This window comes from Urocampus carinirostris, chromosome 2, assembly GCF_059441175.1.
Source record: "Urocampus carinirostris isolate Australia breed hairy pipefish chromosome 2, RoL_Ucar_1.0, whole genome shotgun sequence".
In the NCBI taxonomy this organism is placed as follows: domain Eukaryota; kingdom Metazoa; phylum Chordata; class Actinopteri; order Syngnathiformes; family Syngnathidae; genus Urocampus; species Urocampus carinirostris.
In genome coordinates this window covers 33188010-33725046 of record NC_142350.1, presented here as the reverse complement: position 1 = coordinate 33725046, position 537037 = coordinate 33188010, and the positions used below count along the sequence as shown (strand labels likewise).

Sequence of the window (537037 nt, the reverse complement as noted above, 5' to 3'; positions counted from 1 at the left end):
CGAGGAGGTGAAACGATGTAAAGAAAACTTGCATCGTATCAATTTTGTGTCCGAGCCACATGTACTTATGAAAAGAGCCACATATGGCTCGCAAGCCTTAGGTCCCCGACCCCTGTGATAATCCCTTATAAAAAAAGTTATTTCTAAATGTTTTTAAAAACACAATATTTAGCTTATATACCTAACAGCTATGCACATACTCTCCCAATAACAATTATTCACTGCCAGCCTTAGAAAAATATTTGGCATCACTGAAAAAATGAATATCGGGATTTTTTTTTGTTTTTTTTGCTATTGCAGGCAGAGTTTGCATCCACGAGTTGACTAGGCCCAAACGTTAATTCACTTACCCTTTATATGAAGTCGATGGAACAAAACCAGCCTCATGAAAAATAAAGAAAAATGAACTGTCCAGGGTTCTAAAAATGATCAAATAGAAATCAACCTAGTTATGTATTAGAAGTGCTGCTTTTACTATGGCAAGGACAATACTGAAGTAACTTATAAATACCACTATTGTTACATCCATATAAAATTGTTTATTTGATATTAACCAAAGACATGAGATAATCTGGTGCAAATGGTAACCTTTTTTGCCAAACATTGGAAAAAGTAAACTTTTGTTTTCTTGTGGTCATACAATTTTGGGTTGGATCAAGTTCTGTCCTATTCATGAGCGTTTAGTAATCGCTGTGCACACTAGGGGTGGGGGGATTGATCCAAGTGCCGATATTATCTATGCTAAGCATCGGATCGATTCTGTTGATACATCGTTCCTCCACCAAACTCCTCAAAGCGCCACTTCTCTATGTAAGTAGCGGAGTCTTTCTCTCCCTCACCCAGCACCTATCTTAATTTATGCCAGAGTTGCCTGACAGGCACACTATTACTACCTCTCCCTACCTAGCTTGCTGATGCACCCTGCCTGCCAGGTAAAACAATTTTTCAACCCCTCCCATAAGCGAGGTATGACAGAGGCGAACAGGAGGCGTTTTTTTTTTTCACCTACATTCAAGGACAATGCTAGGTGTGATTTGGTTGTTACAGTGGTCTGCGTCCGTGGCATCATCACAAAAACACATTAGCACATGAAAAATAGCACAATAAGCTGCTACTAAAGATGCAAACAAGTTACTGTTCCTGAACAAATGCCTGTAAATCAGTTGTCACGGTGACAACAGGAGCAATGAGAGACTATTGACACTATTTGCATTATTGACTTTATTTTCAAAACATTGTGCAACAGAAGATATTTTAGTTGACATAGTTTGACAGTATTTTTATTTTTTTGTGCTGCAGGACTTTTTTGGTCTTGTCAGGACCAGAACGGAAACAGAACCCACTTGTGTAACGTTTACCACAAGTTTTATTGAAGGGACAAGAAAGGGCTGCACCCACGATCCGGTGTTCGCTCTCGTAGTCGGCTTGTGATCCGAACACAGAAGTGGATCTTCCGTAGCGAGCGATGGCGGTGTCAGGGGTGGAAAACTGGTCGGTGGCCGGGACTGGGAGAGCAAGACGTGGTCGGGGTCATAAATGAGTCGTAAGCCAGAACGGGAGAGTAGACGTAGTCGGGAACAAAAAGGGGTCGTAAGCCGGGACGGGAGAGCAGACGTGATCGGTGTTAAAACGGGTTGTTGCCCTAGACGAACGGGAGCAAAAACGGGACAGGCGGGGGACAGGGTCGAAAAAGGCTTGCCTTGTATACGTGGAGATTCGCAGACGGACTGACCACTCGGGATTGAAAGGACTCTGTTCAAATACTGACAGGGAGCCAATCAGAACACGCGGCAGTTGGCGCCAAATGAGCAGGCACAGGTGATCCTGACAGGTCTGATTTTCTTGATTTTTGTTTCTAAACATAGAAATATTTCTATTCATTTTTTATACTGTTAAAGTTTGCACTGTAGTTATTTCATAAAAAACATTTTTACTGCCTAAAATATTTATGCTGTGTTTATCATGATCATAAACTAACCCAAGGGACCAATGATTCAATTATTCAATGAGCAGGACATTTAAGGGGAAAATAATATTGGTATTGGATAAGTATTTACCTTGTATTTACCTGAATCGGATCAATACCGAGATTTGCGATGTCATCCTCCCCTAGTGCAAGCGGTCAACCTTTTTTTCCAAGTTAGGCTCTTAATATGATTGCTTTGGACAATAATGATGAATTCTCAATTAAAACCTCAGAGAGCCTAGAATTCAAGAGACCTCCAGAAACTCATCAGCACGCTTTACTTTTTCTATCAAAGCAACCAATAAAAAAGATAAGGAGCAGAATAGAAACAAAGCCATTTGGAATGAAACAAAATCACCACTCGGCGTCTTATTTGCTCCAGTCCACCTTGAAACCAAATGCAGATTCTTTATTAGCTTCATTAGCAGAGCTGCTATTAATTTTATTCTTATCTTGCCAAAAGCTGCTGAAGAAAGCAAGAATGATTAGAGAAAAAGAGGAAATGCGTCTGAATACGAGTTGCCTTTTGCCTAAAGCTGCACTTACTGGAGCCACTCAAGCTTGTGGCCTGAGGAGAACTGGTTCTTTTTTTTTAATTGCAACTTTTCACTGCTAACAGATGTCAGCAGCAAGATTAATCAGTGAAACTGAAACTATCTTTTGGGGCTGCGCAATATATGTACTGGCACACATTTTGGATGGTGTTTATTCGAAAAAAGGACACATTTCCTCCTACCTGTGCAATGCTGAGAAAAACTATTTGTCCCCTTCTGGATTTTGTTCCCAGAAGAAGCATTAGCCAAACCATTGCACATTGTCCATGGCATGAGTTGATAATTAAAAGAAAATAATACATACCTGTCAAGCTCCACGGCTCCATGCCCTTACAAACTGTCGTATTTTCCCTTAAGAAAATACAAAATAATCGTACACCATATTTTTTTTTCAAACGTGTTTATTTATATCATTATATGGTCAATTAACATTTTGTTGTGAGATACTGAGTTGCTCCACATGAATGAGGTTTATTATAAAAAAGTTCCAAAATGAAGTAGCTTGGATGTTCTCTGTAGAAGGAAAAAATACATGCAAATATAATTAAGTAGAATAATACATTGTCTTATACAAATTATGAATTCATTTTCTGCATTAAATTATTGTTGGTAATATACTGATAAAAGGGATAACCACAAACCTGTCTTTTTTCATTTTCTCATTTTATACTTCCTATTTTTCTTAACTTCTTTTTACAACATAATAATTCATAATATAATGCATCAAAGCAAGTGAGCCGTTTGAAAGCCGTCTCTCTTTAATGAGTTGAGCCGAAAAAGCCGGTTCTTCTAAAAAGAGACGGACTTCCTTGCACTACACAACTCGAAATCGTTTGACTTTATTGATTTGCCGTTTCGTGATAGTCTGTGTATACCGGATGGTACCCATCATTGAAAAAATTGCGTTTTTCCGTACAGATTTTCTTGTGTGTCGTACACGTCTTAAAATGCATGATAAACGTACTTTGTACGGCAAAAACGTATGGGTTGACAGGTATGATAATAATATCAGAGAAGTTCTTTCCAAAATGGCATATTTTTATAAAAATGGCAGCGGCGCAGAAGCTTTTGCTCCACCTAGTGTCCTTCTTTGCAACCCTGAATCACACAGTGTCATGTGCATCCCAGACTAAGCAAACTTGTTTGCATGTCACCTCTCACAGACGAAAACCTTGATGGAATAAAACTATTCATATAGATCATTTTATACCTAAAAGCACTGGGTCGGGGAAAAAAACTGTCATAGGAGTAGTACAAAATCACACGAGAATTATGCAAAAAGCAGTGACAGGCAGTCACGGGAGGCTCTGCCTCACCTGTCATCATGAAAATGTAAAATGAAAAATATATTAAATTGTCATACTTCGTGTTATTCATTTTTTCCCAGGGCTTATTAACTTCAAATACTTTAGATGTATATCAATGAATATGAATAATTTTGATGAGATCTGGAAAGCCAACCCAGTTTGGAACTGGGCACAGGGGTGTCCAATCTCCACATACCTATTTATCTGAACCCTTTATAATTACATTTTACATAGCACACGTAATTGCATTATATTCATTTTAACTGCCATTGCCATCTCTGATTTCCTTTTTCTTTCTGGTTTCTTGTTTGGACATTTTGTTTGTAGTTTAGTGCCTGCATGTTGGTTTGTCACTTTAATCCTTTCATTTTCCATTTCCAGTATCAGTCTTTGTTTCTGGTTTGCACGTTGTCAGGTTTGATTTTGTTTAGACATTTCCTTGTTTTGTGACCACTTGTTTGTTTGCTCCTTTGTACCTCCTTTACTTATTAAATACTATCCTTATTTAGAGCAGCGGTGCCTTAGTTCCTGCTTCTGTCAATTCATCGGATAATAAACAATGGTTGTCCCACAGTGTTGTCATAGCCGCCTTAATGTACCGTATTTTCCGCACTATAAGGCGCACCTAAAAGCCTTTATTTTTTTCAAAAGCTGACCATACAGTGCGCCTTATTTATGGATCAATATTAATTTGCAAAGTCTTGCAACTAACTTGCAGCCGCCGACTAGATTTTCCCCCGAACGCCAAGTAGTCCGCGGTGTATGCTGGGATTTATTTACCGGCGTTTCATTGGCTAACCAATGTGTCAATCATCATTTGAATGGATCACTATTGGATAAAGTTATTCGGAGGTCAAGGGGAGGATCCTTTTTATCATTTACAGGCTGGCATTGGCTTGAGCGGCAAAACAAAGCCTGCAATTGGCCGAAAAAGATGAATGCGTATAGCACGTGGCTGACGGCATTTTTTTACTATTTTGTATTTGTAAATATTTTATTCTCCTGGATTTACTAAACTCACGGATATAAGAGGACCACGGCTGCACATTATTATGAACACAACGACTTCGGTGAGCTACTCCGGGTTTTATATTGTCCCTGTATCTTGTTTCAGACTGAACTCGATGTTTCTGTGATAAGCGGTGCAGATAATGGATGGAATGCAGTGTCTATTTTTAAATTAAACTCAATTCCAAGTGTTTATTGTCATATATACAGTAAAGTTGCGAGCGAAAAAGAAAATAGAAACTAAGGAATGGTTGGCATTTCTTGAATCCCAAGACTTTAACCTTCCAAATGATGGAACAATGCATTTGACACCGCATCCGCACGTGTTCTCGACATGTATTTGCGTCTTTGCAAGCTTTCGGAATGTTAAGGGGGTAATAAGTTGGACTGAACTATCTGACTGTTTTGTCGACGTTCCCATTGTAGCGCCTTATATCCCGGTGCGTCTTATATATGTCAAAAATAGGACCAAAAACTATTTTGTCGGGGTGCGCCCTATAACCCGGTGCGCCTTATAGTGCGGAAAATACGGTAATTACGCTAGCTAGTTACGTCCAGTCAAGCAAGGCGTAAATATACTATCAATATATTAAATAGTTTTCTTTATTTAGTGTCTAAAATTAATTATCAATTAAAATAGTAATTTTAGGATTTTTTTTTTAAATATATATTTTCACATTGTATTAATGATAATAATATAATTTGTATCTAATGTATTACTTTGCTGGGCTGCTGCAAATGCAGATTGAGGCACTCAATTCTCTTGCCTCGTGGCAAAGGGTGATAGTGAGATCAAGGATTCTGATTCGCCGCACACCTCAGCCACGAACCAAAGAATTAGTGATCGTGTCATGATTTACCCGCTGCTCTCACCTGCGCTCACGCGTTTAGCCCCAGCTGCCACTTGTTTCCTAATTACTTCTCCTATTTAAACAGGTAATTCTCAATTCACTCCTTGTCAGTCCGTCAGCGAACCCCCGCACATGCAAGGCAAGCATTTTAACTCTAGCTCCCTGTTCCTGTTTCCTGCTTGTCTGTCCCTGGCTTCCCGATCGTCTCCGGTTACCTGACTTGCCCCGATCTCCTACCACGCTCCGTTCTCCCATCCCGGTTGCCCAACCTGCTTCCGCTCTCAGAATACGTTCGCGAGGGCTTCCTGCTCCTCCTGCCCAGCGAGCATCGGATCGCTGTTGTTTGTTTTCCTGCACCTGACTTCCCCGATTCTCCAATAAAGCATTGTGTGAAACGTTAGGCGTTTGGGTCTACAGCCTGTTCCGGTCGTGACAGATAGTATTAGTAAGCTAGAAACAAGTCAAGCCATTAAATAACTTTCTCATTGCACAAACTTTTTTTCATAATGGAGGATTGCGTATCTATTAATGCTTTTATTCAAAAAGAGAAGTGCACTAACTGTTGGTTAAGGTAAGACAATAAAATGTTTTTTTTCTTTGCTGTAGTATATATGTTGATTTGCCAAAAGATGAGGAATCAGAGATATGTTAATTTATCTTTAAAACTGACTGTGCCTTACCAGACACAAACCTCACTTCTTGTAAAAATGGATAGTGAGTCACAGAAAAAATATGTAACCAAAAACACTCAAAATATCAGCTCGTTAAGTGTCTAAGAAGCAACAGCATATACAGTATTTTGTTTTTCCGCCAACAACAAAACAAAGAGTCAGATTAAAGTTCTAAAAGTTTGATCAAGACTGCCTCGGTAATGATTGGTGAAGACGGAATGATTTATGTAGAACAAAAGCGATAATAACACGGGCCGACCTTTGTAAGCCGCACGGGAAGTAGGAAATTTAACTTTGTGGGGCCAAGCAGTATGAAAATGCCTGACATGAAGTCGGAAGAAGGTCGGCGCGAGATCAATAGGGCACGTCAGCAGCCTACGGGCTAGCCAAGGGGCCCCCGGGGGCCGGCCGGGAAGATTGAAGGGTGAGGGAAGCGCGGGGGTGATTGCAGCGGCCCTGCTTTGCTCGGCGAGGGGCAACATCACAGCCAATGTCAAGCAGAGCTGGAAAGACTTCAAACCCAGAAACATGATTATCGCTTTGAACTGCCGACCCCTCCAACAAGCTCCGATACTGATGTGTATTCATGACTCTCGGGCAAGGCCGATGCAGGTTGGAATAGAACGCGCACTTACACACGAACACAATGCACTACAGAGTAGTTAATCTACACTTTGATGGGTTTACTCTTTTATAATGCTCCAGGCAAGCAAAAAATAGAGGAATGCAAGGAGAATGACCCTGACCCGAGACCACTAAACTCAGAAAGAAGCCGAGGTGGGGGCGGATCCAGAACCTGGGGCGTTTGTTCTCCCAAATCCATTTGCGCCGCAAAATGGAGGCTACCACCAGGACGCACGTTGGATTGACCTTTTGTTTCATATGCCGTGCTCTGAAATTCATCATTTGAATACTAGCACAATGAAAGTCACATGAACAAAGTTTCACTGGTGTTAAGGTTTGCGACACAATGCTAGGAATAGACCTTTCCCATGTGGTGTCACATTCGTATGCTTAGTGTGGATCTTCTACTTCAGAGGGCCCTCGTGTCAAATCGACCTGTTAATTATGTAGAAATAGATCCTTCCCACTGACTGTTTTCCCACTCTTCACAACACTTTTTAAGACTTGAGGCCTGCTACGGGACTTTGTAAGCAAGCAGCAAGGTAAATTAGCCTGGAAAGCTTCTGAGCTTATACTAGGAATAGCTTTTCCTATGTAGAGTCACATTTGTATGCCATGTGCTGGGCATACATTCCAAATAGTTCAGTTTGTATAGAAATGTATTCTTCCCACTGAATGTTTTCCCAGCCGTCACAAAACCTTTTAAGGTTAATGCTTTGTTAGCAAGTATATAGCTAAACTATATAGAATATCGCCCCTTTTTGGGTTGTTACAAACAAAAAACACAGTGTGTATAGGTTTTTAAAACAGCACATTTTATTTTTTGAAGGGTGACACATTTTTTTGGTGCCTTTAGTTAAAAACAATGATTACAATTTCAGTGGGTTAAACTAAGTGATACAATTTTGGGGATGTTTTGACAAGATAACCTTGTTGTGTTTTTTTCTTCAATTTTTTATTTTTAGTTAGTTTTTTTGTGCAATATAAAAACAGGAAGAAAAAACTGCCCCAACTATTTTGGGTTCCCTTAAACAAGGGGTCACCTTAAACAAGGGATATACGTTAATACACTTTTCTAAAATGACAACTTATCATATTATTACTATGTTGTTACCGTGTTATAGCCAGGTTTTGATTTTTTAGAAGTAGAATTAGAATAGGTTTAGTCAACCACTAAAACATGCTAGTTGGAAATCAAATTTCTTAGAAAATCACAATGACCCAACCCTGGTGAGCTATTTCCAGAACATGTCAGGTGTTCTTAGAAGGCTTTTTGACTTTAAGTGTTCGTGGTTTTAACACCAAATTGCTCATTTTCTGTACAAATGGCCTTTTTTTGCAATAAACAACCCATTTTAAGGGGTTTGAAACAACTCCATCTAATATTTGAGATTAAAACCAAATGCTACCATCCTAGTATACCTGCACATGTGAGATTATTATAAACAACCCAAAACTGGACTTTTATTTGGTGTATTGTACTCTAAGACCACAGTGTTGGTTGTCAAAAACAAATTACTCCATTTTCTGAATGGGATGAGGGGTTAAATCAGTGGTTCCCAAATTGGCGGAACCGCCCCCACTGGGGGAAAGATCTAAGGGGCCGGTGAAGAAGAAGGGGGGCTTGACTAACAGTCTGAAGTCAGAGTCAGAAGTTGTTTGTATGACAATTTGTACACAACACGTTGGTGCTGCACGAGTAACCGAAATCGAATCGACATCGCGATGTCAAGTAGTTCGGTTGTGAAACTGCAAAGCACTGCGTTTTTCTTCAAATTTTTGTAGTGAGTGATGGAGTTTTGGCCAACCACAATTGTTACTGTTCGAGTTTTAAAAGTGCCGACCAATCAGAAGCAAGTTTTAATAATCGCACAGGCCGATAAACGCGATTCAAAGTTTGCAAGCACCACACAATGCCACACCCCCGTGTGAGTTCATTGAGTGTCATGGCGGACTCCGTAAACATAGTCCCAGAGTCAATAAACGAGAAGGAAACGAAGCCTGCACCGAAGAAGGGCGGTACACCACTTGTTTGGACCTATTTTGGTTTTGACGAAGCGGACATGGAACAGAAGAAATCGTCAGTTGCAGAATTTGCTTTCACGTAGTCGCTAGGTCCAGAGGAAACACATTTGTACCAGCACCTTAAAAATCATCACATATTAAAATACACGGCATGTCAAAAAGGATTGCAAGTCTTCACTGGGGAGCCAAGGGGGCGCCAGCCTGCAAAAGTTAGGGAACCATTGGGTTAAATGAACAACTTGTTTTACTTTGTTTTATACAAAATTAATTTTGGTGAGTTTTAAGGGAAAATACTATATTTCAACAGTTCTTGGTGCAATATAAATCTTTAACAAGGCCACATTTACCCAATATTATATGTACCATTGTTAATTCAAATGAAGTCAAATGCTGACCCTCCTGTTTAAGAATTAAGAAAAACAAAACTTCGCATTTTTTTTTTACTTCACTGTGAGCTTCCCGTTTTTATCATCTTGAAATAAAACATAATTTTGGTTTCGTTTAATTCTCCATTCACGATAGTTCATTTTACTTCTTTCCAATAGTTATTAGCTCCTATGGAACAAATGTTTCTCCTCCTTTACAAAAAAAGGTCAGATTTAGAAGTTGCAATACAAAAACAGACCCAAAGATAAGGAGCATTTTTTAGCAGTGACTATGGAGTATATTCCCATTTGAACGGACTGTCACAGATAAAAAGATGAAAAGACAGTTGAGATGTCCTTGAGCAAGGCATCAAAGTCTATTGCTATTGGATTAATAACCTTTATTTTTGAATAGCATATTGTCAATACCGAGGGCATAATTTTGGTCTTGGCATTGTTGGGGACAAATTCTTAACATTGCTGCTACTGTTGAGACCACTGCCAAAAATTACATATTTTATATACTCTCATGGAAGGCTACATCTCATAATAGATGACACCCTAAAACTGCTTTAAAATAGCAATAGACAGCCAGACACTCTAAGTACATCCCCAAGTCTCTGATTTACAAATCGCCCCTGGGTTCCCAGTTGGTTTGTTGTTTCACCATGAGCCACGCCCCTTTCCCAGGGGCTTCCTACGTTTCGCTTCTGGTGACACACTACCAAATATATAAGTAAGCCGAAATTAGCTCTCATGTGAAATACAGCAAAGGCATAATTTACGTTGGTCGTATGCATCTGTGCTTAAGCAGAAAACGTGATTTCACACTTTCTTCTACGTAAACAAAAAAAAAAAAGATCAATCAAATATAAGTGGGGACGAAACAATGATTGCTCATATTGGTGGGCACACGTCCCTTTCGTCCATGCCAAAACTATAACCTTGGTGGATCCATCTTAACACTGTTTCTTACACTGATCACAAAAGTCATTCCCTCGTGAAGTCATTTTCGTGTTTTCCTTTTCCTTTTCCACCCAGACAGCTTGAGTTGACAGAACTGATTACACAGAAACTTTGGGATTTGAGAGGAGATTTGCACCACTGACTCAGGCAGTTGGGAGCACAAACAAGTGCCTCTAAATTGCTAACAAAAAGTGTTTTTTTTTTTTTTTTAGCTAAACTGCTGTGATAGCCTCCACCTGCATTGGGCCTTCCACAGTTTCATCTTGTAGTTCAGATTTTGTGAATCTTTTAGACTCCAAAACCCACAAAACCAAATAACTAGATTTTTCATTTTTCAGTGGGAAGCACACCTTTGATTTTAGGCATAAATTCAAATGAGGTACCTAACCCGATCACCAGACAAAAGCCAATTCTTCAGTGCATTTTTTTTCACTGTGTGACGTTTGATGATTTTATAAAATATACGAAATTCTAATAATACCCCGGCGGGCTTCCTATATCAAGTATTAGTTAAAATTAAGGCTGCAGCTTACTACTATTTTATTAGTTGACTTCTCACCGACTATTGAAACGATTAGTCGAATAATCAGAGAACTATGACTTTTTTTCATTAAATAAACTGTATGCCTAATGTTGGTTGCAAATTATCTCATCTCATCTCATTAGCCGTACCGCTTATCCTCATTGGGGTCGCCGGGGGGCTGGAGCCCACCCCAGCCATCTCCGGGCAGTGGGCAGGGGACACCCTCAACTGGTTACCAGCCAATCGCAGGGCACACAGGGACAGACAACTCATTCGCTCATTCACACCTAGGGACAATTTGGACCGGCCAATTCACCTAAAATGCATGTTTTTGGAACATGGGAGGAAACCGGAGTGCCCGGAGGAAACCCACGCAAGCACGGGGAGAACATACAAACTCCGCACAGGAAGTCTGGAGCTGGATTTGAACCCAAGCAGGAGGTTCCCATGACATGAACTGTGTCGCACAAGCACTAACCACTGCGCCGCCGTGCTGCCCTGTTGCAAATTATATTAAAAGAAAAAATGGTGAAATATAAAAAAACATATTTTATTGAACATACTGAGGGTTTTCACAAATAATTAATAGAAATAATGTCACGGTTGCCATGGCGCCTAATTGATCCCAGCCATGTGGCGCCAGGTTCTGTCACGGTTGCAACGGCGCCCATTTGGCCCCGCCCATGGACACCGGCTGAAACGCGTTGGCGGATTGCTCCTTGGGAGTATTTAAACGCGGTCCATTGAGCCATTACTTGTCAGAGCATCTGCAAGACTCCTGTTAAACTCAGTGTGAAAGGCGTAGTTCTGTGAAATTGCCTGAGTTTGATCATGTTTTATTTTTGGCCTGATCTGTTTGATTTTGACAACTTTTGTTCGGATTTCAATCCACTTCCGTGACCATTGATCCCCGGAACGAATGTGCGCGCATTCCTCCTCTCCCTAATAAACTGTGAGTATGTTCCGCAATTGGGTTCTCCATTCCTATTTCTTGTCCTGGTTCTAGATAAATGATGAATTAAAATCATTTCAACAATGGTTGACATCCTATAAGCTGCTATTTGTTTGCGTCGCGGCATCATGAAAATGCCAATTCACTGTTAGTTGATTTCCCTCCCATAAATCCTTTCTTTTCATTCAGTTCAAAATTTTGAAATTAGAAATTAAGAAACTATGCTCGAAAAAATATCAAGGCGGGTGGCACACTCGCATGTGTGTTCTGATGTATTTTACTGGCTAAGAGACATGGGAAAAATCCCAATGACATTCTTTCTTACCAGCCTTAAAGGTAGAAAAGCGCTACTACTGCTAGTGGTATAAACACAGCTCTGCACCCCCGGTATAAATGTGTTAAAATACTGAATTTATCCCCGAACCAGATGTGCCCATGAAAAGAACCATACCTGGTTCACGAGACATACCTTCCCTACCCATGGTCTAATGCTTTCACTCTCATAACTGAGATTGTCTCCTCCGATGCAATGCTTTCATACTAGACTGCCTCTGCTACTGCTGAATGTTTTATCATAATGGCCTCAGCAAATATGAGATGACCCCGAAGCCCACGGCAATGATCTATTCATGCAAATTTAAATCAGATGGCGGGTTCTTGCTGATATTCGAAGTGCATTTCGGCTTCTAAATGCTTACTAAGCTCGATGAGTGCCCACTTTTTCTGTAATCCAATCACAGAGTTCAAAAGGGACAAGGTGAGTTCCAAAGTCCGATCGTTCATCCTGCGGCTTTCCGAGGGTCAACGTTAATTTGACTCTACTTGGGAATCACGTGTAGAAACATAACATGCGGAAATAAAGCAAACATAGGGAAAGAGTCTCACAAAATAGCAGTCAGGTCGTTTGCAGGATGAAACAAAGGAGCTCCGATGTGTGAGAGCGCATTGAGTCCAACAGATGTAATCAGCTTGTGCGGATGCTGAGGTAATAACTCCACAGGCAGAAGCCACGGAAGTCAATCTGTCTCTGTCGCCAGAACGTGGCGCAAACGGAGGGAAAAAGCCGATAAAGTGGCATTAGTTTGAAACTGAGGGGATGCAAAGCGCATCTTGGGAGATAAATAACCATGATGTCCCTCATATGTTCCTCACGGGTCACAAGAAAGAAGCTTCTTTTAAAAGTACAAATTCGGTATAGGGGTTGATAAGTTTATTCTGTTTTTAATATCATGCAACTGCAAAGGGAGTTGCATAGGATGCCAGTTTGTTATTTTGACTATTAGTAATCTCTGTTGTTTGTTGTTTTGACTATTATGAACTGTTTACATTAGGGGTCTCAAATTCACTTTACTTGGGGGTCTGGGTGAGGCTAGGCAAAATCAGGTTTCGTTCGGTAAAATCTCTGATAAAAGCATCACACTCTTCTCAAATACCTTTAAAGGTACATTTTGTAATATTGAACCTCTGGATGGCACTGTATTGTTTATTGCTAATGAAAACCGGTGCTAAATGAACATAGCATAGCAACAAGATACCAGACAATCATGGCGGTGACTACAAGGTATAAAGTCCGCTATGTAAAAGAAATACTCTAGAAAACCTCTTACAAAAGCATTCCACTCTTCTCAAATACCTTTAAAGGTACATTTTTGTAATTTCACACCATTAGATGGCATTGTGTTGTCTAATGCTAATGAAAACCAGTGCCAAATGAACATACCGTAGCAACAAGATACCAGACAATCATGGCGGTGACAGCCAGGTATAGATTGCGCTACGTAAAAGAAATACAAATTTCTCGACCAATAGGATAGAAGTTGTATTTTTGCCTATTAATCAAATCAATTCAATTCTTTGAGTGAAAAAAGTTTCTTTGTACCACGAGGAGGCACTAAATATTACACACTGTCCTTTTAACAAATGCTACACAAAATAAGATCTAAAAACAACAAAAAACACACACAAATGTAGCCTAGATGGTAGGGCGCCCGCTTTGAGACTGGGAGGTCGCTGGTTCGCGCCTCGGCCGAGTCATACCTAAGACTTATAACATTGGTAAAATGGCGGCGCCCTCTGTTGGCTGCGACTGCATCGGCTCGCTACAACGGGTCAGGTGTATCGACATTTCGTTCTGTGTACATTGTTACATAGAATGACAATACAAAGGAAATTATTATTAATATATTATTATTAATAAATTAGAATAAATCTATCATCTGCATGGGCTGCACTTACATGAACGGGACAGTGTCTATTATTTGACCATTAGATGTCGCTGCATTGTGTAGTGCACCCGAAAATGAGTGCTGAAAAGAGAGAGTAAACTTTCAACAACAACTCAGTGAACATATGATCCTTATCTACAAACTCGCATTACTGCAACTGCATTAACTATGTATAAACTAGCGTAGTATTTGGTAGTACTGAGTAAATATGAGTTCAGAGACAAAAAACATCTTACTCCACTAGCCAAAAATGTGGCTTGTTTTAAAATTGTTTTTATATATGTATATTTTTTAAGATGATACTTGTTTTTCAAGTAAAATATGAACTGCTTACTTAGAAAAAATAAAATTATATAACTTTTGCCCATTTTTGTATAAATAAATATTCCTATTAATATATATATTTATATGATTAGAATGAGTAGAACTAATTACTTTTGTTAGATGAGATAATTTTGCTTTCGATATTGTGTCTTTTTATTTCTTAACAAAAAAGATGAAACAACCGAAAACAAGAAAAAATGCACGCGTTTTACTTTTTTCAGTTTTGCTACTTTGAGGATTTTCATCGTACATTGTGGTCTGCTTTCTGATTGGCTAAACAGTCTCCCCGCCCCTTTTCTGCTTGTGTCGTGATTGCCAATTTGGAGCATCTGCAGCGGCTTGATTGGCGCTGAAAGCCCGGACAGCTGATTGGTGGACACTCCCCTTTTAAACCCCCGGCTTCCTCTCAGTCATTGTCAGATCGTTGCGAGCTGTTGTATTCCACTCAGTGAGCATTCCAGTCCAACTCCGTTTCTGCTAAACCTTTCTCCTGCCTGATCTTCGTTTTTGACGCGTTTCTGGACGTGATTACGCCCTTTCTGCCTGCCCCCGTTACCTGACCCGTTTTGCCTCGTTACCTGCCTGCCTCCTGCCTACGACCCTGATTACGAACTCGACATTGCCTCTGATCTCCAGCCCCGGCCAAACGACTTACTATTTACGCCTGTCTTCGTCCTACACGGAAGTGTCACTCCCGCCTCGCTCGCTTCTGTTTTCCGTCAGTCCTCGGATCAAGTAAGCAAGCTCCCTCTCTTTTCAATAAAAACTGAGAAACGTACGCTATTGAGTCCTGTGTCCGTTCTGGTCTGTGACAGCTTGTGCATCAATAACCCTGGGGTTTAAGTTGTACTGACACATCAATAAAGATATCCTTTTTAAATTGTTTTGATTCAACGACATGGATACGACCTAAAATCCATCCATCCATTATCTGCACCACTTATCCTCAGTAGTATAGTGGGGGTGCTGGACCCCATCCCATCTATTTTAGGGCAGTGGGAAGGGGAGACCCTAAATTGGTTAGCAGCAAGTCGCAGGGCACACAGGGACATATAACTCTCTCGCTCATTCATATCTAGGGACAACTTGGACCGGCCAATTAACCTGACATGCATGTTTTTGGAATGTGGGAAGAAACCAGAGTGCCTGGAGGAAACCCACACAAGCACAGGGAGAACATGCAAACTCTACACAGGAAGGCTGGTAACTGGATTTGAACCAACGACCTCAGCAGTGTGCCACTGACGCGCTAACCACTGCGCTGCCATGCTGCCCTGAACTAAAATGTTCACCAATTCAAAGTGACTTTTTATCATGTTATCAATGTCTGTATTACGTACATTGGTATGTATTTACGTTTGTCTTTTATATTTATTTATTTCCTTATTTACAGTATCTACTTATTTATTCTCTTGCCAGATGGATTTTGAATTAAATCTCGGCAGCCGAGCGACTGGCAATTTTTCCAAGATGCAATTCAGCGCTGCAGAGCATCTGGGAATTCGGTGGCCATCTGAAACTGTGTTATCTGGAAAATAAGGAGTAACTACAGCTCCTTGATCCATGATGAGAGGCGAATTGTGACGAATCAGCCTGCGTAATATGCAATCGAGGGAACACATTTGTTGTTTAACCCTACGTACAAATATCCACTTAAACACCCTCATTTTTGAAAATTGATTTTTGTTGTGTCTCTTTGGCGGTCTGCTAGCAGGAACCTGGTACGATTTGACAAACTGTGAATGTACCGATACTAGGTTGATTTGCTGAGAAGTCGTTGCCATGGCAAACATCTTGAATCGAAAAGTAGTGTGCGGTCAATTATTGGTTGCCTTGGAGACCAGGTAAAAAAGAAATATGAGACGATTTAGCAGTAATACTACAGTCAAATGTGTTTGGTAAAGCATGTGTCGACTGGGACAGTCTATTGGCAACACCCTCAGGATAGATTGAGTTCAATCAATGTTTTCTTATGTATCTGATTATGTACCCTGGAAGTATCCACCTAATGGTTCTCTGAACAGCTTTTATATTATTCACAGATGAGCAATCCCAAGAGGGATTTTTTTCAATACAACATGGCTTTGATAAAAATAAATGGCAAACTCCTTTTGTGCTCAAATATTCCGGTGGACATCTTTGTTCTGAAATCGTATAGAAGTAATATTTTGATGTGTTTCTCCATAAGATAATACACATCAATTGTTGGGTTTAATGTTTTTTTTTTAATCTTGCAAGTCTATCTCTATGTATTGTGCTTTGAAAAAAGGGCAAAAGGGATATACAAAGTTAACATGACCCCAGTGCATCCGGCAATTTGATGACATAGACTTGGTAAAACCAGATTTAGCTTATTGCGAAGCTAGTATCAATCATGTACTTTTTTGGTGAGGCACAGTCAGATTTATAAATAAACCAATCTACATCCTATTCATCATTTGATCGGCAGAACAAAAAAGCAGTAAAAAGAAAAACTGTCATAAAGAAAATAACTCTTTCATGTCTCACCTTCATCATTGATTCTACTGTTTATGGCTGAAGTGCGCACTAAATCAGAATTATTGGTCTCACGACTGTCCTTTGCCATGGGGCAAGGAATGGCATGCCTCTCTCTGAATATGATGACGTCCAGCAGAGTAAAATGTTGCAAACTAATTGTTTGATGATTGTTACGTTTGTATTGTAGTAGACTCAAAATGCAGAGAGAAGACGTCAATGGATTTTGAGGGAGAACAGTAGAAAACCCAAACCTTCAATAAGAAATTCCAACCTGTCCTGGTTCGAATAAATCTTCTAAGTTACAAAAAAGAGATTCTCCTACACGGTGTGAAAATTAAAGAACAATAACATTATTGGTCGATAGTGACAATGACATAAAAGGTGCATAATATTCAAAATAACAAGCAACAGTGAGCAACAAGAGTCAAAATTACAACCAATCATGGCATCCTATGTAATAGTTTTTCAGGTGTCAAAAAAATAAATAAAAAAAGAATACATTTATCAATAATATTCATCATATAATGTAAAATTCTGTTATTTTCAGAGAGAAAACAGCCACATTGTGGAGTTATATCAGAACATATTTCAAAACTGAATAAAGACAAAGCCTCCCCTGACTGAACGTCACTGGCTAGCGTAATGCCATTTTCCCAGATTTGATATGACCACAGCAGTGTGGGACAATCACTGAATGTTTTGCGAATAATCCTTCATAACAATCTAAAATATTGAAATTTTATAACCCCTTTTTAAAACCTGAATGGACGTTTATTAATATCCATTCATTTGTGTGACTTTGTTTTACTGCGTAAAGATTGTCTACCAGGCAGATTACTACACGAGAAATGCGGGTTTCCAGCTCGAAGCAGCGTAATGTGTTCCGTCAGACTTGCAGCAGCTGCTAGACTCACAATGCCTGTTGGAGGATCGTTTAACAGCAGTTGACCCGCTGCTCCAAAGAAGTCCTCCGACGTTCCTGTGCAAAGAAACACGGATGCATGCTCACAAGAGATCTCACCACTTCTTCAGAGTTGCTGTCAACATCTGGTCAGAAACAATTTGGCTTTCTGGCTTGTTTGTCACTCATGAATCAGTTACTGTAGATTCCGGATGGAAATCGGCTAGTTTAATACATTTGAAGGCAAGATGTGTCGTTTGAGATGTTCTTTAAAATTGAAAGAATGACATTTTCTTCATTAAGTATGTGTTAACAATGTCCAAACAAGTTCAAACAGCATTTATATATTTTCCCATTGTGCCAAACTTACTTTAAGCAACGCTGTTTGGGACATGCAACACATTAGGAAGGGAACAAAGGCGGGTGAAGGACTTCATTCATGTCCTTGTGTTCTTTTGTTAATATAATATGAAAGTGGTGGAAGTAGGAAATGGCTTTTTTTTAAATACAGTCCAAACCCCAACCTAAACCCCCAAAAAGATGAAAAAAATGTTATTTGAGTGTGTCTAAAGAAATGCACGTCCTTGCACGAGCCACATGAGTCAAATCAAGCAAGTCACATTTATTTGTATAGCCTTTAATCACAAAATAAGCTCAGCTACAATAGACAAATTTAGTGAATGAGTAGTTCATAGATGTCTAATTAAATTGTATAATTAATCACATATTCCGTTAAATGTCACAGTGCCATTAGTGCAGAGTATCAAACATATATGATCATTTTGTCTCAAATTGCCAAGTTCCTCAAGGGCCCAGAGGAGAACGTCGAGTGCCCTTTACCACGACGCATTCACTCTAAATAAAAATCACTGCGGTGACATCCGAAAACATTTATGACAACTTTCCAGACGAGAAATTAGTGGATGTTTTGACACATTATTCATAAAATACATAGGATGAGCAAAATGGGGGGTTTGAAGGTACTTTATTCAATCTTGACTACATACTCACAATATTACAACTATTTCACCGAGAAGTCCTCGATTAATACATCCAAGTTCACCAAATTGAAGTTACATATCAAAAAACGCTTCTGTTCTCTTTCTGTATCATTTGAGTCATTGTCAGGCCGCTGAAGTTTCCTTTATTCTCAAGGATCAATGACAAGTGAATGCTATTTGGTCCCTACCACGGAAAGCACCAACTACAAAACAAAGAGAAAAGACTCAAAATCATCTGTGTTGAAATTTGGCACTATTCTCCACAGTATAGTTTCCCTGGCACCGTCGTCTAGAAAAAAAGGCTCACCTTTTAGCCCCCATTTGTGTTTTCCTTTGATGTAGTACTACATATGTGTCTCTTTTTTGTGATCGCTCCGGTGGTCTCCATCTTGAATGGTTATTTGATCAGAAGAAGAAGTAAATAAATTGCAGTAGAGCTGAAAACGACTTCAGGTGTGTGTTGGCATGGCGTAAATGGCATTCCGCAGCCAAAGACATCGATGTCAAGTTCCGCAGGCAGTTGGCGACAGGTGTTAATCCTGTGCCCTAAAATCTGGTGTCGCTTGTAAAAAGATCAGATTGACATTTGTTCTAAAAGCAGGACCATTCTGTAGTCCCTGTCTATCTACAGTAGTTTCTAGCTCTGTGCTATCCTTGCTAATTCACTGCAATCTTTGCACAGCTCCAGCTTAAATCTGCCGATAAGAAACCTTGAAGTGCAATTAATATGAATAGTTTAACCTTTAATTTGGGCCTGGGCGAGAAATGATTGTGACTTCATAACCCAGGTCATCAATAAAGACTCAACTCACAAGCCATTTCCGAAAGGTTAATAAGTGTAACCCTTTTTCACAGACTCCCTAGCTCACCCTATCCATCTGAGCTTTGATGCTTTAATGCTGCCTACTGCGTTGATATGTTTTCAATGAAAGCGTGCCTTTCATGAGTTTGCATACAAATTGACCACTGGTAGAAAACGGACTTCCGACTCAAATGCATTGGGTTTAATGAGGCTGCTAGGGACAAAATCGGCTTGATTGGCAGTCAGGGATGTTGCGCTTTGGGTTGACATTGATTGGCCTTTCACGCTTGAGCCTCCCACGACTCGGTCAAGCTTGTTGAACAGCCTCAGGATATGAAATCATTTTTCAGTTTCTCACCTTTTTCAAAAACTGCATATAAGTCCACCCATTCATCCATTATCTGCACCGCTTTTCCTTAGTGGGGACGCGGGGGTGTGGGATCCCATCTCAGCTATCTTCGGGTAGTGGGCAGAGGATACCCATAACTGGTGTGCAGCCTGTCACATGGCACACAGAGACAGACAACTTACCTGCTAGATTTGAACTCATGACTTCAGAATTGGCATTAAAGTTGTTGACGGTAATTCACAGACATGGGACCAAGTCACACATGTGCAAGTCTCAAGTAAGTCTCAAGTCTTCACCTTCAAGTCCCAAGTAAGTCCCAAGTATTTTTTTCTTGGGCAAGTCAAGTCACAAGTCAAGTCCCGAGTCTTAGATTGCCAAGTCCAAGTCAAGTCACAAGTCATAAAAACAGCGACTCGAGTCGACTCGAGTCCAAGTCACTAAGTCTCAAGTCCCCATGTCTGGTAATTCATGAATAAACAAACATACATATATACTTCCATTATACATGGTTGGGAGGGTTGCTCGAAAAATGTAGTCCAATACAGTTACTAATTACCTATTGGAAAATCTAATCAGTAATGTAATCCAAATACAGTAATATAAAAGTAATGTGACTTGATCACCATATTTTCCGCACAAGAAGGAGCACCTACGAGCCTTTATTTTTTTCAGAAGCTGACGCTGCGCCTTGAAATACAGTGGGCCTCATGTATGGATCAATATTGAGTCGGAAGGTCCTGTAACTAATTCCCTAAGCCGCTGACCTGATTTTTCCCCCATAGGTGAAGTAGTCTACGGTGTATGCTGGGATATATATATGTAACCGCGGTGTACGTGTCCCACCAAAGATCCACATTCACGCTGGACTGGATGATGAGGTTTTTATTATTACAGTTTCTGCAAATGGATGAGTCACAACATTAGCTTTTTCTGCTGGGTTTGATCTCTTTGATCTCTTTGTAGTACTCTGGTAAAACTGACAACAAACCCCGCCTCCTGGTCACATGTTAGAAGCCAAAACCAAACCCCACCCCATACCAGCAGATGGCACTGTTGGACTCAGCATTGCAGGACATTTACCAAAAACTATACACATATTTTAGCAGGAATTTCAATAAAATAAAAGTTATTATTACACCCGTTACATACACCCCCCTGAAATTCTGCTAAATATGGGAGTGCTACACTAAACAGAAAAAAAAAAATCACAGCCAAACGGCAAATACTGATGAAAAAGACACGAAAACTGGTACAGTATTACAAGGAACAAACTGAAGTGCATGTCAGTTCTAAAACTCTCCCAAAAAAGGAGTGTGAAAAGAAAGGAGGCGATCAAACTCCTATCTAAGCACAGACTCAAAGATGCCTGTTACATCTCTGAAATATCAAACATTGTTCCTGTAGTTGTAAGTGCTCACATAGGCACAATTCTTGTTTCTTACTCAAGCTTTGTTACTTAAACTGAAAGTGTATCTCTACTGAACTTAAATTAGGAACTAGCAGATATTGCAGACAGAGGATTGTCACCTACCAACTGGTCATTCATCTGACAAATTAGACGACTAGGAGGCCTGATGGACTGGCGGACCCTAAGACCATAACGGTGAGGTTGAGCACAATTAACCTGAGCTTGAAGGTCTGGGACAGTCAAGTCTAAACAGTCAGTATCAGGGGAGTCTGCGTCCGGATGGTCAGGGTTCAATGGGGTCTCGTCTGGGAGACCCATACCCAAAGGGATCATGTTTTCAGAGCACTGTGATGGGCTTTCCGTATTGTCACTTGAAGTATGGTCAACATATTGTTCGGGGATGTGCTGACTTCCTCGACTGGATGTATCAACACTGCTGTTGCAAAGTCCCTGAGGGAGCCGGTTGTACTCGTGAAGGCCGAATGGTGAGGAGAATGCCGTGTACTTTTTGTCGTCAGGGTGCAAGGGGACATTGTAGTAGCCTGACGTCAGATCCATTGTGGAGAAAAAGGCATTTCCCCCAAGTGCGGCCAAAGCATCAGCTTGATGCGGTAGTGGGTAGGCATCCTTTATGGTTCTTGCATTAAGCCTTCTGAAATCAGTACATACCCTTAGTTCTCCATTCCGCTTCCATATGAGAACAAGCGCAGATGCATAGTCGCTAGTCGACTTCTGAATAATTCCTTTCTCTTCCATCTCGTTCAGAGTCGTCCTCAGTTTTTCATACTGACTTGGTGGTATACGTCTGTAGGGTAGACGGAACGGCTTATCATCAACAAGGTGGATACGATGTACAAACTCTTTGGCCTCTCCACAGTCCATCTTATGGCGAGAAAAGATTGACTCGAATTGTTCGATGATATGAAGGAGCTTGTCTTTACACTGCAGCGAAACCTCACATGACTTCAGGTCAATGTCTTGCAGTCCCAGAGCTTCCAATGCACGCATCATGTCCTCTTCTGACCTGGGTCGGACCTCTTTGCTCTGTACACTCTGCACGTTGCACTTGACCTCCTCTGCATTGGGCAGGTCTTCCGCTGCGATACAAGGAGACACATCTGCAATTTTCCTGTTTCTTCTCAGCACCACAACTCTGTCCGTGGGATTAAAGACTTTAACAGGCACCCATCCATCTCCCCAGAGTGGAGTAACAACTCGTCCGACAAGGACTTGTCTGGGCGCAGCCTTAGATTGGGTTGGCTCAACGACCACTGTGCTGCCCGCTGATGCCCCGGCCAACTCAGGTAACTTGCCCCAAATAACGTACTCGGTCCGTGGATTCAGCGTCACGCAACTCTTGATCTTTACTGTCCCTACCTTGTCTGGAATGCAATCACCTCTCCATCTCTCTGTGTTGGAAAGCATTGACAGGAATTGACTGTGGTTATCGGACAGACCGTTGTCAGGAGTGGAAACTAATCTCCAATAGCCATCAGTACTTTTCAATTGAGTCAAAATATATTTGATGGCATTGCTGCCAAGGATCATCTGTTCTGTCTGGCCTGGCACCACCATTACTGGTATTATCATTTGGCACCCGTAAACTGTGACGTGAATGTCGTACATATCTCTGGGAGAAACTTGGTGTCCACCGCAGCCTACAATGACATAATCATCGGCCGTGTAACTCATCATATCAGGGAATTGCTGCAGGAGGGACTTAGCCGTGTCCTCACTTACTGTACAAGCCATCGACCCACTGTCCAACAGCGCTCTGAAAGTGGGGCCTTCTTGCACAAGTACGCGTGTGTAAAACAGTTCGTCAGTCTCCGCTATTCTCTGAAACCCCTGAAAGATCAGCTTCTTCGATGGAGGTATCTTGTTGCTATACATCTCATAAATTGATTTATTATCTTGCATGTCAGGCTTCACATTAGTGGTGGGAGGTATACTCAGTTGATCTGCACTGTTCTCCCCTAAGCGCAGATCAGTTAGTTTCCCTGAGGCAGCGGGACAACTTTCGTCACTGGACAATCACGTCGAGAATGCCCTGGGGCATGGCAGTGAAAGCAAAGGTTTTTGTCTCGGCAATGAGAGAGAGCACTGTGTTCGACCTCTTTGCAAATGATACATGGCTTGGCAGTGAAACCATTGATTCTGGCTCCAGGTCGCCTGGTTGGAGCTCCCCCTCTCTCTTGAAACTGGTTCGAGGTAACACGTATCAGAACTTTCTCCAACATACTAATAACGTCCGTTAGAGAGACATACTGTGGGCTCGAAGTCTGAGGTGGCTCGTGCACGAGGGTTGGACCATGGTTCACCTCAGCTTTGTGTACTGCAATTTCCGCTCTATTCGCAGGTTGTTGTAGGGAATTTGCTTTGTAGCTCTTCTCAGCGTGGTATTCATTCAGCACCTCTAGTACCTCAAATGCTGACCACTTTTCGATGGTTTTTGATCTGTAAGTGAGTGCCAGTTCCTTGCATGGGCAGTTTCTAATAAACATGCGAGTAACCTCTATTTCAGGGTTGTCAAATCTTTTGCCCTGCTCACTCAAGCACTCAGAGGCAAGGTCAGCTGCTCTGTTTAGTCTCAGCCAGTAGTCATAGGGGTCTTCCTGGTCTTTGGGCAAAGTTGAATAAAAGTCAGCTAAAGGGACAGCAGAGTACTTGGTACAGCTAAAGTATTTCCTGAGAAGACTATAAATCACGTCAGGGCGGGTATAGACGTCTATATTACTGTTTCTAACGCCAAACCTAACTACATCTTTAGCTTTTCCTCTCAAATGTATAAGGATTTCCTCTGCTTGCTCTTCAAGTCTCCATTACTCCTTTTAATAAATGTCCTCATTAGATCTTCCCACTCATGTATTGTTATTGAGTCTGAGCCATCCCCAATAAATGACGGCGGTTCCTTAACCTTTCTCTGCGTAACCACCTGACTCAATCTGTTTGCTACATCTTGTGTGGCAGCAGTGTTAGGAGCTACTATATTATGTGACTGAATATTTGAGAATATGCTATCAGCCAATTTATGTCCTATCTCCTGAATGATATTTTTCATCTGATCAGCTACACCCTCAGAAATGTCACTCGTGCTCTGATTAAACATGTTTCGAATATGTAAATGAGTCAAAATCACAAAATAAATCAGTAGCCTGAGTAACACGTCACTGTATAGCAATTTTAAATACTGTGAGCTGATGACTTCATGAAACGATGTGGCAGGTAGGACAGTCCTCGGTTCGGAGAGTTTGAATGAAGTCACGGGTCACGGCACCAATGTAACCGCGGTGTACGTGTCCCACCAAAGATCCACATTCACGCTGGACTGGATGATGAGGTTTTTATTATTACAGTTTCTGCAAATGGATGAGTCACAACATTAGCTTTTTCTGCTGGGTTTGATCTCTTTGATCTCTTTGTAGTACTCTGGTAAAACTGACAACAAACCCCGCCTCCTGGTCACATGTTAGAAGCCAAAACCAAACCCCACCCCATACCAGCAGATGGCACTGTTGGACTCAGCATTGCAGGACATTTACCAAAAACTATACACATATTTTAGCAGGAATTTCAATAAAATAAAAGTTATTATTACACCCGTTACATATACACCTGTGTTTCATTTCCTAACCACTGTGTCAATCATCAATCGAGCGCTGTTCGTCACTATTGGCTAAAGTTATTCAGAGGCATCAATAGGCTCGCATAAGCTAAAGCGGGGCAAAACAAATCCTGCAATTGACCGAAAAAAATGTGAATCACGGTTTGGTTGCTCTACGGCCTGGAGAAAACATTTTTTACTAGTCTGTATTTGTAAACAGGAATGATGTGGCTAAACGGATAGCTAGCAACAAGCAACGTCCATCGTTACAGAGATTTTTCTCGGCAGATTTTTTTTTGTTTGTCGGCATCATTGCGTGTTTTGGTGTACAGTAGCCTCCCGACTTACGTACATTTGACTTACAGATTCCAGCAGATATGATCATTTTTTTCGGGATGTCGAAAAATAACTGGACATTGCTGGAAGATTGTTTTTGTATTGAGTGCACCTTTATCCAAGTTGAGGACGGTGCTATAGTGCTTCTTCCCGCTGCATGGCTGCGTGACCTGTGAGAGGTCACCCAGCATTCAAGCCGAAGAAGAAATCCGCCTTCTACTTCCTGGCTCGTGTGTAATCATAACAACGTGTACTATTTCGCTAGTGCGCTGATAACTTTGATGTTTTGATTGTTTAATATCTCGTGCATCCATTCAATATGGTTGGTGTAAAGTGTAAAGAAGAGGCGAGTAGTTTCTTTTGAAATGAAGGTGGAATAAGAAAGCAAGATGCAGTTGAGAAAATGGTCGGAAAGCTTTTTTTGGGCCAATTTTTACCACAGAGGAGAACCTCTTGAAGCGTATCTTCCAAAAGTAAAATAAAATTAACTTGATTCATCTTTATAGAGCATATTATTTTATGAAATGTTTATTGTTTAGTACAAAACAATACAGGTTACTTATACAAGCCCTAAACATACTTATATAAGCCATAAACTTACAAAATATAGCACTGAAGCAACTTACGAACAAATTTAACTTACGATTGATTGTTCGTAGGTCCAGCAGCATCTGTAAATATTTTACACGGTTGTATTTACTATACTTACGGATGTAAGAGGACCATGGTTGCGTATTATTATTGAATGTGATGGCTTTGGTGAGGTACCCCGGATTTATATTTTCCCAGTATCTCGTTTCAGACTGATTTTGATGTTTCTGTGATGAGTCTATCTTTAAATTCAATTCAATTCAAAGTGTTTATTGTCATATTCACAGTAAAGAACCACATTTCCCTGCACAACGAAAGTCTTACATTGCTGTGCACACAGTTGCCAACAAAAAAGAAAATAGAAACTAAGAAATGGTTGGCTTTTCTTGAATCCCAAGAGTTTAACTTTCCTAATGTTATTTGGAATGACGCATATGAGTGATTGGTGACATAGTACAGTCACTGGGTCGGTACATGTCTGAGACAAGTATTTGCTTCTTTGCGAGGCGTCGGAATTTAAGGGGTTAATAAGTTTGACTGAACTATCTGACTGTTTTGTTGACGTTCCCGCTGTATCGCCTTATAGTCCAGTGCGCCTTATGTTTGGAAAATATAGGGCAAAAAAAACAATTTTGGGGGGTGCACCTTATAACCTGGTGCGCCTTATAGTGCAGGAAAAAGTACCGTAATTTTGATTACTTTTGACCTTCAATACCATCCATCCAATATCTGCACCGCTTATCCTCAGTAGGGCCACGGGGGTACTGAAGACCATCTCAACTATCTTCAGGCAGTTGGCAGGGGACACCCTGAACTGGTTGCCAGCCAGTCGCAGGGCACAGAGAGAGAGAGAGAGACAACTCACTTGCTCCTTCATCCCTAGGGACAATTTGTCTTTGGAATGTGGGAGGAAACCGGAGTTCCCTGAAGAAACCCACATAGGTACAGGCAGAACATGCAAACTCCACACAGGAAGGTTTGATCTCATAACCTCAGAACTGTGCCGCAGACGCTCCAACCACTCAGCCGCTGTGCTGCCTTCTTTCAATAACAAATATGCTAATAAAAGACAAAATAAACTAAATATAGATCACATTTCCAAATTGTATTTAAGATAAATGGACAATGTAACTTTGAAAAAGAATAAAAGGAAACCAAGGTCAGGTAGTTGCTTGCAGTCCTACAAAAAGTGCTCAGATTCTAACTATGTAGTATGAATAATTAGACAAAAATAAACCTTATTTTTACAATGCGGATAGTATATGATTTGTCTTTGTCATGGTTGCAGTCCCTTTTTTCCGCAAAACATGGCAGCTTCATTCCATTTTTCAATCCTCTTTACGTTTCTACTCCTGATCTGTTTTCAGTCAGACAATCAGCTCTGCTATAAATACCGCAGACTCCCTCCTCACTTTGTTATTCGTATAGATTTCTAAAGCATTTCACTCTCCAAAACGACAAGCTTTCGCCTTCCACGTTCCCGTTTCATCACTCCAAGACCCACCACACCATCTCCTTCTCCGGTTCTCTGATTTTCCCACAACAGTCCACCCGAGCCAGCTTCCTTAAAGGTATTCCTGAGTCACTTCGATATTTTTTCCACCCCAAGTCAGAGACCTTGTGACAGTTTAAGTTCACATTCAGAGCACATCAAGAACTCAATATTGTTTTAAACACATGAAGTGTTCACTCTCTAAATCCCCAACACACGCTGGGACCCCTTGTCATCTCTCTCTGACACTCTGGTGTCAGTAATTGAAATTATGATGGACACTATTCATCTATGAGTGCATTATTTATAGGTAAATGTAAGACACATGCGAATGAGTGCATGGACTGAATGAATGGATGCTTCAAAGGATGCTGTGTAAGAGCGTACATGCTGCCAAAAATTAAATTAATTCATCATTTAATTTCTTACTATTTCATTTGTTCATACTTGTTTGTTGATGTCGTCTCTTTAGTTGCACTTTAATCACATGGCGCATTTCTGTTCATTTTACAATTTTCCTGATCATAATGTTTTGTAATGTTCTGTAGTCAGGTACCTTGGGCAGCTCCGCGGGTAGAGGAGAGACTGGGGGGAATTCCTGAGAGAGAGAGCAGAAAACTGACAAGTAACCAAATGTGAACAAAGCTAATGTGAACGGGGAAAAGAATGATATTTGAAACTAACGCACCTTGGACATTACTATTGTCCCTTGTAGTGTGCAACATAAACATGCTTTTAAAAAAATGTATAATCCTTATTTTTTCTGAACCATACCTGTAATTTGATTACCTTCCCCTGAACACTTTGTTTTTATTAAACTTCCTAGGTTACAAAAGCATATCCGCCCTAAAAGGTGTAAGAGTCAAAGAACAGCTTCATAATTGGCCGAGAGGACAATAACGTGAACTGTGCATAATATTCAAAACAAGGAACAACAATGCGCAATAATAGTCAAAATGACAAAATGGCATCCTTTGCAATTTTTTTTGCAGGTGTCCAATATTAAAAACAGAATTAACTTTTAGGTATATGAAAATAAAGTTGTTTGTTAATACATATTGTGCTTTTTTATGATTATCGTCTAAGATGTACTTCAGACTCAACAGCAACAAATATCCAATGTTTCTTTTGAACCTTGAAATAAATAGACTAGCACCGTATAAAGCAATTCTGATACTGTTTTCAAACGGAATCAAAATCTGTTTTAAGGATTGTATCTAATTGGCCTCATGCTAGTAGCTTAACCGTCCATCCATCCATTATCTGCACTGCTTATCCTCAGTAGGGTCGCAGGGGTGCTGGAGCGCATCCAAGCTATCTTCGGACAGAGGGCAGGGGACACCCTGAATTGGTTGCCAGCCACTTGCAGGGAACACAGAGACAGACAGCTCACTCGCTCATTCACACCTAGGGACAATTTAGACCGGCCAATAAACCTGACATGCATGTTTTTGAAATGTGGGCGTTTGAGTTCCTGGAGAAAACCCATGGAAGAGAACATGCAAACTCCACACGGGAAAGTTTTATCCCATGACCTCAGAACTGTGCCGCACATGTGCTAAGCACTGGGTAGCTTAACTGATTTGTGAAATTATGTCATGTCACAAAACAAAACAGAAAGCCTCAATTTTGATACGTTATTTAAAACATTTCATTTCTTTTTAAACATAAGGATTGTTTGTGTCCTTTATTTTGTTTGAATCGACATCACTAATCTGCATATACAATACTAAACTCTTAAATCGTCTTTGATACCACTTCAAGGTACTGATACCAACCCATACACCCTAACCTGAAAAACGGTTGTTTTTTAGATACAGGCCAAAATCCCCAAATAATACTTTTTAATACTGCTTAAGATCAATAACAATAAAAAACACACTACTTTATAATTCATTATTTTAACACTGCCACCAGAGGACATCTGATACTGGTATAGGTCTTCACTTCCAGTACTTGCACTTTAAATTAAGGCAGTTAAAAGTCCTGATATTGATACCTGGTATCCGTATTCCTAAGATAAATGGACAAGGAATTTGTATTTGATACCTCGTATCTGTGCTCCTAGTATAAATGCACATGGAATTTGTATTTGAAACCTAGTATCGGTACTCCTAATAGAAATACACAAGGAATTTAGTATACATTGGTTGCGATAATCTATAGGCTCAAAATAGTAACACACACTCCAGAGAACCATGTCCATTGTTTTTTAAGGGGGCTCAATGTGTAAACCCATCTGCATAGAGTCAAAATGCAGAGACCATGCTTTTATTTTGCTGAGCATTGAACTTGAGCAGAAAAAAAAGATTAATTCTGTGGAGGCAAAACATTCTTCTTAAATGAATTAAATGACAAGACACAATTTTCCACCCCAGCGGTTTGCCACTGTGACAGGAGGGAGAGGCAGATGGCAAGGAGTGGAGAGCTGGGTGAGGGTAGGGGGGTGGCTTTCAATCATCCACCCCCCAAAAAGCGGCAACATTTAGCGTGCTAAAGAACTACCTTGACAAAGCAACGTCTACATTTTAATTTGATCAACATAAACTTCCATAGAGAAATCAGGGAGGGTTTATAAGGGGGTTCTCCAATACAACAGGGATACAAATGTAGAATGTTTCACAAAATCATTAATGTTAAATTTTTCTCAATAACTTTGTTGTGTTTTAGACATATATTTTTTTCATTGTAAGCACTTTTCGTATCAATGGGCATATGTCATACAGGTATTTAGATAATTTACCAATGAAAAGTCTTTAACTCTTACCATTTTTGGTCAATTGTCCATCTGCACTGTGTACTGTTGGTGCTGGCATCAGGTATCAATTCTAGTATCAGGCACAAAACAATACCATCAGTAACAAAATGGCTACCAGCTACCAGCATTAACATTCCAAAATAATTAATGCTGTTCAGCCTGAGTAACTACAGGCCTGTCACACTTGCCTGTAGTCATGAAGGGCTTTGAGGGGTAGGTGTTCCATCACATCCCTCACTGGACCTTCATCAGTATGACTACAGGGCAAACTGCTCCACTAAAGACACAATAAACACTGCCCCTTCATACTGCGGTGCGCCATGTGGAGAAACCTGGAGCTACGTCAAGATGTTCTTCTGTACTTAAGCTGTGCGTTCAAAACAATCATCCTGGAGCTCCTGCTGGAGAAACTCTCCCACCTGGACCTCTCCTTCTCCATCTGCAGCTGGATTATGGACTTTCTTTTCAACTGTGGGCAGCATAATGGAAGGAAGTGGAAACGCTGACAGAATAATCTTTGTAATTTCAGGGTTAGTTTATTTTGATTATCGGGGCCTTGCAATGGGTTTGCTTGTAATCAATGCTGGAAATAGTGCAATTCAGGAACGGGGTAATCCGACTAATTATTTGTTTCGCCGTTACGTCGTTGCCGTTACTGACAGTCAAAAGCGTTGCGTTACTTTCGATGTAGACACTTTTGTTTACAACTAGTCTTTTTGAATTACGTCACCATTCAAGATAGGGACTAGTTGGATAGCGATTACGAACATAGTATTTACTAGTTCGCCCAAAGAAAAAGCGAATGAGGGCTCATTTGTAAAAAATGGAAGTGCTATAGTTGACACTTGTGTCATTCACGAACGAAACGTCTCAAATCGAACGAAGGGAACCTGCTCCCCACATATCTTGTTTTCTCCGAGACAACTTTTATCTTCTTGTTTATAGTCAATATGCATTTTCTTCCCGTGTTGTTGACCGAGTTATATTTTTCAGTGTTAATGTGTTTATGTAAAAATGATAAATTCTTCTTTTTTCTTCTTTTATCTCTTTTTTCCTTATGTTATTCTATTTTTTGTTTCTTTTTCCCTTTTTTGTCTATTTTTCTTTGTTTCGCCCCCTTTTTAAGTTATTCTGTGCATTATGTTACTTACTAAGTGGTAGTGTAGGGTTTAAAGAAACAAAAACAACCTGTAGAGCTGTTTGGTACAGCTCTATTTATTGAGCCAAGTTATTGAAGTGTTTTTATTTGCTTAGTATTTCAAATCCTTTGACTTTGAATACTTATTTTTAAAGTAATACTTTCCGTTGTAACTAGTTATGTCCCGAAGCGGAGCGGAAAACAGGAAAAAAGGACCCATTCGCGTAGACGTACTCACAATTTATTGGGGGAAGGATGAGGAGGGTGGGCACACTCGATCCGGGGATCGATGGTCGCGGAGTGGATTAGAAATCCAAACAAAAGAAAAGTTGTCAAAAACAAACGGATCAGACCAAAAACAAAACAGGATCAAATATGGGCAGATTCACAGACTAGGCGTTTAGCAGGTTTTAACAGAAGTCTCACAGAGTTTAACCAGGTTTAACAAACGTTCCAGCCACGCACAGTACCAAGGAGCGCGCTTAAGTACTCCAAGAGCAATCAGCCCAATGCGTCTCAGCCGGTGTCAAGGGGCGGGGCCAGCTGGCCGCTATGACAGCCGTGCAGGACATGACAAGTTACCTTTACTATAGAGTATTTCAGTTACGAACTCAGTTACTTTTTGGAAGACCTAGTGAGTAACGTTAATTAATTACGTTTTTAAAGTAACGTGCCTAACACTTATCTCGATTCCTTCTTTGACCGACTACTTTTAGGTACAAACGGTGGTGAATAAAAGCATTTTGAGCGCATGTAAACCCGAAATGTACGAGGCAATGTTAAAGAGGACAAGATAAAGATGGCCGCCCTGATGCTAAAATGAATGTTTGCTGAAGTCTCAGTCTGATGATAAATCTTCCCCCCGACCTGATGTTAATAGCAATTTCCCACTTCAACGGTCTTGTACAACAGGATTTAAGTTCCTTTATCCCGTAGTTGTTGAGCATGTCTGCTGTGCTGGAGCTCGATCTGTGGCCATGAAGCAAATAATTCACCAGATGCTCCAGGCCACCATCGAGAAACTCAAAATCAGGAATGTGTTTTAGATTTTTTCGCTGGAAAAGAATCCAGTTGAATATATATAGTAAAATAAGAACAATTTGCATTCCGAGTTACATTTTCTTGTCAGTTTGCTCCTTTCCAGGTATTATTTTTCTTACTTTACGATTTTAAACAAAACATATTCTCTGTGGTTGTAACCCCATAACAAAATTAGGTCACTTTGAAAAAAAAACAAGTGAAAAAATGTAGTCAAATAAGAAGTCATAATTTTTTTCATGCTGATGCCAGATTTTTTGTCTTACTATATTTTAGAAATCTCTTTAAAGTGTGCATGCAGCCCCACAGTACAAAAAATACAGATTACAATTATCCAGAAAATAATATAGCAAAACAAGAATTAGAATTCGCATTAATCATTGTACAAATAATGCAAATAATAATTAAAACAAGCTACGTACAATAAAAAGTGACTGATTTGAACAAATTATTATCTTTTTTGTGTACATTATATCCCTTGCCATAACACAGTTTACTTTTCACTACTTCACGGATTTACTTAAAACAGTTCCAAAAATAAGAATTAGTGGTCATGAACTAAAAAACAAATAAATAAATGAACGTTAGAGTATCGATAACAAACTGACATCCTATGCAATCTCCTTTTCAGGAATTTGATTAAAAATATAATAAAAAGATCAAGTGTATATGAGTGCTAAAAGAACTACGGAGACTCAAAGTAAACAAAAAAGCCCCTATATTTCACAATGTTTCTTTTTTTTTTTTGTATTGTGGACGTACCTTTAGCAGCAAGATGTCGGAGAATCATGTCAGCTCCCTCATGTAAAAATTTGGCCAGAAAGTCCATGAAAGCAACCCCGAGCCTATAAAATTGTTCAAAAAGTCCATGAAAAAAAAGACGCACCTACCCATCTCTACTGGCTGGTCAATGCAGATGTTCACATGCTTTGGGTCCAGACGCTGGTCCGCTTACTCATCTCAAACATCCTACGCCATCGTATCACCACCAGCCTGGCAGTCGGAAAAGTACAAAAAAAGAAAACTATACGGTGGGCATCAATCATAAGCGATTGAATAGAAATAGGTATCTCAATCTTAAACAGCTTCATCAAACAAAAAAAAAAAACAAATATACTCTGCTACCTCATGAGCAGATAATAAGTATATAAAATGTATTCAAATAGTGATCTGCTTCCACCCACTGATATGGATTAATATTACAGTTACTCGTCTGATCAATGGAACAAAACAAAGATAATAAACAATGGCATGTCATGATTACCGATGTGATGCACCTGTGCCCGCTCCTTTGGCGCCAACTGCCTCGGACTCTGATTGGCTCTCTGTCCCTATTTAAACCCACTCCTATCTGTCCCCTGTTGTCAGTCCGTCTGCGAACCTCAGTTAAGCAAGCCTTTTTCAACCCTGATTCCCACCTGTTTTTGCTCCTGTCTGTTTACCGAGTTCGACCTGTTTTTGATCCTGACCACGTCTACTCTCCCATCCCGGCTTTCGGCTTATTTTTTGGCCTTGACCACGTCTACCCTCCTTTCCTGGCTTCCGACTCGCTTTCGACCCCGACCACGTTTTTGCTCTCCTGTCCCGGTTACTGACCCGTTTTTCCGTTCCCAGCACCGCCATCACTCCCCGCGTTCAGAACGATTTACTTCCCCCTTGAAATAAAATGAAATGATCTGCATTTATATAGCGCTTTTCAAGTCAATGACTTCCCAAAGCGCTTTAAATTGTGCTTCACATTTCCCAATAGCGGCCGTGATCTGTGCAGCCATGTAAGGCGCTAACCTGCTTATTGGGGGTATTGGGGTTTCAGTGTCTTACCCAAGGACACTTCGGCATGTAACACGGACAAGCCGGGATTCGAACTGGGATCCCTTAATCCTAAAACGATCGCTCTACCTCCTGAGCTACTGCCGCCCCAGCTATCACCGGATTATGGGTGCAACCCTTTCTTTTTCTTCCAATAAAACTTGTGAGAAACGCAACGCAAGTGGGTCCTGTCTCCGTTCTGGTCTTGACATGGCATGCTTTTTTACAAAGGTAAAATTGGACAGTTTCCTGCGGAGCACTCAACATACTGCTTGAAAAAAAATAGCATAAAAGGACAAAATAAAATCATACATGGACTTTCCCCCTCATATCTTTCAGATCTGATTTCCCCCTATGTCCCGGCCCGAAGTCTTCGTTCTGAGAGCGCCGGTCTCCTGGTGATCCCAAGAGCCAAGAAGTGTTCCGCTGGTTCGAGAGCGTTCTCCATCCGGGCACCGGTGCTGTGGAATGCTCTTCCCCCTGAGATCCGATCTGCTGCCTAGCATATGAATAACCTAAACTTCTTATATGTAATAACTTGTGAAGCCCTTTGAGACTATTTGTGATTAAGGGCTATACAAATAAAAATGACTTGACTTGACTTAAAATGAATCAATAATAATGCACTATGTAACGAAAATGACAGATTTGTTGAAAATATTTTGTTATTTGTCGAAGTAAAATTTGTATTCCAGTGATATGCAATGATATGGGCGTAGTTTCAGCATGGGTGTAGAGGACCAATATTGAGCAATCATTGTTTTGTACCCCCCAATCAATTCAAAAATATATCCCCACCAATGCAAACCTACACTCCTTGTGTGCAGTTCAGACTAAGGGAAGAAAAATGTCAATGATTGGAGTTGCCGTAGTTATGGTCTCTTGAGAACCTAATGCTCCGGTTTTGCAATTCTTTTTTGATTTCTGTGTGGTTGGGTGAGGTGAGCAAACATCTGTCAGGTGAGAAAGTGAGGTCGCGAGGCCATTTGCCCGGATGTTAACATTCACACCAATTACTTTAATCACACATCCTGTGATGTTGTCTCACAAGCCTCCTCAATTTAACTGGGAAAGCCACGGACTCCGGAACAGGCAGAAATTGGTCCCTTGGAGGCTCCCGTGGCCTGGTTGTTTCACACCACTCACATTTTCTCACAGACCCCAAATCCCCGTAACAAAATATGAGATATATTTGTCTTTAAGTGCCGTTGCCGTGTTTGTCGGGGATTTGTTCCATCACAACACACCTGCACGTTCTCAATCGCAGGGGCTTTAGGTCTTTTACAGACACTCCACCAGGAGAAAAGATGCTACAAAGGTATTGGCCGCTTGTTTATTTGCAAAACCACAACCCACCACATCATTTTATGTGGCCCACAAAAGCTTAAAATGTCCGAGCGTCTAAAATAAAATAGGTTGATAGAGTGCTTTGACCAAAACAATGTGAAAATTATTATTACAAATTGTATGTTAGAGTTTAACTGTGGTGAGTTAGGCATGCAGTTCTCTAGCCTCAAAAAGTGATAGCATTAGCAAGCTAACAAGTCATACCATCCACTAGTTTGTGTCTTTTTTTAATAATAGAGGATTGCCTATCTATCGATGCTTTTGTTCAAAAAGAGCAGTATGTTTTATGTTTTTGCACTAAGCGTCTACAGTTGTGGAATAAGGCATGCAATTCCCTTGCCTCACGGCAGAGGGCGATAGTGAGGGCCAAGGATTCTGATTCGACCCACACCTCAACCACTAACAATAGAATGATACTATTAGCAAGCTAACAGCAACACCATCCATCAAGTAATTGTTTCTCTTTGCATGGAGTTCTTTTCAAAATTGGGGATTATCTATCAAAAAGTGCAGTGCATAGACTTCATTCAAAGGCTCAGGCAGGAAAATGAAATAAAACAAATACTTTATATAATGCTTTCTTGATCTTTCAATAAAGTGATTGTTTTTTTTAAATTCTGACAAACCTCACATGTGTGGGTGGAGTAAAAATATAAGTGAATTTAGTGTTTTGCGGATATTCATTACTTCATGCAATTACTAATATATACCGTAAATTCCGGACTATAAGCTGCTACTTTTTTCCCCAACGTTCAACCCTGCAGCTTATTCAGTGATGCGGCCAATTTATGTAATTTTTCTAACGGCCGCCAGCGGCACCCGAGTACAATAGGTAAGATTTAGACCGGTGGAATATATGTGCCGAGGAAGACTGCAACTTCTTGGCTTGTGCATAAATTAAATTAGCGTAAACATACCCTCATCATGCAAAATGCAAAAAGAAAGGCACATGACGCAGCTTTCAAGCTAAAAGCAATCGAGCAGTCCGATAAAGAAGGAGCGAGCGTGTTGCTAGCGCGTTTTGGAATAAGGGAGCGTGGAACAATGTCTATATGACAAAGTTTCTTTCCGACACTGAGGAAGACGACTTTGATGGCTTCAGTTCTAAGGAGGAAGATGAGGAAGGTTTACCGTGATTTTTACAAGTACGGTATGATTTTTTTAACAGACCCGTTTACTGTGTTGCGAGCGTGTTGCTAACGTGTTGCTACCATTAACTGCCCTGTCACAGGCACCGTTTGGGATGAAAGTTATATTATTATTATTAAAGCTTTGAAAACTCTCTCGGTGTACCGTCTTTCTTTGTAAATATGTGTAACCATGTATAATATGTATTTGCAACTGTATATGTTTGTAATATATTTACAAACGCAGGGTGACGGGAAGTGGGGACTGGTAAAGGTGAGTGTTTGTGGACGCGGCGGACAATAGTGGATATATATTTTTCCCACCCTTACCTTTGGAAATAAACACGTTTTTCCTTGGATTACTTTCAACGGGACCCGGACTCTGCAGGTCTGCATCAAACCTTAAGTACCGGTATCATTTTCCGTTTATTTTGCCGGCTGTGATTTTTGGACTGTGTACTTTAATGAAGGATAATCAGTTACAATTACGGGACTTAAAGTCGGGTTTGGGTTAATATTGTGTTTGGGTTACATTTTTTTAATGTGGGCACATGCGGATTATATAGAGGTGCGGCTTGTGTAAGTACAAAATTGGTTTTCCTCTTAAAATGTGGTGGGTGCGGCTTATAATCAGGTGCGCTCTATAGTCCGGAATTTACGGTACTAGTTTATATAATGCTTTCTTGATCATTCAATAAAGTGATTGTTTTTTTTTATTCTGACTTTGTCTTACCAGACACAAACCTCACATGTGTGGGTGGAGTAAAAATATAAGTGAATTTAGTGTTTTGCGGAAATTCATTACTTCATGAAATTACTAATATATATACATAGAGTACATCATTTATCAATTTGTGGGCAGGATGAATAGAGAGGAACGAAAAAGCGAACTTATAAGAACCACAGTTTTGGAGCAGTCTAAAACGATGCCTTCGGCTTTCCTGTTGCCATGGTGCTTTGCGTAATTGGGGCTCCATTCATTATTCCAGGCAACATGAGTAGGTAAAACACGCCTTGTGAAAATGTAACTGATTTCTAAAGAGACAGTGTGTATAATCTAGCTCCTCTTAGTGGTAAAGGAAACTCCATTCATTAAAAAACAAGATTGAATAAAAAAAGAGCATAAACACACTGACTATTATACAATCATACATTTTAAAAAATACTTGTAGTTTGAGAAATTTGCATTTATTTTACATAACATGAGGGAGCTGACAAAATTGTCCGTCAACTTGCTGCTAAAGGTATGTCCAAAAAACAAAACAAAACAAAAAAACATTGTGAAATGCTTGGGCAAAAAAATGACAAAAATTTGAGGCTTTTTTGTTTACTTTGATTCTCTGTAGTTTGTATTATTTTTTTAGCACTCGTTTTTATAAAGCACACTGTCCCTTTAAAAGAAAAATATCCAACACAGGGTGTTGTAATTAGAGAAAATGGTCATGATACATTGTGACAATCAAAATCTAGGGATTAGGATTTTTCCAGTGATGTTACCTAAAACTCAAGCACAAGAAACACATCTAGAACAAAATGCAGGAACTGGTGAAATCTTAAAGTGAAATCTTTGCAGGCATAAAAAAAAAATATACTAAAAAAATAATAATACAGTAAATAATCATTCTTTAAAGCAAAATCATTTTAAGATGGCAATATTTTTGTCAATTTTAAATGATATTTTTACTATTTCACTATGTTTTCTTTTTTCTTATTTTATTGTACTACTTTTCGTCTGAAATATAATTACAAAAAAATAAGATAAAAAATTCAGAAAAAATACAATAATAAAAAGGAACGTAATTTTTTTTACATTGTAAAAAGGACACAGCATTCTAGATCTGAATCCTCATGGATGCAATCTTAGAATGGAATTCCTCATAAGACGGTTCCTCTCCGTGTCCTCTGTGCAGGTTCAAAATCCATTGTTGTCTTCTCTCTTTATCTTGAGTGTCTGCTCAAGATTTAACTTATCAGGTACCATTTACAAAAGTACTTTAACAGTTCAATTTAGATAGTGCCTTATGTGACCAACCATTTAAACATTATTCTCTTTTCAAAACACAAATGGGATATGCATACATTTTAGTTCTCCTTCCCACCGAGGAAGGTCATCTCCGTCCACACCCAATTTAAATTCTATTGTGGTGTCGGCTTCAGTACGAATGCCGGCGAGTGGGCAGGCGTACTTGCACTGTCGTCTCCTGCTGCATCAGACGCTTTCCAGATAAAAGCTTTCAGGTAAAAAAAAAAAACACAAACATGCTACCATTTTCCACATAGGCTTCCTACACAGTGATGTCGTCCTCTAGAAATTTCAAACAGGAATTTGAAAAATCGCAGTTTTATAAGAAATCTCTCTAATGAACTTTGACCTCGATCATTTTTTTTCCCTCTGCGTCCTTCACATTTTGCAGAGTCTTACCCTGTTTTTTCCCTCCCTTTGCTCCTCGCTCCCCTTCTGCCGTCAGATCACCTCGCGGGAAGGTCTCCCACACATCAAAGCTGTCCATCAAGAGTCATTTTGGTGCAATCAGCAGACGTTGGATAATTGGGTGTCATCTGAGGTCTCCCTCAAGCCCAGAGTGCCTTTCTGGCTGCAAAGTATAAGGGGAAGGGGCTGAAAGCATAGGAGAAATAAGGCAAGGGCAAAGAATGGAAAAATATGTGTGATGAAAGGCATATAAATGCTGCCCCTGCAAGATAAACAATGACTTATTATCGGGCTATGTTTTAATTAAGAAGATGCTAGCATAATGACTGCATCTGACGGGGATGATTAAGGCTGGGAACCTGTGTTGTGATTAGGGACCTCATCTGGTTGCTACCTTGCCTATCGGTATGCCAAGATGACTCGCTGTACTGTTGTCAGAGGACACTTCTCATAGGGCAGGGGTCTCAAACTCGTGGCCAGCGGGACAATTATGGTGATGGAGTTTGAAACCCCATCCTCAGTTCTCATGGCCAGCAGGTATATATTATGTACATTTTCATGCTTTTTGTATTTTCAATCAAAGAGATAACGTTGAAAAGTAAACACTTGGTAGTCAAACATTTCCCAAGTTGTGAGAACATGTACAGTGTAATGTATTTTTTATGTTATTGCATTAGGGATTCAACCACATACTACACACAAAACATGCTATGTCCATTATTTGGACGTGAGACATCCATTAAAATGCATAAACTTTAGGATAACATAAACACATTTCCCATGTTTTTTTTTCTTTAGTCCCATTAAGTCAATTATGATTGGTTGGGTGGATCCTTCACTACTAGGGTCATAGCAGCAAATACATCCTGGTGGTGCCCATCCCTCTCCAGGCTAGCATATGTTTCCACCTGGTCTCAAACCGGGGACCTTTGGCATCTCGGGCGAATGTGCTAACCAATGCAGTACGGAAACACAGAGTCAATTATATGTGAAGTAAATATTTTTGTTGAGTGTTCACACTACTACAACAGCTGGTGGCGCCATACCACAAATATTAATTTTGCCTGCAAACAACTGACTGGTGAAGTTTTTGGGGAAACTTTTATTGTCCAAATAATTAGCAGGCATTGAAAATGATAAATTGCTCCACTTTTTGACTAATTCAAATGGCTAATTGGGCTTTGTGAAATATTCATCTAGAAATGTAATATATAAGAAGTTTACTTTATAGGCACCTTTGGGAATTGCATTCCCCTCATGAGCGGGGGAATAAATAAATAAACAAACATATTTAATATATATATATATATATAAAATCTCATCTCATCTCATTAGCTACACCAATTATCCTCAGTAGGGTCGCGGGGGTGCTGGAGCCCATCCCAGCAATCATCGGGCAGTGGGCAGGGGACACCCTGAACTGGTTGCCAGCCAATCGCAGGGCACACAGAGACAGACAACTCGCTCTTTCATGGACACCTAGGGACAATTTGGACCGGCCAATCCACCTGAAAAGTGGGAGGAAACCTGAGTGCCCGGAGAAAACCCACGCAAGCACGGGGAGAACATACAAACTCCGCACAGGTTGGCTGGTAGCTGGATTTGAACCCACACAGGAGGTTCCCAAGACCTTAGAACTGTGCCGCACACGTGTTAACCACTGCGCTGCCGTGCTGCCCATATCTATCTATCTATCTATCTATCTATCTATCTATCTACCTACCTTGGTCATATCCCTCAAGAGGGGTGACCGACAGCAAGACACACACATACAATAACAAAGAGAATAAAAGGGAAATAAATGGCAAAAAAACACACAAACATTGCCAACCCAATTGCCCAAACACCCAAACAAGTTAGGCACCTCGGCACCCAAGTTGGTCATGCTTTCCTCCCTCCAGATGAAATGGGACACCAGAAAGCGGCCATGTCATTCGGGTCAGGGTGACACAAAACACTCTTTTGTTCAACAGCAGGGCCCGACAGCTTTCACTGGTTTACCCCTGCCGCATCATACGGGTGCCCAGCCCATCCTTGAGAACGCGTCCACAATCCCACTATCCTTTCACAACACCTCTCCGCTCCTTTCTATCACCAACAAGAGCTCTAGCTTCCATTATATATATATATATATATATATATATATATATATATATATATATATATATATATATAAATAAATGAATTTAAATTAAATGAATTCTCTTTATTGTCATTATACAAAAGTATAACAGAATTGGAGGGCTTCTCCTTTCAGTGCAAGAAGGCAATTTAGAGAGTGGCTGGGGATCCTCGGATTAAGCCAGGTCTCTGTGATAGTACAACAGTCGCGAAGGTAGTGGTGTCCCAGGAGTTAGGCTTACAGGTCGCCAGTGTGATGGGTAACGGATCTGGCGTTGGTGAGATACAGGCTCGGCAGGGGTAACAAGATGGCAGACAATCATATGAGCTCCCTGGAGTTGAGTCTCATTTTAAATCACAAATGTTTTTTTTTAAAGGATTTTCTCTAGTTTTAGGAGGTGCAGAATAATACCTGCTGTCTCTTTAATCTAAGTACAGCCCACGGAAAATATGGATTAATTTACCATTGATTGATCAATTTTCATAATAACCCTTAAGGTTTTTATATTTTAGATCGTATTTTGTGTAGATTAGTTTTAAATATATTTGAGAAAAGTGGACTTTTTTCAATGTAAGATTTTCTTGTGCAAAACCCAATTAGGCCCGACAAATCCCAGACCCTCCTTCCTTAGGCGCGCCCAAAATTGGAGTTTGAGACCTTTACAATAGGGAAGCCGTCCTCTCGGTTTGACATTCCCGTGGTAAGACTGCTGATGCTGGCGTGTCGAAAAGTTCCGAATGTTGTTTGTGCCAATAAATAATTCACTGCTGTTGATGGCGCAAGTACACGGCTCTTTATTAATAAATGAATGCCAAATTCAACTGAACCTTAAATTAAAGGTTTTCACAAACACGGTCACACTTCATCAAGCTTATTGGCTTTGACAGCCGATACTGCAGTCGCTAACTAAGTAACTCTGAGGTAAAGCTTTCAGGATGCTGCAACTCTTGAGTTACAGTCAACGTGTCAGTTAGAGTTAATTAGCGGTGTAAAAAGTTATAGCTTTAATCAATGATGCTTTAATCAAGCAATTCAAGCATGTGTAACTATTTAGCTTGGGAGCTCTAAAACTTCAACAACACAAATGGATTTATAGATGGATTCACACAAAATTTGAAGTAGCTTTAAAAGGTTCCATACAGTCTTAATGAAGCTTTAAAGCTTTATCTCTAAAGTTACGTTTAATGTTTGACAGCGCCAAAAAGCTTTTAAGTTGCTTTACCTCAAGAGTTAAAGGGACACTGTGTAATATTTGACTACCAAATGTATGTGTAGGGCAACCGAAAACTAGCCCACGGAAGAGTACAAACTACGGAGACTCAAAAGGACAAAACCGCCTCGTTTTAGGTTTTTAGTTTTTGGGGGTACCCTTAGCTGCAAGATAGGGGACGATAATGTTATCCTTCTCTCTAAAATATATTGAAATTTCTTGACCCACTGTCATGTCCTGCACGGTTGTCAAGGCACCCCGCCCCTTGACACTGGCTGAGACGCATTGAACTGATTGCTTGTGGAGTACTTAAACGCTCCTTTTGGGACTGCCCATTGCCAGACCATTGCTTTACCTTGTTGAAGACCTGTTCATGCCTGTTTGATCTGAGTAATACCTAGTTTGTAATTTTGATTGCCTTTAAACCTGTTTTGTTTTGTTTTTGGTCCGTTTGTGTGTTGGACAACTTTTATTTCCTAATTAAAGTGACGGATCGTCTACGCATATGAGTTCCGACTTCCTGCTTCCTGGTTCGTTTCCTGACACCAACGCGTATTTTAAAAAATGTTGAATGTTTTGCGTATTATTACAATCAATATGGTTTTTATTTAATAGTTTTTTTTGTTTTTGTTTTAGCTCCAGGAACCGTTAAATAACGCACAATCTCTTTAGAGTTTTGAGCTGTAAAAGGTTATAGTTTTCATGCGTTTAGCAACCAATACAAGCAGATATAAATATTTAGCTTACAAGTTAGAGCAGCTTCAAAGCTATATGTATTTATGGATTAATTCCTAAGTTAAATCATCTTTAAAAGGTGAAATAAAGAGTTGATTGGAATTTAAAACATTACCTCTAAAGTTAAACATTTGATTTTTGAAAGCACCACATATCTTTTAAGTTGCTTAGCCTCAAGAGCTAAAGCAGCAAAGTTTATTTTAAAGTGAAAGCAGCTTTCTTTAGACTTTCTTTCACTGCGAAGTTCAACAAGCTTTAAAATGGAATCAAGAGGGATAATGTGTCTTTAAACCCTTGAGGTAAAACAGAAGAGGTATATTTATCATTTGACAGCACTGAATATATTTAATGTTAATGTAATAGGTTCAAGGCAGCTTTAAAAACAAGTTGACTTGCTTCATTTAAAGACTTGAACCACTTTAAAAAATTTAAACCAAGAGTTAATTCAATTGTAAAGCCTTATATCTGAGGTTAAATTATTTATTCAGACTGCAAGAAAAAAGGCACTTCGTCTTTGATTTTTGCAATCCGGAGATGGATTAAGAGCTTGCTCTGTCCACTTCACGCATCGGCCCGGTATTGCAGTATCTCCGGGAACGGTGCATTCGCAATGATCGCAGCAAGGCTTTAGGGCTAGGACCTTAGCTTGGCCTTTTGGCTGAGAGTAAGTGTCCCGGCTCCTAGGCTTTCTAGCGTATTATGAACTGACCGATAACGGATAATGGATAATGAATAACGAAGATAGAACAATAACCCTTAAAAATCCCTCCCTTCAAGACTCGTATTATGAACTGACCGATAACGGATAATGGATAATGAATAACAAAGATAGAACAATAACCCTTAAAAACCCCAAAACCCCATTTTCTCTTCACTTACCTGGCAGGGGAGATACCATGATCATGAAGGTACCTCGCTTCTCGGCCTTTTGGCTAAGATCAAGTGTAGTATCTCTTAGGGATCATTTCTATAGTTTTTGACTTGTGAAATGATCGCAGCAAGGCTTCAGGGCCAGGACCTTAGCTTGGCCTTTTGGCTGAGAGTAAGTGTCCCGGCTCATAGGCTTTGTAGCGTATTATGAACTGACCGATAATGGATAATGAATAACGAAAATAGAACAATAACCCTTTAAAAATCCCTCCCATTTATGTGGTTACACTGTTGACTCTTACTTTGCAACTTGCAGTAGTTGATTTTTGCAATTGGGAGATGGAATAAGAGCTTGCTCTGTCCACTCCACGCATTGGCCCGGTATTGCAGTACCTCCGGGAACAGTGCAATCGCACTGATCGCTGCTTGGCCCTGTGGCTAGGACCTTGACTCAGCCTCTTGGCTGGGAGCAAGTGTCTCGGCCTCTTGGCTTTGTAGTGTATTATGATTTGACCGTAACGGATAATGGATAATTGATAAAGAATATAGAACAATAAACCTCTACAAAATACCCCCCATATTGAAATTAATCATCGCATATGTAGTCATTCATTATATCATTCATTTCTAGCTTTTTTCATTCAATTATTTATAATTCACTTATTTATTTCTTTATTCATTTTGTCAAAATGATTTAACCACTTTGTTAGGTTATTATTAAGCTGCTTTGTGATCTCAGCTTTTATTTTGTATCCAGGAGGTGGCTCACTATGTCAGTTCCGATTAGAAGAGATTTGTTCCAAAATCTCCTGTTTTTGGATTTTCCACCCCAGCTTACTCTTAGTTTTGTTTTTAACTCAGCCTTAGGACCACCCTCCCAGTATAAATGCAATTGTCAGCCATTTCTACTGCACACCCATGCATCATACAGTCATTGTTTGTACCTGGAATAGTATGCAATAAAACTTTGACGGAAGTTTTCATCTCAGCTATAGTCTGTAGTTTACAATTGTCTGTGGTCTGTTCTGCATTTTGATACTCCTTGTGATTAAGGGCTATACAAATAAACAATACTTGACTTGACTTTAATTTTAACTCACTACATGGATATAAAACAAACAAGCGGTCGAAGAAAAGCCTTTATTCTTCACAAAAAATAATGCAGATTTAAAAATTAAAATATATGGTTAAAATTTTGAAGATTAACGGGTTAGCTTTAAAAAAGGTTTACTTTCTCGGCATCAGGAGCAGAATGCAGCTTTAATATTAAACATCTGAGCTTTGACTGCACTATAAAGCATCAATTCACGAAACGAAATTTTAAGTGCACATTTTCAACATCCCAGCTGGCAAAACCACAATCAGCAACAAATTATAAAATACTTAAAAAAAAGACCCTAAAATCACAACATGGGGAACTCAGACACTGTTTTGATTAAGGAAAAGAACTAATTCAGTAAACTAATGTGAAGCTCGATAGATGTGTAAGCCTTCATAGTGATGTTTGTTGTTGATTGATTGACTGATCGATTGATACGAAGCTTGCATCTATCAGATTGCAGTGTGAATCAATAGTCCCTGGCTTTGGTTACTATTTGCAATGACTAGATTTCCAGTTATTCAGTGATCTTCTGCGGGTACAAAAAGAGAAGCTGGAAAATCTTCATTGCTATTACACAATTGTTAACAAACACCAACATTTTGGAATAACCCGAAAAATAATAAATCCTCTGTGTTTGTGCACTACTGTGCTATTATTGATCTTTATGTGTGCCTTTGAGAAATGGTTTGTGAGAGTATTTCTGGGTTTTGTTGTCAAAGAACAAACATTTGTTGAATCTGATGTGTCAGACGCTGTTATTTATTTGGTCCTCTATCAATTTTTGGCTGCAGATTCGATGTCCCGCTCCTTAGTTTGAGCCTGAGGCGGAGCTCGGAGGCGCTCATGCAGCTTTAACCCTGCTGGGTTTGAGGCTTTTCAAACTGGGTCAGCCGATCCATCAATATTACAACAAGCAGGCCTATTAACAGATTCGACAAAGATGCGGGCTCTACCTTAGCAAGCATTATGAATGTAAATAATATATAAAAGTGTTCCTAATCATAAATTGTATACCTAATCTAAATTTCCACTTTCAAGCTTGACTACCAGTAGACCCAGGTACGTAATTATCTATAAATAGCTTGGTTCAGTCAAGGATGAAGCGAGACTAACAGTAATGGGACGGTTGACTACACCTAATCTGTTAAGGCAAAAGGAGTCGGGAATTCTAAGCAAAAGACCTAAATGGTTAAGTCTGATTGATTTTAGTGACTTTATCACTTCACGACACAAATGCTGCAGTCAGCACATTTGTAACACTGGCACCATTAGGACAAAGTATAGGCTTTCTTGAATTTGTCAGCAAGTACAATCAACCTGTGAGTGAGAACATGTGAATCGCAATGTGTTCAACACCTTTGGCTCTCCAGTGATGTCGCTAGGGGTCAAGTCACTTTCTTTTTTTGGTAAGTCATGACCCACTTTTGTAGAGTGAAGATGAACATGATGTGTCCAAAAAGTATAGCATGCGGTTTCTGAAAAACAGTAATTAGTTACGGATACTGGTTACTTCATTTAAAAAGCAATTTAGTCACCCAGCAGATTACTGACACCTAAAAGTAGCGCCTTACTCTGTAGTTATCTAGTTACTAATAACTGTGTAAACTCACATTGAAAATGCTTGGAAATGGACACACACAGTAATAGAATAAATGGGAGGAAACGGTGAACCCATCATATTTTTTGGCTTGTGCCCTCTTGAGACCCTGCTATAAAAACTTGAGACACTTCGTATTAATTTTGTACTCGGGCTTTAAATCACTCAAACCAAGATTCACGTCTCAATTTTAGGTACTGTCCGGACCTTTTTTATTTCCAGCCAGGGTGTATTGTAAAAATTATTTTACAAATTAATAGATCTGTCACAATCACATGTATTGGGAACAACTGTGCTCAGGTTTTTGGCGCCAACAGCCAGGACAGCTGATTGGTGCACCCTGTACATTTAAATCCCCAGCTTCCGGTAACACTTTGTCTGATTGTACTCATGCTACCTGTTGCCTTCAGCTCAGTAAGCCCGTACCTCCGACTCTTTGCCTGCTCCCTGTTTTCTTCTGATTGATCTCCGTTGCCGACCCGTTTCTGTAATCTGCACTACGATCACGCATTACCGCCAAGCCTTCACCCGCCTGTCAAGTTCCGTCAATCCGCCAACCAACGGATCGAAGAATCCCACCTTGTCATTTCCTTCCTTTCAATAAAACCAAGAAACGAGCGCAAGTGATCTCAGTCTTCCTTTCGCCCTGTCTGACAGAACAACCAGACCACATCATAAGATCAGCGCACGTTTCTCCGAAGGAAGAACCAAGCAACTCGGAGCCTCCTTCTGCTCTACAATGGCTACAATGGACCGAGAGTGCCGTACAGAAGTCCGCAAGTGACGTCGCCACACTACAACAATAAGTCCAACAGCAAAAAGGTCTTCTGCAACAGCAACAACAGCAGGACAAGGAACGCAACCTCCACGTGGTGTCCTGTGGACGGCCACATGGCCGACGAATGCGTCTCCCACCCGCTACACGAACGCTTCGGTACAAGTTACCCAAAGCTGACCTCATCCGCTTTCGGAGCGGCCAATTCGCGGAACTCGTAACACAACCGAAGCGTTCCATGTCGTTCCTAAAGATCATCTTTAGACGACTTGAAGCGATCTAACAACAACAACAACAACAACAGCAACAACACCTCTTACTACAGAACCATCAGCAGGTCGCGAGCCTGTCTGAGCAGCAGTCAAAATTACTGACGTCACCATTTCCGCATTCCGTCAACCCGTCTCCGAGGCCACAAACACTCCCGCCGAGTCTTCCATTGCCTACCTCGCATGTCTCCGAAGCAGCAGAACCCCATGTGGGTGCACCCGAAAAGTTTTGCGGCGTCCCTACCCAAGTCCGTGCCTTCCTCGTAAACTGGCGACTCATTTTTGATCTCCAACCCCGAAATTTTCGATCCGAGGGAACCAAGGTAGCGTTCGTCATTAACCACATGACTGGGAGAGCTCGGCTTTGGGGTACTGCTGAGTTTGAACGAGGATCGGTGGCATGTTCCTCGTTTGCACTATTCTCCCAGGAGATCCTGAAAGTATTCGATACTGGGTCTGCCTCGTCTGACGCATCCCGCTTCCTGCTTAACATTCGCCAAGAAAAACGTTCGGTCGCCGATTACTCCATTGACTTCAGAACACTCGCTAGCCAGAGTAATTGGAATGAGGAAGCGTTAGTGAACGCTTATCTCCACAGGTTGGCCGATTTCTTGAAGGACGAATTGGTGTCCCATACTCCGCCTTCCACCCTCGACGAAGCCATTGCACTGACGGCGCAAATTGACCGTCGGGTCCAAGCACGGCGACAGGAGAGGGGAAGAACAATACAACTCCCGACGAATTCGCCCAAAGAGCCAAGTGGGTTCCAAACGCCCCGGTCCCCGATGACAGTTACTCACGAAGCCATGGAGATTAATCGGGCAGCGCTACCGGCCGAAGAGCGCCGGCGGCGGGTTTCTGAGGGACTTTGTCTTTATTGCGGCGGCAAGGGGCACCGAATCTCAACGTGTCCGTTAAAAGGGGGGGGCTCATCGGACAACGGAGGCGTCGGATTGAGTTCTGCCCTTATCCCGTCCTCCAAAACCTCTCGACCTTCCCTCGAAGTGCATCTCTTGATTGCTGGTTCCCCACAGAGACTTTCCGCGCTAGTGGATTCCGGGGCCGAAGCTAACATTTTGGACCTCTCCCTCGCCCACAAACTCAAGATGCCATTGAATTCCCTCGTTACTTCTATCACCGCCCGAGCACTAGATGGCCGTCTTCTGGGCACAGTTAACCATGTTACCGAACCAATGGAGATGAGACATTCTTGCAATCATAGAGAGCAAATTCGGTTCCACCTGCTCCCATCCCCCGGCCAGCCACTCGTTTTGGGCCATCCATGGCTGGTACGGCACAACCCTCACTTTGATTGGCGTTCAGGGACCGTCATGGAATGGGGCGTCGAGTGCCATCAAACCTGTCTACGTTCTGCATATCAGCCCGACCGACCCGAGGCTTCCAAGTCTCCTCCTGACGTGTCCAAGGTCCCTGCCTGCTATCACCACCTACGGAAAGTCTTCAGCAAAGCCAAGGCCACTTCCCTTCCTCCACATCGCCCCTATGACTGTGCTATCGACCTTCTGCCTGGCTCTACTCCCCCACGGGGTCGTCTCTATTCCCTTTCTGCACCCGAAAGACAGTCCATGGAGGAATACATCTCAGAGGCCTTGGCAGCCGGAATAATTCGGCCATCCTCTTCCCCGGCTGGAGCTGTTTTTTTCTTTGTTGGCAAGAAAGATGGTTCCTTACGACCATGCATTGACTACAGGGGCCTTAATGATATAACAGTTAAGAATCGCTACCCTTTACCACTGCTCGCCTCCACCTTTGAACTGCTGCAAGGGGCCACAACTAAACTGGACCTCAGAAACGCTTATCATCTGGTCCGTATCAGGGAGGGAGATGAATGGAAAACGGCTTTTAACACTCCCACGGGGCACTAGGAATATTTAGTCATACCTCTTGGTCAAACGAACGCCCCCGCCATCTTCCAGTCCCTTATCAATGACGTGCTGCGTGATGTACTCAACAAGTTTGTGTTTGTCTATCTGGATGACATTCTGATTTTCTCTAAATCCCTGGAGGAACACACGCAGCACGTCCAACTTGTCCTTCGACGACTCCTAGAAAACGCCCTCTTCGTTAAGGCTGAGAAGTGTGAGTTCCACGCCCAAACCGTGTCATTCCTGGGGTATATCATCGCGGAGGGGAGATTGGAGATGAATCCTGCGAAGGTGTTGGCAGTCACCTCCTGGCCTGTACCCACGGTTTGCAAGAAGCTCCAGCATTTCTTGGGTTTCGCCAATTTTTACCGACGATTTATTCGGAACTATAGCACGGTAGCGGGTCCCCTGACGGCTCTCACTAGCCCCAAGGAAACTTTCAGATGGTCTCCTGCGGCCGACAAAGCATTCTCTGCCCTCAAAGCTCGATTTTCGACGGCGCACATCCTCCAAGTACCTGACCCGGGGCGTTAGCTAGTTGTTGAAGTGGATGCCTCGCACGTTGGGGTTGGGGCTGTTCTCTCCCAAAGGTCAGCCGAGGATCAAAAGATGCACCCCTGTGCATTCTTTTCACGTCGCTTATCCCCGCCGAACGCAATTATGACGTGGGGGATCGTGAGCTGCTAGCAATAAAATTGGCCCTTGAGGAATGGCGCCACTGGCTGGAAGGGGTGCCAGTTCCGTTCCTAGTTTGTACTGACCACAAGAATCTTGAATACATCTGTTCTGCTAAACGTTTGAACCCGAGACAATCCCGCTGGTCACTCTTCTTCACCCGTTTCAACTTCACCCTTTCCTACCGCCCCGGGTCCCGCAATGTCAAGCCAGATGCCCTCTCTCGCCAGTTTCAAAAGGTGGACAATCATTCCCAGGGTCCGACAGCCATCCTTCCTGAGTCCCGGTACTGGCTACTCTCACCTGGGACATTGAGGACCGCGTCAGGGAGGCCCTCCAAGACCAAGCTGGCCCCAGTACTTGTCCAGAGGGGCGGCTATTCGTCCCGGAAGCCCTACGGTCGGAGGTCCTTCAATGGGGGCACGACTCTCGCCTCTCCTGTCACCCGGGTGCTACCCGCACCAGCAACTTCCTGGCCCGACGTTTCTGGTGGCCCTCATTGGCTAAGGACGTCCAGTAGTACGTCGGGGCTTGCCAAACCTGTGCTCGGCAGAAGACTTCGAATCGGCCCCCTGCCGGATTGCTTCAACCTTTACCAGTCCCCAGACGTCCTTGGTCCCACATCTCCTTGGACTTCGTTACTGGGCTGCCTACCTCGGAAGGGATGACAACCATTTTGACGATTGTGGATCGGTTCAGCAAAATGGTCCACTTCGTGGCCTTGCCCAAACTTCCGTCCGCCAGGGAGACGGCGCAGGTGGTCCAGCTGCATGTCTTCCGCCTACATGGAATCCCAAAAGACATTGTTTCAGACCGAGGTCCTCAATTTGCCTCGGGATTTGGAAAGAGTTCTGCCGTCTCCTGGGGGCCTCGGTCAGTCTCTCGTCCGGGTTCCACCCGCAATCTAATGGACAGTCTGAACGCCTCAATCAGGAACTGGAGACGGCTCTCCACTGCCTGGTTTCCTGTGAGCCTCTTTCCTGGGCGCAACAGCTGGTATGGGTGGAATACGCCCACAACTCCCTTGTCTGCTCTTCCACTGGCATGTCTCCCTTCCAGTGCGTCTATGGCTACCAGCCACCCTTGTTCCCCAACCAAGAGGAAGAGGTTTCCTGTCCGTCAGGTCTTGCAAATGCCCGTCGCTGTCGTCGCATTTGGGCTCAGGCACGGGCTGCTCTTCTTCGGGCCGTCCAAGGTTATTCAAAGGGGGCTAACCGAAGAAGAATTACGGCCCCGACGTACCAGGTGGGCCAGCAAGTATGGTTGTCCACCAAGGACCTTCCACTCCGGGTGGAGTCCAAGAAGTTGGCCCCCCGATTCCTGGGACCGTTTCCGGTGGACAAAATTATTAGTCCATCGGCAGTCCGCCTGCGCCTGCCCAGCACCATGAGGGTTCACCCGAACACTACGATTACGCCTGTCTGCGACCATTTCTGCCAAGCCTTCACCCGCCTGTCAAGTTCCGTCAATCCGCCAACCAACGGATCGAAGAATCCCACCTTGTCATTTCCTTCCTTTCAATAAAACCAAGAAACGAGCGCAAGTGATCACAGTCTTCCTTTCGCTCTGTCAGACAGGGAATGGTCACGGACAGGAGTAATCGTAGTGTTCGGAAAAGAGTTCAGGAGTCAGACGGGCAGGGCTGATTACAGAAACGGGTCGGCAACGGAGATCAATCAGAAGAAAACAGGGAGCAGGCAAAGAGTCAGAGGTACGGGCTTACTGAGCTGAAGGCAACAGGTAGCATGAGTACAATCAGACAAAGTGTTACCGGCAGCTGGGGATTTAAACGTACAGGGTGCACCAATCAGCTGTCCTGGCTGTTGGCGCCAAAAACCTGAACACAGGTGTTCCCAATACATGTGATTGTGACAAGATCAAAATTTGACACACTTTTACCGTAAAGTCTGTGCTCACGTATGCCCCGTCGGTTTCATGTTGATTTGTTGTTCCCGTATAAACCACGTCGGTCAGTCGGTCGGTCTGTCTGTCTGAATTGTGAAGTTAAATGAGAAAAAAATTAATTTAACCATTTATTATATTTCTAATTTGATATTTCCATGAGGTTGCATAAGGCACAGCCTCCCCTGCCTCCCCTGACTGCACGTCACTGTGGTATTGGTAGCTGTTATCAGTATAGCTGCCAACTTGATAGTTCAGTATGGAACATCCCCATTTAAAAGACAATACAAAAGGTGTGTATTAGTATTTCACTATAAATGCTTGATAACATTATTTTTGCTAATTTTTGCCATATATTTGGAACTGAATCATGGGTAGACCAACCAAATACAAACGTATTGCACTACACCCTGTGTTATATTAAATCTCATTTGAAATTGGAAAGTAGATAAACATCGGAGCAAAAACAAAGAATAGCGGCTACTCAAGCAGGGATCACATTACATTCCTTGTCCCCTTCTCGCCGTTGGAGGTGAACGCTCTTTAAATGAGGTGTCATTGCGAATTACTTGGGCAGCTGGGGCCCGGCGCCGTCCCATCGGCCAGGTTCCTTCGTCCAGGTGGCACCCGAAGTAATCGCTCACGATCCGGAGCACCGTTAAGTGACAGAAATTGGTGCTGATATGGTGCCAGTGTCAAAGGTGGAGGTTTGCTTATGCATTGAAGTCAAAGGCATGTGCATAGGGCGATAAATTAACTTGAGTTTTGTTGCTAAAACGCATGTGTCAAAACTATGGCTTGTGGGCCAGATGTGCCCCACCACTTCATGATATGTTGCCCACGATAGCTTAAAATGTCTTAAAATGTTGATATATAAACGGGTCAAAAGACTGCTCTGACAAAAATTCTGCATTACCCACAGTTCCTGTTGACGACGATATTCGCAGAGTGACAGCTCGGTGTGACTACTGCTCAGTAAATAAGTACCGATGACTTGAGAAATAAATGATCCTAAAAATGTCAAACTAGATTTTGTTGTTTTGTTATACAGTATTACTTCTCCATATGAGATAAATTTATTCCCGGATAGTGCTCGTATCTAGATTTCCTCTTATTTCGAGCAAATTTGAGGATATGAAATAATTGAAAACCACTTCTTTCACTCAAAACCTTCCAATGTTAACGCTAATGAGCTTCATAGTAGACATCAAAGACACCGCAGCAGTAAGTCCTACGCCGGGACAGGGGACGGCTGAAAAGTCCGCAAAACATGACCAGAAACCGTCAAGGACTTCACTCTTAGCCTCCAGAAGGGACCAGCTGTGACCAGGTGACCTTCTCGTTGCCAGGACAGGGACCAAAAGTGACTGACGGACCCTCCCCTTACTGCCTTGACAGGATACAGAAGTGGCCAAGGGACCCTTCGGTCACCACCAGAACAGGATAGGGAAGCGGATAAGGGAAGCTACAGATTATAGACACGGCCGAGGGACCTTTTCTCTGCCGCCAGGATAGTTAAGTGGAAGCTTCCAACAGGATTCTTTGGTGGTCTGGTTATTCTGCTATGACTTGCAGGAGATTGGACACAAGTATGTCCAGTTCCAAACCCTGCCATCTGGGGGAAAGATATGTACCAGGTCCACATATTAATATTTAATGAATTCAATGAATTACTTTAAATATAGCAATAGTTATATATACACTTTACATACTGATTTAGTTACATTTATCAGTTACGTCAGGCCCTTTGAGGACAGCCATCAATCACGCTGATGTGGCCCTTCGTAAAATTGAGGTTAACACCCTTGCACTAAAACAACATTGAACCCTTTGAAAAAAAAATAAAAAAAGAATCAAGGACATTCAGCAGCTTGTGGTGATTTTCAATGCCACACAAGGTAGGGCAGTGCAGTTCATTTTTTTTTTTATTCCCTAGTGTCACCTTAATAAGTGTGCTTACACAATCTAATGCTAGATTATTTTCCCACCCCCTGCCTTCCTTCAACGCATCCTGATTTCATCAGACGTTGCTATCAATCGGCCTCCCTCCGAGCATGCCGAGCTGAAGCAAGACAAAACCTCAGAAACCACATCTGATATGCCGAAAATGTGTACTCAGACGGTCTTGTACACGTGAGTAGTGTGTTTGGTTAATAAAAAGTCATATGTGCGCTGGTTATTGCTTTTCTGTAGTGTAGCACTAAAGTATACCCTGAGACTGGTTGGTGACCCGTCCAGGGAGCTGACACTGGGCAAAGGGCTCCAGCATCCCCGTGACCCTAGTGGAGATAAGCGGTTGAGAAAATATATGAATGATAGAACATTAAAGGTGGGGTACGTCGTTATAACAAATACCAATTGTGAGTTGACTAAATTCAACGGATGCACTTTTGACAAGTTAGATATCTTCATGTCAATTACAATAGATTTCTGTGACAGTGATTTATAAAACCAGGAAAAAAGAAATCTTGGAGCAGTGCCTGTTCATGATCAATAAATTAAATTACCAAGGTTGGAATGTCATGAACCAGGACGGAATCTCGGACCCAATTGCGTTTGTTTCAAAGGAATCTTTATTAGAAAGAGTTGTCGGAGCTGGCTTTGGATGCCGGCGTCTCTCGGTCATCAGCCGCTTCGGACGGAATGGCAGTTTCGTGACAGGTAGGTGGAATCGGTAAGGCTTAGCGGGCAGGTCGATGGCCAGGGCGGAAGAGCAGGTCGAAAACGTGGAATGGAAACAGGTCAAAATCAGAAGGCAGGCAGGAATCAAGCAAGAGTAGTTTTTGGTACTTGGTAATCTGGCGAAACACTCAGGAATACAGAAGTACGGTCTGACGTCCTTCTCTGGATGCTGACCGCTTAAGAGGAGAACGTCAGCCAATCAGAGAACGCGCTCCAGCACGCCAAACGATTGCCCGCCAGGTGACTAGGCAATCATGACATGGAAGGGTCAGGGGGCGGTAGATTACTTGTAGATACTAAAAATGTAATCGATTACAGTTATTACTAACCTGTTGAACAATGTAATCAGTAACGTGATTCGAATACGATAATATTAAATTAATGTCATTGGATCACTTTGGATTACTTTTGAAATACTTCCAAATCAAATATGCTAATACATGATGAAAACAATATAAATACAATTATTAAATTGTGTGTAACATAAATGAACAAACAATGTATCCTAAGAAAAGAATTGAAGGAAACCAAGTTTAGGTAGTTGCTTGTAGTCCAAATCAAATTTACATTAACCCATTTTTGTTTTAAGCACACCAATTTTTCACTTTATACATTTCCAACTAACCTTTTTACTTGTTTGAAGTGGGGATGCTGTACTGCCTAAAAGTACAGTATTCAAATTTGTTAGGCTGAGTTAATTATTCTCACAACATAAAAATACAGAGATCAAATAGTGGATTTTGAATAACTATTAATTGCAAAATACAAAAAGGATATAGTCAATTGAATTTATTTAATGTCCTTCAACGTATCTAGCGAGCAACTTCGCTTGCTGAGTGCCTAGTATGTACCTGTAGCAGCCTCACAAAACTAAAAGACATGCTCAGGCAAATTCAACAAAATGAAAACTACATTGGAGAAATGAAATAAAGACCAAATAAAAGTGTTTTTTGCTGCAACAGACTCTGACAAACATGCATTGGTGAATAAGGTCTGTACAATCCGTGCAGCAAATAGACTCGTGCAGGTAGCTCCTGCGTGTGTGTAAACCTAATCTCTCTCTGTCTCTCTCATGTCAAATATTAGAAATATAACACTATTTGTCTAGCGGCGCATTATGTATAAGACATATAGTTTTAAATGAAATCCTGCAAAGTAATTCTAATTTTAAATAAATATACTTGAAATTTGATGACATCTTTTTTTCTTTAACTGCAACGGAATACCACACTGCATTTTTTGTTGTTGTATCCTGATTACGTTACTCCGTTACATGTATTCCGTCACTCCCAAGCCCAGTAAATTACTGTAACAATTTGTCTTTTGTTGACCCGGATGCAAACCTCTTTGTCTTCTCTTGGAGGAAAGGAAATAAAGTCTGAGCTGAAAGACTGCATCTTCTCCAATCAGCTGCGCAATCAGACGCCTGCTCAGATACTGACAGTGACAAATGCGGCTTTTAATGTCCTGCTGCATGCTGGCTCCATATTAATTGCATTTTTCTGCAAGGTAGATGAGAGTCACACAGAGTGACGACGGGTGTTACAATTAACACCGAATCGTATTTATGAGCTGCGGCTAAAGCTGCTGTGAGGCTGTGGAGGCATTCAGGTAGGACGTGGCAGACTATGCATGACACCTTTCGCTCTTTTGGCACATTTACAGTTTTCTTTATTGCATTAAATAAGCAACATGAGAAGTTTAATTTCCTTATGTATGGGCCAGTAAGTTAGTGTACACAAAAAAGGTCATAAGAGTTGAATTTAACAGACAAATTCTCACTGCGAAAAATACAGACATTTTCAAAGGTCCACTTTTGTATTCATTCTCACCAGTATCATTCTGAATTATTTATTACATAAGGAGAAAATTAAAGATGTATTAATATGGCCATCATTCAATAGTTATCAACCCCGTCATTCCTTATCCTCTCTGTTTATATGGTGGAATAAATGAAAGCATCTGAGGGCGGGAAGGTTTAGGCAGCTTTGATAGCTGCACTGCATTTATAATGATTTATGGAATAGATCCTGGGAATTGCACACAGTTGGAAACGTCTTTCCTCATTTTAAGTAAAGCCTCAAAAACAAAATGTGATTGTTTTTATTTGAAGGACTCAAAATACATTCTCCTCTGAAACTACGTTCACATTAGCATAGAAATGAATATGATGACAGATAATGAATATCTCTCTTTTGCACCGTCACTTTCCCATGCTTTTAACTATAAAAAGCAAAAAAAAAATAGTTTGCTGGATTTGTTTTTTAAAGGTATGTGAATTATTATGTGAAATCTATGATACGAAAAAAAAGGGATTGGAACACAGTAATAAAACTATAATGTTGTTGACCATTGAATGAAAAAAAGTCAAGGTCAATTGCAGGTAAGTTGCAAGCTCCCCTAGAACTGTCAAACCAGTTAGCGCGAAACAGATGTTTTCTATTGCTGGCACAAGATTGCTACTGTGGAATGGAGCGTCACCTGTGCTTTTCTAGAATGATATCAACTCAAAATTAGATGATTTAGAAAAAATAAACAATTAGGCTTCATTTTGTTCGACTCAAGTGTATTTTTAATCTAAATTCAGTGTAAAAGGCATGAAGAAGCAGTAGGAAGATATACAGTACAGTAAACCCTTGTTTATCACAGAGGTGACAAAAACAACCATTGATGAAGTACAAACCTATTTTTGATCGTTGTATAATTTTTACTCGCCACAGCCACCTCTGGCCAAAAGCTCAATACAGCCTGTTAAAACCGAGAGTGATTTCAATGACGATATGTTGTAAATAAAAAAGAGTGTGGGTGGACTCTTGTTAAGACATAAAGGCAACAATTATACCTTGCCTACAGTCATTGTTTCCACGAAGAAAGTAAAAGAGAGGGCGATTGAACCTAAAACTTCATACTTGCAAGGCATGCACTCTACCATATTGCCCCCGCACATGTAAATTACAAATGTTTAAGATTTCTGCAGGTCCATCAAAATGTGTTAGAAAATGATATCAATAAAAAAATTAAATAAATGATATATGTGTCGGGTTAAGTTCTTGTAAATTTCAAGTGAAAAGCATTCAAGGTACTGGGAATTAAATTCAAGACCTCATAATTGCGAAGCATGCGCTCTACCACTGAGTTACATCCCCTTCAACACTCTCCTGACTTCTAAATTATTAACATTCAAGTGTTTCACTGAGTAAGCACTAAATTTTACAATTTAGTTTTCTGTACCCCACGACCGTACTGAGGATAAGCGGTGCAGATAATGGATGGATGGATAGTTTTCTGTATTGGATGAAAACTATTCAGTTTCAAGTACGTGCATTTTAATACACAAGACCACAAAATATGACCAGCATATTCAGTTGGAGGATTTGAAAGTGGATAAGCTATTTCTAAATTGTGTATTGTAGAGTACCTGAAAACCTCAGCCAATTGTTTCCCTGTATTAATGGTTGCAATTCTTTTTATGAAGTGAAGATAAACCTTACATACAACGCACGGCACCTATTTACTCACAGAAAGGCAGACTATATAGAATACCGCAACAATATTAGCAATCTACGATTACGGTGGCGAGAAGATCTGGATTAGAGCCGGAAAACAGAAAAGAAAGAAATCCGTACAAAAATTGTTATAAGGTGTACACAATTTGAAAAAAAAAAGAAGGGTGAAATACCGGGAAAAAATATAAGTTGACAGGTATGTAGGTAGAAGCCTAGTCATTTTATGTTACACACTGCAAATATAAAATAAAAATGAAAATAATATATATATGACCAGCACATTCAGTTGGAGGATTTGAAAGTGGATAAGCTATTTCTAAATTGTGCATTGTAGACCAAAAACAGACCAAAAATCCCACTTAAAATGAGCATAGGTATAATAGTTTGAGCCCAAATGTGAAAAACTAGCTTTGGATAGTACAGTATACATATTTTACAAAAAGGTTTCTCGTGAGTTAACCTTTATTGACTAAATATCATACAGGCTGCTTGGAGTTTCCTTTATTATTGTGGTAATGAAAGAGTCAGAAATCGTGTCATTGGTGATTACTTTTGGTCCAGCCCAAACTTTAAATATCTGCAACATCCAACATAGATAGCTGTAATAACAGTTTAAAAAGAAAAACAAAACAAAAAGATTTACTTTTTCAGGATTATAATGAAGTAGAGATTAGAACTGAACATGAACACATTGTAAAATAACATGAACTTGAAATATGAACTGTTAGAAATAAACACAAACAATATTTTTGGCTCTTGCTCACTCAATTTTTCATATATTGTAAACTTTTTTTCAGAATTTTTTCAATTAACGCCCTTAGAATTAAAGTTCAAATAAAATTCCCCACTGAAAGAAAACTACTGTGAAAAAAATACATATTACAACATTTAAAAAATAACATAAAATCGCATATATTTTTAAGATGATACGGTGAATGGTAATATTTTTTTTCATTTTAATTGGCTCATTTTAAATCAAGAATCCTAAAGCCCCAGTGTGAGGTATTAGAACACTAGATGGCACTGTTGTCTATTGCTGCTACACTGTGCTTTGTGGCACAGTTTTTTGATGTCAGACAAACTTGGCGGCGATCTCTAGGAATGGATTCCACAAAAGAAATACAAAATTCTCGACCTATGATTTTTTAAAAGTTAAAACTGGTGTAATAGTTTATTTATTTTGCAGAGTATTCAAATCAATGTTAGTTTGTTTTTACTGAATGAAAGTTTTTTTACCACTAGGACGCACTAAATATTACACAATGTCCCATTGACCTATTTATCGCTATACCACTCTGAGAACGCCTGATCTCGGTAAGCCAAGCAGGGTTGGGTCTGCTTGGTTCTTTGATGGGAGGCCGCCTGGGAATATCAGGTGTTATAAATAGGTCATTTGACACACACTCTGCTGCGACAGCACTGACTGCACCCTGCAGTTCTTGAAACCAAATACATTGAATTATTACATATATATATATATATATATATATATATATATATATATATAATTATATACCACAGCCATATCCCCCTAGTGGGAGGTGGCTAGTGTCATTTCTGACTCTTTTTTTGGGAGATTGATTCAGAGGAAGGGATTCCCAGCCCCTTGCTCAACCCAACTGATGTGTTAGGAGTCATTGGGTGACCAAAACCCCCAATTCCAACCCCTAATGCTGAACGCCAAGCAGGGAGGCAACGGGTACCAATGTTTAAGTCTTAGGTATGACTCGGCCGAGGCTTGAACCACAACCTCCCAGTTTCGGGGCGGGCCCCATACCTCCAAGGCCACCGAGCCTTTTAATTAAACTGAGCAAAAATGTATACGATGAAAAAATGCAGGATGACATTCAGTGAGTAAACAATGAGTTTACTTGTAATTGAACTCGGGATTTACGAACATGTTATTGTTTGTATAAATCGTAATTGCAGACAGCAGTCAGCACCAATGAGCAGCGAAACACATTGGACCGTCAAACAGCCGTCATCAAAGAAGTTTAGCCAGTTATGTTAGAATAAATTGGATTCTGCTCCAAGATATTATCAGCTTTTAAGTCGCTACAATTTTAATTTACTTTGTGTTGACAGATCGTTATCTGCTATCACTTGTCTCTTATCAGTGCGATGAAATGGAATTTCAGGTGACCACATAGGTGATTCGCAAGGAACAAATCTGTCATAGTCTGAGGGGGGCTTATCTGTCATCAGCATAGCCATTATTTATGTTTGTGGTCATATATGGGGGATGCGTTAAAGTGTATGGCCTTTAGGACCATACTAGAAATGTACAGTCAAAAAATATTTGTACAAAATAGCTGAAGTAAGTAAGGTAATTAAAAAGAGACAAATGCATTTACGGTAGTCTAAATCAGCTTGTGTGATTGAACTAAATGTAATAACCTAAAAACAATTGGTAATTTGATTCAGTGACCAGCGATGATTTCCATAACTGGTGAGGCACCGTCAGATTTACAAATGAATGAATTTACATATTATTTAACATTTTATTGGCAGAGCAAAAAAACACTATATAAACTGTCGCATGGAAAAAAAACATCCTCCCGTCTTGCCTTAGTCTATAAATTAAATCGCTAATTAAATGCTCAAAGCATCAATAATTACATAATTCTCTAAAAGTCCATGCAACAGAAGAACATTACAAGATGGCTTAACTTGCTGTTAGCTTGCTAGTACTACCACCAGTGTCGGGCACATTACTTTAAAAAAATAATTAGTTATAGTTACTTACTACCGCTTCCAAAAAATAAGAGTTAGTAACTGAATTACACTATAGTAAAAGTGACTATTTACTAAGCGAAGTCACAATTTCTGTTACTTGAGAAATAATTTGTTGTATATCATAGAATTTGAAATTTTCTGAGCAGCTTTCGAATCAATTAAAGAGAGAAGATCAGATAAGTGTGTTTTAGAACCTTGTAATATTTATTGCACCCTGTCAGCGACAGATATATCCTACACTTAAAGGGCAACAAAAATAAACAGTAAACAATATAATAAAATAACAATCAGCAGTAAACAATATAAAATGAGCTTAATGAATTAAATCTCACTCTTGCAACCGGAGACAACTGATCAAGTAGACATTGGCAACTGAACTTAAAATATTTTTAAAATAAGAGTTTTACCCTTTAGCCTGAGTCAGTCTCAAGTCAGACAACCGGTCAAGTAGACATATGCAAATTTACTTCAAATATATTTTTTTACAAAAGTTCAACAATATAAAGTGTGTTTTAATGCACTATAAAATAAATAATCAAACTCTCACAACCTGAAACAATGGTGAAGTAGAAACAGGCAACTGCACTTCAAATGTTTTGCCCACAACAAAATTCCACCGTAAAACAATATAAAATATGATTACTCCCTCTATTTGATGTTATGTGCTTAATAACATAAGAATGTAGGAGACTGAATTGCAAGAGGTCCATTTGCCCCAACCTTTTCCAACCACTGACTCTGCCAACACCTCAAAAGACCTACAATTCGATCACAAAATCTGTCCTTTTTTCTTAAACGGCACACATGAGCACACAACAGGGCCCACAAACAGACATTGCATTCATTCCCAGGAAGTGTTCGGACTCCCCAGTGGTATAATAAAGATTTGAACCCCCAAATTGGTCACTTGTAATCAAAAGATTAATGTTTGCATATGTGTGTCACGCTTCATGCCAGGAGATTTATTTCATTGTGTGGCCAAATGTAATTTCGCCCATTATCAATAATTATTATAATCATCAAATGGAGAACTTTATTTTGAGAAGCATACACAAGACTTGCCCCCAGTGACGGATGATATCAGTGGCATTTGAAAGAGAGGCGCAAACGCCTTCTTCCTAAAATGGGAGACTGGAGGGAGAGCCTGATTGGCCTTTGTCCCCCTGGGACCATGGGGACAAAGTCAGAGATTTAGATATTACCCCTCAGCGAGGATGCCTTACACGCGTCAATGACGGGGCCTGAATGGTCCATGAATCAGCATCACCAGAATGCTCTGTCTTTTTCCATGGACCATAAAGCATTGCATGGCCCCCACGTGATTCTTTTTCTGACCCAAAGGTAATGCAAAAAGCATCATGCAACCAAACCATCTTTGATGCTGGATATAAATATAGTTTTGACAAGCTATGAAATAATTCCTGATCATTTAAATTTGTTTATTATCTTAAAACCGTGTTTATTGATCACAATTTTCCTTCCTGCTACAGAATTTCTTCCCCCTTGCTGACAACCCGAGTTCTTGTGTCAACAATGTTCGTTATTCTTTTGTTTGATTCAATTTTCCTTGCCATTTAAACAAATTGTAGTTCGTCACAATCAAACCTTGTGTTTGTGACTGACTAATAATTATCCATACCAATGAACTGTAAAATCAATAATTTGAAGCTTGAAAATACAACATTATTTCCTTCATTAGGGGCAAGGGTAGCGCGTGTGCGGAACAGTTCTGAGGTCATGAGATCAAACCTCCTGTGTGGAGTTTGCATGTTCTCCCCGTGTTTGCGTGGGTTTCCTCTGGGCACTCCAGTTTCCTCCCACATTTCAAAAACATGCATTTCAGGTTAATTGGCTGGTTCAAATTGTTCCTAGGTGTGAATGAGCGAGTGAATGGTTGTCTGTCTCTGTGTGCCCTGCGATTGGCTGGCAAGCTGTTCAGGGTGTCCCCTGCCCACTGCCCGAGGATAGCTGGGATGGGCTCCAGCACCCCCGTGACCCTACTGAGGATAAGCGGTGCAGATAATGGATGGATGGATGGATTTCCTTCATTATAAGTACTAGATTCGGATTCAGATCTACTTTATTGTCATTCTAGTACACGTGTATACAGAACGAAATGTCGATACATCTGACCCGCACAGTTTCCTTGAATGTACAGATATAATTAAAAACTACTGAGACAAAAGAGGCTATTTTGGGAACTATTTTGGTTGGTAATTCATGAACACCGAATCTGTAACCATTGGGTAAGATTCTGAACTAAATATAATATACATTAAAACAGTTTTCTCTGCAATAACTACATCAACCATAATGCCACATTGTGACTGAACATGTGCGATGAGTCCCCTAATGTTCATTGTTGTATGTTATAGTTTAATTTACTTTATTCATTCAAAGTAACACACCACTTTTGACTGTCAGTAACGGTAACAGCGTTTTATCGGCGAACAAAATAATACAAAAAAACAATATAAAATAATACCAATTTCATGCCCCTAAGCTGCATCGTGTTAAAAGGAGTACTTACCGTAGCTGGTTGTACAGTATTTCTTTATTTTCCGACTGATACGGCACACCGGCTCATTGGGCGTGAGTGCTGCGCGACTGCCTTAAAACCACACAGGCAAGTATACAAGTGTGCGTATTAAAAAAAAAAAAGCAGCGGGAGTAAAGCTGAGTTTGGTTGTGGTAAAACACGCGGATAAAAATTTGTCGGAGTTTGTTTTTTAGCTTCCTCCAACTTCATTAATCTTCATTTCTCTGGCGGCGGCTTCTCAGTTTCTATGTTCTTCCGCGTAGCATAGAAATCAACATACCACGCCATTTTGAGGGGGTCACTCCCTTCCACCTCTGGTAGCATAATATCTTTCAACTTGCAAGATACGCTATGGCGTTAGCATCCATGATCTTCAGCTAACAATGTGTTGCGTGTGACGTCACCCGTCCTCTTCCCCGCAAGCAGGATATGATGGAAATCAAACAAGAGATGCTTCAAAGTCACAGGAGACGCATACAGATCACATTTAGTTAGAAATGTGAACGAGCTGACAAAAACATGGGATTTCACCCAAAAATGTTGTAAGTCATGACTCTGCCAAGGCTAAAACCTGTGACCTCTATTCTCGGGACTGACCACCCAACCCTAAGGCCACTCAGCTGGTCTCTATTTACAGCTCTGCATGACAGAAAGGGCGGACAATAAAGAAAACCTGAGACTCTTATGTCCACCGTATGGGCGTGAAAACAGAGTAGATAACCTCGTTACTGAAAATATAACGCCGTTACGTAACAGTGTTGATTATACCTGTGTTATTCCCAACACTGACTATGACAAATTATTTTGTTTGGGGCACAATACTTGGTCACTCTATCGCCCTCTGCCACTCCATAACTGCAGACACTCAGCACAGCAATATGTTACGTACTAATTGTATTAAAAATATTCAGATTCAGATTCAGATCTACTTTATTGTCATTCTAGTACACGTGTATACAGAACGAAATGTCGATGCATCTGACCCCCACAGTTTCCTTGAATGTACAGATATAAATAAAGTTGTATTGTATTTTGGCTACGTATAGTATTTTACCATAGTGCCGATAGTGCAAGAAGAGTAGCTAACCAGATGTGCAAAATGGGCAGTCAGGTTAACAAGTCAGGTACACAGTAACATTAACACTGTAACAATAACGCTGTAATTACAATAGTGCAGAGAGCAATGTGCAAGGAGTGGCAAGCTATAAAAAACTGCCAGTAGTGCAAAAAGTCAGATTAGCAGCCGTTTAGATTTAAGTTAACTATATGTTAGATTGACCATTTAACAGTCTAATGGCCAGGGGGACTAGACTATTGCGGAGCCTGGTGGTCCTGCACCGCACACTGCAGTACCTCTTCCCAGAGGCTAGCAGAGTGAACAGTCCATGATGGGGGTGAGAGGGGTCCCCGGTAATGTTCTTAGCATGGGATAGGCAGCGCTTCTGGCCAATGTCCTGAATGGAGGGAAGTGTAGTCCCGATTATTTTCTCTGCTGTCCTCGTTTTCTCTGCTGTCCTCGTTACCCTCCTCACACTACCGATAATGTCATTCGAGAATTTAGAAATTCTAAAAAGAGAAAATTCAAAAATTGCCAAGTTAATTGAGAACGACATTTAACATTGAATAAATATAAACATTGAATATATTTCTTAATTTATATTTCTTTGATGGAAGAGACCCACCTGACTCTTGCACGGACAAGGAAAACAGTATTCGAGATGAATGACTTGTCAGTTAAAGCGGAAACTAATAACACGGATCAGTGAAATCAGAAGGGAGAGGTTACTGTTACAGGGCTGACAAAATGTTATGGATCAGTAGAGCAGGAATGAGGTGACATCGCTGTGAGTTGAGAACAATTCAAAGATCTTGTCACTAAACAATATATGTATTTCAACCAATACCTTTCCTTACAATGAAGATGTTTTAAAAACTGGATACACCATGTTAAATAGAATAACCATCCATTATCTGCACCGCTTATCCTCAGTAAGGTCACGGGGGTGCTGGAGCCAATCCCAGCCATCTTCGGGCAGTGGGCAGGGGACACCCTGAACTGGTTCACAACTAGGGACAATTTGGACCGGCCAATTAACCTGACATGCATGTTTTTAGAAAGTGGAAGGAAACCGGAGTGCCCGAAGGAAACCCCTGCAAGCACGGGGAGAACATGCAAACTCCACACAAAAAGGTTTGATTTTATGACCTCAGAACTGTGCTGCGGACATGCTAACCACTCAGCTGCCGGGCTGCCTTGTAGAATATGTTATATTCAAAAAGGAAATAAATTAATACAAATAGAGCATTGGGAAAAAGATTGGCATGATCTTAAATAAATGTATTTATTTTGCCACTTTTAAGTGTTTTCTACATATGTAAATTTCCACTTAAATAATTTTAACCAAAAAGATCATGATAATATGGTGAATATAAATCATTCTTTTTCGGAAAAAAAAAGTTAAATTGTATGTACTCTAACAAATAAAAATTGTGAAGTCAATCACTGGCAGAAAAATTAAAGAAAAATAAGTCTTAAACATCTACAGCAGTCAATTGCACAGCATAAGTAAAGATTTCTAAACATTCCCATATATTATATTTTCTCCTTTTGTGGCCATGAAAATGGAAAGAGCCTGGACAAAATTTTTAAAATCCACTACACGTATTGCAACCTTGAAATAACCTGCTATTCTTTTCAATTGCCATAAACGCATCCTTTGTTAAACAATATTTTCCTATACCCGCAAGTTTTTCCATGGGGCCCAGGTTTGAAAAAGATTGGGCACTCTTTGTTAAAGTGGATTGCTTACATTTGAGTAGTATCTCATAAGTATGAAATTGTACTGTACCTCAGTACAATCTGTTAAATTTGGCTAGCCATTTGAAGAAAAAAATCAATGGAAGGCCTTTTGGTAGAAATACAATTGGGAACTTTTCTGCAGTAAAAGTCTTACAGCACACTAGTTTAAATATAGCAATCGACAATTGTCCTCTGCTACCAGTGACCAAGGCTACCTGAAACAGGCAAGACAGGAACAATTTAACAAACAACACATTTTTAAAGTGTATTTTTTTTAAATCTGTCATCATTTTAGGCTTCAACAGCACGCAACCAAGAAGCGACATTTGTTGAAGTTGTTTTTTGCGTACAGCACGCAGGAGGTGTCACGAAATTCCCCATCCGACTGAACAGAAAGCAAATTGCTGTTCCACCGCACCATTAGGTTACTACTAATTAAAAGAAATCACTTCATGCTGCCTTTGTTTTAACATTAAAAGGCTTTTATAGTGTACACATTACAGCTATTGTCCGCTATAAATTATGCAGCTTCAACTTCTTAGTTATTTTTTTAAGCTGTAAATATTGTAGGAAGGAAGCAAATCAGCAGAAACTCAATTATTCTCTACTGTTTAGTGAGCTGCGGGCCATATGCTCTTATTGAGGGTTGTAAGCGTCAGCAGTGAATCAGCAAACTACACAAACATGCATCATGTATGTAATGCCCTTGCCTCGCAGCTATGTAGAGCCAATACTTACAGAGGGCTTAACCACTAAGAAAGGCCTTTATGACATCCATGTAAGTATTTTGTTTCCTTTTGACAACTGGTAAACATTTGTTAGCATGCTCTTTTAATGTCACGTTTGTTAAATAATTTATCTAGGTAGCTCCCTATATGGTTGCTTACTTTGATAAACAGTGTAATATTATGTAATTTAAATCCACCCATCCATCGATTATATTCATCGCGGGGGAGCTGGAGCCCATCCCAGCCGTCTTCGGGTAGAGGATAGGGGACACCCTGAACTGGTTGCCAGCCAATTGCAGGGCACACAGAGACAGACAACTCACTCACTCATTCACACCTAGGGACAATTTGGACCTGCCAATTAACCTGACATGCATGTTTTTGGAATGTGGGAGGAAACCAGAGTGCCTGGAGGAAATCCACACAGGCACAGAGAGAATATGCAAACTACACGCAGGAATTTTCGCTCTCATGACCTCAGAACTGTGCTGCACATGTACTAACCATTGTGCTGCCATGCTGCGTAATTTAAATCACTTTCTGTAATATTTTGATAGGTAAAAATATTTCCTCACCTTAATTGTACACAATGTGAACCGCACACAACCTCCGAAATGGAAGAGAGGTGCCTACTGAAAAGGTGGTGTAATTAGAAGACATAAAAGAAAAGAAAGAAAGAAAGAAAGAAAGAAAAACAGAAAGAAATAAGGTAGCTAGAAAGGATAGAAGAGAGTGATGGAGGTGGGAGGTTGCATAGGTAGGTTAGGGATACAGGTAAGATAAGGCCTAAAAAAATCCAGCCTGACCTGACAGATTGCCAGGACTGTGCCTGAAGAAAACCAGAAAATTACTATTTTTGTCAGGCTGCCATCGCACCAAATTACTTGATTTGGCTGGACTAGCAAAAAAAAAAAAAAAAAAATTATATTGTATTTGTGAGGACTCTAGATATGTTTAAAAAAAATCCTTGAGATATTTTTCTGGCCTACAATTCTTTACTATCACTTCATGCCGATGCATGTTTGGTGGTAATAACTTAAAATTTCTTCAGGTAAAAATAAACGGTCATACTTTTATAAACATAGTAAATGCATTTCAACAATGAAATAATGCTGGGACACAGAATAAAACCAAACAAAGAGAGCAAATGTGAGATCTTGGTTGACGGGCATATGCTTAATTACACAGAGACATACTGAACTTTAAAATTTGATGTAGCTGAAATACATGACCAAAGATGTATGAAATTGTTACAGTATTTCTATAGTCAGAAAATGGAAAATCTAAGGAAATGATAGAAGAACAAAATCACAAACTAGATAATAAATAAAGGATAACATTTTTTATGTTTATTATTTGCATCGATACACACACAAAAACAACCTGCTTTGAAAAGCGTTAGAACAAAACAAATGAGAACTTTTTTAGTAACACGTTTTTAGAACAACAAAAATCAAATCAAGTCATGTTATGTTTATTTGTATAGCCCTTAATCACAAGGAGTCTCAAAGGGCTGCACAGACCACAGACTATTGCGAACCACAAACTATTATGACACTATCCCCTGATTCAAAACCTACAAAAGGAAAAAGGAAAAACTCAAAAACCGCAACATGAGGAAAATGAAGAAACCTTGAGAAGGGAACGCACGAGGTAATCCCCCTTAATTTAACATAATATACAAACAAATAAGCTACATATAATAAACTGTTACTAAAATAAATAAATAAGAACAAAAATAAAGAGTGAAGTCCACTATTAAAAAGATAATAACAAAATAAAGTGAAACATGCGTAAAGATAAGCCTGCTAATAACTACAGTACATATGACTCAAACAAGTAAAACAAAGAAAAAAAAAGAAAAAACACAATTGTGTTTCAATAAAAATGAATTGCTCAGTGTAATTTGCTAAATGTCAAACATGAACAAACACATAAAGGTTACAAATTCTGCAAAGCATAAATAAATAGCCTTTACTCTGCTGCCTGGCCTTTCTGGTGGTTAGACAATTGCAGCCTCGTTTCCTGGCCTTTATTCCAGTGAAATAAAGTAAATAATTAAAGCCTCAGACAGTAATTAAAATGTCAATTATTAAAGCAGGATATTATTTACGTTGTTTAAGTTGTCATGTAGGAACAAGATCGCGAGTATTGATCAAGGTTTAAGTGACGTTCGCCGCTGATTTATCATTCTCCCCGCTGCGCTAAAAACTCGCTCAACTCTACTGCTGGTTGCGGGTTTGTATAGCACGGATCACACTTACTTGGCAAGTCGGGTATATGCAGGAGGTTATTTTTCCCTATGATTAAAAAACAGCAACAAGAAAGCAGTGGTGGATTAAAAAAAAACAAAGAAACAATCGTTAAAAAAACAGAGCCCGGCCCGAAGCCCGAACTAATGATTAACATTTCAGGGTCAGGTCGGGTTAGGGTTCAAATTTATGACCTTACCTCTTGTAAGGGGAAGAAGGAAGGATGTAAGGAAGGATGAATGGAAAGACAGGAACGGCAGAAAGAAAGAAGGAAGAGGGAAAGGCCAAAGGAAGGCAGGAAAGGAGAACACAGGAAGAAATTCCTTCCTCTTTTTTTTTTTGTTCTTCCAGAAGAAAAAAGTAACTAAGGGCAGGAAGAAGTAAAAAAGGGAAGAGAGTTCGAAAGGGAAGAAAGGCAGGAGAAGCAAGAACAGATAGAAGGAATAAAGGGAGGATTGAAGGCAGAAAGAAGGAAAGAACAGAGGAAGGAAGGCTTGAAAATACAGTAGCAAGTAAAGTAGGAATGGCGGAAAGAAGAGAGGAAGCAAGGGTGAAGAGAAGAAAGGAAGGGGGAAATTAGGGTGGAAAAAAGGAAAAAAATAAGGAAGAAAGAGAAGGAAGAAGGGAGGAATGAGGGGAGGAAGGAAAGGAGGAAGGATGGGCAGAAAGGCAGAGAAAATTGGTATGGTATGTGCCTACTTTATTGTATTATCAATAATGTACATTTTGTTTAACATATTTATGTTTAGTAAATGTTGCTGGAGCTATTAGGAGTTTGCCTAATGTAGTGCAAATGCTGTACTTGATCCAAAAATTAGCCCCATCCTTGTTAAAAACCATTGTTTAAAACCTAGAAAAAAAACCCTGGTAGATTTTGATTGAACATTAAATCTGTGGGTGACTCCTCTACTTTCCTGTTTGAATCTCCTGATGTACTGTCCCCCATCGAGCTGTTGTGGATGTCCTTTATCCGGACCTCCTATTGATTCTCAACACAACCTGTAAAAGGAAGTTCCTTAAGTGACATTGAATTAGGAAAGAGGCAATCTGATTACAGCAACCACTATATTAAAACAACAATATGTTTGCTGACGTCTCCTCTTACTTATTATTGAAATAAAACTACAATAACCTCTGTGCAAACAAGGTCACACGTTCAGAAGCACGCTCTTCTTTTTAACGGAATGGATTGATAAAAAAAAACAAAACAGCGGGAGGACACAAATTGAGCTCCGAGAGCAGATATCGGTGAAAGGTTTGCTGGGAATTATAGGGAGTGATATCCTTTTGAAATTAACACGTGAGCCGCGTCTCAATTATGACAATGAAGTCTCACAATCCGGGTTTCATATCGCTCTTTGAAGCAACGGCAAATGTAAAAAATGTTCACACTGTCGGAATGATAAGAATTGGATGTACACTTTCTCTTTTACAGATTACTGGCTCAATTATAAGAGGGACTGATACGTGGGCGGGGGAGGGGGCTATCTAGTGCTTGTGGATGACTGGGAAACCATAAAAGGGAGATGCCATCATGTTTTAATGAACTGCAAGCTGTTAGAGTACAATACGTCACCACTGTTAGATTTTTAAGCAGGCCTGCTAAGTCTGTCAAGACACTGTGATTGCATAAATTGTGAATACTAAACATATTATGAGAGAAAAAAGTTAAAATACTCACAAGGAGCATCATCTTAGCTAGTCAATCATTGAAATGTACAGTAGGATTATGCAATGCAACCTTAGAATACATTAAATCCTTCATCGTTTTCCCAATCCAAAAGATGGGGAAAAAACTAAGTATTATTTTTTTAATGATAGGCAACCTTCGATTTGTGACCTGCTCGATTTAAGTTTACAGCCAAGAGCTGCTTATTTTTTTTTCAATGTCTGGCACCTGTTGAAATAGTACAACCTCAGGATTCATTGGTGGGTGGCACGGTGGCTGATGGGTTTGCACATCCATGACACAATTCTGAGGTCATAGAATCAAATCCAGCTACCGGGCTTCCTGTGCGGAGTTTTCATGTTCTCCCTTGTGCTTGCAAAGTCTGATTCGTATCAATTACATCAATGAGTTATCTATTCCGCTCTCTCACTGCCGTGACCCAAGTTCGATTACCATTCCATCCAACGTTTTGGGATTGTGGTTAACAATATTATTCAACTGATCAATGTTTGCACTAATACAGTAATATACTACTGTAAAACCTTTTGTATAGCGAGCACCCAAACTTTGATGTTTTTTTTAGGTTAAAAAATACCTCTTCCACACGATGAAATACGGTATGTCATTGCCCATATTTAGTCATGATTGTATTATTTCTTTATTTACTTAACTTCAGTTGTGTTTTATTTTATAGTTTGAAGTGGCTTTATGTGCCATTGTTAGCTCTATCTTCTTTGAGAGGAATACACAATAAATAATAGGACACATATACGTTTTCTCATGAGTAGATGTGTAAACAAGGATATTCCTGAGTAACAGTACAGGCGATCGCTTTGAGTAAATTCACGGATTTGTGCTTGCTAACAAAATACAAGTGATTTCCCTAGGCAAATGTTGAGCGGTTTGATCAAGATTTTTTTCAAGGATGACAAGACTTTCATCAGTGAAACAGTGCTCTTTTCAGTTGTGGACCTTTTTAATGTTTAATATTTACCTTACGGGCAGTACGGTGACGCAGTGGTTAGCTCTTGTGCGGCACAGTTCTGAGGTCATGAGATCGAACCTCCTGTGTGGAGTTTGCATGTTCTCCTCGTGCTTGCGTGGGTTTCCTCCTGGCACCTCCCACGTTCCAAAAACATGCATGTTAGGTAATTTGGCCGGTCCGAATTGTCCCTTGATGTGAATGAGCGAGTAAGTTGTCCGTCCCTGTGTGCCCTGCGACTGGCTGGCAACCAGTTCCGGGTGTCCCCTGCCCACTGCCCGAAGACAGCTAGGATGGGCTCCAGCACACTCGCGACCCTACAGAGGATGAGTGGTTACACTATATTCGACCGCTTGTCTTATCGGCCAGATATAAAAACAAAAAAGCCGTTCCTCAACACACCACAGTGCGTACAAGCCTGGCAACGCGTACCACAACTTTGGCAACCAGCCGGTATGGCGAAAGTTTAACAAAATGTCATCCGTGCTAAACCTTGCTCAGCAGCTACACGATGGGTACTGTGCAATTTGTCCAATGCTTTTATGGAGACTTAGAAAGAAGACACAACCAATAATAATACTCCAAAGTAAATAAATTGAATGCAAGGAGGAAGTCGAGTGCTTAATCTTTCTAAATGTGAATATTATAGCATGGTGCCAGGTGACCAGTTAGTTGGTCTTTTTTTTGTGGGGACCATTAGGTGAATAAATGTAATGTCATACTTTGTCTTTGTCGTTCCAACAACTGTCGGCCCAATAAATACCGTGCACCCCTCAAAAAAAAGTTGTGTTGAGAAGTTGCAGTTATACTTAATGGCAGTTAAGAGTAAAAATGAGATGACCTCTGCGATGCACTTTAAGATGCAGTCTCACTTTACTACAGCTAGGATTTACAAACGGTAAAGGGGAAATTAAATGAGTGGTTTCATTTAACAGTTTTCGTCACGTAGGGAGGTAGGAGCATTAAATAAGGTATTCAGGGAGGCACCCGTAAATTAATTAAACCTAAATTGTAGACCTCGGTCTTTTGCATAAAAGATTCGATATGTTCTCCCTCGGGGTCCGTTTGTTCTCTTTGCCTTCTGAGTTTGTCGGACTCCGCTGAGAAAACAGACGTCCACTTTAATCTCCAACTGCACAGGTAATTATGGCGTAATCAACAGCTAATCTTATCTCTAATTCCACCTAAAGGACCCAAAGTAAGATCCAGTGGATAGCAGAATAGCAATGTGACTGAGCACACAAAGTCATAAGAATACTTCTATGCCATAATAATCGTATAGGTTATATACAAATATTTTCTTGCCTCCAAGTATAAATATTTTCGACACATTAAAAGAGCGGATTGGTTGATGGTTTATGTTAAAGGCACCTTGACAATATAGCTAGCCCTGTATGGGGTGGACGATACTGGTATTTTGGTATAGAGACGATTCAGATAAATACAGGACAGTAATTGATACCAATACTGATACTATTTTCTTGAAAATCGCATGTTTATTGTATATTGAACTACTCTCCCTTGAGTTACTTTGTAAATATGATAAAACTGCATAAATGTTTTTATGTAACTACAATGGACACTTTAATAGTATAAAAATATATAAATATTGGTAATACAACTGTTTCATAACAAAAGTCAAGTGAGTCAAACCAAAGTACCCCATAACAACAAAAACACAATATTAACATGGTCAACATGAGGTCAATAATACAAAAAAATGAAGTTAAACTGAAAATACTGTAAACAATAGAATGTACAGACCTTTAACAATACAAACAATAAAATATTTAAATGACAGTTACTCTTTTAGAACAAAAGTCAAAGGAGTCAAACCTAATAAGCAGAAAAGTAACAAAAATACAAATACTGTAATTTTAGCAAGGCTAACCTGCATTGGCTCCCAGTTAGCCTTAGATGTGATTTCAAGGTTCTCTTAGTATTATACAAACTCATACATGGACTTGCTCCCTCTTATCTTTCAGATCTGATTTCCCCCTATGTCCCGGTCCGAAGCCTACGATCTGAGAGTGCCGGTCTTCTGGTGATCCCAAGAGCAAAGAAGTGTTCTGCTGGTTTGGGAGTGTTCTCCATCCGGGCACCGGTGCTGTGGAATGCTCTTCCCCCTGAGATCCGATCTGCAACCTCAGTGGAAATGTTTAAATCTAAGATTAAAACTCACTTCTACTCCATAGCATATGAATAACCTACTCTTCTCGTCGGCTGAAAAATAGTCTGTGTAATATAGTGTAATAATCTGTGAAGCCCTTTGAGACTCTTTGTGATTTAGGGCTATACAAATAAAAATGACTTGACTTGACTTGACTTGACTGTGTAACAATGTCAACAAGACAACTAATATAATGCATTAACCGGACTATAAGGTGCACCAAAAGGCCTTAAATTTGCCAGTGATTCAAAAGTGCGCGTCATAATCTAGTGCGCCTACCCTTACTATTCAGTGATGTGCGGTCAGGGGAGGCTAATGAACCATTTTGAGACACATTTTGCTAAGCAAGAGTGTCACTACAAAGACATCAATGCAATTGCTTCGTTTATTGTATGACAACTTGTCTCTGCTTCATCCTGAAATCGTGCCCGGTCACATTTCACCATGGGGACCGGCGTGTTTTGCACGTTGGATTCTAGGGTACATCTGGTCATGACCTGATTTTGTCTAAAATTGTTGTCTTTAGCCCATCTAATGTGGACCAAACTGAGTCCCAAAAGACAATGTTTTGTTTGCCTTTTCTAACGAGGTCCAAAAAGTCTTCTGTATTTTGTATGTGTTTTGTAATTAATCCATCCATCCATTATATGCACCGCTCATCCTCATTAGGGATGCGGGGGTGCTGGAGCCCATCCCAGCTATCTTCTGGCAGTGGGCAGGGGACACCCTGAACTGGTTGCCAGCCAGTCGCAGGGCACACAGGGACAGACAATTCGGTCGTTCATTCACACCTAGGGACAATTTGGACCGGCAATGTTTTTGGAATGTGGGAGGAAACCGGAGTGCCCAGAAGAAGCCCACGCAAGCACGCGGAGAACATGCGAACTCCACACAGGAGGTTCGATCTCATGACCACAGAACTGTGCCGCACAAGCGCTAATCACTGCTCCGCCGTACTGCCCTTGTAATCAATCTTTTTTTGTAAATTTATATATATTCTGATGATATTTCCTGCATTTTTCAGTGTTAATGTGTTTGTATAAAAACATAATGTTTATTCTTTTCTCATCTTTTATCTATTTTTTTTCTCCTTTTGTTATTGTAATTTTTATTTTCTTTCTTTTTTTCCCATTGTTATCTTCCCCCAAACCCCCATTTAAGTCATTCCGTGCATAATATTACATATATAATGGTAATATATGGATGCAACAACAAAAACAAGCTAAAGAGCCATTTGGGAGCCAAAAAAGCTGGCTTTTTGTGAGCCGAGCCGAAAGAAGCGGTTCTCTAAAAATAGTCCGAATTTTCATCCCTAAAAGTTAACGCGGGAATATATATTTGCTTAGAAAATTTCCAATTTTTGGACATACAACTTGTTTTTAAAATAACTGTAATTGTTACTTTCCCTGCTAACTAGTTGCTTTTACAATAGAGTAATTCACTTACTCATCAAGTTACTTTTTGGAAGAAGCTGTGAGTTACTATAAGTAATTACTATTTTAAAGTAATGTCCCCAACACTGTTTATTTTTAAATCTGACTGCCTCACCGGTCTTATATTATCTTTTACAAAAACGAACAAAACATGACCAACAGCGTGATTGGAATCTTAAACCTCGTTGTCACAAAGCCCAGATGTAACCCCTGTGAGTTGATAAATATATAAAAGACATCATATGCATCAAAGCAAGTGCAGATAACAAGTCTTTTTTCAGTGCTCGCTGCAAGCAACAGTTTTTTTATTTTATAATTCATGAATCAACACATTTCAGTATATCAATAACAACTAATCTCATTCAATGAATAATATCTTTATTGACACTACCTTTCAAGGTGCACAATACATTCGAATTGAGCTTTACTTCTGTCAACAATACTTTCTGACCCCGCTATTCCGTGCAGGCCATGCTCCATTTGTTTCAGTCGTCTAATTAGTTGAGTCATGCAGTATGTAAACAGTAAAGATGTTTTTTTTTCACACACAATTAACGTCCTTTCTTTTTAATTTTTATGCACCATTAACCAAATGAGTACAAAGAAGTTTGGTGACTTTTTAATGATGTGAGGATACACTTGTGGGCTTACATTTGCATATTAATGAGGGTGTAACAGGAAGAGCTTTTTACTTTTCATGTCAGCACAAGTGTTAGCATTTCCCCCTAAGTGACTGTCATGAAAATGAGGCCCGCACCTATAAAAGCTGCTTCTTAACCAAAGCCATTTGCGGCAAGTGCAGCACCAGACTTGTTAAAATGCGCACCCCGATGATTGCCATCACTGTTGAAGTGATTGAGCCGAATGAATCGAAGGTAGCAAACATTGGGAATGATGAGAAGGAGGAGAGCGGGGAGATAAAAGGCTGGAATTGAAAAAGCACTGTGAAAAGACACAAAATGTGAACAGAAAACAAAAGAAAATCACAATTGAACAGTTTGTCTGAAATTTTGTTGCACTGCTTCACGGGAGGAGAAAACGCACTCAGACCTTCTAACTCTCCGTTGTGTTTATAACAATTACATTTGTCTATAGCAATGGGTCTCAACTGGGCTGACTTCAGGACCCACCCGTTGACCCTTAAGACAAGGTGCAACCCAAATCAGGAAAAGATTTTTGGGGGATTAAATGATTGAGATAGTAGAGATATCTCATCTCATTAGCTGCACCGCTTATCCTCAGTAGGGTCGCGGGGGTGCTGGAGCCCATCTCAGCAATCATCGGGCAGTGGCCCAGTAACACACCCTGGACTGGTTGCCAGCCAATTGCAGGGCACACAGGGACAGACTACTCGCTCGCTCATTCACACCTATGGCCAATCCACCTGAAATTCATGTCTTTGGAATGTGGGAGGAAACTGGAGTGCCCGGAGGAAACCCACGCTAGCACGGGGAGAACATACAAACTCCGCACAGGAAGTCCGGTAGCTGGATTTGAACCCACGGCAGCGCAGTAGTTAGCACACGCGCTAACCACTGCGCTGCTATGCTGCCCTGCGATAGTGGACTATATTGACCTTAAAACTTCAAGTTCCGTATGTACTGGTACGTAGCACTCGTTTTTGGTTGCACTAAGGAAGACAGTGACATGTAGTGGTCAAATATTACACAGTGTCTTTTAGCGATATTCTCTAACTTCGTACTGAGCCCCATTAACCCTCCCCCCCTTTATTCCTGCTACAGAACCTTCCCCCTTCTACATTCTGTCGGTCACACCATACCCCCACAAGACAATGCTTTTGTTCTAACAGGTTTATTCGCTATCTTGTTGATTGGATTACGGGAGCCAACTGACAAAATTTAAAAAAACTCTGGTTGTGTTCTCGTGTTTCAAGGTATCTTGTGGACAAACAGGACAATATGCTGTGTAGTTTTTGGGTAGCTGTAAAGCTTTGTATGCATTGGTCAGGTAGATTTCTTAAATTAAGCACAGCAATATAGAATCCTTTGTTTCGCTAAGAAATCAAAACGTTTTTTGTCAAAATACTACATTATTAATAGTTGTTTGTAAAATTATTCACCAGTGTGCTTCTTGTAGAACATCTCCTGGAGAAGTGTTTGACTATTGTGGTAACTTTGCCAGATATGAAAAGCTAACGGGTTGAGGGTAGTCCACAGTAATGTATTTGGGTTCAGTGACAGCATGACCATGTTCAACTATGTTATAAAAAGGGAAAGGATGTTGTGCTTCTTGTAATAAAATGGTGCATGGCAATAGCTAAAAGGAAATTACAACCATAGCAAATGAGGAGTAAAAACTGTGGACCAAATGGTCGATACCTACACCTGCAAGCACCAGACAGAGGTAGCCCTTGGTACTTTGGCACAATATGATTGATAATGCCCCTCCGAATGCCAACTCATCATTCAGGGGTCAGCATCCCAAATTCTACATAGGTGTCACCAATGGGCAACGACACTTCATCACAGAGATCTTAAAGGTGCTTGTAACTCTACAAAGGGAATATCGACTGGAATGGAACCCAACACTACTGACCTATGTTACTAAAGCAATGGCAAGGTGTGGAGTGACAAAAAAATGCAACAATCTAACCACCAGAAATAAGTTGTGTGCAAAAAACAAACATCACAAAGCCAACAATTGCTGTTGGAAATTCGGTATCCCTGTGTGCAATGGTCACAGTCAGAAGCAAATTCTTTGTGACAGCAGCATACAATGAAGGAGAGAAGATGTATGTGTGTGTACATATATGTGGACTTTCGTATGGTCCCTGAATATTCTCTGATCGTTGTTGATTGTTTTTTGGTAAAATCTATACAAAACATGACAAATGAACAAGTCAATTGGCTCCCCCCAAGGCTGTGCACTGAGCCCCCTGCTTTTCACCCTCCACAGCTCCGACTGCTCACCGACCCACCCCACAAACACTATAATTAAGTTCGCTGACGATACCACCTTGATCGGCCTCATCTCTGAAGGGGACGAGGCGGCATACAGGGATGAGGTGGAGTCACTTTCAATGTGGTGTTCGGAAAACCACCTCATACTGAACACCACAAAAACAAAACAAAACTGATTCTGGATTTCAGAAGGAATGGCAGGAATCCAGAACCACTCATCATAAAAGGAGACTGTGTAGAGAGAGTCCACTCCTTCAAATTTCTGGGTGTGCACATCTCCGACGACCTCCCCTGGTCTGCAAACACCAGAGCGGTGGTAGGGAAGGCCCACCAGCGACTGCACTTCCTGAAAGTGCTCAGGAAAAATAATCTAAAACAGCAGCTGCAGGTGTCCTTTTAGAAAAGCCACAGTGGAGAGCATTCTAACATACTGCATTACGGTGTGGTATGCTGGGTGCACAGGAGCAGATAGGAAAAAGCTCCAGAGGGTCATCAAAACAGCCCAGAAAATCGTCGTTTGCTTTCTGCCCAGTCTGGAGGACATTGCGTGCTCTCGCTACCTCAGCAGAGCAGAAAACATCATCAAGGACTTTTCTCACCCTGGCCACCACCTCTTCGACCTGCTGCCTTCCGGCAAGCGCTACAGGTCACACAAAGCAAAAACAAACAGACTCAGAGACAGTTTTTTCCCCACTACCATTACCACCCTAAACAGACACCGCACAAAAAACTGAAAACTCTTGCAAAAAACTACCTCACACGAATGTAAAATGGTACTCGCATACATGCTGACTGCACTATGTTTGTTCACTGTAAACAGACACCGCACAAAAAAACTGAAAACTCTTGCCAACACTACCTCATACGAAAATAATGGTACTCATGTCTATGTTCTTGCACATGTCGACTGCACTATGTTTACTGCTCACCTTGCACAATGTCTGACCATTTCTTTTTCTGCACTATGATGACTATGTTTGCACCAATGCATATGCTGACTATTTTTTTTGCACTATGATGACTTCTGCACCAAATGCAATATTGCACAACCCTCACGATACCAACGGTATCACGATAACAACTGTATGTAACATCCCACATGCCGACATTTCTTGTGTAAATACCATGTAAATTATAACTATAGCCTTATCCCTCTTGTTTTATAACCTTACCATCTCTGTTCCTTTATCTTCTTGGCTCATACCTCACTGTGAATGTGTAAAACTGGAGTGTCATGCCCAATTTCGTTGTCACAATATGTTAACCCATTTTGTAACAATGACAATAAAGGTATATTCTATTCTATTCTATTTTATTCTATTCTATTAAAAAATGAAATGGCTCTTTTGTTGAACTAGATATAAATTCTCCTACCAAAATGTTAGAAATGAGTTAGGTTAATTGCAAAAATGCATTGATTTCAATTGTGGGAATTTTCGACCCCACTCATGGAACAGTGTAGGTACTGGTAAGTTTTGTATACAAGGGTTGAAGCTGAATACAATATGAGCGTTGCTTCCTTCATGATTAATAAGAAAGACAAAAAGAGGCTTTTCTGGGGAACTGATTTATGTGGAAATCATGAGCATTACCTGCTGGTCAAATCGGGACCACCGTATTAGATTCTAAACCAAAATAACATAATTTAAAGTAATTTTCTCTACAGTCTCTTTAAATACATTAGAGGGAGCTTATATTCCTTGTACAGGCTTTGAGAAGTAACAGGCCTCTTCCACCTACTGTAGTGGTTTGTTGTTGTTTTTGGCTCTTCCGAGTGTTCTTGACTTTATAAGCAAACTTATTTTAAAAACAAAATCGAAGGGTGGAAATCATTATCAATTATCACTTACCAAATTTTTCAATTATGATAGTTGAAATTGTTTGTATAACTTTCACTGCAGCCAACTTTATTTAGTTGATTTTAACTAGCCATGTCAAATGTATTTTAACAATATACAGTAACACAGGTTGATGAAAAATGCATACCTGTCAACCTCCACGGCTCCATGCCATTACAAACTGTCGTATTTTCCCTTACAAAATACAAAATAATCTTACACCATATTTTTTTTCAAACGTGTTTATTTATGTAGTTTAACATATTATATTGTACATGTGTTTCGCTATATCATATATATTGTTCATTAACATTTTGTTGTGAGATCCTGAGTTGCTCAACATGAATGATATTTATTATAAAAAAAAGTTCAAAAATTAAGTAGCTTTGACGTTCACTGTAGAAGGAAAAAATACATGCAAATATAATTAACCAGAATAATACATTTTCCTATTCAAATTATGAATTCATTTTCTGCATTAAATTATTGTTGGTAATATACTGATTAAAGGGATAACCACAAACCTGTCTTTTTTCATTTTCTCCTTTTATACTTTCTATTTTTCTTAACTTCTTTGTACAACATAATAATTCGTAATATAATGCATCAGAGCAAGTGAGCCTCTTTAATGAGTTGAGCCGAAAAAGCTGGTTCTCTAAAAAGAGACGGACTTCCTTTCACTACATAACTACAACATGAAATCCGAGGCGGCAGACGCATGCGCACAGTAGCATCAAACCGCTCGCTTCGTCTGTAACTAAAAAAACAATACCGAGATAGAGGCTTCTGCTGTGAACTCGCTTGACTTGATTGATTTGCCGTTTCGTGATAGTCGGTGTATACCGGATGGTACCCATAATTGACAAATTTGCGTTTTTCCGTATAGATTTTCTCGTACGTCGTACACGCCTTAAAATGCATAATAAACGTACTTTGTACCGTACAGGTTGACACGTATGAAAATGTCTGGGCCGTAGTTTGGACACAAACGGCCTACCCAGCTATCTCCTTTGCCTCACTCGTTTTTTTAGAACTCATTTGAATATCAATACACATTTTTAAAAGAAAACTGTGCAGACTGAAAATGTCAAGCAACACCAAATGTTTTTTGCAAAATCTGGAGCCGAGCCACCTCATCCTTACCATTCAAGTCCAGTTCAATGACTGTGGCGCCTAATTGGAAATATTTCATCGCATTTTGTTTACAGGTTGGAAACGGGGAAGAGTTGTGTGCATTTAAATAGACTCTTGCTTGCCGTGTGGCGAGCGTGCAGCCCCGGGAGTTTTAGCTGCGCTTTAAGGTCCTCAATAATTTACTGCACAATAATTAATATTTAAAGCAAATTTACAAAGGGGTTTGTGAGCAAAATGAAAAGCAGTGCTTCTCACGTAGGCGCGCCACAATATTTTCTTCACGGTTTTTAGAAAAAGGGCCACGTCTCATTGCATGTATGTTCAATACAGACACTTCCCTACTTACGACCATAGATACATTTTTTCCGGGATGTCGAAAAATATCCGAACATTGCTGTAAGTTAGAGTTTTCATTGTGTGCACCTTTATCCGAGTAGAGGACAAGTGCTTTAGTGCTTCTTACCGTTGCATGGTCCTGTGAGAGGTCACCCAGCATCCACCCCGAAGAAGAAATCCGCTTCCTCTTCCCAGTTCGTGTGTAAACATTGTATACTGTATCTCCAGTGCCCCAAGAACTTTTAAATCTGTATTGTTTAATATCTCGTGCATCCATTCAATATGGTTCTTGTGTGAAGAAGAGGCGAGCCATTTTTTTTTAAATGAAAGGGGAATATGGAAGCTTGATGCGCTTGGGAAAATGGTCGAAACGCTGTTTTTCTGCCACTTTTTACCACGAAGGAGGAACTCTTGAAGCGCATCTACCCAAAGTAAGTTATATTAACCTTTATTTATCTTTATAGAGCATATTATTTTATGAAATGATTATTTTTTCGTACAAAACAATACAGGTTACTTATACTAGCCTTAAACATACCCATATAAACCTTAAACGTACAAACATGGCACTAAAGCAACAAACAAATTCAACTTACGAACGATCGTCCAGAATCTCGTTCTTATCTGTACTTAATAATAATACAAATACTTAAAGGGACATTGTGTATTAATTAGCGCCCCCTAATGGTAAAAAACAATAACAATTGAAAATAATAATTATTAAAAGAAAAACCTATTGATTTGAATAGTAAGCAAAATGAAATGAACCTGCATTTCTTAAAGGGCCAGTGTTTTATTTTTGTCCGCTAGATGTTGCTGTAATGTGTAGTGCAACAAAATATGAGTCCAAGGGACACTACAGACCACGGAGACCGAAAGTGGGCATCCATCCAATTTTTTAAATTCTTTAACAAAGTCAAGTCAAGTCAAGTCATTTTTATTTGTATAGCCCTTAATCACAATTAGTCTCTAAGGGCTTCACAAGTTATTACATATAAGAAGATTAGGTTACTCGTATGCTATAGAGTAGAAGTGAGTTTTAAGCCTAGATTTAAACATTTCCACCGAGGTTGCAGATCGGATATCAGGGGGAAGAGCATTCCACAACACCGGTGCCCGGATGGAGAACGCTCTCGAACCAGCGGAACACTTCTTGGCTCTTGGGATCACCAGGAGACCGGCGCTCTCGGAACGAAGGCTTCGGGCCGGGACATAAGGGCAGATCAGATCTGAAAGATACGAGGGGGAAAGTCCATGTATGATTTTGTATAGTAGTAGGAGAACCTTAAAATCGCATCTTAGGCTAACAGGGAGCCAATGCAGGTTAGCCAAAATTGGGGTGATGTGATCATACTTTTTTGTCCTTGTTAAAAGCCTCGCTGCAGCATTTTGTACCAGCTGAAGACTCTTGAGTCTGGTCATCGGAAGACCGGAAAGTAGTGCATTACAGTAGTCGAGACGGGAGGTAACAAACGCATGAATTATGATTTCCGCATCCGACTGAGAAAGTATAGGACGAATTTTAGCAATGTTACGGAGATGGAAGAAAGCGGTTCTAGTAATTTTCTTCACATGTGTTTGAAAGGACAGATCAGGGTCGAAAATGACACCTAAATTTTTAAGTGAGTCACTCTGTGTGATGTGGCAATTGTCCAAGTTCACTGCGGTTTTAGAGAATAAGTCACGGGACTTAGAAGGACCAATTACTAACATTTCAGTCTTTTCAGGGTTAAGACGCAGGAAATTGAGTGACATCCACTCTTTTATCTCAGTGAGGCAGGCCTCCAAAGTTCCACAGTTTAGTGTGGTAGATTCCTCCATCGGGAGATAGAGTTGAGTGTCATCTGCGTAACAATGGAAACTGATGTTATACTTGCGAATAATATCACCTAGTGGAAGCATATAAATGCTGAAGAGAAGGGGGCCAAGCACTGAACCCTGCGGAACACCACAAGTTACACTAAATGGCTCAGATGTCAATTCGCCATATTTAACGCAGTGTGTCCTATCTGAGAGGTAAGATCTGAACCATAATAGGACGTTTCCTGAGAGACCAATCCATTTTTCCAACCGTTCTAGCAAGATAATATGGTCCACTGTGTCAAATGCAGCACTAATGTCCAGCAGCAGCAAAAGTGATGATGCGCCCGAGTCCATTGCCCGTAGGAGATCATTGGTTACCTTTATCAGAGCTGTCTCAGTAGAGTGGTTAGCCCTGAATCCTGATTGCATCGATTCAAAGAGATTGTTATCGGACATGAAATCATTCAGCTGCTGTGCCACTACTTTTTCAAGTATTTTAGAAAGAAACGGTAGGTTTGACACAGGTCTATAATTACATAAGTTTTCTGGATCTAGGTTGGGTCGTTTCAGTGTGGGTTTAATGACAGCGGACTTAAAAGCAGCTGGAACTACACCAGAGGCGAGTGATATGTTTAAAATATTTAGAACTGAAGGTGCAAGAACGCCAAAGAGACCTTTAATAAGTGAACCTGGAAGTGGGTCGAACTGGCAAGTCGTCGGTTTGGCAGTATTCACCATCTGTTTAAGATTTTCGAGTGACAGTTCACTAAAATGGGACCAAGTCCCTGGACAGCCACCATGTCGTGCATCTAGGGATTTGAGTGCTTTATTATGTGTTGAATTAATATTGTCTTTAGCAATTTCTTCCTGTATGCTCTGGATCTTCTTAGTAAAGAAGACCATTATGTCGTGAGCAGAATGGGTGGAGCTATCTGGGATTTTAACAAAGAAGAGAAAAAGTAGTGAAACGTACGTTTTTAAAAGGAATAAAAAAGGAATAGGAATAAGAAAAAGATGCTAAAATGAAAAATAGGAATACAAAGAAAGATAAGAAAAAAAGGAAAGACAAAAATAATTTAAAGAAAAACAGGAACAACAAATGCAATTTGGATATTTTCTTTTTTCTTTTCCATTTTTTCTCAACTGTGACTTTTTGTTTCATTTCTTTTTTTCATATCTGTCTTTACGTTTTTTCCATTTTCTCTTCTTTTTTATTCATGTTTTATTTTCTATTTTTTATCCTTAAATCGTTTCTTTTAAAGAGTAATGAGGTGTGTTTTGATCTCTTACAGTCTTTTTATTTTGTCTTCTTCCGTGGTGCTTTTAGCACCAGTTTTCTGTAGCATGGCAGAATACAGTAACATCTAGTATGACAATAATACACACTGTCGCTTGAATTTTCATATTTCATATAGGGGCCTCAATCTTTCATTCGGGGGGGCCACTATCGGTCCACGGGGCCTGAGTTTGAGCCGCCTAAGATAGATACTGGGGCAGCAGTAACTCAGAGCGTACAGCTACTTGTCTTGGCAGGTTCAAGTCCTGGGTCCTCTGTGTTTAATGTCGAAGTTTCCTTGGGCAAGACACTGAACCCTTAATGCCCCGGATAAACAGAAAGACACCTTAGGGCCCGGTCACACAGCCGTTTGCGGCTGAATCACGGCCAGAAATTTCTGCCTGTGAGGCGGACGCTATTGGACGCTTTGAGATCGCCATACAGACGAGATACAGCAGTGCTTAACACGCGGTCGGAAATTCACACGCGGTTGGCCGCGCGAAAAAGTTTTGAGCTGCTCAAAACATTGAGCACGTGTTAACCGCGGGCGGCACACAAGGTAATGACGCGGAAATGACGCGGAACGACGTGCTCTGGCTGCGGCCAGGGCGTGGTTACACATGGGTAGGACGGGAAATTTCAGTGGGTAATCGTGGGTAATAGCATGTTCTGCGTCTGTATCGCGGTGTTATTACGTGAAATTAGCGTGTTACGCGTGTGACGGTCAAACGCCTTTCTCCGCGTATATACTGGTACAGCGCGATTTGCCGAGCACACCTCAGTTGTGCTCGAGACGTCAAGGGGTGGACATGGATCCCCGTCACCGTAGTGACCTCGTCTTAATCCATTTTTATTTCTTGACATTTCTTTTCATTTCATAACAAGATAATAAAATCAAAATGAAAAACTATTACAATAATAACATATTGGCTTCTTCGGTGCCATAGCTTGAAATCTTGATCTTCACGGGACTGTGTCTTGAGCGGTTATGATTTCTACAGCCCGGTGTTATGCCGAGAAATACATCCCTGCCGAGATTTGCATCCCCTCGCTACTACAACCACTTTTACCTCGTTTTATCTCACTTTTATATCACTTTTAGGGAATGTAATGGCGAACATATAACCAAAACCACTTCGTCTTGCATTTGTTGGGAATGTAATACAACTTAAACCATTCCGTCTTTGTTTTTGTTGTGAACATAATCGAACGGTAATGCACACGTATATAAAATCCCCCCCCCCCCTCGCGTGAACGCGCATTCTGCTGAGCTTGCAACAAAAGCGATCGTATTCTATATAAAATGCTTATTAAAACAATAAAGCGAGCTAATTATAACAATTGGGAGATCCTAGTCTATATAAAGCGTTTATTTTAACAATAAAGTGCGATCGTATTCTACAAAATGCGTTTGTTAACGCGGATGAAAAAGTCACCAACGTCAATGCACGCTTCCAACAACAGCGATCGCAGCAGAATGCGCGTTCACGCGAGGGGGGGGGGGGGATTTTGCGCAGGAGTCGGATTTGGGCACAACACCGGCTCGGGAGCTTTTATACCCGTGGTCCACACAAGAAAATGACGCAGAAATGACGCGATGAGGAAGCGGAACAGTCGCCGGCGTCTGTTTTGCGGGCATACCACCGATGAACAGCGGGTTGGCCAATTTTGCGCATTTTCCATCCCGGGCAACCACGGGCAAAAAAAAAACGCAAAATTTTACCCACGATACAGACGCAAACGGCTGTGTGACCGGGCCCTTACATGGCTGACTACGCAATCGGTGTGTGAATAGTTAAATGTGAAGTACATTGTAAAGTGCTTTGGGAGGTCTTCAGTGAACTGGGCAAAGCTCTCTAGACAAAAGCTTATTCTTCATTTTATTTCACTGTGTGATTTGATCGAATATATGAAATATTAATAATGTCAGACTCCCAATCAAATATAAGGGAGTTATCTGAAAGTAATGGAATGTATTTCAGCAGCGCGGCGGCTGAGTGGTTTGCACGTCCGCGGCACACTTCTGTGTTCATGGGATCAAACCCTCCTGTGCGGAGTTTGCATGGTCTCTTGCGTGGGTTTCCTCCGGGGACTGCGGTTTCCTCCCACATTCCAAAAACATTCAGGTTAATTGGCCGTTCCAAATTGTCCCTGGGTGTGAATGAGCGAGTGAGTTGTCTGTCTCTGTGTGCCCTTCTGACTGGGAACAAGTTCAGGGGGTACCCTGCCCACTGCCCGAAGATGGCTGGGATGGGCTCCCTACTGAGGATAAGCAGTGCAGATAATGAATGGATGGATGGAATGTATTTTTGAGAGCTTTTATTTGTGGAAAACCCAATCTGGCCCTACCTTAACCAGACCCTAGCTCGGTAGTTCTTGCAAGTGATTTTAAGATTGTGTGGCCTAGTTTTACTGAGCTCCTTCATTTTTAATCATACAACACAATTAAAGCGGATGGTGTTGTTGCTGTTATTTTAAGTTTAACCAGATTAAGGAACCAAAAGCATAAAAGCTAAACATTTCTCCATTAGAATTAATTCACTGGGTTCCTTATAGCAAATGAAATCAATCGTAATATTGTAATACTGTTCCCTCTCGCAGCATGTGGTAAACTGCGTGGCGAGTCCGTATTTCATTTTCTATTTTGGAAACGCAGTCGGAAGCGTCTCCATATAGACTAAAAAATGAAAAGGCTAGCACAATACCGCAAGGTAAATTAGCTGAAGTGACCCAGTTCTTCTAAAAAAAGAGACGCTTATGCGCTAAGCTGATTTGAGGATTTCTCATCTGAAAAACAAGGATTGCGTCTTGTTTACAGATTACGGCGGATCATTTTAAAAACGCAACAATGTTCTCTCGGGCATATGTAATATTAATCCAGCATGTTCTTCTGATGCCTTGAAGTGGCATGATTGCTTGTGTTCATTTTTTTTTCTAATTTTGCCCGCTGCTTTTTTTGGAGTTTGGTAAACTTTTAACAGTCAGCAGTGCGTTTTAAGGTACTGTATGACGTATTTTGGATACCATTCGTGCATAACATGATTTCTTTTATCGGATAATGTTTTTAAAGGGAAATTCATGCTCGTCATGGGGTTGGTCACCTAATGACCCCCAATAAGATGTTGCAACACATCCCCTCCTCTGAGTCAAATGAGTCAAAAATGTGAATGTGTTCTTGACTCTAGCCACTACCCACTAGGGGGATATGGCTGTGCTATATACAGTGGCTTGCGAAACTATTTCCCCCCCTTGAACTTTATGACATTTTGCCACATTTCTGACTTCAAACATAAAGAAATGAAACTGCGATTTCTTGTGAAGCAACAACAATAAGTGGGACACATAATGAAGTGGAACACACTTTATTGGATATTTTAAACTGTTTTAACAAAAAAAAATGATAAATATATATATATATATATATATATATATATATATAATTATATATATAATATATATATATATATATATATATATATATATATATATATATATATATATATATATATATACAGTATATATATGTAAATATTTATAATGGGGGTCAGTGACACTCCTTAACAGTAGGCGGAGATAATGCCCTGCAGACGTAAGTAAACTCTTGGCATTTCACAACACAGAAAAAGGCTGAAAACGTTTTTTTACACATGGTTGGCAGTGTAGAATATATGATATATATGGATTTTATTATCTTCAAAACAAAGGAAGACAAAAAACCTCAGTGTGTTTTGTGCATCAGGGTGCTGGCACATGAGTCCGTCAAACTGACACAGCATTTAAAAAACAAAACACAACTCTCTCAAAGATAAACCCCACTGAGTACTTCAGAAGTCGACTTCAAAAACCCGAGGACATCACAAATGTCTCTCACTTATTCGTGCTTGAAGCAAGAACTGGCACTGTGTGCATCTTACCAGGTAGCACATCGTATTACCAAGTTAAAAAAATACGTTGTTTTGAAATATATAAATCACAGTAGCAGAACTTTTTCCATTCCATGTGTTTGAAGGTTAAGTTTGCTTTCGCTGGTCATTTTGAAAATATTCTAAAATTGCTGGTTCAAACTAAACTATATTTTCACTCAATACATTTGAAAATTGGAACTTTTCTCTAGATTTTGGTCACTTGTGGGTTCTGAATAAGGGTGGTCGATACAGGGATTTTAGGAATCAATCCAATACAAATGAATTCAGTGTAGTATCGATCGATAACGATCTGATACAGATGCTTTTTGCTTTTAAATAGTCATGATCATTAAATAACTGAACCTATACCCCATTTAATTAGTTAATGATAATGCTAAAAACAGCACTAAATGTGAAATGTGAATTTCCCTGCGAGGATGAATAAAGTATCTATGTTTCTATCTATCTATCTAAAGGAACTAAACAGTTTTTGTTTATCATCAAATAACGACAATGAAATGAGCGAGTGAGTTGTCTTTCTCTGTGTGCACTGTGACTGGCTGGCAACTGGTTGTGTGTCCCCTGCCCACTGCCTGAAGATAGCTGGGATGGGCTCCAGCGCCCCCGCGACCCTACTGAGGATAAGCGGTGCAGATAATGGATGGATGAATGAAAGATGCAAAATAAGAGTTTTAGCAGTGAATGGCCAATAACATCTGATCAAACAACGGTATTTTGTGGATAATAAGTCACAGTTTTTTTCTTAGTTTTAGCGGGGATGCAATTTATGCTCTAGGTGCAACGTATGTGTGAAATGATTAACACACGATTACATCATTCAAGTCAAGTCAAGTCAAGTCACATTTATTTATACAGCCCTTAATCACAAAAATGTCTCAAAGGACTGCACAGGATTACAATGACACAATTACCTGATCTTAAACCAACATGCGGACAAGCAACAACTCTAAACTTCAGCGTGAGGAAAAAGAGAATCTTTGAGAAGGGACCTCTCAAGTGGTAATCCCCTTTCAGGATGACCAGGATGAATTAGATTTAGCATTAGAGTACACAAACATAGTAAACAATAGGTAACATGTTGAAAAATTGTCCGGAAAGTGCCTGACAGCAACGACACCCCCAGCCTGTAAACTGGTCCAGAAAGTCTATGACGGCCACAACGCAACTTCCCATCTCTGCCAGCTGGTCAATGCAGGCGTTCACATGCTTCAGGTCAAACGCTGGTCCGCTGCCTCATCTCAAATCATCCTTCTCCTTCGCATCACCACCAGGCAGGCAGTCGGAAAAAGACAGGACAATACAGAATATGAGGTGGGCATCAATCATAAGCTTTGGAATAGAAGTGTGCCTTAAGCCTCGATTTAAAAACTTCCGTTGAGGTTGCAGATCTTATCTCCGAGGCATAAGTTGTCCCTTTGCGTTTTAAATTTGTATTACCGGTCCTGTACTGTTTATCATTTTACATGTTATTTTCACACTTAACAGCAGGAGGGGGCTCTATAATTATTGCAAATTTCAACCTTTTCCTGTTGTGGAGGGAAACCTTTTTTGACGCGGAAGGAAGAGTTGTTTACTTGTAAGTGACACAAAAGGTGAATATTGTATTGGATTTAGTGATTTGGAGTAGAGCAAATAGTTTGGTAAGCATGCTACTTATGCTTGAGTTATCTGAATAACTCTTAATGTATACCGTACACTTGTTCAGCATGCTAGTTACCAGTATGGGGACACAATAATTATTGAGGTGACAGCCTAAAATGATGTCACAGTTTTCAGATCAATAAAAAAAAAATATACGGGATAATTAATCACCTGCTACCACACTAAATTATGCAATGAGCAGACACTACTTAGAAAATTTCCAAGCATTTATGTATAATTGTTAATGCCAATTTAATTAGGATTAACTGCTGCGCTAGTTCGTTAAGATTGAAAGCGGGGGACACAGTCTGCAAACAAGTGTGCTAATCATGACACAATGTTTTACTTTTCTGTACTAGACATTTCCCCACTGTTTTTTAAAAAAATTTAAGCAATGGACGTGAAGGAGTTCATTTTTATGGCTGTTCGAGCTATTCAGAGGTGGACTTGCTGGTGTGTTTCGGATCGTTGTCCTGTTGCATGATCCCAGAATACTCGAGTCTAAGGGGAACAAACACATTGCATTTTGTTATTTCTTTATTTGTTTGTTTCTTTCTTTCTGTCTTTCTTTCGAATCTGTGGTCTGTGCAGCCCAACTCTTTGTGATTAAAGACTATACAAATAAACATAACTTGACTTAACTATTCTCTCTTTTACTTTAATTTTACATTTGCCTTTCAAGATGACATGTATGTTTTTGCTGTTGGATTTTATCAATTTAACCCCCCCCACCTCCCCAAATGTGACTTATACTCAGGATGGGACTTATATATGTAATTTCCTTCTTAATTTAGCCTTTTTTTGGCAGGTGCAACTTGTATTTTGGAAAATAAGGTAGGCTTGGCCCACTGAAGCTGAGAAAATACACAATATTGTCTTAAATGAACATGAAACCAGACTGGAGATCAGCTCTCTTACACATTTACTTCCCTCTAAAGGCGGGAGGTATTTTATGTTTTTATTCCAAAAATATCATAACATCTGATATAAATAAGCTACAGACATGTTTTTTTTTTTTTTGCATAACCATAAATTTACGGTCACCTGGATTCAATCATCCAGTATGTTTGACCTGCCTGATTCAGAAAAATGGTGTAGGAGTTTTAATAAAATCAACACCGTCAGATCTGTTTTGAAATCATGAAACCAATTATTTATGGGACACTACAGCTGCAGAAATAACAGTTGTTGTATCTTCAGCCTGCATGTCTCAAGCTGTCAGCGATTGTGTTTTGTCTCATCTCCTGGTGAAGAAACATTGCTGTCTCAACACGCTTTGATTGGCCACTCCAACTGTGCTACGGCAAGTCAATGTCAGCTTTCAACTTCGGAGTCTGTTTTTGTTTTCACCTTCTCGGTGCAGCTGATCAGGCTTTGAGAATATTCATTGACTGCGGCAAAGAGATTCTTTTAAGCCCTGACCGTCTCGGCCAGAGACTTCATTGACGTGGTAACGAAAGAGAAATGAACTTCATGATAACTTGCCTCTACTGCCTAAGAGATGCAAGTTGGATCAAACTTTTCCTTTTTTGTGCAAATCTATTGTAAAAAACGCTATACCCTCGGTATGATACAAGGTACCATGTGTTTGAATATTGTAAAATGTCACTGAATGCCTAGTCAATAAATTGTCGCAAAGTTTGTTTTTTTGGGTTATATAAGACCGTCATCTTTCACAGATAGCCAGGTAGGTTACCCTAGATGTGTCTTTGCCATCCTCATCTGTTTCCTGCTCGTCTGTCCCTGATTTCCCAATCGTCTCTGGCTCCCTGACTTTTCCCTTCCTTCAACAACGCTCTGATCTCCCGCTCCGGCTACTTGACCCGTTTTTGCACATCGACCGCGCTCCGATCGCCCATCCCGACAACTCCACTCGTTTCCGCATTCCGACCTCGCTCTGATCCCCTGAGCTCCTAGCTCCTCCTGCCAAGCGAACACCGGATCGCTGGTGTTTGTTTCCCTGCACCTGACTCCCTCGATTCTCCAATAAACCTTTGTGTTAAATGTTACGCGTATGGGTCAACCGTCTGTCCTGGTTCTGACACTTTCAGTCTCTATTTTACTTTTGTTTTATCCATGGATTCTTTGCATCTTGAGGTTTATCTTTTCCAAACAATATATAGCCAAACAGGGCAGCACGGCGGAGCAGTGGTTAGCGCGTGTGAGGCACAGTTCTACGGTCCTGGGAACCTCCTGTGTGGGTTCAAATCAAGCTACCGGACTTCCTGTGCGGAGTTTGTATGTTCTCCCTGTGCTTGCGTGGGTTTCCTCCGGGCACTCCGGTTTCCTCCCACATTCCAAAGACATGCATTTCAGGTGGATTGGCCGGTCCAAAATGTCCCTACGTGTGAACGAGCGAGCGAGTTGTCTGTCCCTGTGTGCCCTGCGATTGGCTGGCAACCAGTTCAGGGTGTCCCCTGCCAACTGCCCGATGATTGCTGGGATGGGCTCCGGCACTCTGCAACCCTACTGGGGATAAGCGGTGCAGCTAATGAGATGAGATGAGATATAGCCAAACAATTACATAGTTGGGCTGTATTCCCCGTATTTCAGTATTTTAGTCCCCATCTGGACTCAGTCGTACACTTTGGGTTTTCACTTCTCATGTGCCAATGACCCTGTGAAAAAAAAGGGGGATGCAACCCAAAAAAGGGTGGAACTGGAGTGCCACCTCTGATTTCGTTTTCACAATATATTCATCCCATGTTGTAACAATGACAATAAAGGTATATTCTATTCTATTCTATTCGGCAGTGGCTCAGGAGGTAGAGAGCTCATCTTTGGATCAAGAGATCGCAGTTTCGATTCCCGGCTCCTCCTTGTTACATGTAGAAGTGTCCTTGGGTAAGACACTGAACCCCTAATACCCCCAATAAGCAGGTTAGCGCCTTATATGGCTGCACGGCCGCTATTGGGAAATGTGAAGCACACTGTAAAGCGCTTTGGGAAGTCTTGACTTGAAAAGCGCTATATAAATGCAGATCATTTCATTTCATTTCATTTCATATTCTATTCTATTCTATTCTATTCTATTCTATTCTATTCTATTCTATTCTATTCTATTCTATTCTATTCTATTCTATTCTATTCTATGCTCTAATGAACATGCCCAGAATATATTTTTGGTTTTACTTGTGTTTTGTTTTACTTATTTTATTGTAAGAAAATACCTCAATGGAATTACTCTGCTCCAGTGTCAGCTGTTTGTACAAACACATAGATAGATACGGGATGTGCCGGGGAGAAAGACACATTTCCTCCAAAGAAGTACAATTCATACATTGTTATAAGTTATTGCTTGATTATACCAGTATGGTATTTTTAAAGCTGGAACTCTAGAAATTACACTAATGTTATACTGTTGTTAGGTTGCATAATGATTTATGGCTTATTACGGGTCAAAAGGTCCTGGGTTCAATTCCAACTATTGGCCTCTGTGTGGAATTTTCATGTTCTCCCATCCCCGAGTTGGTTTTCTGAGGGTACTCCAGCTTCATCCCGCGTACTAAAAACATGCAGATCAATTAGTCAAAATTGTCTCTCGGAATCAATGTGTGACTTAATAGGTTTCTGTCTCTCTACGCCCTGTGTTTTGCTGGAAAACCAGTTATGGGTGTAGTCTTCGCACCGCTTAAGGCCTCCTAGCGATGGGCAAAGCAAAGCCCTGAAAACCCTTTTAGCGGCTGTAAAATGAATAAATGTATTTTCTTAAAAGGGACAGTGTGTTTTTTTTCACCACTAGCTATAGCTTAATGGTGTAGTGCAACCAAAAACGAGACCTAAAAACACAAGGAAGAATACAAACTACATAGCCTTGAAGTGACCAAAACAATCAATTTTACCCCTCATTTTTTTCCTGGCCTTTTTAAAAAGTTTTTCAAGTCAATGTAACCATTAGTAGACAATAACTAATTCTTATTCTCATTTTGCTTATGTTAAAGGATAATATTTGATCAGTAGATGAGAGCTAAGAGCTACCATTTTGTCACTTGTCTGAAAGGCATTTCTTGAATTACAACTAATGTAACAAATGTAACGATGTTGGGGCTAAAATATGTTAATTTAACCACAAAAATATCTTTCTTGAAAAACAACAGCAGGCATTTGCTAATATACTTGAAATGCCAATTCTAAAAATACATACAGTGGAACCTCGGTTTTCGAATGCCTCTCAGTTCGGACAAATCGGTGTTCGATCAAAAATTTCCAGAAATTCTTGCTTCGCTGTTCGGTCAAAAAATTGGAGTTCGAACGCCGGTATGGTAGGGTGCGATGCTGAGCGGCGTACGAGTGTTTTAGCCCCTAATTATGCCTCCGAAGAAGGTCGGTGCAAGAGGGACAGGTGAAAAAAAAAACAAGTTGTTCGTCCAACTATTGCCTTTAAGAAAGACATAATAGTTAAATATGAAAGAGGTGTACGAATTTCCAATCTTGCTAGTGAATACAGCATGGCTAAATCTACTATCAGTACGATAGTAAAGAATAAGGAGGCTGTGAAATCGAGTGATGCGGCTAAGGAAGTTAAAAAATCCTATTCAAAATCCTTTTTTTAAATTTTTACACGTTCATGTTAGCGTAATCTTTCGTACGTAAGATTACGATAACGCAAACGTACGATTAGCCTGGGTTAGCTTTGTTCTACGTAAAACATTCAGGGTGTTGGAACGGATTAAAACAATTTTACATTACTTTTAATGGGAAAAACGATTTTCGGTGATCGACCAAATCGGTTTTCGAACAGGGTTCTGGAACGGATTATGGTCGAGAACCGAGGTTCCACTGTACTCAGATATTATTAAAAACTACTCACGAATATCAAAGGGACATTTAGTTATTTTTGACCACTAGATGTCAGTGTATTGTGTCGTACAACCGAAAACGAGTGCAATAAAGCATAAGGCAGATTACAAACTACAGAGAATCAAAGCGACAAAATCGGACCATTTCTCTTTTATCTTTTACCCTTCCTGTCTGCAGCAGCAAGATGTCAGACAATTATCTCAGCCCCCTTTAAATAAGGCTCATGCTATGCAAAATAAAGGCTAATTTCTTGATCTTTGAGTATTCAAAAAAAACATGTTTATCTTATAGTTCATATATTTTTGCTTGATATTTAAATCTATTCTGTAATGAATTTGATTACTTTTTTACCACTAGGTGGCTATAAATGTAAATAAATTACAGTATAAGTCACACACAAAAGCTCCACATAGTTCTCGCACAATATATATGTAGCAGGGTTTAAATGATGGTTATTTATTTTGTTAACTTTGACTACTTAAATAAAGTCAATCTCTTGCTGCTTGCACATACTTTGTGCTTTTTTGGAGATTTTAAATTTGCCTTAAACAGTATAACATTCGTTCTTGCAAGAACACTGAAATGAAGCGCAAGGTTTTTCTGGTGAAATGATTTTGCTCACCCTGGCGATTGCGTTCCCTCAGGCAACCGCGTTCCTGCAAACATGCACGAAACGTCATCCCTCTCTGACCAAATGATAACGATGGGACTTAGCCATATTTTTGAAAGGAACAAGCTCTCTTGAGTCAAGGAGTCACAAGGAGTCTCAAAGGGCTACACAGACCACAGACTATTGCAAACTACAGACTATTACTATACCATCCCCTGATCTAAAACCTACCGAACATGAGATAAATTGAGAAACATTAAGGAGGGACCGCATATGAGGTAATTCCCCTTCCCGGATGACCAGGCTGCAATGGATGTTGCAATAACAAATAATACACAGATATTGTCAACGTGAAGTATAGGTCATTCATAAGCTAATGTTTTAAGCCTGGATTTAAACCGTTTCACTGAGGTTTCAAGATCGAGTCTCAGTGGGCAGAGCATTCAGCAGCATCAAATAGAGAATGCTCTCTTCTTGGCTCTTGGGATAACTAGTAGACCGGCATTTTTTCAGAAATAAGGCTCTGATCCGGAACATAGATAGATAGATAGATAGATAGATAGATAGATAGATAGATAGATAGATAGATAGATAGATAGATAGATAGATAGATAGATACTTTATTCATCCCCGAAGGGAAATTCACATTTCCAGCAGCATCCCTGAGCTGAGAACAGTACAATAATAAAGCCAAAAGAATGCAATATACAAATACCAGTGTGACGTGCAAATGCCCACTGTAGCGTGTTATATAGAGTAACTAAATAGTGCTACACAGAATACATATTGCAGTAAGATTCGGTAATATCCAATGTAGCTGGTGTGGTTTAATGTGGGCCTTTACTCTGCCGGGTGGAGTTAAAGAGCCTCATGGCATGAGGAAGAAAAGATCTCTTCAGTCTGTCCGTAGTACAAGACAGTGACAGCAGTCTGTCGCTGAAACTGCTCTTCTGTCTGGAGATAATGCTGTGTAGTGGATGCGATGGATTGTCCATGATTGACCTCAGCTTTTTCAGTGCTCGTCTCTCAGCTACTGTTGTTAGGCTGTCCAGCTCTTTGCCCACAACAGAGCTCGCTTTCCTAGCCAGTTTATTGAGACGAGAGGCATCCTTCTTCTTGACGCTGCCTCCCCAACACGCTGCCGCATAGAAGAGGCCGCTTGCCACTACTGTCTCGTAGAATATTTTCAGTACATAGAGGGAAATTAAATATATAAGATATGAGGGAGCAAATCCATGCATGATTTTGTATAATACCAACAGAAGAAACATTATATAATACACGGAAGGTGTATAAATGGACAGGTATGTAATTTAAAATTTCAAAAAAACTGACAGACCTGATTCAAGGAAATCCATTCAAAATCAAGTCTCAAGACTCCGGTGGAAATCTGAAAATGTATTGTACTATAAATTAGCACAATATATATTTGTGCTTTGATTAATGGGAAGAGAGCATCACACTAAATCTAGCTAGTTTCTAGGTTCCGGTCCACCATCCAAGATTTGACAGTGGCAATTCATTACAGACATAAAACATCACCCAGGGGATATGCGACATCCCTCGCATTGAGCGGGTTTTACCAAAGGTAGGGTATAAAATAAAACAGCGTTGGCGTTTTCTAATTAGTCTTTAAAGTAGGTCATGAATTTCATAACTGTAGATTGCAATTTGCATGCACGGTCCCATTAATCAAAGCTTGCTCTGTGTGGTCCCACCAGAGAAAACAATGACAAGGTAAGTTGTACATTAAAATAGATGAGATTGTTTTTTTTTAGTTTACCTAATTGGACAAAGGAGTGGTAGTAAAGGCTGCAGGTCAGCAATGTTGACTCAGCATCCCCCTACCCTTTTATTAGTTTTCTGTGGAAGCAGACATTCAATTCGAATAGACATCCCCTGATCTAAACACCTGCGACCCACTTGGGTCGGTCACTCTTATGAGATTTTCTTCCTAATAAAACGGGGATCGTATGGGTGCTTGAAATCCTTGAAAAAACGCTTGCATTTTAATGTTAATTTATTCATGGAGCGGCAGTAGCTCCGGAGGTAGAGCGCTCATCTTGGAATCAAGAGGTCCCAGGCTCCTTCGAGTCCTGAGACACTGAATTTGTAGTGCCCGAAATAAGCAAGTAGAAGCCTTGCATGGCTGACGCCGCTATCGGTGTGTGAGTGAGTGTGCGTATGGGTAGTTGTGAAGCACATTGTAAAAAACTACGGGAGGGATTAAGTGACCTGAAAAGTGTTATACAAACACAGACAATTTATCAGGTTGGGTTTTCAAAGATTGAAAAGTGCTTGAATTTTTGGTATGTGATGGCAAATGCTTGAAGTCAGCTTAGAAATGACACAAAAAAACTGCTATCTGGCAGCTTCGCTTTGCCATTGCAATTCTTCTTCCATTGCGATTAACTGCAGCTGGCATTAGTTTGTTTAGTTTGTTTTATCAAGTGCAATCGCTCCCTTAGGGTCGCGGCCAAGAGGACAGGTGCATGCCACATTTAAACAGGGCACTTTAAACTGCCTATTAGGGCAATGATTACTTGTTAATTCTAGACATTTATTATGGACCTTGCAAAAAAAAATAGTTTCCCAGTGTTAAATTGTAACAAGAAAAACTGAAAATGTAAGCTACGTACTACTTTCATTTTTACCAAACCCTTATGTGGGGAGAAATTTGTCTCCAAAACAAAGATATTGCGATTTACTTGAATATAAAACTGTTTTGATCAATACACACGCAAGATAAAAATTGCATATGTAAATCACAGATATATTTGTGGCTCTGCTAAAATACATAGTTCACAATGGCTTTTTTCTTTTAATGGTCCTGGAGAAATTGGAAAAATGGCTTCGATAGTGCATTAAAAGTACTTGAATTTGGCCAAGAAAAGGGTGACTGAACCCCCAAAGGAGATTGCATCCATTATGTAAAATAAAGTACATTAACTAAAGAAAGATAAGCACTTTTTGTTCAATATTCATGTCATTGCAATATTCATTCATTCATTATCTGCACCGCTTATCCTCAATAGGGTCGCAGGAGTGCTGGAGCCCATCCCAGCTATCTTCGGGCAGTGGGCAGGGGACACCCTGAACTGGTCACCAGCCAGTCGCAGAGCACACAGACAGACAACTCATTCGCTCATTCACACATAGGGACAATTTGGATCGGTCAATTAACTTAACATGCATGTTTTTGGAATGTGGGAGAAAAACGCAGTGCCCGATGGAAACCCATGCAAGTACGGGGAGAACATGCAAACTCCACACAGGAGGGTTCGATCTCATGACCTCAGAACTGTGCCGCACACGGGCTAACCACTGCGCTGCTGTGCTGCCCTCATTGCAATACATCTGGTGAAAAAGCATCAAAGCCAGTGCTAAAAAGAAGACGTATACTGCTGATTTAATGACGTACAGTGAAGTTTGTGTCAGTTGAGGCTTGTGTCTGGTAAGGCACAGTCACATTTACAAATGAATGAACCTTCATCTTTATTTATCAATTGATTGGCAGATCAAGAAAGCAATATATAAACTGTAGCATTACGTTAGCCTACGAATGAAGTCCATGCGCTGCTCCTATTGAATGAAAGCATCAATGCTCAAATACGAAAACATTCCATGCAACTGGAAAATAATTAGAGGCGGCTTGACATGCTGTGAACTGAAAAATATTATCCTTAATTTGTTGTGTGGGGCTGAGGTGTGCCAGATATGAATCATTGCTCTCAGTATCGCCCTCTGATATGAGGCAAGAACATTTTCTGCCTCACTCAGCCTGGCGCACACCTGGGGCCAACCGCATGAGGAATTTGGCTGAAGAGCACCATGATGCCAGTTACTTTTATGTTCAGAGTTGTTTACGTCACATTTTCTCGGACCTTGTGACCATTCAAGATGGCGATTACGAAGACGAGCATTTATTTACAACTGCACTGAAAGAAAATAAGAATGAGGGCTGCCTCATGTAAAATGTGAGCCCTATTTTTCTTGACGACAGCCGCAGGTCAACAATAATGTGGAAAATAGTGCCAGATTGCAGCACACACATGAGACGTCGTCTTTCTGTGTTATTGTCACTTGCCTTCGTAATCCACCAAAATATATTTGTTTTTTTATTGTTCGTTGAGCATTTAAGGAAACTTCAGCTACTTGACAGTGACACCGATGATACAGAAAAAAAGTGTATCACTTTTGATGGATAACTGTTCAATTTTGATATATAAATTGAAGACTTTGCTTGATTTGTGGGTGAAAAAGATGATCTATCCCAAGCATATTCAATAATGTACTGTTGAACCTCCTTTTTTGCTTCCTTTATATGAATAATGTTAGCAAAACATGAACACATTTCTCCTCTAGAAGCACAGACTAAATGTTTCCCATGTAGTCTCTTCAACACTACTTTTAACCAAAGCTGTGAAATGCTAGTTCAATTGTATACAAATATGAAGACACAAATCCAAATAATTGGATTTTGCTTGTGTATTTATTTTATTTAAATAGATGATGCAGTTAATAAGAAGTGGTCCTCTATCAGAATTGCTACTCTGTTACCTTTTTTACAGTAATAGGATATACCCATCATATTAGCGTTAGGGCAACTCTAGTTCACGGTTTATTGCTATCAGATCCCTTCCCCACCTGGGTTGTCGGGGCACGACTTCCTGTGGTGTGACTTAGGCAAGTACAGATGGTGGCACCCATCCCTCTACTTCGCTTGGGTTAGGGTTTTTCCCTTCAAATGAAACAGAGTGCTGGTTTCAATGGTTATAAGTAGCCAGAGAAGCCGCCTAATTCTACTCAGAGAAAGCACCTTCATCATCTGGTCACTGTTAAGTTCGTGTTAGGACACATCTAACGTCAAATTTGTTATGTGTGTAACAACCCCCAAATTGCCTCTGTTATCAACGTACGAGAAATTGTTTTCAATGCTTGCAGAATTCTAATCCGACAGCAACCGTGTGAATTCAAAAATGTGCGCAAGCACACGCCTCACACATCGAGTACAAACTCAGGTTTACCGTGTACAGTCTCTCGTCGCAGCTTTTGTAGTCCAAATTTGTGTTTTGTTGCCTCTGGGAGATGTTATTTACTTCGGCGCGTGTTGGAAGACGACTGAGGTTTTCTTGAAAGCAACAGGGGAGGATTTATTTCATGCCATGTGCATTTACATTTCACAGCTTTTCATGCCTCTCAGCGACAAAAACGGCGAATGCGCCGAGTAGAACATTTACAACCAATTATAAACCAGAAAAAGCTCCTCTCCATCATGTCTGCTCTTCTGCTCCGTAAACTGCCACCAAAGGTGATTGAGTGCTCCTGGGACTGGGTGATTATGCTAATCATTAGGCGCCTGCTGCACAGAAGACTCTTTGATCCAGGAAAAAGACAAAAAGCAAAGAACTGTTTCAGTATGCATTTTTTTCCATTAACTGATTATGTGAAAAAGGCACAACAAGAACAAAATGGTGTGTAATAAACATGTATTTACTAATGTGTTTCCATTCTCCAGTGTCACTTTTGTGTTTGGGTTTGTGGGGTGGATCCTGAGCCATGCATTTGCAACAATGTCGGAGCAGAAAAAGATGCAGACGCATTTTAGTATAGCAAAATTACCAGGCAAGATAACATTCACAGCAATAGATATATAAATTTTATCCTATTAGAGGGAAAATACATATTTTGGAAAATAATTTTAAAATACAGTTTTACATAAGAAAAAAAATTATCAAATATATCACTTGGGTAATTGTTTGGCCTGTTTTAAAGGGATATTGTCTATTTCTAGTGCCTCCTAGTGGTAAAAAAACGTGAAACATAAAATGTATTTTTTTTTGTACCTTCATTTTCATTGTACTTCCCTTTTATTTTGAAGACACAACAAACAAAGAAGGTGGAGGTGGAAGTGAGTAGAGGGGCTGTCACAAAATAAAAAGACAAAACCAACCAAACAACCAAAACAACATTGCAGTGTTGAGGAAAAGTTTATATTTTACCTAACATGAGGCAGCCTAGGGGGGCTCTTTGGCTGTCTTGCTGCTAAGAAAAGAAAAAAAAAAAGAAAAAATATTTTGTTTTATCGGCAGATAGTTTTTGCTCATTTGACAACAAGATGGCGATTACGAAGACGAGCATATATTTACTACTGAACTGAAAAAAAAATCGAATAAGGGTTGCATCATGTAAAATGTGATTATTATGTTTCTCGACAACAGCCCAGGGGCAACAATAATGTGGAAAATAGTGCCAGATTGCATCACACACATAAGACGTTTTGTTATTATTTCTATTTTTATTTTTATGTTATTTTAGAAATATAGCAAAACTTGAACATTTAACATAAATTAGGGCGAATTGATAACTAAAATAAAAAAAAATATTAGCTCATAAGACACTCCCACCACTAGTTATAATTAACAATACATAATGTCAATTCAGTCATTTAAGCTTTAAAAGAAACAAAGTTGTGCCGAGAATGAACAAATTCACATTTTCGAAAGAATATGCGCCTGAGGATTTTCTTTTATTGAAAAAAAAAAAGTGTGCTTTGGCTCAAAAAAGGTTGAGAAACACTGTTCTAATGAGCCTTTCCCAGCTGACTTGAGGTGAAAGGTGGTGATATCCTGCAAAGATCACCCGTAAATTTGCCATAATACACTATGCATCACTTGTAGCCAGCCCTGAGCCTGTTACGGTGCCTGGTTTCACTGCCATATTTTTGTGTTACGGTGTATAAAACGAAACATCGGGAAATCGGATGAGTGGCATTGATTAAGGTTTGTTTAATATCAGTTTCTTTTAATTAGTCACTCTGGTGTGATTCAAACAGCAATGCTATTTTAGACTCGCAGAAATCTGGCATAAAAGGATGTATCAGGAGGTTGAAGATGAAGATCAACTTTGTCTTTTTACTGAAAAAAATGTTTTGCAAATTAAAGAGTGACCTTTGATGTATTATTAAAATGTGTCACTGCATGTAAATACTGTACAGACACTGCCCTACTTACAAACGTTCGTATGTTGAATTTGTTCGTAAGTTGCTTTAGTGCTATATTTTCTATGGAATGTATGTTTAAGGTTTATATAAGTATGTTCAGGGTTTATTTAAGTAACCTAGACAGCTATTGTTTTGTACTGAAAAATAAACATTTAATGAAATAATATGCTTGATACGGATACATAAAGTGAAGTTTAACTTACTTTTGGAAGATGGGCTTCAAAAGTTAGGCTACTACCTACCTACCTAAATAAAAAGCGATCCAACCATATTCTCAATCCCATCAAGTTTCCTTACTCCACTTTCATTTCAAATTAAACGGCTCGCTTCTTTACACTTTACACCAACCATATCAAATGGATCCACGAGATATTAAACAATAAAAATGTCAAAGTTCTTAGCGCGCTGGAGATAAAGATAGATAATTAGATAATTAGATAGATAGATAGATAGATAGATAGATAGATAGATAGATAGATAGATAGATAGATAGATAGATAGATAGATAGATAGATAGATAGATAGATAGATAGATAGATAGATAGATAGATAGATAGATAGATAGATAGATAGATAGATAGATAGATAGATAGATAGATAGATAGATAGATAGATAGATAGATAGATAGAAAGATGCTTTATATAAAGTACAGTATATTTACACACAAACTGGGACTGTGACAGTAAGAGGAAGCGGGATTTTTTTCTTCTGAAGTCCTTAGTACGTTCGGACAGGCCGGTGCATGATTTATGGAAGCCCCGTGGGCAGGTAGTACAGGTGATTGGGGTGTGGTCGCAGCGAATGGTTTGAAAGCACCACTGGCATTTGGACTGGGGGCCAGGGTTGCTCTCGAAGTCGCCCGCCCTAAGAAGAACAGAGAGAGGAGAGTAGAAGAGAGAAAGAGAGGGACAGATAGAAAGAGAGAAAGCCAGACAGACAGAGTAAAATGCAAAAAAGGGGAAAAGAGAGTTAGAGAGGTGGGGAGAGAGTAGGAAAGAGAGGGATAGAGAAAATAAGAGACAAGAGTGAAAAGGGGGAAGAGAGAAAAGGAGAGACAAAGAAGGAGAGAGGACCAAGAAAGATAGAAAGAGCGGGTCTGAGTGGATTGAGTTGGATTCGTAAGGCTCCCCCGGGAGAGAGCCCTTCGCAGGACACCACGGGAAGGTTCCTAGTCTTTGTCCTGCGATTTGCTGTTGTAGGGCTCTTGCACCGAGTCTTATCAAAACACCCACATAATTCAGTCTGGAAAGGGACGGATGTAAAGCTGGGATAAGGGACATTTTCAACTGACGTATGTTTTGTTTTTGTTATAGATCACCGTATTTTGCTCTTCTGGTATATTAATCATTGTCAGGTATTTTGAAAGGGTATTTGTGAAACATTGTTCTGTACTTACAAGCCCAGAATATTCTGTTTATCCTTTTTTAAAATGATTTATGTCAGTGTATTACTGAGTGGATTCAAACACAGACACATGAGGCAAGTTTACAGCTTTATTGGGGTTGAATATCGAACCTCCTGTGTGGAGTTTGCGTGTTCTCCCCGTGCTTGCGTGAATTTCCTCCGGGCACTCTGGTTTCCTCCCACATTCCAAAAACATCCATGTCAGGTTAATTGGCTGGTCCAAATTGTCCCTAGGTGTGAATAAGCGAGTGAGTTGTCCATCTTTGTGTGCTCTGCGACTGGCTGGCGACCAGTTCAGGGTGTCCTCTGCCCACTGCCCAAAAATAGCTGGGATGGGCTCCAGCACCCCTTTGACCCCACTGAAGATAAGCGGTGCGGATAATGGATGGATGGATTGATGTGGGTAAATTACATTTTTTAAAAATTACATACATAATGGGTAACACGAGCACAATCCAAAACTTATGGCTGGTAGGACAAAGAAATTATTTTGGGTGCACAGTACAAGCACTTCACAAGCACTCTACGTGGGGAGGAAGGGATTAAAACTGGCAACACGAACACAGTCCAAAACGTATGGCAGGTAGAATTAAAATATATATTTTAGGGGAACAGTACCAGGGGCACAGTACAAGGCTCCGAGACTCATGAATCAGGCATGGATAGGCATTGGTTAATAGAGCAGCGATCCGATAGAGGAAGCTGTCAGAGCAGTCATCTTTTACAGGGTCGTTAATGAGCATCAGATGTGCAGGTGTGGGGATTCTTCAGTCCATTAGTCCATTGGTGCCATCTGGGGAAAGGATGTCGGGAGGATAATGATAATTTATTTAATAAAAATGTCAAGGAACTGCTCTTCCACAACTGTCTTACCCGTCTCATCTCGGGACCCGGATGTTGATTCCAAAATGTAAAGGAAGAAAAAGTCTGTCCCTTTCATCTTTAAATCCAATCCAAATTCATTCAGTGATGACAGATTTTTACCAACGTTTTATTATACATATATATTTATTTTTATTGTACATTTTACCTCCTGTTGTTTAGGAGACAAATGGCTACATAGTAAAATCAAGCAGGATAATGAAGACAAACTATACAGTTCTCAGATCATAGTGCTTAACACATTCTTGGATTTAGGTGACAATGATAGCATTTCTCTTCCCCTTCTCTTCGGCGTACTGCATTTCTTCCCCTAGCTGTCAGATTTACTTCCAATTAACGTATATCTGTTCCGGTCTAGCAACTCCACAAAAGTACTGCTATTGTTCCCAGCTAACAACTTCTCAAACTGTTCGTTGTTGCTATGGTGTCAACCCTGTATCCTGAGAGGGTCTGTTTTTATTCTTGAATTTTCCATGACCAAAATAAAGACCCAAACAGACAAATGGGTGCTTTGTTAGTTAAAAGGCAGTGATTAGGGGAAGGAAATGGCTAGCAAAAAAACAAAATAACAATGAAGCTAAATAAATATGTAATTAATGTCAATGTAGAAAATGATCTCAATTAGCTATTGAAATAAAGCAGCAATTTCATTGAGAAAACACAAAAATACATCCCTTGAACCAGGGGTCTCCAACCTTTTTCAAGCCGAGAGCTACATTTTGTTTACAAATATCACAAAGGGCATCCAGTTTGATATGGATTTCTAAAACAATTTATTGTCAAGTCAAGTCATGCTTATTTGTATAGTCATTAATCACAAAGAGTCTGAAAAGGCTGCACAGACCACAGATTATTGCACAGACCACAGATTATTGCAAACCACAGACTGTTATGAAACCATCCCCTGATCTAAAACCTACATCCGGGCAAAAAATACACAGATATTGTCAACATAAAATATAGGTTATTCATATGCTATAGAATAGAAGTGTGTTTTAAACTTAGATTTAAACATTTCCACTGAGGTTGTAGATTGAATCTCAGGGGGAAGAGCATTCCACAGCACCGGGGCCCAAATGGAGAACGCTCTCGAACCTGCGGATCACTTCTTGGCTCTTGGGATCACTAGTAGACCAGCATTTTCAGAGCAAAGGCTCCGGACCGGAACATAGGGGGAAATTAAATCAGAAAGATACAAGGGAGCAAGTCCACGCATGATTTTGTATACTGCCAACAGAACCTTAAAATCACATCTTAAGCTAACAGGGAGCCAATGCAGGTTAGCTAAAATCGGGGTAATGTGATCAAACTTTCTTGTCTTGGTTAAAAGCCTCACTGCAGCATTTTGTACTTGATTCTACCTCTACATTGTTACTATGTTAATACTTTGTTATAACTGGGTTGATTCTTGGTAGTAGGGTTGAAAATGACTTAAGTCGACCACAGAAAAAAAAATCCTTTTACCAAAAAGACATAATGACCCAGCACTGGTGAGCTATTTTTAGAACAGGTCTGCGGGCTGCTCACCTGTCTTCAGTGGGCACCCTAGTACCTGCGGGCACCATGTTGGAGGCCCCTTCCTTAAGCTATTCTAAGTCTGAGAATAGTTTGTATTTTAGCAGAGTTTACAATTTTTTACTCGTTTTCTGACTGACAGTGCAATTAAAATGTTGTACATTTTCAATAATCTTCATTATTTTTTTGTTATAAAAGTAAAATTGGTTCTAATCTACCTCATCGAAGACTTTCAGGATTTCGACCGAAGAGCTCGCTATTGTGTTTTTTACGGCCACGTGATGTGTTGATATGTATTCTCTTTACCCTTAAAGGTACAGTGTTTTTTTTATTTTTATCTAGTGCTCCGTAATGGTAAAAAAAAACATTTTTTTGTTATAAAAAAACATACAGTATAACATTATAACACTATAACATAAACGTGCATTTTCTTTTCATACTTGTAGGCCAAGAAATTTGTATTTTGTAAGTATTAAACCAAAACTCAAGTTTTATATATATATATATATATATATATATATATATATATATATATATATACAGTGGGACCTCACTACTTCGCGGTTCGACGTTCGCGGCTTCAGAGCTTCGTGGTCTGTAATGGTTAAAAAAAAAAAAAAAAAAAAAAAAAAAAAAAAAATTGGGAATGGGCGTCGCGGAGGTCACTCCCGGGCCGCGCGACGGAGCGAGTTCGGCGGACGCGGCGTCACACGGTGCGACGCAAGAAAAGGCAGCGGGCGTGATCGGGCTACCCCCGTAACTGTGTCGGTGTCGTGCGTATCGCGCCTGAAAGTACCCGTGCCGCGGGTTAGGGGCTCGCTCGCGGGGGCGACCGAACGGCACCCGGGGTGCGTGCAAGTAAAAACCCTGTCGTGAATTTGTCTCCGATCGTCCCAGGCGGACGTAAAATCGCCCAGCTGTACGACTCTTAGCGGTGGATCACTCGGCTCGTGCGTCGATGAAGAACGCAGCTAGCTGCGAGCACTAATGTGATTTGCAGCTGCGATTGGCTGGCAACCAGTTCAGGGTGTCCCCTGCCCACTGCCCGGAGATGGCTGGGATGGGCTCCAGCCCCCCCGCGACCCTAATAAGGATAAGCGGTGCAAATAATTCGCAGATTTTCACTTTTTGCAGGTGGTTTTGTTCCCCATTAACCGGGTCTAAAAAATAATAATTAAAAAAAAAAAAAAAAAAAACCTTTTTTTTTTTTAAGGTGCGCCGCTACTTCGCGGATTTTCACTTATCCGGTGGTTTTGGTCCCCATTAACTGCGATTACCAAAGTCTTACTGTATATACATATATTTACATTTTTTTTATATATACATAAAAACAAATATGTCTGCCCCCTTTGTACCTCATCGATTTTGACCGATTAAGGGGTATATTTTTGGGTTTATAAAGCCATATAATGTTGTATCTTGTTGACCCTTGTTAAATACTGTACATCAATGTGGGTAATAATCTAAATTCCAAATATGATGAAAATAATATGTATATATATAAAATATATAATATATGATATAAAAAAAATAAAAAATATGTATAGTGATAGTGAATTATTAACAATTATTAAAAATTGAGCATTGTGCAGCATTACTTATTAATGAATTATTAATTTATTTTCTTGTGACCAGTCTCCCAGTATAAAACGAATTGACAGCCATCTTGTTTACCCTATAAGAGATACTGTACAACAAAGCAAATGGTAATCTAAAGCCAAAATACATTAGGCGCCTGATGTTTGATCCGGGAAAAAAGACAAAAAGCAAAGACCTGTTTCAGTTTCCATTTTATTCCATTAACTGATTATGTGAAAAACAACAAGAACAATTTTTTTTGTTGACGTTGACCATGTTTTGTATATTTCTACCCAATGCAACATCTTATGCAGCCTGGTCATCCTGGGAGGTGTATTACCACTTCTCAAGGTTTCTTATTTTCCTCAGATGGAAATTTTTTTAAAGTTTTTCCTTGCCCATGTGCAGGTTTCAGATTATGGGGTGTTTAATTATGGCCTTTGTGTTCCTCTGAGACTTTTTTGTAAACAAGGACTATACAAATAAATGTATCTTGACTTTAAAGGTAAAAGGTAAAAAAAATAAAGTAAATAAAACACAATAGGGGGGATTTGTTTGTTTCTAATCCTGACAGTGATCAAAATCTTCCAGTCATTTCAATTGGTAACCAAACGCTCTACAATTGCTGCTTAAGGATTTTACATCACATATATTTTGTTGATTTTTCTTTCTGCCACGTTCATCTCCCATTCTTTTATCCCATGTTTTAATACATCTGAACGAGACAAACTTGGCTTTTGAAATGGATTGAGAGACTGTGACTCAGTTGCCATGGTTTCCTGGCGGACTGCAAAGTGTTTCCTGTATGAGGCAGTGGGTGAGAGTCTAGCCTTGGCTGCACATAAAAGGAAGGCCTTTAGTGAAGGGCAAGAATGATTCATTATTTCAAATAGATGAAAACTTGAAAAAAGAATACAGAAAAGTCTTGCTTACGTATTTTCTCGAGTTAATCATACAATGCAATGTGTCATATTAAAATAATGGTACCAGATTTTGTTATTTGCTATTCCGTACCACACTTGCTACAATGTAAGTGGTGTGACCTTGAATTGGACTACAGAGCCCATTACTGTTATGTGATGACCATAAGAAAATAACCTAAGAAATACCAAGGACCAAAATTAAAAAAAGAAAAAACTATAAATGACGTTTAATACTTATTTTTAGGGCAATTATTCGTGTGAAAAAAGTCATTTAGTTGGAGTAAAGCAATACAGAAAACTACAGGAAATTGAAATTCACATCTTGTCTGGTGAGTTGTAAACAGTCTGTCACAAATATAGTCAAATTACAATTACAAAAAAAATGCTTGGATTTGGCCAAATTATCCCACATTTGCCATATACAGTGCCGTAAAAAATATTTGCAACTTTCCTGATTTCCGTTTCTTCTTTTGCATATTAATCACTCGCAAATGTTTCAGATCATCAAACCAATTTTAATATCACTTAGAGACAACCCAAAAAAATACAAAATGCAGTTTTGAAATGGTGATTCTGTTTATTAAGGCACAAAAAAATCAAAACCTATCTGGCCCTATGTGAAAAAGTAATTGCTCCCTGAACCTACTAGCGAGTTGGGCCTTCTTTGGCAGTGATAACATGTCTCAAACATTTACAATAATTCGTAATGAGTCATTCACAACACTTGGCACAATCTTATTTGGAAAATTGTTTCAAATCTGCTAAAGTGGCCCCAGTTATGGTCAGAGTACATTACTCAACGATAAAAAAATAAACACTGGTAAAAAATTCATTCCATTCCATTGGAGAGTTCTCAGGCGAAAACTGCTGCTGTCACAAAAGAACACAAAGAGTCGTCTCATATTTGCAAAAAAGCATCTTGATTATCCTCAATATTTTTGGCAAAACATTTTGTGGACTAATTAGTCAAAAAATGTACTTTGTGGAAGGTGTGCAGCCTTTTATATCTGGCGTAAAAATGTCACAGCATTTGACAAAAAGAACCCGATGCCAACAATAAAGTCCTGTGGTGGCAGTGTGATGATCTGGGGCTGCTTTGCAGCCTTGGGACCTGGACAAATTGCTGTGGTTGACAAAATAATAAGTTCTGGTGTTTATCAGAATATTCTGAAGGAGAATTGCAGGCCATCAGTTCGTGACCTCAAACCCAAGCGCTCTTGGATCATGCAGAAGAACGATCCAAAACACACCAGAGTCAAGTTTTTGTAGCGAGATGATCATCCTCTGTCCCAGTATTTTACAGTACACCCTTAAGTTTGTCTTTTTCTTAATGAAATGCAACTCTTCAATTCTTGTTGCACTTATGCAGCAACAAACCATGACATTCCCAACACTATGCTCGACTTTAGGCACGATACAAACATGCTTCACACCATTTGAGCCAAATACATTAATCTTTGTCTCATCAGACCAGAGGTTATCTTTCAATAAGCCATGGCCTTTGTTGACATACTACTTTTCATTGCGTCAAAGCCATGTTTTGTTCTGTGATGTTCTATTAAACAGGTGTACAGTGTACTCACTATTGTGACTTACTGCACTATACAAATATATGATTAAAAAAACATTATTATTTTATACGTTTGGTATGGCGTGATTTTACCTTGTACAACAAGTTGGTGGATGCAGAAGGGGCTAAGGGATGGCGACGGCTTATTCAAAGTGCAACTGATTTTAAAACTTCAATTTACAAGATTGTCACGCTCTTAGAAGCAGTTTTTTTCTTTTTGATGCCTTCTTATTTTTAAAAACCGTCCTAGTCGTTGATTTTTTTATGGCTCCGCAACTTAGCCATTCATTCGCCTTTTTCATATTCCTTGCTAATTGCAAGCTTTGTTTCATGGCTATAATGTTTTGCTTCCCCCTTTACCGTCACTGTAAGCCTTGTTACCAAAAACAAAAACCACAGCACTAAAAATACAGCACCGTATCACTGACTCCTAAGTCCTTACAAAGTACCTCAAAATTTGAACAATTAAAACAAAGTCATTGTGGGTGGTCATTCAGCCAGTTGTGCATGTGCATTTTCCGGATTCTGTGACACAAACTATTTGCAGACCAGCATTTTATATGACGTCGACCAGTTTTGAACTGGCTTCTCAGAGATGTAACTTTATGTGTGCACAAACCCCTCTAAGTTAATTTTTTGGGGGGCATTAAGATGTCGTATATTGGGAAAATGGTATAAAAAGGGCTCAAAAAACATCTAATTACACACTGTTGAGGGAAAATTTCAAGAGGAAGAGTCGTTGTCTCCTGTGGGTCTACTGCATTTATTGTATATTCATTGAAAATTAAGGCTTCTACTTTATGGATTTCGCCTTTCATGGGTTCACGGAAAGTAATCTTCACGATTAACGAAACATTACGATACAGGTAAATTATTTTTTTTAACTAATTTTGTCTTAAACTGACACAAAAGATTGTGATGAAAGCAAAAAGAAATCCTGAAAAATATTGTTTTAATATAAATTTATAATAGGTAGCCTACTTAGGCTTCAACACCTTTCTTGACAATTTAAACATTGAAATATTAAATTGGAAACTATAATTTTGTTTTTTAACTGCAGGAAATTTATTTAATTTCGTAATAAAAACAGGTGCGTTGGCTTAAAAACGGTTAAGAAACATTACCAAGTACGCCAAAACAAACAGAATGTTTACTAGAGTATGGCAAACTACATCTTTTTCTGCTCAGGTCCAATACTTTCAGCTGTAGCGTGATCCCTGTGTCAAAGATTGTATTTTTTAGGTAAAATACAAATTCTGAGTTCCATCTAAATATGACTTTGTTCTGAAGTCTAGTTGTCTGTGTTATGCTTAATTATTGGGTCACAGTTTTGATCCCTTCATCATTTCAAAATTGCTTGAAAAAATAAACTCATCCAGCTAGGCTCTTATGTATCAGATAATACGTCCTGAGGAAGGATAATGCTATTTTGAATTGCCCTAATCATCTACTCCAAATAGTTTGATCTTTTGCCGTCAGGTCCTGGGAACAAAGGAAGGGAAAAAACAGCATGAAACACTGCATGAAAAAAAAAACATAATTTGGCTTGGATAAGAAAGAAATACTTGGCAATAAAGGTGAGCGTACAAATAGGAATACTTTTGTGCACAGTATGTCAATGGACCAAATTATTTTACTCACATATAATAACAATGTGATTGAAGTCTAATGCAAGAGTCCCCAACCATCGGCCTGCAAACAGGGCCGTGAGTCATTTGGTACCTAGCTGCTCAGAAGGAAAGATAAGTTACATTATTTTTTGCTTATTATTAGAAACTCTGGCCACGGAAGATGCAGGATGGACTCAAACCATATTCTTGCGTTTTTAGCCAATCAGCGTGGGGAATGTTCTACTTAAAAAAACATTAGGTAATGGAGGTAAGATTGATCATTGGCGTTTGATAATAAAAGGAATTATAATGTCGAGAACAGGACATGCAGTAGCTTATGATTGATAGTGGTAGGGGATTCTGGGAATTTTAGTATTCAATAAATATATTTTAGTATAGATCCGTATCCATCCAGTACCAAGACTTGTTGTTTGGAAATGTGATGATCATTGGAAAATTGAATCCTCCCCCTTGAGTGAGTTTATAATTATGCTAAACATGACAAAGATATTTTAGACACTAATAATGTTTTATGTTTTATAGAACAATTACATTGGGCACTTTAAAACTACAACAAAATAAAACTGTATCCGCCTAATTTGCCAAGAGACTGTGGCTGTTTTTAAAGAATGAAATTTCAAGAGCAATAATGCTGACAGCAAAACGCTAACTGGAACAGGAAACTGGACAGAGTCAAAACACAATTCTTGCAAGGGCAGAGTTTACTTGACGGACTGACACGGAGTGAATGAGAGCAATGAGTTTACAAGACACTGAATCCCTAATGCCACCAATAAGCAGATCGGCGCCTTGCATGGCTGCATTGCCGCTATTGGTGAGTGTGTGTGTATGAATGGGTAAGTGTGAAGCACATTGTAAAGCACTTTGGGAGGTCTTCATTGACTTGAGAAGCGCTATATAAATGCAGACCATTTACCATTTTGGAAACGATCGCTGTGAAATGGTGAAGCAACTGGAAGCTGTTTAATGGCACAGTAACGCTTTTTCATGAGACCCAGCAAGTCAAAGGAAAATGCTACAGGGCGAGCTACGAGGGCTTGACGTTGATCGCTATGCACTGCAAACCGTTCAAGGAGGGTTAATTTATCAGGGCTATTTAAAGAATACCAGGCTGAATGGTCGGCCCTCACACATTTTCGGCTTGGCAAATCTGGCCAGCTTTCTGAAAAGTTTGCAGTGACATATCGCAAAGTTGCCCATGTAATGTGATGTCGGCATGACATTACGGAAAAACCCAAATATTGCACATGAATACAGCACACAGTGGATTAATAATATTATTCTAATTAATGTTATTATTATTATCATTGCAGCACGGTAGGGCAGTGGTTAGCGCATGTGCGGCACAGTTCTGAGATCATGAGCTCAAACCTCCTGTGTGGAGTTTGCATGTTGTCCCCGTGCCTGCGTGGGTTTCCTCCTGGCACTCTGGTTTCCTCCCACATTCCAAAAACATGCATGTCAGGTCAATTGGCCGTTTTGTTATGCCGAGAAATGCATCCCTGCCAGGATTTGCATCCCCGAGCTACTATGAGCACTTTTACCTCGTTTTATCTCACTTTTATATCACTTTTCGGGAATGTAATGGCGAACATATAACCAAAACCACTTCGTCTTGCATTTGTTGGGAATGTAATACAACTTAAACCATTCCGTCTTTGTATTTGTTGTGAATGTTCGCCATTACATTCCCGAAAAGTGATATAAAAGTGAGATAAAACGAGGTAAAAGTGGTGATGGTAGCTAGGGGATGCAAATCTCGGCAGGGATGCAGTTCTCTGCATAATACCGGTCCAAAATGTCCCTAGGTACGAATGAGCGAGTGAATGTTTGTCTCTGTGTGCCCTGCAACTGGCTAGCAACCAGTTCAGTGTGTCCCCTGCCCACTGCGCGAAGATAGCTGGGATGGGCTCCAGCACCCTCCCGACCCTACTGAAGATAAGCGGTGCAGACAATGGAGGGATGGATGGACTCATTGTTAGTATTTTTTTATTTTTTTTTTATAAAGACATCTTAAACGCCGACCTTTGGCCGGGCCGGTAAATTGTATTCGATATTAAACTATTCCGTGGCACAGAAAGGTAGGGGACCATTGGTGTAACACACAAAAACTCATACAACTTTACAGGAATGCATGAAATATTCTCTACTCCTCACTATTTATATTAAAGCTGCCTTGCACAGCAAATTCAAAAGGGTGTTCAAGCATCGAAGACTCCATTTTTCATGAGCTCAGTTGCTTACCAAGATGACTTAAATGTTTCATGAGCACATAGTGCTCCTCAGATGCCACCAACCTCTTTGGAAGGAAGTCACTGATTAAGCCATGGTTGTGACCGGACTTGACCAGAAATATAATCGGGTTAATGTTGTTTCTTTTTACAAGCACTATGAATGGGATATATACTGTTTTAAGGCCACTGTTTTAAAACTCTCAATAAAATGTCCATGGCAAGATTTATGGAGACATCCCAATGATCAATGATTACTGCTCAACAATATAGCATTGATTAATCCCTAGCCTGCTTGTGGGTGAGGTCCATTCTCATTAACCGCGTCTATTCTAAGAACTGGTCCTCCGATGCTGCTTTTAAGACCACCATGACCTTGAGTAAATCTGGGAGTCTGGAAAAGAAAAGTCACTTGCACAGATGTAAGTGATTTGGAACGTGAGAAAACAATTGACAAATCTTTTTTTTTCTTTCCAGTCTGAATTTCATGATGTCACACTTGATATAATGATCTAACAATAAGCATGGTCTCATCAGAAAAAGTGGATTAGCATAATTGCAAACAAATAATCTATTGCAGCTTTGATGACCTTTTGGTTTTGCCTTTTTTGTCATTAATACAAAATGTAAAAAAATAAAAAACAAGCATTGGAGGCTATAGCAGACGGTCGCCACTGGAAAAGGAGACATGGGCGGCCAAGGGACCTTTGCTTTGCTGCCAGAACAAGGTATGCGATAGGCTAAAAGACCTTTACCTCACCTCCGAAACAAGAGATGCTCGCTGCTGGAGAGGGCAGGGGTGGCTGAGGGCCCCTCTCTGTCTGAATGGGGACAAAGGTGACAAAAAAACCCTCACTCCCAGGACAGGATGACGCAGGGGGCCGAGAAACTGTTGCCCCCAGGACAGGGAACACGACAGCCGAGGGACATTCACCATCAAAGCAGGGAACGGAGGCCGTCGAAGGATCTTTTCCTCACTTCTGGAACTGGTGATTCAGGTGGTTGGTGGACCTATGTTTCACCACTGGAACAGAGGATGCTGGCAGCCAAAAGACCCTTGCTACCGGAATAGTGGACACAAAGCTGGCTGAGGGACTCTTGCATCCGTAACACAGAACACGGCGGCCACAGGACCCTCATCTCCTGAAGAGGAGATGCACGCGGCAGATGGACCTATGCCTCACCACTAACACAGAAGGGCGAGGGCGACCGAGGGGACGACGGTGACCAGCCATGTTGCAAGAGAGGGAACGCAGAGGACCGAAAAACTCTCACCGTCAAAACAGTAGTGTGGATGCCCCCGGTCGGTATTCTGATGCTTGGGGCATTCTGGTATGATTTGCAGGTGGACCCAAACTCAGGGAACCAGGAACAGGTGTGCAAAAAATAGAAAATGTTTGAAAGAATATTTTACTGATTTCAAAAATAGTTTTCCTTATTTTGATAATTATAAACCTGTTTGACATAATAAAAACATGGGTGTTGGGCCTTGGGGAGGAAGAGCTTGTGTTGAGCGATATCGCGGGTCGCCAGCAAGAGGGTTAATTTGGAGAGTGCGTGGTGTTTTTAGGTGCGAGGTGGGGTTGTGACCTTCACATGATTGGTCAGCTCTTGGCCATCTCATTCCTTGGGGAGGGTTCCGTCACTTCCTGAAAATGGAGTCGGGTGGCGACATTTCTCCTATAGCATAAATGTTGAACATGAAAAGTGTACTTGATCAAAATGAATTGGATAACTTGCAGACTACACAAGGAAATACCAGAATATTAAACCAGATCACATCATGTACCACTAAAACTATACGGTAAAAACACTATGATCATAAAATGATCATTTGTATTGTCTGTTTGCTCATGTATTAAATTCATTGAAGTTAATTGCATAAAAGGAACTTTCTGCAAGTAAAAAAAACAAATAGAAAGAGTTCTCCGTTAAACAAATACACCCATTGGGATAAGGGTTCCGGTATCAGATACGCAGCATCTGGAGTTAGTAGACTAAATTCTACGTCACGCGACTTTGCAATTATTTTTTTAAGGAAAACCTGACCTAGCTAATTTTTCCAAAATCGAGCATTAGTTTATTACAGTCTCATGTTTACTTTTAGAATAATTATTGTTTTATTCTTTCATTTTGTCAAGCTTGACACTAAAATTTATTTTTTTAGCAAACAATTGGGTAAAATAGAAATAGACAGCTACTTATATGCAGTCAAGATCCAAGATTAACGTCATAAAAATACTGTTAAAAATTGATGAATTAGTAGAAACTGTTCAGCTCATTTCACAGATTGACACCGTGAAATGATTTATTTGAGCTTATACTGTTGCCACCAAGCAAGAGAATGAAAAGCATTTAATAAGACAGGCTTTGCATTTGCCAGCAGCTTTGAAACGAAGCTTAATTTTTTTGAAGACCAACAATTAATTTGCAGAGCTGATTGATGTCAGTAAAACTCATTTCCCCACATGGGAAAAAGGAAATATCTCTGGCATGCTTAGCAGCAACCTACATTTTCCACTGTCTCATAATCCAATTGTCTAAGCAGCTGCTGTGGAGAGTCTGTGTGCTTTGAAACACTTAGTGCACAGTGTTGCACTACTACAATGTTTGCAATTTGTACAAAAAGAGAAAGAAAAACCTGCAAACATGTATGCTTCTGTGTATTCAAGAAGATTAAATTCAAAATGATGATAATAATAATAATAATAATAATAGGCATTTCAAGACATATGTCTGTCACGTGGCAGAGTGAAAAGGGGCTGTCACGAGGCGTGGTGGAGTGAAAGGGGTGACCGGACCAGAACGGAGGCAGGAGGCAGGAACTCAATTGCGTGACGATCCATAAGTTTTATTTAACAAAATAAAAGTTGTCCAAAACTCAGGGACAAGACAAACAAAAACATTCTTACATTCAGAACAGAACGGTACAGAGTTCCTCCGGCACGAACTCAACAGGACAAGGCATAGCAGACCGGGGAATGTGTATATAATGAGCCAGCACCCGCAAAGCCCACAATCCAGCCTTAAATAGCAGACACGCGATTAGTTGAACTGCTTCAGCTGGTGCCCAGGGGGCGGGGCAGACCGGTCGCCAAGGCGACCATGACAATGTCATTTTTATGATAAAATTTGAAACACTAGCATTGAAAAACATGTTAGACTGAAAAACCAGGGCATATTTTAAATGAATCAAATCCTGAAGTTTTTAGGTTCTTTCTAAGAGTTGTTTGGGGATCTATCAAAGAAGAACCAGCTCTTAATAAGGAGGATCTGACTTTCCAATGCATTTATTCCATTGACGTGAAGTCAGGTGAGCCAGGTGAGGCTGTGCCACACCTGTCATCATGAAAATAAAACATCTATCTATCTACCCTGGTCATATCCTTTGAGAGGGGTGACCGACAGCAACACAAACACTTACACAAAAACAAAGAAAAGAAAAAAGGAAAAGGTAGCAAAGAACACAATTTGACCATGGCCAACCAAAATGCCCAAACACCCAAACAAGTTAAGCACCTCGGCACCCAAGTTGGTCATGCTTTTTCCTTCCGGATGAAACGGGACACAAGTAAGCGGCCAAAATATAACTTAAAAAATATATTAACCCCTGAAACTTAGTTAGGTTAAGCGAGTCGGAAAACGGATAGATGAGTTTATTCTGGATTAAAGTTCGTTCTCAATTAACTTCACACTTTTTTTTTCTAATGTTGAAATCATATAATGAATATTATTGTGACTATTAGTATGTAACATATTACTGTGCTGAATATCTGCAGATGCTGAGTGGGGCATGCAATTGAATTAAGCATATGTATTATTAGCAGGGGGCAGCACGGCGGCACAGTGGTTAGCGCGTGTGCGGCACAGTTCTGAGGTCGTGGGAACCTCCTGCGTGGGTTCGAATCCAGCTCCCGGCCTTACTGTGCGGAGTTTGTATATTCTCCCCGTGCTTGCCTGGGTTTCCTCCGGGCACTCCGGTTTCCTCCCACATTCCAAAGACATGCATTTCAGGTGAATTGGCCGGTCCAAAATGTCCCTAGGTGTGACTGAGCGAGTGAGTTGTCTGTCCCGGTGTCCCCTGCCCACTGCCCGATGATTGCTGGGATGGGCTCCAGCACCCCCGCGACCCTACTGAGGATAAGCGGTGCAGCTGATGAGATGAGATGAGATTATTAGAAGAGCAAGTACAGTCATCCAGTAATTAATTTCCTTTTAACATGGACTTTATTTTCACAATGCAAGGTTACCAATCTATTTAAAAGGAGCGGTACAAAGGCTTTATTTATAAGTTGAGGTAAGACAATAAAAATTGTTTATATGCCAGAGTTTATGTAAAGTTTCATATATTTATAAATTGCACTGTTCCTCTCCAGACACAATCTTCGCCGTCAGTCACAGCATTTGATGTATTCCTCACAAAACAGATTTTAAAAGCATTGTGATAAAAGTGCATGGATTTTTCTTTTTATTCAGGTCAAGGCTTTATTTTGCAACCTGAAGTTGATTTCAATCTGCAAAAAATACACTTTTTTGCCTTTTCTTGCTATTGAGTTAGGGAGTTGAGAATTGTTTCAGCACTATTTGCTCATATTTTGCCCAATGTTTTTTCCATGAGGATAAAATCAGCATAATAAAACCAGAGAATTATACACATCTGGTGACTGTCACAGATGGGCTTGCACCAGTAATTCAGGAATAATAATTCAATTATTTCCCCAAGGAAACAAGTAATACAGTAAAAACAACAAAAGGCACACAAAATGATAAACTTCCAAGCTTTTGACTGTTAAGTTAGAGGGAGTCATCCATTTTCTTATGGGTCATCCTGATAAAATGGTTCATTGATTTTTGTAAACATTGAGCACAGCATTCAAGTGTTTTTTTCCATAGTCTTTAAAAGCTACATTGATTTTTCTACTGGCAGCGAAATCATACATTATAAAAATATATTGATAAGAAAAATATAACAGTGATCATACCTGTAAGTCCTCTCATGTCAGCAAAACATAATTACCAACCAGTGATATGCGGTGGGGTTCGTGTCTTGTGAGGCACAGTGCGATTTATAAATAAATGAACCTACATCTTATTCGTCATTATAGTAGAACAAAAAGCAATATATAACTGTAACATAGTATTCAATGATTTATTGTCCTACTGTAAGCTATAAATCATGTCTATGCGCAGCTTCTTTTGAGTAAATGCGTTAATATATAGGTAATCTTCCATTATTAAAAAAAAACAAAAAACATGCAATTAGAAAAAAAAATTATTTATGGCTTGACTCAATGTTAGTTTGCCAATTTTATTACTAATTCAACTGTTTTGGGGCCGAGGTGTGTGCACAAATCAGAATATATGGTATCGTTATTGCCCTCTGCCGTGAGGCAAGATAATTGAGTGCCTCACTCTGCATCTGCAAATGCTCAGCTTAGTAATTCATTACTTACTAATAGTTATGAAAATGTTTACGATATTGAATAAAAAAAAAAACAATAACACGATGTATGTAACGAGATTAGACATGGCACTCCAACGTAAACACGTAATAAAAAACTTGAAAGACTGTCGTGATAAATAGAAAAATTGTGCTTACAACGTAGTGCTTAGAGACTGGCATCAGTTGATATAATAGTGCAATGAAAAAAAATGCATCATAACAATAGTGCAGTGAAAAGTAGTGCAATAACATCTAGCGGCAACAAAATTCACCAATAGATTACAAGGTATACATTTCACAGTTTAGCGTGCTTTCTAGGGTGTTGATGGCCCTGGAGAAGAAACTGCCTCTTAGCTCGTTTGTCCATTTTTATGGGGCCTGTAGGACCTACCAGAGGGCAACAGGTTAAAGAGGTAGTGGCCTGGGTGAGACGATTCCTTTATAATATTGATAGCTCTGCTGCCAAATCGCAATCCGGCAATGTCCTACAGACTGAGCAGAAAGCAGCTAATGATATTCTGGGATCTGTTGATCACTATGTATGCTTTTTTTTCTGTCTGCTGCTGTGCCCCCAGCACACAACACCATGAGGTCATATGCCAGAATGCTATGGCTTTTTTGCAAAGGAAAGGAGAAACAACGTTAACAATATACATTATCATTTTACATATTCTTAATTGTATATTTACATGATGACCGGTGAGGCTGCTCCTCTCCTGCCTCCCCTGACTGCATGACACTTAGAGGTAAGATCCAGCCCCACCCGACCTGGGCGGAAGGATATTAAAGCCCGATCCAGCCCGAGCCCGACAGATTAACGTGATGTGAAGGACCAAGTCGGAAATTTCAAATTTAATTTTTGAAGGCCATGGGAGGAGGTGGGGGGATTTTGAGTCGGTCTCGGGCGTAAGATTTTAACTCTAACATTACTGTTTCCTTGACTGATTAAAGTTATACTAATAATTCTAAAGGTTCTAATAATTATTATTAGAACCTCAAAAAATGTTAAGCTAAAATTGCAGATGTGGGCATGAAAAGAGCATGCATTTTTATTCCTGTTGCAAACAAAAGACTGCCGTCTTTTGACAAAGAAGCTATAAGCAAGGCGACCGAGATAAATTGGTTGCAGACAGTGATCAAATACTCAAGCCCGGATTGTGCTTTGACTGTAAATGCGCAATTGATAAATGTTGCACTCAGCCACAATGTAGTGCGCTCCATGAGAACGCTGCCTGTGTCACTTTGTAACTGGAATAGATGGCTACGCGCTCCATCATATTTTCTTTGATGCGTTTGCATGAATGGAGAATAAATCTCACAGATGTCGTCTATCTCAGTCTGATAATAATACACTCGACGGTCCACCGTTGGCAAAGTGAGACTTGAAGCTCTGCTCAACTTTATGGAGCACTTTAAAAAACAACAACTGCAGCTGTACATAAAATCTAGCGGATTTATTTCAGTTTCTTCTCTTAGTTCTTGCTGCAATTGGCTTCTGAACTTGCTAACAAATGTGCACCACTTTACATGGGAACTATAACACTAGCTCATGCGAGGTTGCCTCAGCAGATCAGCTTCTTGTCGTTCTAGACGAGGCAGTTATCACAAATATAGCTCGGACTACATCCTGAAATATGCCAAAGATGGGAAATCATGATCTTATCCAGAGGTGTCAAAGTCTAGTGACGGAGGGCCAAGTCAAGTCAATTATTTTTTATGTGTACAGCCCTCAATCACATAATGTCTTAAAAGGCGCACATAACCCTATTAGTACATCCTTAATCTGAAACCTACACGAGGGAAGGAACATTCTCAACGTTAGCCAAAATATTTAACTAAAAGCTGATGGAATGTCGACATTTTTTCAAATGCCGCATATACACTAACGAAGCAAGTTGAAGCTACTGAAAACCTGAGAAATATATTGCACTATGTTCAGATAAATGCAATATTATCTTTTGACTCTGTCAGCAAATTGCACGAGGCACAGAAAAAAAAATCCTTTATATGGAAATTCCCAAAAATAAACATAAAATGAAATGGTAGCTACTAATGCGTTGCTAGTTGCAGATTATAAATCGTCTGAGATTTAGCTGCTAAAGCAACGCTAGTTGGTGTGATGATCTACTTAGCCCCAAAGGCAATGCCAGACAATTCAAATACAAGAGAAAACAACTTAACGCTAAAGCTAAATATGTGTAACATTTTTACGGTGTATTATATATTCATTTTCTATTTTCCAATTTTTTAAAATGAGAAAATTAATGCTAGAAGCTGCTTTCAGCAATGCTAGCAGCTTGTATTCAGGCACCATCAATAGCTTATGGTTTACATTTCAGAAAAAGAGTCAAAATATAAATTTATGGAATAATAGTACCAATTTTCTACAATTAAATTAATGATAAGATAAAACCTGATGCTTTTTCATAAGCTTCTTGTATCACTGATGGTCCAGTGATTCGGTTTCGGCACTGTCTCAGCAACTTTGGCCAGCGCCGTTTTTCAATTAATCAATAATCACTTGAATATGGTATACAAATACGGTATAAGCATACAAATTTGTGTAATATCGCACATGGATGAATAATACTAACATTTTAAGTTGTATCCTGTATAAGGCGCACTTTCAAATTTCTGGCCAATTTGGGGTTTTTAGGTGGGCCTTATTGTCGAGAAAATCCAGTATGACCATTTCCTATCTGGTAGAAATGACAGTTTAAATGGGGTGCATACTTCTTACGAATTTGATCTGGACCAACGCCAGGGCGACACTGGCCAAGACTCAAACCGCGATTCTATGTTCGGTACAAATCGAGGAAGGCTCGAGCACCGCCCCCCAGCATGTGCACTTTCTAAAGGGCTTTATGGAAAATGCTGCCGCTGACTGCATCACTCTGTGGTACGAAAGCAACGCTTCCTCCTGCTGAAAGCCTCCACGAGACTCACAAATAGCTTCATACATTAGCCTGTCAGGATGTTGAACTCGGTCCACTACCTCCCACCGGCTGCCCCCGGACTCTTACACGTCCTATTGCACAATAAGGAAAGCCGTTTTGCATATGCACATTTTGTATAAGATGTCATACTGACTTTTTCTTCACATTTGAGGTCAATTCAGCTATCGGTACAACACGGCAAAAAAAATGACTTCTTACCATATAGACAGGGCATTTTGCTTCTGTTAAACAGACACTATAATATTTGACCATTAGATGAGCGCTGCGAGCTAATTTGTTACTGATTCCATATGCATTTCTGAAATTACAACTGGTACGTTACATTGTAAATATGAGGTTATTTTGAAGTTGTAGTTATTGGAGCTGGGGCTAAAATGGGCTGATTTAACCACAAAAATATCTTCCTTGCTAACATGATTGAGGTGTTTTTTTTTAAAACACATACCCAGCGTTATCATTAAGGAACAATCACGAATGTTAACGGGACAGTAATTGTAGGAACCAAAATGTATGCATTTGCGTCATCCATCCATTATCTGCACCACTTATCCTCAGTAGGGTCGCGGGGGTGCTGGAGCCTATCCAGTCATCTTCGAGCAGGGGGCAGAGGATACCCTCATCTGGTTGCCAGCAGGTCAAAGGGCACGTAGAGACAGACAACTCACTTGGTCGCTCATTCACACGCCAGGACAATTTGGACAGGCCAATTGACCTGATATGCATGATTTTGTAATTGGGAGGTTGTTTTTTGTTTATTTTAATTGTTTAAGGTTATCTCCTGTTCTCCTTGCAAGTTCATAATTCATTGACATATTATCCCCTTAATTTTAGTATATAGTAAACTATAAGTTTCCCAATATAAAGCTGGCCTGGTTTGAGCAGGAGTGAATGGATCTCATAGCCATTTTCCCAAAAACAAATCTCAATGAAAAGAAATGCGTCAGGATAGTTTCAGTCAGATTGCGTTTTGAGTGAGTTGGTGTATTAAGCAAGAACCTTGTTGGAAAGCCACTCGGCTTCATGATTGAGGCATGTTTACTACTCAGGCATTAAAACATGTGATGGTGTAAGAAGCTCTTACGTGATCACATACAATGCTTCCCAAGGGCAAAATACGTGATAACAAAAAAAACTGGAGTGCTGGATTGCGGGCGTGCAGTGCAACCACATTTAGAAATGGTCATGAGGTGCAAAGTGTTGGTTTCACCATGAGAACATAATAAATAAGCATGCTGAAACTCTCTTAGACATCTGGCTTCTGCACTGTAGGAGACTGGCAAACGGCACAGTATCAGGCATTTTTTTTTTCCTTTTATTGCAATAATGTGCTGCAACAACATCTACCCGACTGTCCAACATTACATTTGCATGATTATACAATCTTTCTAAAAGCTCTTTGGTTCACCCAAGGATAAATATGATGTTTATGAAACTGGGTACACTCAAATTCCGACTATAATGTATACCTAGAAAATTAGCTGCAGCCATTAGCTATTTTTTATTTTCGATTGAATTTATTGTTATACAGACGCTGCCCTACTTACAAATGAGATCGTTCGTAACTTTAATTTGTTTGAAAGTTGCTTCAGTGCTATATTTTGTATGTTTAAGGTTTGTATTAGTGTGTTTAAAGCTTGTATAAGTAACCTGTATTGCTTTATACTAAAATATAAACATTTCATAAAATAATTTGCTGTATAAAGATGAATAAAGTTGACTTTAATTTACTTCTGGATGATGCGCTTCAAGAGGTTCAAGAGGCCAAAAAAAAACCTTTCCGACCATTTTCTCAACCGCATCAAGCTTTCTTATTCCACTTTTATTTCAAAAGAAACGGCTCACCTCTTCTTTTCACTTTACACCGACCATATTGAATAGGTGCACGAGATGATCAATAAAAATGTCAAAGGTCTAAGCACGCTGGAAATTCAGTATGTGTACTACTCTATGTTTACTGTATGTAGAAACCGGATTTCTTCTCCGGGGTGAATGCCGGGTAACCTCTGACATCGTCACCACACGCCGGTAGCGGCGGAAAGAAGCACTACAGTGATGTCCTGTACTCGGAAAAAGGTGCACACAATACAAAATATAACTAACAGCAATGTCCGGATATTTTTCGACATCCCGAAAGTTTTTTTCGTGTCTACCGTTAAAGTCAGGAGAAACATTAAACAGTAGAAGGGAAATGTTTTTTGTGCTTCTGTCAGAAATATCTTTTTTAGTATTGATATTTGGGTTTTCCCCAAGCAAGTAATTTATTTTACAGTTTGTTTACCAACTTGTAAAATAGTTGAAAATAGCAGTCCATTATGGCCCACATAGCATTGTCTTTCTTGCCCATTTTCGAACGTTTATTGGTACTATGTTTGTTATTTTTTAAAATCATTTTTACTTTTATAAAAATGGTTTTCTGTCAAGTGGGGAAAAATAAAATATTGGCGTAAATATACTTCTGAGAGTAGAAAATGGATGAAAAAAATAAAGAAACCTGGTTCCTTTATTGGTGTTCAGGTTATTTTGTTTAAAAGAAACTTAGAATAAGGAGAGAAGATATGAATGAATTTTGAGCTATCAAGGAGAGCAAGAAGGGATTGTACAAAACCGTACAAAACACGGCATGTTCTAATGTCCCCTGAACTTTTTTTTTTTAATATTGGAATGTCAAATGTTAAATAAAGCAGATCAAATCAGTATAAACCAACCCTACATAAACCATCCCTGGCATTATAAGCACTGTTCTTTGCAAGCATTTAATAAAAAAACATTAATATAAATATAGAGCTACCTTGGAATTGTATTTATTCATCATTGCAAGTGAAATAAAACCTGTTGCGATCCTGCACTCTGAATTCTGCTCGTCTGTATGTCCTTTCTCTCTCTCTCCCCGGATGCTCACCCCCTTTAACTCGACTTTACTTTATTTGGTCCCTCACATTCGGGTCCTGTGTCCCTCCTCACAGATGTTGTCACTTATCTTGATTTCCTTTGTTTTTTCTTCTTAACTAGTATTGTCTTCTGTCCCATTTGTTCCATGCTAGTTCATTGCCTTTCGTATCACATTCTAGCACTCTTGTCTGCCCGGTGTAAAGAACTTTTACCCAGCTACAGTATTTAGTGATTCTTGACTGCCTCTGGTGTTCTGGACACTGTTGCCTCGCTAGCTGCCTTGCCTTGTGAGAAACCCTGCCCCAATCAAGGTTAACCATCTAATTGTACTAAAATGTCCTTCTGCATTGGTCTTCCGCACAATCCTGAGGGTTTCTTACAAAAACGAATGTTACACTAATACTTAGACAAATGAATCAAAAACATTAAATCATTATCTTATTAGCTGCTGTGAACTTATAACTTTCCTATTTTATCTTCCTGGTGGGATTGGGGTATCATACATTTCTCAGTAAGCTTCCAGGAAAAAAACTTAATCTCTGGTTCGGTCTTTCCCCCAACCTCCTTTCTGTCATTGTGATGTTTATTCTCATAACAATTAGTTTTAATCCTATGGCGGTTTCATCCAAGCTTAGGTTATGTATTGAAAGCAAAAGCAAGGGGGGCGGTCTATGCATTTATACCAACAACAACTGGTGTAAAAATGCGAAGATAATATCGAAACACTGCTCACGAGACATTGAACTTTTGACGGTGATCTGCAGACCATTCTACCTACCGAGGGAGTTTAGCGCGACCATCATTACTGCCGTGTACGTGCCCCCCAGCGCTAATACGAAGGAGGCAATGGACGTTCTCTACCGAACTGTGAGTGAACTGCAGCATGCTTACTCCGAGTGCATTTTTATTGCGGCGGGGGACTTTAACCAGGCCAATATGAAAACAGTTCTCCCGCATTTCCATCAGCATGTAAACTTTGCTACAAGAGATAGGAACACATTAGACCTGGCCTACACAAACATCAAAGGTGCATATAAAGCAGCCCCCCGCCCCCATCTTGGCTCATCAGATCACCTTTCTATTATGCTAATTCCAGCATACAAGCCCCTGCTGACCAGAGAAAAACCTACAGTGAAGCAGGTGAGGGTGTGGTCTGAGGGGGCAATGGAGGCACTACAGGACTGCTTTGATTGCACTGATTGGGACATGTTTAAATCGGCTGCCACTTACAACAACAAAATAAATATAGATGAGTACGCCATTTCTGTGTCAGCCTACATCAGTAAATGCGCAGAAGACGTCAGCAATAACAAAACTATATGCACCCGTGCCAATCAGAAGCCCTGGATGACTGCTGAAATACGAAAACAACTAAAAGTACGGAACCTTGCCTTTAGATCTGGTGACAAGGAGGCGCTGTTATCAGCGAGGGCTAACCTGAACCGGGCTATCAGACTAGCAAAGCGAACGCACAGTCAAAAAATCCAGGAACGTTTCCTCAGCACAACCAACACCAGGGATATGTGGAAAGGCATTTAGGCCATCACCAGTTACAAGTCAACCACCGCCCCAGTGCAGAACACTAGCATGGACTTTCTGAATGACCTCAACAAATTCTTTGGAAGGTTCGAGGCACAAAACGGCACCCCTGCAGCGAAAGCGGTTCCAAATCAGGACGAAAGAGCACTCCACCTGGACTCATCTGACGTGAGGAAGACCCTGAGAAGGGTCAACACAAGGAAGGCTCCAGGCCCGGACAACATTCCGGGGCGGGTACTTAGGGAGTGCGCCGATCAGCTGGCTTGTGTACTAACAGACATTTTCAACACCTCGCTAGACCAAGCCAAAGTACCATCATGCTTCAAATTTGCCAACATCATCCCAGTGCCAAAGAAACCCCAGATCTTATCACTCAACGATTACCGGCCCGTTGCACTGACTCCTATCATAATGAAGTGCTTTGAGAGACTGGTTAAAGAGCACATCACCTCCAGTCTCCCCTCCTCATTCGACCCCTTTCAGTTTGCCTACAGGACAAACCGCTCCACCAGGGATGCCATCTCCTCTGCGCTTCACCTGAGCCTGACACATCTAGAGGAGAAGAACACCCATGTGCGGATGCTGTTCCTGGACTTCAGTTCAGCATTCAACACCATCATCCCACAACATCTGGTAGACAAAATGAGACTCCTGGGTTTCAACACCCCCCTGCGGAACTGGCTGCTGGACTTCCTCTGTGACAGACCCCAATCAGTGCGGATAGGTCAGAACAGTTCAGATGTCATCTACCTCAGCACGGGCTCCCCCCAAGGCTGCGTCCTAAGCCCCTTGCTGTTCACCTTGATGACACACGACTGCGTCCCTAGGTCCGCCACAAACCACATCGTGAAGTATGCTGACGACACAACAGTGGTGGGCCTCATCAGGGATGACAACGACCTGGCCTACAGAGAGGAGGTGGAGCAGTTGGTGGGCTGGTGCAGGGACAACAGCCTGGTCCTGAATGTCAACAAAACTAAAGAGATCATTGTCGACTTTAGGAAAAACCAGCCCAACCATGCCCCACTTTGCATCAACAACAAGGCTGTGGAGGTTGTCAGCAGTATCAAGTTCCTAGGGGTGCACATTACAAACAAACTCACCTGGTCCGTAAACACTGCATCACTGGTTAAGAGGGCACAGCAGCGCCTGTACTTCCTGCGGAGGATGAGGAGAGCCCACCTGCCCCCACCCTCCCTCATTACATTCTACAGGGGCACCATAGAGAGTATCCTGACCAGCTGTATCTCTGTGTGGTGTGGAGGCTGCAGCGCTACCGACTGGGGTAGTGTGAGGAGGGTAACGAGGACAGCAGAGAAAATAATCGGGACTACACTTCCCTCCATTCAGGACATTGGCCAGAAGCACTGCCTATCCCATGCAAAAAACATTACCGGGGACCCCTCTCACCCCCATCATGGACTGTTCACTCTGCTAGCCTCTGGGAAGAGGTACTGCAGTGTGCGGTGCAGGACCACCAGGCTCCGCAATAGTCTAGTCCCCCTGGCCATTAGACTGTTAAATGGTCAATCTAACATATAGTTAACTTAAATCTAAACGGCTGCTAATCTGACTTTTGCACTACTGGCAGTTTTTTTTATAGCTTGCCACTCCTTGCACATTGCTCTCTGCACTATTGTAATTACAGCGTTATTGTTACAGTGTTAATGTTACTGTGTGCCTGACTTGTTAACCTGACTGCCCATATTGCACATCTGGTTAGCTACTCTTCTTGCACTATCGGCACTATGGTAAAATACTACACGTAGCCAAAATACAATACCACATTATTTATATCTGTACATTCAAGGAAACTGTTGGGGGTCAGATGCATCGACATTTCGTTCTGTATACACGTGTACTAGAATGACAATAAAGTAGATCTGAATCTGAATCTGAATCTGAATCTGAAAGGCCCTTGTGAATATGGATGGAGCATTTTTCTTGTATTATTATTTGGGCCTAAATCACATCAAACTGTAATGTCAATTCAAATGACACATGGATATTTTGCCGGACAGAGGATAATAGCCTTATACAGTTCTAAAAAATATATTCATTGGTGATTCTTAATTGTTTAGTTTTTAAGAAAAACAATGATCTTCAACCTTTGTGCCTTTTTTGAAAAGGAAAAAGAGACAATCCTCAAAGTTAACAGTAGTGTCTCATCGAGCAGATTGTATGTCATTTTTTTTTTTACAGATTACTATACAGAAATATTAATTACAACTATTTTACGTATAATTTTTCATTTTTTAATAGGCAACGAAACTAAAGGTAAAACATAGTTAAGCTAAAATATCAGAAAAAATACAATTTAAATAAACAAAAAGTGTCTGCCATTGGGTAATTTTCGCTGTGTAGAACACTGAATACTGTGTTAAATTCTCTCTCTCTCTCTCTCTCTCTCTCTCTCTCTGTCTCTCTCTCTCTCTCTCTCTCTCTCTCTCTCTCTCTCTCTCTCTCTCTCTCTCTCTCTCTCTCTCTCTCTCTCTCTCTCTCTCTCTCTCTCTCTCTCTCTCTATATATATATATATATATATATATATATATATATATATATATATATATATTTTTTTTTTTTTTTTTTTTCATGTCAGGTAAGTTTATTTGGTTTTTATCTTTGGACACCTGCAAATGAGATTTTATATGAGGGGGGTTGATTATTATGACTATTACACCTCACGGTTGTTTGTTATTTTAACTCCTATGCACTGTTCAGATCATTGTCACTATCGGCCAAAAATGTTGCTGTTCTTCTAGAACAGATTGAGAATTTGGCATCATGAGGGATTTTGACCAGTCTTCACCTGATCTCCTTGCAAGTTCAAACTATCATGTTTATTCAAATCACTCACAGACATTTAACAAGAGGATAACAGCCTGAAATCAAACAAAAATAAACAGTTTTTTTCTGTTGTTGACATCCATTTTTTCCATCCCATCCATTGTCTGTGCTGCTTATCCTTACAAGGGTCACGAGGGTACTGGAGCCAATCTAAGCCATCTTCGGGGCAGTAGGCAGCAGACACTCTAAACTGGTTGCCAGCCAGTCCTCTTGCTGACGATTATTTTTTCAATTTCCACACAGAAATGACCCTCTCAATCCACTTTTGTGTCTGTTTTGTTTTTGTTTTAGTAGGAAGATGCAAGCTAGTAAGACATAAACAGAGCTGCAACACGTAAGGTAAGTCAGCAAGCAGATGGACGAAATTGGCCACATCTTAACGCTTCCTTTCTCCGCCCGTATGAATAATACATTCGGAATTCATAATGCATGATCGAAGTTATGAGAGATATCCTGCCTGTCAATGTTGGTTACTCTTTTTTTTACCGACCCGTGAAGATTCACCAAATTCTTTCTTTACGTTAGCTTTAAATTGACTTTTTTGGGTATGCTATTATGTTCTTGTCAAGAGCTTCTCCAGTTTGAATAAATGTAATGTATTCACGGCATAAAAATATCTTTATTTACTATTGACAATTGTCAATAGTATTAATGTTAGAAACAATCCCAAATGATGCCAATGCTAAACCAATTCTACTAACATCTCAGATTTAATTACAGAAAATATTAGTGTTTTTAAAATTTGCATCATTCTGTCTTTCTGTATCATCACTTGAACTAAATGTAGTAATTACATGAGTAATTAAATATTATTATTGAAACATTTATTCTGTTTTTAATATTGGAGACCTGCAAAGGAGATTAAATAGGATGTCACATCATTATTTTGACCACTGTTACAGTTACTGTTGCTCTTTGTTTTGCCTATTACACACCCTTTAGGGCAGACCTGCTTTTTGTAACATAGGAGGATAATAAAAAGAGAGATTTGGAATTCGGCATTGTCAAGTCAAGTAATATTTTTGTATAGCCCTCACTCACAAGTAGTAGAAGTGGGTTTTTTGTACTGTTCTCCTTGCGAGTTCAAAATCCATTAATGTCTTATTTTCCTGTTTCTACTAATCTATAAACTTATGATTTATGAATGTATGTCAAACTGCATCGACATAAAAAAAGCTATTCCTTTAAAATGGGCGGCAGTAGCTCAGGAGGTAGAGCGCTCGTCTTGGGATCAAGGGATCGCAGTTCGAATCCCGGCTTGTCTGTGTTACATGTCGAAGTGTCCTTGGGTAAGACACTGAACCCCTAATACCCCCAATAAGCAGGTTAGCGTCTTACATGGCTGCAATACAAGGCCGCTATTGGGAAATGTGAAGCACACTGTAAAGCGCTTTGGGAAGTCATTGACTTGAAAAGCTCTATATAAATGCAGATCATTTCATTTCATTTCAAAAGAGCAAAACAATAAAAAGAAAACAGAAAAGTAAAACATTTTAACTTAAGAAAACATCTCGGTCATTTACATTAGTTTATTTTTCATTATCTAACTCAATTCTCAATGGAGGTTTTTAAAGAATATTTTTTTCCAAGTTTGTCTATATTAAATGATATGCTTCTTACGGAGCTACTCCTTGGTTTTCCTGGCTGTGTGCTTTGGGTCGTTGTCGTTGTTGAAGACCCAGCCACGACCCAATGCTCTGACTGTGGGAAGGAGGTTGTTCCCCAAAATCTCACAATACATGCCTCAGTCATCCTCTTTTTAATGCAGTGCACTCGTCCTGTCCCATGTGCAGAAAAAAAAAAAAACAAAGCATGGTACTACCACCCCCCACGCTTCACCGTAGGGATGGTGTTCTTTGGATTACACTCTTTAGTCTTTTTCCTCCAAACAAGCTTAGTGGAATTATGACCCAAAAAATCTATTTTGGTCTCATCTGACCACAAATCTTTCTCCCATGACTCTTCTGAATCATCCAAATGGTCATATGCAAACTTAAGAAGGGCCTTGACATGGGCTGGTTCAAGCAGGGAACTTTTCGTATCATGCATGATTTCAAATCATGTCTTAGTTTATTACCTACATTAACCATGGAAACGGTCGTCCTGGCTCTTTTCAGGTCATTGACCAACTCTTGGCGTGTAGGTTTGGGCTGATTTCTCACCTTTCTTAAAAAAAGACCCCACGAGGTGATATCTTGCATGGGGCTCCACTCCGATTGAGACCGACCATCATGTTCAGCTTCTTCCATTTTTGATTGCTCCATCTTTTTTTCACCAAGCTGTTTGGCAATTGCTTTGTAGCCCTTTCCAACCTTGCGGAGGTGTAAGATTTGGTCTCTGGTGTCTTTGGACAGCTCTTTGGTCGACGACATGTTACAAGTTAACGTGTTACTGATTGTATCGGGTGGACAGGTGTCTTTATACAGCTAACGACCTCAAACAGGTGCATTTGATCCGGGATGATAGATGGAGTGCAGGTGGACTTCTAATGGACTACCAGATATTTCAGGGTCAGAATTCTAGATCATACACAGGTGTTCAAATACTTATTTGCAGCTGTATCACACAAATAAATCGTTAAAAAAACATGTATTGTGATTTCTGGATTCGTTTTTTAGTTTATCTCTTTCACAGTGGACATATGATGACAATTTCACACACTTCCATGAGAAATAGCAATATAGCAGGGTGTTCAAAAACTTATTTAGTTTTTCCTTGCCCGCATGTTGGTTTCAGATCAGGCGATGGTGTGATTGTAAACCTGTGCAGTCCTTTGAGACATGTTGTGATTAAGGGCTATACAAATAAATGCGAATTGACTTGACTATACAAACACACACACACACACACACACACACACACACACACACACACACACACACACACACACACACACACACACACACACACACACACACACACACACACACACACACACACACACACAAACACACACACACACACACACACATACATAATTCACAGTTAAGAAAGGGCTTGATTCGATATGCCGCAGAGTGTACATCTCAATTGCAAATATCTGGAGGATCAAGTTAAATTAATCATGGCTGCCAAAATTATTCCCACAATTTAATATTCTAAATGCATAACCCAGCATGAGTCTTAATCTCTTCACACAGTTCCGTCTGGTAACATTAACATTTTTGAAGCTCTGTTCTCGTCAGCTTCATGTTGGTTGTTTTGACATGCTTGGCCATATATGATAATGGAAAATCTACATTTCATTGACCTCTTTGCTATTTATTTGTTTGTTTCATTGCTGCTACAATGGAGTAAATTTTCCCAAATGAGTGATTAGTAAGGCTGTCTAATCATATTTGTAGCTACCTAAAACTAAAAGCTTGAACACAGCGATGTGACGGGCTATTTACTTTATCATCTTGAACAAGCCGTCAGAGAGCATGCTGAAATTCAACTCTGAATTGATCTGAGAACTCTGCTGCAGTGTTGTAAAGAAGTGTTTGCCTCCTTCCTGATATCGGTGTTTTTTTGGGATATTTATCACTTGCAAAGGGTTTTAGATCATCAAAACAATTTCATATCACACAGAGACAACAATGGAAATAGAACATGCAGTTTTAAAATATCGATTCAATTAATCAAGGCACAAAAAAGGTGATAGTATTAGCAAGCTAACAGCAAATCAAGCCATCCATTATTTTTTTTCTCTTTGGATGGACTTTGTTGACGCTTTTATTCAAAATGAGCAGTAACTACTGAATTTATGTGTTGAGTGTCTTCAAATGCAGGGTGAGGCATGCAATTTTCTTGCCTCATGGCAGAGGGCGATAGTGAGAATGAAGATAATGGAGGATTCCCAATCTTTCCAAAAAGAACCGCACATTTTCAAGTTTAAGTAATTCAATTAAATGTTATCTTTTATCCTACAGTTTACAGTATGTTTTCATTTTTTGCCAATTAAATGTTGATTGAATAAGATGTAGGTTCATTTATTCAAATATCTGTCTGTGTCTCATCAGACACGAACCTCACCTTCCATCACTTGCCTATCAATTACATTAATATTTGCCCAGTATATTTTTTAAAATACATAATTTGGGGGTGATAAATGAGACTGCTTAGCCCTGGTCCCTATGAATTTAATTTAATATTAGCACATTGTTAACAATTTTACATGTTAATTGTAATTTCAGAAATGCATATTTCAGAAATGCCTATAAAACGGGTAGCCCTTGACACAATCAGTAGCAAAGAAGTAGCTCTCAGATTGATATTGGTGATACCCATCCATTGCTACGCAGATGACACTCAACTATATCTTCCATTGGAGGAATCTGCCACACTAAACTGTGGAAATTTGGAGGCTTGCCTCACTGAGATAAAAGAGCGGATGTCACTCAACTTCTTGCGCCTTAACTCTGAAAAGACCGAAAGGTAAGTTATTGGTCCATCTAAATGCTGTGACTTGTTCTCAAAAACTGCTGTGAACATTGACAAATGTCATATCACCCAGAGTGAATCAGTTAAAAATGTAGGTGTCATATTTGACCCCGATCTGTCCTTTCAAACACATGTGAAGAAAATTACTAGAACAGCTTTCTTCCATTTTTGCAACATTGCTCAAATTCATCCTATGCTGTCTTCGTCGGATGCGGAGATTATAATTCACGCGTTTGTTACTTCCCGTCTCGATTGCTGTAATGCACTACTCTCCGGTCTCCGAAGTCCAAAATCAAGAGTCTTCAGCTAGTACAAAATGCTGCAGCAAGGCTTTTAACTAAGACAAGAAAGTTTGATCACATTACTCCGATTTTAGCTAACCTGCACTGGCTCCCTGTTAGCTTAAGATGTGATTTTAAGGTTCTCTTGGTACTATATAAAGTCATGCATGGACTTGCTCCCTCATATCTTTCAGATTTAAATCCCCCCTATGATCCGGTCCGGAGCCTTCGTTCTGAAAGCGCTGGTCAAGTGGTGATCCCAAGAGCTAAGAAGAGTTCCGCAGGTTCGAGAGCGTTCTCCATCTGGGCACCGGTGCTGTGGACTGCTCTTCTCCCTGAGATCCGATCTCCAACCCCATTGGAAATGTTTAAATCTAAGCTTAAAACCCACTCCTATTCTATAGCATATGAATAAACTATATTTTTTGTTGACAATATCTGTGTATTATTTGTTATTGTAACATCCATTGCAGCCTGGTCATCCTGAAAGGGGGATTACCTCATGTGTGGTCCCTTCTCAAGGTTTCTTCATTTTTCTCATGTTGAGGTTTTTGAGTTTTTCCTTGCCCTCTTGTTGGTTTCAGATCAGGGGATGTTGTAATAATAGTCTGTAATAATAGTCCGTGCAATAACCTGTGCAGCCCCTTGACACTCTTTGGGATTAAGGGCTATACAAATAAAAAGCACTTGACTTGACTACCCTGAAAAAGTTTCCTCTGAAAATGAAAGTTAGCACTGCCTCCATCAAAAATGAGTTAGGTCTAAGAATAAAAAATAATCAGAACTCTTTCATGACCTCCATGATTACACACTCGGTAAGCTTGTCACAGTTTTCATATCGTATTATTGACAGCAAAATAAAAACAAAGCAAAGCAGTTATGTGGTGAATATTGTACTTTATTTGCTTTGAACTTGTGCATCAACTTCAAAGGGTAAACAGTGCACTGAATGTAATTTTCACATCAAATCAATGTTTTATTTGTTACAATTAAAATAAAAACATTTATACACGTTTACTCAACTTTGAATCCCAAGTATCATAACTTAGGATTGCAAAAGGATGAGGCATCTTATTTTTTTTTTGTAAATTCATACAGTGTATGAATTTCCAACTAGGTTCTCGATAATTGTTTCCCATGTGAGGTAAAAATATGTATATCTATACTGTTCCGTTATATGATAAAAAATAGTTTCTTTTCCAAAACATGAAATGGGTCACTCTGAGTGCCTGCTAATGTGGCAATGTTTTTGCCGCAACACATTTCCTGGTGTGTGTGTCAGCTTGGAGTTTAGGGTAGCAACTTGCAGACTCTGGAGTTGGAGGGGAAGAGTGGGGTACAAACTGCAACATACAAAACAATTCATTTTTTCCCTTTTTTCACGTGTCGTAACATGTTTTTTCTAGATGCCCTCAAACGCAGGAGTTGACATTAACGGTGGCCCACCAACCTGTCAAATATGGCCGCCTCCTCTACGACCAGCCACTTTGGCAAGATTGGCAATTATTTATATTACTACTATTGATCATGTTACCGATGATACGCATACATTACTTTGTATGTTTAATCCGGTGCTTGTGTACCTCAGGGGCATTTGAGTGGACATACAATTTTAAATGATTGCATAAAACGAAATTTCAAATATATTGTTTGCTTATACATACTCACCAACACTATTGTTTCCTGCGTTAAACTACCGCTTTTCTTATCTTAAAAATGCCCAACGATTTTTCAAAAAAAATCTATGGTTATTTTTTATTTCAAACAACAAGAAAATCTTGACTAAAGACTAGTATTTTAATCAACAGCGGCTTTATTTTAAAGAGAGAGACAAAGTCTCAGTGTATGAAAAAAAAAAACACTCCAACGACTACATGTCATGACCAGCACAAAGGGTAGACCCAATCGCGTAACGTTTCTCACAAATTTATTCAGATATAGAGGAAAGACAGCGCCAGCGATCCGGTGCTCCCTGGATGCGGGAAGCAATCCACTCACGGGATCGGAGCATGTTCCGAATGCGGAAGTGGATCTTCCGGAGCGGGAGATCGTGGTGTCGAAGATGGAAAAAAAGGGTCGATAGCCAGGACAGGAGAGCAAAACGTGGTCGGTATCAAAAACGAGTCGTAAGCCGGGATGGGAAAGCAAAACGTGGTCGGGGTCAAAAAACAGGTCGTAACCGGAGACAAACGGGCAAATCAGGAACGGACGGTTGGAAAACGGGTGCAAAAAGCGGGACCGATGGGAGTTAGAGTCAAAGTGCTGGCCTTGTAAAAACAGAGGTTCACTGACGGACTGAAAACAGGCGAGTGAAAGGATTGATCTTAAGTAGGACGGGGAACCAATCAGGAAGCCCGCAGCGGCTGGCGCCAAACGAGCGGTCATAGGTGAAACTAATCAATCATCATGACATTACATTAGATTTATATTTTGGTAAAAAACTGCAATTTTTTTTTTGTTTTATTTCATATTGCGGATCAGAAAGTATTTCATGCATAAAAAATAAAGTGTGTGATAAGATCTACAACTTAAGATCCTCAAGGATCACATCTAGTGGTGATAATTGTATGTGTACATAGCGATGCAAAAAAAATGTGTTTGAAAACGATGTTACTTATTCGAGGCGTTGTTTGTATTTTCCTAAAAACTTTCAATCCTTTTTTTTTAAAAGAATAGTTTGAAATATGTAACGTCTTATCGGGTAAACTATGACATTTGGTAGATTATTTAATTGTTTTCTTATTTTGAGTATTAATTGTAAATAGTTTGAACTTATCTTAAGTCAATCTTCAAATCAGACAATTTATATCACAAATGAGCAAAATTATCCATCAAAAAAAGTTTTTTTTTCAAATTTAGAATATTATTTTACTTATTTTCCTCAATTTTTAGCTGTACTTTTTGTAGTTTACAACATCTTTACATGTCATTATTAATGTTTTATTATATAAAGTAATTTATTTTTATTTGATTTTATTTTTTATTTTTAAGTGTAAAAAGTTTGGGAAAATAGATTAAATACTTTTCTAAGAATATTTAAAAAATATGGGTACTTGCCTGACAAAAAATACTGGTATTTTAAATGTAGTGCGTCACTAAAAAAGGTTGAAGGGACATTAAGTATTATTTTGCACCTAAAAAAAACACAAAACCTCCAATCATACAAAAAAAAACAATATTGTTTGAATTATACATAAAATATTTGCCGATCATATAAACGTGCATTTTTTAGGTAGGTCAAAAAATACTACGTTTATTTGATATAAGCTGGAACTCACTTAGAGGGAGCTGCAATAATTGTCCGCTATCTTGCTGCTACAAGTAACACCAAAAACCCTCTGAAAGGTTTGTCAAAAACTGAAAAGAAAATTTCCTTAGTTCAGTCACCTTGAGCTACTATGGTTTCTTTCTTGTGCTTTGTAGCACTTATTTTTGGCTGAACACACATTACAGCGAAATCCATTAGTAAACTGTTACAGTGTTCATTGAAGTATACCTTTAAACCAGACAATTTTAAATGAGCAACTTACATCCCAAGAGATCACTAATATGTTACTTTATAATCTTATTTGTCATATTTACATTTTTATGCATTATATCAGCTTTTGAGCAAATATGTCAATGTATTCTTTTGTTGATTAGAGTTCGATTTTGTTTTTTTTTAGGTCATATGTTTTTATTTCTACACTAGAAATCAAGGTGAAAAGTTCGGTCTATTCCATTATCTGCAACGCTTATGCTCAGTAGGGTCGGGGGGGTGCTGGAGCCCATCCCAGCTATCCTCGGGCAGTGGGCAGGGGACACCCTGAACTGGTTACCGAGGGACAATTTGGACTGGCCAATCGACCTAACATGCATGTTTTTGGAATGTGGGAGGAAACCGGAGTGCCCGGAGGAAACCCACGAAACAACGCAAAGAACATGCATACTCCACACACTAAGGTTTGATCTCACGACCCCAGATATGCGCCGCCGTGCTGCCCGAAAATTTTGGTAAATTAAATTAAATTATTCTCTAAGAATCTATTCTCAACCTAGAAGCTTGGTCTCTCTTACGGGTATTAAACAAAAATATTTCATGTGTGCATCCATGCAAACCTTTAACATTAAAACGCATAGAATTTATTAGAGGTGGCAAACGTTTACAGAAAGGGAAATCCAATGCGATAGTTGGAGCGGTTTACTTACATCAAAATAAAGCAACCGTAGAATAAATACTAGTCTCGGGTCAAGATTTATTTTTGTTTGATTAGAAAACCCAGTAGAGAAAAAAAATGGTTCACATTTTCACAAGCAGAAACGTCTAAAGATCTAGCGGAAGTGTTGGTGAGTAGCCAATGCATGTAGTATGTCGCTAAAAAAGGTTACAAAAAATGGATTTAATTCACGCTCATGAGTAAAGCACAGGGGGTATTATGGCAAAGGGAGCAAATGTCAGCGGGAGAACATGTCTTATGGGAATGGAGGTTGTCGGTGCAGCAAGTGTACACCCACGCAAACGTTTACTCATTAAGCCTTGGAAATGTGAAACGTCACTTCAGCACACTTAAAACATTTAACTCCGGGAGGAACCCAGATTAGTTCCGCCAAATTGTTATTCCAAACTCAGAATTTTGATCCATATTTTTGTGTGAAACATAAGTTGAAAGCAAAAGCGACCTGACTTCATCCATCTCAGGGGGCGGCCATTTTGAGCGTTGCTAAATGTAGTTTTTCAAGTGTGCTGTGAGACCTTGTCTAGTGTGCCACACTTTGAGTCTGCATAATTTGTATCCTCCTTTGTGCTTTGTTTTAGCTCTTATTTTCAATTGCACGACACAAAAACAGTGACATGTAGTTGTCAAATAACACACACTGTTCCTTCAAAGACATTTGGTCTAATCTTGGATATTCCTTTTCTGTTTTTGCTCTCTTTTACACAATGTAGATGTCCAAAGGTTTTATATTTCCTAGATTATTTGTGTTTGGTGATTCATTGGACGACTGGGGACCTAGCCCAGAGTTCATGCATTTCAAAAAATACATTTTAACCCCATTGGAGAAATATTTTAGGTACGACTTTTTCTTTTCTTTTTCATTCTAAGTGATTTTATCTTCTTAATCGAGAAAAATAAGCAGAATTGTCTTATCTTGCAGAGGGTTAACAGTTTTGTTCATTTTAAGTATTTGTCTTTAATCTTGGTTGACGTTTTTCTTAAAACGAGCAGAAGTATGTAATACCTGTTAGTTGCGAAAAATGCTTATTTCAAAGGTATTTTATCTTCTTTTTCACGTAAAAAAAGCAAAAATGTCTTATCTTGCAGACAGTGGGCAGTTTATTTCATTAAAAGTATTTTTCTTGGTCGATATCTTTCTTCGAATGAGCAGAAATATCTACCATCAGCTTGAGATGCTTCTTTTTAAAAATGTTTAATCTTCTTTTTCGAGTATATGAAGCAAAGTTGTCTTATCCTGCAGATCGTCAAGTTTTTTTCACTTGAAGTATTTTGATATTTGATATTTATTTTTCTCAAAATAAGCAAAAATACTTAGCATCTGCTCAATAAAAAAATGATCATTTTAACAATATGAATAACCAATATTTTTGTTGACAATATCTCTGTACTATTGTTAATTGCAACATCCATTGCAGCCTGGTCATCCTGAAAGGGGGATTACCACATGTGCGGTCCCTTCTCAAGGTTTCTTCATTTTCCGCATGTTGAGGTTCTTGAGTTTTTCCTTGCCCTCATGTTGGTTTCAGATCAGGGGATGGGGTAAAAGTAGTCTGAAATAATAGTCTGTGCAATAACCTGTGCAGCCCTTTGAGACTCTTTGTGATTGAGGGCTATACAAATAAAAATGACTTGACTTGACTTGTAGAGAGTATTATTATCTTAGACTGAGAACAATTATACTCAAAATGGGATACACTTTCTGCCAATGGGGTAACAATGTTTTTTTTCTACTGTGGGCACACTGCTATGGTAAAACATTTAAATACACATACTTTCTTGGATTGAAATGTACAGATTAAAGCCCGCATTTTAAAACATACAATTTTTCAAAATCTTGATGCTCACCCTCAAACTCTTTTTGTATGTCGAAGCATCTTCCTTGTCTTACATGGTAAAACATGGTGTGTATCGATACTCAGATTAAAACAGGCAACCGCAGTTCTAATTGTAACAAGTACATTAAATTGTCAACTCTGTCAATCTAAATTTCTGGAAATAGTCAATGATGGTGGATTCAAAACCCTTACTCAGTTTGCAAAAGCGTTAAGGTGAACATTGACAAACATTAGATACGATTCGAACATATGATCGCACCATCCGTCGTGGGTACATTCTAAGAAGGTCAAAAGTTTCCCATTTAATTCGATGGCAGAATCTGCCTCCCAAAAAGTTCATTTTCTGAGCTATGCACACAGGAGAATAATTCGCCCAATTATTTAGCTACCTTATCTTTACAGTCATTGTCTTTCAACCATTATGGAGAGAAAGAGTTGGAACTCCCTCATTAAAGTTAGCTTGAAATAAGTTTACATCATTTTTGCATGTGAATTTAGTCTCTGAGCAACCCACTTTTGTCCACAGTGTCATGAAACAATCATGATTGCGAAAAACTCAGAAGCATTTCGTCCACCACTCTTCCCAAAAGGTTCGGGATGTCCCTACCCTACTAACCATGAATGAGAAGTACAATGATGAAGTTCACGTTGGTAAAAACCAATACAAAACATTGGTTCTCTTTTTACAAAACCATTTTTTCTTAGAAATCGAAAATGCACATACATCTTAATCTGTTTGAAAGAAATTGGGGAAAAAAGCCTCAAGAAACATAACACAGAGCGTATCGTAAGAAACTTGAGCATACTCATTCAGACGTGAATTTGAGATTTACTGCCATGGTGAAAATCCTGTCTGTATAAACAACTAATCTCATAAATAAAACAATAAATACTTGAATAAATACAGGTTAATCGCGTGTAACTGCTCTGAATTCACGGAGGTGTGCCAATCACATCCTACCATTCTTCTACAATTGAAAGTAATGGCACCTGGTTGATTTAACAACTACAATACATGAAACTCAACAAGTTCCTATTTCAGTCTTACACCATGTATCCTTTGGTTATATTTCTGCATCCTTTCCATACACTACATCTGAAGACCAAAATGTTAGTACTTTAAAACACAAATGAACTAAAATCAATTATTGCCAGATGGATAATATACATATTTTTCTCAATGAGTTATCGGCAGGTGACAAAGTAATATAGCACTCCCCTATACAATTCAAAATCAGCTGCAGTCATTGAGGCTTGGAGTTGACTTGAGTTCACAGCCTGTTTGTTTATTTCGTGAATGTTGATTTCCAGTTACATTGAGATGCTCATAAGTAACTTAAGATGATAATGATCAGGTCCATTCCACCATTGTTAAAATTTGAATCATAGACTTCCTTCGTTTTGTTTTCTCTTTCAGGCTATAAAGACCCGGCGGCCTGTACTATGCACCTTGTTATTGTGGTAAGAATAATGAGGTAACTTGCTGAAAACTCTCCTAGGTTCAAGCTATTTCCACGGGAAATATTATTGAATCCAAGTTAATCTTTAATAACAATGACTTTGTATTTCATCGAACTTTCAAGCACCTCTTCTCAATGTCAAAAAGAACCCAAAGCGTACTCCGGCGGTTTACCAGTTTCCCCCACGGTTCTCCCAAGTGTCTCTACGTGCCTCCTCTCTGCGGAGTGGAGGGTGAGGAAGGGTTTTCCATTTCATGCCATAGTCTCTTTCCCTGGCAGTCTGCGGTCGTTGAAGGTGTGCATGTTGATGACCTCCTCCGTTTTCGCCGTGACGGCCGCTTGCGGCTTGTGTTTGACTCTGCGCTGGCACTTCAGTGACACCCTCAGTTCGTCCACCAGGACACTGCAGAAGGACCTCTGAAGACAAAAACAGAATCGGAGACGACAGAACAGAAATGTTGGAAGACTAGTGGCTATTCAAACGCCCAGTCAAAGTAAATGGTATAATTTAATATGGAGGGTTAAGAATGACAATCTTTTGGAATGACTATAAGATTTTTGGTCACTATAATGTATGGGTAGGGAGGTGTAATGGATGGCAGATTCATGGGTAAGGTGATTTTGGATTAATTTATCTTTTATAATGGCAACATCAAGATTACCGTATCATGGGACAATCTTATTCATTGAATTAAGATAGTGGAGAATTTTTTATTATAGGAGGACGTATTAAACATAGATGCATCTTTTTAAAGGAATTTTACAACAAGGTATAACCAACAAGTAAATGTGGACTTGAAGTATAGGATCAACAGTTTGGAACCAGACTATGTAAGATATCAAACTCACACACATTCCGTTGGAGAAATGTCAAAAATACATACAGTGCATCCCAGATTTTTGCTATTATTCTTCCAAAAAATAATTTAGGGATGTCTTTTATTTTTACATTAAAACAACAACACATTTTATACTAGCAGATTTCCACAATCATTAGTCCTTAAATAACTGCTTTAAAATATAGAAGGACGGTTAAAATAATAATAACACAAAAACGAATTTAGAAGTCACACATTTTTCAAAAAACAGGATCGTGTCAAGACGTTGATGTTTAGGAACCTTTTTGAATACGACATCCTCAGTTTTGTCAGAATATTGAAATGTGTTTCTGCAGATAGCTATAATTGTGTGAGTTTTAGATTTATATATATATATATATATATATATATATATATATATATATATATATATATATATATATATATATATATATATATATATATATATACATATATATATATATATTTGAACCATGTTAATCATTAAGTGGAAATTATTCCACTATATGACTATCCATATATTCTAATGTCATTATTTAATTTTAATTTATTAACTAATCGGCACAAAAAAAAACATGCATCTAGTCGTACATTCTCTACTTTGTTCTTAGTGGTGTTCTAGTTTAATTTTGGGAGGGAGTCCTTGAGTCTTATCAAACCACCAGCAGGATTCAGTCTAGAATAGATGAAGAACTGGTATAATTTCCCACAAACTTTGCTGTTCTGCCCCTTTGGTACATAAATGATTGTCTACCCTGTAAAAGTGCACAACTACAGCCTGGTTCTGTATTCGAGAAACCAGAATATTGTTTTATTTTGTTTTATTCTGTTTCATTCATTCATTCCAATGTTTGTTCTCACCAGTTGATAAGAACAACGGAGAAATAAAAATTGGGTCCCATTTACTGTCTGTTTACTCATACTTACCTGAAATATGGGTTACATTATAAAATAACACGGGCATTCATTGGACAGCTCAGAAGAGTAGGAGGAGCTATTTTTATAGAAACCCAAAAATAGAAGCACATCTTCAAATTTGTGCTGGAACAAATCAGCCATATCGTTGAGTTTTTCCGGAGCGGGTATTTGCTTGCCAGCATGCTTGGAAATATGTTCACAGAAAGTAAATTCAACCTTAGACCAGATCAAACCTCATCCAACCACCTGTAAATTATGCAAGCCGTTGTAAAATTGCTTAGGCCAAAAATGCATCATGTAGCAAGAGCTGGAAGAAATTCCTGTTAAATTTGCACGCATTTTAGTTTTCAATCGTGCAATTTTTTTAGGAAAATCCGGAGAAGTTAATCTTTATTTTCAGTTTTTTTAGAAATTTATAGTTAACGTTGCATTATTCCATGGACATTTCCGACTACATTTTAGTGCAACTTGCAGTGTAAGGAATATTGTCAAAGTTACTAGCCAGTTGCTAACGCGGGAGACTTTTGCTGACATAATGAACACTTTGTTTGTAAGTGACCTTGTTTAACCAAAAATATGACAGTAATGGTGTTGCGTTGAGAGGTAGCAGGAGAACGATTCAAGCAAGCCGCACGGAGCCTGGACACTTCCCCCAAGAGAATTTCAAATAACAAGTTACAAGGGCGTTGCATTGACATTAATGCCTTAGTTCAGGGGTGGCTAACCCGGTCCTGGAGAGCCGCACATCCTGCATGTTTTGGAGCTACCCCTGCCTTAGTAAAAGGCTATTTTTTGACGTAGGCATTAAATCGTGATTCTCGGGTGTTGTCTGACCAAAACAATGGCGGTTAATCTGAAAGATCGAAGCTCAATAAGGACTCCAGCAAGCGGGTTTGTTCTACTTCCAACACTTCAGTAGGATTCAAATCATTTATATTCAATCCCGCAAAGCCCAGAAACCTGTGTCTACATATGCGCATCCAGGAACAAAGAAATCAAATAAAACAAACTTCATCAATGTCTGCAGATAGGCTTAATAGTAATGTAAAAGCCAAAACAACTTACTTGAAACACGGGGTTTCCTTTTCTTTTCCTGTTCCCAGTGTGCCCACTAATAAATGCATATTATGATTATTATTTCACAACTTATTAAAGTAAATCATCTGAGCATTAAAACACACAAACACACTCAACCACCAGGTATCTCCACATGTGCCTAAGAAGTACTGTATGCTCGTTTTACCCCATCTAATTTAAATCCGATGTCAATGCCTCCACAATTAAATGCCTCGCGCTTGTCATACTTTTTCACAGACGAATTAGGTGTTGATATAAGATATACTTGAAAGAGTCAATTTAGTTAAAATCTTTTTTTTTTTTTTTAATTATGGACTTTTAGAACTATTTCGCAATGTTTTTAATCTCATTCTTCATTCAAACTAATTACATTAGAAGGATTTACACTAAAAGTGTCAGATCTCATTTTTTAGACTTTAAATGATGCTTAAGGGGCATTTAGTCGGCCTACTATACGGTTGTTAACTCCATCAAATTTTACGATTGTTTATGTTGTGCTGTATTCTGTGCTTGGTTTGTTTTAAAGTCTCTCTCTGATAAGTTTTTATTTTTTATTTTTTTTATATTGGACACCAGCAAAGCAGATTACACAGGGTACCAGTTGGTTATTTTGACTACACTGTTTTATTATTTTGACTATTATGCACTGTTAACATCATTGTCACTATCAGCCAATCTTGATGATGTTCTATGATACACACACCTTTTAGGGCAGATCTGCTTTTGTAACCTAGGGGATTTAGTAAAAAGGTTAGAATTTCTTATTAGAGGTTTGGGTCCTCTCCTGTTCTCTCTGCAAGTTCAAAATCGATTGATTTATTCTCTCCAAATTTTGAATGTCTACTCATCAATAAACTTATCACTATCTCTATACCAAACAGTATGTTAATAGAAGTAAGGCAAAATAGGCTAAACCTAAGATGAGGACAAAGAATTCTCTCAAATGATGACCTATGTATTACAAAAACAGTTTAGCTTTATTTGACTGCATTTTTCTGAAAACCCGTCTGTTAGCATATCGTTCTGCACTTCCAACAACATTGTGGCTGATTTACATAATAGACACCCCCAGAACGCGTTTCTGAGCCAAAGACTTGGCAGCTAGGCTGGCCGGAGTGCCAAAGCAAGAGAAACACTTTGAAGTGGCTGCAGGAGCGCTATCATGTCAAAGCCAAGCAAAGCAGCGGAGATGCAGTGTTAGCACAGATTAGCGTTAGCGAACAATCTTACCAGCATTAGTTTCTGATAACTGGTACACACTAAATGCTTGATTGTTTCATGTGGAGGCAGGGAGAATCTTCGTTACATATAGCAGTGTACAGTAATCCCTCGCTATCGTGCCGTTTGTTTTTTGCGGTTATGCTACTTCATGGATATAGATTGTGTATTGTGTTCTGTATTTTGATTGGCTTGTTATTAACTAATATTAAGATGTATCAAAAAAAAAAACATAATACAGGTTTTTCTTGGTTTCAGTGTATACTAAGGTATTTAGTTGTATACTAATTGCAAGAAAAACAAAGTTTTACTCTTTCCCATCCCGGGTTCATTTTGGAAACTGACCCCTGCAATAAAGAAAGGGTCAAAGTAATCGGAAAAATCGTTAAATCATTTTCAGAAGTCATTAGATATGTCTTCCAATTTTAAACAGAAAATGTAAATGACATGACGTTTTCTCTGTATATTCTTGTTTAGAAATATGTTGGTGCTTGACCTCCTGCCCTTCTTACCTTTTCCCAAAAAGTAGACCTTTAGAAATGCAATTTTTTTATTCATCTATTTTTAAATTTTTAATTATGAACTGTTCTTAGAATAGGTTGAAGCACTGGAAGAACGTTTCTTTGTCCGATTGTCCGTTTCATTGGCCGAAAATGGCTGATATTTAAAACGGCCTTTTAAAGTCCTTTCAAAACTACTTCAGCTGAAAACAAACATTGTTAGAGACACAGTGTAGAATGCAATTAGTTTCTGAAGAATGAGATCCAATTCTGATTCATACTTTTTATTCATTGTACACTTAATGTGTAAAATGTTGGAATCAAAGATTTAGATAGGAAAACAAAGTTTATAAAACAATTAGGTTATATATGTCAGGATCTGGCACGCCACCTTCCCTCAGGGGTGCCAGCCACATGTGGAGCAAGACGTACATGAGCCCAATCTCCACACACTTATCCCTAAATATCCCAAGAATCTACATTGACTGCAAACTGCATCGGGTCACAGCATTTCTATTTCCAATTTGGTCTTATTTCTGGTTGGGATATTGTCAAGTTTGATTTTGTTCGGACATGTTATATGTTTTAAGACCTCTTGTTTGTGTGTTACTTTGTTCCTCATTCTAAGCACCCTTGCCTCATTTCCTGCTTCCCTTCAATAGGTCTATCCGCAAAACGTAACAATAACCTTATAAAGAAACATATATGCCTAATCACTTCCCATCCCTCACTTTTTAAACTCTCAGCACTTGTCCTCTGGATTTGCTGCTTTGTCCAATCTTAAAATAACACGGTAGTTTTTTAATCACGGTTTACAGATCAGTATCCTAAATGAATACAATTAAGTCGGATTCTCAATCTTTTTGATTAACTCAACCACATATGTTGAAAGAGACATATTGGACCAAAAAACCCAAAACATATGTGTAGAGCCGCTAAACAATTAAAAGCTGTACATTGGCCTTATAAGGCAACACATACTGTAGATATATTGTATATATCTATATTCACAGAAATGCGTTAAAATGTTTGTCCTCCTACAGAAACCATATACGTTTTCATTAGCAAACCCTTTTTTAAAAAGGGAACTAGCAGGGAGGGCCAAAGAGCCGCATGCGACTCCAAAACCACTTGTTGCTGACCCCCTGATTAAATGGTCAAACAGTGCTAATTTAAAATGGGTTGTTGGAAAATAATCATGTTGATAGAAAACGAAACATAGACGTATTGACAGAATGCCTACAGTTGTGTTTTGTTCCTAAATTTTGGTGACAACGTGACAACTGAGATACGGGTAAATAAAATAATGGAGTGATAACGACTGGACGAGGAATGTGATGCAAAGGAGAAATTACACTTTTAGAAACATCCTGCACTCCTGGTTCCAAATTACACCCATCTTGTTTTACAAGGAACTACAAAAGAACATCTGAATAGTTAGATTGTTTTGAAAAGAGAGCCTCATAGCTTAGATGCTAAAATTGTGAGCGTGATAACATGTTGTGTGTGAAAATTTGGTAAGCTACAATCATTGAAATACGAAATATTTTTCATAGTATTTCAATACGTACTTTGCTCATGCGACCATGCATACACAATTGTATCTCATGTGGTAATAAACACAGGTGATTATACCAGCCTGACTGCAGGCAGGCTTTGCTAGCTATTCATTTACTCCAACCCCGCCGTCAGTAAAATGAAACGGCACTGCTGTGGTTTAGCGGTAAAAGCTATGCAGGCTCCGGGCTTTGCGGTACACCGGGCCTCACTTTGCTCAGGCTCAGGGGACACATTGCCATCAAATCTGCCTGCTGGTGGTATGGTGGATTGATGGCGGCAGCTTAGGGTCATTGGATTAGAGAGTTTTTACGATGCTCAACAACCATCAGTTGTGCAGCAGCTAAGAGGAAAGGCCTGCTTGCACTGTGGAGAATGGTAATGTTGTAATGTGATGCAGGAAGTGGGAATTGCAATTTAAAATAGTGAACGTACTGCAAGCATGCATCATCACAGTCGAATGAAAGAAATCATGGATGGACCTTTTATGATTGGTTATAGGTTATTGGTGACTGCATATCCTTGTCACGTAGAGCAGGATTTGAGGTGTTCTTAAAAAGTTGAAAGTAGAACATTTTCTCTATTAAGTATGAGTAAACAATGCTGAACTGAGTTCAAAGAGCCTTCTTTTTCTTCACCGCACCTATCTACTTTTATCTTACTTAGGAAGAAAAATGGGGTGATCGTGGACTATATCAACCCAAATCCTCAAAAATAAAAAAATAAAAAACCCAAAACATTACTTTATTCGCGCATGTCTAAGAATTGCACGTACTTGCACGTGCCATAAAAGAAGCTCGGCATAGGCTGCAATGATGACTTAAGCCAGAAGATAGATTCAGCGAATAGAGGTTTTCCAAATTCTGGACAGAAACCTTAAGTAAACCTGTATATTCTGTTTTATAAGTAAACATTTAGTATTTGTTTGGATTGATTTTCGTTCCGCTTGCTCACAAGAATTCTGTTTTACTATTGGACATCTGCAAAAGACATTGCCCAAGATTCCAGGGTTGTTCCTTATTTTGATTATAATTTCGCACTGTTCTTCATTATTTTAACTACAATGGACTATTTGCATCATTGTCACTATTGGCCAATCATTGAGTGTTATTTCATGTTCACATCCTTAAGGGCTGCTCTGCTTTTTGTAACGTAAGATATTTACTAAAATGAGAAGGCTTGGGGGCGGACCTTTAGATTAGGTTGGAATATTTGCATCATTAGGATTTTTTGTACAGTCATCTTCTGACCCCTTTGCAAGCTCAACATTTATTGACGTCTTTTCTCCCTTTTTTAAGTGTTTCTTGCCCATCTGCATTTATATACAAATTCACTAAGGCTTGCATATTCTAGTATTATTATTATTTTTTTATTTAGTTGTGTTCATATGGATAACGTTTGACAAGATTGCCAGTGATGGCGGAGATGATCATCTTTCAAAATGTAATTAATTTCTGATCACCAATGTGCATTTTATCTTAAAGTGAATAATTATTAGGGATGCAACAGTAATTGTCGCCATGTCACTATATTACGTTTCTGTTCTTGAGCACTCTGTTGTAATTACTTTATCAGTGGAGTATTTTTTTTTAATGTACGTGTCAAATTCAACAAAAACAACATTTACCAGTATTAGCCAAACATTCTATTGATAACTACAAAGACATGAGCTTTTTTTTCCTGTGATTTTAAACACAAAATGATTTATTTTACCCCCCCAGTCTGTTTCTATCAATATGGTCATTATTTTTTAAGGTATTGTGAGCTTTTTAAAATAATGCCATCCTACCTCACTATACGGTGATAATCATCATTCCGCCATTTGGATATCGTTACTCTCCTAAACGCATTCTTGCCATTTTTTCTTAACATTCATTGTGGTTTTGGGGTTTTTAAGGGTTATTGATCTATCTTCGTTATTCATTATCCATTATCCGTTATCGGTCAGTTCATAATACGCTACAAAGCCTAGGAGCCGGGACACTTACTCTCAGCCAAAAGGCCAAGCTAAGGTCCTAGCCCTAAAGCCTTGCTGCGATCATTGCGAATGCAACGTTCCCGGAGGTACTGCAATACCGGGCCGATGCGTGGAGTGGACAGAACAAGCTCATATTCCATCTCCGAAATGCAAAAATCAAAGGCCAAGCTAATGGCTGAAAAATTGGAAGCAGAACCACAATTGTTTCTCCATAAATGGAACATTAGCGGTATGGCTTTTGCTTTAATAACACGGAAGAAAGGAATAGATCATGAATGATTTGATTAAGGGTTAGGCGAGTGCGGATATCTGGTATCCGTACTTGTGATAGTATCGGATCCCACTGTCAAGTAGTACTCTGAAATTCAAGTAATAGTAAATTGCCATTAATTAAATGCAGTATTAAAAAAGAAAAATTCTGTTGAGATTTAAATGTATTCATTTAAAAAGATGTCATTTTTGGAGAGGTATGGGAACTTTATGTACTAATTATATCTTACATATATCATCAGAAAACAGTAAAATAACCAGTGTTAAATTAACCCTGTAGATATTATAATGTCTAACATTTTTACTGTAAACATTGAACACTACCTCTGTAAACATATGGTCTTCACCTACAAAGTGTTAAATTAATACTGGCTATTTTTCTGTATACCAATGAGTAGTCAATATTTGGTTTTTGAAACATATTGTATCAAACATCCCAACTTTTACTGCAATTAGTTTGTACAAAGTCTTGCCCAGCAAATGGGAGAGCCCGAAATCTGTAACATGCGGTTGATGTGCCATCAAAGCTTGGCTGGGAACATTGGCCATTTTATTGAATGTTTGCTTCTTGCAACTTTAATCCCATGTCTTGACCATCACCTCTGAGACAATAGAGGGTTTTGATTACTATTCTAAAAATAGTAATACATCCAAGATCCTTGTGACCATTTGCTTTGGCAAGAAATGATAAAAGATACTTGGAAGCACGGCTCTTCTATAAATTGCGGCATGGGCAGTGCATTGATTAGTCTGTTGCTGTGTGCCTTGTGACTGTCTGGCACCCTGTTTTGGGTGTCTTCTGCCCACTGCCAGAAGATGCCTTGGATGTGCTCCAGCTTCCTCGTGATTCTTGTGAGGATAAGTGGCATAGACAATGGTTGGATGGATGTTACAGATGCATTATGGGTGCAAATAAATCTATAAGAGTGAAAATAGGATCTTTTATTTATATATATTGTGCTATCACATTGAATTTACACAAGGTTTAGAGCAAGATTATCCTGCACTCTTTAATGTGTGTGATAGTTTAGTTGATATTTACCTTACCAGGGAGCTGCGCGTTACCTTGTTCTTTATGCTATACGTGTGTGCAAAATAATTTATTTCGAAAGGTAAAAATGTAATTGCAGGTTGATTTTGGGAAACAATGTTTGAAAGTATTTGCCAGATACTCATGCATCTGTTTTTGTCTTTCCAAACCATTTTCTTGCTGCATACACATTTTAAACTTCTGAATTTGATGGCTTACACATTTAATGAGCTTCTGAATGATTTGCAAGTGTCAACTGAACATCTTTGAATGAAACATGACAATATTTTAACACAATTTGCAAGCCTTAGTATTGTGCAACATTTGTATATTAGTAAAACTATGTTCTTTACAATAGTACTTTGGGGCACATTCTCTTTAATCAATTCTACGACTGATGGAGATCAGAAATATTTAATTAACTCCCCAAAAGTAAGCCTCTCATTCAGGATATAAAAATAAACTCACAATGTCATTTTTTTTATATTTGCTTGTTTTTTTTTCTGTACCTGGGATGAGTGTCTTGTGATCGCTGTGCCTTTTACTTAATTGGAATAGTAAGCTCAATATCAGAATGTGTCTTGTTAGGACTTTTCACTACGTTTGATATCAGTTTGTCCCAGCAGGAGTTTGATAAGCATGCAAGTGAGTTGGGAACTGCTTAAAATTGGGACCAATTCAATTGGAAATGCTGCAACAATTAAAGATTGTGCAGGTAGAAGAAAAAAAATATTCACTGCAAAGCCAGAATTCAGTGCAATGTGCAATGTTCAAATGCTCAAAGCTTTTCTTGTGGAAAACCCATCCAAGCTCGGGGGCAAATAGGTAAATTGAGTTTTCAACCCCTGATTTAGAATATTCTGTTAACATGACTGGAAAAACACAACTGGGGGGGGCGAAGCATGACCAAACCCACTGCGCAAAATAATACTTCTCTATTTAACTTTATTACATAAAAAAAATAGATTTTCCAAATGCCACAACAAATGAAGTACTGTCGTTTGTTTTAAAGTGTCAGATAAACTGAGTGGGTTTACATGATCGATAATTCCGCTTTAGTAAAGGAGTAAAGATGTCTAAATAAAAGTATATCAAGGTCCCTTTGTGTACAACACCTGAATCACCTTAATCCAACTATTAAACTGTTCAAGGTCATTCCCCTTTTAATGGACCATTTACTAGGACCAAGCAAACTGCGATCTTCTAAACATGCGTAAACCTCGGATAAGTCGGATCCAGATGGACCGGTCATTTTCATCCGACTTATCCGAGGATCCGACTTATCCGAGGTCGCAAAATTTCGAACTAAGAAGAAATTTAACTCTTAGAAAAGTGCATACTTGTATATGTAAAATGAAATACCAAGCAATGATATCTTGTAACATGAACGTGATTTATTATCAAAAAAGTTCTTAAAATGAACATGAACATGGTTGATATGAACTATGGTTAATAATACACTGTATATGAACTGGTTATGTAATTTTATCCGTACGATTCATCGTCCGTTAGATTCGTAAGTCTGTTAGGTTCGGAGTTACATTGTACTCATTTGAAAAAGTCTGTAATTTTGGTTTGTTGCATAGATAACTGGGATTGTTTCAGCAGCAACGTCTCCATCTGATCGGCAAGGTCTTCGAGTTCTGGGCATGCAGCAAGGCCGTAATACCTCAAAGTGCGCAGTGCACTGTAGGCGTCGTTGAGTTTCGGGGGCGGTCTTTCAACGTCCATTTGCTCATCCTCCTCCTCGTCACGAAGGAGACCTTCCTCCGCTGAAGGATCACGAACGACTTCAACAATTTGTTCATCTGTTAATTCCTGGACAGTTTCTACATTGTCGTCTACGCAGAGATAATCATCAGGGTTACTTGGAACTGCCTCTCCAAACAAGTCTCGTAGTCGCGACCATATGTTCCGGAAGTTTGTCACTTCCTCTTCTGAAGTGTCCTCCACGACCTCTGGTGATTCGTCACGGACTTGATCGTCGGTTCCTACATCGTCAGCGATCTCTGCAGGTCTCTCAAAACCAGCTTTTCGGTAACAGTTTTCGATGGTCTTGGCAGTCACTCGCTTCCACGCAGACTTAAGTGCGATTACTGCGTCCAAAATCGTCCATGAGAACGGAGGAGCGTTATCATCTGTTGCCTCAAGTCTTCGCAATGCCAGTGTACGTCTGTAGAAATACTTCAGGTTTTTTATGATACCCGAGTCCATCGGCTGGGTGTGCGAAGTGGTATTTGGTGGTAAAAACACCAATTCGATATTGTTCAGTTCAATGGTTGGATGCGCCGGACAATTATCCACCACCATAACGATCTTCCTCTTTTCGAACGCCATCCTCCTGTCCAACTTTTTCAGCCAAGCTTCAAACAACGACGACAGCATCCAAGCCTTCTTGTTGGCCTCATACAGCACCGGAACTTCTACGTTTTTAAAGGCTCTCGGTTTTTTACTTTTTCCGATAACCAGCAACGGCAACTTATCAGTACCGTCCATATTGGAACCCACAAGCACTGTCAGTCGAGATTTTGGTTGTTTCGCACCGTGATGAGATTGTCCAATAAAACCGATGGAATTATCCGGCAAAAGCAGCCAAAAGAGGCCCGTCTCGTCCGCGTTATAAATATCCTTTGGCTCATAATTCTTGAGTATTTCTCGCAGTTTTCCGCTTTTCCATTCTTCAACAACCTCTGTATCCACTCCGCCCGACTCCCCGGCTTTAGTAATCCGCCCAAGTCCATATCGTTTTTTGAACCTGTCGATCCACGCTGGTGCAAGTTCAGCCGATTCCGGTGAAAACTGTTGGCGAAATTTGTTAGCTTGCATTAGCATCATTCCACAGTCAATTCTGATTTCAGGCCTCGATGATTTTTGACGGAACCACAAAATCAGTGCTTTGTCGACATCTGGATGATCATTTACCCTCTGCCTTTTAGCGGTCGGAGCTCTAAAATCTGTCGCACACATATCTTTTATCTTCTTCTGGCTTTTCAGAATGTCGCTCAAAGTTTGAGGGCTCATTCCAAACTTCGCCGCGATGTCTTTTTGCTTCATGTGCTGATTCTTTTCTTGGAATTCAATGATAGCGAGCTTTTCTTCATACGTTCTAGTCTTGAGACTCCTGCCTTTGGTTTTAGAACTTGAGGCCATCGCCACACCGTAGACCGCACAGACCGCAAGGAAGTCCAAAGAAATTCACACAAATTCAATTTGAATGCTAGCACTACTGTAATAAGAAACAATGGGATTATGATTACGAGGCTTTGTTCTATGACCGCGTGCTGTGATTGAGAGTGCTATCATTCAACACTGAGGAGGAGTTTGATGAATAGCCTCTGCCAATCACGGAACGCCACGTCACATCAAGAAATCTTCCCGGAAAATCTGGGAGGGGTGAAAATCTTCCCGGAAAATCTGTGAGGAGTGAAAATCTTCCCGGAAAATTCCATCGCTTACTGCCACTGGAGGCTGAAATTTAGAGCATTTGGGAGATGTCCTAGGCGACCTGATACCGATCCGACTTATCAGAGGCGAAAACCATTAAAAAGGGTCAATTGTACGGAAAAATCCATCCGACTTAGGCGAGGATCCGACTTATAAAATCCGACTTATGCGAGGTGTAATACTACAGAAAAGCCTAGAGAACAAACGTTCCACGCAATTTGTCCGACTTATCCGAGAATCCGACTTATGCGAGTCCGACTTATCCGAGGTTTACTGTAGGTCATTTTGGCCCATGAAATGAATGGTTAGAAAAAAAAAAACTAAGTTGTGAGTCACTAACATTATATATTTTATTATGCTCCTGGACAACAGAAATCAAAAGGGTTAGGCACTCTTGAAATTTAAATTGTCTGGTCCTATTATGCCCAATCATTATATTTAGAAACGATATATAATCCTACTGCAACTAATAATGGTCGTTGATCTTTCATGCTATTGTTGAATATGTCAAAATTCAGAAACACATCAGATTAAGCAACTGGTGCACATTTAAAAGAGTTACAGACATGTAATTCATAAGAAGTCTGGAAAAGCCAAATGTATAAACAGAAAAAACATGAACAGCAGCCTCTGGCAGGAGGTGAAATAACTGAACTTTGTGTGCTGCCTCTACATGTAAAATGTCAGCATATTCCATCTTTTTCAAACACATTCAAATACAGTGCTTTGGTGGTGGGGGTGGGGGTGTGGGGATTTCCATTATAATGGTTTTGGAAACAAACAACTGTTTTGTATCTAATGATTTGAGACACCAGTTATTATTGGATTGTGATGTTTTATTTTCCTCAATTAACACTACACATCTTTTTTAATGAATGAATATATCCCTTTGAGAAATTTTTTATCGTCAAAAAGAAGCGTAATGTATCCCCACTGATCTGATTACTAAATTCACTTTTTTGAAAAATCGATACTACTATGAAAGTTTGGTTTTACAGAACCAGTGACATGCAGTCACGGAAGCCAGGTAAGGCAGTGCCTAACCTGTCACCAAGCCTTGTATACTGCGTATAAGGAAGTAAACACATACTAATATTTTTTGAAAAATGTTAAGAAAGTGTCCTGTTTCTTCATAGAAACCCTATATTTTCCAAAAATTTGGAAAAAGCGTCAGTGAGCCACTAGAGAGAACCAAAGACCTGCATGCGGCTCCAGAGTATGTTTAGTTGGTCAAGGAGTCCAACTTTGTTGGAGATAGAAAGCATATTCCTTAGATGTTTTGTGCTTTTGTCGGTCCAGGGCGTTTTATTCATATGATGGCTTTTAGAAGAACTTGAAATTGAAAAATATTTGCGTGTATGAATGTAGGTTCCTCAAGCTGTTTTATGTATGATTACAAATGATACCGCACTGCATTGACGCACAGGCAGACACAGGTAGAACAGGGGCGTTGGCGACTGTTAAGCGATTCAGAATGCAGAATGCAATGCACGATGAAAAGTAAACCGTGATACAGCAAAAGATTACTCTATTCCTTTCTTGCTCTGCCAATCAAATAACAAATCACATGTATGTTATTTCATTTGTAAATTAGACTGTGCCTCACCAGACATGAACCTCACTGGACAAATTGCTTCTGAGTGAGTGTTGAGAATAAGAGTCATTGAATTACAACACAGCCTTATTACACGCTCGCCCATCACGACACATGTCAGGCTGATGCTAACATGAGTTGCTTGTCATCTCGAATTTACGTTATGGGAATCCATTGTTTTGTCAACAGACACACCTTTACCTGTGTGTATCCATACGCATGCAAATGTGCAGTGGTGTCTTGTGTGTGTGCATGCATGTAGCGGGCACGTTACAGGAGATAAGATGGGTTCCTCACACACAGCCATCTGGTGGTCCCCTGCACCCCGAAAGCCAGGTTAGTCTGCAGCAGCCTCAGCAGCAGGCAAGGAGAGCGGGAAAAGCAGCAAGAGTAGGAACAGGGGGAGGAGGAGGAGCGGGAGTAGTAAGCAGAGGAGGAGCTAGGGGAGGGAGACAATAGAGGGAAGGACGGGAGTGGAGCAGGAAGTGGTTGAGGAGGGGAGGAAGGGGATAATCATGGTAATCATGGAAATCTGACAGACTAGCATGGAGATGACAATCCATTTCAAATCACTGAGGAGTGTAATTGGTGGATAATGAGCCCAACCACTGGTTGATTAAGTAAAAAGGTTGTGATTGTATTTAGTCATTTATATATTTTTCCTTTATCAGATTTTCTGCATTGGATCATAAGGTGCACCTCTCTAAACAGATTTTGTACCTCTCTAAACGTATTTTGTGACATGTCTTCATATATAAGGCACATGGAACTAAACTTTGGCTAGAGTTGCACAAAAAAAGTATGCACATTCCTTGATCAATCACATTGTAAACACTGATCACAATTACATAACATTCGGTGCAACAGGAATCAAATCCAGATCGCAATTTGGAGTGTGCCGAATCCTATCCACTATATCACTAAGGATACAAACGAGACATGAAAATGCATTAAGCCTTATTTCATCATCACTGTGTTTTTAGTCATGGTACCAAATTGTAGAAGTTAATATTGGGCCGGCCTGCAAGTGTATTGAAAGACAATACACTGGCCAGATGTACTGCCGACTTGCAAAGTTTTTAAGATTAGAAAGACATAGTGGGAAGTAAATTGGTCATCTTGAACTGCATGGAGAGAAAGGCATAGTAGGAAATAATTTGGTGGTTCTTAACCAAATGAAGATGAAGAAAACCACATTGCGGAAAGTAATTTGGTCGTCTAAAAACATCTAAATAAACGCTTGGCGGAACATACAAAACGTTTGTCAGTTACAATGCTTCGTTTGAGCTGAGAAAAAGTGAAACAACATTCTCTCTTCTCAACATATCTGGTAACATGGCTAAAAATAGTTAAATGAGATAAGACCTAATGCCATTTCATGAGTCATCTGAAACCCTTGTGGTCTGGTTGATAGGTTCCGACACTCTTACGACTAGTATCCGTATTGGACTCCTGTTGCATCAATAGTGATGCAATTGTAAACAACTGTCTATATACCCCGTGGCCTGGTGGTTACGCTCTGGTGCCCTTACCTTAGCTGTCCGGTTCAATCCCCATTGCCACCATTGTTATGCAATGGTGGTCAGAAATAAAATGTAGCAATCAATCAACGATTGCAGAAATATGGTAAGGCATATAAGGCACACCTGATTATATTTTGGGTGTGCCTTATAGTCCTGAAAATATGGTATGTAATTTGCACAACTGTGATTTCTCATGGATAATATATTTTGTCTTTTTGCAATGTGAGATATTGATAGGTATAGCTACCCAAGAAACCACATGACAATGGGATACAACATGACCATCAACAAAAAACCTTGAAAAGTTAAATAGAGCTCTGGCAATCAACATGCATTGATATTAATTAACAGTGGGATGCATGAGCCAGGAACCAATGCATTTTTAAAGAACTTGAGTTTAGAAGTAGGATAGTAAGCCCAAGCTTGACTCAAATTGTGTGTTAGGTCCAGGCTAAAACATCAATCATTATGTTTGTGTCGGGCTGGGCCTCTTTCACTTCTTTTCTCTGCTTTTTTTTAATTGCGCACCCAGCATTGTCCTTTTTAGTCTCACTCTCCTTCTCTCTTGATGTTGCACACAAGACACTTAAGGACATACTGCTGCTGTAGTTAATAACCTAAGTTTTGGCCCGTCAAAATGACGGATGGCCTTAAAAGGTTTCTGTCAACTTTTAAAAAAAAAGGCTGTCAGTTATGGAGAATTGTTACTTCATATAACCACAGCAGATACATAAATATAAAATATGTAAATGTTTATACAGTCTTCTTTAACTTGGATTTCATTACAAAAAATTCATAAATCACCTGTTTCATAATGTTACACCGCTTTGCCTAAGAGTTAAGATCTTATCTCTACTTTGCTGCGCTTTCAGTCTTCCTGAAAGAATCTCGTACCTTGAAATATTGACTGAAAAGGCGTGTGGCGTGCTCATTGTTCCCTGTTTCTGTGGCTGTATGTTTAGTCCAGGCTGATGAAAGTTGACACTTTTTGGAAGGGGGAATATTTTGACTGCTAACTGTGCCAGTCCGTTAAAGAACAGCTCCAAAACCCTCCCGCTTGGGTCTTTAGCGCAAATGCTAAAGAATACTCGCAGTGGGAACTCACTTATTTTACTGATAAGCTTACAAAGTGATGTCATCACAGATAGAAATACCTGGAAGAGTATGACTTGTATTTACATTACCCCATTGTCTAGAATGGGTTTTGTAAATGGAATCTGACCTATTGGTTGACCACAATACGTTTAAACATATGGAAAAGGTGTCCAGCCATGCACACAACAAGACATGTCACAGTTCAATTATTTTATGGTCGTTATTCAAGAATGTAAAACCCTTCACACATTTTCTCTACAATTGGCAGGCTTCCCAGGAGCTGGACGAGTCAAAGGACCTGTAACTCAAGCCAAACTGTGCCAGGGATATTTGTTAGTCTGGACCTTTCTTGTGTATGCAGGTGGAACGAGACACAAGTCTGTCAATGAGGTCTGAGGTGCTGAACCCTTAACAATTTTCTGTTTAATCCCTCTTTTCCAGCTATGCTGACAGTCAGTTATTTGGTTTTAGTAAGATTGGACAGTGATACCCTTCGAGGAGGCATGGCAGAGCTGTGGTATGTATGTATCATGGCTCTACTTTTTGTAGCGGTTTTGGTCTTCAAACCTCACTGGACTGCTTTGCATGTAAAATAATTGAGATGGGAACTCAGTACAGTAAATAGTGGAAACACTGGATTACCCTCTCCATGACGGAATTGCAACCGAACCCAAGTGTGGCCATTTATCAGTCTAGCTCTCATCCTAAACAACAATCCTAATCAATGATACCTCTGCAGGGTATTTCTCTTAGAGAAAACTGAGAAGCTCAAAGTGGTAAGGATGGAGCTGATCCTCTTTGGAGCAAGGAGCCAGATGAGGTCAAGTCAAGTCATATTAATTTCTATTACCCTAAACACGATCTGTAAAAGGCTGTTTTCTAGGGATCTCCTACTGGATGAAGGCCCTAAGGAAAAACAAGGTAATATCTGTGAGGCCATGTCTTATTGCGGTACTGGGAATATCTCAGGATCCTCTCAGAACAGTTAATGCTTTGGCTGGGGATCATGATTTCCCTGCCTGTACTTGAGCCTTGTCTCACCACTAGTAAAAAAATGCAGCAAGCTTCCTTTGATTTTTTTGGATGGATGTAAATCTCTGTAAACAATTTGGGAAGTCCATAGATTAGACACAGATTTACACACTCTTCTTAACATTTACCCTCATTCTATAAGGAGGTGAAAAGGCTCATCGTCAGTATTGAAATTAAAAGATGCTATTTTTGTTTCTAATGTCACAAAAAAAAAGTAATTATAAAATGCAAATTGAAGTGTGCTATCAAGCATGTGGAAAACAAATAAATACCCAACACCCCATTTTCTGAATCACAACTAGTAAAAATATGCTGTATAAACAAATTGAAAAAGATAACTTATTTTTGGTCGCACTGATAACCAGAGCTGGATCAGAGATATCTTCCTGCTTTATAATATGAAGCCTGAGAAGAGCTGTCCATACTGACCCAGATATAGAGATGTAAACTTGCCTCACGCTGTCATTTTTCAAATTTTTTGCTAAAAAAACAAAACAAAACAAAAACAAAAAAACTGTAGTAGTTTGTTTTAAGAGGTCCATAACATCACCTGTAGATTTAACAGGAAGATATGCGGACAGTTGCACACCTCCACGTCAGAAGCGGTGCAGATCAAAAGCAAAACATGTTTTTTTTTTATTTTGTCTAGCAGTTAGCGGCAGGCCCTCTGTTGGGAGTGGAATCTCTTTGTCAAGTCGAGAAAAGTAAGAAAAAAAGCACTAGTTGATCCCCGCCTGAAGTACACTGATGGAAACCAAGCCCAAAGGCGACTTTCCTGATCTTTATGCAGGGAGGTCAAATCCAAGTCCAGGAAACTACCTACATGTGTTTATTTATTTGACCTGTATTCAACACATTTTACTCTATATGGTGCTTGTAACCTCTAACCATATTTGACTAAACTGCTGGTCCTGAGGAACACTGGTCCATCCATCCATCCATCCATCCATCCATCCATCCATCCATCCATCCATCCATCCATCCATCCAATATCTGCACTGTTTATCCTCAATAGGGTCACGGGGCACTGGTATTACCATAATATAAATTATTACAACAGATAGAACCTATATGGCCAAAAAAGGACTGTGACCAACAAAATGTTTCTAATGTACTCATGTAACTCTGCCCTAAAAATGTGAGACAGCAGTTCTGTCTGCCTTTCTGGTATTTTTGTGTTGTAATAAGTCTTGGCAGGACAACCTACACACAATTCTGGACAGTTTGGCTGATGTTCTATACAAAATGTGGTCACCAAACATAGTCTGACTTCCCTGCCAACCTTAAAAATGTAAGTGTCGTGTATCTCGATTGCTGCTACTATAAATGAAACGAATATTTCTCATCAGTTTGAAATTATAATTTATCAACGTGTCAGATAAAATGGATGTTGTCAGAACTAAAAAAAAAAATCGGAAGAGCAGAATGCGAAAATAATCTGCAGTCACTCAGAAATCGATTACTTGGCTGATGATTTTCACTAATGTGTTTTTGCATGGTTCTTAATGCCAACAGCTGAGATTTTCTAAATAGTCTGTTTTCCTGTTTGAACTTGACTAAAATGTTTTGATTTACATATCGTAATTGACTCTAGATGTATTCTTTGTAGTGGATTGTTTTCAGCATCTAACATGCTTTTATTTTAGTTATATCTGTTGCCTTATTTGATAAATTTGCTCTACTTTGTTGGCAAGAACTCAGCATACACTTCCCCATGGGCATCGCTACACCAAACAAGCGGGGAACACTGTGAAAAATATATATCTTGCGACTTATTTGGGAGTTTTGTTGTTGTAATACATGTTTTCGCTGCTGCTTAATGTTATTGCACTACTTTTTATTGCACTAAGGTTTTGATGCTCTATTCTTTCATTGTAATATGATCATTACTGAGGCCAGTCTCTAAGCACTACTTTGTAACTATTTTTACCTTATTATCCTGACAGTATTTTATTTTTCTCTCTAAAGTCTTTATTACACGTATACCATGGAGCGTCCTGTCTAATCTTGTTGCATACAATGTTTTACGACATCAATACAGATGAAAAAAAGTCAATTCAATTGAAGATGATCGCACACAGCTATAGCTATCTATTCAATAATCAAACATAATATCAGTTTGTAATGAACGGTGGGTTCAAGTAAATCTCAGAATATGTTTTCTATCGTTAACATCAACGCTGTGTTGTATTTCTTATTTATTTGGTTGTATATTCATTTTTTAAATTCCTTCTTATGAAACGTTTTAATGTCATGAAACCTTGGTTCTTATGATATAACACATGTTAAGGCCATCTAAAAATACTTGTGCCGAACAAATCATAAATAAAACAATAAGGAAACAAATTTGACTTATTGATGTGTAAACTACATTCCAAATTAGGTTTTTTGGTACACGACTTAAAAATAAATTATAGATCATCATTGTTTCTATTTTTGTAGTAAAATATACTTGTTCATCACCCCATACTTTATCATAGTGTATTTGCCCTTCAAGCTTTTCCACTTTAAATGACAACACTCGACAGTTTCCTGATCCCTTCACTTACATAACCTGAACACAAACCAACCAAACCATTTCATACTTTACATCGATGAGTACGTACTATCTATATTTAAATTTTTCTAAGGACCATGACTTTACTAACAAAAATCATGACTTACAAGTTTTACATTCACTGACCTTGAACTCTTACTCAGTCATATTTAGATGTTGGTCCGCAACAGAATAAAATGTAAATTCTATGAGATTATCCCTAAATCTTAGTCTTTTTTTTAATCACATGTTGAGGCAGACGGAGTGGTCCAGCCACCCCCCTATTGTTGTTAACAACTGTTAATACCTTTTATCCATTTTGGGAATGGAACATGTTTTTATTAATGATGGAGCTGGAGTCATAGGATGAGTGGATAGAAGAAGGGAGGAACATGATGAGTGTGAGATTTGACATGGATCATGCAGCAAGAAATGCTCAGTGCATGTTTCTGTTTTAGCTAATTGAGTGTGACTGCCAGCACTTGAACACCAATGTTGATATTTTCGATATTTCTACACACCCAAATACAAATTTGTTTGGAACATTGTGCAAAATGTAAATGGAACACGATGATTTGAAATTATATCTCACAGAACAGGACAAGAGCATCATATTCGACTTAATACATTCTTTTTAAATGTTTTCAAATACTCAAATGTTGTGATAACGTTACAGTTTGAATAGTATACCTCGGTTGATTGATATTTAAACAATCATACACTGCTTAGTCACACATTATTGGCCAATAGTGTTGCTGTTCTTTGGGTCTCCACACCCTTTAGGGAGAATCTGCTTTTAAGGGTTTTTGTACAGTCCTGTCCTGTTCTCCTTTGAAACCCATTGGTTTTGTTTCTCCTTATTTTGAGTGTCGCGTAACCCAAAAATATATCATATTGTTTTTAGTTAAATGCATCCAATAGATTTCACATTAATTTGGGGTGGGATTATAAACCTAACAAGTTGGGAATATTTATGAATAATGTCATATGATTTACTTTTATAATAAAAGAGCCTTTATATACAAGTAAGTAGCAGACACAACAGTGCGTGCAAAAAGTGCCATAGTTAAAAACGACTGACATATATTTCTAAAGATATTACCAGTTATATCATTAAAAGGTCCAACGAATCAGGAACATTTTCTGCACATACGACAGACTTGTGAATGGCAATACCAAAAAATACCACTGCATATCACTGACCTTTGTGACGCTGCATCAAAAAAACATTTGTGGGTAAAGGATATTACTACATTCACAAATGTGAGTGGAAATGCCATGATGCGGCAAAATCCACCCAGAAACTACCTCAGCTTTTTCTTTCTTCTCGTGTCAAATGGACTAAAACATAGTTGAAACTGTATTGAGGTCTGATGAGTCCACCTTTCAAATCTATTTTGAAAATTCTAAATGCTGTGTCCTTTGGGTCAATAACACAAAGACACGTTAAAGGCTAATGTTTGGGATCCTATAGGGCAGGGGTCGGGAACCTATGGCTCGCGAGCCATATATGGCTCTTTCTATAAATATGTATGGCTCAGAGACAAATTTGATTGCATGCAAAATATCTTCATCTTGTTCGAAACTTGCGTTGTTCATCCTATTCAGGTACACGCAAATCCAATCCAAGGCTAAGAAACCGATGTTACTTCGCAGTATATATAGGGCACGTTTTTCACTACAATTTACAGTCAAGGTGTCACACAAAAAAGGGGGGAAAAAACTCGTTTTGGCTGTACAACGCTAAAGAATCCTTTATATAAAAGTTCACTATATAATCTGTGTTCAGTGTTCAGATACCTTATGATGAATCCACAGAACACACTGTAAATACGCCAAATACACCGGAAGAGAACTTGGTCTTTTGATTGGGTGAGTGGGAGGGATGGGTGGAGCCATGCAAAAACCGCAAGCACTCCCTCCCATCTCTCGCCCTACGCCATCTGCGCCAAAAGTGAGCTCATCAGGCTCCCTATTTGCAGAATGTTGTGACGTTTTTACACAATAACTGCTTGCATCTGGTTTTGAAACTAATATGTATGAAAAAAAAGGGTCAAAAGGAGTTTAACCGATCTTGAGTAATTGCAAGAAAGAGACAAGTTTAAAGTGGTATGTTTGTTGATTTTGGGACAGGGGCTCTGGCATTATTCTCTTTTCATATTTTTTATCAAATCATCAAAAATAAATGTGCTGAAGACTAAGCTTTTGTCTGGGGTGCGGGTTTAGCAATTTTGTAAATTTGTCTCATAATATATAGTGTGGCTCTTTCCCAAAATAAAATTAATATTTTTTGCTTTTATGGCTCTTTGAGTCAAAAAGGTTCCCGACCCCTGCTATAGGGTTATGTTGCTACTTGTGGCAAAGGCAACTTGCACATTAGTGAAGAACCATTTAATGCTGAAAGGACCTCAAATGTTTTAGGAGGACTAAATCTCTTTTCCTCTTCTTTTTTTTTAAAAAATTCAAGCCACATTCTGCATGGTTTGCAACATAATGTCTCTGTAGTAAGAAGCTTTTTTTGAGTATAAGACTGTGTGGTCAGTAGTCTAACCCTGCCTTCCACTGAAAATAGGATATGCATTGTGAAGCACAGAGTATGACACAGGGGTGATCAGGGGTGGGCAAACATTTGAAGTCGTTGACTGCATAGGGTTAAAATAATTGGCAGAAGGGCCAGCCCAGAAGGGAAAAACAAAACAAAAAACTATTTTTTTCTACTTACCGATAGACTCAAATCTGACACCTCAGCAATACATGAGGACAAAAGATAATGTAGATCCATGCAATTGTTGTCATTTGAATTTATGAATAAATAAATAATTTGTTTAGAATTGTATTTACTTCTTCAAATTTGTTTTGAAACACTCAGAGTAAAAGCAAAATAATGTATTAGGTCCCTATTTAAGCACGACATTTTACTGTCAGGAAGACACAAAAGAACACTAGGGACTAAAATGTCAACAGAAGAACAACAATTTTTATCATTTTTCACGGTTTTTTTTGGTGAGCCAGATTAAAAAGTCTGACCGGACATTGGGTCATTTTGGGGGAATGGTTTGTCATATTTTTCATGTTTTCTCGTCATTTTTCTCTTTTTTAGATTTTGTTTTTTTCAGTGTTTCGTAAATTTGTTTTTGTGTGTTGTCTATGTCTTTCGGTATTTTTTTTGGGTCAGATTGTTCTTTAGTTTTCTTTCAGTTGTATATCGCCTAATTTTTCTTTTTTTTGACATTTTATTGTCGTCTATTTGTCATTTTTTTGGTCGTCTTTTTGTCATTTTTTGTCGTTTGCGGTCTTCTTTTGGGTCAATTATGGCGTTGTTTTTTGGGGCTACTTTTAGCCATTTTTTGGTCGTTTAGGGCTCAAGTCATTTTATTTGTCCATACCTTATAATAAAAAAACTCTACAAGGGCTGCAAAGAGCACCTTTTCAGTTTCCCCACTTCTACCCTTGATTGTTGACCTACTATTGTTGATCATTTGGCAATAATTCTTTTTATTATGCTTCAAAAATGAGTTTTTAAAACATTTTTGAATGTACAGAAATCATTTAAACTAATATTGCATTGATAATGATTAAAAAATGAATATAATCATTGTATTGATATTATAAACATTTTGCCTAATGTTCCAACTACTGGATTTCATTTGGGGTTTTCAAATTTATTAAAATATTTCAATTGTTGTGGCAGTTTTGGATTTAAAAAAAGGGTTTCCTGAGTGTATCTTGAGGTCATTTGAGATGGTGGTTTAAGTCTAGCTTGGATCCATGGTGACAGCAGAATTCCTCACGTTTCTTATCTTGTTGTCGCCATTGGGCCTAAGTGAATAAATGCAAAGAAACCAACCCTTATCTTCCTGCATATGGTATGATAATGTGGAAAATGGTTATGTGTTATGAATTTTGCAAATAATTCAAATTAGCATTATTCTCATTTATAACCTATAGATACTAAAGCTTATTCAAGGCACAATTGGTAAGAATTTTCTTAAAAAAAAAAGAAAAAGGTTTCCTACCTTTTCAATTTGAGCACTTTGTTTGGACTTGTAGAGAAACTCTCCCATTGCAACAAACACAGACAGGACAAGTCCAGCGGCCAAAACGATGAAGATTCCCCCGATGTTCTGCACCCCGAGGGCACTGGCCTCCTTGCTTTCCTCTTCAGGGCAACCGTTTCCTCGCCACCATTTCTCTTTCATCATGTGCAGCTTGCCTTCTTCCTGGAGCTGCAGAATGGCGATCGTGATCTTATCTCTGTTTGGGGAGCCTAGAGAACAAGAACACAATTTCAGACAAAATCATAGCAATAATATACTAGTGTCAGGATTCTACACACAGGTTCCTGTTTCTCTGTAGGTTCCATGCTATCTATCACTCTCACTCTCTCTTTCTCTCCCCCCTCTGGTCAATGTTCCTCCTAACAGCTGTAGTCCTTTATTTTAATTTCCGTCCTATCACAACTCTCCTTTGTCACTATTTAAACACTCCTTTGGTCTGTACATTGTCTTCCAGGCCAAGTCCTAAGCACTTCTGGCAGTGACTTGTTATTCCAGTTTACGGAACCCTTTTCTACCTTCCATGATCACGAATACCCCCTGACGAACTTTCGTCTTTGCTTTTTGAATTTCTGTGTTTCCCATATAATTTTGTAAGACCTTGGTGAGTGGACAGTCAAGGGGGTCAAGGGTTATGCTTCCCAGGAATAACTTTTTTTCACATTTTAAATTCATATGCATGCATTGCCACATTTCTAGAGCAAAATCAAAAATACAGATCTTTGAAAAATGAAAATAGGTACAGTGTTCCTGCACTGCGCTTCCACGCTAACCTTCATTGATTCTTGACAATTAGCTTTTCCAAACCTGAAGGCTAGCCAGAGATGCTAACTCACTTCACATTTTGCCTCAATCATGGTTTGTAATATCTTCAAGAATTAATGCTAAGCTTAATTTCTCAGAATGATAACACAATTCATTATCCAGAAAGGAAATAATGGCTCATATCCCTGATGAATCCTTGTCTTATGAAATTCCACTAGAGGATCTAAATGTATTTCCTTCAAGCTGGAAAATATGTCTTATTATCTGACTTCGATATAACCTTAGGGTGGCTGTGTCTCCTGCAGGCTTAGGTAGATCAAAGACTTAAGTGTTCTGCGCGTAGGATATACATATGCAACGAGTATCATGAGATATTCAAGCCATATGTGGCCAATTTATTTTAAATAGAGAAGGACAAAAGCTTGAGGGGGCCTGAATTCAGGAAACGGCTGAATTTCCACTTCACTTGTCCAGAATGAAATGCTAAAAACAGCATGTCTCACCAGAAACTCTTTAATCATTGCAAATTAGGCTTGAAGTTTTGTTACCTGAGTTCAGCATTGATTGGTGTATTCTGTTTTTAATATTGGAGACCTGCAAAGGTGATTGCATAGGATGCCAATTTGTTATTTTTTGTAAAGTCCTCTCCTGTTCTCCTACCAGGTTACAAATTCATGATGTCTTCTCTTCTTATTTTGAGTGTCTACTGAACGATAAACTTATCATTGATTGATTAAATTGATCGTTGCAAGGAAGGTTTTTTGCTCTTTCAATACCAGTGCCATCTATAGCCATCAATGGCGATTGACAAGTTAATGTAGGGGACACAGCAATATAATATGGGTGGTCGTGGTTTTCTTTTATTCCAGGTTGAAAATGATGAAAATAATAAAAGGACTGTTTCAAATATAGTCCAAATGATAACCCAAACTCCCCAAGAATAGAAAAAGGAAGAGTTTACTCCAGCACATTTAATAATTTCACATACTTGCATGCTCATCAAAATGAATTAAAATGATGATTTCAACCAGAAGCTGGCGTTAACAAGTAGAATATTTTGAAATTACAAAGACTGTATCTTAAGACATTAAAAGCCAATTTTCCAATATCTCCAGTATCAAATATTCAATTTGAATCATGTATTTGGTAGTGCCACAAATATATCTGCGATTTACATTATTTGATTATTAAGACACATTTTTAGATCTTGAATAAATTGCAAATATATTTGTTTTTAAGAAACATTTATCGTAATGCAGGAAGTACTTCCCATTGAAATCTACCACTGAGAAAAGCAACCTTAATTTTTTGCATGGTCCATAATGTCCATCATTGACTGAAAATCCTTGCGTTAATACACATTTCATAGCGCCCTGTTTAGGTGTGGCACGCATCTGTTTGCTTGGGTGCGTTCCGTAGGGGGCGATGACGCTTCATAGGACAATGCCTTACATAAAAATACCAGCTGCTGTTAATCACGAGGGAAACAGAAATGTGACAGCAAAACGAAGCCACCAGAGAGCAGAGTCAGTGTCATTTTTAAGCAAACTTATTGACAATCCTGGCAACATTTTCCAGCATTTACACGCGCTTCCCTAAAGCACTACTTGAAAACACGACATTAGAATTCAAGCATCCGTATGAACCCTGATCATCACAACCAATGGATTATTAAAATATGTATCTTCTAATTTTTGACACTAAACAAAATTAATCATTTCACATTATAAAGCTGAATGTGTATGTCATCACTTAAATGTTCTCTGCTTGAAATATTTCATTGTTATTCACAAAATCAAATAGCTTATAATGGTGTGCAATTTTCTCGAAACAGAATACCGTGTTTTCCTTCGCAACAGTGGCCTGCATCTCCTGTCGTTTCAAGATCTAAACATACTGTAGGTCCACCTTCCTTTCTCTGACAGATGATCAAAGCCATTTGCGCATTGCAATGCCCAATTAAGTAATACTGGAGGAGCATCGTGGGTGGTAGAAACACATTGCCAGGCTCTTTCTTGCGAGGCAGTGTAGCATACAATTTATGTGAGTTTTGCTAGAAAGTATTTCGGACAGGCATTACAAAGATCTAACAAGACTTCAAACCACTTCAATTTAATTGCCCTCGAGTGTATATGCACTAAGTGTGCTCTTAGTTTTCTGCAGCCAGAGGACTTTTTGTGTGAATGCTTTTCTATAAAAATGCAATGTTTTTGGCAGTGATGATGAGACCAGTTACCCCAGATTTGCTTCTAAAACCTGCAGTACAGCCCCAAAATTCAGCACTCAATGTGAGATCTTAATTGTGTTGTTCAATGTGAGAAGCCTCATCAAATGTGAGTTCATTCCACTTGGGCCAGTGCACATCTACAATGTGGCATATTGTAGCCACAATGTTTGGAAAAAAATGACACATGCTATAAGGTACAGGGAAGAATAGCAACTACTGAGACAAAGTAACCAAAACATAACATTTCGGTTCTCGCTTTTTTGCCTAGCCTTTCAAACGTTATTTGGGGGTACCCGTAGCAGCATGATGGCGGACAATATGTCAGCTCATCCATCTATCCATTATCTGCACTGCTTATCCACAGTAGGGTCACAGGGGTGCTGGATCCCATCCCAGGTACCTTCAGGCAGTGGGCAGAGGACACCCTGAACTGGTTGGCAGCCAGTCGCAGGGCACACAGAGACATACGACCACTCGCTCATTCACACCTAGGGACAATTAGGACCGGACAGTTAATCTGACGAGCATGTTTTTGGGAGGAAACCAGAGTGTCTGGAGGAAACCCACGCAAGCACGGGGAGAAAATGCAAACTGCACAGGAAGACTGGTAGTTAGATAGGATCCCATGACCCCAGAACTAAGCTGCAGATGCGCTAACCACTCAGCCTTGGACATACTATACTAGTTTTTGAAATGTATTAAATAAGGTGCGTTTTGTACCTGCATCACAATCTAAGTCCAAAATATGTTGAAGGAATTGTTAGAAGTGTAAAGAAAATATACACACATTTATTATCTTTTCCCAAATGTTTAATTTTTAAATTGTCTTACTTCGCACCGAAAGAAGAAACTCTCCTATGTCATTTGTACTATTGTCATAATAACAATAAAGGACATTCATTTAGAACAAAATCTGTCATTTGTATTAATCCAGCACATAAAATTTAGCTGAGGCAAATTTGTTACACGCCGCTTACGTGTCCATTATATGAAGTTCAAACCCGAAAGCATAATCATAAATATAAAGTCAGTTTAGGAATAGACTATTGAATAATTCGAATTAAAGCATCTTTATGCCACCATTATTCACATAACACATAACGGGAGCAAAACGAAACTTTAATGTACTTTAGTTATTATTTTCAACATACTCACGATATTTTTTTCTTTTCACCCACAATTAAGGTGTTCAACTTATACATCCAAAGTTAACAGCAGTGAAAGTTATCAACAATGTTTGACTTCTCTTTACGTATTACCGCTGTCATTGTCAGGTCGCTGAAGTTTCCTTTAATACTTGAGGAACGAAAACAAGTGAATGCAATTTGGTCCATTACCGTGGTAACCACCAATGGAAACACAGAAATACATATCTGAAATATAGGGCTCATATTTTATGGAGAGGAGCTCTAATTTGCATTTCATTTCAGTGCAGTAGTAAATATGTGCTCATCTTTGCATTCGCCCTCTTGAGTGGTCACATGATCTGGAAACATGTGACTTAAACAAATTGCAGAAGAGCTTAAAATGGCTTTAGGTGGGGGGGGGGCACGATTCCGAAGCGACGCCAAATCACCCACGTGGTTGGTGCCAAGTGTGTGCCAGGCTTTAAAGATTAGTTAGTTTTATGAATGTTTGAACCTCTGTTTTATAATCTGTAATGGCTTGGACAAAAACAAAATTGAGTTTTGAGCTTAAATTTGAGCGGCCTTTATCGGGTGCGCTCAGTAGTCCTGAATTTACAGTAACATCGTTATCTACTTGATTTGCAGCCTGTTAGCAAAAGATACCATACATCCCGATTGTGACATCAAACATGATTTGCAATAATGGCTTTGTAAGTTATTGTATTTTTCACTAAAATTTCAGCCTTGGAGTTTGGCAAGACAACCTAATTTTGCTTTAACCAATGGCAGCCGTCCAACCTTGAGAGTGTGCCGGGTCTGTCGGATCTAAACAAATACAAAGGTTCAGCTGCAACATGATGGACATGTGCAACGTGTCACACATTCACAACCTACTTGCCAGACCGAAAACCTTCGCTCCTTCGCACTTCGGTTATCGCTGGTTCACTGTTTCCTGGATTTTTAATTGATTTGTCTTTATTGTCATTGATAGCAACATGCATTGTGATCTAGAGCAGACAGCAGACAGCAAATGTTATCACAGGGGCAGGTTAGGGGAAGCTCTGAGTGTTGGATTAGCATGACTGTGTGCGCGACTGTGTTCGGCTGGTGCATGCTGTCAGGGACAGGCACACAAGTCAATACATTCACCAGAACAAACTGGGAGGCAAAGTGACAGATAAGCAGCTCGTGACATTAAAAAGAAATTCATCAATTAAATTGGACACTAAGGAAAGTCAAAGAAGCGCAGGAGAGAAAGAAATAGTGAGGCTGCGGGGCCAGCCTTTTGCTATGCAAACCTAAAAACTCTCTTTAGGTTCCCATACAGGGCCTGTATCTCACCAACGCCAGGTCCATTACCCATGAAACGGATGACCTGGAGCTCCAAGTCATGGGAAGCCGCTACATTCGAGACGGTTGTAATTTAATCATTGTAGTAAACCTGCATTTATTCAGGGATACCCAATGCTAGCATGCAGCTAGCCAAACGCTCTCTAAATCGTTTTCTTATTCTGGTAATGTTGTTGTACTTTTATATATTGGAAATAAAAACCCTTCATTGAAATGCAATTTGGCGTTCTTTTTTTTTTATTTGTAGATCTATAGTTATTGTGTTACTGTTGTATACCCTCAATCGGTACAGATTTCATCTCAAGGTAAGTTTGACCCTTGGGGGCTATTATGAAGGAGCGACGCTACTTCACAGATTTTCACTTTTTGCGGGTGTTTTGGTCCCAAAACAACTGCGATAACCGAGAGATTACTGTTCTTGCGTTCTTACAGATGGCGATAGAACCCACATGTGCACAAGCAAAACCATCCAATGATTTATGAACCCTCCTCCTGCACTGTTTTTTCTTCTCTAAATGCAACATCCTATCATGCATTAGCATAAAGATGAAATGGTAATAAATGTATGAGGTAAACACACTTTTAGAAAGTCAATATCACACAGCTGGGAGGTAAACGTGTATCCATTAGACAGCTGAGGGGAATGGCAGCTGTGACTCTACCAAGATCCAAAGTACTAATGCAGTTTGACACCAACACTGAAGTCAATGAAATGTATACTAAATGGACAGGCTATATGGGAATACAGTCTGCACATAGTAAAGGCTACTAAAAGGGTAGGATTAGCAATTTAAATACCTTGTTCTCTCTGCGAGTGAACGAGCCACCAGGGAGTATGGATGCCATCACCTTTCCTTTCTACAGCAAGCAAGCTGGCATGTATATAGACTGTTTTGCAGCCTTTATTCACTGCTCGCCGTGCACTCACATTTTTTTCCAATGATACACACTTGGCAGCAGTGCTTTAGCAACAATACGTGTTTCCAGCCTTTTTCGAGCCAAGGCACATTTGTTTTCATTACTTTAAATGCTTAGAAATTAATTCCCAGCACCAGTTTCATGTTTTGAAAATTTTAGATTATTATACTTCCCAAATTTAGAGCATAAAGTTGAGATCATCATTTGTGGTCACTCTGCCTCTGGAGCGTATGAGAGTTTATGAATTTTTATTTTGTTAATATTTCACTGGAATTTTGAAATTTACCATAATTTTATTAAATGTTTTTGAGATGAAGTGTTTGAGGAGTATGATAGGAGTGACAAGATTGGATTGATTGAGAAATTAAATTGTGAGAGACAGAACTGGAGTAGTAGTGGAACTGAGCAAGCGTGTGGATAAGAGAGTAATCGGTTGGTTTGGACACATGGAGAGGATGGATGAGGAGCGAATGTCAAAGAGGATCTACAGAGCAGGAGTAAATGGAAGGAGACCAAGAGGAAGGCTGCGATTGAGGTGGATGTATGGTTTTATGAGTGCACTGCAGGAAAGAGGTCTAAATATAGTGGAAGCTAAGGCTCTTGTTGGTGATAGGAACAAGTGGAGAGGTGTTGTAAAAGGATAGTGGGAGGTCTAGACGTGTTTTAAGGATTGGCAGGGCACCTGTATGATGCGGCAGGGGTAAACCAGTGAAAGTTGTTGGGTCCTGCTGTTGAACAGAAGAATGTGTAGTGTCACCCTGACCCGAGTGACATGGGCGCTTTCTTGTGTCCCGTTTAATCTGGAGGAACTTAAGTATGACCAACTTGGGTGCCGAGGTGCTTAACTTGTTTGGGTGTTTGTGGATTTGGGTTGGCAATGGTCCAAAAAATGTTGTGTTTGTTTTTTTGCCACTTTCCTCCTTTTTATTTTCTTTATTTTCGTATGTGTTGTCTTGCTGTTGGTCATTCCTCTCGATGGATATGACCAGGGCAGATAGATAGATAGATAATTGAGGTAAGCTATTATTGCTAAAATTGATTCACGTACAACTCGCTTACAGGATTTGGGACCTTCAGGAGGGACAGTGAGCAGTGAAGGCGTCATAGTCATACGTTAGTCCAATTTGCGGTTTATGTGTTTATGTTTATGTTGACATTTTATTGCATTTTTTTTGCTTTTGTTTTAATCTCACGCTTGATATGGTTGCAGAGAGCCAGTGAAAACACCAGAGTTGTATAACGCACCAGTTTGTTGTCTGTGTAGCCTCCTATAAAAATGCTCTGTTTATTGAAAGCCCAAAACACAATGCAGGAGAAAGTACATTTCATCACAAATACTTTCGTTCAGTCCTATATTACATACATGTCCGAACAGGGTAACTCACAACAATCAAATTTTTATTGTTCTGCCGTCATGATTCTGTCACTGCGGTCATAGGTCTTTGATTATCCTGTCACCAGTGAAGGACATTTTGTGCTTTATGGAGGCACGTGTTGTTTCCTGTGGCAAAGTCTTGGAACAATTGGTGGACTTTTATAAAAATCAAGGTTTTCTCACTGCCAACTCATACATAGATGCCAATATTTGAAAAAAAAAAGTCTGATCCTTACTCACTTCGAGTGTCGTGGATTATTCACTATTTTTTGTAAGGCTAAAATCTCAATTTCGTGTCCACCAATTGGTCGAGCAATTGGCAGTAGACCTGATCCACTCAAAGAAAGAATAACACAATCCATTTGTGATAAGCATGTATCTAAAAGCAGCCAAAAAACCTCGGAGTTGGCAGGACTTTAATTGGTGTTAATTTTATTCCGTTTTTAATATTGGACACCTGCAAAGGAGATTCAGGATTTAGGATGCCAGTTTGTTATTTTGACCATTGGTCAGCCTGGAAAGGGGATTACCTTATGTGTGGTCTCTTTTCAAGGTTTCTCCATTTTCCTCATGTTTAGGTTTTTGAGTTTTTCTTGCCCTCATGTAGGTTTTAGATCAGGGGATGGCATAATGATAGTTTTTTGACACAAAACTCCATAATAGAACATTTGTTTTTTTACTTTTTTGAAAGAGCCACACCGTACAATTTTAAGACCAAATTCAGCAAAACCGCCAAACGTCAGACAATTTGTTACAATTTATTAAATAAAGATAGTGCCAGTGTCCCATATCAACACATTTACCACTTAAAAGTTGCTGCCCTCCCACAGTTACTAAAATTATAAAGATCCTTTTTTTTTGTACGTAATGGTTTCAAAAAAAGGTGACGGAAATATGTCACAAAAAGTGCAAACAAAAAGTTTAGGAATGTTCAGCGCAGTGGGCGTGTGTGATAGAGAGAGGGTACTATTTTGCATAGCTCCTCCCACAGGTGCCGCACAACCACCGCACACCCAATCAAATTGTTCTGTGTGCTTGGCAAGCGTTAATGGGTAATTAATGTTTGTTGTGTAGGTTTTTATTATAAAGCGTCTCAACAGTGAACACACATTATTTAATGAGCTTCGAGATGTAGGATTCTTTAGCAATGTCTATTGGTGTGATACTTTGACTGTAAACTGTAGGTACAACTGTGCCCTTCATATACCGGACTGAATTATCTGTATGATTAGAGTAGCCCCAGCTACCAACCCTGCTGTTGAAATCCTAAATTTGGAACACTACGGAAAGATTTGCAAGAGTAGCATTTTTAGCAACGAGCCATATGTTCAATGAGTTTGTATTTTTGACTCGTTGGTCAGGACAAGGAAGCCCTGCTAGATATCACAATACAAAATGTTCTTAGCTGAGTGATGTGTCGTAGAGATTTTATGTGAAACACACGGAAGTGTTTTAGATTCCCTTTTAAGGCTTCATCTAATTGTGGCAGAGGAATTGTATTGTAGAAGCTATGAATCGTAGGATCTTGTTTTCCTAGAAAGACCATGTGGACCACACAAAGCAAAGTTCAAAACAGTCCACTATGAATGATACTTTTCTGTTTTTTGCAGACGGAGGGGTGTGTTATCTATCAATGGGAACGGTATGTGGTATCAATTACCAATCAAGATTTTTGTTTCATAAGGGTTTGAAAAAAAAAAGATAACAAAAATCCCTAATTTGTTGAAATGTTAAATAGTACGTGTGTAATAACGCAGATTTGCGTTCGCTTAGAATATGAATTGCCGGCTGCAACAATTTTAAAATTCACAAATGACTTCAGATAATGTATACAATCAATTAATGCAGTGTACGTACCAATCGGAGTCGCTACCCCATAGGCTTGTGAGTCGATAAGACCACCTATCTGGGTCAGGTTGCAGTTGCGTTGTATGGCAAATTCGATGCTCGTGGACTCCATTAGGAAAGCGTAGTCCGAGGTGAGTACTCGATGAATGCCTTCTTCAACGTTCTTCACCATAACAGAATGCCGCCTACTGCTCATGAATTCCCACATTTTATCATAGGTGGAGATCTTGGTTTTCTGTGAAACACAATTGAAGTGAGACATAAGTAGCCCAGAATACAGTGTAAAGATGCCTATTTGGTGTCTTGCCTGGGAATTCTTGTTCTTGTAACACTATTTACAGTGTTTTTGTGTAAGCTAATCATAAAATACTGTATCTTTGACGGACCATAATTATCCGTGTTTACCACACATTTTGTTTTTACCTCAAAAAGAACTCAAAGTTTGGTTGTGCATTATACACGAGGTTTTAGGATATTGTATTATCGTATTTGTGCAATGATTGATCAGTTGAATAATTTCATTAACCAGAATCGCAAATCGTTGTATGCAACAGGAATCTAATCCAGTTTGCAGCAGTGAGAGCACCAAATCCAAGCACTAGGCCACCAGTGATGCGGATAACCAATGAAAAGGGCTTTAGAATATATCTTAATATCACAATATTTTGCCAATATCAGGAACAGATGTTAAGAGAATGGAAAAAACAGAATATCTTCCTGAAATATATACATAATGGAGATTTAGCGAATCCCATCATCTCATCAGCTGCACCGCTTATCCTCAGTAGGGTCGCGGGGGTGCTGGAGCCCATCCCAGCTATCATCGGGCAGTGGGCAGGGGACACGCTGTACTGGTTGCCAGCCAATGATTTAGCGAATCTGTTCTGGTCAAAAACAGAGGACGAATTAGGTTACGGAGTACTGGTAAAAAATGTGAGTGCCAAACTGTTTTGCATTAGCATTTTAAAAAAGTCCTTTATCCATGTGTTTTAATTTTTAATCAATACTTAAATTAACCAAAACGAAACTCAGTTTTGCTTCTGTTGTATTCTGAAATAAAGTTGCTACTTGTATTCTTGTCCGTCACAATTACCCATTACCCTCACCTGTGCCCGCTCGTTTGGCGCCAGCAGCTGGTCGTTGCCTAATTGGCTCACCTCCTTTTTAAACTCAGTGCTCTCATTCACTCCTGGTCAGTCCGTAAACAAACCCTGCACTTGCCAGGCAAGCATTTTGACTCTGTCCCGCCCTGTCCGTTATATTGCTCGTATATCCTGTATTCGGTATTGATCCCGCCTGTTCCGTTTTGTCCGGTATCCTGCTCATGTATCCTGCATCCGGTATTGATCCTGTTAGTCCATCCTGTCCGGTATCCTGCTCGTCTGCCCCTGGCTTCCTGTTTTCCCGCGCCTAACTTCTTTGCCCCGCTTCTTCTGTCCAGCGATCGCCGAATTGCTGGCGTATGTGTTCCTGCGCATGACAGCCACACTCCCGTAAATAAAGCTTGGTGTGAAAGCGTTACGCGTTTGGGTCTACCGTCTGTTCGGTTTCTGACACTTGTCTGTGTCGTTGTAACGTGGCTGCAAGCGGAGGACTCCCAATCCTTATTATGATGTGTCCTTTATGTAGTGTTAAATACAGAAATAGAACCAGAAATGGAGGCTGTGCTTTTTAACACGACGTGCTATATTGTTACAACAAGGAAAGCAACTCAATGTTATATAATATATGATGAAGTTTTGGACTTAGTGTTTAGTTTCATCTTTCAAGACAACCTTGCTTTTTCCTAAGCGCTACAGTTCGTTTTTTGCACCATGAGAGAAAATACTCTAATACAGTAATGACAGACAATCATATGCCTTTTTGCCTGTTGTTTTGTGGCAATGCTGGGCTGGTGGTCATGTTTTGGCGCTCTCCCTTATCTGACCTGGGTTTGATTCCTCTTGCATACAATATTTTGCAATTTTGGTCGGTGATGTTTTTCGATGGACTGCACAAATATGGGTATATACCAGAAAACCTTGTGTAATATTGCACACAAATTAAAACTATGCTTTTCGAACTTTGTCTATAAATGTATAAGGCGCACTGGGTTTTTAAGTGCACTTTACAGTCCGAAAATCCCGATGATTTGTGTGGGCCTTCATGAACACAATCTTTCTAGAAATAAACAAACTGTATCCTTGAAGTACTGCACATCGACACCAGTCAGCGATAATGATTGATTGTTTTACTTTTCAACTTTTTTAATAGACGTCATCAAAGACAAAAAGCTATCAATGGCAAGGACCATCAGAAGGTAAGATACAGTAATCATCTTTACTGGAGATGCTTTACAAAATTTCATGAATGCTGTTCCGGTCATCATTTGTATTTGGAAGAGACACCAACTCGAGCATCGGCAGAGTGCTTCGAATTGTACACAGTCCTTCTCACAGAACCAATACAAGGGAACATTCCTTTCTTGAGGAGGTGATTGGAGGCAGTTTTGAAGGCATTTGAAACCTAATTAAGTCACATCTTCAAGGTCCCGCCCGCCATTATTGTGTGTAATGACTTTCTGTGGCTGGTCGATATTTTAGATCAACTGGGTGATTTGTGGAGTGCCTATCAGAATCTTTTGGAGTCACCCTTGACAAATCAGCCGATTGAGCATGCAAGCTTCTGACTGCTGATAAGAAGAAAGCGCTGGCGATGAATACATGGACCGACAGATAACTCTTATATTACTAACAGGGAGACAGCTGAGGAGCATCCCCACATGTGTAAGTACACCGGAACACGACAACAGATTGAGAATGGCATTGGAATGGCAAGAGATTAAAAGCTAGCTCTGAAAAAACAGCATATTGTGATTCGAGATTTTATTTAAATTCAGACCAATTCTATTGTCAAGTTTTGAGTGAAAACAATGTTATTTGTCTTTTATTAACCTTGAGAATAACAAAGCTAAGACAGTAGTTGTTCTTTGTTTGAATTGCAGCAACATGTTTTTTAAAAACAAACAAAAATGAGAAACTTTTAGGGGGGTTAACTGTTGGATCGACCCTTTGGTCTATCTCGGCATTAGTGGTTCTATCAAACCTAGCTGGCTAGGTAGAGGCGCACTAAGCCTCTGTTTGCTTGGTTGAATAAAAAGAAAAAAAGAGAAAAAAAACCCGAAAAATGTCTTGAACCGCAAAAATAAAAATCCTTATATAACCCTGTTGGGGAAGGAAACACACACTGTATCCATCTAAAGTCATTGGAAAGTGTTATTAATATTTTCCATTATCAAACAGGTTTTGAAAAGCAACAGGGAGTAACTAAGGAGCGCCACAAAATCTGCTGGTTTCTGACTGATTGATTAGTCTATCTTTCTTAGACGTTAAAAGGTGGTAAAGAAGACATAGTTTTTACAATACCGGGTTTTTTTTTCTGTTGTTGGGTAAACCAGTTGGAAATGTATACTAATGTTTGATACTTTGATATGCGAACCTATGAATTCCACTACAACGTTTAAATATGGTACAAAATCAACCTGTGATTTTGACAATTTTAACACGTTTCAAAAAACTGAATTCAAAGATCGTCATTGATATCGACATTGCGAAACATTGTATGCAACGAGATTAAACATGACACTCCGGGGTAAATAGCTAAAAAATGCCTTTAGAGAAAAATAGACTGTCAGGATAAGAAGGCAAAACATATTTACAATGCAGTGCTTAGAGACTGTTGTGTGACCTTGCTAGAAAATCCTCCACTATTGCAGATTCAAAACAATTTTGCAAAGAAGACTGGGCCAAAATTCCTCTACAGCATTTTGAAAGACTCATTATCAATTAATGCAAAGGTGGTCCAACTCCCTATTAGTGTCAAAGGCATTTTTATTTTCACATATGGCCAGGTAGGATTTTGTTTTTCTGTGCCTTAATAAATGGAATTAACATTTCAAAACTGCATGTTGTGTTTCCTTAGTTGTCTCTGTGTGATACTGAATTTGCTTTGATGATCCGAAATATTTGCGAGTGATAAATATGCAAAAATATCAGGATGGGGTCTTTTTGTAGTTTCGTGCGTTCGCTTACGGTGGTGATTGTAAAGTTGACTGTTTTTGGATGTGTATTTCTTAGATTTCTATGCTATGGAATATACCTGTTTTTATATTTAGGAATATAAAAACCATCATCACACACATACACATGGTCACGTTTCAAAGATCAGTCTAATTCCATTTTCTTTGTAAATAAGTTTCTCAATTTTATTTCATTTCCTTGTCAAGTCGCGCTTATGAGTGACTTCATTTCCTGTTAATGTGTCAAGAAAATAAACCATGCCTCCTGTCCGATGGGCGTGTACGGCCGGGATTTGGGGGAAGATGGCTGCACGGTCGTGCACGTTCTATTCGCGAGGGAGATTAAAACCTAAATGAGTGTTTTCATCTGAGTAATTCTGCCAACAGAGAGTTTATATCTTGTATATCTCTCACAGTGATGGCCCTGGCCAAGAAGCTGTCTCTGAGTCTGTTTGTCCTCAAGCATTACAGTTACCACACAAACCTGTTCAAAACAATTCTTTTTCTTGTTGGATTTTCTATAAAAATATTCTATATATTGTTAAAAACATTTACATATTTGATATCTATGAAATGTAAAGGGACGCTGTGTTATATACCTACAAGATGTTGCTGTATTCGAGAGTAACCATAACACATGAACATTTTAATATTCATTTAAGATTTGGGTAGTAACATATCTAGCTTTTTGAGGGGTTGCTGCGTAGCTTAGCTGTAGCAGGGAGTGGTTTCTTCCTGACACGGCCTCAGTCGTTTTTAGAACAAGATAACAATCCACGAAGCACCGTTTATTTGCACTCTTCTGACTTTCTTCAGAGTCCAATTAAATTATGAATTTTATTTTTAATGTAACAAGCCACTAAAAGCTAGCGTTTGCTATGCTTCCTGGTTTGTTATGGGAGGCAGCGCCTGCCCACTGTTTGACTGGCAGCATACACCAGTCGGGCACACAGTCACACCCACCCAACAGAGAGCAGCCTCCCTAATCTGTCCCCGCTCTGTGATATCTATTAGAAACACAATGCTTGACAGATTGATATCAATGACAATAAATAAGATTCAATTCGATTCAGTTAAAAATCTGCGAAGGAGTGAACCAGCAATAACCGAGGTGCAAAGTAGAGAAGGGTCTTTGTATTGTGCTTTCGGGCATCCACTGTGTTGGTTTTTGTAGCCTTGAGTTTTGTGCCACAACACACACGGGTCCTTGTTGTCAAGATTCTGTTCGCTGCTTGTCAAAGTGTTTTGCATATTTTTCAAAGGCCCTTAATCAAAAGATCCGGAGAGCGTAGGGGACTGCGCGTCGTTTTTATCTGCAGAAACAACAGCCCTTTTTTTAATGCAGTCTGTATTCACGGTGTGATTGTTAAGACACTGTTTATAATACAGGAAAGATGCTTAACAAAATGGCTATAATTGGATACGAAATATCACCTCTGAGCTTTGAATACTTAACCAGAAGAACATTTCACTGGTGTCTAAGAGATGGGCACCAGATGTGGGGTTTGGGGTTTTTAAGGGTTATTGATCTTTCTTCGTTATTCATTATCCATTACCCGTTATCGGTCAGTTCTTAATACGCTACAAAGCCTAGGAGCCGGGACATTTACTCTCAGCCAAAAGGCCAAGCTAAGGTCCTAGCCCTATAGCCTTGCTGCGATCATTGCAAATGCACCGTTCCCGGAGGTACTGATGTGGGGGTAAACAATAGTCGAGGTATTTATGTTTATCCCTCCTGAGGCATCCATCCATACATTATATGCATCACTTATCCTTACCAGGGTCGCGGTAGTGCTGGAGCCCATCCCTGCTATCTTCAGGCAGTCGGCGAGGGACACCGTGAAGCGGTTGCCAGAGAGTTATAGGGCCCTCTGAGGAGTATTTTGGATATTTAGCCTGAATGCAATAAACTAAAATGAAACTATTAAAAAATAAAACTATATAGATGTGAAACACATTCAGGAGTATCTAATCTAAGTTAGAATTAGTTCCCATCTTTACAGGTGGTATCCATAACTTCAACATACTCCACTTGCTGACACCATCTTAAGTTTGAAATTACCAATGCAGCTCCTTTTGTTGCCCCTTGCAAGTATGTGTCATGGTTGCCATTGCGCTCAATTGGTCCCCGCTGTGTGGCGCCAGGTTCTGTCACGGTTGCCACGGCTCCCAATTGGCCCCGCCCACTGACACCAGCTGAGACGCGTTGACAGATTGCTGCCGGACTACTTAAACGCGGTCTTGCGAGTTGCGTGGTGTCAGAGCGTCTGCAAAACTCCTGCTAGACTCTGTATGATATGCCAAGTCTTGTGAATTTGCCTGTGTTTGATCCTGTTTTATTTCCGGCCCTATCTCTTGGATTTTGACCACTCTTTAGTTGTGGTTTCAATCCACTTCCGCGACCATCGATCCGGATCGAGTGTGCGCTCATTCCTCCTCTCCCTAATAAACTGTGAGTAACGTTACGCGATTGGGTTGTCATTCCTTTTTCCTGTCCTGGTTCGTGACAGTATGTCAATTTCTTAGATGCGCTCAAAAAACTCTTCCTGTTCATCTTCTTGGGATTTGGGTTGGTATTTGGACTGTATTTGAAAATACTCATTTTCTTGCTTTCACCATTTTTATCCTGAAAAAAAAAACTGTGACCACGGGTGTGATATCGATCTCCTTAACTTGTCCGCCCTGCCTCCTTCCTTCCAGTTTAATGGGCTTTGTGGCCGGAACACAGATGATGAAAGTAAGATAAAAGCAAAAACGTGCAGTGGAAATGAAAAAATATATGAAGGCACTTTGAACTCAGTTAGGCATTATTAACGCATACTTAATAGAGAAAATATTTAATTTTGAACTTTTTAAGGACCACTTAAACTATGCACCACACATTTGAAGGAACAATAATTCATATTTTACCACTAAATGCCGCTGCATTGTGTCATGCAACCAACAAAAAGTGCTAAAAAACACCAAAAAATGGAAACTACTGGTACTCAAATTGACCAAACCACAACATTTTTCTTCCCTCTACTTTTTTTTTCCCCGAAGCCTAGGAATTGAGAAAGGCTTTCTCTCTTTTTAGACATCAAGTACATGTATGGAAAGAAAATTGAGAGCTTTATTTTGCCGTGTTACATGAACACTCATTCCCCCCAAAAAATAACACATGTGCGGCACAGTTCATGAGTCATGAGATCAAACCTTCCTGTGTGGGGTTTGCATGTTCTCCCCATGCTTCCGTGGGTTTTCTACGGTTTCGTCCCCCATTCCAAAAACATGCATTTCAGGTTAATTGGCCAGTCCAAATTGTCCCTAGGAGTTAATAAGCGAGTCAGTTGTCTGTCTCTGTGTGCCCTGCTGACTGGGTGACCCCTGCCCAAAAATGGCAGCGATGGGCTCCAGCACCCCGCGACCCTACTGAGGATAAGCGGTGCAGATAATGAATGAATGAATGAATAATTTTATATTATATATATATATATATATATATATATATATATATGCACATTAATATAGTTATTACTTGCCTTAATATTCCACAATATATTGCAAATTCCAAGATCTTTTTTGTGTCTCTCTAGGATCTCCGTGAGTTGTCCCCGATTTAATAACCACACGCTTACGATTAATTTGTGGCTCGTGCAAAACGATCCGCTTCTTAAAAGCTTGGAGATTTGGAGATATGCTAAAGTAAATAGGTTTTGTTTCACACATTAACTTACATTTCCCAATTATACCCACAAGGTGAAAGAAAAACATCTTCAGCCCAGCCTTTAACAAGATGTGATTTTATTAGCTAACAAGCAACTATCTTCAGCAGTAGGTGTTTGCTATTAAATTATTCAGTGTTGTTGTAGCAGAAGTCCACAGGGAGTTCAGCTCAAGAGACCAACGAAACGCTTCTACGCTTCAGAGACCGTCCTGGGCACACATTTGCATAATTAGCCACCATTATACTATTTTCCAACATGAGCCAGTAATGACCTGAACTGTAAGTATTTTGTAAATGTTATTCCTGAATGTGATGCCTGCACATATTTGTGTGCACTGCTACTACACAAAGAACTGTTATAAGGGTGTGCTGTTAAGACCTTGACGTACCGCAGTTGCTGGGACTATAAGTCACATTTTTTTAAATAGTTTGGCCGGGGTGCGACTCATACTCTGGTGAGACTTGTATGTGAAATCATTCAAACTTTATTATATCATTGACTGTTACTTTTTTATTACCCGTATTGTCTATCACTTCACAAGTTATTTTACACAAAACCGCAATAAGGTACTCTAGGCCTGTGTTGATCATTGCAACCTCGCTGTGTTGTCACCCTTTGTCTTACCAGTCCAGCACAAACGTTCAGAAGATAAGTCGTCATTTCTTCAAAGTAAATTTTTTCAACTTGCTCAAAATTGAATTACATATGAGGTGCAAATGTCCTGTGCTTCACGGTTATGTTACATGTCCCCCTAAAATGAGTAACACAGTCATTTTAGTAACATTTACGCGTATACTGGGGGTGGACATTTTTTGCCATGACATTGGCAATTTATAAAAACAGCTAAGAAAACTGAACAAAATGGCACCAAAATGAAAATCGGATTCTGCAAATTGTAAGCTGCAAATCGTGAGATATGCAGCAGGAAAGCAGACAGAAAGTTTGTAAAGCTTGTTAAGCAAAAAGAAGAAATTGTCAGGACCAGAACAGAAACAGGACCCAATCGCGTAACATTTCTTACAAGTTTATTGTGCTAGAGAGAGGAAGGGCAGCGCCCACGATCCGGTGCTCGCTAGACACGGGAAGCAAGTCGCTCTCGCAATCGGATTGTGATCCGAATACAGAAGTGGATCTTCCATAGCGGGCGATGGCGGTGTCAAGGACAAAAAAAAAAAACAGGTTGATAGCCGGGACAGGGGAGCAAAAACGTGGTCAGGATCGGAAACGAGTCGTAAGCCAGAACGGGAAAGTAGACGTAGTCGGGGACAAAAAGAGGTCGTAAGCCGGGACGGGAGAACAGAGTGGTCAGGATCAAAACGGGTCAAAGCCAGAGACAGACGGGAGCAAAAACGGGACAGGTGGGAGTCAGGGTCGAAAAAGGCTTGCCTAGTATATACTGAGGTTCGCAGACGGACTGACAACAGGGGATTGACAGGACTGAGTACGAACAGTGACAGAGAGCCAATCAGAATCTGCGGGGGTTAGCGCCAAATGAGCGGGCACAGGTGATACCAATCGGTAATCATGACAGAAATGATGTCTGATGTAAGCAACGTTGAATTGGAAAGATAAGATCAGATTGTCCTCTGAGGACAAAAACTTTGTTGGATTTAGTGATTTGGAGTGAAACTGTTAGTCTGGTAAGCAGTATCTTTATTCTAGAGTTATTTGAATAACTCTTAATATGTTACGTCGTTACTGATATTAACAGACATGTAACGTACTTCTTTAGCCTGTTTACTGTTTTTTTTTAAAATTGACTTTCATGATGACATTTATGTTTTTGGTATTGGATCTCATCATATGAATCTCCCCTAAAAATGTGACATACCCTGGGTGCAACTGATTTGTGTTTTTTCCATCTTAATTATGCAATTGTTAGCTGGGCGACTGATAGGCCGTAAAATACGGTAAGAACATTATGTTCAGATACCCACTGCAGTGGACGATGAACTTCTATATCAATAATCTAAGAGGAAAAATAAAATGTTTGCTTTCACTCCGCGTTTCTGTTTAGGATTGATTTATTCAGTTCAGTATTCATTATGCGTCTTTGTCGGTTTCAGGAATAATTGTGTTTGACTTTGCCGGGGGTTAAAAGAGGCTCAGTCAACCGGCACCTGGACAAACCCGGGTGCCTACCACTCTCGCTTTATTATAGTCTAATACAACCCAGGCAGAGTATACAGATCAAGTGGCAAGCGTTGATCATCAATTTAATATTTTTTTCAGGGAATTATGAAAATTGCTTTGAAGAGGCAAATGTGAGGTCCAAAATTGACCAGGAAAAGCTTCAGAGATACACTTGAGTTGTATATACTCATTCTGGTAAAATAAAATGAGACGGATTAAAATAATAAATATAAATAATCAACATAACATGCATTTTTTAAATACTTGTGGGTCAAGGAATTTGCAATTCTTTTAAATAACCTGATCCTCACTCAGGGGGAGCCAATGTAAGAGTCGCTGTCTTGCTGCTCTAGGTACCCTTTAGCCTCAAAAAGGCTGGGCAAAAAAAAGAGAAGTAAAATGGTGCTGTTTGGTCACATTGAGTCTCCATAGTCTGTATTCTTCTTTGTGCTTTGTAGCATTTGTTTTCTGTTGCACGACATAATGTGGCAACATATATTGGTCAAATAATAATACTCTCCCAGCAAATGGACATTGTGTATTATTTAGCACCTCCGAGTGGTAAAAAAAAAAACTTCCTTCAATAAAAATACAAATATTCATTTGAACAATAAGCAAAAATACACACAATCTCCCACAGACTTGTATTTTCTTTAAAAACATTTGCATTGCTTTTACATAACATGAAGCTCAACTACGTAGACCTGACATCATTGTCCGCCATCTTAAAGCTATGGGTTCCCCCAAAGACCAAAACCGGGTGAAAGGCTTGGCAAAATATTTAAGAAGGAAAACGACGCAATTCGCTCATTTTGAGTCTCAGAAGTTCTTATTCGTTGTCGTGAACCACACATACAGCACCATTAGTGGTCCAATAATACACACTGTACATTTTTCATACATATAATTGCTCCAGTGCAGAGGTCTCAAATGAACTTCACTAAAGGGCCGCCAGAACTTGGGTATAGGCGAGGTTTCCACAAGAAAAGCTCTGATAAAAACATTCCACTCTTCTCAAACTTTTGTATTTTTTTCTACACTAAATAAAAAAATATGATAAAAAAAACTATATAAAAATCAAACATTTAGTCAATTTTAAACTAATCCATAATGCATGTGGGCTGCACTTACATTAAACACCATACTAAGACGAGGGCCCATAGTATTGTCTCTGCGGTTGTAATTGTTCCCAGACCGTGAGTTTGAGACCACTACTCTCGTGAATAATGTGTTTACTAAAAGTGTTTAATTTTTGCCTCAGACTCAGAATGTCTGCTTGCAGAGCCAGTTAAGATAAGTATTGGGGCTATAAATGAGCTCCTTGGTGCTATATGTGCTAAATGTATTTATTTGATCCGTCATCTTAGTGATTTGTATGCTTGTCAGTGTTGTGCCAAAAATGCGCCCCCGCCTGCATGAAATGTCCCACCCTCAAGCAAACATTACTAAAGCGTGTTCCTACCTGATCGTGAGGGAATGTAATACAACAGTAAAGCACGGAGCGTTTTCACTATGTATGTGCCAGGGGAAACATTTCATCCAAGCAGAGGGCACCCGGGCCCTATCATGCGGGTGCGCCCTCTCTCGTGTTAAACACCAAAATAGTACTATCTAAAAAGACTGCGTCCTTTCAAGCGGTGCGCCTCATGGGCGTGTAAATACAGTAATCAAGTTCACCATTTGAATTTGTTTTAAAAAAGACTTGTTGAAAATTTGTATTCGACCAAAACAAGACAATGAGGCACACCTCAACAAGACAAAAACAGCTACAAGCTAGTAAATAGTTGTTGCCAGAGGTCGTAACAGAGTACAATTACTCTGTTAAATTTACTTGAGTACGTTTTTGGAAATTTTGTACATCGAGGAGTATTTTAAAATCCTTATACTTTTAATTTTACTTGAGTAATTTTGTGAGGAAAAAAACCTTACTTTTACTCCGCTACATTAGGCAACATCGAAGTCGTTAATTTATTACTTAATAAATCCCCTCCAAGTAAGTAGGCGTCTGTCTTGTTTACGGATACAACAGATGGAAAATATTGCTTAGCAATACCAAATATGAAAACACCGAAAAAGCATGCTCCCGTTTAAAAGGGTGTGAAAAACCAGCTACGATAGATAGATAGATAGATAGATAGATAGATAGATAGATAGATAGATAGATAGATAGATAGATAGATAGATAGATAGATAGATAGATAGATAGATAGATAGATAGATAGATAGATAGATAGATAGATAGATAGATAGATAGATAGATAGATAGATAGATAGATAGATAGATAGATAGATAGATAGATAGATAGATAGATAGATAGATAGATAGATAGATAGATAGATAGATAGATAGATAGATAGATACTTTATTCATCCCCGAAGCAATGTCTCCTTTGTTCGGGTTCATGGGCTAACTTGTTATTCTGCTTGCAGAGCCAGTTAAGATAAGTATTGGGGCTATAAATGAGCTACATGTGCTTAATGTATTTATTTGATTTATACTATTTTTATTTTATTGTCGTTTTTAAAAAAAAATCAAGAAATACAACGTTGTTACTCAGTACTTGAGTAATTTTTTTCACCAAGTACTTTTTTACTTTTACTCAGGTAAGTATTTGGATGACTACTTTTACGTCTACTTGATTAAAATTATTCCAAAGTAGTGTTACTTTTACTTGAGTTAAACTTTTGGCTACTCTACCCACCGCTTGTTGTGGCATAGAAAGAGGCAATAGAAAAGAAGACGGTAAGATATTAAAATAGACTTTAAATAAGATTCTCATTTCTCCAGTATTCCTGCTTAGTCACTTTTCTCACTGACTATTAATAGCACCGTGTTTGTTTTTATTTCCATTTGAAATCTAATGAAGGTGTGAAGTGAAAACTGTAGCAGATGTTTTAACACATTTTTTCGGTCCAAGGGGGCATTGAAATATGTTAACAGATGCTTCTCAGTAGTAATATTGTGGTAAACGCAATATGTCTTCAAATATATTTACACTTATTTGAAAAAGGTTATTTCAATTTCACATTTATTAACCAACAGTTGGTAGTGGGCAGCAAGCACCCGTGTTAACCAGAAGTAGACATGACATCTGATTGCTGTTTATACAGAGCTATCAATACCGGTTTCAAAACATTTTTTTTTTAATTCATATTTGCAGCAACGTGTTTTTTGACCTGCGCAAGAACGTACATAATCTAGAACAGGGGTGTCCACGAAAGTGGGCCGGATTTGGTAAGTAGAAAATGTGCGAGGGCCGACTATTCAGCCTTGCATTCTTTGAACAGTCTTTAATAAATTCACCCTCTGTGAAAGGTTTGCATAGCTTGGCTATCAGTGTCATAACTTTGTAGCTCACCTTTGAAGCCTTTTCATTTGACCCGCAGGGTATCGTAAACAAGTGCTGCTGGGCCATTAAAACAGCTTCCAGTTGCTTCACCTTTTCACAGCATCTGTTTCCAGTTAGCTTGACCTGGTCGGCATGTTTCCTCTGGCAGTGTCTCTTGATATTATATTCTTTGAAAACAGCCAATGTCCCTTGGCAAATAAGGCAGACGCAGTTCTTTTGGATTTCCGTAAAACAATACACCAATTGCCACTTGGCCTGGAAGCGGCGGCCCTCAAAGTCAACTTTCCTTCTTTTGTATTCACAGTCGCCATGCAGGAAATGGGGGGGGGGGGGGGCGATTGTGGGGCAAAAAATTCTCACAAAAAGCCAACGGCAAGGTGACTTTTTGGCACAACACTGACATGCATACAAGTGTGTGTATTTAATATACTTCAGTACCAAAACTAAGTTTGGTTGTGTAGTTTTTAAAGTTTTGAATAGAAACTAAAAAACATGGATACACTTGTCAGAGTTCTTTTTCATCTTCCTCCAACTTGCGAACCTTCGATTCATTAATCTTTAAATCTCTTGCAGTGGCTACTCGGTTTCACGTAGCAGAGAAATCAAAACGCCACAGCGGACGAAAACACAGAAAGCATTAAATGGCAGCAAAGTGAGATTGGGATTTGAGTCATATGAACTGTGACAAGTCTTTACTGCCTACAGTAGCACAATAACTTTTAAATTGCTAGATACGTTACGGCGAGAGCATCCATGAGAACTTCCGCTAACAATTCATTGGGTGTGATGGCACGCACTCACTTCCGCGCAAGTGGGATATGATGCCAATCAAACGAGAGACGCTTAGATGTCACATGTAGTTGGAAATGAGAAAGACCTCACAAAACATTGGATTTCACACAAAAATGCAGCAAGTCTTGAACCTGTTACCTCTTCATTCTCTGGAGCGCGTGCCCATCTCTAAGGCCACCAAGCTGGTCTATGTCTACCACTCTACATGACAGACAGGGTGCACTGCTCGATAGGGTGCACCCTAAATTGGAAGAAAATCTGAGACTTTTATTTGTGGGTGTGAAAATACGGTAGCCTATCTGTGTGGATGCAATCTTCAAGGTAAACAGAGTACCATTCAATTTCTGTAATAATGGTTTTTAGACGTTGTAATGATAGCCTGCCCCGTACTTTGAGATGTTTTGTGATTAAAGGCTATACAAATAAATGTGACTTGACTTGGACCGTTTTGTTACATTTTACCAAACATTTCGAGGCCCCCTGGCCACATTTTGATCAATTTTTGTGAGAGTTAAAACAAAGTCACTAGAGGGCTGAAATTGCACCATTAATTTTGAATTGTTAAATCTATGAATGATTGCCTGAGAGAGCAATTTACGAAATAAATCAAAAAAACAAAAACAAAAAAACACTAACCCTCATTTAATATGTCAAACCATAGGTATAAAACTCACATAATTTATGGTTTAAGTGAGCTAAAGCTAAAATCTTTGTATCTGTAAAAATATATATTTGTAATAGAAAATGCCTGGAGGGAATGAAAGAACATGTCTTGGATAGTACCCAGAATTGGAAGAGATCTTAAAGTGGTTCAAAACTCGGAGACAAAATTGATATGGAATGTCTCCAGTATGTGTTTGCAAGCTCTCAACATTGCAGAAGCTGAGAATAATGACGGTTTCATTGCTTTTGAAGGTGTGTGCACACGTTTCCTTCTAATTTTTTTATTATGTAGCTATTTTAAGTATATGGTCATTTGTAACCAGAAAATTACTTTCAGAGTAATATGCTACTTTTTTCGTGTCAGTAATCTAGGGGCAAACTGAATTGCTTTTTAAATAAGGTAACTAGCAACTGTACTCAAATACTGTTTTTCAGTGAAATGCCCAACACTGCTCACCAGAAGTGAACGTCACGGGACGTTCCTGGAGATAATGATCGAAAAAGGACTACAACTAAAACGTTTTGCCCATGGAGGAGGAAGGTAAACATGTATATGGATATAACTAACCTTGAAGAAAGTCATAGTGGCGCCATCCTCTACCACTCCATACTCAATCTTTGTCTGCTTGGCCAGGTCATCGGCAGAGTCGATAGGTGACTCCATCCTCTCCACGGTGAGAAAGGCTGCAAGGTTTGCCGTGTAGGAGGAAATGATGATGAGAGTAAAAAACCACCAGATTCCTCCTACAATTCTGGTGGAGAGTGCTTTCGGCATGAGCTCAGATCCTGAGTGAGAGGAGCAAAGGGAGGTCATGAGGACGACTTGTGCAATAGATGAGAGAGAGTGGCAGCGTCCTGGACAAAGGTGCCCAGGCTGGGCTTCTACACCCCCTGCAAGGCTTCAACTCCAAAAGAAATCTACTGAAATGCAGAATTTTGTCTTCGTTGTTAAAACAACTAAGCCTTATACAATTTGCTGCAGAAACACAGAGGTTAAATTTTAAGACTATACCAGAACCTGACTAGGATTTATTTACCTCATCATTAATTGGCCATTTTAAGAGTGTTTTTCAACCTTTTCCGAGCCAAGCCACACTTTTTTCATTAAAACATCTTGAGGAACGTCTGGCGAAAATGTTTAAAACTAAATTGCCGCCACGCGGGTAGGTCGTGATGTAGGTAGGTAGGTAGGTACGTAGGTCGGTAGATAGGTTGGTTGTAGAGGTAAGATCTTGGGCCCGGACCCGGACTATAAAACGGGCATAACTTGTCAGCAATTAAGTCGGGCCAGACTTGTCTCCCACCATTTCTTTTTACCTCATGGAGGATCTAGACAGCATGCACTTACTTTTACTAATTATTTGGATGACTACTTTTTCCCTCTCTTTGAGTGATTTTATTCTGAAATAACTGTAGTTTTACTTGAGTAACAGACTTCAGCCCTGCACCTCAGTGCCAAGTGTACTTCGGCGGTGAAGTTAACGCTTTGGGGCTAAAGTGCATATTTCGGTGCTACACTTTGAGGCCACGCGTACTTCCGTGCACCCTTGATTTGAGGGACCGGGCCCGAAGTACACCTGAAGCTGCACCTCGGGCTGCATATTGGCACCGCGCATACCTGCGGGCCGGGTCTAGTTGGGCTGGATTTTTTAGTCCTAATCTTACCTCTATTTGGTCGGTCGGTCGGTCGTTAGATCGGTTTGGTCTGTCGATAAGAGTAAAGGGACACTGAGTAATATATGACCACTAGTTGCCATTGCATTGTGTAATATAACTAAAAACGAATGCCAGAAAGCAAACATTCCAAGTGAGCAAACCCCACAATTTATTTTCTCATTTTTTTGCACAGCTTTTCATAATGTTTTTTTGTTTTTTGGGGTACCCTTAGCAGGAAAATGTACAATGATGTCAGCTCCCTCTAAGTGAGGCTCATGTCTTGAAAAATAAGTGTACATTTCTTGACCTTTGAGTAATAAAAAACACAATTTTAGATTATATTTAATGTATTATTGTTTAATATTCAAATAACTGTTTTTTATGAAGTCTTTTTACCTCTAGGAGGCGCTGAATAGTACACAATGTCCATTTAAAGCTTAAATTGACAGTATAAGGTTTTACTTTTGTGGTGACCATAGTTTAGGATGTAAATCATGTTATTTATTTCGGATATCAATTTACCTGTAGTAAAGGATCTTTCCGTAATTTTAGCCTATTTTTTTTAATTTTAATACATTTTTATCTTGTTCTCCTAGACTAAATAACAAATGATCTACAATTTTTATTATTAATTAAATAATGATATAATAATATGATATGATATAATAATATATAATGAAATTATACGGTACTTATAATTATTGAATAAAAATAGTAAAAAAAATAATTCAGTGGAGCGAAACATTTTTACCATGTCTTTTTTTTGGGGGGGTAAAGAAACAATAATAACTTGATTTTTACTCAATTCCACATTTTGTCTCAAACAGCTTAAAGGCTTAGGGCTCTGCAGAAAGCATGAATGGACTTAATCAAACAAAATAAGTTAGAACATTTATGAAGGGACATTTATTTAAATCAAAATGTTAAAGCAATACATGTCTGCCATTGTTTTTGTGATTTTTCGTAGATGTTTTTTAAGCTTTGGTTAATAATTTCGCTGTTATTTCTTATTTGAGTTAGTCATACCATCTTTGCATCTTGTCTTCCGGGAAAATAACAAAAATAATACTTGAAATGAGCAAAAATTATTTGCCTGTCAAACTAAATATTTATTTCACTACATTCTAACATTTTCCTTTTTTTTCTTGGAAAATAAGAAAACAATTTAAAACAATATTGCCTTTTCTTACTTATTTATTAATGTATGCAAAACAACATTAAAAAGCTCCATCAATCAAATTATGGTATTCAATATATGTACTATATTCACTATTTCTCTTTATTGCCTTATGAGCAGATAATTGGTGTGTAAAATGAAAAAAGAAAATGCTGCCACTTACTATATGGAATCTTAAAGTTACTTGGCTGATCACTGGGAGAATGCAATATCATGTTTATTTTACTTTATTTTCCAAAGATGAAATTGTGCAATTTCCCTCCGGCACACTAGACAAGGTCTCATGTCACACTAGTGTGCCGTGGCACACCTGGTTGAAAAACACTCCACTAGAAAATACCACTAATACCATATGTTATGCAAAATGAAGTTTCTACTTGAAAAAAATTGGCCATGAGTATGCATTGAGATAAAGAAGAGCCTGAGTTTTATATAATCTGTTTTACCCGAGCTGCTTAAGCAATTGAAAGCTGGGATTTCGGACATTCATTCACGGCTGATAAAGAGAGCAGGTTAAGTACTAAGCGCTCCACTCCCTTTGCGAGAAAAGCAATCTGCATTCAGAAAAGAAAAGAAAAAAAGACTGCGTGGTCGACCCATTGGGAAAAATACGGCAGTAGCAGGGGAACTTTATATTCAATAAGACTTGGCTGTTAAGTTTAATTAACTCTAGCTGTATTGGAATATTATGCAAAAATCCATAAACAAGGGGTTGTATACGACAGGGTGACCCAATAGAGTGAAAAGGGTAAAACTGGAGGAAAATAATCTGTCCTGAATTGTAAATAAATCAACATTGTCATGAAAGGGGGATAAGAAATAAGATACATTAAACCCATCTATCTATGGCGAGTGGCTAGAGGTACTCTTAAGCATTAATTTTGCAAAAAAATGTCAGATATTTCCATTGGCCAGACCGCTATCTAAGGTTAAAAAAAAAAAAGGGGGGGGGGGATTATTATTAACTGCCCCAACTACCTTTTTTTTCTACGTAAATGTTACGAGACTTTTGTTTATAATCTTTAAATTAAGCAGCCCCACAAACAATCCACACACTTCTTTTGTGATCTTACACCGTTATTCGAAACCTAAATCAAACGAAATTTCCATTTTATGTTTCGACCTTCACTGAATGCAATTAACTAGCATTACTACAGCTAGCACGGGTGTTAAAAATACTGCCAGCAGACCATATCAGGCCCACCAACGGACTTAATCCAGCCCGCAAGACAACGCTGAAAGCAGCACAAGAAACAAAAACAAGGCCCATGATGTCAAAATGATGCAGTCTAAATATGTCCACCGGATGACGCAGTTTCAATACCTAGAATTTCCAGTAGTCTTCATGACTTTTGGTCCTGTTTACTTCTTTTATACTAATTAAAAAATGTTCATACTATTTGGTGGGTGGGTGGATGTATCCCTTAACCACTAGGGTTGTAGGGGCACCATTTTCTGTGGTACTTATATTTCAGTCCTTATATGTCAGTACTTTTTGTATATTTTCAGTACTAGTCAATGTCAATGTTTACATTATTTTCATACGTTATATTACATTTTCTTTACGTTTTAGTTACAGAGGTTGTGTCTTTGACAGGCTGTTATTTTATCCCAAAAGTCTGTGAGATTCCTTTGCCTTAGGTCTAGGCTTATTAGACTTATGATTATTTATTTACCTCCAGCTTGATTTTTTCTGACTGATCATGATGTATCCAAGCAGAGTCAAACTAAAGCGCAGTTATATAAAAATATCAACTATATCACAGTTGAAACATTAATTTTTGCATCAATAACGAAATGGCATTAAATGTACTGTATTTTCCGCACTATAAGACACACCAAATTATAAGGCACATCTCCTCAAAATAGTGATATATTTTACATATAATAGGCGTACTGGACTATAAGGCTCATAGGATTTAAGCTACAGTTAAAGCGAGGGTTGCATAAAAAGATAAATAAATACATTTAAATAAAAAAAATAAAAGATAAATCACTATCACCCGCTTTTACCACTAAAATTAATTTTAGCAACAAACGATTAACATGTTAACCATTAGTGGGCACTCGAAGACCTTTCTATATGTTTGTCAAAGGCAGAACAGTTACAGTATCATTTAGTTGTAACTATGGATTTCCAATTTCATTAGCCATATTTTCATGTGAAAAAGGCACACTGGAATATAAGGCGCACGTTCAAATTGCAGTTTTGAGGTGCACGTTATAGTCCGGAAAATACGTTAATCACATTTAGCAATATTGGTGATAGAACGTCAAATAATCACTGCTGTGCGCCGTTATGTGCAGTGCCAGCTCGGTTATTTCTTTTTTTGCTTGGTTAAACTCAACAGACCATTATTCATTTTCAATAAGGTTTAAATCCGGACTCCAAACTCACCCCAGACTTGCTTATCCATAATAAACTGCCTTACACGTCGCCCCCCCCCCCCCTTTTTTTTTTTAACAGCCCTTTATTTTTGTATTTTCTGCTTGTTTGTTTTATTTCTTGTTTTATGGTTGTTTGATATTCTGTGTAAAGCGACCATGGGTGCCCTGAAGGGCACTTTGTCATAAAATGTATTCTTATTATTAATATAGTATAAAAGTAAAAGGATATAACGGTATAGTAAAATCATTGTCTTTATGTTATAAAAGCAAGATCAAATATAGAGCTTTGAATCGGATCATTTTTTGGATAGCATGCAATTAATAAAACTATATTTTTTACATCATGTGTTTATTATTCATCAGAATAGATGAAGACATAACCGGACTAAATATCCAATGGCTAACGCCTCCTTATCCTTCGTCCCGTTTGTACACAAACGGTCTTTGTGAGTCTTATGTCATTCATGGCTTTTTAGAGTTAAGACAATGAGTCTTATTAAAAAAACACCATGTTGAACTTGAAGGATTAAAGATACGTGCTATGGTTTATGGTGTTGGAAAGCAAATACAGATATGGCTTATGGTTTTCGTGGTGTCACTGCAAATTCAATTTTCATTTTTGGGTGGTTAACTATACAAGGTTTTTTCTGGCTACCACAGGCATATTTAAAATTGTTTTATCAGCCGTAGAGTGGGTATCAATTATTTTGGGTCACCCTGTATTTTTAAGCCTGAAAAACTCGGAAGACTGCTTGGTGTTTAATGAGTCAACACAGTTTTAAACTGTTTTTCATAGACCAACTATTCAGAGATTAACACAACATATTCAATACTACACAAAGGAACCATTAAAGGTCCATGATGCACTTGCTACTGCTGCATGGAGTTTCAACGGCCAAGAAAGGTTTCGCCTGGTGCATGTTTAATTTGGCAGTGTACAAATATGTAAGTTTTGACACAAACAGATGGAATGTGATTTAGAAGCTGGGTGCACTCAGTATTACATCTCAAAAACAGGCAATGCAGTTCATTTTCCATGAATGGTGCCAACGTACAACAAGCTCCAGCTCTTACACAGCCGTTGCTTGCTGTAGGTGCAGACATTTTCACCGGCTATATGATAAATTCTTTTGTGTACACTTAAACAATCTCATTTTGAGGGAAAAAATAGTTAAAAATGAATTTGTTGCAATGTCCAGCTACATTTTATTTCTCAGAAACGAATCTTACCCTTAAGCAGTGAGCAACAGAGAGAAAAAAAGACGACCCCTGAGATGTTTTAAACTTGGTCGGGGCTGACTGTCATGTACCCAAGGTAACGTCATGACCGAACAGCACTTCCCACAATTTTCTGGGGGTGGTGTAAGCCACCGGGCAGGGAGCCTCTTTACATTGAGATTCTGCACACTCTGACAAGAACATACTTTATTTTTCACTCGTATCTATTTGAGCGTTTTTTGGGACAAACTCCACATTTTCTCAACCAGTTGAGTCATGTTAGCAACACTTAAAAATGGGCACACATGTTTAAAGGCAATTTATATTCAATTTTTGAATATAGGCTTTTCATGGTACACAGCAGGGGTGTCAACAAATACATTTTGGCTTATGGGCACATGGTAGGGAAAGTTATCTCGCAGGGGCCCGGAGTAGTAGATTAAAGAGAATGAAGGAAAGGCTGAAAGGGGAGGGTGAGAGAGAGAGAGAGAGAAAGAGAAACAGAGAGAGAAAGAGAGAGAGATATGAGGAGAGATAAAGGGAGAAAAAAATGAGATGATAAGAGATATAGAGATGAAGAGAAACAAAGAGAGGCAAAGATAGACAACGAGAGATGAAGAGAGATGAAGAGAGCTAGATGGATAAAGAGAGACAAAGAGAGACGAAGAGAAACAATGTGAAACAAAGAAAGACGAAGAGTGAGAAAGAGAGATGAAGAGAGATGAAGTGAGATGAAGAGAGACAAAGAGCGATAAAGAGAGATGAAAAGGGATGAAGAGAAATGAAGAGAGGCGAAGAGGGATAAAGAGAGATGAACAGAGATGAAGAGAGATAGAGGGATAAAGAGAGACAAATAGAGAAAGCGAGACAAGGAGAAACAAAGAGAAAAAAAGAGAGACAAAGAGAGGCAAAGAGAGATGAAGAGAGATGGAAAGAGACAAAGAGAGATAAAGAGAAAGAAAACATAGCAATATATATAGATAAAGAGAGATAAAGAGAAATAAAGAAATATAAAGTGAGATAAAGCAAGACAAAGATAGATGGAGAGAGACGAAGAAAGACAAGGAGAGAAAAAGAGAAAGAAAAAAGACAGAGATAAAGAGAGATTAACAGAGATGAAGAAAGATGAAGAGAGATGAAGAGAGATGAAAAGGGATGAAGAGAGATGAAAAGAGATAAAGAGAGATGAAGAGAGATGATGAGAGATGAAGAGAGATGAAAAGAGATAAAGAGAAATGAAGAGAGGTGAAGAGAGATATAGAGATAAAGAGAGATAAAGAGAGATGAAGAGCGACAAGAAGAAACAAAGAGAAATGAAGAGAAACAAAGTGAGACAAAGAGGGAGGAAGAGAGCTGAAGAGAGACAAAGTGAGACGGAGAGAGAGAAAGAAAGACAAAAATAGATAAAAGGGGAAAGCACTGTTAAATATAGATATAGAGAGATGAAGAGAGATAAAGAAAGATAGAGATAAAGAGAGACAAAGAGAGATGAAGACAAACAAAGAGGGATGGAGAGAGATAAAGAGAGATGAAGAGAGCTGAATAAAGACAAAGTGAGACATAGAGAGACAAAGAGAGACAAAGATAGATGGATAAAGATAGATAAAGGAAGAAAACAGCGATAAATATAGATATAGAGAGATGAAAAGAGATAAAGATAGTGATAAAGAGAGACAAAGTGACACAGACGGAGACAAAGAGAGATGAAGAGAAACAAAGAGAGATGGAGAGAGACAAAGTGACACGGAGAGAGACAAAGAGAGATGAACAGAAACAAAGAGAGATGGAGAGAGACAAAGAGAGATAAAGAGAAAAGAAAGATAGATGAACAAATCTAAAGAGAGATGAAGAGGGATGACGAGAGATGAAGAGATGAAGAGAGATAAAAGGGAGATAAAAGAAAGAACGAAAGAATACAGCCAAAGGTATTCTTCTATTAGAACAATTGATTTTAACATTCAATGTGCCAAGCTTGTGAAATCACATTATCTGTTATTTTTATGATGCCACTTTATAAGATAAGCTATTTTATTGTTACTCAAATTTCTTACAGAAATTGATAACACCAAAAAAACTAGAATTAATCATGATACGTTTCATCGTATATGCTTGCATACAAGCCAAATTAGAACGATAAAATACAATACTGAAATCAAGTGGTCGGCTTTCATGCACATAAAACAAAACAGATGCAAAGAGGTATGAGACAGTCATGGCCACCCACTGGCCAAACGCTGTGCCATGTCCTCATGCTTACTCCTTGGCTTACCTTCCTAATATTTTGTCAATCTGTGCCGTCCTGATTGCGTTTGAGCGAGACCCCATCTCATTTTATTGTGATCTCATGCGTTTTGTTGCACTTTTTGCAGATAATAGTGGTGCCCAAGAAACTTAGTAATAAAAAAAGAGCAACAGTTACAACAACAATTGAGTTAAAGAGGCAAATCAATGGTTTAAGATTTTTTATTTTTGCATTTAATAGTGGTTTGGTAAGGGCCTGGTCACACAGCCGTTTGCGTCTGTATTGCGGGTAAAATTTTGCGATTTTTTTTTTTGCCCGTGGTTGCCCGCGATGGAAAATGCGCAAAATTGGCCAACCCGCTGTTCATCGGTGGTATGCCCGCAAAACAGACGCCGGCGACTGTTCCGCTTCCTCATCGCGTCATTTCCGCGTCATTTCGGCGTGTGGACCACGGGTATAAAAGCTGCCGAGCCGGTGTTATGCCGAGAACTGCATCCCTGCCGAGATTTGCATCCCCTCGCTACTACAGCCACTTTTACCTCGTTTTATCTCACTTATAACCAAAACCACTTCGTCTTACAACTTAAACCATTCCGTCTTTGTATTTGTTGTGAATGTAATCGAACGGTAATGCACGCCGTATACAAATCACTTTTAAGCAGGTAACGTGTTTATTTTGCCTTTTTCTATTCAAATCGCTCGTATTGAAACTGTTATGCACTCTACCATAAAGCTTATTTCTGCATAATAAGCTTTACGGTAGAGTGCATAACAGTTCTCAAAAGTGATTTATATACGGTGTGCATTACCGTTCGATTACGTTCACAACAAAAACAAAGACGGAATGGTTTATGTTGTATTACATTCCCAACAAATGAAAGACGAAGTGGTTTTGGTTATATGTTCGCCATTACATTCCCTAAAAGTGATATAAAAGTTGTAGTAGCGGCAGGGATGCATTTCTCCGCATAACACCAGGCTGTAGAAATCATAACCGCTCAAGACACAGTCCCGTGAAGATCAAAATTTTAAGCTATGGCACCGAAGAAGCCAATATGTTATTATTGTAATAGTTTTTTCATTTTTATTTTATTATCTTATTATGAAATGAAAAGAAATGTCAAGAATTAAAAATGGATTAAGACGAGGTCACTACGGTGACAGGGATCCATGTCGACCCCTTGACGTCTCGAGCACAACTGACGTGTGCTCGGCAAATCGCGCTGTATATACGCGGAGAAAGGCGTTTGACCGTCACACGCGTAACACGCTAATTTCACGTAATAACACCGCGATACAGGCGCAGAACATGCTATGACCGTGCTCCAACCACGATTACCCGCTGAAATTTCGCGTCCTACCCACGTGTAACCACGCCCTGGCCGCGGCCATAGCACGTCGTTCCGCGTCATTTCCACGTCATTACCTCGTGTGCCGCCCGCGGTTAACACGTGGTCTAAAGTTTTGAGCAGCGCAAAACTTTTTCGCGTGGCCAACCGCGTGTGAATTTCCGACCGCGTGTAAAGCACTGCTGTATCTCGTCTGTATGGCGATCTCAAAGCGTCCAACAGCGTCTGCTTCACGGGCAGAAATTTCTGGCCGTGATTCAGCCTCGATACGCCCGTGAAAGGCTGTGACCGGGCCCTAGACTTATCTAAGTTATTATTTAGCATGTTTTATTCATATTTTGGGTACATATTTCTTTTGATGCGGCTATCATATAGCAGTTTTAAGGGGTTCGCTTATAGCTGATCTTGTTTTATACGTGAGCATATATCGTTTGTTTTAATATTGTTATACTTGTGAAAGTAGTACTCTAAGTATCAAAATATCAGATAGACTCACTCTACTTTGAAATTTCCACATCTTATTACTTTGTCCAAAATGGAAATAATACACCGAAATTCACAATCTGAAACTAGGTTGTCCTAATATTGATATTATTTTAATTAATGAACTATTTTAATGACATGTGGTTAAACCAATTAGTTGGATGAATCATCCTGCAGAAAAAAGGCGAGGTGGGCATCGAGACCACGCATTTGCCCTTTCGGTTATCTATTGTACCTGTTTCGAAACGTCATTCAGGCTTTCAAATAACTCCTCATTGAAAAATCAAGCCATCAAATCGGGTAACTGCGCAGGAGCACTATTCGTACTGATTTTTGGCAAGCGAAGGGTCCGCCCCTGTACTCCTTGCCAGTAAATCACATGATGTGCAGTCCCCTCCGAAAGTAATAAAACAACAAGGTCAATTGGAATCCTTTGTTTTTGTTGTATGCTGATGACGTTCCCGTTTCAGTCTCCTCGCTCGTCCGTAGTTGTTTACCACCTCTACACGTTAATGACAACAGACAAATGCTGGGATCCGTTCCCGAGGTTTTAAATTCGTTTCTGGAGATGAGAGCTTCACAATAAAACAAGGGAATCTGACCTTGCCGTTCCAAACATTTAAATGGGTCGAAATACATGCAAATAACTACAGTGAAACCTAGATCTTCAACATGCTAAACGCTACGCTAGCATTGTGAATAAGCTACATAAATATTTAGTCTTTCAGGGTAATAGCGGCTTTCAACATTTTTTTTTCATTTATCTGCCCTCAACTAATATTTGTAACTAGTTCAAACTTTTTTTTAGTACTAATACAACTAAAACGAGGGCAGCACGGCAGCGCAGTGGTTAGCGCGTGTGCGGCACAGTTCTAAGGTCTTGGGAACCTCCTGTGTGGGTTCAAATCCAGCTACCGGACTTCCTGTGCGGAGTTTGTATGTCCTCCCCGTGCTTGCGTGGGTTTCCTCCAGGCACTCCGGTTTCCTCCCACATTCCAAAGACATGCATTTCAGGTGGATTGGCCGGTCCAAATTGTCCCTAGGTGTGAATGTGCGAGTGAGTTGTCTGTCCCCATGTGCCCTGCGATTGGCTGGCAACCAGTTCAGGGTGTCCCCTGCCCACTGCCTGATGTTTGCTGGGATGGGCTCCAGAACCCCCGCGACCCTACTGAGGATAAGCGGTGCAGCTAATGAGATGAGATGAGACAACTAAAACGAATATATAAATGACCAAATGATTACTGGTTTATTCTGCTTTTATATTGGACACTTGCAAAGGAGATTGCCAGTTTATTATTTTGACTAATATACCTCACTGCTGTTGTTTTTTTATTTAACTATTCTGCAGTTATATCATTGTCACTATTGGTCAATCATGTTTCTTTTTATTTTATTTGCAATCTGTTTAGGGCAGATCTGTAACCTAAGAGATTTTTAACAAGATACCGGAGAGGGCTTTTAGAACAGATTGGGATTTCTTATCTGAGATTTACACTCTCTCCTGTTCTCCTCACATATTTAAAACCATATATTTGATGTCGCAGCATGGCGGCGCAGTGGTTAGCGCGTGTGCAGCACAGTTCTGAGCTCATGAGATCAAACCTCCTGTGTGGAGTTTTCATGTTCTCCCCGTGCTTGCATGGGTTCCCTCCCGGCACTCCGGTTTCCTCCCACATTACAAAAACATGCATTTCAGGTTAGTTGGCTGATCCAAATTGTCCCTAGGTACGAATAAGCGAGTGAATGTTTGTCTCTGTGTGCCCTGAGACTGGCTAACAACCAGTTCATGGTGTCCCCTGCCCACTGCCTGAAAATAGCTGGGATGGGCTCCAGCACCCCCGCGACCCTACTGAGGATAAGCGGTGCAGATAACTGGATGGATGGATGGTTATTTGATGTCTTAGTTTACAAAAATAAAAACATATCAATTACAGACAACAACATTTTTGTCAAAATGTACAGTATTCTCTAGTCTAGACCATAAGGCCCACATAATATTTTCAGATTTCCTTCAAATTCTGTGGTACGCCCTATCATGCAATGCGCCGTGTCTCATATGGAGTGACGGACCAGCTTGGTGACCTTAGGGTTGGGTGCCAACCCAAGACTGGGAAGTTGCAGGTTCGAGCCTTGACTGTGTCATACTGAAAACTTACATTTTTGGGTGGAATCAGATATTTTTGTGATATTGTTCACATTCAATGTGACTTATATGTGACTACTGTGACTTTTAAGCATCTCCTGTGTGATTACCATCATATCCTGCTTGTAAGGAAGAGGACGCATTGCTAGTGGAAGTCCCAATGCGGTACCGTATCTAGCAATTTGAAAGTTATGCTACCAGAGGCGGAACAGAGCTGTGACCCCAGATATTAATTACATCCAAAACCTTGCTATGTAAAATCAGCAGTTTTATTGAAAGAGCCAATATGTTGGGCCTAAAAAAACTCCCAATGTCTTGAGGGTTTGTTTCATCAATGTTTTGTTTGAAATAAAAATAACCCATTTTATGTTGTTCCCCTCCAAAAAGATCCATTTTTTGTCAATTGGTTTTAATTGTGATGGGCTTTTATTAAAATCACCAAATTTTAAGGGATTTAACGGCCGGTAAGATTTAGACCGGTGGAATATATGCGCCGAATAAGACTGCAACTTCTTGGCTTGTGCACAAATTAAATTAGCATTAACATACCCTCATCATGCAAAATGCAAAAAGAAAGGCACATAAAAAAATCCACCATCACCAATGGGTTCAGAAAAGCCGGTCTGCTGCGTGACGGAGAGGAGGGCACAGAATCAGGAGTGGATGGGAGCGTGGGACGACGTCTATATGACAAAGTTTTTTTCCGACACTTAGGAAGACGACTTTGATGGCTTCAGTTCTAAGGAGGAAGATGAGGACGGTTTACCGTGATTTTTACAAGTACGGTATGTTTTTTTAAAAGACCCGTTTGCTGTGTTGCAAGCGTGTTGCTAGCGTTAACTGCCCTGTCACAGGCACCATTTGGGATGAAAGTTATATTATTATTATTAAAGCTTTGAAAACTCTCTCGGTGTACCGTCTTTCTTTGTAAATATGTGTAACCATGTATAATATGTATTTGCAACTGTATATTTTGTAATGTATTTATTTTAGAGACTTATTCTGATATGTTTTGCACGGGCGAATCAAAAAGAAGGGGCGAAAAAAAACGAGGGCTGACGGAAAGTAGAGTAACGGTGAGACGTGATTGTGGACGCGGCGGACAATAGTGGATATTTATTTCTCCCACCCTTACCTTTGGAAATATACCGTTTTTTTCCTTGGATTACTTTCAACGGGACTCGGACGCTGCAGGTCTGCATCAAACCTTAAGTACCGGTATCATTTTCCGTTCATTTTGCCGGCTGTGATTTTTGGACTGTGTATTTTAATGAAGGACATTCCGTTTGAATCGCGGGACTTAAAGTCGGGTTTGGGTTAATTTTGTGTTTGTGTTACATTTTTTAATGTGGGCGCATGCGGCTTATATACAGGTGCGGCTTGTGTAAGTACAAAATCGGTTTTCCCCTTAAAATGTGGTGGGTGCGGCTTATAATCAGGTGCGCTCTATAGTCCGAAATTTACGTTATATTACTCTTTCTTTTTTAAACTAACATTTTAGGTGTCTGAACACAAGTTTCATATCTAAAATCTCTTTGAAAAATTGAAATCATCTAACACTCACTCGTGATTTATAGTAATTTGAATAAGTTGAAAAACAAAAAATACCCCATACGAAGCACCTTCAGGTGGCCCCAGGGGTCCTCATATCCCCATTTGAGAACCATTCTTTCAGTCAATATAATTCAACATTGGGAACTTGACAGTGGTACATTCTTATTTAAAGATCAACTGGTTGAGAAGATATGGTATGGTGCAATCTAATAGGGAACAAAACAGCCAGAGTGGGTGAGTATTTTACTCAAAATTGTTGTACTTACCTGTTAAAATACATAATTCAGGGTAATGAGACTGAGCACATGCAGGATATTTACTACTATTAAAAAGATAGCTTCACTCAAAGCATAAAATCACGGTCCACCTTGGTAGAAGCTACCACAGAGCAACCTAGCTCCATGCACAGAGGCCCCCATGCATGGTCATGGGCCTAGGACAAGTGCAAATGGACCCCCAGCAAAAAGTGGGACCTGTGCTAGGGAAAAGGGGCAGGCAGAGGCGTCTACCTTGCTGCATGAGAGCTCCAACTCCGAACCAGAAACTATTTAGCAGGGTGAAATTGTTTTCCACTAGGTCCGAGTCGGGGTTGCAAGGGTGGGGGTTATACCACTCGTAGGGGCTAAACCTGTGGCAATCGACAAAGAGCACACACACAGGTTTAATGTAGTTGCAAGATGACACAACTGGAAAAGGGCAGATAAAGCCAGCAAACCTGTAGAAGATGGAGAAAAAAAGTTAGTGATAGTTTGGTGCTTGAAAACCATATTTATTCATGTCGAATGCACTTTTTTAAACTTAAAAAATAACTCAAAATTTGGGTGTGCATTCTACATGAAGTTTGCCATATTACAAAGCATTTATTGTAACAGGATTGAAACCCGGGTGGCGGCAGTTAGAGCGGCAAATTTTAACCACTCAATTGGTTGAGTTGACTTCCCAAAACGTATTGGGTCTTATCTCATCATCACACTAGCTTTCGTCACGGTACCAGAGACAAATGTTAATTTTGTTTTGCATTAGAATAGAAAAAAAATTATAAATTAATTATCATTGTAACATGTTAAATGTGCATCAAAATTAAGATTAAACATAGTGTGACAATGTTGCACGTCATCCATACCACCATTTGAATATTAGCCTTGAGCACAATACACATTAATGCTTCATAAAAACTATGTTCTTTATTAGGACGGAAAGACATCGGAAGGGACATTGGGGACAAAACTGGAAAAAAATGAATATAATGTTATTACTTGAAAAAAAAAAAAAACATTCTCCCTTTTTTTTTACCATTATATTTTTGAGATTTTTGGACCTTAAACAATTGGTTTTGACTATTTGTGTGTGTATGTGTTTAAAGTTAAAATAAAATCCTACATCAAATACATGTATATGTTCCAATTGATTGTCCTCATTTATCCAGTAACTAATTTGACCAATGGGGTCGGAAAATGAGTTCATTGTCATACTTGGAGGAACATTAATATTCAACAGCTCCAACTGTTCATTCCTATTATGCCAACGTTGGCCTTTGTGATTTCACCAGTCGACACGGCGCACAAGCAGATACGTTTCTCATTTATTCGCGATGAATATAAGTGACACCACATTAGCAAAGGTTGATTGGACTACAATTAAATATAGTAACCGGGTTTGATTTTTCCTGAGGAGCAACAGTCCGAGGTAATCTCGAGCATACATGGATTTCACTAATGCAATTTGAATACATGGCATACTTGTCTCACTGTGAGCTATTCACTTTGCATTTGAGTTCGAATTAAAACCATGAATTGGGGCCATGTAGGTATCTAACCATGAAATTTTATCAGTCTTGAAGTGAAAATGAAGAGTTTTCCCTTTCATCTCGTAACGCTTGTTAACACTGATGTTTTCGATGGAATCCCCAGACAACAGTGTATTTATTCCTTGTCTTATGTGAACAATTACCGAAAATTCTAGACTATAAGCTGCTACTTTTTTGCTACGTTTTAAACTCTACAACGTTAAATACTGTGCAGCTTATTCATTTTTTTCCCCGTGGCAACGAAGAAAAAGGGGAGCTGCTCTTTACCACAGAGCATGCGCTCCAAATACAAAACAACACGGTGATGTCTGAAAACATGTATGATGCCCTTTTAGAGGGAAAAAATAGAACATGTGTCTCAATAGAACATTATTCATATATTAGCAAAAGAGGGGATGTTAACAAAACGTTTTAAATATTTACAAAATACTTACGATATTTCAACTTTTTAACCGACAATACAAGTCCACAATTTATACACCAGAATTGAACAATAAATGAAGGTTACCATATTTTTTTGTGGATGACACACATTTTTTTATCCAAAATATAGCTCAAACTTTGGATGCACGTAAAACATGATGTTTTCTGACTACAATCGCAAAATATTAAATGCACTAGTGATATATTACATTTGTGATATGCATACATTTTATATGATTTTCACACTATTTTCAATCATGGTACCGGGAACTAATGTTAAAGAGCAAACAGAAATTTGTCCTGAAAGATATAAATACATGCAAAGAAAGCATGATGAGGGAATCTGAGGATGAATTTGACTTTAATTAATTAAATGCACTGTATATTTTACGTTGGTATCATGTCTAGTTTACATTGTTAATAAATTATTTTAATCATGGTCGCATATATTCATTAAGGTTTGTCTATTACAATGCTTAGTTTGAGCTGAAAAAAAGTGAAACATTTTAAAAATGTTTTTTTCTATTTTTTAATAAAAATATAGGGTTGTGTGTTATATACGAGTGTGCATTATACGCCCCACAATTTGCTATCTCTTAAAATTACACCTCTCCTTCCGTATAAATGAATGTTAAAATTTCTAAAATTTCCTTCAATCCTTGAAGAACGATAACAAGTGAATGCAATGTGTTTCATTATCGCGACAACCTCCTATGTCAACGACACAAAAAGATGTGTATGTGTTCCAATCTGGCACTATTCTCCACAGTATGGTGTCCCTGGTGCTGTAGTCTTGAAATGTAGGTCTCATATTTTACGTGACGCAGTCCTCATTCATTTTTTTATTCCAGCAAAGTAGTAAATATGTGCTCGTCTGTGTAATCACCATTTTTAATGGTCACATGATCCAAAAACACGTGACGTAAACAACTCGGAGCACAACTAAAATTGACGCATCTGGTGCTGTTGCCGTTCTGCAGCCCAAGGTGTCAAGGACAATTTCTCTGGGGAGTGAGCGCCAAAAATGTAAGAAATGTACCGTAAATTCCAGACTATAAGCCGCTACTTTTTTCCCAAACTTTCAACCCTGCGGCTTATTCAGTGATGCGGCCAATTTATGCGATTTTTCTAACGGCCGCCAGCGGCGCTCGAGTACAAAAGGTAAGATTTAGACTGCAACTTCTTAGCTTGTGCACAAATTAAATCAGCGTAGACATGCTCTCATCAGCGTGAAGCTAGCGTGTTTTGGAATAAGGGAGCGTGGGACGACGTCTATATGTCAAAGTCTCTTTCCCATACTGAAGGAAGACGACTTTGATGACGTCAGTTATATGGAGGAAGATAAGGTCGGCTTACCGTGCTTATTAACGTACGATATATTTTTTTAACAGAGCTGTTTACTTTGTTGAGAGCGTGTTACTAGTAGCGTTTTGCTACCCTTCACAGGCACGGTTTGGGATGAAAGTTATAATATTATTATTAAAGCTTTGAAAACTCTCTCGGTGTACCGTCTTTCTTTGTAAATATGTGTAACCATGTGTAATATCTATTTGCAACTGTATATTTTTGTAATGTATTTATTTTAGAAACTTATTCTGATATGTTTTGTACGAGCAAATGAGAAAGAAGGGGCGGGGCAAACGCGGGCTGACGGGAAGTGGAGTAAAGGTGAGACGTGTTTGTGGACGCGGCCAACAATAGTGGATATATACTTTTCCCACCCTTACCTTTGGAAATATACACTTTTTTCCTTGGATTACTTTCAACAGGCACCCGGACTCTGCAGGTCTGCATTAAATCTTAAGTAACGGTATCATTTTCCGTTCCGTTTGCCGGCTGTGTTTTTGGACGTAATCAGGTATGGGTTGATTTCGTGTTTCAATTGCGTTATACCAATGTGGGCGCATGCGGCTAATATACAGGTGCGGCTTGTGTATGTACAAAATCGGTTTTCCTCCCGAAATGTGGTGGGTGCGGCTTATATTCAGGTGCGCTCTATAGTCCGGAATTTACGGTATGTTCATTAGATCTTTTTTCCGGCTTTTTAGAGCTTGTGGTATAAAATCCAGTGCGGCTCATACAATACAAAATTGAGCTTTGTTCTTAAATTTGAGCATGAGGATTTCAATCAGGCGCACTCTGTAGTCTGGAATTTACAGCACGTCACAGCAATATATAATAATCATCATGGGCATGTATGTTTTCTTGATGCTTTTGTGATTTTTTTTGTTTAAGGCCACACATGCTAGACTGTTCTTTTATTGTGCTGCTGTTTATCTGCTCTGCTGTCATTTCAATTAAACTGTCCTTGCGTTATCTCCGGTCATCTGCAGTTCAGTGCAAGATATTTTGTGCAAAGTCAGATAAAGGATGGATGGAAAAAAGTCTCTTGCAATATGTGTGGAATGTCCATCTTTTATCCTTGCACAAGGGCAGGGCCACCCCACAGAAATGTCAAGGTAGATGAATCATTGTTGTTGAAATAGTCTCTACATGTCACTGTGACCACGGTCATGAATACGAGTTTATCGTCAGATGTGTATCGATGTTGATACATTAAATAAAGCTGAGCAATCAACTGAGGGGGAAATTGGCAAACACCACTTTGACATTTTCATTTCGTTCTCAAATTCATCCTTGGGGTCTCTTTCTATTATACCACAAAATGCGGGTTATAATTAATTTTTTGTTTACAATTTTTATGATCATAGCCATGATTAAAATAATTTCTAATAACCACTTTCCAGAAAGGTATACACATTAAAATGCGTCACAATGTAGGACAAAGACAATATATATAAAGTGGTCCCTCTACAAACAAGGAACTTAAGTTTCAAGATATTTGAGATACGAGATGTCTTTTGGGCAAAATTCTTGCCGGGCATACATTTCCAGATGCTACCACTAGAGGGCTGTGCACTTGAGACTGCTCCCCACCAGCATCAGCTTGTTCCAGTTAGCACATATGTTTCCCGCCATAAAAACTTTATTCAGTTTTCTCATTTAAAGAGATAGTCACTTAAATTGTAGGTGTACTGTGAGTGCTTCTCTATACCTAACAGTCTCTGTTGCTTCCTCACTCCTCCCGCACATATCGCCCTCACTAAACTACTACAAAACTGCCTACTAAAGTGCTCATAATAAACCCACATTTTATTTTTTTTAATATCATCATATTTAACTCATAACTATTTTCACATTTTCTATTTGAATGTATATTTATTGTTTAGGAAGGTGTGTTTTATATTTATTTAACTTTGACTATTTAGGGAGGACGGGGACAGAATAATTGGTTTTCAATTATTTCTTATGGAGAAAATGCATTCAAAATACGAGAAATTCTACATACGAGATCAATCCAGGAAAGTATTATCTTGTTCTGTATGTAGAAGGGCCACTCTATTTGTTTTATTTTATTTTACACTGTCAACTATCGAGAATACTAGGGTAAGAATTAGCCATAAAATCAAGGGAACATTATATGTACAGTATTTTAACTGACTACAGGATACATACATACTTTAACCACATAAAAGAAAATCATGTCGTTTCTTCTACGAAAACGTGTTACTCGTGTCAACACTAAATCTGTTACCAATCTTTTGTCAGCTGTTGTAGGATGAATCAGAAGTACTGAATCCAGAAATTGCATTCTTTTTTCTCAGTCAGGTGAAATTTTTGATATATGGGCTCGTTTTATACGTGTACGCATTTGTGGAGATTTTTAAAACAAGCCTAAATGAGGCAATGGTGACGAGACATGAAATCAACTTTTACTTATATACATTTATCAATGTTCATCAATCAGTTTAAAGTAATCAATGTTTCCATCAGGTAATCAATACCCGTTGTTGGACAGACATATTTTTTTTCTGTAAAACCTTATTTGGGATAAAGTGGGATGATGTTTATTGACAAAAATGTGTTGATGATACTCCAAAATGCAATCAATTTTGTCACAGGGTCTGATTTTTTATTGATATTTTTCAAATTTATATATTTATATTTATATTATATTGTTATATCTGATATTTTTATTTACTAATAATTGGGGCAATAGTTCAGGAGGTAGAGCGCTCGTCTTGGGATCAAGAGGTCGCAGGTTTGATTCCCAGCTCCTCCGTGTTATATGTCGAAGTGTCCTTGGGCAAGAGACTGAATCCCTAATGCCCCCAAATAAGCAGGTAGGCGCCTTGCATGGCTGACTCCTAATTGGTGTGTGAGTGTGTGTGAATGGGTTAGTGTGAAGCACATTGTAAAGCGCTTTGGGAGGTCTTCATTGACTTGAAAAACGCTATATAAATGGAGAACATTTACCATTTGTATTTTTTACCTTACAAATTGACCTGGCACGCAAAACTAACCTGCTGGAGAAAAATCAATTGTATTTCCTGATTTGGTAGACTAAAAATACCATTGAATCGTTGGAGAAATATAGTGAAATATAGACAACATTTACAAAATAAAAAAAATGTTGGCGTGTGTTATTGAAGTGTTACAAGACTGATGGTGCTTGACATAACTAATTTTTCTGTTGTTGGTGTTTTTCTTTTGCTGTACTTTATTTGCAAATAAATCGTTGGGTGCTTAAATCAGTATTTTATTCACAATGTATCCTGTTATTAGATATTCTTTTGCTGCTTCATAACATCAAACATGCAACCACTGACCATTATGGATTTAAGTTTTGGAGAAAAGACTTAACCGAAAGGAGAGCGTATGCACTTACCAAAACGCTTATGCGAGTAAAGCTAAAGGAGCATATTCTGAACCAACTTAGATGACAGTTGCTGCCTTTTGAAATTTGGTAAAATCATAATGCCAGTAACACCAGAAAAAAATAACACAAGCGCTAACAATAAAACTGTCGAGTCGTGGCTGGAAGCCATGTCTGCTGAAAGTTTTAGAGTTAGTGCAAACTTTTTATGTATCTTACCTGCAAAATACTGCACAATACTAAACTTTAATTGTGTGAGAACTTCTGTGTTTATGATCTTCTTCCACTTAGGATACATTCACTAACTAAAAGAGAAGCAGCCCTACCTTAAATATCAGGTATTAGGTGTGAGTTTCACATTACATTCATTTTGAGCAATACGTCTGTTTTAGTAGATTGAGTTTTTGGCCGTTCTGGCAAGTTTGCATTCAAATACAAACAAAAACATAAACATGCAATGACATACACTGGCAAACAAGGGTGGTCTCTTCAGGACTCATAAGGCTAACCATCCACTTACGCCACCCCCAAAATTCAGCCACCCACTAATCCTTATGCACCAAAAGACCCTTAATCCGTTAAAAACGAAAAGCACATTGGCGTGTTTTGACCATTAAGGAAGGTTCTTTGTAATTTCTGAAGTGTAGTTTTGTGTATTTTAGCCAATTAAATGCATCAGAATAAACACAATTTCGTGGATCAATTTCCTGGATTTCTTTGAAGCGAGTTATTCAAACAGGAATGACCAAAGTTGCCCTTCAGCACTCAACAAGATCAAAATGGCATTATTTTTCAATTATGTACTTTTTCTGTTAATGAAGCGTTGAAGAAAAATGTAATTTAAAACAGTTCAATGGTATAAAATTATATTTTTGTTGTAAGAACAGATGTATACCAAATATAGTACATTTTGGCGTATGGACTGATTTGGGTAAAGAACTATTGAAATCAAAAAAGGCCATGTTTAAGTACTTAACTATTATTTTACTGTGGCTCTGTGTGAGTGGAATCTTATTTGATCATTAGTCTCTTCTCATTTAGTTATTAGTCCCTTCCAACTGCCATTTTTGCTCGATTACATTAGACTAAAATTGGATTAACCGTGCTATGTACAAGAGACACATTTCTAATCAAAACCCAAATAACATTTTCTCAACGTTATACATTTATTTTGAAACAAGTTGCTCTGGTTATTTTGCTTTAAATTCATGATGTTTTAGTATTAATTTGAATTTTCTTTCATATTTCCTTTTATTTGTTTACATACATATATATGTATATATTCTTGTGTGTGTTTGTTTATTTACATTTAGAAAACCAACATGAGTGAAGTACCAAAAGTTGGTGACATTTCGTATGGGTATTGATTAGCCTTGAACATATTGTCGGACATTAAATTGGTCCGTGGTACAGGAAAGGACCGCCGACCACCGGTATACACGACCATGGTTTTCCATCGTCAGCATGCCCAGGATACCTCAAGTGTAATTACTGAGAGTAGCCCCCCTCGTTAGACATCAATGCAACGTAGAAACAAGACAGCGACTTTTGTGTGTGAGATCGGCTGATAAGCGACATGTTACCTGGCTATGACAAACAGCACACAACTGACACCCAAGTAAGCCAGCAGAATATACATCCAGATATCGGGCGAGAGGGGGTTGAGGAAGGAGAAGACCCCCGTGTTGGTCCCATTCGGCTTGCGGTAGAGTATACTTATACCCAAAGTCATGAAGGGCTTGGAGAAGTCAATAACCCTCTCACGCACGTATGTGATGGCGAGAGGCGCCACTGCCAGATCAGCTCTCTGTCAATAAACATAAAAAGGGAGAAGGATAGGCCATAAGTTAAGGGCGGAGGAAACATTTAGAGGCAATCCCATTAGGAAAACACAATGTAGTCATGGGGAGTGTTGTTTTTCAGGCACTCTGCGGGAAATTTAAAGGCAACCTCTTTCTGGACCCATGGCCCGACAACATTTTCATTTAACCCTATTTGTATTTCAAGCAACGGGTCAAATTCAGAGAGAGGGGGGATTACTCATCAGCAATTGTTTTTAGCAGTGTACTATAGTTGAGAAAGCCCTGACTTCTTAATGGTGACTGTAACTATTACCTTTTATTTTCCCTTTATGGGATTCTTTGACCACGAGATATTGCTGTTTTGTGTAATACAGCTGAAAATGAGTGTCAAAAAGCACAAGGAAGATTACAAACCACGAAGACTAGCAGTTATTGAAAAAACATGTTTCTTCTAATTTTTTTGCCCTGACTTTTGTACGCTTTGTGTTTTTGAGGGGTAGCCATAGCAGCAAGATGTCAGAAAATTTGTGTGTGTGTGTGTGTGTGCATGTGTGTTTCCTAAAAAAAGAACTCCGTTTGTGTCCTCGTTTTACACAAATTTATACCATATTTGTGCAATGATTGATCAGTGCAAAAATATCGCAAAACATTGAATGCAACAGGAATCAAACCCGGATCGTGGTCGTGAAAGCGTCAAAAGCCGACCATTGTTCCACCAGTAATATAGACAACATATGCAAAGGCAGTAGGTTTTTATCTCATTATTACACTATATCTGTTTAAATCCAGGCTTAAAACACATTTATATTCATAGCTTATGAATAACCTTTTTTTTCATGTTGACAATATCTATCTATTATGTGTTGTTGCAACATCCGTTGCAGCTTGGTCATCCTGGAAGGGGGATTACCTCATATGTGTTCCCTCCTCAATGTTTCTCCATTTATTTCATGTTGAGGTTTTTGAGTTTTTCCTTGTAATTCCTACCTTGTAATATAGGGCTATACAAATGAACATGACTAGACTATTTTTAGTCATGGTACCAGAGAAAAAACTTTAAAGAATATATTGAAAAAAAGAGACAGTGCATCTGATGAGGAATTGGACTTGGGAGGACATAAGATGAATACAATGAAAATTTCATTTTTCATTTGTGTTCATAGTTTACGTTGTTGAATGATTTAATACAAGGCCCCACACATTCAACAACATTTGTCACTTTCAATTCTTGAAATGGAATACAATTGTCTATTTTTTTTGTCACTGTAACATGTAAAATACACAATGAAATTACCATTCTTTTCTGGTACCATGAATATAAATAGTGTGATGATGAGATTAAACGCCTTTCTTATATGTTATATATATTACTGGTGCACCAGTGGTCAGAATTTGGGACTCCCAATGCTGTGACCTGGGCTCGATTTCTGTTGCAAAGTTACAGTTGAGAAAAAGTGAAACGACTTCTTATACAGATTTTTATAAAAAACAATTCGGTACATGTTATAATCAAGTGCGCGTTATACAAAAATATGTGCAGTATGTGCGGTCCCTCTAGGTGTAGCTCATGTTATGTGAAATAAATGCAAAATTCTTAAACTATGAGTATTTACAAAAATGCCTGTTTATATGAGAAAAATTGAAGAGAGAACAGTAATCTGTTCTAACATATATGGATGAACACAAAAAAAAAAACGACGAGTTAAACAACTCTTTGGTCTGTTCTGTCTAAATCTTTGTCTCTATCGGGCAATAATGTTGCTATAATTTGATACCCACACCCTTTGAGGTAGACTTGCTCTTTGAAAATTTGTCCAAAAAGAACGTGCGTACCAGTGGGCTGTTAGCACAGATTTGTAATTTGTGTTTTGAGGGAATTTTTGTACTGTCCTCTCCTGTTCTACTTGTAAGTTAAAAATTCATTGATGCCTTCATTCCTTATTCTAAGCTATAAACGTATCAATGTCTCACCAAACAATCTCAACACACTTCACTGATGGCATCACGTATTATTTATTTATTGTCACGGTTGCCATGACGCCCAATTGGCCCCGCCCGTGTGGCGCTAGCTGCGGCTCGTTGACAGATTGCCTTTCCGTCTATTTAAGCTCAGTGCTCTCACTCTTCCTTTGTCAGTCCGTCCACGAACCTCTACCCCGCAAGACTGTTTCCTGTTGGTATTTCCTGTCTGGTATTGTTCCTGTTTATTTTGTCCTGTTTGTTATCGGTTTCCAGTTTTGTTCCCGTCTAGTTTTTCCATTTTAGTTTCGATATCCTGTTTTGATAACAATCCTCTCCGTCCTGTTGTTTAATATCAGTTGCCAGTTTTGTTCCTGTCTAGTTTGTCCTGGTTAATGTAGATATCCTGTTTTGATATCAATCCTGTCTGTCCCGTCCTGTCCGGTATCGACCCCATCTGTCCGATATCTGCTCGGGCAATTGGTATCGATCTCGTCGGCCTGTGGCTTCCTATCATTCCACGCCAGACTGCTGCCTAACGTGCATGACTCCCCATTAAAAGGCTTGTGTGAGAAACGTCACGCATTTGGGTCCTGATCCTGTCCTGGTTCTTGATATTTATAAACTTTATTTAAAAATGATTTACATTTTTTGGATTTTTTTATGGACTATTAACTTGAGGGCAAACATTTTAGGTGATATGTCAATTTAGCTCTGTATTTGTTCAATGTGCATACTTTTATAATATAAATGCAGTTCTTGTTAAAATAAATGACAGAGGCACATCTATTTAATCCATTCCTTATAATGTCCCCAAGCCCAAAACACATTGCACAGGTTAGTCCTACTTCACCATGATAAGGTTGGGTATCAATGTGACATAGCGCTACCCTAAAGTTTGACTCCTGAGAAACTTTTCTTGTCTTCCCGGCTGAACCGCCCACCTTCCCCCCCTTCGTATCGGTTCATATTGCCCCAATGGTGCACCAACTGTGACACACACACAAATCATACAGTGTATTGATCGAGGGCAGAAGCCCGAGTTAAGAAGTAGTTGACACCCATCGGGTGTTACTTCTAATGGGTCAGATATTGACTGCACAGTGGCTGCTATTTTTCTATCCAAGCAGTTTAGCGAAAATGGAATGTTGTTGGGAGCAATTAACGTTGACTGCGAGCACATTGTGTATGCTTTAATAAGGTCTACTGGGGAAATGACTCATGACGGGATCTATGCTCTCCGAACACTTTTAGCTCTAATACAGTCTAAAAGCTGCAGGAAAAAAATGTATTTTTATGTTGGCTGAGAATTCAGTATTTGGTTTTCTTATTTTTGTATTTATTTTATTTTCTGCAAAATTGTTTGTTTTCCTTCTTTTCGGAACATGGATCTGTAATCTTTGATGAACAGAAATATGCATTGTTTGCCAATAGTACACTAAAATGTAAAATAGAAAAAGTAATATGAAAAATAATTGGTAATTAATAAATCCACTGCCATAAATCATTGACTTAGTATCTCATTTGGTTCCTGAGAAATGAATATTCAGATACCTTTGTTTTTTAAACCAGTATGCGGGGGCACACTAATTCCCCACTATTAATTTGTATCTTTGCTTTCTTTCAGTGATCAACCAGTAACTGTAATATAATGTACATCCATATAAGTAGGAGGAAGCCTATTACTAGGTTTCTCTTTGTGTACTCGACTCCATTGGCGCGATGCCGTACATGGGTACACAAACCTATTCTGTTTTATGAAACTTTTTGAAATGCCCTTAAAACATTCAAATAAGGTAAACACCTTCACATAATTTTGCATTTTTTTTATTATAATCTTACTTTACTGAAAAAATAATAATGAAACAGAAAAAAAATTGAACAAAGTACAAATTCTGTGTTTCACTGTTTCAATTTCAGTATTATTTTTGTTATTTTTTCTCAAAAAAAAACAACATGAAATGATAGACAATTTTAGAAAACATGCTAGACATAAACTAAAATTCCAAATTACTGCAAAATTATTAACCAGGATTAATAACTTTTATTAGCCCCTGCACAATGGCGAGCAAACATTATAAGATACAGTCCACACTGTCAATTTAGACAGTTAATAATAATAATTTTAACTTAAATACATAGATAATGAAAACTGGTGCTGGGAAAAATATTTTTTAACATTTTCAATGTAAGGTGAGCCTTGAGATTTTTTTAATAAAAAAAAGTACTTCGGCTAAAACAAGGTTGAAAACATTTACATAGATTACATTGTGCACTTGTATGCTAGTATTGAAATCAACTAACCTAGATTTTTTTTAATTCATTCGTTCGAAGTCTCAGTCTGTAAAAAGATCATCCCGAAGGAAGTTACGCTACTTGGTGGGTGGTTCTGTCTCCATTAACCACAAACACCAAGGGATCTGTACAACCAGGATATAAGGCGCAAATTTGAATTTCTGGCCAACTTTGGGGTATTTAGATGAGCTTTATGGTCTTATGGTACTCTAATATGGTACTCTAATACTTTGGATAACTGAAAAAGTATTTAATTTCATTTTGTGTCAAACAAAATTGCACCGTTATAACTGCAGTGTTAAAACAAATACTGTTTAAGACTTACATGCTCCATTAATTCTTTGACTATTCCATTCCACTGGCCTGTGTTTTCTTCCTGGGCACCATATTTGCCGTCTTCTACTAAGCGGATTTCATAGGTGAAGCCCAAGATGTGTGCCAGCTCTCTCATCAGGTCGATGCAGTAGCCCTCAAAACGCTCGTTCCCGTATAGGGGCTTGTCGGACTTCTTAAACATCACATATGGCTCCTCCTGGCAAACGTGAGAGAAAGGACATGTACGTAAAATGTGCATGGATCTGTCTGGATATTTTGCGTCTGCTTTTAGTGTTGTGTGCCACTTGGGAACTGAAACCAAATAGTCATAACATGTATAATATAACACAGGATATTGTAATACACAAATATCAGTGTGTGCTGCTGTGTGAATTGGATTTGATAACAACGTAGTGAGCATTGTTCAAAATGCCTGCTTTGCAGAAAAGGGTAGATCGCCGTTTTCTCCTATGGCGACCGAGCGGCAAAAATGTTAAACATGTTTGATACTTGACGCCGAGTCTCCCTCCAAAAGTGCCTCTGCAAACCAAAAGCAAAATACTGATGGGCAGTGGAGTCCAACGCGGTTGGCGCCAGGTGTTGCAAAGGTTTAACACAATGGACATCGTGAACAAGTACGGTACAAAGAGAAGCACAAGGTAAATGCACACACAGAAAACAGCAAGGGTGGGGCATAATTTGTTTTACAAAATAAAATAGGAAGGACAAACTCCTATTGCGAGTAAAAAACACAGAACTCCACAGTATGCCCTTCACATCTATTGAGCAACATTAGCCAAAATTGCTAGCACATGTGAAAGTATGAAATCCACATCTATCATGCGACATTAGCCACAACTGCTACCGTGTGCGTCAACAACTTACGCTAGGGTCTGCATCGACGGTAATTGGGACATTTTGGGACTCCACCAGAGAAGTTAGACAAAGTGGCTTAGGAGGGAAAATGCTGAGTGTGCCGCAAGACAATAAATACGATAGATTAGCATAATAAACATGAAGAATGATTTGATGCGCAAGTAAATTTAGTTTTAACAACCTCATATTTCAATGAACATATTGCAGTGCTTTACAAATGCCTATCACAAAATCTTCCAAATTTTTCCTCACTATTTATGAGGCGAATCCCTAAATAATGGTCTTTTGGCACAATGGAAAAAAAACTACAGCATGAACTTCATTTGTGTACAAGTGTTTCACGTTTTATACGCCTGTGGTATATTTTAGTCAAACGATTGATCACTTGAATAGTTTGGATTACCAAAATTGCAAAACATTGTATGCATTGGGAATAGAACCCGGGTTACAGAGATAAATATTTCGTGCAAAAAGGCAGTGGATTTTATCTGAATATTTAAATATTTTTACTGTGCCAGGAACAAATGTTAGAAAATGGAGAAAACGGAATGTTGTCGTGTAAGATATACATTAACTCCAAAAAAAGCACGACAAGGAAAATTTGTATTTAGTGCATCTGAAAATGTATCGAATATTGTTTTTAATTAAATCTTTACGGATGACTTTCTGATAGATCCGTCCTCTAAAATTCGTTTCCTGCCATTGTCAGTAAAAATTGTGTGATAATGAGATAAAATATATTGCGTTTTTGTATGTTTGGTATGTGGCCTGGTGCTTAAGCGTCAGCCCCTCTACATTGGATACAATGTTTTGCGATTTGGGCCAGTGATGTTTTTGGATTGATCAATCAATGCATAAATACCGTAATATACATTAATAAACCGTAAAGCCCCCACAAGCGTGTAGAAATACATGCATTTCTGATCGTACCAACCATATTTTGCGGACCCCTAGCTACTTTGCACTTCGGTTATTGCTGGTTTGCTGCTTCATGGATTTTGTATTGAATGGAATTGTCTTCAATGTCATTTATATCGACGTATCATGCATTGTGTTCTGCAGCAGACCACACGCAGCAAATGTGGTCACAGAGGCAGGTCAAGGAGGGCTTTGTGGGTTGAGGGGGTATCACCGTCTATGTGCACGATTGTGCTAGGCCGGTGTCAGTCAGACAACGAGGCAGGCACACAAGTCAATGTGTTCACCCAAAACAAACTGGGAAGGACGGTGACAGCAAGTAGCTCTAGCAGCTTGTTACAATAAAAATAAATTTATGAATTGCATCAGACTCTGGGGAAAGTCAGAAGAGCGCAAATAAATTGTGATCACCAGCGGGGGCTTCGTTAATTATTATTGGGTCCGGGAAGCGACTGAGGGAGTGTTGGGAGAGGCAATAAGGCAATAGTGGAGCTGTCGGTCTGGCCCAAGGCTACGGCTAGGCTTACATCTAAAGCCCTCAAGCCACCACTGCTGAGCTTGTATCTCACCAATGCCAGATCCATTACCAATTAAATGGATGACCTGGAGCTACAGCTCGTGGGAAATTGCTACATTTTGGACGGTTGTGTTTTAATCATCTTGCTGAAGTCGAGGTTACCCGTTGCTAGCTTACAGCCGCTTTCTAAGTCACTTCTTGGTCTTAAAGGAAAAGCCTTCCAATTGTGTTGTCCTTTTGTATAATGACATAAAGCCCTATCATTCAACTGCAATTATGTGCTCTGTGTTTTAATTTGTAGATTTGTAGTTTTCCTTTAGTTACAGTCGTATAATCTCAGTCGGTACGAACATTATCTTGGGATACAGTAGTTTGAATTTTAGGACTTTTATGAAGGTGCTACGCTACTTAGCAGAGTTTCACATTTCGTGAGCAATTCTGGTCCCAATTAACCACGATACCCAAGGTATCTCTGTATATGACGCCCTGAGTTTTAAGGCACACTATAGAAATTTCTGGCCAAATCTGGGTTTTAGGTGCAGCTTATAGTAGGAAAATCGTGGTATATTCCTTCCTAGCTATTTTTTTTTCTTTTGTTCTACTTCAACATCACACGACACAAGCAACACAATCTCTACGGCATAAGAGTATTCCAGTCGTTTTTCCTAAAGTACATGAAATGCTGACGGGCCAGAACAGTAATGGCAATTACATCATGTTTTATAGTACATTATCCCTGTGAACATGAGGAGAAGCGGCATGAAAATAGGCATCAATCAAATGTAACAAAGCCAATTATTGTCATACCCTCCCTGCTTTCCTGCCTGCTCACAAGCCATCAAACACCTCCCTGTGACTGTATCCAGATATGGCAATTACTTCCTCGAAGTTGATGAGAACGGCAATCCAATCATTCCGCAGAACGCTCGCAAAGGAAAAAGTATCACACTCAATAATTACAGCTCACCATTAACCTGATTGTGCTATTTTTACACTAAGAAATTTGCACAGAACAATCACTGCCATTACTGTAGTTGTATTTTTCTAGTATTGAGGAGGATCACTGTAGTAGTATTTTTGTAGCATCCATAGTGGGATTTTTGTCGTATTTCCGTAGCGGTACTTTTCTAGTTGTACTTTTTATCGTACTTTAGTAGGATTTCTGTATTAGGATTTTTGTAGCATTCTGTAGTAGGCTTTTTAAAGTATTTCCATAGTAGGATTTGCATAGTATTTCTTCAGTATTGTTGTATTATTCTTGTAGTTGTATTTTGAGGGTATTTTTGTGGGAATTTTGTAGTAGAATTTTTGTAGCATTTGTATACACATATTTTTGTAGCATTTCCTTAGTAGCATTCTTGTAGTACTTCCGTAGTAATATTTTTGTGGCATTATCGTAGTTTTATATTTAGAACTTTTGGGAGGATTTCCGTAGCAGTATTTTTGTAGTTTTTCCATAGAAGGATTTTTGTAGTATTTCCGTAGTAGGATTTTTGTAGCATTTCTGTTGTATTGCTGTAGTTATATTTTCACAGTGTTATTGTAGGATTTCTGAAGTAGGATTTTTGTAGTACCCTCCCTAATAGGATTTTTGTAGAATTTCTGTAGTAGGATTATCATGTCATATATTAAACATTTCTGCTGTATAAAATTAGTGTTATTTTTGTAATCTTATTGTAAGATTTCTGTAGTAGGATTTTAATAGTATATATTACTTATTTTGGTAGTAATACTTTAGTGTCATCTTTGTATTATTTTGTAGGATTTCTGTAGTAGGATTTTTTTAATATTTCCGCAGTGAAATTTTTGTAGTAGTTCTTAAGTCAATTAGTAGTATTACTGTAGTTGTGTTTTTACAGTTCTTTTGTAGGATTTTTGTAGTAGGATTTTTTTGTATTTCTGTTGTCAGAATTTTATGGTATCTATTAGGTATTCTTGTAGTATTACTTTAGTGTTATTTTTATAGTATTTTGCAAGATTTCTGTAGAATAATTTTCTGTAGCATATTTATAGGATTTCTGTATTAGTAATTTTGTAAGATGTCCGTAGTAGGATTTTTGTAGTAATTCCGTAATAGTTGTCTGTGTGTCACAGACCAGAAAGGACACATGACTCAATAGCATGCGTTTCTCAGTTTTTATTGAAAAGAGAGGGAGAGTAAGGCTTGCTTTCTTTGATCCGAGGACTGACGGAAAACGGGAGCGGCGAGGCGGGAATGACACTTCCGTGTCGGACGAAGACAGGCGGGACTGGTAAGTCGTTTGGCCGGGGCTGGATATCAGGGGCGATGTCAAGTTCGTAATCAGGGTCGTAGGCAGGAGGCAGGCAGGAAATGAAGCAAAACGGGTAGGTAACAGAGGCAGGCAGAACAGGCGTAGTCAGGTCCAGAAACGGGTCGAAAACAGAGATCAGGCAGGAGAAAGGTTTTAGCAGGAACGGAGTCGGACGGGAAAGCTCACTGCGTGGAACACAACAGCTCGCAACGATCTGACGAAGACTGAACTGAAGCCGGGGGTTTAAGAAGGATGTGGCCACCAATCAGCTTGTCCGGGCTGTTGGTGCCAATCAAGCCGTCGCAGGTGTTCCAAATTGGCAATCATGGCATCTGTGTATGTTTGTGGTATTCCTTAATTAGTAATTTAGTTTTACTGTAGCAGTATTTTGTAGTAATTGTTATTTTTTTAATTAAAGCAAAATAACATAGGGTAACTGTTTTCAAGAACTAAATTAGATATTTAGTTTTGTAGTAATTTTGTAGTTTTCACAACTGTAGACAAAACTAATACCAAAATAAAACCAACACTTTTTAAAAAATAATTTGTATTTTATATACTTATATATATGGTCATTATTCTTGGACCCCTTTTTCTCTGTGGTCTGTATTAAAAGACCACTGGTTCAGGATCTTTCAGAAACTGAAAAAGTGTGCTTCCTCATTTTATAAGACTAATTCGATGACGTAGATGTTACTTGGAGCGACTACATCATGTCTGATCAAATAATTGATGGAAAACAGATCTGTAATTCACGCATCAAATTGTCTGAGAGCGAAACTTGAGTACCGCCAAAATGAGATTTTATTTTACTGAGACAGTCGCAAGTTGCGCTTTGACAGTGCCGTGCATCATTTTCTCAATTGGACAGCAAAAAATGGCCATTAAAAGTAAAAGGCCGCTTTATGTAGAGAAGTTGAAGATTTTTAAAGTGGAAACCATATAAAAAATGACATCTCCGTATAAAGTTTGAAAGGGCTGAGGGCCTTTATGTTTTTACATATTTTATTCTGCTAGTTTTCATATATCCATTATGCACATATGTCAGACTCCAATGGCTCTAGGCGGAATGTACTTTTTATCTTTATGATAAGATTACTTTGCTGGGTGACTCTAAGGTTGGGACAGCAGTTTGCAAATACACACTTATTATTCCAAACGATTCGATACCTTTTAATACCCAAAGGGGGAATGATGTAATGCATGTTTGTACTATGTATTTAACACATTGACAAGTAAAACATGGCTTACTGTTTAATGTACTAGTGGTGTCAAACTCAGACGGATAGAGGGCCAAATAATGAAAACTGCTGCAAGCTGAGAGTTGGGAAAATCAAATGTTGTTTTTTATTTGTTAATTTTATTTTATTTGTGCAATCACTCATATACAGTAGCTAGTAGTTAGGGTTAGGGGTCAGCATTTAGGGTTCGGGTTGGGCTACAGTGATGCATAGGGTTAAGGGATTGGGTTCAAATGTGAGGGTCTGAGGATTAGGACAAGGGGTAAGGTTAGAGGGTTAGGGTAGAAGTGTAAGGCTTGAAGCAGGTGTTTGGAACCTTTTTGACTCAAAAAGTCATAAAAGCAAAAATTTTGATTTTATTTTGGGAATGAGGGACACCATACTCAAGACAAAAATCAACAAAAGCGCTCGACCCGCTCTCCAGAAATAAGCTTATTCTTCAGCACATTTTATTTCAATGTGTGACATTTGATAACTTGATACAATTTATGTAATAAGAACAATGTGTCCCAAATATCAACAAATATAGAATAGAATAGAATAGAATAGAATATACCTTTATTTTCATTGTTACAAAATGGGTTGAACATTTTGTGACAACGAAATTGGACGAGGCACTCCAGTTTCACATTTTACAGTGAGGATAAAAGAAAACAAAGAAGATAAAGGAACAAATATGATGTTTGTATTGTATTGTAATATACCACTTCAAATGTGTCTACCCCCAACAATTACTTCATTAAGGCTTATTTTGACTTTCATCCATTTATCCATCCAATTTCTGCGCCGGGTCGCAGGAGTGCTGGAGCCCATCCCAGCCTGCTTTGGACAATTTGGACCGGCCAATGGGCCTGACATGCATGGCTTTGGAATAAGGGAGGAAACTGGAGTGCCCAAAGGAAACCCACTCGGGCACAGGAAGAACATGCAAACTGCTCATGGGGAAGCTGAGGTAGCTGGCCTTCATTTTTCTTTGTAAATAATGGTGCCAAAACAAGGTGCAAGCAGTTATTTTGTAGACATGTCACAAGATCCCAAAGTATTTGCTTTTGGCGCAGAAGGCACAGCGCAATAGATAAGGGGTGAGCGGTAGGGATGGGTTAAAGGGTTTCTTGTGGATCTGTAAGAATTACTTTGTTTCCAACTGGCACAAAATAAATATTTTCTTGATACAAAAATCCCCGTTACATGAACATTGAATAAAATAAACCATCAGTAGCCTTTATTTTCTATTTGAGCAAAATTGGGCAACATTTACTCTTAAGGGAAAAAAAGGCTTTTTTCCAGTCACTCAGTCAACTGGGGTAAGTTAAAAAATGGATCGAAATAATAAATAACAAAAATACACAAAAACAACATTTTCTTTCAGGGGAAATTAAGAACAGTAAAAATACACAACATATCTTGGCGTATAATAGTGATTCTTTTTTTTTTAAGTTTTACTTACTTATTTACTTATCGAGCTGCCAAGTTTCTTAAGTATTACCATATGTTATTTTGACTTAATTAAAGAATATTTTGGTAGCCTAAAAAATCCACCAAGCAAAAATTGGTTAAAAACAAATTTAAAATGGTGTGTTTATTTTCGATTGAAAAGTGAAAGTTTTGAAAAACTCATTTTCCAGATGTCTTATTTAGTTTTGTAGTATGTATGTAATATTTTAGTAGCATTTCGGTCGTATTTTAGTTCTATCATTTTTTTAGCATTCCTGTACCAGTATTTTTTTAGTATTTCTGTCGTAATTTCGGAGCAGTTTTTCTGTGGTATTAAAAAAGAAAGTTTTTCTTAGTAGGAGTTTGTATACTATTATATATATTGTCATGACATTCTGAGCATTTCCATTCACTGGCTATATGTGGGCCACAGGTCGTCAGTAGCCTAGATGGTAAGGCGCCCGCTTTGAGACTGGGAGGTCGGTGGTTCGCGCCCCCGGCCGAGTCATTCCTAAGACTTAAAAAGTGGTCGGTGGCGCCCTCTGTTGGCTGCGGCTGCATCGGCTCGCTACAACGGGTCAGGTGCAATCGACATTTCGTTCTGTGTACATTGTTACACAGAATGACAATACAAGGAAATTATTATTATTATTATTATATAATTATATTATTATTTGCCCAACGCTGTTCTATGATGACACTTAAAAAAGAGCAATGTTTACTGTTGAGGCACTGAAATACTGATTTCATTAAAAAGCTAAATTGATTTTGTAAAATTTGGAAATATTCCTGCAAAAAAAACATGAAATACATCTAGTTAGCTTATCAGTTAACATAACATGTATATCTAAACATCATTTAAAGTGGCATTCTTCATGTGAATCAAAAATTGCGTTTAGATTTAACCAATTCAAATAGGAAGTTGGTAAAATAATAGGAAATATTGTAACTGCCACCACACTGACTAGTGTTGCCCCTCATCATAACACATTTTAGATCTAATTGAAACAGACAAAAAACTTAAAAATAATTACCAGTATAGTTGAGATGACGAGGGATCGGTTGGATAAGGAATCAGATACGTTTGTTGTCTTTCCTCTCTGGTTTTCTGACATGTTGAGGCCACTCGGAGGGTCCCAGGTGCCAATCTAAAAAGTAAAGAAAATGCTCATTAAATATCTGGGAATTAACATTTCATATTTTTTTTCTAGGAGCATTTGAAACGTGGGGAGCATTTGTTTCGAGAAGTGGATGCTGAATCTTGATTTTTTTATTTTTTATAAATATATTTTATTGTGTTTAAGCTTAGGGATTTCAGTACCAATATTTTAACTCACATTGAGTTAAAATAAGGACAGATTCACACACTTTGTGACAGGGATACATAAACACACTTTTTGACTTGTTCCAAATGAAATGTTCCAGTTTAATAGGCTCTTTGGTACAATAAATAGATCACACCACATAATGTTTTTTGGCACTTTAAAAGGATGACCAATTGTTGGGGGTTGCACTAATTACCGTTTATACTCACATTGCATTTAACCCAACCCCCTAAAATTGCTTCTAAACAGCCACATACCAAAATAAATGCGTACCAAATTATTAATGAAACTACATAAACAAATATATTGTGTAGATAAAATAAGTAGGATTACTGTTCCAGTAATAAAGATAAAAATAAAACTATGTTGAACCCTTAACATACCATTAAGCAGTGGGTATATGACATACATTGTTTCCTTTTTCGACCTGATTGTTGTGTCACTGTTTTTCACTTTTGCTTCACCTTTTCACCCTTACTTTCCTCACTAACTCTCATGGGACCCATTATTATAGAAAAAGGCAACAAAACACAGCATGTAACAATAAAATGAGATGTTGACCCTCAACACACTTGGGATAGCGCCGATTGACTGAGCAGAGATTGGTGATGGGGGACCACGGCTGTGGCTATGCTTTTATTACGCCCTCTTGCCTTCATTTTGTTTTATGTGCCTACAAGCTGACTCCTTGATTTCAGTATTGTATTTCATCGTAATAAATTTGGTTTGTATGTGAGAATATTTGGTAAATTATTTGTTGTTTAGAATATGAGCCAACTTGTTTTAAGATTTTGTAAATAAACGCGCTAGATCATGTTGCATTTGAAGATAATTTTTGTGGCCTGTTTTAAAAACAACCACATTTTTGGTGGTGTTTGTAAAAAAATGGCCCAATCTTAGGGATTCTTATGATCAAGTCAAACAATGTTTTGTGTTGTTTTGAGCAAATCACACAATGTTAGGGGTTATTTTGTACAGTATGAGTCTTTAAGTATGTTTTGGGGAAACAAAATTAATCAATATTAACAAATATTAGTTCTAAGTATGGATAATACAACTGTCTTTTTTTTTAAAACAACTCAATTTCCGGGGAATATTAAGGTAAATATAACTTTTCGTGACCGTGCAGTGCTACATTTTTAGTTTGTCTTGTCTAAAACAAACCATTATTTGGTTTCGTCTTGTACACAATTGCTAAATTCATTGAATTATTTTACTTTTTTGTCTAATTGAGATTAATTCAGAGCCGACAGAAACTGAAAATATTCAGGATGAACGAACATAGTTTTCAGATTTCAATTTTCTTATCATAATAGTATTTTTATTGGTGGTGAAAATTAAAGACTTTCTTTTTTAAACAAGAGCCAACTGAGTTCAAAGAGCCCTTATCCTTTGTTTCCCATTGCAACTATCTGCTTTCAGGCCTGTTCAGAGGGAACAAACCCCCAAAAAGATGAAAAAGGAAGAGTTTAATCAAGCGTGTCTAAGAAATGAGCGCAAATAATGTGTTACTTTGCCACCATCTCCTGGCTTAAATTCTTGATTGCAAGTTTTTAAATTCCACACCTCACCTTTAAGAGCGTCGTTTTTTTAGTCAAAAGTGCTTCTAAGACAATGAAAGAAACCAAACATGAAACCTGCTAATACTGCAAAAGTCCATTAGAACAATCAAGGAACAATCAACATTATCAGCACAAACACTTTCTTTCCGTTTTAATTCTAGTTTCCATAGATCTTCTAAATAAAATCTAGGGGCGGCAGAGGTAGCTCAGGAGGTAGAGCGCTCGTCTTGGGATCAAGGGATCCCATATCGAATCCCGGCTCGTCCGTGTTACATGTCGAAGTGTCCTTGGGTAAGACACTGAACCCCTAATACCCCTAATAAGCAGGTTAGCGCCTTACATGGCTGCAAGGCCGCTCTTGGGAAATGTGGAGCACATTGTAAAGCACTTTGGGAAGTCATTGACTTGAAAAGTGCTATATAAATGCAGATCATTTCATTTAATATAAAATGCATATTGTGTATTTAGCTATAAACTGGTGTCGTAAACTAACAGTCGGTAATACTGTTAATTGCTCTATTACTCGGTTTATTTTGCACCTGTATTTTACTTAAAACACCTTTCAAAACATTCAAATAAAATCTATTGTCATTCTGGAAACAACCCAAGGCTGGATGTTATTTGAACAAAACAATGAAAGAGCCGAAGAAAGAAAAAAAAATCCTCGAATCCCTAATCCTACATCCCACCCACATTGCCGTGTCGGTGGCCCACAAACACTCCAAAGCACATCCGCTCGAGTCCCCTCAGGGCTCTTCGTATTTTAGCGATTGGAGATAGGCTTTGTAATTGCAAATCAAGTCTTTAATTCAGGCTTCATGAGCCTGGAGGGCTTCTGAAGGGGTTTTTATTAATGGCCTAAATTATTCATAGAGGTGCAAGCGCACACAGGCCGTAGGTCGAGCACCGCGGAGGCTGAAGCCTTGAGTGTTTTTTTTTCTTTCTTTTTTTTCTTTATTTCATTTGAGGTTGTTATTTCAACACTCGTGAACTGGAAATCAAAATGTAATCCCAAAACCTATTCCGGGTATTAAGTTTCATTGTTCCATCTCATATTTCTCCTTGCAGGGTTTGTGATTTTGTCTCCAAAATATTTACACTCCATTTTTTCAGATCCACAAAAATACTAACGCTGTACTCGTGTATTTTGTAGATCCACAAATATATCTGCGATTTACATATGCAATTATTAACCTTATCAATAAACCATTTTTAGGTATTGAATGAATATATTTGCGGATCTGAGAAATACTTGTGAAAATGTTTTTGAGAAAATTCTCTCCCAATGTAGGTGTTGGGTAAAAATGCAGCTAACATTTTTAATCGCAGGAAGTTCTTCCGATTACAAGTTCCTACTGGGAAACTCTACCCTAATTTTTTGCAGGGCCAGTAGTGAATGTCCATAACAGAGCAAGTAATCCTTGCACTAATCCACGTTTGATAGTTTAGGTGTAGCATGTAGGAAACAGTTCGCAAAAAAGATCATAGTTAAGCTAGTCACCTCTGTGAATTACCTTCCATATGACTGGAGAGAGCTGACTCTCAGTTTGTGAAGAGTTGGATCTCTTTTTGCATACTTTGCAGCATGCTGGGCGTGGATTTGCTCTATATTTTAGCATTTTTTGCCTTTTCTGTTTTCTAGCCATCGTTCATTAAAACAGCAGCCCATATCTTGGTCTTGTGAACCTGTCGTCTCGGGCGTGACGCCTCACATGACAACATTATACAAACTAGAGAAGAGAAGAACCAATGAAATGGCAAAGCGAAGCCACGAGAGCAGGCTTGGCAGTTTTATTTGTATTCATTTAATGCACTGTCTATTGGATCTGATTGCTGAAACATGACAAATATTTTAAGCATTTACTTCACCAAAAATTCCAGCGCTTTTCAAACCTTGAAAATAGCGTTATATTTTCAAGCATTTTCAAGAATGGAGGCCAGAAATATTGTTAGGAATTATTGTTTTAGTCACTTGTACAAGGCAAATTAAATATTACAAAGTCTTAACCATTGTAAACAGGCTCCACTTATTGATTATTTCCTTAAAATGTCCTCCAAAAATGTGTGACATAACCTTTTCCAGGCCCTCTTCTTTTAGGCTGATAACGTCAAGGTCGAAGTCTGTCCTCAAGCCATTGGTTCGGTTGAAAGTTATCCTCCCAGTAAGGCCATCCCAGTGTGCCTAAAAAATAAAGAGAACACATCACAAATGAAACAAATTGTGATATTTGAAAGAGTATATAGACCATTAAATCAAAGTAATAAATCCTGTTTCTTTTTTAAGTAAAACATTTAAAAGCAAACATTTAAAAACTGTAAATGCAAAACAGCTAACCGAGAAAAGGGTTTTTTTTTCATTAAATTTGATACATTTCTTTATAAAAATGTGATAAGAAATATTAGGTAAAGAAAATGTAGCAATTATTATCATTCTGTTTTTAACATTTGGACCGGATTTAAAAAGCCTGATGGGCTGCCTGGGGCCCGTAGGCCACAAATTGCCCACCACTTGTATGCATGCTTGTAAGATTATACTGTAACTCTTTGATTGAGATGAATGTATAAGCACCATAGTAAACAACAAATAGCCAATATCAACCAATAAACCAAAAAAGTATGAATTGTCTTCAAAATTCATCACATAAAACTTCAACTTTGAAAACATCACCATACAGGGTGGACATTTCATTAATTTTTAGACTGTTTAATTGAACAAATAAACATACCTTTCCATTTTAATTAACCCCTTAATGTCCGTGTAAAATTTACCTAAAATCCCAATCCAAGACGTTCCCACAGTTTAAATGAATGCTTTTCATGAACCCTTTGGAGAAGATGGACCGTTTTTTTTTTGTTTTTTTTTAAGTAAAACTCATCTCATCTCATTAGCTGTACCGCTTATCCTCAGTAGGGTCGCGGGGGTGCTGGAGCCTATCCCAGCAATCATCGGGCAGTGGGCAAGGGACACTCTGAACTGGTTGCCAGCCAATCGCAGGGCGCACAAGGACAGACAACTCGCTCGCTCATTCACACCTAGGGACAATTTGGACCGGCCAATCCAACCTAAATGCATGTCTTTGGAATGTGGGAGGAAACCGGAGTGCCCGGACGCAAGCACAGGGAGAACATACAAACTCCGCACAGGAAGTCCGGTAGCTGGATTTGAACCCACACAGGAGGTTCCCAGAACCATAGAACTGTGCCGCACACGCGCTAACCACTGCGCCGCCGTGTTGCTAAGTAATACTGAAAGGACTAAAATAATCACTGCAAGTGCTCCTGACATTGAGTAAACCACACAGAAATAGAAGGTATTTATTTTCTGCATAGATTTTTTAAATTTGCAATTCAATGCCTGCAGATGAGTGGAGCATGGGCATCTTAGATGGAAAACAGGTGAGACCATGTATTGAAGCCTTACCTGGTACCTTGTCCAAATTGATTACAACCTAAAAACCTAAACACTGTATTTTACACATTTTTAATGGTATGTTTGGGCGCTTCCAAAAGTGGCCATTTGAAGACAACCAACTCTCAGCACGAAAACTTTTGTAACTGTGTATTTTACTATGGCCGATTTTTGGGAAATTTGGGAAGAGTTGTACATGTTTGACTTTTCTTTCCAGAAGTCACTCAATGATTGAGCACATTTGCACCTAATAAAAATAAACCATGAAGCGTGTTGCGCACTTTGATTTTGGGGTCTGGTTTGGATACACAGTAAATATCTGCCCAATGTTCTGTTCAGAATTGCATTCGCTAACCGAAGTGTCAATCATTATTTGAATCACTTACTACTGGCTGAGGATATCCGGGACCAAAGGAGACGTTCTGTCTTTTGTCGAACATAACCCCATTGGCGAATGCGGGCTGTGGCCAATTAAAAGAAAGCTTGCAAGTGGTGTCAATCAAGAGGTCAGAGGCTAACTACCATATTGGGAATACTTTTACGGATGTGCTTATTTAAAAACAAAACAGATATGCCTTTAGGCGGATTTTTTTTGTCCGTCTGCATTACCGTGTGTTTTGGAGTAAATATTTTACAATGTTGGATTCTCTGGACAGTCCTGGATGGAATGACTCCCTTTTGCAGAATGTCAACTCATCAGCAGAACTTCCTTTAGGAATTATAGGTGCGATATTACAGCTTTATAGTTTTCATGTTTCTTGTTTCAGATTGATCGTGATATTTCTGAGATAAGTACATTTTGAAATGGTCCTCACATATTGAATCCCAAGAGTTTATGCTTTCCGATTATATGTGGCATTGCATTTCTGTGACTGCTGACATTGTAGGGACACATATTTGAATATCAAAAGTCTGTTAAGGGGTTAAAACTTTACAACAGAGCTATTAGAACCTTGGTATGAATCAATATTTCATAGAACATGGTACCGTAAATTCCGGACTATAGAGAGCACCTGATTATAAGCCACACCCACCACATTTTAGGAGGAAAACCTTATCTTATACCTACACAAGCCGCACCTGTATATAAGCCGCATGTGCCCACATTAAAACATGTAACACTATCACAAAATTAGCCCAAACCCGGCTTTGAGTCCCGCGATTGTAACTGAATATAAAGTACACAGTCCAAAAAAAAACAGCTAGCAAAATGAACAGAAAATCATACCGGTACTTAAAGTTTGATGCAGACCTGCAGAGTCCGGGTGCCCGTTGAAACTAATCCAAGAAATATATATTTCCAAAGGTAAGGGTGGAAAAAATATATATCCACTATTGTCCGCCGCGACAACAGGTCTCACTCACCTTTACCCCACTTCCCGTCAGCCCGCGTTTGCTCCGCCCCTCTTTTTTAATTTGCAAAACAAATCAGAATAGGTGTCTCAAATAAATACATTACAAAAATATACAGGTGCAAATACATATTATACATCGGTTACACATATTTACAACGAAAGACGGTACACCGAGAGAGTTTTCAAAACTTTAATTATAATATTATAACTTTCATCCCAAACCGAGCCTGTGAAGGGTAGCAAAATGCTACTAGAAAACCGCTCGCAACACAGTAAAAGGGTCTGTTAAAATAAAAATTACCGTACTTGTAGAAACCACGGTAAACCGTCCTCCTCTTCCTCCTTATAATTTACGTCATCAAAGTCATCTTCCCCAGTATGGGAAAGAGACTTTGTCATGTAGACGTCGTCCCACGCTCCCATATTAAACAAAACACTCGCAAAGTGAAGTTTACGTGCAGTAGCTCTGTTTCCTGCTTTAACGGACTGCTCGTTTGCTTTTAGCTTGGAAGCTACGTCATGTGCCTTTCTTTTTGTAATTTGCATGATGAGGATATGTCTACGCTGATTTAATTTGTGCACAAGCTAAGAAGTTGGAGTCTTCCTCGGCGCATATATTCCACCGGTCTAAATCTTACCTTTTGTACTCGAGCGCCGCTGGTGGCTGTTAGAAAAGTTACATAAATTGGCCGAATCACTGAATAAGCGACAGGGTTGAAGGTTTAGGAAAAAAGTAGCGGCTTATAGTCCGGAATTTACGGTAATTTAATTACTGGCTTGGCCCACATATATTCAGAAACTACGCATATAAGTCTCACATTTTCTTTAAATAATGGGGCTCAATCGGGCAGTGTGGCCTGTCCCTCCTGCAGAGTGGTGTACAGAGACCAGCTCTGTGGCCTTAGTGTTAGGCACCCGCTTCAGAGAGGTCACTGGTTCGAGGATTGACCGAGTCAAGATTACAACATTTTTGGGTGAAAGTCGTTGTTTTTGTCAAAATTGTTGAGATTTCCATCAAAATGCGACATCTATGCACGTTCTATCCGCGTAAGTGGATGTGTGACGTTACACGCAGTGCATTGTTAGCAGAAGTGCTGAGCGTATCTAGCAATTTGAAGGTTATTGTGCTACCGGAGGCTGGACAGAGTTGTTCCCCCAAATGTGGATTTAAACCAAAAACTCACTTTCCCTCCATTGAATGCTTTCATCCGCCGTGGTGTTTTGAAATCTATGCTACGCGGAGGAGCACAGAAACGATCAGCTGCCGTGATAAAATTGAAGATTAATGAATCGAAGGTTTCCAAGTTTGGTGGAAGCTGAAAACGAACTCTGACAAGTTTTTATCCGTATGCTTAACTTTGAAATCAATACCTTAATAAACCACAACCAAACAAAGTTTTGCTACCGCTGTATTCTAAACATGCTCACCTGTGTTGTGCCTCATGTTATATAAAATTAGCGCTAATTCCTCGACCTAAGAGTTTTTTTTTTTAAAATGCACATTTAGTTCATGCATTTCTGCTTATTATTTAAATCTTTTTTTTCCAAAGATTTTTTCTAACCACTGTAAAGTGCTAAAAATGAATGTTGGTAAGGATTTTTCTTAAGCATTGAATTTTCCAAATTGAAACCATCTTTGCTTTCAAACACGTTACAAACAGTATTCTACCATGAAAGATCATTTTTTGAATGCAGTTCTCAGATATATATTTTTGAGTGGCTGTCATTTTTACTGATTCGGGGCACCTGTGGCTGCCCCGTTGGTCGCTGATTGACCCCTTGCCACTTTTTAAACACCCCGGCTCCCTGTTACCGGGGTCAGACTGTTTGCGAACTTATGCTCCCAGCTAGGCAAGCTCTTACCTTCCGAAATTTTCCTGTCCTGTTTTCTCCTGCCTGATACCTGTTGCCGACCTGTTTCTGGACCCGTTACTGCCCTGTCCTGCGATCTCGACCACCGACCTGTTTTGCCCTGTTTCCTGCCTGATACCTGTTGCCGACCTATTTTCTGAACTCGATACCGCCCTTGCTCTCCCATCCCGGCTCGTAACCAGTATTCCCACGAACCTACACTTTTGCTAGGCAAGCACCGTACCCTCCGACGATCTACTACTCGGTTTTCTCCTGCCTGATTACCTGTTGCCGACTTGTTTCTGGACCCGTTTCTGCCCTGCTCTTCTGTCCCGGCCATTGACCTGTTTTGCCCTGTTTCATGCCCGATACCTGTTGCCGACCACGACCTGTTTTGCCCTGTTATCTGCCTGATACTTGTTGTCGACCTTTTTTCTGGACTCAATTTCTGCCCTTGTTCCCCTGTCCCGGTTACCGACCAGCTTTCCTGCCACCCACGACTATCCCCGCTCGACATGGGAATTCCACGTCCGTGTTCCTGCTCTCAGCTGCCCGTGTCCGACGATCGTGGTATCGTGGAAGCAAGCACTGCTCTCTTTTTTCAATAAAACTGAGAGAAACAAACGCTATTGGGTCCTGTCCCCGTCTCTGGCATGTGACCAATGTTCCCTCTAATTTTCCACGGGTCTGAGCGTTCACACAAAGTCGGTGAGCAACGCTTGAAACAACAGTAAGCAACAGCAATCCCAAGAGTGGCAACTAAGTCATTATCAAACATGTCCAAAACTTGACATCACGTTACATTTTGCTGAGTTTCCGGCAATGCAAAAACATTTTTCACTTTTGAATGAATTGACTAATGTATTATTGCAAAGGTTGTACGGCTTACAAACGTCATTTGTTTTTACAACAATTCTTTCACAAGATTTCCATTTCTTTTTTTTCCTGGTATCTTTTGTCGCATAATACTAACATTTTAGGGGGCTTATTTAGTCGGTTGCACGATACACAAATGTATTTATTCACATTTTTTAGTGGAAGTACAATGTTGGCAACAAGATTGTTTTGGTATAATTGGAAATTATTTGAATGCAACACAAACTTTTTCTTATTTTTCCCTGTTTTTTTTCCATTTTTTATTCCTTTAAAAAAAATCTCATTGTGTTTATTTTTTCCTAGCTGTTACTCTTTTCTTTTTGTTCTCTATTTACTTTTTTCCTTTGTTGCTTTCTTTTCTTTTTTTCTGCCTTGTTTCTGAATTTGTCTTTCTTTTTCTCTACCTTTTGTTTCTTTTTTTCTCAGCTTTTCACTACTTTTTCATTTTTGTATTTTTTTCTTTTTTGTTCTATTCCCCCTTCCTTTAAGTCATATTGTGCATAATTTCACATAATATTGGTCATATAGGGATGAAAGAAGCAAAAACAACCTGAAGAGCCGTTTAGGCCCCGAAAGAGCCGGTTCCTTTTAGTGAGCCGAACCAAAGTAGCCGGTTCTCGATAAACTCTACTGACTTTACTCAACTTCATTCGACTGCGACCTTGAATTTCAAATACCGCATTTAGAACACAACGCCAGGGCAACCCTTGTATTTTTACCTTCATGCACTGTAACTTTGACTTAATTCGCTTCTTAATTAGCAATTTCGAGCACTGATTTTTGTGAGCTGGCTAGATTTTCTTGTGCGCGGAAAAGCGCAATTGTGCACACACGCAGCTGAGAGGGAACATTGCGCTGGATAGATTTTCTTGTGCGCTGAGAATGTGCAGGGAGTGCGCGATTGCACACACGCGCAGCTTAGAGGGAACATTGATTGTGACAGTGGCTTCATTTATTGTTGGACACTTTTCGATCAAACACTTGATTGAATGATTGTTAAAATGATAACAATGTAGAATACCTTTTTGATTAATTTTGTGTCAACTAATAGTTGATTACTATCACTCAAAGTGTTTAAGTGCAGTGCTTTTCAACATAACTATTAGTTCTACATTAGTTGGCAAAAAAACAAGTTCTACATACAGTATATTTATGTAGAGATGTGTCATAAATGCAGTTATTCTTGATCCCTTAGCCCGACATACCCCAAAGTTTTCTGTTGTCTGACCTTGATACAATTGAAAAAAAATAAAAATAAAAAACAGCATTTTGAGCACTTGTCTGTTACACTGAACACAACAAAACTGCAGCCACCCGTTGCTCTTTTTGTTATATTGCTCCCACTTTGCCACCATTCTGTTCACTGAAGAGAGAACGCCATCAAATGCTCCGTGTCCAAATTTAAAATGGGTCCAGTGTACTTTCTTTTCTATGACAGTGGTTTTAAAATGGCGGCAATGCGAAAGCACAGCAAAGGGGGAACGTGACGTGTTAAAAGCGCCTATTTTAATTACCTATAAAGATAATGATTGAACATAATATTTCTTCCCCTGCGTCTTTTAATCAAAATCCCAATCGTGGGACGAAATGTGTTAAACAAGTGGTGGTATGAGCAGTTTGACATTTTATGACCACAAAAAAAGGTAACTCAGAATATTCTAGGTCTAGGTTTTAACGGTTTCAAAAATGCCCTTTGAAAATGACTGACAATCATTTGTATACAAATTGGGCACAGCACAAAGGTTAGTGAAAAATTCCCAAGGCTTCACACTATTCCATTGTCCGGACTGAATTTTGCAAGTCGTTTGATAAAACTCAAAGCCTCCCTCTGAACAGTAAATACAAACGGCATTTAGAACAATGTAGATACAGTATAACGACTAAATAAATGAATGTATTGGGGAGACAAGTGGATGAAACAAGAAATAAATATATCCGTTCAGATATATGGATAAGGTGCATCAATTATAACTAAACGATTGAGTTGATTAAAATTTTGATGTGATGATTGAAAAGAATAATAATCATATAACTGAAAAACTCACACAATTATTACAACAGTATGTCCTGAAGAGGGATGGGCTCCACAAGACACACCGCAGCGAATGGCGCCCATATGACACTAGTTGTTAAAGGATCCAACCAAGCAACCAACCAAGCACCCAAGCAGACAAACAACCAAACTAAAACCATCCAACCAAACAACCAAAACCATCCAACCAACCAACCAACCAAAAACATCCAACCAACCAACCAAAACAATCCAACCAACCAACAAACCATATACAGTTACTTATATTCTAAATAAATCACAATATGTAAATAATCCCCAAAAATCTTTAAGTGTATCAAATTAATATTCTATTCACTAGGCTGTTCAGGTTTAACAGGTAGTTGCATTTCAATCAGAACTTGGATTTTAGTGACAACTCTGACTAATCTGTTTACTTGACTATTGACAAGCGTTAACATGATTGGAATAAGCAATGGACAAGTGATACCTATTCTGCCGGTAGCTTATGCCATTGAAAGTAACACTGAATACTGTTTGTCCAATAGATGTCGCTATATTATGTAGTGCAATTGAACATCAGTGTTAAAAAGCAGAAGGAAGAATACTACTCAGACGCCAAACAGCACTGTTTTACTTCTCAATTTTTGTCCAGTCTTTTTTGAGGTTTTTGGGTTCCCATAGCAGCAAGATGTCGGAGAATCAAGTAACCTCCCTTTTAGTGACCCTTGTGTTATGTAAAAAATAAAATGGAGAAATGGAGTCAGATTACTTGAATGGATACTTGAACGAATAATCAAAATATTAAAGGACTAAAAGCAGACTAAGATCTTAATCAGTCACAATCAAAAAAAAAACACATTTGAATGTATGTGTTTCTGATTTTTGGGTCCGTGTAGGCTTTACATAACCTAATTTTCTGTACTATTCTTATTATAATCGGACTGCTGCCTGCAAGCAAACGTACTGAGGAAAAAATGGTTTACCAAACATGTCTTTTTCCACCTTGTTGGGCTCTTCACAAATCGAATAAGAGAATGTTTGAATTCATGTGTTTTGGATGATTGTGTCGGTTTATATGGCTTTACATAACCCAATTTCCTGCAGTATTTTTATTCAAATCAGACTGTGCCCTGCTTGGAAATGAGTGTCACCCTTGAGAAAAATAATTCAGTCAAACCTTTTTCCACTTAGCGTGATATTTTAAAGTTATTTAAAACAAGGTTATGAAATAATTTTCTAAACTTTTACTATACCCCTATGTTACAACTTTTTTTGGGTCAAATATTTCTTTTGTCTTTCTTTCTTTTTGTCCCCCACCACAGGTTTAATATATCCGACTATCAAAAATGAAGTTCCAAATGCTGATAAATCAGACATTGATAGCATGTAATTTGAAGATTTAATTTATTTGAAAATAAACCACTAACATAAATTTAGCTTATTTTATGATGAGAAAACCACAAAAAGTACAAGCTAAAAAAAATATACGTACCTTTTGTAGATCTACATTTAAAAAATGCATTCCTTGTTTCTAATATTACATTTTGCCTCTAGCTCATTTAAATTCCGTCCCCACCTACTCTCCTAAAAGCGTGTACAAGAGAAGGGGGAGCAGATAAAGCAACATCTACCTCTTTGATGAGGGCCATGAAGCGGTTCCCAAAGCGCCAGGGCTTATGTCGGTTACACTGTAATGAGCTGACAGTGATCTGCTGAGACTGCTGCACGGCCACGGCCACCACGTGCACCGCATCGTACATCAACGCCGCTTCTGTCTGCAAGAAAACACAAAAAAGGGTAGACGGTCACTGATGTGGAATGCACAAGGCCCGGCGGCTTGACTGAAAATACATAAACAGGTAAATAGAAATAGTAGATGGGGGTTGTCAATGTGGGAGGAAAGTAGAGTGCCTCGAAAAACCCGCACAGGCAGATGGAGAAGATGCAAACTCTGCACAGGAAGGCCGTTAGAACCTAGGACCTCTGATCTCTCAGGCAGACGTGCTAACCAGTCATCCAGTAATAAAAACCCTCTTTTGATTAAAAGTAGTGTATGACAAACTTCTATCTATCTATCCATCTGTCCATCTGTCCATCTGTCCTTCCGTCTGTCCGTCCGTCTATCTGTCTATCTGTCTGTCTGTCTATCAATTTATCTATCTATCTACCCTGGTCACATCCCTTGAGAGGGGTGACCGACAGCAATGGCAAACTTGCATCTACTAAACCAAATGTGAACCTAATAAACAGCTACTAGAAAACCCACAATGTTTGATTATAACCAATAGGTTATTGTTAGCGTATAATCATCCATTTTCGTCAATGGATAAGATTTCAAGTTTTGTAACTGTTCAAGAGCGCACAGTAATTACAGTGCCAAAACATGAAACATGACATTCTCTATTAAGGACCAACAAAATATATGTGAACAGATTTTATAATTCTAGAATTACATTGGCTAATAGTTACAGCCCCAATGGGTCAAAGTTGACCACTAGATGTTGCTGTGTTGTCTGGTACAAGGGAGGGCCAGGGATAAAGAGCAGGGCTTGGTGACAAGATGGCACACAAACATGGTGCCGTCTTAAATGTCAATTACAAGGTAATCATGCCTTGTAATGTTTCGGAAAGAAGACAGAGTGGCCAAATTTGGTAGGGAATGGTAATAAGCTGCTTCTAATAAACCCGCAAAAAGTTCAATGATGGAAATGATCCTCAAAAAACGAAGCACAAGTAGTACTTCAAAGGGGAATGATCTGATTTGTTTCAATTTTAGGTGTCTGCATGTTTTATAATTCCAAAATAGATGTTCTGATTCAAAACTGTTTTTGTTATACCCCTGAAATAAAAATGCCCTTATTTTACTGGACTCACTTTTTCTCACTTCATGTACCAGGTTTTGACAGAAAACTAAGTCTTCGAATTCTGATGCTTGGCCTGAAAGCTAGCATAGCCACAAAGGTATGCCCGGTGTAGTCGCACTAATTCTGTGATCGGCTATGCACTTTATTCCAACAAAAAGCCAAATGGATTCCACAGCGTCACAAAATGTGTGAAAGTGAAATTGAGTCCCGTTGGAGGAGTCCTGGCCCAAATAGTGCGCTTCTCACTGCTCGTTCCCAGCGTGAGCATCACAGGAACCCGTCAGGCAGTCTCAGTAATGATTCAGCAACATTGACACTTCACTCTGTAAACAGCTCATTAAAACCAATTATGTCACTCCTGAATTAAATTAGAGCTAAATGCTTTAAAAGCTCATTTCCCTAGTGTCAGCTAACCACATCTATATTGTTTCTCATATTACATCTACTTTTCCATATCAAAAAAAAAAAAAGAACCACATTTGAGTGTCACCAACCGAAGTCCCTTGACTTGCCTGAATATGTTGAGATTTGATTTTATCTTTTTTTTTATGGAAAATTAAACAGAATAATATAAGGATGCTTTACATTTCAGAATACTGTACATCTTTTCATCAACTATACCAGTAAAGCAGCTCTCTCTAATAATAGTAATACACAACTCACTACAACATCAGAAAGGTAGAAACACAATGATTGCATATAGATAATACAATCCAACATCAGTTTAGCAAGTTTATTGTTATTGGAGTTTTTAAGTTAAAGCATAGCTCTAGTCAACACATGCTAAAATGTGGGGACCAAAATTAAATATTTTGTATTATCTTCCTGTGCTTGGATGAAAAGTATAAACCCTGCTATAAAACTTCTTGTACATCTATGATATTGTAGGTGGACATACCATTTCCTAGGTATCTTTGTTTAACCTCTAGGTTGCAAGACTTGATGGGAATAACAAACGCTGGAGTGAAGCAGTTTTGTTGAGGTTTTTATTACTTAAAAGCAGACAGAAAAGGCTGTAAAATTTTTACAAATGCCCTTTCAAAATGTCTGACAACTTTTTATATACCACAGGGAAAGGTCATGACAAAAAAAGTCACTGGAAAGTTCCCAAAACCCAGGTTTTTCCTCCAACTGTAAATCAGAACACCACTTAAAACAGGGTAGAGACTGTCTAACGACTAGATAAAACAAGGGAATGAACCAAGAAGTAAATAACTTCATTCAAATGTACAGATAATAATAAGGCGCATTAAATACCACTATATGATACACATGAATAATTTATTGATAGACTTGAAAAGGGTTCAACTGTAAGACTCATTCAATGACTGTATATGCAGTGACCCATTTCAGTATTACAACATTATTTAATTTTTATATGGTCATAGTTATAAAATCTCAGTAGTAATAAAAAAAATAATAGCATATTAAAAAGACAATTCCACATCAGCTTAGCAAATGTGTTATTCAAGGAGTACTGTAGCTCTCAGCATCAAAACGAGTTTCCCCTGTTGTAAAGGGAATTTTGTGTTGCTCACGTCGTCGCGACTACGAGATTGTTTCAGATTCCTACTATAGCGGAATTCTGGATTGAGACTTTTTATCTTGAACAGTTGAAAAGTTTCGGGTAAGTATCTCGGACGATTGGCGCAAGGTAAGTGCCGCGCACAATTGTTTTACAGTCGGAAGCTGCTGCCGATCGTTGTTGAAGGGCATCCCCTCCCACGGCTGCTAAGACGCTCTTTGGCATCCGACGCTTACAAGTGAGTATGGGTTGCTGTAAAGATTGCTCCCGTGTCTGTAGGCAAGTAGCCCTTCTAGAGGGACGTGTCCGTGAGCTAGAGCAGTTTAAACGGAAAATGTTAGGTGCCTCGGACACCACTGCTAGCGTGGGTTGTAAGCGAACCTGCTAGTCCGGTTAGCACTAGCCCTAAACGGCATGCTAATCGCGGTGAGCCAATTCAGACGCATAACAAGTCCAGCCCCCTAGCTAGTCCCATTCCACCCCGGTCTACTGGCTCCCGCACCCTAGTTATAGGTGACTCCATCACCCGTAACATAAAGCTTAGCACCCCAGCCACGGTTATGTGTATTTCTGGGGCCAGAGCACCCAACATTGAGGCTAATTTGAGGGAGCTGACGAGCAAACCTAGACACCAGGACAGGGCTAGCTACACCGATATAGTCATTCACGTCGCTCTAATGATACTAGAAAGAGAATATCTGAGATTACAAAGAAAAATATTGCTAGGACCTGTAATCTCGCCAGAAAGATGAGTCGGCATTGAGTAATTGTCTTTGGCCCCTTGCCTGCGAGAGGCAATGATGAGAGGTTTAGCAGACTAGTCTCGCTAAACCGGTGGCTGGCAAGTTTTTGCAATCAGAAGGGATTTAGGTTTGTGGATAACTGGCCTGCTTTCTGGGGCCGACCTGACCTGCTGAGGAGAGACGGCCTTCACCCTAACTGGGAAGGTGCTCTCACTCTTTCTAAAATATAGATTACTGTTTAAGCCTTCCATGACAGGGTACACTAGTGCAGGCCAGGTCACAGGTGATTAGTGAACCTGTAACCATGGGTGTGGAGTCTGTAACGCTAGAGCTAACTAGCGCTATGCTAGATTCATGCAATTCACATAGTTTTTGTAGTTTAGAGCGTCCTACTGACTGCACCATACACCCTGATTTATACTCTTCTATAGCATCTTCTTCTGTGCTTCTTACCTCTGTTTTCCCTTGTTAGGTGAGGAGGGAGAAGAAATAACATTATTTTCTACCAATAGTCATCCTGCTACTCCACCTGTCAACAATATTCCTGTGGTATGGAATTCGGGCCGCATCTGCCGTCATGCAAGGCACAAGACTGGCAGTATAATCCTGTGGAGGTTACCACTAAGGTTGCCATTAAGGTTCAAAACTCGCGAAAGGTTTCAGCTCAGTCCACAGTGCTGAAGCTTGGCCTTCTGAATATTAGATCACTAGCCTCCAAGGCTTTACTTGTCAATGACCTTATTAATGAACACAATCTTAACCTTATTGGCCTTTGTGAGACCTGGTTAAAACCAAATGAGTTTGTAGTGTTGAATGAGGCTTCTCCCCCTAACTTTGTGAGTTCGCACTTGGCACGACCATGCAAAAAAGGTGGAGGTGTGTCTCTTATATCGGAAGATAAGTTGAAATTTACTCCTAATACCCCTACTAGTTTTAAAACGTTTGAAGCACTTGTTATGAGGTCCTTAATGTCAACACCAATTTATTTAGTTGTTGTGTATCGCCCACCTGGACCATACTCAAATTTTTTGGAAGAATTTTCGGAACTGTTAACAAACTTAGTAACTTATGCGGACAATGTTGTAATTATTGGTGATTTTAATGTTCACATAAACTCCCCATCAAATTCACTTGCAATTGCATTCAAGTCACTGATTGATACATTTGGTTTCAATCAAATAGTCGATGTGCCCACTCATAAAGATAGGAACACTCTAGATCTCGTCCTGACCCGTGGCGTAGTAGCCTCAAATGTTACAGTGTTACCGTATCCTAATTCCATCTCTGATCACTATCTTGTTAAATGTGAGGTGCTGTTTAATGTTTACTGTGATAAGGAAAATTTAGGCTTTAGCAGTCGCACTATCCGCCCTAAAACGGTGTTAGCCTTAAAATAATTATTACCTACATACACTGGGTCTGTTGACTCACTTACAAACAACTTCAATACTGCTTTCGTTAATGTTCTTGATTCTGTGGCGCCCCTAAGGCATAAATTCCGACCCAAGAAAAATACACCTTGGTTTACTGAAGAAACTAGGTTACTCAAACAAAGTTGCAGAAAAATTGAACGAAAATGGCGCACTACTAAGCTGGAGGTTTTCCGACTGGCCTGGTGTGACAGTTTGCGGAAATATAAAGTAGCTCTTGCCTCAGCTAAAGCTTTGTTTTTCTCTAAGATTATTGTTAAATTTAAGAATAATCCGAAATTTTTGTTTGACACAGTGGCGAAACTTACCAGACAACAACTTAACCCAAATGGTTGCACTTATTCTGCTAACGACATTATGGAATTTTTTAATAAAAAAGATTCAACTAATCAGGAATGAAATTTCAAAAGAACGCTCTGTATCCTCCTCCTATATCAAAGATGTGGAGGTGTTGGGTATGGACCGTGTCGGCGGTTGTTCAGAAACATTCTCCAGTTTCAATGATTTGTCCCTTGATAATCTAACACAGATGGTCAGTAGGGCCAAACAAACTACGTGCCTGCTTGATCCGTTTCCATCTTCATTGGTGAAGGATCTGTTTGTGATCTTAGGACTATCAGTTTTAAATATTATTAATATATCGCTATCCTCGGGTATTGTTCCTGGAGCCTTCAAGTCTGCCGTCATTAAATCCACGCTCAAGCGACCTAACCTTGACCCAGAAAGCCTAGGTAATTATAGGCCAGTGTCAAATCTGCCATTTTTTGCGAAATTACTTGAAAAGGTCGTTGCACAGCAGCTAAATGACTTCATGTCAGAAAATAACCTCTTTGAAACTGTCCAGTCAGCATTTAGGGCAAATCACTCTACTGAGATAGCCCTGGCTAAAGTAACCAATGAACCCCCTTTAACAATAGATTCCGGTGCCTCATCAATGTTACTGCTGCTGGATCTCAGCGTTGCTTTTGATACGGTCGTCCACAACATATTATTGTTTTGTCTAGAACGCATTGGTATCTCAGGAACTGTACTCTCGTGGTTTAGGTCCTACCTGTCAGACAGGATGCAATGTGTTAACTATGGCAATCGGACCTCTAAACAATCTAATGTCCCCTGTGGTGTTCCTCAATGCTCTGTACTTGGTCCCCTTCTTTTTAGTATTTATATGATCCCACTTGGTGACATTATCCGCAAGTATAATATTAGTTTCCATTGCTATGCAGATGACACTCAACTGTATGTGCCACTGGAAAAAACTCTACATTTAAGTTGTAGAAATCTGGAGGCTTGCCTTACTGAAATTCAAAGATGGATGTCACTTAATTGTTTACGCCTTAACCCAGAAAAAAATGAAATGTTGATTATTGGTCCAGCTCACTGTCGTCAGTTGTTTTTAAACACTACCCTGAACCTAGACAAATGTAATATCACCCATAGTGACTCGGTCAAAAATCTAGGTGTTATATTTGATCCTAATCTGTCGTTTCAGTTACACGTGAAAAATATTACTAGAATAGCTTTCTACCACCTCCGTAATATTGCGAAGATTCGTTTGATGCTGTCCCAATCAGATGCAGAGATTTTAATTCATGTGTTTATTACTTTTCGGCGTGATTACTGTAATGTTTTGCTTTCTGGTCTCCCGATGTGTAGCATTAAAAGTTTGCAGCTGGTTCAGAATGCGGCAGCTAGACTTTTGACTAAGACCAAAAAGTTTGAGCATATTACTTCTGTATTGGCCAACTTGCACTGGCTCCCAGTCCACTTAAGATGTGACTTTAAGGTTCTCTTTTTAACATATAAATGTTTGCATGGGCTTGCACCCTCTTATTTCTCCGATTTGATTTCCCCCTATGTTCCTGCGCGGAGTCTGCGCTCGGAAAATGCCGGTCTACTTGTGACTCCGAGAGCCAAGAAGTCTGCAGGCTGCATTTACTATTATGTGTACAGTAATGCTAATTGTAATTCACCCTGGTCAATCCTGGAAGGGGGATTACCACATGTGAGGTCCTTTCTCAAGGTTTCTCTTATCTCCTCACACTGAGGTTTTTGAGTTGTTCCTTGCCCGCATGCTGGTTTAAAATCAGGTAATTGTGTAATTTTGTAATTGTAATCCTGTGTAGTCCTTTGAGACATTTTTGTGGTTAAGGGCTATATAAATAAATGTGACTTGACTTGAGTAAAGCTTATTTTCTCAATTCATATATTCATCTATGTTTATTTCGATTCATACCCAAACCTGTGACTATGGGTGGGCTAAATTTTGTGGGTAATGATAATTGTGCCCCCTCCGCGGTATATCTGATAAGCCCCCATTGATAGTGATGTCTGGTGACAGGTCTGTTCATACCTAAGTACAATGGATCTCATCACTTGAGTTACCCCTTCACAAATTGATCATACAATCTAAAAACCTCACCAACTATGAATCATTTTAAAAAACGATTTTTGATGCAGGAACCTTAAACCTCTTGAATATACAGTCAATTGATCTGAAATTGAATATATACACGCGAGTCAAGTTGTTCTAATGGTTAAAAAGTGCTGAAGTATATTTTATGGCAGACTCTGAAGTAGGTGAGAGGTGTTGACAAGCTCCGCCAAACCTGCAGAAAGCGGTCGTCACGCAGCTCTGACTCTTTTGATCGCAACATAAACACCCTGCGATAGGGGACTGCAAAAAGTCAATGAAAGTGAGCAAAGGAGGACCGTGTAAGTGAGCGTCGACATTAGGAAAAAGCTTTATCACTAGATGCACTCCGCCAAGCAGCCCAGTGGCTCCTGCCTGCTGCTCACAGAGATTAAAAGCTGAGCCTGTTCCGGAGTCTTTTGGGATCCGGCTGAGGTCTTACTCATGACTAGGTCACTCACTGCCATCAGCTATTCTCGCTATTCTCAGTGGTGCACTGTGGTCACGAGTTGGGGAACTGATATGTACATGAATTATGAATCCGGCACAATATCTGATGTCAGTAGAGGAGGTGAGAACAAGCTCGAATAATCGGATGAACTTTTTAACAGTTTAGTGATAAACTAAAATGTTGTCTTTTTGACATTATTCCCACTTTTATATTAATAATTCTTGTTATTGTTGGCAGAGATGGGTTTGTCTGTCAATCAGGCCTAACATTGATGGAAGTAGACAGTCCTTGTTTGGTATAATTACCACTAACCGGGTCAGGATGCCTCAGCCTGAGGGGCCGGTCACACAGACATTTACGGCTGAATCACGGCTAAAATTTTGCGTTTTTTTTTTTGCCCGTGGTTGCCCGGGATCGAAAATGCGCAAAATTTGACAACCCGCCGTTCGTCTGTGGTATGGCCGGAAAAAAGACGCCGGCGACTGTTCCGCTTCCTCTCATCGCGTCATTTGCGCGTCATTTCCGTGTTTAGACCACGTGTATAAATACTGCCGAGCAATCATAACAGCGAAGTCCCGCGAAGCTAAAAATAGCAAACTATGGCACCGAAGCACCAAGGACTACCACAAGAAAAAGTCAGCGTGGGAGATGAAAGCACAGGAGATCGGGGTCTCGTACACGCATCTGCATAACTGGTGGAAGAACGTCAAAGATTGGTTCGTAAAGCTATCCAAGAAGACGAGTGGCCAGGCAAAAAAGCAATTGACGGATAGGGATAAGTGGGTGCTGAAGAACATTGCCTTCTACAAAAGTAAGTACATGTTATCACATTTATTTGAAAAGTTTTGAAATGTCACTAAAATAGTTAAATATAGTAATTTCATTGTATGAATTTCTGACAAAATTCCGCTCAATTTGTTTTTGTTTTTTTTGTAAAGACATTCAATATATTTGTACGCTTCAGTAAACTTCATGATAATACAGTTTATTAAAGTTCATTTAACTTTATTTCAAAACTAAATTGCAAAACTATATTTAAAAGGTATATTCTAAGAAATTGTTGAGGTGATTAAATGTATGCAATGTCTTAACATGTTTTAATGCAATATGTCAATATGCCATTATATTAAACAAATTTTTAACTTGTTTCAGGTTCGATCCACACTGAGGCTCCAGACACCCTCATCAATCTGCCACGTGCCTGCTGCCATGCGCTGCCATCACTGGAAACTCCTGACTCCATGGCAAGCCAGTCCAACATCCTGGAAGAGATGGAATTTGCAGCAGCGCTAGAGGGCTCGACCACGTGTAGTCGCCGGCGCAAGACCAGAAGGAGGGATGAGGAGAGCCTGAATGAGGAGGCCTGGATCCAGGAACTAAATTCCACCATGAGGGCCAACCAAGCACTGCTGGAGAAGCTGGTGGAGGAGAAGTGTCAGGCTCAGTCAGACCGAGAGGCCTTCATCCGCTTTGTTGCTGACACGCTCCGCACTGCTCCCCAGGAGCAGTTCTCTGCCATGAAAGATCTCTTCACGGATATTATGCGTGATGGAGGACAGAGTCAACATTACAGCAGGCGTGACACTCAAGGGCCTTCTTCATCGTGGGCCAGACCGGGCCCCTCAGCGTCTGCACCACCAGGCTGCACAGCCTCCTCACAGCCCTACTTCAGTAACAGCCAGTATTACCTGCCCCAGCCCAACTATGACCAGTACAGCCAGTGGCAGTATGGTGGTGTTTTTCTGCAGCAGCAGGCTCCCCAGCAGCAGCAGCAGGCTCCCCAGCAGCAGCAGCAGCAGCACCAGGAGGACGCTACGGAGTAGCGTATGATGTTTGATATTTTTCTGTTACTGTGTTTTTCAGCTGTGGAAGATGGGCTATGTTATGCCTTGCTGTTTACTTTGTTGTTTACTTCATTACTTTTGATAATTTTGATATAATAATAAAGTTGATGTTAAATTGTTAACAATTGTTTGTGTTTCCTTGGTAAATAAAAGGAAGTGTGTGAATTGTGTGCAATAAAAATGTGAAAAAATATTACAGTAATAAAATAGTAAACCTCAAAAGACAAGAAATAATACTTAGATTAAGATTTATGTCTAAATTGAATGTTTAGTTATTGTCATTTGAAATTAGCCAATATGTTATTATTGTAATAGTTTATCATTTTTAATTTATTATCTTGTTATGAAATGTATTGTCAAGAAATAAAAATGGATTAAGACGAGGTCACTACGGTGACGGGGATCCATTTTCAAATCTTGACTGTGAACGTGTGCTCCGCAAATTGCGCTATGACCGTGCTCGTGATTACCCGGTGCTATTTATAGCGTCGTAACCACGCCCTGGCCGCGGCCATAGCACGTCATTTTCGCGTCATTGCCTCGTGTTGACCACGTGTGCGGCACGCGGTTTAACACGTTCTCAAACTTTTAAGCAGCTAAAAAGTTTTGAACGCGGCCGATCACGTGAAAATTTCCGACCGCGAGTAAAGCACAGCTCTATCTCGTCTATATGGCGGTCTCAATACGACTAACAGCGCATCTGCTTCACGGCCAGAAATTTCTGGTCGTGGTTCAGCCTCAATACGCTTGTGAAAGGCTGTGTGCCCGCGCTCTGAAGAAGTGAGAAGGGTAAAACTTTTTCGCGCTGCCACCCGCGCGCGAATTTCCGAACTCGTGTTGAGCACCGCTGTATCTCGTCTTAATGGCGAACCCAATGCGTCCAATAACGTCCGCCTCAAAGGCAGAAATTTCTGGCCGTGATTCAGCCGTAAATGTCTGTGTGACCGGCCCCTGACAATGGATGTGTTTGCATTGACGTTTTTTGCAAAAAAACAAAACAAAAAAAAAACCAAAAACAAAAAAAACAAAAAAAAAACAAAAAAAAAAAACATTGGTGTTTCAATTATATTTTTACTTGCTTTCATTTTCTTTTCTTTTCACAAAATCTAATCAAGGACGAAGGTGAATACATATTAAAACTGCTTGGCAAACTACGGCCTGGTGGCAACATACCAAGGTTCGTACGTTAGATTTATGGCCAATTTTAAGCACCTTCATAGGATTTTCAATGCCAATTGACACATTTCTCTGATGCCATTAAAATAAATCTGGTGTGAATCATGTATTTTAGAGAGCTACGAATATATCTCTGTTTTCCATATGCAATTCTTAATCTTGAAGACATGTAATTTCAAGATCTCGGGTAAATCGCAAACATATTTGTGGATCTGAACAATACGCGCAAAAATATCTGTCCCCATTTAGGTGTTGGGTAACAATTACATTAATATGTAGCTTACATTTTCAGTTGCAGGAATGTGTCCCCATTACAAATAATACTGGGAAATGCAACCTTTTTTTGCATCGTCCATAATTTATATGTAATCCTTGCACTAAAACACGTTTCATAGTGTTTGGGTAAAGCACGCATCTCTTCTCTTGGGTGCGACCCGTAGGACAATGCCATACAAACTATTGCTAGCTCCCGTTAATCACAAGGGAAGAAAAAATGTAATGGCCAAGCGAACCACCAGAGAGTAGAGTCTGAGTCATTTTCAAGCATTTAACATGCACTTTACCCCAATTACAAAATATTGTACCTTCAAGCTATGATATACTTGAAAACAGTCCTATTTGATTTTCTAAAGAATCAACAACATATCTCTTTTTGCATGAAACAGGGACTCTGTTCTGTCTCTCTCAACTAAATCCAACAAAGAATCTGCAAACTGGCCCTTGTGAGCTGAAAAGGAGATGAGTGAAACACAATTAACACTCTCCACTCTCATCCATTCCATAATCCTTGCAAATTCCTGACGATAAAGTACCGTCCCCAGCAGTGATAAAACAAGTTTGCTCTAGTTTTAAAAGCTCCTTGGTTCTGAAGCTACTGTTACACGCGTGTATCCAGACCATACATTCCCGAGGCAGTTCTCATGTCAAATAGGTTTGTGCCTCATTCTACATACACCTACAATTGTCCCAAATACTGAAATACTTTTAACTGAATACAGTCATAAAATAGGATGTGTTGCTCATCAGGTTTTAGAATCAAATGCGTCCCAGTATTCACTTTGCAAAATTCCCCAAAAATATTTTCCCAGCTTTTTTTAACAATTATTGTCGAGACATCTAACACAATTTTCTCAATATTGCATTGTTAGTATTATAACTAGGCCTATAAAACAAGTGAGTGTCTGCCTAAATGTGTCATGTCATGTTTGTTTGCAAAGTCTCAAAGCGCTGCACAGACATGACCTGATCTGAAACCTACATGGGGATGGGGAAACACTCAAAACAAACACATAAAACAGAACATCTTCTGACAGAAACATTGTTTAACACAGACTTTTTCAATTAGTTTCTCTGGGTACACTAGTGTACTGTGAGACCTTCACCTGTGCACCGTTGGGTTTCATATAGTTTCAACTTTTTGGTAAATACATTGAATATAAAAACACATGTTTTTTTTTTGAGTATTTGCACACTTCTAGTAAACAGCGGCATAACAGTAATATACTTCGCTATAGGTGGAAGTTTGTGGCTATTTTTTGCATTATTCAGGGGGTGTTGTGTTAAATCATTTTAGGGTAGAGTAGTGAACCTTGCCACTTGAATATACGGCGTTTATATTTCCATATAACTTCAGAATAAAAAGTTACTTATTTTCACATTAAAGTGTCTTTGTTATTGATTTATTGTCAATTGATTGTGTTGCATCAATCGGTGTGTCTGTTCTTGAAAAAATTAGTAATTACATTGTCAGATCTACAAGTCAAGTATTATGTTTTATTGTCTGTCACTCAAAGAATACTAAATAGATAGATAGATAGATAGATAGATAGATACTTTATTCATCCCCTAAGGGAAATTCACATTTCCAGCAGCATCCCTGAGCTGAGAACAGTACAATAATAAAGCCAAAAGAATACAATATACAAATACCCAGTGTGACGTGCAAATGCCCACTGTAGCGTGTTATATAGAGTAACTAAATAGTGCTACACAGAATACATATTGCAGTAAGATTCGGTAATATCCAATGTAGGTGGTGTGGTTTAATGTGGGCCTTTACTCTGCCGGGTGGAGTTAAAGAGCCTCATGGCATAAGATAAGAGATGTGCCTGCTTTGGTGGATTTTGAGGAAATTAGATTCGATCCCTTTTATCCTCACACCAATTTTAGAAACGAGATAAATACTCTGCATTAGCAAGATGTTTTGTTTGAGGATGACCCGGCAGAGGTTTTTTTGTTTATTTAATTTCAATTTGAAAAACAAGGTACAATTGAGTTAAAAGTGTGTTTTTTGGCAGATAATTTAGCTTTTTACAAGTATCACTTTTTCAGTTTTTTTTATGAGTAAAACAAATCAAAATATAGTAAATCTGGAAAAAGAAAATTAATTTTACTTTAATACAAAATAAGATTGTTAAAAATGTGTGCCTTTGCTTAAAAAAAGGTTGAGAAACACCTGTTTGAACAAACTTGAAATAGACCCTTTATGTTAAAGCATATCATACTCCTGCCCATGTGCCTTTCAGTCAGTTAAAAATAATATGTGAACTTAAAAAAACGATTGAATTCAATGTGGTTGATACTTATCTGTGTGGAAGTTGTGTGAAACATCACAGATAATGTGTCAACTTTAGCAAGGATAGCACTCTTGCACTCATAATTTCGAACACTTTCATAGGCGGAGCAGCCCACCCCATTTGGTGTCTGAGGCGATATTGGAAGCGCCAACCCGGTTCACTGCCAATTCACCTGGTCCAATAAAGAATGAATTGTTTTGAACCTTTTTTTTTCCAAAAGCCGAACAGTTAAACTGCATAATTTAATGGATTCAGGTATCCAATATTTTGGTTTACAGAGACTTCTGTGATGAACAGATTCCAGTCGTAGAGTGGTCATGTAACTCAAATTTCTGCCTTCAGATCATGCGCGTCATATGAAAACAATCATAAATTGTACTGTAAATACACAAAGAAAAAAAAACATACATAATTAGGGACCAGGTAAGATTTTTTTAGGGCTAATGTAAAGTTGTCATTTATAGACACAGGTTTTCAATGAAAAATAATGCAATGTTGTTTCAATCGAAGCAACCTAGAAGAAGAAACTGCAAGTTAAATTAAAAACGGTTATTGCTATTTTAACTTGCTCTTGAGTGTGTTTTAGTTGGGCTTTGTGCAAAATACTTGTATTTTTACCACCCGCAAAGATAGAAATAATCTTGCAGGTAGTATGGTGGGTGTACCGACAAGAACTGTAGTGCTAGCCACAAAATGGTGGTCGAGGCAAGGGTTCTAAAGGCGGCAGTGGCTCCTCCGTTTTACATGTCGAAGTGTCCTTTGGTAAGACACTGAACCCCTAACGCCCCCAAAAAGCAGGTTAGCGCCTTACATGGCTGCACGGCCGCTCTTGGGAAATGTGAAGCACACTGTAAAGCGCTTTGGGAAGTCTTGACTTGAAAAGCGCTATATGAATGCAGATCATTTAATTTCATTTCATTTAAAGCTGAAATGTAGAAGGTTGGGTCCATTGCAATTCAATTCTAAATGCAGGATACAAAAACACATTTTACCTAATAACTACCAACTCGTCTTTTTTTTGGGGATAATCAGCAAAGTCAAAATCAAAGAGCATTGTCAGCATTAATGAAAAAACAAATAAACATTTACAACTATTATGAATTTCACTTGATTACAAGAGGAGACTCCTCAGCGCCCGGCACGTTATTGTTACATGTTGTTAGATGAAGTTCATATTTTTTTAGTAAAATGTAATTTTAAATTGACATTGTATTTTGTTTCGCACCTTTTACCGGTCGAAAAAAAAAAACGTCACTATTAAAAAAAAATCAGTACTGTATAAAATAATAAGCAACTATACATGAAGTATCAACTAAACGTTTATTGTTTTAAATACTTGCAGGTTGTGAAATATGCATTCATTTTACATAACATGAGCCTCATCTAGGGAGAGCTGACAGGATTGTCCGCCATTTTGTTGCTACGGGTACCTAGAGACCCAAAACTTTATGCTTGTGTGATAAGGAAGTCAGACAAGGCTGGGAGTGTAAATCAGATGGTATAGTATTGTTACTTTCAATCCCTGTAATTTGTATTCTTCCTTGTGAATTGTAGCATTCGATTGTTGTTGCACTACACAATAAAATGACATTTAGGGGTCTAGTATTACACATTGTCCCTTGTAACTTTTTAAATTATACAAACCTACAGTTCAGTCAATTTAACAAAAATGAAAATTAACTGTTATACTTATAATAAATTACACACACTGTACTTTTATTGAAAGTAGGTTAAAATCCACAAACAACAAATGTCTTCTACCTTAATTTTTGGACTACAAGCTGCTAATTATTGCTATATTTTATTGTTTTTTTCACTGAGGAAAACGGCGAGCTGCTCTTTTGTACAACATATGCACTCCAGATACAAAACACTGCAGTGACGTCTGGAAACATTCATGGCACCCTTTGAGAGAAATCAGTCTTAGTCCTAATTAGTGTTTTTGCCAACATTAATTATACGATACATAACAGGAGCAAAACAAGAGGTTGACAGTAACTTATTCAGTATTTTCAACATAGATACGATATTTCAATTTTTCAACCACAAATCAAGTTCTCATTTCATACCTCAGAATAGAACAGCATTGTAAGTTATCTATCAAAATCTCTAGACTTCTCCGTATCACCGGCGTCAAAGTCAGGTAGTTGAAGTTTCCTTTGATAATCAAGGAACAATAACAAATATATGCAATATGGTCCATTACCCCGGAAACCACTAATGACAACACAAAATCACATGTTTGTATTGCAATCTGGCACTATTTCCCACAGTATGGTTACCCTACCACTGTCGGCTAAAAATATAGGGCATGCAACTTTTTATCACGTGTGCTCTGTAAATATAAAAACATAATGAACCATTTCACATAATTTCATACCGGGGCCTATGTTCACAACAATTACAAATACAAAATTGAGTTCATTTCCTAAGTATCAGCATACAGCTTTTAATCAGGTGTGCTCTTCAGTCTGGAATTATGGGATTTACATTTCATCACAAGGGTGGTTATTTTTAAATGGTAATGCTTACTGAGAATTTTCAAACATACTCATTGCATTCACAATTTCATTCTAACAACTATGGTATTTTCAAGTAAATATACATTCAAGTAACTTTATTAAGGATTATTACTTCATTCACTTCCATTTGCATTGACTAAGTCACTCAAATTGCCGAATATACACATCGATTGCGATGAATAGGTTTAGCATAATCACTGTTCTAAATTTGCACACACACCGGTGAAATTACCTGAATAGCCGATAGCGATAAATCCATACATCTATTTCTATTATTTCAAAAAGGTAAAAGGACAGCCACGGCGCCGTGAAAGTGACAAGACTGACAGGCAGGGAGCGAAGAAAGAGCACGTCACTTATTCCCTCCATTAGCTCCATCAGCGCAGGAGGATGAGGCAGATTAAGACCGCAGCGGGTTGGACGATAATGTGATCTGGCAGGGTTATCTGTTATTTCGGGCCCCTGCATTTTGGCGCCTCTATTTGGGCTGGGTTATAATGTGATGTGATGCCCGCGGCCCCCGAGGGCCGCACCGCCGTTGCGACCAGCCTCTCTGATTAAAACCTTTGCTTTCACCAGCCAGCTTCAGTGCGGATAGCATCCCACTCGTGTCTCATTAGCATCCGCCAAAGTGCAGTTTGCGCTTCGCATCCCACGTGATATTTTCAGCGGCAGCGCTTGAGAGTTTAGGGCCAGACACTTCACTACGGACCTGCGTGATGAAAACGACGAGTGTTGTTATGCTTGCCTTTAAACATGTTTGCTTGCAAATATGACTGATTTTATTTACCTGCCAAGGTATATTGCATGTGTGGTAAAGTGATTTTTTGATTGGGCCATATTTTGAAAGGGATCTGGGTCAAGTTCACCTTCAGTAGTTTATTGACATGAGCAAAAATAATGGTAAAAGGATTTGTAATAAAAAAGTGGTGCACTGGTGTGCTTTGAAAATGGGGGGAAAACATGAACAAGAAGCACTTTAAGATTGACCAAATAACGTATTAGTATCTCTTGATAGGCTGCAGTACTGTATGTGTGGGCGTGTATCTTTGTTTCAGTGATGTACAGAAAGGGAAGGCAGATGAGGATGGGCTTCATCTGTCATCATGAAGAAATTAACTTGTAAATATATGACATTGTTATATTTATTCAGTGTTATAGTGTTATAGTTTTCTTATTACCTTCACAATCATGGGACTTTTTTTTTTCAATTCACCGCCTTTTCACACTATTGTCAGGTTTGCATAGGGGAACACAAATGCATAGAATCCGAAATGGAGGCAGGTGCAGCAAACAAACTAAGTCAAACCAAGTCTTAAAACAACTAGCAAAGTGTCCAAACCAGAAAAAAAAACATGACATCATAACAAAAAAAAACGGAGGGAGGTTGCAAATGCAATGACCCGACGCAGTGTGCTGTCCAAGCAGTCAATATGAAGGCTTGTGATAATTACACAGGTGTGTGGCGATTGGGCTCAGGTGTGTGAAGTTCAGAAAACTCCCTCCAGTTTGGCCCCTGATCCTCACAACCCTATTATGAAAACAGTGGGACCCTGCTACTTAGCGGTTCGATGTTCGCGGGTTCAGAGCTTCGAGGGCCTAAAAAATAATAATAGTTAAAATAAATAAATAAATAAATAAATAATAATAATAATAATTTCCTTTGTATTGTCATTCTTTGTAACAATGTACACAGAACGAAATGTCGATACACCTGACCCGTTGTAGCGAGCCGATGCAGCCGCAGCCAACAGAGGGCGCCGCCATATTACCAATTAGGTAAGAGTCGGCCGAGGCGCGAACCAGCGACCTAATGTCAATTAAAAAAATGTAAAAATTAATGATAATGAAAAATATTACATTAAATTTAGAAATTACATTATTTTAGAAAATTTGAAAACATAATATTCAATCAGAATTAGTAATTGTATAATTTTACAACATTTTAAAACACAAAGAAATGCACATATACGCTAAGCGTCACGGCCATAAACGCAAGCTCATTGGCCAGCACTCGCTGAATACTCGACTCCCCATTGGCCCATTCACTACAGTAGACCACGCTTATCTCTTACGTATACTGTACAGCACAATACAGTACGCTTCTCGCCATTACTGTAGTCAGCCTTTGTCTCGCGGTGATTTTTTAAGTTTAGTGAAGTCCTCGTGATGGCTCCTAAACGCTCTTCATCCCTTGGTGCAGCTTGTGAACCGAAGAAAAAGCGAAAGATGCTAACGATTACCAAAAAATTGAGTTTGTTGGACAAATTGAAAGCAGGAAATAGCTACGCTAGCGTAGCCCTTAACGAATCCACTGTTAGATGGATAAAGAAGGAAGAGAAGAACATCCGCAAAACTGCTGCAATATCTTTCACGAAAGATGCCAAAAGAGTTGTAAACACCCAGAATAAGACCATGGTGCGAATGGAAAATTCCCTGGTTATTTGGATCCACGATTGTAGGACGAAGATAATCAGCCTGGATGCAAACCTAATCCGAGGTTTAAAGAACTTATTGTAAGAGGTAGGTTAAATTTTGTTTTATTGTTTGATTGTTTAACAAGAATCTCTCTCTCTAACCGTATTCCATATGGTGTACTGTATTGTACTGTATACAGGGAGAGGGTGTACTGCAAAGGTTTATTTTTTTTTTTGAAGGGGCGACACTACTTTGCAGATTTTCACTTTTCGCGGGTGGTTTTGGTCCACATTAACCGCGATAACCGAGGTCCCACTGTATCATTAATACAATAGGTATATAAGGTATTACTGTGGTGAGCCTCTGAAAATGCAGGGTGAGGCACACAATTATTATGCCATAGTGAGAACAAAGATTCTGGTTTTCCGCATACCTTTGCCCAAAACAATAGACTTAAGTGATGGGCATAAGTAAGCTAATAGCAAGTAAAGCTATTGAGTATTTCTTTACTTCTCATTGCATGGACTTTATTCAGGATTATCTATCGAATGATACTTTTATTCAAACAAACCAGCACATTTACTTCATTTTTAAGTAAAACGATAAACTATGCTACAGTTTATATATTACTTTCTTGTCCTGGAAATTGAATGATGAATATGATGTAGGTTCATTTATTTGTAAATTTGACGGTGCCTCACCAGACACAAACATAATTGCACTTAACTGGAATTTACAGTGCAACAGAACATATGCATGAAGCTCACTGCAAGTCAACCATTGTATATATCGAGCAACAAAGAAAAACAAATTAATACCAATACAGTGGCCCCTATACATACCAGCTAATCTAGATATGAGATCTTTCAAGCAAAAATTGTTGCCTGACATTCAACAAATTAATCAAATTTTCCAGAATTTCCAAATGCTAACACCAGAGGGTGAAGTGCTCAAAATGGACTGGCATTCACTCCATGTACGCCATACAGAAGCAGCGAGTGTATATACAAAAGTCACGGAATAGTTTCCAAAGAATGTTTTTCCCATAGTAACTGTTTAACTGCAATGAGACGACCCTTTTTGGCAAAAAAATCCCAGGCAGGACCTTCATCAACAATCTGGAGCCCATGAAAGATTTCCTAACCTTAGAATTGTGTGCTAATGTTAGTGATGACTACAAAGTAAAGCCACTGCTGGGGTATCATGCTCATAGAGTCATCAACCGCCGACTTCCTCCAAGGTAAATTTGATTTCATAAATATCTTTACTTTGTTGCTATATTTTTATTTCCAATTTCTGTTTGAATATGGTTTAGTGATCAGGAAGGCCTGTTTTATAGCTGTTTAAGGTCAACTTGGATGATTTAGGGAGGCCGGAAACAGATTACATGGTTTTCAATTACTTTGATATAGGTTAAAATGTGTTTGATATAAACAGAATTCTAGATATGAGCTTGATCCAGGAAGTAACGACTCTCTTTTGTAGATGTGATAGAAGTTAATAGGAGGACATAAACATATATGAAAAAAGAGAAAACAATAAAAAACTTAAAAAATAATTGCAAGGGTGTTAGATTTTAAAAATACAGCAATTGGGATTTTGTTATTGCAAAATACCTTAAATGATAGCTGAGAAGCTGAACCGGCTGCTCACTACTACCATATGAAAATGATGTAGCAAATAGTACGTAATGCAAAAAAATGGGCGTTTTAGGCAACATAACAAGTACCAACATTTCCGGATGTTTACATTACGATCTAGAACAGTACAACCAAGGCCTGATTGTTTGTAAAACAGGCGGCACGGCAGCTGAGTAGATAGCGCATCAGCGGCAAAGTTCTGAGGTCATGGGTTCAAAATCAACTACTTTCCTGTGCAGAGTATGGATGTTCTCCCCATTCTTCTGTGGGTTTCCTCCTCGCACTCTGGTTTCCTCCCACATTCAAAAAACATGCGTGTCAGGCTAGTTGGCCCGTTTAAATTGTCCCTAAGCGTGAATGAGCGAGTGAGTTGTCTGTCTCTGTGTACCCTGTGTCTCATTGGCAACCAGTTCAGGGTGTCCCTTGCCCACTGCCCGAAGTGTCAGAACCCGAACAGACAGTAGACCCAAACGCGTAACGTTTTCACACCAAGCTCTATTTACGGAAGGGGGGCAGTCATGCGCGGGAACACAAACGCCAGCGATTCGGCGATTGCTGGGGAGAAGAAGCGGGGCACAGAAGTCAGGCGCGGGAAAAGAGGAGGCCAGGGGCAGACAAGAGCAGGATACCGGACAGGACGGGAAAGATACCAGATACAGGATACACAAGCAGGATACCGAACAGGACGGGACGGACGGGATCGATAACCGGATTCTGGATACACAAGCAGGATGAGCAGGATACAGGTGAGGACGGGATGGGACAGACAGGATCGATATCATATACAGGATACATGAGCAGGATACGGGACCGACAGGATCAACATCGGATACAGGATACCAGACAGGACGGGACAAATGGGATCAATGCAGGACACACGAGCAAGATACCGGACAGTACAGGGACAGACTGGATAGATATCGGTTACAGGTGGCATGAGCAAGATACCGGACAGGACGGGACAAACAGGACCGATTCCGGATACTGGATACACGAGCAGGAAACCGGACAGGACGGGACAGTGTCAAAATGCTTGCCTTGCAAGTGCAGAGGTATGTAGACGAACTGACAAGGAGTGAATGAGAGCAATGAGCTTAAATAGGAGGGGAGCCAATCAGGCAACGAGCAGCAGTAGGCGCCAAACGAGTGGGCACAGGTGAGGGCAATGGGTAATCATGACACGAAGACTGCTCAGCACCCTCGCGACCCTGTGATAAGCGGTGTCAATCATTGATGGATGGATTGTTGTACAACACAACATTTTCAAATCACTAGCAAAGATAAAAATCAAAAAATAATAAAGTGTATTATAACAGCAATAGACAATCCTATCATAAACATGATTCCACAACACACCAACTATTTAGCACTAAAGGAAAAGAGTAAAAAAGTTAAAAACATGTTTTTTTCATTGAACCTTTACCAAAAAAAGTTGAATTTTCTTCTTTGTAAAAGGCAAAGGCATCTTTTTGGCAGAGGTAACAAACAAACAGACTGTGGGATTGGAGCACAGACGACTGCCTTTGGGCTTTTGTTTGTCTAACTGAGTCCACGGCAGGAACCTCATCTGGGTTTATGGTCTTTCTATTATCGAACCCTACCTTTCTTTCCCGAGCAACCACTTTCCCTACTTAGCTCCAGAAACGTCACAGATGTATAGATTCGAAATCCACATTGGTTTCGTTATTTAGATACAATACAGAGTTAAAAGGAGGAGAAAGTTGACATCAAATAATAAAATCCTTTCAGCATAGATGTTGCAATTTTGTGTGACAGCACCGCGCCTCAAAAGGCGAGTAAACTGAGTGCGCAAAATGGAATCATTACAAAGGCCGCTTTTCCTTTGTAATGGCGAGACGTCTCTCCACGCATCCCATCATCGGAGATGTGGCGAAAATGATGCCGGGAAATGAGACCTGAAGATGACTGCTGCTTGCCAATGAGAGGAACACAAATGACAACTTGTCGATGGAGACATTAAAGACGTAAGAGCATCGTGTTGGGATACTTTGCTGGAAAATACGAGAAGCAATGAGATTCCGGATGAGGAATGAGGTAAAGGCCAAATCAAATCTGCATGACCAAAAAGTGGGCTATTCTGCGTGAAAAATCAGATTTAATGTTGTTTTATACTCCAAACCTCAAATATCAATACACAGCAAAAAATGGACAGTGTTAATTTAATACCTAAAGAGTAAATGTTAAAGCTACCCTAGTGAATATCATTCTAGAGTCAATCATTTTCTGCACTTTTAAGGCGCAGTCCGTAATTTGAAACTTTGCTACTCCATGCCGCCACCCCCCTGCTTTCAAGCCATGATCGCAATTCAATAACAACATCTTCCTATCATTTTACCGTTTTTTTTTTCAGTTTTGGGTTTGGACTGTATTTAAAACAGACCCTTTCTTGACAAGCATAGAGACAATCTACAACCTTTTCCCCCTGTTTCCCTCTTTTCCTCTCCCTAGTATTTTTTGCGTCCCGAATTTGAATCTTTTTCACCAACACGATTGTAATTATGGTTCCTTTTACTCTGTCCATTTTTGGAAGAACACCATATGAGTTAAGACGCACATTTACCTCTGGTAAATTTACTGTGTATGGATCTACATTTGACTACTTTCGTATATTTCTTATGCAGAGCATCTTAAAGCTTTGATTAGCTACCTACATGACTGTTGGTGTATGGATGGTGGTTGATAGCATTAGGATATGCATGGGCTTGTGTTTTATTTAAAATACATAATGTATTTGTGCTGCCCTGACAACAATTGTTTATCTTTAATAAACAATGTACCGCGTTTAGAATATAATAGAAGGCTAAACATGGATATTACTCCATTAAGAAGTGTTCTACATACATAATCTGAGCTTTAAGTTGATGGTTTATGACTTTTTTTCTAAATGTATAAACAACTATATATTGTAATAGTCCAGACTGATGTAACATGTATGCACTTTATTTTCATGAACTTTTTAGCACATTGTCTGAATGCACTGTTTTGTATTGTTGCAATTTTCACTATCCGCAGAAGGAAATTAAAGACTGAAAAACTCATCCACTTCGGTCACGATCCTTCTTTGGTGGTTTAGCTCTGTGTCATATTAATTACACTACCGTATAATTTGACCACTAGATGTCGCTTCATTGTGTAGTGCAACTGAAAACGAGTACCAAGGAGCTCAAAGTGACCAAAAAGGACCTTTTTTTTTTCAAATTTTTCAAGGTTTTTGTGGTTCCCGTAGCAGCAAGATGACAGACAATTATGCCAGCTTCCTCTAGGTTAGACTCATTTTATGTAAAATAAATGAAAATTTCTCGACCTACAAGTATTCTGTAAAATGCCAGTTTTTATGTCTGTTCATCTATTTTTTATGATTATTTAAAGGGACTACTAAATGTCATTATTAGATGTAGTCAAACCAGAAACTAGTGCTAAAAAGCACATCCAAGAATACTGAAGCAGCGAAATCGCAGTCAACCATGTAAGCTTCCGAGGTGAACTTCATGTCTGTAAAATAAATGCTAATATCTTGAACTATGAGTACTTTGTCATAGGGGCACCATTTCCTGTAGTGCATCTTGGGCACATAAAGCCTGGTGGCGCCCATCGTTCCTTAGGCCGTTTTATTTCATCTCTAGGAGGCGCTGAATAATACACATTGTTCCTTAAAATATATATATCTTAATATAAAGGAATTAAGTCATTTTAGCTCTGGGAGGAGCTAAATAATACACACTCTTCCTCTAAAAAAAATAATTATACCAGAATAAAGGTATAATGCAGCAGAATGATGCATGAATAGTCTTTTTTTGATGAAATCCAAAATGATACTTTTAAAGTTCAAAGAAGGTTATCCGCCTGAAAGTGAACTCTGAAAGAGGAAAATAACACAGCTCGCTGCCTCACTCTGGGAACACAAAAATCGTACCCAGAGGACAACCTGCACTGCCAAACGTTTAACAGGGGCATCATTTGGATTTTGGCTCAGGCCACAAATGTGTTTGCAGAAAATAGAAAACACGGCTTTGGGCTTTAGCTGAGATACTCAAAAAGGATGTGAACAAATAGGTTGAAAAAGCATCTCCAAGTGCTTGTTACATTCACTGCCATTGACACGTATGGACGCCATTGATCTGATTCAACACGGCTAAACTGTAAGATATTTAAATTAATGAAATGAAATGAAATGAAATGAAAATGAAATGATCTGCATTTATATAGCGCTTTTCAAGTCAATGACTTCCCAAAGCGGTTTACATTGTTCTTCACATTTCCCAATAGCGGCCGTGATCTGTGCAGCCATGTAAGGCGCTAATCTGCTTATTGGGGGTAATTGGGGGTTCAATGTCTTACCCAAGGACACTTCGACATGTAACACGGACAAGCCGGGATTCGAACTGGGATCCCTTAATCCTAAGACGATCGCTCTACCTCCTGAGCTACTGCCGCCCCAAAATTAGTACTTTTCAGTCTCCAAATTTCTTGGGCATGTTACTTTAAAAAACGCAATTAGTTATGTTTACTCACTACTTCTTCCAAAAAGCAACCAAGTTAGTAACTAAATGAGTCCATGGTTAAAGTAACTAACTACGAGGTAAAGTAACCAGTTCCGTTATTTAAAAAATAAGTTAAAATTGTCTGAGCAATATTTGAGTCAGTGGAATAGAATACAGACAGTTGTGTAATATAACCTCGTAATCTTTATTGCTCCTCAATAGCAACAGATTTATCCTACACTTGAAGTGCAAGAAAAATAAACAGTAAACAAAATTATAAAAAACAATGAGCACTTAACCATTTAAATTGAGTTTAATAAATCAAATTTAACCTTCAAAACCTGAGACAACTGGTCAAATAGACATTGGCAACTGAACTGAAAACTTTTTCTTTACAACAGTAGTCGATAGTAAAACTAAATTAAGTGAGGTTTACCATATGTCACAGTCTAAAGTCAGAAACTGGGCAAGTAGACATATGCTACTGTAGTTCAAATATTTATTCACAACAAAAGTAAACAGTTCAACAATAAAAACACAACAATGTGTGTTTCTGAATGTTTCTATTGGTTGGGGAGGAGAAGTGGGTCAAATTAAAATCCTATATCTCACGATCGCCCTCTGCCATGAGGCAAGCATATCGCCAGCCTCACTCTGCATCTGGAGATGCTCAGTACAGCAATAGTCTTAACAATAACTGTATTAATACTATGAATAATTTAATGTGAAAATTCAGCAATTTTGAAAAAGAAAATTCCCGAATTGTGACGTTAAATGAGAGAAGCCTTTAACACTGAATGAACATAACAATTTAATATATTTTGAATATCATATTTCCATAAAGACAGGTGAGGCACAGACTCACCTGCTTATACTGACTGCTCGTTACCTGCTCATGCCAAGCCAGATGCTGATGAGGCTAACAGCCCAACATAGCAAATATGCACTAAATCCAGACTACCAAATGCATGTGCCATAGCCATGCTGCGCTTGCATGAGTAAACAAAAGGGTAGGCAGAAGATAGGGAACCTTACAAAGGCAAAGCTACTGAAGCCCTGAGGGCCCAAATGCGAGCTGGAGCGGATTAAGCTGTCCATCATAAAATAAACGTTGATGTATTGCCCAACTCAGTTATCCAACGCACTGAAAATACAACATAAAGGATGTTGCACATCTCCCATGGCAACATGCATTCATTTACTGTATTGTTTAAGTTGAAAGTGTATTATTATTGTTGCTGTTTGGTTTATGTCATAAAGTCCAATTTACATGAAAATGTGATTTTTTTTGCTAGGGTGACCTGTAAATGTGGCCCTACCACTGATCTTACATGGCAATATTGCAAAAATCCTGCAGGTACGTTCTACCACTTTTCTGTATATTCTCCCCAGAGACGTGGGAATGTAACTTGATCCCTCCACTCATTTGCATTTTTGTAATTATCCTCTGTTGAAAGGAGTCAGCCATGATCCCTCTCTGCCAGATTATTCCTACTGTCATGTTGGCATGCTAGTTATATACTATTCAATATAAGCACATACATATACTGTCAGTAGAATGCCAGCCCATCCTACACAATGCATGGTCCCTGTTGTCATTTTAAGTGACAATATTGTTTTAAATTCACAAAAGCTAATCATCTACTTCAATTTTTACTCGGGGTAGCGTGATTAAAGATTGCAGAGGGAGCAAGTAATGGAATACTAATGAGAATTCTGAATGAAAAAATATTCATGTTTTAAAAGAATAGATTATTATTATTGAAATGATTGAAGTGATTCCGGACTTACAAAATAATTCTCATCACAAGACAGATGACAATCTCCCTGGATGTGATGGCGCCAGAGTCGTTCTCATGAATCAAACATGGAATGTACACATATAGATACATGTGTTTCTCTTGATATCACACAGTTACAATGTTTCACTTTGTTGATATCGATGACAATGAAGACAATTCTAATACTCAAAAAAATGTTGAACTTGTACATACTACGAAAGTGCTCTTTAAATTTTGTATTCAAACCCTGGAAAATTCAAGTGTAAGAAAATAACATTAAAAAATGCATTCATCTTTTTTCTTGTTACACGCAGTAGTGTGAGTTTTTTTAAACGCCAGCAAAATCACACGGAGCAATTTGATTTAGTGAGCGGTAGGAGTGGGCGTAGCTATGAACAGAGCTCAAACACACGTCGTTATCCTCGTTTGCAGAATTCTGTGACATTTTCACAAAATAAATTTGTTTGCACCTGGAAACAATTATTTATGAAGGTCAAAATGAGCCTTAACACTTTTAAGTATCTGCTGGAAGGAAACACCTTTTAAGTGGTATATTTTGGCGTTTTTATTATGTCAAATAATATCAAATCGGCAAACGTCACACAGTAAAATAATAAAATGCGCTGAAAAATACGCTTTTGTCTGGAGAGCTGGTTGAGTGGTTTTGTTGAATTTCGGCTTAATATGTAAGGTTGGATCTCTCCCCCCAAAAACTATCAAAATGTTTTCTTACCTGGCTCTTTCATTCAAAAAGGTTCCTGACACCTGCAAAATACTGTGAAATGGATGTTTGGAAAATGAATATTTTAGGTGTAAATATGGCCCATCCCTTTTGTACTATACCCTGTTGAGATGTCAGTAAGTGACACATTTATATTCCCCTAAAGTATGGGTGGGTAAATTATGGACTGCCTTATCTTTCGTGCTCCTTTGTGTCCCGTTTTTGACTAAACTAATTGTCAACATTCAAATAACTGGCATGTTGCTTTACTTGGCATTTTTGATCAATTATTATTTTTTGTTATAAAAATATTTATCAAATGGCATATAAAGATCAAAGCGGCGCTGCCACGAGCGGCTGCCTTTTCCAGCAGCTGCCCTGTTGTTTTATTGTTTGCTCCTATCTTCGGTGTTTTTTCTTCCCGTTTTGACAACTACACTATGGATTACTACTATCCTATGGACATGGGTTTTAACGCACAAGAAATGCGTGCCCTTAAGAATTCTCGTGCCGGCGTGATGAAGGGGCCCATCGTGGGGAAAAGCCGGAGCTAGCGAAGCGGCTAGCGGCGTTATAAGTCTTCGGTACCATCCGTAATCATGGTAAATGCGAACTCACGACCAAATAAGATCATCGAGTGCTTTTGGAAAACATCGAAGCGCATCATCGAGTGCTTTTGGAAAACATCGAAGCGCACAGGGAGCGCAGTTGCTGTGTTTTTGCGGAAACGTGGCTCACGTTTAGCATTCCGGACGCTGACGTGTAGCCACCCGGAGCTACCCAGAGCAATCCGGCTTCAACGCTGCTAAACAGAGACACGAAAGCCGGGGGGAATCGGAGAGAAGGCGGACGGACTTGCTAACACGAGGTGGTGTATCCCTGGATTTTCGCAAAGAAAAGTTATCCATCTGCCGCAGGGATGTCGAATTTTTGGACTGGCCTGACGTCATCCACTTCGCTACAAGCACCCCACGGGCATCATGTTCATCTGTTATTAAACAACAGGGTAGACTGCTGGAAGTGTGAATTTCCCTACGGGGATGAATAAAGTATCTATCTATCTATCTATCTATCTATCTATCTATCTAAAGAAAATGCTTCTGAACTAGCTTTATTCTAACTCATTCTGAGTTTTTCAATGCAAATGATCAAATTTAGTAGCTTTTATTTAAAAATACATAAATGCATTTATAAACTCATAGTGTTTCAAAAGCAATTGGATGAAATGGTAAAAATCACTTTTGCATGCAAATGCAAAAAAAAAAAAAAATGCATTGGCTTATGAAATATTTTTTTCCTCATGGATTGCTGAGGTAAGACCTCTATATCGGCTCAAACAAAACATTAAATATCTCAATCAGCCATTTTCCCACTTCCTGGATCAGCTCCTATTTAACCAAATGGGGCCCGCAAATCTAAGTTTGCCCGCCGCTGCACTAATTCTATCTGTTTCAATACTTTTGATTGCTCAAAATTGAGGTATTCTGTTCCATTATCTTGCATAAATATCAAGTTATGGACGCACATATTTTCGAATTGTGTTTCCCTCAAGGACCAACTCAAGAGTTTTGGTCCACAGCAAAAATCCGATATTTCGCATCACCTACTCAGTCTGTTTAGTGTAGTATATTAATGGTACCGACTTAATCGTATGTATTTCAATGGCTTGTGCTGTGATAGTGAGGAGGCTGTCTGAATGGCTGACTGGAAAGAAGAAGGACCTGATAAAGCAGCTTCGTTTATGTCACTATCAGGCAGGCAGAACACGGACACAGTTAGCCAGAGAAACAATTACCCTTGGGGTCTTGGGTGATAATATGTAATAATTTGAGATCAATTAAATTGTTGCTTAACATGCAGGGAGGAAAGACTCTTTCCTCTTCGTGGAGGAAACCAAACCTTTAATTGACTTCTAACTTGTGTTTGTCAAATATTCATCAGTTCAGTGTAACTTCCGACTACGTTATTATCGAACCTCCATTGGAAATCTGAATCTGGATCTGAAAGCAAGTGCCGGTCTTGGCAACGCGTGTCTCAGGAGCCGCATGTGCTATGTACTGGCTCCCTGACATTTTTCCAAAATGGTTTACAAATTGAAAAAGAAGGATGAAGTAAATATAGTTTTCCAATGTCACCATTATATGAAAAAGAGGAAAATCATCTCCTTTGCTTGTATCCTCTCTCCCGTCTCTCCTGTTGGAGCAAAGCGGAGCACAAGCTCCACCCCTTTTCAAAGTCACAATTTGAGGCTGCACTCCTAATTTCAACACAGAAGCCACATTAAACAGGTAGGTACACACTGATGCCATACGCACTTTTTTAGTAAGAAAGTATCTGGTTTTACAAAGTTATTTATGATTTTTGTCAGGATAGATTTTGAATGACACTTGGGGATATGATTTATGTTTTGTTGCTGAGGCCCGAGGATGATTGCTTTTAGTATCAAAAGGGAAAGAGAAAATGCTGCTTCTGTGTTTTACCCATGCATTGACTTGTTTGACAATTGCACAGAAGTGAAACTTTAACAATATTAATGTGATCTTGTTTACCTTATCAAAAGGCTGTTTTTTTTTAATGTTATTTTATTCTTATTAATGCATGCTACGTTTTATTGCACAAATTTGTGCCTTAAGACAATCCTGTCTCGCAGGTCTACAGACAGATCTTTTGACTTCATGCTTGGTGCTTTTGCTCTGACATGCACACTCAACTGTGGGACCTTATATAGACAGGTGTGTGCCTTTCCAAATCATGTCCAATCAACTGAATTTACTGCAGGTGGACTCCAATTAAGCTGTAGAAAGATCTCAAGGATGATCAGTGGAAAAAAGATGCACCTGAGCTCAATTTTGAGCTTCATGGCAAAGGCTGTGAATACCTATGTAAATGTGATTTCTTAGTTTTCTATTTTTAATAAATTCAAAAAAAGTAAAAAAAAAAACGTTTTCACATTGTCATAATGGAGTATTTTGTGTAGAATTTTGAGATAATAGATTAAATTAATACAATTTGGAATGAGGCTGTAACATAACAAAATGTGGAAAAAGTGAAGCGCTGTGAATACTTTCCGGATGCACTGTGTATATATATATATATATATATATATATATATATATATATATATATATATATATATATATATATATATATATATATATATATATATATATATATATATATATATATTTATAAATACACAAAAACTGAATCACAGATAAAATTAATCTATTCGTTCATAGATGGACCAAAAATACAAGTATCGACCACCCCTCGCCCTTCTGTGTAGGATACCTGTCAGACAACGCAAGCCTTCCCACCTTGATATACCTCGAAATTAACATGCACCACCCCGCGGATAGAACAAGAATAAAAATCAGCTCCTACAGCTAATATTTTATCACAGCTCTATTCATCCATCATACACTATTTTACAATAATTACCTCGGTTACCTGATCTAAAAAAAGACATTTGTGGATAGGGCTTCCTGTTGAGTTCATTGTGGTTCGATTCCTGTGCTACAGAGAGGTGTGGGTGGTGGATTGCAGCAATTTGGACAGAACCAGCCCCACCTCCCACCACTCACCTGCTGGCGGTAAAATATTATCCCAGAAGCCCTGTTTGTTTGGATACCGAGCCGTATATACCGCATGTGTTGGCAAAGAGGTTGGAAGGGCGGTTATTACGAAGCGCAAGGAAAGTAGTGATACTTTCAGTGCCAGGATGAACTCAGGAATCAATGGAGCGTTAAATAGTTGTTGTTTTTCAGTTTCCAGCCATGGATTTAATGTCATTGCTGCTTTTACTTGGCCGTAGTAGAATTTAATTTGCAGTTGACCTTCCCCTGTCCTTTTGGGTCTTTTTATCCCACCTCCAACCTTAACAACTTTCAGGCAGTTTGTGTTTGTTCCTTTCCCATCACTCTCTCACATAGGGTAGGCTATTTTGCCTTTGCAATGTCAACAGTGTTGTATGTCACACTGTCTCCTGAAGCTAAACAGTAATGGCGTCTCTCATCAGGATGTCTCTCTATTACTTAAGACGGACAGAGTCTCGCACCCACTCAGGGATAAACTCATTAATTTACAGGCTTCTTTAATGTCTCAACTGATGAGCAAAGTCATCAAGTAGTATAGCTTTTAAAGTGACTGTGCCGATGAATGGCCACTGAAAGTGATAGTAGCTCGTGTTTTTCTTTCACTGTGTTGAATTAAACTGTCACCTGGTGAGAATGTCCATTATTTTGAATATACAAATCTAATGAATACACAAAAGTTAAGTATAAACGCACTGAATACATAAATGACTATGTAATACTTTCAGTGAATGTGAGTAAAGAGATCATTTCATTTTTTGTTTTATTCTCAGTTCATTGGACAACATTAACATGCAGTCAGGGGAGGCAGGACTCACCTGTCGTCATGGAAATATCAACTGAAACATATGATAATATGTTTTATTATTTTCAGTGTTCTTGCTCATTTAACTTCACATGTTTAGGATTGTATTATCTACTTCATCCAATTGCTGTCCAAATAAATGATTGCAATTGCCCCCATCAAGCGATATAAAATCTTACAGACACAACGCGATCCCTATTCACTCACAGCAAGAAAGATTATGTAGAATAAAAAGAAAAAATATTTTTCTTGATATGTTCAGTTTATTTACCAAATAAATGCTTGATTGTAGAAAACATTTGCAAACATTTCAACCTTTTGAGATAACAATGTAGCTGGTTCAACATTTTAAGTTGCCAACGCCTGGTCCAGACAAACAGAACTCCCATTTGACCACATTTTGCCATTGGTGGCAAAAACAGTGAATATTGTAAGTAATGACTCAACGAAATAGCAACTATATTGCTATACATATACAGCATGCCTTTTTCTTCTTTTTTTTATTTACTTCGTCTGTTGTTTTTCACTAAATAGAATAGAATAGAATAGAATAGAATAGAATAAAAAGGCCTTTATTGTCAATATAAAGTATGGGAAAGGTAGTCAACTCGGTTGGGTTACAATGATTGTTTTAAAAATAACTAAATCTAATGACTTCTCTCAACTGTCACTAATACAAGTTACCTGGCAGTTTTACAGTATTCGTATTGGTATTGTAAGCAAGCGGTAAATGAAGTCATGCCATGACATTGTGTATTAGCGCCTCCTAGTGGTAAAGAAACAAACGTCATTTATCAAAAAAACTAACAATATTCCTTTGAATAATACTTAAAATACACGAATTATCATATAAATGTGCATTTCTTAAATACTCGTAGGTCGATAAATTTGTATTTGTTTTACAAAAAATGAAATAATTGTCTGCCATCTTGATGCTAGTGGTACCCTCAAAAACTAAAAGCTTTGTGAAATGCTGGGCAAAAAAACTGAAAAGAAAGACGGTAACATTTGGTCGGTTTGAGTCTCTGTAGTTTGTATTCCTCCTGGTGCTTAGAAGCACTCTTTTTAAGTTGGACTTCACAATACAGTGACAAATAATAATCAAATAAAACAAAATCCAAAGCTTGGTTGTAACCAAAGTATTTCTTTGCTGATACATCAGTGTGTACTATATAAACACGACATAATGTTCCGACGAGTGTATTGTGTTGTAGATCATTTGTACTTTTTTAGTACATGAGCCCAAAAAGAAAAGACCACCCAACCTAAGGAAAAGAACTTAAGTGACACAGAGAGCATAATCATCGCATCTAATCTCGAAGCAGCATCAAGTAGTTAATTCTCTACGCAGAGTTTGCTAATTAAAAAGACTGCTGGTCTGTCAAGCACAGTAATGGCCAGCCTTGAATGGACTGCAAACATGACTGCGAGCAAAGCTTTACCGTATTGCTTTAGTAACAGAATCCAACGTCCCGTGAATTAGATACACTGTCAGTAGAACTAATAGTCTTAACACTCAAGTGAATCTGATGAGTTTTTCCCAGCAAGCAGATAATGAGCAGAGAAAATAATCCCCTATAAAAACCTTCTTCGCTTCCTTTGTGCAACTACAAACATGAGCATTGCAGGATAAACAAAATCAAACTGTCAAACTATTTACATAGTTTACTTTGAGGAACAGGAAAGATAGTAAGGATTTCTCCGCTGCATTCTTTTAAAGATCATAAATGTATCCAAGGCTCGGTTCACACTGCAGGGAAATCAGATTTTTTTTGCACGGACGCGTCCTGTATTCGATCAGTTAAAGTCCATCTGAACGGAGCAAATCCCCCTTTTTTACACCAGATCTAGGCCACTTTCATATGTGGTCGTTAATCTGATACATATTCGATCTTTTGAAATGCGACTTCTGTGTAAACGGTCAGGGCTGATTCATGTGACCTGCATGTCATCGACAGGTGGCAGTTCCAGTATTCTGCCTTCGACCAGGCGGATGCCAACAGTGCAGTACCATTGATAAGTACCGCACTGTTGGCATTGGCATACAGTTGTTCAATGGTCTGAACTCAGACCAGCCCATGTTGTACTATCACATTAAATATCAGACTAATGCAAGCCGTGGTTACTTCCATCTTTCAATACGCTTGCGAGACATGGACTATCACAGCAACACTGAAAAAGAAAATCCAAGCCATGTAGTTGTGATGCTACAGAAAACTTCTAGGCCTCGACTACTTAGCCCATGGGACAAACGAAATGGGGCGGAACACCATCAGAGGGCACATTGCACTGCTGTCAATTTGTGCACGGACAGAAACTTTAGTGGCTAGGTCACGTCACAAGATCATCAGGACTGACCATTATATATATATATATATATATATATATCTCATTCGCTGCACCGCTTATCCTCAGTAGGGTCGCGGTGGTGTATATATACTGGACTGTCTCAGAAAATTAGAATATTGTGATAAAGTTCTTTATTTTCTGTAATGCAATTAAAAAAACAAAAATGTCATACATTCTGGATTCATTACACATCAACTGAACTATTTCAAGCCTTTTATTATTTGAATATTGCTGAATTTGGCTTACAGCTTAAGAAAACTCAAAAATCCTATCTCAAAATATTGGAATATCATGAAAAAGTATACAAGTAGGCTATTCAACTAATCACCTGAATCATCTAATTAACTCGAAACACCTTGCGAGGGTTTCCTGAGCCTTAAAAACACTCAGCTTGGTTCAGTAAACTAAATCACAATCTGATCTGACTGCTGTCCAGAGGACCATCATTGATACCCTCCATCAGGAGGGTAAGACACAAAAAGAAATTTCTCAAAGAGCAGGCTGTTCACAGAGTGCAGTTTCAAAGCATATCCACAAAAAGTCTGTTGGAAGGGAAAAATGTGGCCGGAAACGCTGCACAACCAAGAGAGATGACCGCAGCCTTAACAAAATTGTGAAGAAGAGCCGCTTCCAGAATTTGGGGGAGCTTCAAAGACAGTGGGCTGAAGCTGGAGTCCAGGTATCAAAAGCCACAGTTCACAGACGTGTCCGGGAAATGGGCTACAATAGCCGTATTCCCATGGTCAAGCCACTTCTGAACTCAAGACAACGGAAGAAGCGTCTGACTGGGCTATGGAGAAGAAGCACTGGACAGTTGCAGAGTGGTCCAAAGTCCTCTTTTCAGACGAAAGCAAGTTTTGCATTTCATTTGGAAGTCAAGGCGCCAGAGTCTGGAGAAAGGCTGGAGAGGAGCAAAATCCAAGTTGCTTGAAATCCAGTGTGAAGTTCCCACAGTCAGCAATGGTTTGGGGAGCCATGTCAGCTGCTGGTGTTGGTCCACTGTGTTTCATCAAGTCCAGAGTAAATGCAATTGTGTACCAAGAGATTTTAGAGCACTACATGCTTCCATCTGCTGAAAAGCTCTATGGAGATGAGGATTTCATTTTCCAGCATGATCTGGCACCTGCCCATAGTGCCAAAACCACCAGTAACTGGTGCACTGACCATGGCATCACTGTCCTTGATTGGCCTGCTAATTCCCCTGACCTGAACCCCATCGAGAATTTGTGGGGTATAGTTAAGAAGAAGATGAAAGACACCAGACCTACAAATGCAAATGAGCTGAAGGCCGCTATCGAAGCATCCTGGGCATCAATAACACCTCAGCAATGCCACAGGCTGATTGCCTCCGTGCCACGCCGGATTGATGCAGTAATCCGTGCAAAAGGATTCCCAACCAAGTACTGAGTGCATCAATGGACATTTTCAAATGTTTGATTTAGTTTTGCTGTTATAAAATTATTTTTTTTACTTGGTCTGAGGAAGTATTCTAATATTTTGAGAGAGGATTTTTGAGTTTTTTTCAGCTGTAAGCCAAAATCAGCAATATTCAAATAATAAAAGGCTTGAAATAGTTCAGTTGATGTGTAATGAATCCAGAATGTATGACATTTTTGTTTTTTTAATTGCATTACAGAAAATAAAGAACTTTATCACAATATTCTAATTTTCTGAGACAGTCCAGTATATATATATATATATATATATATATATATATATATATATATATATATATATATATATATATATATATATATATATATATATATATATATATATATATATATATATATATATATATATATATATATAATCGATCCATTTGATCAGATGTGAGGTGTGACATTTTTTAATCTTTGCAGTTTATTTTACATGTTCTGAAAGAAGAAACCATCCAATTGATCCACTCAATGATACAACTTTAATTTTGTATGGTCTTGTCTTGAATATTGTAATATAAACACAATGGTGCTGGCAATATCACATTATTGTCGTTGTGATTAAATGTTGTTTTTTTGCAAACTTGCAAGAGTTGACACAAACCAAAAAAAAAACAAAAAACAAAAACAAAAAACAATGAACAATTGTCCATTCTAACAAATGCAAAAGCCTCATTGTACCTATTTTCAATGCATATCATATTGCACTTATTATTGTAGCCACTATACGACATATTTTTTTTGCTTTGCTCAACCAGCTCCTGGTGCTTTTGTCCTCATCAACTTGTCACAGCCAAGTTGCCTCTCCAAATTCTCAAGCATGTGGACAACTGCACAACCAGATCCAACTCTCTGAGTCAGAGACCCAAAAGCATAGCCACAACTTGATGCACACTGAGAAGCAGATGGAAGTGAGCGAGCTGACAAAAGTCATCTCTGGGAGAAATGACATTATGCCGCACACCAGAATATTTTTTTCATCTTCAGCATGAGAGAGGATTAATAAACTCCTGGTCGTTGGACTCCTTCGACATCTTGTCGCCTCACACTTGAACAATGCAAGGGGTTGAGCCCTGTCCCCAATCGGCGAAAAGCCCCTTTCAAATTGCGTGCAACACGCATCCTGGTCGGTTCTGCCATTCACCGGTTTCTACAGTAAAAAGGAATGATTGACACTTTGAAAAAAGGAACAGGAAGGCTCAAAAAGAAAATCCATCGGTCAAGTCAACAGCCCTTGTGCTACTGCAGCAAGCCGCTTAAAAACCTCTCTTCATACAAACACAATCAGTCCAGTAACCTTTTATTATAAATTGAAAAGGGACAGAATATGTGTGCACCGTGAACATGCAATTACCCGCAGAAGTGAACAAATAAACAAAGATGATGTTGATTTATGTTTGTTGCTACCAACGCACCAAGCACATATTCTTCTTCTCGTTGAAGTGAATGGAACTGACCGAAATGCAAGAACTGCCAAATGTACAGTAATCATATTTTGTCTCCAAGCCTTCAGCAGAAATGTTTTTTTTTCCCCCTCCCTGTTTTAAAACGCATTTCATAGTATGATTCATTTCCTCTTTTTCCTGGCGCTTACCATTGTCGATTTGAGTGATTCCATGAAAATCTGAAACCCGGAAAACGTTTTTTCATAACTCTGTTTGGATCAGACTTTAAATGATATCTATCAAAAAAGAAAATAGCTTTCCTTCAGCGTCCCATTTAACTGTACCCACAGGTATAGCATTTTCATGGTAATATGTGGATAAAAAGGAGGTGGAGAGTGGCTCTGAATACCATGCGTGTTTTCAAGCAGCAAAAAGGAAAAAGATGACTATGACGTCTGAAAGGTCAGTTTGGGCAGAGGGGGACGTTGGTGTGGTCTTGCATCGGAAACATGGGCCAGTGAGAAGGATACATTGGTTGAACCTATTCAACCTATTCAATCTGACTGTGTTTTAAGGACAGACGGCCACATAACTTTGGAAAGCAGATGCATTTAAATTTGGAATAAGACATTACATTCACAAACTATAATCCTGGATTTGGTGCCACCTTCACTCATTGTTCAAAGTCACGTTTCGGAAGGTAACATCTCAGATTTCTAAATATAAGTATTGTGAGGAACCACCCCATTAGGATGATTTTGGTTTTTACAAATGACGTTTTTCGATATCACTGCAAATATTCTGCGTAACCGCAAATTTGTTTTATCAAAAAAGAACTAAAAGTATCTGGCAAGGTATACACAGGGTTTTAGGGTAGTATATTTTCCTATTTGTGCAATTATTGATTAGTTGAAAAATACCGCTGACCATAATCGCATAACATTGGATGCAACGGGAATTGAACCCGGGTCTCGGCGGTGAAAGCGCCAAATCCTAAGTACTAAAATACCAGTAATATAGAAAACATGTGAAAAGGTATTCGATTTTATCTCATAATCAAACTATTTGTATGGTACCAGAGAGGAATGTTATAGAGAAAAGAGAGAGTCGTTTTGAAAGACATAAATAAACGCAAAAAAGGACGACAGAGGAAACAACTCTTTGGTGCACTGTATGTACTGTTTACAGCTTTGTCGCTACCGAACAATAATTTTGCTTTTCTTTGATTTCCACACCCATGAGGGCAGATTTGCTTTATATAACTTAAGTGATTTGATAAAAAGAAAAGACTCAGGGGAAGGCTTATAGAACAGATCTAGAATGTGTTAGATTACAAGCACAATAAAAGAGCAACTCAATACGTGCTCATATCGCTGGTTTTCAGCTATTTACCCTTTTGTTATGTAAATGTTTTGATATATAGGATGTTACAAAAATGAGTGATGGTACTGTGATATGGATATGAGGAAATGAAAAGTAAATAATGTATTTGTCACGAGGGGGACAGGACCAGAACGGAGGCAGGAGGCAGGAAGGGAGAACTCATTTGCGATGACAATCATAACTTTTATTTAAAAAAATAAAAGGCGTCCAAAACTCCGGGACAAAACAGAACAAAAACATTCTTACACTCAGAATGGGCAAGTGCAGGTTTCCTCCGACTCAAATTAAACAGGACAGGGCATAACAGAACGGAAAATGTGTAATGAGCCAGCACCCGCAAAACCCACAACCCAGCCTTAAGTAGCACACACGCAATTAGCTGATCTGCTTCAGCTGGTGCCCAGTGGGCGTGGCCAGCCGGTCGCCATGGCGACCATGCTGGCCATGACAGTATTCTGTTTTTATTAACTGTAAAAAAGATGCCAGGGCCGTTATTTTGTCAATTATTGTTACACAGAGTTGTTCAATATTTTGGTTTAATAATTGTTGTTTTGACTATTATTTTGCGCTTTGGTTCATTATTTTGATTAGCATGTGTTATTTACATCATTGTTACCATTGAGCAATCATGTGGCAGTTCTTTGATTTCTAATCCCCTTAGGGCTGATCTGTCCAGGAAAATCTAACAACAAAAAATGGCAATGGGGAGGGCTTTTAGAACAGGTAGGACTTTCTTATCTGAATTTGTCTCTCCCTGTCCTCTTTGCAAGTTAAAATCTCATTGATGTGTTCTCTCCTTACCATGAAAGTCTACTAAAGTTCAAACTTAACACATTGAATATAATTTATTGCAGGTCAGTGGCAATGAGGTGAGTGCAAAGAACAGAAGCACTTGCTCACTGTTGTGTTACGTCGGCGGCATCAGTGCTTAATCACCAAAACTGTAAATGCAGCACACAAACGCAGCCATTAATCAGACCTGTGCATAACCTTGCACTCTGTCAATAAGCATTAGGAACTGACTGATTGCCATTTGTGTAATGAATCAATCCCCACTTTGTAAACCACATTCGCCAATTTACTGATGGTATCGTGTAGTTACACAACTGTCCTCTCAAAAAATAAATAAATGCCTGGATAAAAACTTGAATCTCAATTTAGACTAGATTATTATCATTTTTTTAATAGAATATTAGAATAAAAATGAAATTAGTGTACTCTTGTGACACACATTCGAGTACAGGTCCCTAGAGGGAAGAAATATTGATTGAGCAACTGATGCACCAAGAGGCACTTAAAGTGACTAACCAAAGCTCAGAAAATGCGTCTACAAAAATATAGAAAAGAAAAATAACCGGAAAAACTCCTGTCAGTATATATGTCATTGTTGCTTCTAAATCCACTCGTGCGTCATAACTGGAATAAGACCAAGCATCTATGTCAAGTCCAGTCTGTAACAGTCCTTCTGGGAATGAAATATGAAAAAAAAGAGAAGTACCATTTGACTTCTGTTTCTCCTTTATCCACCCGGAGTCCTTCTTAATGTTATCTATTGCATTTCTCACACTTCTATTTCCATTCCATCCTCTGTCTACTGATGGTTGAGATATTTGGCCGCGTTCCCAGACGAGTGCACGCTATGAAAAAAGCATGAGGCACGCTTTTCTTTATTGCAGGCTGCATGCTCTGATCAGACAAGTTTCACATCAAATGCACCCAAAGCTTTTTTTACATCAGGGACACACAATACTAGCACTGGAGAGTTCAACAAAACTCATACTGGCAAATGATAAAATAAACTAAATTATTGTCTAACTTGGCTTGTGTAGTCTCCTTTACAGTCCCATGTGGAATTGCAAACAATGGAGTGGTAAATACAATGTAATTGTGGGTTAGACCTGGGGTCCCCAACTACCAAGCTTCAGACCGGTACCGGGCAGTCGATCATATGGTACCGGGCCACACAGAAAGAAAAACAATGTTTCATTACTTGTCAGCCGATTATTGTTTTGCTGACACTGCTATGTTTTAGACAGAAGTTGTACCTGTTTTTTGAGGTGGTCTGTTTAATTTAAAATCACTGTGGTTTGCAAATCAAAATTCTACACTTATAGCGTGGAGATGTGTCCACTGCAGCCCACTACATCATGTTACAAAGATATTAAACAAACGTCTCTCCATGGAAAACTCTTTCGCAATAGAGCGCGAGGATGCATCGATCCCTATGTTCAGAAAATGACAAAGACCACATAACACCAACACACTTCTTTGCCAGAGTAGATTAATTTGGTGAGTTTATACTTGGCACATAGATCGACGTTAAGTTGTGCATTCTACAATACGATAGGGAGTAGGGTGTGTTGCGATTAGCACGCCTGCCTCGGAGTTAAATTCCAGCTACCGGCCTCCCTGTGTGGAGTTTGCAAGTTCTCCCCATGCTGCAAGTTCTCCCCATGTCCTCGGGCACTCTGGTTTCCTCCGACATTCCAAAAGCCGTATATCAAATTACAGAATTAATATATTTTTGGTGCAAACACCCAAATGTTCAACTTGATTACACAGTGAATTTTGCAAATTATTTTTGATATTATTGTCAATATCATTAATGGTTTGTGTTATTATTTTGTTGTTGTTATGTCTTTGTTATTATTTTTTATCATTAAACTCGTCCATGGTATAGAACAGGGGTGGTGAGCACGTGGCTCTAGAGCCGCATGCGGCTCTTGGCCAATAAGAATGCGGCTCTTTGCCTCATCATATTTTCTATATACTGTGGCTCTTTACCTCGTTTCATGTTTAGTTTTATTTTTTGTGTGTGTATTGAGGGTGGACACTTTCCTTGGAATCAACACAAGAACAATACTAATGTATCGTAAGGAGTGTGTTATGGGAAATACTATGTTGGTAATTGTGTATGTCTGTCTGTCATGGCAGGTCAGTGCTTGGTGTGGCTCTTTGACTCTCACAGTTAAAAATGTCGGCTCTTTGTGTCAAATGTGTTCACCACCCCTGATATAGAAGAATTTGCGGACTCCAAAACGTTTTCAAAGGCCATTTATAGTCTTTGTTACACTAGCCTAATGCATGCGCAGCTCCAGAGAAACACATATTTTGGGGGTTCAATTTGTTTTTGCACAACCTCAAATTCCATCCCTATGAGGGTTTGTTTAACAAAACATTACCACAAATATGCCTCTTTGTCCAAATTTCTATCCATCTACCCTAGTCATATCCCTCGAGAGGGGTGACCGACAGCATGACAAACTCATACACACAAAAAAAATAAAATTAAAAAGAAAAGGAAAAAAGTAGCGAAAAAACACAAACAATTTGGCCATGGCCAACCCAAATGCCCACACACCCAAACAAGTTAAGCACCTCGGCACCCAAGTTGGTCATGCTTTCGTCCCTCCAGATGAAACGGAACCCAAGAAAGCAGCAAAGTCACTCGGGTCAGGGTGACACAACACAGTCTTCTGTTCAACAGCTTTCACTAGTTTACACCTGCCGCATCATACAGGTGCCCTGTCCATCCTTTAAAAGACGTTCAAACAACCCACTATCATTTCACAACACCACTCCACTCATTCCTATCACCAACAAGAGCTCTAGCTTCCACTACATTCTGACGTCTTTCATGCAGTGCACTCATAACACTAAATTACCCATATATATTTCTGTAAATGTGTCAAAAAGTATAATAAAATAAAATAAATGGATAACTTCGCACAAAACAAAAGTTTCTTAAAAGTGTTTTTAAGTGAAGTTCAGAAATATTGTCGAAATTAAAAAAACAACATACTTTGTGGGTCGATTTGTTTAAAGACAACCTTAACCTTGGTCATTCTGAAGGGTCATGTAACACAACACATTTCCACAAATGTGACACTTTAAAAAAGTAACCAGCTAGATTTCTGTAAACATGTTTAAAAATGAAAAAAAAAAAAAACCACACAAAAAACTTAGCACTCATACATAACCTTTTTGAGAAAAAAAACATTCATTGGATCATTTCCTCCAAAACAATCCCAAAGGTTCCAGCAATGTTTTTTGAGTGTAGTTCAGAAAGTGTCTTGAAAAAAGAAGAACTTACTGTCATAAAGCCGTCTAGTAGACCAGAATCCGCTTTAGGGGGCGCCTGGAGTCGTTCCATTGACCACTTCTCGATGATGGACGCTACCTGGCTGTTTTCAGTATTGAGAATCCTAAAGCCTGTCATGTTGACACCACTATACCGGTATGGTTCCAGATCAAGGGCAAATAGATCCTAAGAGGAGAAATAACAGGGGTTTGTAACATTAAAAAAAAAGTTTGACAGGAACCATTATCATATATTTGCAGTTTTATGTAACTTATTTTTGATTGTAAGTGTATATACAGTACTGTGCTGTGAGGTCTGATGCAACATCAACTAAGAACCAAATTAACGCGCTAGAAAGTTTGCATAAATCAAATCATCACAAGCATTTTATAAATGAACCTCTACAGACAGGTGTAAAGAAACAATACATCATTCATTATTGTCATAAATGACAACAATGAGTCACTTGAGTTGAATTAATGAAAGAAGTCAGCTACCGAAAATAAGAAGACACAAGAGATGATGATGATGAAGACCTAATTGCTGGATGATCAAGAAGAAAAGGGATAACCAACATGTCTTCACTAAATAGAACACAACAAAAAAGAAAAACATGTAATTTAGAATATGTTTTACTCACCAGCGTAGTAAAAATGTAGTGATAGTATTCTGTCATCATCCCCATGGCAAGAGCCTAAGATTTTAGAAGAAAGACAGAGTGAGAAATCTAAATGGAAGATTGAATAGGCATTAACATACACGTTTCCCTGTACATAAAAAAAGAAAAAAGAAGAGCTGAGAAGAGTCGGCTGCAACAATTATCAAGATGAGGCGGATATTCTGCTTCACTGTGAGAAAAAAACGAGCAGAGGTAGACGTGAGTGTATATACAGTATTGATGCTGGTGATAAAATAAAATATCAATCAAATTCAGTACTCCAAGATTCTATAAAGAGAGGAAAATGGTGTCGCAAAGAATGTTGCAAAGAGGGGTATTGGATATAATGTTTAGCCTCATGTGATCAGACTGAAACTGCATTCAAGAGCAATATCTGTTACTCATTTTAAACGCTTATTTAGTTTTATTTACTTATAAGATGTTGACAACCTCATAGGGAAAAGCAGTTGGAAAAATAAATGGTTGAACATTACACTAAAGTATATTGTACATTTTTGTAGTATTCTTATATTTAATTGTAAAATAGAAATAAAATAATACTAAAATTGATCAAACCCATTTGATATGGCAGAGAGCAGAATAATCTTTGGAATTAATATTGTTTTTAATCATGTTGATAACTATGTGAATTTAAAAAAATAACAACGAAATTAGACATTGCATTCCATGATAAAGACCTAGTAAAGACTTGAAAAAGAAAAAGAAAGAGCAAAGTAAAGATTGAAAGGCAGAAATATTGACCAGGAAGTGCTTGAAGACTGACCTAAGTTGAAAGTGAATCAAAGTAATACTGCAATAAAAATAGTGCAATAACATATAAAAGCAACACAATTCCAAAAATAAGTCGATATCTAATACATGACCACCCATTTTTATGCATGGGAAAGAAAAACATTTTTCACAGTCTTGAAGAAACAGTCCTAGTTGTTTTAGGTGTTATATTTCTTATCTCTGAGACGAGTATTTTTGTGTTGTATTCTTATGTCTAGGATCTACAGAGCAGAAGTAAATGGAAGGAGACCAAGAGGAAGGCCGCGATTGACGTGGATGGATGGAGTTATGAATAGAGTGCAGGAAAGAGGTCTAAATAAAGGGGAAGCTAGATCTCTTGTTGGTGATAGGAATGAGTCAAGAGGTGTTGTAAAAGGATAGTGGGATGTTTGGGCGCGTTCTAAGGGATGGGCAGGGCACCTGCATGATGTGGCAGGGTTAAACCAGTAAAGGTGTCAGGCCCTGCTGTTGAACAGAAGAGTGTTTTGTGTCACCCTGACCCGAGGGACATGGCCGCTTTCTTGTGTCCCGTTTCATCTAGAGGGACGAAAGCATGACCAACTTGGGTGCCAAGGTGCTTACCTTGTTTGGGTGTTTGGGCATTTGGGTTTGCCATGGTCCCAAAATTTGTGTGTGTGTTTTTTGCTACTTTTTCCCGTTTTAGATATTCTTTGTTTTTGTTTGTGTTTGTCTTGTCGGTCACCCCTCTTGAGGGATATGACCAGGGTAGATAGATAGATTCTTATGTTACCCTAGTTAGTAAAAGAGACGTATCCAAACTTTTTTTTTTTTTAAATGATCTGCTATCTAACAAATTAGATAATGTTACTCTTGTGCTTCATTTTGCTGATCTGTTCAAAGGCAAACCTTACAGTTTTGCACATTTTGGTAATTCATTTTCTCATTACCGGTATATATTTTCTCTATACGATTGACTGAACTTTAGTCCATGGCTTGTACTCGAATGAATAATTTGTTTCTTAGTGCTAATATCTTAAATTTTGTATGTTATATACAAAGTCATCCAATTTGTTATTTTATTTTTGGTGGTGTTATCTAACTGGTGTCAATACGGTATGAAGACACACACAATTTTAAGTAAACAATCATTGTAAAAGGTTTTTGTGAGATATTGTGCTCAAGTAAAGAAAAAAAAATCAAATGTTGGTCTTTTTTTGCAGTCCTAGTCTGTTTCTGTCAGTGCTTTCTCAGAGGGAGTTTTTCCTCGCCTCTGTCTTGAAATTGCTTGTGGTGTCTGGATCGGAGAGTAAACTCTCAATTTATCACCTTGTCACTTGTGCCCTTCACCCCGTGGCAGTGAAATTTGGATGGCGACTGGAACAATGAGACCACCCAAGAAGGAACAATCACTTTCTGTCTAAGCTCAACCTTGTAAACACACAAAGGTAATCTATCATTAAAAGCACCTTGGAGAGAAGATCTCAAAGTAGAATTGCTTTAATTCCATTAGAATTCAGGGTATGCGTTTTAGTCAGACGCCAAATCATTCTTACGGCGTGCCGCTGTTATCTGGTGTCAGGGTCCTGCCGGCCATGCTAAGACTCTCAAAATCAATAGCTATCACAGATTAGTATTGTATGGAGCATGATTAAAGTGAGAAAAAGCTAATGGATGACAAAATCTGCTGGGAAACATGAGAGTTACCAGATTTTTGGGACTATAAGGTGCACCTAAAAAACCCATATTGGCCAGAAATGTGAAAGTGCAGCTTATATCCTGAGTCACCTTGCGTACACCAGAAAATACAGGTGGATAAAATCAAACAAATTATATGCAACGGGAATCGAACCTAGGTGACAGCAGTGAGAGCGCTAAATACTAAGCGCTAGAAAACCAGTGATATAGACAATACACGAAAAAGCATTAGCTTTTATTCCATTCTCTCATTATTTATACGGAACTAGAAATTAATGTTAGAATGGTAAAAACAAAGTTGTCCTGAAAGATATAAAAAATGCAAAGTCTGACAAATCATCCGAATCACCGCTTTTTTTTAGTTTATTTACACCTTTCAGGAAGAGTTTCTGTTTTCTCCCTTCTCAAACATTATTTACTGGCACTGTGAGTAAAAATAGTGTAATAGTGAATAGTGAACATCTAATGCCTTTTCCTATGCCAGCTGAATCACTGGTGGTCTTGTGGTTATGATTCAGCACTCTCACCATCGTGACCCAGGTTGAATTGCAGTTGCATACAATGTCATGCAATTTTGTTCATGGAAATTTTTCGACGGATCGATTAGCGCCTTCATATTTTCCAGGGAAATGATTATACAAGAATGAATATGGTAGCTCTTACTGTAGTTTTAAATTAAAGCGCCTTATAGTCCCTTGGTCCTTTTAAATGAAAATATTTGAAAATATACTATTGCATGAGAATGTGCCTTATAATTTGGAGCGCCTTGTAGTGCGAAATAAACGGTATTTCTATAGTCATTGGTCTGCCGTCGCCATGATTTTAAAGACAATATTTTGCCTATAATATTTGGAGTCGAGGGTAGTAGTGATGAAAAAGGAAGTCTTAGTCAGCAGAATTTAATTGAAAACAAAATATGCATCAAAAGGATGTCATGTAACAGATCCATTTTGACACGTCACATAATCTTAATTGTTCTTCAGGAAAGTAAAAGGTCAACAAATACTCCCTTTATAAAATAATATTAACGTATCCATGAATTTTTAACTTGCAGGGAGAATAGGAGAGGACCAAAGCAATGGATTAGAAAATCAAACCTGTTCTAAAAGCCCCCTCCCTGAGCCCTTTATTTTGATTATATCTCCTTTGTTGCCAAAAGCAGAAAACCTCTAAAGGGTGTGAGTATCAAAGAACAGCAACATAATTGGCCAATAGTGACAATGATTAAAACAGTGTATTAAGACAAAGTGAGAAATTATAGTCAAAATAAATAAATTTCATCCTTTTCAATCTTCTTTGCAGGCGTCCAAAATTAAAAACAATAAATTTAAAATAAGCATTGGACTTTCGATATGCACATTTTCTCTGCTTTTTCTCTGATTTAATTTTTGTCTCGACTGGCTTTGGTGTTTCAGTCATCTTATAGTTACTTTTTACTATAATTTTATTTTGCAAGAATCATAGTGTTGTTTAGATAAACAGATAAGATGAAAACTGTTCACCGGAATTATTGCTGAGACGTTTCCGTTGAGTTGCGCAAAGTTCGTGAAACGTTCATGAGATATCACACTTTTCAGAATATTCCAAAATACTGTTCCAAGTTTGCCATCGTTCCTGTTGGTATCTGGAACACCACCTTCCCCCAAAAGGGTGGCAGTTGGGTGTGGAACAAGACCCATTTAAGCTCAGCCTCCACAAATCAGTCCCCAATTAACCTGACCCTAGATAATGACTGTTTAGACAACAAATGGGGTAGGGTCATTGCATCTCCATTACCGGTTTGGTCCTCGTATCCGGTTTGGATCTCGTCAGATTTGGTTTAGGTTGGACATTTTGTTGTTTTGTGACCCTTTTTTGTTTGTTAGTTTTATTACTTGAACTGCATTTCCATTCCGGTTGTTGTTTCTGGTTTGGATATTGTCTGGTTTGATTTTGTTTGGATGTTTCATTTGTTTTGTGACCCCTTGTTTGTTCATTGCTTTGTTCCTGGTTTTGTTATTAAATGTGATCCCTATTTTGAGCCCCTCTGCTTCTCTTCACTTGGGATCACCGGCAAAAACTTTACAACCCTTTACAAGGGATGAGTTAAAATATCACAATTTGTATCCTGACCTGTATCCAAAGGACTGGAGACTATATTTGAGTGGTCCATTGATTCAAGAGTGTTGACTGTGATAAAAAGTACAGTATCCGAAAATACCAAAAGCTGTTATCATTTTTTGCTTGTTTGATTTTTTTTTTTTAAACTACCAAATTGATTTAGAAATCCAACCTGTAATTATAAAGGTAAAACATATTTTCACAGCATTTTAACTGCCTGTTGACTATTTCTCCCCGCCAATGTACTATCACGCCAGGTCCAGCCATCCTCCTGAGGCATCGTTAATGAAAAGAGTCCTTGACCTTCTCTGGCAATTTAACTCTTGGGCACTGATTAAACCCCCCGGGAGAGTAAGAGTGTGTTAAGAGTGAATCATTTGTCAGTCTTTAATATTTGATCAGTCTTGCGAGCAGGAAAAAAAACACGTTTTGAACGAGAAACTCATCAGGATCAATCTGATGCTGCGATGCGACACGGTCTAAAGGTGACAGCATCAACACAGAGAAGGCTTCATGTATTAAACTTGATCCGTCGGATCAAATGCCAACTGCATCATCGTGCAATCGTTGCAACATCATCTCACTTATCGGTTTTGACCTTTTCAAAGGTACTTTGTGTGTCCTCAAAGGTGCGAGGGGAGGTTTGATGCGAGGAGATTTATAAACAACTGTAAATATTTTTTAATAATTGATCAATGGTGCTTGAGTTTATTGGAGCTACTCCACTTAGTCATATGTTTGTTCTGCTTGTTTCTGTTTTTAATATTAGAAACCTGCATTGGAGGTTGCATAGGATGCCAGTTCATTATTTTGACTAATATCCCTTACTGTTGTCTGTTGTTTTGACAAAGTAAGCTTATCATCATTTTTACAATCTGCCAATCATGTTGCTGTTCTTGGATTTCACACTCTTTAGGGCGGATATGCTTTTTTGTGAGCTGGGATATTTAATAAAAATAAAAGGCTCAAGAAAAGGCTCTAACAACAGATTTGGAGTAAGCATTGTTTGTTTTTTGCATAGTCCCTTCCTGTTCTCCTAGCAAGTTCAAAATTAATTGATGTCTCATCTTCTTATTTTGAGTGTCTATTAAACTATAAACGTAGCAGCTTGTTTCCTTTGGTTATCCCTCAAAACATTTAGGTCAGGGGTCTCAAACTCACAGCCCGAGGGCCAATTTCCCCCTGTGGGGAGATAGTTTAAAGCCCCCACTGATTGAGTGCTATCGACGGCATATAGCGAGCAGGTACTTTTTATGATTGGCATTTTAGAGGCAATACCTCAGTTTTACACACACACACACACACACATATATATATATATATATATATATATATATATATATATATATATATATGCAGCACAGTTCTGAGGTAATGGGATCAAACCTTCCTGTGTGGCGTTTGCATGTTCTCCCTGTGCTTGCGTGGGTTTCTGCCTGGCACTCCTGTTTCCTCCCACATTCCAAAAACATGCATGTCAGGTTCATTGGCCAGTTCAATTTGTCCCTAGGTGTGAATGAGCGAGTGAGTTGTCCGGCTCTGTGTGCCCTGCGACTGGCTGGCAACCATTTCAGGGCGTCCCCTGCCCACTGCCTGAAGATAGCTGAGATGGGCGAGCCTACTGAGGATAAGCGGTGCAGATAATGGTTGGATATTTATATAGATGGATATATAGATATATAGGTTTATATATAATATCACACATAGTTTATTTGACATCCAATCACATCGCATGAAGGCAGGTATGTCCAAACTATTACAGAAAGCCGACCAGATTTTGTGAACATAAAATGTGTGAGGGCCGACTATTTAGTTTGGTATTCTTTGAACAGTCTTCAATAAATTCACCATCAAAGGTTTTCTGTGCTTGGCGATCAGCGTCGCGACCTCTTGCCTGCCTTTTGTAGGATTTTCATTTGACTTGCAGGGTCTCGTAAAAAAGTGCTGCTGTGCCATTACATCATCTTCCAACAGATGCTTGACCTTGACCTTGTTTCCAGTCAGCGTGTTTCATCTGGTAGTGCCTCCTGATATCATATTCTTTTATAACAACTACAGACTCTTTGCAAATTAGGCAGACACAGTTCTTTTGGATCTTAGCGATAAAATACTCCAATTTCCACTTCTCCCAGGTAGGGCGGCCCTCACAGTCAACCTTATTTTTTATTTACAGTCGCCATAGCGGAACTGGGGTGGGCTAAATTTCTCACAGAAAGCAAAGGGTACAAATTTATACTGCAGTCCACAATACTGCTGGTATTGTACTGCCACATATTAGCAATTTTATGACAGAGGTGTTGTCACGGTTGCCATAGCGCCCAATTGGCCCCGCCCGTGTGGCGCCAGCTGCGGCTCGTTGATGTATTGGCTTCCCTCCTATTTAAGCTCAGTGCTCTCACTCACCCTTTGTCAGTCTGTCAAAGAACCTCTGCCCCGCAGGATGTGGGTTTTGACTGTCCGGTTTCCTGCCTGTGTTTCCTGTCCGGTATCCTTCCTGTCAATTTTTGCCCTATTCATTAATGATCTCCAGTTTTCTTCCCGGCTATTTTGTTCTGTTTGTTATCGATCTCCAGTTTCTGGTACCGTTCCCGTCTAGTTTGTCCTGTTTAATTTCGATCTCCAGTGTCTGGTATCGTTTCCGTCTATCTCGTCCTGCTTGTTATCAGACTCCAATCTCCAGTGCCTGATATCAATCCTGTCTGTCAGTGCTGTCCGGTATCGACCCCATTTGTCCGATATCTGCTTGTACAATTGGTGTCGATCTCGTCGGCCACTGGCCTCCTGTCATTCCATGCCAGACTGTTGCTTTACGTCTCACTGGCGTTTTGGGTTAACGTGCATGACTGCCCCATTTCCCGTAATATAAAGCTTGTGTGAGAAATGTCACTCTGTCCTCCTGTTCTGGTTCATGACAGGCGTCGGCCTGTAAAAAGTGATCACAGGCCGTAAATGGCCCCCGGGCTGGACTTTGAACATGCCTTCATTAAGGTCATTGAAAAAAATAATAACCTCGTGTGATCTCTGTGCTTTAGTAGGAAATGCTTTAGGGTACTAAGAGCTTCAGTGTCACCTGAAATTGTAAAAATAGAAAAGGGTGATTAAGTGTGGTAATTAATAAAGGTAAAGAGCCAGACCTTGACAGCATAAGACTATTATAGTTAAATCCTTTGGGAAACTTTGTGTCCCTTAACTGGGGATCCTCATGTATTTCAGGCCAAACCAATTTGTTGTGTATGACAGTTTCGTTGTTGTTGATTGATTAACAATGATCAATTGGTGGAGAAAAAATGTAATTTGAGTCCGGAATCCTCACATACAGAAAATAAAGCTCTTTCAAAAATGTTCGGATGAGAAAAGTTGTTATTTAAGCGTCTTTGTTTACTGAGCAGAAGATTAGTTTTGCTGTCCCTGGTCTGGAATCACAATTACTGTACGTTGAGATAAGAAAATCGGGCCGGACACCTGCAGTGCTCTTTTGCATTTGGCGTCAAAACGTAGGCTATCTTAGAAATGTTATTGGATCTTTCAACTTTTCTCATCCACCATTCAGTCATTTTTTTCCTCGAGTGACTGGACAGGGATGCTTGATAACTTTTATAGGAAAATATTCACAAAAACTGTCATTATATAAAATAGGGGTGTCATTTTCACCGAGGGCCCCATAAGGGTAATTTTAAATGGTTGCGCTGAAAGAGCCTAATAAATCTCATCTCATCTCATCAGCTGCACCGCTTATCCACAGTAGGGTCGCGGGGGTGCTGGAACCCATCCCAGCAATCAACGGGCAGGGGGCAAGGGACACCCTGAACTGGTTGCCAGCCAATCGCAGGGCACACGGGGACAACTCACTCGCTCATTCACACCTAGGGACAATTTGGACCGGCCAATTCACCTGAAATGCATGGTTTTTTGGAATGTGGGAGGAAACCGGAGTGCCCGGAGGAAACCCACGCAAGCACGGGGAGAACATACAAACTCCACACAGGAAGTCTGGAGCTGGATTTGAACCCACGCAGGAGGTTCCCAAGACCTTAGAACTGTGCCGCACATGCGCTAACCACTGCGCCGCCGGGCTGCCCCCTAATATTGGCCAAATATTTTAGTCAAAAACAGTACGGTTGCAGTGAAAAAAAATGTCACTACACATATAAATAATCTTATAGATTTAATTCAGATACAAGTTACTCGAGCTGTGAGGAATAAGAAATCTGGGATGTCTTTCGAGCAAACATTTTGCAGTACCATCACGGTTCAAGGATCCCTTAATCACAATGGTTGTCGGGGCACCAATGAGGACACAACTCTGGCCAGCCTTCTCCACCGAGGACGGGTCCTTGGCCTGTTCTTGGGTCCTGGCAAAGTTGGCACCAGTCCTCATTATGTAAGGCTAAATTAAAAACCCTACTCAGAAAAGTATTTCAACCCTTTGGTCGCATCCCTCAGCCAAGGGATAGGGAAAAGGAGAACCCTGGCTCAGTTTTGCCATGATTCCTGACTGGGGAGACAAAGCGTTGGCTTTCCAACTTTTTGGACACTGTCCCCAGTCAGACTAAGCCCCTCCAAGCATTGGTGAAGTCCGCAGGAAAGAGAAGAGAGCGAGTTTAAAGCATTGCGCCTTTCTCTTATGGTTGTGGGAAATCCCGGTCAAAAAGTTCAGTCTTAGTCACTGGTGAGTTCCTGTTGATGCCTTTCCAAAATAAAGTCCTCCAACTGGTTCATTATAATTATTTTAATCATTATAATTGATAATAGGCACAATTTCATCTTAAACATGGTGAACACATTTCTGGCATGAACATGACACACAGTTGCAGGTCATAAATCCTTTGATTACATATGAACCAACTCGGTGACCTTGGGGGTAGGGCGCCCGCCCCGAGACTGGGAGGTTCCTGGTTCAAGACTTATAACATTGGTACTCATTGCCTCCCTGCTTGGCGCTCAGCATCAGGGGTTGGAATTGGGGGGTTTGGTCACCTAATGACTCCCAACACATCAGTTGGGTTGAGCAAGGGGGCTGGGAATCCCCTCCTCTGTATCAATCTCCCAGGAAGAGTCAGAAATGTGAATGTGTTCTTGACTCTAGCCACTCCCACTAGAGGGATATGGCTCCGGTATATCTATATATATATATATATATATATATATATATATATATATATAGATAGATAGATAGATAGATACTTTATTCATCCCCGAAGGGAAATTCACTTTTCCAGCAGCATCCCTAAGCTGAGAACAATCGAAAATAACTGAGAACAATCGAAAATAACACGGGAGCTGCTGGAGTGGCTGCCATTCGTGACGGCGCCGGAGAAACGATTCAATTTGAATCATGTACAAACAAACAATTGAATCATGTACAAGAAACGATTCAATCTGAATCATGTACAAACAAACAAACAATTGAATCATGTACAACAAACAAACAAAATATTTATGTTTCAATAAGTGGAGTGTTAATAAAATATATATATATATACATATAGTCAGGTCACGTCCTGTGAATGGATTGTTTTGGGGTTGAGCCGGCTGGGGGTATTGTCTCTACACTTAGATGCGTTTGGTAGCCCAGGAACACATTAGTTGCTTTTCAGTTATTTCATATCAGGGAAAAATTCAATGGAGATAAAAGCAATTCTAGAAATCAGCTCGATTCGGGAACTAATCTGCTATATAGATGCATCACTTTTTAACAAAAAAAAAAAAAAAAAAAACATTTGGACATTTTTAGGATCATTATAATCTTAATTCCACTCATCGACGTGGATATACAGTACTTGTGTGGATATTGTACTCTACAGGCAAGGTATGAAATGTAGTTTTTGGTCAAAGCTTTCTTTTGACCCGTTTATTTTTAGACGCCGGACATTTTAAGCCCTCGCAGGCCACATAATATAATGTGGCAGACCATCACACAGTTTTACAAGATGCAGTATTTTCCATACAATATTAAGTATGTGGCGGCTCGCCAGGGTCTAATTGGTCCTGTATTATAAAAGAAATATTGTATTTTTAAAATATATAGAATTGTGAAGGTAATCAAAATAACTAATATATCTCATTTAAAAAAGATCGCTAAGGTGTACTCGCTTGCAGCATTTTTTGTTTTCTCACTCGCTTTTTGGTGATTTGGTTGATTGGTTAATTGCGTGTTTTTGTTTCTGTTGCTGAGCTATTCTGTTCGCTGAGCAGAGAGGGTGTGGGATGTGGGTGGGGAAAACATTGAGCAGAATAAGTCTAAGCAGAAAGATAATCCTTACTTCGACTCATTCAACCGGTATTAATGGCTCCGAAACAGAGTTTTCGAAATGATATTATTCAAAAGTCAAGTCAAGTCATGTTCATTTGTATAGCCCTTAATCAAAATGAGTCTTAAAGGGCTGCAGAGACCACACACTATTGCAGACTACAGACTATTAGTTCACCATCCCATGATCTAAAACCTACATGAGAGCTAGAAAAAACTCTTTTTTTTCTTTTTTTTTTACACATATTAATTGAAAGTTGTGCGCTTTTTTTCAGAGGATCTGTGTTGTATGAGTCTAAATTGGTTTAACAATTGAATTGTAAATATTTAAAGGTTCTCATATTTAATAGTTGTTTCATACCACTGAATGGTTAACAGTTTTAGTTTGTATTTTTTGTGTAGTTTTTTTTAAGGATTATGTGTTGCTTGACTTTGAAGTTGCTAAGTATAAAAAAGTTAAAGTTAGTCACATGTGTATTGTCAAAAATATAAAGGCTAGAATAATAAATAGAACAACAAAACATCTGAGAGATGTTTGGGAGCCTCTCTAAATGAACCGGTTTTCTGAAAAGAGCTAGAATTCCTATCACTAATATCTGGCAAGTTATACTAACATACCAGTCAACATATACGTTTTCCCGTATGTCCCCATGTTTTTTGATCATTTTAAATTGTGTACGCCATACAAGCATTTTTGTAAGTGAAAAAAAAAATATATATATATTTTGTTCGACATAGTCTGTCTTGCTGTGACTAAATAGGTGACACTTAACAAGGAAGGTCACTAATAAGGGGAACAATTAGGTATGCAATAACCGCCTGTAAACTATTATAGAGAAAGGAGCATCCTATCATATCTGCAATCACAAAAGCAGCAGTACTGACATTTAATTCCGTAATTTACCAAATCACCTATATGACAATTACATCTAATTGAATTGAAAACTAATATCAGTGATTAGGCCAGTTAACTCACAGACACCATATCTTAAAAAAGTACACTATCGCCATCTGAACAACACTCATTATTTCACTCTAATTAAATAACGAGCAGATTTGTTTTTGCATTAAACTCCTGTCTCGCTTACCATGCTTTTTGGGTTTGACTTTGTTGCTGCACCATAGCCTTTCATAACTAGTGTGTTTGCATATGATTCAATAGTTTACAAGGGCATACATTCATCATAGATCTGTCTTCTTGATTTTGTTCTAAAAATGCACCTGATCTATAAATTTTAATTCAAAACGAAGAATATTTTCTACCAGAGGTCATGCCCCCAACCCTCCTACACTGTCCACCCAACCAAGTCCCACAAAATTATTTGGGAAACACTACAATGTCATTGGATGATTGTGTGGCGGCCCCCTTATCGTCCAAATTTGTGTTTTACTCCGATTAGCTATTCCTTGAGATTAAACTGTTTTATAACTAGCACTTGTATATAATGGCTTTCTGCCAAAAAATGGGGAAATTCCGGGTCGTCGCGTTCAAGCCAACTGTTGCCTCATGCATCTCTCTTTCATCAGCATTCAAAATAAAATATTCAACGACGCCCTCCATTGCAGAAGCAAAACCCTTTCCACAAATCTGAATTGCACAGCCGACAATTGCTGCACAGTCTGCCCGATATTCTAACGTGGTTTCCATTTGAAACAAAACAAACACAAACGGAAATGCAAAGAAATGCAAACCTGTTTTATGATGCCGGCAGCCATTTCGTGTCCACAGTCAAATATGATGTGAAACTCCTTTCCTCTTTTCATCTCCTTTAAAAGTGGTTTGGCATCTTTGCTGTCCACAGGAAGCTGTCGGATCTTTAATCGAATGTTGTACCGTGATGGGGCCTTTATAAGTTCTTGCAATCGAATGAGACCTGGAAAAACAGAAGAAAAAAATAAATGACTTATTTTCCTTTTTAGAAAAGTACAAAAGTAGATTCAGTTTGGTGATTCTTTTTTTATGTTTGATACATTGGATCTGGACAGTTTGTATTATTTGAACACTAGATGTCACCAAATTGTGTATATGGCAAACTATGGCGACTCAAAGTGACCAAAACACACTATTTTACTTATTGTCTTTTTGCCCAGCCTTTTTGAGGTTTTGGGTACCTGTAGCAACAAAACAACATCTATGTCAGTTCTCTTTAGGTGAGGCTGATGATATGTGAAGTAAATACAAGTTCCTCGTCCTACGAGTTTGTATGATAGCATGTATTTTTTTCTGTATTATTTAAATATATCTATATTTTTTTTAATGAATGAAAAAAACGTTTTACCAATTGGAGCTGCTTAATAACACTATTCCCCTTAGAATTTTTGTTTTGGAGGTTTGTTAGCTATATTGGGAAAGGTTCAGAATGCCACGTTTATAGCTCCAACCAGCTAAAACGCTACTGCCAAAAAAGAAACTGGACTAGTTAAGCTGGATTGATTATTGTAATGACATTTTCACACTGGTGAACTCCTTGTTTCAGAAGATAGTATTAGCCTTAGGAGCAAACTACCCAACGGCTGAGTGAAGCAAAGCCCCCCTTAGGAAAATCCCATTCAGGAGTGTATGCAAATAATAGCTGCTAAAATGTAGTTTTATGTCACAAATACTGACTTCATGTTTATTAATTGCAGAACATTCGACTTCCCTCAGGAATTATTTAAATAGGAACCTGTCTTCTTTGTCGACACTTGTCAGGAAATGCAGTCTTTTCTGTTGGTGTGTTTCCATAAGTCATAATTTTGCACAAAAGCCAAGTAAGTATTAATGGAAACGCAGGAATTTACCCACCAAAATGTTTCTTAGACTCTAATGTGGTGGTTTTTGACACATATCAAAAAATAACTTCCCCATAACTGGATTGGAGCAACATTTTCAACCATCATGTGACACAGTCTGATAAAGTACTGTACGTGTGTCGGAAACCAAGACCAGAATGGTCATACTACGCTGAGAACGCCCGATCTCGTCTGATTTCGAAAGCTAAGCAGAGTCGGGCCTGGTTAACACTTGGGAATAACAGGAGCTGTAAGCTTATGCTTCTTCCTACAACTTTTTGTACATGTTTTGTCCTCGTGCTATGTTTGAAATAAAGTTTCATTCTTTCATTCATTCATCTTTTGTTGAATTCTTTATTGATCATCGATTTCCACTATTCTTTGTTGGACTATTGTTCTCATGCACTTACAATGTTCATGTTGTCAGGCAAATACTGGATTTCAAAATGATATTGTATGCGATGATGGGCTTATCTCATATTAAGTATGTAAATAATTAAGGACATTAACGCATGCCAACCGTCAAATTATGAAATGTATAATATTATAATTCCATTATTGAAAGGTTAAGAAAATAGGAATAACTGAGACAGTCCTTCTACCCACATGCATTAAACAGAAAATTGAAAAAAATTATCAGTAGTGCCATTTTCGCATGAGGTTAACAAATTATTACTTAAATGGAAATGCAGCTTACAGTGCCAACCAGAAAAACAATCATTGCAAAGCGTGGCACAGGACTTAACTCGGGCGGACATTACCAGAATCTGAAATTAAAAAACAGGAGTAGAACATCATGAACTTGGTGCAAAAGAACAGAAAATTTGAAATTTAGGTCATAAATCAAATACTTCTAAAACTCCAACCATGATTTGATTAATTCCAGCACAAGCACTCCAAAGATGATGGCACTTCCTTGAGCTTGACGCCAACACAAAACCAGCGGCCTGCAAACGTCCTTTCTGTTTTTCAAAACTAGATAAAATGGGTCTCCATTTTCTCTCTCAACAGAACTGATTATCTATATGTAAACAACAGGACCAAGGTCATCATGCTTAAGTCCATCTCCTTGCAGGGCTGATGACTCAGCCCCCTGCCGTTCACCTTGATGACCTATAATACAACACCAACCAGTTCTTGGAGTACAACACAACTGCTGTGAGCCCTATCACAGTAAAGATCATGACAAAATGACCTGCAGGGTTGAAGAGGGGGATGAAGTTTGATTTATGCCAACTACCATGATCATCAAATATAGAAAATGACTGAAAGTTTTGCGAAGTCAAAGTCTTATTTTTCATATTTCACTAAAATTAACTATTGAATTCAAGTGTACAATAAGAAAATGAATTAAAATAAGCAAACATATTTGCAGACCAAACAAGAACAGATCAGTAGTAACTGAATGTATTATATTTAGTTTTTGAATATCCTAACTTCACACTTTTACATATTATTATTATTATGTTTTTTCTTTTTTCTTTGTGAATACTAGAAGCGATAACACCAACAAGAACAAAATTGAAAAGTTTAGTGTATCAGATAACTTGTTTTTTTAATGTTTTTATATTGTTTTTGTACGCATAAACAGAAACATTTGCATTAGTTCTGGGTACTTTTTCTGAATCACATTTCACATCATTAAAAAAGTTTGAGAAGGCCTGTGCTGTGATATGTATTTTCTCTCAAGTGCAGCTACAAATACATCATTATAAGTGACACATTACTTGACATTTATCATTCATCAAAGATGTCATTGATTTAGTTGCCGCTATTGATTCATGTTCCTCTGGAAATCCCACACTGCTTTACAGAGCTCTTCGCAAGGTAAAAATGAGCATTTCACATTTTGCTCTCAGTTCTGTGCTGCACCTGATGGGGTAGACACAACCATAAAATAAAAGAGACTGACAAAAGTTAGTCATTGTGAAGCAACTATTTTAAGCAAGAGCCCCTATGCCATCAATCATAAAAATCTTTACTGGGTAGTTAACACACTGAAGTAATTTGAAAGTGTAAAAGCTGCAATTAACTAGGACAGTCAAGGACATTGCACAAAAAGCATGACAGAAGCCTGACTGGAATGAACCAACATGGTCAGACTGGGCAAGTCTGGTAGGTATCTGGGACATCAAACACATTATACTTAGGTGGATGAACCTTGGTGTGGCAAAACCAGACAGGGAACCAGGGATAATAGATGGCAGTTGTACTAATGCTACCAGAGGAGGGTCAGGACATGTGCATCCAGTTCCAGAGTGGTTCAGTCATCTGCAATATTATTCTTGGTCGCTCAGTCTGACTGGGGACAGGTTACTATATGTGTTAAAAAGACCAAGTAATGGAGGCAGGATTGATCTTGAAGACCAGCTCAGATAATAACTCATGGAAAACACATAGTATCTGGGAATAAACACAACATTAACAGTCTTTGTTGTGTCTTGGAAATGGGTCTGGTTAAGGGGAGGTGATTTGCCACATAGAAATATCTCTGACCATATATGCACTACCGGACTAAATCTGGACTTTGACTGGTATATAAATTTCGGCACATCTGTAACTAGAAGCTTCGCCTGCCGTGGAACAAGACATGAGCAAAGACTACTGGGGCTGTTCTGGAACTGGTCACTCCACCAACATGGAACAGAAAACTTTCTTTAAAAGCCATGTACCAGGAGCTGGGTCCACGACTGCTGTAGTTCAACTTCAGATGTTTGTTTGCGTGCACCCTAAAAAACGTGGGGTATAGTGTTCAGGTACAAGGGAAGATAAACTAGGAGTTCAGCAAGGTTTCTCTAGCTACCTCCTCCAAATCAGCTGACTCAAATTGAATCAGTTTAGTTTTAAAGGGGAAATAAACACAGGCAGCACAATGGCGTATGAGAGGGTTCCTTACTCATGAATTATATGATAGAAAGAAACACAAACCAGAGAAGGATTTTTCATTAGAAATACGAGGGTAGGAAAGTAATACCCTTCAGGAGTGTATCCAATGATGGGAGAGAAAAATTCTTGGATTTTGTCTGGAAATACATAAAGCATTTTGCTTGGATTTATTTCCTGCATTATCTCTGGAGTCTTTTATTTTTAGCAAATGATTAAACTCTGCATTACCAGCACCATATAATATCTAAGTGAAACCATTCAAACCGAAATGTACACTCTGAAAATAAGCCAACATGATGAAAATGTTATAACCGTTTGCCTATTACTTTTGAAGGTTTCTTATTTTCCTTGTGTTGAGGTTTTGAGTTTTTCCTTGCCAGCATATGGTTAAAGATTAGGGGATGGTGCAATTTTGTTATCAGGGCCATACAAATAAGTGTGACTTGACAACAAAGGTAGGAAAACTTAGTACTTCATAGCCATAGTCCTGCCTGCTCTGCTTGCCTCCTGTGTTCAAAACAACAGCATCTCATCAGCAAAGTCTACAGAAATATGATAGTATGTGTTTTTTGGATGAAAAAAAGGAAAACAGGCAGAATAATTGCTCTTTAAGACCAGTCTTGCCCATCCTTGATTTTGAACTGCTGTTGAAGATCTGAGTCAGCCTTATGGCATTGTTGATCTTGCCAAACCCCACGTGGTGTGAAACACAAAATATGCAGTAGACTTGGATTTGGATTTTTCCCTGAAGGTATTAAGTCAAGTCAAGTCATGTTTATTTGTATAGCACTTAATCACAAAGAGTCTCAAAGGGCTGCACAGACCACAGATTATTGCAAACCACTGACTATTATGAAACCATCACCTGATCTAAAACCTAAATGAGGGCAAATATTACACAGATACCTAAAATATAGGTTATTCATATGCTAAAGAATAGAAGTGTTTTAAGCTTGGATTTAAACATTTCCACTGAGGTTGCAAATCAAATCTCAGGAAGAAGAGCATTCCACCGCACAGGGCAGGAATGGAGAACGCTCTCGAACCTGCAGCTCTCTTCTTGGCTCTTGGGATAACTAGTAGACCAGCGTTTTCAGAGCGAAGGCTGCAGACCAGAATATGGGGGGAAATTAAATCTGAAAGATATGAAGGAGCAAGTCCATGCATGATTTTGTACAATACCAACAGATTTTAGCCTATGCAGGTTAGCTAAAATCGGGGTAATGTGATCAAACTTTCTTGTCTTAGTTATTGGGGATTTAAATTATTTACCCCAAGCAAAGAAGGGTCTGCACAGATCACTCGTGATACTGTCTGCAACACAGACCTTACTTTAAGATCCATTTAACCCGGCATGAATATTTTATCCCCCATAAGTATTTATTATGAGGCCACAAGAGAGTCTCCTGAGCATTAAGCAGCTATGATAAATATTCTTGTGAGGGAATCAAGTAGCAATCCTTAATGTGAAATCTCTCTTTGGATTGACCAGTCCAATGGATGTGTTAAAATGTTAAAACTCCTGCAAGTCATAAAGCATGTAGAGAAAGGAAAACAATAATTAGTTACAATTCTAAAGCTTTACATTGTCAATGCTGATGGTCAAGAGAGATTAAAACCAGTCAGTATTCTTATTTCTTAAAAAAAAAAAAAAAAAAAGCATTTGAATACAATTCATGGAAGTTATTTTGAGTTTAATGTTTCTGCTGCTGTTTTTGTTGATGTCTCATTTGCCCGTTTTATGTTTCAGGTGGCATGCTAATGTGTGCCGGGCAAGGCAATGAGGCACAGCAGGATGGTCATTAAAGACTGTTTTTTGTGCACCACCACATCGGAACAACCTGGCCATAATTAACTCCACAGAGAAAATGTTCACTTGAATGCACTCCAATCAAGGGGAATTAGTTAAAAAGCATGAGCGATAACTGGGAGATCCTCCTCCTCGAATGTTTGTGCCTTGGAATCCGTTCGGACCGGGTATTTACTAAGTGTGCCATGCACCTCCATTGACTACTTTGAATCGGCAATGAAACAGAAAAAAAGCCAACTCCCATAAAGTCTGTAGGTCATCTCATTGGGGGTTTCTTGATGCAAATAACAGTGACTACATTTACATGCAGGCAGTAATCCGATTGGAAACAGGCTATTGGATTTCTGGTGCAATCTGAATGTATCGTTTACATGCCTGGAGACTGACCTAGAATGTATGCCTTTAGCGAGCAATGGGATTGGGGTGGGGCATGAACAAGCGACATTATTACACAAAAATACACTGTTTCCATATTTAACTTTTGACATTAAATTAAGAACAATTTCATTCATATTACAGACCAAGTCAACAATATATAATGCTTGTTTCCTCTACGCCTCGTGTGTTTACAAGATGAACTGGAACATGGCTAGCCAAAAGCATAGACTAACTGTATTTTTCAAGTCTTTTGTTTTTTTTTTTTGAAGGATGATGTACCCATGTGGGGTAGACAGGAGTGCCCAAAAAAAGGATTGCAATTAATAACCAAAAGAGGTACAAAAGACCCTAATTGGATTATTATTTGAGTTTCCATGTCTTTACTCAATAGTACATTTCCAATTGAATTATTACCTGCATTTAAACGTAACCAGAGTTGCAATTTGCCTTGAAATCACATCATTCTGTGTATTTCAATGTATTTATTATTATTTATTTATTCTTTTTTTTTTTTTTTTTTTTTTTTTTCAAAAAAGTATCTATAGTTTTATAAATTACAATTGTATTTACCCTTAATTTGTACAGTCACTTCAATCCAAAATGACAATCGCCATTGTCAATTCTGGCAATATCATGGCAGAGGTCCCACCATTAGCTCTCTCCAACTGCTTTTTAAAAAATTGATTTGATCTTTTTTCGATATGTTCTGAGACATTCTGCACCAGAACTATTTCATTTTATTCCAGACGTCCGTGACACTTCTTGGCTGAACAAAAATTGCAAAAGAAATCTTTTTTTTTTTTTTTTTTTGCAATTTCAACCGTCCAAAAAATGTACTGCTCATTTATAACCAGCAGTCCATTAATCTTTGTCATGTTTCGTGGCAAACATTATACAGTCCTGACTATCTTACAAACTACAAACTTTGAAGTCTTAAAAGGGAACCTATATTTTGTTAAAAACCTTCAATGCAATGACAATAAACACAAGTAAATGTAGAGTAAAAAAACAAAGGACAATTTAAGTGCAAGTGCAAAGTGTGTTTTTATTGTTTGTAGCTGATGTCTTCTTCGACATTTTGTTTTTCACGGCCACGTACATTTGCATTTTCACCCTCCACCAGCCAGTCAACCTCACACAATTATAAAGTGTTCTTATGAGAGAAGGAGCTAATCAATATTTCAATACAAACACCAAGAAGTCAAAGTCCCTCTTTATCGACTTAATGCAAATATCCCTTATTTTGCAAATAGTGGTCATGAAGATGCAGCTCAATTAAAATGTTAAGCAGCATTGATAGGTGTAGACCGCAATCAGAGAATTTCCAGCTTCAACTGTGAGGATCACAGGCAGAGGTTGGGAACCCAAAATTTGGGAAAAGCCATATTGGACCAAAAAGTAACAATAATACAGTAACATAATTTTTGAGCAACAAAAAATTGAAAGCTTTATATAAGTCTTATAAATAAGTATATGTACATCATGTATATCTTTATTTATTGGAAAACGTTAAGAATGTTTGGGTCTTGTTTTTCCTCCTGCAGAAACCATGTAATTTTTCCATTATCAAACATTTTTAAAAGCTTAAGAGCTGCCTGTTGCTGACCTGGTAATGGAATCCACATTTTGACTTTTTTTTCAAATTTAACAAAACAACAAGTTTGAAAGGATGAGGAACAAGCATTTAAAATAGTGGTCTCGAACTCGCGGCCCGGGATTATTTTCGGCCATAGATAGTTTGAGGCCTTAATAAGAAAGTTAAAAGGACAGTGTGAATTATTTGACAACTACATGTTGTAGTAATGTGTTGTGCAACCAAAAATGAGTGCTAAAAATCACAAGTAACAAAGAAAATTACAGAGACTCAACGTGATTTTAAAGCACCATTTTTTTTTTGTTTTTTTTTGTTTTGTCACGTCTTTAGTCAGGTTTTTATTTGTTTTTGTTTTTTCTTGGATGCTTATAGCAGCAAAATGGCAGACATACATTTATCCTACTCCTATGTGAGGCTCATGTTATTTAAGATAAATATAAATTTCTCGACATAAGAGTGCTGAATTTAAAAATGTGCATATATATACAGTTCATGTATTTTTGCTAATCTTTTGAATCAATATTCTTTTTTTTCTAACAATTACATTTTTTACCCCTAGGTGGCCCTCAATTACACACACGGTCTCTTTAAGTTCAGCCCTAACTCATAATGAATTAATTTATTACTAATTGATTTTAATATGAATTCCTAATGGTTATATTTTGTACTATTGGATCATATTTTTTGTTGGAATTTAACAAATGACATTTGAAACTGAGGAACTTTTGTATCTGAATTTATTTGTGGAAAACAATTAGTACAAGACCCAAGACCCTCGTTCCCGCGGCCCTCGTATAATTGATTTACAGTCAGCTCAGTAGCATGGTGAATGACTGGTTAGAATGTCTGCCTCGCAGTTCAGGTATCCTTGGTTCAATTCCAGCAACTTCTTCACGTTCTCCTCGTTCCTAAGTGGACTCCTCTTATTGACTCTTATTGAGTAGAAAATGGATGAATGAATGAATGAATGAATGAATGTGCACAGTCAACTCTTGCAAAACCAAAACGTTTTTAGGTATAAAAATACATAACATTGCGCTAAAAGTGAACCAGTGTCCGAATCTATGAATGAGGTAGCAGTGAATGTCACAGAGGGCCCTCGTTTCTCATAGTCGTAAAACCAGTGAGCAAATTCGAGCTCAAGCGTCAGCATTAGGTCACACAGTACTACACCGTAGCGCACATTAAAAGAAGTTGCAATTTAACAGGGTGAGTGCTATTGACAAAGGTGCGATATAAATCTTGGCAATAAAACAAGGGCAGATTGTAGAGTGCAGACCTCTGCCAAGACCTAACACAAATGCTAGATATCAGAAAATACTTCTACCGCATTATATCAACAGAACATTATGGAAATTGATTCTTACACATCTATAATCACAACTTGAAGAGTGGCACCAAATCTTACATTTTCATTAATAGTGCATTTTTATTTATATTTTTATCATTGTATGCATACTATTTTTATATTTTTAACATTATTGGTTCACCGGACAGATAAAAAGGAAAATAGCCTACAGCGTGCTGTAGTTTTCCCATGAATACCAACTCAATAGAACTTATTCTGTGCCAAGTAATGAGAAAAATCAAACGCCATTTTGTCATTCTTATTTAGGACCTATGCGGTTCATGCTACAGTATTTAGTGCGTAATGCACCCAAAGCATACCCTCTAAACCGCATACCGAAGCTCAACATGCATTAGTATGTTAATATAGTAAAAAACCTTTTTCTTACACTCCAAAAAAGTTAAAAAAAAAAATCAAAATCCAAAGTATTTCTTGTGTAATTGAATCCACAATTTGGAGAACAATTCAATTATATTTACTCCATCCAAAAAATGCATTTTATAATTATTCACATGTTTTTCTTCAAAAGAGGTTTGGATGTGGCGCCGATCTTCCTCCAGATTGAGAAAATGCCAACAAACGAAATGTTAACCCATTTTAGATTTTACGTACATCAACACCAGACGCTAAATGACATCATGGTAACTCTGCTCACACGAGTGTTTTTAAGGTAGAATAAGTTATATGTTTTGAAAGGGTATTAAACAATATAACATGGCCCTGAAGTTCTCAAAGTGCATATTAGTTATGTTATTGGGAAATTTCTAAAGCATTTATTGGTTTTACTTTTCTTCGGAATCAAATTAAATGTATTTATCTAAACCTTTTCAGTTTTGACTAAGTCAATGTAGATACTGTATATGCAATGTCAGAACACAATTTCTGATCTTGGAAAATAAGTTACAACAGATGAAAAATAATCAGATGGGGTAACTGAAAATGCAAAACTCTTTTGGTGTGAAATATTTGGCACAGTTGTTGGATTTAGTGTTTTTAAAAAACCGTCGAATGACCCACATGTTTACATCAAATTTAGTTTAGTGACCAAGAGAATACTCCATAAAATAGGATGTTCCATTGTGAGAAATTCATTTATTTATTTTTGTTGTTGTTTTGACCAAACATGGGTCAGTTTTGGCCAAACTAATTATAGAGCATTCCAAACTGTGAAGTGCTGTTACGAATATGTGCACTCAGATTACTGAAGTGGACATTGCACCTGGTACTCTTAGAATACTGCATTAGATGGATGCCCCAGTTTTAAAAAAAGATCTGTATACAAGCAGTCTATGGTTGACAATGAGATCTTGAAATTGTACATCATTCCAGTGTAAAAACACATAGAGAAAATGTATCTGATTACAATAAACTACATCCAGAAATTCAAGTATTAGGACACATGCAAACTTTTTGTTTTAGGAATCAACATATGGAATCCATAAAGACTATTGTCAACTTAAGGAATCCTTGCCAAAACCACAATCGAGCAAAATCAAATTTTAAAAATGCATGTTGTTGGATGGAACATGGCGAAGTTGATTCAGAAAACCCAAAACTATAATCAGCAATCTTAGCCTCATTTAATTTGAATCAAGCTATCGTAGGTGTATGTAATATCCCCAAAATCAAGAAACACATCTTTGAAAGGAGCACAGAGGGTACTTTACAGCGTAACAAGACCACTCGAACTTTTTCTGTGCTACAATCATCATAGCCGTATGTATGCCTATCCCATGTTCTACTACACATGCTGGACAAGTGCAGATGGACCTGATGGTGATAGCCGGCATGGCAGTTCTCCAAGCATCCCTGCGAGGGCCGAGATTGGCCCAGTGCAGTTTGGTCCATATTGAGTCGTGCAGTCCTGCCATGTGGTCCTGCCACACTTGATTGCGAATCATTGAAAGCTTTCAACATCCGGAGAAACCCTAATCATCACTGAAATAAATTTAGTCGAATCTGAGAAAAACAACCATTGAAAAAAAAGTAAAGTGTGTTATTGATTATATTATATATTCATTCAGTGATGAACCCTTTGAACATTTTTCTTTTACATTTTTCTTGTGCAGTGATCCATTTCTATAGCATGATTCACTTCTCAAGGTTTCGCTACTTCACGGATTTGCATTGTGTATTGTGTTCTGAATTATTATTCAGCCAGTCTGATTATTATTTGATGCTACAGTGGTTATTTGTTAAGAGAAATAAATAAAATGCATTTAAAAAAACAACCTTTATAGAATACTTGCATTTGTTGAAAAAAATGATTGAGCCTGTCGAAAGGGTTCTTTAATTGGTGTTAGTGTATAATAGAGTATTGAATTGTATGATAATTGTCTATCTTTCTATCTATATACCTTGGTCATATCCCTTAAGAGGGATGACCGACAGCAAGACACACACATACAATAACAAAGAAAAAAAAAAGGAAATAAACAGCATAAAAAACACACAAAAAATGTTGGACCATGGCCAACCCAATTGCCCAAACACCCAAACAAGTTAGGCACCTCGGCACCCAAGGTGGTCATGCTTTCGTCCCTCCAGATGAAATGGGACACCAGAAAGCGGCCATGTCCCTCTGGTCAGGGTGACACAACACACTCTTTTGTTCAACAGCAGGGCCCGACAGCTTTTACTGGTTTACCCCTGCCGCATAATACGGGTGCCCAGCCCATCCTTAAGAACGCGTCCACAATCCCACTATCCTTTCACAACACCTCTCCACTCCTTTCTATCACCAACAAGAGCTCTAGCTTCCATTATATTTAGACCTCTTTCCTGCATGGCACTCAAAACCCCATCCATCCACGTCAATCGTGGCCTTCCTCTTGGTCTCCTTCCATTGACTTCTGCTCTGTAGATCCTCTTCAACATTCGCTCCTCATCCATCCTCTCCATGTGTCTAAACCAACCGAGTACTCTCTTATCAACACGCTTGCTCAGTTCCACGACTACTCCAGTTCTGTCTCTCACAATTTCATTTCTCAGTCTATCCAATCTTGTCACTCCTAACATAGTTCTCAAAAACTTCATCTAAAAAACACTCAACTTCCTTCTTAAATCTGCGTTCAGGCTCCAAGTCTCTGCACCATACAACACAGTCGGCACAATCACACTCTCATACAGTCCCCTCTTAACATCCATACTCATACTCTTGTTGTTCATCACTCTCCTCAGAGCACCCAAAACCTTGCTTCCTTAATTCACTCTGTGCAATACCTCACACTCCATTCCACCAACTGCAGCCACATCACAACCCAAGTACCTAAAGCTTTCAACTTCTTCCAGCACCTGTCCATGCAACCTGATTTCTAACATCATGCCCACTCCATCACGTGAACACTTCATCACCTTACTCTTCCCAACATTGACATATAACTTACGCCTATCACATACTCTTCCAAACTCCGTTACCAACCTTCTCAATGTTTCCTCAGAATCAGCCACAAGCGCTGTGTCATCTGCAAACAACAACTGACTTACCTGCCATACTGCTCCACTGTTGTCCATCATGTCTACACCTCTGCCAAATAGCCATGGTGACATCACACACCCCTGTCTCACACCAGTCAACACAGGGAACCACTCACTTGTCTCACTCCCTACTCTTACACATGCTCTGCTGTTCATATAAAAAACATTAATTAATGCATCCAACAACTTTCCACCCACTCCATACATCACCATCACTTGCCACAATGCCTCTCTATCAACTCTGTCATACGCCTTTTCCAAGTCCATGAAAGCCGAAAAAACATCCTTACCTTTTGCAAAATATTTCTCACACACTTGTCATACTGCAAACACCTGATCCAAACATCATCTTCCTCTTCTGAAACCACTCTGCTCCTCCATCACCACCTCATTTGTCCTTTCTCTCACTCTCTTAATCAAGACTCTTCCATACAGCTTACCCGGCACAGACACCAAACTGATACCTCTCGAATTGCTACAATCGTACTTATCACCTTTACCCTTATACAATGACACCACACATGCACTACACCATTTAACAGGAACCACACCACTTAAAAAGCATACATTCAACAAGCGTACTAACCAGTCAATCATAGCTGTGCCACCTTTTTTTAGGCATTCAGCAGTACAACCATCCAACCCAGGTGCCTTCCCCCCTTCCATTTCTTTCACTGCCTCTTGCACCTCCTATGTTTCCACAGGCTTCACATTTAAATCACCCAACACGGGCATTCTCTCCATACCATAGATCGCCTCGACTCTCACTTCTGTCCCATCCTCCACATTTAGCAACTCCTCAAAATACTCTGCCCATCTTGTCCTGACTGCACTACTGCTAACCAGCAATCTACCATCCTTATCTTTTACTTTCTCTTCCTTTCCAGACTCACTGTTTCTTACTCTTTTCACTTCTTTCCAGAACACTTTTCTCCTTTCCTCAAAGTTCACTCCTATCTTTCGACACCATTCATCATTTGCTTTTCTTTATATATATATATATATATATATATATATATATATATATATTTTTTTTTTTTTCCAGAAAATGTAAGTAGTTTAAATAGTTGTATTTAAAGATTTAATCATAAAAAAAATGAATTGAAAAAATATCTACACGGCAAAATGTCGGAAATAAGATTTGTTTTAAAAAATAAAAAACTTTTTATCTTGATTTTTTTAAAAGACTGGGTGTACTTTTTGACCACTATTTGTTGCTGAAGGGTATAATGCTACAAATCACAATGATGAAAAAAACTACAGAGACCCAAACTGACCGACGCAAATCATTTACTTCTTTTTTTTCGTCAGCTTTGAGGTTTTTGATTCCCCGTAGCAACTTTCAAAAATTTAAGTTTTATTTTAAAAAATACATAGATTAAAAGCGAGACGGAACAAAAAGCAATTGCTTGTGTTTTAATTCACATAATGTGCTACATATTGATCAATATAATGCAAAATTCACTTTTCATAATGACAACTTTATCAAGAAAGGGAATAATATTCTAAGGTTTGTAATTGCAAAAATTAAATTTCAATGTAAGTACTGTTTGAAGAATATTTCAAAGGATCAATACGTAAGTCTTTCTTAAAGGGACGCTATGTACTATTTGATCACAACGTATACCTGTATTGTGTAGTTCAACTGAAAAGACTGCTTGAAAAAACAAGGAAGAATACAAACTAGGGAAACTCAAAGCGACCAGACGGACCCATTTTTCTTTTTATATTTTTACAAAGGCTTACGGGAGGATTTTTTTTTTAATGGGAGTAACCCTTAGCAGCAAGATGGCGGACAATCGTTTTAATTCCCTCTAGGTGAGCCTCATGTTATGTAAAATGTAATTTTCTTGACCTATGAGTAATTTAAAAAATACAAGTTTTTACCTTAGCCACTTTTTTAAGTTTATGGAAGTTTGCAAGATGGTGGATAATTATGTTATTGAGGCGCAAGGTACGTAAAGTAAATGCAAATTTCTAACCCAATGAGTATTTTTAGAAATGGGTATTTTATTACAGCTAAGGTATTTCTACTTATTATCTAAACCAACATATGTTTTAATAAATTAAGTATTTTTTTGACCACTGAGAAACATTAAAGAACACACATTGTTATCATGATTACCGATTAGTATCACCTGTGCTTGCTCATGTGGCACCAGCCGCTGCGGGCTACCTGATTGGTTCCCTGTCCTTTTTTAAGCCCAGTCATGTCACTATCCGGTGGTGAGTCCGTCAGCGAACCTCTGTTGTTACAATGCAAGCATTTTGACCCTGACTCCCGCCTGTCCCGTTTTTGCACCCGTTTTTCCACCCGTCCGTTCCTGATCTCCCCTTTTTTCTCCGGCTCCGACCTGTTTTTGATCCCGACCACGTTTACTCTACCGTTTCGGCTGACAACCCGTTTTTGATCCTGACCACGTTTTTGCTCTCCTGTTCCGGCTATCGACCTGTTTTTCCGTCCTTGACACCGCCATCTCCCGCTATGGAGAATCCACTTCCGTATTCGGATCACCATTTGATTGCATGATCGGCTTGTTTCCCGCTTCCAGCGAGCACCGGATCGCGGGCACTGTCCTTCCTCTTTCTATCAATAAACTTTAGGTTAACGCTACGTACTTGTGTCCTGATTCCGTTCTGGTTGCGACAATTGTGTGTTCAAGAATAATAGTCGATTAAATGGCCAACATGTATCTCCAAATAGAACAACCTTTTTGTATTGAATGCATTCTAAAAATAATAACACATTTTTTCTTGGTTTGTTTAAAATCTCACACACCCTTTTGAGTGCCCTCACGTACCCCAGGGGGCCGCATAACCCCCATTTGATAACCAATATGTTCCACTGTATTATGGGCTAAAATAGAATAAAAAATAAATGGAAACAAACTAAAAAAATGCAGCACAACACTACAATATTCCTCCCTTTATGCTTTGAAGTGGTGATATTTGTAAACACGGCACAAACATATTTTGGGACTGTACCCACACAGCTTCGATATTCTTTTGGACAGATGAAACCAAATCATACCCTTTTGACAAGCCGGGTTTACAGCCACATGAAAAGAAGCTACAAAGAAAAGAACGGTCTATCCACTGTGAAGAAGCGGCTCATTTATATTCTGGGGCTGCTTGGGTGCATTCGGCACAAGGTGTCTTGAATTCGTGCAGGAATGTCAAGGCGTTCCGGGGAAGAATCTGCTTTCGATTATAAGAAAGCTTGGTCCCAGCTGCAGGTCATGCACACTCCAAACGGGGGATGAAATAGAAAGAACACTTAGAAATTCACATTGGACTATAGTGAAGAACTTGAGTATGCATACAAACTTCAAAACCTAAAACAACTGCAAGGGTTTACATTTGTAAAAGTGGGCAAAAGTAGATGCCAAAAGTAGAATAGTCCTATTAAGAGGTACATGAATCTGATTGCCAAGATTACCGGAGAGGTTTGTTCAACACAATTTCAAAGTGCTACTTTAATGGCTTGAGCATTTCACTTATTTTATAGTCGTGGACTTTATGAGGTCTGCACTGATTTACGAATGTCTTCATTTAAGGAGAAATTCCGAGATACATGTCAGAGACAGCAGAAAAGCCCATTTGCCCACATCAGCTATTATTTTGATGCAATAATAAACAATTTAAAGGATTTTTTTATGTGGTGAAAAAAACCTTCATCAGAAGAGTGTAAATGCTGTAGATGCTAAAATTTACTAGGCGGTAGAAAATACGTGTATTTTCTCATGGAAAAGTGATGCTATGTTGTTTTGTCCCATTTTTGGATGTGTTATCTGTTACAAAAAAGAAAATAAATTAAATCAATGCAGCAAATAAACTGCATAATATACAGCTTGTGAGTACAATCACAGCAGCTAGAAGCATCAAATAATACTCCACTCAAATGTAAGCTGAAGAAAAATTGGTTTTACTCAGACAGTAAGTCCATGAATTACGGACAAGCAATGTAACCCGAAAGTCAAATTTTATCAAGTTTTAATTATAATTATTCACAAAATTGGCCATATACAGCATATCACAAAACAATCACAGTAGTCCTTCCTTTCATTTGCTCTCGGAAGAATTTTCTAATCTATTTTAAAATAATCACAATAAGACGGTCCATTTTAGGATGAAAAACAAAGCTCGTTTTCAGTATAGAGGGACACAATTACGACCACCCCCTCATTAAAATGGTATTTGGGATGTCACACTAAGATTTCGGCAGCATCAAAGAAGTTAATTGCAGATACATTTTATTTTTGGATTGAGATTGAATATCTTTTTTACAGGTATTTCTGTAATTGTTTCTAAATTGAGCTGTATATTCAAAATATTTGGTTGGTTGGTTGGTTGATTGGTTGGTTTGTTGGACGTTGGGTAGTTTGATGGATGGACCGCCGGCCAGCCTGGGTTGTTCGGAGTAAGAATGAATGAATGAATAAATGAATGAATGAATGAAACGATGAATGGATGGATGGATGGACGGATGGATGGATGGATGGATGGATGGATGGATGGATGGATGGATGGATGGTTGGTTGGTTGGGGGATGGATAGATGGTTGGATGGATGGATGGATGGATGTTGGATGGATGGCCAGCCTGGGTTGTTCGGAGTAAGAATGAATGAATGAATAAATGAATGAATGAATGAAACGATGAATGGATGGATGGATGGATGGATGGATGGATGGATGGTTGGTTGGGGGATGGATAGATGGTTGGATGGATGGATGGTTGGTTGGAGGGATGGATGGATGGATGGATGGATGGATGGATGGATGGATGGATGGATGGATGGATGGATGGATGGATGGATGGATGGATGGATGGATGGGTCAATCAGTCAGTGGTCAATGGACAGATGCATTGGTCGTTCCGTTAATGTATAGATAGATGTATGAGTGGATGGCTTGACGGATGGATGTATGGATGCAGGTGAATGAATAAATGGACAGGTAGTGGTTGGCCAGTTGGTCAGTAGATGCATGGGGGATTGCTGTATCTTCATTTGCATAAATCTATTGGTATTTATGGTTTAACTTCTTTATGTTAATTCTGAGCATTTTTTGAATATAATTTTGGTCTAAAAATAATATATTTTCTTTTAAAATGATTGAGAGGAATCAGAACAAATTCAAAATTTCAGCACCGTGATCCGTTTGCTGCACCATACTTTTTATCACGCCAGTCTCATTAGGTACATTTTATCCCCACCAGCCCTTTAAACACAGCGTTTGCACAAAGCTGCCCTAAGGCACAAACCTTATCAAGATCAGACAAATGTAGCATGTCGATTCTTGGTGGAAAACGATCGGCGTGGCAGTGTACATGCTCAGAGGCAGCCAGAAGCATTCGCCCGTGGACATTGCTGGCTCAGAATAGGTCAACGACAGCTGAATGACTTGGCGTAAAAAGGCTGAGAAAAATATGAAATATTTGAATAGGTTGATTATTTTGTTTGCATTTCACGGGGTGTGCATTCCGAAAAAGGGAGCGTGATACTCAAAATCAGCATGGTAAAATCCTTTATTTATGTATTTATTTATTGATTGATTGATTTAGTTAGTTATGTATTTATTTACAAACTGAGCAGGCCAAAGGTTTATCACTGGTGTGTGTTCTTATGTGCTCTTTTAAGGATATCTTTATGTATGTATTTATTCATTCATTAAATACTCTATTATACATTGGAACCAAATAACATACCTAATTTACAGGTTCAAGCATTTCATTTAACATGTAAAACTACTGTACTTTGAAGAGCTTATTTCCGTGGTGCAGTTGTTAGCATAGTCACCTAACATGCGAAATGACCCTGGTTTGAGACCGAGTGCAGATAAGTGTTTGCCATACATGCCACCAGGCTGTACTTTCCCATGACATACTACAGGCAAAGGTATCCATATGACCATAGTCCTTAAGAGATCCAACTTTAAAATCTACGTTTTTACCTCACAAGATACTTTGTCGCAATGATGTGGACGTTATGGAAAACTGCATTTCCTTTCCTTAGGCAGGGATTAGCATTCCACAATGTTGAAAGAGCAATATTGGACCAAAAGGTATGTCAGGCGCTATAATAAATTAACCCCTAACTCCAACCAGTAGTAACCGATTCGGATGATGATTAACACTTTTTTAGCCAATGAAGTTCCCAACTATAATTGTATGCCATTTTCCAGACTCATGAGAGCTAATCTAATGACTTAAAAAGTCCAACTTTGTTTTAACATCAACTGCCAGTGCTTCTGTGGGACCAGAGAATTTTGTTGACATGATGGAAAAACTTAAAATTGTAAAAGATTTGCTCATACTTAATTCGCTTTGTCAAACTGTTCAACATATGTGTACAACTCCTCAATGTCACGGATGCACAGAAAAATAAAAGGAAGAGGGGCAAAGAGACTGTTTAGCCAAAACACAATGTATGATAAAATTCACGAAGGAGCGAAACAGCAACGAAAAAGTGGCAAAGGATTACTTAGTTTGTGCTGATCTATTATACTGAAACAATATTCAATGATAATTTAAAATGTCTTTATTATAAAATACATAAACAAAGATTCAAACAGTATTTGTCAGGGTTGCTCATTACATAGATTGCAATCAACTAGTGCAGGGGTGGGGAACAAGTTTGGCACAAAGAGCCAACATTTTTAACTGTGAGAGTCAAAGAGCCACACCACGCACTGACCTGCCATGACAGACAAACACACACAATTAAAAACATATTATTTCCCATAACACACTCCTCTCCTTACAACAAGTACTGTTCTTGTGTTGATTTCAAGGAAAGTGTCCTCCCTCAATACACACAAAAAAATAAACATGAAAAAGGCAAAGAGCCACAGTATATAGAAAATATGATGAGGCAAAGAGCCGCATTCTCTCTAGAGCCACCCATGTACTAGTGGATCGCAGTGGGTGTACTGGAATATCATAGGAATGTCAGTATATTCCATTTGTTGGGATGAGCTGCCATCTAGTGGTCAAATGAAGCATGTAGTCATGAATGTCAACAATGTTCATGCGGTAGTAACAAATCGGAGAACTCCAAATGTTGTCAATGAAAGGTGGAATTTGTTAGAACTTTAAATGTTTATAAAATGGTATTGATGTTTTACTTTTGATTTAATAAGTATTTTATGCTATATAAATGCAGATCATTTCATTTCATTATGATTATAAAATTCAAATTAAGTGTAATATTCACATTTATCTATCGTAAAATTTATGACCATTGGGTTCATCAAAATGCCTTACAAAACAGTAAAAAAAAAATAATGTGTTGAACTTCCCATAGCTACCCTAAAATATAAGTACAGTACTGTATTTGCTTGTATTTAGTACAGGGTGTATAATCTTTTCTGATAAATAGGTCTACAGAAGAACATGGGTACTGATTTCACGCAAGAGTTTTACTGGACAAAAACATCGGCAATGAAATAAAAGACTGACTTAAATCTAGTCATCGAGTTGACACTATTTACAATTCCACTACATACATTCATACGTGCATTGAGAAATATTGCTAGCATTCAATTTCACGAGCCATTTTGTGAGTAGCTTTCATGCTTAGACATTGTGAGTACCCCTGGTATATGTGTTTCAAATTGAAACTTCACATTCCTCCAAAATATTTTTCTCCAAGGGAATATAAGACTGTCACAGTTGTGGACAAAAGTGTAACAAATGTGCAACAAATGATCTTTGAGTCAGTGTTTTGGTAGCGTAGTTTTGTTTCCCTTATGGTCTCATCAAAGCTCCGTCGCCCGAGCTGCAGCAGCAGCAGCAGTTTTCTCAGGAGTTGTCAGATTGTCATGCCCGGCTAGGAGAGCTATAACGCGCGTCGCTGCCATTTCCGTTTTGCCGTGCAACGTTGAACTATTAGACGAGCCCCATTTATGGTTATTGATTTGCTTGTTTGCTCCCCGCTTGTGGAAAAACTGCAGACGGAGATTGCTCTCCTACCACCTTTTAATGGCATTCCCAAAAGATGGCTTTGTTGGAAGCGGCAGGGGTGTGGCTTTTAAGTGCTATAGCTGCTCTGAATTTGTCCATTGAGCATTGTAATGGTTAGTGAATACGATGAACAGAGAAATAACAATAATTTAAAACATTTAATTGGAGTCATGGTATCTAATGTAAGACAATCTACTTCAGCAGGCATTCTTATGCCGCAACAGGAGTTACGGCATCAAACGGTAGACCGGGTTTTTCCTTAAGCCACAATATGATCACAATTTGATCCTTTTGTCTGTATTGTTTTGCTTATTTGATTAAAAAAATAAAAAAAATATTAACTTGAATAATATTTCTAAATTAGCAGTATTATATTCAAACAGAATAAATTGGTGGTGTCCGCAATTTAGAATTTTGCTACTCTCGGCTGCCATCTCCTGGCTTAAAGTTATGATTGCAGCCTCGGTCAGCTCTTTTCTCAAGTACTAGTAAACTCTTATTTCATAATTTTTGGGGGTTGGTTTTTGGACTGTACTGAAGGTATTTTCTTACTTTTACCATTTTGAGGCTAACAAAAAAACTGGGAATGAACATGAAATGAATAAGACAAAAATAACAAACGTCATTATAAATAATTCTTAAATACGGCAAAATGATGTGCAAATAGAACAATAATTTATACTCTATTTTGCAGTGTTGTTCTTAGACCTTCTACATGGCCAAATACAAGTGCTTTTCGAAGACTTCCAATGCCAATTTTTCAATTTACCCACTACCATTTAAAGAATGAATCATGTATTTTGTGTAGTCACAAATACATCTGTGATTCACACATGCAATATTTAATCTTGCGTGTGCATTCATCAGATCTTGAGTAAATCCCAAGTGTATTAGTTTTTGAGACAAATGTCTCCCAATTTAAGTGTTGGGTAAAAATAACAGCAACATGTAGCTTACATGTTCTGCAGCATGAAGTTCTTCCCATTACAAATAACTACTTTTTTGCATGTCCAACTATGTATTCCTTGCACTAATACGCATTTCATTGTGTCTTGTTTAGGTGTAGCATGAACCTGTCCTTTTGACGCGAACCATAGGGGGCGATGGTGGTTCACAGGACAAACTAATGTCACCTGCAATTATTCATGAGGGAAGAAGAAAAGCTTGGCAAAGAGTAGTGTTGGTGTCGTTTTCAAGCATTTGTGTTGAAAATCACGGAAGCAATTTCAAGCATTCACAAGCACTTTTAAATCCTTTAAAATTTCAAGCATTTACAAGGATTTTAAGCACCTGTACAGCCATGGTGAGTGTAACTTTAAACTTAGAAGAAGATGATGCTAGTTTTTAATGCTAGTTTTCAACATAAAAGACATTTTACCAAATGTGTGGTCCATTTTCTATAAAATGAAAGTAAATGAGGAATGTAGGCTTTTGACTTCTCACCCATGTTTTTTTTAACTAGTGTAACTTAAATTATCGTTTTTGCTTGGTTGATTTAATAATTTTTATTAAATGAAAGTTAAAGAATTTAAAAGTGGCTCCAGATCCTTTCAATTCTCCTGCATTCAGCCCTCAGAGGAAAAGATTGGACACAGCTTCCCTAACTTTTTCCATTTTAATTGCCACTTTCTTTTCACTTCACTGGAGTGTCTGAAATGTTCTCATAACTCAAATGCACACTGGCAAAAAAAATGGGCTGAGTCAATGATCACATCTCAGAAATTTTATTAGTTTTTGTTCCTAGTACAGAAAAAGTTGTGACACTTGTAGGACAAGATATCCCTATGTATTATTTATATAAAAAAAAACAGACTTGAGAGACTGGTTCATCCGACCATAAATCAAATATAAACCAAAAACTGATGAAAAACGCATTGGTTTGAGATGTTGGGTCTTTAACAATATTTTAGCACTCAATAGCTAATTATACAGAATATGTTTCTGATACACTGTAAATTCCAGTGACGTGTAATGAGGCTCGTGCCTGGTGAGGCAGAGTAAGATTTACAAGTAAATGAACCTACATTGTATTCATACTTTCATTGGCAGAGCAAGAAAAGCAAAATTATAGCATAGAAAAAGGTCTTATTGTCTTATCCTAATTAGTAAATGAAGCACATGCGCTGCTTGTTTTGAATTAAAGCATCAATACATACGTAATACTCCAAAATGAAAAAAGTGTCCATAAAATAAGAAAAAGGTACTTGACAGCTTGATTTGTTACCTTGTTTATACTATCAGAAAAAATATTGTTTTTTTTTGGCTAAAGTGTGCTCCATAACAGAATCCTTTTTCTCCCCATTGCCTTCTGCCATGAGGCAAGATAATTGCTTGCCTCACCCTGCATTTGCAGACACCTAGCCCACTTATATGTTACATACTGCTCCTTTTGAATAAGAGTATCACTAAATGGGTAATCTTCCAATGGAAAAAAAATCCATTAAAAATGGAAGCAATAAATTACTTGATGTATTCACTTGTTGTCCGCTATTACAGTACTAATTATATCGTTTAAGGCTGATGTGTGCGAAAAATCTGAATCCTTGGTCTCACTATCTCCATCTGGTATGAGGCAAGATAATTCCGTGCCTCACAACCTTTCCAGGTGCTCAGCACAGTGATATGTTGCATACTAATTGTATTAATAATATCCAGAATATCTATAGCAAAAGGAAATCCCAAAATATAGAAGTTAAATAAGGAATAATACTGAATAAATCGAATTATTTAATTATATTATTTTTATTTTATGTTTACATTTAACTGTATCACAGTACTGTTTGTGTGCAGGATGCAGTGGCCTTGAGGCATAATAAACCGTTCCCGTGGCAATAACATTGCCAGTAATTCATAAAAACAACTGAGAAGGAGCTGAACAAAAATGGCACATATTAAATTGCCTTTCAAGATGACATGTATGTTTTTGGTGTTGGGATTATCAAATACATTTCCCCCAAAAATTAGACTTATACTCCAGGTGCGACTTGCATATGTTTTATTTTTAATTTTGTATTTTTTGGCTGGTGCGATTTATAATCCAGAAGTACGTATAGTCCAAAAAATACAGTGCACATCTATAGATCTATTGGTCAGCCAACGTGTGGGAATGCTATTTTTCACAAATTAATGCCTCTTTTTGTAAGGAACCATGCAAGTAAGATTGTACGTTTTCAATACTAAATCATGATCTGCTGAAATATGCACTTTAAGTTTTCTTTACGTATTTAACAGTAGCGGGCGGCAGTAGCTCAGGAGGTAGAGCGCTCGTCTTGGGATCAAGGGATCCCAGTTCGAATCCCGGCTCGTACGTGTTACATGTCGAAGTGTTCTTGGGTAAGACACTGAACCCCTAATACCCCCAATAAGCAGGTTCGCGCCTTACATGGCTGCAAGGCTGCTATTGGGAAATGTGGAGCACATTGTAAAGCGCTTTGGGAAGTCATTGACTTGAAAAGCGCTATATAAATGCAGATCATTTCATTATCAAAGCATCCTGAAAATGAACAAAGTTGTAATTTTTTTTCAATGATAATAATAATAATAATAATAATAATAATAATAGTATTGCACACCATTTTGCTGCATTTGGGTATTATTTTTCTTATCTTACCAAAAAAAACAATTATTAAAATAATAATAATAATAGATCTGTTTTACTTAACAGATGATTTTGTCCATGATTCAGCCTAAAAAAGGCTAAAAAGTAGGGTCAAATAACACTAAAACTGAATGGAAAATTTTGACAATAGGGAAAATGTTTTTGTTTTTATTTAAATATTTGCGTTTTACCCAATTCAGAAATAGGTCGACAAAATAATTGCGTGATTAATCGAATCATATTCATGAAATAAGCTTGTTATATTTTACATAACACGAGGCTGTCAGTGTTTAGAATCTGTGACCATTTCTCATAGCATCTTAGGCCACTTTTGTTTTTTTTGTTTTTGGGTTGTCTGTGTGTGTGTAATTATTAAAAAGAATGAATTATTTGACATCAATTGCAATGCTACATTTTACCAATCTGCTGATCTTTGCAACTCACCAGTGCTGTCATCATAAACGACCGTGACCGTCTTCCATTTGAAGAAGTGCACCAAATCCAGGATGGCTCTGCTCAAGGACGAAAAGTCCGGATACAGGCTGACGTAGAACACGTCTTTGTTGTCTGAAACTTGGTGCTTCCACTTAGTCTGGATGTGGGGAACCCCCAGCGCATTGCAGATGGACTGGACGGCATTGGCAGAGGAACTGTGAGAAGGACCGAATATAGCTGCCACTCCGAGCGAAAGCTGGTCACAGGCTGCAGGACAAAAAATAAATGTACTTTGGATTCCAGACGGCAAGCCACTACCTTTTTTTTGCCACATTTTAAACACTGCAGCTTTAACTACGGTGTGGTTTATTCATTCTGTGGTGGCACAGAGTATGACAGTGAGATGCTCTTTTCCACAATGATGCTCTCTGAATAAAAAGCACCACCTGACATTTCAGACACCCTTTGAGAAATATATGTTTATGTTATCGGTAAAAATATTCATATAATACTTGGGCTGGAACAACAAATTAAAAAAAAATCCATCATAATTGATTATTAACGCATTCAATGCCATGACGTATGAAAACAATGCATTGTCCCTGAGTGGCAAAACGATAAGATATGTTGTTTTATTTTTGTTGTATTTCTATATAAACTATTAAAAAGGATTTGGCGCAGCTCATCAGAAAAAACACCAGTAGATGGCAGGAGTGGCTTTGAGCACATATGTGTCCAGACACAGAGGAAGCCCACACTTTCTAGTGTTGCTTCATGTATCCAACTATTGAGACCGTGTAGGTGGCTCATATGGCGTGTAGGTGTAATGAAACAGTGTGGTGAGAAAAGTTAAGGAATGGATAAGTAGTTGATGCTTCAACAGAGCAGTTTTTCCTTCTAGAAAAGTCCTTTTGTATTTGTCGAGGCAGAGAGGGATGACGTTTCATGCACGCCCATAGGAACGCGATTGCCGTGGTGACTGAAATCATGTCATTACATCATTGGAAAGAATGGGCGCTGAAAGGTTCTTGCAAAGTTAATGCATCGTTCATGCATAATTTCAATCTTCCTGCAATAAAATGTTATTCTGCAAGCCGAAGTGCCGTTGTGATTATCAAAAGCATTGTTTAGCTATTGGAGGTATCACAAATACACTAAAAGCACCAAAGTGAAAGTTCTGCTTGAAATGCATTCTTTCACAAAAAGCCATTTTTCGCAGAAATGTTATCGGAAACAAATATTTTCAAGAAACCTAACAATGTTCAAATGGTGTGCACTAAACAATAGTAACTTTTTGACAAGTGAAATATGAGGGTTGAAGCTTTCTTTTGATATGCCCTGTGCCTATACAGCTACAGAAATAGATGGCAAAAAATGGCTGGCACTGGCTCTTCCCATTTGAGAGAAACCTCTAGTATTTGAAAGGGTTAAGTGTTGGCAACTAATTTCATCATTGCTTCGTTGTGCTGCGCGATTTATGCGCCTCTCAGTACGTTAATTCAATACAAATAAGAGTCGTTGAGTGGACATGCTTGTACTTTCACTTTGATGCAGAAGAGGGCAACTCAAGACCATACTCTGTTGTGCGATATCCTATAGATAGATAGATAGATAGATACTTTGTTCATCCCCGAAGGGAAATTCACATTTCCAGCAGCATCCCTGAGCTGAGAACAATCGAGAACAATCGAAAATAACACGGGAGCTGCTGGAGTGGCTGCCATTCGTGACAGCGCCGGAAGAAAAGATTCAATTTGAATCATGTACAAACAAACAAACAATTGAATCATGTATAGGTCGAGCAACGAACTTTAGGTAGCACTTTGGTCTGACGGAGGGCGCCCCAAGACGGTTATTTTAACAACTATCACACATATCTGAAGGTGTTTACAGTAAATTTGTATGTAATTATGTTGTTGTTAAGTTTGGATATTTCATTGATTTATAGTATAGAATATTCTGTTGTTTTGTGCACTATATTTCTAGTTGAGCAAAAGTTCAAGACTTGAATAAAAAGGAGAAAACTACAATATGTTTTTGTTTTTTTAATAATCGACAGAGGCATCGATTGATGAAAATGGGATGTTTAACAATATTTTACAACATAGTCACGATATATTAACTTTCACACCCACAAATCAGGTCAGGTCCGGTCAAGTATGGGAGGACGTGCTGCTAAGGCAATTTTCCGCGCTCACCCTCCCCCTCCACTCCGCCAGCCTTGTCCGGGCAATCACCCAGGCAGATGCCCTGCCCATGCCCCGGCCCTTTATGTATCCTCCCTGCTGCGAGAGCCACGATACATACGAGCAGTCGGAGTTACCTAAAACGCAATACAGTGGAACCTCGGTTTTCGAACGCCTCTCAATTCGAACAAATCGGTTCTCGACCCAAAATTTTTAGAAATTATTGCGCCGGTACGCTAGGGGCGATGCTGAGCGGCGTACAGGTGTAGATTGCCCCCACCCCTCGTGAAGAACTGTTGTCACGTGACCGCGCACTTATTTTTGCTTTCGTTTTTATTATCGAGTGTTTTAACCCCTAATTATGCCTCGGAAGGAGGTCGGTGCAAGCAGCAAAGTTGCTACAGGTGAAAAAAGAAGAGTAGTGCGTACAACTATTGCATTTAAGAAAGAAATAATAGCAAAATATGAAGAAGATGTGCAAGTTTCCCTTCTTTCGAGTTAATAGAGCATGGCTTCTGCAGACCACCACAAAGGTAAGAGATCCTATTCATAAATATTTTCTTTATCCTTTAACCGCTCACCACTTGTTGTGGAGACCCCGGTGCTAAATGACGTGTAAACGACCTGATTTTTTCATTTTTACACGTTCATGTTAGCGTAATCTTTCGTACGGAAGATTACGCTAACGCGAACGTACAATTGGCCTGGATTAGCTTCACGTTTACGTTCATGGTAAGCCTTCAAGGATTTGGAACGGATTAAAATGATTTTACATTACTTTTAATGGCAAAAACGATTTTCGGTGATCGACCAAATCGGATTTCGAACAGGGTTCTGGAACGGATTATGGTCGAGAACCGAGGTTCCACTGTACTTCTTTCCGTATCATTGGTGTCAATGTCAGGCTGCTGAAGTTTCCTTTAACCCTCGAGGAACGATAACAGGCAAATGCCGTTTGGTTGGATACCACGACAACCCCAAGTGACAACAAGACAAAGATGACTTGCATGTTTTTCACAATACGTGATTCTCCACAATGTGTTTGCCCTGGCACTGTCATGTAGAAATATAGGCCTTACTTTGTACGCGATGCAGCTCTCATTCTTGTTTTTCTTTTGTTTTGTTTTTTTTGCCGCAGTAGTAAATGGGTGCCTGTCTTTACAATCGCCATCTTAAATGGTCACATGCTCCAAACACATGTGATGTAAACACCTCAGAGCAAAACTGAAAACATCAGTTGTGCGGGGGCTTAAAATGTAAGAAATTGAGTGAATAAGTTCATTTTTGATGGCTTCTTAGGCCTTTGGCTTTAAATCCTGTGTAGCTTGGAGTAAGACAAAACTGCTCTTAAATTTGAGCATGCTACTAGTAATCAGGTGTGCTCTGTAGTCCTGATTTTACGGTATTACGAAAATGACTTACAACAAGCAGATTCTTCTCCTCAATAAAAAAAAAAACACCATATAGTAGCATTATCCTATGTGACTGGGTATAATAGGTCACTCAGTCTCAACGTAATGAACTGTAATTGATAAGAGACGTAAATTGCCCACTTGATACACATAGAAAGCGGATAGATTATAAGGCTTTATTGGCCACCTCTGGGGGACAAACAGATCTGAATTACTGCCGCTGAGTCATTACCTGGTACCAATCAATTTTAGCTGTTTATGTTTGAAGCACTCAGACTTTTCATTCCGGCATGGTTGATTTGTCACAAACTACAACCAAGATGTGTTTTTGAACAGACTTGTAGCATGTTTCTTTTTAATGTGTTTTTTGGTAGGGAACCCTTTTTATCATTTGCTACTGTCTAGTCATGTTTACAATAGAACTAAATATTAATGAAGGCAATTAAACATTGCATGTGAAACAAAACCAAAATAACTTTGGCATTACCTTCCGTTACCTTAAAGGCGAGGTGCGTTGTGTGAGGTGTACTTGAAAAGTTGAAATTACAATATTTTCTCAATAGGTATGTTTTAAACACAGGCCTCATTTTTCAGCAACAGGGTAATCTATCTAATTTGGTTTCCGTTACACTGCCGTTACTGTTGCTGAGGGTGAGAAATGACGCGTCACATACATTTTTGTGCGTGTTTACATTTGTTTTTGTGTTTTTTTTTTTTTATATCTTTGTGTGTGTGATTATGGAAGTTCTCGTATGTATTTAGATACGTTGTATGTGTTTACATGTATTTTGTGTGTTAACGTACGTTTTTGTTTTATTTTTACGTACGTTTTTGTGTGTATTGACATACTTTTTGTGCGAGTGGAACGTTTTTGTGTGCGTTCACTTACATGTTTATGTTATTTTTGGGGATGTTTACGTACGGTTTTGATGAATATTTTCGTGTGTGTGATTATGGAACTTTTTGTATGTGTTTGCATACGTTTTATGTGATTACAGACATTTTGTGTGATTACGTACGTTTTGTGTGTATTTACGTTCGTTTTGTGTGTGTAGTAGGTTTTTTGTGTGTTTGGTTACTTTTTTGTGTGTTTGGTTACTTTTTTTTGCGTGTTTACGTACATTTTCATGCGTGTTTAGATACGTTTTTATGTTTGTTTTACACACGTTTTTGTGCATTTTCACATATGTTTTTGTGCGTATTTACATACATTTTTGTGTGATTTATGTCCATTTTTTGTGTGTGTTTTGAGATGTTTTTTTGTTTGTTTTGTTTTGTTTAATACTATTAGATTTCATCAGCAATTTTTTGAAACAAAGACTCGATTTCCATCTCCATATCTTTATTTGGTTTTTGGTTTGGTTGAACAGTAAAAGTTTCAAAACATTTTGAGTTATCAATAAAAATATTCAAACGTTTGAAATACATTTATAAAACACTGGATGAAGTAAAAAGTTCTGCCCACCACTAAGAGCAGGAAGACGCTATACACCAACAACAACAGCAATCACATAATAAAGGTGTTGTGTCTTAGTTAGATCAGGATTCTTCTCCTGCTACTGGTAAACCAAAGGAAGTGGTGCCCTGACAATCAATGTGGTTAAGGGAACCGTCCACTCAAATTGATCTCTTAAGACCTTGATTCGGCACATCAAATCTGCCCCTAAAGATAGGTACTGGGCATATTGTGAGTTCTGTCACAAAAGTCATAGAATACCTTTTCTGGAGGCCTCGAAGCTGTCGTAGATGTTTATCCTTTGGATGTCATAGGTAAGCGTGGTGTTTGGCAGTAGAGTTCGGTTTCTGTTGATTGTGTTCAAAGCAAACTTAAAGGCTAGTTCTTCAGCGCCCGACGGGCCGCTCTCCACGGACTCAAAGATTCCACCTGTCGAATACATAAAGAAGATGTTTTTTTTAGCAGACAGCATTGACACTGCGAACAAATGAATGCTGTAAAACGGGAAAACATAGATTAAATATGTAGTAACTGTGACTGGCTCATATGGCCAAAAAGTAATATCTCCACTTCATCAGCAGGCTCGGACAAATTATATTTTAATCAAGTTTAAAAACTATACTCCTACACACATTTAAAAAAAAATTGTGTTCATTGGACAAGAAAAAGTGACTGGTTTTAACGAAAAAGAAATGATAATAGTGCAAAAATAATAGTCAATACAACCTTTGAGTAATTCAAATTAAACTCTAAAATTTGTATACAGTACTCTATTTCAGAACTTAGCAATGAAATGTGTTTTTCTATGCTTTAGTTTATATATTACATTTTGAGTGTTTCTATGTGCAGGCACTTAAATGAAATTCCTGAGTACTATATGTATTTCCTCAGAGTATCGATTGAGTTGGGAGCTAAGGGCATTGGAGTATGTTGGCTCCAGCGATTAACTGATTGCGTATTGTTTTGGCAGCAGGTGAATGAGGTGATCAGTCTAAAGCTTAGTTTTCACACTTCAGAAGTGACGGAGAACTCCACAAATAGAGTTGTAGAAGTTATATATGGAAAATTGCGATGGACTGCGACAAAACAAACGACGTGCTTTTACTGAGGAGTTGCAGCTCTGATTTGAGGCTGCTCAAATGAACCACAACACATAGAGTAAAGCTCACTTCTCCACAAAAATGCATCATTAGTAAAGAGCTCAAATTGCCGCCTGGCTTTCTGTTGACTGAAACTTGTCTTAATAAAGGACTACCATTTAATTCTACTTAATGCATTGTGCTCCCGCACCATCATGATTCGGTTCATGATTGTATTGATATTGCTCCTTAATATCAGTATCGGTGACTACTTCTGAGTTAAGTATTGTATTTGAGATAATCTGACAAATGTGGTATAGAACATCCTTAATATTCATAGAACAAATGTTTCAGAATATTATTATATATTAATTGATGAACCAGAAAATATGTTGGTGTGGGTATTGTTTTTGTTTTGTTTGTTTTTGTTTTGTCATTGTAGTATTGGTTTTGTCACCGTTACTGAGAACTCATAAACAAACGAGTGATAGCATCGAAAATCCTTAATTTTAATCTGCTGATTTTTTTTTAAATGTCACACAATAACACTTGATTAACATCAAATATTTTGGTATTGGTATCAGTATGAATGATTTATGTAGAGTTAAGTAATCGTATAAAAAAGGGTCTCGAAACCAGTGTCCATGCGCACCAAGGTGCACCTTATGAGCACCTGAGTAGCCCGTGGACTGTTTTACAAAATAGTTCAACAGTGCTCGGTGATTGTAATTTTGTGGTAATTTTTTTTTTTTTTTTTTTTTGGGTCTTTTTTAGTTGATTGTGTCTATTTAACCCTACTTAAAAAAATTCAACTTTTTAATGCGTAGGAACTACTTAGTAATAACATGATAAGTTGTTTTTTGAGAGGTGCATATCAAATTGGTAGCTCTTTATGTTAGTTAGTAATTAGAATTAGCTCTCAGCTTGAAAAAAGTCAGATATCCTAAGTATAAAACATTCTTAATATTACTATTTAAAAAAAAAGATTATAGTATACTTGATCAACATACACCACTATCTGTATGGATATCTGCAAAACTGGAACCACTATCCACTTGTGTTGTTGAATACAAAACCCTCCAGTATGTTACCACAAAATAATGAACTGGACTAATCAAAAACAACAGTAGCTTGATAACAGATGTGCCGCTTAAAATAACTACAACATGGCAATGCCGATTTCACCGTTGCATCCACTCGACCGTGGTTTGTATCCTCTCTTATAAGATACTCCAACCCTACACAGGAAACTCATTCCAGCAGCTTTTGTCACCCATATATATATTTTTTTTGTGTCTATTCACAGCTCGTCACAAGTGATGCATTCAAATAAAACCATAGCTGCCGATTCAACAAAAGGTCAACATACTACTTAAGAATTGAGTTTTAGTACATTGTTAGACAATGATTAATGCATAGCGTATAGGCGTATCTTCGGAATGATTAAATCAGTACATATTACGGATGATAAAAAGGAGGCACACATGCAATCAATCACTTCAGAGATTAGAGCAATTTGTTAATTACAACCGGGGCTATCACAGGATTCCTAAATAAGCACTTTAGTTTTTGTAATAAAAAATGTGTTAATTATTATCAAATGAACTTGAAGTGTTCTTTGTGATCATAACTACACCAATATTGTGATATATTTTATAGGTGTGCACCTTGAGGTGATTTAATTGTAACAGCATAAGCCGATTTTTAAGGACAGCTCTAAATATATTTACTGTATTAAATTAATTTATGTCATTTACATTGTTGTTTTGTATGTTCAATGAATATTTTGATTTAACTTAAAATATGTATGTTAATTTTTAATGTTTCAAACATGTTTATTTCATGCAAGAAAATACACGCATACTTATTTGTTTAAAAGAAAACCAGACTTACATTTCATTAAAAAGACAATGTATTATTTAGTGCTTTTTCTGTTTTTAAGATTGGACAAATGCAAAGGAGATTTTAAAGAATACCAGTTACTAAGTTTGATACACAGTTGTCGTTGTTTTGACTGTTACATCATTGTCGCTGTTGACCGCTCAGGTTGCTGTTCTTTAATGCCCACGCCCTTTAGGGCTGAACTTTCTTCGTAACCTTAAGATTTAATGAAAGTAGAGGCCTCGGACAAGGGTTTTAGAAAGGGATGGAATTCCCTTATCTGAATGCCTCTCTCCCTGTCCTCCTTGAAGATCCATAATCTATTGGTGTCCTCTCGCCTTAATTTGAGTGTCTGGTTGGTTGGTTGGTTGGTTGGTTGGTTGGTTGGTTGGTTGGTTGGTTGGTTGGTTGGTTGGATCCCATAACTACTAAGAGCACATTTCTTTTGGTGTGTCTTGGGCAAATGCAGCCAGGTAGCATCCATCTCCTGTCCAGGGCCAACATACAGTGCATCCGGAAACTATTCACAGCGCTACTTTTTCCACATTTTGTTATGTTACAGCCTCATTCCAAATTGTATTAATTTAATCTCTTATCTCAAAATTCTACACAAAATACTCCATTATGACAATGTGAAAAAGTTTATTTTTTATTTTTTTGAATTAATTAAAAATAGAAAACTAAGAAATCACATTTACATAAGTATTATGAAATGAAATGAAATGATCTGCATTTTATATAGCGCTTTTCAAGTCAATGACTTCCCAAAGCGCTTTACAATGTGCTCCACATTTCCCAATAGCGGCCTTGCAGCCATCTAAGGCGCTAACCTGCTTATTGGGGGTGTTAGGGGTTCAGTGTCTTACCCAAGGACACTTCGACATGTAACACGGACGAGCCGGGATTCGAACTGGGATCCCTTGATCCCAAGACGAGCACTCTACCTCCTGAGCTACTGCCGCCCTATTATTATGTATTACATAAGTATTCACAGCCTTTGCTTAATACTTTCTTGATCCACCTTGGGCAGCAAATACAGCCTCAAGTCTTTTTGAATATGATCCCACAAGTTTAGCACACCTATCTTCTTTGCAATTGAGCTTAGCAATAAGTCTCAAGCTCAATCAGGTTGGATGGGAGAAGTTTGTACACAGCCATTTTCAGATCTCTCCAGAGATGTTCGATCGGATTCAAGTCTGGACTCTGGCTGGGCCACCCCAGGACATTCACGGAGTGGTTCTGAAGCCAATCTTTTGAGATCTTGGCTGTGTGCCTTGGGTCGTTGTCCTGCTAAAAAATGAACCTTCGCCCCAGCCTGAGGTCAAGAGTGCTCTGGAGCAGGTTTTCATCCAGGATATCTCTATATATTGCTGCATTCATTTTTCCTTCTATCCTGACTAGTCTGCCAGTTCCTGCTGCTGAAAAACATCCCCACAGCATGATGCTGCCACCACCATGCTTCACTGTAGGGATGGTATTGGCCTGGTGATGAGCAGTGCCTGGTTTCCTCCATGGCGCTAAGGAGTGGCTTTCGTCTGGCCACTCTACCATACAGGCCTGATTAGTGGATTGCTGCAGAGATGGTTGTCCTTCTGGAAGGCTCTCCTCTCTCCACAGAGAAACGCTGGAGCTCTGACAGAGTGACCATCGGGTTCTTGGTCACCTCCCTGACTACGGCCCTTCTTCCAAGGTCGCTCAGTTTAGAAGGCCTGCCAGCTCTAGGAAGAGTCCTGGTGGTTCCAAATGTCTTCCATTTACGAATAATAGAGGCCACTGTGCTCATTGGGACCTTCAAAGAAGCAGAACATTTTCTGTATCCTTCCCCAGGATTGTGCCTCAAGACAACCCTGTCTCGCAGGTCTACAGACAGTTCTTTTGACTTCATGCTTGGTGTTTGTGCTCTGACATGCACACTCAACTGTGGGACCTTATATATACAGGTGTGTACCTTTCCAAATCATGTCCAATCAACTGAATTTACTGCAGGTGGACTCCAATTAAGCTGTAGAAAGATCTCAAGGATGATCAGTGGGAAAAAAATGCACCTGAGCTCAATTTTGAGCTTCACGGCAAAGGCTGTGATTGCTTGTGTAAATGTGATTTCTTAGTTTTCTATTTTTAATAAATTCAAAAAAAGTAAAAAAAAAACTTTTTCACATTGTCATAATGGAGTATTTTGTGTAGAATTTTGAATTATGAGATTAAATTGATACAATTTGGAATGAGGCTGTAACATAAAAAAGAGGTGGAAAAAGTGAAGCGCTGTGAATACTTTCCAGATGCATTGTATGTCTCCACTCAGTCTTGAACCGAAAACTTTCGCGTGTTACGCTGTGGTAACCATTGCACTACATAATTTGATCGTCTACTAAAGTTAAAACCGAACACTGTCATATAAACATGATTTTTTTTTTTTAAACTCGTAGGACAAGACGTACCATGATGCTCACCTAGATAGAGCGAACATTATTTTACCATCTTGCTGCTATGGGTTTCCCAGAAAACTAGAAACCATGTGAAAGGCTGAGCAGAAAAAATAAGAAGATAAATGGTGCGGCTAAGTCACTTTGACTCTTCAAAGTTTGTATTCCTCCTTCTGCTTTGAAGCACATATCTTCTGTTGCACTACACAACAAATTAAAATCTAGTAGTCAAAAAATACACAATGTCCCTTTGATGATCATGTCTAATTATTGATAGACACAAATAATTGATTCAATCACACAAAGAGTGAAAAAATGAGAGTGCCTGAGAAGCAATCCAGCTTATTTTAGCCACATGTTTTTCTCCCCTTTTTGGGTGGATCTACAACAGGAAATAATTTGGTCCAAACACAAAACCATGCAGTCTGCCTCAGTTCAATGTATAGGGCGAGCATATTCCAGTGAAAGTCATCACAGCCTTGCACAAAGTCAATAGCAAAGGGAATAATAATGGCTGGGGTCTAAGGCAGACGGAATGGAAAAGTGTGCTTAACACATGGACCCCCACAGCTCCAGCCCTCTGGTGAATACTCCCCAGCAGCCAGCAAATGAATTGACAAAGATAAGGCTCGAGGAGTTGGGGGTAGCGGGTGTGTTTTGTGGCGTGCTCGGCTTTTTTAGATCAATGTACTCTGACTGACCCGTGATTCAATCAATGGAGACCGTAGGGAGCTGTAGAGAGCATCAGGGAAGGATTCAAGTGTTTTGTTTGTGTTAACCCTTGGCCCGGCCTGGCCGACTTCATGTCACTCAGCGGGAGCTTGAACCTGTTTCCCCCCACCCAGACCCCCACCCTCAACACCAGATTTCCAACCTCCACTGCAGAATAGTGATGTGGTGTTCGTGAACAAAATGGCTCTTGGGTACGGCTGCAACGATTAGTCGACATTGTCGACAAAAATCGTGAAAATAAATGATTGACAGTAAATTTTATCGCTATGGCGTCTCTGTCTTAAGCAGTAAAATAAAATTACAGCAATGGCGTCATCAACATACACTACACGCATCAAAACTTCTAAAGTTATGGAGCATTTTAGCATGGCCAATATAAAGACTACTTGCAAATTATCATGGCAGTTGCTTGGTGACGCAGGAACATTAAAAGGGCACATCGAACAGTTGATCAATCGGACTTGCCTCAGTGAGATTTAGGTAAAATTCAAGCCCATACAGTTCTGATGACATGCATTGTACATTTTATTTGCGCATATATCACTATAAATGAGAGCTTGAACATTATGCCAGACTGTGCCTAACAAACAAATTTCAAATAGATGCATGCAGCCTGAAGAACAAACAAAAGTTGCTAAAATGTTACAAAATTATTTCAAACTGTTTAGAGTCATTCAGTGCTTTTGTTACAGACTTTGCGGTTGACCGTTGAAAGCATTACATCATAAATGTTGTTGTATTTTGTTCTACTCCAGTGACTCTCCTTGGTTTACAGGAATGAATACATATTTACTTGATTTTCATTTATTATGTATTTGTCCGTCCCTAAAAACAGAGGTTTATATATGGACAGTGCGTAATTGGTTTTAGATCCCTTTTCATTTAATTCTTATTCAAATCCGTAGAAAGTTTAGTAAATGATGTATTTTTCACTGTACTCATTTTCCTTGTGTTAGTGATATGCCGCATAATTAAATTAACATCATGCTAAATTTAAGAAAAAGTTCATAAATATTTGATTATTCGAGTAATCATTTTAATATTTGGGGACTAGTCGACTATTAAAATAACCGTTAGTTGCAGCCCCACTCCAAGTCTCTAGCTTGTTTCTATCAAAAGTAATAATTTATAAAATACATAAGACTCAAAGGCTCTTTCTTGCTGCTAGAAAGCAGTAAAGGTGTAAAAAAGCTGACATCCAGTCTGGTTGCATGTTAAAGACAATATTGTGCGGTATTTTCTCAGCTTCAGTAGGCCCAGCCTAGTAGTTGAATCTTGTGTTAGTGTGTGTTCTCTGATAAAACTCCTATTTTGTATTTTCAACATATTTAATATCAAACATGAAAATATATTTTTTATTGTTGTAAATGAATGTGTTGTGCTTAGTAAATATTCATTTTTGTATGTGATTATAATGTGTAGGATAGGCTACAAATGTAGGCTGAATGAAAAGGCAAATTACTGAAAAACAAAGCTAAATATTTGGCGTTGACAGTTTTTTACTGACCCGGCCCACCTGAGAACATAAAGTCTGGATCCAGCCCGAGAGCTGAGTTTGACATGTCTGTCCGACAGTAATTGGATTTTAAAATATATATTTACATCCTTTTTTAGGTTTTCCTGATTTTTTTTAAAAAGCTCCAGTGAGCCAATTGGGCGGCACTAAAGAGCCACATGCAGATCCAGGGCCACAGTGTGCTGGCCCCCCGGTCTACACGTTGCCGTAACCTTGAGCGGGCTCAGGGCAGGATCTTATCTTTGTTTCTTTGTGATGATTTTCACCTGTTGACTTTCAAATCCGTTTTTGTTTTAAGAGCTTGGTGCTCTGCGGCTTAATGCCAGCATTTAAATAAAGATAGCGTCACCGAGGAGCACTGTACCTCTTTTTTAATTTGTATTCATCTCATGGGGGGTGCGAGGTGGTGCTCTATTTTGCATACCGTAATGACTTTGGAAACATGAATACGTATTAGCTAAAGTGTATGCGGTGAATTGGGAGCAGCGCTTTTAAAATTCCTCCGATCTTTTACACAGTGCGTTCTTCTAAACCGTCAAAATAATTCGTCTCCAGCTGTGAAACTCTTTAGATATATTATTGATGTTTTATTCGTTGGGTTATTGACACTTAAATAAGGAGAGAAGACATACATGAATTTTGAGATTGCAAGGAAAACAGAAGATAACTGCAGAAAAACAAGGATATTACAATCAGTTCTAAAGGTCTAATAAGTTTACAGTTTAGTAGGGACTCAAAATAAAGAGAAAAGACATCATTGAATTATAAGATTGCACGGAGAACAGGAGAGGACAGTAGATAAACCCTCAAGATAAGAAAATTCCACTCTGTTCTAAAAGTACCCTCCTTATAACTTTATTTTTATGAAATGTCTTGGATTTAAAATAATATCCACCCTACCAAAAAATCTGAACATTATTGGCCAATAATGACAATGATGTAAGCAGTGCATAATAGTCAAATTACAGACCACAGTGAGGCAATACAGTAACCCCTCGGTTATCGCGGTTAATGGGGACCAAAACCACCCGCGAAAAGTGAAAATACGCGAAGTAGCGACGCCCCTTCAAAAATGCTTAAAGAAACTTGTTTTTTTTTAATTTTTAATTATTTTATTTTATTAGTATTAACACCAGCCCCGTGGCCTTGGGGGTATGGCGCCCGCCCTGAGACTGGGAGGTTGTGGTTCAAGCCTCAGCCGAGTCATACCTGAGACTTAAACATTGGTACCCGTTGCCTTCCTGCTTGACGTTCAGCATTAGGGGTTGGAATTGGGGGGTTTGGTCACCTAATTACTCCCAACACCTCAGTTGGGTTGAGCGAGGGGGCTGGGAATCCCCTCCTCTGAATCAATCTCCCAAAAAGAGTCAGAAATGACTCTAGCCCCATCAAAAATGCTTATTTTTATTTTATTTTTATTATTTTATTTCATTATTATTTTTTTTTTAGACCCGCGAAGCTCTGAACCCGCAAACGTAGAACCACGAAGTAGAGAGGTCCCACTGTAATAGCCAAAATAACAATCAACCCTGACATCCTATGCAATCTCCTTTCCAGTTGTCCAATATTAAAAAGATAAATATACTGTAAAAGCATAATAAATGTGTCATTCCTGCTCCTATTTTTTATTTCACAGAAACAAAACAAAAACTCAACTGCAATATTTTAAGCAGTACTAGATGTCAACAAGATCCAATACACAGGTACGGCATCATGATGCAAATAAAAAAGATGCCTTTTCTTTTAGCAAAATAAACATAATTTTCTGTATCAATTTCAAAAAATCAATGATAAAATTCAGTTTTTACTATTCTTACAATCGATTTCAAATCCTGCTCACTGAAATGTTCTTTGATGTTTTTTTTATTTTGTCAAATGGACAATGTGTATGATTTAGCAACTCCTAGTGGTAAAATTACTTATTTGATTAGCAAAATACAATTTTGATTTAAATAATATGATGTAAAGACCTAAACTAGCTTCTAAACATGCACTTTTAGATACTCGTGGGTCGAGAAATCATCATTTATTTTGCATCAGTCTCACCTTAAGAGACATAAAAGTGGCTATCTTGCTGCTACAGGTACCTAAAAACTGCAGAAAAAGCTTGGGAAAATAATAAGAGGTATAATGGTGCAATTTAAGCACATTGAGTCTCCTGAGTTTGTATTGCTTTCTGTCTGTTTTCAGTTGCACTTCACTTATGTTTTGTTAGTCATTTCAAATAATATTATTTTTTTAATGAATGAAGTTATTTTTACTCGCAGAAAATAATACACACTGTCCTTTTAATATTAAATGGTTATCATAGTAAACGAAAATCCAATATTTCATATCATAAACTAACATCAAAACTTTTAGTGAAATGTGCACGTTTGATCAAGAGCACACTACATTTAGTGGTGTCAATTCCGCAAAATATTAACAAGTTAGTGACACTTTAAAAAGAGAAAAAACAAATGTTGGATGATTCCAGCCTGATGTCAACAATTTGTTGTATTTTGTACCAAAACGATCGTGTTTTTTGCCATTTTTCAGACATGGTAGGGCTAAACCAGTAACTAAATTCACTCATTGTCATGCATTCTACAATAGAATTAGAACAAGGGATTTTACTAAATTCAGGGTTACAGCGACAAATTGATACCAAAAAAAAAATGGACTGTCTCAACATTAAAGCAAAAATTATTTAGTTTTGTTGTTCTGAAATCGAGAGGAAATTATCCGCCCCATATTCGTTTGGGAAAAATCGTTGAAATAAGAAGAAAAAAAGCATGGATAGAAAGAAGGTGTCTTCAAGTACGGTGAGCTATTGAGAGAGGTACGAGTAGACAAGCGTCACTTGTGTGTCTCTTGAGGAAGTAAACAGTAAACACTGTCTTTTATGATGACAATTTGCAGCTCCAGCAAGTATGCGGCACTGTGCAATAACGACAAGGCCCATTCATATCACTCAGCCTGAAATTGCTAGCAAAACAGGTATGCTATTTATGAATAATGGGCAACATAATAAAGAACTGTGGAAGTGACTGCATTGAGGAGCAGTGAATCAAGAATTGTTGTTTGTTTCCTGGCTTACATAAACAATATTCTGTTATGTACAACCAGCATTGAACTAATGAAATGTAACGATTATTTTACTTACATATTTTCGAACAATAAAATTATATACTATTGTTTGAATATTAGAATTTGTCACTGCATAGGTGTAATTATTGTGACGTTTTTAAAGTTATGTAAGTTTTATCCTTTTAACTCAATACAGCATTTAATGTAAATTAACAAAACCTCAGGGGCAGCACGGCGGGGCAGTGGTTAGCACGTGTGCGACACAGTTCTGAGTTCATGAGATCTAACCTCCTGTGTGGAGTGTGCATGTTCTCCCCGTGCTTGGGTGGGTTTCCTCCGGGCACTTGGGTTTCCTCCCACATTCCAAAAACATGCATTTCAGGTTAATTGGCCAGTCCAAATTGTCCCGAGGTCTGAATGAGCGCACGAATTGTCTGTCTCTGTGTGTCCTGCGACTGGCTTGCAACCAATTCAGGGTGTCCCCTGCCCACTGCCCGAAGCCAGCTGGGATGTGCTCCAGCACCCCCGCGACCCTACGAAGGATAAGCGGTGCACATAATGGATGGATGGACATTAAACCTCAGGATTATCCATATATTTAAACACACTTGTTAACTTCTTGTTTTATTTACTTGTTGCCACAATACTTCCACTTATCTAATTATTTGTCAGTCTCTACATTGTTCTAAGTGGTGTTCTGATTTCCTGTTGTGTGGCCTTGAGTCTTACCAAACCACTTGCAGGATTCAGTCTGGACATAGGACTGGATTAAAGCTAGTGCCAAAGGAATTTTCCACAAACTTCAGTGTTCTGTTCCTTTGGTATATAAATGACTGTCAGCCACTCTGAAAGCACATTTGTGAAACCACTACAGCCGTGGCCTGTACTCACAAGCCCAAAACATACTGATTTACGTTTTAAAATTATTTTTGATTATCCCAAAACATGTCAACTCCAAAGCTTGTTTTACCAGTCACCCAAACTCAGATGTTAAACCTGCCAGGGAGGAAAAAGTCTGTCCTCCTTCAAAACTTACTTTATAATTCCTATAAATAGTAAATTTGAAGTGAACAGTAAGCTACAAGTTATTAGAGAAAAAAGGACATGAATCAAAACATTGGATACTTAAGGTAAAATAATAATTAAAACAATATAAGCGAATTAAAAAAGATCAATAGGTTTGGTTTTATAAATTGATCCTAAAATTTTGAATTATATGGCTTTTAGTAGATTATTTTTTTCACTTATGTTTTGTTCATGTTAAACGCCATCGTTTGCCATGTTACCGCATTTTCCATACTATGAGGCACACTGGATTATAAAATGCTTGAGTTTAAAACGATTACAGTAGCTACTGTATTTGTGTATAAGAATTGCTCATTCAATTAAATAATACCTGACCAAGATCTTAAAGCATTGTTTGCAATAGGAATAGAACCAGAGTTACAGCCGTGAGTGTGCCAAAATCTGACGACCTACACCACCAATGGTACCTACAGTACATACTACAAGATATAAATGACCAAAACAAGGTAAACAACTGATGTTTTTGACCAGGGGCAATTTCAGGTTCAGAGCTTTGGAAGTGCTGAGCACCCAGAAAGTTTGGCTGGTTATTCATTTTTTTCCTCATTTCACTTAAAGTGATTTATGATCATACAACACTGTTCAGAAGTGTCACTTTCCATTTGTGAAAATCACATTACACTTCAAACAGATCCACTCGTAGCACTGACAACCATATACAATAAATAAGGGGTGGAGGGGTTGTGTATTACTTTGTGGTTACTGAGGGTAAAAGACCCTCAAGTGAACATGGTGCTTTTTTGCAAAAAAAAGACTGAATATCCATGCTTGTGATGGGACGATGACCACTTACACATACGCACCAATTAAGCTAGACTAATCATTGTGTCATTCGATTCAATGCAGCTAAAATGAGGACTAATATCTGTTGACGATAACAAAGTTGAGGTACTAGATTGTGAAATAGTTGTTCAACATATCCACGGTATAACATATTCTCACCATAATACACCGGAACCTCCACAGAGTCCACCGCTATGCTGCAAGTGACACTATTCAAGCTATAGATAAGCGATAGTGGTGCCAGGAATTTAAACAGACTGAACCATTTTAGGGAAGTGGAGTAATTCCAAGCTATTTCTTTATGTTTTACTATTTTTTTAAATTTAGCGTTTTAGATCATATTGAAGACTATGTAGTTTAGGAAAATAGAGTTTTAACAAAAGTTTAATTTGTTTGGGTGTTTGGTTTGAATATGGGGCTTAAGCACCCCCAAAAGCAGGCTGGTTACTCCCTTGTTTTAGATGATGAATCAGACTTTGCGTTTTGTTTTGCATACAATATTTTGCGTTTTTGGTCCGCTATGTTTTGCGACTGATCAAGTAGCGCACAAATACGGTGGTACAGCATAAAACTTTGTGTAATATCGCACACAATTAAGTATGGTATCCATTTTCAATTTCATCCACATAAAAGGAGAGCTCATTTTTTATAGGGCTCATTTTCAAAATTTGGGTCAATTTGTGGTTTTTAGGTGAGCCCTATAGTTTGGAAATGCAGTATTTCTTCTAACAGCTGAACAGATTTTGCGATAAGTATGCTTTGGTTACAAATCTGTAAGTTAACAAAGAACCATGAAAACTCAAACTTCAAATACATTTCTCCTGAAAAACTTGTCATTTAAGTTTGATGTTTTGTGTTTTTATTTTTTGTTTCCTGTCAGGCAGATGTCGAGATAAGGCGGTTGCATTTCCTTAAGTCCGTTGAAATCTCGCACATGGCGCAATTGTTTGGAAGGTCATTATTTTTTAATGGTCTGTTTGTGCACAACAGTTTGTAGCTTTTCATGCAAGATCAACAGCGGAAGGCTGTATACTTGAGGGAGCCGCGTGCAGCAGTTGATGGAGATTTAGAGGGAAAAGACTGAAGACGCTTCTACTAAGTGAGCCACTCGAGAATTGCCGCTCGCCTTTTGTACTTATTCATCCGATTTCGCAGCGTTCTCACTTTCTAGTTATCTATTTCTGCTTCTATTTCATCTGATGTATTAGGAGCACAGATTACTGCTACAAATAGAAGTAGGTGATGAGTAATTTCCCATTATTTCTCTTAAAAGAAAAATCTTGGGCGCAAGAAGCACGTGCAGAAATGTCAGCCCTTCATAGCGTTGTCACAGAGGCGCCAAATGTCAGTCTCTTTCCCCAGTCCCCGCCTCTGTGAACTACTCACATCTGGAAATGTCAATGGGCATTGCATAGCGGGAGGGAACAGATTCTTGGGTGGCGAAAGAAAACTCACACTTACTGTACAGCTGTATGACGGTCTGGTATGGAATACAATGACACGCCTTTCTATTGTTGGATACCAGATTTAACAGTTTGTCAAATATTAAGGACATTTATACGACATTTCTTTGTTGAAAGGTCATTATTAAAATAATACATTTTCTGCTATGTAAAACTTGCTGAGCACTTTCTTTTAGCTATTTTTAGTCTCTGGCTTTTGAGGGACTTTTGACACACTTTCCCCAATGTTGATATCCTTGAATTATCAACAATAAGATAAAAAGGACAGATTTATACAGCATAATGGGAGAAAACATGGTACGGATTTGTTTTCACTTACCGAGTCCAAGTAGCTGGGTGTCCCATTTGCAAACACTGATAAATACCCGTTGGATGCTAATCTGAACCGTTAAGGGACAATGTGTATTATTTGACCCCTAGATGTCACTGTATTGTGCAGTGCAATGGAAAATGAGTGCTAATAAGGGACAAGGAATATTACAAATTACAGAGACTCAAAGTGACAAAAACTACACCATTTTTCTTTTCAGTTTTTTGCCCAGCTTTTAGTGAGCTTTATGGTTTTTCAGATATATGTAGCAGTTAGATGGCGGACATTTATGTCAACTCGGTCAAGTGTTATTTTTAACATGCATGTGAACATGATAGTTCATGTTTTGTATCATTATTAAAATCAATATCATTTATTTCAAATTAATTTGTTTTATTTACTATTGATTCTTTGACGTGTTGTCTGTAAAGCCCTATGACACTTCATTTGATTGAGGGCTATACAAATAAACATGACTTGATTTGACCAAGAAAGCTAATCAGAAGATCTCATCTCATTAGCTGCACCGCTTATCCTCAGTAGGGTCGCGGGGGTGCTTGAGCCCATCCCAGCAATCATCAGGCAGTGGGCAGGGGACACCTGAACTGGTTTCCAGCCAATCGCAGGGCACACAGGGACACACAACTCGCTCGCTCATTCACACCTAGGGACAATTTGGACTGGCCAATCCACCTGAAATGCATTGGAATGTGGGGGGAAACCGGAGTGCCCGGAGGAAACCCACGCAAGCACGGGGAGAACATACAAACTCCGCACAGGTAGGCTGGTAGCTGGATTTGAACCCTTACAGGAGGATCCCAAGACCTTAGAACTGTGCCGCACACGCGTTAACCACTGCGTCGCCGGGCTGCCCTCTAATCAGTAGATAATATATATATTTTTCTAATTCTGATAAATATGATTTTTTGGGGGGGGCAAAATTATTTAATATGAGAAAAGGCAGATAATGTGGCTTGATTTACGTGAGATCCTCTTCTTCCTTTACGAGCTAATTAAGAAAAATAGCAGATAAAAAATGATCTAAATTATCATCATGTTTTTATTAAATAAATGATGAATTAAGTAATTCATTGATTGATTTTATCAGAAAAATACTGGCATGTCAATTAACTGCCAGTGTTATACAATTTTTTAAAATAATTATTTGTTTTTTTACTACAATAGAATTCTAACAATATTTTATCATATTTTATTACTATTGTTAAATTATAATAATAAAAAACTCAAAAATACATGCAATAGGAAACATAAATATTCCTCTCAATTTACAAGAACCGATTTTAAATACAAAATATATGATAAATGTGCTAAGTTGAAGTCGGGTTTTCCTATTTTACTAGAAGATTATTGGTTATAAATACATTCAAATAAAAAAATAAATTAGATGAGCAAATCGTCCTACTCAAAGTATTATTGTTCTTAATTGTATTTGAAAAAACAGTATAAGGCAAAAAAAAATTAAAATCTGAAGTGTTTTCCTCAAAAAATTGTTTTTAGGTAAAATAAATACAAGTTTTGATATAATACAAAAAATACATTAATGGACAGTGTAATAATTACTGCCTGCTAGTGGTAAAATAAATTGTTATTATTAAAAAAAAAAAATTCTGATTTAAATAATACAAAAACTCTCATATTAAAAGACTTTTTAATAATACTCATAGGAAGAAAAAATTGCTTTTATTTTACAAGAGCCTCACTTAAGGAAGTTGACTTAATTGCCCGCCATCTTGCGACTCCGGCTACACAAAAACCTCAAAAGGGCAAAACCTTCAAAAGGCTGAGCAAAAAAAGAGAATTAGAATGGTTTGTAATCTTCCTTGTGCTTTTAAGCAGGGTTGAGTATCGTTACTTTAACTGGATTACTTTCAATTACTTTTGGATTACTCCAATACCAAATATGCTAATAAAAGACAAAATAAACTAAATATGACTAAAATGATGACTCACAACACGTGGTAAGCTTTCTCTCCTGGCTTTGATCTCTTTGATCTCCGGCAAAACGAACATAAAATGCGACAGAAACAAAATGAAAATAAATCCAAACAGCTTGCCAACATCATTTTTTCCGTTCCATGTGTTCCGTTACTCCCCAAGCCTGCACAAAACTTTGTAATTTTATTCGTATTTAGTTTATTTTGTCTTTTATTAGCATATTTGGTATTGGAGTAATCCAAAAGTAATTGAAAGTAATCCAGTTAAAGTAACCCTACCCAACCCTGCTTTTAAGGACTTGTTTTTGGTTGCACTACATCATGCAGCGACATCTACTGGTCAAATAATTCACACATTGCCCTTAAAACTCCCCAAAATATCTGTGGGTGTTTGCTTTTTTTCCAGTGTATGACCATTTTTCATGCATTCCTCAAAGCACAATCAACACAAAACGCGATACACAAAAATGTCCTCAGAATGTATAAAGGATGTTCCTCACTGAGAGTCGGGTGGTAAAACAGCATTTACAGAGCATTAGGCCACTCGATAGCTGCCATTACTGTTCCCAAATCCTTGGATGCTCACGAGGGGCTTAAGTCATTTATTGAGTTTAATTTCCGTTGATTCGAAAAAAATACAGTAAGGAAAAAAAATTACTCTCAAGTGCTAAAAATGGTGCCACGATTAGTCGGCGTTGTCAACAAAAGTTAATAATAGATATAATCGACAATTAATTTCATTGACTATTGTCACCAGACACGTTTTCCCAAAAGAGTCGCTCACGTGCAATAATATCTCTGTCTTGAGCAGAAACATCCATCCATCCATTGTCTGCACCACTTATCCACAGTGGGGTCACGGGGGAGCTGGAGCCCATCCCAGCTGTCTTTGGGGAGTGGGCAAGGGACACCCTGAATCGGTTGCCAGCCAAACGCAGGGCACACAGAGACAGACAACTCACTCGCTCATTCACAACTAGGGACCATTTGAACCGGCCAATTAACTTGACATGCACATAAGAGTGCATTGCAATTCGTTGTGACGCTGAGGGTTGCAGTACCTAATTGGAACGGACATTGCTGTAAGTTAAATTTTGTATTGTCTGCACCTTTTTCAGAGGACAGGACATTAATGTAGTGCTTCTTTTTGCTGCTACCAGCGTGTGGTGGGGCTGTGGGAAGTCATCTAGCATCCACCCCGAGGAAGAAATCCGGCTTCCTCTTCCTAGTTCGTGTGTAAACATACTGTACTGAATCTCCAGCGCGCTAAGAACTTTGACATTTTCATTGTTTACTATGTCGTGCATCCATTCGATATGGTTGGTGTAAAGTGTCAAAAAGAGGCGTGCCGTTTCTTTTGAAACAAAAATATAATAAGAAAGCTTGATGAGGTTGAGAAAACGGTTGGAACTCTTTTTTTGGCCACTTTCTATCACGGAGCAGGACCTCTGGAAACACATCTTCCAAAAGTAAGTTAAACGTAACTTTATTTTTCTTTATAGAGCATATTATTTTATGAAATGTTTAGTACAAAGCAATACAGGTTACTTATACAAGCCTTAAACATACTTTTATAAACCTTAAACATACAAAATATAGCACAGAAGCAACTTACTAACGATCGTCGGGAATCTCGTTCGTAAGTAGGGCAGCATCTGCAATTGCAAGTGTAAAGCATTGTTTCGTATCTATTTTTGTTAAGTTATTTGATGCTTAGGTTTTCTATGTTTTTTTTATTATAGAACATTCTGTTGTGTGCCCTATTTTTCCTGTCCTCTCAAAACTTCCATATTTGCAAAAAGAGGAGAATCTAAAATGTGTTTATTAAAAAACAGATTTATCGATTAATCAAAAGTACAATTGTCATATTCATCGATTATTAAAATGGTTTGTTGTAGCCAGAAAATTCAAGAAAACATTCTATCATTATTCGATGGTTCAACTAATTGTTTCAATAGTCGGTGACTAGTCAACTGTTAAAACAGTGGCTAGGTGCAGCCCTAGTGCTAAACTCTGGCGAAAATCCTCGCAGCCTTTCCTTTCATACGCAATCCATTGAAACTCAGCAGAGTCGTATTGATTTTCTGCTCGGCGGCAAGTGTGTGATATTATCTTAAGTAATGGGTTAAAATGAGGAAAATTACGGGTCGGTCCAATTCTTTTAGAGGAGATAACAACAACATGACCTCTCCTATACGGGCATAATCACAATCTGTTGAAGGGATCGAACTTGCTACTGATGAGATTAACGATCAATTGGTTTATGAAACGGGAGAAGAAAAGCAAATGATCACCCTTTTAGACAAACATAACCTTCCTTTCCCATCTACTATTCAGTTTAATTATGTTATATTGTTCCTGACGGCTATGAAGCCGGCGCGTCTATAAAGTCTCACAGCGTTAATGGGATCAATAGTGGATCTTTAGTACCCTGAATAAAGGGTTTGCAGGTCACACGATCTTGGACTTTACAAGCCCTGGTTCTATATTGCTGTTCTCTCGGGTTTTCATTGCAAATATTCCCTATTGTCTTAGCGTAGAGTTATTCCCCTGTTTGATTATGATTGATCTAGTGTGGAATTTAGAACCAAAAAATTCACACGCCACATTATTATTCATCTGTAAGTGGAAAGTTTTACACACAGTTAAAGATTGAAATATTGAGATGGTTTCATATTGGTTTGCCAATATGCTCAAAAGACATCTCTTTTCAGAATCTGCATTCATTGCTCTCAAGGTCGCACAGCAAGTACATTTAAAGAATAAAAGAGAGAAAAGTATGCTGCTACTTACCATTGAATGCTTCACCGGTTTCCCTGCTTTTTTAAAAGTATCTCCATGGAAAGTATTTCTGACATCATTTTTTTTAATCAAATCAATTTAAAAGATCCTTAAGAGAGGAGAGTAAAAGGTAGGATTTTCAAGCAGGCACGATCAACAAATGAAAACGATTCGAAGGCTTAATAAAAGGAAATAATTCCACCAACGAATAGGAGTTTTTCTTATGCTCAACACATCGACAGCTACATTTTGTTTTTTATGAGTGAAAAAACACCTTAAGCCAAATAAAACTTGTTTGTTTTCAATCCCTACTTTTTGTTTTCTCACGAACCAATGTTAAACATCTGGAACAAATATTAGATGATGATGATGTTAGATGATGTTTTTTGTCCTAACTCTTAATGTGTAGAATTTGTCCAGACCTACAAATACCTGGGTGTGCAGCTGGACAACAAACTGGACTGGACTGCCAACACAGAAGCTCTATGTAGGAAAGGGCAAAGCCGACTTTACTTCCTCAGAAGGCTGGCCTCCTTCAACATCTGCAAAAAGCTCCTGAAAATATTCTATGAGACAGTAGTGGCAAGCGCCCTCTTCTATGCGGCAGCGTGTTGGGGAGGCAGCGTCAAGAAGAAGGATGCCTCTCGTCTCAATAAACTGGCTAGGAAAGCGAGCTCTGTTGTGGGCAAAGAGCTGGACAGCCTAACAACAGTAGCTGAGAGACAGGCACTGAAAAAGCTGAGGTCAATCATGGACAATCCATCGCATCCGCTTCACAGCATTATCTCCGGACAGAAGAGCAGTTTCAGTGACAGACTGCTGTCACTGTCTTGTACTACGGACAGACTGAAGAGATCTTTTCTTCCTCATGCCATGAGGCTCTTTAACTCCACCCGGCAGAGTAAAGACCCACATTAAACCACACCACCTACATTGGATATTACTGAATCTTACTGCATTATGTGTTCTGTGTAGCACTATTTGGTTACTCTATGTAGCACTATTTGGTTACTCTATATAACATGCTAAAGTGGGCATTTGCACGTCAAACTGGGTATTAGTATATTGTATTCTTTTGGCTTTATTATTGTACTGTTCTCAGCTCAGGGATGCTGCTGGAAATGTGAATTTCCCTTAGGGGATGAATAAAGTATCTATCTATCTATCTATCTATCTATCTAATAATAAGAATATATATCACAGTATTAAAATGTTCAACATACACCCGACATGATATTACAACGGAAAACTTTTATCACCTTGTATTCAATGTGTGTCACTCTAGCACCCACTGTTGGTAGTATTTTTAGTGCAATTTAATTTTAGTTAGGACTATTTTAACCAGGATATTGACAGCTCATTTTTTTTCATCAACAATGTAGATATCGTATAAATGAAGTAAGACCCAGATTTTTATAAATCTTTAAGGGGACATTGTATATTATTCGACCACTAGATGTAACTGTATTGTGTTGTGCAAAAAAGCACAAGAATATAAAAGACGGAGACTCAAAGTGGCACAAAGACATACTATTTTACTTGCCCAACCTTTCACAAAGTTTTTTGGTTATGGGGGTACCCGTAGCAGCCTCCTGTTATGTAAAATAAATATTTAAACAAATGGCATACGAGTATTTAAAAAATGCACGTTAACATAATAATTCTCATGGAACTTCTCATTCAAATTATTTGGGTGGTTTGATTATTAATTATCGTTTTAAGACTGTTCCTTTATTCATTTTTTACGCTTAATTTGTTTTCAATTAATATTTAAAGTGGTTTTGTGGCCCTTGATGTATTGTATTGAGTCAATAACAGTTACTATCATCATTTTTATTGTTCAATGTTATATTTTTCGCGGTAGTTAATTGGGCATCATTGATGATGGAATCGACCACATGAGAGTGTAGAATGATTAACTGTTATCCGAACAGATCCTCAAATGGCTTATTCCCACATTGAAGTGTTGTTTTAGTGGCATTAGTTGAATAAAAGACTGTTCATAGTATTAACTGAATGTGTGTGTGTCTCTCATCTCATCAGCTGCACCGCTTATCCTCAGTAGGGTCACGGGGATGCTGGAGCCCATCCCAGCAATCATCGGGCAGTGGGCAGGGGACATCCTGGACTGGTTGCCAGCCAATCGCAGGGCACACGGGGACAGACAACTCACTCGCTCATTCACACCTAGGGACAATTTGGACCGGCCAATTCACCTGAAATGCATGTTTTTGGAATGTGGGAGGAAACCGCAGTGCCCGGAGGAAACCCACGCAAGCACGGGGAGAACATACAAACTCCGCACAGTAAGGCCAGGAGCTGGATTTGAACCCACGCAGGAGGTTCCCACGACCTCAGAACTGTGCTGCACACGCGCTAACCACTGCGCCGCCGTGCTGCCAATGTGTGTGTGTGTGTCATTAAAATAATTCATTAGTGGCACGGTCAAATTAACTAACTACAAATAAAGCAGCCTTTAATAACTATGAGATTGATTTTTTAAGGAGTTGTCACAAGTTTGCGGTCACATAGATATGTCCTCATTTTCTAAGGAATTTTATTATTTTATTTTTTTTCAATAAAGGTAGCATACATAATCAAAAGCACATCCTATATATTGCTGACATGGTAATTGACTATTTTACCTGCAAATGTTTAACCCTTAATTGTGGGCCAATCAACTGAATAAGGGTCAATATAAAGGCCTTTTGGAATGTTTGTGTTGTTTTGGCCATGAAAGCGTCAAATCCTGATATGTGTGATTATTTTTGCCGCTTTTTTTTCCAGAAGATCCCAAACTTTTGATATCTTGCAATATTTACCATAAATGTATATTAAAACAATGTACAGTGGAACCTCGGTTTTCGAACGCCTCTCAGTTCAAACAAATCGGAGTCCTACCGAAAATTTCGGGAAATTCTTGCTTCGCTGTTCGGTCAAAAAATCGGAGTTCGAACGCTGGGGTGGATGTTTCACATCACATTTTTTTACTCTTTTCTATTTTCTCAGGTGCAATTGCACCTCCAATACACTAGGGGACGTCCGAGATTAAACAAATGTGTAGCGAATGGGCCGAGTTACAGAATTTCACCACACCGATGAAGCTGCAGCCCCCAGAGTCATCATGACTTTAAAGACACTGTCATGAACCACTTCCGAAAGTGCTAAAAAGAAGGCAGAAGCAAGTGTCATTGGATAGATATTTTAAGAGAAAAGAACATACTGTAGCCAGTCATCCATAGCAAAGAGATTTGAACGTGTGAGTACCCCTCAGACAGAATTTTTTATGGATGGGGACTCTTCTACCAAACAATAATTTTCCTTCCTCCTCCATCCCTCTCACCGTCCATCTGCGCCTTCTGCTGACCACCACAAAGGTAAAAAATCCTATTCATAATTATTTTCTTTATCCTTTTTTTATTTTTACACGTTCGTGTTAACGTAATGTTTCGTACGGAAGATTACGCTAACGCGAGCGTACGATTAGCCTGGGTTACATTTATGTTTTTTGTGTCTTAAAGGTAAACAAAAGTAAACATTTAGGGTGTTGGAACGGATTAAAACGATTTACATTATTTGTAACGGGAAAAATGATGTCTGTGTTCGAACAAATCCCTTTTCGAACAGGGTTCTGGAACAGATTATGGTCGAGAACCGAGGTTCCACTGTAATAACATTTTTCAATAAAAAAAAATACTGACTTTGATTATTCGGGATTGAAATAAAGTAGAGGCTGGAACTGAACATGAACACATTGTAAGACAACATAACCTTGAAATATGAACTTTTATAAAGACGTACAAAATAAGTTGAGTCTGGTCATGCCTTCTCAAGGTTCCTTATTAACCCTCATGTTGAAGTTTAGAGTTTGTTTTTGCCCACATGCCGTTTTTGGATCAGAGGATGGTGTAGTCCTTTGATACATTTTCTGATTAGGGGTTTTCCATATATTGTCAAATATTTTTCACCGTGAGCAGGCGTTTTTATGGGCCTGTGTGGTGGATGGTGAAGCAATTCCTGGAGAAAAATCCTACATGACCCATCAGTACAACAATTATTTGCCCCTTTGACAATCAAAACCTAATAAAGTAATGTTAAAATGTTTTTTTAAATTGGTTACAGATAACAAAAATGCATTAATTATGTCCCGTATGTTATTTATTGGCTGTGATTAGTCTGTAGGCACACGTGGACAGTTGTGAGATATGATTCCTGGAATTTGTTACCACATTGTTGATGTTACGGAGAACTACATTGATTAAATTGTGTTCTATTTTATATCTGTTATGGTAAATCAAATAGTACCTGTAAGACGGGGGCGCTGGTGCCCTCATGATATTAAGAGGGTTAATGCAATGAATACATAGGTGTAGAGAGGCCCATTTCCAGCTACTAGCACTCTGGTGTTCTAATTGTGTATTGCGATTACTAATTGCATTAGAAGGCTAATAAATGGTTTAAAAAAACTTGTGTAATGATGTTATGCCCAAAAAAAAGACATTTCCTGTGAAACCAGACAGTCTATCCATGTTCAAAGAAATTAAGGCTATTTCATGCAAGAAATGTCCAAGAAACAGATGATCTCCTACACCAGCGTGTACTACTCCCACTAGAGAATAGCACAAATAAGCCCCAACCACAGTAGAAAGAAGTGGTTGGGGCTTATTTGTGACCCACCAAGCAAGAGGACAAGTAAATTAGAGTCTCTAGTTTGAGAAATAGATGCCATTTCAATCCGCATCTCACACAGTTGCAACCTTTCTTTTATTTCCAACAATCCGCCAAGTCTTCCCTGCTGTCACAATTCATCTTTCATCCTGTCTACAGCTCTATAAGACTGCAAAACACTCAGAAAAAGGAAACATTCATGGAAGAAAAGACAATGTTGTGCAACTGTGCATGTGTGTGAGCCAAAGTACGAGTAGAACTGCAAGAGAGAAGCGCCAAAGGCATGAATGTTGGGATAACGGTTTCATTTGCAGAGATCGTGAAGCCGTCCTTGAAGGGAAGATCCCCGCAGACAGACAAACGAGTCGGTGCTGTATTTTCATACGTCTGCTCCTAGATCATCTTGGCCTTAAAGTCAAGAGAACATCGGGCAGTTTGCCTTGAATTCAACCTGACAATTGGAGCTTGAAGGAAAAGATCGCTCGCGTCATGCCTCCAGGCTCTTTTTTTAACTTGAAGTGAGACGATCTCCCCTGTCTGTGCGCCCAAAAAGACAACTGCGCCAATTTTAATCAGCATTCAAAGGTTATTGTTTGATGTTCAGGGAGAGAATTAAAAGTGTCTGCTGTGCTGTGGTGAAACGGTGAGAAAGATTTGATTCGCACAAAATAGGAGGCAACAGTTTATAAATATTTATAAGGCTAAAAAGGTGTAACAGCTTCTGCTTCTTGCATTATGCAGTTTATTTGTCTTAAATAGTATTCTACATTTGATGCAGATTGATTCGTATTTGAAGGAACATGTTGTTGATACTGGTGTTCAATGTTCCCTCTAATTTTCCACGGCTTAGAGGGAACAGTGCTGGTGTTGCACACTAAAAAGCTTCCAATGGAAGATCTTACTCAATAAGTCTTGGCTAAATGAGAGCCATGTTGTTTTTGTCTTTAAGTATTTTGAAGATATGAGTTAAAAAATGCAAGGCCAGTAACTCTTCTCTATAACACGGTTTACCTCTCATGGTTTTCCTACTTCACGGATTTACACCGTGCACTGTGTGCATTCTAATTGACTTAACAGCCAACTCACTTATTTGCATTTGATGGTACTGTAGTCATTTGTAAATATATCAATACATAATATATGAATATACGTGTATAAAGTTCTTGTATTTGTTAAAAATTACTTATCTGTAAAAGTTAGTTTTTTGGTTACAGAGTAAAATAGAATATCTAACTGTAAAATATTCTTAAAATATAAAGGTTTAGGGTGCACGGCAGGGCAGTGGTTCTGAGGTCATGGGATCGAACCCTCCTGTGTGCATTTTGCATGTTCTCCCCATGCTTGGGTGAGTTTCATCCAGGCACTCCGGTTTCCTCCCACATTCCAAAAACATGCATGTCAGGTTAATTGGCCGATCCAAATTTTCCTTTGGTGTGAATGAGCGAGTAAGTTGTCTGTCCCTGTGTCCCTTTAAATATTTTGAACAACACTTTAAGGGACATTGGCGCCTCCGAGAGGTAAATAATAGGATTGAAAATCCAGTATTTATTTGAAATAATAAGGAAAACTGCATGAACTATATTAAAAATGCCATCCATACATCCATCCATCATCTTCCACCTATCCGGGGTCGGGTCTCGGGAAAGCAGCCTCAGCAGTGAAGCCCAAACGTCCCTACACCCACCCACTTCATCCAACTCCTTCGTTCTCAAGCCAGATTAGGGATGGTGTCTCTTTGGTGAGTCCTGGGTTTGCCCATGGACTTCCGGCTGGTGGGACATGACCAGAGGGTGGCGTCAAGGAGCCTTCTTTATCCGATGCCCGAGCCACCTCAGCTGGCTTCTCTCAGCACACAGGAGCAGAGGCTCTACACTGAGTCCCTCACGGATGACAGAGTTTCTCACCCTATCTCAGAGGGAGAGCCCAAGCCACCCTGCAGAGGAAACTCATCTCAGCTGCTTGTACTCATGATCGTGTTCTTTCGGTCATGACCATAGGTAAGGGTAGGAACAGTACAGGGTCCACAATTTCCTTCGCCGGACAAGGGTACTGCGGCCCCCCTCTGGAGCCAGGCCTAGAGGTTGGGTCAGCTGGAGAGTGCCTCTTGAGCGGACCCACAACCAGGAGGCTTGACATGAGTCCCCCTTCCCATGGGCTCACTATCCATGAACCGGGCCAAAAAGCTACTGTACATAAACAGCCAAATAAGGTGTCCTCGGGGCACTTATCCCCAGCTACAGAATTCTGCGTTTGGGACATTGGAACATGTATTATCTTATAAAATACTCTTAAGTCAAAAAAATGTATTTATTTATTTCAAATAACATTAGCTTTACCTAAAAGCTTTTATAGAATGTTCTCATTTAAATAGTCTCTGCATGTCTCTAAGATGTGGGTGAATATTAGTATGTTTCGCTGTTTCATTCTTGACCTACTAAATGTTGTCTGACACTTTTGGCCAATTAACACTCATTACTACAGGATCACTTTACACAGTTTTCTTTAAACAGCAACAACAACTCTCTGTGATATATTTTTATCATGACGTTCCCTTCACTTATAACTAGCACGAAAAAAAACAAACCCATCTGGCTGATAATAGAGGACAAATGATATTTGACTGTCATGTTAAAAAGGCTTGTAGACACAAAACGCTTTTGTGCAGCAAGACCAAATGTGGCACAACCCCAACTCCCTACTCCCCCAAGGGGGACATCGCATCTGCCTACGCAGGCCACCGAAAACTACACCTGCCGTGCTTCCAAACAATCCCACACACATACACTCCACCCTTTACTTTCCATTACTCCTCCGCAGACTGTCCACTCTCCAGCCGCCCCCGCATTGGACACACATTTCCCCTCCCAGGCAAAATTAACACGAAACTCCCTACAAGCATCACATGTGCAAAACTGTATAAACACATCGGGTGTTGTAAGCGTTGCGATGATGGAAGCGGGTCCATGGGGGGGAGAATTCGCACTTCTTCCGTGAGGGACGCGGATGCTTTAAATGAGTGTGAAGAGGATGCGGTGAGTATCTACAGGTAGTGTAATCAGGCCAGTAAAGCCTGAAGGCGCACAATGCAGGAGTCCCTTGGAGGCGCACCAACACGCGAGCCAGATTACTGAGAAGCCTTTTGACAATAAAGGGATGGAGAACACGGGGGTGGGCCAATCAACTGAATAAGGGTCAATACAAAGAAAGCACCACAAACATACAAGTCATTTTCTTCTATAATCCACTCCATGACAAAGTCCGAGGTGGTCTTTAATCCCCAGTGATCAATACTAGAGGGATGGTCAATCCAAATATATCGATAATAAGCCGTGGACTTCACATTTGTCATGACTGTGAGTGTCGAGTTGGGAAACTTAGAAATAGATCTCTCAATACTGATAATGAGGATTTTACTTCAAATTCTTCATGCAAGTAAGTAAAGGTCGAGAACGTATGGCTCGCAAGCCGGCTGAGGCTCTTTTCATTTTCAAATACAGAGCCCGCAGGCTGTATCTGGCGTGTTGGATGATTTTATCCGACATAGATTCGCCATAGATTTTTGAGAATTTCAAGAATGAATCCAGTCTCTAAGTCATTAATTTCAAAATGTATAATTTTAAAATAAAACAATAAAAACAAAGCAAAATCTCTCTCAGGCCACCAGAAGGGAAGTGTATATTTTGTGCGTATGGAACAATCTCCCAGAGCTACGCGGGTCTAAAACATAATAATAATAAAATAAAATAATAAAAAAAAAATAAAAAATAAAAAATAAATTGAAGCACTTTTGAAGAGGCGTCGATTTCGCGGATTTTCACTTTTCACGGGTGGTTTTAGTCCCCATTAACCGCGATAACCGAGGGATTACTGAGTCAAACGCAGTTTTTTTTTCTTCTTTTTTTTAAGCATTATTAAAGGGGCGTCGCTACTTCGTGGTCCCACGTTTGCGGGTTTAGAGCTTCGCAGGTCTAAAAAATAATAATAATAAAATAAAACATTTTTTTTTTTTAAATGTTATTTTTTGAAGCACTTTTGCGGATTTTCACTTTTCGCGGGTGGTTTTGGTCCCTATTGACCGCGATAACCAAGGGATTACTGTACAATCCTGCTCACAAATAATAAAGCCTCCTTGTCTTTCAATTCTGGCACATTAAATTGGTTGGTTGGATCCCTTAACAACTAGGATCTTAGGGGCACTATTTCCTTTGTGGTGTCTTGGGCAAGTACAGCCTGGTGGCGCCCATCCCTCTCCAGGCTAACATTAAGTACAGACGAAATATATAGTGAGCAACTCCTCTCACACATACAAACATGCCCCACACTCCCCTCACCTATAGATCGATAGATCATTGAAGATGATAACTTTAAGCATGGATATCTGTGGATTTTAGACCAGTGAAGTTTATATATTGTGTTGTATTATTTGTTTCTAAGAATAGATTGGGTGGTCCTTGTCATCCAAGAAATGTGTTGTTTACAATAGCACAACATTGCGATATTTTCATTATTTTCTAGTCTATGAGAACTGACTCTGTTGTTTGGCTAGTTCATTTTTGCGGGAAGATAATGCATTTTGTTGCAATCTTTTCGATTTCAATTAAAAACATATTGAAAACTTGAACATGTGTGTCCTTTCTTTCGTAATGGGCAACATTTCATCAGTCATCTCCTCTCTAAGGATTATGCTCGCTCCAACCTCTATTGAAAATCATAGATATTTGTGTCATGGGATCATTTGAAAAACAAAATCTCCCCTGTAACCTCTCCATTTTAAAGAGAGAACTTGGCTGTGCCATTTCTCCCTACCAGCAACTTAAAAGCCACACTGTGCGCAGCATGCAGCATCCAGTTCCTCTCCTCTGTTTCGACATTGCCCCCCCCCCCCCGTCATGAGACTCAAGAAAAGCACAAAAGATGAAACTCAGACAGTCTAACAAACATAATGGATAATTATAATTATTTTGCTTGCTTACAATGAAGAATGTGGTTCTATTTTGACTATTTAACACCTGCGAAGAAGAATTCTTATACTGCCAGAGTCGAGTCATTTTGACTCTTATTGCACACTGTTGTTCTTCTTTTTGACTATTTGAGCACTTGCACACTGTGTGCATTATTGTCACTATTAGTCAATCATGCCTCTGTTCTTACCCCTTAGGGTTCATCTGCTTTTTGTCACCTCTGATATTTTAACGAATAGAGAGACTTCAGGAGAGTACCCATAGAAGAGGTTAGAGCTTTACATTTTGGGGTTTTTTACCATTCCTCCTTGCAAGGTCAAAGTGCATCGAGGTGTTTTTTTCTGATTTTGAGTATTTTTTAAACTATAAACGTATAAACAATGAGATAATCATACCTATAGTCTAAGACATAGCTCACCTCAACAGTGACTTGACACTGTATTTGAAAAATGGGTGCGTATTTCTATTTAACACATGTTGAACCTAATCTTTAATGTGATGTTATTTGATTAATAGTCCAACCCGCTATCAGGCCAAAATTATTTACCAATATTGTGTGTGACTTAACTAAGATAAAAATGCAATGATTTTTATGAGCTGCGAAAAATGCGATGGATGTGGGGGCTGGGCATAGGCTATGCCTCGCCAGGCCCTCCTAACCTGCTCTTTTGGTACACGTCGAATCCTATTTCAAAAATCATGAGAAAATGCTCAATTATCTTAGGTTTCACACATTATATTGTTAATTGAAAATAGGGAGAGAAAAAAGCAGCACAAAAACCTCATAAATTGTAAAATACTATTGTGATTAAAACAATGTTATAATTTTTGAATGAACTCACTGATGACTGTAAAACAGTAAAATATGATAGTTTGTTAACATGATTGGAAGAGGAAGCATCCAAAGCTATTTTGGGGAGGGTGTCAGGACCACAACAGGTAAAAGAACCCAATCGCGTAACGTTACTCACAGTTTATTGGGGAGAAGAGAAAGGAGCGCACACGATCCGGAGATTGTTGGTCGCGGGGAGTAGATTGCTCGGAACGCGGAAGTGTTCAAAATCAAACAGATCGTGGCGAGAGCAAAACAGGAAAAAACACGGGAAAAAAATAGAGGTTCTCAGGGTTTGGCAAAACAAGAGCAAAACACAGGAAAAATTGAGATTCTCAGGGCTTGACGTGTCAGAACAGAGTTTCGCAGACGCTCCGGCAAAAGGCGACTCACAAGACAGCGTTCAATTAGTCAGGGAGCAATCTGTCAATGAGTTTCAGCTGGTGTCCATGGGTGGGGCCAATTGGGCGCCCTGGTAACTATGACAGAAGCTGGCACCACACGGCAGGGGCCAATTGGGCGCCATGGCAACCGTGACAGAGGGGTCATAAGCCTTTGGCTTTGACCAGTCATCCTTTTTTTTCTTTTCAGGTGATGTTTGTTGCAACGTGATTAAACAGAGAAAAATAAACAGAATACAATACAACACAATATTAGTAATCCCAATACTACTGAGGCTCATAATAATAAATACAGATGGGCAAGTAATGATTCTAGGTATCTTAACTGGCTTTACACCAGGCTATAGTCCAAGTTATTAATACTTGTGATGGCTTTTAATACTGGTACTCGCCACACTTGTAGATGTACAATAAGTAATTAAATACTCATATGGCTGACAGCTGCACTTTTTTTAAAATACTGTAGTTTCAGAACTATAAGGAGAATAAAAGGAGATTTATTTTAAAATGTGATGCGTTTCCTATTGTGCAGTTCGCACTGTGTGTGTTGTTGTTGTAAGGCAGACATAGCAGAGGACACCGTCAGAACGTTAAGGGGGGTATTATATGAAAGAACAGGTATGTGCATTAAGTAGAACCAGGCATCACTATGAACCATGCGTGCCCATCTCTAGCCACTCACACATGATGTTATATTGGAGTGTGTTGCAATAACGACTGTACTTTTTCATGGTATCCTTTGCATGTCTACTGTGAGAGGGAAAAATAAAAATAAAAAAATCCAAAAATCACAATACATGATTTTTTAACAATTTATTTGTGTAATATAGTTGCAAATAAGTATTTGAACACCTGAGAAAATGAATGTTAATAATTGGTTCAGTAGCCTTTGTTTGCTATTACAGAAGTCAAACGTTTCCTGTAATTTTTCACCAGGTTTGCACACACAAGAGGGATCTTGGCCCACTCCTCCACACTGATCTTCTCTAAATCAGTCAGGTTTCTGAGCTGTCGCTGAGAAACACGGAGTTTGATCTCCCGCCAAATATTTTCGATTGGGTTCAGGTCTGGAGACTGCCTGGGCCATGCTAGAACCTTGATATTCTCCCTACGAAGCCACTCCTTGATTTTCCTGGCTGTGTGCTTCGGGTTGTTGTCATGTTGGAAGACCCAGTCAGAACCCATCTTCAATGCTCTGACTGAGGGAAGGGGGTTGATGCCCAAAACCTCACAATACACGGCCCCAGTCATCCGCCCTTCAATGCAGTGCACTCCTCCAGCGTAGAGCCTGTCAAGAGCTTTGTGTATCTGGGGTCCATGGTGACAGACAATGGGGACCTAAAGCCAGAGATTCTCCGCAGAAGAGCCCTGGCAGCATCTGCTCTGCAGTCTCTGGAAACCACTCTGGCGGCACCACACCATCGCACGCAAGACGAATCTCGCCGTACTCTCTATCCTGCTTTATGGCTCAGAAACATGGCCCCTGAACGACACCCTGGCCACAAGAATCGAAGGTTTTGATAGCAGGGCTCTCAGAACCATCGAGAACATCAGGTGGCCCCAGCGAGTCTCAAATGAAGAGCCCAGAGCCCGCACGTGCCAGCCCCGAGCATCTTCCTTGGTCGCACAACGCCGCACCCGCTGGTTTGGCCGCAGGCTGGAGACGACCACGAGGGAAACCCCGCCCTCGATGGCTTGACGACGTTGCGGGCGACCTCCAACAACAAGGAGTTGCTGTAGAGGATGGCACAAGACCGCCAGCATTGGAGAAACCTGGTTCATCTGGTCGGCTCAACACACAGGGACGGGACCCCCCGACCTTCGCTGGAGCAATAATTAAAAAAAAAAAATCACTCCTCCTGTCCCATGTGCAGGAAAACACCCCCAGAGCATGATGCTACCACCCCTGAAGTTCACGGTAGGGATGGAGTTCTTCAGATTGTACTTTTCAATATTCTTCCTCCAAACACGCTTAGTGGAATTATGACCCAAAATTTCTATTTTGGTCCCATCTGACGACACAACTTTCTCCCATGACTCCTCTGTATCATCCAAATGGTCATATGCAAACTGAAGACAGGTGCTGGGAACCTTTTGTGCAACGCATGATTTCAAATTATGACGTCTTAGTGTATTATTTACAGTAACCTGGGAAACGATGGTCCCAACTCTTTTTAGGTCATTGACTTCGGACAGCTCTTTGGTCTTTGTCATGTTACAAGTTAAAGTCTTAATGATTGTATGGGGTGGAGAGGTGTCTTTATACAGCTAATAACCTCTAACATGGCATCTGATTCAGGATGATATACAAGGTGCAGGTGGATCTCTAATGGGCAGACTACCAGGTCTTTCAGGGTCAAAATTCTAGACTTTACACAGGTGTTCAAATACTTATTTGCAGCTGCTTCACAAATAAATTGTTAAAAAAAAACATGCATTGTGATATTCGGATATTTCTTTCTAAGTTTATCTCTCTCATATTGAAGTTGCACCTACGATGAAAATTTTAGACCTGCATGATTTATAGGTGGGAGAAATATAAAAAAGCAGGGTGTTCAGATACTTTTTTTCACTTAATTTGCTGGAAAATTTGAATGACAGAATGAGATTGCAAAAATACACTATGTATTTGAACCCTCACATAATCCCAAGCAGGTGATCAACACACTTGAATCATCTTTGACATTGGCACTGGTTGCCAAAAAACATATCACTAATGTCACCTCATCTTTGCAGGACTGTGAAAAAAAAACAAAAGAAACAATTCAACTCTGAACTTGCTATCATGCTGAGCAGATTGTAGATGCTTTGGCCAACGTGTTTGCCTGCACTGCTGTTCGAGTTTAAAGCAAAAAAAAATTCCCATTAGTAAATGTATAATACATATTTTCTACTCTCAAAATGCAAAAAAGAAAATGGTTAGTTTGGATGTAAACACATGTTACATTGATCTTTTTTTGTTCTTCAAAATATCTTTTGTTTTTTTTAATAATACTAAAGAAAGCTGAACATACACATTTAGTCCACCTCTGAATTTGGAACCTTGCCCTTCCTGGCATATGACACCCTTGAACACAGTAGCCATGAAAAATGTGTTCTTGACAGTCAGCAGAAGTGGACAGTGCTTCGAAATGGCCGGTAAGCATGTCAGTGCATTATTTTCCTACCTTCTCCTGTCTCGCCCTTCTCCATTTCCTTCAATGTAGAATTGGCAAAACCGAGGCACTTCAAAGGGGACAAGCCAGCGGCAAAAGCTGGGTCAGTGCACCGGTTCTAAACCCTTTTTGTTACCTTCTTTCTCCTCTCACCATGTTATTCTCAGTTACATTGACACAATCACAACCAAGAAGTAGAAACTTTAAAGGAGCTTTAAAGATTTGAGCTTTGTTTCAGGCGGTAGGTGCAAAACAGAAACATGAGCGAGTCATCAGAGGGTTCGTATCTTGCCATTAATTTGAGCTGAGGAAAGCTCACAAAATGGTTTTGTCGACATCAGAATCATTTTTCCTGCTGCCCTAGGTAAATTATCCATAACCATTGCTTTGTAACTGGAAGCCTCCGATAAATATGCAGATGGAGCACTGACTTAAACCGATTTACCTCTGTCAATCGGCTGAGTACAGAGTGTCATGTATTGTTTCAAAACTGCGTCATAAACCACTTATTGAAAATGTGGATATAGACATTTCACAATGGCTTCTTTCCAGGTAATAAATCTTGCCAAAACTATTGCAATGAACAATAACACTGCAGTCTTTTTAAAGAGTGTTCAAGTACTGACACCAGTTAAGGGTATCGGTGCTGATAAGAGTCTTTTGTTAATGTGTCAATACCCCTTATGGTCGAAACCAATATCTGCTGCCTTCTGGCGGCAGTAGCTCAGGAGGTAGAGCGATCGTTTTAGGATTGAGGGATCCCAGTTCGAATCCCGGCTTGTCCGTGTTACATGCCGAAGTGTCCTTGGGTAAGACACTGAAACCCCAATACCCCCAATAAGCAGGTTAGCGCCTTACATGGCTGCACAGATCACGGCCACTATTGGGAAATGTGAAGCACAATGTAAAGCGCTTTGGGAAGTCATTGACTTGAAAAGCGCTATATAAATGCAGATCATTTCATTTAACAAAACAAAAGCCTGGGAATAAAGGAATGGTAAATTGACATTAAATAGGTGCAAAAGAAAATTAAATATTGGGATTGAAAGATTTACGTATACAAAAATAAAGATCTATCTATCTACCCTTGTCATATCCCTCGAGAGGGGTGACCGACAGCAAGACAAACACATACAAAAAACAAAGAAAATAAAAAGGGCAAAAAGTAGCAAAAAAACACACACAAAAATGTTTCGACCATGGCCAACCCAAATAGCCAAACACCCAAACAGGTTAAGCACCTCGGCACCCAAGTCGGTCATGCTTTCATCCCTCCAGATAAAACGGGACACAAGAAAGCGGCCGTGTCACTCGGGTTAGGGTGACACAACCCTCTTTTGTTCAACAGCAGGGCCCGACAGCTTCCACTGGTTTACCCCTGCCGCATCATCCCTTAGTACACGTCTAAACATCCCACTATCTTTGTACAACACGTATCCACTCATTCCTATCACCAACAAGCACTTTAGCTTCCATTATATTTATACCTCTTTCCTGCAGTGCACTCACAACACTATCCATCTACGTCAATAGCGGCCTTCCTCTTGGTCTCCTTCCATTTACTTCAGCAAGAAAAATCATGATAAAAGTACTAATATGTACTAGTAGTATCAATATGGTGTATCGAAATCGATGACCACTCAAGATTCGAGTATAGTCTGATGAAAACAACCATGGTTATTATGCATACCTGAAAATCAATTCATACTCGATTGTCAGAAAATGTTAAGCGTAGGGTATTTCTGTGGTGGACTGAGAAAAATCAAACCTAAAATAAGAGGAATGATCTACTAACTGCCATAACAAACAGCTAATTCAAGTTATTGTTTTTCGCAATCATCATTTTTATAAAGTAAAACATATCACTGTCATGAAATAAAATACATTTGTTGTTTTTGTGTGTTTATTAGCAAAAATCCATCATCAATGGATTATTAGGGAGTTATTTAAATTTCAAAAACTGTCAATACTAAATGCATCATTGCTGTAATGGTAACAAACAAAATACTTCCTAAATCGATTGTCGAAGGAAAAAAAAGCATATTTACTGAGGCTCCTTAAAAAAAATAAAAAAAAACATGTCGAAGGTTTTTTCTTTTACAAGACAGTTGCAACCCTTTGAGACTCTTTGTGATTAAGGGCTACACAAATAAAAATGACTTGACTTGACCTGACTTGACTTGATCATATATTTAAACGAGAAAGATAAATAAATACAAGAATGTTCGGATATTTTTTTGCTTTGTAGCAAAAGCTTCTCCAATAACTACGGCAGTGTAAACTTTTTTCAAAAAGTTATAAAAGCCACATGTGTTAAAAAAATGTCGGCTAATCAAGGATGTCCTGTGAATTCTTACAGTAAAGGTTCAGTTTACTGGATTTAGTTTTCCCATCCTTTCTCCTTTACAGTTTACAGCAGTGCTGCAGTTGACTAATCATGTCCTGCCCAAGACACTCAGCAACATCAGTCCCTAACTAAAATGCACCAGACGACCAAGTTGTGTTTGAATAAATTATAAATGTGTGGTTGCTCTTCAAAGTGTTGAGATTTTCTCAGCAAAAATGAGAAGTGTTATTTCAACTCAATTCAAAAATCCTTTAAAGCACTTTAAAATAACCAGAACTGAAAACACTACCAAAAAAGACACCAAATAGTAGCTGCAGTAGCTGAGAACTGAGACATTAAAAATCTGCATTTTTGTGCTCAAAACAGAAATTGGCAGACTAACAAAATAAACATGTTTATCACTCTTCCAAAAGTGGAAATGCTGACAGCTCTATCATATGCTGCAGAAGGAAAACATGAATAAAAAAAATAAATCCTCCCCTGAGACAAATTTTTATCATCAAATATAATCTCTTGGTTTATTTTACTGTTTGAAGCACTGGAATGGAAGTCGTGTTATTTCAAGTCTCATCTGAGCCAGGATTTCTGACCCCATCAAACAGCACAGACGAAAGCAGAGTGCGATAGCGTCCGTATCTTTATTCCAATGACAAAGGCCTCCCAAGGGAGCACTTTAAGACATATGTAGGACAGACACCAGATTATAAATAGAAGAGTTATAAATATTCTGCTAAAGAGCTGATGACACATCTCTGATTTTTCCTGTTAAAGAGTATCGCCACTTGATAGAAATCACGTTTTTGTACAGAATGGCCACATATGTTTGTAACAATTTTGCTTACGTCAAAGCTAAGCATTTGGGAGATATAAAGCTGAGCTTTCCCAGCATTGAGTGCTGATTTTCAACTTTATATGATAATATACTATCTAATTCCCTAATCACACTTGACGCCATTAGCATTGGCATATTTGGCAATCAAAGCTACTGGCTGCAGAATGCCTACGGTGCTTTTCCCTTGCACACCGGGTGCCGTTTTTAGCTCTTTTTCCAAGTTGTCTAGGTTATGTGTTTTTGGATCATGAGACCTTTCAAAATGGCGATCATCACAGAGTCAAATAACGACAAAGACGAGCACATATTTACTACTGAGCCGAAGGAAAAGTCAAATGAGGGCTGACTCATGTATAATGTGGTGTAAGCCTTATATTTCTAGATAACTGTCAAGAACCCACTCATTTTGTGCACAAGCAAAGTGCTGAAACCCAGATTAGTTTTATAACGGAGGGCTTTATTTGGACAGGCTTTAGTGTACGGGAAATCCAGTAGCAAGGTAACAATCGTAGTCCAAGATGCAGGCAAGGGGTTGGTGTTTCAGTAAATTCATGTCAAAATTGACAGTCCAAGAGTTCTTCAGGCATGGCTTAAATACACTGGATTAACAAAAAGGCAAGGACAAGAATGACAAGGAAGACAACAAACTAGCAAAGAGCAAAGAAGACAGAGTGTAAAATAGTGATGAGGGAGAGTCATGATAGGAGGGGAATCAGGATAAGTAACCCTAGCTGTGAGTAGGAACATTTTACCAGGAAGAGAGAGCAATAAAGAGAAAGAAATAGAGAGGAAGAAAGGGAGAGAGAGAGAGAGAGAAAAAAAAACCTACAGAGAGTCTGGAATCAGAGTGAGGAAACTTGAAAGCTACAATTGTGGTCCTCTCATTGTCTCCATTATAAATAATACTGTGGAGAAAAGGGCCAAAATACAATACAGATGTGATAAATCCTCTTGTTCCGTTATTGTGATTGGTGGTTGCCACATTATCAGGCCAAATTGTGGTTAACAGACTCCCTGCAAGGCCACCACAACTAAAGCTTGCAAAAATAACTCTCAACTTCATATTAGTTTTTGACCCATTGTCTTAACTATAGCAATTCCAAGCAAGAGACAATGTGGTAGACTAAAATTGTTGCCTAACTTGTAGAAAAACGTACACTTGTCCTGCAACATATCTTGCACGACACTAGTGGAACATCTATAGTCAGTGTTTACCAGAGCGGTAAAATGACTCTCCTGCCATTTTGGACAATTGATTACATCTACGACTAGATAGATAGATAGATAGATAGATAGATAGATAGATACTTTATTCATCCTCGAAGGGAAATTCACATTTCCAGCAGCATCCCTGAGCTGAGAACAATACAATAATAAAGCAAAAAGAATACAATATACAAATACCCAGTGTGACGTGCAAATGCCCACTGTAGCGTGTTATATAGAATAACTAAATAGTGCTACACAGAATACATATTGCAATAAGATTCGGTAATATGCAATGTAGGTGGTGTGGTTTACTGTGGGCTTTTACTCTGCCGGGTAGAGTTAAAGAGCCTCATGGCATGAGGAAGAAAAGATCTCTTCGGTCTGTCCGTAGTACAAGACAGTGACAGCAGTCTGTCGCTTAAACTGCTCTTCTGTCTGGAGATAATGCTGTGTAGTGGATGCGATGGATTGTCCATGATTGACCGCAGCTTTTCTAGTGCCCGTCTCTCAGCTACTGTTGTTAGGCTGTCCAGCTCTTTGCCCACAACAGAGCTCGCTTTCCTACCCAGTTTATTGAGACGAGAGGCATCCTTCTTCTTGACGCTGCCTCCCCAACACGCTGTCGCATAGAAGAGGGCGCTTGCCGCTACTGTCTCATAGAATATTTTCAGGAGCTTTTAGCAGATTTTGAAGGAGGCCAGCCTTCTGAGGAAGTAAAGTCGGCTTTGCCCTTTCCTACATAGAGCTTCTGTGTTGGCAGTCCAGTCCAGTTTGTTGTCCAGCTGCACACCCAGGTATTTGTAGGTCTGGACAAATTCTACACATTCTCCTTTGATGGTTACAGGAACCGGGTGAGTTCTGGTTCTCCTGAAGTCCACCACCATCTCCCCGGTCTTGGTGGTGTTCAGGTGCAGGTGGTTTGCGTCGCTCCATCGGACAAAGTCCTGAATCAATTTCCTGTACTCCTCCTCCTGCCCATTTCTGATACATCCCACGATCGCAGTGTCGTCGGCAAACTTTTGCACATGGCAGGACTCAGAGTTGTACTTAAAGTCCGATGTATATAGAGTGAATAGGAACGGAGAGAGCACGGTCCCCTGCGGAGATCCTGTGCTGCTAACCACAGTGTCCGATGTACAAGGCTTGACTAGTCAATTAAGGAATCTGACTCATAATTGTCCGAATCAGTTGTAAGTTAATTTATTTGTAAATATGACCCTGCCTCAATGGATACAAATTTCAACATACGTGACTTTTTGTGAGAAGTGTGTTGCTTCATATACAGACGCTTCCCTACTTACGACCATTCAACTTAGGTAAAACGGCAGATATGAACATTTTTTTTCGGGATGTCCAAAAATATCCGGACATTGCTGTAAGATTGATTTCGTATTGTGTGCACCTTTTTCCAAGTACAGGACATTAGTGCTTCTTTTTGCCGCTACCGGGGTGTGGCGCTGTGAGAGGTCACCCAGCATCCACCCAGAAGTAAAAAAATCAGCTTCCTCTTCCTAGTTCATGTGTAAACGTTCTATACTGTCTTTGTCTATACTATCCCCAGCGTGCAAAGATATTTAACATTTTTACTGTTCAATATCTGGTACATCCATTCAATCTGGTTGGTGTAAAGTTTAAAGAAGGGGCGAGCCGTTTCATTTGAAATGAAAGTGGAATAAGAAAGCTTGATGCAGTTGAGAAAATTGTAGGAACGATTTTTTTGGCCACTTTTTACTACGAAGGAGGACCCCTTGAAGCGCATCTTCCAAAAGAAAGTTAAACTCAACTTTATTCATCTTTATAGAGCATATTGTTTTACAAAATGTTTATTTTTTTAGTATAAAACAATACAGGTTACGTATACAAGCCTTAAACATACTTATACAAACCTTAAACATACAAAATATAGCACTGAAGCAACTTACGTACAAATTCAACTTACGAACTATCGTCCGGAATCTCGTCCGGAAGTAGGGCAGCGTCTGTAAATATGTGTATTTATGTTAAAATATTAAGATTATGTGCTATAGTTGTAGCAAGTCAAATGCTGTCACTTTAAATTGTTAATGGTGCATCTTAAAATATCTTTCACAAACGGAATATTTTTAGATTACCATGGCAAGAACAAACATGTCACTTTGACATGATGAACAAATGAATACAACGAGTAAACAAAAAAGATAACATTTATTTTTAGATGAAACAGAACTGTGAAACCTGCAATCATATCGTCTTGTTGGTGACTCCAAACACAAGAGGAAAAAATGGACGTCTTTCATTCTCTCCACTGCCAACATGCAGCCGCCTAATTACAGTGATGAACTTGTGCCTTGTGAACAAGTTTTTTGCCCTCATCAGGTAAAATATGCCTCCCTTAATTCAGGTTATTATACAGACAATAGCTCCTGTGGGCTGTCCTGCATGTCAGCCTTTACGCTGTCTTTTAATTAGAAGCTGATTAATACAGCCAATGAGGACGACGGTTGCACGGTATGTCCCCATTTTTCAGTGCAAATTCTCTTCTGCCGAGCTCAGGGTACAAGTATAAGAATGGCTCCGACATTGATAATGCATTACCATCCTAGGTTGCTCATATTCAATATTTAAGTGCATTACATCGAACTTTTGTGAAATATTCCATCAAAGACAAGAGCAGCGTAAACTCTACTGTATAGTAGCCATGCAACACAAAAGTGTGTTTACAACACTTTCTACTCAGCACAAATGTGTAAACACAATACTGTTTACCTTCAAAAGAAGCACTTAACGACCAATAAGGGACTTGTAATAGAGTCGATCTCAGTGGAGACGTTTGGTGCAGCAAATGATTTAAAACAATTCTGGTTTGTGTGTGTGGTTATTTTCTAAGTGGTGTTAGACAGTTATGACATTTATAATGGACTGCCTCAAAATATTGAAATACATAGAAAATGTCAAATCAAATATGTTATTTCATAACATCAGTATTGTATTTGAGAGGTTAATATTTTTTTTTTTTTATGTATGAAGGATTTGACAAATTAGCAAAGATGAAGTGAAATTAATAAATCCTAACGCTATCCCCAAACCCCAAACCGGTTTGCTTGAATTTCGTCTTAAAATGGTGTGGCTCTCTCAAGAAAAAATCGAAATATTTTTGCTTGTGTGGCTCTTTGGGTCCGCAGGGCTCCCGACCCCAGAGTTAACATACTCTATTAAATTCCTACTGTTGATTTTAGGATCCAGCACATTTTCAAATAAATTATTTTAGAAGCAAACATGTTCAAATAAATGTGATCAATTGCCATGTCCTACTTTGGGTAGGGTGTGGTGTGGTATGGTACGGTATAGTATAGGATAAACACACCACGGGAAATGGTGCCCCTACGACCCTAGGAGTTAAGGGATAGGCCCACAAACCCAGTATAGTATAGTATAGTATAGTATAGTATAGTATAGTATAGTATAGTATAGTATAGTATAGTATAGTATAGTATAGTATAGTAGAATAGTGTATGGTATGGTAGGGAAGGTTAGGGTAGGGTAGAGTAGGGTATGGTATGGTATGGTATGGTATGGTATGGTATGGTATGGTATGGTATAGTATGGCATGGCATGTTGGGGTATAGTATAGTATAGTATAGTATAGTATAGTATAGTATAGTATAGTATAGTATAGTATAGTATAGTATAGTATAGTATAGTATAGTATAGTATAGATAATTTCTGGCTAACGTTTACAAAAACTTCTTAACTTATTGCCCATAATCTTTACAGTATATTTCTAAAAAAATGGGATAGAAGTCTAATGACCAAGTATGTTAGAAAAAATGTTGTAAAACTAAATAAAATAGTTTGTTAATAATGGAAATAATAATAATAATGTGATAATGATGATAATCATGACAATCATGATAATTATGACAATCATGATAATGATAACAATAATCATCATCATCATCAAACGCTTATTTTGAAAACATTTTTTTTGTGTTTATAAATGAATGACCTGATCTACAAAAACAGTTTAAGATATTTTGAAAACATTTGAAAAAAGGTTTATGGGATTAAAATATTTGAGTCCATCCCTTGGTTCAAAAAATGCTGTATAGAATGGTAAATATGGCATCTTTCAACAACAACAAAAATATTTCATCAAGATGCAGATTTTTTTTTTTTTTTTTTTGTTTTGAACAAATTTATTGACACTAATAACAGAAAACAATCATGACAATCTCAACAGCAATTAAGCACGTTCACAATATTATATTTCAATATGACGTTTAACAGCAAACACAATGTGAGGTTTGAACAACCCTTCTCGAAAACCTTAATAGCAATCAAGCATATTCACAATTTCGTTATATAACATCTTTGTTAGTGTCAATAGATCCGATGCAGATGTATTATTTCATGACTGCCCTGTATACAGATATTACTGCTAACTGCTGTCTTGCCTTATAAGAATTTATATTACTTCTAGAAATGCACAAAGTCACCCGCAATCAAAGGGACTCATGTGCTGATGCAATATGATATCATAATTACATAATCATTCTCTCGCTGGTTATTCAGGATGACCCCCACATAATTACTGCATACAAATGAAATTAAACCGGACTGAAATAAGTCACAGTTAAAAAAATAAAAGACTCTAATAAAATGCATTTCATGACTATTGTAATGGGACAGCTGGGTAATAATTGAAATCAATGCTATGCGGTCTTGAATTGTGAAGTAGTCAATGCACATTGGCTTGATTCTTATATGGTGCACGTCCATATTTCTATGGGTACCATAAAATGAGTCGAAACAGAGAACAAGTGCTAAAAAGCAAAAGGAAAAATACAAACTACAGAGACTCAAATTATGCCAGCTCCATCTAGGTGAGCCTCATATAATGTAAAGCAATACAAATTCGTTGATCTATGAGCATTACATAATTCATGTCTATATGATAATTCATGTATTTCTTGCTGTTTTTCAAATTTATATATATATACAGTGAAGAAAATAAGTATTTGAACACCCTGCCACTTTGCTATTTCTCCCACTTAGAAATCAAAAAGGGGTCTGAAATGTTCATCGTAGGTGACTGTCCACTTTGAGAGAGATAAACTAAAAAGAAAAATCCAGAAATCACAGATTTTTTTTAATTATTTTTTTTAATCAGAGTTTGAGACCCTGGCATGGCCCAATGAGTCCTTGCCAACCCGCCAGGGATTTTATATGGTATGGAAAAAACTGCTATGTACTCGACCTGGTATTTTAGAAATGCACATTTATATCACAATTCAAATATGCTTATGTTTTAATCAATATAGATATTTGTAATGAGTAAAACTTTTTTAAAACCACTAGGCGGCACTACATGATACAGAACTTCCCTTTAAATGTTGTTTGTTTTAAATCTGATATTTATAGTGTGAACATAATCTTATAACTACTGTATTTTTCGGACTATAGGGCGCACATAGACAGTAAATACAGTAAATAAATTCTGGTATATATAATAATTCTACAAAGAAATGTGTTAACATACGGTAACCCTTTATGTAGGAAATCAAGTTAATATAATTGTGAAACCAGATTTCCCAATATTAATCTTCTATGAAATAAGTTGGGTATTATTTCGCTCTTACTGCAGTTTCAATTGGATGCGCTTCATAATATACTGTGCCTTATATATGAAAATCTCAAAAATATTTTTTTTGAGGGTCTACCTTATAGTCCGGACACAATGAATTGCAAAATGAATACAACAGGATATCTGGCACGGTTACTAACCAAAGATTATTCATTTTCATGAAAATGTTTGAACAGCAATAAATAACACTGCCATTATGTAACACATTCTTTACGTATGTTGAAAAGTTTACAACAGTAATCACCAACTGCACAGGGGAAGACATAACTTGAATGTGACCTGCAAATAAAAATGAGTTTGACATTTCCGAATACTCCTCGTCGTATGCGGGCACAACAGTGTAAGGTTGTTTAACGGCATTTTAAAGCCCGTGAAGTCATCGCCTGTGTCTTTTTCAGTGGGCTGCCTCCACACCTCGTAATAAGCAGCCAGGCAGAGCTCAAATGCTCCATAAAGTCCGAAGAAGACTTACGGAATAAAAAAGGAGGAAAAGCTACATATGTTTAATCAATATACCTGCCTTAAATATGCTGTACATGTGTGGGCGGTTGTGCTCTGTGCATTGCTGTTTGAAAGACTAACGAATCGACCATGGCAATAGTTACCGCTCATTTTGTAAATCCGCAACAGGCTCAATTAGCATATATTCCGGACTACAAACCACTGCTTTTTTACTTCATTAAAACATTGCAGCTTAAAATAACATGCGTCTTGTCCTTTTCCTTAATGTGGCACAAAGGAAAAGAGCAAGCTGCTCTTTTCTACAACGCATGCGCTCCCAATACAAAGCGCAGAGGTGACATCCTGAAACAATCTTGATGCCCTTCAAGAGAAATGAGTCCATGTTTTTATTAACATTATTCCTTTGTGCTTCAGTTGAAGCTGGTTCACTTCTTCACAGGAAAAATAAATTAAAAAAGAGATCAGGAAAAAGATAATAAAAAAAGATCGGATTAAAAAAAACAACAGATGCTTCCCGCACCACTGAGGAATGTTTTGGGCAGCCAAGATTAGAGCCGATTGGCCATTCAAACTGATTTTTTTTTTTTTTTAATCAAGACCAACCAATGCTTCCCACACCAACACAGCACCGCTCTGGCAAAATCATGCTGTGTCTGCTTGCCTGCTCGACTGCAAGAGGTGGGTAGAGGGCGGGAAGTAGTTTGGACGGGGACAACCAAGATTCATGCCGATCAGCCAGCAACCCTCCACTTGAGTCTCCGATGCCGATTTATATCATACCGTCTTTTATACTGTACTGTGACCAAACACCTGCTTTGCAGTCCTATGCATCTTGCTGAGGACAATTTGTGTTGCCTGCCACCAAAGTGATGCATCCCTCCCTCTCTCTCTTTGGGGTGAGGGTGTGTCTAAAATAGCTATTTTAACTTTTGGGTTTCTAACCAGAAAGTATCATATTTTTCTAACGATGTAGTGGGAGATACTTATATGTAAAACGCATTATTCTATCATCGAGTTTTAAATTTGTATTACCTTGATATCATTTCACAAGTTATTTTAACACTAAATGGCAAAAGGGCGCTCTATGCCTGTATTGATTATTCTGCACAACAAGAAGAGGTTGTCTTGTTGTGCAGAATAATATCCCCCCGTTTTAGGATTTGCGCTCTCCCCGCAGTGACCCGGGTTCTATTCCTGTTGCATCCAAACGTTTGTGACAGTGATCAGCAATGGTAGTAGTCTTCCACAATGACCTAATTCAGTTTTGGTCTTAAATTTGAGACTTTTAATCAGATGCCGTTTAAAGTCCAGAATTGATGGCAGCCATTCAGGGACTGCAAAAAAAACTCTTCAGCTTCTTTCATTTCAATTAGCAAATTTGTCCCACAATTGCTTGGATGGTGCGTTCAGATATAAACAGCCCCTAATTTTCCAAGAATTATGTTTGGAACCCATCTCTTATTATTAACTGAAAGTGAGGTTCAATACAATGCAGGCAATTCTGTGGAAAACGTTTATTACATTTTCAATAAGAAATGCTTATCTCCAAGCTAAACAATTCCATTCTTCTCACGGCGCAAGCAATATTGCAAAAGCAATGAATACATTTTCAGTCAACAAGTGGAGACGCAAACCCAGTTTCAGTCTTGCGTTACCAAGAAGAAAATGGAAATCTATTTCAGAGGCTCACTGTTGCAGGGCATTAAGCTCTTTCGGTCCTCCCAAGGATGACCAGAGCAGAAAAAGAGGCGCCAAAAATAAGGTTGCACATAAAAGCATAGAACTTAACATGGAAGTACAAAACATAACGTAAATGTATAAATAGACAAAAACATATTTTTCGGACTATAATTCTCTCCAGAATATTAAAAAAGATTCAAGATTTATGCTTTGGAACTGTTATTTACTGCAAATAAAACAAGACGACTGATCTGCGTAAAGGAAATAACACCATGGGGCCATGTAACGAGAAATTTTGAGTGATGATTTTCTTCCAAGGGCATTGAAAATGAGACATGGCTGTGTATTTCAGTATGAAATTGATCCCAAACACATAGCCATGGCAACAAAAGAGTTGCTTTGTAAGAAGAATTTCTAGGTCCTGGGGTAGCCTAGCCATTCTCTAGATCTTGACCCCATTGAAAATCTGTGGATGAACTTGAAAATTTATGCTCAAGCACAGCCCAAAACATCCTGCTCTAGAGGAGATCTGCATTGAGGAATGGGCCCAAATACCAAATGCATCAGAGAGTGAAAAGCTTGGGAAGTTTAACAGAAAAGCACAGCTCCAAAACATCCTGCTCTAAAGGAGATCTGCATAGAAGAATGGGTCAAAATACCGAATGCAACCAAATTTGAAAAGCTTGTGAAGATTTACAGAAAAGGTTTGGCCTTCGTTTATTGCCAACAAAGGGTACATAAAAAAACAACTTCTTTCCCAGCATGATTTGGAAAAAAATATTTAAAAATCAAACAATGTGACTATCTGTTTGTTTGTTTTTTACCACATTCTGTCACCCATGGTTGAGGACTACCCGTGTTTACAATTACAGGCCTCTCTAATAGGGAGAACGTGCGCAAATTGTGGTTGATTAAATACGTATTTATTCCATTGTACATCCTAGAAACACAAGTGAAACAAAACTTGCACTTAGTTCATTAGAAGGCTGAATTTAAAAAAAATCTGTTTCTGAAAGGAAAAAAAAATGATAATAAGACTAGGTTTAAGAAATAAACGACTATCAGTATTAGCGACCTGTTTGATTATGAGGCACTTTTAACAGAAGTAAACAAACAACTTTGTAGCTATCGGGTGCTTTTAACGTTCATCGGAATTGCCGGGGTGAGCAAAAGTTAGCAGGTAACAGATGGAAGCCTGATCACAGCTCTCAGATGAGTCTTCATTACCTATGAACATGCATAAGGCCATGTCCTGCAGCAAGTACTATGCTAATAAGACTTCCTGCTGAATCCAAAGCCTCCGGCTCAGACATAAGGAAACACAGACCCCTCTCATCATTATGCCAATACGCAGGCGGGGCTGTGCGCCGAGAGAGTCGGACAAAAGATGGTAATGTCTTCCGTTTCATAACTCACTCAACATAACTCAGAACTGCTAATCCGTACACTGTAGGTTTCTACATTCGCAAGCTCCTTGCATTTCAAACCTACGGATTCACAGACAACAATTAACTGAATTTGCAGGTGAAAAGAAACAAAAACAAAAAACTACTCTATTTTCTGCACTATTAGGCGCATCAGATTTTAAGGCCAATCCCCCAAAATATAGTATTTTGTCATCAAATGTTCATACATAACAACAAATTGAAATTCCAGTGTGAGCTAGTGTTTATTTGTGCATAACTGCTAGGCTATGTATACATTTGTGGTATATATTATTGCAATGATTGATCAATCGATAAGTGTCGCTGACCAGAATCAAGATGGGTTTCAAACCCGGGTCTCAGAAGTGAAGTTTCCAAAAATTTACACCTAGACCACAATTGGTAGAGAAGACATAAGAAATGGCATGATATGTTATGTCATTATCAAATTATTTTTACTTGTGGTGCCAGAAACCCTGATTTGCATAGTGCACTTTGTTCTGATAGGTCATAAAGTCTCTTCACTTTTGCACCGGTACGTCAAATAACATTGCGATTTAATATATATACAGACGTTAAACAGCTTGTCTAGTATTTTGTCGAGAGACTTTCTGTTTTCTCCATTCTCTGACGTTCGTTTCTGGTACTGTTTGTGAAAATACTATGAGATACGCTCTAATGCCCTTTTGTAGGACATCTGAACATTGTGGTCTAGTGAAAAAGTGTTGGCGCTCTCACAGTCAAGACTAGTGTTCGAATTCCGTTGCATACAATGTGTTTGGATTTCGTTTAGTGACGCTTATCACCTGATGGAGAACCCATTAAAGCATATTCCACAAAAGCAGATAATCTTCAATTTTGTTGGTATGAAATAAAACCTAGCTAAAGACACTTGCATTTGTCTAATGTACAACTGTGTACATTTTATCGAAAATGCGTTCAGCCGTTTCAGAGCCTATTAGTCTCATACAAGGACACACACAAATCGGGATTTATAAAGTAGTTTAGTTTTACATTAGATAGAGTAGATCAATAATTGCACAAATATGGTTGTATACTGTAAAACAACTTTAAATAATGAATGCATATGCATACATCGTACACCGGGTTACAAGGCGTAGTTTCAAATTTATGGCCAATTTGGGGTTTTTAGGTGCGCGTTATGTTCCGGAAAATACTGTATTTTAATATTTGTAGAAGAGTAAAGCAGTAATTGATTAGCTTGTATCAGGTTTTTGCCGCTTTCCATCCCCTTGATCTTGATCTTTTCCCTCTCAGTATCTAGCCTCTTTCCCCCCGTCTGAATTAGACACACCATTTTTTTTTTTGAGAAAGCCGTTATCTCCCTATTCCCACAGCAGTTAAAAGGCAAAGGAGGAGATGACAAAATGGTACCACCCACCCCCACTCGTACACCCACTCCTCCATTCCTTTTTTCTACTGTAAGTGTGCAGACATTATCTCAGTTAGAAGCCTTCAAGTCAAGCGCTATTTTTTGCACTGGAGCGCTTAAGGTTTCCTGGCATTTATTATGAAGCAAGAGGGAAAGGGCTTGGCAATAATTAGACAGAAGGAGGAAAGGCATTTTAACGGAACATGTAACGCTTATTACAGAAGAGGTGAGTGACAGAGAGATTATAGAGAGAATACACTGGCATGCAGATGGCAGCTGTTCAAGCCCTGTGAGGATAAATCCTAGATGGTTTCAAAATAACACCATTAGCAACAGGGCATCTTGGAGCCCATCAATGAATTTGCATATGTTCATTTCCAAGGCAAGAGTCAAATATGAAAATGAAGCCAGGCATTTTACCCCAGACACTCAAGAACATTTTAAAGAAACCATCACCATTAGGTGAAGGTGATACCGCCATCATTGATTGCGAACAAGATGATTTTAGAATTGGCCGATAAAGTTCTCTTTGTTGCTTTCTCTTAACAAAAACAAACACACAACAGACTAAAAACGCCTAAATCCTAAAAAAAATTAAAATCTTTGGAAAAAATGTCATTGGAAAATGAGAGAGATACCTTGAATATTTGCAAAGTTTTAATGGCACAAATGACAAGAGGAACAAACAATTTTGTGATTTAAAAAATTGCATTATTTGAGACAAAATTAGGTTGCAAATATGTAAGGAAAATAAATCATTAATTTACATTTGATGCACTATAAAGTGGAAAGTGTATGTTTGTTTGATTCCAATGCAGCTCAGTGTTCCATTAATTGTGATTGCTTCTGATAGCAGCGTCACCCTACACTCATTCATTCATTATTTCAGAGAGGGAGAGAGATAGAGAGAGATAGAGATAAAGAAACAAAGAAAGACAGAAAAACAGAAAGAAAAAGAAAAAAAAAACGGAAAGAAAGGCAGAAAGAAAGACGGAAAGAATGACAGAAAGAGAAAGACAGAAAGTTGGAACGAAAGACGGAAAGAACGACAAAGAAAGAAAAAGAAAGAAAGAAAAAAGAAAGAAAGACAGAAACACAAAGAAAGAGAAAGAAAGACAAAAAGACAGAAACAATCAAATAAAGAAATAAAGAAACAAACAAACAGAAACATACAAAGAAAAGAAGAGAGAAAGAAACAAAGTGAAAGAAACAAAGAAACATACAAAGAGAAAAACAAAGAAACAAAGTGAAAGATACAAAGAGAAAGAAAGAAACAAAGAAAGAAGATTGCACATTTGGGTTTGAAGATGATGGACAAGGCCGTGTGTTTTTAAGTGACATCTATGATCCCGAGCAATGCGCTGACCTCGATTGTTGTCACTTGTCGCCTTGCATCCGTCTGCTTTGTTATAGCTCCTGGTGGACAATCGCTCGCTCAATGGCCAGACTGTTCTATTTGCGTCCTCCTTTGATAAAGGCCATTTATTTATAAAATTTTCTGCAGTTAGAAGGGCCTTAATAAATGATATGGGTAATCTCTGCCAAAGCAATTAAGATCTCCTTTTGTTTAAAAAGCCAACCAGAATGTTTAATTGAACAAGTCTTACTGAAGGCATTTTGCAAACTTGGTAATTGTCATTTTAATGTTTTAGTTATTTTTGTAAAGACATGTTCTTTTCTTAGACTATGACTGGCCAACCACCCTTGCAACTCCTGTGGTGCATATTTAAAATAGTTTCTAACCTTTCGGCTTTTATCCTCACGTGTCAATCCAGTCCGGACAACCCACAATGGATATTGCTGGACACTGAAAGATTTAAGCTTTTCATAACCTTTGCAGAAGTCAGATTCAAGCCTGTGGTCTAAAGAAATGACGTAAATGCCTTTGCCTTTTTCCATCCACTAGGTAGGTCACTGTTTGAAGTGCCATACACACCGACGAGGGAACCTTTGTGGATGTATTTGCACTTCAGTTTGTATTGAAGGTCTAAAAAATTGTTAGTTGTTCTTTGGATTTATTAACCCATATATTTGGGATATTCCTTTTTGCAGAAATTAAAATGTGCTCTTATTTGGATTTCTATCAACCCAATAAAATATTTGAGTTATCATCGCTCATAACTGTAGTGTTCCTTGTGCCAGTGATGAGCATTAATGGAAGTATAAAAATAAAAATAGATTAAGAAAAAAAAAAGATGATTTTCACTATTAACACCCACCAGAGGGCGCCGGGGGACTGATTACAAGGTTAGGCAAACTTTGTGCTCCTTAAAACAGCTGCAATTAAGGACAGCACAGATATATCCCTAGTGTCGGATCGTATGACGTTTCTGCCCGTCTGCACAGCTATTCTATAAACCTCAATGCCTCCTTTCCGTCTAAAAATATTTTTATATTCACCAGTTGTGATTTCTTGAACTATGAGGCCATTATCTCCTTTCTTCCCGTTCCGGAGAGATTTTTGTAATTCCCCTAGACTCATTAAAAATGTCAACTGTCGACACCTATGTCTCCTTTTGGAACCTCTCCACCAAAAACTTTCTCGTTTAAGTTTACTATTTCAAAATGGCTGAGTTTGCACATTATATTATGAATATTATTAATGTAATTAGTATGCAACATGTCACTGTGATGAGTGTCTGCAGATGCAGAGAGAGGCACGCAATTCTATTACTGCATGACAGAGGGCAATAATAAGACCAGGAATTCTGATTCGGCGCTTACCTCGGCCCCATACAATAGCAGAAATGATGGGTTTAGCAAGTTAACAGCTAGTCAAGCATTCAATATGTTTTTCTCGTTGCATGAACGTTTTTGATAATGGAGAAATAACAATGTATTGAGCAGCTTGTAGACTTCATTCACAAGTTGAGGTAAGACAGTTTATAGCTTGCATTTTCTTGTTCTACCAAGCAAATGATGACTAAAATGTAGGTTCATTTGTTTGTAAATCACCACACAGGATCCTCACTGCATGTCACTGGTTTACACTAAATAATATACTTCTTAATAGCAAGTTGCCAGACGTATGTGTGCAGAAATAGATTCCTTAATTGTCAGGATTAGACATGTACCATCATAAAAATAACAATTTACCATGTTTTGTTTTTTTCCTGCACAGAAAGAAAGGTTAAGGCCCTTCAAATGTCAAGTCAAGTCTAGTCATGTTTATTTGTGACTCCCCTGATCAAAAGTACTCTCAAAGGGCTTCACAGACCACAGATTATTGCGAACTACAGACTGTTATTACAACATCCCCTGATTTAAAACCTACATGAGGGCAGATAAAAACTCCAAAACCTCAACATGAGGAAAATGAAGAAACCTTGAGAAGGGACCGCACATGGGGAAATGTCCCTTCCAGTATGACCAACCAATAGCAGACAGGGAGCTTAAAGATGTCACTTATTATTTTATGGATAGACGACTTACAAAGTTTTAACACCATATATAAACATTTGGATACATTTTGGACAAGGCAGATACCTTACGAACTATTTACCCCAAAAAACGTTCTTGTATGCTAACTGCTAACAGATGAGCATTTTCCTGATAATAAAGTAAAAGAACAGTAAAGTATGCAAAGTCTTTATGAGAATTTGAACTGAAAGAAGGTAAAGAAAGACATTGTGGGAAGGAGTTCAGCCAATAGAATATTGTCATTTTCACAACGCTGTTATGCAATAGCATGCTATAGATATCAATCAACTAATACCAGGCGTCATACGCACGTACACCAAAAGTTTTGAATTTTATATGTTTTTGTGCATGCAAAATAGTTTGTCAAATAGTGGGGAAAACACTCTAAAGAGGGGCTGAAAAAATATCGTATTCCACACCGTAAAGTGAAAAAGTCATAAAGGCGTGTGTCGTATCCTGGGGGGTCTACTGTGCTCCTGGTATTATTTTGATACTTTTGTCGAAATATATTTCTTTGCCACGTCTAAAAAGACCAAATACTATCGTGAAATTTCATCTTTTTCTTCATTATTATTTCTTTTTTTGTAATTCCTGATAGTATCCCGATACTATTGTGTTCCAATACTTTTTTAAAAAAAATCAAAATTAATCAAATACTTTGGTAAAAATATATATATTTTTTGTACTTCCTGTTAGCATGTACTTTAGTCAACATTTATTTTTTGTACTGCTGAGTACCATACTGATACTTTAGTCAAAATGTAATACCTTTTTTTTTTGTCTTTTTTTTTCTACTGTAATGGGATTATAGTTTAAGAGGACATGTCTAGCTATGGCGGCACAGTAGATGACTGGTTAGCACATCTGCCTTACACTCAGAGATTCTGGATTCAGGTCTATCTAGCATTTTCCAGTTGCTCAGGTATTCTCCCACGAACCAAAAACATGCATGGCAGGTCGATTGGTGAATGATGGAAAAAAATGTAGATTAATTCGTTTGTAAATCCAGTAGTGTGGAATTAGCCACCCCTGTCTGAATTAGTGGTGTGTTGTTCCCGAATGAACTCTATGACTCTATGAGCCCTTTCTTGTAAGTGAAATTCCCCATTTTATTTGTGGAGACTCGGGTGGCGTAGAAGTCATTTGGGCCGACCTCGGCCCTCACCGCAAGCCCAGTTCTGTGTCCGACGGCACCGCTCTCCCCAATTCACTCTCGTATGTTCATGTTTAATGGCTGTTCATGTGATCGTTTTGGTGAATTGCCTCCCCCTATGTTTTGAAAGCAGTAACTTTTCTTTAGAAGCTAACTTTTAACGAACTCAGAATCTGATTGGCTAAATCAACAGTTTCATTCTCACTTGTTCAATCTTATGAGAGCCTGCAGATCCTCGTCTGCAGGCCTAAGGGTAGATTTCTGAGCCAAGCAACAAGTAATAGCTGAAATGGGATTCGTAAAATGCTTAAATATGAAAGCACACATCTGGAAGCAGTGAAACCTGGTAACGCACAGTAAAAGAATGCCGACAGAACATTTGGAATTATTAATTAAGTATTAATGGGCAAAATCTAATTAACATCACATTACTCAGATATTTTTAACACCAGCAGAGAAGGCCTTGCACGTCCTCACGACCCACCAATGTAGAAATCTGACTGACACACCTCATGTCACTGCTTGTGCACATGCTCAATTACCTTTTCCTGACTGTTATTTCGGATAAAATCAATGTCTTTGAAGTCAAGTAAAGATTATGTAAATTGGCTGTTCCACTTGCAAACTGGGTCTTGTTTGAATAGGTTCCTGTTTGCTTTCAATGATAAAACTGTCACCGTCTTATCTGTACGTACCTAATGTAAGTCTGTCCTTTTTGAGCGCAATGTACACGCAGAAGTGAAAAACACATAAAGACACTGCAAGGAGGCATACTTTTGGAACAGGGAAGAGGAAATTACTATACTTTGTTTAGTGTGGTGAGTGACATGAATAAAATAATGCAATTTTATTGAATGTTAAATACTGAAACGATGTCTAGTTACTCATTACTCATGCACATATTCACAGTCCACCAATTACTTCAGAAACCAGAACTTTGACTTTAATCTAAATATTGCCTGCAAGTAAATGTAGTAATTCAATATTTATATTTACATGCAGGTAATAAATTATTTAAGATCAGAAAATTGCTGCATTAAGGGTTTTCCGAAGCCATGTAAACAGGCAAAACATTTCATATATGCTTTTATTTTGCTCGATGACAGTCCGATAAGGTGGTTAGATTAATTGCCCACGTAGAGCAATGGAGAGAGAGCAAGAGATTGAGGGGAGAGAGAGGAAGGGAGAGAAAAAGAGAGAGAGAGAGACAGAGAGGGAGAGAGAGAGTGGGAGAGAGAGAGTAAGAGAGGAAGAGAGAGAGAGAGAGAGGGAGAGAGTGAGAAATGTATCGCTTAGGCGGCATGACGAAAGGAGCAGGACAGACTCCTTTCAGTGAGATGCAGGCGAACGCAGAGAAGGTGAACGGTTACAGTATGGTATAAAAGACACTATGAAATGAATTCAAATTAAATGGCCAATCGGCTTGAATCTTGGCTGCCCGAAACAATCCTTGGTGGTGCTTCCTGCACAATTGTTTTTTTTCATGCGATATTTTTTTTCCCCCGCAAAAAAGTGAACGAGCGATAACTGAAACGCAAAGTAGCGCTCTCTGTAGATGGATTAATCTAATTGGTCAAAAAAGAAAACTAATCGGAATCCTGCCCTGCGACTGGCTGGCAACCAGTTTAGGGTGCCCCCTGCTCGAAAATAGCTGGAATGGACTCCAGCACCCCCGTGACCCTACTGAGGATAAGCGGTGCAGATAATGAATGAATGGATAATCAAAATCCTATCCAAATATTTCCTGGATTTAAACATACCTGGTGATAAGCACCACAGTGTCAAGGACAGCCCGACTCCCATTAGATCGACATACAAATCCCCGTTCACCTGTGTTAAATTACTTTTTTTGTCAAACGCTGAATCAAGCATCATGAGAAATGGTCTCAAGGGCATTAAAAGGCTGCTGCTGGACGATGAGGATGATCATGAAGATGACGAATATAAGCAGGAAACAGCATTTTTCACAAGAGAAGTCGGTGAGACTTTCTCGAAAATACAGGAGATTAGAGCAGTATTATTGGGCTCTCATTTTTCACTATTTACATTAAATAGGTTAGCGAGAGTAAGGTTCCTAACACAGCTGAATATGGAAATGCCAAATGTCTCGGAGGTTGTAAAACCCATCAGAGTAAATAGCAGTCCTGAAAATTATGCCGCCGTAATCAGACTGCTTTCCACCTTTTGGACTCTCTGTAGTAACATAAAGTTTGATGAAAATAATGCTATTTTCATCAAATTTTGCATACAAGTCAGACCCGCCAATATCATTAGACTTTTCTAGAGTGGTGCCCATGCTACTTGGACACACTCTACCATTTTAGTAGGTAATTGTGGGGCTTTAAGACACAAAACAGAGAACAGTAATCCGTCCACCAGAGGGTGGCTTATCGGTGTACAGACACTGCCCGACATACGAAGGAGTTAGGTTCCGGATGATCGCTTGTAAATTGAATTTGTTTGTTAGTTTCTGAAGTGCTATATTTTGTATGTTTATGGTTTGTATAAGTATGTTTAGGGCTTGTATAAGTAACCTGTATTGTTTTGTACTAAAAAAATAAACATTTAATAAAATATTATGCTCTATAAAGATAAATAAAGTGAGGTTTTACTTACTCTTGGGACTTGCGCTCCATGGTAAAAACTGGGTGAAAAAAAAGTGTTCCAACCATTTTCTCAAACGCATCAAGCTTTCTTATTCCACTTTCGTGTCAAAAGAAACGTCTCGCCTCTTCTTTATACTTTACACCAACCATATTGAATGGATGCACCAGGTATTAAACAATAAAATTGTCGAAGTTCTTAGCGCGCTAGCAATAAAGTACAAGTTGTTATGATTACACATGAGCCAGGAAGTAGATGCTGGGTTTCTTCTTCAGTGTGGACGATGGGTGACCTCTTACGTCAGTAGCGGCGGAAAGAAGCACTACGATACTGTCCTCTACTCGGAAAAAGGTGCACACAATACAAAATCAAACTTACAGCAATGTCCGGATATTTTTGGACATCCCGCAAAAAAATGATCGTATCTACCATTCTACGTCCATCTAAATAGTTATAACATGTGTTTTTTTGTATGTCTTTCTAATTCTGATCTTACAAATTGAAAAAAAAAACATGTTGATATAATACTTCATGATTTTTTTTTTACTTAATATTTACATCAATGTTGTTTTTTTGTTTTATGTATTAATTAAGTGGTTCCTAATGTTTCAGAGGGCCACACTGGTTGTACGTGGTCAGGTTTGACCGTACTTTATTTCTCTTAATATTGACTTTGTTGTTATTGTGTTTTAACAATTGTGTGTGTCTGTGTATTAGCTATTTAGGGTTATTGGGTGGGGATAAAGTAAGAGTTTTTATTGTCTTATTATACACTAAATGTTTTAATGCAACACTTTGAGATTTTGACAATGAATTGCCTGAAAAGCACTTTACAGATACATCTGATAAAATGGTGATAATTCGTTTATGATAAACACATAATAAACAGTTAAAAGGATAAAACACAATAAAAATGTCAGCATTAATAGGGAAAAATATTTAATATAAAAAATATGTATATTTAATGAAAGACATCTATGAATATATTTTGCATGATAATTATATCATTACCCTTGTTTTGATTTAGACTTGTCAAAAGCTTACTTAAAACTTCCTTTCACTCTCCTCCACATTCAAACCCCTAGCAGTTTTACTGTCCATCAAAGCACTCAGGAGGCGATGTGAGTGCTTGAGGGGCTCGTCTATGTCCACCACCATCAAGCTTAACAATAGCTTTTGCGCTGCACAACAAATAACTGGTCTCCCTCTAACCACCGACCTCAATCAAACAACATATGTCATGTAGAGACTGTCTGCTACAACAGTTTTCCAAGTCGCCCTCCTACATGACTCCTACATACTTGCAACAGAATAGTTTTTAATCTTTCCTATTTCAATGAATTTTATGATTTTGTAGTCCTTATCTTACTGATGGTATCATTTATACCAGGCGTGTCAAACTCATTTTTGTTCGGGGGCCACACTAGTCAATAAATATTCGTAAACATAGTGCCTTAGCTGGAGGGCTGGGGGTCTTTTTGGGGGCCCAAAATTAAATTAAGATTTAGAGGTGTAAGATTTTATTATAAAATTATTAGTTTTTTTTTTGTTTGTTTGTTTTCAAACTATACTACTTATATAACTACTTTGCTGCCTTACACACGGGTAAAATAATACATTAATGATTTGGGGCGGCAATAGCTCAGGAGTTAAAGCGCTCGTCTTGGGATCAAGAAGTCACAGGTTCAATTCTCAGCTCTTCTGTGTTATATTTTAATGTGTCCTTGGGCAAGACACTGAATCCCCAATGCCCGTGATAAGGAGGAAGTTGCCTTGCATGGCTGACGCTGCTATCGGTATGTGAGTGTGAGTGAATGGGTAGGTATTCAGTGACTTGAAAAGCGCTTTATAAATGGAGACCATTTCCATTTCCATTTACAAACTGACACAGGAACAGCGTCAACTGGACTGCACCAGAGTGGGTGAGGTAGATGATTGGTCGACACAATTGCTAGGGTTGGCAATAACAAAATTCAAACAAAGATAAAAATCCTAACACTTGAGTTAACTTATTTCCGCAGAAGTTAGCTTGATCATTGCACTAGACTGACGATAAATGTACAGGCCGATGTCTGGTAAATTCGCACCATATAAATAAAATATGAACTGGCCCACGGACCCCTGCCCTCCCATCTATGTTCTCCAATAAATCAGACAGCGTAGTTCGGCATAGGTCGTAACACATGGGAGCGTAATTAATTAGGGACATGACCGCCAATTCAACTGTGAATGATTAATTCAAAGTTAGCAAGCACAGTTTTAGTACCTTTTCTCGTTAACGCCGTTTTGCCCTCTGTCACTACATCATGTCGGGAAAACGTTATTAAGGCTAATCACTGCTTTTAGATGTGACTCGGGGTTGCTATGGCTACGGTCTCAACGCAGCCTTCAGGACATTGTGCACTGGGCTGTCTTTCCTGGGTAAAAATTCTTCAAACAAACTCGATTGTTGGCAGGTGTCTTGCATGGAAGAGTGTGAGACAACCACATGCTGCACTGCAAATGAACAATCTACTAAACAGCAGGCGGATTAACGTCCGTATGGCCTATTGAGATGAAAAGATGACGTAGTGATCAAAATGACAGGTGATAGGTGATGACAAGCGTCACAAGATAAACACTCAGATTGAAGAAATATTGGCAATGAAAGCAAACAACGCAAGCAATCTGTCAGTATCCGACAAAAATGTGAACAACGGGAGCATTTGGTACATAAAAAAGAAGTGGTTGGCAGGTGGTTTGCCCCTTGGCTCTTTTGTCTTTTATTGTGACTTCCATGTGGAGAAAGCCTGAGTCCAAATTGATTGCAACCTTGTACACATTTCATCAACACGCTCAGTTACCAGGTCCAGCTCTTTTCTCTTTTAGCCAGTTTGAAAGCATTAAAAGGAATTAGGATGCTTTGATTGCCTGGATTATAAGAGTCACAGACATGTTCACTTTATAAAGAGCCATGTTAGAAAAGTGTTATAACGGTGGTAGGCCTAAAAAATCTAGGAATCTTGTGATGTAAATCATCATATTTTCTGCACCATATGGTGCACCAAATTATAAGGCGCACCCTTCAAAAAATTATTTTGTCATATATTTTCCATACATAAGGCGCACCGGACTATAAGCCCTACAGTAAGAACGTCAAAACAACAGTCAGATAGGTCAGTCAAACTTTATTAACCGCCGTCGGACTGTTGAGAAGCAAATACGTGTCTCAGACACGTACAGACGCAGGGTCTGTACTGAAATACGCGGGGTTTGTACTGAAACACATCATGCCACATATTATTGGAAAGCTTATACTCTTGGGATTCAAGGTATGACATTATTCAAAAATATATTCATCACAGAAACATCAAAATTGCAGTGAAACAAGATACGCAGAAAGTATAAAGCTACACCAAAGACGACGTCTGGCAGCCATCATAATCGATGAAAATTCACAATCATGGTCTCTGAGGGGAGTGAATCCAACCATGTAAAATATTTGGATACACAACATGCGATAATAGCGACCATGCATACATGCCTGAATACATTTTTTTTAATCCGCCAAAAATAATCTGCATCGATGGACGTTGCTTTTTTCTAGCTGTCTGTTTAGCCACATAATTCCTGTTTACTAACACAGAGTGGTAAAATGATTTGCTCTAGGCCTTAGAGCTTAGACCAACCTAACTTGTGTTTCACATCTTTTTCAACCAATTGCAGCCTTTGTTTTACCCTGCTTTAGCCTATACGAGCCTGTGAATGCTAAAATGAACTAGCCTCCTTTACCTCCAAATAAATTTAGCCAATAGTGACAGATCCAAATGATGACCGACACATTGCTTAGGAAATAATATCCCAGCATGCACCACGTACTACTTCTTCTACGGGGGAAAATCGAGACGGCAGCAGCATACCGTAGTTGCTAGGCATGTTAGTGACGTTCCTTAACTCCAGCTAGTCATACAGGAGAAGTAAAACTGCTGAAAGATCTGAATTGCAAATGACCCAAGAAACTGATTTCACTTTTGAGCAAAGTGGTTGGTTACAATAAAAAAAAAGGTTCTTGCCACTGATACACTCTCCTTTGTTTAGAAGAGGCATTTTAGATTTTAATCGACAAGAGCCAAAGTATTAAAATAAAAGATACTAATAATCGACATTTCGTTCTGTGTACATTGTTACACAGAATGACAATACAAAGGAAATTATTATTATTATTATTATTATGAATTTGACTCTTGCCGCACATAGTTCAGCTACAGCAAATCGACATTACGGACAAATGGATCAAAAGTTAAATGAAAAGGAGGCGTTTACAAATTGAAATAGTTGATTGGTAGTAAGTTGGCATGTTAACATTAGCCAAAGTCCAGCTATCAGTTACCGAAATCGTGGGAACAGAGGGACATACAGATGTTGGAGAAATTGTCCTTTTGGTACAAGTTGGCATATCTCCGATCTTTCATGCTGTTCTATTTCTCCTACATTTTCATGTGCAAAGTGAGAAATAAGCAGCCACTTTCTGTGTAAATATCCCCCTGAAGATTTGCGAGTCTCGCCTCACGTTTCAAGTGCCATGATCTCAACATCCTTTTTCCGCATTATTACAGGACACTAGCCAGGCAGGATATCAAAATTGTAAGTAATGATCGGACAGCGTCTGCTGTCGGCACAGATATGATGCACAGGGTTCTTAATGGTGGTCAGTTGTGGGTGTCCATCTGTCCACTGCTGTCCTCTGGAGAACAGTAGTTTGTTGGATCCTCAAAGTGTTTTAATCAAAATTATTTTGGTAAAGACTCACCAGAAGATTGCCGTCTAGTTCACAAAATCACCCCTTTGCTAGGAGTAGCAGCCAATTTCATTCTGCCCTGGACGGTTCATTTACGGACCTGGCACGCATGTCCTGTCACAACTTATGTTTTTCAAATGATCTTCCATCAAAAATAACGGTAATTGTATCACAATATTGCAAGGGGCGAAGTATCCTCACAGTTGTATGAAAAAAATGCCTCCATGTTTTCTTAAAAGGGGAGGGGTGCTGTTTGCTGTGCATTCAAGTAAAACCCCACAGTTTAATGTTTTAGTGAGAGTTTGGCATTTTAAAACGGCCAAAAACTCCATAAGGTTGATTCAGCCAGAAATCTCTCCTTAAAAATAAATCATTAAAAAAAATAACAAAAAGGTGCCGTAGTTACAGGTGCAAGAAACATTAAAACCTGATACTGGGTTAAAAAAAGAAATATACAAGGCAGAGGGAAGATGAAAAATCGATCAGCCGTTGCACAAACATTTGGAATGCCCTGAAGTAGAAAGAAAGCACTGGTTTAAAATAACAGGCATCAGATGTGAAGCCCAAGGGAAAAAATTCAGCAGTTGATGACATACATATTGTTTCAACAACTATTTGTGAGATGTGAGTTCATAGAAAACACCCAGGGGGCGCTAGAAAAGATTAGACAAGATAATGTTACAATGCTCTTCCTAACGTAAAATGTCCTTTTGTGACATTTAGGTCATTATTAGTATTAATCACATGTGTCAAACTCATGGCCCGCAGTACATCCTGTACTTGGCCAAGACACACCACAGGAAGTAGTGCCCCATTGATAAAGCCAGTGAAGGAATCCGTGAACCGTGAGCTAGTCTATATTGATGTTTTTACCATTTTGGGGGGGTGTTTGTTGTTTTTGACGATAGCATTAAGAAGATACAGCATGCATTCAAATACTTTGTTGTAGAACTATCTGTTTACATGTACTTTCAGACTAAAGGGTACCATGGAGGTTTGTAAAAAAGACCATTAATTAGCCTGCCAGTTTCAATCCATGTCCAGCTTTTTCAATTAGGGTAATTGTAACTCTCACAGGGAAGTGACCCACTTGCTTGTTAAATTAAACCGTCTCCGTCTATTTTCTCTCACTGACTTAAATCATTGACGATGGACGTAAGGATTTCTTGGATAGCCTTACTATTGTGTTAAAAAAACGTTGAACATGGAAATTTAACAGTAATGGTAGATTAACAGATTACGTTCATATAGAAAAAACAATTGGACATACGTAGGAAAGTTTCTCATTGGCTACATCCTTGAAGATCATTAATCACAGGCCACAATGGGCTTGGGAACCTTTGGACTACACCTTGTAAAAATTATTTGATAGCTCTTTAGTTCCACAGAATGCTTTTACACTAGCTCCTGCTGAAAACGCAAAATCAAGCCATGGTCAGGGGCCAAGGACATCGAACATGGTCACATTGTTTGAGGATCGATTTCAAAAGCTTTAAAGTTAGAACTAATTAAGCCAACTAAACAATGCCATCCTTGACTTGACCTGAAATATAGACCAAATGAATCAATTCGCCTCATTCGATTACTCTATAAGTGACATTAGGCCAAAAACTGATAATAAGGCAAAAAGAGTCATACTTTGAGTACATGTCTCATTGATTGGAGCTTAGGTAACCAGGCAGCCAATTATGAAAAATAACACAATTGTACCCCACGAAGGACAAGTGTAATTTTTGGCTTAGGAGAAGAACACGGTAGCTTTTCCTACAATATCACTATATCTTAATATGGAATAAAAAGCTAGTTTGTGGTACACAAGATGATGTTGCTATTTTTAAGCATAAAACAAAAGATACTGTATTAGCATCGGACATAGATGGTGATACTTCTTTTCCGTGTAAAAGAAGACTGAGCCAGTTTAGACACACTAAAGCACTATGAAGTTTGAAACATGACTGCATACAGTATGTGTAAAAATATCTGTTTTTATACTGGATAGTTTAAACAGGATAATTGCACTCCTCCGGAGTATGAATTAAGACAAATTGCAAATCAAGTAGAATTAAAAACATATATAAGTCGCATGTTGCTTCCATGGCTTCAAGCGTGGTGCGGCTTAAGCCATGCAATCCATCGCCTATCCGCCTCGCTGACAATTTATCCTTTTGTAAATAATATTCACTCTATATCTTAAAGATTTTTCCTTTCTCCTGAGGAAAAATATCAACTTACGGGTGGGCTATATCTTGGTTTGCCTATTAACAAGCATAAGTCTAGAATAGTGAAGTGAGGTCGGAGTCTGGTGAGGTACGGTCAGATTTACAAATAAATGAACCTACATCTAATTTATCATTTGGTTTGCAGAGTTAGAAAGCATTATAAATAACCTTTAGCAAAAAAGAGTGATTTATTGTCTAACCAAACTAATAAATCGAGTTTATGTGCTGCTCCTTCTGAATAAATGCATCAGTAGATAGGTAATCCTCCATCATGAAAATAAAAGAAAAGTAGTACTCGATAGCTTGACCCACTGTTAACTTGATAATACATTCATTTTGTTTGGGAATGAGGTGAGGGTCTAATCTAAATCCTTGGAATTACTATCGCCCTCTACGATGAGGCAACAAAATTTCCTGCCTCGCTCTGCCTTCGCAAACACTTAGCACAATGAAATAAAAGTCCTTGTGAAAAAAGAAAAAAGACTGGATGGCTTGACTTGCTGTTATCTTGCTAATACTACCACTAAGGTGTGTGACGAATCTGAATATTTGGTCTGTATATCACCCACTGCCATGAGGCAAGAGACGCCACACGGCAATGCAATACAAACTAATTGTATTAATAGTCATAGTAGAATGTGAAAATTCAGGAATTTTGAAAAAGGAAATCAATTAATTGTGAAGTTAAATGAGCAGCCAATGTAATACAGGATAAACAAAAAACAATTAATATTATTTGGTTTTATATTTTCTTTATGGTCAAGAATGTTCTCTTCTTTCTTTTGGAAAGTTTCAAAATAGACCAAAATACCTTTGTATTGTACCTAATAATTTGTTCAATATGAATAACATAGGGCAGCACGGCGGCGCAGTGGTTAGCGCATGTGCGGCACAGTTCATGTCTTGGGAACCTCCTGCGTGGGTTCAAATCCAGCTCCAGACTTCCTGTGCGGAGTTTGTATGTTCTCCCTGTGCTTGCGTGGGTTTCCTCCGGGCACTCCGGTTTCCTCCCACATTCCAAAAACATGCATTTCTGGTAAATTGGCCGGTCCAAATTGTCCCTAGGTGTGAATGAGCGAGTGAGTTGTCTGTCCCCGTGAGCCCTGCGATTGGCTGGCAACCAGTTCAGGGTGTCCCCTGCCCACTGCCCGATGATTGCTGGGATGGGCTCCAGCACCCCTGCGACCCTACTGAGGATAAGCGGTGTAGCTAATGAGATAAGATGAGATGAGATAAATAACATAGAACAAGAAACCTATGAAAAAAGGTGAATCCTCTTCCAGGAAATACGGTACAGGTCACAGGAGTAGCTACCACCCATTATCTGCACCGCTTATCCTCAGTAAGGTCACAGGGAAAAGTGTGACTTATAGTTCGTAAAAATGGTACATTCTTTTTTTTCACGGTGGCCTAAAAACCAAAGCCTAGCAAAAGCAGGACGACTCCCTCGGCTCGTCACCAATCAATTGCAGGCCAATGCTTGTCTTAGGCCAACTCAGAATGATATAGGATCAAGTACACAAAGTGTTGAAAAGATTCTTCAGCGTCCCCACAGGCTAGTTAGTGAGTGGCAGTGCTGTGTACAAGCCGTATAGTTGCTGTGTGTTGCACACACATTTTCAAACAAGTGGTATGTCTCTCTCCTTACAACCGTTTAGTCATGTTTAATTCAGCAAAAGCATCCTTTATTTATTTGCTTCCCCCTCACTAACTTGTCTCAATATCCTTTTCTTCTTCTACCAAATGCTCCCCAAATGACCCGCATGCTATCTTCCGTCTCGATCTCCAACTCATGCTAGAATGCGCACACTTTTTTTCCTTGTTCCAACCCCCCGTCACTGTTTTCCATCTGCTTTCACTGGTTTGCTGTCTAAAAGCAATGAGACCTGACTGAGACGTCCTGGGAAATCAAAGCGACTCCCCTCGCTGTAGCAATTTCACCCTGCATGAAAACACACCAGCGAACACACTCATCGCAGGAAAAAAAGGCTGAAGGCAGCAGGAGTTACAGTTCACTGCCGAGGTGTTTGAGATGTCCAGATTTCCCTTCTGAATCACGATGGGTCGTTTGAGGAACAAACATCACAAAATTCAGATATTAAGTTCTACAAAATAAAGACATCTGAAACGGAAAACGAACGAACAAGCCTGGCTGGCAATACAGACGCTCCCCTACTTACGACCATTTGACTTACGAAAACGGTAGATACTAACATTTATTTCAGGATGTCGAAAAATATCCGTAGATTGCTGTAAGTTAGATTTTGTATTGTGTGCACCTTTTTCCAAGTACAGGACATTACTGCAGTGCTTCTTTCCGCCGCTACCGGCGTGTGGCGCAGTGAGAGGTCTCCCAGCATCCACCCTGAAGAAGAATTCTGGCTTCAGGTTCGTGTGTAAACCCTCTATACTGTATCTCCATCGCGCTAAGAACTTTTAAGACATTTTTATTGTTTGATATCTCGTGCATCCATTCAATATGGTTGGTGTAAAGTGTAAAGAAGAGGCGAGCCTTTTTCTCAACCAGTACCCTCATCCACTGTTGGTTTGTACAAACATGTGTGACAGAGAGGCACACCTTTAGCAACTCTCCCTACCTGGCCTGCATTCTGCCTGACAGGCAGAAGAGAGGGCAAAATCTACGTGCCCACCCCTACCAGAAGATAACGGGCACAAACAGGAAGAGCAGCACGGTGTGGACTTTTTCTTTAACTACAGAAAGGAACAATGTCAGGTTAAACTAGTGTGGTAAAGTGGTTTTCTACTAGGGCAACACAACAAATTTACATAAAACTGTGGAAAAAAGCTCAGCCTACAGAGAGTACCGAACTGCAACAAAAATAGTAAGTGTCAGTGTTATTGAACACAAATCTGAAAGCCGGTTGTCACTATGGCTGGGGTACCCAACGTGGTGCCCGCGGGCAACAGAGTGCCCCTTAAGGGCAGCTGAAGTGCCCGCGGACCTGTTCTGAAAATACCTCACCAGTGATGGGTTATGGTGACGTTCTAGTAAAATTACTTTTTGTGTGGTTGACTGAGTCTGTTTACTCCTACTTCTAATAATGAACCTGGTAATCACATAGTAACGACTTATAAATAACATGATTAGTTGTTATTCTAGAAATGAATAAAAAGCTGGGTGCTCTTTGCGCTAAATTGTTACAAAAAGTAACTCTCATCTTAAAAAAAGTTGTAGAACCCTTCACTATGGCAACAGAGCCAAGGAGGGACAATTGACACTTTATTTCCATGACTGAATTTATTTTAAACACATTGCACAATGCAGGGTATTTTGGTTCTTTAGTTGATATTGTTATATACTATACAGTACAGTGGAACCTCGGTTTTCGAACGCCTCTCAGTTCGAACAAATCGGAGTCCGACCAAAAATTTTTAAAAATTCTTGCTTCGCTGTTCAGTCAAAAAAATCGGAGTTCGAACGCCAGTAATGCGTGAGTGCATACGCTAGGATGCGAAGCTGAGCAGCGTACATGTGTAGATGGCTCTTTTCCTGAACAACTGTTATCGCGTGCGGAGGTGTTTTGTTTTGCTTTCGCTTTTAATATAGGTGTACGAAGTGTTTTAGCCCCTAATTATGCCTCCGAAGAAAGTCAGTGCAAGCAGCAAAGTTGCTACAAGTGAAAAAAGAAAAGTAGTGCGTACAACTACTCCACCCGCGCCTTCTGCTGACCACCTCAATTGTAAGAAATCCTATTCATAATTATTTTCTTTATCCTTTTTTTATTTTTACACGTTCATGTTAGCGTAATCTTACGTAGGGAAGATTACGATAACGCGAACGTACGATTAGCCTTGGTTAGCCTTATGATTCGAGGTAAACATTCAGGGTGTTGGAACTGAGCCCCAAATTCAGGGTGATGGAACGGAGCCCCCTTTCCATTAAACCGCTCACCACTTGTTGTGGAGACCCGGGTGCTAAATGACTTGTAAACGACCTGATTTCTTTATTTTTACACGTTCATGTTAGCGTAATCTTTCGTACAGAAGATTACGATAACGCGAACGTACGATTAGCCTGGGTTAGCTTTATGATTCGAGGTAAACATTCAGGGTGTTGGAAGTGAGCCCAAAATTCAGGGTGTTGGAACGGAACCCCCTTTCCAATGAACCGCTCACGACTTGTTGTGGAGACCCAGGTGCTAAATGACTTGTAAACGACCTGATTTTTTTATTTTTACACGTTCATGTTAGCGTAATCTTTCGCACGGAAGATTACGATAACGCGGAGGTACGATTAGCCTGGGTTAACTTTATGTTAACGTTAAACATTCACGGTAAACATTCAGGGTGTTGGAACGGATTAAAACTATTTACATTATTTTTAATGGGAAAAATTATTTCGGTGATAGAACAAATCGGTTTTCGAACAAGGTTTTGGAACGGATTATGGTCGAGAACCGAGGTTCCACTGTTTTCTTATTTACAAAATATTTCAATTTATATGTTGATACTGTTTGCAGTGTAATTTCATAAAAATATCAAACATAAATAATGACAGGATATGAAAATAATCATTACATTTATTATGACATTTGAATTAAATGGTATGTAAACGTATGTACCCATAAAAATCCCCTCTTCTTTTTCATCAGTCCTCGGTTGCATCACACAGTGGGTGACCGAAGTGGTACAGGTGAGATGTCATCATATTTCTCTTGCCTGTATGATGACTTCTAGCGTGTTCCCAGCGAAGACTGCTGAGGTGAAGGTTAGGGGCGTGTTACAGAATGACGGATAACTTGCATGTGAAAGATGCATAAAGCACGTCCATGACTGAATGCACATACTCAATCTTGCAAGTGTTGAATGAAATGTCAGACGCGTATGACATAGTTCACCTGTGTTGCATGATATTGATTTATGTCACTTGTATTTTTGCTGCAAACTACTAGGGGTAGGTCCTTTGTTACATTAAGGCAGTGTTTTTCCACCATTTTTAATCCTAAAAATCATTATAAAATATCAAAGTTTGTGGGTCAAAAAATGTTTACAAATTATTTAGCAGCTCCAGGTTAATGTATTTTAAAGGCTTAAATTGTCATGTTGTCTAGATTGAGAGTGCAGTAATCCCTTGCTATATCATGGTTCACCTTTCATGGTTTCGCTATTTCAATGATTTGTATTGTAATTGTGTTCTGCATTGTTATTAGGTAAACAGTCTCCCCTCTTATTATTATTTGAAGGGACATGAGTTATTTGTAAAAGAAATGAGTAAAAGAAAAGTTTACACAGTTTTTTTAAATGTTTGTGTCAGGACCAGAACGGAAACAGGACCCAATTGCTTTACGTTTCTCACAAGTTTTATTAAAGAAAGGCGGAAGGGCTGTGCCCACGATCCGGCGTTCGATAGGCGCGGGAAGCAAGTCGCTCTCGTGCTCGCATTGTAATCCGAACACGCAAGTGGATCTTCCGTAGCGAGCGATGGCGGTGTCTAGGACGGAAAAACAGGTTGATAGCCGGGCAGGAGAGCAAAAATGTGGTCGGGGTCAGAAACGGATTTTAAGCCAGGACGTGAAAACAGACGTGGTGGGGATCAAAAACGGGTCGTAACCAGAGACAGACGGGAGCAAAACGGGACAGGTGGGAGTCAGGGTCGAACAAGGCTTGCCTAGTATACACTGAGGTTCGCAGACGGACTGACAACAGGGGATTGACAGGACTGAGTGACAGGGAACCAATCAGAACCCCAAATGAGCGGGCACAGCAGAGTCACATCAGTAATCATGAAAGTTTGAGCGTGTAGAAGTTATTTTTTCCTTTTACCTCAGTGTATAATAGAGTATTTAAATGTATAATAACCGTAAAACGAAAGAAACATTTCTAGTTCACGGATTTCAGAACCCAACCCTACATTAACGAGGGATCAATGTATAAAGTTGTTTTTAGAATCTGTGGTCACTCGAACTCAGGAGGTCATCCAGTGATGTTTTATAAATAATTTGAGTGTAATCTAGGATATCATTATATTTTAACCTGTTTTTTCCAGAATAACTTAATTTTTATCTTGTTTTACATGAAAGAAATGTAAAATGAATACTTATAAATAATCATAAATATAGCTGCCTGTAGAAAACAACTTTATTTTGGGGCGGCAGTAGCTCAGGAGGTAAAGCGATCGTTTTAGGATTAAGGGATCCCAGTTCGAATCCCGGCTTGTCCGTGTTACATGTCGAAGTGTCCTTGGGTAAGACATTGAACCCCCAATTACCCCCAATAAGCAGGTTAGCGCCTTACATGGCTGCACAGATCACGGCCGCTATTGGGAAATGTGAAGCACAATGTAAAGCGCTTTGGGAAGTCAGTGACTTGAAAAGCGCTATATAAATGCAGATACTTTCATTTCATTTCATGCTACATTCTGATTTCCGGTTTTGTTTTATTTTAAATAAAAAAGATTAATTAAACAAGAACAATTGTGCCATTATGAGATGAGATAAGATTTTTACTTTATTTTGTCAATGTTTTTATTGCAGAGGAGAGGAGAGGAGAGGAGAGGAGAGGAGAGGAGAGGAGAGGAGAGGAGAGGAGAGGAGAGGAGAGGAGAGGAGAGGAGAGGAGAGGAGAGGAGAGGAGAGGAGAGGAGAGGAGAGGAGAGGAGAGGAGAGGAGAGGAGAGGAGAGGAGAGGAGAGGAGAGGAGAGGAGAGGAGAGGAGAGGAGAGAGATTCTTTATCTGCTGTGTATATGAAAGGTTTAACTGTAAGATGTTTGTGGTTGCAATTGGGGGAGTTCTCCCCTATTCCACTTCATTTACTTAGCAGCATACTCAACTTATCCACAGGGAAGTCACAGTAAGTCAATAATTAAGTTAATTTTGAAATATACATGAGAAAAACACAAAAGACAAGTCATAAGAAGGACCGGGTACCGAAAATCATTACTAATATGACACCAGACCTTGCATAATAACTACTAACCAGACTCGAAAAAAACACACATTCCGTTTTATATTGTTCTCACCCATCCCTGTGTTCTTTTTGTGTCCGTAAGCTAACTTCAGGAAACGAAGGCTATTTTTAAAAAAAAGGCGTGAACCAGAAGACAGTCAATGTAACACACTCTCGTATGACACAATTGAGGACATATTATTTGTTTGTATGTGTCATCCATAGCAATATTGCTACCGAGTGTAAGTGTAAAAAATGTACTTGATCGAAAACAGTACTCTGAATAAAATTCTATATTTCTACTCAGTGTCTGCTGTTTCAGGGCTTAATGGTACAATGTGTATTGTACTGTATAGTGTAGTGCAAATTAAAACAACTGCTATAAAGCACAAGGAAGAACACAAACTACAGCGACTCAAAGTAAACATTTTACTTTTTATGTTTTCCTCAGGCTTTTTTAAGGTATTTTAGTACCTCTAACAGCAAGATGGCTGACGATCATGCCAGCTCCCTTAACGTAAGGTTCATGTTATGTTAAATGAATGCAAATCTCTCGACCAACAAGTATTTTTAAAAATGCACGTTTGTATGGTAGTGTATTTTTGCTTATGTATATTTTTTTTAATTAATTGACTTTTTTACCACAAGGGGGCTTTAGAAAACACACACTGTCCTTATAAAGGAAAATTCAAAACCTTTGACTATAAATGTTAATTTTCTTATATGTTTGCATTCGCATTCAATGTGAATGGGCTAGTAAAATTAACCTAGTCGTAATTTTTATTTATTGTTATAATATGTCTTTGTATGGTAGTTCATTATTATGTAATTTAACTTACTGAAATACATTATTCAACCCTGTAAACAAAAATATATGACATTTGGTTCAGAGTAATTTTTACATACAGATTTGAGTTTAAGTACCAGAACGAAGAAGAAAATAATGTTGCATTCAAAAATAATAGTTGAGTCATGTTCATTTGCATAGGAGTCTCAAAGGGCTGCAAAGACTATTGCAAACTACAGACTATTATCACACCATCACCTGATCTAAAACTTACACGAGGGCAAAAAAATACTGAAAACCTTAACATGAGGTGAATGGAGAAACCTTGAAAAGGAACGCACATTGGTTAATCCCCCTTCCAGGGTGACCAGGCTTCAATGGATGTTGAAATAACTCTTCTTGGCTCTTGGGATCAATACTCACTCAAAGACATAGGTGGAAATAGTCATACAACGTCAAGCAAAAAAAAAGAAAAAAAAAACAGATTAACTTGCCCAAAAAACATTTTCCAGTGCAGGTTTAGTCATGGTGAGCAGTTATCTAAGCCAAACAAATAAAAATGTTGTAATCTTCTTGGTGGATAAAAAAAGCATAACTGAAAAATGAAATCACAAAAGTTGAACAAAATAAATTTCTTTCAGATTTTGAATCAATTAAAAATAACAATTTAGTGCCAGCTTGATACTTAAATGGACACTGAGTATTATATGACCACTAAATGTTGCTGTATTGTGTAGTGCAAACTAAAAGGAGTCCTACAAAGCACAAAGAACATTACAGGACACTCAAAGTGACCAAACTGCACCACTTCCTTTTGTTAAGCTTCATGTTATGTAAATTAAATACACATTTATTGACCTCTGAGTAGTTAAAAATGCTTGTTTACAAGATAGTTCATCAGTTTTTCCTTGAAATTCAAATCCATAATGTATTTTTTGTATTTATATTTTTTACATGTAAATGTTTTTAATGAATTCAGTTTTTACCACTAGGAAGCGCTAAATAATGAACAATGCCCATTTATCAACCGCATCAAGCTTTCCTTTTCCACTTTCATTTCAAAAGAAAATGCTCGCCTCTTCTGTACACTTTACACAAGCCATATTGAATGGATGAACAAGATATTAAAAAATTAAAATGTCAAAGTTCTTAGCGCGCTGATACAGTATAGAATGTTTAACCAAGAACTAGGAAGAGGAAGCCAGATTTCTTCTTTGGGGTGGATGCTAGTTGAGCTCTCACAGCTCCACACGCCGGTTGCGGCGGAAAGAAGCATTACAAAAATGTCCTGTACTCACAAAAATGTGCACACAATAAAAAATTTAACTTACAGCAATGACCGGATATTTTTCGACATCCCGAAAAAATGTTCTTATCTACCGTTTATCGTAACTCGAATGTTCAAAAGTTGGGGAGCGACTGTATATCCAATATATTTTAATTACAGTCAAGGAAAATGCATAAATAACGACCAGAAGTCATATGAAAACTGCCAAACCTAAAACTTAATCTTTGTTAAAACATTCATGCGTAGTGCTTGCTTGTAATATTTTTCATAATCATGTAGGTAAAATTACATTTAAAATATATAACCCTAGGGTTAGAATATAAAGAAAGCATAGACCGTTCCTTTTGTTTCCCGCTATGTCTGCTGAATTCCACAGATAAAGAAATGTGTTCAAACGCCAGCGCTGTGTTGTGAGTAGAAGCTTTTGATTGAAAATGGCAGCGAAGCCTCTACTAGTCAATAACTCATTTAGAAGGGGTTATGAATCCAAATGATCTTGCTGAGGGGAAGGTTCCCTCTCACCCGTATCACAGAAGAAAGAATAATAATAATCCCCAAGAAGAAATCGATGTCAGAATGCTTTGCCACAGAGAAAATAGCAGCGTTGTCGTGCTTAGTTAGAAGAATTTCCCCTTGTATGTCGTAAATCCAATTCTAAGAAATGTCATATTAAAATTTTCAGCCATTAAGATTGGTTTATAGATAGAAGACGATGGCTTTCTTGTCCCTGGGGCAGGGATTATGTGTCAATAATGCCAGGACTGTTCTTTCATTAGCCTGTATTTAGATTGAAGTGTCAACTCCAGTTTATTGTCAGTGCTTGCCTCTGCATTTTAGCTGTGGTTGCCCATGTTTGGTCTTGATGGATCTCCATCCATGCCAGGCAGGGAAATGAGGGACTTGATTGGGATCTGATTAGGTCTTCAACATCTCTATTCAAATATGGAGGTGTTGGGAAGGTAGAAAAATAGTGTACAGAACAACTGAATATTCCATGAAATAAAAAAAAAAAATCCAAGTGTCTGTCCATTAACTTTGGGGGGTAACACACCTCCTACCGCCAGAGGGCCCCAACCGGGGTTTGAACTGGGCACAGGTGTGTCCTATTATCACACACCTGTGCCTGGTTATCCTGAGCCCTTTAAAAACATTTTGAACATTAGACATGGTTGTGTCAATTTCAGTTCTCTTGCCATTGTCGGACTGGTTATAACTTTCACTTCTACCACCACACCAGGTTTGTTTGTGTTTCTTCCTGGTTTCCCTTATCACTATGCTCCATATATTTTCCAGTTACAGCTTTGGTCTACGTTTCTAGTTTGAACATAGCCTGGTTTTTCATGTTTTTTGTTTTTTTTTGCCACTTGGTACCTTTATTTGTTAGTAAATCTCTTATCTCCCTCTTATCCAGGTTTCTGCCTTCCCCCACATGGGTCTATACATCCGGCAAAATGTAACAATAAAAAATACATACAAATGTATTATATACACCCACAAATATGTAAAATATTGTTTTCCTACCATCCTATCCAAATATCATTTTACATTTGGACGAATCATTCAAAACAAAAATGAAGAAAGAGCCATACATTTCATGTTATGTGTGGATTAAAAAAGGCAGAAATGAAAATTGTCAACATGTTTTCCATTGTTGAATCTTTAAATATGATAAACACTCCCAATGTGCAAATGACATATAAAATGCTTAAGAATCTGCCCTTCGAGCTGAGCTAAATATGTAATCATCATTTTTTTTACTTTATTTATTGAATTCATTTATTTTCAGATATTTATTTTATCTGTATTTCTGCAGCACTATTTGTTCCCTTGAAAATTGTTTATAATGTTTGCCTGTTTTAGAGCAATTTTGTTTGCAATGATGCGATGTTAAATGAAAAAAGATTAAATACAATGTAAAATAAATGTTTTTATATTTATATTTATATTTCATCTCATCTCATCAGCTGCACCGCTTATCCTCAGTAGGGTCGCAGGGATGCTGGAGCCCATCCCAGCAATCATCGGGCAGTGGGCAAGGGACACCCTGGACTGGTTGGCAGCCAATCGCAGGGCACACGGGGACAGACAACTCACTCGCTCATTCACACCTAGGGACAATTTGGACCGGCCAATTCACCTGAAATGCATGTTTTTGGAATGTGGGAGGAAACCGGAGTGCCCGGAGGAAACCCACGCAAGCACGGGGAGAACATACAAACTCCGCACATTTAGGCCGGGAGCTGGATTTGAACCCACTCAGGAGGTTCCCACAACCTCAGAACTATGCCGCACACGCGCCAACCACTGCGCCGCTGTGCTGCCCATATTTATATTTATATATATGAATATAAAAACACTTCTAAGTCGCCATCCCTTGGACCAAAGTGTTACAAAAACCCTCCACTTCACAACAAATTCAATGCACTTACTTGCATTTATTTTTACATGAATAATACCTCATAGATGGTGTGACAAAACGAATAAATTATTACATATTTTGCCAACCCTTTTAACAATTATTAATAATTCAATTCAGCGCTACACCTGATATCAATACTATCATATAAATATCCATTTGTATTTATTTTACATAACAGGAGGCTCACCTAGGGGAAGCTGTCTGCCATCTTGCTGCTACAGGTACCCACATAAAACAAAAACCTTGTGAAAAGGCTGGGCAAAAAAACTACGAAGAAAAATCCTTATGGTAACTTTAAATCCCCGTAGTTTGAATTATTTCCAGCGCCTTGTTGCACTCGGTTTTAGTTACACTACACAACACTGCTACATCTAGTGGTGATATTTTACAATGTACATTTAAAGTAACACTATTGTGATTTTTTTTTTTTTCATTTGTTATCTCAGATGTACTAACCAAGCCCAATTTATTACATTTTGTTACTGAGAATTAGAATTATCTTTTTTGTAATTGATAATTACGTAGTAAACATTGTTTCCAACGAAATTAAATGTGGCACTCCAGAATAAACATGAAATAAAAAAAAAAGAAAAATATTGTTAGGACAAATGGCAAAATACAGGCAAAAACACAGTTCAATAATGAGCAATAAAAGATTGATGAAGTCTATTAAATGAGCGATGTCTCTTATATAAGAGCCATAGTTCAGCCCAATCAAATGTCTCTTTTAGATTTGACCTCTCACAGGAGGACAAACCATCCACCACAAAGCTGTCCTTGAGCAATACACTGACCCACAAACCACAAGGATATGTTTCAGGTCAGAGAACAGTGTGCTATGAAGATTTGGCTCATCTTACGGTCACATTGTTCCAGGTATCAAACACCTTTGCCCTCTTATTGTACAGGGTACAAGTACACCCCAATAGTAATGTCACCTCAAGCTCCGATATTGGATGGTGCTGAATTCAGAATAACTAAAAATAGGCATTGATATACTGTATTTTAAAAGATGAAAACAAAAAGCATTGTAATACTTGTCAGCAGTGCATAAGTAGAATTCTTTTTTTTTTTTCAATTTTCACACATAGCAGACGTACATTTTTAAAAAAGTATTTTTGCTGAAGAAAAATTGTATAACAGTTGCCCTGGCCTCGGGTATTTGTATCAGATATCAGCAGAATCGTGATTGGTTTTTATCTTAACCCAGAAAGTTCTGAGTTCAAGCAGTGTTGGGATAAACTCATATTGTGGGGGTTTGTATTACAAAGAATTGCAATTTCTTATCTCTGTAACGAGTCCAGAATTATTAAATTTCACTGTAAAACACAAAATTTACTATGTTACTGCGTCTCTCCAGTGCTTATTTAAAGGAGATAATGAATTAAACTGTACTCTATGCTAACTGTTCCTCCTTCGCTGAATATGTAGCATACAACCCTAAATAAAGGCTGGGTATGTTTAGGAAAACCTACAGAGCACAAATAAATACCGTCACAGAGGCGCTATCTTCAGCACAAAGCAGGATGCTGAATTTGTCCCTACTGATATTCTGATATTCTTCCTATTATATATAATCACATTTAAGCTGTATTTACAACTATAGAATAAAAAAACTGAAATCAGGGGGTCAGTTTATTTGCGCATATTCGGTTGTTTTTTACCAGTAGCAAATGATAGGCAAGGTAGGCAGGCTTCTACAGGGACAAAAAATCAATGGCGTAAAGATGTGGTGAATTTTGGTCTTTTTATTTTAAAAAACATTTTTGCAATACACCATGCCTATATAAAAAGGAAAATGTCTTGGACAGTACTCAGAAATGGAGAAAGAAACCTTCAGGTGGTTTGATGCCCATAGACAAAATAAATATGGAGTGTCTCGGTTAGGTGTTCATTTCCAAGCTATCAAGATTGCATAAGCCAGAAACTATGAAGTGTTTGTTTCAACAGGTTGGTGCTCTTCTATTTCTCTTATTATGTGGATATTCAAAAGGCAGTTTTAGGGGGTTGGCTTTATTGCGAGTGTATACAGTTATTTGTAACAATATAGTTACTTTCAGAGTAGCGCACTACTTTTGGGAGTGAGTAATATGGGGGGTAATGAAATTACTTATTAAATGAAGTAACAAGTAACTGCAACTAATTACCGTTTTTCAGTAACTCGCCCAACAGTGTTTCCAAGTACTGAAACAACCACTCATCCAATGTTGACCATGTTACCACAGAAAATCACTGTATATGTGTTTCAACTTTTCTGAAAATAGACTTCTTTAGCATATGGTATTAATATCCAAGGTGACTAAGATAGCTGAAAGATTATCGTGTTTTTATACTGTAGGACGTGAGGCAGCCATGCAGTTCCGACCTTCAATTCAATAGGATTTTTTTTTTCCTGTAATTGCACTGGATTTGCTTTCTGGCTAGAAAATCAACACAAAAGTCATTGAGAAATGAAGGACGAAAGGGACCAAAGAATGTGTGTGCTGCTGCCAAGGGTGTGAGTATATTCAACGAAGCATCAGATGCCGGCGTAACCAACCTTCCATAAAGAAGTGTGAGCTTGATCGTTCGTGCTGAAAGACAAACCTCACTACACAAACCTGATGAGAATGTCGACTAACAGATCGAGAAAAAAGGTTCGATGTGGTTCCGTGAGCAGCTTCATACAGAATTGAAACCTCATTTTATTGGTCCTAGAACAAACATACTCAGATTATAACGCAGCACTCAAAAACCTATTTTTGGCTGTAGTTACTAAAGTATATGAGCCACAGAATTGTCTGCTGTTGTTTTACTAGCACTTTGCCATAATCAACAGAAAGATAAGGTATAAATATATATATATATATATATATATATATATATATATACATGATCATTTATTTTATGCTGAATTGCTGAAAAGGGAGCAATATAAAATGATCACCAACTGACTGGCATATATTGATGGATTTCTTTTAATACATTCTCAAAACAAAACCAATTCAATTTGGTGCTTTAAAATAGCCAAAACACAAAATTCCTGGGAACTTTAAAATAGAATAGAATAGAATAGAATATGCCTTTATTGTCATAAATGCATATTACACAAGCAAGATCATTATGCAGCCCTACGACTGGCTGGCAACCAGTCCAGGGTGTCCCCTGCCCTCTGCCCGAAGATAGATGGGATGGGCTATAGCACCTGCCCGCGACCCTACTGAAGATAAGCGGTGCAGATAATGGATGGATGGATGGAAGATCATTCTACTTTGAGTTTATTGATGCCGGCTTGTGTATTCATTTTTAAGTAGGTGAGTAACAGTTATTTTTCACAGACTGGCAAAAAAGGTACAACTGACTGGCATATGAAGATGATTTGAGCAACGCTGCCAAACATCGAAAAACATTTTTCAGAATAAGAAAGACAATTTTCAGATTTTTAAATTGTTTTCATAGTAGCATTTAAAGCACCATTTTTAAGTCAAAAGTGGTTCTCAGATTATGTTAGACTGCACATAAAACCTGGTGTAAAATACTGAAAATGCAAATACCATAAACAAGTTCATTGTACTTTGAGTCAACACAATATTTTCCTCAACATTGCATTCATTTATCTGCAATTTATCACTCCTGTAATCTCAGGTTTTGGGTCAATAATTAGGCACTAAAATGCATTGTTGGTATCAGTTGCTATCGCAAGTACCAATTCCAAGAAATTATATCGGCACTGATACAGACACCTGGTATGTGTATTTGAAAGGTTCTGATTCAAACTAGGGTTTTATATTCTTTTAGATATTTGAAAATGTGAAAGCTCATTCTTAAAGTTATCTAAATCAACTCATATAGACAATGGGACACATTGCCTTCTCAAGACTTATTTTCTTACAAAATAGGAAAAATAGCAACTAGAAGCAAAAAACGTTTGCCATAGTAATAAATGTTGTCTCTAAAATTATTATTTGTGGGGAAAATGTCAAGTATAGGAAAAAAAAAAATAAAATAAAAAAAATAAAAAAATATATATATATATATATATATATATATATATATATATATATATATAAGCAAAATGTTCTATGTAAGATGTTATGTTATGTTATGTGTATTAGTGCTGCAATCTACATTTTTTTACATTCTCCATTATGTTGCCTGTCTGTATGTTCAGCTCAACATTTAGCCAATGTCTAAAGGATATGTGTGAAACTTATATCATCATGGCCTACGGTCCTGCATCTGTTGGAGATTTTCGTGGTTGTACAACAACAATATCTTATGAGAAGAAAAACGCAAGGATCAGCACATTCCACCCTCGATGTTGGATATAATTCTTGTTAGAATGAATTTGTTGGCGCTCCAATCCATTTTTGTCCTTTCTGTTCTTAAATCAAATTATGAAAGAAGCAGCAATGTGGCAAAGGATCATCGACCGCCCTGCTATCAAAGTAGGGAAGCAAAGCTGTTGTACGACAGGATGAGTGTGTAGCAGCATATGTTTTAATATATGAAGACCTGTGATTGGTGCAGAAGTTCTACCTTGGAAATAACTCCCAAGTACAAAAATGAGAGTCATTGTTATGATTCCTGTTGATGTCTATGTACTAATTTGTATTTGTTGTTTATGGTGCAGATCTCATCTCATCTCATTAGCTGCATCGCTTATCCTCAGTAAGGTCGCGGGGGACTGGAGTCCATCCCAGCAATCATCGGGCAGTGGGCAGGGGACACCCTGAACTGGTTGCCAGCTAATCGCAGGGCACACAGGGACAGACAACTCGCTCGCTCTTTCACACCTAGGGATAATTTGGACCGGCCAATCCACCTGAAATGCATGTCTTTGGAATGTGGGAGGAAACCGGAGTGCCCGGAGGAAACCCACGCAAGCACGGGGAGAACATACAAACTCCGCACAGGATGTCCGGTAGCAGGATTTGAACCCACACAGGAGGTTCCCAAGACCTTAGAACTGTGCCGCACACGCGCTAACCACTCCCCAGCCTTGCTGCCCCTGGTGCAGATCTGTTAGTTTAAAATCACCCATTAAACGGACTCATTGGCTGCCATTCCTGGCTGTAAACATCAAGTATTTATTTTATGCTTGGTAGTCTACCCCCAGAAGTTAGTGTATAAATCCCCTTTACCTATCACCCAGAACAACACAAAAAACATGGGAAATTGATTTTGGCTTTAATTTTTATTCTACCTTGAACGTGTCTACTAAAAGCAGCACCATTAAACGAGATAAGGTCAACTCAAGTTCAGTCGACATGTACTGTATCTTACTGAAATGATAACCGCCACAATGCCTCTGCTTTCATACATTTCCTAGAACAATGTAAAGCGGGGAAACAAATAGTCAGAAAATCAGACAAAAGCAAGGATTTTAATTTTGTCTCTCAAACGCGTGCCGAATGAAGATGCACATTCTGGCCGGGCGCTATTGCAGCCTGAATGTGATTGGGGATTTGCAAGATTAAGATCGCAGACAATAACTCCCTTGCGAACGTGATAGCTCAGAGGTGCCGCTGCTCAAGACGATTGTCCTCTCCAGAATGCATCACATTAACCATCGTTGAGCTCAGGAGAAAATCCATTAAATCCATCCATCCTTGTTTGACACTATACTTTTGTTGCAATACATAACTTAATTGGCAAAGTTAATAATGTTTTAGCGCAGTGTTTTTTAGCTAAGGCAGATTTATTTCATTGAAAAATTCCCATGGGACACTACCAGCTAAAAATGTAAAAAAAAAAAGCTTAGATGAAAGTTATGTCATAGGTGTCGTCCTGCTACCCACCTGTTTCTGCAACCATGCATCACTAATTCACTTGTTTCCAAGCACAAGGCAATTAGCTATTTGCTTCTGATGTTGCCGCTTATGGTATGGAAGAGTACTGCATGATTACTCTGTTAGGTGCGAGACCACACAGGCACACAAGTTGGATAATTTCCCTCAGCACACCTGACAATCTTGCAGCACACCAGTGTGCCATGGCACAGTGGTTAAAAAACACTGCTTTAGCGTAACAATTTTTATATTACCCTAAAATAAGTAAAGATTTTTCCCAGACTATATACTGCACTTTTTACATAGGTTAGGCACTGATATTCTTGTGGCTGTTATAACCTAAAGGAGAAAACAAATTACACCTCAAAAATTAGGCAGAAAGCAAGTAGTATTTTTTGTATGGTTAAAATGAGCATTGCCTTTTTCCTTGACAAAATGACCTGCATTTATGATCTCCATTTATATAGCGCTTTTCAAGTCAATGACTTCCCAAAGCGCTTTACAATGTGCTCCACATTTCCCAATAGCGGCCTTGTATTGCAGCCATGTAAGACGCTAACCTGCTTATTGGGGGTATTAGGGGTCAGTGTCTTACCAAAGGACACTTCGACATGTAACACGGACGAGCCGGGATTCGAACTGGGATCCCTTGATCCCAAGACGAGCGCTCTACCTCCTACCTACTGCCGCCCCCAAAAACAAGCTTCTTTTACCTTTTATAAAAAACCCTTACAAAGAAAAATACATTTAATTTGATTCTTACTTGACCATGAAATAAGAACACAATCTGTTCACGAATATATGTATAACAACACATTACCAAATTGTGATGGGAGTGATCATCAATCCACAAACCCTAATTTCCAAAATTTACACATAAATATGTTTGAGCATGAGAAAATTTCTCAATAATGTTCTTGTTATTTTTAACTTACCTCTATATTATACTATACTTTAGTCAATCTCCCATCCAACAATGTTGTATATTCTAGGACTGTAAAAATCAGTCGACATTGTCGACAAAGATTGATAATAGAAAGAGCCGATAATGAGTTATCAAACCGTTGGATTTCAAGTCAAGTCACATTTATTTGTATAGCCCTCGATCACAAAATAACTCAAAAGACTGCACAGGTTACAATTACACAATCCCCATAAATGTCAAACTGTCGAGAAACGTTAGTTCTATTGTTGCGCATTTTGCAGTTCACCAATAATACTTTACATAAGGCAAATATTATTGATTTCATTTTCTGTTATACTGCTGCTCTTCTTAGTTTATAGGGATCAAACATTTTTATTTGGTTTTAATGCGTCTCCCTAAAAATTAACAAAGATTTATTTATAGATGTATTTCTCCAATGACCGAACACTGCATCTATTTGGTTTTAGGCTGCATTTTTATTTATTTTTTGTAAGAATCTGCAGTATGTTCAATTAAATATATATTTTTCATAGCATTCATTTTTTGTGTTTATTGTTATTTACCACATAATAAAACAACTTCATACTAAATTTTAGAATAGATTAATAATCCGATTATTTGACTAATTTGTTCAATTGTCAGTGTTTAGTCGACTATTAGTTCTTTAGTTGCTGCCCTAATGTATTCACAGTGCAGGTATAGCTTTATTTTGTCTTTCCAAAAGGACACAAATTTTTCCATTTCGTGTTACTTCACATGAGACTGTGATGTGCCGCAGCCTCCGCTGGCTGGAAATGCCACACTTCAACACCCAAACCCACAGGGGAAACCGTCTCCGCTGGCTCAGTCCAAAATATCATTTAAAATCAACAACCGCGCACTCGCGCACACTAGCGAGTGCTCTGAAAGCTGCACACTCGCATCTCCTTCCCATTCATTGCCCGACTGGAAAGCTTGTTTGCAGGCGGTGATAACAACTGGGCTTGTTGGCAGTACAATGTACAAATGATCACGCATTCATGTTGATATCTATTTTGGGAATCAGCCGACGGCTGAATATGTCATTTTCTCCTTGAAGAAAAAACAAGTAGGTCTAGCATTAGGAGTAGGCGATACTCTGAATCATCAGTCATTGATCCGACCCAAGTAAATACAGGGTGGTATCGATTGATACTGATCCAAAATTGATACTTTTTACTTGGAAATGTCATGATCATAATAGTTGAACCTCTGACCCCTTGAATTAGATTAAAATAACGATAACCACGACACGAAGATTTAAGCACTAAAAATATTGTAAAATATTTTTTGATTAATAACTACAATACAAACTTCAAAGGGACACGGTGTAATATTTGACCACTATGTTTCGCTGTATTGTGTAGTGCAACATAAAACAAGTGCTATCAAGTTAATCAAGAATACAAACTACAGAGACTCAGTGACTAAATCGCACCATTTTCTTCTAAGTTTTTTGCCTAGCTTTATACAAAGCTTTGGGTTCTTGGGGGTACTTGTAACAGCAAAATAACAGAAAAATACATCAGCTCCCTCTTGCTGAGGCTCATGATAATGTAAAATAAGCAAAAAATTCTCAACCTGCGAGTACTTAAAAAAATCTGCACTATTATGATTATTAATGAATCTTTGCTTATGCTTCAAATTAATGTTTTTTTAATGACTGAAAGATTTTTTTTTACCATTAGGTAAATAAAACAGAATGTGCTTTTATTTAAAAAAAAAAATACAAATATTTCTATTGCAACTTTTTCAGAAGAAAAGCCAAGAGAGTCAAACCCCAAAAAGCAGCAATATCCGAGAAATACAAATACCGTATAACAATATGAACAAGACGACTAAAATACCTACCATTTCACAATGTTTTGAAAATAAAGTCACATTAATTAGAATTAGCTTTGTTTTTATTGATAACAACGTAGTTAAGATTGTTTACCAGTTTAGACTTCGCATTCCAGGATAAAAACGTTAAAAAAAAGACGTGAAAGTGAAAAATAAGATCTAAAAATGTAAGAATAAAAAGGCAAAAATATTTACAAAGTAGAGCTTGGAGACTGGCCTGTTGGAAGTGTATCGTAATATCTGCACCGAGAATCAGCACTATGAAGAAATCGGTGGAGGAATGAAGTATCGATCCCTGGACAATAATATGGATCCGAAGCAAGTACTTGCTTAGTAACAATGTCGATATTCGGATCATCCCGCCCACCACTTTCTAGCATGCAGAATCGAAAAAGCAAAAAGCATTGTGAGGTTTAGCACTAACATTTTATCCTGATTGTAATTCTTTTAACGTGCATGTTTTGATCTTGGGGCTTTACTCACCTCCAGTCAAATGCATGAAAATAGGGTGGAAATTGAAACGGTGCCTGAGGGCTGTGAGCACAGGTGTTGGGGGAGTTGCTTGTTTACAGGACAAAAATGATGTGAAAGCTCAGTAATAATGTTGCTTTAATCAAATTAAAACGAACCTATCCATGAACAGTGAAGCAGTGTGTGACATTTACATGTGTGGGAGTGAGCGGCAAGCGCTTTGCTGCTGTTATGTTTTAGGACAGAGGTGGCAGTTAAATTTGTTATAGCAGTTACCTTTAACGGTTTAAGAAACTGTATTTTTCCCCCATCAGATGTTGGAGAAAAGTGTCGTATCCGCCTACCGATCAGTTCCCCACAAGCGCAAACAATCATTGGCAGCCCATTTACACATGAAACATGAATGAAAATAACCCGAACTAGCATTAATCGTCCTATTTTGAAAAAAAATCTTACAGAAGTCCCATATTTTCCTCAGTATAAAAGCACCCCCCCAAAAAATGATTTCGTCATATGTTTCATACATAAGGCACACCGAAATCTAATGCGCATGGAATTAAGACTACAGTAAGCTACAGTAACCCAGTGTGTTTAGTCGTGTATAACCTAAGGGCTATTTATACACTCTAGTCATGTAATAGTGCAAAGATTATTCAGTCAATAAGTATTGCTAATTAAAACCACATAAAAAAAATTTAAACAGGAATGTAACTTAGATCGTGGCAGTGAGAGCGTAAACATTTTACCACCAGACCAATAACTCTCGGTCTAATATGGATACGTACACAAAACAGCTTGCATAGACTGAAATATTGGAAGGCTGTTTTCTGTTTCTGTCTTTCGCAATTTATTGACGAACCGGTGAAGAAGTTGAGTGACTGTTTATCAGAAGGCACTATGCAAATTAAGGTTTCTGAGAGTGAGTAAAATTAGTGTGATGACGAGATATGTTCTTTGGCCTTTTTCTATATCATATGTACTACTGAAGGTAAAGTGTCAGCGCCCATACCGCCACAACTCAGGTTCGAAACCCGTTGCATACAATGTATTGCGATCTGGGCCAGTAATTAGAATCAATTAATGAATCAAGTATTCTGTAAAACCTTGTTTAGTAATGCTCCCTTATAAATACTGCATGCATTTCCAATCCTATCCAATGTATTTTGTAGTATATTAGGCGCACTTTTAAATGCCTGGTCAGTTATGGGTTTTAAGGTACGCCTTATAGTCCAGAAAATACAGTACTCAGTGTCAATGTCAAACTTTTACAAGACAACTGCAAAAAGACAAAGACAGAGCTTCTCTTTGAATACGTTTAAGTTCCGACTATGTCTAGTCTTGCACCGCGAGTCCAGAACAGTGGGTGCTTAGCCTGGGAGAGGTGTGGGTTTCATTAAGACTGTCCTGCTTCCTGGTGAGATTGTCTTCACCAAATTAACGTTTATAGTTAAAGGTATTACTGTTATGTCAAAGGTAAGACACAGGATAATCATTTAATGGCGACAATGTATTAAAAGACTAAAATCACAGAATATGTATTCTTTAAAGGACAATATCAATTATTGCAATTATTTTAATATTTTTACATTTAATTAAATTCAAATAAAAACTTTTAAAAGGTCCATAAAAAATAACTGCATGTATATGTTGAGTTTTTTCTTTTTAAAAGAAATAGAATGTAAAATATACAGGACATTTATGAGACAAGCTGTTTTTTACAATAAATATTTAATACCTCTCCACAACAAAGGGGTAAAACAGGGACATGTTTTCAAGAAGTGGTCTGCATTCTGTATCCGTGGTTTACTTTCTTTCTGATCAAAAGGTCAAAAGTGAGAACTCTGGCATATGGGTTCAGAGATTGTACTGGGGCAAAAAGCCTGATTTGAAAAGGCAGCAAATGAAAATCGCTTCTACTGTTGTGCTCATCTAGCCCAACCTTAGGTATCAGTATCTGACATGTGGGCGGTCAACTTACTTGAGAAATTGGCTTCATGATCTTCAACTCCACGTTTTTGTCCAACATTGTGGCCAATTCATCCACTCAATCAGTGTTTCTCAATCATTTTCGAGCCAAAGCATAGTTTTTTTCTTTAGAAAATTTCAAGGCACACCGTGCATCCAAAATTATCTATTAGTAATTTCTGACACTCGCGGGTTTTTTTCTGAACTGAAACAATCATGTTGACGGTAAAATGCTTTCCTTATCATTTGTTTCATGATGTTGCAGTCATTTAGGTTGGCTATATTTGTAACACGTTTTTCAAGTTCACAAGATCTTTCATCTTGTTTGCTTAGAAAAATAATGAAAATACTTATTTTTTATTAAGTAAAATAAGAAGTAAACGTAAACCATTCCCTCCATCTGATTCACTGAGAAATGAACTGTATCACCATACTTTCCAGACTATAAGGTGCAATTAAAAAACAAAAATATGGGAGAAATTGTCAGGTGTGTCTTAAAATGACGCACGTCATAGGCCAAAAAATACAGTAAATAAATTACAATAAAGATTTCATAATAATAGTTTATGTTCTGTAAAACATGTTTATATTATTTACTAATATTCCTTTTTATGCAACCTTAGCTATCGAAGTAATTTGTATTTAATATGCCTTATAGTCTTATATGCCTTATATATTTTGTGAGCCAGCACACTTGAAACAAAATGCATGTTCATTAAGAAACCAAAACAAAATCCATTATGTCTTGTCTTAACTGGACACTAACAACAGAGATTTGTCATTCAATTATAAAAGCAGACACTTTTTAGTTCGTTAACTGGAAGTCATTTTGAGTGACATGTCTGTCTTGACTTTCTTTCATCAGCGCACCTCATGAAAATTGATCTAGGATGGAAAACAACTGACACACAGCAAAGGCTGATGTTGGAAGCACAGACTACATCAATTCAAATTTAAAAATTTGTTTTTGGCTATTTCATTATTCAATAAAAGCTGAAAACTAGGGATGCTTAACTCATTCAATTCCAGCGTTTTTCTCAAATGGGAAGAGCTTGTACCAAACAGTTCATGCCATTTTGACTAATTTTTAAGGCCTACAGAAAATCTAGTTATGTAGCTGTATAGGGATAGGCAGGGTTGGGGAGTATTGGAATACATGTAACAAAAAAGGTAGTTGTATTCTGCTACAGTTACAGAAAAAAGGTGTAATCCAACTTCAGGTACATTTAGTTAGAATAAGGATTACTTTCTAGGAGGATTACAACTATAAGGGGGCGGGTGGTTCTGTCAAGGGTTGGAGCATGTGACCTCGGACATTTTTTTTTTTTTTTTCAAAAAAATAACGCGCAGTTGCACCCCGAACACTCTAGAGAGCAGTAGCGCTTTCATTTGCAGGATGTGCGCTCGTGACATTTTGTTTATATTAAGCGCTTGGAACTGAGTGTAAAGTGTTGATAAGAAGTGTAGCAGACCCTCAAGTTAAACTTTGAAAACAATATTTAACAGGGATGAGAAGAAAGGCAGTGATAAACAGAGGTAAAGATACCAACGAATATCCCCTAGGCCAATATAAGGTAAAGTATTGGTGTTTTACTGTGTCAAAAATTTTTGGCAGCGAAGAGCATGAAGCCAAATATTTTCAGCAGTCATTTAAAAACTTCACGCCCCAATCATGCTGAGCCAGGGGCTAGAGAGTTTTTTTTTCATTTTCTTAGGGGGGGAATGACAGAAAAGAATTGAGAAGCATTGATTAAGAGGAGCCGAGCTCTCCCTTAGAAATAAGGTGAGAAGCTCAGTCATAAGGGGAGGGACTCTACACAGAGTCCCTGCCCCTCCACATCGAGAGGAGCCAGTTGAGGTGGCTCTGGCATCTGATAAGGATGCCTCCTGGACTCCTCCCCCGGAAGGTGTTCCGGGCATGTCCCACCGGCAGGAGGCCCCGGGGACGATCTAAGATACAATGGAGAAACTATGTCTCTAGACTGGCCCGGGAAAGCCTCGGGATCCCGTCGGATGAGCTGGAAGAAGTGGCTGGGGATAGGGAAGTTTGGGCTTCTCTGTTAAGGCAACATGGCAAAAAATATTCAGATTTTCCCAATAATTAGCTCCCTTTTTATTTTTTAAAACATTTCATGGACTTATAGACACATCTCTGACATAAGTTCTTTCATGTTAAATACAAACTTGCTGAAGGAGCATTGAAAGCAACGATGACATCTTAACAGGTTTTAATCTAAATAATGAGAATTTGCAATTGTTTATAAATAAGTGCATTCGTAATCAGCAGGCCAGGGAGTAGACAAAAATCCAAGAACAAGATCAAGACAGGGCTGAAGTTGGCTGTTGAGCATCTGGACAATAATATCAACTATTATTGTAATGCTTAACAGATGGGACACTGAGATACAATAGTGATACCAGACTGCCACATTGGGCTCATTGGACATTGACCTTCACATCAGTGCCCACAGAGCAGCCGGACCATTCATTAGAAGCGGAACTTGATGTCATTCCAAATTTTAAAGCTGCTGTAAATCGAGCTAAGTGGAGTCCATCAAATATGAATCTGAATATAATGTGTGATGATATAAAGAGTTTTATTGGTTTGTTTTGTATGGGGTTATTTTTATACAAGCAACCTCCCAAATTGTGTTTAATTATCAACCAATGAGTTCAGAGTGGAAAAAGCACCAAAAAGCACTTAGCACTATTGTTGCCTCTAAGCTGCACTTATGCAAAATCACACAGTGGGTGCCTATACTGTATTTTCATGACTACAAGGCGCACTTTAAAGTATCTTCTTCAAAAGATGTCCCGTTTTCGCATATTGTGGACATAAAGTAGAGAACACCATGAGAACTTTTAGGGTAACTGTGAGCGTTGTATATTTATAAAAGAACTAATGTGTGTACAAGAATTAGTATCAGTATGCGCCAGTAAGTGTACAAGAAGAATATGAGAAAGTGTATTGTGCACGAGTATGAATTATTAGAATTCTACAGTATGTATCAGTAGCTATTATATCAGTAGCTGCATAGAAATGCATATTTGTGCATAAGATTAGAAGTGCATTCTTCTGTGTACATTTATTGTATGCATATAACAGATATGTAATATGACTTACACCATACCTCGCCCCTCAAAAGTCCTCCATTGCAAGCGTATTTCAAGCCTCGCCCACATTTGCTGATATGGGAGAAACTGATCTGATGTACAGGATTTTGTTTTTAGTGGCCTGTTAGATGTTCCTTCGTTCCAGTGTTGCAATGGCAAAGATACTTTTTTCGAGGTATCTTCCATATCAGCATGCTGTCTTCTATTAGCATGCGTTGCTTCCCACATTCATATCCACAGAAAACTTTTAATTATGCCGTTAGATCCCAAATATACAGTAGGTTACGTAACCGATGTCACCATCTTGAAAAGTCAAGCGATCCCAAGCACGCAGTCACACAATTTAAAGAATTTCTCAAAATGGTGTCTGGTGTCCGATAGACAGAACTGTCTGACAATGGTGCTGTTTGCCGATGGCATCTTACGACTGGCGCCTCATCTCCGTGGGGTGTCACATGTGATAAAACAAGTGAAGGAAATGAAATCAAGGTTTTTTTGCATTTGTGAGGCCCAACATAGGAACTTAAACCGCTGGACAACGGTGTGGAACAGCTGTTCAAAGAAAGACTGAGCAGCATGGGAGCAATGGATAACAGATGGAGACCACCGTTTTACTAAGAGTAGAAAGCAGCGCCGGATGGGTCAAGCCACAATTTGCGAGTGGATTGTAGATGCTTGGGCTGACGTGTCTGCTCGTAGTGTTGTTTTGCAAAAGCTGGCAGAAAGAAAGTGAATCTCAATTCAGAAACTGAGGATGAGGAGGTCGAATTGTTTGACTGAAAGATGATTACCAGTTTAAAAAATGTTTGTTTAAACTCAATTTTTGTGGTTGTATTTTTCTGTATTTTTAACCTACCCACACCATTTGGTAATGAAATAAACGTTATACTTTGTCAACAAGACTTAATTAAGCACAACACAATTATTTTTACTTTGCTCTCTACACACACTCATGTGTGTGTGGGTTATTATGTGGACATAGTAGAGGACACCATTATAGTAAAGGACATCATTTACATGTTAAAGGTTGAGTGCCATAGTGTTATATATAAAAATCCAGAGCCATATTATTAGGCGTGTGCGAAATACAATAATGGCACACATAACTAAGACTGCGCCTTATAGTACGCTGCACATTAAAGTGACACTGTGTAATATCTGACCACTGAATGTAACTGTATTTTGTAATGAAACCTCAAATGAGTGCTACAAGGAATAACGCAAACTACAGAGATTTAAAGTGACCAAACCTCACGATTCTTCTTCTCATGTCTTTGCCCACAAGGTTTTTGGTTGTTGGGAGAACTCTTAGCAGCAAGACGATGAACAATCATGTCAGCTCCATTGAAGTTAGCCTAATGTTATGTAAAACACGTGCAAATTTACCTACAAGCATTTAGTGAAATGCACACTCAAACACGCGTGTGCAAAATGAGTATGAGGTTCCTATGCGCCAAGGCAACTGAACGACTGATTGGGCACACTTGGTGCTCATTAGAACTTTAGTGTCTGGGTATTTAAGGACTGCTTTGACTGACTTTCGTTGTAGGACTGTTTGATGTCCATGCCCTTCTGCACTGCCCTCAAAAAAGCCCTCTGCGCCTCCTTGGTTTAGTTAGACTTTTTTATCTATTCCAGCCTTGCCTTTTTATGGACTGTGTTTTTTGTTACAAGTTTTTCTTTTCTCTTCCTCTTTGTAGCACTTTTTGTCACTTTCAAGAGTCTTATCAATGATTAGCTACCTGATTCATGTGTCCGTACTTGAATCCTTTTGACTCAAACCTAACAACAAGTTTAGTGCATAAACCATCCATCACCTATATTTATTTTCTATACCAGGGGTGTCAATGTCAAATGAGCATTGGGCCAAATTAAAAATTCAGCTTAGAACCGAGGGCCAGACAGACCAACTGTTCATTGAATGTTTTTATATAGCCCAGTAAATATTTTAAAAACTAAGAAAAATAGATTCCAATATGAGCAGATCAATAAAGCAATAGTTTATGATAACAAACATTGAATCAAGACATGTTTGTAAATTCCTTTAGCAACCTACAATCAAGTCATGTTTATTTGTATAGCCCTTGATCACAAAGAGTCTCAAAGGGCAGCACAGACCACAGATTTTTGCAAACCACAGATTATTATTCCACCATCCCCTGATCTGAATCCTACATGAGGGCAAGGAAAAACTCAAAAACCTCAACATGAGGAAAATGAAGAAACCTTGAGAAGGGACCGCAGTGAGTTTTAAGCCTAAATTTAAACAGTTCCACTGAGGTTGCAGATCGAATCTCAGGGTGAAGAGCATTTCACAGAACCGAATGGAGAACGTTCTCAAACATGTGGATCTCTTTTCGTCTCTTGAGATCACTAGTAGACCAGCACTTTCAGAGCGAAGGCTCCAGACCAGATTTTGAAAATTATAGTTTTATATGTACGCACTCTAAAAAGAAGCTAGCCGATCATATTGAAGGACAGGTGCGCATTGACATAACTCCTGTGCGTGAGCAAGTGTGCATCACTGTTGAATTGTGGGAAATGTAGTATTTGTGCGTGTAAAAGGTGCCCTGAGATCAACTCGGTGGCTGTAGAAAATGTTCTTGTGGGCCAGATGTAGCCCGCAGTCCTTGACTTTGACATATGTGTTCTATACCAACCTTTGGTGTCAAAGGATCATAAAATATACAGAGCGACATAAGAAGCAAACACAAATAACCACACAGAGCCCCAACACCATAAAGTTGTCAACCAATTACGTTAGTGCAGTACCAGACTGTCAACATTGAAATCAAATTCCAATAAAAAAATTATGTATGAGTTTATGTATCAGAAAGCTATTTTGCACATGGAATATTATAGCTCAACTTGACATTAAACTTGGATTCTCGCAACAGGATTCCACCAGACTCGGAAATATAATCAACACATATTCATTTTAAAGTAATAATATGCATGAAAAATGTCAGTGGCGCAAAAGTCACTTTGAGTCTAGCGCAGCAGGTGTCTGATAAAGCTTCGTCTCAACGAAATTGTTCTCTTTTCCGACAATTCGCTTTTCGATTATTTGTGTTTTTCAAGGTCCAGGATTAATTCAAACCAACAGAAGCTGACATTCTAATTACGCTCACGATGAATTTATTGGCTAGATGACGGCATTAATGGTTTTCTTCTCAAGGTCACTTCTAAAAGAGAAGCTGTTTAAGTTTGAAAGGAAGGACGCCGGAGGAGCTCTAGCAGCAGGGTTTCAACTCGGCTCGGTGTTTGGGCTGGAAAGCAGCTTTGTCGAGTTTGAGTAAATGTCATCGTACGTCCGTGGGGTTTGATGATGTCATTGGGGAATGTCATATCACCAGCAATCTATACACATTTTAAGGAACAAGAATACATCTTAAATTTGAATTATATCTAAATCCACAACGTAGAGGTGAAAGGACAAATCAACTATTTGGCAACATTTCCCATTTTAAGGTGAGGTGTGCTTAAAAAGTAGAACATTTTTTTCTATTAAGTATGGTTTAATTATCCCCACCTGAGTTCAAATAGCCTTTGCAGTTTTTCCCACTGCTCTTATTAACTTTTACCTTACTTTTAGCAAGGTCTTTCCAGGACATGCAACACATTAGGTAAAAGGGAAGGGCGGGAGGTCAATCAGGTTGAAAACTGACTTCATGCCTGCTTGAGTTTTAGCTGAAAAATTGGGAAAATAAAGAAAAGGGCTGTTAAAATACAATACAAATGCCAACCCAATGCCCCCCAAAAATAAAAAAGAGGAGTTTATTCGAGTGTGTCAAAGAAATGAATCATGACTTTAGAGATTGCAGCAGAGAGTAACAAAGATTAAAATTCTGGGCAGCACCTTAAACGAGGCAAATAAACATTTGTATACAATTTTAAATGTTATTCAGTAGTAAAAACCAAAATCCTATGAATTTGTGGCATGAAATTGTTTAAATTCACATCATTGCAAACAATTTGAATAAGGTTTTTAAAAAACAAAAACTAGGAATAAGAAAATGTATCATATTTGCTGATTTGGGATTACTTAATATTGGTAATCCAGTCTGCAGTATTGTTATTGTATTTGAGGTTAGAATGTTATGTGCCCTAAATATTTACATTTTATATATTTGTTTGCAGGTCATGGCGGCTTTACTGCTTCCAGATCATTCATGCGATATGGCCTTACGAACCTCTGGTTTTTAGAAAATAGGAATGAAGATACTGTATTTCAAAATTGTATAGTATATGATAATGGCCTTCTGGTACATCAGTACGACCATCATTATATACTAGGTTTGTAACTAGTTAAGGCCTATTATCCTATGCCAACGGTAAAATTATGGAACTTAGAATATAAATAATGTCAACATCAAAACGCTAATACAAACATGAATACTACAGTTACCACAGTTAATTATGAATAGTAATCAATGTTGTCGTTTAGAATACTATGTAAGACAGATTCTTAAGTGATTAATCAACTCTTGAAAGATTCATCGACAGAGTGAATGATTAATTGACTATTTTAAAAGTAATTCATCCAACCCTTCCAAAATGATGTCATATTCGCCAGAGCGTAATTTTGGGATGGACAGAGTCAAGTCATGTTTTTTGTATAGCCCTTAATCACCAGACATCTCAAAGGGCTGCACAGACCACATACTATTACAGGCGACGGACTATCATTACACCATCCCCTGATCTAAAACATATATGAGGGATAAGAAAAAAAATCAAAACTTCAGCATGAGAAAAATTTGTAAAACCTTGGGAAGCTACTGCACAATCCCCCTTCCAGGATGACCAGGCTGCAATGAATGTTGCAATGGCATCAACAAACAATACACAATCATCGTCAACAGGAAACATAGTTCATACAAACGTGAATAACTGGGACGAACAAGCTTACTCTCAAGCATAAAACAAAAAATAAAAAAATAAAAACACATTCAGTAGTGTTACTTTTGGATGAAGTTAGCAGTAGATGTATGTATTATTGTTTCAGTTTTGAAATAAACATATTTTGAAATAATAATTTATAAAAAAGAATGTTATTCATTGATAATTGACAGAAACCATTTTAATCGAAAAAAAAGAATAGCGAGGAGACGTGTCCCCACTAATATCAAGGTATCATTATTTTGTCCCCACCATTGCCAAGAACAAACCTATATTATCGATGCAACAAATGATTTATTAGGGGCACCTGCCAATCATAGGCATGCTGTAATCACGTTCGCGTTTTTCTCTTTTCACTGCATCTTAAGATGAATGTAATGCAGCCGGTAGGAATTTGCTTCAAGTGCCATTAATAGAAATGGTTTTACTGACTTAAACTGATCAAAAACACATGTACAGAAACCTGCACAGAAATTCTCACACCCTCATCCAACCATATCCATGTTGGCACAGAGGAGGCCTCCATTTTTAATATCAGACCAACGAGAAAAATCCATAATTTTGTCAAGATTGACCATTCAAAGTTTTAAAGAATTAAATAACTCAAAAAGACGGCACGGCGGCTGGGCGGTTGGCGCACGGCCCCAGGATTTAATTCCAACCTCCCAATGTGGAGTTTGCATGTTCTCCCCGTGCTTGTGTGGGTTTCCTCCGGGCACTCCGGTTTGCTCCCACATTCCAAAAAACATGCATGTCAGGTTACTTGGGACGTCTGCCTCTGCTACCGGCTGGCAACCAGTTTAGGGTGTCCCCTGCCCACTGCCCAAATATGGATGGGTTGGGCTTGAGCATCCCCCGCAACCTTAGTGAGGATAAGCGGCATGGAAAATCAATGGATGGAAAAAATCAAAAGAAAGTTCTGTAGTTTAAAATGTACACAGACAAGTTTTCATGATTTGAGTGAAGGTGAAACCTGCAATCAACAGGTTACACTCTTCCCAGTCTCGCTGTTCCTTTAAACCTAAAGTGTATTTAAAACACAAATGATCATGTGTTCTCAGCAAAATATGTGTGTTGAATAATAAAGATATCTTGATGAAGTTCTGTGATCTAACCACAGTAACCCCTTGCTGTAATGAAGTTTACTTATCGTGGTCTTGCTTCTTTGTGGATTTTAATTATGCTTTGTGTTCTGCATTCGTATTGGCTTAAAAGTTGCCACACCACATTACTGCCTTTGGGTCAATGATGTTGCGGAATGAGTTAGAGTTGTCCATGTACCTAAAAAAGCTTGACGGACTTACGTTATACATGCGAAAGTATTTTTCAATTTTAAGTTTCTTTTAAGACTTCATGTCAACCAAATGCTTTTGACTCACAAAAGTAATAGGCGGCCGGGGCCAAAAGACCGAGAAAGATGCTTTCTATCGCCAACAACCTGGACTTCTCAACCCGATAAAACTTGCTCTGGAAAACCGTTTTTTCTGTTTTGGAGTAAACATGATTGACACCAACGAAAAATAATCGTTTTTTTGCTGTCTCACAACAGTACATTTCGAATGGTAATCAATATTGTCATGTTCGTGCTCCCTTGTGGTTCCCTGCAGCTTTTCAAAAGTGTTTGATAGTGGAAAAATATATGGTTTATCAATGTTGGTGCGCTCTAGTGGCTCTCTGGCGCTTTATCAGAAATAATAATGGGAAAATATATGGTTCCTGTAAGACAAACAAAAAAACATTCAAAACAAATTTCCATTAATATTGATTGTGTGTTTCCTTCCTTAAAAAATGTAAGACGTTTAATTATTTACAATCCCTGACATATTTTGCTTTTGTTTTCATTCCAATATGGCTCTTACAACATTCTGGGTTCCCGACCCCAGCCAAAAGAAAGGTAAATGCAGTTTTCCACAATGTCCACATGGTGGCGACAAAGTAAAAATATAGTGTCCTGAAATAATTTATTCCCCTTAAGTACAATACATGCAGCAATATTTTTAATAATAATAATTTGGCAGTACAGATGTTATTTGGAAAAGAAAAAAAACATTTTATTTAGTAAAGTACTTTTATCTGATAAAGGTGCTGTATGGAATTTGGTACTTTCTTACTTTCTGACACCATTTTCTGGCTTGTGCATTAATTGCAGCCTGTGTCAAGCTTCTTATGTTCCGTGTGCAAGTACGTGCATTTTTTAAACGAGTTCTAATTAATTTGTTTTTCATATTTGGGCTGATTTAAGATGGCGTTTGAAATATACTTGAAGAATGACACTTATTACTTTCACCATTTTCATACTACACTTACGAATGGAAACAGAAAAAGCCCACAGGGACCAGCATAACGTCACTCTCAAGTCCCCAAACCTCCATGCCTCGAACCTAATGTGTTCCACCCCAAACAGCTCTGATAAAAGCAAGATAAAAGCCAATAGGCACAGTGGAAAATGAAGCATAAAGGCTTTTGTAACTCAGTTTGGTATTGTTAACACATACTTAACAGAGAAAATATTTAACTTAACACTTGTTAGGAACAGCTCAGACGATGCACCCCTCCTTTGAAGAAATGTTTGAGCCTGTAAATTGGGTTTGTTTTCTTGTTTCAGAGTATAATGGAGTATAAAATAAAAAGTTTCCGCTCCATGAGTTTTGACGACCGCAGGAGCTTTTTGGAACACAACCCCGCTAAAAATGAGGGATTAACTGTATATCAATTTTTCTTACTTTGACATCGTTCTAGCACAGATCTATAATGCGGTGCCCATGGGTATCACGGTGCCCCCGAAAGGACAGTTTTGGTGCCCGAGGAGCTGTTTCGAAAATTGCTTGTTCGGATTTTCTAGAAAAATGATCATTCTAGTCTGACTAGAATCTATTGGTTTAACCCTGCTTCCACTAATTACCCTTGTAATAACATGGTTACAACATAGTAATAATATGATGTTGTTACTTTAAAATCCCATATCAAACTGGCTGCCTGTTTCGCTAATTAGTAACAAAATGCAGCTCTCAGCTTGAAAGGGGTTGGAGAGCTCTGCTCTAGCGTATTTACCAAGCCAAAATAAAACAGTCAATACCTTGGAAGACTCAGTGGGATAACTCTGTCCCTCTCTTGAGAACGAAAGTAAACACACAGCAAGTGGGGAAAGTGGTCACACGAGGGGTGGGGAGTTTTGCAGCCGCTGGCACCAGACAACATCGAAACTTTTCAGCTGTGAGAGTGAATATTAAACGGCTCACCGAATCTCAAGACATGCGGCATCCCGAGAGAATATCCCACACATTGTAACAGCAGCAGAAGCAGCCAGCACCTCCACATCAACTGGATCTTCATGTTGCTCGTGCGCCGCACACTCTTCTTATTCCCTGAATCGCTATATTTCCCAAATGTATATTTTTCTCAGTTTTACTCCAACAGCTTGAGCTTCCTTACATCCATAAGGCAAAAAAGAAGCAAAAAAAAAAATCACTGCGTGCCCGGCTTACTGCACCAAGAGAATAGAATAGTCCTTGGTCGAGGAAGGAGATGATGGTGGGTATGAAGATGATGATGGACCTGAAGGAGCAGCCATGCTACCCTGGGCGCAGTTTGAATGATTCCATCTGGGGGGAGACACACACAAGCAGTTTTTAGGAAAAGAAAAGAGACTTGGAGCGAGTCGAGCTGGCGCTGCACTGCCGCACAGCATTTCAAGTGAACCCAGCGCGCATGTGGAGGGAGGAAAAAGAGAAAGAATCGGGGATGTTCCAGCTGACCGCTCCAGCTCACCTCTAATGTTTGTTTTCTCTTAAGTTGTTCACCGAGTGAAGAATTTCAAATCTGTTTGAACGTTGCTCAAGCATAATGTGTTTATTTTTGCGCTTTTTACTCTACGTGGTGCCGCGGGAATTTGGGGGAAACGAATACAAACACTGTTGCAGCTGAACGAATTTGAATAAAAACTGTTAATTGAACTGAAAAATGACAACACCGACCTTCAAGGTTGCTGTGAACGCAACGCGTGCATTTTGCTAAAATCGCGCTTTGTGCAATTTAGAAACTTCTCGTGTACTACGGAAGCCTCGACGGCTCGAATTAATTTAGTTTTACCCATTTAAAGTTAAATACAAGTAAATTGAGGATTTTTTACTGGGTTTTTACATAGTGGCAGGTTGATTTAGTACAAAGACAACAAGAGGGTTCGAATTCAAAGTAATTTGTATGCTTAAGTGGTCTTGTATTTGGTTCTGATATAAATCAACATATGCAAGTTGGCATCAATTTTAAGAACAGATTTAGAAAAAAAAATTCCTGTAGGATGCATTTACTAAAGAAAAGTACGTTGCACAATGCACTCATTGAAGTGTATACATGATTTTCACATTACAATTTTGTTTTCCCTGTAAAGGTAGTCAAATAGAATAGAATAAAATAGAATAATCGTATTTATTGTTGATATCATCGTGGTGAAACAGTGTATGCAATGGGAATAGTCATGGCACTCCAAGATAAACACATAATTAAGACTTTAAAAATAAGACAAACCGCCATCAGAAAATAGGCAACAAATATTTACAAGAGATATGCCCCAAGTTATAATAATAGTCCAATGAAAGAACAGGGCATCATAACAACAGTTCAATGAAAAGTAGTGCAATAACATTTAACAGCAACCAAATTTCTCAGGTAAATAACGAGATGTGTAGTTCATAGTTTTGCAGTTTATTTAGCTAAAGTGTGCATTTTAAAGGTCTAATCAAGCTGAGTTCTGTAATTTTTAAGAAGTGCATGTAAACCTAACTGAATTAAATCATTTATTCACCCCCGTTTTATTATCTTTGAAGCTTCAACATATTTAAAGAAGGGTGTATTCAAGTAAGGTCCAGTCAAATAACTGAAGGTCATGATTTGTCTTTTCAGGATGTTATTTAGTGGCACACCTCAAAATATCCATGTCCCTTTGCCGATTACAGCGTACACACATGTATCCAAGAGTCTGAGCTTTTTTTAAGCTTTTTTTTTTTTAGATTCTACCACGTTTTCATTTCTTGTCTAAAAAAGGTAAGGGTGTTTCTAAAAATGTTTGACTCCAGAGAAAAAGAAAATTACGCAGCAAACATCAGAAACCATATTAGTAATTTGCAATTTGACTTACCTTGGACAGCAAGGAGCGTGGTTGAGTCACCGGAGAAGTTGCTTTGTTTCTCGACAGGAGACCAGAGCGTTTTCAGCACCAGTCTCCTCCGGAAAGCGGCGTTCATTTGGCCGTGGGGAAGATGCGCCCCCTGTCGGATAGTCGGGTTTACAGCACTTCACTAGACTGCCGCACACCCCCGGCTGTCGCTTCTGTCTGATGGGTTCCTGATACAGTATTATACGATATAGAAAAAGGATCTCATATTCAATTGACTTGAGGCCGCTGAAGCTTAGGCTAAATCATGTTTCCCACATAACAGTTCTGATCAAAGCATTCCACTGTTCTCAAATATTGTTTTTTTCATACCCTACACAACATAAGAGTTTAAAAGCATTAAGGAATTCATTAAACCATAATCTGCTAGATCTGCACTTAAAGCATGAGTCGCCAACCTTTTTGAAGCTGAGAGATGCTTTTTGTTACTAAATAGCGCTTCAAGCTTGAGACACGTTTCTACTATAACAAGTTTTCATGTCATTACTATGCTGCTACCATGATATTACCAGGTTTATTATTTGTAGTCAGGTTAAATAGACTCAACCATTTAAAAAATATTTTTACTATTAAATTACCGGTATCAGAACATGTCTGCAGGCAACTCAGCTCTCCTTAGGGGGGCTAGCCCTAAATCAAAGGGACAGTGTGTATTATTCAGTGCCTACTAGTGGTAAAAATGTGATTCATCACAACAAAAGAATATCTATTGAAATACTTAGAAAAAGTGCATCCATCCATTATCTGCTTTGCTTATCCTCAGTCGGGTCGTGGAGGTGCTGGAGCCCATCCCAGCTATCTTCGGGCAATAGTCAGGGGACACCCTGATCTGGTTGCCAGCCAGTTGCAGGGCACACTGAGACAGACAACTCACTCACTCATTCATACCTAGGGACAATTTGGAAAGGCCAATTGACCTGACAAGCATGTTTTTGGAATGTGGGAGGAAAGCGGAGTGCCCGGAGGGAACCCATGCAAGCACGGGGAGCATATGCAAACTCCCCACAGGAAGGTTTGATCCCTTGACCTCAGAACTGTGCCGCACACTCGCTAACCACTGCGCTGCCATGATGCCCTAGAAAAAGTACAGGAACTTTCATATAAATGTGCACTTTTAAAAATACTTGTAGGTCAACAAATTAACTTAGCATAACACAAAGCTCACCTAGAAGAACATTACATAATTGTCTGCCATCTTACTGTTACGGGTACGCAAAAAAAAAACTAAAACCCGTCAGAAGGTTAGGCAAAAAAGTAGCAGAAAAATTATGCTTTTTGGTCATTTAGAGCCTTTATAGTTTGTATTTTTTTCCTTGTAATTTTATGTAATGTGTTAGCACTCAGTGGTCAAATATTACACACTGTATTTTCAATTACATTTATTATGATAATTATAGCATTATATTTATAATTCTTTTTTTAAATAGTTTCCATGGTCACTTTGAGTCTCCATAGTTTGTATTCTTACATGGGATTTTAGCACTCGTTTTGAGGACAGAATGCATGTACATCTAGTGGTCAAATAATGCACGCCGTCCCTTTACCATTCATATTATGGCGGGGGCCTCAAACTATCATCCTGAGAGCCGCAATTGGCCACCGGGCCGTAAGTTTGAAGGCCCTGATATAAGGTATTTTTTTCAGCTTTTGCCACCAAATTAATTTTTTGTTGATTGCCAACACGGTTCATCAAAAGGAAAAAGGAAAAAAAAATGTTTTGGTCCTTGTATGCATTTAAATGACAATAATGGAATGCTGACTTTTATTGATTGTTTTAAATTTACAAAACCCTCATTAACTACCAATAAGATCAGTTTTAGGAAAAGTAATGTGTAATATCTTGTGAAACAAAGTCAATATACATTTTAAAGTAGGTTATCGTGTTATTTTATATTGTTATGAACTGTTTTTCCTAAAATGTTGGAGTTTTGTCTGGGATTTGTCTGAGATTATTTAATACAATCGTATCATGGAAATCTAATTTGTATCATACTTTTGGAACTTTTTGGAAAAAACATTAGCGTTAGAATTGTATTGGAATTAGAATTGTTGTAACACTCATTGACAACAATGTAGGGAACATTGTTTACAACCAATATTGGACATGGATCTCCAGAAAAAACACGTAATAAAGACTTAAAAGGGGAAAAATACGATTTTAAAAAATGTTAGGATAAATAGGCAAACTATTTACAAGGTAGGTTCGAGACTGGGTGGAAACATATGTTGGCTTTGAGAGGGATGGGCACCACCAGGCTCTATTTGCGCAAGACACCCCACAGAAAATGGTGTCCTTATGACCCTAGTGGTTAAGGGATACAACCAACCAAGCAACCATTGCTTGAAGACTGGCCTAAGTTGTAAATTTATCAGAACAATTCTTCAACGAAAAATAGAGCAATAACATTTAGCAGCAACAAAATCCAGAATAAGATGATAAGTAAGATTTTAATAACCATTTTTATACATAGGCAATATATACATTTTTCACAGTTATGTGTGCTTGTTTAGGGTGGTGATGGCCCTGGGGAAGAATTGGCCTCTGAGCCTGTTAGTCCTTGTTTTACGGGACCTGGTAGCGCATTCGCCTAACACGCAAAAGGTCCCCATTTCGAGACCAAGTGGAAACATTTGATAGCCTACATGGGAATGGGCACCATCAGGCTCTACTTGCCCAAGACACACTGCAGGAAATGGTGCCCTTACGATCTACGATCCTAGTGGTTAAGGGATATACACCCTACACGAGGGCAGCAGTTCAAAGAGGTACTGGCAAGAGTGAGAAGTTTTTCTGGTAATGAAAATGTTTACAAATTTAATAGTAATAACCAACTACTGGAGGCAGTTCCTCCAAGTAGATATATAATGACGGGTAGATATGTTTCAGTACTTTTTATTCAGCTCGATAGTGATACTCAACTATCATGTAACAACACTGGTAGCAGGTACAATTACCAACATTATATAAAATTAGCTTCCCTCAGCAAAAAAATATATATAGTATTTTTTAGAGCATTCGTTTTCTTACAATAATGCAATACACTAATGCCAATTTGTTACTTCTCTGATTTCACACTCTCGATAGTTAAACTTGGTATTGGAACTGGCCCATCCCAGAGTATTATTTGCAAATTATGCTATTGTAGGCTTCTCGAGCGCAAATTGGCCCAAATAATCAGCCCCTTTTTTATCCCTCCAATGGCACTGCTGGGGATTAGGTTTTCTTTTTTGTTTGTGCATGTTGTTTGCTCGAGACTAGTTGTTATATAAATCAGGAAGAACATGTGTTTGCCCTGGTAATTAATCCAAAGTTAATTAGTACAAATGTTTCTTGTTAAAGCTGCATTGGTCATTCTTAACATGTTTTATTCATGCTTCTCAGTGAGACTTCCACAAAACCAAATTTTCATCTGACACTGACTGAAATCATAAATGAGAACTCTCTTTTCTCATAATGATGTCTTATACATGTTAAATTACAATGATTTCCATAAAAAATAAACGATATGCGTATGTAACTGCTATTGTTTATATGGCACTTGCTAGATTGTATTTTTGCATTTAATGAATAGGAAACATGATTTACATGTGTTGCTCTTCAGGCCTTTAAAGGAACACTGTGTAATATGATGTACATGTACATCTTAGTTGTTTAAAAAACAATATTGATTTGAATAAGCAAAAATACATATCTATCATAAAAATATGCAGTTTTTAAAAATATTCCTAGGTCAAAGATGTATATTTATTTCACGTCACATGATGATAGTATTGTCCGTCGTCTTGCTAACAAGGGTCTTGAAAAAAAAAACTTGTGAAATGTTGGGCAAAAAATGAAAAAGATAATTGTGTATTTTGGTCACTTTGAGTCTTCGTAGTTTTTATTCTTCCTCAGTCAATTTTTAAGGGCAACAGAAAAACTTGACTGGCGAGAACAGGGTTTGTGACCAAAACTGATGAGGAAGACTTCTTGAGAGGGAGGCTTGTGATGGAAACCAAAGAGAAGGTCTTAGGGTAAAGGAAAATCTTGAAAGGGAGATTTGGACCTGCCTTTAAGAAAGCTGACTTGAGTGCACGATCATGGGACAAACTTAGAACTGTAGAAGGTTGTTGGAGTGGCAGGTCTTGGAGTGGAGGAACTTGGAACAAGGGGTGAATTGATCAAAATGGTCTTGGGTCGTTATTGCGGGATAAAAACTTCAGGAATCAAAAACGTATCAGCCACGTGAGGTGGGAGCCCACGGTAGTATTAGTAGAGGTGGCTAATTGTTTAATTGAAAACACCTGGGGATAGGAAGAGAGATTGGGACAGGAAAATGGGATAATGCTGTCCTCTTTTGAAAAAAGGGTACTGCAAGCATCAAACAATGACATAAAACAAAATAAAGTTTATTATGAAAATAAATTATCCAATCAGTGATAACTGAATCTATAATTCACGTGAGATGTCCTTAAATTAAAGGGACAGTATGTATTATTTGACCATGACATGACATTATATTGTGTAAAGGAACCAAAAACGAGTGCTAAAAACCCCAAGGGATAATACAAACTACAGAGACTCAAAGTGTTCAAACTTAGTGGCAAGAAGGCTGATGTTATGTTATGTAATATCAATGCAAAATTCTCGACCTATGATTATTTTTAAAAATTCATGTTTATATCATATTACATGCATTTTTCTTTATTTCTTCAATCCATATTGTCTATTTTTTCTTTTTGTCTTTTTATCACTAGGACATGCTAAATAATACACCCTGTCCCTTTTAATTTGTACATCAAGGTGGGGGCTTTAAACTATCATCCCAAGAGCTGTAATTGAGTTTGACACCGTTGCTTTAATTCACTTATGTAAAAGTTCAACCCACCTTATTTCTTCATTACCTTTATTTGACTTTTAACACCCAAATAATTAGTACATTTATAATATTGAGTGCATGATTTTTTTTGGTTTGTAGATTTGGTGATATAATCTTCTAAAATGGGTCAAATGAGTGCTGCCCTCATTTGTCATCTAATGAGTTTGCTCAGTGTGCGATTGGCTGGTCCTGTCCACTGAGGATGTCACTGCACCATTCATTACAATGCATAAACAACATTGACGCGTTTTGCCTCACAGGATTCTGTCCTTGGGACGAATCAGCTATTGTCTCAGGCTGTTGCAGAGTTTAAAATGCATCAGGATCATTATGTTCTGAGGAAATCCTGGGGAATTTCTCAGCTAAACCACCCCCAGCAAGTTCCTTTTGTTGACTGACCTTCATCGCTCAACACCAGGATTTCAGTTTTAGCATATTCAGCCAATCCATTGAAAGCATGTTTTAAAAAGTACAACAAAGTAAGGCCATCAGGCAGCAGTAACAACATCAAGCCATACAATTTAAAGGTGAAGGAGAACATCCCCACGGTGATGAAGGACTGATCTAAAGGCACATTCTGGTGCTGAAATGAAAGGGAGCTTTGATTGCTCCGGGTTTCTCTGATACCCTCCTCCTGTGAGCTGCATGAAAAGTTGAATTGTGAGGCCGACAAATAAATAGTCAATGACATCTCTGTAATCTAGCAAGCTCTACTTTCTCAGCCATGGGGAATTAAATACACTTAAATCCATTTTTTATTTTTTCAAATGGTGTATGCTGCGTAACAATTTCTGTACGTGATTTCTTTTTTAATACACTACTAGGTATAATAAGTAACACTGAATTTACTGCTTGTGGGGAAAGAATTAGGAAGATGATGAAATCACAGTTAGTTTTGTTTATTTGTTAAATAGAACAAACATGTTTACACAAATGATCTTTGTTTTTATTCTGCATAGTCTGTCTTGTAGTGAGTAAATAGTTGCCGTGTTGTGTTCATAAAGTGTATTATCTTATAATAGGGTGAATTGCAACAAATAATAAGGGGAGTTATTGACTGAATTTACTATGCTGCTCCAAGTCAAATAAATTCAAACCAGCCCAAGCAACGTTCCACATTTCTGTACGCGACCATCGAGAAGAAGAAAATCTCTGGACAGTCCAAATCTAGACTAACGGCCAGCACACCAGACATAAAGTTTATTACAAATAATTGAGAAAGGCAGCATAATTGCATCATCAACATTCTAATTGGTGGGCTATAACTGACTGTGGCTGACAGACTGTGATTGGCTTGCCTTCAGCGCAGATTGTGACAATAATTGCACGCAGTGCAGCGTTATGTTGTAATTTTGAAAGAGCAAACACTTCTAAGAGGCAGGAAGGGCGCTGCGGATGATTTTTTGTGGGAGTGAAAAAAAAGTTTCTGCTCTCATAATGCATTTGATTGATCACGGCAGCCAACAGGTGTATCCTTTATAAAAGAATCTAAAAGCAAAACACTTTGCCTACAATTTTCCCTCCAGGTGCATGGGCACTAGAAGGTTTTAGGACCCTTCAAAGTCAGTTCTAGATGTTGGCTTGGATGCAGCACCGATTGCAGGCGAGCAGTTTACTTTTGTCACTTCTTTTTTTTAAAACATTCTATACATCCATCCATCCATCCATTATCTGTACCGCTTATCCTCAGTAGGGTCGCGGGGTGCTGGAGCCCATCCCAGCCATCTTCGGGCAGTGGACAGGGCACACCCTGAACTGGTTCCCAGCCAGTCGCAGGGCACACAGGGACAGACAATTGGCTTGCTCATTCACACCTAGGGACAATTTGGACCGGCCAATTAACCTGACATGCATGTTTTTGGAATGTGGGAGGAAACCGGAGTGCCCGGAAGAAACCCACGCAAGCACGGGGAGAACATGCAAACTCCATACAGGATGGTTAGTATTTAAACCCATGACCTCAAAACTATGCCGCACACGCGCCAACCACTGCACCGCCGTGCTGCCAACATTTTATACCAAACAACAATACAACAAAAATAAAAGGAGAATAAAACAAGCAAGTAATAAATAGCCAATAAAAAACACAGTAGAGTTAAAAGGGAACGGTATGTCAGGCAGATAATCATGTAAAGTCAAGTCTAAAGAGGTGGGTTTTGAGTCCAGATTTGAAGGTGGACATGGTGGCAGAATTCCTGAAGTCAGGTGGCAATGAGTTCCAGAGTTTGGGGCAGAGCGTCTGAAAGCTATTGTCCCAATGGAGCTGAGACACGCACCCGGTATAGTGAGATGGAGGGAGAAAGATGATCTGATGGTGCGGGGTGGCATGGCAATGTGAAGGTCGGAGATATAGAGAAGGGCAAGGTTTTGAATGACCATGTAGGTGTAAAGGAGGATTTTGTAGTTGATTTTATGGTTGATTGGGGGGACTGAAAACAGTTGATGGAGAAAGTAAGCTGACGGGGTGATGTTATTTATATGAGAGTTAAATGAGAGTATACAGTACTGTCGAGGATTACACCCAGACTCTTGACCAGAGGAAAACTGAGGAATTGTCAACAGAAAGAGAGATTGAGTCAACTTTATAGAGGATGGATTTGGTGCTGATGAGAAGTAGTTCAGTTTTATTGCTGTTTAGTTTTAGGAAATGGACTCAGTGACTTGTTCACTCTCTTCTCTTTTGTTGACTCTATTGTTGGGTCTTTTTTACACCCCATACATGATGCAGACCTCTGGTGTTGGCAAAATGAAGCCGCAAAAAGCATTAAAACCCTCAAGGGAAATGCTCCACAAACACACGTAGAGGTTTCAAGATGTTTCATTACCTCGATTACGCTATCAAGTGGACAGAAAAATGTATAATATGCTTGCGTAAAATACGTTCTAAATACAAAAGAACACATTTGAACGATGTATTAAGAGGATATCATAAGTTGTTCTCTGTTACTTTGTGCATATGCAACACGTGAAAAAATCAGGAAAAACAAAGTGCGTATTCATTTTCATTCAAAAAACATATTTTTTCCAAAAATTCGGACCAAGGTGGTTTCTTTTTTGGGGTGAGAAGTTCCCATGTTTTTAAAAAAACTCTTTCTCATGGTAAGGATGAAGCAGGGGTGCAAAGTAAAGAATTGGAAGTGCACATTTCTGTGATACTCAGTACAGAAGGGGACTTTCAACTCTGGGTGTGTTTCTTTGCTCCTTTTATTTTGAACCACCCTCTAAGCTCGCAAATCATTTCCTGAATCAGTATCGTAGTACACCCGCTTTGCGGGCCTTAAAATGTGACCACTTATGTCATTAGCACACACCTCGACTCCCGGTTCATGAACCGATCATCTCAATACTCGACACATGCTTCACGGTTTAGAGCCGAGGAGCACATCACTACAGACCACTAGAATCCCACGCATTAGTATTTTTGGTAAGGCCAGGTCCTCGGGCAAGATAGTCAGAGTCCTCGATACATTGTACACGAGGGTTAATTTTGTTGAATATTGCAGGTTAGAGGGGATATGCCACCTTTGTATGTTATTTGGTAGAGTATTTAGTGAGGGACTTGCCGCAATTGCAGCTTTTGGGGACCAGGGGAAAGTTAGTCAGGCAGATTGACTGATTTTATTGAGTTCTTTTCATGCGCACACTTCCACCAGTCCCTTGGTCCTGAGTTGACTAGTTTTGCTGATGTTCAGATACTCAGATACATTGGTTGTTGTTCTTCAATACATCTATTGAATAACTTGGTAATCCATCATATTGTTTCACCGTTACCTTGAGTTGAGTCATTCTTAGCTCCAGCGTATTTAGGGCTCCTGTTTTTGTTCCTGGGTTAAGTTATTTCTGGTAGATGTTATTTCATACCTGAATAAATCTCGGTTAAAGAGCTGTAACGGTAATTAATTTATACTGATGTTTTTTTCCTTACTGTATATGAACCCCTATACAAAATCGAAACACTTTCGACCACATCACATTATGTAGACCTTTCAAATGCAATACTTTTACAGAAAAAATACAAATAGTTGCAGTACACACTAATTGCAGTAAGTGAAAAGATATAAAAAAGGACACATTACAAAAACAAATATAGAAGTACTTGTGAAAAAAACACAAAAATAAAAAAAAACAATTGAAAACAAATTTATACGTTTATTCTTCTTGTTTCTGTTTTTCGTATTGGACACCTGCAAAGGAAAGTGTATAGGATGCCATTATTTCAACAATTAAGTCTCGCTATTGTTCGTTATTTTACTACCATGCAATGTTTAAATCATTGTCACTATAGGCCAATAATGGTGCTTGTTTTTGATTCCCATACTCTTTAGGGCTTATCTGCTTCATGTAACCTAAAAGAATCATTTTTTTTAAAAGGCTCATTGGAGGACTTTGGAACGTATTTGGAATGATGCATTGGGAGGGGTTTTTTGTACTGTCCTTTCCTGTTCTCCTTGTAAGTTCAAAATTCATTCACCTCTTCTCTCCTTATTTTGATTTTTTAAGAAACAATTATTATTTTTGAGGTAGTTATTAAAAATGAATTATTCCTTAAAATAACAATTCCCAAAGAGAGTAAAGACAAAAGACAATGGATGGATGGATGGAAGAAAATATACTGTATATAGATGAACATTGCTATGTGAATGACACACATTATACTTCCCTTTAGAACAGATTTGGAATTTTGTATGGTGAAGCTGTTTTTGTTTAGTTCTGTTCTCCGGTTCTCTTTGCAAGTTAAAAAGTTCTTGATGTCTTCTGTCCTTATTTTGAGTGTCTACTCTCAACTTATCACAAAAAAAAAAAGTCAAAACTTACAGGTCATACAGGTTTCTCCCCCTCTTTTTTCCTGTTTATCTTTTCTCTCCCTAGAATATGTCGAGTGACTGTGTTAAGTTGGATCTGATATGATTATGTAAAACAATGATGATAATGTAACACTCTGTCAGAACAATTTCCTTTGATGGTTGTATTAGTATGAAAAGTATTTAGGTTTAGACTGTCAAGAAGATGGAACCAAGATAACCTCCAGGTTCTCCCCGACAGCCCTTTTTTTCTTCCTCTTTTGTGGCAAATGTTTCATAAAGCAGTCGATTTTCATTTACCATAATTATAAGATTGTATTTTGATTAAATGAGTAAATAGAATTAAGATATCAATCAATCAAGCAACACTTAAAGAGAATCAGAAAGCTTAACAAAACTGATGAAATAACACACAAAAATAACAACAGAACACAACATTTTGAGATATTGTTTTTATTCCTTCTAGCATTGTTAGTAGAAATGAGAAATGCAGATGGCCATGTTTATTTTATGATTTCACATAAATCTTATTCTATGATTTGTTTTGATTGCTAGAACCTATTTTAACTCCCCAAAAGCCCAAAACAAACTGCAAAACCCTGCCATCTATTTGTCAAACAGCTTCTTGCTATCAAATATCTTAAGATGTTCACAAAATGAAAGCCGTGTTTTCGTTTGGTTAACACAGCCATATTTTCACATGACAAACACTTAAACACAACTAAACTTTCAACTGAACGCTACTAGCGAATTTTTGGGAAAGCTGAAGAGCAAAACTGAATACAAAATAAGAGAATGACAACACTCACTTATTTTGTTGTTTGCAAACTTTTGCTATATTTATTTAGGAAATGTTTGAAATGCCTGGCTGTTCACAATTGTCAAATCCCTGTGAAATTAAAGCCTTTTGCCTTCTTGTAGTAACAAAAGTGTGTTTTATTCATTATCATAACTTTATTTGTATGTTTGGTTACTAGTAATTTGTCTATTTAATAAAATGTTTGCACAATGATACTCCTAAGAGTTGCAAGAAAGGGCCAAAGTGCTAGACATTTTTTCTGGCTAAAGTAGAGCAAAGTTGGATGCGCTGTTAAGACAGTTTTACATCCCAACCAGACAAAACAAAGAATTAAGTAATTATTGCCTTGGTCACACCACTGAAAGTTGCTTTTGAGGGTGGGTGATACTGGGAATGTTGGTATCGATCTGATGCAAGTACAGTAAATACAGGGTAGAAACAATCGATGCTGAACCGATAAGGATACTTTTTCCTTGAATGTAATGATCATTTAACATTTGAACCCTTCCTTCTAGAGTTAGCCCAGCACAAATATTTTAAGCACCAAATATGTTTAATATTTTATTAAATAACTACATTCCAAACTTTAAAATTATATATAAAAAATAGAAATATTCTTATTACAACTGTTTCAGAACAAAGGCCAAAAGAGTCAAACCAAAATAGCAGCTATATAACAAAAATACAAAGACGATATAACAATGTCAACTGAAATACCTTCCATTGGACAATACTTTGAAAACAACAGCAGTCATGCAAATATAGTATTACTTGTCTCCTATTGACTCTTGGCACAGTGAAAACCGCCTTACAGGCTTATGTTCAGAAAGAGTAAAATGTTTACTTTTTTTGTTGAAGCTAGTTGTTCTCTGCAGGGTGACCTTTTTTTTCCATGTGTTTATGTTAATTTGTGGTGTTGCCACAGTAGCAGGTTGCCTTTACCACACACATAACACCAGACATTGTCTGTGGTTGAAGAAAAAAAGTCCACAAAGCTGTTCCTGTTTGCCTCTCCTAATTCTAACTTGTGGTGGGCATAGATTTGGCCCTCTCTTTTGCATGGAAGGCAGAATGCAGCAGCAAGCCAGGTACAGAGAGTTGCTAAAAGTGTATTGTCAGTCACACAATCTGGCATCCACTTAGAGAGTGGACAAGGGCGCTGGGTGAGAAAAAGAAAGGCTGCGCCAACTACATAAAGAGGGGTGCATTAAAGAAATTGGTAGTGGAGCGAAGTATCAATCCCAGCACAATAGTATCAATCCGATCCAAGTACTTGGTTAGCATTGATAATAGTGATATTTGGATTCATCTAGCCACTCCTAGTTGCTACTTATTTAAGATTAGACTGCAATTTTACAATACTCTTTGATTCTTTTGTTGTTGTTTTTTTTATTTATTATTTTTATTGTCATGGTTGTGGACAAGGAAAGATCGAATGCCTAGAAAGGGGTGACTTAAAATGAAAGTAATAGACAGCTGCAGCAGGTAACAAAGGCAAGCATTCTGCTGTTTTGGATTTTCACTTCTATAAGGTCTACCATAAGGGAAAATGTCACCCTTATTTGTCGGAGTACTTCCGTCACAAAATGTCTAGACACTTGACTTTTTCCACTGCTCTTTTTTAGACAATTGTTTTGGTCCTATTGCTCATCAAATAAACCAGGGTTAAGCCTGAAGTCTTTGTAATTTGCTTGCCAAAACCAAAAGAGTGAAAGGTTTGAATACCGATCAGTTTGTGGTTGATGCTTTGAGATTTTATTCACTTGACTACAAAGTAATGTGAATTATGTGAGCTTCAAAGGGAAATTGTGTCATATTTCTCCATTAAATGTCGCTTTATTGTGTGGTGAAGAATACAAACTCTAGAGACTCACGGTGACCATATCCATTTTCTCTTCCGTTTTTTGCCCAGCCTTTTACAAGGTTTCTGCTTTTTGGGTCCGCTCATAAACTGCAACATAATCAGGAAGTCAATGTATTATTTTAATAAATAATCAATTGGCAAATTAATTTCATGAGGCGAATTTAGGATTTGTATTGAGTTTTTCTCTCCTGTTGGAGCGCCAAAGCAGTATTTAGATATTTTTATATCAGGAAAAACTGACAAACCTTGTAATCAATCTCATAATCTCGAGTGCGGCTACACACACAATTTAACTGTGATTTCTTGCCACAGTTTAGATCAATGGTTCCAAAGTGTTAACCGCAGAAACCAGGTGGCCCCCTTAAACCAACTTAGTAGCCCTCGCATTGGTTCTGAAAATGTATGTTGGATCTTTGTGATTTTCTAGAACATTTGATTTCTAAGTGGCAAACTTGGTAATAGCCAATGTTGGGAATAATGCCATTATGTAACGCCGTTATTTTTTCAGTAACAAAGTAATCTAACTAATTAAATTTTCCTCCGTTAAAATGCCATTACTGTTATCGATGGTCAAAAGCAGTGTGTTGCTTTGGCTGCACAACGCCAACGTGCGTGCACCCACAAAACTGATGCCATCTTTAACTATGTAATTAATGTGTTCATATAACATAAGTTAAGTTATTTTCTTCTTTTATCTCTCTTTTTTGTGATTTTATCTTCCTTTTTTTCTTTTTTCCAGGTTTGTCATTTTTCTTTATTTTCCCCCTTTTTGAGTCATCCTAAACAAAATGTTGCATAATAATTTGTATAGTGGGGATTTGAGCAACAAAAACAACCTGAAGAGCAAAGCTAAAAATAGTCTTATTTGCATCTCTACAAGTAAATTCCGGTCAAAGACGTCACTGCGGTGTTTCGTATGTGCTCTGAACATTTTCAATTTTTTGACATGCAACTTATTTTTAATGTAACAAAAATAGTTTATTTTCCTGGTAAGTAATTACTTTTATGACAGAGTAACTCAGTTACTAACTTAGTTACTTTTTGGAAAAAGTAGTAAGTAACTATAACTAAATACTGTTTAAAGAAGCAGAGAAAAGTTCCAGCTTAACAATGACCCCAAATACACCTCTAAGATGACCAAGGATTTTCTAAAGGGGTTATGGGTAAAGGGGATGGACTGGCCAAGCATGTCTCCAGATCTAAATACAATAGAACATCTTTGGAGCATACTCAAGCGGAAAGTAAGGAGCGCAAGATCTTGAACATTCCCCAGCTCTGTCATGTTGACATGTAGGAGTGGAAGAGCATTCCAGTGGCAATTTGTGAAATCCATAGCCAGGAGGATTAAAGTCCTTCTACAAAATCATGGTGGCCAAACAAAATATTGAACTTCAGTAACTTTTACTTTAGGGTGCACTCACTTTTGTTATCAGGGTTTTATCTACTAATGGCTGTTTTTCATATTTTTTTTAGGAGAAAAATGAATTTACACTGCTATATGAGCTTCATACAGGGTACCTTTTATTGTGTCAAAGCAATGTTTCTTCAGTGTTGTTCAAAAAACATAATGACTACATCTCTGCAATGGGTGTACTCACTTTAGTGATATACTATAACTAATAAAGATAATGTACAGTATGTCCTGCATTCATTATAAGACTTATAGAAGGCCTTTAATTGTTTGTGGCTCCAGACAAATGTGTTATATTAGTTTTTGTTTGTATTGGTCCTATATGCATCATTCAACATTTAGGTTGATGTCACTGCTCTGGGAGAGCCTCATGTTGAATAAGATCAATACAAATGTCCTGACAAACAAGTATTTAAAAAAATGCATGTTTATATGTACATGTGTTTTTTCTTATTATTCAAATAATATTTTTGAGTACATAAAGTTTTTTTCACCACTGGGAGGTGCTAAATAATACACAATGTCTTGTGAAGGAAATACATATTATAATATGAAAAAGAGCATTAAAATTGTTTCAGAAAATGAGGTAGTGTTTAGGAAAATTGGACCTTGTTTCGAATGTTTGTGTTGTAGCAATCAAGAAATTCTATTTAGGTCACTGCAACTCATCATAAAATAAATCTTATTTTAGCATAGGTTGATAAAAGTTTTATCTGATTTGTTCAGGCAAATGTTGTTAATAAATGCACACAGGCAGCTGTGGTGGCATACTGCACATATAGTAAGGTTGACGTTTAGAGGTTCAAAGAAAGAGATGCGCGGCCCATCCCTTTCTGATTGTCAATTAGTGCAATATACTGGAAAGGAAGTTCAAACAAAACTGCTACCCCCATTTTAATGAGACAAGAGGCCACTGCTATGCGTCTCGACAGCGATTTTCTAAATACCAAGAGCGTCTCGTGTGAAAAGGTTCTGCGACATAAGACAGGGGAGGATAATCAAAGAAAGGCACGGTCAGTAGATACTATTATTAAAACATGTACGAATACAATCGATTTTCTTATTTTCATCCCACTCGTGATTAGCAAAACCGTATATGCAGCATTGTTTGTTTATTGCCTTTAGGATAGGCCCTAGAGATGCAGGATCTCATTTTTAAAGGGTCTACATATATTTATTTATTTATTTATCTATTTATTTGTTTATTTCTTATGACACATACTGTGACCAAAGACACTGATTTCAGAATTTTCGTATTAATACTAATTAATACATTTATAAAAACAAGTATGAATTAAAATGATATTAGTTATTATTATCAATACTTGTATCAATAATATATTTTCATGTCATTAATACTTGATAGGCGAAAAAAAATCAACTGAAAAAAATCACCCAAAGCTTAGAATATGTCAAAAAGATGTCACTGTGTATTGAAAAAAAAAACTGACTGACTCCTATTTTAAAATAACCCTCCATACAAGGACCCGACAATAAAAGAGCTGGAGGCCTTCAAGCAACATCTAGGGCATCAGTCGGGTTGGCAGGGAGAGTTCCCAGCCATCGCCCCGCCACTGGGAGACGTCCTGGGGTTAAAGGAGCTTAACATCAATGACCGGTGGTCCCCAGCTGATGACCCAGTCAGGCCCGAGTGTTCAGGGTACACGAGCACAGAGGAGGTGCGTCATGCAGAAGGGTAAGACCACTACCATCCTGTATTTCCAATTAATTCAATAAATTTGTCATGTTTAAGATTGACGATGAAATGAAATGATCTGCATTTATATAGCGCTTTTCAAGTCAATGAAGACTTCCCAGAGCGCTTTACAATGTGCTTCACATTTACCCATTCACACTCACACACCAATAGCGGCCGTGCAGCCATGCAAGGCGCCAACCTGCTTATCGGGGGCATTAGGGGTTCAGTGTCTTACCCAAGGACACTTTGACGTGTAACACGGAGGAGCCGGGACTCTTGATCCCAAGATGAGCGCTCTACCTCCTGAGGTAATGCCGCCCCCAATTTGAAACTTAAAGAAAAATCTAAATCATGAAATAGAGGTAATGAATCCTCGAGTTTTATTTGGATCACTGAAACTATTAAACAATATTTACCAATCATTGAATTGTTGCATTTAAGCTATTTGAACACAAACAACGAGGAGATATATTTTGAAAGAGTTATAATTCCAAGGGTTGCATTAAAACGTACTTCAAATCAATTGCTTTTGATTGAAGCTTGTGCACAAGGTTCTTTTTGATTCAATGAAATATTGTTTAAAGATGTGTGTGCAAAGAACAGTGTCTGAAACTTGTAACAAAAAGTTACCGGACACCAGGGCAGACAACTCTGAAAAGTTCCCTGCCCAGGCAAAAAGTTGCCTGCCCCATTTTTCACAACTTGAACACAATAAGAAAACTAATCGCAAAAAAAAAAAAAAACAATTGTTGCAAAGTATTAAGGATTGATAATCAGAATATATAACTGAACAATATTTTAAAATTAAGTTTATTGTTTATTGTAAATCTACTTATAACGAGCCAAGTGAACTCCTCTTTCCACGATGCTTTTAATGTACGTTTACGTTTTGTAGCATCATAAATGTTGCTTCTTTTGAATATTTCTTCTGGGGCTGAGGTTTTGGCTTGATTCCTAACAACTTATCGATTTTTCTTGTGCGTCTACTTTGGAAAATGATATGCAAATGCATGGCCTTATAATTCTCGGGAGAGTCCGGAGGCACGAAGATAATTAGTGCCGGCTTCTGATCGGCTGCCGAGTATGCAAATTGCTAAACGAACCGAAATTCTGAAATTTCCAAACCGAACGAAGATTTCGAAATCGGAATATAGCAAACATTTGATTTAAAAAAAAAAATCTTTTTTTTTTTCCTTGAAGAAGTTGTCAGCCACCCGGGCGGAGACGTTTTGTAAGTTGTACGCCCGCCGTAAAAGATGCGTCCGGGCAGGCGTTATTTTAATCACTGCAAATAGGCTTGATAATATATATTGATTAAAACAGGTCACTGTCCAGACAGAAACGGAAATTTTCGTTTTAGCCATATCGTCCACCCGACAGTACACCCAGGTTTGCAGTGGACAAACATTGAGACTTTTCCAGATTTCTGTGTATTTGACAAGGTCAGTTGCTTAAAAAGAGATTTGGCTTCAGGGATGGGAAACTTTACACGTAAAGGGAATGACCCTGGGTAGAACGTGCATAGGAGAGATGAATAATTTTCAAAGGGCCACATATCATGTGTTGTCAGGAATAAGGATTCTTTAACGTTCGCCCCAAACAAGCAAACAAACATGATGGACAGATTTAGAGGGGACTTAGTAAAACAAAGAAAATAAAAGAGTATGACAACAAGAAGTATTATGTGTAAATTGTGTTTTAAATCCAGTTCTCCTTGCAGTTTCTTGTCACTGTAAATCTAAATTCATAAACAAGGGTTATTTTTTTTCCCAGATCAGATCACTTTGCCCATGGTAATGTCATCAACTGAGTATTTATTGGGAATGAGGTTTGTGTTGGTTATAACAATAATGAGGATGACAAGACAAACATGAGACATTCACATCGATAAGACTCAAAGTGATGTATTGTTTTTTACACGCCATGCCCTTTAGTGCCTCGTGTGTTTCCGTGTGAGTGAGTGAGTGAGTGAGTGAGTGAGTGAGTGAGTGAGTGAGTGAGTGAGTGAGTGAGTGAGTGAGTGAGTGAGTGAGTGAGTGAGTGAGTGAGTGAGTGAGTGAGTGAGTGAGTGAGTGAGTGAGTGAGCCCTCTCATTAGACTTGCAGGACCATATTTTATGGTTGAACGTTTTTCCTTCAGCAACGCCCCTAGTTCAGTGGGCTTAACTCATGCAAACACGTTGTGGATTTGTTTGTCTGGTGCAGTGTCTTTCAACCAGTGCACCGAGGCAAACTAGTGTGCCGTGAAACCTTATCTAGTGTGCCTTAGTGAATTGCCAAAGTTTTTTTTAATTTCTTTTTTTTAAACATGCCATTGTACAGTATCTTTGCTTTAACCTTAGGCCTAAAATATCAATTGTCTAGTTTGGTTTCAGGCCGGCCTAGTTTTCACCCTTGCTGAATTTTCTGAATAATTATCCTTCCTGTGGTATAAATGATTGCTTTAAGAATGAGCGCCACTGCAGTGATCATATATTATTGAAACCCGTAGTTGTCAGGACCAGAACGGAGACAGAACCAACTTGCGCTACGTCTCTCTCAGTTTTATTGGGAAGAAAGGGTGATCGCTGGTTGCGGGAAGCAGGTCGCTCAGAACGCGGAAGTGGGACTTCCGTGGCGAGCGATGGCGGTGTCGGGAAAGGAAAAAACGGGTCAGTATCCAGGACAGGAGAGCAGAAAACGTGGTCGGGATGAGAAATGAGTCGAAAGCCAGGAGAGGAGAGTAGACGTGGTCAGGATCAAAAAACGGGTCGAAGCTGGGGAACAGACGGGAGCAAAAACAGGTTTGAGTCAGGGTCGAAAAAAGCTTGCCTTGAGTAAACTGAGGTTCGCAGACGGACTGACAACAGGTGACAGATAGACGTGGGTTTATATAGTGACAGGGAGCCAATCAGAGTCTGAGGCAGTTGGCGCCAAAGGTGTGGGTACAGGTGCATCACATCGGTAATCATGACAGTAGTATACAATGTCATGTTGGTTATTCCATGAGTTCCAAAATAAAATGTTCATCTTCCATGACTCGGTGAATTCATGACACACTCATCATTGTTCTGTTTCTTTTTCTTTGCGGATAATCTGTGCGATGGAATCCGTGTCGCTCTTTCATTCCGAGGTCGGCAGCGACATTCTGTGGCGCGGAGTCGGCCAAAATCACCCCTACTGCTCTTGAATCCTCACAAAATAAATATGAAAATTCAGGTTCGCTTTGGGCTTGGTCCCTCAAATAAAGCTATTATGTCCGGCTCGTGCTGGGCTAGTCTTTAATACCAGCGTAGGTTGGGTCAAGCTGGATTTTTTTAGGCCTGATCTTACCTATAATTTGCTGTCTTTCAGTGGTCATCCATCAGTAGGTGGCAGAAGACAATTATTTTTATATGTTTTAATTACCAGCATCCTCTCATGCCGTACGGCAGTATATTTAAAAACATATTCTGTTAAAGATTGCACTTCAAATGAAAAAATCAAATAAAGTAAAAAACTGCCACGTTATTATTATTTTGTTTTGAAGAAAATTTGGTTGAAATATTGTAAAACCGAGAATTATGGCAACTTTAATAACTAGAATAAATAAACGTTATTACCTCATGATCCCTGTGACCCCAAGTGATAAGAATAACTTGGTGAGTGATACTGTGAGTGAAACTGATGCTGTCAATTAAAAAAAGCCGAGAAACACTGGCCTGGTGTAATGGTGGAGGGAATCTGCAACCTCACTGTTTAAATCTAGGCTTAAAACACACTTATTTTATATAGCTTATGAATTACCATTTTTTTATGTTGACAATATCTCTGTATTATTTGTTATTGCAACATCCATTGCAGCCTGGTCATCCTAGAAGGGGGATTATCTCATGTGCGGTCCCTTCTCAAGGTTTCTTCATTTTCCTAATGTTGAGGTTTTTTAGTTTTTACTTGCCCTCATGTAGGTTTTAGATCAGGGGATGGTGTAATAGTCTGTAGTTTGCAATCATATGTGGTCTGTGCAGCCCTTTGAGACTCTTTGTGATAAACTATACAAATAAAAATGACTTGACTAGGAAATTACGATTTTGATCATTTTTATCTGAAGAAATACTGTTCTTGTTTCAAAAACTATAGTGTGTATGACTTGAATCCCTTACAATCCCCCCAAATCATAGCTTTCTTATTTGCCAAAACAAAAGATTACAATAACATTTTCAATGCTTTATTGAACAAATGCAGATATATCACCATACAAAAATCTTACGAACATGTTGCGTAAAAAGTACACTCTAACTGTACAACTTTTTCAAATACCAGAAAATAAAACAAAACAATTCATGCCAGGCGTGAACAGGAATTTACATAAAAATGGCAAAGATTTTGCAAATATTAATGATTTTATTGGCCTTCTGATTCTGCGAAGGCTTTATAGATAGCATGTTTTACATTATCAATAAAATATCATTTTCTACCCGCTAATTTGCATTTGTGCATGTAGAATTTTGCTATGAGGATGACAAGATTGACGATAAAAGTTTATTTTGGCTTAAACTTATAGGTCTCTGAGTCATATATGACAAGTAAATATTTCCAAAATAGTTCAAACCCATGGTCAATCTTATAAGCTATAAAATGACAGATTTCAGACCAGAATTTTTCCACCTCCAAATAAATGTGTTACAGTTTCAGGGTCAGCTATACAAAATGTACATTCAGAATTAATATATTAGTTAAACCTTTTTGAAATATGCACTTTGGCCCTGTAAATCCTGTGAATTATTTTAAAAGACATGTTTTCTCACTTTGTTTCCTAACAACTAGAAATTGGCTAACAACCAGGTATATTTCCAGCAAATCGATTGATAATATTTCTTCCATAAATGCTTGACATATCGAATGCACACGTTATCCTTTTCACAATGATCTGATAATTCAGTTGCTTTGATAGCAATTGCTGGTCATGAAGATTACCCCAAACATACTGGAATCCACAAATGGTTTACTAAAGTGTTGCGATCCCTCACTAATTGATTATTTGGGGATATTGCTCCAGCAACGTTTGCATAGACACCAGGTAAATTGGGAAATTGTATATTTCAATTGATTTTATATACTGTAAGAGTACACGTGACCGAACCGATTAAATAATTGAGAAACCATCAAATATTGTAGTCAAGCCACTGTTGAATAAAAAATGATTTTTGTTTGAAACAAATATCCAGATTGTTCCATATCGAGTATTAATGCGGAGAGAAATTGTGTTTGAAAACAAGAGACCAAGAGAGAAAAGCCTATCGGGAAAGATTACGAGACTCCGTGGCATAACTCGAAAATTGTGTGACGTTTGCTACTTAGGTGGCTGGGTAGTGGAGTCTTTACCACTAACCATGAATGAAATTGGTGTTATGAAAACTACACTACCCACAATCCCTTACCCGGTAGAACTTTTGTTTACAAGTGTCTGCCTCCATGCCGGCTCTGCCACCCACTATATAACAGCGAATCCCTGATAAAGCTGTTTAGAAACGTAAGTTTTGCGTCGGAACTTGTGACAAATTTTGAAAACCTGTAATATTTTTCTAATAATCATATTTAAAGTGTTAAATGACGAAAAGGTGTCTATTTGGAGTGTACGAATACAGTCGAATTAGGGACAGCCAACACTCCTAGCTAACATTAGCCCGATTCGAAGTTTATTTTAATCAGTAAAGCATACTTTCCTGGCAATTACGCTCGTAATTTTAGTTGAAGTGGGTAAATTGTATCGAAGTTCAGTTGAAATGACTATCTTGCTCTTTTATCTGTGTCTGTAGACCAACTTGAAAAAAAGCATCGGTAGACGTGTGCAGAATGTCCCCTCCGCGACTGACAGGAGCTCTACGCTCCTTCTCGAATGTCACCAGAAAGGAGAACTTCGAAGAGAAGCTTTGCGATCTCAAGGTAAGTACACCTTGCAGCTCATTGAGAAAATATAACAATTTAGGTATACTTTAGCAATCGTTTTTGAGTATAGAAACATTAGGAAGATTAATTGATTTTCAAAAGTGGCCATCAAAAAATATCTGTACTCTCTGTGGTGCATAAATACTCATAGAGGCGACAAACTGAGTTGTAACTTATTCATATCAACATGGTTGGGACACACATTTTTCAAATATAATTCTATGAAATGATCTGCATTTATATAGCGCTTTTCAAGTCAAGACTTCCCAATGCGCTTTACAGTGTGCTTCACATTTCCCAATAGCGGCCGTGCAGCCATGCTTATTTGGGGTATTAGGGGTTCAGTGTCTTACCCAAGGACACTTCGACATGTAACACGGAGGAGTCGGGACTCTTGATCCCAAGATGAGCGCTCTACCTCCTGAGCCACTGCCGCCCCTAATAAAATGATCTGCATTTTATATAGCGCTTTTTAAGTCAAGACTTCCCAAAGCGCTTTACAGTGTGCTTCACATTTCCCAATAGCGGCCGTGAAGCCATGTAAGGCTCTAACCTGCTTATTGGGGGCATTAGGGGTTCAGTGTCTTACCCAAGGACACTTTGACATGTAACACGGAGGAGCCGGGATTCGAACTGCGATCTTTTGATCCCAAGAAAAGCGCTCTACCTCCTGAGCCTCTAGACGATGATGCACCGGGGCCAACACCTTAAACAAGCGCACAAGACTGAAAAATATATATGTTGCCTATGTTTTGAAAGATTTGAATTTATATCCATTGCATTGACTCATTCTGGAATGTAGTTGCTGCCAAATGTTATTTCACTATTTTTCATTGCACTGCTGTAACAATTCACTATTTTCATTGCCCCAATATTACAATGCACTTAAAGCTTAGGTCAGTCTCCAAGCACTACCTTGTAAATATTTGCCCATTTATCCTGACGTTCCTTTTATCTTGTTTTTCTCTTTTAAGTCTTGTTTGCGTGTTTATCCTGGAGTGCCATGTTTAATCTAGTTGTGAACAATTTTCACTATGTTGTTATCCAATACAAAAAAGACAATTCTAATTCTAATAAATAATCTCTATTCACTAAAAATATGTTCACATTGTACCTCATCTTTATGATTTTTTTTTATTGTGCCATTACATTTTTAGAATCAACTTCTGATTCCCACTGTGTCTTAAAAAAATACTGATTAAAATGTTAACAATACAAATCATACTACACTAATGAACCAATAAGAATAATTCTGAAGTAAACATGCATGTGTGCTGTTTTTTCTGGGACATTTCTGCATATTTAGGTTTTGGGGTGGAATGTCGCTGCGATTTATCTGGTTTGCAGCCTCATCATTGGCATGCCTCTTCTTTAGGATAGGGTGCTTGGGGTAATTCATTGGAGTTCCTATTTCAAGTCAAGTCAAGTCATTTTTATTTGTAAAGCCTTTAATCACAAATAGTCTCAAAGGGCTTCACAAGTTATTACATATACGAAGTTTAGGTTATTCATATGCTATAGAATAGAAGTGAGTTTTAAGCTTAGACTTAAACATGTCCACTGAGGCAACAGTTCAGATATCAGGGGGAAGAGCATTCCACAACACCGGTGCCCGGTTTGAAACATTCCAACACCTGTTTAATATCCACTATGCATTTGTGCAAATTATTTATTGCACAAAATGTAGTCCTTAATAAAAGAATCTGCACAAAAACTTACGTGCACGTGGCTTTTGGATGAAATTCATCAAATACGTTGAAATGCAACAATTTATATTCAAGGCTCATGGTACAAGTTTGATTTGTTTCTGAGACCATTTTCAAAAAGCAGTTTTATCGTTGACACAAACCATTTTTCATCAATGTAAATATACCATTTTTTTATAATGTGTTTACTTGACACCCACTCAATCAACAAAACAAATATATATTGTTGTGTCATTGTAATGTGATTGTGTGTGAACATGTAACTTAACAAATGAACCTTAAGAAACCAGATCGATACATTAAGAACAAATCTAATCATTTAATGCACAGGTGTCAAACAGGCGGCCCGCGGGCCAAATCAGGCCCGCTAAGGGATTGAATCCGGCCCGTGAGACAGCACTCAAAGAAGCACAAGAGAAAAATGAGTTGCAGGTTGAAATATGTAAACTACATGTTGCCAAAGCCAGGTGCCTCGAACAAAGACACTGTACTTGTATTTTTCTCTCTTTCCCTCAATGTCTCTCTCTCTCTCTCTTTCCCTCAATGTCTCTCTCTCTCGGTCTCTCTCTCTCTCTCTCGGTCTCTCTCTCTTTCCCTCAATGTCTCTCTCTCTCGGTCTCTCTCTCTCTCCCTCAATGTCTCTCTATCTCGGTCTCTCTCACTCTCTCTCTCTCTCTCTGTCTCTTTAACTTTCTGTGTCTCTCTTTTTCTCTTCCTTTGTTGCTCTGTCTCTTTCTCTCTCTGTATCTTTTTAACTTCTTTTGCTCTAACTTCCTTTTTTTCCTTTTCTCTCTTTTATCTTTCTCTCTTCCTACCCTTCGCGCTTTCTTTTCTCTTCTTCTGTCTTTCTATTTCTGTTTGGATTTATTTCTTCCGCTCTCTTTCTTTCCCCCTCTCTCATGACTTCTCTTTTTTATCTCTTTTGTCTCTCTTTGTCCCACCCTCCCTCTTTCTCTTATTTCTGTATCTCTTTTTCATTCTCTTTAATCTACTAGTCCGGCCCCCGACAGAATGTTTGTTCTATCGTGTGGCCCCAGAGTTAAAATGAGTTTGACACCCCTGATTTAATGGAATCAGTGAAATAATTAAAATGTTTTCATATCAGTCATGATTTGGTGATTTAATACTATTGTTTAGATTACAGTTTTTATTCACTACAAATGTGATTATTCACTTAAATTGCAGACCACAATGGAGGCGTTTTCTGAAATGTAATCCTGATTTTCTCTCGTGGCTTACTTTAGACTAAACGTCTGAAGAGACAGGCGCTGTTTGCAAAAGAAAGTCTCACATGGCAAAAAATCTTCCACTTCTGCACTGATCATCATGACAAAATGAAGCTCCATGCTGTACAACAGGAATTGAAGAACCTTCTTTTAGCAGCCAAACAAATAGGTAAATGCTGAATGCAAATACAGTACAAATATATTTGCTAAAAATGTTTTTACCACAGATTTCTTTTCATGTGAGTTGTTCGACTAATTTTCTTAATTTAGGGTGTAGATACACTCCCTATTCCTCAACAATTTACATTTTTAATATTTTTATCTCCCTTTACACCACCTATGTCAAAATCAAGGTCACCGGGCAAAATCTGGCCCACAAAAAAGGTTTTCTATGGCCCCTGAGATGATTTTGATTTACTATTGTATTAAAACACTAAGTATCATTGTGTATGTTTTTACTGCACGTTACTTCTTGAAGTAAGTGTTTTTTTTTGGTTCTTAGATGTTTGTACTTTATTGTAATTCAATATAATTTCCAATTCTATTTAAAAAATATATTTCAGCTGAATGAATGATAGAAAATTGACATTAGAATTATTTTCTTTGAAACAAGTTTCGCTCACTTATGCCAAAGTAGAAAGTAACAGTGAAGACTAAAGATGATGCCCGAATAATACAGCTGATATTTCATTTAATGTCCATGTACAGGTGTTTTTTTTTATACAAAACTGTATATATTTTGCCTGGTAAATATTTAAGATTACTGAAGGCCATAAGAAACTGTACCTTTATGTACTGTATCTGATCATATTGGAATATATTTGACGGTTTTTCATTGGGTTCAATTTTTGTTCGCTGGACTATATTGGCCATTTAAAAAAAAATCAACATTTGATCAGTCGGTCCTTTGTCTTGTAGCCTTTATTTATTTTTATTTGGCCCGCTGTCCGCTTAACTATAATCCCCTGCTTTACACCAAGACCAGTTTTTGGAAGATTATTTGAAACAGAGGTATCTGTGGTAAAAGTTATATTAAATCAGGGACTGGGAACCTTTTTGACCCAAACAGCCATAATAACAAAATATTTTATTTATTTATCTTTTTTTGTTGAGAGAGCCTCACCATATATTTTAAGACGAAATTAAAGAAAACCACCAAACCCGGTCTCCACACAAAAGCTATTTTTTTCCGTGCATTTTATTTCACTGTGTGACATCAGATGAGTTTATAAAATGTATGAAATAAGAATTATGCAAGAGCCTGTGTCCCATATCAACAAATACACTACTTTAAACTTGTGTCCCTCCGCAGTTACTTAAAATCGTTGAGGCTCATTTTGACCTTCATTTTTTCTGTAATAGTAATTCAGAACGAGCAGTTCTTTTGTAAAAATTGTTAAAGTACCTCATAAGAAAAGTTTCTTGCTGTACAGTATTTCCCTTCAGTGTGTGGGCGTGTAGGATAGAGAAGGAGGCATGCTTTGTGTGCAGAGATCCGCCTACCACTATCGCTCACCCAATTAAATCAGTCAACTCCTATCGCTCACCCAATCAAATTGCTCTGTGTAACTTGGCTGGCATTTTGGGGAAATACGTTTTTTTTCTGTGGGTTTTCACCATAATGGTCTCAACATTGAACATACGTTATTCAATGTAAGCTTCCATATAAAGGATTCCTTAGCGACACAGTCAAATTGGGGTCTGTTGGTGTGACTCCTTGACTGTACACTGTAGTGGGAACTGTGCTCTTTATATCACACTAAACTTACTGCCAGGGTGGTTTGTTCTGTGCATGTCAAATTTAGTGTAAGGTAAATCAAAGCTTGCCTAGCTCAATGAAATTTGAATAAGCAGACTTTTATTCCTAAACCATATGTACAGTACTCATGAAAAGAGCCATACATGGCTCCCGGGCCAAAGGCTCTCGACCCCTACTCTAGATGATTGGGTGAGTGGTGAGATTAAAAAGACCAAGGCTTTTAAATATGATACAGTTATATGTACTAAAAGTCTTCAAATGTGAAGATAAAAGACATCGTCGGCAGCCATGTTGTGGTGTCGGCATCTTTTGGGCACAGAAATAGCAGGAAATGTACAAAAGAGAGCAATCTTTTTTTCTGTAATTACCAATTAAAATTGTTTTTTTTTTTTTTAAACTTATTTGCAGTGGGGAGTGACAATGGTCAGGAGGCAATTGAACATGCGGCTGTCTTTCTCCTTGAAACGTTCATCAACAAAGAACATGTGGGCACTGAAGAGACTCGGGCCATTAAGCAGATGTTTGGCCCTTTTCCCTCTTCTGCTGCAGAAATGTGTTGTGCTTGTGTGACACGGCTGACAGATTTGCTTAGAGATTCCAAAATCGAGGAATTTATCCAATCTTATTGCTCCCAACACAAACCTGATCAAAGGTCTTCTTTTGGACGTAACATTGCCTTTTCCCATGAATGTTATATTCTCGATCCCCTGGAAGAATTCCCCAGCTCTGAATTCCATGATCAGAACAGAAGCTTGGATTTTACAAACTTTCTAAACAATCAACAAACTAGGATGAATACTGTCAACGAGAGAGAGAATTTGGTGAATGGGACTATCCTTAGGACAGAGGTGGATAAATTTGTAATGGAAGGAAATTTTTCATCGAGCGCAGAGGACTTATGTACTTCCCTATTTGAGATGCTGGCCTCCCACAGAAGCAATGATGAGCTGCAAAACGAGGTATGTACTTTTGCTAACATTTCCTTGGAAACATATGCTCTGGGACTATTTGTTTTACATCAGTTCTGAAATTTGGTCACAACAAAGCGTCTTTCATTGAGAATTTACAATAACAGCTGGTGCGGTAGCTATTCTTGTTAGCTTTAATATTTTTGGAAACTGCATCAAAGATTTAAGGTCTATCAAGTAACTCGTTTTGAGCGGGGGCATGATGCAAAATAGACATCTTTGCATCTTTTAGTTGTTTATTGGACATGGAGAAGGGTGTAATGTTGCTGTTCTCTAAATTTCAAGCTTTGGAAAAACAGTATTTCTCAATACCTGGCAACAGCTCTGAAGCATTGTTTTTCAATATTTTCAGATCCATCTCATTTTGAATGTATTTAAAGGTAGTTTTTAGGTGTGTATTTGAGCTGACTATGTACTGTCTCTGAAAATGTGAGTATTGTGATAGTTATTTATTCATTTGCACTTTTTAATTTTTGGCAGAACAATTTTCTGTGCAGAAAATCTGCATCCTAAATGTATATATTGTGTGTGTACATGCATGTGTGTGTCATTAATTTGATGTGATTTATCAGATGATGTAAAAACATAAACAGTACAACCTTCCTAGCTATATATAACACACTTTCTATACTTTTAATTGGTAATTTCAATCTTTTTTTTTTGGACTAAAAGAGTATGACGTTAAGTCGACTGAAGTAACATATTTTAACATATGCAAGTCTTTGTAAAAAAATAGCCTGTTTTTTTTTACAATCGATCAAAATAAAAAATCCCTTACATTGAAAAGCAATTATCATTTTTTTTGCGTACTTTCTGACATGTCAGGTACCAAAAGAATGGAAATGACATGTTCTTGATCCCCAATTTTAAATATGTTAATTAATTTGATATCAAAATGATTTGCTAGTTGCAATTTGCAACCTGCTGCAGCTGATGAAAATCTGTGATTAGCATTTCTGCAAATTCATTGTGATGAGCTTTGGATGATCCGCTTTGATCGGCCCTGTCTTTGCTCTAATGTTGTGTTACTTTTGTGAAAGATTGGTTTGGATTAAGTATCTCCAACCTTTTTTAAGATGAGAGCTACTTTTTGTTACTTATTAGCGCAAAGGGCACCCATTTTGATATGCATTGGTATAATAACAACTCATCGTGTTATTACTATGTTGTTACTATGTTATTACCAGGTTAATTATTGGAAGTCGGGTTAAATAGACTCAGTCAACCACAAAAAAAAACAATTTTACTAGAAAATCACAACGATCCAGCACTGGTGAGCTATTTTCAGAACAGGTCTGTGGGCACCTTGGCTGTCCTTAGCAGACCCCCGATGTATATGATCACTTTAATTTTTTATTTACTAAAATAAGACACAAAGACAAGAGAGAGAACCATTTTAATTTCAAGTAAAATCTCCTAAATTGTTCCTTTTAGTTATTCGAGTTGCTGGGCCCAGAAGCTTTTGAAATGATCTCTACCCTTCTACAGCAAAGAGTGTCGATTGTTGATTCCCTTCTAAACAATGGCCCACTTTCTCAGTCAAGTTATATTCAAGGTAAGGTGCAAGTTTTTCTGTCTTTCCTGTACTGTATAACTTGAAATCATTGTTCATCACCATACGGTGTTACTCATATAATTTTGTGAGAACCCGGTGGGTGGACAAGCTCAAACCTGCAGCCTATGGACCAATTGCGGCAGATGAGAGGATAGTTTAAGGCCCCCACCTTAAAGCCCCAATGTTTAATATTAAACCACCAAATGGCACTGTTTTTTTGGTACGAGCAAGGGCTATCGATACACGGAAAATAGTTGCGACAGGATGCCGCAAGAACATGCCGTTGATCTTTAAAAGGGAATCCATGGTATAAAACATAAATAAATACATTTTTAAAAAATAAAAATTAACTTTAGTATCTGAGTTCAACAAGCAAGTGTGAGAAAGCCTGATGATTTCCACCGCAAAAACTGCTCAAGTTGCAGGAGTTAATGGGATATTTTGAGGCCACTGTTGTGTACAATGCACAGCAAAAGGATCTAGGTAGCAAGATAGAAACAGCAGGTTGAATCCCAAGATGAAATAAAGAAGAAATCATTCAGTCAATCAGCAAAGGCTGCAGTGCAATCACCACATCTCATCAGTTTTCAGGAGGGAATCTGGCTTTTATCGAGCTGTTGTGCCTTAAACAGAAGGGCTGCAATGTGGAACTTTAACAATTTCAGTGGCCCTTGTACTTGCAAGGTATTTCTTACGAACTCATCTTATACTATTTTTTCCCCATGTAATTCTTGATGTTCCAGTTATTATTTTTTTTGTACCTAACAATTCTGTTCCTGCTAAATGCGAAATGACATACTTTTGACACCTAAGAGCTAAGCTGAAGAGGTTTTCAGTGAATTTAAAACTAATTTCATACTGCATATAATATTGTTCTCAAAATTTGAATTTGACTGGGTTTTACATGTCTTTCTCTTTGGTGTGTTATATTTGGAATACAACATATACTTGATGTGTTTTATTTTTACTTTACAATGTATAGTGTAACGTGATGTCCTGTACAAATTGTATTTGTTAACATACCTGCCCATCTTTCTTTTAGATTCCATCCGAAAAGCCAATGATGAAGTAACTAGGCCTAATTATGGATGTCAGGTGACCATTCAGTCAGAACAAGAAAAACATTTGATGAAGATGGTTCGCAGGGATGAGAAGAGAGAGAGGAAGAGAGTGAAAGGAATTGATGATGTGAAATACGCTAATTCTCTCATGAACTTTGATCCAAATGAGATGAGACTCCAGCGGTAAATCAGATCTGTATTATTTTTTCATTATTATTGGTCTGTCTGTCTGTGTGTGTGTCTGTGTGTCTGTCTGTTAATATCTTTAGGTAGATATTTGATAGTGACGTGTTAAAGTAATCAAACTGAATGGTACAGAAACACATCAGTACCTTTTCATATAAATGATCCATTATCTAAAGGGGCATGCAGATTTTTAGATTATTGTCTTTGCTCCTGATTCTAGTAATCTATTAACACCACAACCCTTATTCTTATATCTTTTTATTTTATATAATCTCGAACCACATTGTTCTTTTTTTGCAGGGAGCAGGCTTTGTTGACTGCACGCCATGAACCTGTACTTAGAGAACGAGTGTATGAACGGATTAAATACCCGAATGTCTACGACTGCTATGCAGAAGCTACGAAGACACCTGCATTTGTTGGAGGCTCTCGGGTAAGCCTTTTTTTTTCTCCGAACTTTCGAGCTAGACAAGCATTCACAGTAAATCTGTATGAAACATGTTGTTGTGAAATCCCCCGAGTGTTTGCAAAACTTTTAATTTTCTAATTTGTAGGCGATATGGAGCATGACATTCAAATCCTGTTTTGCAAGTAACAGAGCAATGCAGTACATTTAAGTGCTCTATTGATACAGGCAGTTGGCTCAGTAAAGTGCCTTGGTCCGTCCATTTATTCATTCAGTCTCTCAAATTTTGGCAATGGATGTATTGCAGTGAAGTAGGGAAAATCATCAATCATTTCTTGTAAAACAGCTTTCATACATCAAGGACAACCCAAAGAATCCAACGGTGTAAATTATTTACTCATGAGAATTGGCCTCAAACATTTCTGCTTCCTTGGACGTTGCTTCATGTAATCGGCTCTTTTCGCTAAATTATTTCCATTTAAAAATAAACAGACGAGTAGAATTATTCCCAATATGGTAGTTGCCTTCCCCATATTATTGACACCTTTTCCATGATGAGGGTCTGTTCATGCTAGTCTTATTCATGCACAAAGTTACTTTAAACTTGCGTCTTCCCCGATTCTCTTCAAGTCGTGTTTATTTGTATAGCCCTTAATCACAAGGTGTCTCAAAGGACTGCAAAGGATTACAATTACACAATCCCCTGATCTTAAACTACCATGCGGGCAAGGAACAACTCAAACCTCAGCATGAGGAAAAAAAAACCTTGAAGGGGCCTCACAAGTGGTAATCCCCCTTCCAGGATGACCAGGGTGTTATAGATTGCGCATTGGATAACTGTACACAAAAGTGGTGAACATCAATGAGAACAATAGGTAACATGCTGAAATTTGTCCAGAAAGTGCATGACAGCAACGACGCTTCAAGCCTGTAGCATAGTATCGTAGTCCAAAAAGTCCCAAAAACCACCGGGATTTCACAGCAATATGTTTCTGACACATATTTCACCTGTCTCACTCTTTTAATGCTCGATGGCCCCAGGCGGCCATTAGAAAAATAGAGTAGCTCAGGAGGTAGAGCGCTCGTCTTGGGATCAAGGGATCCCAGTTCAAATCCCGGCTTGTCCGTGTTACATGTCGAAGTGTCCTTGGGTAAGACACTAAACCCCTAATACCCCCAATAAGCAGGTTAGCGTCTTACATGGCTGCAACAAGGCCGCTATTGGGAAATGTGAAGCACGCTGTAAAGCGCTTTGGGAAGTCATTGACTTGAAAAGCGCTATATAAATGCAGATCATTTCATTTCTTTCATAAATTAATCGCATAAGCTGCAGGGTTGAAAGCTGGGGAAAAAAGTTGCAGTTTATAGTGCGAATTTTACGATAATTTGCCTGTATTGGTTGTTGTGATTGTAGTTTAACAACATTGCCACTATAACTAGTCCAGGAAATATACTGTTAAGTGTACTTCCCGGATATCATAATACAAAAGTACAATGTCTTTTTGAGAATATTTATTTTATATGTTATTTTCATCCAGCTGCTGCTTCCTGAGGGAATCCGCAGAGAAAATGCCAAAATGTATGAAGAGGTTGAGATTCCACCCAATGAACCAATGCCTATTGGCTTTGAAGAGAAACCTGTATACATCTCTGAATTGGATGAGGTAAAATCATGTTTTGCATCTTTTTTTAGGGGTAACACCCTCTAAGGAAATAAAAAGTCTATATTTCTCGTGCATGAGTAATTGTTCAGATTAAACACAGTGAGCTCTGATATATGTTGAGTGTCATCAGCAGAGCTTGAAAAAGAGTACACTTTAACAATATATCAAAGTGCAGTAACAAAGTTATTATACTTAACTTTTTTATACGATTGTGTATTTATTTTCACTGTTTGTATGTTTTTGCCTGCATATCATTTGCCCCAGATTGGACAACTGGTATTCAAAGGAATGAAGCGTCTCAATAGAATACAATCATTAGTGTTTGAAACTGCCTACAACACCAATGAAAACCTTCTCATCTGTGCCCCAACCGGTGCTGGCAAGACCAACATTGCCATGCTGACTGTCCTTCACGAGATCCGACAACACATACAGCCGGGTGGCATCATCAAAAAGGATGATTTTAAGGTGAACACAAGCAAGACTCCAAACGACATGCTAAACCAAGGTTGTCAAACTCATTTTCACAGAGGGCCTGATTTAACTTATAAATCTAACTACATTTCATTTCTATGTAAAATAAATATACTCCCCCATGTAAAGCAGTATTGTCAGGTGTGCCCTGGGAAATTATTCAATTTGTTTGCCTGTGTGGTCTAGGACCTAGCAGATTAATCATGTAGTGCTCTTCCATGCCACAAGTGGCAGCAGCAGCAGGTGGTAGCTAAATGCTTTGTGCTTGGAGACAAGCAAATTAGTAATAGAAAGACTGAGCGCTCTGTTTGTGTCTTTCATTGATTCTTGCCAGACTATTAGCTTTGTATTCATCCAAACAGGCCAAGGTTTCACCCTGAGTGAGAATAAAAATAAATATGAACGGTTATAAAATAGTTTTTTCTTTGTTTATTTGATTCCTATTCAAGAAGTTATAATATAACGTCATCATTCTTCTATGTTAAAAACACTTATATTGTTAAAGTTTTTTTTCACATTTTCAGCTGGTCGGTCCCTCGAGATTTTTTTTTTCAATGAAAGAAAAGTGCCTTGGCTCAAAGGTTGAAAAACACTGATGATAACTCTGAATTTATTAAATATTTAAGTCACAAATATTACTTTCACATTGAAAAAAAGTCACTACACATATATAATATGTTATAAACTCAATACAGTGATACCTCTAAATACGAGCTACTCAAGCTATTAGAAATTAGAGACATCAGACGTCTTTGAAGCAAAAACTTCGAGACTCAATCCAAGGTTTTTCCAGACAATACCACCATAGACCAGGTCTTTAACGTAATTGTATTAGTCTCTTATTTATCTTATTAATATATTTTTCTGTTGAATTACTATATATTGTATTTTTAATGATCAGGAAGATGTATTTTATAGGTCTTTAAGGTTTCACTTGGATGCTTTTGGAAGGCTGGGAAATAATTATTTGATTTTTAGTTATTTTGTATCTGGATAAATTTGCTCAAGATATTAGCAACTCTATATACAAGCACAATCCTACAACAAATTCATGTTGTAAGAAGAGGTATCATTGTATAACAAAAAGCAATATTTTGGGGCATTTTAGGATCATATGTTTTCCAAGTCCACTATTAGATACATATATACTCATGTGTAGTGGCGCTGGGCTGTCACTTTACGGAAATTGTAGTTGACAGGCATTTTGGGAAATGCCGTTTTTGGTTAAAGCATTCTTTTGACTTGTTTATATCAAGATGCTCAGACTATTTAAGCTCTTGCCACAATTGGGCCGCAGGCCATGAGTTTGACACATGTGCGCTAAACAGTTAATAATTCAATCGCTTGATACCAAAATCACATAACCCATTGCACACATTTATTGACACGATTCAATTAGGACAGGTCTCCATGTAAAGTGTTAGATTATTAATTTGAACATATTTGTAAATGAAATGCACTAGCATGACAAAGGTAAAATAATAATAAAACTATGGGAAATTTGCTTGTACTTTGATGTGTCACTTATAAAAACCAAAATTAAAACTCATCAACAATTTCCACTCTAAAATAACTGATGAGCTAAATGTGTCAAAAGCTTAAACATTAAATGTTTTTTTGTCCTCTATTGAATTTGCTCTGTTGAGGAATTTCAACTAAATTTATGATGCAAAAAGTCCTTTGAAGGACAGATGCTTTTATTGAAAAGATTTTACACTGCTGGTTCGGCTTGGACATGTCTGATTGGAGACTACCATTGTCAAAATGCATGCAGTGCTTTTATAGTGACGGTGGAATACATGATGAAATATATAATGAAATGATATGCAGTATTTAAAATCTTTATTTGATTATATTAATGCACTGATTGCAGCACTCAAATGATGTGACTAACTGTGTGTACCTTCTAAACTCAGTGTCGAGTAGAGAATAAACTAAATAATTCAGACACACAGACACTTTGTTCTCTATAGGATTGCCACCCATTGCTTTTCCTGTACTCCTATACCGAGACAAAAATAAAAGATTTGATATACTGATTCCTCTTCTGTCAAGAAGTGTGTGTCATTTAGAATGGTATCCATCCATTATCTGCACCGCTTTTCCACATTAGGGTCGCAGGGTGCTGGAGCCCATCCCAGCTACTTCGGGCAGTGGGCAGGGGACCACCCTGAACTGGTTGCCAGCCAGTTGCAGGGCACACACAGAGCCAGACAACTCACTCGCTCATTTACACTTAGTGACAATTTGGACCGGCCAATAAACCTGACATGCATGTTTTGGGATTGTGGGACGAAACCGGATGGCCCAGAGGGAATCCACGCAAGCACAGGGAGAACATGCAAACTTTGCACAAGAAGGCTGGTAGCTGGATTTTAACCCATGACATCAGAACTAACCACTCAGAATTTTAACCAGAACCTATTTTTATAACATCAGGTATCAGCAATTTACTAGATACATTAGGTCTTCACTCTCTGCCACGTTTTCTTAAAAATTAGGTTCAAATTGTCTTTGTGTGGGATTTTGTAATTCATTTTCTTAAGCAGTGTATTTTATTATTCTGCAGATAGTGTATGTTGCTCCAATGAAGGCTTTGGCAGCTGAGATGACTAACTACTTCGGTAAACGATTGGAGCCATTGGGCATTACGGTCAAAGAACTGACTGGTGACATGCAGCTCACCAAAGGAGAGATTCTACGAACGCAGGTACCTGCTACCCAAATTGATGTTCCTTAGGATAACCAACACACTGCTGTGGCAAAAACATCAGCAAACCTTAATCATTCCAATGGATGTGTTTTTATGGGCTCTTAGCTATGGGTTTTTTTGGGCCTCAGCAATATTTCATATTTCATCTTAATCAGTTCTGAAGTATATTCTTTATTGACCTGTTGCTGCTTAACATTTTTCTGTGTAATTTCAATCAATCCTATCATATTTAAGGCTAAAATGCTTGCACATGAATGTTTACTTAGCCCCCAGAGAGGAAAAAGGTCCCCTCTTACTCTTTTTATATTTTAATTCTTTTTCTGGAGTACATTTGGAGTGTGTTTTAAAAATCCCATAACATCAAGACAATAAACGGTATGCATTACATTGTTTGAATTGTTTCAGAGAAAGTGATTTGTATCGCACACGCTTATAAAAAGAACGCACAACCATGTTAAAAAAAGGTCTTGGTTTATGATAAACCGATCCAATAAACACCTGGGTCGTCGAGCCACAACTTCCTGTGGTGTTTTTTGGCCTTTTATGACTTTTCTTTTGGGTAGAGATTTGCTCTTAACGTAGACCAGTGTACTGGTTTTCATGTTACCAGTAGCAGCAGAAACTTTCTGATCTGAGTCGGATACAGCACCTTCATCATCCAGTCATCATTGTTGTCGATGTAAAGCGTTCACCTTTCTTTAGAGATGAGCCGGACGCTGGCATAGACTAGAAGTGGTCCTTGCGGGTGTGTCTGCTGCAGCCCATCGTAGCGCACATTGCCCCCAAAGCTTTCTGATACACGTGTGACCAACCCGATACCGGTTCCTAAGTTACTAGGTTAAAAACTTTTTTTTTTTTGCGGCAATTACAAATTAATATTTTTGGGAAAAACATACTCTAAAGTGATGACGTTTCATCCTTTTCTTGTTTTAAAGGTATTAAGGGTTTTTTTTTCTGGTAAAGGACTTTGTGTTTCATATATATTTGTATCTTTATTTATGTATATATTTAGATTGTTTAAAACTTACTTTTGACTTTGCCTTTAATTCATGTGTATTTTTTTTTAAACACATTTTCCTCTCAAACGTTCGCTCTCTGGACAATAAACTGGACCATTTACAACTGGAACTAACATCGAACCGCGAGATGACGAACTGCTGCGCTATAATTCTGACGAAGACATGGTTAAACTTATCTATCCCGGCTGACGCTCAAGGAAACTGTGCGGGTCAGATGTATCGACATTTCGTTCTGTATACACGTGTACACGAATGACAATAAAGTATATCTGAATCTGAATCAGGTTGTAATCAGAAGAAGGGATAAAATAGGCTCAGCCAACTACTCAAACATCATGCTAATTAAAAAATTCCTCGAAATTACCGTCACAAGTAAGCTTTTTTGAGAACGGGCTCATTAGTACAGACATGCTAATTTATACCCATGTATTGCTGTAATTTGAACTTCCATGGATTTCTGCGCACATGGATATGAATGACTTGAACTAAAATTAGCTTTCGATGAAAATTGTTTACTGTTTCATTTTTTTCAGAAAAAGCTATATGTTATTTAAAATGTTTTCTTTGGTGAAAATCTGAAAAATGACAGATAACATTAACAATTTTCAGAAATAATAATAATAATAATAATAATAATTTCCTTGTATTGTCATTCTGTGTAACAATGTACACAGAACGAAATGTCGATTGCACCTGACCCGTTGTAGCGAGCCGATGCAGCCGCAGCCAACAGAGGGCGCCGCCGACCAGTTTTTAAGTCTTAGGAATGACTCGGCCGGGGCGCGAACCACCGACCTCCCAGTCTCAAAGCGGGCGCCTTACCATCTAGGCTACTGAGCTGGTACAAATACTATAGGTTGTAATAATGTTCATCTGAAACCTTGGTCTTCAGCAAGCTTCCTCAGCTACTCAGAGCTCTCCTTGCTGAAAATATCAGTCGGCAGGAGCCTTGTACCAATACTACTGTGACATTACTAGAAATTGGATGCATCTTCAAAATTGGTGAACATAACAGGGGAAAATTGGTTGGAGATCCTGCCAGAAGAATGCATGATTGAACAGTCTTTTTTTGGAGGGGAAAATAGAGTAAGGTGAAATGGAAGAATTATTCTCTGCAGAAAAAAAATCCAAGTCAGTCTAAATTTTGAAAAGTTCAGGTTTAAATCCCCCCAATGCATAAAGGAACATGTTTTACAGTCCAATGAAACCAAATTTAAACTTTTGGACATTATTATTTTTCACGAACCCAACACTGAAAGCATAGTGGTGGCAGTCGCATCATCTATGGAATGTTTTTTTTTTTCCTTCTCAAGTTGATCCAATCGTTTCAAATGATTGAAAATCAATTGGGAAAAAAATATGTTGTGAAAAAATATATATCGCGTGTAAATAACTATATGTCAAGATGAAAGATAATTGTCTTTTTTTTATTTTTGCTCTTAGATGTTAGTGACCACACCGGAGAAGTGGGATGTTGTGACAAGAAAGAGTGTTGGAGACATTGCTCTCTCCCAGATAGTACGTCTCCTAATCTTGGATGAAGTTCACCTTCTTCATGAAGATCGAGGACCAGTACTGGAGAGTCTTGTGGCCCGGACCATCAGACAGGTAAGTGGCTGTCTTATTGTCTTTTTTCCTTGAAATGGCTCTCAATCCGTCAATCTGGGTTTCCTGCATAATAATTCATAAATTCCCTCACTGTAGACTGTTAACGTTTTTCTCGGTGTAATTTCTTCCTTATATATTTGATATTAGAAAAAGTCACTAATGTATTCAAATAGAGGAGTAAAACGATTTATTTGAAAATGTACTATTAGTTGTGTTTTAGGATTAAAAATGTGTTTTGATTATACCATTAAGAATCAAAAAGGATCAATGTGAATCATAATACATATATATATATATATATATATATAACAGTTATTGTGGTCATGCTTATTCACAACAGATACCTTGGAAAGTTGTTGTTGCATGCACAGTATTTGCCTGAAGACCTACTCCACATACAGTAAATTCCAAGATTGCAATCTATAGTAGATTGCTGTTAAAGTCTAAGAAAGTGTACCTTTTCGTGATTGACACAAACTACCAGGCGGTGGTGTCCCATGTCAAGATCCACCATTTTAAGAGCTCACTTTTTTGTGCCAGGTGGAGTCCACCCAGAGCATGATTAGGATTCTGGGATTATCAGCCACTCTTCCCAACTATTTGGATGTGGCTAACTTCTTGCATGTCAACCCGTATATTGGCCTCTTCTTCTTCGACAGTCGTTTCAGACCTGTGCCACTTGGACAAACATTTGTTGGCGTCAAAAGTACTAACAAGGTGAGAGAAGACATTATCAAGTGGTGTTGAAATTGTTGTGTTAATGTTGACTTTGTTATGATTGCTTGCACTGATCTAAAACAGGCTATCATTATGAGCAGAAACGCCAAGATTCGCTTATTAATAAAAATCCAGCTGCTGATGGCACAGGAAGGGTTGATGACTGGTAGTTTAGTATCATGCTCAATAACACTTGGTGACAAGAACTGGGAGCTTGAACTCACAGCATCTCTGTTGGGATTACCACTCAATCACCTTAGTCAAGCTACTCTCTTATATCTGTCATCTTAGAAATAAAAACATGAACATAAAGTTCCTTGCATGGATAAATAAACAAGGTACAAATCAATGTTTCTACCAGTCTGATGTTTTTGGGCAACAATTACCACTTTGATCAAATTTCAGTGGGTATATTCAGTGGCTGTATTCACTTGACAAATGTATTTTCTATTTATATTCAGAAAAACACACACACACATATATATATATATATATATATATATATATATATATATATATATATATATATATTTGTTTTTTTAAGAACTGAGTGGGACTGAAGAATGTTAATAGATGTGCTTCTTTTTTTAATCTACTCCAAGATCCAGCTGATGCATGACATGGAGGAAGTGTGCTATAACAAAGTGGTTGAACAAGTGAAAGCTGGCCATCAGGTAATCTATCCAGTATTTCCAGATATTCAAACTTCCTGGTCAATTCAAATGATGTGTCAATTATATGTTTCATTTGCACAACTACCATTTTATTAATCCAACATTGGCCATATGCTAAGCTCTATGAATCATCACATTGTTTGCAAACCTGTAACGGTAGAAGTAGTCTGCATGTATAGTCTCCCTTTACATTGAGTCAGCAACTTTGGTCCACGAGGTCCCCTCAGAGATTTTATTTTTTTCCTCTCCACAATAAAACGTATTCAAAAGATCAGCTTATTGTCATGCTTCGCAGAAACCTATGAATGATTGGAACTATTAGCATCAGGCTCACCGAAGAACGGAAATATCTAAAACACATAAAATAGGTCATTGAGTACCGCATGTACAAATTATTTGTAGATTTTACATAGCCCTCATCAGTGGCTGTTTCAGTTGCATTAAACAACTTTCACAATTTTTTAAAATAAAAAAAGTAAATGATTCAAGTTACAAACACAACAATATATTTGGCTAACGTTTCACTCAATCAAATTAGCTATGATGTAACATTTGAATGAATGGAAAAGCAGTCTTCTGTGTTATATTTCCTTTTTATTTTCTCAGGTTATGGTGTTCGTCCATGCCCGTAACGCTACTGTAAGAACGGCAATGGGGCTAATCGAGATGGCTAAAAATAGTGGAGATATATGCGTCTTTCAACCAGACACAGGTCCAGATTATGGGCAGTGTGAAAAACAGGTAAGGAATGAGTCAACATTACACACAGACTATATGTTTGTTTATTTGTGTTGGCGTGTGCTTGTACATGTTTGCTTGCTCCTATTAAAGATGTGATCACAATGAAAGATACAAACATCTTAATCAAGGTTTTTAGGCTTCAAGTCCGAGCCATTTCAAATACTTTCTTGTCTATACCGACAGGGCTCCTCATCCGTTTCTTTGATGGATTTATAGATACTTGTTTGCAAAATTAACCTAGTTTGGTCATCGTAATCTTCATTTTTGAGACTGAATTAAAAATAGAACAAATGATAGGACCCGATTTCTAATCACTTAATCAAATCGGGTAATCGATAATGTTAAAAAAAAGAGTGATTGCGCTCAAGTAATTCTAGGTCAATGTGAGACTACATAAATATGGAGCTCTAATCACACTGTAAGGAAGGTCAGTTGAGCTGAAATTCCCATATTTAGATCACTTGCAGTCGAAGCCAGTGTGATAAATTTAGTAACCTTTTTCGTTCATTCCCTTGGGCTGAGCCATGATTGATGTGTCTCTAATCTCCCCTCTATTTAAAATGGATATGTATACAAATCAGATGACTTTTCCTGCCTTCCTAGGCTGGAAATAGAAATGGGAGATAACGTTACGCAACTAAAAATGGTTTCTTGTTGCCTGATTAGTCTTTAAAGCAGATTTACGAAAGCAATTGTCACAACTGTTCCTCATATATGCTCATAGAAATCATTTAGGTTTATATGCACTAAATTTACATTACCTCAACAACCTTAGCTCAGCGCAATGAGCATTAGCTGCTCCATTAGTTTTCTTTGAGTGTTTGTCCGTCAGGCATGTGCTTGTGAAGAGAGGGGCATCAAGGCGATTCCACTTTAAGCCCACACAGAGATAATGCACCGCTTAGTTGCACCCTGGAAATTGCCCTGCATTAATATTTATAGGTGTGCTAATCCCCAATATGCATATGCAGATAATTAAAGCACCTCTAAGGTCAGTCAAATGGTTTATTGTTTATTCATGCAGCTTTAAAAGGCAGACGTCAAAACAACTTTTCCCATTATTATTTTTCTCTTCTGGTGTTATTTAATTGGTTTTATCATAGGAGTCTGAAAAGCTGCCAATCAAGTACAGCTTTGGGGAAATGAGGTAACAGTATATTGTTTGAACAATTAAGGATTTTTTTTCTTTTTCTACAACTTTGGAAAATGAAAAAAGGCATGTATGAAAAGTGAAAATTCATTCATGCTTAGCAGTGAGAGTGCGTGCTTTTGCACGCGAGCAGCGGCTGACTTACCAAATACACACCATGGCGTTTGCGATCGTTTATATAACGAGAAATCTAGAAATTATTTTAATTAACTTTGCAATTAATTTCCAGGATAATCTAAAATATTATTATATTTTTTTCAATAACACAAGTTTGCGAGACTCAACATGCCAGAATCTTCCTGTGTTATGGGAAACTTGTTTGGAAATTTGTAAGATACAAGTAAGTGGCATGATTAGCTATAACGGGAGTATCAGTGAAAGGCTCTGTTGTTCACAAGAAAAGATTGGGTGAGGTTCAACGCTTTTTAAACAACTGCGTGAAGAAATTATCCAGAAAGTCACTATCCTTTCTCAACACACAATTGAAAAGTTAAGGTTTTGATGACAAATGTAATCATGTATATATTGTTGTGATTATTTTATATATATATATATATATATATATATATATATATACAGAGGAGGGGATTCCCAGCCCCCTCGCTCAACCCAACTAATGTGTTGGGAGTCATTAGGTATCCAAACCCCGCAATGAGTACCAAAGTTGTAAGTCTTAGTTATGACCCGGCCGAGGCTTGAACCAGAGACCTCCCAGTCTCGGGGCGGGCGCCCTACCCCCAAGGCCACCGAGCTTTTTGTGATTATAAATATTAAAAAATAATGGATGGATTTACGGAATCTGCAGCCCTCACTGAGCTTCAATGGCAAAACTAGAAACCAGCATCTTCGGTTGGCACTGCATTAAAAAGTAAATATAAATGATCTTTTGCCATATACACATCTAGAGCTGTTAAACTTGGGTAAGTAATAAGTGCATTTTTTCAGTCCAAACACCAAATTTGTTGACATCCTGGTTTACTAACTTTAATATTGGCTGAAAAGAACTTCTTGTGTGTTTGTGTATGTGTGCCCGTGTACACCAAATCCCAACTTAATTCTAATTGCCACTTGAACAATTCTTTCCCTAATTGAAATGCTTGAACAAAAGCATTTAAAACGTTATTAAAATTCTGTCTAGTTTTACAGTAATGCACTGTTGGGAATTCGTCCATCTAAAATGCTTTCAGGTGTGATTGTTAATGCATAATTAAAACAAATGAAAATGTTTTCTTTTCTTTATTGTTTGAAATAATTCCAAATATAACAGACATCAATGAAGTGTGATACAGAGCAATTTAGTGCCATCCTGACTCGATGTTCATATTTAATTTACCTCTTCATGGCATTTCCCTCAATGTTGTAGTTGTTTTGTTTGTGCATTTGAAATTATGCTATTCAGGCTTGCTGTTTGCAGGGACCCAGTGATTTTTGTCTGACCAACTGACATGACAATCAAGATTCAGCCTTTTCTATTTGTGTTTTTGTCTTGTAACATTTAGCTTCTTGATATTAAAATATAACATCATGAATACTTAATATATTTAATGTCGTTAAAGAGACACCTTGTGGTCCCATGAGACAATTGCAATACATTTAACTGTTATGACGCAGCAGTCAGCGCACACACAAACAAAAGAGAGCTTTAAGATTGTTGATTTTCATTATGTGAATTTCTTTAAAGTTCCTTTATAAGTATTACAGATTAACTAGTGATGATAGCACAATGGTTTGGGTCATCTATCCATCACCTTCTCAAAAGATTTGCCTTGATTTAACAAAATATGACCTCAAATATTTGATGAATGATACATTAAAGCATTAATTCAGTTCCTCTTTTTTGTGTTTTGTGAAATAAACAAAAATAAAATAAACCCGTATTTCAGAAACGTGACAATTTGATATGTGTTCTTTTCACTGAGGTAGGTCTCAGTTTTAGTCTCTGTATTCTTCAGATGTGCAGCTTTCACTTTGTTACCGATTCAGACAGGCTGCATCTGATTATATAGCCCCCCGGGAGTTCACATCACCACCACAGAGATCTCATTAATGTGTTTGCTTTCATTTGTTGCTATTTTTAAGAAAGTAGTCCAATACCTGTCCAGGCTTTGTCTTAGATCCATGACAGCCTGTCACCATGTTCAGAACCGCTCTGCTACATTGATCAGCAGCCATGAGCCACAATGCAAAAAAAAAACAAAAAAAAAACTGATTCAGTTAATTGGCATTCCCAAGTACATGATGCTAAATATGGATTAACATGATGTAAATTAGAATCCTAGCTACTGCAATAAATGTGGAACTGTTTTTGAGTAGACTGGGATATTTGCATTTTCAATTCATGTGATTAATTGCTGTAACTCTAAAAAAGGATTGTTAATTCTTATACTAAAAATGTAATCCATATGTACTCCATTTATCTTTACCACCTCACTATGATCCAAAACACTCGAAGTACAATGGGTAACAATATGATTCAAGCATCGCTGCACCCATTAAGGTATAGTACAATCAGTTTATAGAGAAGCCTGTTCTTATTTTCAAATTGCCCACTGTGTAGTGAATGTGTGTGGAAAAAGCTTCCTGCAACCAAATTTAATCTTATTTCGCAGAAGCTTGTATTCATAACGGAAAACAAGAACAAACCTTTTGGTCCACATTCTAACATTATAGTCTGTATACTCTAGGCCTGGGTAAGACGAGAGCCCTGTTAAAATAATAATGGGAAAAATATTGTCTTAACTCTTTAACGATGTGTGGTCAAAAAGTCTTGGTCGCTTATAGTTATTATCTACCAAGCCATTTACTCAACTTTGGTATTTGATATTAAATTGAATTAAGTTGGGACATTGTGTAAAATAGAATACAATTAATTGAAAATGCTGTTCACCTATGTTTTATTGAAGACACGACAAAGACAAGGTTTTTTATGTTTAGAATTAAAAACTTGGACTACAATGCATCAAAAGCAGACACCTACAATATGTGTGAAGACTTGATCAGATTAAATAAAACAGTGTCGGAAAAAGTTCTGCTTTGCACATACAGGGTTGGGTAGGGTTACTTTAACTGGATTACTTTCAATTACTTTTGGATTACTCCAATACCAACTATGCTAATAAAAGACAAAAGAAACTAAATATGAATAAAATTATTAAATTTTGTGCAGGCTTGGGGAGTAACAGAATACATGAAACGGGAAAAATGATGTAGGCAAGCTGTTTGGATTTCTTTTCATTTTGTTTCTGTCGCATTTTATGTTAGTTTTGCTGGAGATCAAAAAGATCAAAGCCAGGAGAGAAAGCTTACCACGTGTTTTGAGTCATAATTTTATTCATATTTAGTTTATTTTGTCTTTTATTAGCATATTTGGTATTGGAGTAATCCAAAAGTAATTGAAAGTAATTCAATTAAAGTAACCCTACCCAACCCTGTGCACATACTGAGTTGCTGCCATTATTTGGAAACCGTGGACATACCGGTTATGTAATTCAAATCAAACAGGAAAGTTATTGACCCAAAGTTAAAAAACTAGCATATGTGGCGGTACATAAATATTTGAATTAGAATTGTCTTCATTGTCATCGGTAACGTGAACGTAGTGAACATTGCTCAAAACAACAATAGACCTGCCACTCTGAATATAAACACATACGGAAGACTTAAAATAGTACTTGGAGACTGGCCTAGGTTGTAAGTGGATCAGAGCTATAGTGCAATGAAAAAGTAGTGCAGTGACATTTAGCACCAACATTATTCCAAAAAGTCGAGAAATAATATCCCAATACAGGTTTTTCTTTACATATTAGTCTTATGCGCTTATTAATGACCCTGAGGGAAAAAAAAGTTTTCTGAGCCTGCTCGTCCTTGTTTATAGCGCCAACTAGAGGGCAGCAGGTCAAGGAGGTGGTGGTCAGGGTGAAAGCAGTCCATTACAATTGTATCGCTTTGCTTTTGGTATGTCCACCAAATTAGGCAGAGAGAAGCACATTTTTTTTGTCTGTTGAAACAGTAGCATGGCTAATTTACAGTGTTTGTGAAAGCTCCATTATTGCTGAGTTGCACATAGACAAGTTGAAGAAACTTATGTCGTCATCCATGTTACGCTGTTAAGTCAAGTCACATTTATTTATATGGCCCTTAATCACAAAAATGTCTCAAAGGACTGCACAGCATTACAATGACACAATTACCTGATCTTAAACCAGCATGCGGGCAAGGAACAACTCAAAAACCTCAGTGTGAGGAGAAAAGAGAAACCTTGAGAAAGGACCTCACATGTGGTAATCCCCCTTCCAGGATTGACCAGGGTGAATCACAATTAGCGTTACTGTACACAGAATAGTAAACACTAGGTAAGATGTTGAAAATGTCCGGAAAGAGCATGACACCGACGCCCCCAGCCTGTAAACTAGTCCAGAAAGTCTATGACGGCCACGACGCCGCTGTTACCTATTTGAGCAAGAAAAACCTAGACCTCCTTTTTACATTACAACTGTAGATAATGCTTCATAGTACGAAGTAGCAAATACTCAACTTTTCTTTCATTTCAAATCATAGCGCAGTATAAATAATAAAACGCAGAAATGCAAGTGTGGACATTATCCTGGACTTGGTAGGAATTGAAATTTGAAGTCCACAGTGGACCATTTGCATGCATTGTTTCTGCATTTACACTTACAATTTTATTTATTGTCATTTCCAAAAACATAGTAAAAGTTTCTGTTCTTAAGCATTGTGATTCCATCAGAGCCTTTTAAATATGGCCGCACTGCCTAAAAAGTTCTGTAAATTGACTGTGATGTTTTATTATCGTAATGTTGGCCAAGTGGTTACAAATACTGTATTTGAGTCTTGTTTTATAACTTAGAGAAATATTATGACATTATATAATTTTGAAAAATATATTTTACAGAATCTTATTGAATATGAATAATTTACTTGATGATTATATGAACATTATTGGTAGTTTACTCTACTTCTACCTAATCCTTTTTAACATTTTTTAAATGTGTTCATATTTTCAATCAATTAAAAGACATAGCCTCATAACGATTGTAGCGTAATCAATTTGATATAGGTTAAACAGGATTTGGAAATAATTGGTATCAATTTTTATTTATATTTCACACATCATCTCAACTTCATCATTATTACATTTGTAACAGATTTATTGTGTACGTGTAAACAATGGCAGTGATGCAACCAAACAGCCGAATTTCTCTTAAAACATCTCGTTTGACACACTTTTATGGGAGTCTTTTCACATTGAAATCTCACCTTTGAAGTTTTTAATGCTGATGCCACTATTGAGAACTATTTTTCAATATGGTTGCCTTTTCCGATGCAGGAAAAGTAATGGTAAATCTAGACACTGCTGTCATTTATGTTTATTGTTATTTTAGTAGATTTCACTGCATTTCAACAGGTAAATAAACCATCAGTACAAGCTTAAATTCTCTGCACGTTTGCAAGCGGGATCAACAATGAATAGAGCTGGCAGCTAGTTATCTGTGGACAGAGTGTGCTCAGCAGCAGGAGCATCAGCAAGTGGGCAGAGCCTAATGGGATCTGATCAGGAGCTTAGGTCAATGCCATCTCAGATGTAGCCATGGCACAGCAGACAGCAGCGCTGACTCGCCTCAGATTAGGGCCGAGAATCAAGTTTGGAACACACTGACACATCAAAGCCGAGCCTTTGCTGCAGCATTTCAATTACCTTCCCTTCCCCATATCTCACCATACCCTTTGTGCACAAACCTGACTGAAGGCAAGGCTGCATTTTGCCCAAACAGCACACACAAACAACTAATGTTTGATGGATGTTATTGTAATTTTTAGTACAAAGAAACGAATAGCATTATATACTACACATTATATACAGCTTGTTGCACTACAAATAAACATAACTATAACATCTCTTTCCCACAGCCATCTTAAAAGGGGCTGTCAGCTTTTAATGGACATAATGTATTATTTAGTGCCTCCTATTGGTATAAACCTTATTGATTTAAATTACAAGCAAAAATGCATTAACATTGAAATAAACATGCATTTTTTTAAAATAATCATATGTTAAGTTAAGTCAAGTCAAGTCATGTTTATTTGTGACGCCCTTAATCACAAAGAGTCTCAAAGGGCCGTACAGACAACAGATTATTGCAAACCACAGACTACACCATCCCCTGATCTAAAACCTACATGAGGGCAAGGAAAAACTCAAAAACCTCAACATGAGGAAAATGAAGAAACTTTAAGAAGGGATTGCACATGAGGTAATCTCCCTTCCAGGATGACCAGGTTGCAATGTGTGTTGCATTGACAAACAATACACATATATTGTCAAAATGAAATCTAGGTCATTCATAAACTATAGAATAGAAGTGTGTTTAAACCTAAATTTAAACAGTTCCACTGAGGTTGCAGATTAAAGCTCAGGGGTCAGAGCATTCCACAACACCGGGTCCCGAATGGAGAACGGTCTGGAACCTGCGGTTCTCTTCTTGGCTCTTGGGATCACTAGAAGACAACTGTTTTCAGATGGAAGGCTCCGGACCAGAACATAAGGGGATATTAAATCTGAAAGATATGAAGGAGCAAGTCAATGCATGATTTTGTATAATACCAACAGTACCGTAAAATCACATCTTAAGCTAACAGGGAGCCAATCCAGATTAGCTAAAATCGGGGTAAATTTGTGTTTATTTTACATAACATGAAGCTTACCTTGAGGGAGCTGACATGGATGTCTACAGGTACCCCCAAAAACCTTGTGAAAGGCCGGGCAAAAAATTTATAGAAAACAGGTTGGGTTTTTTGTGGTCACTTTGAGTCTCTGTAGTTTGTTTTCTTTCTTGTGCTTTGTAGCACTCGTTTTGGTTGCACTACACAAAAAGTGAAAAAAATGAAGGTCAAAAATAGCCTCAACGATAACGAGTGATTGCGGGTGGGAGACAGGATTTAAAGTGTTATATTTGTTAATATGGGACACAGACTCTGGCATTATTTTTATTTTCTACATTTTAATTAATCAGATAACGTCACACAGTGAAATAAAATTAACTGAAAATGTTTTTTTTCTTGTGAGCAGGTTTGGCAGTATATCCGAAATTTGTCTCAAAATATTTAGCTTTCATAGCTCTTTGGGTCAAAAAGGTTCCTGACCCCTGCAATAAAGTGACATCTAGTGATCAAATACCAAAGCAGAGCCATCAACATTGTAAAAGACTCAACCCGGCCACCTCTTAATTGACCTGTCCCCCTCTGGTAGGCGCCACAGGTCCCCTAAAACACGGACTAACAGGGCCATCACTACCCTAAACAAGTATGCAAAACAGTGACAATATATATGTTGGGACTTTTGGGGTATTTATTTTGGTTGCTGCTAAAGATTATGGCTGTTACAATGTACTATTCTTTCATTGCACTAATATTACAACGTAGGCCAGTCTCTAAGCACTGCTTTGTAAATATTTGCCTATTTATCCCGATAGTCTTTTATATATATTTCTATTTAAAGTCTTTATTACATGATTACGCTGGGGTGCCATGTCTAATCTCATTGCATAATATGTTTTATAACAATGATATCAATGACAATAAAGACAAAGCAGGATTTTAGTACACCGTAAGTTGTTTTATGTAAGTTTTGAGCGGCAATTCACCTTGTATTTTCCACCAACCTATTAGCTGTCATACCAATAAAGGGAGAACATTAAAATGACATCTTCTTAAATCATTTTAGCTCTCGATGAAGGACATCAATTTCAAATACATTGAATTTTCGGAAAGTAACATGTTTACTTCCATATTAAGCTTGGACATTTGTTTTTTTGTGAAAAACTAAATGGCTAGCTGTTAAGATGTGCCATAACTGTGCAGCAGCAGCTTGTTGTGCCTTAACCTCCGTGTAGATGCCCGCAGAAGGAGATAAAGTCCTGTAATGAGGTCTCCTATCGAGCACAACCAGCTCACAAGTTGTCAATCAAAGATGCGTTTCAAATAAAGTTTATGCTTTTTTACCGTGTGTGTGTGTTTGTGTGTATGTGTTATAGTTATAATTCAAGGCAAGAGTTTTTCTTAAACCCAATGTCTGTAACATATTTTTAAAAACTTAAACCATTCTTCTGTGCCTGAAATTTTAGATTCAGCGCTCCAGAAACAAGCAAATGAAGGAGATGTTTCCAGAAGGATTTGGGATTCACCATGCAGGCATGCTGCGGTCTGACCGCAATCTAATGGAGAATATGTTCTCTAGAGGTTACCTCAAGGTGCTCGTCAGTACTGCTACCTTGGCCTGGGGAGTGAACCTGCCAGCCCATGCTGTTATAATCAAGGTATGTTTCACCCCCAAAACTGTACAGAATTTTTACCTTTTTTACCCATGGCCACCACCACCTGTCATCACTACAGCCTATGATCACTCTGGGGATCTAGCAGGATTGATACAGAGTTACAAGGGCAGTTGGAATCAAGCACCGGCATTTAATGGATATTTCCCCCCCTCCAAATAATGTACTTGCTACTTTTGTCACTTATTATTTTCTTCATTTGTACATGGTGCCGGTGTTGTGTGCACCAAAAGTGATAATGCACGTAATAATGTACTTGGCTTCTTCTTACTTTAAGCGTTTCCCATGAGTGTTAAAAGTTATTTGTGTATTTCTCTATGCAGTGTTGTTTGCTAACAAACCAAAACAAAAATGATCACAGGGACAGGAACAATTTTACTCTTCTACTCCCTTTAGCTTTCTCATTCATTCTACCTAATGTGTTCCTCCCCAAACAGCTTTGCTCAAAGTAGGCATTGTTAACACATACTTAATGAATAAATATTTATCTTTCAACTTTTTTAAGGACACCTCAAACAACGCACCCCACTTTTAAAAGGGAAATCTTTTTGTAGAAAAATAAAAGCATATAACTGAGGTAATGTGAGCTTACAGATTTGTACATTCTCTTATCAGTGCACTTGTTATTTAGAAATAAGACTTAAAACACAACTGCATGAATTTATAGTGCCACAGATTGTACCACAAAAAATTAAGATGTTTGTGTTGTTTCCGTACATTTTGATAATCACGGCTTATGCTAACCTTCGATAGCATCAGAAAGATTAGTGTGTCTGATTGTTCACAGATGTGAGTCAGGTGAATAGTACAGAAAATATAGATAATATGAAATCTATATCACAACATTGACAGTCATTGCCAAATGGAAAAATGTGCCGCAATAGTGACAATGCCATAAACAGGATATCCCTTATGAAAGAATGAAGCAGTGAAGCTTTGGTATGCAAATAGGTTTTAAATCCAAGGCTGTATATATTGTCATGCTGTGTAACCTTTGCTTTAATAATGTTGCCTATGTTTCTTTCTCTTTGTGGTGCCAGGGTACACAAATTTACGATGCCAAGCGTGGCACCCTGGTAGATCTCGGCATTCTAGACGTGATGCAGATATTTGGTCGTGCAGGACGGCCACAATTTGACAAGTATGGAGAAGGCACCATCATTACCACCCATGACAAGCTCAGCCATTACCTGACTCTGCTCACCCAGCAAAATCCCATTGAGAGTCAGTTCCTTGACAGCCTGGCTGACAACATGAATGCCGAGGTTAGTCTTAATAGTCGTTTGCAAACACAATATTGATAGCTTGTCTGGTTGTACTTTTTTCCCCCCAACAAATTCAAATCAATCAGGTTTTACATATGGAATTTGAATATATCACCACAATATTAATTTATTTGTAAACTAATATTAAACATGGTCAATATAAAAATGTGTAAGTCATGGTTTGCTTATGTTTTTTTTCTTTTAAAATACACTAAACATCTAATGGGCTGCACAGTTGAGGTTTTGGCTATATCCATGCCTATATAAGACTTAATACCAAACTTAAGTTCATGTATTTAAGAGTTACAACTTGGCCCATGCACATTCAATATGTATCACTTGAATTGTATATGCAAATCCAATAGGTTTAATAGGAAGATAAGATTTTTTTCTGCAGCTTCTCTCATTGCCCATCAGATGGTGACAGAGACCAGTGGATTGTTGTTGGTGATCTTTTGTCTCTTGCTGTTTTGTTGCTGTAGATTGCTTTGGGTACCGTCACCAATGTGGATGAGGCGGTGAAATGGCTTAGTTACACTTACCTTTTTGTACGCATGAGGGCAAATCCACTTGCATATGGTATCAACTACAAGGCTTTGCAGGTTTGTAATTTCATTATCTTATGTTTTGCTGGTATCACATTTAAGAATTTATTTTATAAGCATCCATTCTATATGTATTTTATATAAACTTTGCAATAATACGATGTGCAGTGTGATATATGGTATATGCTTTTAAATGTTTTAGATGGATCCGTCCTTAGAGCTTTACAGAAAGGACCTTGTTGTGGAGTCTGGCAGGAAACTGGACAAAGCCAGGATGATCCGCTTTGAAGAGCGCACTGGCTATTTTGCCTCCACTGATTTGGGGAGGACATCCAGCCACTTTTACATCAGATACAACACTATTGAGGTAGGGAAATAAAGATTAAATGCATCCAGAATGATGCGCAAAACAGTTTAACTCATTAATCGTATATCTTTTTCTTTTCCGTTTGTCCATGAAGACATTCAATGAACTCTTCAATTCTCAGCGAACAGAAGCTGACATCCTCAGCATTGTTTCGAAAGCTGAGGAATTTGAACAATTAAAGGTAAACATGCTAAGCTTGTGCTTTAGAAGGAAATTATTTTCCAAAAGACACATCACCAGACAAGAAAGAACCATAAGGTGTTGGAAAATAAGTTAAAAATCTATTCGATGACTGAATCGTTAGAATTATACAAGGTTTAGAAAATTGTTTTTACTGTGTACATGGGGAGATGAAGGGAGAGGTATGTACCCCTGACAGCAGTCCGCTGGGCATGTCACAAGTGACCAACTTACTGATGGTTAAATATGTCATGTTGACGAATGGCATCATGTCACCCCAAGAAATATCATCAATAATGTGGGCCTCAAGTCTCTGAATAATGCTGGCAGGTTCGTGAAGAAGAAATGGAGGAGTTGGAGCAGATGCTGTGTAATTACTGCGAGCTCCCCGCAGCAGGTGGAGTGGAAAATGGCTACGGCAAGGTTAACATTCTGTTACAGACGTACGTCAGTCGCGGAGATGTTGACAGTTTCTCCCTCATTTCAGACCTATCATACGTTGCACAGGTAGGAATTTATTCAAAGAGGACAGACTTCTGTACACAATTTATGATTAATTTCTGCTGTTCTTTTGCTTTTGCCAATTTCCAGAACGCAGCCCGAATCGTCAGGGCTTTGTTTGAGATCGCTCTGAGAAAGCGTTGGCCAGCAATGACATATCGACTGCTCACACTCTCTAAAGTCATTGACAAGCGACTTTGGGGCTTTGCCCACCCTCTTCGACAGTTCTCGAACTTGAGCCACATTGTACTGAATCGATTGGAGGAGAAGAAGCTAACGGTTGATAAACTAAAGGATATGAGGAAGGATGAAATTGGTAAAAATGAATCACTTCATTTTTTTCTTTGGAACTGTGATCATTTGTGAGAATGTATGGTTATCTATTTCCGGTTGCTTTATTTATACAAAATACTTTTGGTAAGTGAATATACTACATATACCAAATGATGAAACATGAAAAAATAGATTATACAATATGTTTGAAATTCAGTTTAACTGCAGTTGGTTTGGCACTTATTTCTTTCTCATCTTAGCATGCTAATACCACCTGTATCTTTTTCAGGCCACATGCTGCATCATGTAAACATCGGTTTGACAGTGAAACAGTGTGTCCATCAGATCCCTTCAATTATAATGGAGGCCAGTGTACAACCAATCACACGAACTGTCCTGCGTGTCCGTCTCATTGTCACACCAGATTTCCGTTGGAGCGATCAAGTAAATATGTTATTTTAGGAGGAATTTGATTTTCCTACATTATTTGAATAATTAACATTAACAATCATCAAAATTCATACTGTTTATTAGGGGTGGGAAAACAAAAATCGATTTATGTAAATATTGTGATTTTATTTTGGGCGATTTTTAAAATCGACGTTTCTTCCCGGAATCGATTTTTGTGATGTCTTATCCGGTTGGTAAAATGCGGGATAGCAAACGGAAGTGGAAAATAGAGGACTAAGGCTCAGCGGAGCATGTTGGTCAGCTCTTGTTTTTGCACAAGAACCTTGATACTCCTAAGCACTAGCTCAATTAACAGAAGCAGCAAAAAATAACTTTAGCCTACCTGTTACCTGTTTGTATCAAAGCGGTCTGTAGGTTTTAGGTGTTGGTGTTTACCTGCAATCAAGCTCTCAGTTAAGCTACTTTCTATTACGAGAAGTTTTTGCTTTCCATTGCCTTAAAGCTTTATCTCGAACAGCAATGTTTACCTGCAGCACAGGGTCGTGAAAAAATAGGTTGAATTTGAAGGATTTTGATTTTAATTTGATAGCTTACACTTGTGCTGTTTTTTTTTTTCTTTTAGAGTCGCTATTTTATTTTATCATCTTAGTGTTGACTGTAAATGGGATCATTAACGGAGCACATTTGTGTTGCGTTGACATTTCAGTGTGTGACATTTTATGGCCGTAAACCTGTTGCACAGTGTTCATGTTATGTCCTCATGGTCTCGGTTAAGAAACAAATGTCAGCTTCCGGACTTACTGACGCAGATCGATATGCATTGTTTGAACATCATTCATGGTTTGTCCCAGAAGTGAATGATTTAAGTTGCTTGTTTTTGAAAATCAAATCACAATCAACAATTATATAGAATTGCAATACTTGTAGAATCGCACTTATCGATAATCGCGATATTAATCGTATCAGCACCGTAGTATCATGATACAATCGAATCGTGACCAAAGCATATCGTCCCACCCCTACTGCATATATGATCATTAGGGGTGCTTTGATTTTTTTTTTTTTTTTTAATTGGTCATCCTATTTATCGGTCTCTGTTTTCCTCATTTCCCTTCCAAGATCAGCCACTATGAATGTGTATTTAATCACGCTGTTTTGTTTCTTGGTTACTACCTTTCAATATTCTACGATGAAACAAGAATGAAAAAGTGAAAGTTACACTGCGTGTCGAAAACGGTCAATAATTCAGAGTCGGCATGTTAGATTTTTTTTTTCCCAAGAAGAGGGATTTATTATTGGCCAAAACCTGACTCTGCTCACAAAAATGCAAGTTACAATTAACTACCATTTAAATGCGGTGAAAGGCAGACCAATTGAATGATCCGTCAACAGGATACAACTCATACACCCGAAATAGCAGCTTGTTAGTTTGTGGGGACCAGTGAGACTGTTTTCTAACATGATTTGAATTTTCTCCTGCATAAAATGGATGACTTACCTGTATGTTATTGCTATTAAGTTAAAATCTCTTCTATGGTTTAGGTGCATGGGTCTGTGGGCGAGCCATGGTGGTTATGGGTTGAGGACCCAATCAATGATCACATATATCACTCTGAGTATTTCTTACTCCAGAAAAAGCAGGTGGGTATTATGACAACCCTTTTTTTTACATTACACTATTGGCCTGTTTTATTAAAAAGACCAATACAGAAATCAATACGACCAGATGTTTAATAATTCAGCATAATTTTGCAGTGGAGAACCTCTCGTTCCTCCATTTGTTCAATAGTATATGATACTGTTAGCTTAATTCATGAGTATAAACTCACTATCATACAAGAGTAAAAAAATGTAATGGCAATGTCAATACTCAGACACCCCTCATTTTACCTGTATTTTTTATACATAGAGTGAAACGTTTCCCAAACAACTTGAGCACATTGCTGTTGGGCCATTTATATGCAAATACCCTTTATTTCCTGCTAAATTTCTGTGCCAGTGCACTCTCTTGAATATTGGTTTTAAAATGTGTGGCATGATTGCTTCTTTCTAAGATTTTGTGTGTCTCCCTTGTTTTTATCAGGTGGTAACCGGGGAACCCCAACACATTGTGTTTACAATTCCCATATTTGAACCTCTACCCTCTCAATACTACATCAAGGCAGTGTCTGACCGTTGGCTTGGCGCAGAAGCCATCTGCATCATCAATTTTCAGAACCTTATACTTCCTGAGCGACATCCACCGCACACTGGTACATAATGTTTTGCAGGAATCCTTATCAGAACCTGAATTGCAAATGCTAACTAATGTGATTTTATTAAAAGTGAATTCTTGGAAATATTATGTTACATTTAAGGTTGAAATAGTATAAAAAACAGGGCCCATTGTTTTTCCTCAAACACCTAAAGAGACAGTTTGTTTCCAATATAAAAAACACACTAATGGGCAAAAGTGCCTGAGCACAACTATAATATGTGATTTAAGTGGTCTGTTAAAAAAACCCACTATAATTTACAAACAATGATTTTTTTACAGAGCTGTTAGACCTTCAGCCCTTGCCAGTGACAGCTTTGGGACACTGCGAGTATGAGAGCTTGTACAAGTTCACTCATTTCAACCCCATCCAGACGCAGATCTTTCATACGCTTTATCATACTGACACCAACGTGCTGCTGGGTGCACCGACAGGCTCTGGAAAGACCATTGCTGCAGAAATGGCCATGTTTAGGGTTTTTAACAAGTACCCAAGCTCAAAGGTAAAAATGAAATTTTCGCCAACCATTATTTGTTTTTCTAACCTCATAAGACTTGGCGTCCACATGTGTAGACATAAATGCTCAAAAGAAGTTCGGGTTTTAGGAAATTAAGTACGTCTTTATTTGTAAACTGGACTGTATGCCATTAGTCATATTAAGGGAGCATGCCATCTTAAATTTTGTTGACTAGAGCTTTAGGGATTTCATACATTATGTTGCTACAATAATATCCCCACTTTTATTTTGGTTCAGGATGTACATGTAAAAATGTTGACTGGACATGCCATTTCATACTCATATCAGAATTAAAACTGCATATTAATAATGATCTGAACTATTTTTACTCTGAACTGCAGAGTCATAACAGACAAATAAACGAAGGTGTATGAACAATTGCAACAGATGCAACTCTATGCTTCGTTCACATCAAAAGACAATATCGGGTTACACTAAAAGTCACAATGACCATATTAATAAAACATTCTGTATTCTGCGATTGCTCTAAAAGGAGCCGGTCATTGCTCTTTAAATATTGCAAGATTTCTCTTTTCCACTTGAACATTTCATCTTAATTGGATGCTTATATTTTTTGTGTGATTGAAATGATAATCTATTTTTAATATAAAGCAAGGGAAATAAAATGCTTTATTTATTGCAAGTTATTAAAATATTAATTAATCTTTTCATGTAATACTGTACATTTAGTTGCAGCAGTAAAGTCATAGAATCTTGATTTATGTGTTAATGTTTGTGCTTTTCATTTGCTTCCTGCTTTCAGGTGGTGTATATTGCCCCACTTAAAGCTTTGGTCAGAGAGAGGATTGAAGATTGGAAAGTCAGAATAGAAGATAAACTGGGAAAAAAGTGAGTTGAATTCACATAAATAACCCGATTTTATTGCATTGTGAATGTACCGGCACTACATTGAATTCGCATTGCATGTATATTTTTAAACAAATCAAAAGTGTGGAGGTGAAGGGTCACAATCATTAATGACATGACAACATTAATAACGTTAGTACATAGTATGCCTACCCGTAACAAAGTGTGTTTATGCATTTGTGTAAATTTCATGAATGAATCGACCAAACAATAATTCTAGAAGTTGTACAACTTCCTGGTAATTATAATGCATGACATCTCTAACTCTTAGGCCCTCTGTTCTCGATTCATGTGTAGAGTGGTGGAACTGACAGGCGATGTTACCCCAGATATGAGAGCTATAGCACAAGCTGACTTAATTGTCACTACACCAGAGAAATGGGATGGAGTCAGCAGAAGCTGGCAAAACAGAAGCTACGTTCAGAAAGTAGCCATCCTGATCATTGACGAGATCCATCTGCTTGGTATGCAAGGAATGTTTGGACTGCTTAAGCACTAATTGCAACATATTTCTTACAGACGTGTTTTAGAATTTTATTATGGTATTATGAAAAACAGTTATGCAACTTAGCGTTATCCTTAAGGTACAACGATATGTCCAAAAAGAGGTGATTGAGTTGATACAAGTGGCTCCGTTTGAGCAATATCAGAATTGGATGGGATGTAAACAGAAAGTTAGTTGTAAACATGCTGAATCAATGAGGTTAACCAAACCATTCATAAATATGATTTTGAAACCCATCTTAGCAATATACACACACACCTTGACTCCCTTTTTTGTTTGGGGTCAGTCTGCCTCTGTGTCAGTCTAGCACACACACAGAGACCTTTTTCAGTCGGGCGACTTACCAAATAGAATGCTGCTGATCTCCAAGACTTTATTCCGTGCAACACCAATATGGATTATAAATTTGGCTGTAATGTATAATGGGAACCTTGATAAAGTTAAAACATGTTTACCTCAATATAAAAACTTTGAGTATGAGTAATAACCAAAACCAAAAAGGGCTCTTTTATGATTTTAAAAGAATAGTGGGACAAAACTGCTTAAACTTGTTTCAGTTGTTACAAAGAAACTAGTTTTAAGATTTAGGAACCAAGTACATGACAAGATAGTTAATTCTTTTAAAATATGAAGATCATATTTTCCTACATTTACATTTACTTCTGTGTTTTTTCTGTAAGATATTCAATAATTCGGAATAAAAACATGAAAAAATATGTTGAATTGTAAAATACGGTTATTTTTTAATTTTCTCATCTATTACAGTAAACTTTTCTCTCATGTGATGCATAAAATGAGAACATTTTTTGTGATTATAGGGGAAGATAGAGGTCCAGTGTTGGAAGTTATTGTGTCAAGGACCAACTTCATTTCCTCCCACACATCTAAAAGTGTTCGAGTGGTCGGTCTCTCCACTGCGCTCGCTAATGCGCGAGATCTTGCTGACTGGTTAGGAATCGTACAGGTAAAATAAGTGCGTAGAAAGAACCACTTCACTGGTCTGAACCCTAAAAAATATTTATTGAATGATATGGATTTTTTTGCAACTGGCTATTCTCTTTGTATTACAATATTTCGCTTGCATTCAATTTCAAGTATACAGCAAACTTGGACTTATCTTTATTTGTTAACAGAAGGTACCTTTGGAAAGGTTTATTAATATGCAGGGATTAATCTTCAGTACGGCCACAAGATGGGAGCATTGCCCACGCTCGTCCTCATGAATCTGCTTTACATTTTACAGTTTTTTTGGTGAGCTGATTTGTAGCTCTTTTTCAATTTATTGGTAAAATACTCAATGCACAAAAACATCACAGTAACAACATCCTAAATCAGTTTGATTTCAATTTTGTTGCCATGGTGCTGTTGCACTCCATGGCAACCACAATAAAATCCATCAACACCATAAAGCTTTCAGACTTTATAGCGCCCGTCCGGCACCAATTTGTGCCTCTGTTTTGCAATGACAGTGATAGAAACCTCGCATTAAGACCAGATGGGGTTTTGTCGTACCAGCTGCTCACTTTTATTTTATACTTTCTGTTTTTCCCTTTCCACTTTTCTCTACACCATTTTTGTTTTTTGTTTAACAGGTGGGTTTGTTTAACTTCCGTCCGTCTGTTCGCCCTGTTCCACTGGAGGTTCATATTCACGGCTTCCCAGGACAGCACTACTGCCCACGCATGGCCACTATGAACAAACCCACTTTCCAAGGTACAACTATCTTGTTTTTGTAACCTTGTTTGTGTATTTTCTTTCAATGCAATAAAAATAACATACGTGTTTTACTTCTCAGCAATACGCAGTCACTCTCCAGCTAAGCCAGTCCTGATCTTTGTCTCATCTCGGCGTCAAACCCGACTGACAGCCCTGGACCTCATTGCATACCTGGCCACAGAAGACAACCCCAAACAATGGCTGCATCAAGATGAGAGAGAAGTACTAAGAAATATAGATGTGTTTTCTAATAATATCACAAATCATGTATACCATTGTTCCCGGACTATAACTCGCTCCAGATTATAAGTCGTACCTGCCAATAAAGGCACAATTAAGAAAGAAAAAACATACAGGCAGCTTGGCGGCTGAGTGGTTAGTGCGTCTGCGGCACAGGTCTTATGTCATGGGATCAAATCCAGCTACCAGCCTTCCTGTGCGGAGTTTGCATGTTCTCCCCATGCTTGCATGGGTTTCCTCCGGACACTCCGGTTTCCTCCCACATTCCTTAAACATGCATGTCAAGGGAACTAGCCAAATCCAAATTGTCCTTTGTTGTGAATGAGCGGGTGAGTTGTATGTGCCTGTGTGCCCTGCGACTGGCCGGCAACCAGTTCTGGGTGTCCCCTGCCCACTGCCGAGGACAACTGAGATGGTCTCCAGCACCCCTACTGAAGATTACCGGTGCAGATAATGGATGGATGGAAAAAATATACGAGTCCACAGTGCAGCACTGGGAAATTTATTTGATAAAATCTAACACCAAAAATATACATGTCATGTAGACTAGTTTGTAATTTTCGTTATATGGTTTAGTTATTATTTATTCTTTCTATTTGGGTATGTAGTTTTGTAATAATGTCCTTCCCTTTTAATTGTGTTTTTCCATGTTTTTCATTGTGAAAAAATACATTAAAAATTAAGTTGACTGTGACTTTATTTTATATGATCACAGTTGTATCCAAAAGAAATTTGAAATTGTATTTCTGACATCTGTGTGTTTCTTTTGGGGTTTGTGAAGATTGAGGACATCATTGCCACAGTACGGGATTCAAACTTGAAGCTAACCTTGGCATTTGGAATTGGTATGCATCACGCTGGCCTGCATGAACGAGACAGAAAGACTGTGGAGGAACTGTTTGTCAACTGTAAGATACAGGTACAATCTTGCTTCATGCAGAATCCAACGCATACCAATTATTTGCTAGACACGGTAGCAGATATTAGTATCAGCTGCCTTGTGGTGGCCAATCAGAAACCAGAAAATAAAGGAACTCATTTATTCGCAATTGTTGTTCTCAAATTGGGAGAGCTGTTGCTAGTCAATTGTTATGACATCTTTGAAGGCTTTTTTTTTTAATTTTTTGTAGCTATATTGGTATAGGATCAAAAGAAACCTTGAAAAATTGAAAGGTTGCATTTCAAGCAGAACTTTCACTTGTGCATTTTTTCCTGCCCTTGTGATACCTCCAATATCTAAACATTGCTTTCCATAAATACAAGGGCATTTTGCTTGCAAACTAACTTTTTATTGCAAGAACATGTAACTTATGCATGAACTTTGCAAGAACCTCCTGTCATCCCTCTTTGACCATATGATGACGATGGGCCTTTGGCTTCTTTTTTGAAAAGGAATAAGCTCTGTTGAAGAATTACTGCCTATTAATGTTGATCTACATCTCGCAACTTTCACCACATTTCTTCACACACACTTATTTGCCGGGTACAGGTAGCAACACTAGAAATTTGAGCTTCCTTTACATGTGGACAAATATATCATCAAAGTCACTCCTGTCACCTAATGGTGATTTAATATACTGAAATAATTCCCAGAGGCTTGATACTTACTGATGAGCAGCACCAATCCCTTTATAGTGGGTTTTTTGTTTTTGTTTTTTGTAAATAAAACAAGAAAAACGTATGTCTACGTTTTGGTATTGAATCAATGAAAGAAAAGTAATTGGCGGATTTTCAAAAGTATTTATTTCAAAATATAAGTTCTTACTTTGTAGAGAGAAAGGAATTTGATAAAGGCATCAGTATCAATGTAAAACAATGTAATATAGCAATCCCTATTAACATTTATAAAAGTGAATACAGAACTGGTAATAGCCAACCATTAATGTTCTGTAGTGCTTTGTTGCTAATGTTTTACCTGCAGTATTCTAGACAACCATGTTTTCTTTCATAATGCTACTTACAGATTCTATTCTTCTGTATTCTCCTTCTTAGCAGGTGAAATGCATTATTAGAGAAAGCTGTGCAGAAAAAAAGGACTGATTTCATTGGCTTGTTTATTGTTCAACACATTTTCATTAAGTCATCTAGTTTAAACAGTGTACAAGTCTTGCCAACGTGTGGTTTACACTTTTCTTCTAACCCTGTGCTTTTGTCATTGACGCATTTTGTCAACAGAATATTATAGTTTCCTTTAAATCCTGCCCACTGGAGGGGAATCGTCAGGCTGTATTAATTGCTAACTAATCATTATCTGTATTTTCAGGTTTTGATTGCCACAAGTACTCTTGCTTGGGGAGTAAACTTTCCTGCTCATCTGGTGGTTGTCAAAGGAACCGAATACTTTGACGGGAAGACCAGACGATATGTGGACTATCCCATTACAGGTAGATTTGTGGTGTCTCTTGTCCTCGCACAACATTCTGAGGTCAATTTTGGAAAAAGGGTACCGTAAATTCCGGACTATAAGCCGCTACTTTTTTCCCAAACGTTCAACCCTGCGGCTTATTCAGTGATGCGGCCGATTTATGTATTTTTTCTAACGGCCGCCAGCGGCGCTTGTGTACAAAAGGTAAGATTTAGACCGATCAAAATATATGCGCCGAGGAAGACTGCAACTTCTTGGCTTGTGCATAATTTAAATTAGCGTAAACATACCCTCATCATGCAAAATCCAAAAAGAAAGGCACATGACGCAGCTTTCAAGCTAAAAGCAATCGAGCAGTCCGATAAAGAAGGAGCGAGCGTGTTCCTAGCGTGTTTTGGAATAAGGAAGCGTGGGACGACGTCTATATGACAAAGTTTCTTTCCGATACTGATCAAGACGACTTTGATGGCTCCAGTTCTAAGGAGGAAGATGAGGACGGTTTACCGTGATTTTTACAAGTACGGTATTTTCTTTTTACGGACGCGTTTACTGTGTTGCGAGCGTGTTGCTACCATTATCTGCCCTGTCACAGGCACCGTTTGGGATGAAAGTTATATTATTATTATTATTCAAGCTTTGAAAACTCTCTCGGTGTACCCTCTTTCTTTGTAAATATGTGTAACCATGTATAATATGTATTTGCAACTGTATATTTTTATAATGTATTTATTTCAGACACTTATTCTGATATGTTTTGCACAGGCGAATAAAAAAAGGGGGCGAAACAAACGCGGGGTGACGATAAGTGGGGTACAGGCGAGACTTGTTTGTGGACGCGGCGGACAATAGTGGATATATATTTTTGCCACCCTCACTTTTGGAAATATACACATTTTTCCTTGGATTACTTCCAACGGGACCCGGACTCTGCAGGTCTGCATCAAACTTTAAGTACCGGTATCATTTTCCGTTCATTTTGCCGGCTGTGATTTTTGGACTGTGTACTTTTATAAAGGACAATCAGTTTCAATCGCGGGACTTAAAGTCGGGTTTGGGTTAATTTTGTGTTTGTGTTACATTTTTATAATGTGGGCGCATGCGGCTTATATACATGTGCGGCTTTTGTAAGTACAAAATCGGTTTTCCTCTTAAAATGTGGTGGGTGCAGCTTATAATCAGGTGCGCTCTATAGTCCGGAATTTACGGTAATTGTTTTGACCATAAAATAGACAAATGTTTGTTCATAGAAAAAAAATTACCCGTTTACGACCATACCACCCTGAGAATCCCCAAACTCAGGAAGTTAAGCAGAATTACTTGGATGAGAGACCGCCAGGTGCTGTTAATCCGTCAATTGTCGCACGCCCTGCGGAAACAGCCCTGACTGTACTCGCCCGGTACAGTGAAAATGAATTTCCTTTAAGGGACCAAATAAGTTGTATTATTAATATTATTAAATCATCTTGTGCGTCACTATTTCTGTTCCTTTATGCATCATGAGAAGAAAGTTTAAAAACCCTATCTCAAAGTTTAATTGCATATCTATTCTTTAATAATTGTTCCCATTGACTATAAATAATTATTTTTTGGGTAACAAGCAAGGCTACCATTTCAGTTTATTGTCCCTCTGCAGATGTTCTACAGATGATGGGGAGAGCAGGTCGGCCTCAATTTGATGACCAGGGCAAAGCGGTCATTCTTGTCCATGACATCAAAAAAGATTTCTACAAAAAATTCCTCTACGAGCCATTCCCTGTTGAATCTAGGTGAGTGCTATGACAGATTATCTCAGTATATCTGCTTATTTACACAAATTTCGAATAATGGCAAAAATTAGGGATGCGCAATAACTGTTTTTTTTCCCTACCAACAACAGATACATTACTGCATCTAAAGACCACAGCCATTAGCGTTTTTTTAAAACAAAATCCATGTTTATGTGTATTGTGTTTACAATTACAATAATATTGTGCAGCTCTGGTAAACACGTCTCCAAAAAAGAAGTTTTGGAGAGACAAGAGCTTGAAATTATCTAAAACTCAATCGATTGATACTTTTTTGTCTGTAATCACTATAATGACTAAAATAACGTTTTGAGAAAAAGCCTAAAAATCATGCTAAGTTAAAAGGCTGAATAACTAGCTTTTACCATAAGATTAGTTTGTCATTCTTGCTCTAAAACAGGAGTGCCGACATTTATTTATTTTGCCAGTCCCGTTGAATTTTCGATGCACTTTTTGTTTTTAAGTAATTTAAGTCATGTTGGTTGTCTTGACCTTTTTTTTATTGTAAAAAAATCATGGAGCTATTTAAGTTTTTATGTACCTATATATATGAGTCTCTGCTAAGCCTAACTTTGTTTCCTACCATGTTAATTTCAAAGTGAAAGATTAATCATGTTAGTTGTGTTGAAATTCTAACTTATTTACTCTAAAAGGTGTAAAAGAGATATTAAAGTTTTATCTGAATTTATAATAAATATTATTTGTTTCTTTTTACACTTATAAAATGTTCTTGCGCCGGTTTTTAAGCTTTTTCAGCAAATGAATATTGGCTGCAAATATCTGTTATTTGCTTTCTCTTAATACTAATTATCAATATCGGTCCTAAAAAACCCTCATCATCAGTTGATCCTTAATGTATTATAACGGAAACCATAATTCTTGGAATCTTCCTAACAAGTAGTGCCCGCTGATTGTATAGTATTGTGTAGTTCCAAGTGACTAATTATCGGTTCGATTTTTTTTTTTCAGGCCGAAAACTATGACATAATTTTTCCGATATCAGTCCGATAACTATCAGCCTGATTATTATTGTGTATCTCTGGATGAAATCATTATTTTTTCCAATGTTGATTTGACTTTTTTATTATAATAAAATATGTATAAATATGCTAGCAGAATGTGGAACCATTACAGTATACAGCCACTGTAAATGTCTTTCAACACAGAGTGGGGAAGTTGATGTAAATGTTTTATGTGATACATTTCATTTTGATTTGTCTTTCACATTACTTTGATTGCCACCATCATTATTATATAATTTTTTTTCCGTTAATGTAAAAGTGGGTGATTGTTTTGCCCGCAGCCTCCTCAGTGTCCTGTCAGACCATTTGAATGCAGAAATAGCCGCTGGGACCGTCTCTTCCAAGCAAGATTCAATGGATTACATCACTTGGACTTACTTTTTTAGACGGCTGGTGATGAACCCGAGGTTAGAATGTTACACTTCAATAAAACCATGTCCACACAAAATTGAAAAAAAAGTTGCACAGATCGTGAATGTTTTTAGCAGTGAAGTTTTAAGCCTAATGTCTTGCCAGATACATTTCACATGTTATGGTTTCATTTTTTTCTTGTCCCTATTTGTTTGATATTGAAAAAAGTAAAAAAATTAACATGATCAATTATTGGAAAAAAATCTTAGCCATGTGAAACTTGGCAGTGTGAACTTAAAAGTGGCCTCAATTCAACTGAGTGCAACAGTTGCACTATTTTCCACTTAAAAGTAGTTGATGTTGAGTACCAATCTCCTTTTAGTAAAAGAGTCTGGTATTGTTTTTGTCTTTCATTTGACACATCTAGTGCAATCATGACCTGGTGAAAATTGTCTTTAATTATACTTTGGCAAAGCCTCATGTGGTAACTCTTAAATGGCTCTGTTGAGTATGGAACCTATTTAAGACACAGTTTGATACTGTACTCTGGGAGTCATTTTCTGAGAACACTGGTCATTTTCCTCTTATATGGCTATTTTCTTCTCCAAAGTGTATACAGACGTGTTTTCAGTAGAATAACTTTTTAATGCTTACCTAGTGTCTGGCCTTATGAAATAAAATTACACTCGATACAGCTGAGTACGTATTTACTTTATTCTTATGAAAGCCTCTTAATTTAACGATTACTGGTACATGAATAAGACATGGAATTTAAAAATGGGGAAAAAAGGTTTATAACTCTAACACCTTGTATAATTAACTTGAATGCTTTTGACTGTTTTCAGCTATTACAATCTGGAAGACATCAGTCATGAATCTATGAACAAATACCTGTCTAATCTGGTGGAAAAGAGCCTACGGGACTTGGAGTGCTCCTACTGCATTGAAATCAAAGAGGTGTGTGCTTTTGTTGAATAAACTGTTGTGTAAATTCCTTGTTTGACTTTTGATATCTCTATAATGCTCAAGGACGACCGGACAATTGAGCCTCTGACGTATGGCCGCATTGCCTCATATTACTACCTCAAGCATCAGACCATCCGTTTGTTCAAAGAAAGACTGAGGGCTGAACTTCCAATCGATGAGATTCTTTCCATTCTGACTGTAAGTATTCACATATCCATTGTTTAGAACTTTTCTTCAGAGGCTTTTATGTGAGAAAAACAAATTTTTGTTTTGAAAAAAATTTATAGGGTAGGTTGATTTTATTGCATCCTGGTGTATGAGTACAGATGTCTAACTTATTGTTATTTAGTCAAATTTTGTATATTTAAAAAAAAAATATATATATATATATATATATATATATATATATATATATATATATATAATACATTACGTTCCCAGTTCATGGACTCATTAACAACTTGGGTTGTTGAGTCACCACTTCTTTTGGTGTGTCTTGATCAAGTACAGCCTGGCAGCACCCATGCCTCTCCAGACCGTTTTTTGGGGGTTAGGTTTTGCTTCTCCTCATAAAACAGATGGTACTGGTTTCCATGGTAACATGTAGCAAGAGAGGCCTCCTGATCTGACTATGATACAGCACCTTCATCATCTGGTCTCTGTTTTATTTCGATGTAAAACGTCCTCCCGCTCTTTAGAAATGAGCAGCAGTCTGCTGCTGCCAATCGCATGTGAAAATACTGCGGAAAGTAAATGGATAAAAATCAACACAACTCCAACAAAAACAAGAATTGCTCACTTTGCTACGGAAACTTCACATGGACTAACTGTTTGGGTTGTATACATAAAATAAAAAAACATTGGATTATGAATTATTTGGTGAACAAGTAACTGCATAGTCCCAACATGTTATCTTCACCGCCATTGTAATGCTGACAAATGCACACTGTGCGTTTGCTCTACACGAAACACCCCCTTTCTGTTTTTTTGGGGTTGGGGTTTGCTCCACCAAATGAAAGGATGGCACTAGTTTCAATGGTTACCATTAGGAGGAGAAGCCTCCTGATCAGACTTGAATACAGCACTTTCGTCATCTGGTTGCTGTTGTTGTTGTTGAGTCACTCAAGGCGCCTAAGGTAATCCTTAGTAGCGCTAGGCTCGCTCGTGGGAGGCTCCGTAGTTCTCCGAAGGAGAGGGGGCTGCGACTGTCCTGTGCCGCCAGGCCTGACGGGGTGTGACCCAAGCAAACCAAGCATACGAAGCCTCTGAAGTCCTTAATAGGTTCGGACAGGCCGGTGCATGATTTATGGAAGCCCCGTGGGCAGGTAGTACTTGTGATTGGGGTGTGGTCGCAGCTAACTGTTCGAAAGCACCACTGGCATTTGGACTGGGGGCCAAGGTTGCTCTCGATGTCGCCCGCCCTAAGAAGAACAGAGAGAGGAGAGTAGAAGAGAGAAAAAGAGAGGGACAGATAGAAAGAGAGACAGACAGACAGAGTAAAATGCAAAAAGGGGGAAAAGGGAGTGAGAGAGGTGGGGAGAGAGTAGGAAAGAGAGGGATAGAGAAAATGAAAGACAAGAGTGTAAAGGGGGAAGAGAGAAAAGGAGAGACAAAGAAGGAGAGAGGACCAAGAAAGAAAGAGAAAGCGAGCCTGAGTGGATTGAGTTGGATTCATAAGGCTCCCCCGGGAGAGAGCCCTCCGCAGGACACCACGGGAAGGTTCCTAGTCTTTGTCCTGCCGTTGCTGTTGTTGACTGTGTTAAGCGTCCGAGTGAGAAGTACCAGTCTGCGTGACAATACTGGCGGAAGAAAAAAAAAAACTCTTCTCTAACAAATTCAAATATTGATCACTTTGCTTATTCAGCTTCACATGGACAAAGTATTTGTGTCCTATACCAATCTAAAAAAAAACATCTTGAATTGTGGAATATTAGGGTAACAAGTGGCTGCTTTTTCATTCCACATTTTTTGCCTCCATTGTAATGTTGACAAATGCACACTGTGCATTGGCTCTTTTCAAAACATCCTATAAATGGTAGGCTTCCTTTAGTTCAATACCCTGAAGGGTGTTTCATTTGTGTGTGTATTTGGCCTGGGGTAATATATTGTGCCCAGACCCAAACTCAGGCTTGAAATGTCAATCATTAGGACGGGCCGAGCCGGGCTTCTTTCAGTTTTTTGTTTTTTTGTTTTTTCTCGTGGAGGATCGGAAGAGCATGCACTTACTTGTACTCAAGTAATTATTTATATAACTGCTTTTTACTTCTATTTAAGTAATATTTTTCTGAAGTAACTGAGTAACACGCGCATTTCGGCGCCAAACTTGTATTATTCAGATTACTCTTATACCATCATAAAGAACATGCTTACATAACTATCAGTTTAAATCCAAATTAATTTTCATCATCTGTGTCACAGTAGATGAACTTCCTTTCTGCTTTTCAGCTGCGAATTTTGTTATTTGCAGCTTGCTATCTGCAGATTTTTTTGTTTTGGTGCCATTTCGCTGCACTTTGCTAAAATGCGCACTATTGCGCCAAAGTTTTTATTTCAGCGCTGCACTTCAAATTACACAAGAGAAACCCAAAGTTTACACATTTTGCCGTCGAAGTAAAGCTTCGGGATAACTTCAGGCCGAGTCCCTCAATTCAAGTTAATCGGTCGGGTTTGGGCATTTTTGGCTCATATACCCGCGAGCCATGTCGGGCAGGGTTTTTGTAGGCCCGATATTACCTCTAATTATCTCATTAGCAGGCCCCCACCCCTGCTACCTAAGCTTTCCACCACAATAGTGAAGCTTGTCAACCTTCTGCTCCACTTACCTTCCTTTCTCTTTGTGACACAGCACTGACATCTTCTCTGTAATTGCTGCCATCTGGACGAACAGAAACTTTTCTCAACACAAAGTACCTCACTATGGTTGGTTGGTTGGATCCCGTAACCACTAGGATTGTAGGGGCACAAATGCAGCCTGGTGGTGCCAATCCCTCTCCAGGTCAACATAGTTTTCCACCTGGTCCCAAGTCAGGGACCTTTTCGCATGTTAGGCAAATGTGCTAACCACTGCCCTACAGTCTTTTTGTTCCGTTTTACTTTTGATCATGAGATATATTAGTCGTTTTAGTGTTCTCTTTGGGGAAAATATCATGAAACAAATTTAAAATAAATGGTTGACGATGAACACTGGCAGAAAACTTCACTAACTTTTACTAACTTTAATTACCGTAAATTCCGGACTATAGAGCGCACCTGATTATAAGCCGCATCCACCACATTTTAAGAGGAAAACCGATTTTGTACTTACACAAGCCGTACCTGTATATAAGCAGCATGCGCCCACATTAAAAAGTTGTAACACAAACACAAAATTAACCCAAACCCGACTTTAAGTCCCGCGATTGAAACTGAATTTTTTGGTTTGAACAAATTTATTGACACTAATAACAGAAAACAATCATGACAATCTCAACAGCAATTAAGCACATTCACAATATTATATTCCAATATGACGTTTTTAACAGCAAACACAATGTGAGGTTTGAACAACCCTTCTCGAAAATCTTATTAGCAATCAAGCATATTCACAATTTCATTATATAACATCTTTGTTAGTGTCAATAGATCCGTCCAGGCCAAAGTCGATTGTCCTCGGTCTGAACAAATCCACCGACACCAACATCAGCAAAACAAACACGACAATCTCAACAGCCATCAAGCATATTCACGATTGAAACTGAATGTCCTTCATTAAAGTACACAGTCCAAAAGTCACAGCCGGCAAAATTAACGAAAAATGATAACGGTACTTAAGGTTTGATGCTGACCTGCAGATTCCGGGTCTTGTTGAAAGTTATCCAAGGAAAAAAGTGTATATTTCCAAAGGTAAGGGTGGGAAAAATATATATTCACTATTGTCTGCTGCGTCCACAAACCAATCTCCCTTTTACTCCACTTCCCGTCAGCCCCCGTGGTTTTCGCCCCTTCTTTTTGATTCGCCCGTGCAAAACATATCAGAATAAGGGTCTCAAATAAATAAATTACAAAAATATACAGTTGCAAATACATATTATACACAGGGATCAGAATTTTCCGCGGATCCGCGGATTTCCGCTGTTTTTGAACCCCAAAGGCATTCCGACTTTTTCACTTTTTCTCTTGCGTAGCAAACAAATTCAAAATCCGACTGTCTCACTCTTTCCTTTATTGCTCTGGCGCACCCTGGCGGCCGTTAGAAAAATTGGCCGCATTGTTCCTCAAGGGCTCCGCCCTGCTTTATTCCTGGACCCTGGCTATTTCAGCTGAAAATGAAAATCTCCATTCTGATCCCTGTATACATGGTGACACATATTTACAAAGAAAGACGGTACACCGAGAGAGTTTTCAAAGCTTGAATAATAATAATAATGAAACTTTCATCCCAAACGGTGCATGTGACAGGGCAGTTAATGGTAGCACCACGCTCGCAACACAGTAAACGGGTCTGTTAAAAATCATACCGTACTTGTTAAAATCACGGTAAACTGTCCTTATCTTCCTCCTTAGAACTGAAGCCATCATAGTCGTCTTCCTCAGTGTCAGAAAGAAACTTTGTCATATAGACGTCGTCCCACGCTCCTTTATTCCAAAACACGCTAGCAACACGCTCTTTATCGGACGGCTCGATTGCTTTTAGCTTGAAAGCTGCGTCATGTGCCTTGTTTTTTTGCATTTTACATGATGAGGGTATGTTTACGCTAATTAAATTTATGCACAAGCCAAGTAGTTGCAGTCTTCCTCGGCGCATATATTCTACCGATCTAAATCTTACCTTTTGTACACGAGCGCCGCTGGCGGCCGTTAGAAAAATTACATAAATTGGCCGCATCACTGAATAAGCCGCAGGGTTGAAGGTTTGGGAAAAAAGTAGCTGCTTATAGTCCGGAATTTACGGTACCGTATTTTATTTTTGTGTCATTACAGAAATATGTTTTTAAATAATATTGAATGAACTTATGTTTCTTTCATCCTGGAAAAGAAGTAAAATAAGAAAAACAATTTTAAAAAGTATTTGCGATCCATCTGTAAGATAATTTTGCTTTTTTTTTTTTTAATAGTTTTGCTTTTTTTTTTTAATAGTTTTAATAATAGTTGAGTAATGAAAAATAATTTAAATATTAAAAAAAAAGTCAAATGATAAAAAAAAGAAAACTAAAACCGTAAAATTCAGTCTATAAGGCGCATTTGATTATAAGCCTCACCCAGTACATTTTTAAAGGAAAAAACACTTTGTACATACATAAGCCGCACCTGACTATAAGCTGCATGTGCCCACATTGAACTATGAGATATTTACAAGAAAGGCGGTACACAGAGTTTTAAGAATAAACGGTACCTTAACTCTTTAACGTTCCGACAAATACGTGTCTGTACAATGTCACCAGTCACTGAAATATGTCATGCCACATATCATTTGAAAGCCTAAACTATTGGGATTCAAGATATTATGACCATTTCAAACTATACTCATCAGAGAAGTATCAATCTGAAACAAGATAACAGAAAATTATAAAGGCGGCGTTACTCACCATTACACCCCCTGACCATTTTCAACTTCTCTAAATGTCAGCAAAATTGGCTTCGTTACATTAAGTACAATCCATAGAATCCAACCACATAAAATGTTTACTCTAAATCATATGAAAATGCCGACATATAGATAGGAATCCTCCTACATAATTTCCGCTTTGTTTCACATTGCTGCTTGTAATCCGCTCGTTTCGTCACATTCTTCAGTTTACAGATAAACAGACTCGTAAAATGATTCCTAATGTGGTAGTTAGCCCTTTTCTTTCGATTAAAACCTTTTTCATGACGTGGGTTTGTTCATGCTAGTTTTATTCATGAACATAGCTCGAAGTTGCATTAGACCTGCGTCTTCCTCGGCACATATATTTTATCTGAAATATATTCCTACCTCTACTGCTCGGGCGCCCCTGGCGGCTGTTTGAAAACATGTGCATGCCTGTGCATCTTCAAAACAAGAGACCTTGAAGCAAGATCCAAGACAGGGGTGTGCAAACATTCTGAGTAATGGGCCTGATTTGGTTAGAAAATGTTGGCAAACGGGCCAGGCCAGGAAGATAAACATGATTTTTTTGATTGATATAGATGTTGTTTCTCCCTATATAGATTCTAGCAACTATGGTATTATTCAAGACGTAAAACCAAAAAATTGGCTTGAAGTAATAAAAAAAATAGCATGTTTGATCTCTTTTTTTTTTTTTTACAGGATGCAGAAGAATACGCCGAGCTCCCAGTAAGGCACAACGAAGACCAGCTCAACAGCAGCCTGGCTCAACAGCTCCCCCTGAAGGTCAACCCCCACTCATATGACAGCGCCCATACTAAAACCCATCTGCTGCTTCAGGCTCACTTCAGCCGTGCTCAGTTACCATGCAGCGACTACTTAACTGACACCAAGACCGTTCTGGACAACGCCATTCGAATCTGTCAAGTATGTTAATGTGTGTTTATACTTGAGATACATTCATCAAACACTGATTGGAATCACATATGCTTACTTTTATAAGATATCTACTGTATTTACTGGACTATATGGCACACTTAATAACTCAAATTTGGCCAGAGATTTGAAAGTGCGCCTTGTAAGTCGGTGCGTCTCATACACTGCAGAATACAACGTATAAGATTAGAAATGCATGCAGAATGAGGTACCATACAAGGTTTAATGGTATATAGCCATATGTGAGCATTGATCAAATAATAAACATTGCTGGCCTAAATTGCAACGTAGTGCGTGCAATAGGATGCTAGCCCAAATAGTAGCAGTGAAGGTGCATTTGAGAAGGCATTAAACCTTATCTCATTATCACACTATATTTACTCACGGTGCCAGGAACACAGATTTGCAAAGTGCATTCTGAAAGGTCAAACAGTCTCTCCACTTTTTCACCAACAAACATTAGAGAATAGAAAAAAACAAAGGTAAAAGAAAATTCTACATACAAGCTCTTTTACATACGCATGCATGTTAAACTAAGAGCTTATCTACGCATCCTATCAGAATACACTCTGCAAATGTAATAATGGGATAATAGTGGTCTAGTGGTAATGTGTTGGAACTCTCACAGTCACTACTTGGATTTGATTCCTATTGCATACTATTTTTTATGATTTTGGTTAGCGTCACATATTAATGCATTGCCTTTCTCTGTACCTGTACATATGATGGCTCTTACTGTAGCCTCAATTTATTGCGCCTTATAGTCTGCTGCGTCTGATGTTTGAAAGCTATATGAAAAAAGATACATTTTCAAATTCCTCCACGTTGCAGTGCTACTGACTGATGTCTAAAAAAGGTTTAAAATGCAAGTGAATGTTGATCATTTGCTTTGTAAAACTCTTTGGAATCGTTATTTTTCCCTCAAATCATATCCTTTTTTTATTTGACAATCAAATCTCAAACTTTTGTAATTAGAATTACTGGAACGAGTACTCCTACAATCTCCTTGCTATTATTTTTTATATTGTTTCAGGTTCAAAATTCTTGAATGCAGCTGTGATACCATTTGCACAGTGTGTACATGACATAGTGGGCTGTTTCATGAAATAGCCAAACTAAAGATACATTTCCCTGTGCTCTTAAGCTTTATGTATTGCTGTAAAATAGAACTGTTTATTTTCTAATATGATAACGTGCAGCATTTTCAGACAATCTGTTGTATTGATTTCTAACCAGAATTAATTAATAAGCTTTATTTCCAATATCTTCTATGGGCTCCATCAGCGAATCAAAGCCAATTTGAAATGGTTTCTGAAATATGATTCTTCTCCAATTTTGTATCACTGAGGCGGTCAGCAACAAGCAGCTCTGAAGACATTGGCAGCCGTTGGCCGCTCCATAGTCACTCTGTAGCACTTTTACAAAAAAGATTGACAATTTTAAAAAACATATGGTTTCTGTAGGCAGGCAAACATGATAAATTGTTAACATTTCCTGATTTCTTTGTGTTTTTCATATTTATGCATCACAAAGGTTTCAGATCATCAAACCAATTTTAATATCACACAACGAAATACAAAATGAAATTTTGAAATTTTGATTCCATTTATCAAGGCACAAAAAATCTAAACCTGCTTGGCCCTGTGGGAAAAAACTACCATTAATTGCCCCCTGAACTTATTTTTGAGTTATGATCATTTGAAATGAGTCTTTCACAACGCTTTGGAGGAATTTTGGCCAGTTGTTCTTTGCAAATGTGTTTCTAATCTGCCGTATTGGTGGGTTTTCTCGCATTTATGGTTACACCAACTTGCTGTGGTTGACGGAATATTGATTTCTGGTGTTTACTGGAAGAATCCTAAAGGAGAACGTCCATCTTGTGCCCTCAAATTTGAGAGCCCTTTAATCATGCAGCTGGACAATGATCTAATACACACCAGCACGTCAACCTTTAAATGGCTAAAAAAAACAAAACAAACAAACGAAGGTTCTGGCCAAATCAAAGTGTCGATTTAAATACAATTGAGATACTGTGAAGTGACCTTCAATGGGCGGTTCAAGCTAGAAAGCCCTCCAATATGGCAGATTTGAAAAGTAAATTGCAAAGATAAGTGGGCCAAAATTCTTCCTCATCATTGTGTAAGACTCATTACCAATTATTGTAAACATTTGATTTCTGTTACAGCTGCCAATGCTGGCCCAACCTTCTATTATGTTCGGGGGCCAGATACGTTTTGATTTTATTGTGAATCAACATTTCAAAACTGTTGTAATTCCTTGGGTCATCTCTGTGTCACATTAAAAATGGTGTAATGATGATCTGTAACCTTTGTATTTGATAAATATGCAAAGAACACTGAAATCAGAAAATGGGTAAATACTTTTTTATGCGGGCTTATGTTAAGCGTTCCAGTGTGCAATTGTTAAAATTGGAAAAAAAATCACCAAAAATGTGCAATGCACATGCTTTTATAGACTTCAGCCAGGCTATCCATTCTATCTTAAAGCTGTTTTTTTGTCATTTTGCTAATTGTGTATCTTATTTTATTGGTTGTTTTTAATTGTTCTTTCTTTTTTCCTGCAAATTTTCATTGCTAGCGGACGGTTTGGCTCATTTTGTGATTTTTTTTTTCAATTATTTCTTTACAGCTTTCAAATTATTTTGTTTTTTGCATAATTTAATTTTGAGGTGCCATGACTGTCCTTCCTGAGGATGAACATGAAAATCTCATCTTTCATTTCCCCAGTTGTTGTTTTTCAACCATAATAGACATGTACTGGATTTTCATGTTAATTCCAGCTTCCCTGAATGTAAAAATTTGCTAGCGTACAGGTCGGAGAAAATGTGATGGGTATTAGAAAACGGGGGGAGGTTGTGATGTGCTGCCAGGACTTGATATGGCTGATTGCAGTACACTTTGGAGCTGGTCCAATATTTTTCTGTGTAGTGGAGCCAAGGAATCTCAGGGTAATGGTGGCGTTCTGTAGATGAGTGGCAACAGAGGGGATTTAGTGAATGATTCAATGTGTGGCTGTAATAAGCCGGCGGAGTCCAGGATTACACTCGGGCTGTGTACTTGTTGGGATTGGCCAGAGAAGTGAGTAAAGATAGGATTTGTTTCTCTGTCTCCACTTGGGATTGGTCATATAGTGCCTGAAATGTACCGTATTTATTTGTGTTTAACGCACACCCCTACTTTTTCATTAAAATAGTTATAACATTTTGTTTCGCTTTTTCTCAGCTCAATACGTGAGGCCATAATTAAAATCATGTATTGACATTGTCAACTATGAACACAATACCAACATAAAATGTACAACGTATTTATTTAATGTTTTTCAAAGTCCGATTCATCATCAGATACCCCAAAAAGTGTTTTTTCTTATCCTGCTTTTTTTGCGTTTGTTCATATCTTTCAAAACAATTCTAGCATTCGTCTCTAGTCCCGTTAATAAAAAAGGGTAATAATGAGGTAATACCTGATGCTTTTTCGTATGTCATCTATATCAGTGATCCCCAACCTTTTCTGTCCCGCAGACAGGTTTAATGTCTGGCAATATCCACGCAGCCCTGCCGAATAATAACATTAGTGACAATATCAATAATAATAAGCCTAAATCTGGTGTGTCATGCTTTGACAACTCAAGATGTAAATGACATAGGGAAAGGTTTTGGATTTCATCTCATTACTACACTATTTTTACTCATGGTACTATTTTTTAAATAATGTAGAAAAAAGAAAGTTGTCTTGAAAGAAAGAAATAAAAGCAAAAAAGCATGACATGGGAAACAACTCTTTGTTTTATGCGAGGATAAATCCGTTTTCGAAGGACATTAAATAAATACATTGTAAATTTAATTTTGGTATAGTGTTCTTGGTTTATGTTGTCAAATTATTTGAATCATGGTTCCAGATATAAAAGAATGTACTACCGTGAGTAAAGATCGTGTGATAATGAGAAAAAAAATAGAGTGTCCTTTTCTTATGTCATCTGAATCGCTGGGGATGCAATTGTTAAGATCCGGTGCTTTCACCGCTGCAATCCAAGTTTGATTTCCGTTGAATCCAATGTTTTGGTCAGCAATAACAATCGACTGATCAATCATTGTTCGAATACTGGAATAGCCTACCGTTAAACCTCGTGTATAACGTGCAGCCAAACTTGTAACTTGTTCTGTGGGAAGGGAAAAAACTGCACGTTACATACAGTATAAGCAAAAACATAAGGCAACTTTTTTTGGTTCCAAACGACCCACGGCCCACGACCGGTCAGCGGCACAGTGTTTGCTGACCACTGATCTATGTCGCTGGTGGTCTTGTGTTAGGATTTGGCACTCTCCCCGTCATGAGCTGGGTTTGATTCCTATTGCGATTGTAGTCGGGGATGTATTTTTGACTGATCAATCATGGCACAACTACAGTAATGTTCTATTGTAAAATCTTTTGTACAACACGCAGCCAAACTTTGAATTATTTTTAGGTAAAAGGTGTACATGAATAAATGTATTGAAAAAAAGATACTAACCCGCATTCGGTTACTCATAAACGTAATGTTACTCTTCTGTCTTTTCTGCTCAGGCTTTGCTTGATGTTGCAGCAAATGAAGGCTGGCTTGTTTCAGCTTTAAGCATCTGCAACCTGGTGCAGATGATTGTGCAAGGCCGCTGGCTGCATGATTCTTCTCTACTAACCCTGCCACACATGGAGCAACAGAACCTCTACCTGTTCAGGTAAGACTTACTTTCAGCCATGTACTACTTACACATTCTTTGCTGATCTCACAGCCTAAAGTCACAAGGTTTATTCGATTCATGTTTTTATGGACCGATTTCCCAATTCTTGTTTCCTCTTTTTCTTTTTTCTTTTTCTTTTATTCAAAGAGACAGTGTTTGTTACTAAACGCCTCCTAGTGGTGAAAAATACTTCATTTATTAAATAAAAAAACTTGGACATAATATATATGCAGTAATCCCTCGCTGTATCACAGTTTACTTTTAGTGGTTTCGATACTTTGCGGATTTTGAATGTAATTAAATTGTTTTTATTGTCATTGATATCAACGTATCGTGCTTTGTGTTCTGTAGCAGACAGCAGACAGCAAATGCTGTCCCGGGTTCAGTACGGGGATGTCTTTGTGTGCGTGTATTAGTTGGTCGTGACTGTCTGTTTGTGCGACCATGATAGGATCCCATGTCAATGAGGCCACCAAAACGAGATTCATCAGTTAAATTGGATTCCTAAGATAGTCAGAAGCGTGCATAGAAATGCTGATCACCAACTGGTGCTCCTTGGATTGTTATTGGATCTGGGAAAACACTGAGGAGGCGTCAGGAGAGGAAGCAATAGCGGGGCTGCAGGTCCTGCCTACTGCAGCCAGCCTACGTAACAACTCTCACAAACCAACACTGCCGAGCCTGTATCTCACCAACGCCAGACCCATTACCCATAAAACAGATGACCTGGAGCTACAACTTGTATGAAACTACTCATTACAGAGACCTGGCTGAACCCAAAGATCCCAGTTGCTAGCGTTCTTACACTTAAAGGAAAAGCCCTCCAATTTTGCTGTACAGATTCAGATTCAGATATACTTTATTGTCATTCTAGTACACGTGTATACAGAACGAAATGTCGATACATCTGACCCGCACAGTTTCCTCGAATGTACAGATATAAGTAAAAGTTGTATTGTATTATGGCTACGTATAGTATTTTACCATAGTGCCGATAGTGCAAGAGGAGTAGCTAACCAGATGTGCAAATGTAGATGTACTGTTGTATAACGACAATAAAGACCATTCATTCAACTTCAACTTTGTGTTTTGTTTTTTTATTTGTAGATTTATAGTTGCTATTTTGTTACAGTCACATATTTTATGGCACTGATATCTAATAAATGTTTCTACTTGGCGGGTTTTGACCACCGCGGGACTTTTTTGGAACACAACTCCTGCAGAAAACAAGGGATTACTGTATACACAAATGAATACGGTTGCTATATTGTTTAGTCTTTTTTCTCAACTCAATCTGGTGTTTAAGACTAGACTCCCTCCGTTTTTATCCATGCTTTTCCTGTGACATGAAAAAACATACAATTTGGGTATTTTTTCCTACTTCTAATAATAATTTGGGGTAGTCTTGAATTTAAAACAAAAAAACATTTGTCTTTTGAAATTGTCCCACTGTAATGACATGCAAACATTTCTGTACTAATGTTAAACTTGATAACATGCAGGAAATGGTCGAACCAGAAAGGGACCGGAAACACAAAAAACTACAACGGACCGATTGAAGGACTGCCTGAGTTGATGGCCACTTGCGGTGGAAAGGAGAGCATTTTTGCCGCAATCGTCGGCCATGAGTTGCCTTCAAATCATGTGACTCAGGTAAGCTGTGTTTGTTTATAACCTTAATGTACTAGGTATCATATTATTCTCTTGCACGCAAGTGCAGAACACACAATTAGCAATGACATGCCCTGAGCAGCCTTGCCATTGTGATCCCAGATAGCTCCAAGATCCCCAATTACAGCCCTCTGATAGGGTTTACTGCTGCAATCTAAGTGCTAATTGCCGCAGTAATGAGAGGGAGCAGGCATGGCGGCAGGCTCTCAAGCTTCACCCAATCAGGGGGCCCTCTGTCATCCTTCCCCACCTTTACTCCCCTCATCGCCTCTGCCCTCCCGTGGTAGGGTGGCCTCGCTAATTAAATAATTAGATGTGCAGCAGTGTTCCTGTCTGCTTTGCTCTGAGTGAGTAATCCTCACATAAATAGCCTTTGCTTGGTGAATCTGGAAGGTTTTCTCCAACTAGCTTGACACACAGGCATACAAAGCAGCTTCTTTTCTCCAGTATGTGTTGGACTGTAAACTTACCGGACTTATTTGTGTATAACGCGCACCCCAATTTTTTGATTAATAATATATATAAAATGTTGTCTCTTTCCTGCTCAAATTTTGGGGGTAGACGCAATAGGAAACGAACCCGGGTCACTGCGGGGAGCATGGTGAATCCTAACCATTAATATACATTACACATGAAAAGGCATCCGATATCATCTCATCATCACACTATTTTCACTCACCTTACTAGAGACAATTGGTACTCTGAGTAAAAATAGTATGACAATAAATTAAACCTTAGAGCATTTTTATATGCTATCTGTATCACTGGTGTTCCATTTATTATGATTTGGTGTTCTTACTTTATTTTAATTGCAACCATTTTTTTTTGCAATCAAAGATATTTTTAGACAGATTAATCATTTAACAAATACGGGAAAACGTCGTGTATGACACACTGAAACTTTGAGTTCCTTTTGGGGTGAAAAATGTGCGTTGTACACAAATAAATGGGGTGATTTTTTTATTTTTTTTTTAGTTCAATGGCATTGAAATATCTGCTTTTCTGTTGTTTGCATTAAATTTACATAACATGAGCTTCACCTAGAGTATTAGTCTCGAACTTGCAGCCAGCGGGCCATTTGTGGCCCTCAAGACGATAGCTTAATGTTAGTGCGGCCCCTCGCGGATTTAATATGGATGTTACCCCTATACATATGTCGGGCAGTGATTAACATACAAATGTTTATGATTGATGTATGTTTGCCCTGTATTATGAGTTGCTTGCTACTTCTTGTTTTGATCCACGGCAGCACGTACGCACCACAGACACTAAGTTTCAAATAAGCTGATTCTGATAATAATTTTTTGCCAAATCATCACGAAATATTTTGTCCAAATTAAAATGAAGAAGGCTGCCGGGTATTGAAGGAGATAGTAACTGCTTTTTAAACTGAACGTTAAATGACAATAGTCAAGATGATGGCACGCACGGATGCAGCATCTAATTGCTCTCCAGCTAGTTGCACATACTGTGAAAATACATATCTTGTGACTTAATTTGGGATTTTTTACTCTGCTAAATGTTATTGCACTTGTTTTCCTTGCACTCTTGTTACAATGCACTATTCTTTTTCGTGATACTGTTATAACTTAGGCCAGAAACTAAACACTTGTAACTATTTTTGCCTATTTATCCTGAGTCTTTTAGAAGAAAAAATCTGTAAAGTCTTCATTAAATGATTACCCCGGTGTGCCATGTCTAATCTTGTTGCATTCAATGTTTGACAACGCTGATGTCTACGACAACAAAGACAATTCAATTCAATATATCTGCTGCATTTTACATTAAATCTTTGGTTTATTTCTGTCTTTGAAAACAATGCGGCCTAACCTCACTCAAACCCTAGTTCTGAATGCCCCCGACTAAATTGAGTTTGAGACCCCTGTCCAAGAGGGAGCACACATAATTGTCCGCTTTCTTGCTCTTACTGGTACCTCAAAGTTAAAAATCTTGCAAAAAGCTGGGTAAAAAGACCCCATTTGGACCCTTTGAGTCTCCGTAGCTTGTCATTTTTTTGTGGTTTTTAGCACACTTCTTTGGTTGCACTACACAATTCAGTAACGTTTAGTTGTCAGACAATATACACTGTCCCTTTAAATAATGGATGAGCTTTCTGAGAATGAATCAGTGCCTATTTTTTCCTCTGTGTTTAGATGTGGGCTTTCCTCAGTCATCTTCCAGTGCTGGAGGTCTCAATGAGCATAAAGGGCTGGTGGGAGGACAGCCGACAACAAACCGAACGCCACGTTCCTGCTGCGGGAGCTAGCTTGAGGGAGGCCAGCAGCTGGATGGATGTGCATGCTGACCAGGAGTACGTTTTACAGGTGTCACTGAAACGCATCAACCAGGGCCAGCAGAGGGTCAGTACGTCTGATTGGTTGAAGTGTGCTTCACTCCACAAAAAGTGATTCAATACGGTATTTGATGTGAAACAATTGAAGATTCAGGACAATGTTATATTGATCCTGACGATTCACAGATGCTTGACTTTGAAGTAGAAAAATTTGATGTGGTCCGAATAAGTGTGTCTACAATTTGATCAAATCTAGTTCACAGTTTGGTCCAAAATCACCCATTTTGGGTCAAGACCAATCTAGTACTTTGGTTTAGAATCAAACACTTTTGTTCATTTATATTAAGCCTCAAAATGAATTGTTTTTATCATTGGTTTGTGATGTTTGAGGTAAAAAAAAAATGGGTGAGTAAATGTTTCTTTAAAATAATTCCCACAAATTATTTTATTTCAACCACCAAACAACCCCCTGAAAATAAAAAAATTGAATCACATTGTTTAACATATTATGAAAATAAAAATTTTAAAAATGTTTTTTTGTTTGAAAGACGCACATTTTGGGGGTTTGTTTGTTTAGTAAAAAGCACCTCAGCAAGTTTCTATTATGTTTATTTTGGGCTAAGTTGCACAAAACCGTCTTCCCAAAATATGCATGCATTTCTGTTCAGAAGAATCCCAACAATTGGATCAGGCTGACATTGGCATATTACTTCAATAGATGTGCTATCATTTTGCGAGTTGGAGAACCTTGGTTTACAATGTAAACACTCCATAAATGCAAAAAAAATATATATATTTTTTTTTTCTCACTTTTTTACTTTTTTCCATTCCCCCAAAAATCTAAATTGCTATCGATAGATTCTGTAATATATCTCAAATTTGATGTGTAATAACATATGTATATAATATATATATAAATTTACAAAATGTTATTCATTCGACATTCAACATAAGTATCCTTTTTTTTCTTCCAAAGCTTGAGAATAGGTTGGAACCTTTGAGATGTGACCTATTACTTTGAGCACAGGGTTGGTTTAAGATCAGGTAATTGTGTCATTGTAATCCTGTGCAGTCCTTTAAGACAATTTTTTGATTAAGGGCTATATAAATAAATGTGACTTGACAGGCAAAACACTACATTCGCATGCTGTCCTGAGATCACAAGCTTCCCTTCCACCCATCTAAGCATACATCTTGTCTTTGTGTTAAAATATTTTTTTTCTTTGACCATAAAATCACTTGCTCCAGAAGGCATTTGGTTTCTCCATGCAAGCAGCTGCAAACTTCAGTAAAGCTTGAAGGTGTCAATTTCAGAGCGGGAGCTTCTTTCCTAGTCAGCAGCCTCGCAGTACAGGACGCTGTAAAACTAGCTTCACTGTCATCACAGCCGTTGGTTTCCTCTACTTCAAGGCAGGATTGAAGCTTAGTGTAGCCCTTGGGTTGTCTGTGATCAGTTTAAGATCTCAATTCAGCTGATCCTGGGGCTCACTTGTGTTTTCCAACAAAAGGGTGACCCGAAACGCTGCTAACGACTTGTGGCCAAAAGTGTTGGGCGGGTTACTGAAAAATAGTAATAATTTACAGTTAATAGTTCCTTCATTTCAAAAGTAACTTCTTATCCAATATTACTGACACCAAAATGTAGCATGTTCCTCTAATGATATGTAGTTCCAAATGATCGTATATACTGGTAGCTGTATTGAAGCCAACCTCCTAAAACTGTTGAAAATAGCCACATAATAAAAGAAATAGAAAAAATGTGTAAGCCAACCTTTAGAGTAGAGGTGAAATTTAAAGCCTGAGCCCGACCAGAGACTAAACAGAAATTCGAGTTGGGTCGGGCCTAAATTCTCAATCATTACGTTTAGGTTTGGGCCAGGCTTCTCTCTCATTGGCTTTTTCTTAAACTCCTCCCCCGAGTCCTCACCAATTAAATATGAAAATTTGAGTTTTCTTTAAGCACAGTCACACAGATCAAGTTAATTTGTCAGGCTCGGGTTGGGTCGGGCTTCATTACCCGCACGCCCAATTCGGGCTGGATCTTTAATGCCCGATCTTACCTCGACTTTGGAAGCTGTAAACTCTTTATATTTTTTGGCATGTGCAATTTTGAGAGCTTGGCAACGAACACATATGTGAGACACTCCATTACTATATTGTCTCTGGGATTCAACCCACTCGGAAGATCTTTTTCCACTGGGTACTGTACAAGATGTTTTCTTCTATTCTCCAGGCATGGTGTGTTGCAAAAATGATTTTATAAATAAAAATACCAAATTTCAGCACACTTTTAGGATGAATTATGTGCCTATGTCACCCGTTTGAATATCCTGAGGGTTTGTTGTTCCTGTATAAGCCATGCGCCCCTCCCCACGCACTGCTAACCATTAGCTACTGGTGACACACAACCAAATACGTGCATATAAGATGACCCACTGATTTTTTTCATAGTTGTAAATCTGGCTTAGATGCCAGTATATACTGTATGAAGAATGTCTCAATGAGGAGAAATTCAGCATCCTTGTACTCACGACGCCGCCAGACCTGTACTCAGTTGTACTTTGCAGTAGGGCTGCAACAACGTATCAATGACATAGATACAAACGATTGTTAAAAGTGTTGGAGTCAAATTTCATCTTCGATTCATTGTGTTGCAAAATGTATGTGGCACTCAGCATGTTAATTAAATGCAAATAAGAGTGCATTGAATTTCTTCTTGATCCGGCGACAAACTGTAGTAACACTTTGCAACTCAAAGCGCTGTGTATAAACATTCACTGTACAAGAAGATGACATCCAACAAAGTACTCCTATTCTTTTTTTTTTTGCACCTTGCTGGTGTACAGCATACATGGAATGTATTTTTGTTTATTTTTAGGCTGTTTGGCAAGCACTTGGATTTTTTTTTATTGTGTTATATTATAGAAAATTTGGATGTTTTGTGCACTATTTTATATAGGACTAAAACTTTTATTTTTGAATGTAAGAGAAAATGAAAAATGTGATTTTTAAAAATCTGATTTATTGGTTAATCTAAAACCTAATCCACCGATTAAATATTCATTAATATCATCGTTAGTTGCAGCCTTACTTTGTAGGTATATGTAAAAATGCAGGAAAGGTTGCTGGCCGATCGAGGTTTATATGTAAGTGATGCCGGATCCTTCAGAAGTCAGTGGACTTTGAAATTCATGATCTGCTTTAATGAGTTGCGGAATAACGAGAGTAGAGTTGCAAAATTTTGTTCACAAGGCATTACAAATACTCGTTATTGGGAAAAGTAATTGTGTTCCTAGAACGTGTTCCTACGTAACGCGTTAGTCCCAACAATGATGGCCACAATGAACTTTGTTTTAACAGAGGAAGCAAGACAGCAAGGCACAAGCTCCAAGATTCCCCAAGGTGAAAGACGAAGGCTGGTTTCTCATCATCGGGGAAGTGGATCACAAGGCCTTGCTGGCAGTGAAACGTATAGGATATGTGCGCAACAATACCACTGCGTCTGTGGCCTTCTACACACCAGAGAAGACCGGAAAGTAAGAAAACTGAATTTGCCATCCTATCGGTAGAGGCTTTTTTGACAAAACGTCGATCCATGTGCCTTCAGGTGCATCTACACACTCTACTTGATGAGCGACAGCTACCTGGGTCTGGACCAACAGTATGACATTCACCTCAATGTGACGCCAGCCAGCATTACTGCACAAGTCAACACAGAGGTCACAGACTAGATTAAAGGGGTATTGCTGTTGATGCTAAAAAGGAAAGGTTGCCTTAGAGTAATCGACGGTCCAAATCAGGGCATCCTTCGAGACATTTCCTTACTAGCTTCATTTTTAAAGAGGCACAGAACTGTGGTTGGAAGGAGTCAGTTCATTATTGACAAATGAATGACCTTTATTCTAATTAGTCTATAATTCCATTATCGAACTTACGTTCCCTTCTGAAACTCAGTTGCTTTTGATCATGTGTGATGACCTGGTAAGAGCTACATTTATGGAAAAATATTTCATTATGACAGCACTTTAAACAATTCATTGTGCAGTTTGCCACTTTTTACTCATGACTGCCCCCTCTGGCTCAAAGCATAACTTCAGCCTCTTTCCCAAATTAACGACCGATAGCTGCGAATTAAAAGGAAGATACAAGTTGACAGTTGCAATTGTTGATAAAAGTGAAGCGTTTGTTTTGCAGAAAATCTTTAACATTATTATTTTCAAATTCATGAACAGTTCTTCCACGAGATGCTAAATGGGCTTTTAACTTTGCATATACTTAACTGACAGCTTGAGGCATCACTCAGTCAGCACGGTAATAAGGCTTGGAGACTCCCCTGATGATAATGATGATAATTCTAAGCCCCCCACCTGTGCCCATAATAATAAATAAAACATAAGTCTTAAAATGTTTCATTATGAAGAGATGGGGGAAATTGGACCTACAGAAAGTATTTTGTTCCCCATAAAACAGTGATGACATCCAGCATTTCAGAGTATTTTGGGGTATTCATGATTGTCTTTGTACCTTTTGCTACAGCTGTTGGTGTGAATGTAAATATTCCATAAAATGACCCAAATGGGTATTTGATAGGTATTTCACATAAAAAAAGAACATGTGCTTTAGTTAGGATTTTTATCTTTTTTTACAATACCGGTAGTTCTAATTCCATGATCAAATACTTATCATTGTAAGTAGTGTTGACTGGCTCCTTGCTTTTGACATATTTCAATTTTCTTTTCATGTGGCTTTGTGAATATAAGAAAAATGCCAAATAAAAATATATGTGCAGTGTGAATTTGTGGATGTGGAAATTTTCTGTTTCTAAGTTTCATTTTCTGTACCACAGATTGGTTTAATGTCCGAGTATATTCTTGCGACCCGGGCAAATAATAACTTTAGTAATAATCATATTGATTATCATCGTAAACCCAAATCCACTCTGTAATTACCGGTACTAAGCCGCTAAGGATGTTTTCTGAAATGACATGGGAAAAGGCATTATATTTTATCTCCATGATGAACAATGCTGTTTTGGGTGAACTCTTTCCCATAATGGCACTGTGAGCAAAAATAGTGTGAAGATGGGATAAAAAGTGCCTTTTCCTTTGCCACCTGCAATTCTAGTGGCCAGGGGGTTGGGATTTGCTGCTCATGCTCACTGCTGTGATCCGGTTTTTATTCCCGATCCATCCAATGCTGAGCAAATCATGTTAGCGATCTTAGTTGACTGATCAACTAACGGTGATATAAAAGTACACAGTAAAGGTGTAATGCGCAATCAAACTCCTGTTTTTGTTTGGGTTAACAAAATGTGTGTATATAATACACAAATAAATTCAATATACCAGTAAGCTAAAAATAAGTTGTTTTTTCCATTTTTGTGCGACCTGGTGGTTGCCAACATCTGTGTTCGTGTTCTTCAAAACCTTGCATGTTTGCCACAGACAAAATTCAAGACATGGATTTCTAGATTCTGTAGGCTGAGAATCTGTAGAAAATGCATGAGGCCCTGCACCTTGGTCCTTGCACATCTCCTGTTATCATATAAAAATAGTTAGTGTGCCCTTGTAAGTATTATGTTACAGTGATCACAGTTTTATCTTTTTTCTAAATCAGTAGATAACAGATTCTAATTCAATGTTAGTTATCTAAAACAATCCCTAATGTATTTCAATGTAGATCATTGATTCATAAACTATTTACCATTCCCACATAATTTAAATATAGCTCATCCAACTTTATAATGAAACTTCTTTTATCTGTTACCTCGTTTTATCGCGGCATAGAGGCCATCTTGAGGCTTAAGCAAGTTTTGTTTTTATTACTACTTTCCAACAATATTGCTGTATTTACCAGAAAATATGGACTTGGAGTGAAGGTTAAACGTGCCGTGTTCTACAAGCAACTTCCAAGATTTGCTCCTCACTGCTGAATGAATATTGCGCTCTAACACTATGCCTCTCTCTCTCTCTCTCTCTCACACACACAAACATACACGCGCACAAAAGCACATAATGATATCAAAATTAAACATCGGAAGCGTGTGACGTCAATTTAGTCCTTGCATTATCAAATAAGTTTTAATTATGTCACTAAACTCTATTAAAATGCGTCAATAAGCTGTTAAAAGGGAAAATTCTGTGTTTCGGATTCGGTGCATTTCTATAATTATTGGAGGAATTACCTCTTGAAGCGGCGTTATTTTTTTTCAGTTAAAAATGACACATTTCTTTGTGTTTTTCCCTTTATTTTATGTATTTATTTTATGTGGCTCTTTATTGAGTCACAGCACACACCCAAAAAACATGAATCATTAATAAACAAAAGGAAACAATAACGTATTTGCACATAAACTACTGTACAAAACCCATAATAATATAATACACTTGTGACCAAAAGGGAGGAAGTTATTCTGTGCCTCCCCTATTCCATATTTTACCAAGTAGGGAAACCATGTTTAAAATTAAAACAAGAAAATAACCTTACTCCACAAATGAATATTATGAAAAAGAAGCTTGACATTCAAACTTATAATAGTAACACTAGTGACTCCTTTAACATAACACCCAAAGAAACTCTTGGTAATTGAATCTTTACTATAATTACCGTATCTAAAATAGGCATAGTGCATGATTTTTAATTGATGTAAATTAGTTAAACCTAAGGTATTTGTCGTTTCTGTACAATTTGTAGAATTTGAACGAGGGTAGCGTGGCATATGCAAGGCCTACGTGAACAAATGCCTCCCTTTTATGGTATGGATTCTTCACGTTATATTTTTTTCTCCTGCACAGTTAAAAATTGCGGATTTAAATGTCAGATTTTTTTTTTATTCCCTTTTTTTCACCTGAGCTAAACTGCAGAAAGTCGCGCCTAGTATCAGTGTTAAGGCCGGAGAGACCGTGCTCCGTTTGAGAGCCAATCATTGTCCATTATTTGACATGTGACACATAAATTATCCAATGAGAATCGAAGTTATGTTCGGCATTGCCCAATAGGAACTGAGTGGCACGGAATCGTTGGAGAGTTCCCCTCTGCTTCTGTTAATTCAAGCCGTGATGCGGAACGGACAATGTTCAACATTTGGGACATTTTGATCACTTTGGCCAAGCAACAATTTGTTCCTGTTGTGCCCAGGTAAGAATATAAACGTCTATGGTACACTTTTTTAAATTAAAAAATATTTCCCAAACTTAAACGAATGAAATGTTCTTCCCTTTCTCATTAGAACCTCGCCATGTGTAGTGATGGAAATGTCATAAAATTCTCTACGGTTGCTGCCTTTGGACCTTAACAACGACCATTATCTCGAAGCTATTTTGGATTGAGACAAAGTTTCCCCGTAATTGCAAATTGAATGGGCTGAAAAAGGAAAAAAATGAAGGAAAAATCGAAAAACGCCGCCAGGACTCGACGGGAGAAGGAAAACAGCGAATTTTATGAACTAGCTAAACTGTTGCCGCTACCGTCGGCCATCACGTCGCAGTTGGATAAAGCCTCCATCATTCGCCTGACGACCAGCTACCTCAAAATGAGGATTGTTTTTCCTGAAGGTGAGAATTTCATCTTTTATTTTGGTCGTGCAGATAGCCACCACTATAACATTTCAAAACAACGATGTGATCATTTTGCAATAAAGCGTGGATTTAAATCAATTGATCCTAGCTGGCCAATCTTTCTCATATTTAGTTTTATTTAGAAGCCTCAGTGATTGTTTTCCATTCTCCTTGGAGTCCCTGTGGTGAAGATCCATGCGACACGTGTGACTGCAGTAACCCATCGAATATTAGCAGTAATGACAAGTCTGATCCTGCAACATATGGGGCTCCTTGTCGTGCCCTGCTCAATATACAGGAGCACTTAGGAAGCACCAAATACTGCAAGAAAAACATTTCGATTGTTCTAAACATCCATTTCATTTTATTATGTGGTAGACGCGTTTTTTTGGGGGGAGAATACATTGAATGGTGCAATGAAAAACTAATCAAGCAACCATAGGAATTAAGCTTTTCACTTTTTCAAATAAGGATATAATACATCAGCCAATTGCTGTCCTTAGTTTTAATTGCAATCCCCTAGTAAGCGATAATAAACCTTACAAACACAGCAAAGAAAGACTATGTAGAATTAATAATAAAGATACTTTTTGAAAACAAGTTTAATGTATGAAATGAGTATCTATCTATTTATCTATACTTCGACACAAGCAATGATTTCAGTGTCATTATTGGTTATTTGCCCAGTTGCAGTAAATTCAGCCATGCTTATTATACGTTGCAGAATATTCATTTTTTTCCCCGTACAATGTTTTAGTACCGCGTTTACAATTTAAAATGATAAATAAACGTGTAGAGAGGCGTGTAAATTGACAGGTATGGGATATACTTAAACATTAATGACTCCAAGTTTTATTGAGAATTAAGCCTGTTTGAATTCATAAAACCACACCGTCACATCGTTTTAATCCTTGGAACGATTAAAAATTGGTGGGGGGAATACATTCATTAGTAACTAAATGACATTTGAGAGGATATTTGTCCCATGTTGTGGAAAACGCGCGAGTTATTTTATCAAGTGCCATTCACAACAAATTACATGCAATAACCCTTAACGGCGAACCTACGTGATCAAATTAACAACTCATGCGTTACGTGGGCACTCATTGAAATAACCCCCCGTAAAAACACACGTTTTCATAACCAATAAAATGCAACACATTTTGAACAATAAACAAGAATATGTTGTTCGTAAAACAAACTTGTTTTCAGGGTGGCCGGTCAATTAAAATAGATTAATCAATCTTAATGACGAATATTAATCCAATTCATCTAATAGTCTTCCCTGCAGTGAAGTGTACTATGATTGTTCCGAGTCCAAACAGAGAAGTCCATACGATGTTCCCCACATGCCGCCTGTTTATTTTGCTGCACATTTGCATTTCAATTCCAAGTCTGCTGCGCGAACTCGTGTTTGTTTTGTCCGCTTTGGGTATTGGGCCTCATGCAGCTTAACTCAAAGCTCTTTTTTCCCCTTCTCTCCTCCTCTTTGAATAGTTTATGCTAATAGTTTTACAAGACGAAAAAAAACGAACGTACGGTGATGGGTTTCGTTTTCAAAGCCTTGGCGAAATGCTCTATTGTTTTTATTATTAGTATTGAATCTGATTACGTTCATAGTCGGATAGAATTACTGTGAGATTTCATTTATTTTGTCAATATGTAAATATAAAATTAAACTCTATTTGTTAATCGCCTTTTGTTTGAGTACAGCACAAAAATCAATAGTCATTTATGAACAAAAGCAAACAAACTATTTGAAAAAAAACTGCTGTACAATACCATCATACAGTACATAACCTTGGACCTAAAGAGAGTATCGGCTAAAGCTGGAGCTTTAAAGTGCCCAACCCTATTCCGTTTTCTTTGCAGAAGACAAGTTCAAAATCAAAACAAGAAAACAGCACCATGCCCTATATAAGAAAATTAGAAAACAAAGAAATGACATTTCAAGCTTATAATGGTATCACTAGTTCCTCCTATAAAATAATGCCCAAAGACATTTGATGCATTGATATGATTACTATATCTAAATACGTATATATGACACTTTTAAATTGATTTCAATTGGGGACATGTTTAAAGTCGTCCTCTTAATTGTTCCACAAATGAGTATAGGCTTTGTGTTAGTGTGTAGCACAATGGCTTTTCAATTTTACAAAATATTGGACCTTGAAGTTGTTGATTCCCCTGAGATGATGAGTGTCTGTTCTGTAGAAAACAACTGTTGAATATTTGTTGGGAGTTGATGCTTACTTGCGTTCTATACTAATGATAGGGATTTAAGTTTCACTATATGTTCAAATTTTAACAATATGGATTTTATAAACTCATTAAAGCCAGCGTGATGCTTAATCATAATGACTTCTGTATCGAATAAGCGACATTCTATCCATATTGTTTTTTTTAATCAATTTCGCTGACCTTTCTGAGAAATATTTCATTTTTTCATTCATCACATTATTATTATGTATTTATTATAGTTCTTTAATATATGTGCTTATGTGTGTCTAACAGGCCTTGGTGAGTCTTGGGGCCACGTGAGTCACAGCTCGTTGGACGGGGTCAGCCAGGAATTAGGTTCCCACCTCCTACAGGTTGTTGTTGTTAAGATTTTTTATTATATATTTTCATCGTTTGAACAGTAGGCTGCATCTTATCTGCCCCAATTGCCACCTACTGCTCTACGTAGAGTACTTGAAGACTTAATGAGCTGAGCGCATTCATGGTCATGCTCATGTCTCGATCTGTCTTTGAGCCTTCCCACAGAGCGCCCATCATCTCTTCTCACATTTGCAACAACACAAAGAGAGCAGGCTGGCCAGTTTCAAGCACAAACTCGTGCCGAGTAATTGGATGTTTACAAAATGTGTTTTTAGGATCTGCAGTGAGAATTACCTTATTAAAAAAATCCAGTTTTTGCATATTCAGCATGTGTTTATTGCTGTTGGACAAATCACTGGTTTGTAGCTTTGTTTGTTGATTTATTAAGAATAATAATTCCAATTAATTTTGCACATCAAAACAAAAATGTTTGTTAAATAATTAAATACTATCATTAGTTCTTTTAAAGTTGAGTTTCTCAACTGGTGGGTCCGGACCAAAAAGTGGGTCGCGGGGCTTAGTCTTGGCAAAATAATGATAAGAAAAAATACATAACTGAGGGTTATTTGAACTTAACATATTGAAAACAAAGATGCTAATGTGAAGTGTTTTAGATTTTATTAAAGAGACATTGTGTATTATTCAGCATCATCTAGTGATAAAAAAAATGCAATTCATTAAAAAAAACATAATTGCTTTTAATAATACGCAAATACATTTGAAATATCAAACATGCATTTTTTTTTAAATACTCATAGTACTAGACATTTGTATTTATTTGCCATAACATGAGACTCACTTCGGGGGAGCTAACATGATTGTCCACCATATTGCTGCTAAGGGAACCCCCCTCCCAAAACCAAAACATCTTCTTAAAAGAAACAAAATATGAGAAACATTATGCGGTTTGGTCATTTTTAGTCTCTGTAGTTTATATTTTTCCCTTTGCTGTGTAGTGCTCGTTTTCAGTGGCCTTACACAATAAAGAGGCATTTAGAATCCTTACACACTGTCCCTTTAAAAATAGCGCCAATTGAGCATTAAAGGGAATTTCATTATTTGAAGTTGTTTTGTTTTTGCTGGTCATTTTGTTTTGTGTTTTTAGAAATGTAAATATATTCTACTATCTCTGGTTTAGACTACACAATTATTTTAAATCAATAAACTTGAGAAGAAGAAAAGTCTTTTCTTGATTTGGGTTGAAGCTTGCAATTAGGATGTGTTAGTATTTCTGAAGTCAGAGCAGTTGAAAACCACTGTTTTTAAAGGGACAATGTTTTTTAGAAGAAAAATTATGTTTGGTCACTTTACATTTCCGTAGTTTGTATTCTTCATTTTTGATTGCATGCCACAATGCAGCCAAATATCACACTATAAAAACAATTTGCCAAGTTAATTTTAAACACTAAAAGGAAGTCTATAAAAATGCAATTTTCCCTGAATTAAGGAATTTATGACTGTTGTTAATTGCGTTGGTTTTATTATCGTTACTATTTTTATTATTATAATAATAATTATTAAGTAATTTTGTGAGCATTAACTAACAAACGAAAATTAACACAACTTCAGCTAGTGTGGTAAAAGGGACAGCTTATTATTTGACCATTAGGTGTTGCTTTATTGTGTTTTTCAACTGAGAACGAGTGCGAGAAAACACAAAGAAGAATACAAACTATGGAGACTCAAAGTGACCCGACCACATCTTTTTTGTCCGGCCTTTCCCTTTTTATTTACTTATTTTAATCTTAGAAATAAGACCGCAGTCAGCTCCATTTTGATGGGCATCATGTTATATAAAATAAATACAAATTTCTTGACCGATACATTTTTAAAGAAATGCACTTTAAAAAATGTTTTTTCCTATTATTCAAATTAATTTTTTTTTCAACAAATTATGCATTTTAACCTCTCTGAGGAGCTAAATAATATACAATGTCCCTTTAACAAATGTGCTATGCTATCAATTAAAATTATTCATTTGCAAAAAGAACCAACCGGCTTACACTTTTACCTTTTCATAACATTCCAAAAATGTTTTATTCAAGAGCAAAACTGCCTTTTATGATGGTTTGTAGTCAAGTTAGCGTGTGAGAAGGTAATACAGACCTAAAAAAAAATATAATAATAAATTGCATTTTCACTGTTTTTTCCTTTCTCTTTTTTTCCTAGCTAAGATAATTTTGACGGCTGTAATAGAAAATACACCAAAAAAAAATTGCTAGAAATGAAAACTGGAATCCGGTGAGCATTTGGGTTAACATCAACGATGTAAATAATATTATGTGAATGAACAATTGTATGAAAAGTGTATTAATGAGTCTGTTAACAGTTTGGTGAAGATGTCTTGGGAAAAAAGGAATAAATTGACTCCTAATTGTCTAACATTTCTTTTCTGGTCTCAACTCCATTTTCAGCTTTGCTCACATTAGTTTCTTAAAATAGCCGCTTGCAATGAGACACTGCAGCAAACCCACACTGCAGTGCAATTAAGACTGTGCTCGTAAATCATACTGTCTGTATTTTTGTCTTGTGGTTAGTAGTTTGGATGACATCTCCATTGTTTATTCCAGACACTGGATGGCTTCATTTTTGTGGTGGCTCCAGACGGGAAAATCATGTACATATCGGAAACGGCCTCGGTTCATTTGGGTCTGTCTCAGGTTGGTTTAACAAAGGTAATGGTAACTCCTTTGCTATGTTGCGTCCGGGGCGTCACGGTCCTGACCTGCTTGTGCATTTCAGGTGGAGTTAACGGGAAACAGTATCTTTGAGTACATTCATCCTGCTGACCACGATGAAATGACGGCTGTGCTCACTGCCCACCAGCCCTACCATTCACACTTTGTTCAAGGTAAGGAAACATGCTAAACTCGTGTAAATAAAATGTAAGTGGCATAAATTTGTGAAGCATTATTTTCAGCCTCCAATAACTTTTCCTAACATCGCTTTTTAAATTGGAATATTAAAAATAGAACATTTGGAGTTATAAACTTAAAGCGCTGTCCGGAAAGTGTCAATTTTCTACTGTCTGATTCCATCTTCTGGCTTAAGTCATCATTGCATGGCAAGCTGCCTAGTTTTCTGGAATTGAAATAGAAATTTGGGTTACAGGGAAGTGATTGTTTTCTTTAACATCAGTTGAAGGACTATTAAGAGATAAATCCAGTGACCGGTCATCAGGTCATCAATATTTTTCAAAGATCCTGTAAAGCAGGGGTCGGGAACCTTTTTGACTAAAAGAGCCATAAAAGCAAAAAATATTAATTTTATTTTGGGAAAGAGCCACACCATATATTATGAGACAAATTTACTAAATTGCTAAACCCGCGCCCCAGACAAAAACTTAGTCTTCAGCACATTTATTTTGATGATTTGATAAAAATTATGAAAAGAGAATAATGCCAGAGCCCCTGTCCCAAAATCAACAAACATACCACTTTAAACTTGTCTCTTTCTTGCAAATACTCAAGATCGGTGAAACTCCTTTTGACACTTTTTTTCATACATATTGGTTTCAAAACCAGATGCAAGCAGTTATTGTGTAAAAACGTCACAACATTCTGCAAATAGGGAGCCTGATGAGCTCACTTTTGGCGCAGAAGGCGTAGGGCGAGAGATGGGAGGGAGTGCTTGCACTTTTTGCATAGCTCCACCCATCCCTCCCACTTACCCAATCAAATGACTAAGTTCTCTTCCGGCGTTTTGGCGTATTTACAGTTCTGTGGATTCATCATAAGGTATCTGAACACAGATTACATAGTGAACTTTTATATAAAGGATTCTTTAGCGTTGTACAGCCAAAACAAGTTTTTTTTCCCCCTTTTTTGTGTGACACCTTGACTGTAAATTGTAGTAAAAAACGTGCCCTATATATACTGCGAAGTAATGTCATAGTATTTAGCTTTGGTTTGGCTTTGCGTGTACCTGAATAGGATAGACTACTCAAGTTTTGAACAAGATGGAGAAATTTTGCATGCAATCAAATTTGTCTCTGAGCCACAGATACTCATAGAAAGAGCCATATATGGCTCCCGAGCCATAGGTTCCCGACCCCTGCTGTAAAGATAAACCTTTTTTTATAAAGATGTTTTTTTTTGATGGAATGTAGTAATATATTAAAAGAAAATGGGAAAAGGAGCTAGGCGGCACGGCAGCTGAGTGATTAGCGCTTCTACGGCAGAGTTCTGAGGTCATGGGTTCAAATCCAGCTACCACAGCCTCCTGTGCAGAGTTTGCATCATCTCCCGGTGCTTGCGTGGGTTTCCTCTGGGCACTCCAGTTTCCTCCCAGATTCCAAAAACATGCATGTCAGGCTGATTGTCCGATCCAAATTGTCCCTCGGTGTGAATGAACGAGTGAGTTGCTTGTCTCTGTGTGCCCTGCGACTGGCTGGCAACCAGTTCAAGGTTTCCCCTTCCCACTGCCCAAAGATAGCTGGGATGGGCTCCAGCACCCGTAACCCTACTAGGGGATTACCGTTGCATCTAACGGATGGACGGGAAAAGGAGTTAGATTAAAAAATAACAGAAGACGAGTGGTGGAATATTTGTAAAATACAGTGCATATCCACTAGCTCCAGGCTTCTGAGGGAATTCAACTGAAAGAATGTGTTCAGATTTTTTTACTACCCCAAAATAAGAAAATATTTTTCACAAGTTTAACAACCATGCGGAGAGGTAGACATTGACCACATGTATATATTTTGGCCTTGTCAAATTATAAGTAAGATAAAAGCAGATAGTTGCGTTGGAAAAAAATATATAGGCACTTTGAATTTAGTTGGGCATTGTTGACACATACAGTACTTGAAAAAGACAACTTTTGACTTTTTAAGGACACCTCAAATCAAGAAGTTATCAAATGATAACTTTTATTTAAAATGTAATAATATAAACATTTATAATTGTTGACATTATAAGATAATTACCTTTAAATAATACAATCGGATTTGTTTTTTTTCTTCAAAGGTGGGATGCGTCCTTAAAAAGTTAAAAAGCTAAATATTTTCAGGATTAAGTATCTGTAAGCAACGGCAAATTGAGTTCAAGGAGCCCTCATTTTCTTATTTTCTGCTGTGTCTGTCTGCTTTATCTTACTTTTAGCAGAACTGTTTGAAGGATGGGGGCTGAGGGGAGTGCTGGGGAGTGATGCAATGCCTGTTCTTGCAGTTTTTTGGTCTATATGTCAGTGTATCATGAAAACGATGACAGATAAAGCCCCCATCGGGTTGAGTCCAAATCGCCAAGCCAAACCCCAAAAAAGATGAAGAGTTTATTCAATGAAAAGCACGCACTTACATGTGCCTCATGACCTGACTGAGGCTTCAATGATTACACAAGCCAGGAGATGGCAGCAGAGAGGAACACATTTCCATATCGCGTACATCTCCTCTAAAGATTAATCGGATAACTCAATTACTTGTACCCCCATTTAACAACCACTTTACTACATTATTTATAATGAATATTAATTGTAAAAACAGCAAAAAAAGATATGCTTATCCACATTTCCATTAGCTCAAGTCACATTTATTGGTATAGCCCTTAATAATAGAGTCTCAAGGGGGTGTTGAAGCTCCTTGTTTCTTTTATTTTTATCAGAGTACGAGATGGAGCGCTCATTCTTCCTGAGAATGAAATGCGTCCTTGCAAAAAGGAATGCCGGCCTCACCTGTGGCGGTTACAAGGTCAGAAAACAAAAACAGTTGTTTTTTGCCAGCTGGTCAGCGTTTTCCTATCATGACTTTGAATGAAACGGACTCCCCCACTCCAGGTGATCCACTGCAGCGGCTACTTAAAAATCCGCCAGTACAGCCTGGACATGTCTCCTTTCGATGGCTGCTACCAGAATGTGGGCCTTGTTGCAGTCGGTCACTCTTTACCGCCCAGCGCGGTCACAGAGATCAAACTGCATAGCAACATGTTCATGTTTCGAGCCAGTCTGGACATGAAGCTCATCTTCCTGGACTCAAGGTATCCTTTTTTTCATATATTCAAAATAGGGCTGCAACAAATAGTCAAGGCTGTCCACAGAAATGGATGATAGAAGTAGTCGACCATGAAGTCCATTTTGACCATTGTCGCCAGACACCTGTGTCCAAAAGAGTGAGGCAGGGAATTGCAAATGGGCAATGGCGTCTTTGTCTCAAAAGGTAACCATACAGAAATAGCGGATACGAGCCACAATTAGTCTTTTTTGTACAGACACTCCCCTACTTACGAACTTAATTGGCTTAAATTTCATTTGTGCGTGAGCCGCTTCAATGCTACAATTATGTATGGAATATTTGTTTAAGGTGTATATAAGTACGTTTAAGGCTTGTCTAAGTAACCTGTATTGTTTTGTTCTAAAAAATAAATATTTCATAAAATAATATGCTCTTTAAATATAAATAAGGTAAGGTTTTGCTTACTTTTGGAAGATGAGCTTCAAGAGCTAGACAACTTTCTCCTCCGTGAAAGTGGCTGAAAAAAAGCAATCCAACCATTTTCTCAACCGCATCAAGCTTTCTTATTCCACTTTCATTTCAAATGAAACGGCTCGCATCTTCTTTACACTTTACACCAACCATATTGAGTGGATGCACAAGATATTAAACAATAAAAATATCAAAGTTCTTAGCGCTGGAGATACAGTATAGTATGTTTACACACGAACTAGGAAGAGGAAGACGGATTTCTTCTTCAGGATGGATGCTGGGTGAGGTCTCACAGCGCCACACGCCGGTAGCGGCGGAAAAGAGGCACCACAGTAATGTTCTGTACTTGGAAAAAGGTGCACAATACAAAATCTAACTTAAAGCAATGTCCAGATATTTTTCGACATCCTGAAAACTTTTTTTATCGTGTATATACCGTTTTCAAATGTTTGTAAATAGGGGACCGTCTGTATTGGTTGTTCGTAGTCTTTCCCTTTGAGACTTCTTGTGATTAAAGACTATTCCATTTAAAGAGTCATATTGTACAAAAAAAGACAACAAACTCATTGTCTAAAGCCATAAATAATTAAAAGCTTTATATAAGCCTTATAATGATTGTAACACATGATATGTGTAGCTATATTATCCATATTAGACTACTATCAAAATGACTAAGTTTGAGGCAGCCCACCCTGAGGAGAAGGACGCCCCACGTGACTACTTTAACTGTAGGATTCGCCTTTGGACTTGAGCAACAAAACATACATAATAATATTCTCAAAATTAATTCTCAATATATACTGATAAAAATCTGAAATCACGTAATAAAAACAGCTTCTTAGTTACTAAAAAAGTGCTTATAACAGCATTGTGCTCTTACCGCTTTAATGGGACTTCTGTGTTGAAATTTGGAGCGCAGCGCTAAATTGTGATGCTGCTGCTTTAAAAGGGGCGGAACTTGCGCTCCATTTGGCTCCAACAGTAAAGACAGGAGAGAGTACTCAAGCAAAGGAGCTGATTTATTTCTCATCTCGTAGTTACGTAGTAACACCTAGAGTTGAAATGTAATATGTATTCTACACATTTATACAGCATTGAAAAACGTTGGTCTGTGTCATGTTTGTCATGTTACAGAAGCCATATCAAAGAGATGATAAATGTTCACTTGATTTAAATGTATTATGTATTCAGCGGTATCTAAAAAATGGACTTAGGATCATTTATGTATACATTTATCTCTCTACTGACCAAGCACTGCTCCTAATTGGTTTTAGATCCAGAGTATCTTTAATAAAGTATGTCTTTTTCATTGTACAGTACCCATTTTTTTGTGCCATTTTCCACATCAATTAATCCAGTTCATGGTTATAAGAGAAGAAAAGGAATATCAGATTATTCGGCTCATCATTTAATTCGTCGGTTACCAGCAGACTATCAGAATAGTCAGTTGCAGCTATAATTCACACAGGTGTAAATGAAATAAGATCAACATTTGTTGTTTTGACGTTTTTAAATGAACCACTTTGTTAACAGATTTATTTTATTTCCACTTTGGATTGTGTTTGGAAATGTGAACTCTTAATGACAGCTGAATATGTGGGTGTGCTTGTGTGCATGTGTTGTCCAGGGTTGCGGAGCTTACAGGCTACGAGCCTCAAGATCTGATTGAGAAGACCCTTTATCATCATGTGCACAGCTGTGACTCCTTCCATCTGCGCTGTGCGCATCATTTGTGTGAGTCGTTGTTCAACAAGAAATATGATCATATTTTAACTTGTAACTACTGAGAATCCAGACTACAAGCCACTACTTTTTTTTTGATATATTTTAAATGCCGTGTGGTTTATTCTGTTTTTTGATTTTTCGTGGTGGCACCAAGGAAAACGGTGAGCTGCTCTAGTCCACGACGCATGCGCCCTGAATACAAAACATTGCGGTAACTTCTGGAAACATTTATGACACCCTTTTAGAGGATAACTGAGTTGATGATTTGCCAACATTATTCATGTAGTACATAACAGGAGCAAAACAGGAGGTTTAACAGTATTTCATTGAATATTTACAACATACTTACAGTATTTTGAAGTTATCTATCGATCACACTACACCGTAATCCATATCCTCTGCATCAATGTCAGGTGGCTGGAGTTTCCTTTAATCCACGAGGAACGATGACAAGCAAATGCAATTTTGTTTCTTACCACAGCAACCTAAAATGAAATCCTTGATTTGTACATCAGAACTTAACAGCACTAGAAGTTATCTGTTGAAAATGCTAAACTTCTCTTTCCGTATCATCAGCTTTAATGTCAGGTGGCTGAAGAATCTTTTAACCCTGGAGAACCCACAAGTCATAATTTTCCAAAGGACGACATGGTTCATGGGTTCTCCAGGGTTAATCCTCGAGGAACAATAACAAGCCAATGCAATTTGGTCAGGTACCGTGACAACCACCAATGACCACACAAAAAGACTCATCTGTGTTGTAATCTGGCATTACTCTTTATAGTATGGTTGCCCCAAAGCTGTATTCTAGAGATATAGGACTTAATACTTTACACGAAAAAGTCCTCATTCGCATTTTCTTTTGGCAAAGTAGTAAACATGTAGAGGTCGACCGATTATCAGACGGGTCAATTATCAGCACAGATATTTATGAATTTGACACAATCAATATCGGCATTTTTATTTTTTGGACTTGACGATTATTAAGCTACGGATGCAGACAAGCTTCTCTCTCTTTCGGAGAGCTATTAACGTTTTATTTGAAATTCAAAAACATGTCTTTGTTTCTGTTTGCGAGAACTGAAAAAAAACGCAAATTTTTAAGCTTTCACAGCAAATGAATATCAATTCCACATATCAGTTATAAGCCTCCTCTTACTACTGGAATCGATACAGGTCCTGAAAAACCCACATCGGTCGAACCTTATAATGACTTGCTCGTCTTTGTAATTGTCACGTTGAATGGTTATATTGTCCGAAATCACGTGACGTAAACAACTCTGGGTCTAACTGAAAATGACGCAGTCAGGCGTCAGGTGTGTGGTACCACAGCGCTGTTGACGTTCTGCAGCCAAAGGCGTTAAAATCCCCATGTGGTTGGCGCGCCATTCTAAAATGTGAAAAATAGACGTGAATTAGTTCACTTTGAAGGCTGTCTAAGCCTGTGGCTTTAAATCCGGTGCTACTCGTATTAAAAATAATTTGAGTTTCGTTCCTCAATTTGAGCATGCAGCTTTGAATCAGTTGCGCCCTTTAGTCTGGAATTTTCAGTACTCCTATTCAATTTCTGATGCAAGGGCATTGAGTCTTTTGTTGGTGGGCTATTGATAAAACGATTTACCCTCTGTTTTTTGTTTTTTTAAAGTACTTGTGAAAGGTCAAGTCACAACTCGCTACTACCGATTCTTGGCCAAACATGGAGGCTGGGTTTGGGTTCAGAGTTATGCAACTATTGTGCATAACAGTCGCTCGTCCAGACCTCACTGCATCGTCAGTGTCAACTACGTTCTCACGTAAGTACATGACATATGCCTCAATGTTAGTTGTAGATTACGTAATAACACTGGAACAAAACGGAAATCGTACCAATGGCGAGTGTCATATATTAATTTTTGCACGGGTGGAAAATTGTTGCCACAAAATGTCCACCAGCTAAAGCTAACTGCAATCCACTGTGAGTTTATTGAGTGTCTCTGAACTGGGGTTGGAAAGACCAAAAAGAAAGAAGTCATGTCATGTTTATTTGTATAGCCCTTAATGACAAGGAGTCTCAAAGGGCTGCACAGACCACAGATTATTGCAAACTACAGAGTATTATTACACCATCCCCTGATCTAAAACCTACATGAGGGCACGGAAAAACTTAAAAACCTCAACATGAGGAAAATGAAGAAACCTTGAGAAGGGACCGCACATGAGGTAATCCCCATTCCAAGACAGTTTATTTGTTTTTGCGTTACTCTTTTTATCACAGAGAGAATTAACTATTTACAGTATATCCCACTTAGGAATTGAAACTGAAAAAAACACAAGTTGAAAATGTAGAACAAAAAAAGTAACACAAAACTGTCACATTTTTTTCTGTTTACATACAATTCTGCTTTTCCCTGCCTAATTATGTTTTTTCCTCAATACTTGAAGGTCTGATAAAAAATGTTATAATAAATATTAAAAATAACGATATATTTTGTTCTATTGGAAGATAATTGTTTATTATTTTCCCCTTTATTTGATTGTTTTTTGCACGTTAGTACTGCAAAAAGTGTAGTCTATATTAAAAAAAAACATGATTAAAATAATAATTATTATCATAATATTTCAAAGTAATATCATTTATTTTTGTATTTTGTCAGCAGACAAAAAATGTAAGTATTATTTTTCCAAAAAAAGTTAAATAGGATAAATACAAGGCATTCCAAGTCACCATTTTAAATTTGCTGGCAGTTCACAATGTGTATTTACATTTAGCTGATTCTAATTTTATCTTTCCATTTTCCTATTTTCTTAAAGCCTTGGTGTGTAATACTTGTCCATCAGATGGCACTGTTGTCTAATGCGAACAGAAACCAGTGCCACAGCAAGCAACAACATGGCAGACAAACATGGTGGCAACTTAAATAGGGATTCCACTATGTAAAAGAAATACACATTTCCCAACCAAAGACATTATTCTAATAAAACATTTTTTGCCCTAGTATTCAAATCAATGTTTTTTTACCGAATCAAAGTTGTTTTTGTACCACCAGGAGCCACTAAATATTACACACTGTCCCTTTAACTTACATTTCCCCCCCAACGCTTGTAGCTCCACACTGCAATGAATCCAGTTGAAATACAAGAAAAATACAGTAAAATAAGAAAAATATATTTTGTTAAATATTGCCAAGAATAATACTTCAAATAAGCTAATTTTTATGTATGTATGCATTTATTTTTACGGGAGGTGTATGGCAAGTTTTCAAATGTAAAAGATGGACCACAACATTCACAAGAGGAAATATTGTTTGCATCTTTAAATGTTACTACTAAAACAGCACCAGCCATTAGCCGTTGCATATTACTTTTACATTTTCAGGTTATTCTTACTCTATCAATCTATCTGCCCTGGTCATATCCCTCAAGAGGGGTGACCGACAGCAAGGCAAACACATCCCCCCCCCCCCAAAAAAAAAAACGGGAAAGTAACACAAACACACACAAAATGTTTTGGACCAAACAAGTTAGGCACCTAAGTTGGTCATGCTTTCGTCCCTCCATATGAAACGGGACACAAAAAAGCGGCCATGTCACTCGAGTCAGGGTGACACAACACACTCTTCTGTTCAACAGCAGGGCCCAACGGCTTTCACTGGTTTACCCCTGCCGCATCAAACGGGTGTCCTGCCCATCCCTTAGAACATGTCTAAACATCCTTTTACAACATCTCTCCACTCATTCCTATCACCAACAAGAGCTCTAGCTTCCACTTTATTTAGACCTCTTTCCTGCAGTGCACTCATAACATTATCCATCCACGTCAATCGCGGCCTTCCTCTTGGTCTCCTTCCATTTACTTCTGCTCTGTAGATCCTCTTCAACATTCGCTCCTCATCCATCCTCTCCATGTGTCCAAACCAACCGAGTACCCTCTTATCCACACGCTTGCTCAGTTCCACTACTACTCCAGTTCTGGCTGTCACAATTTCATTTCTTATTCTATCCAGTCTTGCTTGTCACTCCTAACATACTCCTCAAACACTTCATCTCAGAAAAAATTAATTTCCTTCTCAAATCTGTGTTTCGACTCCAAGTCTCTGCACCATACAACACAGTCGGCACTATCACACTCTCATACAGTCCCCTCTTAACATTTATAGTAATACTCTTGTTGCTCATCACTGTCCTCAGAATAATTGTTATTACATTTGAATATGTTAAAGTCCCCTACACGGATCACTTCCAGGTTGAGTACTGTAATTACCCTTCTGTTGAGCAAGAATTCCTACACTAACGGGCAGAGCAAAATCTCGACGGACATTTATCAACTCCTTAATCCAGAATGCAAGCGAGGGTCATGTTTTATCAAGTCTCTGTATGGCTCTAGTGTGACTGAAATGTTTGCAATGAATCCTACCTACCTATAAGTCAGACATTTTGCACAAGCTGTTGGACTGTAGCATAATCTTTTGTAGGGAATGTTATCTGAGGCAAAGGCGTTCGTCCAGTGCGTGCGTTCTAACAATGGACGGCAAGCGATAAGGAGCAGTTCACCTAAAGTTGAACTCTCTGTGTGTGTATGGTCTGATGACCCTTTGTGTTCTGTAGGATTGCCACTGAAGAGTTTTACTGAATATGTTATCCACGTCGTGAATATATGTAACCACAATTGAAAGGAGAATATGGTTATTTGTACCCCAGGTAGCCCTGGGCAATATGAGTAAAGTTGTTATCACAATAAAACATTTCTTATCAGTCAATATCGATAATTAGCAAGTCTTTTTCCTTTCAGGTTTTAAGTCTATTTTTATCTCCCTGAGTGAAAGTTGCAGCAATGCGTCTGAGTGGTGAGCGCGTCTGCGGCGCAGTTCCGAGGTCATGGGATCAAATCCAGCTACTAGCCTTCCTGTGCGGAGTTTGCATGTTCTTCCCGTGCTTGCGTGGGTTTCTTCCGGGCTCTTCGGTTTCCTCCCACACTCCAAAACATGCATGTCAGGTTGATTGGCCAGTCCAAATTGTCACTAGGTGTGAATGAGTGAGTGAGTTGTCTGTCTCTGTGTCCCCTGCGACTGGCTGGCAACCAGTTCAGGGTGTCTCCTGCTCACTGCCCAAAGACAACTGAGATGGGCTTCAGCACCCCTACGAGCCTAGTGAGGATAAGAGGTGAAGATAATGGATGGATGAGTGAAAGTTGAAGAAATCTGACGCCGCTTCAGACAAACTTTAGGACAAAGACGGATGACGACAAACTATTACAAAACATTTTATAAAAACAGTGGTACCTTTTCTTACGGATGTCTCTACATACAAAAGTTTCAAGTTACTAGTTACAAAGGTGTTTCAGGATACAAAGTCAAAAATACAGCGCTGCTATTAGCCGCTCACAGAGTTTCCCAAAGGTAAACAAACAGGCTGTCGCTTAAAATCTGCATGGAAACCCAGTGTGAATGCTTGCTCGCAGCGTGCTCTTCGTGTCACCCTGAGAGTTCAGAGACGAGGAGGAGGAGGGATCCCGGCAAGATAGCGGAGAGGACGCAGCCATCATTCAATTAGCTCAAATTAAAGACATTTTAGCAAAATTCCATGAGGTTCTGGAAAAAAGTATTAAAATGTTGACCATCTGCCTCACGCATTTCCGACAGATTGGTAAAGTTCGGTAAAAGCAGACATCATTGGATCAATTGTCCAAGAAACACGAAGCAAAAACGTAAATTAATATTTTCATTATTTCATTGATTCTTTCTTTTTTTCACATTATGTGCCTCTCATCTTATGCTTATTGTGCAGTAATCTAATTTTAACATGTATTTATTTATTTTCCAATGTTCTTATATGTGTCACAGGCCAGAAACGGAAACAGGACCCAATAGCGTTCGTTTAACTCAGTTTTATTGAAAAAGAGAACAGTGCTGGCTTCCACGATCCAATGATCGTCAGACACGGGTAGCTGATGGCAGGAACGCGGAAGTGGCACTTCCGTGTGGAGTGGGGATAGTCGTGGGTGGCAGGAAAGCTAGTCGATAGCCGGGACAGAGGAGCAAGGGCGGTAACGAGTCCAGAAAAAAGGTCGGCAACAAGTATCAGGCAGGAAAGAGGGCAAAACAGGTCGATGGCCGGGACGGAAGAGCAGGGCAGAAACGGGTCTAGAAACAGGTCAGTCACAGGTAACAGGCAGGAGAAAACAGAGCAGAAGATTGTCGGAGGGTACGGTGCTCGCCTTTCCAAAGCGTAGGTTCGCAGGACGGTCTGACGGCTTCCTCTTGGAAGCCGGGGGTTTAAAAGGAGTCAGGGCACCAATCAGCGCTCAGGGCTGTTGGCGCCAACAGGGCAGCCGCAGGTGCCCCGAATCAGTAATAATGACATTATGATTTATTAGAAACTATCATACTGTACTTTTGTGGAGCTTGGAAGGGATTAGCATGTTCACATTCAAAATGCGTCTCTACTTATGGAGTTTTGAAGTTGGAAAGCTACTTCCAGAATTAATTTAATTGTAATTAGAGGTACCACTGTGTGAGAAATATTAAACAAGTAAATACCTTCTCAGAAGGGGAGCTGGTTGCAGGAGAACACTGGTAAGCGCCTTCCTAGTTGGCTGATTTTTTTCATGGGGCCCGGAGCTTGTTGAAAGTACGCTCGCACTCGTTTGGGGCTGAATTCTTTTCTTTCAGTTAATTCTACGGACGATCCGGTTTTAAATGGTGGAATAAGTGTGTCATGTTACCTGTCTTGGTTGAAAAAGTTTGCAGTGCATATCGCTGTTTTTTTTTTTTATTATCAGATTCTAAGTAGCCAAAATGCCTCCCAAAAAAGATGAGGGGCCTCTCCTGTGTACCACTCTTTCAGCATATTTTGAGTGGGTATGCTGGTTGGTATCCTTCGTCTGTTTATCGTTCATTTCGACCGTGTTCAACACGGTGTGTTCTAGCCTTTTGCTTTCACGCTGTGAGCGGAAATGATAGGCTGGTCCTCGTCACCTTTATCGTCTTCTGAATGTTAGTCTGGAACCTTTGTTTTTTCCGGTGGCCGGGTGGTAATTGCAGTTCAAATGATCAACTTTTATCGAACATTTTTATTATTTTTTATAAAATAAAATTTATTTTATTTTTATTAGTAAATTGAAGCTATTCAATGTGATCTGTTAATGCAGACTGTACACAATACGATAGTGAATTACTGATTCAAGGACTGACTTATTCTAAGCGTAGAATAAATAAAGAATAACCAATCCTCTGAATTGCAACCATCTGGATGTACATTATATGTGTATAGTGTGACCAAACATGGTGAGTAAAGAATGAATGCCTGTTTGTCTGAAATGAATCTCTGCCAAAGTTTTATTTTTCCCAGCCTGATTTGCCAAAGATCGCCTCAGACAGAAATAAATTTATGCACAGTACTAAAACGTCCACAATCTACAGCCTGGTTTAGCCAGACATAGCTTTTAATCTCCTAATGTATTTGATTGGTCTGCTTTCCCTCTGTGCGGTGTTTGTAAAAGGCCTCGCTTGAATCCCCCCGCTCCCCAAAAATCCTCCCAGCAGCCGTTCCAGCTTTCACGCAACATCCCAACTCGTCCAAGTACTAATGCTGTCACACATGGACACGAGACGCTCACTTTGGTCATTTGTGATTAGGCTTAGGATGCTAAAAATAATTCAATGGTTTATAACGAAATGGAAAAAAATACAGTCAAAGTCTAGGATCCCTTGCTGAATCAATACTTTGGTTTATTTTAAAGGTATTGGTACTTGTGATGGTGTGTCCATATCAGTATCATCTTCCCCATATTATCAATTAACGATCACAAACATAAAGTTAGAGGAACAATAGATTGCCTTCATTTCAATGCAATATTAAAGGACACATATCATGTGATTTTTAATCCCTTCCAATGAAATTATTGTACTCAACCATATTTCCCATGATGCAATGAGGGTGATGGATTTTTTTTTTTTTTTATCAAATAATCTTTCTTGGGTTGAGTTGAATCTCACCTGGAAATAAGACACCCTGTTGACAAAAAAACATGCTCCTCAAACGCAATCCGTCGCAGTGTCTCTTGGAGTTGTGGTGCCTTAAAAAAACAAATATTCAAAGACAAATTTCTGTCGTCTGAATGTTTGTTATTTTTTTTCATAGTTGTGTTCCATAAGTTTGATGTCTCCGTACTTCTTTATGTATTTTTTTTTCCAAATGAGTTTCATTTGATAAGCTAAAATGATATCACTATAATAGTGAGAAAGCAGTGAAGGGTCCCCACAGTTGTAAGGGCAAAATTTACCGAAGCCATTTTCACGAAATAGTATGAGTTTCTGGTTGGAGTGCAAATTTGCAGGATGAATTCTTATAGACATAGGAACAAGGCAAAATTCTATGTTTATAGTGAGTAATTGGCATTTTTTAAAAGGCCAAAAGCTCCCAAGAGTTAATTCAGCTGAATATGTCTCTTTAAAGAAATAATATATTAGTATTTGAAGGTATTTCTTTCAAAATATTGGTCTTTTTGGCAAAAGGTAGGAATCACATCCTGGTGGTCTTGGTATCGGTAATGGTATCGCTGGTGACTCAAGTTGAGCGTATTTGCATAAGTCTGGAAATAAATGTGTTTTAGGTGATGATGAAAATAATGATACTGAATACTATTATACTACTTGTGCAATAGTTTTGAGTTTTAACATTGACAGCCACCCCATTTGTTTCCCTTGAATTACCCAACTCTACATTTGACTTTCACATTACCCAACTATACTCTACAGTGGCCTTCCTACACAAAACTTTGGTTGGGAGAACTCTAGAAATTTGAGATACGAGATGTATTTCGGGCAAATATCTTACCGCATATGCTCAAGACCGCTCACCACCAACATCATCTCATCTTAGTCATCACGTGCATTTCCTGCCATACATATTACATATTGGTGGAGTAAAAACAATACCATAGTTAGTTTGTTTAAGTTTGATTCGTGTACAGGAAGTGCTTACGTGTAAAACAGTCTTGTGCCGCTCACTCCACCGCATACACCTCATCAGCAACTGCCAACTTCCTTCATGGTAAATACTCATACTAAACCTGAATTGTATTTCATTAAATCATCTTAAGGGTCCTTGACGGTTCGTGAGAGTTTTCCCATCCAATATACATGTGTTTTGTGGACTTAAAGAAGGCAATTGACCGTGTTAGTCTTGGAGCACCGTATAGGGTCCTTTGAGAGTACGGGCATCTGATAAGGATGCCTCCTGGAGGCCCCCTTGGGGAGGTGCTCCGGGCATGTCTCAGGGCAGGAGTTCCCGGGGACGACCCAGGACACGCTGGAGAGGCTGTGTCTCTAGGCTGGTTTGGGAATGCCTACGGAACCTTTTAGACGAGCTGGACGAGCTGCTTGGGGATAGGGAGGTCTGGCCCCATGTCCCGACCACGGATAATGGTTGGATGGAAGGCACCTTATTTTTCTTATGATATATTTTTATGTTTTCTCACCATTTGAATGGATTATAGGAAAGTTCTGTTTGTCTCAATAATTTGTTTCAGAACAATCACACACATTCACCACAGTCAAAAGTGAAATATTTAATGCCCTTTTTGTTTTAAAATGTGGTGATTTGGTCAGACAGACGCAGAGTGAGCATAAAACAGTGTATGTGAATGGGTAAGTGTGAAGTACATTATAAAGGGCTTTGGGAGGTCTTCATTGACTTGAAAAGTGCTTTAGAAATGCAGACTATGTGTTTTAAGTGAACAGGAATACGTGTTTTATAGCTATTTAGGGCTATTTTAAAAGGATTGTTGGGGGCCTAGGAATGCATCATTTGGTTTTCAGTGATTCTTATGTGGAATATTTGTTTGAGATATGAGAAATTTAAGATGCGAGCTGGATCAGGAAACAAAATAATCTTGTATGTAGAAGAGCCACTTTATACACACTTTTTAAAGTGCAGAATGCAATGTCTTGTACATCTTGGAAAGCAAATGCCATTTATCCAAGAAGATCCACCCCACTTATTAATTGAACTCTTGTGTCTCCAGGGAAACTGAATATAAAGGCTTCCAGCTCTCTCTGGATCAGGTCATGTCTAAGGCCTCCTTCCATTTCAGCAGTAACACGGCAAGCGGTCATCCTGACAGCAGAGCCACCAAAAGCAGAGTAGCCCGGGCCAAAGCTAGAGCTAGACTCTCGCCATACACTCAGGTAAGTACCTAAAATTTTGGATGATATGTATGTGTATATATATATATATATATATATATATATATATATACAATTTAAAACTTATGTAGATTGAGAAATATTCGATAAATCTGGCCCTTGGTCGCCAAATTCCTCAAGTGTGTGGAGGACAGAGGAAAGCAGCAAGCTTCCCTATTTGACAACGCATGCGCTGAAAACCTTCATGACGCCCTTCAAGAGGAGAAATTATTCATTATTCATATAATACACAACAGGAGCTAAACAGTAGGTGTGATGGTACTTAATGCAAAATGTACAACACACTCACAATATCTAAACTTTTTCAACCAAAAATCAAGACCTTGATTTATACAAATGAATTGAAAAGCAGTGGAGGTTAGCTTTCAAAAACGCTTTTGTTCTCTTTCCAAATAATCCACATCATCGCCAGGTCACTGGAGTTTCCTTTAATCCTCAGAGAACATTGAAGTGAATGCATTTGGGTCCATTAGCACGGAAATTATCCATGACAACAGCACAAAAACCACGTCTGTGTTGCAACCTGGCACTTATCTCTATAATGTTGTTGCCCTTGCGCTGTTGTCTAAAAATACGGGGCTGACATTTTACTTGACGCAGCATCCAATCGCATTTTCTTTCAGTTTTTTGGAAAGCGGGATTATTAGCGATCGGCAGCCAAAGGCGTCAAGGCCAACTCTTCACGCAGTTTGCACCATGCACTTAAAGTCTGTGCTGCTTGTTAAATAGGGAAACTTCAGTTTCGTTCTCAATTTTGAGCATGGGGCTTTTCATAAAGTGCACTACATAGTCTGGAATTTACCTGATATTATATTAACTTGGCAGTTGTCAACTAGCTCTGCAAAGCCTTTCAGTATTTGACACCTTTGGTGGTCTTTACAGTATCCAAGTTTTCAGACCGAGCCCTCGAATTCAGATCAGGACAGCCCCTGGAGGGGAAGCCCCCGCACGGACGCAGCGTCCCCACAAATGCCAGAGACAAACGAAGCCACGGACGCCTTCTGCGTCTACAAACAGTTTGCCAACCCGGGTCCGCTGTGCTACAGCATGCCCGAAGAGCAGCACCGAATCGGCGAAGCTCACAAACACGCTCAAGGTCAAAGTTGTGAGCGTGGTCGTTGTGAGGCCGGACGGTATTTCCTCGGCGCTCCCCCGCCTGGCAGGGAGGCTTGGTGGAGTACAACCCGGGCAGTCCTGCCCCTGAGCAAAACATCTTTGGAGAATTACCAAGGATGTGGCACCAGCGTGCCACATATTGCAGCGGTTCACGGTTACGGCGGTGAGTTCCCCAATATGAATTTTCAAACCAATTCCTTTGGGTGTGCAATGAAATTGTACTGATAAATCAGAAAATTGAAATACAGTGCCTAGAGAAAGTATATGTGACCCTAGAGGTTTTGTCATATTGACGCATTTCAGGCACACTGTGCGAGTAATAATTTCAAAATGGAGCAAACAAAATACCACTGCAAACCTACCAAGACTTGGCCGTCCCTTCAACTCAGAGGTCGGGAACATTTTTGACCTAAAGAGCCATAAAAGCAAAGGTTTGTTGTGGGTTAAAGTTTGTTTTGTTGCTTTTCAGTTATTAACTGGCTTAACAAAGAGCAGTGAACATAGATTGTTTAATGAGCTCCAATATGAAGGATTATTCAGCAATTTACAGCCACAACAGGGTATGTTTGTGTGACACCTTGACTGTAAACCTGAGTTAAAATGGTGTCCTATATACACTGGACCGAACCCTTTGTGAATCAGTATAGTCTTGGCTTCACGTGTGTGCGAATTGGTGCCGTCATTATCAATTAAATTCAAATCATTAAACATTTGCACAAATTTCTATTTTACCTCCAAGCCATACAAACTCATTGAGAAAGCCATATGTGGTTCGCGAGCCATAGATCTCTCACCCCTGCTCCAAAATATTGGCCCAAACAAGGAGGAAACTAATCAGAGAAGCAACCAAGAGGTCCATTGTCACATTGGATAACCTGCAGGCATACACAGCTGAGGTGGGACAATATGTGCATAAAACACATATTAATCAAATTCTGCAGAAATGTGTCCTTTGTGGATGCATGGCAGGAAAAAAGCACTTTCAGAAAGAATACCATAAAAAGGCAGGTTTGGTGTTTACAAGAAACCACATAGCAGACAAAAAAATAACATATCGAACAGGGTGCTTTTGACAGATTAGACAAAAATGGAACTTTTCAGGCTGAATGCAAAGCGTTACGTTTAGCATACGGGTAACACTTCATATCACCCTGAAAAGACCATCCCCACTGTCAAACATGGTAGTGGCAGCGTCATGCTCTAGAGCAGGGGTGGCCAACCCGGTCCTCAAGAGCCGCATGTCCTGCATGTTTTTGGAGTTTCTCTGTTCAAATACAGGTGATCCCAATTACCTGGGTCATTATCAAGCTCCCGCACAGCTTGCAAACAATCTTAAAATTTGCATCACCTGAGAAACCTCCAAAACATGCAGGACATGCGGCTCTTGAGGACCGGGTTGGCCACCCCTGCTCTAGAGTTTCATTTCTTCAGTAGGGGCTGGAAAAATTGTTACATTTGATGGGAAGATAGATGGAGCCAAATACAGGGCGATTCTGGCAGAAAAATCTGTTCGGAGTCTTAAAGTGACCTCAGAACGGAGCCTGAGTTCACCTTCCAACAGGAAAACGACTCTAAACATAAAGCAAAATCTACAATGGATTTGGTTTAAAATTAACAATATAAAGATGTTAGAATAACCTGATCATAGTCCAGACCTCAATCCAAAAGATCCGGAAAATTCTGTGCACAAATGATCACCATCAAACCTTCAGGAACTTGAGCTGTTTTGCGAGGAAGAATTGGCAAATTTTTATTTGTGTTTCAAAATGTCTAAAACTTGTAAAAAAAAAAAAGACTGATGATAGTTTGAGGCCCTTGACTATGGTAAATATGAAAGTTTAAAGGGACAGTGTGAATAATTAAGCGTCTCCTGGTGGTGAAAAATTAGATTGATTGGCAAAAGTGAATTAAAAATGAAACTGATCTTAAAAGTTTCACTTATGAGGATTTTCATGCCCTTTATTTTTAGTAGGGTGGCATTCTTGTGCCCTCTCCATATTTATTGAAAATCGAAAGCTTCATTTCCACAGTTCACATGTTTTTGCTTCTCCTTTTAGCATTTGTTTTAAAATATCAGAGACTTATTTGTGAATTAAAAAAATAGACCAGATGCTCTGAATTTGAGGCGAATCGATTACAGTTTGTGATCATGTGTCCCAAAGGTCGCAATCATTGGGATGAGGAGAGTGTGGTGAGCTCCCCAGATCGAGGCTCCACCAGCGACCCGGGAGACCACCAGCGGACGGACCAGTTCGGGTTGAGCCCGCAGGAATCCAGCAAAATGGATACGCTCATACGAGCAACACAGCATATGATCAAAGAGGAAGAAAGTCGTCTGCAGATGCGAAAGCTTCCCGCGGATGATCCACCGGGGCAGCAAAACGCACTCTTAAACAGCACCGGTCCGTGCTGCGCCCTAGAATATCCTCAAATGTGCCGCAGTGTAGCGCGCAGCCCCGTCCACTTGCCAATTCCAGAATCCGTCAACAAGTCCAAAGACTACCTTCAAACAGACCTGGGCCCTCGGGGTCTCCAATTCCCTTACACGTTCGGTGGAACTGACCTTTGTTCCGAGTCTCCCGCATTAGCGCACCCCTGCTTCAGGCCCTACTTGGAAACTCATCCACCGTACCCCCTGACGGGGTACGCCCTGGACCATTTCTACGAGCATGAAGGCCTCCGAAGTTTCTGCGCTCCTGCCTCCGCGGACGTGACTCCTCACCTCCGCGTGCCGGCGGAACACACACCAGGACACAAAGGCACCTCGGTCATTATCACCAATGGAAGCTAACGCTTGTTATATGTGGGCACTTGGACTGATGTCAATAAGCCCCCCACCCCAACCCCGGGTTACCAGCTGCTTAGCAGTTGCTACTTTTTTGCTACATTTTCAACACTGTGGCTTTTAAATATGGCGTGGCTTAATCTGTGGAAATTAGTCCAGGTTTCTGGCAACATTGTTCATATAATACATTACAGAAGCAAGATATCCATCAGAAATGTTACAATTCTCTTTCCATATCATTGGCACTAATGTCAGGTGGCAGAAGTTTTCTTATATTCCTTGAAGAACGATAACAAGCAGCTGCATTTTCAGTGTTCCCCATACATAGGAAGATTCTGTGGGCCACCAGGGTTAATTGGTTCCGCCAGAGTCTCATGAACTTGTATTATAAAAAGTATAATAATAGTTTTCGATTTATATATATATATATATATATATACGGTATATATATATATGAATGTAAAGTCAATCAAAATAACTTTTGGATTTCTCATTATATTAATGATGGCAAACGCCATAGTGTGTATTTGTGCTATGTATCCCTGTTAGTCAGAAGGAACCTCCTCCCTCCTAAAGCTTGCACGCTGTGTCCTGCCCTGCCTGCACTGTAATTAGATGGCTGGGTAAAATGTGACATATACAAGATCACACTTTTCCCAAGTTGAATATGATTAACTGCTGGCCACCAAAAAAGAAAAAAGGTCTAGCACCGAATGTTCTACGTAGAAAATCCCAGCACCGTGTCGCACTGTCTGCGTTTTTAACAGAGCATAATATCGCAGTACTACCAATGCAAGCAATTAGAAAATATTACACAGAGCAGGAAAAAGCTTTAGTGGACAGGGGCCCTCACGGTTAGTCATATGTTGCACGTTACAATAAACTCCTGTAGACCATCAAAGAAGAACCAGCATCCTGTTATAGCAGCAATCACAAAAGCAGCGGGACTGATATTTAAAACTCTATTTTAACAACACCGATCTAAGTACATGGAGCCCTCAGTGAAACCTCATAAATGGGCACCTGAACCACCTGCAAAAAGTGAAATTCGGCGAAGTAGCATCACACTTTGAT

The 537037-nt window shown here is 38.5% G+C and overlaps 3 protein-coding genes, 1 long non-coding RNA gene and 4 pseudogenes across 7 annotated transcripts; 5 read left to right on the top strand and 3 right to left on the bottom strand.

Moving 5' to 3' along the window:
* Positions 1-43572: 43572 nt before the first annotated feature.
* On the top strand, positions 43573-43662 carry LOC148371683 (U2 spliceosomal RNA; annotated as a pseudogene).
* A 309-nt stretch (positions 43663-43971) lies between these two features.
* LOC148371682 (U2 spliceosomal RNA) lies at positions 43972-44053 on the top strand (annotated as a pseudogene).
* Positions 44054-44193: 140 nt separating this feature from the next.
* Positions 44194-44344, top strand: LOC148371681 (U2 spliceosomal RNA; annotated as a pseudogene).
* Positions 44345-140617: 96273 nt separating this feature from the next.
* Positions 140618-422943, bottom strand: grik2 (glutamate receptor, ionotropic, kainate 2). Of its 3 annotated transcripts, XM_088326235.1 has the most exons (18): positions 422894-422943; positions 420999-421361; positions 325375-325542; positions 320069-320326; positions 295490-295671; positions 282982-283035; positions 282354-282527; positions 240335-240478; positions 231273-231380; positions 227346-227459; positions 219063-219269; positions 214265-214488; positions 206244-206362; positions 192093-192310; positions 176832-177057; positions 167174-167424; positions 166949-166976; positions 140618-142963 (listed from the first exon to the last, which is right to left on the bottom strand). In XM_088326235.1, exons 2-18 carry the CDS (start codon positions 421090-421092, stop codon positions 142716-142718), a joined length of 2817 nt encoding a protein of 938 aa, XP_088182361.1. In that variant the 5' UTR covers positions 421093-421361; positions 422894-422943; the 3' UTR covers positions 140618-142715. The 3 variants fall into 3 exon arrangements, with proteins under 3 accessions (XP_088182361.1, XP_088182363.1, XP_088182362.1); XM_088326237.1 differs by lacking the exon at positions 166949-166976; XM_088326236.1 differs by lacking the exon at positions 422894-422943 and having other exon boundaries at positions 420999-421370.
* Positions 150698-150860, bottom strand: LOC148371680 (U2 spliceosomal RNA; annotated as a pseudogene).
* Positions 411844-414263, bottom strand: LOC148371679 (uncharacterized). The gene is made up of 2 exons (XR_015849481.1): positions 414108-414263; positions 411844-413572 (listed from the first exon to the last, which is right to left on the bottom strand). It is a non-coding gene; the product is annotated as an uncharacterized LOC148371679 (long non-coding RNA).
* A 20834-nt stretch (positions 422944-443777) lies between the features above and the next one.
* ascc3 (activating signal cointegrator 1 complex subunit 3) lies at positions 443778-508370 on the top strand. Its single transcript, XM_088326234.1, has 42 exons — positions 443778-443853; positions 444140-444266; positions 447220-447370; positions 449369-449919; positions 451363-451483; positions 452526-452727; positions 453031-453163; positions 454675-454800; positions 455065-455268; positions 457844-457984; positions 460450-460614; positions 461155-461331; positions 461934-462005; positions 462612-462746; positions 472038-472229; positions 473285-473509; positions 473992-474111; positions 474257-474421; positions 474516-474602; positions 474932-475108; positions 475193-475418; positions 475665-475819; positions 477329-477427; positions 477870-478038; positions 478323-478543; positions 479322-479407; positions 479723-479889; positions 480749-480894; positions 481523-481643; positions 481726-481868; positions 482668-482805; positions 484150-484270; positions 485885-486017; positions 487339-487464; positions 488254-488365; positions 488438-488572; positions 494643-494867; positions 499457-499608; positions 501114-501264; positions 503436-503642; positions 506936-507111; positions 507183-508370. Exons 2-42 carry the CDS (start codon positions 444177-444179, stop codon positions 507304-507306), a joined length of 6567 nt encoding a protein of 2188 aa, XP_088182360.1. The 5' UTR covers positions 443778-443853; positions 444140-444176; the 3' UTR covers positions 507307-508370.
* Positions 508371-510953: 2583 nt separating this feature from the next.
* Positions 510954-535969, top strand: sim1a (SIM bHLH transcription factor 1a). 2 transcript variants are annotated; one of them, XM_088327919.1, is made up of 12 exons: positions 510954-511128; positions 513649-513728; positions 516306-516410; positions 516478-516586; positions 519336-519421; positions 519508-519707; positions 521781-521887; positions 523524-523671; positions 531882-532044; positions 532945-533234; positions 533307-533341; positions 535341-535969. In XM_088327919.1, the coding sequence occupies exons 1-12, from the start codon at positions 510954-510956 to the stop codon at positions 535967-535969; spliced, it is 2127 nt and encodes a 708-aa protein (XP_088184045.1). The 2 variants fall into 2 exon arrangements, with proteins under 2 accessions (XP_088184045.1, XP_088184044.1); XM_088327918.1 differs by having other exon boundaries at positions 532945-533341.
* Positions 535970-537037: the final 1068 nt, after the last annotated feature.

Bases quoted from the DNA above. Each gene is read 5' to 3' on its own strand.
- ascc3 (XM_088326234.1), top strand. From the start codon at position 444,177: ATGTCCCCTCCGCGACTGACAGGAGCTCTACGCTCCTTCTCGAATGTC. The intron at 453,164-454,674 runs GTAAGCCTTTTT...ATTTTCATCCAG, and splicing joins CATTTGTTGGAGGCTCTCGG to CTGCTGCTTCCTGAGGGAAT. The intron at 478,544-479,321 runs GTAAAAATGAAA...TCCTGCTTTCAG, and splicing joins ACAAGTACCCAAGCTCAAAG to GTGGTGTATATTGCCCCACT.
- sim1a (XM_088327918.1), top strand. From the start codon at position 510,954: ATGAAGGAAAAATCGAAAAACGCCGCCAGGACTCGACGGGAGAAGGAA. The intron at 523,672-531,881 runs GTAAGTACATGA...TTGTGTCTCCAG, and splicing joins AGTGTCAACTACGTTCTCAC to GGAAACTGAATATAAAGGCT. The intron at 533,342-535,340 runs GTGAGTTCCCCA...TGTGTCCCAAAG, and splicing joins AGCGGTTCACGGTTACGGCG to GTCGCAATCATTGGGATGAG.
- grik2 (XM_088326235.1), bottom strand. From the start codon at position 421,092: ATGAAGATCCAGTTGATGTGGAGGTGCTGGCTGCTTCTGCTGCTGTTA. The intron at 320,327-325,374 runs GTATTCTATGAC...TTTGTCCTGCAG, and splicing joins CTTCGAGGCCTCCAGAAAAG to CCTGTGACCAGCTTTCGCTC. The intron at 231,381-240,334 runs GTAGATGTTGCT...TTTATTTTTTAG, and splicing joins TCATGGCCCTCATCAAAGAG to GCACACTGGGATGGCCTTAC.